Source organism: Rattus norvegicus, chromosome 2, assembly GCF_036323735.1.
Source record: "Rattus norvegicus strain BN/NHsdMcwi chromosome 2, GRCr8, whole genome shotgun sequence".
Taxonomy (NCBI): Eukaryota; Metazoa; Chordata; class Mammalia; order Rodentia; family Muridae; genus Rattus; species Rattus norvegicus.
In genome coordinates, this window is record NC_086020.1 from 107,920,840 (window position 1) to 108,497,555 (window position 576,716).

The following is a 576,716-nucleotide window of genomic DNA, read 5'->3' on the forward strand; positions in this document are numbered from 1 at the left end:
CTGGTTTCCCAGGCTTGTCTGCCTCTCTGAAGGTTTAGCTCTCACTCCCACGGATTTTGGGTGCAGAGAACTGTTTACCTGGTCTGTTTCCTTCAGGTTCCGGCGGTGTCTCAGGCAGGGGTCCTGCCGCTCCTGGGCCCTCCCCCACGGGAGCCCAGAGGCCTTATACAGTTTCCTCTTGGGCCAGGAATGTGGGCAGGGGTGGGCAGTGTTGGTGGTCTCTTCCGCTCTGCAGCCTCAGGAGTGCCCACCTGACCAGGCGGTTGGGTCTCTCTCTCACGGGGTCTGGGAGCAGAGACGACTCTCTAACTTTTCTCTGACAAGGTTGCATTGAGTTTACTTTCCTACCAGTCAGAGTTGAGGAGAGTTAGACCCATTTTTGAAGATAATCACTTCTTGAAAACATATTACTTCTTCAAACTGCATAGTAAATTCGGATCCCTTTCACCAAACATTTTTAGTGCTGAGTTAAAGGTGAAAATAAACATGAAATTTAGAAGTTTCTGTCATATATAATAATAATAATTCTATTGATATGGAAACAACCTTCTGATTGGATATCATTACTACCCTTATGGTTGGCATCAGGAAAACTATAAACTTGACCATTTTTTATTTTGGGTGAATGCCCTGTTTTGCCTGTTGAATTTGGACTTATGCTAAAGGAAGAGGTTTTGCTCTGTTCCTTCAGTTTATTAGATTTCAATTTCTAGAAATAGTTAAGCATTCCTTACTCTCTGTTGGTTGATGTTGGCACTAAGCAGTGAGTGAAAAGAAGAGCAAAGCTTTTCTTTATTTTTTATATGTGTGTTTGAGGGCAGGTTTCTATACCCAGGCTACATGGAAACTCACAATGTTGCCTAGGTTGCCATTTATTTGTTGTCCTCCTGTCATCAGAAAAAAGTTTAAATGATTTCTTCCCTTGGTTTTCTGACAGCTGTGACTCACTATTTTCAGGGCAATCACCTAAATCTAGCGAGCAAAAAGAAAAACACATTCTCTATTTTTGGCAGAACATAAATAAAGTATACCAACAACAATTTTAAATTCAGATACCACTTTCTAAGGAACCAGACCATAATGACTTAAGGTATAGCCTCATCATTGTAAGCATTTATATATGACTTAGTGTTCATTGTAGGTTTAGGAATTTATGTTTTTTACTCATTTTTTAAATTTGTGTTCTCAAAACATAATGGAAGAAAAAATGAAGTAGACAAAAAGCCAGAAGAGATATACCATAGAATATGTTTTACATAAAACTAAATGATAAAAATAAAAATAAATTTAAACTCTAAAAATATATTTACTATGACACAGCAGTTTCACTTCTAGGCATATTCCCAAAATATCTGAAGGCAAGACCAAAGTTCTTTAAAAGGTCTCTGTATGCTGTTGTTCACAGCAACTTGGTTTACAAAAGCTAAAATAAGAACCCAACTCACATATTTATAGATCGAAGAATCAATCAGTAAAATATAATACCCAGCTGTAACAGAGTTATTATTCAGCCTTAAAATAGGACTTCTTATATATGCTCTAATACTTCTAAAGAACTTTAGTTCAATAAGATAAGTCAATTGCAAAAAGAAAAGTATTGCTTAATTTCCCACCTATAAAATACTTTGTCAGTTTTAGAAGATAAGAGTTTCACAGACAGATGAAGATGGTGACTGCATGGTATTATCAATGTATGAATGTATTGAACATCACTGACTAGAACATTTTATAATGTTTAAGAAAACATTTTATGGTATGTATATTTTAGCAGAATCTCAAAAACTACTGAAATCCTATATAAAACCATGAGAGTTTAAGGATGACAATGCCATTAAAATATTATGTAAAAGCTTAGAACCATTACCACTATTTGAAGCAATGAATTATTTATTGATAGATGTGGTTGGATCTTTGGGATCATTTGTGGACAGTAAATACAAATACGTGTTTTTAGAATATAAAATCAATTACATATTGGTTACGTGCAATGTCTTATAAAATAGTTTAGAGTAATGATTTTAGAAATAGATATAAGCAATACCAATCCATAAGTTTGTATAACTAATTTAAATGTACTATCTCATAGTTATCTATAACACCGACTGCAATGCATTGTTAGCACTATTACTAACAATAATGATGTATGTAATGTACAGGACAGACATAGTTTGCTTTGTCATATGAGGCTATTAAGAGATATTTATTCAAGTCACACTAAGAAACAACACAGGACACAGAACCAAAAGGAAGCTATACATAGGAAAAACAATCCTGTAGTCAAACTACATAGGAATATGACAAACAAAAGGCACTATTTAAACTTTGTATCATCAGAAAGAGCTCTGCTAGGCTCATCAAGATATTTCAACTAAGGAAAATTATAAAATGACAGAGAAACCTAATTCAAACCTAGAACCACTTTAGTTTCACCTGCTGCATCCCCACTTTTCTATGATTTAAAAGTCATAACCATCTGCCTAAAATTCCAGACTTTCAGCAATCTAGTCTCAAACCCATTATTCATATTCCTGTAAGTAACCATAGTAAAACACATTGATTCACAAAATTGATCTATTGTCACTTTTCTATCCGGAGTAAGCAGATGCTCACATCTCAGTAATGATGGCTCCCAATAAAGTTCTAAGGGATGTGATACCCTCGATTGCCCTCCAGAAGCATCTGCCAATGTACAGACATCCCCCTCATATAAAATAACTAATACCATGTAATTGTTTCTTATCCTGGCATATTTTGACTTAATCCAATGCTAAATAAATAATACTATCATGGGGAAGATGTGGTTTCTTCTCTACGCTACCATATGATGTCCTAAAATGAGAAATTGGGAAGTTACTGATGCTGCACCTGCCACAGATGTTTCTATGTTTCTCATGTAAGTACAAGAGAACAAGCTTTTAAGAGAGGAATGGCTAAATGAACCCCACTTACAGCTCCTACATCACCATACATGGTAGACTTTGCAAGAGTCTTCACTCTGCTTTGAATAGCATTTTCAATTACTCAGGAATTGACACCCCAGCCACCTTTGTGGTTAGACATGTTCCAGTTCTCTACTTCCGTTTTAGAGTGGAGTGTGAGAAGATGCTAGCACTGAACAGCCTCTGATAGCAAGCCATGGTGTTGACCTCTATCTCCAAAATGTGTCTTTCACTTGCTTCTAACCAAGCTGCAAATCCTTTGTTCCCAATTTATTGATTTGAAATTCATGAGTTTTGCAACAGCTTCCCATCAGGACAGATAACCCCCCTGCTGTTGAAATCACTTGCATAATTTATCTCACTCCAAGTTGAAGTTGCACCATTGCCTCCTTCGCAATTACCCTGCATTCAAGCTTTTCACCTTATTCAAAGACTTTTAATTTTCCCTGATTCTTAAGCATTTCTCAACTGATAATGTGCTCATTTGAATGCCTCAGTATGCTACAGCAATCTATTTTTATATATAATAGTTTTGGAGACACTAATACACAGATTATACTCAAAGGTAAAGTCAATTTTATTTTTATATACTGATTTCTTTCCCAAAATCTGGATATTCTGGATAATTCTAAAAGTAAATACTATAGTATATAATATAAAAGTCCTCTTGACCATGCATTTGTCACTGCATGGCATTTTGTATATAATAATTCTACCTTAACAATGGTTATATTATAAAAATTATTGATGTGTGGCTATCTTTCTCACTTGACCACAAGGTCCTTGAAGAAGTGGATACATTTTCCTTATCTCCTTATTCTTAATGTAATATGTAGTATATCATCTGAAATATTGTTCAGTCATTATTTTCATGTTCCCTGAATTCTACATAAAAAACATAGATTTTTTTCTATAAAAAATAATATTGCAGCTATTCTTTCAGAATCTAATTAGGTCTGCCATAGCAATTTTCACTTGTGTGTGACGTGACTGAAAGATGAACAGCTGACATCTTCAAGCTAACACCAAGTGTCAGCTCAGTTGAAATTTAACTTTATACTTGATAAAGTTTTACATCTGCAACAGGACCATTTCCATCTTTGAAGCATTATAGAGGGAGTGTAAATTATAGTTTACCTGTGAGCTTTCAAAAATTTGGAGACAGTAATATTTCCCCCCTGGTGCTCTGCTTTAGACTACATTTCAGCAGTATTTTTCAGACATAAAATCAGAATACATGAACTCCCCTCCTAGTCACTATTCTTTCTTTGGAAACTAAATATTCTTAATGTAGTAAATATTTATCAATATTATAAGTAGGCAAAATTGGGCAGTATAATAATGATCCTCTCACATTTCTATATTTTTGTATTTGAAACATATACAAATTAAAATGTAGAATTCTTTCTTCTCTTTTCCACATTGAACTAACTTATCCTTGAATTTGGATTGTTTTTTCCCATAGTATTGCTTCTGCTTGCTGAGTCATAATCAAGTACACAGACACACAGATGCATGCTATATAAACACACATATATACATACACACATATCAACATATATACATACATACACAAAACATGCACAAACACATAACATAAATACATACACACTAACACAAACATACACACCCTATCTGATAGTTTTATATATTTACTTTATTTTAAAAACAACTGTCTTTTGGTAAAACATTATTTGACATTTTTTTCTCCATAAAACATTTATCAATGACTGCTTCACAATTTTAATCTAAGGACTAACTATACATCTGAATAAAATTAACTTTTTAAAAGTGATGCATCCTTTTCATACTTATTTCCATAAATGAAATTTACTTTGTAAAAATATAACTTGGGACGATCAAAGTGCTATTAGTCTTTAAATCTCAAACAATATAGAATTTCAGTTTTACATACAACTATGCATAGAAAGATTGTTCAAAATCACATATAAACTGCCTAGTATAAAACTATAAATCAACTTTCTTATTTATTACACAACTTGGTTCACAGAGTAAGTCAGATCATTTACTAAGCTATACAAATAAAACTTCAATGTGAAAAAAATATTAAAAAAATCACTCATGACTGAGTGCTAAATATGAAATCACATACCAGATGAGTAAAAATTTAAAAAACAAAGTAAATTCCTTCCAATTGTTCAATGACAACTATTTAGAGCTATTATCATGTATACTTTCAAACATATAGAAAAATAATGTCCAGGAACTTACATATAATGTCTCTTGCTATAGCCAATATCCCAATAAAATAATCAAAAGCTAAAGCCAATTATTTAGGATACCAAAAATGAATGCACCGTTTATCCAAAGTCCCGGCTTATTAGCTACCACACAGACAACAGACTTTAGAAACCCTTCAGGAATCAATTATTGTAAATCATTTTAGCAAGATTCACATAATCACATGTCATTGGCTAGAAACTGTACTCTGTTATACAAATAGCCATTTTTGGGGGACTTAAGTATAAATCCAATACTTAGGTATGGGACTATGGTAAATTCAATATACTTTCCATTCATGCTGTCTGAAAGTATAGACTTCCCAGTGCAAAGCATAAAGGAGAAATCGTTTTACCTCACATGGCAATTGTTATTCTGTTTAATACTGACTACATTTATTATGACCAGTTAAATATATCTAACCTTAGCTGCATCTATGCAATTTAATGTCTTATTTTTCTCCTAAACTTTATCCCCTGGAAAAACATTACAATGTGTTTCTATTACAGCTATCAGGGATCAAGGGAATCCTGGTGGTAAAGTTCCATAAGCATTAAGCAACTGCTCTTTGGGCACACAATTACAAAGGGAGCTTATCAAGTGTTAAATAAACTGGGCAACTTATTCTGCTGTCCTAGTATGTTTTGGCAGGCAATGTTGTTGCTGGTTTTATTGCAAGATCAGAATATGTTAAATAGCTGGTATTAAATGTGGATAGAAGTTGTGAAAGTAGAAAGGAAACGATGATGGTTGGAGGGAGGGGCTTAGAAGCATGGTGGGTAATGATAAACACAAGGGGAAAGAAAGGAGGCTGTGGAAGGCAGGAAAACATATGAACCAAAATATTATATGGAAATGTCATGGTTACACATACTGTGTTTCTTAATCAAAAATTTACACAATAAATCTCAACTAATACTTTGTGAGAGCAGCAGTAGAATTCTCTTTCTCATGTCTTCAGTAGTGTTTATGCTCTAGGGAGCTCCACATTCCACCAATAGCTACACTCATCTGGTAAAAGTGGATCTTCTCTAGAGGGGTTTTTATCCTTCTGTGACCAGCAATGAAGAGAAACTGGGTTTTATGCCCAAAGTCAGACAAGAGGTAAGTTCATCTTGGAACATACCTCAAATTCAAGGGCACAATGGTTATGGGGCAGAAAAGTCTGGAGACCAGGGTTTTGTCCTCTAGACTGAGTGGGACAGTGCACCTAGGTAGAACAGAGAACATTGTGTGACTGAGACTGAACTCAGTCTCCAGGGAACATTCCTGAAGCTGCTCATGGACTAGCAGCCACTCAGGCTAAGAATTCCTTCAAATGACTGCAGCCAACATCAGACTTGCTTCACTTCCAAATAGCTAAATTAAAGAAAATGAGGTAATGTGCTCCATAAAATAGAAATAGTGAATGAGAATGTAGAAACATATTTGGATTGTTGCAAGCTAAAAGACTCAGAGTAAGAAAAATAATAAATGAAACTGTTTAGAAATTTTAAACAAAATCAAAATACCATTTTGGTGCCTGTTAATTTTGGGAACATTTTAGGACAAAGATGTTCCAACTGCTGCAATCAGATGAATGTTTTAAAAAGAACAAATTTTTATGGAGAAAGTTTAAGAGATTTTATTCTTAATACTGCTTAAACCAGAATTTAATCCTTATTCTAATAATAGATGTTACAGCTATGGGCAAGTCATGTCAGCCCTTGACCTTGACTCACACATGCTTCAAATGCCAGTTTGTATAATATCGGGCTGCCTGCAGGCTTCTTTAAGGGCACGTTATCATTCTATTGAATGAAGAACCACATTTTCTTTAAAAATAGAGACATTTATTTTACTCACATTCTCAATTTTATATACCAAATACAGCTTAATATGTTTCTTTAAAAACTTCAGTCAGTGGGATTGTCCATTTACATTAATATTTAACAATAAAGAATAAGACCACTTTAACCATTAAAAATCAAGAAACTAGGGGTTACATTAATCTGTCGGATGGGAATCGCTAATTTGAACCAAGCTCAATCATTCTGGTTGTGCATCATAATACTTTTTTTTAAAACTTTCATTCTTAAAAGAATAGAAAAATCAGTTTAAATATATTACCTCCATAAATAAGGAAGATTAAAAACAAGACATAATTAACAATTTTATTGAACATTTTGTTTTCTGTGCACATTAATGCCTTGATAATACACTCACTTTTTTCTCTTTATTGTCCAGCTCCTGAAAGGAAGGAATTTTACAACTCTCTGCATGCCTTATGATGTCTTTGGTATTTACAATATAGGGTAGACTATAATTCTCCTGCAATCTAAACTTCAGCTATTTTCCCCTTAGAGAACAATATTGATGTCCAAACTGCAGTGCATGCCCTATATCCCAGGAGTCAGAATAAGATTTGTAACCCACCATTTATAAAATTATGGTACCCCTAGAATTGTTTTGCAAATGAAGGAATGTTTATATATACTTAATGCATTTTTATCTTGTACTTTTCTTATCTTAGTATAAAGTAGCAATTATTCAGATTGTCCATGTGCTTACCTGGGCTTTCTCTCAAACATGATTTCCAATGTAATGAAGAAAATGATCTTAGAAATTATATAGAAGTGTCTTTTTAAAAAAAATAGCAACTTTTGGTCATCAGCATGTTCTTGGTAAATATATTTAACTTTGCAAGCCTGGGGCTGTTCTCAGACATGGTCAGGGAACATGCTTGCAGTGGGCACCAGGCACAGAAAATATGCAGAATCGGTCAGGGTGCTAAGAAAAAAAGACCTAATTTTCAGCCCAACACAGAACAAATACATTGCTCTACCTCACCAAGGTTCAAAGAAGTAAGAAGAAATAATGTAAGAACCATAAAATTTGGAAGGGTGCTGGGAAATGCTATCATGTAGACATATAAGACTATCACACACAGGAGCTCATATCAGCTTGGCTCTATGAAAAAGATTGACATACAATAAAGCCAGCCAAAATCCCTGCATAGCTTGTAGGTTTCCTATGCTCTAGTGGATAATAATGTACTTACAGAGTTATCAAAAAATGACATAGAGTTGCAATTGGATGTGTTCGGAGAGTTTAGAATATGTTGATGAGGCAAATAAAGAGTGGAGATGATGACATTTCATGGATCACTTGTATAAAATTCTTAAAAGTAGATTAAAATGTAAAATAGGTAATTTTGTCATTAAGATAGATGGAACAAAAATACATGTCTAGAAGTATCACACTGGATTTGATATTTACAATTGATGTGAATTAATAAAAAGACAAAATAGATAATGGTTCTTTATAATATATTGGATATTTTTCCCTATGGCAATGAGATATTATTAGCAAAAAACTGTGTGATATTCATCTAGAAAATAATTAGTCCACATTTCCTATGACAAAATAATTAGTTCATGTTTCCTATGAGAAATGCAAACATATCTGCAATATGTTTCTATTTCAGTTAAATTTCTAGTAACCGGCAGAGCAGTGCTAGTATTGTTTCTTAGTGATGTTAGTTACTGAGTATGAAAAAAACATTGGGGCATGACAAATTCAAGCAAAATTTACTGCTTATTCAAAGCACTAGAAATCAGTAAATAACATCAAACTTGGGGAGTTCAAAATTATCTGTAATGTTAGTTCCAGTTATCCAAAGTCCTTTACACCTCTCCTCCCCTCTCTTCACTTCTCTTCTGCTCTGTTCTCTTCTCTTCAGACATAAATACATAGACTATTTCTCTCTCTCTCTCTCTCTCTCTCTCTCTCTCTCTCTCTCTCTCACACGCACACACACATACACACAGAATGAATATTACTAATTTTTAAAGTTCATGAAATTTAGTACTAAAAAGTGATATAAAGAATGATTTGAGTTTAAAGGTGAGTAAACTAGTCAGTATAAGCTTCCACAGAAGTTAGAGGAAAGTATGGCATTTTATGGCTAGGGATGTTGGTTATTGGTTTTACTCAAAATCAAGAACACAGATAAATTTAAATAAGAAGTGAAGACAGAAATATCAAGTGATTTAAATAAGACTGAATGGTTCCTGATTACAAGAGTGCAATGGAACAATGGGTGATATTCACTAGAAACATAATGAAGATTATGGTGAGTATTGAAAATCATCAAAGGAGTTGGAAGTTTATCCTTTCAGAGTGCTTGGTTCAACTACACTTTAGGAATATTATCCAGTTGCCATTTGTGTTAGTTTTTAAAAAACAAATTCAACAGTGAATTTCTAAGGACAAATAACTCAAAAACTAAGATTGATTTCACACAATATGTTTCGGATATTTATTTTTCCAATGTAGGAATATTTCACAAGTCATAAATTTAATATGTTTTTTTCATTATTCTTTTTTTTATTATTAACTTGAGTGTTTCTTATTTACATTTCGAGTGTTATTCCCTTTCCCGGTTTCTGGGCAAACATCCCCTTAATCCGTCCCCCTCCCCTTCTTTATGGGTGTTCCCCTCCCCATCCTCCCCCCATTGCCACCCTCCCCCCAATAATCACGTTTACTGGGGGTTCAGTCTTAAAAGCTAAAATATCCATTTCTTCAAAGAAGACCAGACTTCTCCCTCTCTCCTTTACTCTCTCTCTCTTTCTCCCTCTCTCTCCCTCTCTCTCTCTCTCCCTCTCTCTCTCTTCTAGAAACCTGGCTCCAAGTTAATTGTGATTGGTAAATAAGGATGCAGGCAACTATTAGCTGGGGGAAAGGTATAAGTGGGGTTTTGTTTTCCCAGATTTGAGACCAAAAGAAGATTGTTGACTAAGAAAAGACCAAACCTCTATGAGACAGAGCAAAATGTACAGGAGAGGAGAACAAAGAGCTACCATGGGCTAAGAGCCAAGTGAACCTGGCTCAGAGAGTTGCCTGGTTGGAGCTGATAGCCCAGATAGACCATACTAAAGAGTGAGTGATGAACTATTGGTGGGAAGGTAGAACATGAACAACATGAATGCTAAGCAGCTGCTTAGCTATTGTGCTGCCCAAGGCATATTAAAATATAAAGACTTTCATCCAGGAATGTAAATGATCTAAGGTTGGTAGAAACCCCATGACTGGATTTTTTAATATTATTAATATAGAATATATATTTGCTAAATATTTCTATATATATTTCAAATTTTAAATATGTTTTAAGTGAAATACTATTACTACTCTTTCTCCATCTCGGAGCCCTTCTCAAGAATCTACCTATAAAGTCTCAAGTTTTCCCCTCAAATTGATAGCCTCTTTTTCTTTGCTTTTTATTGTTACAGACACGCATGCATATGTGTACATGCAAAACTATACATAAATGTGACCACTTCTATTGTTGGTGTATATATGATTTCAAGGCTGTATAATCTAAATTGGACAATAAATATAGGGAATCACTCATGGAGAGTCTAATTTATCTTCTTCTTCCAACAGTCATAAATTGCCCTATGTCCTTTTACTAGGTATTGTACTTTGTGAAATTTCTCAATTTCCATATTACCATGTCCATTGATATTACATGTCCATTGACATTGTTTCCAATATTGTTTAATTAGGCATTTCTAGTAGAAGCTATTTTACAACAGTCTTCCTGGTATTCTAACTCTCACAAACTTTCGGTTTTGTTTTCAGAGACATAGATTCATGAGATCAGATGAATCCCGCAATCTGTGGACCTCAGCATTGTGTCCAGTGATAGTATTTTATGATGGTTTCCATTTGTTGTTAAGAGAGACCTGTATGGAGAAAGGTTGTAGCTCACATGAGGATACAATTTAGAAAGTAGTACAGAGGTATGCTGGTCTAACAAAGTGCTGGTAGTGGATTCTTTCCTAACATCTGTTACTCACTAGGCCTGAGAATCTGGCTGTGTTTTCAGTACCAAGCATGATTTTTTTTCCTCATGGTGAGTTGGGCTTAAGTCCAATTAGTCTGATGGTAGTTTTTATTTTCAATTCTGTGTATATGTATGTTTTGGGCTTTGTGTATGCAGGTACCCTCTGAGGCAAGAGAAATTAAATAATTTTATAAGATTTATTTATTTTATCTATATGAGCATCCTGTTGCTGCCACACCAGAAGAGGGCATCAGGTCCAATTACAGATGATTATGAACCACCATGTGGTTGCTGAGTATTGATTCATGACTTCTGGAAGAGCAGTCAGTGCTCTTAACCACTGAGCCATCTCCAGCCCTGAGACATTAAATTCTTTAGAACTGGAGTTGCATGTGATTATGAGCCAACCTATATGGATCCTGTGAACTGAACTGGGGTACAGCAGTTCATGCTTTTCACTAATTGTTGCAGGGGATGATAAAAAATGCACCATCCCTTGCCCTGGTCATCCTGCCTCTTTCATGGCTAGCCCCATGCAGCAATTGCCCATCTTGTGGTTTTCTTGTGTGGATCCTGCTCACATTCCCAGCCATCCGCCCTCTATGGTTAGCAGCCACAAATCCCCATAACGCAGTAAAATCAAAACTCTAGAGGCTTGTAATTTATCAATTAGATTTATATTGGTAAATTCTCATCCCACAAAATGTCTGCACAATGAACTCAGAGCCAATTGATATAAACTGCCCACTTAGGTAAGACAAATTGTCCTTTAATTGTCCATCCATTATAAGATATTCATAGCTACCCGTGGTTATTTAAAGCCACATGGAATCTATATTGTCTTTCTCTTCTTCCATCTTTCTTCCTTCCTCTACCTTTTCATCTCTCTGTTCAGTCTATAAAATTCTCAGCCCGCCTTCCTTTTACACTGCACAGTCACTGGCTCTTGTCTTATCCTGTGCCTGCTGTCACCTGCATATGGACAGGAACACAGTACTGAGCCGTCTTAGCTATGAAAATAGATATTTTACTTCTGTTAAACTTTAGGTCATTTCCCTACACTGAATTCATAAAAGCAAATAAACTATTTTTAAATGCTTTAAAGATTGTGAAAATAGATATTAAATGAGTAGAACTCATGTTTTCTGCTTTTCCTAGACTCATTTTTAGATTACTGCCTTGATTTCAGAATAAGGTCCGTATAGAGAGAGGCAAATTACTAGACAATACACATTGTGTCTTGCTGGACAGTGTGAATGTTTTGTGTCACAAGTCAGAATTTTTCTCACTGAGACAGGAAAAGGGCACTGCTACCATCAATGCTGTTTGATTCTGTGTCAAGTACTTTTGAGAACTGTTTGGTAGGTTAGGTTCCTGTCAGGTCCTCTTCTTCAGAATACTGTGATGGTTTCAATAACCAAAGTCATCTTGAGCAGGCCAGCCTGCTATTTGACTCACAGCTGACATGGCCTCCTGTGTGTTTGATTTATTTATTTATGTTCATACTCCAATACAGAGAGTATTCACAGGAGAATCATCTATATCTTAATAATACCCACACAGACACTTCAAGATAGTGAAGACACTTCAAAGGAAAAACAAAAACAGCTTACAAGGGTATGTAACAGCATACATTGCTCAACATCTTTAGTTGTCTGAAAAGGGAAAAGGACATGGACAATGAAGTGACAGCCTAAATTACAAAGACAACAGTAAGTGGCAGCAAAACCGCAGAAGATCTGCAAGGAATACAGCCATGATACTCAGTGTATGTGGTTTCTTACGAAATGAGGTAGACACAAAGTCACCAATTTTGGTGCTTGATGCTAAACTAAGTAAGGTAAGATTCTTGAACACAAAGTTTTGCCTGTGAAAATTCATAGCAACTGTCTGCATAGTTTGAAAAATGGGAATGATCAGGAAGTTTTCTTTCCCTCTTGTGCTCTTCCCTGGGGTCAGTTCTGTATAAGGTCTGAGAACAGTTCCTTTTTTCTTTCCCTCAGTCTTTCTCAGTCACAGCCTATTCTCAGTTAACCTTGAGTTCTTCATTTTATCCCCTCATCTGTTCATAAATTTGCATTTCTATCGTTTCCTTGAGACTATTATATATTATTCTAATTGTGTCGAGGCATCCATTCTATGTAAAATCCTGCCCTTTCGTTCTTGACCATAAATGCATAGGCAGTTAGAGCTTACTGCTGATGATAACAGTGGTAAAACTCTGTGTGGTAATGTAACGTTTGATCCATTGGGTTTGCTCCTTTGGACCTGATTGAGTTCAGAGATTAGTAAGTTTTCTCTTGGATTCGTGGCAGTTTTTACTTGGGTGATTGATAAAAATAAGTAAAACAAACAAACAAACCAACAAACAAACAAGAAAGAGATTCCAGAATGTCACTGCAGCACTCCTTTACATAATTGGTTAAATTCTGATTAAAGCCTACCACACAATGATAAAAACTGAGTAGTGAGACATAGATATTTTTATCTTTTTCTCTAGTGTCTGCATCCTACTCCTTACCTCAGGAGGTCAGCATTTTTAGTAAAAAGATTCAGAAAGGTACAGACCCAAAAGAATCAATGGAGCTCTTCCCATTTGTGCTTTTCCAATAAACCCTCTACCTTCTGGGGCTGAAGCTTGCTCTCAATGCTTCCAATTTCTGTCTGTTTTGAATTTTAAATGCATTTTAAAGTCTGATTGAATATAAGGTTGTCCATATGCATAAGGACCCATATGTTGTTTTGACATATATACATCATCTTTGTGTGAATCAGCTTAGAAATATATACCTCCTTAGGAATCTGTCATTTCCTCATGGTGAAAATATATAAAAAATACATTTTGGGAAGCTTTTTGACATTACAAACTGCATTATTCTTATCTTAACCAATCTTTTTAGTCTTTTTGAAAATAATTTCCTTTATTTTTGATATTATAATATACTGATGTCATTTACTCTTAAAATCCCCTTGCTCTCTCTTTAAGTTTGTGGTCTATGTTTTCATATACACACATATATTCCTAATGCATAAGCACAAATTGCACAGGCTATTCACCACTACTCGTTTGTATGTTTTCAGGGCTAGCCATTTTGGTATTCAATAATGGATTGTGTGCTTTGCCTGGGGTAGACTATTGCCCCAGGAATCAGCATCCTTGCTACCTGTAAATCTCTATTTAGAGTCACGGCTTTCCTAGAGTTTGTCTCATCCACATGACACAAATAACATGTCTGTTGAACTTGTCGTTGTTTAGCTTCCAGTTCATGTGTCATGTTGGTGAGTCTTTATGTATGTATAATCAGATATTCCTAGAACCACAATTCAGGAAACAATTTTTGCATTACTGACTGACCAGAATCTCTAGGAATGGGCTATTATACACTTCTTCAAAGGTAAAGCTATGACATTAAAAGATGAATCATGTGATCTCTGGAGAAAAACTTATTCATCCAATTCACTATAGACTGTTCTCAAAATTACAAAATAAGAAAAACAGAACTTTGATTTTTCTCTTAATATTGTGTATTACAATGTATCAGACATAGTCTTTAAAATTTGCTTGGATTTTTCTATGTTTAGTTTCCACCTATTGTTTTGTAACCTACTTTGAGATGCTAATAATTAAACAGTAATCAACTAAGGTGAAGAATGACCTGCTTTTCAGGTCTCAGAATCAGTCTCAGCTTCCTGGGCACACTTTTTTGCTTTGTTTGGTGTGACCATTAACCTGTACATTTGTAACAGGCAATGGGCCCTGCAACACTTGTCTGCTTTAGTTACTAGAATTAAATCTTTCTGTATCTGAAAACCTATTCCTTAGGGATGGTAATGAGACGTTTACTGGTGTGTCAATAATTAAGAATTATTTACCGCTCAGTATTTTCTCAAGTTTATGTGGTATAATTTACATGATAATGTTACATTAGGAATGACTTGACAAATTGCTGGCAGAATCCAAAGACAATGAATGGTGAGAGTTTTACTTCATCTGTTCAGTTTTTTAGACAACGATGCACTGGAAATGAATGAGTTAAGTAGGAAGCATGTTCACAAATGATACTACGGCTTTCATAGATTTAATATAATAAAATGTTATATCTATGAACATAAATATGAAAAACAAATTTCCAAGGACATAAATATCTACATACATCACTATTTTTCATTTGGATAGGTTAGTTTAGTGTCGTATAATAAAAGATAATTTTTCCAAGATTTAATATGGCTTTCCTACAATTTACATTTCATTCAAACGGTATCAAGCTCAGGGATTTAATTGGCCTATTATTGAGGCAAAATAAGTAATCTTTCTTGGAAAAAGACTACACATCCAATAAGCAAAAGCCAAAAATACTGCTGAGTTATGAGTAACTCATACTCCACTGCTGTGTAAGCAATCGCTGAAGTTTGGATGTAGAATAGCAGTATCTGCAGAGGCAGTGGCAGTTGGTTCACTGTGCAGCTCTTTTACTTTGGTTCTAAATAGAAATTTTATTAAGTTTTTATCAGCTTTAACATCTGTTGTATTTCACATAAAATAATCCGAAATCTTACTTTTCTTGGGGAATTGTATTTCTACACACTACTCTTTCCTGCTTTACTCCAGGAAGCAGGAAAGAGCAGGCAATATTAGATTGTTATTATTATGTGTTGCTGAATTGCTGAAATAATAAAACAAGTCTTCCTCCCTCCCTCCCTCCCTTCCCCTCTCTCTCTCTTTCTCTCTCTCTCTCTCTCCTCTCTCTCTCTCTTTATATATATACATATATACGTGTGTGTGTGTGTGTGTGTGTGTGTGTAAAACATAAGCACAAATTGCACTATCTATACAATGCTACTTATTTGTATGTTTTTAGGGCTACCCAGTCCATATTGAATAACGGATGATGTGCTCTTCCCTGGGGTGGAATACACATACATAGAGAACCTGTTTAAGAAAACAGCCTCAGTGCTATGCATACAACAAGACATGTGTATAGTATTAATTATTAATTATGCCTGATGCAGAGTTGCTACCTGCCTCAATGGTTTATGTTCCTGAATGAAAGACACACATAGTCTTTATATTTTAATATGCCTTATGCAGCACAATAGCCGTTTAACTACCTAACGTCCATGTTGTTAGAATCTACTTCCCACTGATAATTCTGTTACAACTTACTAGTTTCCATGTTTCATCTTAACCCCAATTGATCGGTCAAATGGGCTACATTTTAAAGGCCCAGAGCTCAGGTCTTGCTTCTCTACCCCATGGTAGTCTCTGTATTTCTGCCCTCTCCACACTCTCCGAAAGCATGGCCAATATCCTTCTTTTCATCCTCCAAGACCCAACCCCAGGAATCATAAAATCCCACCTCTTTCTGTCCCCCCACCCCCAGCTATTGCCTCCTAGCATTTTTTTTATTAATTTGAGTATGTCTTATTTACATTTCGAATGTTATTCCCTTTCCCGGTTTCCAGGCAAACATCCCCCTGATCCCTCCCCCTCCCCTTCTTTATGAGTATTCCCCTCCCCACCCTCCCCCCATTGCCGCCCTCCCCCCAACAATCACATTCACTGGGGGTTCAGTCTTAGCAGGACCAAGGGCTTCTCCTTCCACTGGTGATCTTACTAGAATATTAAATACTACATATGAGGTCAGAGTCCAGGCTCACTCCATGTATAGTCTTTGGGTAGTGGCTTAGTCCCTGGAAGCTCTAGTTGCTTGGCATTGTTGTTCAAAAGGGGTCTCAAGCCCCTTCAAGCTCTTCCAGTTCTTTCGATGATTCCTTCAACGGGGGTCCTATTCTCAGTTCAGTGGTTTGCTGCTGGGATTCGCCTCTGTATTTGCTGTATTCTGGCTGTGTCTCTCAGGAGCGATCTACATCTGGCTCCTGTTGACCTGCACTTCTTTGCTTCACCCATCTTGTCTAATTGGATGGCTATATATGTATGGGCCACATGTGGGGCAGGCTCAGAATGGGTGTTCCTTCTGTCTCTGTTTTAATCTTTGCCTAACTATTCCCTGCCAATGGTATTCTTGTTCCCCCTTTTAAAGGAGTGAAGCATTCACATTTTGTTCATCTGTCCTGAGTTTCATGTGTTCTATGCATCTAAGGTAATTCAAGCATTTGGATGATAGCCACTTATCAATGAGTGCATACCATGTGTGTTTTTCTGTGATTGGGTTATCTGACTCAGGATGATATTTTCCAGTTCCAACCATTTGTCTATGAATTTCATAAAGGCATTGTTTTTGATAGCTGAGTAATATTCCATTGTGTAGATGTACCATATTTTCTGTATCCATTCCTTTGTTGAAGGGCGTCTGGGTTCTTTCCAGCTTCTGGCTACTATAAATAAGGCTGCTAGGAACATAGTGGAGCACTTGTCTTTTTTTATATGTTGGGGCATCTTGTGGGGATATGCCCAAGACAGGTATAGCTGGATCCTCAGGTAGTTCAATGTCCAATTTTCTGAGGAACCTCCAGACTGATTTCCAGAATGGTTTTACCAGTCTGCAATCCAAGCAACAATAGAGGAGTGTTCCTCTTTCTCCACATCCTCGCCAGCATCTGCTGTCACCTGAGTTTTTGATCTTAGCCATTCTCACTGGTATGAGGTGAAATCTCAGGGTTGTTTTGATTTGCATTTCCCTTATGACTAAAGATGTTGAACATTTCTTTAGGTGTTTCTCCGCCATTTGGCAATCCTCAGCTGTGAATTCTTTGTTTAGCTCTGAACCCAATTTTTTAATAGGGTTATTTGTCTCCCTGCGGTCTAACTTCTTGAGTTCTTTCTATATTTTGGATATAAGGCCTCTATCCATTGTAGGATTGGTAAAGACCTTTTCTCAATCTGTTGGTTGCCGTTTTGTCCTAACCACAGTGTCCTTTGCCTTACAGAAGATTTGCAGTATTATGAGATCCCATTTGTAAATTATTGATCTTAGAGCATAAGCCACTGGTGTTTTATTCAGGAAATTTTTTCCAGTGCCCATGTGTTTGAGATGCTGCCCTAGTTTTCTTCTATTAGTTTGAGTGTATTTGGTTTGATGTGGAGGTCCTTGATCCACTTGGAGTTAAGCTTTGTACAGGGTGATAAGCATGGATCGATTTGCATTCTTCTACATGTTGACCTCCAGTTGAACCAGCACCATTTGCTGAAAATGCTATCCTTATTCCATTGAATGGTTTTGGCTCCTTTGTCAAAAATCAGGTGCCCAGAAGTGTGTGGGTTCATTTCTGCGTCTTCAATTCTGTTCCATTGGTCTATCTGTCTGTTTCTGTACCAATACCATGCAGTTTTTATCACTATGGCTCTGTAATATTGCTTGAGTTCAGGAATAGTGATTCCCCCTGAAGTCCTTTTATTGTTGAGGATAGTTTTAGCTATCCTGGGTTTTTTGTTATTCCAGATTAATTTGCAAATTGTTCTGTCTAACTCTTTGAAGAATTGGATTGGTATTTTGATGGGGATTGCATTGAATCTGTAGATCTCTTTTGGTAAAATGGCGATTATTACTATATTAATCCTGCCAATCCATGAGCATGGGAGATCTTTCCATCTTCTGAGGTCTTCTTCAGTTTCTTTCTTCAGAGTGTTTTAGTTCTTACTGTACAGATCTTTTACTTGCTTGGTTAAAGTCACACTGAGGTACTTTATATTATTTGGGTCTATTATGAAGGGTGTCGTTTCCCTTTTTTCTTTCTCGGCTTGTTTCTCTTTTGTGTAGAGGAAGGCTACTGATTTATTTGAGTTAATTTTATACCCAGCCACTTTGCTGAAGTTGTTTATCCTGTGCTTGCCTCTCACCATCAGATTATCTCTAGTATTACTTTGTTCTGCTATTTCTGACAGTGGCTAGACTGTCCTATAAGCCTGTGTGTCAGGAGTGCTGTAGACCTTTTTTCCTGTTTTCTTTGAGCCAGTTATGGGGACAGAGTGTTATGCTTTCGGGCGTGTAGTTTTTCCTTTCTACAGGTCGTCAGCTGTTCTTGTGGGCCTGTGTCTTGAGTTCACCTGGCAGGTCGCTTGCAGCAGCAAAGTTGGTCTTACCTGTGGTCCCGAGGCTCAAGTTTCCTCGTGGGGTGTTGCTTATGAGCTCTCCGTGGGGTTCACAACCAGGAAGATCTGCACTGCCCTTTCTGGGAGCTTCCGTGCACCAGGGTTCCAGATGGCCTTTGGTGTTTTCCTCTGGAGTCAGAGATGTGGGCCGAGTGTAGACTCTTCTGGTTTCCCAGGCATGTCTGCCTCTGAAGGTTTAGCTCTCCCTCCCCCTGGGATTTGGGTGCAGAGAACTGTTTATCCAGTTGGTCTCTTCAGGTTCCGGCAGTGTCTCAGATGCAGAGGATTTCCTGCTCCTGTGCCCTTATCCAAGGGAATCCAGAAGACCAGGGATGTGGGGAGGCGTGGGCAGTGGTTGTGGTCTCTTCAGCTCTGCAGTCTCAGGAGTGCCCACCTGTCTTGGTGGTGAGCTCTCTCTCCCATGGTGGTTCGGAAGCAGTGAGGTGGAGGCCTCCTGGCATCTTTATTTACCAATCATAATCATTGGGGGGCAGGTTCACGGAAGTTATGTGCAGATACTCTCTTGCAAATGGTTTTTTGAGGGGAGGCAATTAGCATATGGATACAAGCACATGCTATTTCAACAAAGACTTCAATGCCTCCGAGGCTGCTTATCGGGATAATTAAAATTTATGTTTCTCAGAAAGTCTCCTTATCTCTGATACCTAAGGGACTGCAGCCATGAGCTTGTGAGAGACTGTTCCCAAGTCTCTATTTTCAATTCATCCCTAAATAAATCAATAAAATCTTTTCTTCTGCTTGTTTAATGTTTCCATTCTCTTCCTTAAATTTTAAACTCAAACATCAACTTCTTATTGTTCTCACCATTTCAAAGAGACCAATGTCCAATGCTGACTGGAAGTCTTTTACTCCCTCACATATGAAAATAGTCCAGCAAGGAGATGGGAATTTAGTGAACATTCACTGAGAGAAGCAATAATTCCAAACCTTGCTGATTGCTGGTCAATCTTGTTCATATTGATTAGGTATTATATGAAGGGTGACCTGCTGCCCTTGGTTCTGCTGCATCTTGTATTGCTTCTGTTAGAATTGTATGTTTCCTTTGCCTTCAGTACACCAATGAGGAGTCTAATTCAGCATTATTGTAGTCATTTGTCACGTAGACTACAGTGACATCTATGGAGCTGTTTATCAATGAGATGGTTTGTTTTTAGGGATCAATGATCCTTAAACTTAGGCTTCAGAACTCCTCCTGATATGTCACACACACACACACACACACACACACACACACTGATCTCCTTCATAATATACATAATACAGTACGAATTCTATTTGTTATCATTTTTGTTTTTTCCTATAGATTTTAATCTCTGTGATGGTCTTTCACATTTTATTATTATAGCAAAAATCTTCTTGTAGGTTCTGCTTTAATAATAAAGAGCCAACAGTTATGCAATGAATCATTTCATGTCAACTCTTCCCGTTCCTCTCCCATTGTATTGACTTAGAGCAGAGTCCAAATAATGGACATGAAACAGAAGAGATAGTTTTAAAATGTATGTAGACTTTTAAACAGTAATATTTTATATCCATCAAAAAGAAGAACCACGCTCCACAATCAGGGCAGTATTTAGCTTCTCATTAGTTTACAGAAACATTTTATATAAAGCCTTAGTATCTGTTTGAGTGTGAAGATATAATTTGTAAATAATTTACATTACATGATAAACAAATAGGAAATTAGGGTTTAAGAGGGAGATAAAGTTGATGCATTGATCACCATAAGGCCATGCATCCAAGAAAACACAGGCATCACAAACCGGCCATGATACATTGAAAAAACAGTAACTAAAAAGAACACAAAGTTGGGTCAGAAAGGGAGCAGTGTGAGTGCATCTGGGAACTAATACACAGGAAAGAATATGATCAAGGTACCTTACTTGTGAGTCTCAAACAGCTAAAAAAAATCAATAAATCCATCAACATGGGAATTGATGTTGTCATGTACTAAGTGCCAAAAAGCAGTAGGCTTCACACTACAGACTTTGATTAAATTACCTACTAAAACAGAAAAGGAGATCATGTGGGATGAACTTTTGCCCCCAAAATTATTAGGAATTGGGGAGGGAAAAAGAAAAGGAGGTGATAGAGAGGTGAGGTGAGAAGAGCTTGCTCTGCTGTTTCTGGCTTTGACGATGGTGGTAGTGGTTAGAAGTAAAGGACAGTAGACAGACTCCAAACCCAGGAAATACCGACTTGCCTAGGAAATACAGTTACACCTCGCATTAGCCTCATGGGGTGTTTGTTAGACTTCTCACTTTGATTTTGAAGTTGTAAATTTCCAGTCACAGTCCCAGCTGCTGTACTCATTTAATTTTTCAAACCAGTTGAAGACTTTTGTTAGCTCTCTTCAGTATTCTATCATTCTAATTATTGAATGATTACTCACTTCAAACGTTTATTTGAAGCTCTGCAGGAAAACATCATCGTAATTATTCTGTCCTCAGTTTCTTAAGACCTGTTCTTTAGAATTTTTTTTTATGTTTTTTTTTTATTTATTTTTTTTATTAACTTGAGTATTTCTTATATACATTTCGAGTGTTATTCCCTTTCCCGGTTTCCGGGCAAACATCCCCCTCCCCCCTCCCCTTCCTTATGGGTGTACCCCTCCCAACCCTCCCCCCATTGCCGCCCTCCCCCCATAGACTAGTTCACTGGGGGTTCAGTCTTAGCAGGACCCAGGGCTTCCCCTTCCACTGGTGCTCTTACTAGGATATTCATTGCTACCTATGGGGTCAGAGTCCAGGGTCAGTCCATGTATAGTCTTTAGGTAGTGGCTTAGTCCCTGGAAGCTCTGGTTGCTTGGCATTGTTGTACTTTTGGGGTCTCGAGCCCCTTCAAGCTCTTCCAGTTCTTTCTCTGATCCCTTCAATAGGGGACCTATTCTCAGTTCAGTGGTTTGCTGCTGGCATTCGCCTCTGTATTTGCTGTATTCTGGCTGTGTCTCTCAGGAGCGATCTACATCCGGCTCCTGTCGGTCTGCACTTCTTTGCTTCATCCATCTTGTCTAATTGGGTGGCTGTATATGTATGGGCCACATGTGGGGCAGGCTCTGAATGGGTGTTCCTTCAGTCTCTGTTTTAATCTTTGCCTCTCCCTTCCCTGCCAAGGGTATTTTTTCCTCATTTAAAGAAGGAGTGAAGCATTCACATTTTGATCATCCGTCTTGAGTTCCGTTTGTTCTAGGGATCTAGGGTAATTCAAGCATTTGGGCTAATAGCCACTAATCAATGAGTGCATACCATGTATGTCTTTCTGTGATTGGGTTAGCTCACTCAGGATGATATTTTCCAGTTCCAACCATTTGCCTACGAATTTCATAGACTCGTTCTTTTTGATAGCTGAGTAATATTCCATTGTGTAGATGTACCACATTTTCTGTATCCATTCCTCTGTTGAAGGGCATCTGGGTTCTTTCCAGCTTCTGGCTATTATAAATAAGGCTGCGATGAACATAGTGGAGCACGTGTCTCTTTTATATGTTGAGGCATGTTTTGGGTATATGCCCAAGAGAGGTATAGCTGGATCCTCAGGCAGTTCAATGTCCAATTTTCTGAGGAACCTCCAGACTGATTTCCAGAATGGTTTTACCAGTCTGCAATCCCACCAACAATGGAGGAGTGTTCCTCTTTCTCCACATCCTCGCCAGCATCTGTTGTCACCTGAGTTTTTGATCTTAGCCATTCTCACTGGTGTGAGGTGAAATCTCAGGGTTGTTTTGATTTGCATTTCCCTTATGACTAAAGATGTTGAACATTTCTTTAGGGGTTTCTCAGCCATTCGGCATTCCTCAGCTGTGAATTCTTTGTTTAGCTCTGAACCCCATTTTTTAATAGGGTTATTTGTTTCCCTGCGGTCTAACTTCTTGAGTTCTTTGTATATTTTGGATATAAGGCCTCTATCTGTTGTAGGATTGGTAAAGATCTTTTCCCAATCTGTTGGTTGCCGTTTTGTCCTAACCCAGTGTCCTTTGCCTTACAGAAGCTTTGCAGTTTTATGAGATCCCATTTGTCGATTCTTGATCTTAGAGCATAAGCCATTGGTGTTTTGTTCAGGAAATTTTTTCCAGTGCCCATGTGTTCCAGATGCTTCCCTAGTTTTTCTTCTATTAGTTTGAGTGTGTCTGGTTTGATGTGGAGGTCCTTGATCCACTTGGACTTAAGCTTTGTACAGGGTGATAAGCATGGATCGATCTGCATTCTTCTACATGTTGCCCTCCAGTTGAACCAGCACCATTTGCTGAAAATGCTATCTTTTTTCCATTGGATGGTTTTGGCTCCTTTGTCAAAAATCAAGTGACCATAGGTGTGTGGGTTCATTTCTGGGTCTTCAATTCTATTCCATTGGTCTATCTGTCTGTCTCTGTACCAATACCATGCAGTTTTTATCACTATTGCTCTGTAATACTGCTTGAGTTCAGGGATAGTGATTCCCCCTGAAGTCCTTTTATTGTTGAGGATAGCTTTAGCTATCCTGGGTTTTTTGTTATTCCAGATGAATTTGCAAATTGTTCTGTCTAACTCTTTGAAGAATTGGATTGGTATTTTGATGGGGTTGCATTGAATCTGTAGATTGCTTTTGGTAAAATGGCCATTTTTACTATATTAATCCTGCCAATCCATGAGCATGGGAGATCTTTCCATCTTCTGAGGTCTTCTTCAATTTCTTTCCTCAGTGTCTTGAAGTTCTTATTGTACAGATCTTTTACTTGCTTGGTTAAACTCACACCGAGGTACTTTATATTATTTGGGTCTATTATGAAGGGTGTCGTTTCCCTAATTTCTTTCTCGGCTTGTTTCTCTTTTGTATAGAGGAAGGCAACTGATTTATTTGAGTTAATTTTATACCCAGCCACTTTGCTGAAGTTGTTTATCAGCTTTAGTAGTTCTCTGGTGGAACTTTTGGGATCACTTACATATACTATCATGTCATCTGCAAATAGTGATATTTTGACCTCTTCTTTTCCGATCTGTATCCCCTTGATCTCCTTTGGTTGTCTGATTGCTCTGGCTAGAACTTCAAGAACTATATTGAATAAGTAGGGAGAGAGTGGGCAGCCTTGTCTAGTCCCTGATTTTAGTGGGATTGCTTCAAGTTTCTCTCCATTTAGTTTAATGTTAGCAACTGGTTTGCTGTATATGGCTTTTACTATGTTTAGGTATGGGCCTTGAATTCCTATTCTTTCCAGGACTTTTATCATGAAGGGGTGTTGATTTTTGTCAAATGCTTTCTCAGCATCTAATGAAATGATCATGTGGTTCTGTTCTTTCAGTTTGTTTATATAATGGATCACGTTGATGGTTTTCCGTATATTAAACCATCCCTGCATGCCTGGGATGAAGCCTACTTGATCATGGTGGATGATTGTTTTGATGTGCTCTTGAATTCGGTTTGCCAGAATTTTATTGAGTATTTTTGCGTCGATATTCATAAGGGAAATTGGTCTGAATTTCTCTTTTTTTGTTGTGTCTTTGTGTGGTTTAGGTATAAGAGTAATTGTGGCTTCGTAGAAGGAATTCGGTAGGGCTCCATCTGTTTCAATTTTGTGGAATAGTTTGGATAATATTGGTATGAGGTCTTCTATGAAGGTTTGATAGAATTCTGCACTAAACCCGTCTGGACCTGGGCTCGTTTTGGTTGGGAGACCTTTAATGACTGCTTCTATTTCCTTAGGAGTTATGGGGTTGTTTAACTGGTTTATCTGTTCCTGATTTAACTTCGATACCTGGTATCTGTCTAGGAAATTGTCCATTTCCTGAAGATTTTCAAATTTTGTTGAATATAGGTTTTTATAGTAAGATCTGATGATTTTTTGAATTTCCTCTGAATCTGTAGTTATGTCTCCCTTTTCATTTCTGATTTTGCTAATTTGGACGCACTCTCTGAGTCCTCTCGTTAGTCTGGCTAAGGGTTTATCTATCTTGTTGATTTTCTCAAAGAACCAACTTTTGGTTCTGTTGATTCTTTCTATGGTCCTTTTTGTTTCTACTTGGTTGATTTCAGCTCTGAGTTTGATTATTTCCTGCCTTCTACTCCTCCTGGGTGTATTTGCTTCTTTTTGTTCTAGAGCTTTTAGGTGTGCTGTCAAGCTGCTGACATATGCTCTTTCCTGTTTCTTTCTGCAGGCACTCAGCGCTATGAGTTTTCCTCTTAGCACAGCTTTCATTGTGTCCCATAAGTTTGAGTATGTTGTATCTTCATTTTCATTAAATTCTAAAAAGTTTTTAATTTCTTTCTTTATTTCTTCCTTGACCAGGTTATCATTGAGTAGAGCATTGTTCAATTTCCACGTATATGTGGGCATTCTTCCCTTATTGTTATTGAAGACCAGTTTTAGGCCGTGGTGGTCCGATAGCACGCATGGGATTATTTCTATCTTTCTGTACCTGTTGAGGCCCGTTTTTTGACCAATTATATGGTCAATTTTGGAGAAAGTACCATGAGGAGCTGAGAAGAAGGTATATCCTTTTGCTTTAGGATAGAATGTTCTATAAATATCCGTTAAGTCCATTTGGCTCATGACTTCTCTTAGTCTGTCGACATCACTGTTTAATTTCTGTTTCCATGATCTGTCCATTGATGAGAGTGGGGTGTTGAAATCTCCCACTATTATTGTGTGATGTGCAATGTGTGTTTTGAGCTTTAGTAAGGTTTCTTTTACGTATGTAGGTTTCCTTGTATTTGGGGCATAGATATTTAGGATTGAGAGTTCATCTTGGTGGATTTTTCCTTTGATGAATATGAAGTGTCCTTCCTTATCTTTTTTGATGACTTTTAGTTGAAAGTTGATTTTATTTGATATTAGAATGGCTACTCCAGCTTGCTTCTTCTGACCATTTGCTTGGAAAGTTGTTTTCCAGCCTTTCACTCTGAGGTAGTGTCTGTCTTTGTCTCTGAGGTGTGTTTCCTGTAGGCAGCAGAATGCAGAGTCCTCGTTGCGTATCCAGTTTGTTAATCTATGTCTTTTTATTGGGGAGTTGAGGCCATTGATATTGAGAGATATTAAGGAATAGTGATTATTGTTTCCCTTTATATTCATATTTGGATGCGAGGTTATGGTTGTGTGCTTTCATTCTCTTTTTTTTGTTGCCAAGACGATTAGTTTCTTGCTTCTTCTAGGGTATAGCTTGCCTCCTTATGTTGGGCTTTACCATTTATTATCCTTTGTAGTGCTGGATTTGTGGAAAGATATTGTGTAAATTTGGTTTTGTCATGGAATATCTTGGTTTCTCCATCAATGTTAATTGAGAGTTTTGCTGGATATAGTATCCTGGGCTGGCATTTGTGTTCTCTTAGGGTCTGTATGACATCAGTCCAGGATCTTCTGGCCTTCATAGTTTCTGGCGAGAAGTCTGGTGTGATTCTGATAGGTCTGCCTTTATATGTTACTTGACCTTTTTCCCTTACTGCTTTTAATATTCTTTCTTTATTTTGTGCGTTTGGTGTTTTGACAATTATGTGACGGGAGGTGTTTCTTTTCTGGTCCAATCTATTTGGAGTTCTGTAGGCTTCTTGTATGTCTATGGGTATCTCTTTTTTTAGGTTAGGGAAGTTTTCTTCTATGATTTTGTTGAAGATATTTACTGGTCCTTTGAGCTGGGAGTCTTCACTCTCTTCTATACCTATTATCCTTAGGTTTGATCTTCTCATTGAGTCCTGGATTTCCTGTATGTTTTGGACCAGTAGCTTTTTCCGCTTTACATTATCTTTGACAGTTGAGTCAATGATTTCTATGGAATCTTCTGCTCCTGAGATTCTCTCTTCCATCTCTTGTATTCTGTTGGTGAAGCTTGTATCTACAGCTCCTTGTCTCTTCTTTTGGTTTTCTATATCCAGGGTTGTTTCCATGTGTTCTTTCTTGATTGCTTCTATTTACATTTTTAATTCCTTCAACTGTTTGATTGTGTTTTCCTGGATTTCTTTCAGGCATTTTTGTGTCTCCTCTCTATGGGCTTCTACTTTTTTTTTTATGTTTTCCTGGAATTCTTTCATGGATTTTTGAGATTCTTTCAGGGATTTTTGCGATTCCTCTCTGTAGGCTTCTACTTGTTCTCTAAGGGAGTTCTTCATGTCTTTCTTGAAGTCCTCCAGCATCATGATCAAATATGATATTGAAACTAGATCTTGCTTTTCTGGTGTGTTTGGATATTCCGTGTTTGCTTTGGTGGGAGAATTGGGCTCTGATGATGCCATGTAGTCTTGGTTTCTGTTGCTTGTGTTCCTGCGCTTGCCTCTCGCCATCAGATTATCTCTAGTGTTACTTTGTTCTGCTATTTCTGACAGTGGCTAGACTGTCCTATAAGCCTGTGTGTCAGGAGTGCTGTAGACCTGTTTTCCTCTCTTTCAGTCAGTTATGTGGACAGAGTGTTCTGCTTTCGGGCGTGTAGTTTTTCCTCTCTACAGGTCTTCAGCTGTTCCTGTGGGCCTGTGTCTTGAGTTCACCAGGCAGCTTTCTTGCAGCAGAAAATTTGGTCTTACCTGTGGTCCTGAGTCTCAAGTTCGCTCGTGGGGTGCTGCCCACGGGCTCTCTGCAGCGGCAGCAACCAGGAAGACCTGTGCTGCCCCTTCCGGGAGCTTCAGTGCACCAGGGTTCCAGATGGTCTTTGGCTTTTTCCTCTGGCGTCCGAGATGTGTGTGCAGGGAGCAGTCTCTTCTGGTTTATATGTGCATGTATCTGATGTAGGTCATTGGCACCTCTATAAGAGCGGCGGATGATTCCTACTGAATCATTTTCTACCATTTTTTTTTTTTTAGTTTAAACTACTATTGTGAAATTCTAAGTTCAAAGAGGAACTTTGTTTTTTAAATTTTTGAATTTTAATTAAAATACAATTATATCACCTCCCCCTTCCAAACCCTTTTATTGCCCCAACTCTCACAAAATTAGTGGCTTCATTTATTGTTATTAGTATTATTATTACATATATGCATACACACTATAGATACCTAAGTATACAATGCAACTAGCTAAATAATTTGGTGTTGCTTCTATGCATATGATGTCAAGGCTGGCTACTTTGTATTCTATAACCAATTAGGCCACTCAACCCTGGGAGGGAATAATTGTTCCTCACTCAGATGGTATTAGTTATCTGTAGTTCTTTGTCTGGGTGTGGGATCCCATCATTCTTCCCTCTGTACTTTAGCATACCTGTTGGGATTGCTACTGTTCAGGTCATATTGAGGTAGCAATATTGTTTATGTGTCATGGGTGTAGCTTACCTGTCATTTTTAACACATTCAATCACACAGCCTAGCCTTGAGGTTCTCACACTCCCTCTTCCTCTTCTTCCTCATTGTTCTCTGAGCCTTAGGTGCTAGAGTTATGTAAGTTAACCCATGCAAATACAACTATTTCCTTTTTTTCTAGAGTTTTATGTAACATTTTTAATTATTTGTTTTATTTTTGAGATTATTACTAAATCATTTCTCCTTCCCCTTTTTTGTTCGATATACCTCTTTCATATACCTCTTCTCTCACTTTCATATACTTTTCCTACTCTTTCATATTCATGGCTTTTTTGCATTAATTATTGTTTGATACACACATGTATAAGTATATGCACATGTATTTCTAATATATAAACTTCCCTAATTGCACATTACTGGCATTTATGTTTTGGGGCAATTTCTCTCTCATCTATGACTCCTACTTCCAAATCTTCAGGTAACTTGTAGTATAATTTCAGAAACTAGGTAAGCAAAAGGATTGTATCAAAGGAGTCGGGAGAGTAATAGCAGGCTACTGCTGATATAAAGAATTAAATGGGAAAAACAGAGAGAAAGGCATTAGCTGGGGAGACTGAATGTAGGTCAGTACAGAATATCACTCAAGATGTTTGATAAAGCCTTTACCAATAATACTATTTTATACTTAGCTAAAATAATATAAAATGCATATGTATATTATAAGTATATATTGAGTACATGTGTATAGATTAAGGAAAATTCTGCTATATGGGCTGGTAGAAAACAAGTAACTTGCTTTCTAAATAAGCCATAAATTAACAAAACACCAATACATGACCTGGGAAACCTCCATTCAAGTTCTTTGACAGAGGAATCCATTAGACTCCCCTAAAATGATGTTACCATTGTCTTTGGTTGTTTTTTACTGGTTGAAGCTACAATTTATTTTGGACAAAGTTCTCAGAGGATTCAAGTTGGATTTGATGTGAAAGCCTCTAACCTATGGCCTAGCTTTCGTGATGCCAGAAGTTGCTGTTCAAGCTGACAGAGGAAGGAAGCAACAAGAGCGGTATTTATCTGCAACACTCAGGATACAGAACAATATCCAAGATGTCTCTAAAGGTACAATAGTGTCACTTAATTCTGGCACTGACTGCCAGGTGTCTAATTGGAGTTAGGGTCTGCTCAACAGAACATAAAATATTGCTGGTACTACAAACCTAACGAAATACCCAGAGCCGGTGACATCACAGATCTTAGGGGAGAAACTATAATTACCAATTTAGTAAGCCACTAACCACATTCTAAATATTATCCTTATACACACAGATAAGTGTAGCTCTTACTTCACATCCAAGACACTTCTCTTGGCAGTAAATGGAGACTTTTATAAAGAATCACAACAGACCATGGCTCAGAGATCAAATGATGGTGAGGAGCTCAGCCTCAAGGCATATTTCCTCATAGAGGGAATTTAAACAACTCACAACAATAACATACACAAACATAATTGAATTGTAACTTTCTGTAAGTGTAAAGAACCTGTGGCTGTTATTGCTACTACTGAAGGATGTCTGAAGCCCTGGAATTGATGTACAAGATGGAGATGCAATGTGCTAACTAATGACTTGTAATATATGAAGATCTCTAATGCCCTTGAAGATATTAGGTACTGAGTTGTGAAAATTATTTTAATTGTGAATATATAACTTGATAATCTAAGCCTAATTTATAAGACCAGTTTGAATAACTCTGTGGCCAGTTTAGACAAAAATGTTACTATGGTACCTCTTTCAATGAATTTTAGTGAACTTGTATATGAATAAGTTCATCATACTAAACCTGGATGTTTTTAATATTGGGTAGATTTGGCTTCCAAACTATACTTCCAAGGCTCAGACTCTAAAGGCATGAATCCCTCAAGCTAGCCAGATATCTATACTAGCCACATCCAAACACCCCAGTTTAACTCACAGACTTCCTGTGATGGTTAGACTCCTGTCTTTGAATGCTTGATCCATAGGGAATGACCTTATTGGAATTGGCATAGACTTTTGGAAGAAGTGAGTCATTGTTCAGGTAGGCTTTGAGGTCTTCAAAGTATTCACAGTGTGACACACAGTCTCTGCTTTATTGCCTGTGGATCATAATGTAGAAATGTTAGCTGTATCTCCAGTACAATATCAGCATATATGCTATAATGCTTTTGGCCATGATGATCATGGACTAAGCTTCTAAAACTGGAAGCCAGACCCAATTAAATGTTTTCCTTTATAAGAGTTGCTGTGGTCATGGTGTATACTCAAAACAATAAAACCCTAAGTACTGTCTGTGAATAATGTAGAAAGCAATCTAAGAAGATTTCTGACAAAATTTTTGGTCTTTCCCACGCATATTTTCACATATAACTGCACACAGGTGTCCCTATACTTGGATAAAAATGTATACAAATACATGTTTATAATATACACACATACAAATGCAAAAAAGAAAACAGCATAAATGTGTATATCTCAGGAAACTAGTACTTTGCTTTTGCGTTCTACTTTCAAAGTAGAAACTTTAATAATTATTGCAAGAAATATTTTCAGCATACATCTTCGCATCTTCTAGTTTGAAATACTTCTAAACATTTATACATAGTATTTATGTTACCTCTTCTCTGAATGTTTCATCTGTAAGAGAAGAAGTAAAGATATGTGGTGATACAGAATACCATTGAGATTCTCAGCCCATTTTTCTCCTGAAACAATACTGTGAAAGTTACTTTCTTCTGACAGTGAACTTGAGCACAACCTATTAAAAGAGATTTCTTGGCAATCACAATGAAAGAGACACTCTTCATGGGAACCCAGGTGTTTTCTAAATACAACCCTGAAAGAAAAATTGGAAAAAGGTCAAAACCAGATAAGAAGATATCTTTGTTCAGAATTCATGTTATAACTCCTCACACTCACAGGTAATCATTTTCTGCTCAAAGTGGTATAGTCAACAACTTTATATAGAATACAAAATGTGTGATTCATTTAATCACCTAATAAAACTGCAAGGCAAGAATGATTTTTCATTATTTGATGGGCAGGTGATTTGCTGATGACATATAAATCAATAAAACATAATTGAAAGTACAGATCTCTAAGAATTAATGTGTGTACAAATGGACATATATGAATGTGTTTGAGAAGAAATGTCACTCAGAAGAGTTAGAGTTAGGGTAGATTGTGTGCTCACAGTGTTGCTATAGTATAGATGTATAGCATTAATTCATTTAAAATGTTATTCCCTATCTTACTTTCCCATCCATAAGCCCAATATCCTATCCTGCTTCCCCTTCTTCTACACGGGTGGTCCCCCTCCCCATCCAACCCCTTCCCGCACACACAGTTAAACACACAGTGTTCTCCAAATAAGAGGAACATGACCCTATGGAAAGATCCCACCTATTTGAAAGTTGTAGCTTATTAACTGCAAATTCACAAGAAAGAGGAACCAAACTTTAAAATGTTTCTGCTTAAATACCCCTTTCTAGAGAACCATTTTCTTAGGTTTAGCCAAGGAAGAAGGCCACAAATGATTTGACTGGAAGGGGACTTGCACACACTTGGAATTGGTAGTTGAACTTGATGATATATCTGCAATAAGTGGCTTTTACAGGAGTATAAAATTTGAGAAAGAGAGCACTGTGGAGGCCTGCACCAAGGTTCCAAGAAGTTGCTGAGGTTAGGTATGGATAGCAAGTCAGATGGCTGTATATACCTTTGAGTAGGCTATGTTCATTATTGTGAAAATGAAGCATAATTTGCAATGGAGTATATTGAATGTATTATGAATGTCGAAGATTCATTAAAAAAGAGTACCCATGGACAGACCCATGGCTCCAGCTGCATAGGTAGCAGAGGATGTCCTTTTGGGGCACCAATGGGAGGAGAAGCCCTTGGATCCCCAGTTGTAGGGGTATATCAAGGCGGGGAGGCAGTAAGGAGGTGGTTGGGAGGGGGACCACCCTTGTAGAAGAAGGGGGAGGCATAGTATAGGGGACATATGGATGGGAAACTAGGAAAGGGAATAATATTTGAAATGTAAATAAAAAATATCCAATTAAAAAATACGAAAAAATCCTGTAGGCACTTGAATGTGTCAGACTGAGAGATAAACCATGTATGTTTTAGGTAACAGCTGGATGGAACAAGGCAACTTATATTTGTTGAAATCCAAATATGGACTAAAAGCCACAGTCTTAAGACATACTGTTGCAGAGTTCAGTGCACGTCCTGTTATTTTATGATCTATCTGTAGGCCAGTTTCATTCATTGCATTGCACACTTTTGGAACCAAAGTACTTACTCTATGTCACTATATGTTAGACATAGATAGCTTATATGCTGTCATTTTACAGGGATTCATCGCTAAGAAATTGCTTTAGGTCTTAGGAGAAATTTTGAACATTTGTATAGTGCTGGTATTGTTAATATTACGGAAATTTTTCTAAAGTTTGACTGAATGAATTCTGCATAATGACATCTAAGATTGTCAGGGGTATAATGTTATAGTTTGGATGTAAAATGTCTCAAAGTGTGAGAACTATTCTTGTTAGTCAACTTGCCTATACATCTGGAATTTCCAAAAACACAAATGAATGGGAACACTGGCAAGGAATTTTCTTTGTCTTTAATTAAATCATTTAAATGGACAGACCCATTTCAATCTTTGAGGTGGTAAGAAACCCATCTTTTTTTTAAACCAGATCCTGTTACATGAGAGGAGCCACATATCTGGGCCACAATGTCTCGCTGCCTATATCAAATACATGGAAGAAGGAAGCTCACTTTCTTTGCTTGATTGTTCTGGCGTTTGGTAGCAAATTTATTCCTTCACTTGCATTAGACCCTACTTTTTTGGATTCCATTCAAAAAGTTCTTTTCCTCTAGAGGACCTGACAAATACAGACAGGCTCATGTGTTTGGGCACTGGTTTCCAGCTTGTATTTTGTGGGGAAATTTTCAAATATTTTGGAGATGCATACTAACTGGAAAAATTGGACCTCTGAGATGTGGGTTTTGAGATTTGTAGCTTATATTCACTTTCCGCCTTGCTTCTGTTTCTTGATCTACACAAGTTGTGAGCAAGCAGACTAATGGTCTGGCTCTCATCACCACATTTTACTTTTGTTTCAGTGCTCATGTACAGTAAAATGAAATGGATTTCCCCATGCATTTCTTCTAAACTATCTTAACCATATTAGTATGCCATGTTTTCTGTTCCACTTGAATGTTCAGTGAATTTTTATAGATACTTGAGACAATATATTATAATTTTCTCTTTTTGGGAGGTAAGAGGGTGAATTGTCTTGAATGTCAAATGCAGAATGATTCTGTTGTATATTTGGAAATAAACTAATTATGAGTTATCAGTGTCTATAATATCATGGATTTTGGTTGTTTATATTCAGTTTATTCATGTTAGGCTGATATGAAAACTGTCAAAAATTGTATTTTTACTAACAACCTTATTAGATTTGAAAGTACATTTGATTCAGGTCTCAGAAAATTGTAGTGGAAACATTAACTTCTTTCCTTTTTTCTGCAAAAATGCACTAGCTGCTGTTATTGTTTGCATGTAGGTTCTGCTCCAGAGACATTACCTATGTCTATCTTCCCCAAAGTGATTTGTAATCATTTCTATTAGTTAAGACTTATGTCGTTTAATAGACATCAGACCAATTTTCTACTCCTCTGTCATATTTGATCAACTGTGGTTTTAAAGAATTTTATTCATTTCATCTAATTTTAACTGATTGGTTTTTTAATTGTCCATTAGTTTTATGGTGTTGATTTATACTATCATGTTAACAATCTTGTTTCTAATACATTGTTTTTACTATAGTGTTCAGGTTTAAGCCATTTTTTTCATTTTTAATTTTCTAGTGCAGTCCATTTTAAAAAATATTTTGCCATAATCATTACCAAGTCATATGTTATGAAAGAACGTTTATAATACATTGGTCAAATCCACTATTTCATTATTTTATTGAATATTATTTCTTCTACTTATACACAAAAAATATGTTAAAGAACACCAAGAGATGCTTGGGACCATAGAGTACCAGATCCTCTAATTAAATTCTCTTCCCACCTTTATTAATACATTATGCATTGTGAGTAACAGTAGCAAAGCTAGTTATTGTCATGGGCACAAGTCTTACCTTACTTACTGTCAACCTTTGCAGCACAACACATGCTTATATATCCTGATCTTCTCTTCTCAGTGAAGAAAGTATTTCACAGTTTCTGCTTTTGCTATGTCAGTCATCTGCACCACTGCTTTTTGGAGGGTGGGTTGGGTAGAACTATTACAAAGTGAAATAAAGGTTGGTTGCATAGCCATATAGGATATGACAGTGGCTAGGACAACAAAGATGGTAGCTATGGGATTAACACCAAGTATACGGAGAAAACACCTAGGACAAAGGTTATGTCTGTTTCTGCCTTAGTTAGGGTTTTATTACAGTGAAGAGACACCATGACCATTACAACCCTTATGAAGGAAAACATTTAATTGGGCCTAGCTTACAATTTCAGAGGCTTAGCCCATTATCATGTGGAAAACATGGCAACATGCAGGCAGATATGGTGCTGGAGGAGGAGCTAAAGGCTTATATCATGATTGCCAGGATGTAGGATGAAAGATGGACTTGAGTTCTGAGACCTCAAAGTCCACCTCCTAGTGACCCATTTGCACAAACAAAGTCATACCTACTCTAAGAAGGCCATACCTCCTAATACTGCCATCCCATATGGAATAAGTATTCAAACATTTGAGTTTATTGAGGGGGCATACCTATTCAAACAACCACAACATCCTAGATAAATGGGTGGTTCACATCTTAACAATGTGGAGTGTTACAGAGTTGGTCACATGACTCATTAGCCTTCGCATGATATTCTTAGTCTTCAGGAAATGAAAACAAGATAGTTATTTACTTCTGGAATTTTATTCATAATTTCAAGTTTTGTTACTAAAGTTATGGAAAGTCAAAGAACATATTTAAAAGCTTTTAAAAGTAAAATCAATATGTGTTATTCATCAGACATTAAATTATAGAGTTACAGGAGGGAGAGAGAGCTCACCGCTCAGACAGGTGGGCACTTCTGAGACTGCAGGGCAGGAGAGACCTCCAGTACTGCCCACCCTTGCCCACATCCCTGGCCTGTATAGGGCCTCTGGGAACAGGAAGATAGGGGCACTCAACCTTGAGGTCCAGACATTGCCTGGATCTGAACGGACCAAGTCAAAGAGCTCCCTGCACCCAAATCCTGTGGGAGGGAGAGCTAGACCTTCAGAGGGGCAGACATGACTGGGAAGCCATAGGAGACTACTCTCTGTTCACCTTTCCGACTCTAGAGGAAAATGCCTAATGCCATCTGGGCCTCCAGTGCACAGGGTCCCGAGCAAAGGCAGGCCTGAGACCAGAGGCAAGACCAACTTTTCTGCTCCAGGTGACCTGCTTGGTGGACTCAGGACACAAGCCCACAGGAACACCTGAAGACCAGTGTACAGGAATAACTAAACGCCTGAAAGCAGAACACTCTGTTTCCATAACTGGCTGAAAGAGAACAGGAAAACAGGTCTACAGCACTCCTGACATACAGGACTATAGGACGGTCTAACAACTGTCAGAAATTGCAGTACAAGGTAATACCAGAGACAACATGATTGTGAGAGGCAAGCACAGGAACACAAGCAACAGAAACCAAGCATCATCGGAGTCCAATTCTCCCACCAAAGCAAACACGGAATATCCAAACACACCAGAAAAGCAAGATCTAGACTTAAAAACACATTTGATCATGATGATGGAGGACTTCAAGAAAGACATGAAGAACCCCCTTAGAGAAATGCAGGAAAACAGAAATGAACAAGCAGAAGCCTATAGAGAGGAAATACAGAAATCCCTGAAAGAATTCCAGGAAAACACAATCAAACAGGTGAAGGAATTAAAAAGGGAAATAGAAGTAATAAAGAGAGCAAAAAGGGAGAAACCCTGGATATAGAAAACCAAAGGAAGAGACAAGGATCACCAATAGAATGCAAGCGATAGAAGAGAGAATCTCAGGAGCAGAAGATTCCATAGAAATCATTGACACAACTGTCAAAGGTAATGTAAAACAGAAAAAGCTACTGGTCCAAAACATACAGGAAATCCAGGACACAATGAGAAGATCAAACCTAAGGATAATAGATATAGAAGAGAGTGAAGACTCCCAACTGAAAGAACCAGTACATATCTTCAAAAAAATCATAGAAGAAAACTTCCCTAACCTAAGGAAAGAGATGTCCATAAACATACAAGAAGTTTACAGAACTCCAAATAGATAAGACCAGAAAAGAGACTCATAATAGTCAAAACACCAAATGCACAAAACAAAGAAAGAATATTAAAAGCAGTAAGGGAAAAAGGTCAAGTAATATATAAAGGCAGACCTATCAGAATTACACCAGAGTCCTCACCAGAGACTATGAAAGCCAGAAGATCCTGGAAAAAATGTCATACATATGCTAAAAGAACAGAAATGTCAGCACAGTTTACTGCATCCAACAAAACTCTCAATTAACTTAGATGGAGAAGCCAAGAGATTCCATGACAAAACCAAATTTATACAATATTTTTCTGTAAATCCAGCCCTACAAAGGATAATAAATAGTAAAGCAAGAAACTAATCATTTTGCAACCAAACCAAGAGAAGATAAGCACACAAACATAATCTCACAACCAAACATGAATATAACAGGAAGCAACAATCACTATTTCTCAATATCTCTCAACATCAATGGATTCAAATCCCCCAATAAAAACAAAGAGATTAACAAACTGGATATGCAATGAGGACCCAACAATTTGCTGCATACAGGAAACACCTCAGAGACAAAGACAGACACTACCTCAGAGTGAAAGCTTGGAAAACAACTTTCCAAGCAAATGGTCTGAAGAAGCAAGCTGGCATAGCCATTCTAGTATTGAATAAAATCGATTTTCAAGCAAAAGCCATCAAAAAAGAAAAGGAAGGACACTTCATATTCATCAAAGGAAAAATCCACCAAGATGAACTCTTAATCCTAAATATCTAATCTCCAAATACAAGGGTAGGTACATACATAAAAGAAAACTTAATAAAGCTCAAATCACACATTGCATATCACACAATTATAGTAGGAGATTTCAACACCCCACTCTCATCAATGGACAGATCATGGAAACAGAGATTAAGCAGAGACATAGACAGACTAAGAGAAGTCACGAACCAAATGGATTTAAAAGATATTTGTAGAACACTCTTAACTAAAACAAAAGGATATACCTTCTTCTCACCACCTCATGGTACTTTCTCCAAAACTGACCATATAATCAGTCATAAAACAGGCCTCACCATGTACCACAAGTTAAAAATAATCTCATGCCTCCTATCAGACCATCTCAGGCTTAAGCTGGTCTTCAATAACAATACAGAAAGAATGCTCACATATATATGCAAGTTGAATAATGCACTACTCAATGATAACCTGGTCAAAGAAGATATAAAGAAAGAAATTAAAGACTTCTTCGAATTTAGTGAAAACAAAGGTAAAACATACCCAAATTTATGGGACACAATGAAAGTTGTGCTAAAAGGAAAACTCATAGCTCTGCGTGCCTGCAGAAAGAAACAGGAGAGAGCTTATATCAGCAGCATGACAACACAGCTAAAAGCTCTAGAAGAAAAAGAAGCAAACACATCCAGGAGGAGAAGAAGGCAGGAAATAATCAAACTCAGAGCTGAAATCAACCAAGTAGAAACAGAAAAGACTACACAAAGAATCAACAGAACCAAAAGCTGATTCTCTGAGAAAATCAACAAGATAGATAAACCCTTAGCCAGACTAACCAGAGAACATGGTGAGTGTGTCCAAATTAACAAAATCAGAAATGAAAAGGGAGACATAACAACAGGGCCAGAGGAAATTCAAAAAATCATTAGATCCCACTACAAAACCCTATATTGAACAAAACTTGAAAATCTGCAGGAAATGGACAATTTCCTAGACAGATACCAGGTACAGAAGTTAAATCAGGAACAGATAAACCAGTTAAACAACCCCATTACTCCTAAAGAAATAGAAGCAGTCATTAAAATCTCCCAACCAAAATGAGCCCAGGACCAGATGAGTGCATTGTGGAATTCTATCAGATCTTCATAGTAGACCTCATAACAATGCTACCCAAACAATTCCACAAAATTGAAACAGATGGATCACTCCCGAATTCCTTCTATGAAGCCACAATTACTCTTATACCTAAACCACACAATGACCCAACAAAGAAAGAGAACTTCAGACCAATTTCCCTTATGAATATCAATGCAAAGATACTCAATAAAATTCTTGCAAACTGAATCCAAGAGCACATCACAATAATCATCCATCATGATCACTTAGGCTTCATTCCAGGGATGCAGGGATGGATTAACATATGGAAAACCATCAACGTGATCCATTACATAAACAAACTGAAAGAACAAAACCACATGACCATTTCATTAGATGCTGAGAAAGCATTTGGCAAAAATTCAATAGCCTTCTTGATAAAAGTTCTGGAAAGAACAGGAATTCATGGACCATACCTAAACGTAGTAAAAGCCATATACAGCAAATCAGTAGCTAACATTAAACTAAATGGAGAGAAACTTGAAGCAATCCCACTAAAATCAGGGACTAGTCAAGGCTGCCCACTCTCTCCCTACTTATTCAATATAGTTCTTGAAATTCTAGCCAAAGCAATCAGACAACAAGATCAAAGGATTACAGTTTGGAAAGGAATAAGTAAAAATAACACTATTTGCAGATGATATGGTAGTACATTTAAGTAATCCCAAAAGTTTCACCAGAGAACTACTAAACCTGATAAACATCTTCAGCAAAGGGGCTGCATATAAAATTAACTCAAATAAATCAGTAGACTTCCATTACACATAAGAGAAACAAGCCGAGAAGGAAATTAGGAAAATGCCACCCTTCATAATAGTCCCAAATAATATAAAATAGCTCAGTGTGACTTTATCCAAGGAATTGAAAGATCTGTATAAAAAGATCTCCAAGCCTCTGAAGAAAGAAAATGAAGATCTTAGAAGATGGAAAGGTCTCCCATGCTCATGGATTGACAGGATTAATATAGCACAAATGGTCATTTTACCAAAAGTGATCTACAGATTCAATTCAATCCCCATCAAAATTCCAACCCAATTCTTCATAGAGTTTGACAGAACAATTTCCAAACTCATTTGGAATAAGGAAAAACCCACCATAGCTAAAATTATCCTCAACAATAAAATGACTTCAGGGGGAATCACTATCCCTGAACTCAAGCAGTTTTACAGAGCAATGGTGATAAAAAGTCTTTGGTATTGGTACAGAGACAGACAGATAGACCAGTGGGATAGAATTGAAGACCCAAAAATGAACTCACACACATATGGTCACTTGATTTTTGACAAAGGATCCAAAAGTATCCAATGGATGAAAGATAGCATTTTCAGCAAATGATGCTGGTTCAACTGGAGATCAGCATGTAGAAGAATTCAGATTGAACCATGCTTATCACCCTGTACAAAGCTTAAGTCCAAATGGATCAAGGACCTCCACATCAAACCAGATACACTCAAACTAATAAAAGAAAAATTTGGAAGAATCTCGAACACATGGGCACTTGAGAAAATTTCTTGAATAAACCATCAATGGTTTATGCTCTAAAATCAAGAATTGGCAAATGGGCTGTCATAAAACTACAAAGCTTCTATAAGGCAAAGGACACTCTTGTTAGGACAAAACAACAACCAACAGATTGGGAAAAGATCTTTACCAATCCTAAAACTGATAGAGGGCTTATATCCAAAATATATAAAAACTCACGAAGTTAGATGGCAGGGAGACAAATAACCCTAGTAAAAAATGGGGTTCAGAGCTAAACAAAGAATTCACAGGTGAGGAATGCCGAATATCTGAGAAACAGCTAAAGAAATGTTCAACATCGTTAGTCATAAGGGAAATGCAAATCAAAACAACCCTGAGATTCACTTCACACCAGTCAGAATGGCTAAGATCAAAAACTCCATTGACAGCAGGTGCTGGCAAGGATGTGAAGAAAGAGGAATACTCCTCCATTGTTGGTAGCATTGCAGACTCGTAAAACCATTCTGGAAATCATTCTGGAGGTTCCTCAGAATATTGGACATTGAATATAACTATTTGAGGACCCAACTATACCATTCTTGGGCCTATACCCAAAAGCTGCTCCAACATATAACAAAGACACATGCTCCACTATGTTCATAGCAGCCTTATTTATAATAGCCAGATGCTGGAAAGAACCCAGATGCCCTTCACCAGAGGAATGGATACAGAAAATGCGGTACATCTACACAATGGAATATTACTCAGCTATCAAAATCAATGACTTTCATAGGCAAAAGAATGGAATTGGAAAATACCATCCTGAGTTAGTTAACCCAATCACAGAACAACACACATGTTATACACTCATTGATAAGTGTATATCACCCCAAATGCTCAAATTACCCTAAATGCACAGAACACATGAAACTCAAGAAGAATGACCAAAACGTAAATGCCTCACTCCTTCTTTAAAAGGGGAACAAGAATCCCCTTGGCAGGGAATAGGGAGCAAAGATTAAAACAGAGACAGAAGGAACACCCATCCAGAACCTGCCCCACATGTGGGCCATACAAATACAGACACCAAACTAGATAAGATGAATGAAGCAAATAAGTGCAGTCTGACAGGAACCGGATGTAGATCTCTCCTGAGAGACACAGCCAGAATACAACAAATACATAGGCGAATGCCAGCAGCAAACCACTGAACTGAGAATGGGAACCCAGTTGAAGGAATCAAAGAAAGGACTGAAAGAGCTTGAAGGGGCTGGAGACCCCATATGAACAACAATGCCAACCAACCAGAACCACTACCCAAAGCCACTACCCAAAGACTATACATGGACTGACCCTGGACTCCAACTGCATAGGTACAAATGAATAGCCTAGTAAGAGCACTAGTGGAAGGGGAAGCCCTTGGTCCTGGCAGTGAATGTGATTGTTGGGGAGAGTGCGATAATGGGGTGAGGATGGGGAGGGGAACACCCATAAAGAAGGGGAGGGGGAGGGGTTAGGGGGCTGTTGGCCCAGAAACTGGGAAGGAGAGTAACAAACGAAATGTAAATAAGAAATACTCATTTAATTAAGATGAAGCAAAAAGAAAATTATAGAATTACAGATGCATGCATGGGCATATTATATAAATATCGCTTTCCATATTATAAAACATAATTTTTGCATTATGATGTTTATTATCTATCTAAATGTATTAAAGTATGATTTGAATTGTATAGTATTTCCACTTTCCATTAGTATGTTAGTACCATTGTTTACCCAACAATTTTCATATTCATATACATTTAGAGTCTACATTTTATTCTTCTAATTTTCCTACATTTAGCATATTGGCCAGTTTTTTTAAATAACAGGCTATCTTCATAACTCAGTGTCAGATTGTCAGAATGGCTATGTCAAAATCAATAACTTCTCTGTGCTTTTGAAATAAATACTTTTGTTTCTTTTTAAAGCTGAATAATCTGAAACACACAGAAGGAAAGCAACCCTTTGTCAGATTGGTAACAAAACATGGTTCTTTGATCCATATCTCTACAAAGTTGCCTACTGTTTAGTTCTGAACAAATGTCTTTTTGCAATAGACAGTGTGTCAGTGTCAGACCAAAGAAATAATGTCACCCACTTCCAAAAAGAGACACATAGATTACTGGGGTTACTTACATAAGTGTTGGCAACACAAAGGTAACTACATAGCTAATAATGTACACATCAAAGGTAATGACTGTAAAAGAGGCATCCCAGGATCTCCCAACATGCCTTGCAGGCAATTGAGTAGGAGTTTCTTCTCTACAGTACTGCTTCTAAGTAACTTTGCTCCAGAGCCTTGTTGGAGGTTGTGGATCTCAGGGCATTGTGAGGGTTGTTTCTTTTGGAATTTTGAGTGCACCCCTCCCCCTTTTGGAAGGTCCTATTTCAATTACAAAGAGATTGCTGTAAGGCATATACTTTTATGTAATTTTTTATTATAAGATATGCAAATTTACCCCACAGAAACATTTTACACATCAGAGTAGAATTAATATCAAAATTCAAGCACAAAATTATGAGTTTACCAACTGTGAGGCTCGAGAGATGACCTAATACTTGTACTCTTGCAAAACTCCTGAGTTGGTTTCCTGGAATCAAAGTTGAATAGATCTTAACAGCTTGTAACTCTAGCTTTACAAGGGTCCCACTAATGGATATGTGCATTCCTCCAATCTCCCTCTTTGACAACACACACACACACACACTCACGCACACACACAAGCACATATGCACACATGCATACACCACCACCATCACCACATTTTAAATAAAGCAAATGTTTTTAAAAAGCAGTTCTTATGTGGTTGGTTTTTATATTCTCAAGGCAGTACATCTTAGGAAGTAAATATGGATCTGTGACTTGAGACCTTTTAAGTGTGTCACCAGATTTCTAATATGTCGATATTATTTTGAAAAGCTACACATTAAACTGGAAATATCTGTAGATGGCAAGTCATTTACTAAAACAAGAAAAATATATGAATCCTGAGGGATCTTCTGACCCACTAACAGTGGGACATAGCTCTACATTGAATAGTAATTGAGAGCTATTACTAAGATAATTAGAAAACGAATCTGCTGCAGTGGGGTTAGACCTTAGCTTCTGAATTTATTAAGGGACAGATTCTGATCTGTGAATGGTAAGAACTCAAAGTTCATTAATACCACAACCCCAACATCTGCCTGCCACAGGGAAGATAATGATTTAGTGAAAATTAATCTCACCTCTTCAAGGCAGCAGGAATTCTCAGACAATTACATCATTGGCATATATTTCCATACCACATTACTTACAACTCAAAGATAAGTGTTCCTTGACATTTCTTGAACAATAGGTATTAAGAAAGAAAGGTATTTGGGCAAAGCTGTTTTTCTCTAACTTTTAATTAGGAAAGTATTTTTGTTCTTTGCAAAATCTTTCCAGGTTTCCTTATTGCCCTTCCACAAGAATAGTGTGATATTCTGAAAGAGCCACTGTCCAAAACCAAAATAACAGGATTACCAGAGGAGAGATTGTAAAAGAAAACAAAAAACAATGAAGAAAACCCTCTTCAAACTGCTATTTATTTCTAGTCTATCCAATATTCTCCATCATATAGATAGGTGTCTTGAGGCCACCTTTTTCTTTGTATTTCCAGCTATTGTCTCATTAAATGTAACTCTTTCTTCCTTAGGAAGAATTTTCTAAGGATCATCCAATTGTTTGGTATTAGTTAACCTTTTCGTTTTAGATTCCAAAGTAATAATCTGTTGTGTTGGTTTTGTTTCCAATATGGTAGTAGCTATCAACTGCAAAAGAACATATGAACTATGATAAATTTTATCTATTAAGCAGATGCTATTAACTCTTCTGCAAAATTCTATATCATAATTTTTATTGATTAAATTAAGATGGCTTTAGTCTGTGGCTTACATTCCTCAACAAATGGGAGAACTATCACTCCTAAAGGCAGAAGACACAATTCTATTTGTGATACATAATTCACATAATTGACATAATTGTCAAACAATTATAAGTTACTACATACTTGGTGACAGCATTTCATGGTGATTTTAGCTTTCATTTCCTTAATGACTACTGATACAGAATATCTTTTCATGGACTTGATGAAGTAATTACTCAAAATATTTATTTATGTATCTCCATGAATAAATTTTTTATGGGAAATATTTTTTATGGGAAATAGGGTGTCATTATGTAGACCAAGGTGACCTGGAACCCACAGAAATCTGTCAGTATTTCCCTCATGACTGCTGAGTTTAGGGCATGTGCCCCCATGTCTGAAATTTTATTTGTTTGCTTGTTTGTTTTGGTTTAAAGAATCTTTTTTCTTTATTTATTTATATTGATTGACTTTTTAAATTATTCACATTAAATCTTGCTCACTGCCCCCTCACAATAACCCTATCCTTTGATCCTTTCCCTGATCCATCATCTCTTTCTCCTCTGAGTGGGTAGGGGCCCCCTTGTGATCCACTCACCCTAAAACATCAAGTCTTTTCCAGGCTAGGTGTAACCTCTCACACTAAGGCCAGACAAGGCAACCCAGCTAGAAGAAGATATCCCACAGACAGGCAATAGCTTTTGGGATAGTCCCTTCTAATTGTTTAGGACTCACAGGAAGCCAAAACAGCACATCTGCTACATATGTGCAGGGAAGCCTAGGTCAAGCCTGTGTGTATTCTTTGGTTGCTGTTTCAGTCTATGAGAGTCTCAAGGGCTCAAGTTAATTGAGTCTGTTCATCTTCCTGTTGAGTTCCTATCCCTCTCCGGAGCTGCAATCCTTCCCCCTACACTTCCCTAAGAGTCCCCAAACTCTATCCACTGTTTGAATGCATCTGAGTCAGCTACTGTGTGTTGCCTCTCAGAAGACAGCCATGCTAAACTCCTGTCTGAAAGCATAACAGAGTATCATTAACAGTATCAGGGATGGGTGATTGCCAGTCAGATGGGTGTCAATTTGGGTTGGTTATTGGATAGCCATCCCCTCAGTCTCTGTTCCATCACTTGTCCTTGAATTTCTTGTAGTCAGGATAAATTTTGGGTTGAAAGTTTTGTGGTGGGTTGATATCTCTATCACTCCAGTAGGATTCCTGACTGGCTACAGGGGGTGGCCTCTTCAGGTTTCATATCCTCCATGCTGTGAGTCATGGTTAAATGCTCACCCCTGAGAATTCGTGGTTGCCTACCTTAACCCAGCTCTCTTTCATGTGCTAGAGATGCCCACCACCCCACCCCCATCAATTGCAGATTTCCATTAATTCTCAGGGCCATCTATTCAGTCATCTCTCCTCTCCTTCCCCACACCTGATCCTGACACACTCCCCCAATCCCCTTCTTATTGCTGTCTCATCCAATTCTCTTTCTCCATCTGCTTCCTATGACAATTTTGTTCTTTCTTTTAGATAAGATTCAAGCATCCTCGATTGTGCCTTTCTTCCTGTTTTGCTTTGTTGGGTCTTATTTATTTGTTCATTCATTAATTCATTCATTCATTCATGCACTTTTGCTTCAAGAAGAGCGCCACCTGTATTGTTCTATAAGTCCTACCAGTATGTGTCTTGGAAATCTTTCTTGGAAATCTTTCTTCACAATCAATAGTTTATTATTAAACTGAATTCTCAAGAGCAGAATCTGAATTTTATTAAATTACAAATTATATTACATTTCTGTGACTACATTTTTGTTTGGTTTCATAAATATTTGAAAAATTCCCAGCCATTTAATTTTCTTCCTAAAGTTGGTAATTTCATATTTTATGTGTATTTCAATTTTGTGTTAATGTTTATACATCATTAAAATCTAATTTTAACCAATGAAGTTTTTATCATCTTTTTATAAAATGCCACCTTCGTTGCTGTTTTCTTTTGAGATTTCTGTTGAAAATCAATGCATTTTTAAATACATTGTCCTGGGCCAATTTCTGGCTTCAATCTTTATTTAAAGTAAAATAATTTCTTACTTTATGTTTGTGTTTATGACCTTTCATATTTCTCCTGTCCTACTCTACACCTGATCTTATAATTAATATAAATATTTTAAATTTATAAACAAGCCCTTGCAATATTTTTTTTTATTAACTTGAGTATTTCTTATATACATTTCGAGTGTTATTCCCTTTCCCGGTTTCTGGGCAAACATCCCCCTCCCCCCTCCTCTTCCTTATGGGTGTTCCCTTCCCAACCCTCCCCCCACTGCCGCCCTCCCCCCATAGACTAGTTCACTGGGGGTTCAGTCTTAGCAGGACCCAGGGCTTCCCCTTCCACTGGTGCTCTTACTAGGATATTCATTGCTACCTATGGGGTCAGAGTCCAGGGTCAGTCCATGTATAGTCTTTAGGTAGTGGCTTAGTCCCTGGAAGCTCTGGTTGCTTGGCATTGTTGTACTTTTGGGGTCTCGAGCCCCTTCAAGCTCTTCCAGTTCTTTCTCTGATTCCTTCAATAGGGGACCTATTCTCAGTTCAGTGGTTTGCTGCTGGCATTCGCCTCTATATTTGCTGTATTCTGGCTGTGTCTCTCAGGAGCGATCTACATCCGGCTCCTGTCGGTCTGCACTTCTTTGCTTCATCCATCTTGTCTAATTGGGTGGCTGTATATGTATGGGCCACATGTGGGGCAGGCTCTGAATGGGTGTTCCTTCAGTCTCTGTTTTAATCTTTGCTCTCCCCTCCCTGCCAAGGGTATTCTTTTTCCTCATTTAAAGAAGGAGTGAAGCATTCACATTTTGATCATCCGTCTTGAGTTTCGTTTGTTCTAGGGATCTAGGGTAATTCAAGCATTTGGGCTAATAGCCACTTATCAATGAGTGCATACCATGTATGTCTTTCTGTGATTGGGTTAGCTCACTCAGGATGATATTTTCCAGTTCCAACCATTTGCCTACGAATTTCATAAACTCGTTGTTTTTGATAGCTGAGTAATATTCCATTGTGTAGATGTACCACATTTTCTGTATCCATTCCTCTGTTGAAGGGCATCTGGGTTCTTTCCAGCTTCTGGCTATTATAAATAAGGCTGCGATGAACATAGTGGAGCACGTGTCTCTTTTATATGTTGAGGCATCTTTTGGGTATATGCCCAAGAGAGGTATAGCTGGATCCTCAGGCAGTTCAATGTCCAATTTTCTGAGGAACCTCCAGACTGATTTCCAGAATGGTTTTACCAGTCTGCAATCCCACCAACAATGGAGGAGTGTTCCTCTTTCTCCACATCCTCGCCAGCATCTGCTGTCACCTGAGTTTTTGATCTTAGCCAATCGCACTGGTGTGAGGTGAAATCTCAGGGTTGTTTTGATTTGCATTTCCCTTATGACTAAAGATGTTGAACATTTCTTTAGGTGTTTCTCAGCCATTCGGCATTCCTCAGCTGTGAATTCTTTGTTTAGCTCTGAACCCCATTTTTTAATAGGGTTATTTGTTTCCCTGCGGTCTAACTTCTTGAGTTCTTTGTATATTTTGGATATAAGGCCTCTATCTGTTGTAGGATTGGTAAAGATCTTTTCCCAATCTGTTGGTTGCCGTATTGTCCTAACCACAGTGTCCTTTGCCTTACAGAAGCTTTGCAGTTTTATGAGATCCCATTTGTCGATTCTTGATCTTAGAGCATAAGCCATTGGTGTTTTATTCAGGAAATTTTTTCCAGTGCCCATGTGTTCCAGATGCTTCCCTAGTTTTTCTTCTATTAGTTTGAGTGTGTCTGGTTTGATGTGGAGGTCCTTGATCCACTTGGACTTAAGCTTTGTACAGGGTGATAGGCATGGATCGATCTGCATTCTTCTACATGTTGCCCTCCAGTTGAACCAGCACCATTTGCTGAAAATGCTATCTTTTTTCCATTGGATGGTTTTGGCTCCTTTGTCAAAAATCAAGTGACCATAGGTGTGTGGGTTCATTTCTGGGTCTTCTATTCTATTCCATTGGTCTATCTGTCTGTCTCTGTACCAATACCATGCAGTTTTTATCACTATTGCTCTGTAATACTGCTTGAGTTCAGGGATAGTCATTCCCCCTGAAGTCCTTTTATTGTTGAGGATAGCTTTAGCTATCCTGGGATTTTTGTTATTCCAGATGAATTTGCAAATTGTTCTGTCTAACTCTTTGAAGAATTGGATTGGTATTTTGATGGGGATTGCATTGAATCTGTAGATTGCTTTTGGTAAAATGGCCATTTTTACTATATTAATCCTGCCAATCCATGAGCATGGGAGATCTTTCCATCTTCTGAGGTCTTCTTCAATTTCTTTCCTCAGTGTCTTGAAGTTCTTATTGTACAGATCTTTTACTTGCTTGGTTAAAGTCACACCGAGGTACTTTATATTATTTGGGTCTATTATGAAGGGTGTCGTTTCCCTAATTTCTTTCTCGGCTTGTTTCTCTTTTGTATAGAGGAAGGCAACTGATTTATTTGAGTTAATTTTATACCCAGCCACTTTGCTGAAGTTGTTTATCAGCTTTAGTAGTTCTCTGGTGGAACTTTTAGGATCACTTAAAAATACTATCATGTCATCTGCAAATAGTGATATTTTGACCTCTTCTTTTCCAATCTGTATCCCTTTGATCTCCTTTTGTTGTCTGATTGCTCTGGCTAGAACTTCAAGAACTATATTGAATAAGTAGGGAGAGAGTGGGCAGCCTTGTCTAGTCCCTGATTTTAGTGGGATTGCTTCAAGTTTCTCTCCATTTAGTTTAATGTTAGCAACTGGTTTGCTGTATATGGCTTTTACTATGTTTAGGTATGGGCCTTGAATTCCTATTCTTTCCAGGACTTTTATCATGAAGGGGTGTTGATTTTTGTCAAATGCTTTCTCAGCATCTAATGAAATGATCATGTGGTTCTGTTCTTTCAGTTTGTTTATATAATGGATCACGTTGATGGTTTTCCGTATATTAAACCATCCCTGCATGCCTGGGATGAAGCCTACTTGATCATGGTGGATGATTGTTTTGATGTGCTCTTGAATTCGGTTTGCCAGAATTTTATTGAGTATTTTTGCGTCGATATTCATAAGGGAAATTGGTCTGAAGTTCTCTTTCTTTGTTGTGTCTTTGTGTGGTTTAGGTATAAGAGTAATTGTGGCTTCGTAGAAGGAATTCGGTAGTGCTCCATCTGTTTCAATTTTGTGGAATAGTTTGGATAATATTGGTATGAGGTCTTCTATGAAGGTTTGATAGAATTCTGCACTAAACCCGTCTGGACCTGGGCTCTTTTTGGTTGGGAGACCTTTAATGACTGCTTCTATTTCCTTAGGAGTTATGGGGTTGTTTAACTGGTTTATCTGTTCCTGATTTAACTTCGATACCTGGTATCTGTCTAGGAAATTGTCCATTTCCTGAAGATTTTCAAATTTTGTTGAATATAGGTTTTTATAGTAAGACCTGATGATTTTTTGAATTTCCTCCGAATCTGTAGTTATGTCTCCCTTTTCATTTCTGATTTTGTTAATTTGGACACACTCTCTGGGTCCTCTCGTTAGTCTGGCTAAGGGTTTATCTATCTTGTTGATTTTCTCAAAGAACCAACTTTTGGTTCTGTTGATTCTTTCTATGGCCCTTTTTGTTTCTACTTGGTTGATTTCAGCCCTGAGTTTGATTATTTCCTGCCTTCTACTCCTCCTGGGTGTATTTGCTTCTTTTTGTTCTAGAGCTTTTAGGTGTGCTGTCAAGCTGCTGACATATGCTCTTTCCTGTTTCTTTCTGCAGGCACTCAGAGCTATGAGTTTTCCTCTTAGCACAGCTTTCATTGTGTCCCATAAGTTTGAGTATGTTGTATCTTCATTTTCATTAAATTCTAAAAAGCTTTTAATTTCTTTCTTTATTTCTTCCTTGACCAGGTTATCATTGAGTAGAGCATTGTTCAATTTCCACGTATATGTGGGCATTCTTCCCTTATTGTTATTGAAGACCAGTTTTAGGCCGTGGTGGTCCGAATGCACGCATGGGATTATTTCTATCTTTCTGTACCTGTTGAGGCCCGTTTTTTGACCAATTATATGGTCAATTTTGGAGAAAGTACCATGAGGAGCTGAGAAGAAGGTATATCCTTTTGCTTTAGGATAGAATGTTCTATAAATATCCGTTAAGTCCATTTGGCTCATGACTTCTCTTAGTCTGTCTACATCACTGTTTAATTTCTGTTTCCATGATCTGTCCATTGATGAGAGTGGGGTGTTGAAATCTCCCACTATTATTGTGTGAGGTGCAATGTGTGTTTTGAGCTTTAGTAAGGTTTCTTTTACGTATGTAGGTGCCCTTGTATTTGGGGCATAGATATTTAGGATTGAGAGTTCATCTTGGTTGATTTTTCCTTTGATGAATATGAAGTGTCCTTCCTTATCTTTTTTGATGACTTTTAGTTGGAAATTGATTTTATTTGATATTAGAATGGCTATTCCAGGTTGCTTCTTCTGACCATTTGCTTGGAAAGTTGTTTTCCAGCCTTTCACTCTGAGGTAGTGTCTGTCCTTGTCTCTGAGGTGTGTTTCCTCTAGGCAGCAGAAAGCAGGGTCCTCGTTGCGTATCCAGTTTGTTAATCTATGTCTTTTTATTGGGGAGTTGAGGCCATTGATATTGAGAGATATTAAGGAATAGTGATTATTGCTTCCCGTTATATTCATATTTGGATGTGAGGTTATGTTTGTGTGCTTTCATTCTCTTTGTTTTGTTGCCAAGACGATTAGTTTCTTGCTCCTTCTCGGGTATAGCTTGCCTCCTTATGTTGGGCTTTACCATTAATTATCCTTTGTAGTGCTGGATTTGTAGAAAGATATTTTGTAAATTTGGTTTTGTCATGGAATATCTTGGTTTCTCCATCAATGTTAATTGAGAGTTTTGCTGGATACAGTAACCTGGGCTGGCATTTGTGTTCTCTTAGGGTCTGTATAACATCAGTCCAGGATCTTCTGGCCTTCATAGTTTCTGGCGAGAAGTCTGGTGTGATTCTGATAGGTCTCCCTTTATATGTTACTTGACCTTTTTCCCTTACTGCTTTTAATATTCTTTCTTTATTTTGTGCGTTTGGTGTTTTGACAATTATGTGACGGGAGGTGTTTCTTTTCTGGTCCAATCTATTTGGAGTTCTATAGGCTTCTTGTATGTCTATGGGTATCTCTTTTTTTAGGTTAGGGAAGTTTTCTTCTATGATTTTGTTGAAGATATTTACTGGTCCTTTGAGCTGGGAGTCTTCACTCTCTTCTATACCTATTATCCTTAGGTTTGATCTTCTCATTGAGTCCTGGATTTCCTGTATGTTTTGGACCAGTAGCTTTTTCCGCTTTACATTATCTTTGACAGTTGAGTCAATGATTTCTATGGAATCTTCTGCTCCTGAGATTCTCTCTTCCATCTCTTGTATTCTGTTGGTGAAGCTTGTATCTACAGCTCCTTGTCTCTTCTTTTGGTTTTCTATATCCAGGGTTGTTTCCATGTGTTCTTTCTTGATTGCTTCTATTTCCATTTTTAATTCCTTCAACTGTTTGATTGTGTTTTCCTGGAATTCTTTCAGGGATTTTTGCGATTCCTCTCTGTAGGCTTTTACTTGTTTATTAATGTTTTCCTGTGCTTCCCTAAGTGTGTTCATGTCTTTCTTGAAGTCCTCCAGCATCATGATCAAATATGATTTTGAAACTAGATCTTGCTTTTCTGGTGTGTTTGGATATTCCATGTTTGTTTTGGTGGGAGAATTGGGCTCCGATGGTGCCATGTAGTCTTGGTTTCTGTTGCTTGGGTTCCTGCGCTTGCCTCTCGCCATCAGATTATCTCTAGTGTTACTTTGTTCTGCTATTTCTGACAGTGGCTAGACTGTCCTATAAGCCTGTGTGTCAGGAGTGCTGTAGACCTGTTTTCCTCTCTTTCAGTCAGTTATGGGGACAGAGTGTTCTGCTTTCGGGTGTGTAGTTTTTCCTCTCTACAGGTCTTCAGCTGTTCCTGTGGGCCTGTGTCTTGAGTTCACCAGGCAGCTTTCTTGCAGCAGAAATTTTGGTCTTACCTGTGGTCCCAAGGCTCAGGTTTGCTCGTGGGTTTCTGCCCAGGGGCTCTCTGCAGCAGCAGCAACCAGGAAGACCTGTGCCGCCCCTTCCGGGAGCTTCAGTGCACCAGGGTTCCAGATGGTCTTTGGCTTTTTCCTCTGGCGTCCGAGATGTGTGTGCAGGGAGCAGTCTCTTCTGGTTTCCCAGGCTTGTCTGCCTCTCTGAAGGTTTAGCTCTCCCTCCCACGGGATTTGGGTGCAGAGAACTGTTTATCCGGTCTTTTTCTTTCAGGTTCCTGCGGTGTCTCTGGCAGGGGTCCTGCCGCTCCTGGGCCCTCCCCCACGGGAGCCCAGAGGCCTTATACAGTTTCCTCTTGGGCCAGGGATGTGGGCAGGGGTGAGCAGTGTTGGTGGTCTCTTCTGCTCTGCAGCCTCAGGAGTGCCCACCTGACCAGGCGGTTGGGTCTCTCTCTCACCGGGTCTGGGAGCAGAGAGCTACTGCGGGCCGGGATCCGCGGGTGTGGGACTTCCGGTAAACACAGAACGTGCCAGGTCCTAGAGAAATTCTGCTTCCGTGTGTCCCAAGCTCACCAGGCAGCTTTCTTGCAGCAGAAAATTTGGTCTTACCAGTGGTCCCGAGGCTCAGGTTTGCTCGTGGGGTGCTGCCCAGGGGCTCTCTGTAGAGGCAGCAACCAGGAAGACCTGTGCCGCCCTTTCCGGGAGCTTCAGTGCACCAGGGTTCCAGATGGTCTTTGGCTTTTTCCTCTGGCGCCTGAGATGTGTGTGCAGGGAGCAGTCTCTTCTGGTTTCCCAGGCTTGTCTGCCTCTCTGAAGGTTTAGCTCTCCCTCCCACGGGATTTGGGTGCAGAGAACTGTTTATCCGGTCTGTTTCCTTCAGGGTCCAGCGGTGTCTCTGGCAGGGGTCCTGCTGCTCCTGGGCCCTCCCCCACGGGAGCCCAGAGGCCTTATACAGTTTCCTCTTGGGCCAGGGATGTGGGCAGGGGTGAGCAGTGTTGGTGGTCTCTTCTGCTCTGCAGCCTCAGGAGTGCCCACCTGACCAAGCGGTTGTGTCTCTCTCTCACCGGGTCTGGGAGCAGAGAGCTGCTGCCCTTGCAATATTTTTAAGACAATTTTTTATATTTTTCATACAGTTGTGCTTACATACAATTTAGAATCAACTCTTTGATAGGTACAAAGTTCATTTGCTTATGTATTTATACTTTTAACTTATATTAGTAATATTTGAAAATGTTCAGTGTGGAATATTTGAAATTATTTAGTGATATTTACTGTTTGTTTGTTGTCATTGGGGAGGAAAGAGTTTATTTGACTTACTTTTTCACATCACAACTTATCATCAAAGGAAGTCAGGAGCGGAACTCAAACTCACCAGGAATCTATAGGCAAGAGTAATTCAGAGGCCACCGAGGGGTGTTGCTAGCAGGCTTGCTCTTCATAACTTGCTCAGCTTGTTTTCTATAGAATCCAGGACTATTTAACCAGGCGTGTCTCACTCCAAATGGTCTGGAAATAGGGTAGTGATGGATAGATGGAAGTAGCGATGGACTAAACTAGAAAGATCATGTAGGGAGGGGAAGGAAGAAGGAAAAGAGTAGGAATAAAAGGAATTAAAGATATAATTATTCTATTTATCAAATTTAATTAAAATTTGATTTGAGAATATCCTACATTTGTACTGTATTCACAATATTTCTGTATCTTCATGAATCCCCTGCATCCTTTCCCCATATTATCTTCATTTCCTGTAAGATTTATGACCTCTTCTTTAATTATCACAAACACACATACATGCATTCCAACAAATACAAACACACACACACACACAAACACACACACACACACACACACAGAGAGAGAGAGAGAGAGAGAGAGAGAGAGAGAGAGAGAGAGACTTACTTGAGTCGATTTAGTCTTTTCCTTTATTTATATGCGTTCAAAGGTCACTTGCAGTTTGGTAACTTATCAGGGTGCTTGATTCCAAAGAAGATATTCACTAGTTGCATTAGTGGCACTTACATCTTGTGAGTAATGAATAGCTGCATAATTGGATTTTAAGGCTTGTTCAATAGGAAGAAATTCATGCCAACTTTTCATGGCTGGCAAGGTGAACTTACTACTGTTGGGGCCAAAATCTCAGCTCACATCCGGATAGAACACATCAAGCCAACATGGTTCCACATGGAAAGGTTTAATGAGAGAAGTGTAGAAGAGGGAGAAGTAAAGGCCTACCATAAGCACATAGAGGGAAGGGGGAGGGGAATGGGGAGAGAAGAGACAAAGGGGAAGAGGGCAAGGGCAAGAGAGCAGAGAAGAGAAGAGAGTAAGAGACCGTGTGTGCTAGAGAGAGAGAGAGGAAGAGAGAGATAGAAAGAGAGAGAGAGAGAGAGAGAGAGAGAGAGAGAGAGGGGGAGAAGCAGACAAGCAGCCCCTTATATAGTTTCAGGCAAACCTGGCTGTTTCCAGGTAACTGGGGTGGAGCATACCTGGCTGTTGCCAGGTAATTATGGAGGTGGAGCATAGATAAAATACCAACAACTACTGATTTCCTAAATCAGTGCAACTCCCAACTGAATTCTAAAAATCATCCTTATCCACACAGAGAAATAAACTTCTAAGTACTTATCAGAAAAGCTTCTTTGTATTGAAATGGTGACTATTACAGAAATCCACAGTTGATCAAAATGCAAAGAAATTACAACAGAGTAGGGGCATCCTTCCAAAATTGCTACCCCTAAAAAGATAGTTGTTTCAATTATGGTTGATGAAACAACACGAACAAAAGCAAATTGGAAAGAAATGGTTGATTTAACTCACAGTTAATTCTAACAGTTCACTCTCCAAAAGCAGAGAGGGGAGAAACTTAAACAGGGCAGAAATTTGGAGGCAGCAGCTAATGCAGAGCCCATGGAGGGATAGTGCTTATGGGCTTGTCCTCTTAGCCACTCGGTTTGCTTTCTTATACAACCCAGAGGCACCAGTCCAGGGTAGTCATCACCCACAAGAACTGGGCTCCCATTAAGATTCCATTGAATTAAGAAAATAGCCTACAGACTTGCCTACAGTCCAATCGTATAGACATGTTTGTTAATTGACATTCTCTTCTCTCATGTGACTTTAGCTTGTTTAAAGTTGGCATAAAATTAGGCGTCCCAGAACTCCTAAACAAAAGCCAGACAAAATACTGTGAAAGGGGGATTGGTGGTGGAAAGACTGCAATAGTCAGAGTGCCAGGATGTCTGCTCTGTGATAGTGTCTTCTGTTATGACAAGGAAATCATATCCATGAAAGTCAACAATGTAGTCAATTCAATAATACTAATATAATGAAAATACTAGTTGGTGTGCCAAGGTAGGGCAAATCAGACAGGGCTTTGAAACTAGAGGAAGTCTAGGAAACTATAGGATGTAGAGGAATAGAGAATAAATCTGGGGTTGGGGATTTAGCTCAGTGGTAGAGCGCTTGCCTACCAAGCACAAGGCCCTGGGTTCGGTCGCCAGCTCCGAAAAAAAAAAAAAGGAGAATAAATCTGCTGCCATTCTCTAACAATATCATTACATATATTCCATGAAAAGTTATGAAGAAGTTAGACAAGAGCATACTCTGTCTGTCAAAAGTCCAGATTCTAATTTAAATGTGTAGGGAATGAATTGGCATTCCTCTACACATTTTACAAATGTATAACTTGAAACAATGGGACTTTAAACTTCCTCTTACTAGGAAACTCAGAGTCCTTTTAAGAAACAAAAATACACTGTGTTTCTCCAGTATTTAGTAACCATGACCAATGACGTTCTTAACACTCAAACTCACAGCTTCTACACTACTATTTAAGTGTTGCTGAAGCAGTTATACTTCAAGTGAAAATTAAGATGCATTTGGATACACAGAATAGCAACATCACCTCATACAACATGACAAATTCCAAATTAGTTTGTATATTCAATCTGTCATGAAACTAGTTGCTAATTATACATTTGATAAATAATTAAATCAAGTATATAAAAGAAATAGTGCATGGAAACCCATAACTTATAAGAAAAGAATTTTTGTCTGTCAAACAGTTATGAGCATGAGACTATCTTAGATAATTCTAATTCAAAGTGAAGCAATATTAACAGTCAAGTTCTAGATAATAAAAACATTATCACTTAATATGTGCTTTCTGCAAGTATGGATTTCTGTTTAAATGTAGCTCATAAAACATCTATATTATAATTTTATTCTTAAAATTAATAACACTTGATAACATGCAAATGAGTTAATTCATTTATCAAAAGAAAATAAATGCATAATAAAGTTCATCCTGGTACAGCAAAATATAGAAGGGATGCTATGAAAGAGAAACACATTTTCACTGTGTTCTGAAATTTTCCTACTACAAAATCTTTTTAATGTGTATTTTATATTTTAACTCAGTTATACTGGAAGGAAGTATTTTCAATAATTATTTTTAATAGCATTTCCAAAAATATATACATGTGTTGGTGCACACATCTGTATGCACATTGAGGCAGGGAGGGGCATGGAGTGAATCATTTTTAATCTCTAAATTTATTCTCATGATGAAGAGTGGCTGATTAGATTGGAGTTTGCCAGGTTTCAGCTAGATTGGTCTGTTGTAAGATCCAAAGACCCTCCAAGGAAGAACAAGGGTGTTCCTTCATGCTCTACCAAAGTACAAGTAGGTGAAGCTATTATCAGCTTTTCTGATAAGAATCTGAATTCAGGTCCTAAAGCTTTACAATATTCTCACCTAGTAGTGATTCACCTTTCTGATCCTTGATTTTAGGGTCATCTCTTACTCTTGGGATCATTTTCTTTTTCCTAGCTTGCTTTGTCTAGCCTTGATATGAGGATTTGTGCATATTTTTATTTTAACTTGTTAGGCTCTGTTCAGTTGATATCCCTTGGAGTCAGAAAGGCACTGTGAGTGTGGGCTTTAAGACCCTCATCCTAACTGCCTGGAAAGTCAGTATTCTGCTAGCAGCCTTCAGATGAAGGTGTAGAACTCTCATCTCTTCTTGTACTGTGCCAGCCTCGATGCTGACATGTTCTTGCCTTGATGATACTGGACTGAACCTGTGAACCTGCATGCCAACCTCAATTAAATATTATCCTTTGTAAGACTTACCTTGGTCATGGTGCCTGTTTGCAACAGTAAAACTCTAAGATAAATACTATATTGAATAGATCAGAAGAGGCAGTCTTAACTTATTCCTGATTTTAGTGGAATTGGGTTGAGATTCTCTCCATTTAATTTAATGTTGGATTGCTGTAGATTTCCTTTATTATGTTTATATATGTCCTTGTATCCCTAGTCTCTTCATTACCTTTTTTATGAAGGGATATTGAATTTTTTCAAAGGATTTTTCAGCATCTAAAGAGATGACAACTTCTTTCAGTTTATTTATATGATAGATTACATTTAATGATTTTTTTTGAAAGTTGAGGCATCCCTGCACATCTGACATATTATTGGAAAGAATTACTTTGCTGTTTCTGCTTTCTTCATTACTATATGCTACCATGAGATAAATGAAAGTTGTGCCAATTGTTGGACATACCAGCAGGTTTACTACATGCTTTGTGATAGAAACTGAAATGGGGTTTTATTTTAGCTGATAAAGGGGCCAAAATAGGAATAAATGGCACTTGGTTTTATTTTATTACACATCATCTTTAAGTTGTTCTGGAACTTAACTTGACTCAGAAATAATTTAATTATAGATACATTTAATCCCCACTTTTCACAGAAGTAAACACAATAGTCATTTTTAAGTACTTAAAGCTTACATTATTCAACATGGAGTATTACTGACACTGATGGTGTTTCATAATATGTAGGGCTCTAAAGGTCCTGGCTAAATTTTTACAACTTGACACAAGCTAGAATCATCTGAAATGAGGGAACCTCAATTGAGAAAATCTCTCCATAAGATCCAGCTGTACTGCAGTGACTTAATGTGGCAAGATGGGTTGGTACACAGGGGCCCTTCCTTTGCTCAGATGAGAAGAGGGGAAGGGGATTGGAGAAAAAGATGTGTGAGGAGTAGACTTGGGTGAGAGGAGGTAATAGAGATGTAAAGTTAAATAAATAAATTAATGGAAAAATAATCAATTGTTTGTGGTGCAATCCTTGGACCAGTGGTCCTGGGCTCTATAAGAAAGCAGGGTGACCAATTATAATGAGTAAGACAGCAGCAGAAATTCCTAGCTTCTACATCAGTTTCTGCCTCTGGGTTACCTCTGAGTTTTTGTTCCTGTTTGGATTTTCTTTAGTAATATGTTACGATGAAGAAGATGAAGACTAATAAGCCTGTTCCATTCCAGCTTGATGTTGATCATGATGTTTCATCAAAGTAACAATATCACAAACATGGACAGTAGTCATTTTCATAAGATAAAGTTTGTTAGTAGCTCAATTATAAAATTAATGATAGTAACAAGCATGTCACATATAACATGAAATATTGGTATTTTTGTCCGCTGTGAATTTTCTAAAGTTAAGTTTCAGTTTTCAGAACACCTCTACAGCAAAATTTTGCACCCTTGGTATTCACTCGTTGATAAGTGGATATTAGCCAAAATGCTCAAATTACCCAAGACGCAATCCACAGACCACAGGAAGCTCAAGAAAAAGGATAACGAAAATGAGGATGCTCCCACTCCTTCTTAAAAGGGGAAAAATATCCATAAGAGGGCATATGGAAGCCACATTTAGAGCAGTGACTCAAGGCATGGCCATCCAGAGCCTGACTCACATATAACCCACACACACACACACACACACACACACACACACACACACACACACAGAGCCACAAAAACTAGATAAGATTAATGAACCTAAAAAATGCATGCTGAAAGGGACCGGCTATAGATCTCTCCTGAGAGACACATCCAGAGCATGTCCAATACAGAGGTCATTGCTAGCAGCAAATCACTGAACTGAGAACAGGACCCCGTTTAGGGGAATTAGAGGAAGGATTGAAAGAGCTGAAGGGGTTGGCAATCCCCTAAGCCAACCAGAGCTTCCAGGGACTAAACTACTACCAAAAGACTGTACATGGACTGACCCAGGGCTCCAACTGCATACGTAGGAGAGTATAGACTTGTTGGGGCACCAGTGCAAGGGGAAGCCAACGTTGGACTCCCAATGCAGGGAATATGGGGGGGACAATAACGGGGATGAATAAGGGGAATACCAGTATGGGGGAGGGAGAGGGAGGGGAGATAATGGGGGCTTTTGGACAGTAAACTGGGAAGGGGAATAACGTTTTATATGTAAGTAAAGAAATATATCTAATAATTTTTTTTTAAAAAGAAAAGAAAAATAAGTTTGTAGGTAGTTTGACTAATTGGCCTGTGTCATTAATAGCTAAGAAAAAAAAAATCTGTGACAGGACAAATAAACCCACCTAATGTACCTTGAGCAATTAGATGGTATTGATATTGTCAACATGTTTCACTTAGAATCTGCCAGTAGATATCATTTGAAAAGGATATAAAGGTATAAAGGGGAGAATGATGTCTTTATTACCCTGAACTTCAGTTAGACCTATGCTCAAAGAAGACTATAATAAAATTATTTCCAATATAAAATAGATAGAATCTTCATTAAATCTAATAAACACCATTTGTTCCTGGCTCAATTTCAACATACACAGAGGAAATAAAACATAATGGGTGTGGAATCTTTTCTGTTACTAAAATGATCCTGTCTAAAATAATGCAGATATCAATCCACTTATAGTCTATTGCATTTATTCCTTCAAATGCTGTAAACACAATGGATAGATATAATCATTACTCAGAAGGAAATCCCCACGATCAAGAATCAGCACTGATACATGTATGGTAAGCTTATCGTAGAAAGTAAAATGTCATGCAACTTATGTTCCTTTTATGTGACAGTGTCCAAAAGTTAGGGCATAATAAACAGTATTTGTTCTTCTCTTTTTTCCAATTATCTAGAGAACTACTTTTTTTTTCATGGAAAAGGTATGAAGATTTAGCTGGTCTTTCTGTAAAATGTACAGAGAATTCCTTCATGTCATTTCCCAGGCAGTGCCTATGGTTGAAATTGCTCATCTCTCCACTGTCTTCTTCCTATATCCATGGAAGCCTGTGGCTTCCCAGCAAGATCACTGTTTCATGGCATGACATTTGCCACATGAGACTACGTACATGAGTGACAACAGTGAGCAGTGCCCTTTTGAAAAATTGTGGCATGAAACAAAAATATAGCAAATATCTCATGCACTGGTAGCTCATGTAGAATGAAAATTTCAAAAGAATCCATTGTTTTCCAAAACATATAGAAAACTATGGTGTCTCTAAGCCTATTTACCTATGTCAGCTATGACTAGACAAATGGAAGCCTAGTAATCACAACCCAACTTGAATAATGTAAGTGGAAGATATTACATGCAAAATGAAAGAAGAAATTGCTGAGTTAAAATGATTAAGCAAAGTTGGGGAAGCAGGAAAGGGATGAAGGCATGGTAGTGAATTCATTAACTAGGGATTTATGAAAAGATCTTGTGGAAATATACTAGTTGCTATGATAATTTTAAAAATGCAACTTTAAAAAAGTGTTTCCCAACGTGGGAAAACAAGATTATTTCCAGGTGACATGGGTTATTAAATGAGATTTTCAATACAGGTAATGGATGTCCTAGAGGTCTCCAAATCAACACCAATTATTGCCATTGACCTTGGTTACACACCATGGTTACGTGGTAACAGCATATTGCTGAGTATGCTACATCTTTATTTCAGGACACAGTTAAGTCAATCTCAAACAGTCTATGGAAGTTTCTGGTGGATGTCTAGCATTCATAGTGCTGAAAGATGCTATGTACACTTGTAGGAGAAAAACATATATCAGTGGTTTTCCCTCAGAGCTGGACAGCTCATGTAGAAATAGTGAACTTCCAGAAAAGATGTGCCTACTAATACAATTGTCTGGAGCACACTGCTTCTAAGAAAGTAACCTTTTTCTGATAGAATTTGAGGTCAGTTTCTCACCAGGGATTTCCATGTCTATATTCTTTTCACTAGTCAAAAACCTATGATTAGGCGCTCATAGGCCTCAGGGTTCAACCTGTTATTGTTATTATGCTAAATAGTCGTGCTGTCAAATTGTGGTCTAAATACTCATGTTTAATGCATAGAACTGGGCTGCTCTTAACCATAGTCAGGGAAAGATTTTATTTTCCCCAGTGCACAGCATTCAATAGAGAGATGAAGTACTGAGACTAAAAGTCAAGTATGCACACCTAAGTGGGACAGGTACATTAACCCCACCACACTCAGGTTCAGGAAACATCATGGAAAGGAAGACAGAAAAAAATGTAAGATCCAAAGGGTGAGGAAGAGTGCTATGAAATGCCACCTTCTGGCTATGACATAGCTTTTGTCATTATGAACTTACAGCATATGTGGCTACATGCATGAAATTTATACAAAATCAAATAAGAAAATGTCCCTGCCTACATGAGGTTAGTGATTTCTAGGTCTTATTCATTATTCATAACTCCTCATCAGTTCATAGTTGTCAGGAGAGAGTGATTCCATTCTCCTCTTGAGGATGCAATCACTGGAAGAATGACTGTGTTTCAATGGACATGTTTACACTATACACACACACAGTGTATATAAATAATAAAATTCAGTGAATTATCAAAAGCATGAGGAAATGAGTTGAGGGGAACATATTTTGAGAAAACAGAGAAATTAGAAGAGGAAATTGAAAAGGTAGATGTGATTATATATCATTGTATAAATGTATTCATTTTTAATATAAAGAAAAACTATGTTAATAACTATACTTTTTATTTTCCTTCTTACTCCACTGTAACTAAATAAGCATAATTATAATGTACATGATAAACCAAGGCATTAGTGGTTTTTTTCTGCTCAAATATTATTTTCTACTCTGAGGTGGAAGTTGAATGAGAAGATGTTTTAAGTTCTGACAAAAATCAGCAAAAGACCAAATATAGGAGCAGTCAGCGGCAGGAACCTGCTGGTTTCTGCCTGAGCCTGGAACTGAGCTGAACCTGTCCCACAGCTCTCTGTATCCAAATCCCTTGGGGAAGAGAGCTGGACCCTCAGAAGTGCAGACAATCCTGACAACTCAGAAGAGACAACTACTTTCTGCTCACATTCCTGACTCAAGAGGAAGCCACCTAGTTCAATCTGTGCCCACCAGGCACAGGGACCTAGGAACAGTTGGGACAGGAACCTTCGGGTTTCTGGCAGCACTGAGAGCTGAAAGATAGTATCCAAGAACACCTACATACTTGAGAGCAGAGGTAAGAACAACAGATCTGTGCCAAGCAACCTGTCTGGAGGGTTGAGGTCACACAAATGAACGGTTCTCTGCTCCCAGATCCTGCTGAAAGAAAACAGGTCAAACAGAGTGCTATACATAGGCCTACAGGAGTGTCAAACCATTGTCAGAGACAGAAAGACAAGCTAACACCAGAGACAACTTGATGGTGACAGGCAAGCCCAGGAACATAAGCAACACAAACCAAGACTACTTGGCATAATCAGAGCCCAGTTTTCCCACCAAAGTAAATACTGGATATTCAAGCACACTGGAAAAGCAAGATTTGAATTTAAAATCACATCTTATGATGATGATCAAGGACTTAAAGACGGACAAAAATAACTCTTAAAAAAAAGTACAGGACAGGCTTCCAAATCCCGTGGGAGTGGGAGCTGAACACCCAGAAGTGTGGGCAATCTTGAGACTGCAGGGCAGAACAGACTGCCACTTCTGCCCAATTTTGCCCACATTGCTGGCCCAAGAGGAAACTGCATAGTACCTCTGGACACAGGCATACAGGAGCAGTCAAGTGTAGTCCAGATCTGCACCCGGATTTGAATGGAACTGGTCAAATAGCTCCTTGTAGCCAAATCCCATCGAGGGAAGAGCTAGACCCTCAGAGTTGCCGACACCTCTGAGAACCGAGAGGAGACTACTCTCTGCTCACATTCCCAACTCAAGAGGAAAATGCCTAGCACCATCTGTGGCTCCTGCCCACAGGGACCTAGGTGCAGTAGGGGCAGAACCCTTCCGGTTGCTGCCCTCACTAAGAGCTGAATGCCAGCTGCCAGGAGCAAATACTCGTCTGAGAACAGAACACTCTGTTCCCATAACTGAATCAAAAAAAACAGGAAAATAGGTCTACAGGAGTGCTGGCACACAGACTCGCAGAAAGTTCAAGTCACCAATAGAAACAGAAAGAACGGCTAACAGCAGAGACAAACTGATGGCGAGAGGCAAGCATAGGAACCCAAGCAACAGAAACCAAGTGTACTTGACATGATCAGAGCCCAGTTCTCCAAACAAAGCAAACACTGTATATCCAAACACACAGGAAAAGCAAGATCTAGAATTAAAATCACATTTTATCGTGATGATTGAGGACATTGAGAAGGTCACAAATAAATCCCTAAGGAATTACAAGACAACACAAGTAAACAAACAGAAGCCCTTAAATAGGAAACACAAAAATCCCTTAAAGAACTACTGAAAAAAAACAACCAAACAGGAGAAAGAAATGAACAAAACCATCCAGGAGTTAAAAGTGGATATAGAAACTATAAAGGAAGCACAAAGGAGCACAGAGAGACAACCCTGAAGATAGAAAACCTAGGGAAGAGATCAGGAGTCATAAATGGAAACATCACCAACAGAATAGAACAGATAGAAGAGAGAATCCCAGGAGCAGAAGATACCATAGAGAATAACAACACAACTGTCAAAGATAATTTAAAACTGAAAAACAAATAAAAAACCCAGCCCAAAAACAGGAAACCTAGGACACAATGAGAAGATAAAACCTAAGGATAATAGGTATAGAAGAGAGTGAAGGTTCCCAACTCAAAGGACCAGTAAATATCTTCAACAAAATCATAGAGGAAAACTTCCCTAACCTAAAGAAAAAGTTGCCCATAAACATAAAAGAAGCCTACAGATCTCTAAATAGATTGCACAGAAAAAAATATCCTCCCATCAAATAATAGTCAAAAGAGCAAATGCACAAAACAAAGAAAGAATATTAAAAGCAGTAACAGAGAAAGGTCAAGTAACATACAAAGGCAGACCTATCAGAATTACACGAGACTTCTTACTAGTGACTATGAAAGCAAGAAGATCCTGGACAGATGTCATACAGACCCTAAGAGAACACAAATGCCAACCCAGGCTACTATATCCAACAAAACTACCAATTAACATTGAGGAAGAAACCAAGATATTCCATGACAAAACCAAATTTACACAATATCTTTCTACAAATCCAGCACGACAAAGGATAATAAATGGCAAAGCCCAACATAAGGAGGGAAACTATGCTCTAGGAAAAGCAAGAAAGTAACCTCCTTGCAAAGAAAATAAAAGAGAAGCACAAAAACATAATCCCACCTCCAAATATGAAAATAACAGGAAGCAGCAATCACTATTTCTTAATAGCTCTCAACATCAATGGACTCAATTCCCCAATAAAAAGACACAGATTAACAGGCTGCATACATAAAGAGAACCCAGCATTTTGCTGTCTACAGGAAACACACCTCAGAGACAAAGAAAGACACTACCTCAGAGTAAAGGGCTGAAAAAGCACTTTCCAATCAAATGGTCTGAAGAAGAATGCTGGAGTAGCCTTTCTAATATTGAATAAAATAGACTTTCAACCAAAAGTCATCAAAAAAGAAAAGGAAGGACACTTTATATTCATCAAAGGAAAATTCCACCAAGATGAGCTCCCAATCCTAAATATCTAATTTCCAAATACAAGGGCACCAACATACATAAAAGAAACCTTACTAAAGCTCAAACCACACATTGAACTTCACACAGTAATAATGGGAGATTTTAATACCCCACTTGCATCAATGAGCAGATCATGGAAACAGAAATTAAACGGAGACATAGAGAGACTAACAGAAGTTATGAACCAAATGGACTTAATTGATATTTATAGAACATTACATCCTAAAACAAAAGGATATAACTTCCTCTCACCACCTCATGGTATCATCTCCAAAATTGACCATATAATCTGTCACAAAACAAGCCTCAACAGATACAGAAAGATAGAAATAATCCCATGCATCCCACTAAAGTTGGTCTTCAATAACAATAAGGAAAGAATGCCCACATATACATGGAAGTTGTACAATGCTCTACTCAATGTTAACTTGGTCAAGAAAGAAATGAAGAAAGAAATTAAAGATTTCTTAGGATTTAATGAAAATGAAGGTACAACATAAACAAAGTGACACAGTGAAAAGCTGTGCTAAGAAGAAAACTCATAGCTCTGAGTGCCTGCAGAAAGAAACAAAAGAGAGCATACATCAGCAGCTTGATAGCACACATAAAAGCTCTAGAACAAAAGGAAACAAATACACCCAGGAGGAGTAGAAGGCAGGAAATAATCAAACTCAGTGTTGAAATCAACCAAGTAGAAACAAAAAGGAATATACAAAGAATCAACAGAACCAAAAGCTGGTTCTTTGAGAAAATCAATAAGATAGATAAAACCTTAACCAGACTAAACAGAGGGCTCAAACAGTTTGTCCAAATTAACAAAATCAGAAATGATAAGGTAGACATAACAACAGAATCAGAAGAAATTTAAAAAAATCATCAGATCCTACTACAAAAGCCTATATTCAACACAACTCGAATATCTGAAGGAAATGGAAAATTTTCTAGACAAATACCTGGTATCGAATTTAAATCAGGAACAGAAAAATGATTGAAACAACCCTATAGCTCTTAAAGAAATAAAAGCAGTCATTAAAAGTCTCCCAACAAAAAAGAGCCCAGGACCATATTGGTTTTGTGCAGAATTCTATCATATCTTCGTAGAAGACCTCATACAAATACTGTCTACACTACTCCACAAAACTGAACCGGAAGGAACTCTACCAAATTTCTTCTGTGAAGGCACAATTACTCTTATACCTAAACCACACAAAGACCCAAGAAAGAAAGAGAACCTCAGACCAATTTTCCTTATAAATATTGACGTGAAAATACTCAATAAAATTCTTGTAAACCGAGTCCAAAAACACATCAAAAAGATCATTCATCATGACCAAATAGGCTTCATTTCAGGTATGCAGGGATGGTTCAATATAGTGAAAACCATCAACATAACCAACTATACAAACAAACTCAAAGATAAAAACAATATGATCATTTCATTATATGCTGAGAGGGCATTTGACAAAATTCAACACCCCTTCATGATGAAAGGCCTAGAAATAACAGGGATTCAAGGTCCATACCTAAACATAGTAAAAGCCATATACAGCAAACCAGCAGCTAATATTAAACTAGATGGAGAGAAAATTGAAGCAATCCCACTAAAATCAGGGTCTAGAAAAGGCTGCCCATTCTCACCCTACTTATTCAATATAGTTCTGAAAGTCCTAGGTAAAGCAATCAGACAACAAAAGGAGGTCAAAAGGATACAAATTGGAAAGGAAGAAGTTAAAATATCACTATTTACAGATAACAGGATAGTATACTTAAGTGACCCCATAAGTTCCACGAGAGAACTACTAAGCCTGATCTTCAGCAAAGTGGCTGTGTAAAAAATTAAGTCAAACAATTAAGTAGCCTTCCTCTACACAAAAGATAAACAGGCTGAGAAAGAAATTAGGGAAATGAGACCCTTCACTATAGTCCCAAATAATATAAAATGCATTGGTGTGACTCTAACCAAGTAAATGAAAGATCTGTATATCAAGAACTTCAAGTCTCTGAAGAAAGAAATTGAAAAAAAATCTCAGAAGATGGAAAGATCTCCCATGCTCCTGGATCACCAGGATAAACATAGTAAAAATGGCCATTTTGCCAATAGCAATCTAAAGAGACAATATAATCCCCATCAAACTTCCAACTCAATTGTTCATGGAGTTTGAAAGGGCAATTTGTAAATTCATTCGGAATAACTAAAAACCCAGGATAGGGAAAACTATCCTCAACAATAAAGGGACTTCTAGGGGAATCACCATTCCTGACCTCAAACAGTATTACAGAGTAATAGTGATAAAAACTGCATGTTATTAGTACAGAGACAGGCAGGTAGATCAGTGGAATAAAATTGAAGACCCAGAAATGAACCCACACACCTATGGTCACTCGATCTTTGACAAAAGATCTAAAACCATCCAAAGGAAAAAAGATATCATTTTCAACAAATGGGAGTGGTTCAACTGGAGTTCATCATGTAGAATGCAAATTGATCCATTCTTATTGCCATGTACAAAGCTTAAGTCCCGAGGATCAAGTATATCCATGTAAAACCAGATATTCTCAAACAAATAGAAGAAAGTTAAAGAAGAATCTTAATCACATGGACACTGGGGAAAATTTCCTGAATAAACCACAAATAGCTTATGCTCTAAGATCAAGAATCAATAAATGGGACCTCATAAAATTTCAAGGCTTCTGTAAGGCAAAGGACACTGTCATTAGGACAAAATGGCAACTAGCAGATTGGGAAAAGATCTTTACCAATCATATATCTGATAGAGGGCTCATATACAAAATACATAAAGAAGTCAAGAAGTTAGATTCCAGAGAGCTAAATAACCCTATTAAAAATGTGGTACAGTTGTAAATAAAGAATTCTCAGCTGAGGAATATCAAATGGCTGAGAAGCACCTAAAACAATGTTCAACATCTTTAGTCATCAGAGAAGTACAAATCACAACATCCCTGAGATTCCACCTCATACCAGTTACAATGACTAAGATCAAAATCTTAGGTTGCAACACATGCTGTTAAGGGTGTGGAGAAAGAGGAACACTCCTCCATTTCTGGTGGCCTTGCAAACTGGTACAATCACTCTGGAAATCAGCCTGGAGTTTCCTCAGTAAATTGGACATTGCACTACCGGAGGACCCAGCTATACCTCACCTGGGCATATACTCAAAAGATGCTCCAACATACAACAAAGACACGTGTTCCACTATGTTCGTAGCAGCCTTATTTATAATAGCCAGAAGCTGGAAAAACCCAGATGCCCTTCAACAGAGGAATGGATACAGAAAATGTGGTACATCTACACAATGGAGTACCACTCAGCTATCAAAAGCATTGACGTCGGGGAGTTCATAGCCAAATTGATTGAAGTATAATATATCACCCTGAGTGAGGTAACCCAATCACAGTAAAACACACATGGTATGCACTCACTGATAAGTGGAAATTAACCCAAAATCTCAAATTAACCAAAGTAAAATCCACAGACTCCACAGACCACATCAAACTCAACAAGAAGGAAGACCAAAGTGTAGATGCTTAACTCCTTTTTAAAAGTTGGAACACAAATATTCGTAGAAGGGGATATGGAAGCAAAGTTAGGGTAGACAGCCTATATATATATATATATATGTGTGTGTGTGTGTGTGTGTATATATGTGTGTGTGTATATATATATGTGTGTGTGTATATATATATATATGTGTGTGTGTGTGTGTGTGTGTGTGTGTGTATGTGTCTGCGTGTGTGTGTTTGTGTGTTGGAGGGGTGCGCCCTTGGGTAATAAAGATATGTTTGGTTCTCAGCAACTTTAGATAACTTAAAATCTGTTCTGAACCTCATGCCTCTGGACAATCTTTGCTTGCTTTAACTCTTTCTTGTTTATGGGAACTCCATAAATACCCATAGACTTGCATATTGGACAGGTATATTTAGTATTGGTGAAGCAAAATTCTTCACTAATTAATTGAATAATAAAGATGACAAGAAACCAATCACTGGGCAAGGAGGAGGCAGTCCTGAGTGAGGAAGAGTGAAGGCAGAAGGAGGGTACTTCCTTTTGGACAGCAAGAGGAGCAAAAGCAGACAAGATGTAGGAGGAATGTTAGATCTGGTGGAGCAATCCACCAGGATCCATCTCTGGAAGATTTCTACCACAGAATAATTGATGAATTTAAGATGATAGATTCTTTGCTTAGTGATTGTGTTATTTGTTGATTTAAACGAAGATCGTCTGGTGTTTTCCATTCTGCAGTGACTCAAATGGGCCAGAGGGTAAAAACTTACTTGAGACCGAATTCTGTCATACTTTGGGAAGGGAAAATGGTGCAAGGACTCAACTGCAGGGGAAAGGTAGCGAGCAGAGGGCAAGCTGGTGAGACCACACCCACAGCTGCCTGTGGGGACCAAAAGAGTGATTTCAAAGGTCCGGGGAGGCAGAGTTAGCTTTGGTGGGTGAGGCCTTGGCCAGGGGAAACGTGATCTCCGGCTTTGTGTCAGGCTGGGAACAGACTAGACCACTGGCTGGTGCCTCGTCAGTGATAGCATGTATCTTTTTTCTTTAATATTACATGTCACATACCAGAACTATGTTTAAAATATAGAAGATTTGTGCATATACTTGGCTTTTATTATTTATAAGATATATGTATATTTATATAATCATTTATTTCTATTTCCTGAGATTCTTCCTAATGTCACTTACTGAAAAGTGTGCAAAGTAGGGGCTGGGGATTTAGCTCAGTGGTAGAGCGCTTACCTAGGAAGCGCAAGGCCCTGGGTTCCGTCCCCAGCTCCGAAAAAAAAAAAAGAACCAAAAAAAAAAAACTGTGCAAAGTAATTATGTTGATACAAAGTGACTTCATGTTGCTTGTCAAATTAAACAATGACATATTTTTTAAAAATATGTTAACAAATTGTAAGAACATAGTTACCTATACTCATACATATTTTATTTCTCACCACTAAAGTGTTCAAATTTTAATAAAAGGAAAATATCTGATCTGACAGCAGAGTAAAAAAATGAGATGACAAAACGACATTAAAAGAATTATTATACAATAAAAGGTAGGTAACAGTTGTCTTTGGTCACACTACTGGGAATTCTCTGCTCACTTCATGTTTTTTCTGACTATAGCGACTGCTATTACACTCAACATTTCAAGGTAGATGACAAGATAAAAATACCTAGATGCAAAGTCACATACTGTCTGCTGTCCTTACTTTGCTAAATGACATCAGCACAGCTAACGCCCTCACATTACTATGCAGGAGGAAGGCATTATAAAAGCCCAACCAGAGCTGATGTACTATAATTAACATACTATGGCAATTTAAACACTGATTGAGCTTCATTCGTTTAATATGAGGATTTAATTGCAGTTCATTTTCTGTGTCTGTCAGTGACTGATTCCATTTTTTATACAGAAAATATGATTCTACATTGCTACAGATTCTCTTATTTTGCTATGGCATTTGGAGCTGAAGTTATTAATAACTGTATAATGCCATGCTGTTGAAAGGACGAGGACATTTTATTCAATAGTGGTAAACATTTAGCAAAATGTTGTTAATTATTTATTATCACTTTGTCAGTTAAATTGTATTTTTCTCATATATCAGGCTATTTTGCTTTTTAACTTTTTACAAAGTTTTTAACATTAGTAGATAGAAAAAATTTTATTGGGTTTTTAAAGCACATCATTATAAACTATTTTTTATCGAATGGTATTTAATTTATACATATATTTGCAAATTTACTTAATAACAAGCATTGCATATATATTTATTCATTTCTAAATTTGTAAATATCTGCATCAAAAATCCTCGATATTTTCTCATTTGAATTGTCTGAGTGTAATTTACAGAGCCACGCCCTAGGAAGGGAGCTACCTGTCTACATTCCCTTTTAACAAGATCCATAGGTGAGTGAAATCATCCCCTAATTTGAAACATTTCATAGGTATAAATAAAGTAGAACAGATCTGCATACGACAACGAAGAGGCTTCAGAGTTAGCATGAATGACCCATAATTTATCAGGTTAGCCCTTGTGCTACTGAAATGCAAGCATGATCGTGAGATGAGGAGGAGCAGAAAAACAAACATGCACTACCAAATGCCACAAGTTCAGGTGGCTCAATTTGCCATCATTTTCCAACTTTATAATGGAATGAAATCAGAGTACCCAACAAAATCATATTTCAATGTTGTGTTTTCATCTTTTGTCAGCTGAGATCCATGAAGGATGATATTCCTTGGCCTAACACTGAAGAGTATATGTAACTCAGCTAGAAAATTTGTGAGTCACTGACTGACCATAGTCAACTCTGTTGCTAGGCAATGATGTCCATGATTGTAAAAGCATTGTTGGATTTTAAGTTAGGATGAACGTTTATGAGGGGGTAAAGCCAGATGAGTCAAGATACCTGTATAAGTGCATACATTAACTAATCAAGAAGTTCTGAATAAATCTTGCTAATATTATATTTTAAAATATGCAAAGAATGAAAGCACATTACTGAATGCATGTATATGTAGTCTAATAAAGTAAATAATGTTCAAGGTCAAAAATCCTTACATGTTTCTGAGATGTATATATGCATACATATTAAGTTATACATAAAAATTAAAAATCACTGCCAAATGTCCCTTTTCCTTCATGTAATATGTTCAGGGACTAATAGAATTTCAGCGATTGAAAATAATATCCGGCAATGGTAAATAGTGTTGAAAGTTGTGTTTTGTTTGGTCCTTATCAATGTCCACGTTATAATTTCTGAAATATAAATAGACATTTATTTTCTTACCAAATTCAAGAATGGAAAATACAGTCAGATTCATGGATTCATAGATTAGATATGTGGTTTAATCTATTTAAAAAAATCTCTGAATGTGTCCATCACTGCTCAGCATTTTCCAAACCACTCAGCTTCTGGGATTATTTGTTAATTATTTTCATAAAATGAGGAAAATCTTTTGTGAGTTCAGAGCTGTCTAAAAGCCCAGTTGAATGCCTCACTTACACATATTTGTTCTTAATAAGTGAGTAGTATTCTATTGTGTAAATGAACCACATCTTCTGTATCCATTCTGTGGGAAATCAAGGTTGTTTTCAGCTGCTGGCTATCACAAATAAGGCTGCTATGAACATAATGAAGCTTGTGCCCCTGTGGCATTATGGTGCATCTTTAGGATACTTGCTCAGAAATGGTATAGATGGGTCTTCAGGTAGATATATTTCCAATTTTCTGAGGAAACTTCAGATTGATTTCCAGAGGAGTTATACCAGTTTTCAATCCTACCAGCAATCAAGGAGTGTTCCCCTTTCTCCATATCCTTGCCAGCATGTGCTTTCACCTGAGTTTTTTATCTTAGCCATTCTGAGAGGTATAAGGGGGATTCTCAGTCTCATTTTAAATTGTATCTCACTGATAACTAAGGACTTTGAACATTTTTTTAAGTGCTTGTCAGCCCATCGAGACTCCTTTGTTGTGAATTCTCTCTTTAGTTCTATATCCCATTTTTTGATTGTGTTGTTTGGTTTTGTGGGAGTTAGCTTTGTGACTTCTTTATGTGCACACACACACACACACACACACACACACACACACACACACTGAATATTAGCTATTGACTATATCCTTTGCCTTACAGAAGCTTTCCAGTTTCATGAAGTACCATTTATTACTTCTTGAGCTTAGAGCCTGAGCCATTGGTGTTCTGCTTTGGAAACTTCCCCATGTGCTAATCAGTTCGAAGCACTTTTCCACTTTCTCTTCTATTAGATTCAGTGTATCTGGTTTTATATTGAGGTCCTTGATCCACTTTGACTTGAGCATTATGCAAAGTGACAAATATAGATATATTTTCATTTTTCTACATTCTACTGCCAGTTAAACCAGCACTATTTATTAAAGAGGCTTTCCTTTCCATCGTATATTTTTGGCTTCTTTGTCAAAGATCACTTTGTCTGTAAGTGTATGGTTTTATTTGTACATCTTCAATTCTATTCCACTGATCAACCTGACTGTCTCTGTAGTAATACCATGCTGTTTTTATCACTATTGCTGTGTAATAGAGCTTGAGGTCAGGGATGGTGATTCCCCCTAGAAGTTCTTTTACCGTTAAAGATTGTTTTTGCTATTCTGAGCTTTTTGTTTCCTGAATTGCTCTTTCCATATCTTTGAATAATTGTGTTGGGATTTTGATGGGGATTGCATTGTAAAAGTCTCCTTCAAACAAAAGTAACCAGCCAGATAAGCACGCACACACACACACACACACACACACACACACACACGCACGCACGCACGCACGTACACACACACACACACACACACACACACACACACACACACACATCGCATCTTTCAGATCTTTGGAACAACCACCCTACCACCATGAATGCCCTACCCACGAGCCTTGGTTTAACCCTCTTTACTCATCCCTGGTGCAAAAAAGACAGGCACACTTACAGAAAATTCTTTGTCAGTGTGAAATTTCATTATGAAGAAGCAATGACCAATGACTGAAAGCTGCCCCAGGTCAACTGAAGAGTGCTGTTTGCAGTTAACAAGAATAAGTTTGGAAAGAACATGCTCAAAATTCTTGAAGAACTCTTTTCCTCCATTGAAGATCAGGATAGTAAAAAAAGTTTGCTTGCTGATTTATGCCTGACATTTGAATAATTTGATTTTAATGCACATCTCCATAATAATAGAAAACAATTCTGAATTTATCATTAAAAATAAATTCCCCTAAATGTAAAATGTGGTGATATACTCCTAATGTGTTTGAGATAATTACAGAGAAATAATTATTTCTTACTAAGTCGTTAACAAAAATATTTGTAGTGATCTTGGGCAAGTTTCAATTGTAATCTTATCACAGGTTAATATCCTGTTGTAGATCTGTTACATCCGAATGGAATTTATTGATTTAACTATACTATACATGTAATATTTTGAATTTAATAAGATTTTAGTAGTCATAAATACATAAATGGTAAGATTTGAAGAAACAAGCTTTAATTTTATCATGCTTGTAATAGTTACAAAGGGAGATTATTTTCTTCTATCATAACATGCCCAGGAGTCTAATTGCCAAGATAGCTTTATGTTCTATCCACAGACGAAGACATTTCACATTAATGTATGTTCTAAAACATGGTAGATGTCTCCAGCCAAATACTCCATTTAACTGAAAGGTGAACATTTCAGAGGTACCTGAGGATTTTGTAAATTTATGTATAAAAATGAATTCATAAATCTTTTCACATTTATAGCAGCAATGTCAGAGCTAATCAAAAATACTCTGTCTTATGAAACTATCAGTAGGCTCAGAAATATGAGGTAATATTCTTAACACTAGAGGCATCTGTAAAAGCGAGATGCATGCTTTGTCTTATGGTCACTGGGGATGTGAGCTGTTTAAAGGAGATTTTCCTTGGAGATTCTGTACTTATCACATGACTTCTATAAAAGTGGATTGTGTCATCAATTTCAGTTCATTCCATTATTCATGAAAAAATCCAGTTCAGTGTGCAGACACAAAGTTAACTAGCATTGTCTAATATTGCTTGTATCTCATCTATGACACTCATATTATGCTTATTATATTTTGCTTTTGAGCTAAGGGCATTGTTATTATACACAGAATTACATCTGTCTGTCTATCTATCTATCTATCTATCTATCTATCTATCTATCTATCTAATGTAAATGTCTTAATGTTGCTTAAAAAAAGATAACTGAACATAAATTTCCTTTAAACATAATTGCAGTTTAAGTCAGTAAGTGAATAAATACTTCCACTCTCTTAAAATGAGCAGGAGTATGGTATGTATGACCACATCAAAATTCTAAAATACAGTTCTAGAAGTTATAAAATAAAGTGGATATTTCACAGCCACAATTTTAGGTATTCTTTCCATCCTCTATTTTATAGCTTAAAATAAAAAGAAACTCATCAAAAATGAGTTGAAGACTAACATATTATCAGCTACTAAATATTATTATCATAAAATCTGAAACTTTAGAGGCTCAGGTAGCAACTAACCTTGCTGCTCCACAAAAACGAATCCATACTTCTCCTAATATCTTCTCTGAGGATGTTCACCAGTTCAAAATAAAGGAGAATATAGGCAAGGCCTTTGTAGCATAGGCCTTGAAATGGAAGGAAAATGCAGATAGAACAGAAAGTATTGCAAAAGGATTTCAAGTTCTGAATTGGTACATTGTTGATACATCTAAAACCCTTAATGGATTAGAATCATTAAGAAAATACAATTTGTAAATAGAGTGAGTATTATGCACATAGTTCAGCAACTGTCCTTTTGCTAGGATGGAATATCCTTTGAGTATATGCACAAAAGTGGTAAAGCTTGTAGTAGATTGATCCCATATTTCTGGAGGAACCACCATACTGATTTTCATAGATGTACGAGTTTGCCCTCCCACCACTCTCCTGGCTCTACATCTTTGCCAGCATATGCTGCCATTTGTGCTACTGCTCTTAGACACTCTGACAGATATAAAATGGAATTTCAGAGTTGTTTTGATTTGCATTTTCCTGGTGACTAAGGTTGTTAATCATTTCTTTAAGTGTTTCTGAGCCTTTTGGGATCAGATCTGTACCTTATTTTTCACTTGGATTGTTTGGTTGGTTGATGTGCAGTGAGTTCCTTACATATTTTAGATATTGGACTTCTATCAGACAGGGACTGGGTGAAAAGCTTTTCCCATTCTGTTAGATGCTGTTTTGTTCTGTTGACAGTTTCCTTTGCCTTTCAGAAACTTCAATTTCCTGAGGTCCTATTTATTAATTGTTGATCTTAATTTTGTTCTATTGATGTTATCTTTAGAAAGTTTTCTCCTGTGTCAATGCATTAAAGCTCCATATTTTATCTTCTATCATGTTTAATTTATCTGGTTTCATGTTGAGGTACTTGATCCACTTGGACAAGAGATTTGTACAAAAGGTTAGTATAAATCAATTTAAAATTTTCTACATGTATACATCCAGTTAGATTAACACCATTTATAGAAGATATTTTCTTTCTGAAGACTTATTTTTGGATCCTTTATCAAAAATCAGGAAACCATAGTTCAGTAGAATTATTTCTTAATCGTCAATTGGATTCTATCTACCAACCTGTCTGTTTTTATGCCAATATCAACACCTTGTGGCTTTTATTACTATAGTTCTGTAGTACAGGTGTAAATCAGGGATGATGAGGTCTCCTGAAGTTCTTTTATTGTTCAGGATTGTTTTAGCTATCCTGCTTTTGATTCTTCTTGTCATTTGTTTTATTTTGTTCTGTTTTTTATTGTTCGTTTTTTGTTTTGTTTTGTTTTTCCATACAAAGTTGAGTATTGTCCTTCCAAGATATATAAAGAGTTATATTGGCACTTTGATGGGAATTGTGTTGAATCTGTAGATTGCCTTTGTCAAGATGGGCATCTTCACATGGTATTCATACCTATCATAAGCATGGGTAACGTTTCTGTCTTATGGTATCTTCTTCAGGTTCTTCCTTCAAATACTTGAAACCCTTGTCATAGCAGTTTTTCTCTTGCTTGATTATAGTCACCCCAATATATTTTATATTGTTTATGGTTATTTTAAAGGGGGTTATCTACTTATGTATTTCTTAGTCCATTTGCCAATTGTAAATAGGTTGCTTATTGATGTTTTTAGTTTATTTTGTATCCAGCCTCTTTACTGAAGATGTTTATCAGTTACAGAAGTTCCCTGGTTGAATTTTTGAGGTACCCTATATATACTATCATATCTTCTGTAAAGAACAATTTGTATCCCCTCAATCTTTTTCATTTGTCTTATTGCTCTCACTAGGACTTCAGGTACTGTACTGAATAGATATGAAAAGAGTGAACAACAATTTCTTGTTCCTGATTTTAGTGGAATTTGAATTTCTTTCCATTCAATTTGATGTTGTCTGTAGGCTTTCTGTAAATTGTCTATACTGTGTCTATATCTATCCCTACTTTCTCCAAGATTTTTATTGTGAAATGCTGTTAGATTTTTATTTGTAATAGCCAGAAAATGAATAAATAAAAACATGGTATATTGCCACAGTGGAATATTGTTCCAGTCTTAAAAAAGAATTGACATCATGGAATTTTCAAGCAAATAGGTGGAAGTAGAAAAGCTCATCTTGAGCAAGGCAGTCTAGACCCAAAGTGGGCATTATGTTTTTAGTAAAGTATAATCATGTTACTATGTTACAATCTCAGAGTTTAGTGTGGTGATTTGAATAGGAATATCCCCTCATAGAGTAATGGTTTTGAATGACTGATTCATGAGGGAGTGGTCCTCTTAGGAAAAATGACTTTGATGAAGAAGGATGTGGCCTTTCTGGAGGAAGTGTGTCACTGTGGTGGCCAGATTTTAGGTCTTGAAACTGAATTCAGTACTCTCCCTGGTACCTGTGTACCAACATAAAGAACCCTAAGCTCCTTCTCCAGGACCATACCTGCCTGCATCCTGTCATGTTTCTTGTCATGATGATAATTGCCTAAACCTCTGAGCTGTGAGCCAGCCCTGATTAAATATTTTCCTTTATTCATTTATAAAAGTTGCCATGACTGCGGTGTCTCTTTATAGTAATATAAACTTTAACTAAGACACAAAGTAAAATGGAGAGGTGTAGGAAGACACATGGACATCTCTGAGAAGAAGAAATAGAATAAACCTTATAGGTGGACTAGGAGAAGGTGAGGATGAGAACAGGCAGGATCAGTGGGGGTTGCTGGTAAAGTAAGAGAGTGATGGGAGAGATTATGAGATTTAGGGTATAGTTGGGGGATGATTTAGAAACCTAGAGCAGTGGAAATGTCCTGTAACCTATGAGGGTAATCCTAGTGAATACTCCTAGTATCAGAGCCTGAACCAACCATCTTTTGTAGTCAGGCAAGGTTTCTAATGATAGGACTGAGACACCAACTCAGCCTCAAAACCTTTGATCCAAAACCATTTTTGACTGCAAGATGTGCTGGGACAATGGTGGTTCAGATCTTGTTGGATCATAGGCTAGTCTAAAATGATAAATTGGCCAATTACTGGTCTAACATGAAGCTCAAACTACAAGAGGGAGCCTTGGCCTATCTTTTTTGGATGGACAGGACCAGATATCTGCATGACCCAGAGACCTACCTAGGGTAGAAACAAACACTACTAGAGGGAGAAAAAACAGTGAAATAATTCCTAATGATATTATAGTATTTACCTATATTCATGCCTAGCCCAATCATCATCAGAGAGGCTTCCTCCAGCAGCTGATAGGAGTTTATGCAGAGACCTACGGCATAATAATAGATGGAGCTCTTTTAAAGAGGAAGGAATACTGCCCATGTAATCAACTAAGCAAGGCTCATAAGGCTCCACAGAGACTGAAATGACAATAGATCTGCATATATGTTCTGGGTGCTCAGCTTGGTATTGTTGTAGTACTTTTAAAAGAGGGAGTGAGGGTGTATCTGATTTTCTTTTCTGTTCTTGGGGCTCTTTTTCTCCTACTAGGTTTCCTCATACAGCTGTGATATGACGATTTGAACCTTGTCTTCTTATATCTTTTTATTTCCTATTCCATTTCTATTTCTGGGAGACATGATCTTTTCTGAAGGGAAAAAGAGGAGCAGTAGATCTGGATGAGAGGGGAAGTGTATGGGGGCAATCTTGAAGGAGAGGAGGGAGGAGAGACTTTGGAATATATTCTATGAGAGAAGAATAAATAAAAAGATAAAAGAAACAAAAGGATCACCTCATATAGAAAATAACAAAATAATTAAAAATTAGTTAATAAATTGCCAATTGAGTTACATAAAGCTCTTAGCATATTTATTACATATTCATTTAAAATATATTTATATCTAACTATAAAAACAAAATTGGCCTTGATCTGGCAGAAATCCTCTGCCTCTGTCTCCAAGTTTTGAAATGATAATGGCCAGCTCTGTCCTTTGTTTTCATGTTTTCCCATGTCATTTTTCATCTTTTTCTGCTCTATAAGTCTTGGAGATTGTTAATTTTATTAAAGCATTATGGTTTATATTCATACACAATTTACAAAGATAACCAGAAGACTCTTTAAGGGAAAATTAAAAATATAGAGCAATTTGGGTAGAACCACCTAATATAATTCTTTTTATGTTTATATTAACAAATTATGTTATATGTATGCTTCGTTATATAACAATATAAGATTATATGACCAATGCAAAATACATGCAAATGAAATTTCCAGTATTATGGAAGTTATGACAACATCCAAATTAGTTTTTCTATTTCTTAAACTTTTCTTTATCACAAACTAAACCTAAAAAAGGCAAGAAAGACTTCTAAGAGAAACAAAAGAAAATTCCTGTCTCATTTTTCTCTATCATGATACTATTGAATACAATGTAATTAGTTGCTAAGAAAGATCTAAGTTGAGAAGTAAAGGAACAAAAATCCACGGATGGGTCAGTATCAGAAAGCACTTTTATCACACCAAAGAAAAACCACGTCTTCTTTTCATATATGAAGACTTTTGTCCATACCTACTTTCCTGCTCCTCATTGACTGTAAATTGATTATAGTAAAGAAATTAAATCTTAATTTAATATTACTTATATTAAGTCATAAAGAACATAAGTGTTTTCTTCAAATAGGTGCTGCTGCTACTTAAATATGAGGCAGTAGATAAGGGTAAAAATAATTGCAAAAGAAGAAAAATATAACCTGAAAACACATCAAAATTAAAAGCAAATAAGAGACTGGTAATGAAGGTAATTTGCATAAAATTATCATAGATAAATCTATAGTTCTGTTGTATGGAAGCACAAACTAGCTGAAATATGCAATGCACTATCGTATCTCAAGTAGCAGTAGCAGAAATAAAGCAGACATGAAAAGAATTAGGAATAAAAGTTATGAAATAATAAATTTGAGATAAGACAGGGCTGGCAAGGTGGATCAGTAGGCAAAGGTGCTAGCCACTCTACATGATGATCTAAATTATGCCCTTGAGATACACATGGTAGAAGGAGAAAAAGAAGTCCTATAAATGCCCTCTGACCTCCACAAGCATGCCAGATGTATGACAGACACACAGTACAAATATAAATTAAGTTTATCTGTATTTACCTATATTTATATAATCTATAAAACTTTATCTACATTTACTTCTAGATCTATATAGAGATAGATTAAATAAAGATACAGATGAATATAGAGATATACCTATATATTTTTGATAATATTTTGCTCAATATTGGCTTGGAACTCAGTAGGTAGCCCAGGTTGTCCTCACACTTATTACCTTTCTCCTGCCTTAGCCTCTCAAATGTGTCACTGAAAACAATTTGGATCAAAGCAAAGGTCTTTGAAACAAAGAAAAGATACTATGTTATTGGATACAAAGACAAAATGTAACAAAATGTTAAGTCTCATGAATTTATTAATTTAGTATAAATATGAACAAATAATATCAATTATTTGTTTCTCGGAATCAGATCAGTTCATTGCAAAATTTATGAAAGGAATATATTCTTGAGAAAGTAAAAGCATTAAAGCAATTCTTAAGTGAATAGGCTGGTGGTTGCTAGATATTAAAATGTAATGCATAAACTATATTAAAACATTATTCTGTTCACAATTATTAGAGGAAATAGCTGTGGGTGAGGTGTGGGGATTGTTAAATCCAGACACCAAACTAGCACATACAGTATAAACAGCATTTAAAATTAAGAGAAGAAGATGATGATAATGATGACGATTTTGAACAAATTGGTTTGCAGAATAAATTAGTCATTTGAAAAAATGTCAAATTATATTGTTAATACTATTATTGAGAATAAATTTGTAAGAAATGTGATATTCATATTTAAGAAATAAATATAAATCAAAGGTCCAAGAAGCACTTGCAAGAGCAATGATTGCTGAAAATGAGATAAACAAGAGTTCCAAATGTCAAGTCTGACCAACGTATTTCTGAACTGGGAAAAGTTGAAATCAACGAACAAAGTCAGTAATCAATTTTTATCATTATATCTCAAAGTATTATCTCTAAAACTGAAAAGAACCAACCCACTAGGAATGCCTAAACTGACTATAGAGGTTCAAATTAAACAAAAATACACTCAACTGTCAAAATACTTGAAATATAACTAAAATTCTAATCTTCAAATATTTTGACCCTGAGTGTCAAAACTCCAGAAGATTCTCCATGTATTTCTTCCATTTTAAACAAGGCACATAGCTTTACAGCAGGCAGGCCTTTCCTTTGGTCAGCCTATAATAAAGCACAGAATTTATCAATAGGAACAGAGATCTGTTGGAGATTGGTTCTAATTCTTTAAATTGACTGGGAATTTGCCTGTCCAAAAGCTGAAGGTTTTTATTCCCAATTGGTTTTTGATTGACTAATAAAGAGCCAATGACCAACGGTGGGGGAGAGAGAGGGGCGAAACTTTAAATTGTAAGTGCTAGGTCTAGGAGAGAAGAAGAGGAGGATCACCATGATTCAGAGGGAGATAGATCAGATTTAGAGCTTGAGAAGAAAAGTTATCTGGAATGTAGGTGACAAGGAAAGCAACCTCCAAAAGGGCTTCTCAGAAATGTATTGGGCAGCCAAGACTAGGGAGCCACCCAGAAGAAGCCAGGGCAACAAAGATAAAATATAGAACTAGAGGGCTCTAAGTTAAAAATACAGGAAGGGAATATGTACTAGCCACGGGGAAGTTTAGAACTGCCAAGTCTTTGAGATAGCTAGACCATTTGAAAATTAACTGATGTGTATGTGTGTGTGTGTGTGTGTGTGTGTGTGTGTGTGTGTGTGTGTCTTTGTGTGTCTGTGTGTGTATGTGTGTTTCATTCAAAAGTCCAGGTAGCTCCTGGGTGGGTGCATTCATGAGACCCTCTGAAAGCAAAAGCGGTGTAGACCTTTACCACTACAGAGATCTGTGAAATTTCTCTGGTTGCCTTCTTAAATACCTACAGAAAGGAAAGTCAGTGACTTCCTCCTTTCTTGAAAATCCTCTCCTTTACCTTCTAGGAATTCTCTCCTTCCCTTACTTCTCAGTTTTCTTTAACCAATCATCCTTCTGTAATAATGTTGAGGTTTTGACTTTTACTGTCTATTACAATGTTAAGATTAGGACCCGGAGATCTGGAGTCTGCACATAGCCACTGAGACCCTGCCCCCAAGTTAATTTGCAATGGTGATTAAAGATGCCAATAGTCAATAACTGATCAGAAGAGACATAATTGGGGTTGAAGTTTTAGGAGCTAGTGGAAGAGAGTACCAGAAGAACAAAGGATCAGGAAGAAGCAGCCCTGAAATAGAAGAAGAACATGCAGAAGAAGAGAAATGAGAGCTGCTGTGGATTAGCTCACCATAAAATATGTCCATGTCAGCTATACAAATGGAGTTTAGTTCAGCCTCTATGGAACATAGTACATGGAAATAATAACTTGGGCTTATTGCTAGAAAAGTAGATTCTAACAGCATGGGGGATAATCTGCTGCCCAGGAATTGTGCTGCCTAAGGCCTATTAAAATATATAGTCTATATGTGTCTTTCATCCAGATATAAATGGTCTAAGGCAGAGAAGAAGCCCCAGGTCAGGGTTTTTAAATATTATTACTATATAATATTTTTAGTTAAATCTGCTTCTACTTTGCTTACTCCCACAAAAGTTAATGTCTTTAATTTTGATTGTCATGTAGCAAGATGCTTGGAGCCACTGTCCCAAGTCACCACTGATACCTGTATCAAAGTTTCCTGTGCCTTAGGTCCATGAATCTGCACATTTAAGCTGTGAAATGTGCCATCACTATGGATAATCACTGCATCACTTTGACAATGAACAAATTGAAAGAAGGAGAAAGAATACATTTGATACAGTAGACACTCCCTTAGTGTACGGTAGGAAAGGCATTTCTAAAAGACTTCAGGACATGTGACAATAGAAGGTATGTTTTCACAGCCTTGGAGGGTTCTTCAATTTTAAAACTGTAGGAGGAAGTTGAGAATGTATTATAGTAGATAGAAGTGGTGTTGACATCAGTTGAGAGAAAATATGGAAATCCTTGAGATTCAGAATCCTGAGTATTCCAGTAACGGTCTGACAGTCACCAAAGGTGAAGAATCTTTTTAAGATAAGAGACATGGATATTACAGAGTTGTGGGATCCCACAGTGGTAGACCATTTGCATCACCTTTGTGGGGCTTTGAGCTGTTTCACAGAGCCACAAGGAGAAGGTAAGATAAATGTGGGAGAACCACAAAGGGTAGGGAGGTTGTATCTAAAACCTCTTTAAAGTATATAAAAAAAAGCTAAGCATACAGGGACTTTCAGTACATGAAACCAGGTACAGTGTGAGACAGAAGTTGTTATAATGAATAACTTGGCACTGGCATGCTTTTTTCTGTGTTTTAATGAACCCTAGAGTAATAATGAAGGAAATAATGACAAGGATCTGATGTCTACAATTCATTTGTAAGGTACAGATGATTGAAGAGCTCTGTCATAGGCAGCTCCTCTGGGTTACTTTCCAGACACTGGGAACAAAAATAAGGACAACCCAGAAAATCAACTTTACCTCAAAGACTGGAAAATGATGCCGATTTCTAGAGCTATCTTATGCACTCATCCAAAGAACAATGGAGTCTTTGGTTGAATGGAAGTACTTTGACCAACACCTTCAATATTTAAAAGAAACAGAAAAGGAAAAGGAAAACAGCAGGAAAAACTCATTGTTCTTTCCTATATATATAAGTAGATAAAGGAAAAATTAGAAACAGGAGTAAAGTGAGGAAAAACTCCTATATTTTTATGGACAGAAATCTTGTCTCTAATGCATCAGGTTCATAATAACATTGACTTATTCATGTGACCCTACAATATATGGAACACAGGAATTTCAAATTATTGAAAACATAGGTGATTGATCTGCTTGAGGTTGTCTAAATTTTTCAATGAAATGTTTCCATACATGTTGAACTACATATTTTCACAAATCATTGTGCATGAAAGGTTTTCATGACTTTCTAAGTCAAATCTTTTCCACCTCCTTTGATTTATGCATCTTCTATTGCAAAGTACCAAATTAACAGAATTAAACTGAGTCTTCTAAGAAGAAAAATTACTCGGTTCTTCAGTGTTTGTTCATTTACAGCATATAAGAAACAACCAGACCCATTTGAACCCTATTTGTACTGAGAAAACTTCATTTGAATAGGATTCTTAATAACTACCATTCAAGCTAACACCTCACAAAACAGGGCATTACAAGACCTATGCACAATTCAGGTTCCAGCTCTGTTCCCTTCCCCCAGCCCTGCCCACTTTCTTACTGTCCCCTCTTTGCTCAGGGAAATGAGCATCCTTTCCCAACTGCAGTCTCATTTTACTTAGCATTTATAGGTGTGGCTGTTTGTTTGTTTGATTTGGGAAATCCATCTTAAAATTTGTTTTCCTTTATTGTATCATGGTATCTACACACTTCTTTGTGATCACATGTACGAATTATGCCCTACTCATTTGAGTACACATCCTTATGTTCACTTCTCTTAAGATTCCCTGAAGCTCTTATAGTGATGATATTTTATCTTCCCCAGTGCATTCAAAGAAATACAGTGAATGACCATATTTGTTTATAGGCACTCATGAACTTGGGTGCTATTTTAAAGTTCCCAATAGTAGACTTGAAATTAGAAAATCATATTTCCCCATGAAACATAAATTATATCCTCAAGATAATGGACCAGCGTTTAGATAGTTAAATTTAGTCTAAGAGAGGACTCTAGTTCTCAGAACCTTATGGCTCAAGGAAATGCAGTAAGAAATCTGATGAGACTGTTTTCCTAATCAAAATGTAGCTCATAATGTAAGAATGCATTAATAAAATAAAATTATAAAGATACTCTTGACAACATGCCAAAACAAATGAGAGAATTAACAAGTAAACTTTGAATATCTCATCCCATTAACTAAATTATCATTAATATGAGATGATTACATATTATATTAGTTTTATATGTTTAATATAATATTAGTTTTATAATATTAAAATTTACTTCTTGTTTTTATGATTTCATATTCATCTCAGGCTGTCATTTTTGTTTGGCTTCTTATATTTCTCACAATGACTAATCTATACTTGATACATGCACTTTTTTATGATAATTATCATAATAGTCTTCTGGTGACCTATATGTAATAATAATAAGTCTTGACTACTTCATCATTCCTAATGTGTTTTGTCTTGTAATGTGTAATTATGGTAGAATGGATTTCTCCTGTCTTTGGGGCTGTTCTCTGATAGGGAAAATAATAGGTTAGACATCTTGGAGATCAGCTACTAAGATGATGTCTTCTGGAGAAGTTATGAATTGTTTTTATCTTACCTAGGAGCAAGGTAAGTTACCTAGAGCATGGATGAGTCTAGTGGAATTTTATCTTCAATGCCAATGGCATTTTTAAAACAGTAACAAAGGTTTATGACAACCCCCCTCAAAAAAAAAAAAACAACACAAAACTAATAAATAAACAAAACCAGAATCAAAGGAACCAACGGTAACGTCTGCCATGATTAACAAGATCTATCTGCCAACGAGAAGTCTTGTAAACTTTCAAATAATGTCTTAAGGTGCATCTCATATTAATGATAATTTAGTTAATGGGATGAGATATTCAAAACGATAGCAGTGAAGGGAAGGATCCAAAGCTGAATGTTGTCATCCTCTGTAGCCCAAAGAGCTTCCCTAAGCATTTACAGTCCTCAACTCAGGCCAAACCTGGATTTGTGGCTTTGCAACAGCAAGTTGATAATATCATAAGGATATTTTAATGTGGGTTTAACCATAAAGGTAAGCTAAAGAATAGCCACAAAAGCAATAAAGATAAAAATGGAACTAAACCTAAGTAAATGAGAAGAAATATTTTCTTTTTCTATTTTCAGCTCTTTCTTCTACAATTGCCAGTCTTTACAGGCTTCCTCCATTCTGAGCACTGACAAACTCCTTACCACACACACACTTTTGTCTTATTTGAACAATTTGATATTTTCTCTAGTTCTGTAGTAAAAGGAATTTTGTAAATCTCAACTAAATATGAAGTCATCTGATAGTATTCCTTTACACAAAGATAAACAACTTAAATGACTTAATTCATATCCTTTAGACAATCCTTGATAAATATTTCACAAATCAGTCAAATGTTTATATAGTACATATTAGGCATGATATGCTGAGGCCACTGAGTTCAATTTACTTCTGCATTACATTCTTTGAAATATTCATGAATGAATGCAGATAGCGTTTAATAAAAATAGCACTGGCCATAATTGATAAGCTTAAAGAAAGCATAGGACAAGTGCCAGTCAATCCAAAGGAGAGAATTCTTCTAGCTGTTGGTGTTAGGAATTAATGGAGAAGGTGGCAAAGTAAATGAGATGCATTTTATTAGAGACATTTTATCAGGAGAAAGAAAAATAAAATAGATTGAAAGGGGGAAAGAAGAGGAGCTGGAATAAAAAGAGGACATGTACTGGTGGATGATGAAGAACTCTGAGGAAGATATTTACATGCTTCTACCTTGCTAGCTTGGGTAAAGCTGTAAAGTAATTTTCAGTGAAAATATGGGCAGGGTCTGTAGTAACCTCAAAAATGTGGGCAGGCCATAGCAGTGCAGCAAGGAGAAGATGTCCAAGCAGCCAGAGAGGTTGGATCAGAGCAGCTATTGTCTGTTCTTACTAGACAGGGCCTGGGGGAGGGGGAGATATGACAAAATCTTTGGTATGATAAGTAAAACCTTCTTCCTTCAGCGTAAAGGGTAATTATCATCTTAAACAACTCTTAACAGCAGGCTTTAGGACATTAAGCTGAATATCAAAACATTTCTAGAAAAGGGCCTCCCTTGTTTACTTCAATTGTCTCTCTCCTTTTAATGATTTATAACATTAAATTGCCTCTTGTTTCTCAGGATTCCTCCCAGCAGCCAGACATGGTTACATGATTAACTGTGACTCCTGCATCTTGTTTCATTATTCTCCTCTTGTTTCTTTTCTTTTTTTTTTCATCTTTATTAACTTGGGTATTTCTTATTTACATTTCGATTGTTTCTTTTTTTTTTTCTTGGATAGTTTATGTATTTGCATTTCAAATGTTATCCCCATTCCTGGTTCCTCCCTCTCCCATTCCTCCTCCCTCTGCTTCTATGAGGATGCTCCCCCTCCCACCCACCCAGTTCCACCTCAAAACCCTGGCATATCCCTGCATTGAGCAAAAGAGCCTTCACAGGCTTCTCCTCCTTTTAAACATCCTATTCCTACAATCCTAGTCCGATGTCTCCCTTCTGTATTTGAATCTTATACCCTATTGTAATCTACACCTTCATTCCATACTTGCACTGTGCTCCTCTTTCTTCTGCAACTACTTCCTTATCTTCCTCATCCCCCCATTTACATATCTTCCTCTTAATATTACTTATATATTCTATTGTTGTAACCAACTCCTATGTCCTTACTTCTTCATCCTGGTCTTCCATCCAACCTCTCCATCTAACTCCTGCATCTAGTTCTAATGACCTGTTTCTGAATCCTATTCCTTACACCATACCATCTTCTGTTAGTACAAGTCGCTATAAGAAATCCTACTCCTGCTTCCTACACCCACAGTATAGTTATTAAAGAGATGTGGCATTTCCCCTAAAATTGGACATAAAAGCTGTCTGGGAAACTCTATATCACATTTCTGATCATGGGATAAATCAATTGACCTTCAAAAAAGTGCAGTGCAAGTTAATCCTTTCCTATTTGAGTATTCCTATCCTGTTGACACTGCAGTCAGTTTCTCTTGCTTTTCAAGCCAGCAAGTATGTTTTTGATAATATTAGCATTAGCTGTCCCCTCTGCTCCCAAAACTAGACACCTTAAAAATAGGAAATAAGTGTAATTGATGACTTTACAGAAAACTTGCATTTGACCTAACTGCCTGCAATCTAGGATGCAATTAAAGTTAGGGTCCAGATGGCTTTAATTTAAAAGGAGTAACACTGTCCAGTTGGAATTATTGTTCAGTTGCCAAACCATCAGGGTGCTCTACAGAAGGCTTTGACCTACTATGAATTAGAAATTTGATTTTGCCACTGTTTCACTGGTTCACCATCTTTGTGACACTTCATCATGTAATAAGTATGTACTTCATATATGTCCGGCTCTGCTATCAATGCTAGTGATTCAACATAATTAAGTCCAAGCAATATGGATATACGAAGAGATAGAAAAATTCTGGATAGGCAAAAAAAGTTATAAAAATTGAGATGGAAAGGAATTGGTGGTATGTTCTGTCTGTGGGTTTTGTGCAGTAATTTCAGAGGCTTTGAAGACTGAATTACCAGGAGAGCTGCACTGTAACACCTTCTGTTAGTAAAAATTGTTGTGAGAAAATATGTTATAGTGAATGGGTGATGAATAATTAACATTTATCCCTTACCATTCTGGGGTTAGGCTGTGAACTTTTTGTTCCTTCAACAAATGGAAGGAAGCAAAGGGATATTGGAGATCCACATCGAGGACACAGAGCATCCTCATCTCATTTCTCCTCAGGCCTCTCCTCACCTTTACAACACACTGAAGGTAGGATTTCATGAGCATATTGTTAGGACATATTTAGCCTTAACAATAGCAGTGCTAGGGGCATTTTCTGTCCTTTGAACAGACTTTCACATTTATTTGTCCAAGTAATTGGCTTAAGAAACCTCAAGAAAGAATGGCTTGTTTAGACTCAAAGATGCAAAGTTTAGTTCATGATTTCTTGGGCCCAAGTGTTTTGACAAAACATCATATTGTGGTATATAACAATGGGTGCTCACATCACGACACACAAGAAACAGAGCAGAGGGACTGGGAAAAAAATGTAACATTTAAAAAGCATATATCCCATGACCTACTTCTAAACTAAAGTTTTCTAGAATTTTTTCAAAACAGTAGAAGGGGCCAAAGTGAAGAACCTGTAAAACTTTATGGGGAAATTTCATAAGTAAGCCATAAAATTGTTTCAAACAGAGGGAAGAGTTAATGCCTGGTCCTCCAGAAAGGAAAGAATATTCATTCATTATGCAATTCTCCAAATACCATTGTCTATTACTACTATATACTATACCTGTCTCGATGCATTAAGCTACAGCAGCAAATACTACTAAGTCCTCTACCCTCATGTGATTTGCACTCTGGAACCATAGTTATAAATGAGAAAAAGGCATAATAAAGATGTTGTATTTGGTGGTAGAGCTGAGTAAGTGCTACAATATGTAAAGCTGAAGCCTTGAAGAACAAGTAGAGAGAGGGTTGTGGGGGGCATACTGAACAGAACAGTGATATAGGCTTTACTGAAAAACATGTTTTATCAAAGAGTAAAAACAGTAGAGATATTTTGTATCTATATCTAAGTGGCCATGTCTATCTGGTCTCAATATCGGAAGCTGAGGGAAGATAACTGGATGTTTGCAATCAAGCTGAGCTACATAGTGAGACCCTCTCTCATGCAAATTCAACAAAATCAAATCAATGAAACCAAAACAAAACTGAACTACAGATAGAATGATATGCAAGCAAGCATGGGAACCAAGCAGTGCCAGAGAGCAGAAATACAAAGGCAAAAACAGCTTGTGTGGGAAGAAAGCTGCTGTTATCTGATTGGTTGTTTTGCCAGTGTCACTAACATTGGGCGCATTTTAACATGTGTGTAAGAGATTATATATGTATATGTGTGCGTGAAAGTGTATAAGTCAGAGAACATATAACATTTCCCACCTTATTCCTTTGAGGAAAAAAAATTCTAATTGAGCCTGGAGTCCAGAGTTAGGCTGGTAACCAGAATACCCAAGCAATCCTCTCTCTAGAACTACAGTTATAAGCATGTAGGACAATTCCTAGCACCTTTTTAAAGAGTGAGTTCTGGGGATTGAACATCAGTCCTTATGCTTTTTCCTGGAAGTACTTTAACTGTTGAGTCATCGCCCTAGTGGTACAGTTAGACTGTTAGTACCAAATCCTTGAATTCTTGTCTCTGTGTTCCCCATAACTTCTATTAGGTTTCACATTCTAAGAAGCATCAAATTTGCAGGTATAATTTGAAAAAAATTTTCCTATCTGGGATGGGGAAAGAAACAGACTTTACTACTGGGAGTCAGCAACTTGTTTTCTAATAATCTTTCTAAATTAAGAATTTTCTCTAGATATTCAGTATCAGGTGACAGACATTAACTAAAATACATTTTGCCTATAGTTTAACTCTATGACTTTACTAGAAATTATAAAACTTGAAACTGAAATAACTGTTTTGTATGTAAATCATAGCTATAATTAAGCCTGTAAGGTTTATCCCAATATTTGACTTAATCTTGACACTCTCTATGTCATTTTGTATATAATAGTATATATTATCTACTGACCAGTACATGTGTATTATATATAAGAACTATTTAAAGAACACTGCTTTCAATTTTTAGCAGTAAAAAGTCCCATCTGTAATATCTGATCTCCAAAAGCATAACATGAGGAAAATAAATCACAAAACATTGTTATGATTTTCATGTATATACTACCAAGTTTCCCATGGTCTTAAGAGATTCATTAGCTTCTCCAAGTTTATATTATTCTTATTTCCACTGGAGACTCCAAGATTAGTTATCAAAGCCAGCTCTTCTCTGATAACTTGGTGAAGAATGACAGAAAATCCATTTACATGTACTGTGAGGGGCTGCTTCTGGGTTTGCATGTGTATGGAGAAACAGAGAACAACTCACAGGATTCCTCTTGTGTGTCTTCAGCTCCTGGTGTGTGTGCTGCATTAATGATTATGGTTATGCAGAATGGATTCATTGTGTCAAGGAGATGGAAGAAAAAATTCTTTCTAAATCTTTCAAGTTAACATTTTAAGAAAATATACAACTATTTTCTTCCTCAATGATTTTCAAAGGTAGATATGTTTCTCTCTTTATCCCCACAGACTCTTCCTTTTGGTCCATTTAGCAAATCATAGTAATTTTAGCCACAACTTTCTTTCTTTAAAGAGGTTTGTGGGCAAACAGGCAGGTTATCTATTTACATCTATAGTATTCCAGGAGATGCTATTCATGCATCCTCATACTTTTGTCTTCGTGATTCCTTCTATTTTCGTGGTTCACTTTCTGTACCTTTCTTGGTTAATTTCAACTTGATAGGGATGAACTTAGAATGTATAATATTGCAAGGTCACTGTAACACAGAAAGGGCTTCATATTCTCTTTTATATACAGATTCTTTTCAATAATGTATACATGCAAACAAATGTCATATGGATACAGATATTGAAAGAAGACCAGGAAACTGTAATATTAGATGCCAACGAAGGAGGGAGTGCAGGTCAAAGGACACATACATCATAAGTGGATATAAAGCCAATAGTATTTCTAGTTTTAGCTCTGTCATATTTCAGATTTTGTGTGAATATTTCCTAAATATAAAATTGACAGTAAAACTGTAAAACCCCAAGCAAAGTGTATGGCTTGAGGATTGTCACTCTAACACTTTGCAAGTTCATTAAGATGTACAGCATTTTGGCAAGCTGTACATCTTGCCATTTAAGTGGTGACCATCATTTAGCTGTCACAATTTTTATTTTGAGTTTGTCACAGTAAGTGACTTCTCAAAACTATTTCCTCTTTTGAGCTGAAGGTTTTCAGATAAGTTCTAGGTATCTTGTACTTCCAGATGTAACCAGAAAACCAGCCACTATAACATTCTTGTTAGTTCAAGTTGGATACTCAGTGTGAATACTAATGTGAATTCTATGACAATTCTCTGTAAGGATTGCACGGAGGATGTAATTCCAAACTCAAGAGCAAACATCAATTATCAATCTTTTGGGTAAATGATGTTAAATTTCCTTTCACACATATTTCATTTTCATGAGGATTTTTTTCACAATCACTATTTTTAATGAGACCACAAATTCTCCAAGACTGTAAAGTTTGTTTTTCTATTTTTCTTTTGGCATATAATGTTAAAGATCAGAATTAGAAAATTATATACTTATGAAATTAAGTGTATGGAACAGAAAGAAAATGAACTTTTGCCTAAATAATATTGTCACAAAATCAATAGACAGTGAGGCCTAATTGGACTTCAAAATACCGGGGTCTGATAGACATGGACATCAATTGTTATCTTTTGTTTAATATATTTTGACAATTAGTTGCATAAATTACATCTCATATTTAGTCTGACTTTTACTGTTCCAACCTCACATTTCTTCCTCAGTTAAAATGAATTATTTTTGTTTTCTTCATTCACATGTTTGTTCATCTTGAGGCAGTTCTGAAATCACAAGGATTTTAAATAGCATAATTTATAATTTATACAGTGTAGTAGGTAAGGCTAATTCTGTGGCAACGGTTGAACCCTCTGTTCCCCTGCCTCTCTAGCTGACATGTCAATCTCTGAGACAGTCTTTGGTTTAGCACCAGACTTAATATCAGCACCTGTTTATTGGGAGTATAATCTATGACCAGCACTAAAACCTCTGATAAGACATCTCTTAGCATTCCATGGTATTTTGCTATGTTAATTTCAGTTACCTAAAGAATCAACAAGTCTATGTCTGTTTATTCTTAATGCATAACCCAAATAACAATAGAAAGAGCTTTTCACAATCCAGAATTTTGTCTTTTGGGTTGATTTAAGTTTATATCACTAAAACAACAGGAGTAATGTGAAATTTCCAAATATTGATTTTGTTAGGTTTTAAATCTGTGCTAAAGGCAGAGGTGCCTATTTAATCCATTGATGTCCACCAGGTTCTCTCTGAATCCCTCAGTCTCTGCCAGATACACGATCCTCCTGGCTGGTATACCTTGACCCCTACCCTAAATATCTACAGTCCACGGCTTGGGCTTCTCCACCAGCTTCTCTTCCTTATGAAAACAACTATTTTGGTTCCTTTGGTCTACTCTCTTGTGGACTTCTTGAATACTGCATCTGCCTTCCCCCTTTCCCTTCTCCTCCTCCTACTCTCCTCACATTACCCAGGATCATGTCCACTCTGGACTCTCATTGATTTCCGTGCTAATGGCTAAGTTCTCCCACATATCTACAATAAACTATCTTCTATACCATATATAGGGGCAGTCATGGCCTTTCTGTTTCATGTCTTTTATTCATTTATCTTGTGCTGAAACCTGGGGCCAGTCATGCTCCTATTTATCTATTTACTTATTCATTTGTTTGTTTATTATTTTTATTCATTTGGTCCCCAAACCCTGGGAGTTGCATAAATGACCTCTCTCCCCAAGAACTGAAGCTGTTGATCTGACGCTTCTAAGGTATGTACAGACCATTTGTTTCACCTGGCTTCTGCCTCACACAAAATGTGATTACAAATATTAGAGTTTGATTCTTTGCCTCTTGTCAAAGTATCTCTCTGTGCTCTGCTATGCTACCTCTTCTATGTGCGTGCCCCTGTCTGGCCGTTGCAGCCTGATACACCTCTGGCCTGTTAAACCCACATAGACATTTCTGTTTTTCCTTCCACTTGGAGCTACCTGCTCTATACTTTCTTTGTGCCTTGCTGGCCCTGTACATTTCCAGTTTCCTTGCTTCCCACTAGGAGCTACCTGTGAAGTCCTAGCTTTCTTAAGTCCCTCTGGGTCCTCTCCTTGTATCCTCTCCTTGTTTACACAATATGTGTCTACAGCTCTTGGAGCCTACTACATCCTGTGCCACTCACCACATGATCAGCTTTTACCTGCCCCTGGCCTCCACAGTCTCTGTCTACTAAAGACCTTACTAGCTCCCCTTCCTCCTATGGTCCCATTACTCTCTCTTGCTCTGTTGACTGAAGTTCAACAGCTTCAACTCTAAGTTCCCTCTTGCAGCTTATAGGAACACTCTATCCTGATCTATTTTTTGATCCTCTTTCTGTTTCTCCACAGATTCAGATTTTATATCTAAACCTTGGCCTCAGTTCGGATCAATGGCCCAAAACTGGCACACATGATTTCCAAATTCTCACACATTGTAACAATTGTACAAAGAAATGGCTCCCAAATGTCTTATATCTAAACTTGCTCTGCTCTCTACTTTCAATGTCTCTTATTTCTCAGGTTCTTCTCACCTTTAAAAATCTTTCATCTCTGTTATTTCTCTGTACTCTACTCTCATAAAATCTCTTTAAACTATGGTGTAAACTCTATCTCAGGGTTTGTAAATTCATTGAGTATGGTTTAAAAATCTATAAAATCTGTAAAAAATTCATTTTAAACTTATAACAAAAGGCTTATAATTAAAATCTACACATAGACAATTATAATTTGCACTTACTATATATGTGATTCAATTGTGGTTTAGAATATACTGTATGTGTAAATTAGACTCAACTTAACTTAGGAAAGTAAATATTTTTAAATAACAATCATATGGCTATTTAATAACTTGGCTGATGACATTTTTGAGGTAAAGCCGTCACATGGCTGGCATCTATCCTTATTACGGTTAAAGGGTACATTTCATGTGACTTTAACTTCTTAAAATGACCACATGGCACTAAAGAAAAATTATAAGACTTGTCAGTCTTCCTGAGGCTTAGTTTACCATTGCATCTCTTTGTGAACTAAGAAAGCAACAACATATTTCTAAAGTATTTTGGGTTGGTATGGATTTTTGTATGATGATAAAATTTAAGATTATAAAGATGTACTCAGATTAATAACAACTAACTTAGAGATTTACATATAACTGCTGTGTCCTTGCTAACACCAGGCTTCCTGTAATCTAGATAAGTAACAACATATATTCGATAAATAAAGTATATTTGATAATCTAATTCATGTTTAAAATATCTAATATTTGAGTGAAATACTCAAGTTCACAATAATATTTATCTAGCTCTTTTATCTTTCTTCACTTTGTTAAGCTTTACATATTTGGACAAACTAAGTCATACAAAAAATCCTGTGATATTCTGTTTTGATAATTCAATTAAGGTAATTAAATTGAGACTCAAACTTAGAGAAAATGGTATGAAAACTTAACATTGTATAATCAACTAACTTAAACTGTTTTTAATGACAGGCTTTATTTATCCTTTTGTATATGTTTTTAAGGTTAAGTCTAAAACCATGTATGCTTAATTTACAGTCCTCAAACTCTTCAGTGAGCTTCAGAAATTATCATTTAAGATGATCAATAAACATTGCATAATAGACAGGACTGCACCATCCTAACTGGAACCCTTGAGGTCTCCAAAGGAGACAGTAGGGCAACAACACTTCCACCTGAATTGTGGTAATACTAATCACTGGGGAAATGTGCCCCATGTTTCACCTGCCACCAGGGCTTTGTCCAAACTGTTCATTTGTGAGGGTGATTGCATTACTTTGCCCAGTCAAAATAAGGTCAGTTTCCCCATGTTCTTCTACAGCAATAAGTCTCAGAGACCTATATCTGACAGCCAAAGTCCTATGCTAGTCTGTATGAGAGCTGAAGCTTAGATGTTGTACTATAGGACAGCTGAGGACTGACCACTGTCTCCAGCAAAGCCTAAGGTAACCTGTCTTAGTCAATGTGAAAGTCTTTGTCATTTTAGTTGATATATAGGTCATTTAGATTATATTTCCCATTATAGTTTATCCTTCTCAGACATCTGAGGAAATATTGACAACTGTAGCCTTAAAAGAAGGAAGCATACTAGCTCCTTCCCCAGGCCTTCAGCTACCTTCATAGTTCTCTTCCTATGTAAAAATCAAACATCAGGACTTACTTTCCTAGGCCTCTATCCTAGATAGACAATTTACCTTGGTACCAAACTGAAAAAAATAAACTCACCACACAGGTTTCTAAGTACTTTTTTACTATTCTGTTATTTAAAAGAACTTGCCTTACAAGGACTGCTTGCTTTTCAACCGCCTGTGTCTCATAGTAAATAACTGAATATAAAAAATGTAGAGTTTATGTAAATTCTGATGTTCTAAAAAACGTTTTAAATCATATAAATACACGTTATTGAAAGAATGAAGCTTGTCATGAGTGTAACCACAGTCACCCATTTTCTGGGGATTGACATCAATTAAGAAAAAGTCAGGAGTGAAATACATTTCGTGCTAACCCCTGGCCCATTGTTCTGCTTTCCAACCACAAAACACATGACTTGAAAATCTATTATTAAGAAGCCAGCCTGCTGTTTTGCCTTCTTGTGTAATCTTTGATGGCTTGCCTGTTTGTGTGTTTCAATTTGTGGTGCTAACTTGTATATTTTTGCTTGTGGTTTTGAAGTTTAAAACCTGCTCATCTAGAAGAATCAGGGTCACAGTATCAGCAACCAAGTGTGTGCTGCCTTCTTGGCCAGTTTGTTGTTCAAACCAATGAAGCTGCTATGGTTAAGAAAACTTGGTGTAACCTGGGTGTTGAACTTTCTCTAGACCCTACAACAGTTGTAAAGGGTCTGATTAAGTAAGTAGTAACAGTCTAAGATAATGTTTTCAGATTTATAAAAACAATTTGTAATTATCTGGGGTGTTAAAAATGCTTCAAAATTTCTTCCCTCACTATACTATTGTTACAATAAGATTTCAAAAGTTCAGAATTTTAACAGTCAATGGAGTTCTGATAAGGAATTGTAAGGGTCCATGATTCTCTGAACAATGATTTCCCCATAGTCAAATAGTATGTAAAAGCATAGAGCACATTATTCTACAAAAGTCCAGCATGCTGGGCTCTCCCATTATCAAGATGGAGATTCCCATTTAAACGAGCAGGTTCAATTCACAGCACTTTAGGGGAATTCTGTGGTAGGTGACCTTTATCTTAATCTGTTGACTCTATCTCTAGGGACATTCCAGAACCATTACTGGTGTTGGGATAGAAATCTTGGCTCTAGTCTGGACAAACCACTCCAGCCCAACAGGGTCTCACATGAAGGAGGTTTATTGGAATGGTGGAGACAAGGGTGAGATAAGAGGGAGAAGAGAGAGAGAGAAAGAGAAAGGGAGCAGAAAATATCTGCCTTTTATTTTAAATGTGACATAACTACTCCCAGGTGAAGATAGGAACTGAGCCAAAGGTATGCTGGGAATGTATGGCCATTGCCAAGGCAATAAATGCACAGGTGACCAGAGGGCATCACTCCTGAATGAGAAAGCAGTTTCTGATACCAACATACCTCCCTTTTTCTTATCGTAAAAAGAAACAAAAGAAAAGGGTAACGGGAGACTGATCAGAAAAGGGGAATTGGGTACCCTGTCTCTTAGGCTACTTCCGGCTGTCTTGGAGCATTGTCAATTTCGGGTTGTAGCTGACTTTCACCATCAGGGTCCACTTGGTAAACGTACATATCAGAATCCGCCATGGACAGCGGTTGGTAATCCTATAACAGGAAGTGATTAATAGTTTGGTTAGAAATTTTCTGTATCTGTCATTGAAGGAATTTGGAGACAAGATTAATGAGACAGGGAGCAAACAGTAATTCCAGAAAGATGACTAGGGGAGGTGCTATGAAAGAGAGTACCCACTTCCATAGAGGGTTTTCCAAAATCCAGGAATTGGAGGTTTCACAGTCCTTGGAATTCTGCATGTCTGATTGAAGCTCCTGGATTTTATTTCTCTCTATCCTGGATTGGTTGACATAAAAGCAGCATTCTTCTTGGAGTAACAGGCAAAAGCCATCTTCTTTATCTGTCAGGACAACCAGCTAAAGAAGCAACATTCATCCCTTGTTGGTTCTGAAACACCACAGCTGCCAAAAGAATCGATCTGTTTCAACAACTCCTGTCTCCTGCCTGGTAATCCATGAGTCTTGTATGTGGAAAAAGAATGTCTTGAGTTGTTGATAGAAGAAGTGATTAGTCCATGATCCTAGCATGTATATCTGACGAGGTCAATATGGACAGCCCCCATATTCATCTGGCCATTTTTTACAATCATCCTTTGTCTGGTCAAAGAGAAAGCAAGTAAAGGTCTCATAATACTTAGATGAGACAACAGATACAGGGATGACAGCAATTTGGATTGGTTCCTGGCATCCAGCTATGGAGCAGTTTCTGGACCCTACTTGGAAAGACTTTGTTATCTGTGGGGGTTTCTTGAACCAGGAATCTCAAGATATAAGGGTTACCCTGGATGGAGACAAACAGCAGGGGGAGGATGTGAAGTCCATGTCTAATCTGGTGGTGTTGAGCACAACTGATGGAGTAGAGTCTCATTTTCTAGAACTGGGGACAAGATAGGGGTCTTGATGTCTACTGGAGCTTAATAGAGCATGGTCCTGGGTCCTATTAGGGGTGACATGTATGAAGAGTGTTCAGGTGGAGAGGTAAAAATATGAGGTGGGACAAGTGGATCTAGTGAGAGAGTCCCTCAAGTTTAGCAGCTGTAGGTATCACAAGAATCACCTTAAAAGAGCCCTTCCATTTAGGGAGGGATGAGGGGGAGCATTTACATGAAAGACCAGGAGTTAGGGCCAGATGTCCATACATAACTTCAAAAGGTGAAACTTGGAGAGGTCATTTAGGGGGAACTCATAGTCTGAAGATAGCCAGAGGTAGGAGTTTTACCCAATCAATGTGAAGTTCCTGTGACAGATTGACAAAACTGGTTTTTAGGGAACGGTTCTTTATTTCTACCTTTCCTGATGATTGAGGGTGGTAGGGAATATGAAAATGCCAGGGGATATCTAGGGCCTTAGAAAGAATTTGAGACATATGGGAGGTAAATTTGAGACGACTGTGTGAATGGAGGGAAGCTGGGACACTAAATCGGGATGATCTCACAGAGGAGGAGAACAGAGACTGTTTGAGCCCTTTTGTTACTTGTGGGAAATGCCTTTACCACCCCAAGAAGGTTCCTACCAAGGCCAGGAAGTACTTGGCATGTTTGGCAGTGGGTATGTGGGTAAAGTTAAGTTGCCAGTCAGTTCCAGGAAGAGAAATTCTTGTCTGATGGGTAAGAAAAGGGGCACTATGATACCTAGAGTTGGAATCTGATATCTGACAGATTTTTCAATAATCAGTGATAGATTTATTTTATTTTATTTTTTAAATTGAGTATTTCTTATTTACATTTCGAATGTTATTCCCTTTCCTGGTTTATGGGCCAACATCCCCCTAATCCCTCCCCCTCCCCTTCTTTATGGGTGTTCCCCTCCCCATCCTTCCCCCATTGCCACCCTCCCCCCAACAACAGTGATAGATTTTAAGAAACTTAAATTCTCAGGAGTAGGCTGTAGGTGGGTCTTAACAAAATAAGGTGACACTTGGCAGGTAGGGTGAAAGAGTTGGTGAAGAAAGGACAGAGTTCAGTGAGTGTCAGAGGGTGAAAGTGGGGTGGTGGGTTTCAGTGTAAGAATGTCCTGGGGAGGGTGAGACAAGTCTAGACCCATAAGGGCCATTAGCTGCCTTGTCACATCCATTGTTTTCCTTGGAGACAATAGAGTCATCAGTCTGGTGGGATCTGCAGTGGACAATCCCAATAGCTGTAGGAGATGGGAGGCCTTTAGCATGGCCAAAATTTGGTTTGCACTAGTTACTGATACTCCTTTAGTTGTTAAGTAACCCTTGCTCCTTCCATATAACAGTGTGGGAAAGGAGGATATGGAAAACATGTTTGGAGTCTATGTAGATGTTGCGAGAATGTCCCTGTGCCAGTTGAAAGGCACAAGTAAGGAGTATTTGTTCAACCTGTTGATTGGTGGTCTGAGCAGGGAGGGACTGCACCTCTCCTACTTCAGGTTCTGACACTCTGGCATAGTCAGCTCTTCTGGCCTCTTCATGTAAGAAGGTGCTCCCATCAGTATAAGGGGTATAGGAAGCAGCAATGTGCCCTCCTGTATATGCGAAGGATGAGGTAATGATTCTTCTAAAGTTTCAGTGCAGGAGTGACATAGGGAATGGTTAATATTTGGCAAGGAAGAAGACTGGAAATACTGAGAGGCAGACATGACTAGAAGGTGAGTGTGGAGTCTTCTACTAGTGATACATGAAGAGAAAAAACCCTGGAGGGAGGTAGTATGTGTAAGCCTTTGTAAGATAGGAGGTGTGACAGTTTATGAGGAGAGAAGACAGTTATAGGCAACCCAAAATTTAGATATTTTGAGTTCAGCAGTTTCTAAGGCACAGATAGGAGGTTCCTATCCCTGGGTGGTTAGATCTAGTTTTTTTTTTTTTTGACGGGTATGCTACAGGCACAAAAGAGGGTCCCAGTCGGTGACCTAGGACTCCAAGGGCAAATACTTCTTTGACAGTTACATAGAGGGAAAAAGGACAAGTCTGTTTATAAAAATATATGAAGAGGGGGGGGGATATGCTCTCTGGAGGTCTGAGGAAAGGGAGTACCTCAGTGGGTCCATGCTGATATATACCTTTTCCCTGAGGGACCAGCCACACAAAGGTATAGTATAGAATAGAGTATATTCAGGGAATGGGGAGGGGAGTCTGCTTTCTATCTGAGAAAGTTCATTCACTGGAAAAGGAACATGTACCCTAACAAGGCCAGCTATCTACACCAGCAACTTCCCTTAAAAAAAGGACCAATGTTGAGACAGATGTCCCTGGCAGTGAAGGACTTGGAGGTTTAGCTGTGGCCTTGGATCAGGTGACTGGAGGACTGAAGGTAGGGGTCAATTCAGGGTGAATGCAGTGTTCTGCAGCTGATACAGGAGGAGGGAGGGGTCTGCAGAAGTCAAGCAAGGTGGCTTTTGAATATCCTGGTGAGAAAGAGAACCTCAGGTGGTGGCTTGGTGTTTTGGAGGTGTGGAAACAGGTCTACAGTGGAAAGAAGGCCGTTGGTTTGCTGGATAGAGGGTTGTAATGTCATCTGGTAAGTGCCTCATAGCTAAGAGAAGTTGAGTGGGGATACAGGAGGAGCACAGAGAAGGCTTCAAGCAAAGGTAGATGAATGCTTGAACATTAAGGACCTCCTTCCATTTACCAGACAGTATATATGAAGATGCCATAAGATTACAGAATCTAGTGTGCCATTAAGTGGCCATTTGGAATCATTGTCTAATGGGTACTGAGTCCAGACCTTATGGGAAAGGTGTATTAGTTTTGATGCCCTAAACTGCAGTGGTAATTTCAGAGATGTGAAATTTTCTGGGAGTTATCCCAAGGAGGATGCTGGAGGTATGTTCAGAGACATCGAATTACCCAGTGGAAAGCTACTGAATTATTTGTACTGGTGTCCCAGTGGGAAAAGTTCAGCAACAGCACTATGACAGGCCAGGTGTCTGAGTCATCACTTGGATTCCTGGAGACTATGTACTCCGAGTCCAGGACCCACCAGGAAACATCCCTACCCAGGCCTGATAATTTCTAATCGTTTACAAGGGCCCAGTGGGGGAAGGGAATGAGGAATAGCTTTTGAGGGAATCTTCACCCACTGGTGGAAGCCTTATCTTGGACCTTGGTTGTGGAGGACCAACACCCTACCCATAGAGGCTGGTGAGACCCTATCTGGAAAATTAGGTGTCCTCCTTTCCAAATGGAGGAAAAAAACCTACCAATCTGCCGGTATCTATGCGAGGATTTCAGCACTCTAATAGCAGGAAACGTGAAATCATATGTTGGTGGGGGTTTGTATGAGTAAGTGACCCACTTGGCAAGAGCTGGCACCATGTGGTGGACTATGGTGGGCAGCGGCTCACACATAAATCTGTATGTGCCAGCTGCAGCAGCAACTCACATGCTGGAAGTCCTGAGTACTTAGCAGCCCGCAGGTGGTAGTGGTCGAATGACGCAGTGGAGGCCTAGAAGGGAGGGCCATTGTTGGCCACCACTGTGCAGGCACACAGTGGTGGGTGCATGGTGCCAGGTGGGGCACAGTCACAGGGAGATCTAGTTCCCAGAATGGGTCACCGATGTTGGAATGGAAATCTCCGCTCCAGTCCTGACAAACAACACCAGGCCAACACAGTCTCACACGGAGGAGGTTTATTGCAATGTCGGAGACAAGGAGTGGGTAAGAAAAGGAGAAGAGGGAGAGAGAAAAAGAGAAAGGGGGCAGGAAATGTCTGCCTTTTATTTGAAATGTGATGTAACTGCTCCCAGGTAAAAGTGGGAGCTGAGCCAAAGGTATTCTGGGAATGTGTGGCCATTGGCATGGCAACAGATGTGCAGGTGACCTGATGATGTCACTGCTGGAGGTGAAAGCAGTTCTTGATACCAATAACTGGGCTGTGGGGGTGTTGGAAAGTGTTGCTCTGGAAGTCTGGAAACTATTGCTGAGGAAATCAGGAAATGGTTTCATTTCACTTTCCTCAGACCAGGCAGGGCAGCTTCTAATAACAGGGCAGTTTCTGACCAGCCTGGGTTTTTTTGTTTGTTTGTTTTTTATTTTTGTTTTATTTTTCAGAAACTGACTTGCCTGAATTTGCCTAGTTCGTGGAAACAGAAATTTAGTCCTAGTCTTCTGAACTGCAAATTTGAAGCTTCTCGTGGAGTCAGGGAAGCCTGTCTTAGTATTAATCTAACTCTAGTGAAGCACATCTAGTCTAATCTATTTTCACAAGCTCAGGATTTTAAAATTCTTTTGATTGTCTTCTAAGTATAGACTTAAAAAATGGTTCTCCTATGTGTTAAAATCTTCTTTGTCCAATTGTTATATCCAGCCCTCTAGAAAGTACATTAATCCGTTTAACCCCAAATCATTTTTGGGCCCTCAAATGTTTACTATGACTCAAAGGCATTAGCCTACTGCTATACTTAAAAAATTGGTAATGCTAACACATCTAAAACCTTTGTGTCTTTTTGAAAATTAAAAAAAATATTGTAATTTTCAGAGAATCCAGTTGGATCTACCTCTCACAGGTCTAATGAACTGTAGAAAAGAACTCCTGTCAACCAACAGCCTAAATTCTCCTGCTTACTGCCTATTCCAGATGGGCCAACTTCTTTTCCTCCTCCCCTCCCCCAGCTGCCAGGGTAATAGGCCAAGGTGTTTCAAATGTACACCAAAGATATTTTTTAACCTAAACTCTCTAACTTCAACTTTTCTTTCTGGTCTATTTGTCCCAGCATATTTCAAATCAACTACAGACTGCTCAAGTAATTTACCAGTTTCAGACATTTCCTTAGAATCTATATCAGAATAGCTTCAAAGTGGCTAGCCCAGGTAGTCTAGCCTCACAAATTGCATTTCCCCAGCCCCAGATAGCCCCGCAGAGCCTGGACAATGAGAGAAACAGCCCGTCCTCACAAGACTTGGCCAGCATACCAGAGTCCTCACTGACCCCAACACAATGTTGCCCAAAGTCATCAGGAAATGGTCATGGATAGGACCATGTTAATCCTTGTCACTTACATGTAATCAACAAAAGGGAAGGAGTGTTAGGTTTCAAACCTGGGTTCAATGGCTGAGGTACATATTTAACCTATCAATGTGAACCTGTCCACCAGTCCTCACTGCATCCCTCAGTTCCTACCTGATACAGGCTCCCCCTGGCTGGCATACCTTGGCCCTCACCTTAAATTTCTCTGATCCAGGGCCTGGGTTTCTTCTTCACCAGCTCATCTTCCCTCTATAAACCAACCATTTTGGGTTACTGATCTCAGTCCCTTTTGTCTACTCCCATTTGGGTCTCCTGGCTGGGTGCTGCATCTGGTTCTCCTCTTACCCGTTTACCCTCCCCTCCCCACTCTCCTCATAGGACTCCTGTCCATTCTGGGCTCTCCCAAATGTCCTGGTCTCTAGGATGCTCTCCCACTTATCTGCAATATACATTCTTCTCTACCATATCTAGGAGCAATCATTTTCCTTTCTTTTTCTTTCCTATGTTTTTCTATTTGAATTTCAACCCAAGAGAAATTGTACCTCAAAGATGAGTTCAGTACATTTCTGTGAGGAAAGAATTATTACGGTTAATTATGAAACTGTAATAGGAAAATGTAATTTTCTGTCTTTATTATTCTTAAGTTTGGGTTTGCGTATGAGGCAAGCAAATATTTGGGCAGATACAGAATTTGTTAAACTAGCAAGCAACTTGGATAGCCATCATTTCTCTCAAAGCAAACAGAGGGCATTGCTTTTATAGTCATCATTGACAAAGCCTTTGGGGAACAAGGCAGGGAATCATATTTTGGAAGTAAATTTTATAGGTTTCAGTGGGATCACAAAGATTTAAGATGCCTTTTCCTAGGTACTTTTAGTAAAACCTTAGTGAGTTTTGCAGTTTCATAATTCAACTAATAATATGACAGAAATCTACAGATCTACATTTTTCCTTGTGATTATATTTGTAAGTTAACAGGTATCAAGTTATGCCAGAAATTAAGCCAAAAAGGCAACAAAATCCTTTCTGTCATTGTCAGACTACACTGAAAAGAAAATCTATAATTTTAACATAATTACGTCAATCTTTTATCTCTATGTTTTTAAAGGGTCTTTCACTAAGAAAGATTAAGCATATAATCTTGGAATGGGAGTGTTAAGCATATTCAACAAACTATAGGCATATCAAATAAAATTAAATCAACAATGACTAGTTTATTGATGCCTTATAAATATGAATATTTTATGTTTAAAATTGTGTTAATATATCATGTAAATTCATTTTGATTGCATTTCAACTAAGAAATATTGAACAAAATCAGGATAGGCATGCATACATAAGAATGGAATCAGAAAATTGCAAATTAGAGTCCAGACAGTAGTTGGAAAGTTCTGCTTTTCAGTCAGGGAAGTAGGCAGACAGGGAAGCTTTGCCTCAAGAACAAAAGTTCTATTTGATTGGTTTGACAGTTATTAGTGAGATGATATCAAAATTTTTCAATTATTTCTAACTTCCTAAAAGGTTTAATCTTCTTTGTTGTTGTTAATAGATAATACCGGTTTTTCAGATATTCATTCTGCTTCAGAAATATCAATACCATGCTCCAAGAAAATTGGTGATTTGGGCTCAGTTAGCAAAATCATTTGCTACCCCAGCCTAAGTTTGGTCTCCAAATCAATATTGTGAAAGAAGAGAAGTAAGACCATCATCTTGTCTTCTGCTATCTGCAGAAGCACTCCACCAAAATAATGAGTGTAAAAATAAATAAATAAAAAGATACTGGGGAATTAATCATTCTTTCTTCATTTATTTATTCTTTTGTACTTTTAGTATGTGTGTCTCTTTGTGTGTGGGTGTGTGTGTGTGTGTATCTGTATTTGTGTGTGAATTTGTACCTGTGTAAACAGATGTGGGGGGGGAGTATGTGCACATGGAACATATATACATTAGAGGACAATCCACCTTGTTTTAAGGCATGGGTTCTCTTGTTTCTGTTTACCTGTGTGATTCAGGGGAGCTTAGCCAAGAGTTTTTAGGTGATTCCTTGAATTCCACATCACAATTCAGCACCAGAATGCAGGGATTATAAACACATGCCTCTGTATCTGGCTTTTCTATAGTGTCCAGAATCTAATTCAGGCACTCATGGCAAGCACATTCATGCACTAAAATCTCTCCAGCCTAGAAATCAAATACTCTTCATATGTGTGATTCGTATTATTTGAATAGGATCAGATTCTCATTGAAATATACAAGTTGGTTTCCTTTCAAGTGAATTTTTGAGTGATTTTAACTGAATGCATGTGTTTCTTCAGTTGATGGTGTTGTGGAAGCACTGTTCCATCATTTGCAGTTGCTTCAAGGAATATTCAAGAAAGAAAGGATCATTAATTTGGAATTGTTTTCAGTTGAGGAAACTCAAGTGTTCAAAATAATGTAGCAAATCTTAAAATAGCTGTCTAAAGCTAAATCATAACACTCAACATTAGCTTATTAGAAATGCAGAAAAACCATTATTGGAGAACCAAGATAAAAAGGAATATTTAGGAAATTGAGATTGAACTGAATGTAAAGGGAGTCTGATTTAAGAAAGACATTGCAGTGCAATAATGGCAGAAGTGACAGCTCCCTCTTGTCCTAATCTCTTAGTTTGATTGTGCCTCCTGTAAGCTCAGTGTTGTCTGTGTTTCATTTTGTATGTTCCTTAAATTATATTAAATTATATGAGCTCAGGAATAATTTGATCTCTTTGAAAAGTAGTTTATATTTGAATATTTGATTCTGACATTTGCTGTTGCTTTCAACTAACTTATTATATGAGACCTGATTAAGCAGAAATCGCTGTCAATATTTTTCTTTCTATGAGGCAGATTAGGCAATATCTTAACTTATCAGCCTAAAAACATAAAAAGACACAAGGATGATATTTTTATGGGACAGAATTGCCTGTAAGTGACATTTAAGTTCTCACTGGAGAACTAATTATAAAACGGCTTATATAGAGAGCAACAGAGAGAACTTAAAACAGAAACTGGTGGCCTCACCACTTTCCACGACAGCATTGCTAATATCTGTCACTTATTTGGGATCACTGTGCATGCATTTCCAACCATTGCTATGTTATTTGGAAACACTGCAGAGACAAGAAGTCTCTGCTTCTCAACATGCCCCTAGAATTGTCAACACACTTTTTAAACTATAGTTTAATTTAATTTCTGTTGACTCCTGGCTACTGAAATAGGCCGGCCTTGCTGTTTTGGTTAGATTTTTATGCCTCTCATGTTTGATATAAGAAATGATGTTTTTCCAGGAGAAATAGAAGTTTTTGTCAGAGCATATCTGCGAGGCTTTAAGCAAGTGAACAGAGGAGTCTTTCTATCACTATGTAATCTTAAACTTGTAATCCTTACCAACAATTGTTTCATCTGTAAACTATTTTTTGTGATGCCATTATAAAGTTATGACCATGTATCTAATGTGAACCTTCTGCTTGCATATTTTTATATATAAAAACAGTAAACAGACTAAAGCAGGAACAGATACTATGGCGAAAATTTAGATTCAAATAAATTTTTCCATATGAAACAAAGTTTTCTGTAAAATATCTGAACATTTAAAAGTATTGTTTCTCAATATGCTGCATGTGTGAAACTCAAAGAAAATATGGAGATAATTTATTCACAGTTTAGCCACTAAGTTAACCTAAATACATGCTAATTTTTGAATAATTAAGCTAGAAAGTCCAAATTGCAGGTTCTGGAAGACTCGGTTCCTGCTAAACACCCACTATTTGACTCATAGATAACACCTTATGGCTTAAGGTGTCTTCCATGAAGAGAAACCAGGCATCTTTCTGGTGCCATTTTATATACATGTTGTTCCCTCACAGGCCACACTTTCCAGGAGCACAACATAAGTCATTAATTTTAAGTCTATGTAGTATAATAGCATATACATGTTCAGACCTTAGGGACAATTTAAGGATGCCTTTATAAGAATATAATATCTATATTGAGAGTCACACCAGTATAACCTTATTCTATCTAGACAAGGTGTTGTTATCCAACAATGTAAATTTACACATAAATCAGAGTTAATTTTGGGATAATTGATGCCAGATCACTTTAGGGGCAAAGGGAAGCATGAGCCTCATTAGCAAACAGAACTTAATTTAGATTTATGCTGCAGCAGTTAATGTGTGAACCTCAATGTCACTACTTGAATGAACCTAAAAGGGAAATATTTAAACTAGGAATTTTTAGCACCTATTTCAGTGGGTAACCTTCTGACCATGCCTGTATATAATTTATTATGGATGAAAAGCTAAGTGAAGAAATATATTTTATTGGCATAACTGAAACCTGAAACAATGGATCTGAGTAAAATTTAAGTGAATAGAGGAAACAAACCCCAAGAAACAAAGGGAGTTAAAATGAAAGATTATTAAAATATTTAATTTTCATAAAAGGTTTAGAGTAGCAACAGATGACCTGAAGAAGGTACATGTTTGAGAAATACTACCTATAGTGAACTCCCATCATCCTTCGGGTTAGATAAAATTAACTACAATCAAAACATTATCTTCCTCATATCATCTTGAATTTCCAAGTGAGGTACTAGAATTTTTAAAAGGATGGGTTATTGTTATTACATATATATGTATACATATATCTGAATATAATCTCTTTAGTCCATATATTATTTTGTATTGAAGAGGTATGTTCATGAGTTTGGAATGAGGAAAGGGAAGATAGAAATTTTGTATATTTTTATATAATAGTAATTACATTATAATTTCAAAAATAATTTTAAAATATATGGGTTATGTCCTCATATAGAATCCAATTTAAGTGGTTAATTTGTTGTGCTAATTTTATCCTTAAAAGTTGTTTCTCAATGAAAAGTCATCCACAACATAATTGTCATTTAAGGTTTTTCTTTTCATAAATATCAAGGCAAGAATTATTTGTCCTGCATTACATTAGATACAAATCATTCTAAAATGTCTATGCAGGTTTACTGGAATCATTCCTTAAAAGGAGACAAGGTTGCACAGGTCAGTGAAAACACAGAGCCAATAGGAGTTTGCAACTCAGAATATCTCAATGAATATTTATACTCCAATATTTCCATTTTCTTTTTGAGTACCTAGATCAATATATTCTTTCCTTCATAATAAAAGATGAGAAAATATTAATCCAGGGCATTAAAGCACATAAGTCAAATATATTATGTAGTACATGTGTATTATTATGTTAGAGCTTGAGAAACACAATTTAGTAAATTGATTTTTTATGATCAAGTTAATTTTCTGTCACTTCCTGGTAAGATTATAAAACTTATGTGGAAGCCTACTACTCTAGAATCTTCTTCAGATATATCTATACATTTATTATTCTTTCAAAAGAGTTACTCTATAGTAGAGCAACTATGGTTCTACTAGACACGAGAGGTCAATAAAGAAAAATTCTTGTGCCAAAAAACAGGCTACTTTTGGAGATGTTCCCCATATGATCCCATAAATCATCAAACATACAAGCTTTAACAATTTTTAACTTTTTAGTTTTTAATCTCCTCCCTTGTTCCCATATTCAAACCCCTCACGTCTCCTCAAAAAGAGCAGACATCTCAAGGATCTTAAGGATTTAGCTCAAATAAATATTGCCTAAGAAGCTGCAGTAAAATCTGTCCCATATTCTCATATCAAGACTGGACAAAGCAACCCAGTAAAAGGAAAAGGGTCCCAAAGACAGCCAAAAGACTAAGAAACAGTCCTTGCTCCAAGTGTTAGACATACCACTGACCAAGACCATTAAGTTATACACACACACACACACACACACACACACACACACACACAAGCACACACACACACAGGCATGCACACACAATAAAACCATATATGCAGAAGACCTAGCTCATGCTCGTTTATATTCCCTAATCTCTGTGAGCCCAGTTGACTCTCAGGCAGTTGATTGTGTGGGGTTCTATTCTTGTGGAGTCTTTGACCCCTCTGAGTTCTCCAATCAATCCTTCTTCTTGATTTTCTGCAGGACTCCCTAGTTGCACCTAATACTTGGCTGTTGGACTCTGTATCTGCCACTATCAGTTGTTTTATGAAGTGTCTCTGGTCAATCTGACAACAAGTATGCTAGGCTTCAGGCCTAGGACACCCTGCAGGTGTGAAAAACTGTAGATCAGAGGCATTATAGCTGGGTTGGTGTCCTAATCCTTCTACTTGAGGTGTTTCCTGGTTACAAAGGATGGAACTTAAAAACTCCTAGTCCCCCATCACTAGAAGTCTTTGCTGTGTCATCCTCCTACTTGCCAAAGCCTTTCCATTGCACTAGGTTCCTACCTAATACCCAATACTACCCCAAATTCCACTTGTTTCTTTCAATATTCTCTCCCTCCACCTTCCCACCCATTTCCATCTTCACCCACCCACAAGCTGCCTGAAAATTTTATTTTATTTTCCTTTCTCAAGGAGATCCAAGCACCAACATGCCCATTGACTTCTTTGTTATTTATCCTCTCAAAATTTATGGATTGCAGCATTATTGTCTATTGACAGCTATTACTCACTTATAAGTGAGTACATATTGAAGTTTGTTTTAGTGGGTCTGGGTTATATCACTCAGGATGATTTTTTTTCTAGTTACATTCATTTGCAAGAAAATCTCATGATGCCAGGTAACTGCTGAGTAATATCTATTATGTAAATGTTCTACTTTTTAAAATTTTTCAATCAATTCTTCAGTTGAGGGACATCTAGTTTGTTTCCAGTTCCTTGCTATTATGAAAAAATCTACTATAAACATAGTTGAGCAATTGTTCTTATGTTAGAATAGACCACCCTTTGGGTATATGCCCAGGAGTGGTGGAGCTGGGTCTTAAGGTAGGCCAGTTTCCAATTTCCTGAAAACCCACCATATTGATTTCCAAATTGACTGTTCAAATTTGTACCCTCACCAGCAATGGAAGAATGTTACACTTGCTCCATATCCTTGCCAGGATGATCTATCATTTCTTTTTTTGATCTTAGACATTTGACAGGTGTTAGAATCTCAAAGCAGTTTCCCTGATGACTGAAGATGTTGCACATTTCTTTAAGAGTTTCTAGGCCGACATCTAATATCAAAAACTCAGGCAACAACAGATGCTGGCAAGGATGTGGAGATCCCATTGTTGGTGGGCTTGCGGACTTGTACAACCATTCTGGAAATCAGTCTGGAGGTTGATTTGCATTATTATATGCATCAATAGTGACTGTATTATTGGTGTTCTGTTCTGAAAGTTAGCTTGGGCAATTCTTTTAGTTACATTATAGAACTTAAGGTTTAAAACTTATTATAAAAGAGAGAACACTTGAGTCTGAAAATACTTGAGTAACAGAACATGGAGAAACCTAGCTGGTACCGACCTAGTGATTCATAGCTTTCAAAGTGCTGGAAGGTATATGGAAACTAAGTAGAAATGAAAAGTAAGCCTCACTGTAACCAAGCTGGAGCACTGAGAATTGCACAAATGACTGTCTTTGAAAGACATGCCAACTAATAAAATAGTAGCACAAACATCACGGGGCCATCATTTTAATATTTTATTTGAATCCATCCTGTTTTAAAAGAAGAAACTCACATTTGGCACCATTATCAAGGAAAGAAACTCTGGTTAGAGAGGAGAAACTACTACCATTATCCTGATAAATGGAAAGAGTATTAGACAGACTGTTAAAGATTCTCCAGTGAACAGGATTGTTGGGGGGAGGGCAGTAATGGGGGGTAGATGGGGATATAATATAATATCAGTAGATTAATGCACTTCAAAACATTCATTAGAGAAGGTTCCATTTATAGTACATGATTATCAACACAGAGACCACACTTGCTAAGTGACAGGTAACATGAGATCTAAAATTGCTTAGTCCTAAAGGCAGCATGTATACTGTAGACTTTCTTTCCAAGGCTTAGAAATTGTCTTGGAATAAATAAAAAAAGAATGTCAGAGTCAGGTGACTGAGAAGAAACCAGAGCAAGAAAAGAATGTCATAAACTCACAGTGGTTGCACGCCATGTGCAAAATTTTGTAAGCACAAGGCAGACCAAGACTGAACATGAAGAACTGGGAATAAAAACTGGGTCCTCTGCAAGAGTGGCAAGTGGCTTTAGCTGCAGAACCACCCTTCCAGCACCAAGATTTATCTTTGAGTGGATCAGAGATCTTAGTAAAAACCCACAGTTGCATCGCTCTTACAGGCTCTTCATACCTTCATACTACCCTTTCCTTTAAAATCAAGGAATCCTTTATTAATCAAGGAATCAATATTTTAACATATTGAATACCTATTTTATATATTTCAGTTTATTCTTTAGCTTCTCCTTATTTTATGTATATAACTTCTCCCAGGCTTTCTATTTTTAACTTCTTTGTATGGTCCTATAGTTTGATATAAAATATAATTGAGAGACCTAAATGTTAAAGGCATAGAGCTACATGCATGGTCCACAGTGCTGCTGGAAGCTATTGGGACCTTTAGTTGATAGAAGCTAGTAGAAATCTTTAGGGACTTTGGGCATGCTAATGGTGATAATGGGGACATGGATTTCTCGTCATGTTCCTCTACCATGCCTTCCTCTCTCTTACAAAATGCATCCTTGAACTGTGGACCAAATAAAACCTTTTCATCTTTAAATTGTTTTTTTTAAATTTGATGTTTGTCACATGCTAAGAAAAATAAGTAATCTACCTGTCTCTATTTTTTCCTCAATTTGCTAAAATACGATAGAAGCTAAAATAGCTTAATTAAGCCTCATATATCCAAACTCATAAGGGTAAACATGTACTTGCTCTTGAAGAATGATTAGTGCTATACTGTTTTGGTATACAGAATGCTTATTCCATCTATTTTTAATGAAGAGGTAGAAGGATTTCTAAATCAGTGCTGCTCCTGTTTTTTTAGCAAAAGACAGAGGACAACCGTTTGGTGTCCTCTTGTTTATTAATTTCATTGCTATGATTCTTGCCTCAAAAATTACAGAACCACTGCTTTGATAATGCTATATTCTAAGACGGAAAACCAAACTCCAATTCACATTTGGTACAATGTTCTGTTTAGTAAGAGAAATAAGAAATTGGGAAAGTTTTGCTGACTTTTTCTTCCTTTCAAAAATAGCAATTTATTGTGCTTAAAAAAATCCTAGATTTTTGTGATTACTAACATGAATTACTGTTAATCTGGCAAACTATTGGCAGCTAGAATCATGAATGACTTATTCTATTCTCTTGGAGTTTTTGATAATTAGGCCGTATTTTGTATTGGCTTCTTGTATTGAGATAAACACTTCATGAAATGATTCATCTCAATATTTGAGGACAGCTACCTAAGAGAGTGCTCTCAATTCCACTGTAATTTCATAATAATGAGACTTCTCTAAAATGAGTGTCTGGCTCCTGGATTTTACCTGTACCATCTAAATTTTAAAACATCCAATATTTTACTTATATTTATTTATTAATTTAATGTGTAAATATGTGTTTGTGTGCATGTTTTGTGCTTCTTATATACTCAATTAATATTTAATTTGTTCTCAGACTTCTGACGAGGTTGGAGACTAGTTATATTCGCATAAGCAAACTTATATTGGTTTTGATTGAGAGATAAGATAGATTCTTGAAAGTATGGCTCACAGATGGTAATGCGAATGAAAATCAGAACATAATTCAGGTGGAGAAATGTAAACTCTAAATTAGGATAGATGGTAGCATCCTTTATCTAAATTGACAATATGTTATTTTTTGCCATTTACATAATTTTGATGATTGTGTTCAATTTATTTCTGAAAGAAATTTGCCTTTTAATTGGGCAAAAGGGGGGGAATATTGTGGATTGCCCTGGTGCTGTTTGTATTTTAATGTTCATTCTGCTTCCTTAAGAGGGGCTGCCCTTGATGAGAAGTAAATCACTTACTCAAGTGATCTCCATGAACCTTCTCCCTATTCTGACAGGTCAAATAAAGGCAAGAGCCAATGATTGGTCAGTGGAAAGGAAAGGTGTGACTGGAAAAGAGAGAGAGAGAGAGAGATTGAGAAATTGAGAGAGAGAGAGAGAGAGAGAGAGAGAGAGAGACAGAGACAGAGAGACAGAGACAGAGACAGAGAGATGGAGGAAGAGGATCAGGAAAGAAGATGGAGAAGAATGATGTGGCTCGGAGAAGCCACAAGTAACAAGGTGTCTCATAGCTCGGGAATGAATTAGTCTACTGACAGATCTGCACAATATAGGCATATAGCTTAAAAATATAATAACTGGTTGTTTGTTTTTATACTTGTTTATTGGGGTAAGACATTACCACAACAAAAGTAAGCTTCATAATTCCTACTTCATTTAAGGTCTTCCAGTTGGTTCTGGGCCAGAAGGCTGAAGACAGATGCTCTAACATCATAAGGAATGTTGGGGACTGTCCAGAAAATCAGCTGTCTCTGTGAATTGTATGAGGTGGAGAAGCTGAGTCTTTGCACTTCCTACATATTCAGGTGATTTTTAATTCCCTCTCAAAACTCAGATGTGGTTGAAGACTAGTTAAAATCTCACAGTTGAACTTAAATTGGTTAGCATTAAAGTAGATGTTCCTGATTTGAAAGATGGTTTTCAGATGGTAAATCTGAAACTCGGTACTGCAAGTTAAAATCAAACATGATTGAGGTATAGAATCATAAACTCTTTTATTTAGGATAGGAGATAAAAGACTGTATCTTGATAGTCAAGCATAACGGACTGGATGTTATAAGTTAATTCATAGGTAACAATTTTTATAATTGCTTTAAAATAGTTCCTACTATGTATTGCTTGCTACTATAAGAGAAAAAGCCTTTTATTTAGACAAAACTGGGTATATGATGTGGGTTGGCCTGATGATGTTTGTATTCTGATGTTAATTCTACTACTTCAAGAAGGGTTGCCCACCACCTTAAACCCACTCCCCAAAAAGCAGTCCATCATGTACTCAGGTGACCTCATTGCATCCCTTTTCCCATTTTAGCTGGTCAATAAAGGCTAGAACCTGTGACTGAGCAGGTTGGAAAGGTGTCATTGGAATTTTGGGAGTGGGAGCAGGTAGACAGGCAGAAGAGGACAAGAATGAAAGGAGAGAGACTAAAGGAGAGAGGATAAAGGAAGAAGAGCAAGCTGTGATAGACCAGACCCACATGTTCACTGCAAATAGCAAGGGTTCTCATAGCTGTGGAATAAGTTAGTATAGTGGTAGATCTGCCCAATCTAGGCATATAGATTATAAGTATAATAACTGGATTGTGTGTTTTCTATATGGCTTATTGGGGTTGGAAACTCCAGCAAAACTATTGTAAGTATATTTTCTCATGTGTGTTTAACATGCACACACACACATGTGTAGGTATGTATGTGTATGTGTGTAAAATGTTTGTGGTATCTATTAACACATGTGAATGGTACACATGCTTGTGTGTTCATGGAGAAGCCAGAAGAGGGTGTTTATTGTTTAGTACCTAGAGCTTAGTGCCCTTCTCTATCAGTTTCCCCCTTCTTCCTTTGAGACATGTTCTCTGGATGAACCCAGTGCTCATGGTTTCATCTAGCTTTGCAGTCTGCCAGCCGCAGCCATCCTCCTGTCTCCCTCTTTCCTTCCTGAAGTTACAGAAATGTGTTGGACAACAGTCAGCAATTAGGTGCTGGATCGGAACACAAAGTCCTTGTTCTCGCACACAAAGTGGCCTTAATCCCAGAGCCATCTACCCAGCCACTCTAATATTAATGTACTCACAATATCAATTAAAAAAGAGGAATCCATTTATACCACTAAAACATGGTCTGCATCCGAGACGCTGTAGGTGTTTACACAAATAACATTTGTCTTAAATATTTCTCAAATCATATATATTTCAACAAAGCTATTATGAATATTCTTATAGCACAAAATTATGCCCCTGAGGGTAAAATTCTTAATCATTGAATAATTCAAGATTATTTTCAAAATGTTTGTCCTTTAATAATATGTACAGAGGTTCTTATCTATGAGCCTTTACTTGTATTTGGTCTGTCATATCAGATATTTTCTTAATTGTTAAGCTAGCATTTAACTGATTACTGAAGCGTATTTTGCTAGGATTGTGGCCTTTTGTTTTCACACTTCAGGCAAATTACCCCAGGTAGGAAAAAGTCTTAAGAATTGAATCCCACACTGGGGAAGACTGATGGCTCTGAGAGGCTGTGTTTTTACCATGTAATCCGTAAACAATCTGCTCATGTCTGTATTTAATCCCCTAATACTGCCGTCTTAGCCTTATGAATTTTTTTGAATAGAAAACTTCCATTTTACAGACAAACTCCCTCTGGCTTTTCCCTTTTCTCCTGCTCAGCTATCTGAGTGTCCAACATCCTGACCTCAAAGTAGCCCTATGCCCTTTCATACCAAGGATACATCAAGTCCATGCCCTGTGATAAACTAATCATTTTATTTTACATAGCCTGTGATGAAAAGCTGTGTCTGGCATGTTTGTAGACTAAAACCCTAGAGAGATTTACCACTGAGTAGCATTCTTCAGTTTTTGCCAAAACTCTGACTGTACATACTGTATTTTCTAATGTGTTTAATATTATCTGACCAAAAAGATAATAATGACCAGATAGAACCATCAGTCCCACGGTCCTTAGAGATATTTTAAAGTTTCCTTGACTTATTCATTTCTTTTGCATTCATGTTTCATTCCCGTTGTTCTTTTCTTTCCATGTAGTTCAGTGTTGTCTAAAACTTACCTTATAGCCACGGCTAGATTCAAATTTTTGACCTTCATTACTCCATAACATACATAAAATATATTTTCAACAGCATATCTTTCCCCTCAAATTCACATTTCTTTCTTTGTTAAAACTAGACTAGCAATTTCTCTATATCACTGACGTCTGATTTCATCCGCATCCAAAAATTCTTACCTATCTCTTAGCTTCATGCTAGTGAATTGAGTGGCAAGCAGATTTAAATATTTCACCTAGAGTTATTTAGGATTTCATATACTGGACAGGCCACTACCTTTTAGTGGCAGTATTATCTGTCCACAGGCAACCGAAGTCAATAAATCCTGTGCATACTAGCTCTTAAGAAATCACCAACAATGTATAACGTCTTGATCTTAACTATTAGTGAAAATAGAACCTCATTTAATTTTTCCAAAATAAATATGGATCTTTTAAATCTCAGTAAGTCTCAATAGAAATTAAGCAATGGTAAAACTGGAGAAAATATTGGAATGTGCTCTCTCCTTACAAAAGCAAAAATATTCCTGCAAGTTCAAGGATTGCCAGTTGTATCAGGCATGGTTTTCTAAAGGAAGAGAACCAATGGGATACTACACACACATACATATAAACATATACACACAAACACACACATGTATACATATATGCATATGTGTGTATATGTTTTTGTGCATGTACATCTGTTTGTGTTCATGATGTATATATACATAATGTATATATGTGTGTATACATATATGTACCTAATTACTCATATATAATGTAATATATTAATGACATATAATAATATATAATAATTTATGTATTATTGATGTATGTTAATGCATATATTAACATCATGTGTGTGTGTGTGTGTGTGTGTGTATAACTATAAATAGATTTAGTTAGCTTTGACAGAATCACATCTGAGAGCTGAGACCCTGGTGGTTATTCATTGCTAGAGGTTGGGTGCCTCAGTACTTAAACTAATGCCACTATGGGTATCTCTCACTGGTGGTAGTTGGTACACAGGAAAACAACTACTAGTTACTCAGTCTCCAAGACTATGTCAGCAGTCCCAAACTATTGTAGCAATCCTTAATGTTTCCTGGAAAATAACTAGTTCCTAGTCCACAGTGAAAGCTTGGAAATGATGGTGCTGATATCATTGAAGGAATCAACTTCAGCAACAGGGCAAATTAACTCAGCAGCCAGGGAAATAAGCCATGTGACTAAAAGTCAAGGTCATATTTCTTCTGCCACATCTGTTTTAGCTGGACAGCTACCAGAAAGGTATCAATGGGTCTTCAATATCATTAAAACAAATCGGGACAGTTCTTTAGGTGAGACTTTTAATCAGGTGGTTCAAATTTATGGCAAGTTGGTATTTCAAACAACCATAATGCTAGAATTTGTGAGGGTGCAAATTGAAAGCACAATGAACTGCTATTGTGCAGCTACAAGCATGGCCAATTCCAGCTGACTGTTCCAGGTATGAGTGAAAAAATGAAGTGGATTAGGCTTCCTCAGAAGGCAAAGAGAAGCAATGCCTGCATCTCATAAGCTCCTCAAATAAACAGGAAATTTCCTCTTTTACCCCAACTTTTAAATTTCCACCACCTCTCACATGCTAATGAGGGTCTCAGCCTTGAACACATGGGTAGGACATATATGAACCAGCCATAACATGGAGTATTAGGAACTCTAAAATGCTGCTAGAAAATAGGGTAGCTACGAAAACTGGTTAGGCAGAGTTTTTCTAGTTTGTTTTGGAGAAAAAGAAAGAAAAGGGAAAGGCTACATGTGCTGCTCCCAACTGTAGCATCCACTTCTACACACTCATTACAGAGAAGCTGAACACATGGGAAGGATATGGTACAACTGACAAAGGTTTGTTTTTCCCTCAACTTGTAGATAATCCTATTTCTTAAAAACTTAATGAGAGAATAAATTATGCCTTGCCCACATCATAAACCACTACTTAGCAAATAAATAAGAGTTAACTTTTGATAAATACAAACACATAATTGAATTTGTAGATGTAAATATTAAGTAGCACATCTAAACAGTGCACTATGTTACGCAGCTTAACTCATACAAAATTCAGGTGGGTGCAAATTTCTCCATAATGACAGAAAAACATCAGAATTTGCTTCATATTTGAAGGCACAAAATAAATCTCACACTAGGGTTGCACATTGGGAAACTACTTTTTTGGATGTTTTGATATGTGGATCATTTTTCTTTTGTATACATATTAAGAATATATGTATCCACTCTAAATTGTATCTCAATAAAGCCTGTGTATAATACCCTAAATCAAACATTCATTTATTTAGAATATTGATCTTTACTCCTCTTTTGAATAATTTTTTCATAATTAATTATTATTTAGGACCACAGGTGACTCAAAAGTATCCATTGAGCATGACTAATTAAATCTGGATGAAAGTACAATTGAGAGAAGTAAACTACATGTTGTCCCCCTAAGCTCCATCACCTCCCTCTCTGGAAGGCCTTATGGGTCCCGGAAACATCAAGGCCTGCAGAGCCCCAGAAATACTTCATTCCACCTATGGCATGCCTGATGGATGAACCTGGGTCACAGAGAGCAGAGCTGAGTTACATGCTGTCCCCACCACTACCACCACTGCAGCTCCATTGTTTTCTCTCCCAGGAGAACTGCCTGGCCACAGGATCATTCAAACTAGCCTAGTCTGAATGCCAAATCCTCAATGATCTGCCTTCTGGGTCCACCTGGGGCATAGCCAGAAGATGTGAGTTGTACTCTATTCCCTAAAATCCATTGTCAGGCCCATGGCTCTGCATATTCATGGAAGAAATAAAGAAAAAAACCGGACAATTTCTAGAATCCAATAAAGATGAAGGCACAACATAACAAAACTTATGGGACACAATGAAAGCAATACTAGAAGGGAAAGTCATAGCACTAACTGCTTTCATATAGAAATTGGGGAAGTCTCATACTAGCAATTTAAAAGCACACCTAAAAGTTCTAAAATAAAGAAGCAAACACACCCAAGAGGAGTAGATGGCAGGAAATTATCAAACTCTAGGCTAAAATCAATCAATTAGAAACAAAGAGAAAAAGACAAAGAATCATCAAAACCAGTTCTTTGAGAAAATCAATAAGACAGACAAATGCTAAACAAAACTTATGAAAAGACAGAAAGATAGTATTGAAATTAACAAAATCAGACATAAAAAGGAGGGCCTAATTATGACCCTCCTTGCCGTAGGGCATCATCAGGCACTTGTGATCAATAAGGGGAAATGAGTGTGCGGGTGACACATCCACCAGCTGCAGGGAGACCTTAGTTGTGGTAATTCAAGTATTGTATAGTTTTGGGAACAAGGGGTAGGAATATCCAGGATAGGTAGAGGATATTGGCTGAAGGTTTAAGATTCTGTGATTATTCATCAACAGGGACACGCATCTCATTAATTCAGTGCAAGCTGAAAGGGTTCTCATCAGGAGAAATGAAATTGAACCTTATATCTAACCAAGGCTAGGCGACACTCCAGAGGCAGAGATGTGGTTGGGAGGGGGTTGAGTTCCTTAGACAAGGTCAGAGATGGAGAAATCTGTCCTGACAAAGGGGGTCCACCATTTTACGCTGAAAATTATTCAGATAATGGTAGACTTTGATGTTAATTAGCAGGGCATCAAGAACAACCAACACTGAGGAGATCCAAAGAATCATATCTTACTTTAGAAGACTGTACTTTACAAGATTAAACAATCTAAATGAAATAGACAATATTGTTGGTAAACTTCACTTACCAAAGTTAAATAAAGATGAGGTAAATAATTTAAATAGTCCTGTAAGTTCTAAGAAAATAGACACAAAATGTCTCCCAACCAGAAGCATCCCAAGATCAGATTATTTTAGGACAGAATTCTACCAGATTTTTAAAGAAGAGCTAATACCAAAACTTCTCTAATTATTCCACAAAATAGAAAGAGAAGAAACATTGCCAAACTCACTCTGTGATCACAATCACCCTGATACTTAAACCATACAATGATTCAACAAAGAAACTTTCAGGCCAATTTTGCCTATGAATATTGGTGCAAAAATACTCTATAAAATAGCCCCAAACAGAATTCAAGAACCCTTCAAAAACATAATCTACCATGATCAAGCATACTTCATTCAAGGGATTCAGGGATGGCTTAGTATGTGAAAATTCATCAATGTAATCTACCATACAAACAAATTGAAAGAAAAAAAACAGATGTGATAATCTCATTAGATACTGAAAAAGCCTTTGGTTCCTTCTTGTTAAAAGTCTTGGAGAGATCAGGGATACAAGGACAATACCTAAACACAGTAAAGGCAGTATACAGCAAACCAATAGCCAACATAAAATTATACTCCCATAATTTCAGTCTCTAAAGATGTGCAGGAATAAACATGAAGCAGAAATTGAAAGAATGGTCAACCAATGGCTGGCTCAACTTGAGACCCAGTCAATACGAGAAAGTCAAGCCCTGATATCATTAATACCACTCTTCTATGCTTATAGATAGGAGCCTAGCACAACTATCATCTGAGAGGCTTCATCCAACAGCTGATGGAAACAGACGCAGAGACCCACAGCCAAACATTAGGGGGAGTTTGGGGAGTCAGGAAGTCTTTTGGAAGAGTAGGGGATGAACTTGAACAAGACAGTAGGGTCAAGGACAACACAAGAAGACCTACAGAATCAATTTACCTGTACCTCTGGGGGCTTATAGAGACTGAACCACCAACCAAAGATGGGACTGGACCTAGGTGAAGCATATGTGAAGCTTGGTCTTCATGTTGGTCACCAAACAATTGTAGTGAGGGTTCTCTCTGACTTATACTCTATTTCCCACCTTTGGATCTACTCCACTGGTATAGTTCCCATGTCTAGACTCAGTGGCAGAAGATGTGCTCAGTCCTCATGAGATTTGATATGCCTGACTGCATTGGTATTCAGGATGAAGGGTGAATTGCAAAAGTGGGTTGGGAGAGAGTGTAGGTCTAGGAGGAGCAGGGATTCTATAGGATGTGAAGTGAATAAATAAATAAATAAATAAATAAACAAACAAACAAACAAATAAAAATATATAAAATAAATAAAAGTTGAATTGAAGTATCATATGACTTTGGAATATAATGAAGAAAAATATACTGTTGTCCATTCAAATGAGCAGTCAGGGAATTATGTGTTATCTAATAAGTTAGTTGGCATCTTTATGATATCCTCATCCCTCCTAGCCTGGACCTTCACGTGGCATCCTTCCTTATCATGTATGTAGATGGGGGCTGTGGACCAAGTATTGTGGTATGATAACCCCTGAGAAAAACTGCTTCATTGCTTTGCCCACTGCCAGGGCTTGGCATACACTACTCGTTTACCCTTTCTGTCCCTTCTCTCCCCATCCCTCCCTCCTCTCTGTCCACATGTTCCTGACTGACCTCCTCTCTCTCTCTCTCTCTCTCTCTCTCTCTCTCTCTCTCTCTCTGTCTGTCTTTCTCTGTTTCTACTCCCTACTCATGAATTTCCCTACTCATGCTCTAAATAAGCTCTATTCCATGCTATATCTCTTATGACCGGCATCTCAGGGGGAAGGGATGTATCATGCTTGTCTTTGTGAGTTTGGGTTACCTCACTCTGGGTGTTTTTTCATAATGTTATTTTTTAACAACCGAGTAATACTCTATTGTGTAAATGTATTACATTTTCTTTATCCATTATCTGGGTGAAAGTCATCTAGGTTTCCTGTTTTTAACTATCAGAAATAAAGCTGCTATGGACATAACTGACCAAGTGTTCTAGTGGTAGAATAGTGCATCTTTTGGGAATATGCTCAGGAGTTGTATAGCTGGGTCTTGAGTTATATCAACTCCCAATGTTCTGAGAAACCACCACATTGATTTCTAAAGTCTCGGAACAAATATGCAGCAACAGAGGAATTTTCCCCTTGCTCTATATCCATACCAGCATGAGCTGAGCTAGCACATGGTTTTGTTTGATTGCTTGTTTGTTTTGTTTTGTTTTTCTAAGCCTTTCTGTCAGGTATAATATGGAAGCCCAGATCATTTTGAATAGCATTTTCCCAATGGCTAAGGATGTCAAACATTTCTTTGTTTCCAGGCCATTTGAGATTCCTGTGTTGAGAATTCTTAGTTTAGAACTATACCCCATATTTTAAATCAGATTACTTGGTTTGTTGATGTCTAGCTTCTTGAGATTTTATATATTGGATATTAGCTCTCTGTTAGATGTAAAAATCTTTTCTCATTTTGTAAGATACTCTTTTGTCCTACTGACCATCTCCTTGGCCTTATAGAATCTTTTCATTTTAATGAGGTCAGGTTTATTAGTTGCTGATCTTAGTGTCTAAGCTATTGGTGTTTAGTTCAGGAATTAGTCACCTGTGCCAGTGAGTTCAAGGCTGTTCCTTACTTTCTCTTCCATCAGGTGAAGTGTATGTGGTTTTATATTAAGGTTTTTATTCAATTGAACTTGAGTTTTGTGTAGGGTGATAGATATGGATCTCTTTGCATTCTTGTTCATTCAGATATCCAGTTAGATCAGCATCATTTGTTGACAGTACTTACTTTTGTCCAGTATTTCTTGTTTCCTTTTGAAAAATCAGGACTTCCTAGGTGTGTAGTTTTATGTATTATGGGTCCTTGATTTGATTCCATTGATCAACATGTTTTTATGCCATAACATGTTGTTTTTATTACTATACCTTTGCAATACAGCTTAAAGTCAGGAAAGGTGATAATCACAGAAGTTCTCTTTTGTACAAGATTATTTTACTTATCCTGGGGTATTTCATTTTTATGTATGAAGTTAAGTACTATTCTTTCAATGTCTGTAAAGAATTGTGTTGGAATTTTGATTAAGATAGTATTGAATCTATATATTGCTTTTGATAAGATGGCCATTTTCACTATGTTAATTCTACCGATCCATGAATATCTGGGATCTTTCTATCTTCTGATATCTTCTTCAAAGGCATGACATTATTGTTATATCAGTCTGTCATTTGTTTGATTGGACTTATTCCAGGATATTTTATAATATTCATGGCTATTGTGAAGAGTGTTGTTTTCATGATTTTTTAACCCATTTATTGTTTGTATACACAAAGGAAAAAATCTCACTGAAATGATTCATAATAATATTCTTCTGTGTTCATAGATGGAAGCCTAGCATATTTTTTCATCAGAAAGGCTTCATCTAGCAACTGATGGGAGCACTTGCCAAGATTCACAGCCAAAGATGAGGTGGAACTCTAGGCATACTACAGAAGAGGGACAGGAAGGACTGTCAGATCTAGAGGAGTTAAGGATATCATAAAACCCACAGAATGAACTAATCAAGGTTCATAAGGGCTCACCACCACTCAATCAACTGAGCCTTATGGATCTGATTAAGTCCTTTGTATATATGTTACGGTTGCGTAGACCAGTGTTCTTGTGAGACTACCAAATGTGGGAATGTGGATGTCTCTGTTTTCCCTGCTTTTGAAATTTTTTGTCCTGTTGTGTCGCCTAGTCCAGCTCTAATATGAGGGAATGTGCCTAGAGTTATTGCATCTGGGTATGCTACCTTTGATTGATACCACTTGGAGACCTGGTATTTTCTGAACAGAATGGAAGGAGGTGTCAGTCTGGTGGAGAGGGGAGGTGTGAAGGGGAATTGATAGTAGAGGGGGGAGAAGGAAGAAACTGAAGTCAGAATATATGAGAGAAAAGTAATTTTTAAAATGATAAAAGAAAAAGAGAATTCTCCAGTTGGGATAAAAATCATATTTGTTGAGATATTTTGGTTGCTGTTGCTTTGGTGGGTGGAGAAACAGGAATGTTTTCTTGCCTCAGTTGTCACTACATTTGTTAAAGCCCATCCAAATGGGCTTATAGAGAAAAAAGAACGCTACCATATAATAATAAAGGTCAACAGCCTGACATTTGGGGAATAAAGCAGTTATTTCTCAATGGAGCTATCTCTTCATGTGTCAGCTGGAGTACATACCCCATGTAATCTTGTTTTGTAAGAAAGACCGGTTGGGAAGCCACATCTCTAATATTCAGAGAAAAATTTAGACTTCTTCTCTGTGTTTCCTACAAATAACACACACACACACACACACACACACACACACACACACACACACACACTGCTGATGCATTTCACTGGTCACAGAAAGAATATTAAGTCCTAACCACTAGACCACCAACAAACATTTCACTTCCCAAGAAAAAAGCATCTGCAGAAGCCATATGCATTGCTCAGAAAGTACCAGGAGATCGGAAAGCTCTGCACCAATCAGGAGAGCAAGAATAGACATGAGTATTTCTCATGACCATTGTACTCATTGTATTTACTAATCTTGCTTCTCTATTAGATATATTTATTTAATCAGAAAGTACATTTAATCACATAAATGTACCTTACATATAAATGTGATATCTTCTGTAAATTATCTACAAGTTTTAGAGAAATTATTTTTTCTCGTGTAACACAAAACAAAACTTTGGGAAGAGTTTTATATACTTCTTCAATATTGGAGAGTTTCAAGCTTATATTTAATAACTAAGGATATTTGGAAAGAGTTGTCTGAACCTTTATAGTAGTAAGATTGTTTCTGAAAATAATTATCAATGCTATATTAGTCAAGATGTAATGGTACCAACAATCTTACTCACATTAAATTGTCCATTTCAAAGAAAACCAGAAAAGAACTTCAAACACAGAAATTAGACATTTATAAACCCAAAATCTAAAACAGTATAAATCTATAAAGTAAGAAAAAATAGAACTCACGTTCAGGTTTTTGATCTGTAGTAATTGTTTTAAGTTTTAATAAGGTAGCATAAGTTGAGGGCTACAGGGATGGCCAATTGTCAAGTGAAAGGTGGCTTCACATGAATACTCACTGGAGAATAAAAGTGTTGTGTTCAGCATAACCATACATAGCAATGATAACATTGCAAGCACTGTGTGTTTCAAGCTCAGATCACTCTCATCTTGAATTTGAGCACAAATCTGACCCACTTTGCACACATTCTGTATGCTTTCCTTTGTGTCCCCAGCCAAAGACTGCAAAGCTGTTAGAGTAAGATGAACATGAGCATTTAAAAATAAGGCTCTGGCTCTGGCTTGGGGATATGGCTGACTTTGGGTCTTTGATGCTTTATCATTTGACAGGCTTCCTTGCTTTATTCCACACTTTGCTTTTCTTAAATGAAACCACACTTTCTAAAGCCAAATCTAAATCTAAAAATAAATATAACTTCATAAAGGTCAGTTTTCCTGTGTGTGTCTCTATCATTGTACAGTGTTGGGACTTGTTTTTCCTTCCTTGTTCTTTGCAGATAATAGATATATTTAATGGGCACAACTCCATCAGCTGCTGATGAAAGTGAGTTTTCTGAAAGATTTATTTTTATGTACATCAGGCATCATATTTCTACTTCTATGAAATTTCCACTCATTTTAATATAATAGCATATTAATAAATATGGGAAGTCTATTTCATTCAAATTAAGAATCTGCATAAAGGATGAAACAATTTTCAAAATAAGGCAAGACCTTATGCCTTGAACAAATTACCAGACAGGACCTCAGCTCTTTTATTCAAGATAATAAATAACCCAATGCCTTCATTAACCTTTATTCTTTTTTATTAGCAGTCTTGGCACCATGGCTCTGAGCCGAGAGCAGCAGGCTGCCCACAGAGTGACATTTCAGAGATTGGCAAAGCAATGCACTTTATGTCAGAATACACTATCTTGAGTTTTTGTCCTTCACGGCAGGAGGAAGCCTCTTTGGGTCCCTTTATCCTTTTGAAAAGATATCGGCGCATATGTATATATATATATATAGACACATGAGTATGTGAACTTTCCAAAATTCTACAGAAAATAATTACAACCTTTTTTTTAAACCTAGAAAGCTTGTTGTTTGAATGGATTCAAAATGATCATGAAGTAGATTCATCTGAAGTAGGTATTTCAATAAAAATAATATCTGAAACTTTCTGAAATGTTGTCTAACATGATGATTTTTTTTAAGTTGGTAAAAACTTTATTAGTTTTAGAGAGTTGTCTAGAGAACTTTTGAAAGTGTTCTTGGTGCCAGCATCTTTCATCACCTTGAGGACATTGAAACTCAGTTTTTCTCAGGGTCCTGCCATCTCCCACATTGACAATGTTACCAAGATGACATACCTGAAACAGGGGGAAGGTACATAGACACAATCTTGTGGCATTTCTCAAAGTGATTGTACCATTATATAAAATGGAGATGGCCCTAGCAAATGACAAGGGTCCTCTGCGTCTTCATCTTGGTCACTGATATCACATAGGATTTGACTACAAGTAGAGATATTCCCAGTGAAGGGCCATTTCTTGTCTCCTCAATGATTTCCTTGAGAATCTTGAAGCTGAAACCAGTGTCTTTATAGTACAGAGGAAGTGGTTCCATTCCCCTTTAAATAAGACATTTTACATTTTTTGATTGATTTTAAAAGTGAAAGTTATTAATTTCAGATAGTAACAAAGATGGAGGAGAAAAACTGTAAATAAATCAACTGTCTTGTGTATAGTACTTAAAAATATCACAATATATGCAATGTATCTGGTAGCAAGATACAGCTATATTATGGCCTCAACTCCCCAATAAAAAGAAATAGATTAACAAACTGGATACGCAACGAGGACCCTGCATTCTGCTGCCTACAGGAAACACACCTCAGAGACAGAGACAGACACTACCTCAGAGTGAAAGGCTGGAAAACAACTTTCCAAGCAAATGGTCAGAAGAAGCAAGCTGGAGTAGCCATTCTAATATCAAATAAAATCAATTTCCAACTAAAAGTCATCAAAAAAGATAAGGAAGGACACTTCATATTCATCAAAGGAAAAATCCACCAAGATGAACTCTCAATCCTAAATATCTATGCCCCAAATACAAGGGCACCTACATACGTAAAAGAAACCTTACTAAAGCTCAAAACACACATTGCACCTCACACAATAATAGTGGGAGATTTCAACACCCCACTCTCATCAATGGACAGATCATGGAAACAGAAATTAAACAGTGATGTCGACAGACTAAGAGAAGTCATGAGCCAAATGGACTTAACGGATATTTATAGAACATTCTATCCTAAAGCAAAAGGATATACCTTCTTCTCAGCTCCTCATGTTACTTTCTCCAAAATTGACCATATAATTGGTCAAAAAACGGGCCTCAAGAGGTACAGAAAGATAGAAATAATCCCATGCGTGCTATCGGACCACCACGGCCTAAAACTGGTCTTCAATAACAATAAGGGAAGAATGCCCACATATACGTGGAAATTGAACAGTGCTCTACTCAATGATAACCTGGTCAAGGAAGAAATAAAGAAAGAAATTAAAAACTTTTTAGAATTTAATGAAAATGAAGGTACAACATACCCAAACTTATGGGACACAATGAAAGCTGTGCTAAGAGGAAAACCCATAGCGCTGAGTGCCTGCAGAAAGAAACAGGAAAGAGCATATGTCAGCAGCTTGACAGCACACCTAAAAGATCTAGAACAAAAAGAAGCACATACACCCAGGAGGAGTAGAAGGCAGGAAATAATCAAACTCAGAGCTGAAATCAACCAAGTAGAAACAAAAAGGACCATAGAAAGAATCAACAGAACCAAAAGTTGGTTCTTTGGGAAAATCAACAGGATAGATAAACCCTTAGCCAGACTAACGAGAGGACACAGAGAGTGTGTCCAAATTAACAAAATCAGAAATGAAAAGGGAGACATAACTACAGATTCACAGGAAATTCAAAAAAATCATCAGATCTTACTATAAAAATCTATATTCAACAAAACTTGAAAATCTTCAGGAAATGGACAATTTCCTAGACAGATACCAGGTATCTAAGTTAAATCAAGAACAGATAAAGCAGTTAAACAACCCCATAACTCCTAAGGAAATAGAAGCAGCCATTAAAGGTCTCCCAACCAAAACGAGCCCAGGTCCAGACGGGTTTAGTGCAGAATTCTATCAAACCTTCATAGAAGACCTCATACCAATCATACAAACTACTCAACAAAATTGAAACAGATGGATCACTACCGAATACCTTCTACGAAGCCACAATTACTCTTATACCTAAACTACACAAAGACACAACAAAGAAAGAAAACTTCAGAGCAATTTCCCTTATGAATATCGACGCAAAAATACTCAACAAAATTCTGGCAAACCGAATCCAAGAGCACATCAAAACAATCATCCACCATGACCAAGTAGGCTTCATCCCAGGCATGCAGGGATGGTTTAATATACGGAAAACCATCAACGTGATCCATTATATAAACAAACTGAAAGAACAGAACCACATGATCATTTCATTAGATGCTGAGAAAGCATTTGACAAAATTCAACACCCCTTCATGATAAAAGTCCTGGAAAGAATAGGAATTCAAGGCCCATACCTAAACATAGTAAAAGCCATATACAGCAAACCAGTTGCTAACATTAAACTAAATGGAGAGAAACTTGAAGCAATCCCACTAAAATCAGGGACTAGACAAGGCTGCCCACTCTCTCCCTACTTATTCAATATAGTTCTTGAAGTTCTAGCCAGAGCAATCAGACAACAAAAGGAGATCAAGGGGATACAGATCGGAAAAGAAGAGGTCAAAATATCACTATTTGCAGATGATATGATAGTATATTTAAGTGATCACAAAAGTTCCACCAGAGAACTACTAAAGCTGATAAACAACTTCAGCAAAGTGGCTGGGTATAAAATTAACTCAAATAAATCAGTAGCCTTCCTCTACACAAAAGAGAAACAAGCCGAGAAAGAAATTAGGTAAACGACACCCTTCATTATAGATCCAAATAATATAAAGTACCTCGGTGTGACTTTAACCAAGCAAGTAAAAGATCTGTACAATAAGAACTTCAAGACACTGAGGAAAGAAATTGAAGAAGACCCCAGAAGATGGAAAGATCTCCCATGCTCATGGATTGGCAGGATTAATATAGTAAAAATGGCCATTTTACCAAAAGCAATCTACAGATTCAATGCAATCCCCATCAAAATACCAATCCAATTCTTCAAAGAGTTAGACAGAACAATTTGCAAATTCATCTGGAATAACAAAAAACCCAGGATAGCTAAAGCTATCCTCAACAATAAAAGGACTTCAGGGGGAATCACTATCCCTGAACTCAAGCAGTATTATAGAGCAATAGTGTTAAAAACTGCATGGTATTGTTACAGAGACAGACAGATAGACCAATGGAATAGAATTGAAGACCCAGAAATGAACCCACACACCTATGGTTACTTGATTTGACAAAGGAGCCAAAACCATCCAATGGAAAAAAGATAGCATTTTCAGCAAATGGTGCTGGTTCAACTGGAGGTCAACATGTAGAAGAATGCAGATCGATCCATGCTTATCACCCTGTACAAAGCTTAAGTCCAAGTGGATCAAGGACCTCCACTTCAAACCAGACACACTCAAACTAATAGAAGAAAAACTAGGGAAGCATCTGGAACAAATGGGCACTGGAAAAAATTTCCTGAACAAAACACCAATGGCTTACGCTCTAAGATCAAGAATCGACAAATGGGATCTCATAAAACTGCAAAGCTTCTGTAAGGCAAAGGACACTGGTTAGAACAAAACAGCAACCAACAGATTGGGAAAAGATCTTTACCAATCCTATAACAGATAGAGGGCTTATATACAAAATATACAAAGAACTCAAGAAGTTAGACCACAGGGAGACAAGTAACACTATTTAAAAATGGGGTTCAGAACTAAACAAAGAATTCACAGCTGAGAAATACCGAATGGCTGAGAAACACCTAAAGAAATGTTCAACATCTTTAGTCATAAGGGAAATGCAAATCAAAACAACCCTGAGATTTCACCTCACACCAGTGAGAATGATTAAGATCAAAAACTCAGGTGACAGCAGATGCTGGCGAGGATGTGGAGAAAGAGGAACACTCCTCCATTGTTGGTGGGATTGCAGACTGGTACAACCATTCTGGAAATCAGTCTGGAGGTTCCTGAGAAAATTGGACATTGAACTGCCTGAGGATCCAGCTATACCTCTCTTGGGCATATACCCAAAAGATGCTTCAACATATAAAAGAGACACGTGCTCCACTATGTCCATTGCAGCCTTATTTATAATAGCCAGAAACTGGAAAGAACCCAGATGCCCTTCAACAGAGGAATGGATACAGAAAATGTGGTACATGTGCACAATGGAATATTACTCAGCTATCAAAAACAACGAGTTTATGAAATTCGTAGGCAAATGGTTGGAACTGGAAAATATCATCCTGAGTGAGCTAACCCAATCACAGAAAGACATACATGGTATGCACTCATTGATAAGTGGCTATTAGCCCAAATGCTTGAATTACCCTAGATCCCTAGAACAAACGAAACTCAGGATGGATGATCAAAATGTGAATGCTTCACTCCTTCTTTAAATGAGGAAAAAGAATACCCTTGGCAGGGAAGGGAGAGGCAAAGATTAAAACAGAGACTGAAGGAACACCCATTCAGAGCCTGCCCCACATGTGGCCTATACATATACAGCCACCCAATTAGACAAGATGGATGAAGCAAAGAAGTGCAGACCGACAGGAGCCGGATGTAGATTGCTCCTGAGAGACACAGCCAGAATACAGCAAATACAGAGGCGAATGCCAGCAGCAAACCACTGAACTGAGAATAGGTCCCCCGTTGAAGGAATCAGAGAAAGAACTGGAAGAGCTTGAAGGGGCTCGAGACCCCAAAAGTACAACAATGTCAAGCAACCAGAGCTTCCAGGGACTAAGCCACTACCTAAAGACTATACATGGACTACCCTGGACTCTGACCTCATAGGTAGCAATGAATATCCTAGTAAGAGCACCAGTGGAAGGGGAAGCCCTGGGTCCTGCTAAGACTGAACCCCCAGTGAACTAGACTATGGGGGGGAGGGCGGCAATGGGGGGAGGGTTGGGAGGGGAACACCCATAAGGAAAGGGAGGGTGGAGGGGGATGTTTGCCCAGAAACCGGGAAAGGGAATAACACTCGAAATGTATATAAGAAATACTCAAGTTAATTAAAAAAAATCCAACCAAAAAAAAAAAAAAGAAAACATAAAAGTTTACATGTAACAATGCACCAGTTAAAAAGAATGCATTCACTGTATTGATGCATCCGTGATAGTCATTAAAATATTGATACTTAGTAAACATGATACAAATTGAGTATAGAGTAATAAGGAACATAGGAATAATAAGGAACTGAAAGAAAAATAGATGAAATTAGAATAATGAAATTTGGGATTGGGAATTTGGCTCAGTGGTAGAGTGCTTCCTAGGAAGCACAAGGTCCTGGGTTCAGTCCCCAGCCCCGGGAAAGAAAAAAAGAAAAAAATTTAGAATAATGAAATTTAAATAGATTATAAAGAGTTGGAATATAAACAGAAGACAGACAGATGAAATTGATGGATTTTATATGATAAATAGAAGAGACATTGGTTGATAGAGGATAGAATAAGAATGAGTGATAAAAGTATAGATGATAAACAGATATGTAATACATATCTCTTTATCTATGAACCTATTTACAGATGGAGAGAGAGAATAGATGGAGAATAGATGATTGATAGAAGAGAGATTGTTAAATGATGCAGGAAAGATGATTGATTGGTGGGCAGATGGCACATAGATGATAGATGTGATAGATGATGGGTTTTGTATGGAATATGTGAACAGGAATAAGTCACAGAGACATCTCCTGAGAGATAACATTCTACTGTGAATTGAACCTTTGAATCTTAGAAGTTATAGTGTCTGAAAATAATATATTAACCAATAAAGAAGTGACTTTAAGTTAGTCTCTTATTAAGATTATAATGTTGTAAAATTATAAAATAAGAAAACTTTTTTCATTAGGTGACCAGTTGCTTCTCTTGCCAGTTGCTATGGGTTTCTCAATTCAGCATCATGGAGACCATATTTACAACTTCTCAGTGAAGCACTTCAAAAGGCATTATGAAAAAAATATGCCTAACACCTATTACACTGGACAAATTTGACATATAAATACATATTAAATAAATATAGTAAATATTTTAAAATATCTAAAATTATAATATAAATTTTTTCCTTTCATTAGTTTAAGTATTCCTACTGGAGGCTTTTTCTGTACCTGGGATTTTCTTAAGCCTTCAAATTGCTACAATAAACATAGTGAAGCCCATATATACCTATAGCTTATTTTTGAAGAGAAGAATACATATATATCATTTATAATAAATAAATAAATCATGTAGTCATAAGTATATAAGGTCTGTGGAGTGAAAACAAGCCAAAGAGTGAATCACACTGACAAATTTGTCTCTTGATGGAAGGAGAGTAGAAACTGGGAAGCTCATCTCTGAATGGCATAAGAAACTTGATACCATCCAAGATTTTACAGAACAGAAGCACCAATATGGCTCATCTTCATAAAAATTATGCAGGGTTGGATTTTCAGAAGACAAAGTTAGTTAATTCTAGATGAATAAAGATTTGATCTTAAGCTCAGTTCATTTTGTACTGAATTCAGACAGACTTCTGTTGGATATTCATTTATATTCATGAAAAGTATGTAGGTGTGTTCAGGCTGGATGGGGAGAGTTATACAGTAACAAAACTCTGAGTGAGTTAAACAAAGGTTGTCCTTTATTGGCAATAACTAAAGTGTGTATATCTAGGCCAGTATATTTACTTAATCTGTCATGGCACCTCATGTCTCTGAGGACATATGATAGAATCTTCATCTTTCAGGGGCCCTTGTCAAAGACAGAACTCATTCACAGCTTGTGATACTTTATGATCTTGCTCAGATTAATTGTTCTATTATGCTATAAGATTTTCATTAACTAATAATTTAGGTTCTTGGCTTGGGAATTTTCATCCAACTTTGACATTAATCTTCCATTACATGAAGGGAATCCTATAGAGGCAATCCATGTGGATGGAACTTGTTGTTCTTGATTTTTATATGCACAGTTTTACAGTAACCTCTTATTATTCTTTTATTTCTGAATGTAAGTACACAATGGGATATGGGTTTAGTCAGATCTTATAAAGGTGAACAATTTGTTCTCCAGTTCTAGTTATTTCTTGTGCCACGAGTAATTCAGCCAAAAATGAACTGGGGAAAATTCCTTGGTTTTTTTTTATTAAACTTATACTTTGAGAGCAGGAGGTTTTGGGGCAATTCATCTATGATCTTGAGAAGAACATCTTTGACAGTGAAAAAACTTATGCACCAGTTGCGAAAATTAATAAAATACATAAGGGGACAAATAGACATTTCTTGAGTTTTCTAAATACTGATTCTAGATTCTCAGGGTTGGTGACCTCAAAATACTATTGTAGACAACTGGCAGTCAGCATGTAGATGAATACAAATCTATCCATTCTTATTGTCTTATACAAAGCTCAAATCCATATGGATCAAGGACCTCCACATAAAACCAGATACACTGAAGCTAATAGAAGAGAAAGTGGGGGAGAGACTTGAACACATAGGCACCAGGGAAATTTTCTTAAACAGAACACCAATAACAATCAAGAATTGACAAATGGTACCTCATAAAATTGCAAAGCTTCTGTAAGACAAGAAATACTGTGAATAGGAGAATATGGCAATTTAAAGATTGGGAAAATATCTTTTGCCATCCTACATCTGATAGAGAGATAATATCTAATCTACAAAAGAACTCAACAAGTCAGACTTCAGAGAATCAAATAGCTATATTAAAAAATGGGCTATTGAGGTAAACAAAGAAGTCTCAACTGAGGAATATAGAATGGCCATGAAGTACTTAAATGTTCAACATCCTTAGTCATCAGGGAAATGCAAATTAAAACAATCCTGAGATTCCACATCACACCAGTCAGAATGACTAGGATCAAAAACTCAGGTGCCAACAGATGCTGGTGAGGATGTGGAGAAAGAGGAACCCTCCACCACTGTTGGTGGATTTGTAAAATCACTGTGGAAATCACTCTTGGGCATATACCCAAAAGATGCTCCAACATATAACAAGGACACATGCTCCACTATGTTCATAGCAGCCTTATTTATAATAACCAGAACCTGGAAAGAACCAAGATGCCCTTCAACAGAGGAATGCATATAGCAAATGTGGTACATCTACACAATGGAGTACTACTCAGCGATCAAAAACAATTACTTCTTGAAATTCATAGGCAAATGAATTGAACTAGAAAATATCATCCTGAATGAGGTAAACCAATCACAGAAAAACACACATGGTAGGTACTCACTGATAAGTGGATATTAGCCCAAAAGTTCAGAATACCCATGATACAATTTACAGACCACATGACTCAACAAGAAGGAAGACCAAAATGTGATGCTTCCGTCCTTCTTAGAAGGAGGAACAAAATACTCACAGAAGGAAATTACAGGGACAAAATGTGGAGCAGAGCAGAATCTGCTCCACCTGGGAATCCATCCCATATACAGTCACCAAACCCACACACTATTGTAGATGCCAAGAAGTTCATGCTGACAGGAACCTGATATTACTGTCACCTGAGAGGCTCTGCAAGAGCCTGACAAATACAGAGATGGAGGCTCACAGCCATCTGTTGGACTGAGCATGGGATTCCCAATGGAGGAGTTAGTGAAAGAACTGAAGGAGCTAGAGGGTTTTGCAATCCCAAAGGAAGAACAACAATATCAACCAACCAGACCCCCAGTGCTTCCAAGGACTAAACTACCAAAAAAATGTACACAGGAGTGGACCTATGGCTCCAGCAGCATGTGTAGCAGAGGACTGTCCTGTCAGACATCAATGTGAAGGGAAGCTTTTGGTGCTGTGAAGGCTGGATGCCCCAGTGTATGGGAATGCTAGGGCAGGGAGGCAGGAGGGAATAGGTGATATGGTTGGGGAGTACCTTCAGAGAAGCAGGGGAAGGGGGCTGAGATGGGGGTTTCCAGAAGGAAAACCGGGAAAGGGGATAACATTTCAGATGTAAATAAAAAATATTCAATAAAAGAAAAAAATGAAAAAAGAAAAAGAAGTATTGAAGGAAGGGCAGTTGCTCTGGCCAGGAGAAATTTTGGATGAACATAGGAAAAGGTGGAACCACCTTACAGACTTACCGTACTCTAAAAGCACTCCAGTAGCTAAAGGAGACAAGAGATTTTGTTTAGTCTGGATCTGTACAGTTCTGGTAAAGACTGTCCCACCTATGACTGGACTTGAGAAAAGTGCTAGCTCACCATTTAAAATTCCACCAAGATAAGATAATGTTGTTCTTAATTTAAGCTTAACTTGGGGAATAAAATGCAATAAATAGTTAACATTATGGGGTCTTAATTATACTATGCATTTTCAAAACTAAATGTAAAGGTAGTTGTGAGCTCCTTTTGATACAAAAATAGAACTTTCATAAAAGTTCTCCAAACAGTCAAGGAAGAAGATATAGGTTAACCTAATAAAATGTTGACAAGATGAAAAAGTAACATTATGAATAACAGATAAATTATAGGTATTTTTGGACAATACAGTTGAAGAGGAATAATAGCATAGTAACTAGGGGAAGGCAAACTTACTTTAATGAATGATTAGGAACTTGATTCTGATTCATCTTTAATCTAGATATATATACTACAATTTCAAGACTAAAGTTAAGATCATAAATAACAATGGTTTTCGGTATTTTATGTGAGCACAAACTATGATATGAAGCAGAGGAAAGGGTAGAAAGGGATAATGTGGGGAATGCCACACAAGAAGAACTACCAAGAATGAACCATATGTACTAGTACATGTTTAGACTGAGTTTTAGAAAACCTGAAACTTAGGTATAAAGACTGACAAGAGTGAAGGTGATAATCTTGAGGTTAAATAAACACCAACCATGAGAAACATCAGTCATCAGATCAACTGAGGAAAAGGGATCTCTGTGGGCTGCTGAGGGATCTTTGAGAGTAGAAATGAGATGGTTCTAAGAATGCCCAGCAGTAGGTAATCACATGAGTGAGCAGAGAGCAGGACAGAATACATGCTCATTTTAGGTTCGTGTGAAATGGCATGGGAGAGCATGCAGTATATGCTATTTCCAGGAAAGATGTTCTGTGATGTATAACAATATGGTGGAATTCGTACAACTTAAGAGTAAATATTATCATATTAACTGCAATTAATTTCAACTGATTTTCCCAACTTAATCATCCCTGTACTTAATAATTACCCATCCATTGAAAAGGGAATGGTATGGAAGACCAGGGGAAGTAATATGGAGAGGGTCAGCTAACACCAAATGCCTTTTAAAAGAAATCTGGAAACCTAATGCTATAGAAGTATCCTAAGCTATGTGTATATACACACAGAAAGTGTTTTAATGGAGGTACAGTGTACTATGGGACAATACTTCAACCATGTACCACATTCTAGCAAATGTGGTTTCAAGACCAAGAATGGACCACAGTGTTGTGAGATTTGGCCAATCGCATTATGTAAACATTAGATTTGTTCAGCATCAAGATATAATAAAGTTAAAGGTTCTCATAAATGTGAAATTAACCATATTAAAAGCAGAATAAATTATAAGTTATTCCTGAAAAAATAACTTCAGTTTCAATGCATCATTCCTTAATTGGGGTCCAACTACTAACAGAGATTCTGTATTGAAACCTTTCAGTACATGCACACTTCAGGTTTGTTTTGGATTAATGATATTAAGGATCCAAGACCCTTATATGAATAATTTTAACTGAAAATTTTAATCTAATGCTCTCTGAAAGTTTTTATTCTGTTTCTGTGAGGTTCTCCTCCTGACAAGCTTTGGTGACTAGTATACAAGATTATATACATGTTAAAATTTATTTTTAATCTAATTAGTTTTACATCTTGTGGTTTCTGTCACTAGAACACTAGGGTCAAACCCTTGCCAAGCAAGTGTTCTACAATAAATATTTACTCCAAATGTTTTTGAATATTTTTTTCTTCCATGTCAGAATGCGATATTATACCCTGTCTATCAGATTGTAGCAGTATTCTGTGATCTTCCAGAAACCTGCCATGGTAGATAATTAATCTCTTACAAACATGAAGATTGCTGTCAGGTACATGTTGCATGTCGTCATGGAAGTGTCAGCACTGAAGGAGAGTGGATATTTCCCACAGAAGATAGTATAGGGCACTGGTTAGTGACTTGTGAGCAATAGGGTGGCCCAATAAACATGAGTGTGTTTTCATAAGTATGTATGACCCTTGTTGAAATATAAAATAGCCCAGAGATATAAAAAAATCTTCTAAGAAAGTTAACCACTAAAGTTTCAAAATGTTAATATGAAAATATTTTTTTAAATCTTTATTAACTTGAGTATTTCTTACTTACATTTCGATTGTTATTCCCCTTCCCGGTTTCCGGGCCAACATCCCCCTAACCCCTCCTACTCACCTTCTGAATGGTCTTCACCTCCCCACCCTCCTTCCATTACCACCCTTCCCACAATAATCACATTCACTAGGTGTTCAGTCTTAGCAGGACCCAGGGCTTCCCCTTCCACTGGTGATCTTACTAGTATATTCAACGCTACCTATGAGGTCAGAGTCCAGGGTCAGTCCATGTACAGTCTTTGGGTAGTGGATTAGTCCCTGGAAGCTCTGGTTGCTTGGCATTGTTGTTCATATGGGGTCTTGAGCCCCTTCAAGCTCTTTCAGTCCTTTCTCTGATTCCCTCAACAGGGGTCCTGTTCTCAGTTCAGTGGTTCGCTGCTGGCATTCGCCTATGTATTTGCTGTATTCTGGCTGTGTCTCTCAGGAGAGATCTACATCCTGTTCCTGTCGACCTGAGCTTCTTTGCTTCATCCATCTTATCTAGTTTGGTGGCTGTATATACATGGGCCACATGTGGGGCAAGCTCTGAATGGGTGTTCCTTCTGCCTCTGTTTTAAACTTTGTCTCCCTATTCCCTGCCAAGTGTATTCTTGTTCTCATTTTAAAGAAGGAGTGAAGCATTCACATTTTGGTCATCCTTCTTGAGTTTCATGTGTTCTGTGCATCAAGGGAAATTCAAGCATTTGGGCAAATAACCACTTATCAATGAGTGCATACCATGTGTGTTTTTCTGTGATTGGTTTACCTCACTCAGGATGATATTTTCCAGTTCCATCCATTTGCCTATGAATTTCATAAAGTCATTGTTTTTGATAGCTGTGTAATATTCCATTTTGTAGATGTACCACATTTTCTGTATCCATTCCTCTGTTGAAGGGCATCTGGGTTCTTTCCAGCTTCTGGCTATTACAAATAAGGCTACTATGAACATAGTGGAGCATGTGTCTTTGTTATATGTTGAGGAATCTTCTGGGTATATGCCCAAGAGAGGTATAGTTGTGTCCTCAGGTAGTTCAATGCCCAATTTTCTGAGGAACCTCCAGACTGATTTCCAGAATGGTTTTACCAGTCTGCAATCCCACCAACAATGGAGGAGTGTTCCTCTTTCTCCACATCCTCGCCAGCATTTGGTTTTGAATATTTAAAATTATAAACTATGTATATAGTAACCAAGTTAGAAAATAATCTTCTGAGGGGGAATTCTAATTGCATTGCCATATCTCCCCAGATACCTACCTCAAGCATAGGAAGTTCCCAGCAGAGTAAGCAATCAGTAGACAGTTCTAAATGAATGATCCAATGAATAAGTGATTGGCTACAGTGTCGTTCCATGGCTTTATTTGATACTAAATAGTTACCAGGTCTGTATAATGGACAAAAGAGATACAGTTTCAGGAGTAGGGAGTCAGAATTCCAGGTAGGAATCTGTCTTTTAACTCTTTTTTTTTGACCCAATTGGTAAGATATAATTGCCCACTTAAACATACAAAGCCCGGTACCATCCATCCCTTAGGGACATTAATAACAACCTGTAAATACACAGAGCAGAATCTTAACATCACTTGCTATGGCTTCTCCCTTTTAACTCTTAAAATCATAAATAACAATATTGTTTCATGAAGAAGGAGGTCCAAGAATGAGAAGTGCATTGTCAAAATGGAACCAAGAAATAATCTTATCCAATAAGAGGAAATAATGAGTAAAAGATTGTCATATGTTAATAATATAAAGAAGAAAATTCATCCATTCTCATATATGGAAAAATAGTATAATTTTATGAGCTAAGACCATTAATATTATTCAGCACAGTACAATAAATCTATTAGCTTTGTATTAAGTGAAAATACCAGTTAATAAAATCTCAGAATAAGTTTAATAAAATGTGTGAGCCTCCCATATGTTATAGTTGAGAATTAATATCTTACTATATGCCTACTTCACCTTTTCTTCAAAATATGATTACTTAAACAGGAATAAGTAATGCTCAATTCCTCAGAGCAACATGAGCAGTAATCTCGCCTCTAGCACTAATTAATTGGTGGCTTGAAAGATTGAGAGGTACAATCTCATTTATGTAAATATTGCAGATTAATCCCAAATAGCTTAGTTACAAGAACTAAAATGGAGATGTATTTTAATTAAGTCATTCAAATCTACCTACATGTTAGAGAAAAAATAATAAGATCCAAAGGGCATTCTATATTTGGTATTCATTTTGAATTTAGGATTTTACAAAACAAATTGCTATTGTGTCAAGGTTCAGAAAGATTTTCTTGTTTAAGCTAACAATTATGTCAAAGGGATAATCAATTTTAAAATAATCAAATTTATTTTATGCACATGTATTTTGTTAATCTTCTATAAATATGTTTTATGTCTTTTTACCCAGCATATGAAATGTGCTGTTAGGCTTATAAGTCTATCAAGGAATTTATTCTAATTACAATTAACTTATCCTAATAAAAATATGTACCATTTATTTATTGATTCCTAGGATCCGGGTACTTTCTGTTTCTTTTGTGCATTCTGTGGCTGCATTAAGTCATATAATTTTCATTTAAAATGTAGTAAAACAGGCTGTTTACTTGATCCAGGGCAAAACAAAGGCTTTCTTTCATGTTATAGGACATTTGATCGCTCTGTGAACCCTGAGACTATGTTATTTACTGGACAAACCTGTTTCTAGTTATGGAGTGGCTCAGCCTTAGTACACACCATTAATCCAAGAAGTTTCTGCTTAAATATTGTGAAGTCAACCACAGGTCAAGAAGCAGAACAAGCAACCAGTTGATAGGAAGTAAACAGTAGATTTTAAAGACGAAGAAAAAAGAGAGTTAAAGCAAGTCATTATGAGGGATAGAGAGATTCACAGGAAGTGCGAGACAGAAACAGTCTGTTGAAAGGAGGTTTATTGAGATGGCACGAGAGAGGTATATTCCTTCTGGATATCAGCTGAGGCAGAACATCAGCTATGTGCTTTCTGGGCCTCTCTGAACTAGCAGGCTTTCATCCCACCATCTGGCTCCCAAGTCTTCATTGATAAAATCAACCTACTGAGATTTTGTTAAAAATCAACACATGTATGCTTCATGGTACTAGGTATACATAAACATTTTAAAGAAATGTTGTTACTACAATTATGATAGCAACAACAATTTTTAGTTATCCAAGAGAGACGGATGGATATACTACATAGCTCATAACTTCTCCATTTATATTTATAATGCTTATTACATAAAATCAATTGACCACAGATGGGTGTTTGTATTCACTATTTTCCAGATTGAAAATCTGTTAATTACATCAATATCATACTTTAATGCTACTCTTGGTTTCCATTAAGTCTTCAAGTTTAACATTTTGGAAATTTTGTTAAGTTTCTTTGTATCTTTTCATTATAACATAATTTTCTGAACATTCATTCAAAGCATCAGATATACATGTTTTCAGCAAATGGTGCTTATCAAACTGAATAGCTACCTGCTATAATATGAAACCAAATCCTTATCTCTCATTCTGCATAAAACACAACTCCAAATACACCAAGGGACTCAACCTAAGACCTGATACTGTGAATCTGACAGAGCAGAAAATAAAGCAGATGATGGAACATTTGGCACAGGAAAGATTTTCTGAACAGGACTATGACACTGCAGGCCTTACAACCATTGATAAATGAGGCCTCCGTTTGACTCTTAGTTTCTTTACTGGTAAAATGTTTGTTGTCCATCTTACCAAGTAAATGCCTAATATACCCTATTGCTTTAAAGTTGGCTTTCTGACTCTGTCATTTTCATATTTTCTTGGTAAATTAAATTTACACTAAACAAAATTTTATCAATATGAGATATATTTTACATGTTTGATAAGTTTTCTTTATTCTCTATTAATCTATGTGTCTCATGTGCATATGGATAGTACATGTGAGTTCACACATAGAGGAGACACACATGTGCATGCATACATAGGATTGAGGAAAGCAGGTGTCCTTCCCTACACTCTTGATCTGGGGACGTTTACTAGAAATGAAGATTGCTAATTGGGCTAGAGTACTGTACAGCAATCTCAAGGAATGTTTGCCTTCTCTCCTCAGCACACATGTTACACATGTATGTGCCATGTGTGGGTTTTACAAGTGACGTGAATATCTGAACTCAGGTCCTCATGCCTGTACATCTTATGTTTTCCTGGGCATCATTCTGCACCCTTATATATGTCTAAAATTTGTTATTTTCTAAAACTTTTTATTACTTATAATGAAATTTAAATTTATTTTTATTTTTATCATATTCTTTCCTCATCCAAGTCCTTTCAGATCCTCTCTTATCTATGTACCCAACTTTAAACTCTTTCTAAAAACAAAAACTGAGACAAAAATTCAATGCAACAAAATCCCATAGCAAGAAACCAAAATGGGACTGAAAAAATAAAATAAAGCACAGACATACAAACTGTGGCTTTCACTAAATATTTGTTAAATATTCCTGAGCTTGAGTGAGTCCTGCCCTCCAGTAGTTGATATATCTCTCATCTAGGCAACAGCTTGGGTTACTTGAGGATCCCAGTGGATGGCCCTTTGGTCATCAGTTCAATCAGTTGTAATTCAAACCCAGTACTGAAAGATTCATTCATTTGAAGAACAGAAGATCAGTTAGGGCTCTATCTCTGCCATTTTTTAATTTCCTTTAGATTGATATATATGTATATATATGTATATATATATATATTCTGTATTAGGTTTCAATAATACTGCTCAAATAATGCTTTACTGTGTGGCATAAATTTGAATATACTGTATATTCATTTTCATTCAAGTCCAGAAAGTTAATTTTATTTCTTTCTTGATTTCTGTCTAGAAGTTTTATTCAGTATAGAGTTGTCCATTTCCCACGTGTTAACTTAGTGTTGTTATTGATATCCAGTTTTAATCCATGGTGTTTTAATAGAATACATGGAGTTATTATAATTGTATTGTATCTGATGAGCCTAGCTTTTTGGCTGAGTATGTAGTCAACGTTTTAGAGAGCTTCATGAATTGCTGAGAATAAAGTATATGATTTTGTGTTTGTGTGAAATGTTCTGTAAATGTATATTAGGTAATTTGGTCTTATAACATCAGTGAATTACAGTGTTTTTCTACCTAGCTTTTGTTTGAATGATATTTCATTGGTCAATGGGAGGTAATGTAGTCTCCCACATTTTTCGTACACAGGTTAATATGTAATTTATACTGTATTCTTTCTTTTACAAATTTAAGCACTCTTGTTTTTGGAGCTTTGATGTCAAGAACTGAAATGTCCACCTGATAGATGTTGTTCTTTGATGAACATATAATGTCCTTCCCTATCTCTTCTGATTAGTTTTAGTTAGAATCCTATCTTGTCAGATATTAAAATGGCTACACCAGCTTTCTTTTTTTTTGTCAATGAAGTATATAATATTTATTGATTCCTTATGGACTATATATATATATTTTTTTATTAACTTGAGTATTTCTTATATACACTTCGAGTGTTATTCCCTTTCCCGGTTTCCGGGCAAACATCCCCCTCCCCCCTCCCCTTCCTTATGGGTGTTCCCCTCCCAAACCTCCCCCCATTGCCGCCCTCCCCCCATCAGTCTAGTTCACTGGGGGTTCAGTCTTAGTTGGACCCATGGCTTCCCCTTCCACTGGTGCTCTTACTAGGATATTCATTGCTACCTATGGGGTCAGAGTCCAGGGTCAGTCCATGTATAGTCTTTAGGGAGTGGCTTAGTCCCTGGAAGCTCTGGTTACTTGACATTGTTGTGCATATGGGGTCTCGAGCCCCTTCAAGCTCTTCCAGTTCTTTCTCTGATTCCTTCAACGGGGGACCTATTCTCAGTTCAGTGGTTTGCTGCTGGCATTCGCCTCTGTATTTGCTTTATTCTGGCTGTGTTTCTCAGGAGCGATCTACGTCTGGAAGAATCTGCTTGAAATATTTTTGTAGGCCTTTAAGGTGATATGATCCTTGATCTTAAGGTGTGTTTCTGAATGCTAAAGGATGACTCCTGTTTTTTAATCCACTGTTTCTCTATTTTTATTGGTAAACTGAAACTGTTGATGTTAAAAATGTTAATGACCAAAGATTATTGATTCCTGTTGCTTTGTTGCTGCTGATGTTGCCACTGCTGTTGCTGTTGTTGTTATTGCTCTTGCTGTTGTTTGCTGCTGCTGTTCTTGTTGTTGTATGTTTGGCTATCTGTGTTTCCATTCTTTTGACTTTCTGGGCAGCTATTGTTGATTCCGTTTTCCCATTCTAGCTTATGATACTCCTCTTTTTTATGTTTAGTGTTTAGCTATTATTATATGCTAAGGGGTCTTTCTTTTCTGGTCCAGTCTATTTGTTGTTCTCTATGCTTCTTGTACTTTGACAGGCATTTTCTTCTTTGGTTTAGGAAAATCTTCTATAACTTTGCTGGCAATATTCTCTGTGCCTTTGACCTGGTGTCTTCTCTCTTCTGTATTTTTATTCTTCGATTTGGTCTTTGCACAGTATTGCAAATATTCTGGATGTTTTGTGACAGGAGTATTTTTATCTTTTATATTTTTTAAACAAAATATCCATTTATTCTATCATGTCTTCAGTGCCTGGGATTCTCTTTTCCATATTTTGTATCAGTTGGTGAAGCTTTTCTCTGTGATGCCTGTTCTGGTTTCAAAATTTTCATTGCCATGTTTCCTTCAGTTAGATTTTTCTTCTTTATTTCTTCTTTCTGTGTCACATGTTTCTGTTCATTACCTTCCACTGTTTGTGTTTTCACAGAATTCTTTAATGAATTTGTTCCACTTTACATACCTCTAATATATTCATGAAATCTGTTTTAAGGTCTTTAATTTGTGGTCAGCTATAGTGAACTTGTCAGGGGCTGCTGTAGGTAGGTTTCTGGGCTCTAGTAGAAATATATTGTTTCTCCTGGACAAGAGACAATATCTGCTATTGATTGGGTTTTTCTTGTTGATTCCTGGGCCTGTTTTTGTTGGATGGTGCTTTGTTTTTTGTTTTTGTGTGTTTGTTTCTTTCTTTCCTTTCTGGCTCTGATAAGAATGTAGTGACTATGTGTTGTCGTGTAGGCAAATTTTCTTGTATCCTTGTAAGTGTGGGTACTGGGTGATATAGGTAAATATTTCTTGGGTAATTGGTCATGACATTTAGGGACAGGAAAGGGATATGTGCAGGGGGATTTGCCCTCATGAGAATGAAGAAAGCAGGGTTTTCTTATCAGTGTCTGCTTAGTCACCTAGGGATAGGGTCAAAGAGTGAGGAGAGGCCATATCAGGTTTGCCAAAGAATCAGGGATGAGACTGGGCCAGTTATATGATGTTTCCCTAGCACAAATATATTTCATCCCTTTTAAGTGAGATCAGACCTGCAATTAGGCTGGTATTTTCTCAGTACCAAAGCAAGACATTTAGCTAACCTTGGAGCCCCAGACCACAGCTATGAGGATAGAATGGACATAATGACTTTTGGCATAAAAGCAATGTCATTCATTTGTCTATTTTTTCTGACTACATTTGTGTTATAATGGCAGAGTAAGATAGTTGTAAACAAAGACCTTCTCACCTTAAAATCTGGTCCTTGAAGGGGGAAATGACCAGTTAATTTTGTAGCAATTAGTATGTGAGCTTAGAAGTTCTATTTATCTTTTGAAAACTAGTATTATCTGACCTATGGCCTCATTCTCTTACATGCATTTCATGTAACTCAATGCATTTCAGCAACAGTGCCCAGATATAAAATGGAACTCTGCTACTCTTGAAAGTTTCTGTGCGTATCCTTTTCCACACGGAGCTCTGTCATCAAAACTAATTCTTACATTGTGGACCTCTGTATTATTATTTCCATCTTTTCAGGAAAATAGGTTTCATTTTACTTAGTCAGGACTGAACCCCAATTTTTCTCCCAGTTGGAAGCTAGACAAGCGTTGGTCCTTCCGTATCATTTTCCATATCTTGTGAAACCATCCTTTTATGGTCCATATACTGAGATCATTTGTAAGCACATATTTAGTAGTTTCCAGTGACAGATATGATTTAGTTTCCTTTCCTAGATTTTTGTCTGTAAAAAAAAAATTATTTTTGTCTCTTCAAAACTTCACAGAAAACTATGTAATAATTTGCTGAGAGAAGGTGTTGTTTATATGTCAGTAAGTTTTACTACATTAAATGATAGTCAGGATGCTTCTCTCAATTATTTTTGGTGATGGAATGGAAGTCAGCTCTTTAATTGTGTATTTTTCATCCAGGAATTCAATCACCTTTAACTGTGTCCAACACAGACCATCCAGTGAGTGTGTTCCTAAGCAGTTGCTTGTGTCCAACAGAATGGAGCAGCAGGCTTTTCTTCAAGGGCCAGAATAACTCTGCAGGAATAGACTGCATATTGTTTCTGGATTGCATTGATATAAGTGTCGCTAGGTAGAATGTAAATAGATCTATCGGTGTGCATGTGGTGCCAAACACATCATCCTTGCTCAGTCACATCTGTGTTCTTAATGGAACAGTGAGATGTGGCTAATTGTCATTTTCTCTCAACCATCTCTGTGTCCTCATGAGGTACCATAAGTCCTGTATTGCCATTCCTCCATTTGGTTTTCCTTCTCTTTTTCTTCAGTTCACACCAAGAAGTCTTTATTATATAGAATGTAATGAGCGGCTCCATACATCACTGTATGAATAGTATTTGTATAAGTTTTGAAAAGTTGTCAGTCTTGTAAGGACTATCGACTTTGATTAAACAAATCACATAATGGGCATGAGAAAGAGACGAATTTTAAAGGAAGTTAGTTCTAGCCCTGACCATTTATATTTGAATATGTCATATAAATATCCTAGCATATTCCAAAATGCGAGCAACAGAGCTTATATGACTTCAGATTATCAAAGTGCATTTTGTGGTGGAACTGTGACCACATTTTATAATATTACATTCTATTTGGCGTGTGTGTGTGTGTGTGTGTGTTTGTGCATGTGCACTTTCACATTTATATACCATGCTACACATGTGGACATCTTCAGAAGGGAAGCCGTGAGAGCCAGTTCTCTTCATTTCACATGAGAGACTCCGTGGTAGAAATAAGGTCCTAAGTGTCACCAGCCAGCACTCTGACCTGCACATCCATCTTGGTGGGCTCATTTCTGGGGTCAGATGTTTAATATATGTGAGGCAAAACTCTCAAATCTAAATCTTAGTAAACCAGATAATTTAGATGTAATTATATCTATACTTTTCTTAGTTTCTTGTTTCTAGGAATTGGATTTTTAAGGTAATAAAAATATCTGAAATATTAAAAAATAAAACTATTAGGAGATTTATTTTTAGATTTATATTGTAATCTTTGTAGGTTACCAAAGTACTCTCTTTGCTCTGGTTTTAAGTTTCTGTACCTATAAGAATCATTTCACAGTCAAAACTGTCTAGTTCATTCATTACACAATTCTGATAAGAAAACTTTCCATTGTTCTAAATGGCTTAAAGATAGCAAAACTCTTCCTTTTTCCCCTTTCTTAGGAAATATGACATATTCCAGTAGTTCTCTTCATTGTTCCTGTTATTTAATATAAGTTATTTTTATGAACACATTTTTAATATGTTTTATAAATGAAATGGTAAAACAATCTTTAATTTCATAACTATTTTCACAACTGAGGGTCCTGTTCTTATCTTCCTTTTCTCTAGGCTGCCTATCACTGTTGGTAGCTTACTTTTTAGCCATAAGCCCTTAATAATTTATCCCAGGTATCTTGACAGGCACCTGGCTTTGGTACCTCCCTGGCTTTCATTGAAGTTTAGAATTCTTCTTGAAAGTTCATTACACAATTGTCTCTTTCCTGAGACTGATGCACTATGATGTGAAGTAGTTTGATAGGCAACATGTCTGAGTCTCTGTCTTAACCCCATGTGCACAAAGCTCTAAATACACAACCCAAGCTGCTAAATCAGGTCATATTTATTTATCCATGTGTAAACCCCTATTCATGGCTCAGTCATTGACTAGGTCAAACTGTTACCTGACAGCCTCCAGAGAGGATTTTGTTCAACTTAACAGATGGGCCTGTTTCCACTGTCTGGTCCAGGACAGGTCCTGGGAGAATCCAAGGCCAAGTGCATCCAGATAAACTGAAAGCTTTGTCTGTTAAATCATCAGGGACAATATGGTTAAACTTCTATTTTAAAAAAATTCACTTCTGAAACTTCCAAAAGAGAAGTAAACACACAGCATAAAGTGATTTGATAGTAAAACAAATGTATAGCTAATTGTTTGCAAATAAGGTGATAAAGGCATATAATGTGTAACATTTTTAAAGCACAAGGATTCTCAAGAATATCTTGGCAATCTGGCCTCTATTCTACAATGTGCAGTTTAGCATGGAGACACTTATCTTTTGACAGTTTTACCTTATTTTTTCTTCAACAGCAAGTCGGCGCTTTCAAACAACAAGTGATGTACAAAGCTGCTCACAAGAGAGATAAGGAGATAAGAAATGATAAAAACTAAGTACGGACTTATAAGAACACAGTTGCAGTGGGAAACATTGTGTTCACCACAATATACATATTTTCTGAAATAATGATGTTTTAATTGAATTTTCTATAAAGTAAGATTATTATGTATTGATGAACATTTTACAACTTTGAAGTGTTTTCTGGAAAATTCACAGTTAAAATTTTAAACAGTTGAAAACATCTTTATACACATCTTTATACAGAAAGCTGCACATTCAAACAAGCTTATATATAAATGACTTTACAGAGAAAATAAAATCTGAAAAACTATTTCCATAATAAGGAGGATTGCAATAGGAAACAAGGAACATAGTGCTTTATCGCAAGAAAAAGTCACTGAATATGCAGAAATGGAAGACTAAATTGAAATAGAGCATCCGGAGAAAACTAGATTAGAAGTATTGTCAGACTATGTGGAAAACAGCCTGTATTGCCAGGCATGTTTGCAAAGTAGGGTTTTAATTTCTCAAGACAAATACACCCACATACTTGGCTTTTTTGTTTATTATTATTATTCTTTATTCTTTTTTTAAAGTTCTGTCATTATCCTGGTCTGCCCTCTGATTGTTATTCATCCTATTCCTACTTTGTCTCCAAGAGGATGTCCTCAACATCCCCTCACTTCCCCAGACCTCCCCACTCTCTGGGGCCTCAAGTTTCTTGAGTGTAGGTGGATCTATTCTCACTGTGGCCAGACCGGGCAGTCCTCTGTTGTATATGTGGCAAGAGTCTCATATCAGTTGATGTATGCTTCATACACCACACATTTGTGCACACACAATCAACAAATAAACATCATCCACATAGGGAAAACTTTATGTTCTATGGCAATAATTATGAATAATATATTTAAATGTGAGCCTCACTGGTTGGGAAATTGTATTCATGAACAGTCTTTGAACACCTCTCCAGTTCCATCACTGAATTTCAAAGGGGATGCTGGCATACAACTGAGATTATATATCCTGTATATTACATATCCTGTAACATTTTCAGGGAGAATCTCCTTATCAATAAAACTAAAAGAACTGTTTGCTATAATATCTTCAGTTAAACATTCTGATATTATTAATGATGCTATGAACATCTACATTTTGCAGCTGAGGAGTAAAAATTTATCTCATAAGCACCATGTTGCTTAACTCTAGTTATTTAAAGACAATTGAAAGCTTATACCCTTTCTACTGCCCCTTAGCAGTTTCAAACTCAAGACAAAATTGGATTGAGAGGCTGAGGTCATATATCATTTATTTTTAATTTCCCATTTATTTTTAATGTTCCCATTTTAGGGTCTGCGTTTAATATAATTTTGTATGCATCTGAACCTCTAGGATCTTCTCATGTTCAGAGAATCCTGACAACTGGCCCATGTTTTCACCATTTTTCCTTTCCTTAATAGGAAACATTGGATGTAGTCCATGTTTCCTGTAGTGTTTCTGTTTGCTACGGAGGAAAGAGAGGAAGAAGCTGTACCAGATTTTCTTCTCTGTATTTACCCTGCAGCTCAGAGAATTGCTAAATCAAGAAAATATTCATTAAACTTTTAAAAAATTTCTTAAAATTTGTAAAAGACTTTAAAGAAAAGAATTAAAATGAATTTTCTTTCAAAATGCAGAGAACATCCTGGCTGAAATTACCCAACTAATTATAAAGGTAATCTGGAGTCATATATGTTAAAGTGAGTCACAATGTGGTACATGAAAAAATATTTTAAGTGTTTATACGAAAATGTTGTTTTCACATATGTGTATATATGTGCACATACAATATGTATATATTATTTGTGAAATTTTCTGTTCTCTTAAAAATTAGAAACATTTATTTATTATAAATGATCTTAGTAGTGTGACTGTAGTTTTCAATTAATTTAAGTTGTAGTAAATCTGCCAGCCCACTCTATGATAGAGTTTACCTTAGCAAAAGACATTTTTAATTTATGGCATCTCAGAAATAAGCTAACAGGTGGCATAGGTGCATACATATGCAGGTGGGAAGTGACATCACTAGCTTCCCCCCACGGAACTATCTTAATTATGGTTTCCATTGCTGTAAAGAGACATCATGTCTGCAACAACTTTTTTAAAGAAAAAGATATTTAATTGGGGCTGCCTTACAGTATCAGAAGTTTAGTCCATCATGACAAAAAGCATAGTGGTTTCTAGGCAGATATGGTACTGGAGAAGGAGCTGAGGGTTCTTCATTGTAATCTGAAAGCAACAGGCACTGAGTGCCACAGTGTAACTTGAGCATAGGAAACCCGGAAATCCTGCCCCCACAGAGACACACTTCCTTCAACAAGGCAACACCTACTCCAAGGCCATAGCTCTTAATGGTGTCACTCCCTACGAGCCAAGTGTACAAACACAAGAGTCTAAGGGGGCCATATGTAGTCAGCCATCACAGGAACCATCAAATATAGCAATGAAAAGATATTGCACATATCTTTGGTGAGTGAATTTTAGTATCAAAAGCTATTTTCTTGAGTTTACGCAGCAGCAGTGCCTGTATTTGAAATTTTAACTGCATGGTTAATTAACCAAAATAGCAATATAAAATTAAGATTCTTTACAATATTATTTAGAACTCAAGAAGTCAAAAAATCTTTTCCTTTCAAAAACTCATATCAATGGAGCTGAGTGTAAATTTCTGAAAAATAGAGCAAGGAATTCTTTAATTTTCTGTCCTCTTTCTAATATATACATCCCTAAGAACTGTCCTCAATACATTTTCATACAATACACTTCCGTCATAGATAGGCTAGTTCGCTCCACAGGGTTTACTTGAGAGACTGGAAGGTGGAGGAAGCCTATCTGTCTTATACTTCCTTCTGGCTCCTCTGTATGTGTTGATATGATGCTGTAATGAGTTGAAAGTTTGAAAGAACTCATTTCTTATAGACTTGATTATTCTCCCAGTGTACCCATGAATGATTTGAATTGTACTCTGGTTTGTTTAAAAACCGACAGTGGTCAGATGGCTGAGCATGCGAATGCTTCATTCCGTTCTGGAAGTAGTTTCCAATTCGCACTGAGATCTCTGACTTTTCATCAGCTTTTGAAAATTCCCAAACACAAGTGGGAATTTTCTTCTGTGAAACCATCCACTATGGACTAACCATACCAGATATATGATTCAGCTTTTTGCTTTCTCTTCTCCTACATTCCTCTTTAAAATAGATGAAAATAAAACAGAGGCTGCCAGATCCCCAGGACTATACAACATCCATCCACTAGCATATTTTATCCCAAAATCTCAGAAGAAAGAGAAAGGCTATATGAAATGAAATATGTGTGTAATTTTCAGAAATGTGATCAAACAAAATTTTATAGACTTGAAAATTACTACATATACTCAAAGTACAGTGCATTCTTTTCTTTCTCTAGTATCAAAAAGGGATGCTATAGTTGTTATTTATACCAAAATAATAATCATGAGCCACATATACTTTGGTATGGCAGATGGTGAGCTGTCACCTGCCTGAGTCATTGGATCACCTAGACTTTCCATGTACACAGGTAATGCACAACTGCCCACACCATCATAATCACACTCTCCGCCCCCAACTCCCCAACACTTCCCTGAGCCTATTGGCAGCATGTTTACTTGTAAGAATGTTGTTTTACAACCCCAACTCTATCTTACTTGAATCATCCTGAACATATTTGAAGAGGAAATGTGTGACTGCCATTCACAAAACATAAAAAAGGTGAACAGTTTTTTGAGAGTGAAGAATGCTCCTTAATTTATTTGGGTTTGTGTGTCTATTAAATGTCATGATTTTTATTACATGATTCCTCCTAGCTTATTGGAAATTTACTACTAAAACAGAGCATCATCAGTGCTTTAAGAAGAATGAATTGCAAATAAAGCTACATTTTCTAATACAGCAAAAAATTACATTGATAAATAATTAGTTGTTTTGAAAAAGCAGAAACTAATTAAACACTAAACAAAATTAAATCAATACAGTTTTAATCTATATTTCTTCCATTTTATAGTCACAGATCATGTGATTAATTCTGTATCTTCATGAAACATATCACAAACATTCAGACTATGTGTATCATTTAAAAAATTGTGCAAAGATAAATTATTAATTTTGTTTAATAATATATTCATTAAATATTAATTTTAATAATTTTATATTTGATTCTAATACTGATAATATAATAATTTGCAATGTATATATTTAAATCAAAATTTGCTTCTTAAGAAATATTTGAAGGTAATGAACATTAAAATGACTGAAGGATGATAATTAGAATGAGACTTAGAGGCCTAATGGAGTATAGCATTGAAAGTGTCTCTCAGTTCTATACTAGAATCAAACAGAAAGTACCAGACTTGCAATTTTCTTTTGCACTATGAATCTTTTATTAACATATATATTTTTTTTCCTTTTACTTTTCATTTTATTTCAGGTAATTTTCAAGAAAAACAAAAAGCTTGATCAGGATGCTGTATAACCTTATGAAACAAAGAAAAGCAAAACAGTTTATTAGCAATAATCACACTTTATGGTTACAGAGGTAAAGCCTAGAAAGTTCCTTTTGTTGTTGTTGTTGTTGCTGCTGTTGTAGTTTTTAAGATGGAGTAATTGTTTATTTTTACATACTTGTTAAACGCTTTTTTTTTCCATTTAATGACTTTAATTTTTAAGGTGATAGCAAGAAATTAAAAATGCTCATTCACAAAGTGTAGAGAACTTTTAGTGCGTAATTTTGCCTAGCATATGCATAATTGAATTTTGTCGCCAAAGAAGTGATTATACACTTCAAAACCTCCTTAATGGGTATGAGCATTTTTTTTTTATAAACTTGAGTATTTCTTATATACATTTCGAGTGTTATTCCCTTTCCCGGTTTCCGGGCAAACATCCCCCTCCCCCCTCCACTTCCTTATGGGTGTTCCCCTCCCAACCCTCCCCCCATTCCCGCCCTCCCCCCATAGACTAGTTCACTGGGGGTTCAGTCTTAGCAGGACCCAGGGCTTCCCCTTCCACTGGTGCTCTTACTAGGATATTCATTGCTACCTATGGGGTCAGAGTCCAGGGTCAGTCCATGTATAGTCTTTAGGTAGTGGCTTAGTCCCTGGAAGCTCTGGTTGCTTGGCATTGTTGTACTTTTGGGGTCTCGAGCCCCTTCAAGCTCTTCCAGTTCTTTCTCTGATTCCTTCAATAACATATATTAATTACACACAGTGAGCAGTTTTTTTCATGGAGTTTGGGATGAGGAGAGTATAACTGGATGTCTACTTTAAGTTCTTCTAGGCAATCTTACCACATCACAGTGGTACGGATGTAGTAACTAGTAATGTTTGTGATAGCATCTGCCCAATTACACGGCAGAGTTATTGCTCATTTCAACAAGTAGCCTGTGATAGAAGCAGGAATAAATAATGAAAATTGATAAAATAATTAAAAATTACTGTCTAGTGTTGGTGCTAATCTCCTAAGAAGAGTTGTAAGTACAGCTCTAGTTAAAGCCTTTGAATCACAGTCTCCATGTATTATACTACCTACATTAAATTGACACTCTATATAATAAATGTTAAAAAAAATAACACATCCAATTCAAAATTCGTTATGGCTGTCCAGAATTTAATCTGATCCAAAGGTTTGGCAACCTCAGTAAATTCTGTTACCTGAATGCATTAGTGCTTCCCTTGGGATTCTCCTCATGGCCATTGATATCTCCTCATATACCCATCCTTTCTCATCATGTGTTTATCATCCTGTGAATTAGATTTTATAGGTGATAATTGCCTGATTTCAAAGCAGTAGTTACAGTAGTTGCTACAGTAGTAGCAAGAAGAAGCGTTCTAGTGATTCTGAGATCCTGTGCTCCCTACACCTCGTGGTTTGTATCTGCCTCATTTGTGTGTGGCAGCCACATCTAGCTCCCATAGGTAAGTTTGTCTTATAGTACAGGCCTCAAATATGCTTTTTTATTTCATGCTATGCCGTTACCAATTTTTCCACTGGAATTCATTGTTGGAACATACAATACTAGGGTGTTGATAACATCAAAGACACTTTAAATTGTAAAATTTTTTGTCTGGCACATTGCCAAAGGCATGGTTGAGTGCTTGGAAAAAACTCAGAGTGTGTTGAATGAACATATAAAGACATATTATGTAGATTTATAAGTAACAACCTATAGACAGTTTTATGTATTTATAATTATGCTTCCCAAGACACATATATAGCCATCATATTTATAGAAGTGGTTGTTTTTAATAAAACACTTTTCTATAGCCATGCTGACCTTAAATTACTTATATTTTGGTCTGATCCATCATGCCCCGGGGTATGATGCTAACTTTTATTTTGGAGTCGGTGCAGGGAGTGATTGAGAAGATACCATTGTGGTTCATATGGAACGAATTATAGGAATTGGCTTTGATTATTATTTATTGGGTATTTTATGTATTTACATTTCAAATGTTATGCCCTTTCTCAGTTTCCCCTCTCCCATACTCCCTGCCCCTGCTTCTATGGGGTTGTTCCCCCTCTCACCCACCCACTCCATCCTCAAAATCCTGGCATGCCCTACACTGGAGAAAGGAACTTTAACAGGACCAAAATCTTCTCCTACTGATGTCAGACAATTCCATCCTCTGCTACAAATGTGGCTGGAGTCATGAGTCCCTCTATGTGTTGCCTTGGGATTATGGTTGCTGGTAGCTATGGAGGATCAGGTTTGTTTATATTTTGTTCTTCCTATGAGGTTGCAAATCCCTTCATCTCTTTCAGTCCTTTTTCTAACTCCTCTATCGGAGTACCTGGGCTTAGTCCAATGGTTGGCTGTAAGCATCTACCTCTGTATTTGGCAGGCCCTGGCAGAAACTGTCAGGAGATCGCCTATATCAGGCTCGTGTCAGCAAGCACTGCTTGGCATCCACAAGAGTGTCTGGGTTTGGTGTCTGTATATGGGATGGATTCCCAGGTGAGGCAGTCTTTCAATGGCCTTTCCTTTAATTTCTGCTTCATTCCTTGTCCCCTTTTTTCCTTTAGATGGTAGCCATTCTGGGTTAAAAAATTTGAGATGAGTAGGTGGCTCCATCCTCCAAAACTCTGGATATGGTCTCTACAGGTTCTACCCCCATTTTGTTGGGCATTTGAGCTATTCATATCAGTGGTGGGTCCTGGAACCTTCTTGCTTTCCTAGGATCTGGGACTTAATGGTGGCCAACCCCTGTTACCCATCCTCTATTCCTAAACACCTCTGTTCAAATTCCTGGCCTTTTGAATGTCATCCTGTCTCCTCCCATACCTGAGCCTGCCCCTCTTTTCCCTCCCCCTCTTCTTTTACTTAAGTCCTTCCAATCATCTCCCTCCAATGAGTATTTTGTTCCCTCTTCTAAGAATGATGGAGGCATCCACATGATCTTCCTTCTTCTTGACCTTCATATGGTCTGTGAATTGTATTTTGGGTATTCAGAGTTTGGGGGCTAATATCCACTTATTAGGGAGTGCATGTCATGTATGTTCTTTTGTGGCTGGGTTACCAACCTCAGGATGATATTTTCTAGTTCCATCCATTTGCCTAAGAATTTCATGAAGTCATTGTTTTAATGGCTGAGTAGTAGTCTACTATGTAAATGTACCACATTTTCGGTACCCATTTCTGTGTTGAGCAATATCTTGGTTTGTTCCAGCTTCTGACTATTATAAATAAGGCTGCTATGAACATAGAGGAGCATGGGTCTTTGTTATATGTTGGAACATCTTTTGGGTATTTGCCCAGGAGAGGTATAGCTTGGTACTCAAGGTATTCCAAGGTAGTGGAATGTCCAATTTTTTGAGGAAACTCCAAAATGATTTCGAGAGTGGTTGTATCAGTTTGCAATCCCACCAACAATGGAGGAGTGTTCCTCTTTCTCCATATCCTTACCAGCATCTTTTGTCACCTGAGTTTTTGATCTTAGCCATTCTGAGTGGTGTGAGGTGGAATCTCAGGGTCGTTTTGATTTGCATTTCCCTGATGACTAAGGATGTTGAGCATTTCCTTAGGTACTACTCAGTCATTCAATATTCTTCATCTCAGAATTCTTGTTTAGCTCTGTATCACCTTTTTAATAGGGTTAATTGGCTCTCTGGTGTCTAACCTCTTGTATTCTTTGTATATTTGGGATAAGAGCCCTCTATTAGATACAGGATTGGTAAACATATTTTCCCAATCTGTTGGTTGCCATTTTGTCCTAATGACAGTGCCCTTCCTTATCTTTCTTGATAACTTTTGTTTGAAAATCAATTTTATTCAATATTAGAATGGCCACTTCAGCTTGTTTCTTGGGACCAGTTGCTTAGAAAATTTTTCCAGACTTTTACTCTGAGGTAGTGTCTGTCTTTGTTACTGAGGTGTGTTTCCTGTATACACCAAAATGCTGGGTCCTGTTTACATAACCAGTCAATTTGTGTGTGTGTCTTTTTATTGGGGGAATTGATTCCATTGATATTAAAAGAAATTAAGAAAAAGTGATTTTTGCTTCCTGTTATTTCTGTTGTTTAAGGTGGAATTATGTTTCTGTGGGTATCTTCTTTTGGGTTTGTTGAAAGATTACTTTCTTGCTTTTCCTAAGGTGTAGTTTTCCTTCTTACATTGAAGTTTTCTGTCTATTTTACTTTGTAGGGATGGATTTATAGAAAGATTTTTGTGCTAATTTAGTTTTTTCGTGGAATATCTTAGTTTCTCCATTTATGTAAACTGAGAGTTTTTCTGGGTATTGTAAACTGTACTGACTTTCTTAGTCCCTGGTGAGAAGTCTGGTGTATTGCTGTAAGTTTGTAGGTCTCTCTTTATATTTTACTTGACCTTTTTCTTTTACTACTTTTAATGTTCTTTGTTTTGTTCATTTTGTGTTTTGCTTATTATGTAGTAGAAGGAGTTTCTCTTCTAGTCCAATCGATTTGGAGTTCTGTAGACTTCTTGTATGTTCATAGGTATCTCTTCCTTTGTGTTAGGGAAGTTTTCTTCTATCAATTTGTTGAAGATATTTACTGACACTTTAAGTTGGGAATCTTTTCTCTCTTCTATACCTATTATCCTTACTTAGGTTTGGTTACCTCATTATGTCCTAGATTTCCTGGATGTTTTGAGATAGGAGCTTTATGCATTTTCTATTTTCTTTGATTATTGTGTCAATGTATTTTATGGTATCTTTTGCACCTGAGAATCTCTCTTCTATCTCTTGTATTCTGTTGGTGATGCTTGTAACTATGACTCCTGATCTATTTCCTAGGTTTTCTATCTCCAGGTTTCATTCCCTTTGTGATTTCTTTATTGTTTCTATTTACATTTTTAACTCCTGGATTGTTTTGTTCAATTTCTTCACCTGTTTGCTTGGGTTTTGCTGTAATTCTTTAAGAGATCTTTGTGTTTCCTCTTTAAGGCATTACCTACTTACTTGTGTTCTCCTATATTTCTTTAAGGAAATTGCTTTTTACAATTCCACAGTAAATCCTTTTACTCTTTGGAAGAAAATCATTCAAATAACAAAAAGAAAGTGAGAATGTGAAGTTGACTTGTAACTAAAGCTGCCTTTTTTGGCATTCTTATGTAGTAGCCACTGTATTCCTAAGAACCTTTCCAAAATTTGTAATGTGAGATGAATTTTCTTCCTATGAGGGTTGGGCGAGAACTTTAACCACTGTCCAATGATGCTGCTTTGTCATCTCTGGACACAAATGATAAGTTCCTTGTATTTTTAGGACTGTTATATCACATGAGGGGTTTGTGGTACAGTCATCTGATCTCCTGTAAGCTTCTGTCTCACTTTAGGCAACAGATTCTACAAAGGAAAGTGGTCGGAGCTTCCTTTCTCCTTTCCCCATGAATATTTAAGAATGAATTACTTTTTAATATGGGAACACAGTTTGTTATCACTTTCCTGTGAATATGATGATGACAATGATGATGATTATTATTATTTTCATTATTTAATTTTTTCTACATTCTAGCTACTATCCCCTTTACAGTCTGCCCTCTGACTCTTCCCCTTCCCATATTTTTCTCCCTATTTTCAAGAGGGTGTCTCCACCCTCAGCCTTAACTCACCAGATCTCCCCACTCCCTGGGGCCTCAAGTCTCTCAAGGATTAGGCACATCTTTTCTCACTGGTGCCAGACCAGGCAGTCCTCTGCTATACATGTGTCAGAGGCCTCATATTAGCTTGTGTATGCTGACTGGTTGGTAGCTCAGTATCTGGGAGATCTCAGGGGTCCTGGTTAGTTAAGACTGTCCCTCTTCCTATGGGGACTCCCTCTTAATCTTCTTCTTCCTGATTTTTTCTTTGTCCCCATACTAAAATAGAGCAATTCCAAAACAGAGCAAAAAAGAAAAAAAAGCTTTAATAAGCATTACATATATCTTTCTATTCAATATATTCTTCTTTTTGTATCTCATTCTACATGTATCTATTGCTTTCTCTTCAATATTTAAAAGGTGTTTTTATTTAGAAACAGGAATAAATTATATCGAGGATTTGGAGCCTGTTAGTAACTAGCAGAGATTGGCATGTTAACACTTTTTAACATTTTTGTTAACTTAAGTTATATTTATTTGATAATATATACCTGTTCACTGACAATGGAATGGTAGAGAAAGGAAATAATTACCAAGGCGAGGACAGAAAGGAAAATGAACAAGCAGAAGGTTGACTAACGAAGTAGGAAAATTGGTTAGACTTACTGTTTTACACAGGAACACTTTGATCTGGGGAGTTTAGCTGAACCTAAACTTTCTTTCTCATAATGTTAAACCTTTAATTTTATTTTAGGTTCACAGGAAGAAGGAATGTCAAGTACCCGGCACTGCATAACAGCTTTCATCAAGAGAGTGACAGCTTGCTACCAATATTTAGGCAATTTAAAGATCTGTGTGGGAGGCAGTGCTTTTACTAACATGAAAGTCCTCTGCTTTGGTGATTGTGCTGTAAATTCCAAACCTCTGACCTGAATCTCATTAATCTGTAAAGAGATCAGCAATTAATTCCAGGTGTCTCTCTGGGCAAATAAGTATTCCTGACTTATTTGAGAATGTTCATGTTGTCTAACATGTCTCCCTGAATTTATGTATTCAGAGAAGTATGCTCACTTATTAATGGTGAGATGTGCTATGAAGCCTCGTGTGCTATTGAAAGTATTTGCTACAGCTCTTTTATTTCCTAGGGTACATCTTAATAATAATAAAAAAACCAACTTCAAATTTAACCAATAAGAGCTTCTTTGGGTAAGTAATATAGGAACAAATTGAAAAAAGTTTACTATGTATGGAATATGTAGTTTGCAATATTTTTTGTAGGAGAATAAAAGTAAAACTCTTACGACAAAATATATAAAAACAATGATGTAAAAAAGTACATCAAATACTTATATCTTTCCTTTCAAGATAAAAGATCACACAACTAAAATAAGTTATAAGAAATCCAAGAAATTATGAAAGAATATGGGAAAATAATAGACAAAAACAAGAAAATGTTTTATGTTTATATGAAAGTTATTTTTTTCTTCATGTTTTCACAGTATAGTTTATAAATGATTTATCATGTGGCTAAGAGCAAAAATCAAAGTAAGAAAACACACTAGCTTGTAAAATAACTTTGATGCTGCATATTTCAAAATCATTGTTTCTAATTTATTTTTCTATTTCCTGAGTCTTTCTATATCACACTTTAATCTAGATAAAAAGTCCAACTATATGTATAAATAATATTTGTTTTAAAGTAACATAAAGTCTGCTCAAATCTGAAGCTTTCAGCTGGGTGTGATGCCATATGCCTATCATCCCACCTACCACTTTGTAACCTGATGCAGGAGAATTAGGAAGTCAAGGTCATCTTTGATAAGGATGGCCTGTGTTACATGAGACCCTTACAAAACAGAACAAAACAACAAAAAAAAAAAACAATTGCATAACCAATGGACTGAGCAAAGACCCAGGGAAACTTGCTATATAAACTGGAAGATGTGGGACCAACTTCAGAAGCCATAGTAGAACAAAGGATAAAACTGCCTCCTGGATGTTGTCTTCTGAACTCTATACTTAAATCTTGGCATTTGTGTACCCCAGTTGCACACACACAAGTAAAGTAAGAACAAATGCAATAATAATAATAGTAATGGCAATGAGAATGCTCACACATAGAATGGAAAAGTCTGAGTTTGGGTTAATTCCTCAGACTGAACTAACTCATTCAGTCTCTATTAGTATTTCCTACTATCCTTGTAACAATCTCCATTGTTAGGCTAACATAGTTTTAAAGGAAAATATATATCTGAATTACTGATTACTGAATATAAACATTATATTAGTATGAGAATATTAAGTTTTTAACTTCAGTAACTTATTTCACTTGATCATTGTTTGTATGTGGAATAAACTATATCTGATATTTTTAGTTGTCACAGTAATTGATTAGTGAAAAGAACTAAATGTTTACTAATTATGAAAATGATAATAAGATCAATAACAAGTCTTCTTTGACCTAATTTTTATGTACTTAGAAGGGCATTAATTAGAGATAAGGAGTAAGCATTTTGACTACAGTGCTTCATAACTTAGTAATGTGATAACTTAATGTAACTTTTTAGATTCTACTTTAAATTCAAAAACTGAATACTTATCACATTTGCCTAATGGTGCTTTGTAGGGTGATTTTGTTTAAACTGGTGACTTCAAGGCAAAGTGTGTCCACTCAGGTACAATCCATTTTCATGTGTTAGTAGTACAGGTATGTGTATTGCTTTCACCAAAATTACTTTTCAAAATAAAAAAATGCAAGTAAAACCATTAATTTTTAAAGTAGTAGTCGAGAAAAAAATCAATTTACAATAAAGATGTCTAAAACATCTCTCTCCCTCCCTCCCTACATCTCTGTCTCTCTGTCTCTTTGTCTCTCTGTCTCTCTCTCTCTCTCTCTCTCTCTCTCACACACACACACACACACAAACACACACACACATGCACGCATTCACATTCACACATAAACACATACACAAACACCAACAAATATATGTATAATTCAAACTGAGAACCTGGCTACTTTTAATTCAAATCTGAAGCATATTTTCAGAGGAGAAGTAGCAGAATTTATTCTGCTACCTCAGACTGCACTGTGTTCTGGAACTTTGTAAGTGCATTCTTCCAGGCCCAGGCTAAATGATTTGTTTCCTCTACTCACAGGAACCAGAATTCTACTTGTATAAGGAGCTGAAGACCAGGTCTGTATTTCATTTTACAGTTCAGTCATCTCTTTAAAGGGAAATAAAACATTAATTCCTCTTTTTATTGGGTTGTATCAAAACTAACAACTCCTCACTTCATGGTGTGATGAGACCCAACTGAAAGGCAAACACATGACAAGAGAAGGAAGGAGATCTTCAGCTTTAAGTTTAAAATACTTTCTTGTTTAGTGCATGTTAATAATAAAAGTGATAAAATTAGGCCCCTGAATATATGCTTCACACAGGAGACCAAAATGTCATTTGTAGAATTACGGGTTTTAACAAAATAAGATACTAATTTCTCTTTTTGTATAACATTAAATATATATATACATATATATATTTCTATTTACTTATTTCTGTTATGAATTTTTGAAAAAGGCATTATAATTATAGTATTAATGAAATAAGCTTTTGGTGTGTTACTCCACACTTTTCATTCACTCTACCTGGATTTACTGCTAGAATAATAATAGATAACATTCAGTATGTGCTTATTATAGTTTAGGCATCCTTCTAAAGGTTGTCTCACTCTGTCCACTTCACACATGAGACAAATACATTTTAATACCTTTTATTTTTATTTACAATTTCATTAATCTATTATTTATCTTTCTTTCTTATATTATATTCCTAATATAGTTTCACTCCCTTCTTTCATCCCAGTCCCTCTCTTCCCTCTTCTCTCCCCCTCGCTTCTCCTACTCTGTTTCCATTCAGAAAATATCCTCTCAGGTATATCAATAAAACATGGCATAGAAAGTTTCAATAAGACCAGACACATACACACATATCGAGGCTGGATAAGGTAACCCAGTAGAAGGAAAAGGGTCCCAAGGGTAGCCAAAAGAAAAAGCAGAGAAACTCTCCACTCTGACTTGTAGGAGTCCTAGAAGTACATCAAGATATACAATGATAACATATATGCAGAGGACATAGATCAGACCCAAACAGGTTCCCTGATTGGAGTTCAGTCTCTGTGAGCGTTAATGAGCCTTGATTAGTTCATTGTGTGGCTTTTCATGCTGTATTTGACCCTTTTGACTCCTATAATTCTTCCTCATTCTCTTCTGCAGGTTCTCTGACCACTACCTAATTTGGCTGTGGGTCTGTGCAACTGTTCTCATTGGTTGATGGATGAAGCTTCTCTGCCTCTCTGATGATGATTATGATGATTTAATTGACATTTTTCTTTGAGAGTCATGTTTGATTCTATACTAGGACTCTGTACTTTCCAGCCTCTAGGTTCTAGATCCCCAGGCAGTGTCAAACATGGGTTCCCTCTTGTGTCATGGGTCTCAAGTTCAACCAATCATTTGTCACCTACTCCACCAGTCTTATGCCACCATTATGCAAATGTATCTTTCTGGCAGAAAAAAAACCCTGTAGATTGAAGGTTTTGTGGATGGTTTGGTGTCCAAATCCTTCCAATGGAGGCCTTGCCTGGTTAGAGAAGATGGCTGGTTTAGGTTCTATATCCTTCATTGGTAGGAGTCTGCCAGAATCACCCTTGTAGATTCCACGGACCTTTCATTGCATTGAGTTTCTTCTTTATCCACAAAATGCCCCAATTTCAATAGTCTCTCTCCCTGTTCCAACTCCCACCTTATCCTTCCTGATGCCATCCCTACCTACCCCCAGTTCACTTGCCAAATCTATTCTGTTTTCACTTCTCAGGAAGATCCGTTCACTCCCTCTTCAGTCTTCCTTGTTATTTAGCCTCTCTGGGTCTGTGAATCTTTACTTTATAGCTAATATCCACTTATAAGTGAATAAATACAATGCTTACCTTTCTCTGTCTGAGTTATTTCACTTGGGATGATTTTTTTCTAGTTCCATTCATTTGTCTTCATTTTTAAAAATAGCTGAATTTATATCTACATGGCATATATCCACTGCTCAAGTGGAGAGCACAGAACTCAGAAAGTTAGGCTGAGAGTCTATTTTCCCATGTCCTCAGTTCAGTTCCTTGAGACCCAATCTACTTCTACTCTTTTCAAACTTACCACCTGCATTATGTGCTTGGACAGATATTCAATGCTCATGTTCATGTTATGCCAGTCAGAAAAACAGATACACAAACTCTTGTAAAGCTTCAGTACTAGACTAGAGACTATACTAGCTACCAGATCTCCAGAGAAGTGGCCCACTTGTGGACTATCTCCATTTTCTCAGTGCCCTCCCCTTTCACTATTTTTAATCCACACTCCTCTACTTTACACAGCTCTTTAGCATCAAAAGAAACTGTGACAGAAGGAAGTTAGTGCATTGTAAATCCTAAACTGTGTATCTTGGAGTATCAGATCTAACCCAGGAATTCTTCCTCTGATTATACCTTTTGTTTATAAAACAGTGATCGTATGCTTGTTCTCCAGTCAAAGAACTTGTGCTAAAAAAAAGATTGAAAACATTTGCCTATGTGTAACACAGAGGTGAATATCTCTAGCCATACACAAGTAGATCCTAGCTGAGAAATGCCGGTGATAAAGTTAACTTCCAAGGACTTACATTTTCCCTAAGGTGGTAAGGACATAGAAGCAGTCTCAGACATGAAAGTTATTAAGCCCAATAAAATGTTAACTTGTTGCCATCATGTAGCAATTATACTCAAAGCACACAGCAGCATGTGACTAATCCCATAGCAGGTACATAATAAAGCAAAGCAAGGATTCCTGAACCTTGAAATGTGGGATCCCTTAGGTGACTAAGAAGATAAAGGCACATAAGACTGGGGGTGGCAATCAATTGAACACAGAAAAAATACATAAAAATATAATGGAAACAGAATCAGCCTAACACTGATTTTTTTAAGCATGGAGGATTAAGAGTTTGTCTATTCAGGATAAAATGCCAGCCTGAGAAAAGAAAAATCATAAGGTGAAAAAGGTCTATCAAGTGTTGTTTGCCTATCCTTGATTAATGTTATCAGGTAATGATAAACTATAAACTTACACCTTTAGAACAGACAGTATGTCTTCATACTTGGTAAAGAGGTCAATTTCTGCAATATATGCACTATTGGGTCATTTAATTGTTCATCAAGCAGTCTTTTTAAATCTGTAGTGGTCCTCCTTTCAGTTTAAGACAGCATGTTCGAATCCTTAATGGACATATTGGTGAAGAGTGAATGATTTATCTTCTAGTCAATTTGTGTCTTAGTGGCAAAGAAATGACATACTCATCAGAACCTATTTTGTTTCGTTTGTAGTAGATTTGGGGGAGAGTGAAAGTGGGCAGGGAACTGGGAGGAGTTTATGCAGCAAACTGTGATCTGGATATGCTCTAAGAGAAAATCATAAATAAATTTAGAAATGAAGTCTAAATGCATTTCTAAATTTAGAAATAAAATCCATCTATTTGTTGTCTATGCAAGTTCATGTTTAAGGAAAGGACCACTTTAGTGTAAGGATAGAGAAGATGTATTCCAAGCAAATAGGATCAAGAATTGAAACAGACCAAAAGAACAGGTGTAGCAGCCTTCTCTTATGCAAAATCGAGTAGAACCCAGAGACTATCATCTCTTAGAACCCTCTCTCTACTTATTGCTTAATATTGTCCCCCTACAATGGTAATCCTTGTTTACCCACAAGATAACACTTTCAAGGAAACCAGGTAGGCTGAGTGCAGGTATTCCTCTCACCTCTGTACCTTCAGACCCATCCCCTCATCTTATGCTTTGCTCTGCATCAATATACCTGATGCAACCTTTACTACCTGTCCTACCTCCATCTCTTGTGGATCCCACAGATCATCCACTCCTAACTCTTCCATTAACTTGATGCTTTGTTCTAGCCCTCAACTCTAGTAGGTAATATAGCAGACAGTCCAGGGTGACCTATCTTCATTATCATCACATTCTAAGGAAACCAAATAAGCAGATCCTGATGAAAGTCTCTGCTTTTCTTCCTTCTGCAAACTACCTCAGACACCTACACTATAGTCAGTTCTAAGAGGCTGTACCTAATACTCCGAAACACATTTTACCTGGAACTCCCAGTGGCCAAATATAAGGTCCAGAAAAAAAAAGTCATACCAGGCAAAACAGAGTTTCCACACTCATCTATAACCCACAGAGGAAACAGAAATACTCATTCAAGAAAGAAACAATTAGATGTCAGCATCTAGTACTACAAATCTTATTGATTCCAAATGCTTAGGTGCTAGCATAAAAACACAATCAATAACAGAGAAGCTACGGGTGATATGTCTCATTATTTTACACAAAGCACAGTAACCCAATCATAGCAGGCCCTGAATATTCCAGCATATCTGAAAATCAAGAGAAAGACTTTAAAGTAGCTTGTATACATATGATAGAGAAAATGAATAAATTCCTTGAAGAAATGCAGAAAAACACAGACAGTGGAAGAAAACTAATGAAACTATTTATGACCAGAAAATGAAAATAGAATCAATAAAAAAAATCTAAACTTTTACCAACAGAACATAAAAGATGGAAGAGAACCCTCAGACATTAATAACAGGATAGAAGAAATAGGACATCGGTCAAAGAAAATGGCAATCTAAAAATCCCTGACACAAATTGTACAGGAAATTCAAGACACTGGGAAAAGACCTAATCTAAAAGTAATTAGAAGATAAGAAGGAGAAGAAATTCAGGTGAAGGTTAAAGAAAATATTAATAAAATAATAATAAAAAATTACCACCATAAAAAGAGATGCCTATAAAGGTACAAGAAGCATGTAGAACATCAAATAGATTGATTGTACCAGGAAAGACAGTTCACTAACCACAGAATAACCAAAACATTAAATGTACAGAACAAAAAAAGTATATTAGAAACTGCATAGAAAAAGAACAAGTATTATATAGGAGTAGACAAATTAGAATTATACCTGAGTTCTCAAAGAGAATCTAAAGATCAAAAGGCCTAAAATTGGGGGCTGCAGACTCTATGAGACCACAAATGATAGCCTAGACTACTATGTCCTACAAAACATATAATGGCCATAGATGAATAAAGTAAGATATTTCATAAAAAGGCCAAATATTGGCAATGTTCATTCAAAAATACAGCCCTAGAGAAGATGTGAGGAGAAAACCTTCAACATAAAGATGTCAACTACAACCATGAAAACACAGGGAATATATAATCCAAATACAGAAAGTTTAAAAGAAAGAAAACACACACACACACACACACACACACACACACACACACATACCATCACCTTTACCACCACCAGCAACAACAGTGATATTAAAAATAGTAAAATACAGGAATAATTATAATTGCTCCATTATGTCTCTCCATATCAGTAGTCTCAATTGTCTGATAAAATGACCCATATTAATAGAATGATTGTGAAACAAGTGCCACTCTTTTCCTCTATCCAATAAACTCATCTCAGTATTACACAGAGATGTCATGAAAAGGGTTGGAAAGAGCTATTCTAAGCAAACGGACCTAAGAAGCAAGCTGGTATAGCAATTTAAAATCTAATTAAACAGACTTTAAACCAAAACTACTCAGAAGATATGGATGAGGACTACATGTTCATAAAAGGAAAACTCTACCAAGATGATAATTAAATTCTAAATATTTATGCCCCAAACATAATTTCATCTAAGTATTTAGAAGAATCACCAATAGAGCTTAAAACTTCATTGACCCTCTTACAGTGACAGTGAGAGTCTTCAACATCTCACCCATAAATGGAGTTTCATCCAGATAAAAACTAAACAAAGAAATGATGGAACAAACATATAAACCAAATGTACCTAACAGATACATGCAGCCATTTCATCAAAACACAAAAGAATATAACTTTTCAGAATGTAACTGAATTTTCTCCAAAATTGACTATATACTCAGACACAAGGAAGTCTGAGCAGGTACAGCATAATACCCTGCATCTCTCTGACCACCACAGATTTAACCTAGATAAACACAGAAACAACAAAAAACTTACAAATTCATGAAAACTGAACAACTGACTACTAATGAAAAATGGGACAAAGTAGAAATTAAACAAGAAATAAAATCTTTTCTAGAATTGAATGAAAATAGATACACAACATACCCAAACATGTTTGACACAACAAAGTCAGTTCTAAGAGTCAAGTTGATAGCACTAAGTGCCTGCATAAGAATTCTGAAGAGATTAACAACTTCACAGCACATCTCAGCTCTAAAACAAAAGGAAGAGTGCATACTCCAAACGAGCAGATAGCAAAAAATAATAAGGCTTGGGACAGAAATCAATAAAATAAAAACAAAAAGAACCACACAAAGCATCAATTAAACAGAGTTGGTTCTTTGATAGATTAACATGATTGTCAAACTCATCCATAGTAACTAAAAACAAGAGAGTGAATATCACAGTTAACAAAAAAGAGAAATGAGAAGGGAAACATAACAACAGGCAGAGAGGAAATCCAGAAAGTCCTGAGAACATACTTTAAAAAATTATACTCCACTAAACTGGATAAATTAACTACCTATGATGCTTACTGTTAATTGTCAACTTGATATAATGTAAAATACCCAAGAAATTTCATGAGGAATTTCATAGAATAGCTTGCCCTGTGGGCATGATTATAGGAATCATATTGATTGCATAATTACATATTACAACCTCTAGCTAACAAGTAGGTGACATCATTCTCTAGTTTTAGCTCCGCAACTACATAAACAAGGAGAAAGAGGGCTCGACACGTGCATGCATGCATGCACTCCTTCTCTCTCTGATCTTGGTCATGTTTATGAATAGTGTGTTTCACATTCTTGCTTGAATTCCTCACAATGATGGATTGTTCTCTGGAATTACAAGCCCAATCAGCCCTTAATTGTTTACAGATCTATTTGTTAAAGTATTCCAGACACAGGAAACAAAAACGAGGCATTATTAATTTTGTAGTTTCTGGCATAATGTTTCCTAGTCTTGTCAGAGTACTATTGTTAGCTAATGAACTTTAATTTTCTGTCTGAGTATATATTTTTATTTCAATTAATGTGGAAAGCTTATATTGCTTTGATCAAAGCAAAACAAGAAATATATAAATTGATACATTCAGTGTAAAGCTCACAGAGAATAACAATGGAGGGTGGAAATGAAGAGGGTATTATTTATAACAACATGAAAATATGGTATGAAACCTCAAAAGCCTCCCCAAATTTAAACAAATATTTGAAAATATGTTAATAATGAAGGGCAAATGTTATTTCTAGAAATGTATCAGATGAATTCTAGAAAGGATATAGACAGGTGCTACAAGAATGAATATATGCAGATGCAACAAAAGGTAGGGTGTGAAGTCTATTGACTTATTATCACTTAAGATTTATTTCTCAAAGACCCCATCACAAGACCTTGTAGTCAACCCCTTTTGTTGTGGTGGTGCTGATTACTTTTTGGTTCTGCAACTTCTAATGTACCCTCCATTCTTCCTCATGGGTCATCTCTCCTGCCATCTGACTATATATGGACATTCATCTGTGATGTGGCTTAGATCTAGCTTTAAGATGTCTCTCCTCTGAAAAGCATCACTATTAATTCACGGCCATCCTTGAGATAGAAGTTACGATTTGCATTCTCAAAATCTGTTTTAATTTTCCCACTATAGTTCGTGGCTGATAGTTTTAGTAATATCAACTGCCAAAGATGGTGATTCTTTTTTTTTTTTTTCCGGAGCTGGGGACCGAACCCAGGGCCTTGCGCTTCCTAGGTAAGCGCTCTACCGCTGAGCTAAATCCCCAGCCCAAAGATGGTGATTCTTAATTTCAATGTCACATGAGCCCAAGGCAATGCGAGCACTTCTAAGCCTTATTTCTGGCGTGCCATCTCTTGCTAGGATTCTTTTTGATTCTAACAGTCAGTAAGAGACTCAGAACCTGGCCCAGGGGTCATGCTTAAACAACAATGGCAAAACCAAGTTTTGCTCTTGTCATTCCATCACCTTCTCCTTTAGCCTGAAATAATGTCTCTTTACAGCAGTTCTTTGTTCCATTCAAGCCATTTTCACCTCCCAAGGTTGTAGAATATGGAAGGGCAACTGGGTCAGAATTGGTTTTAGTGCCTGTTTCATCAAACACTGGTTACTATCTTCTTTCTTTCTCCTTTCCTCCAGGGGATCTATTTTAAACCGTTTTTAAACTCTTGGAACATTAAAAAAAAGTCTAATTTCATCTTATTCCTCAGGATAATAGTTCCCTAGACTGTTTCTATCCTTTCTAGGGAAAGCTAGCTTGAGCCATTCCAATGACTCCCCTTTTCTTCTTTTCTAAGGAGAAAATGATTTCTTTGAGTCCCAGAAAACTTTATAGTGATTTTTTTCATTCCCATTTGGAAAAATGAAAGCCACATACTACACTATAAGAAGTTACTTTATGAAATAGGAGATGCTTGAAATTAATAAATCCATATTCTTTGTCTCTCTCCAATTACATATCCCTGTTACCCTACCACATTAATTTTTAATCACCACTGATATTGTCACCACTTAAAACAATCTTCTGTTGTGACCAGAATTTAAGTTAACTTCATGTTTACAACTTTGCATACTCCCATCCCTTTGAGCGGGACCTGAACCTGGCTTCTAAAAGAACATGACAAAAATTGACCAGTTATAATTCCTGTTATTACATTACTGCATAGAAACTCTAGCTAGAAGTCATTCGTCCTTATTCATTTTCTCTTTGAATTTTGTTAAGAAGAAAGAAATTGAGTTTCAGCAAGAGTCTCCTAATTGGGAAAATGATGCTTTCTGACTCATGCTGATAGGTGTGGATTTAAGTCTACCTGGCCTTTCGATTTCGATGTTTTTGAGAATTTGACTGAGATATCCCTAGATTTTTAACCTGTGGGAAGATGAGCAAGATGCTGCCTTCAGCTGCTAAGCTGGTTGTAAATAGTTATACAGCAATTCAATTAACTTAGAACTTCCAATGCTGTATTGTTTGCCGTAACAGGGCTGTGACTCTCGTGTCAGTATTTCTGTCTTCCTCTCTGAGTGCTGAGTAGACCTTGTAATCTACAAAAGACCCAGCATGTATATTCTTCCTTTAGTTTTCTGATTCCTGTCACTCCTACTACTTGAAATGACCATTCTTGGCCTTTTCCTGGCAGGCAATCCTTGAAAGTCAAATATAGAAAACACCCCATACTGCATCCCAGAAAAGACATAACCCTGCAATTCTCTCTTGAGGTCAGCTAAATATTTTCTTCTTTTGTGTTCTCAAAAGATTTTTTCCAGCATAAAATTCTTACCATACTGACCAGGTTACGACAGAATTAATTTCTCTCTTTCTTATTTTTTCATTTAACCTAATTTTACTCATGTTTGCCCAGGGACAGGGAATAGATCATTCAATAAAAACATACAGTAATGACAAGGTGCAGGGCAAGGCTTATCATGTACAATGGTTAAATTAGAATAATGATGTACCTTAATCTCTTCCATGAACACAAGTCTAACTTTATAGGTTTTTTAAAAAACACCATTAAGACTTCTAGGAGCATTTTATAATAAATTCACAAGCACCTCCAAAATACAGATTCCTATAAAAAGTGAGTACTTTACTTAACATACATGGACAGCCTCAGGACAAGCTGACTTCTCAGATCAGCTCAGCAGGCAATAAACCATAGTGTCAAATGGAAAAAGAGGCAGGCAAATAAACTTAGAACTAAATTAACTTTTATAATTAAATACAGAAAATATACTGATTTACTAAAAATAAATAAGATGTGATGTATTTAATGCTTAACTATAAAGAAGGCATGCCAGGACATTTATAAATGGTGAATGAGTCTCAATAATTTACTATGATAAATGCTGGCTAGGTCAAAGTACATATGCCATGGAGCACTATGGATGGGTCAGATTTCACAACATAATTTTCTTACCTTGAAGTAGATAACACATTCATAGCAAATTCGGCATTCATTTTCAGTAGCTACTGGTATCATATGTCTTAAGAAATGTGTATAGTCACTCAAACTAATAGAAGAAAAACTAGGGCAGCATCTCAAACACATGGGCACTGGAAAAAATTTCCTGAACAAAACACCAATGGCTTATCCTCTAAGATCAAGAATCACCAAATGGGATCTCATAAAACTGCAAACCTTCTGTAAGGCAAAGGACACTGTGGTTAGAACAAAACAGCAACCAACAGATTGGGAAAAGATCTTTACCAATCCTATAACAGATAGAGGGCTTATATACAAAATATACAAAGAACTCAAGAAGTTAGACCACAGGGAGACAAGTAACACTATTTAAAAATGGGGTTCAGAACTAAACAAAGAATTCACAGCTGAGAAATACCGAATGGCTGAGAAACACCTAAAGAAATGTTCAACATCTTTAGTGATAAGGGAAATGCAAATCAAAACAACCCTGAGATTTCACCTCACACCAGTGAGAATGGCTAAGATCAAAAACTCAGGTGACAACAAATGCTGGCGAGGATGTGGAGAAAGAGGAACACTCCTCCATTGTTGGTGGGATTGCAGACTGGTAAAACCATTCTGGAAATCAGTCTGGAGGTTCCTCAGAAAATTGGACACTGAACTACCTGAGGATCCAGCTATACCTCTCTTGGGCATATACCCACATGTTGCCCCAACATATAAAAAAGACACGTGCTCCACTATGTTCATAGCAGCCTTATTTATAATAGCCAGAAGCTGGAAAGAACCCAGATGCCCTTCAACAGAGGAATGGATACAGAATATGTGGTACATCTACACAATGGAATATTACTCAGCTATCAAAAACAATGCCTTTATAAAATTCATAGACAAATGTTTGGAACTGGAAAATATCATCCTGAGTGAGCTAAGCCAATCACAGAAAAACACACATGGTATGCACTCATTGATAAGTGGCTATTAGCCCAAATGCTTGAATTACCCTAGATGCATAGAACACATGAAACTCAAGACAGATGATCAAAATGTGAATGCTTCACTCCTTCTTTAAAAGGGGGAACAAGAATACCCTTGGCAGGGAATAGAGAGGCAAAGATTAAAACAGAGACAGAAGGAACACCCATTCAGAGCCTGCCCCACACGTGGCCCATACATATACAGCCACCCAATTAGACAAGATGGATGAAGCAAAGGAGTGCAGGCCGACAGGAGCCAGATGTAGATCTCTCCTGAGAGACACAGCCAGAGTACAGCAAATACAGAGGTGAATGCCAGCAGCAAACCACTGAACTGAGAATAGGACCCCCGTTGAAGGAATCAGAGAAAGAACTGGAAGAGCTTGAAGGGCCTCGAGACCCCTTATGAACAACAATGCCAAGCAACTAGAGCTTCCAGGGACTAACCCACTACCTAAAGACTGTACATGGACTGACCCTGGACTCTGACCTCATAGGTAGCAATGAATATCCTAGTAAGATCACCAGTGTAAGGGGAAGCCCTGGGTCCTGCTAAGACTGAACCCCCAGTGAACGTGATTGTTGCAGGGAGGGCGGCAATGGGGGGAGGGTGGGGAGGGGAACACCCATAAAGAAGGGGAGGGTGAGGGATTAGGGGGATATTTGCCCCAAAACTGGGAAAAAGAATAACATTCGAAATGTAAATAAGAAATACGCAAGTTAATAAAAAAAATAAAATTAAAAAAAATGTAAATGAAAAAAAAAGAAATGTGTATAGTATGAAAAACTTGAAGATACTAAAGAATGAAAAATGTTTCAACAAAAAAATAGCTCTTTTCATGAAATTATGTACATATAGTCTAAGTTTCAAGGCATAGTTTTGTTTCCTGTAAAGCAGGTCACTGGTCTAAGAGAATGTATATTCATCATCGTAGTGCATCTTGTCTCCTCCTGTACTGCATTGTTTTGCTCTATTCTTTGTGTGTGTGTGTGTGTGTGTGTGTGTGTGTGTTTGTGTGTGTGTGTGCAAATGACATGCCAGTTCAAATGGAAACTAACTCACATGTACAAAAAAGTCTGTGTTTTACAAACTGAGAACCAAGAAAAATCCTTAGAAATTAATGACACCTTCTGTCCCAAGTTTAGAAAAACAATGACTTAAAACATTAGTGATAAAAAAGACACAATGAATTTCATGAAGAACAAAGAAATGTCTGCTGAGAAGTTCAGATGTTTCAGAACACTGAACATCTGAATTATATCTTGTGAGGGATTTGCGGGGAAGAGTTCATAGAGGATGGATGGAGTTAATGTGGCCTGGATGGAATTGAGTGGTATCCTACTGGATTGTGAAATTGCAGGGTGCCTATGACCCTTGGGTGCCTGTTTAGGAGCAACTCCTCACTCCCATTCAGAAGCCCAGCCTCACAGCTTCTCTCTGCTTCCCTTCCTCCGCTGGCTCAGTTTCTAGCATTTTGGAATCCTCCTCCCTGCTTAAAAAAAAAAAACAAAAACAAAAACAAACCAACAACAACAACAAAAAAGAACAAACAAACAAAAAACAAAAAACTCTTGTCCAAATAGCTGATGTGAGTGTTCTCCTTCTCCACCTGTTTGTCCTTCCTGATCTCACAAGAAAACTGATGAAGAAACATTCCTTCCTCCCTGCCACTCACAAACTGGATGTCTCAGGAGGATTGGTACAAGACTTCCTGCTGGGCCAGGTTAGCCCTTCCCTTTTCTTGCTTTTCCCACTGACATAGATATCAGGCTTTTCAATTCTAACTCAGACACCGAACTATTCATGTCTTTTAACTTGTCAACTATGTCAACAGACTCACGCTGGGCACTGAGCTGAATAGTCCCTGTGATGAAGGCACCAAAGTCAAAGAAGTGGCCTCTCTCCCTCTCAGCCAGCTGCTAGGACACTTCCTCTAGTGCAATCTGCGCCTTGACCACCCCGTTCCTCTCATATTTGGACTTGTGTCTCTTAGCCGACTTTTCCTTATTTTGCTCTTTCCAGTTGGAAAGATTTATAACAAGCTTGTGCTCACAGTAATGGTTAACCTCGCTCTCCTTCCACACCAGGTTATCCTATGATGATGAGCTTGTTACAGGTATGGCTGCACTCAGATCCCAGTACTTATTCTTGTGGTGATCTGGGTACTGGCAGCAAGGCTTAGCAGAGAGGCTGGTATTGAAGGCAGGATCCTTGAGATACTTCTCTCGGTTTCAATCCAAGCACCTTCGAAGATCAACTTAAACTTCTTCATTGGGGTCATCAGGCAGAGCTCATGGGGTCAAGCTGAACCTCATTGATATCAAAGTTGTTATGAACAGGACAGTAGTGCTCCGAGAACTGACAATTTTGGTACCTTTCCCAGTTATAAATGTGACTATATGTTTCATCCATAAGCAAAAGTCATCCACTTCATCTTCTATGTGGAAAGAATTGCTTGAAATCAGCTCATCCGTTGGGAAGGAGTAGGTGCACATGTAAGGATGGGAAAGTCTTTCATCGGCTACCAGTCAGTCCATGGGGCTGAATGTCAGAATTTGTTCCTGGAAATCCACTGCTTCTATTCTAATCCCCAGCAGCAGCTGAGTTAGCGGTTTGTGTGGCTCAGTCGCATCGTTTCCAATGTCAACTGGAATCACACTGAGAATCTCCTGCTGGATCTTCCTCATGCACAATGACTCTAAGATCAGCTGCCTTTGTTCAAGTTCATATGTACCTACAAAGAGGGTACACTCTCCATTTCCATTTCCTCAAAGATGTAGCCTGCAGTCCACATGTCAATGGCTTTAGTATAATTATTAGGAGAAAGTAAAAGCTGTGGAGATCTGTACCAATTGGTAACCAATCCTCCAGAAAGATGACGCCTATGGGAATAATGAGGATCCATGATCTTGGCCAGGCCAAAGTCACCTATCTTCTGCACCAAATATTCAGTGTTAATGAAAAGTTTAGTTGGCCTGAGATCTCTGTGCAGTATGCTTGCAGAATGGATATATGAGCCCACGTAGCAGCTAACTCATGAAGAGCCTGGCATGTTCTTCCTGTAAAGGGCCTTGTTCCAGCACATTCGCCAAATCTGTCTCTACATACTCCTGAAAATGTAGACTCTATTCAGCTCCATGAGAGAGCCCACATCATCTTTTAACCAGCTTCCACTGGGACCAAGAATTTCAAACACTTTTCACACGTTATCATGGTCAAGTCTTCTAACAATTTTGGCTTCACGGAGAGCATGTTTGACACTCTGGATATCGGTAAGGACAAATTTTTTGATGGTTACTCTTTTGCACAGTTATTGTCTACAGCAGAAAAAACAAAACAAGTTACTTCCTTCACAGCGCAATGGTTTTAAGTCCATGTACATAGAGCCCAGATGAAAGTCTGCCATTTGAAACTCTTACAATTGCCTTTTTCTTTCAGATTCTTGAACTTGTGTAAACAAGGAAGAAAACTGGCATCAAAAGGAAAGATCGTTCAACAAGGGAGAAAAATCACATTCCCACAGCACGATGGTTTCTTGATGTTCATTGCAGACGCTCATCAGGCCCGCTGTGCTCCCCTCAGACTTAAAGCTCAAAAATCTCTATTCATACTGAGAATTGAGAAGATTGCAGTGCTTATAGTTCAAGGAAGGACCAGAACTCTGCAGACATTTAAAGAAAACACTCAAGAAACTCGTACAGAATAAAGTGACATACTATTACCCAGATTCACTGTGGTAATCAACTTAGCATGGGACAAAACAGTTAGTAAATATGCGCCCGGCAGGCCTTCCTGACCATCCTCTCACAGTGTGGATACATTCAGGGTTGGACTGACTGGTCTGGAGCATCAAGCATACTAAGGTGCTGGGAAGCGCTAGTTGCTGCTTCCTTGCTTTCTTGTCACTGTGTTTCAACAGGAAACCCTGGTGACTTTGGCTGACAGGCATCTAGTCTTAGTGATTAGGTGGCTCTAGCTCACCACAATCACAGTCAAAAACGCTACCATACATCTTGCTCTGATACAAAGGGACTTCTCCGACTCATCCAGAGAATGCAGAGCCCATGGACAGACCCCAAGGTCTTCTCAGGTCTCCAGCTGTGCTGGGAGGATCTGAGATTCCCAAGCTCTTACTTTACCACAGTTATTGCCATGTAACACCGATCTGCGAGAGGGCTCACATCAGAGTTAATTTCAATGGGTTTTGTTTGTTTGTCCGTTGTCTTTTTTTTTTTTTTTGATCTTTTTGCTCTCTCTCTCTCTCTCTTGTCTTAGAATGGACACTAGGCACTAATGGGTCTTAATGTCTAGAATCTGGAATAATGCTTTGAAATATATCTGGCACTCAATAGGTACTTTTGAAATTGGTTCAAAAATAATTGAGTTCTGAAAGGTAGAGTGTTCTAATGTTTGACACATGATTGGCACAATCATTTTAAATGAATATTCAGCATCTGATTATTCACATTTCTAACAACGGTACCTAAGCTGGCAAGGAAGCCTCATAAACAGGAGGCTACTCTAATAAGGTAGAGGCAATTCAGGCACAAGAAATTACCTGATGGGCTTTTCTGATAACATTAAACGCTAGCATTTTCATTTTATGATTATATGATGCTTACACAATACTTGAATAAATACATATAATCATTAGAATATGGAAGAAAAGAGCTGACTAAGAATCAGGTAGAGTACTTTACATAATTATATCTCTTAAAAGAAGTATGTGTTGTAAAAATCAGATGAACGAAATCAAAAGTGCATTTTCAACTAGTAACACAACTCAGGAGTCTACAAAAGATTAAGTACCTTGGAGTTAATAAGCAAGAATCTGTAGAATGGCTGCTGATATGAATATTGTGGCTCCATGAAAAAAGTTTAAGCAAAGTCTAAGGACAAGGTCGCATCATAGAAGTGTACTGAAATGATAGATGTAATAAATATTCAATATCATATAAAACTCAAAAGTCAATCTACTTAGACTATAGCTGTTGACTTCTTGAAGTTTCAGAAGTCTTTCATTGACATTAGAAGAAAAGAATGACATCATCAATACTCATCTTGAGTGTTTAAGCTAATCTTCACTCCACGATGACTAACATAATCATGTGAAGGAAGGCAGCTTGTCACACCTAGATACTGGTATTCTTATTTCTCTAAGATTCTTATTTCTCTGACGTTTTAGACAAACATTTCCCCAGGAATATTTGGAAGTCCAGTCTCTTCACTATAACAGTATATGCTTTGGCAGAAGTAGAAAACTTGAAAATGTTTATTGCTTTGACTTTACAAAAATTGAGAATGTATTTAGGTCTGTATCTCAATCAAAGGAACTATCAACCATATATATTAGGCAGGGTTGGAAAGATATCACTAATTAATCAACCATCTAGCCAAATTGAATGAAACAAATAAACAACTAGCGAAACACATAAACAAATCCTGAAAGGAAGACAGAGACCCTCTGTATTGTGAACATGAGCCTAAACATACATCTTCATTCCTACTAACTTGATGAGTATATCATCTTGGGAATTTCAAAATCCAAATTTCAGAATCTTCATTTGAACTTTTAAAATTATCATCAAATCAAAGTAACTGTAAACAAAAATCAACGAAAAACAAAAATGATGCAAAATATTCACTTGAAGATTCTGAACTTAAGACAGACGTAAAAGTTCACAGGATAATAAATTCACAAAGAAGTTGTCTGTATCTCAATTGGAAGAGTGTTTATCTAGCAAGCTCAGGTCCCTTTGAAGCCCTGTAGAGTTTAGACTAGGTTTAGAGGCACATGCCTGTGAATATAGTACAAGAAAGTTAGATGCAGGAGGAACAGAAGTTTAAGCTCATCATATGATGCATATGGCTTTGAGGTTGCCTAGCCTACAAGAAACCCTGTCTGAACCAAGTAAAAAGAAAGACACAGAAAAAGGAAGGAAAGAATAATTTGCTTTAAAATTTTAATGGACATCTGAAATTATTTTAAGTATCAGTTAACTTAGCACTGTGGTCTGCAAGAGGTACTAGAGAGGTATTAATTATCACTCTCTATCTCTCTCTCTCTCTCTCTTTCTCTATTTCTTCCCAATGTATTCCATTCTTTAACTGAACAGTTAACTTAACAGACTGACATCAGTATCCTAGGCAGAATGTCCAGGTGACTCTGTCTACTCAGTTTCCATGAATCTTAGGGGCTTAGCCATCTACTACCTTCCACTACCTTCTATCTTTGCTTGAGGAACATTGAAATGAGTTTGAAAAATTCCCTTATTTGGCTTTTATCCCCTACGTGAATGAGAGTGCTTGTAAACATTTAAACTGAGCTTTAGTGCTGTCAATTTCATGGTTTTAGTAACTGACTGTAAAGAGAGTAAAAGTCTCAGGTCCTGTCCTTCTCAGTTCTCTGTGTTGGAAGTGAATTTGTGATATTTTATAAAAGGCATATACCACAAGCAACAACAAAGAACCTCTAAATGGAGCCCAATTTGATAATGGAGTATGATTGTTATGAGACCCACTCATGACAATTCTGTGAGTGCAAGGAGCCCTTTGGTTAACATCAAACAAACAAACAAAACAAAACCAACAAGTACTACCATTTTTCCACATTTCTTTATACTTTGAAGAAAAGAAACTATAGAAGACAATAGTCAGCTTAATTCTAGTACTCATTTTAATAAAATGGCAGAAAAGTACAGGTTGGATCATTTATTTAGATAATTATTACAAAACAGGAAAAGGAATATATCAGTTTCCATGCCTACCACACTCACGTGATTAATGCTGACCTTGGTGAATTGTTATGGTTGAAATCTAGATTTGCCAAAATTTGACAAATTTCATATAGTTCACTTATGCCATTATGTTTAGACAATTTACATTTTAATTTTTTCTTTCTTTTTAAGACAGTGTCCTGTAGTGTGGTCAAATCTGGCATGGAATCCATTATGTGGCCTTGAATCCATGACACCCCATCTCTGTTTCCTTCTCCCTAGCACTATAGTTACAGCAATGTGCCACTACACTTCGCAGTTTTTGTCTCTACTACAATTTTTATGCTATCTTCATCAAATTCTTAAGTTAAAAGCTAATTAATGATGACCGATGTTAAATTTCTGGCACATCCAAAATTAAAGAGTCAATCTTCACCTTGTTTCACTTCCCAAAATGAAAATTACAGACATAACCATGTTTATTGCTATACATAAGAAACTATTCATAAGTATCAGAGTATAGAATAAATATGTGTCTTCATTGACAGAGGCATGAGTATAGAAAACATACTGATGTATATGCATGCAATTAAATGATACTCCACTATGTAAAGAATAAAACCGAATAAGCTTTGTGTTCATTAACCTAAGTCATACACATAATGATGAAAATCGTGTATTCTTTCACTTGTGGATATTATAAAAAATGACAACAAACAATTGTCTAAATTGTGACATCTATTTCGTAAATACATTGCTAAAAGCAACTTGGAAAGAAAAGGGCTTATTTCATGTTATAACTTATCATATACTACCTAGAGAAGTTAGGATAGAAACTCAATCCAGGAACCTGAAAACAGGAATGAATGCAGAGTTCATGATGGAATGCTGCTTACACTCCTGCACACTGCTAAGTCTTCCTTCTCATACCTCCCTGAACTACTAGACCTGAGGTGGCACTGTGCAGCTGTAGCCAGTCCATGTTATATTAATCATCGACCAAGATTCCTCTTCCCAAATGACTCTAGACTGTTAACCACACCCAATTCTTAAACTTCAGCTGACCATAAACACAAGTTTTATAAAATACCAAACAAATACCAACGGCCTTGAAAGAGTCTCTAAGAGATTCTCAAAACTTCTCTGGGAAACTTTTTAACCCATGTCTTTACCATGTGCATTGCGCTCAGTAGCTCATTTCAGAGCTCATTAGGCTGTGATCACATTGTGGCTTTTCAGGCAAAAGCTACAAATGCACTACAATCCTTCAAGATAGTCAGGTCTTCCACAACAATACCCTACACAATGTATTAATATTTCCATTAGTTGGGATTTATATGGTTTTGATGAAAAAATAATAACCTTGAGCAAAAATGAGTTGCAGAGTTATTTTATGTGGAACAGCCAGTGGGTGGACTGGGATGGGAATAAAGTCTGGATTATAAATACTTAATTAATTAAAGAAAAGAAATTTAACCTAAAAGAAGTTTCTTAGTGAGGACTGTTTTACTACTGCTATTTAAAACTAGATAGTAAAATACAGACTACTTTTTAAATTTTATCTTTATTTTCTTATTGGTTTTTGGAGAATTTCTCACAGTGTGTTTCAACCATATTTCCTACCCCTACTCCTCATAGACCTACCTGCTCTCCCTTACTCACCAAGGGGGGTCTTCATTTTTACTATTTTTTTTATAAATCTTACTAAGTCCAATATGTGCTTCCAAAATACTATTGGATGTGCATCCTCCCACTGGAGCATGGAAGACTTATCAGGTTCCACATTCTTAAAGAAACTAACTGTCCCTTTTCCTGGATTGATTAATTGGCAAGAATAAGACATCTAGGGAATTCATGCTCATCTAGAATTTTTGAATGGTTTAATCTTGAATGTAAGTGCCACCGACAGGCACATAAGGAGTGGTATCATTTGAAGGATTAGGTCATGTGGCCTTGGAGTAGGTGTGGCCTTCTTACAGGAAATATATCACTGGAGGTAGACATTGGGATTTCAAATGCTCAAGACAGGTTCTCTCTCCCTCTCTCCCTCTCCCTCTTGTCTCCTGATCCAGATGTAGATCTATCAGGTATGCCTGGAACACTGTTTTTGCCTATGTGACATTACGCTTCCCACCAAGATGATAATGAACTAAATCTCTAAACTATAAGCCAACCATATTTAAATGTTTCCTTTATAAGAGTTGCCACGATCATTGTGTCTCTTCATAACAATAAAACTCTAACTAAGACAGAAGTTGGTACCAGGCGTGGGGTATTAACATTTCTTGTTAGGAAAGCTGATGAATGGTTTAAGTATAGTTTAATGGGCCATACAAGTAGGATCATAGAAGATAACAGGGCTGAGAGTGATTTGAACTGTAGGAGTCTGGTTCAAAAGGTTTCAGGGGAAAGAAGCATTAATATATGGCCTAGTCATCATTTTTTTGTAGAATTTTTGGCAAAGAATGTTGCTGTTTTGGGGCCCTTATCTAGAAAGTTTGCCTGGGGCTGAATTGAAAAGCTTTGGATTAATTGCTTCAGATTAATTGCTTTGGCAAAGAAAATTTCAAAACAGCCTAGTGTTGAATGAATCACGTGGTTATTAGCAACAACATTTATGCTGATCTATAATGAAAAGGTCCACTCTGATCAAGGTGAAATATGAAATATATAGTATGGAGAGTAAAACATCAGGAAGTAGATTAAAGAAAAACTTGGTGCTAAGTAGAGTAAAGGGAGTCCTGACCTCCAAGCAAGACTCCAGCGAGCAAACCTTCCAACCTATAAAAAGGAATTTGAAAATTAAAGAATTTCAAGAAAAGTTTAAGCCTTGGTATGGTGGTACACACCTTCAATCTTAGGACTCAGGGGACAGAAGCAGGGAGATCTCTTAGATCAAGGCCAGCCTGGTCTAAAACATAAGCTTCAAGGAAAGTCAAGATTAGGCAATGAAGGAAACTATCAGAAAAGAAAGCTGATTCTGATGTAAAAAAAATGAAGGAAGGCATGGTCCAGCCTTAGCAAGAAACAGAATGTGTCAGCTTTGACCATTTGAGTCTGTGCTAAGGAGAGACAAAAGGGGTATGGAATCTCCCTCCTCACCATAGGAAACCACTGAGCCCAGGCATGTGTCAGTCAGCGTGTCCCTGAATGGAGACCTAGAAGCTATTGCGTGGAGCTGTAAAAATGAAGCCTACATGTCCTTGGAATACTGAAAATGCTGGGAAAGCCAGAGTCATGCTATACGAGTCAAGGAAGGCTTCTAACAGGATGTAGAACCAGACTGAGAGGGAGAGGTATGCTCCAGTAAGCCAATCACAGAAAAACACACATGGTATGCACTCATTGATAAGTGGCTATTAGCCCAAATGCTTGAATTACCCTAGAACAAATGAAACTCAAGACGGATGATCAAAATGTGAATGCTTCACTCCTTCTTTAAAAGGGGAACAAGAATACCCTTGGCAGGGAATAGAGAGGCAAAGATTAAAACAGACACAGAAGGAACACCCATTCAGAGTCTGCCCCACATGTGGCCCATACATATACAGCCACCCAATTAGACAAGATGGATGAAGCAAAGAAGTGCAGGCAGACAGGAGCCGGATGTAGATCGCTCCTGAGAGACACAGCAGAATACAGCAAATACAGAGGTGAATGCCAGCAGCAAACCACTGAACTGAGAACAGGACCCCCGTTGAAGGAATCAGAGAAAGAACTGGAAGAGCTTGAAGGGGCTCGAGACCCCATAGGTACAACAATGCCAACCAACCAGAGCTTCCAGGGACTAAGCCACTACCTAAAGACTAAACATGGACTGACCCTGGACTCTGGACTCTGACTTCATAGGTAGCAATGAATATTCTAGTAAGATCACCCGTGGAAGGGGAAGCCCTTGGTCCTGCTAAGACTGAACCCCCAGTGAAAGTGATTGTTGGGGGGAGGGCGGCAATGGGGGGGAGGATGGGGAGGGGAACACCCATAAAGAAGGGGAGGGGGACGGATTAGGGGGATGATTGTCCGGAAACCGGGAAAGGGAATAACACTCGAAATGTAAATAAGAAATACTCAAGTTAGTAAAAAAAACAAAAAACAAAAAAAGCTGAAAAGAGGTGGAGATACCTTTATATAAAGAGCTTTTGGCGTCAGGCACGGAGATGAGGTTGGAGTTTGCCCAGGAGGCTTTTGGTTTTTCTTTAGTGCAGTATTTTGTCACTATGCTCACTTCCTTCCATTTTAGACTGCTAGTGTATATCCTATGTCATTACATATTGGAAGTATGTGATTTGCGTTTTCATTTTGATTTTACAGGGGTTGCAAATATAGTTAAAAGATTACCATGAGTATCAAAGAACCTGATGTCTGTGGAGTTTAATAGTATTGAGACTGAGATGGACTACAGCGATTTCGAAGTTGAATTAAGTGCATTTGGTATCATGGTACGACTACAATCTTATGGTGGCTAGGGAGTTGGATATGGAGGTTTTAGTGAAAATGCTGTCCCCCCAATAGGCTCACAGAGAGTGGCTTTATTTCAAAGGAATAGGAGATGTAGCCCTGTTGGATGAAGTGTGGCCTTGATGAAGAAAATGTGCCACAAGGGGTAAGTTTTGAGGTTTCAAGAGCTCAATCCAGGTCTCTCTCATGCCTGCCTATTCAGATATAGAATTCTCATCTACTCTCTAGCTCTGCCTTTCTCTGCCTATGTGCCTCCATGATTCTTTCCATTCTTTCCAAGACTCTAAGGAAAAATGGTAAAGGAGAGAATGAACACCTTGTCCCTGATGTGACCCAGAGCACAAGACCAGGTCACAACCAACAATGTTCTGCACTAACTTTACCCTGAGTTTAGATGGGTGCCAGGGGAAAAATACCTCCCACTTGTTTGACACAGAAAGCCTCAGACTTTGAAATCCCTTTCCCCATGTCTCAGCATTAACAGCCAAACCAAACAGTACTTCCAGGTGCAGTGTACTTTTCCACTAGATCACTGTGTATGCTTTAAAAAAATCTATAAATGCCCTCTGCACAATTCTCTGCTACATCTGTTCCCAGTCAGAGGAATTCACCATTCTGTATCTCTCTCCAACAAACACCCTGCGTGAGGTTTGTTGCAAGATGTGACTTTGTGGTATCCTTGGTCCCTTACTGCCAAGATGCCCTAGCAAAGAGTAAACCTTTCAAAAATGATAATGGACTAAAACTCTGAATTAAAAGCCATCTCCAATTAAATGATTTCCTTATAAAAGTTGTGACAGTCATGGTTTCTTTTTACAGTAATAAAATCCTAAGACAATTGATTTCTATCTGTATATATGTGACACACAGGTACACAGACAATCTCCCCCACCCCGTGTGTGTGTGTGTGTGTGTGTGTGTGTGTGTGTGTGTGTGTGTGTGTATGTGTGTGTGTGTGTTGGGGGGGGAGAGAAGGAGGGAGAGAGAGAGAGACCGACAGACCGACAGACAGACAGACAGACAGAGACAGACAGAGACAGAGACAGAGAGACAGAGACAGAGAGACAGAGAGACAGAGAGACAGAGAGACAGAGAGACAGAGAGATACAGAGAGACACTCTAAAGCACTGATACCTTCACCAACACACACAGTCATATAAAAGAATGAAATGTGATATACATAAACTTAATGTTTAGTTTGCTGAAATGAAGTTGAGATTTAGGAGGACTACTTAAATTATAGTCAACTTCTTGATTCTGAGACTTGACCATATTTGCAGTTCACTTTTCATTTGGTAGGCTCTAATATTCACTAATACCAACCAGTTGATTGGGAATTAACCCGTGTGTTATACCATTTGTATTAAAGGGCAGTCCCTAAAACTATGGGTAATTTTCAGTCCACAGCAGTCAATCTACATAAGGCACATATATTAGTTTGCTGTTCATTTGGTCACTAAAATGACTGCTTTGAGAACTTAGATTTTTTTCTAGTTTCTCAGAATAATATAATTTTGATGATTTAAAGCAGGAAATATATTGAAACATTTCAACTCAAAGTAGTAACACCTAAATACCAATAAATAATCCAGATATGAAATATTGTACAGCTTTATTGTTGGGCACATGAAAAAAGATATTTCCATATATAGTTCTGCTAAAAATGTGGCTGTATTAGGTCAGAGAAAATCAAATAAAATATATTTAGAAGTAGTGGAAAACTTAAAAATTTAGTTTTCATTTTCTCTTTCTCTTCCATGGTTCTTTCATGCGAAGGACACATTCATTTTATTACTGGAAATCTCTATTTTAGGTGACTAGTCACATAGGAAAAATGTTTTAGGAAGTATCATTAAGTTTACAGACTTTATTCTGGTATTGTTTTTTTTCCTGAGTTCAAGGGTTTATTACATTTATTTAGAACAGCTATGGTCACCACAAAAAACATACATACATACATACATACATACATACATACATACATACATACATACATATATACATACATACATAAAAACCCTTTAGAAAAGTAGGCCTATCAACCAGTGGAGTCACAAGGAAACTTTAGGAAACCCTCTCCCTTCCTGTAAGGGATACAATCCGCTACCAATTTCATGGAGAATGAGTTGCCTGTGGTCCTAAGGGCAAATCCTCAGTCATGTTTCTGTAAGTAGTCTCATAAATGCATTTCTTTATCAAGTTTTACTTGGATGTAATCTTTCCTTTGGTCTGTCATTGTCCTTTGTATTTTTGGTAAATAAAAACAGGCTTCAAAGGAAATTTCACACACCCAGAGTGCAGGATTAAGTTGAATTGAAAGCCAAAAAGTGAGAACACTGTGTATATAAGTTGGACATTCTTAAAAGCATGATTAGACAAAATATCAAGTAGCTCTGTTGATTCTTACAATTTACTCAAGGAGAAGTGAGTGATAGTCTCACACAATAATGGAGCTTTCGTGAACTAAAACTGCTGAATGTAAACTATACTGAAAAAATGACTCAGCAGTGTTGGCTGTGCTTTCCAGAGGACCTGTGTTTTATCGCTAGTGCCCACTCAGCATCTCACAGAGATCTAACACCAGTTTCGTGATATGTGATGGCCTCTTCTGTCTGTGAAAGGCACTACACATATGTGGTTCTTAGACATATAACCCAAGCCAGACAATACACCCATACACTTAAAATAAATAACATCCTTCCTCTCTCTCTCTCTCTCTCTCTCTCTCTCTCTCTCTCTCTCTCTCTCTCTCTCTCCCTCTCCTGGCTTGACACGATAAAAAAATAACAATACAAATAGGTTTTACAAAAAATTACAGGTAAGCAGTATCCCTAGCAATAATAATAAAAGAGACATGCATGTGCTTTGAGATAACTGATTGGCTCAGAAAAGAAAGTATTCTCTTAAACGGTTGCCTTAATATTTATAGTTAGCCAGGTGTAATACCACAGACATAGATCCCCAATATTTGAGATTATGAGACAGAAACTCAAAGCTAGCTTGGACTACATACCGGATTCTAGATTCACAAAATTTGAATGTTTATCTAATCGATCCCTTATGGTATTTCAGTAGGAGAAAAAGATGTTAAATTTGGTGAGGATCATTTCCAACAAAATTGTGAGATTGCAGAAACTGAAAATAATTATGTCGGTTGTATGTATGCTGTATTATTTGGTTCTGGAAATGTCATGAGACTGTGCACTTTCTGCTTTGGGCATAGAATAAAGTGATAGTGTTTCCTGGGAATACTTCAACCACAATGGCTAAAGAAATTTTGATTACTTATGCAGCCATATTGATAGCAAGTGTTTACAATGCACCAGATGAGAAGGACAGCCTTTGAAGTAAGGGAGTAGTTCTGAGACTATACTGGAGAGAATAATAGAAACATTACTGCAGAGTTTGATTGAAAGGTACTCCAGGACAGAAGAGCAGAGTAAATAGCTCCTATTACTAGCAAGGAATACAGCCTTCCTCACGAAGCTTCACTCTATCTAAAGCTCTGATACAACAGCTGACCTAACCAACCAACTATGAAAGACCAAGTGATTACAGACTCACATTGGCTTTGATAGGTGAATTACTTCTAGGCGTCTAGGGCAAGAGAACATCAAGAAAGGACACGTTTCTTAGTTGTAATGCCACTACTTAGACATAAAAAAACACACAATGACTTACATAATATAATAGTGTGTCTTCCCATGAAATTAGTCTTTCACTTTGGATGCTCAAACTTATCAGTGCTGAGTACCTGGAGGGGGACTCTTAATAAATCTAGACAAATCATGAAGACTCTTGACTGTGGTGATGCAATATGAAAATCTTTGTAACATTCAAAGATCCTGGAGCTTCCTTTTGGACCTTAGAGCCAAAATCAATAACACACATTGAGATCTATTCAGACTTTACGCTGTTCTCCTACAGTGCACTCAGCCTTTCTGCTTAAACCGTTTCATTTTATTACATTTTAAGAGAAAAATATTTGCATTGGATATCTCACCTAACTTTTCCATACAACTTTTACAACCTATGTTAATATGTAGCTATAATCCTGTTATTTTATTTATTTTATGTTATTTACAGTCCAGTCATTGCTCACTCCTGGTCCCCCCTCCCACAGTTCTCCCATTCCTTCTACCTCATCTCCAAGAGACTCCCCACCCCCAACCCCAGATCATCTTCTCCCACTGAGGCCAGACCAGGCAGTCCTCTGCTTTAGACCAGCTCCTGTATGCTGCCTGGTTGGTGGCTCAGTTTCTAGGAGCTCCCAGGAGTCTGAGTTAGTTGAGAATGCTGTTCTTCCTATGGAATTACCCTTCTCTTTGGCTTCTATGATCTTAAATTGTATACTTTTCCATGCCCCTGACCCAGAATAACATGGCTTAATAATCATTTGTTCAAAGCCAGAAAAACAGAGATTAAAAGTAGTAATCTAAAATAAATATACAACTTAAATTTTAAACACTACACTTGTATATTTGTTAATAAAAAAGGATGTTTGTAGTACCCTTGATTATCTGTGTAGTCTGGGTCAGTTGGAGTCGAGGCCCTAATCCCTTGTAAACACTGTTAAAGATTTTTTTAAAATATCCTTCATTCCTTCTCCATTTGATGCTTTTTCTGCTGTTTAATAAAGTGAATGATAAGCCGTTTGTTAAGGGTCGTGACACACCGATAGTCACAGTCACAGACACAGTGGCAGCCTAACAAGCCAGACTTCAGGGAGGCACAAATTCAGGTTCACACAATAGAGGATGGAAGACACAGGGAACACGGAATAAATGATTCAAGTCTGTCCTGCCTCACGGTTAAAGAACTCCAAAAGGAGGCACTTTTTATTTCTTTCCTTGATGCAACTTTATGGGGGACCTGGACTTATTCATTAATGTGTTTAATCCACCAATACAATTGTATTTATACACTTTTGAAATATTATTATGCTTTCTTTTCTTTTCTTTTCTTTTCTTTTCACTTCAACAAGGTTGTGGAAGACAAGGTTTCAAAACTCTGAGTTTAAGACATCTTACAGGGCTGGAGAGATGGCTCAGCGGTTAAGAGCACCGACTGCTCTTCCAGAGGTCCTGAGTTCAAATCCCAGCAACCACATGGTGGCTCACAACCATCTGTAATGGGATCCGATGCCCTCTTCTGGTGTGTCAGAAGACAGCTACAGTGTACTCATATACAAAATAAATAAATTTAAAAAAAAAGACATCTTGCAAATTAGAGAAAATGAGGCAGGGAGAGACAGAAAGAGACAGGGACCGAGATACAGAGAGAGAGAGGCAGAGACATGGAGACAGAGAGAGATCATGTTTTAAAAGTATATAACACTTCTCCGTACTTAGTAAAACAGCTGCTACTCCTGATGGCTTCGGTTTATGGTTGAATAAAACATCAAATACATGTTACCCTGAAGAAATATTTTCAATTACATAAAATGAATAAACCATGATGATAGAATGAACTGCTAGCTTATCCCACCAAATATGCACAAAAGAATTGATATAATCATATTTTTCTGAATTTCCATCTTAAGTCAGGGCTCAAATTATGTAATATAAAAAGCAGGACATTTTTATATGCAGCTTTTAATTATCTGACAAATAAACTACATATTTCAGGGCCACTGGAAATTTATCCCTGATATTACTAGAAGTAGCAAGTTTATTCATTTTATATCTTTGTGTTTTTCTTTTTATTTATACATGTGATTTGTTACCAAGTAGGAAAAAGAAAATTAGGCATCTTTCCTTTAAAACTAGTGATACTTACTGATATGTATTCTTAATGAATACTTAATGAACATGAATTGGAAACTTTTAATCGTTATGTATTTTCTGTAATAAACCATTAAAAGGGCTTTTTTTTAGAAGATCATGGTTACTCACAGTTTATGTTGTCAGTCTTCCAGTTTTCTCTACAGGAGGTGCTTCCTCTTATGCTCAATGCTTCCTCTGTGATGACCAGAGTGAAGAAAGAAGAATTTATGATGACTGTCAATAACTTTGATATTGGATTTTATACACACACAAACATATGTGCACACATACTATTAAACCCTGCTTTTGTAACCATTTTCTATTTTTAATACTAGATGTTTTTAGATTAAGAAAATTATCTACTTCTTTTTAATACTGAAACATGAGTGTTTTTTACTATATTTGGATTCTACATTAGGGTTCATTGGAGAGTCTCCTTTTTCATGGCATTAGTTTGTAAGGACCTTTAAAGGAAGGCTCATTTCTCTTTACCATCTGAATGCATTCCTTTTCATACCAACTGCATTAGAGAGGTACCTATGTGTAGCTAAGTAAATTTGCATTCAACCAACGGTTCTTTCTGCAATAGCCCTTGTATTCCTTCTCATGTAGTCCCAGGATCCAGGTTGGCCCTCTTTAGCCAGTAGCTGGACAAGAAATGCTAACTACAGTTTGCTCCTTTCACAGAAGTAGTTGTGTTTTGAAAATGTTGTGATTTAGATGCATGGATAGAAAGTTAAAGAGATTTGTGACATTATTATTTTCAGCATTACCTAAATTTTTAGTCAGAATATATTACATCTCTTCTATGCTACTTCTTCTAGAGTATATCTAGTCTGAAGAAGTGAGAAAGGATGAATGAAAAACAGAAATTTAATAGCATGCTTAGCTACATACAACTCTTTCTTACATAAAATATTGAATTATATCAAAAATAGCATTATGCCCATAATATATCATCATATTTTTCAATATAAGGTACTATTATGATTTTCACAAATCTGTACTTTATATTACTTAACAGATATAGCTATTAGTTGTACAGCCTTCTTAACTGCATATATTTCAAAGCCTACCCTGGGCTCTTGAATACTATGTTCAAGATTCTGATGATTAGTTGATATTTGTATTTATATTAACTTTCAGTGTGACCTTTGCCAAAGAAGCAGTCAGATTTGGAAGAGTATAGTTTGTTAAATCTCTTTTTTGTTTATTTAATATTTCAGAAGGATATTGCTTCCTACAAACTGAAAATCTTATTTTTGAAAAGAAATGCAAAGGAGTCAAGGTCATCTCAGGGGCTCTAAAAATATCTGATAATTTACTTTGAGCAATTTGAAGTACCTAGGGGTCACACTGCTGGGTATATGAACTTTACATCAGCTTAAAATTTTACAATTATTTTTTTCTAATTTTCTGACATATAAATAGAATATATACACAGAAACTATGGTAGATACATAAATAATTTATGGTAATATGTTTTCAATAATTTAAGAATGCTGAAAAACTAGTCATTTAAAATCTGATCCTTAAGAATAATATCATAAAACTTGTCACAGAGGTAAATGTAAACATTGAAGTGCCCTGAGCTAGTATTTTAGCAACTATCATAAATCATAAATACCATACCCAACATGCCTAGGAAACAGAGACCTCTCTTTTAGGTTATGTTCTATCATGGAGGAAACTCAAAGCAGCAACTTAAGCAAAAACCACATAGGTATACTGCAGACTAGCTTATTCTCTTGGCTTGTTCATTTTGCTCTTATAAAATCCAGGATTACCTGTTCACAGGTGGCACATCTTTAGTCTTCTACATCAACCATCAGCCAAAAAAAATACTCCCACAAATATGATGTCAGGCCAATCTGAGTGAAGCAATTCCCCAAGTAAAGTTCTCTCTCACCAGGTGACTCTAATTTGTAACAAGGTGACATAAAAACTAACATATAACATCATACAAATATGACTTCATAATGTGAAAACTATTAAAATGGAGCACCTGAACTCATCATATTCACAGCAAGGGACCCAATTCCTCGTGATGCAAACTGCAGAGAGGATTGTGTTGGAAATAGAAGGGATAAGACTAAACTAGAGACTAAGGAGTGGGTAAGTGTGCATGAAAATTTACTTCTTAACAATGAAGAACTGAGTGAGGAACCCTGGAACCTACGTACATAGTTTGTGTGGCCATATGTGCCTATAACCACAGCAGTGTGGGAATCAGAAAGGAAGATTGCAGCAGTGTGAACCATCCAGCCCTGCTGAAAGTTGTTGAGCTGCAGGTTCAGTGAGAGACTATCTCAGGGGTGTGTACTAGATCTCAATTTTCTCTATATGTGCCATCCATCCACACACCGACTCAAACATAACCTCTCCCCAGGTTACACATGTACATGTACACGAAAGCACACACACACACACACACACACACACACACACTCACACACACACAGACACACACAGACACACACTCATACACACGTAGATAGAAAGAGAAAAATACAGACAGAGATAGAGACAGAGAAGAAGAGAGAGAGATAGAAAGAGAACAGAATGAGGAACCACCTTGTGCATGGGGTGACTGAAATGTCTCAATTAAAAGATCTGTCTTCAGAAATCTAAATTTGTGCATTTCTGGAAGCTTCATCTTTTGAAAAGTATCAAATGCCCTTATTTTAACGCTCTGAAGTCATGTAAGTGGCTGACTTCTCTTCAGCTTTGCTGTTTAAATTTTCTTACAAAATCTTAAGTCATATACAATCAAGGCCAACTATTCCTGAGAATCAGGGTGAGCATCACTCTTGGCTACATCACAGTTGGGGGTGTATGAAGAATTTCAAGTCTCAACTTAATTCCTGATATAGTATAAAACATGCACTATTTTTCCTTCACTCTCGAGGGAATATTTCTGGCTCACTGAAGAAGTACTAGATAAAAGAAACAGACAAACTTTCTTGTAGCTTTTTATTTCAAAGGAAGTTTTATATTTTAAAGTTTGAGGTTTTTTTTTTCCCTCAAGTTTGTGTGAATTGCATTCATTTTCTGTGTCAGAAGATCAGCCCGTTCCTGTGTTCAGCTTGGCATTTCACTTCCAGTATATTTTATTTTTCTTTCATCTCTCTCCTTGTTAAGTTGAGTCTCTTGTGCAATGTTAGACCTAAGATTCTAATGCTTTTTCAGCTTGTTGAAAATCAAGTAGAGGCGCAATCATGAAAGGGGAGAGGTGAGAGCCCCACAAAAGGAGGAGAGGAAAGGCCATGCTAACAAGAAAGGGACACCAGCTGCAGCATGAATGTTCACTGGCAATTACCACATGGGCCCTGCCTGGTCAGACATTCCTGTGGTAGCTGAGCAAGACAGGTCGTGACTTATAAATGACATCTGCAATGCTTGTTTGTGTACATATTTTTGTAAGCAGTCTCAAGTGATAAGAAAACTGCCTTTAAATATTTGAACATTGCTATGAAAGTAATGGTGACATTGCCCCAATATTTAGAAAGAACAAGAATTAATAAAAGAAAAGAAGAATTAATGGAATGACCTATGGAAAATACTGCCATGTGGTGCACTTAGGAAAAGCTGTTCGAGAAGTTCACTTCTCTAAAATGTCAAGACGGACACATATCTAGAGGTTAGCATTCTGCATTGAGTGGGCATCTTTACTTTTACGCTTCCCCTCCTTATGGGTCTAGTTATTTTAAGGAGTGCATTTCATTCAGCCATCTTACTTGCTTGTTCATTTAATTGCAGAGAACAGCATTATTTTTAGCTTTCCTTTGTTTGTGTAATATAAACACTAACCTGCCAGCCTTCCTTGTTTTATTAAGTTCTAGTTGGTAATTCTGATTGTATCATCTCTGACTTCCTCTTCCCAAAGTGATAATTTAATTATTAATTACAGATAAGGAATCTGATCCTTGTTTCACCTTCATAATCAAGGTGCTCTGGGAGCTCTATCAGGATGAGTTTTCTGTGTGTTGATTAGAAAAATATTGAGACAGGAAATTTTCAAACGCTATACTTAGAAACGAGCCATGAAGCCAAGGAGATACATTACTATATCCAAACAAAAGAGCTTTAATCAAGAGTTGTTTACATGTCTTTGAATAACAAGTTCTCTATTAGCAATGAAATGAATTTATTTCTTTTAACTTCATGCCTGTGTTGTGGACTTGACTGAAAGGCCAGGCAAAACTTGCCATTGAATAAATTGTCATTATGCAACTCAATTAAGTCATAAAAACTATGAAACTAGAAAACAATAAACTGGAAAGGAGAGTAGTGTCAGAGGACTAGAAAGTTGTCAGGTTTCAGAGATAGTTATTTTCTTCCCTTTGCAAAGATAATTCCTACTGGTGTTAAAGGAGCTAGTTATCTGAAAATTAGTACCTAAACCCACAGAATAGTTAAAGTAGGCAGTATTCATAACACACCTTGCAAATAGAAAGACACAGAAATGGAAATCAGGTGCATCAAATGTTTTTCTGCACTATTAATCATCAGGAAACCACAAGAAGACATCCACTTATCCAAGCCTCAATGATTTCTCTCAAAACTGACAAACATGCAAAGGGCTATTGCAACCAGAGGAATGAAGAAGCAGAGACCATTGTTTGGTAGGAATGTAAATTAATTCAGCAATTGTATACCACTGTGGCAATTCCAAACTCAAAATATGTTTTCTACAGGATCCAGCAATCTTTTATTTTTATCCAAAGTTTATGACACAAGTATGTCGAAGAAACATTTGTACTCTCTTGCTCACTGCAGTACAATGCTCAGTGAAAAGAAATGGAAATAACCCAAGTGTCCACCAACTGAAGAGTGATTAGAAAATGTGATATGTGTAGGTGCACAATGGAATATTAACCATAAAAAATGAACAAAACTCTCACCTATAATAATATGGATGAAACTGGAAATTATGTCAAAAATAAAGGAAGTCAGGCAAGAAAATAAAGTGCTGCATGATCTGTCAGACATGAAATCTAAATATCTAAATTATTTGTCTCATAAATATTAAGAATAGGGAAGTGAGAACCAGATGATTAGGGAAACAAGGGTAAGAAGCAATTTTGTTTTAGCTTAGCATGGCTTCCTTTTTTTTACCACTGTTGAGCATACAATAACATGTTTAGTTATGCTATTTTGTATATTTGTAAAAGTAAGGGTTTCCAGGACAACACTTTTATTGTATCTAAGCATAAGGAAAACTGAAGGAAAAGGGATAACCTTCCTTTAGAAAACAGATTAAAGAGCTAAAATAATGGGTGTGTAGTTAAGGCTTCTTGCCCAATCATTTCTCTTAATGAATTATTTCTATTTAATTCACTGTAGATAACTCACAAATGATTCAAGCAGAGTGATTAAAAATGGAAATGACACAACTTGAACATTCAGAAAACTTCCATTCACAGTTACTTGAGGAATTATCTACTTCCGACTATATTGTCGAAAGAAAAATGGGTAATGGGTGGCTGAGATGGCTTAGCAGGTCAAGGTGATTGCACCTAGGAGTAAAGAGAAGAGTTCAATCTCCCAGATCAGACACAGTGGCAGACATGAAGAGAGGCAGGTACAGAGAGTTTTGCACTGACCTCGGCACTGTCCCTAATGAAACATTAATAAATATATGATTTCAAAGGATAAATGATTAATTGTATACAAATTTAAGTGGTGATAACAATAGAGACCTTTCAAACAGCATGAAATCAAAAATAAGAAAATACATTGTTTCCAGCAATGGACAAGCTATGAGCTATAAAAGATGATACACAAGCAGAGACACTTAGGCTTGAACAATAAACCATAATCAAAGTACTTAAAGGGATTATAATGGAGATGGCAATGACTTAATAGTAGTCACATCAGCAAAGAGTTGAAAAAACTACAAACACCATATGTGAATATTAGTATTACTTGAAGGATTATTAGATGATTCAAATACCTAGAATGTTTGACCATAGCTGATTTCTGTGACTATCATCAAACAATTTTTAATTTGACACATTAATTAAATCACTCTAATTTCAAGTGTAGATTACAGTGTTACAAAGGAAGTTAAATGTAGGACAGGAAACTGTAAAAATAGCTGAAAACTGTTTTCTTTATCCTGTGTTTTTGTTTTGTTTTTCCATATGAAATTGAGAATTTCTCGTAACATGTCACATGATGGTGAGGATATAAAGAAGAACACTCCTCCACTGGTGATGGGATTGCAAACTGATACAACCACTCTGAAAATTAATCTGGAGGTTCTTCAGAAAATTGGAAAAAGTTTTATGTGAATACTCAGCTATACTACTCTTGGTCATACACTAAAAGATACACTACCATACCACAGGGGCACATGCTCTACTTCTTTCATATAAGCCTTATTTGTAATATTCAGAATCTAGAAACAACCCAGATGTTCCACATGGAAGAATGGATACAGAAAATATTGTTCATTTAAACAATGGAATACTTTCCAGCAATTAGGAACTAGAAAATATCATCCTGAGTTAGGTAACTCAGACCCTAAAGAACATGTATGATATGTACTCACTAATAAGTGGATATTAGCCAGAAAAGTACAGAATACCTAGACTACAATCCACAGAACTGAAGAAACAATGCTTCAATCTCATTGGGTGGGAGAAGAAAATAATCATAGGAATCATTAGGAGGTAGGTACCTGAGTAAGAGAGGGGTGGGGAAGGGTTAAAGGGGAGCATAATGAGGTAAGTGGGGGGGGGGAGGCAGGAGAGAAGCCCTGAGGGCCAGCAGAATAAATAGAAATACCCAATCTCCAGGGTGGCTAGCAGGTGGGAAGACCCTCTAGAAAATACCAGAGACCTGAGAGGTGAGAGACTCCTAGAACTCAAAGGAGGGATCTTAGATCTAATGCCTAACAATGGGAAAAGGGGACTTGTATAGTCCACCTCAAGCACAAAGCCAGAGCCTCAAGAAGAAGGATGGAGTTGCTATCCCACAGTTAAAATTTCTGACCCATAATTGTTCTTTTCTAAACGAACTGCAGGAACAATGAAGAAGAGACCGAAGGAAAGGCAGTCCAGTGACTGGCACAACTTGGGATCCATCTTAAGTGGAGGGTCCAAGTACTGAAACTATTACTGGTGCTATGATGTGCTTACAGACAGAAGCTTAACATCGTTGTCCACTGAGAGGCCCAACAAGCATCAGACTCAGACAGACACAGACACTTACACCCAACAATTAGACTGAAGTCATGGACCCTTGTGGATGAATTAAGGAAAGGCTGGAAGAAGCTAAGAATGAGGGCGACTCCATTGGAAGACCAGCAGTTTCAACTAATGTGGCCCCCAGAGATCTCTCAGACACTGGGCCACCAACCAGGCAGCCATACATGGTCTGAGACCCTGGACACATATACAGCAGAGGACTGCCTGGCTTGCCCTCACTGGGAGAAAATAATAATAACCATCAAGAGACTTGAGGCCCCAGGGAGTGCATAGATCTGGCAGGGGAGAGTCACCTTCTTGGAGACAGGGAGTAGGAGGAATGCTATAAAGAGCTGTGAAGGGGGACCAAGGGTGAGCAATGTCTGGACTGTAAAAATAATTTTAAAAAATAGTTGAAAATTATTCATGCATGTCTCATATACAGATATTATAATAGATATGGAAGGACAAAATATTAGAATAAAATTATATAAAAATATATAAACAAAAGATAATTTTTGGTCTTGAGGAAAATTGATTGTGGGAATTTTTCTCTATACTTAAATAATAGCATTTTTATGAAATAATGATTCCCCAACAGACAGAGTATGAACCTATTTTGTTTCACCAAGTATTTAGAAATAGAAATGACGAGTAAACATATGATAACTGTGTGTTTGAAATTTATTTCCATCATTTGTACTGTAACAATTAAAATATGGCTTTCCAGAAAATTAAGAAATACAACTAGAACATCTCTTTTGATTTTCCTCCAGAGCGGTAGGAAAATATTAATATATATCTATAAATACACTGTGAAAAGAAGCTCCTTAAATAATTTCATTAATATAATTATGATCACGTATGAAGAATTTGTATATAAAGGGTGTGCTTCTTTCTATGTGGTAATTACATCAATTATAGGCAATTACTGCACCTGCATTATCACCATTGGAGATCATTTACTACAGTTACTGTCAAATAAAATATGTGTTTGTTCGATGAACTAAGTCAGTAAGAAGCTACTTTGTAAAACAAATCCAGAATATAAATATCACATTGAATTAACAAAGCATTGAACTGGGATACAGCATTTGCAAAGTTTCTTTATACATTATACTGAATCATATTTACTAAGTGGTATTTTCCTGTTGTCTTAAATACTTTTTGTTTATATAAACTTGGTTTGGGGATAATTTTAAAGTGAACAGGAAGCTAAAAACAAGGCTTGGCCATGAAAAGTTTTCATTTCAACTCTCCAGACCTGACTTGCATTTCATTATTCCACAGTAAGTTAGGGAGGACTGGTTTCACAATAACCCAGAGATTTCACCTCACACCAGTGAGAATGTCTAAGATCAAAAACTCAAGTGACAGCAAATGCTGGAGAGGATGTGGAGAAAGAGGAAAACTCCTCCATTGTTGGTGGGATTGCAGACTGGTACAACCATTCTGGAAATCAGTCTGGAGGTTCCTCAGAAAATTGGACATTGAACTACCTGAGGACCCAGCTATACCTCTCTTGGGCATATACCCAAAAGATGCCCCAACATATAAAAAAGACACGTGCTCCACTATGTTCATAGCAGCCTTATTTATAATAGCCAGAAGCTGGAAAGAACCCAGATGCCCTTCAACAGAGGAATGGATACGGAAAATGTGGTACATCTACACAATGGAATATTACTCAGCTATCAAAAACAATGCCTTTATGAAATTCATACGCAAATGGAGTGAACTGGAAAATATCATCCTGAGTGAGGTAACCCAATCACAGAAGAACACACATGGTATGCATTCATAGATAAGTGGCTATTAGCCCAAATGCTTGAATTACCGTAGATGCAAAGAACACATGAAACTCAAGACGGATGATCAAAATGCGAATGCTTTACTCCTTCTTTAAAAGGGGAACAAGTATGCCCTTGGCAGGGAATAGTGAGGCAAAGTTTAGAACAGAGGCAGAAGGAACACCCATTCAGAGCCTGCCCCACATGGGGCCCATACATATACAGCCACCGAATTAGACAAGATGGATGAAACAAAGAAGTGGTGGCTGACAGTAACCGGATTTAGATCTCTCCTGAGAGACACAGCAAGAATACAGCAAATACATAGGCGAATACATTGGTTTGCCACCAACAAACCACTGAACTGAGAACCGGACCCCCATTGAAGGAATCAGGGAAAGGACTGGAAGAGCTTGAAGGGGCTCGAGACCCCTTATGAACAACAATGCCAACCAACCAGAGCTTCCAGGGACTAAGCCACTACCCAAAGACTATACATGGACTGACCCTGGACTCTAACCTCTTAGGTAGCAATGAATAGCCTAGTAAGAGTAACAGTGGCAGGGGAAGCCCTTCGTCCTGCTGAGACTGAACCCCAGTGAACGTGATTTTTGGGTGGAGGGCGGTAATGGGGAAAGGATGGAGAGGGGAACACCCATATAGAAGGGGAGGAAGAGGGGTTAGGGGGATGTTGGCCTGGAAACTGGGAAAGGGAATAACATTCGCAATGTAAATAAGAAATACTCAAGTTAATAAAGAAAAAATGGAAAAAAAGGTGTGGAACATTTCTTTAGGTGTTTCTCAGCCATTCGGCATTCTTCAGTTGTGAATTCTTTGTTTAACTCTGAACCCCAATTTTAAATAGGGTTGTTTGTCTCCCTGTGGTCTAATTCCTTGAGTTGTTTGTGTATTTTGGATATAAGCTCTCTATCTGTTGTAGGATTAGTAAAGATCTTTTCCCAATCTGTTGGTTGCTGTTTTGTCCTAACAACAGTGTCCTTTGCCTTACAGAAGCTTTGCAGTTTTATGAGATCCCATTTGTCGATTCTTGATCTTAGAGCATAAGCCATTGGTGTTTTGTTCAGGAAATTTTCTCCAATGCCCATGTGTTCGAGATGCTTCCCCACTTTTTCTTCTATTAGTTTGAGTGTATCTGGTTTGATGTGAAGGTCTTTGATCCACTTGGACTTAAGCTTTGTACAGGGTGATAAACATGGATCGATCTGCATTCTTGTACATGCTGACCTCCAGTTGAACCAGCACTATTTGCTGAAAATGCTATCTTTATTCCTTTGGATGGTTTTGGCTCCTTTGTCAATAATCAAGTGACCATAGGTGTGTGGGTTCACTTCTGGGTCTTCAATTCTATTCCACTGGTCTATCTGTCTGTCTCTGTACCAATACCATGTAATTTTTATCACTATTGCTCTGTAATACTGCTTGAGTTCAGGGATAGTGATTCCCCCTGAAGTCCTTTTATTGTTGAGGATAGCTTTAGCTATCCTGGGTTTTTTGTTATTCCAGATTAATTTGCAAATTGTTCTGTCTAACTCTTTGAAGAATTGGATTGGTATTTTGATGGGGATTGCATTGAATCTGTAGATCACTTTTGGTAAAATGGCCATTTTTACTGTTAATCCTGCCAATCCATGAGCATGGGAGATCTTCCCATCTTCTGAGGTATTCTTCAATTTCTTTCTTCAAGGCTTGAAATTCTTATTGTACAGAAATTTTACTTGGTTGGTTAAAATCACACCGAGGTATTTTATATTATTTGGTACTGTTATGAAGGGTGTTGTTTCCCTAATTTCTTTCTCACCTTGTTTCTCTTTTGTATGGAGGAAGGCTACTGATTTATTTGAGTTAATTTTATACCCAGCCACTTTGCTGAAGTTGTTTATCAGCTTTAGTAGTTCTCTGGTGGAACTTTTGGGATCACTTAAATATACTATCATATCATCTGCAAATAGTAATATTTTGACTTCTTTTTTTCCAACCTGTATCCCCTCAATCTCCTTTTGTTGTCTGATTGCTCTGGCTAGAACTTCATGAACTATATTGAATAAGTAAGGAGAGAGTGGGCAGCCTTGTCTAGTCACTGATTTTAGTGGGATTGCTTTAAGTTTCTCTCCTTTTAGTTTAATGTTGGCTACTGGTTTGCTGTACATGGCTTTTACTATGTTTAGGTATGGGCCTTGAATTCCTATTCTTTCCAGGACTTTTGTCCTGAAGGGGTGTTGAATTTTGTCAAATGCTTTCTCAGCATCAAATGAAATGATCATGTGGTTTTGTTCTTTCAGTTTGTTTATATAATAGATTATTTTGATGTTTTTTCTCATATTAAACCACCCCTGCATGCCTGGGATGAAGCCTACTTGATCATGGTGAATGATTGTTATGATGTGCTCTTGGATTCTGTTTGCCAGAATTTTATTGAGTATTTTGCATTGATATTCATAAGGGAAATTGGTCTGAAGTTCTCTTTCTTTGTTGGGTCTTTGTGTGGTTTAGGTAAAAGAGTAATTGTGACTTCATAGAAGAAATTCGGTAGGGCTCCATCTGTTTCAATTTTGTGGAATAGTTTGGATAGTATTGGTATGAGGTCTTCTATGAGTGTCTGATAGAATTCTCCACAGAACCTGTCTGGACCTGGGCTCTTTTTGGTTGGGAGACCTTTAATGACTGCTTCTATTTCCTTAGGAGTTATGGGGTTGTTTAAATGGTTTATCTGTTCCTGATTTAACTTTGGTACCTGGTATCTGTCTAGGACATTGTCCATTTCCTGCAGATTTTCAAGTTTTGCTGAATATAGGCTTTTGTAGTAGGATCTGATGATTTTTTGAATTTCCTCTGATTCTGTAATTATGTCTCCCTTTTCATTTCTGATTTGGTTAATTTGGACACACTCTCTGTGTTCTCTTGTTACTCTGACTAAGGGTTTATCTATCTTGTTGATTTTTTCAAATAACCAACCTTTGGTTCTGTTGATTCTTACTATAGTCCTTTTTGATTTCAGCTTTGAGTTTGATTATTTCCTGCCTTCTACTCCCCCTGGGTGTATTTGCTTCTTTTTGTTCTAGTGCTTTTAGGTTTGCTGTCAAGCTGCTGATATATGCTCTCTCCTGTTTCTTTCTCCAGGCACTCAGAGATATGAGTTTTCCTCTTAGCAGAGCTTTCATTGTGTCCCATAAGTTGGGTATTGGGTACCTTCATTTTCATTAAATCCTTAAAGTCTTTAATTTCTGTATTTCTTCCTTGAACAGGTTACCATTGAGTAGAGCATTGTTCAACTTCCATGTATATGTGGGCGTTCTTCCCTTATTGTTATTGAAGACGAGGTTTAGTCCCTGGTGGTCTGATTGTACGCATGGGATTATTTCTATCTTTCTGTACCTGTTGAGGCATGTTTTTTGAACAATTATATGGTCAATTTTGGAGAAAGTACCATGAAGTGGTGAGAAGAAGGTATATCCTTTTGTTTTAGGATAAAATGTTCTATAAATATCTGTTAAGTCCATTTGGTTCAGGACTTCTCTTAGTCTGTCTATGTCTCTGTTTAATTTCTGTTTCCATGATCTGTCTATGGATGAGAGTGGGGTGTTGAAATCTCCTACTATTGTTGTGCGAGATGCAATGTGTGCTTTGAGCTTTAGTAAGGTTTCTTTTATGTATGTAGGTGCTCTTGTATTTGGAGCATAGTTATTTATGATTGAGAGTTCATCTTGGAGGATTTTTCCTTTGATGAATATAAAGTGTCCTTCCTTATCTGTTTTGATAACTTTTAGTTGAAAATCGATTTTATTTGATATTAGAATGGCTACTCCAGCTTGCTTCTTCAGACCATTTGCTTGGAAAGTTTTTTCCGGGCTTTAACTCTGAGATAGTGTCTGTCTTTGTCTCTGAGGTGTGCTTCTTGTAGGCAGCAGAATGCAGGGTCTTCATTGCGTATCCAGTTTGTTAATCTATGTCTTTTTACTAGAGAGTGGAGACCATTGATTTTGAGTGATATAAAGGAATAGTGATTATTGCTTCCTGTTATATTCATATTTGGATGTGAGATTATGTTTCTGTGCTTTTCTTCTCTTTGTTGCCATATGATTAGTTTCTTGCTTTTTCTAGGGTGTAGCTTGCCTCCTTATGTTGTGCTTTACCATTTATTATCCTTTGAAGAGCTAGATTTGTAGAAAGATATTGTGTAAACTTGTTTTTGTCATGGAATATCTTGGTTTCTCCATCTATGTTAATTGAGAGTTTTGCAGGATACAGTAACCTGGGCTGGCATTTGTGTTCTCTTAGGGTTGGTATGACATCTGTCCAGGATCTTCTGGCTTTCATAGTCTCTGGTGAGAAGTCTAGTGTGATTCTGGTAGGTCTGCCTTTATATGTTACTTGACATTTTTCCCTTTCTGCTTTTAATATTCTTTATTTTGTGCATTTGGTGGTTTGACTATCATGTGACAAGAGGAGTTTCTTTTATGGTCCAATCTATTTGGAGTTCTGTAGGCTTCTTGTATGTTTATGGGCATCTCTTTCTTTAGGTTACAGAAGTTTTCTTCTATGATTTTGTTAAAGATATTTACTGGTCCTTTGAACTGGAGTCTTCACTCTCTTCTATATCTATTATCCTTAGGTTTGATCGTCTATTGAGTCCTGGATTGCCTGTATGTATTGGACCAATAACTTTTTGCATTTTATATATATATATATATATATATATATATATATATATATATATATATATATATTTGTCAGTGGGGAGATTTTCTACGTTGACTCTGTAGGGCTAGGGTGAGGGCTCTAGTGTAGACTCTGGCTTAGGCCGTGAGGGAGGCATCACCCCCAATTCCCACCTTTGAAAGCCGCCCCACAGCTACTAGATTTCTTCATATCTGGGGTGACATGAAGACTTCCGTTCTCTTTCTCACCTTAACTGAGAAAGGACAACCAGAGTGGGTTCTAGGCTGTGGTGACGGCTGGGGCTGCTAGGCCTGACAGTGCTTGGCAAGCTTTGGAAACTGCAGGTTCTGTATACCAGGCATGGCTCAAGTGCTGCAGTGCTCTTTGCTGTGGTTTCCTGCAAGAGAGGGAAACCATTCAGCCTGTTCCGACTCCTCTCACTGGGCTTCTAGGCAGTGGGTTTCATAGAGCAATGCTCACCAGGTCTCACCACCCACCCGCCCTGCTCCTCCAGGCTTTCAGTTGCCTCCCTTGCTAGTGGAAACAGCTCGCTTTAAGGAAGTACACCTTTTGGTTGCTGTGGTGGCCTTTTAGTAGTGTCTGCTCTGCAGGCTGTTGAGAGCAGCGGTCCTCATTCCATCACACAAACCCTGCTTTTTGTGATAGCCATATTCTTTTTTTTAAATTTATTTTTATTTTTTTTATTAACTTGAGTATTTCTCATATACATTTCAAGTGTTATTCCCTTTCCCGGTTTCCGGGCAAACATCCCCGTCCCCCCTCCACTTCCCTATGGGTGTTCCCCTCCCAACCCTCCCCCCATTGCCGCCCTCCCCCCAATAGTCTAGTTCACTGGGGGTTCAGTCTTAGCAGGACCCAGGGCTTCCCCTTCCACTGGTGCTCTTACTAGGATATTCATTGCTACCTATGAGTTCAGAGTCCAGGGTCAGTCCATGTATAGTCTTTAGGTAGTGGCTTAGTCCCTGGAAGCTCTGGTAGCATGGCATTGTTGTACATATGGGGTCTCGAGCCCCTTCAAGCTCTTCCAGTTCTTTCTCTGATTCCTTCAACGGGGGACCTATTCTCAGTTCAGTGGTTTGCTGCTGGCATTCGCCTCTGTATTTGCTGTATTCTGGCTGTGTCTCTCAGGAACGATCTACATCCGGCTCCTGTCGGTCTGCCCTTCTTTGCTTCATCCATCTTGTCTAATTGGGTGGCTGTATATGTATGGGCCACATGTGGGGCAGGCTCTGAATGGGTGTTCCTTCAGTCTCTGTTTTAATCTTTGCCTCTCCCTTCCCTGCCAAGGGTATTCTTTTTCCTCATTTAAAGAAGGAGTGAAGCATTCACATTTTGATCATCGGTCTTGAGTTTCGTTTGTTCTAGGGATCTAGGGTAATTCAAGCATTTGGGCTAATAGCCACTTATCAATGAGTGCATACCATGTATGTCTTTCTGTGATTGGCTTAGCTCACTCAGGATGATATTTTCCAGTTCCAACCATTTGCCTACGAATTTCATAAACTCGTTGTTTTTGATAGCTGAATAATATTCCATTGTGTAGATGTACCACATTTTCTGTATCCATTCCTCTGTTGAAGGGCATCTGGGTTCTTTCCAGTTTCTGGCTATTATAAATAAGGCTGCGATGAACATAGTGGAGCACGTATCTCTTTTATATGTTGAGGCATCTTTTGGGTATATGCCCAAGAGAGGTATAGCTGGATCCTCAGGCAGTTCAATGTCCAATTTTCTGAGGAACCTCCAGACTGATTTCCAGAATGGTTGTACCAGTCTGCAATCCCACCAATAATGGAGGAGTGTTCCTCTTTCTCCACATCCTCACCAGCATCTGCTGTCACATGAGTTTTTGATCTTAGCCATTCTCACTGGTGTGAGGTGAAATCTCAGGGTTGTTTTGATTTGCATTTCCCTTATGACTAAAGATGTTGAACATTTCTTTAGGTGTTTCTCAGCCATTCGGCATTCCTCAGCTGTGAATTCTTTGTTTAGCTCTGAACCCCATTTTTTACTAGGGTTATTTGTCTCCCTGCGGTCTAACTTCTTGAGTTCTTTGTATATTTTGGGTATAAGGCCTCTATCTTTTGTAGGATTGGTAAAGATCTTTTCCCAATCTGTTGGGTGCCGTTTAGTTCTAACCACAGTGTCCTTTGCCTTAGAGAAGCTTTGCAGTTTTATGAGATCCCATTTGTCTATTCTTGATCTTATAGCATAAGCCATTGGTGTTTTGTTCAGGAAATTTTTTCCAGTGCCCATGTGTTCCAAATGATTCCCTAGTTTTTCTTCTACTAATTTGAGTGTGTCTGGTTTGATGTGGAGGCCCTTGATCCACTTGGACTTAAGCTTTGTACAGGGTGATAAGGAGGGATCGATCTGCATTCTTCTACATGTTGCCCTCCAGTTGAACCAGCAACATTTGCTGAAAATGCTATCTTTTTTCCATTGGATGGTTTAGGCTCCTTTGTCAAAAATCAAGTGACCATAGTTGTGTGGGTTCATTTCTGGGTCTTCAATTCTATTCCATTGGTCTATCTGTCTGTCTCTGTACCAAAACCATGCAGTTTTTATCACTATTGCTCTGTAATACTGCTTGAGTTCAGGGATAGTGATTCCCCCTGAAGTCCTTTTATTGTTGAGGATAGCTTTACCTATCCTGGGTTTTTTGTTATTCCAGATTAATTTGCAAATTGTTCTGTCTAACTCTTTGAAGAATTGGATTGGTATTTTGATGGGGATTGCATTGAATCTGTAGATTGCTTTTGGTAAAATGGCCATTTTTACTATATTAATCCTGCCAATCCATGAGCGTGGGAGATCTTTCCATCTTCTGAGCTCTTCTTCAATTTCTTTCCTCAGTGTCTTGAAGTTCTTATTGTACAGATCTTTTACTTGCTTGGTTAAAGTCACACGAAGGTACTTTATATTATTTGGGTCTATTATGAAGGGTGTCGTTTCCCTAATTTCTTTCTCGGCTTGTTTCTCTTTTGTATAGAGGAAGGCAACTGATTTATTTGAGTTAATTTTATACCCAGCCACTTTGCTGAAGTTGTTTATCAGCTTTAGTAGTTCTCTGGTGGAACTTTTGGGATCACTTAAATATACTATCATATCATCTGCAAATAGTGATATTTTGACCTCTTCTTTTCCGATCTGTATCCCCTTGATCTCCTTTTGTTGTCTGATTGCTCTGGCTAGAACTTCAAGAACTATATTGAATAAGTAGGGAGAGAGTGGGCAGCCTTGTCTAGTCCCTGATTTTAGTGGGATTGCTTCAAGTTTCTCTCCATTTAGTTTAATGTTAGCAACTGGTTTGCTGTATATGGCTTTTACTATGTTTAGGTATGGGCCTTGAATTCCTATTCTTTCCAGGACTTTTATCATGAAGGGGTGTTGAATTTTGTCAAATGCTTTCTCAGCATCTAATGAAATGATCATGTGGTTCTGTTCTTTCAGTTTGTTTATATAATGGATCACGTTGATGGTTTTCCATATATTAAACCATCCCTGCATGCCTGGGATGAAGCCTACTTGATCATGGTGGATGATTGTTTTGATGTGCTCTTGAATTCGGTTTGCCAGAATTTTATTGAGTATTTTTGCGTCGATATTCATAAGGGAAATTGGTCTGAAGTTCTCCTTCTTTGTTGTGTCTTTGTGTGGTTTAGGTATAAGAGTAATTGTGGTTTCATAGAAGGAATTCGGTAGGGCTCCATCTGTTTCAATTTTGTGGAATAGTTTGGATAATATTGGTATGAGGTCTTCTATGAAGGTTTGATAGAATTCTGCACTAAACCCCTCTGGACCTGGGCTCTTTTTGGTTGGGAGACCTTTAATGACTGCTTCTATTTCCTTAGGAGTTATGGGGTTGTTTAACTGGTTTATCTGTTCCTGATTTAATTCGGTACCTGGTATCTGTCTAGGAAATTGTCCATTTCCTGAAGATTTTCAAGTTTTGTTGAATATAGGTTTTTATAGTAAGATCTGATGATTTTTTGAATTTCCTCTGAATCTGTAGTTATGTCTCCCTTTTCATTTGTGATTTTGTTAATTTGGATGCACTCTCTGTGTCCTCTCGTTAGTCTGGCTAAGGGTTTATCTATCTTGTTGATTTTCTCAAAGAACCAACTTTTGGTTCCGTTGATTCTTTCTATGGTCCTTTTTGTTTCTACTTGGTTGATTTCAGCTCTGAGTTTGATTATTTCCTGCCTTCTACTCCTCCTGGGTGTATTTGCTTATTTTTGTTCTAGAGCTTTTAGGTGTGCTATCAAGCTGCTGACATATGCTCTTTCCTGTTTCTTTCTGCAGGCACTCAGCGCTATGAGTTTTCCTCTTAGCACAGCTTTCATTGTGTCCCATAAGTTTGGGTATGTTGTACCTTCATTTTCATTAAATTCTAAAAAGTTTTTAATTTCTTTCTTTATTTCTTCCTTGACTAGGTTATCATTGAGTAGAGCATTGTTCAATTTCCACGTATATGTGGGCATTCTTCCCTTATTGTTATTGAAGACCAGTTTTAGGCCGTGGTGGTCCGATAGCAAGCATGGGATTATTTCTATCTTTCTGTACCTCTTGAGGCCCGTTTTTTGACCAATTATATGGTCAATTTTGGAGAAAGTACCATGAGGAGCTGAGAAGAAGGTATATCCTTTTGCTTTAGGATAGAATGTTCTATAAATATCCGTTAAGTCCATTTGGCTCATGACTTCTCTTAGTCCGTCGACATCACTGTTTAATTTCTGTTTCCATGATCTGTCCATTGATGAGAGTGGGGTGTTGACATCTCCCACTATTATTGTGTGAGGTGCAATGTGTGTTTTGAGCTTTAGTAAGGTTTCTTTTACGTACGTAGGTGCCATTGTATTTAGGGCATAGATATTTAGGATTGAGAGTTCATCTTGGTGGATTTTTCCTTTGATGAATATGAAGTGTCCTTCCTTATCTTTTTTGATGACTTTTAGTTGGAAATTGATTTTATTTGATATTAGAATGGCTACTCCAGCTTACTTCTTCTGACCATTTGCTTGGAAAGTTGTTTTCCAGCCTTTCACTCTGAGGTAGTGTCTGTCTTTGTCTCTGAGGTGTGTTTCCTGTAGGCAGCAGAATGCAGGGTCCTCGTTGCGTATCCAGTTTGTTGATCTATGTCTTTTTATTGGGGAGTTGAGGCCATTGATTTTCAGAGATATTAAGGAATAGTGATTATTGCTTCCCGTTATATTCATATTTGGATGTGAGGTTATGTTTGTGTGCTTTCATTCTCTTTGTTTTGTTGCCAAGACGATTAGTTTCTTGCTTCTTCTAGGGTATAGCTTGCCTCCTTATGTTGGGCTTTACCATTTATTATCCTTTGTAGTGCTGGATTTGTAGAAAGATATTGTGTAAATTTGGTTTTGTCATGGAATATCTTGATTTCTCCATCAATGTTAATTGAGAGTTTTGCTCGATACAGTAACCTGGGCTGGCATTTGTGTTCTCTTATGGTCTGGATGACATCAGTCCAGGATCTTCTGGCCTTCATAGTTTCTGGCGAGAAGTCTGGTGTGATTCTGATAGGTCTGCCTTTATAAGGTACTTGACCTTTTTCCCTTAATGCTTTTAATATTTTTTCTTTATTTTGTGCGTTTGGTGTTTTGACTATTATGTGACGGGAGGTGTTTCTTTTCTGTTCCAATCTATTTGGAGTTCTGTAGGCTTCTTGTATGTCTATGGGTATCTCTTTTTTTAGGTTAGGGAAGTTTTCTTCTATGATTTTTTTGAAGACATTTACTGGTCCTTTGAGCTGGGAGTCTTCACTCTCTTCTATACCTATTATCCTTAGGTTTGATCTTCTCATTGAGTCCTGGATTTCCTGTATGTTTTGGACCAGTAGCTTTTTCTGCTTTACATTATCTTTGACAGTTGAGTCAATGATTTCTATGGAATCTTCAGCTCCTGAGATTCTCTCTTCCATCTCTTGTATTCTGTTGGTGAAGCTTGTATCTACAGCTCCTTGTCTCTTCTTTTGGTTTTCTATATCCAGGGTTGTTTCCATGTGTTCTTTCTTGATTGCTTCTATTTCCATTTTTAATTGCTTCAACTGTTTGATTGTGTTTTCCTGGAATTCTTTCAGGGATTTTTGCGTCTCCTCTCTATGGGCTTCTACTTGTTTATTTATGTTTTCCTGGAACTCTTTCAGGCATTTTTGTGTCTCCTCTCTATGGGCTTCTACTTGTTTATTTATGTTTTCCTGGAATTCTTTCAGGCATATTTGCGATTCCTCTCTGTAGGCTTCTACTTGTTCTCTAAGGGAGTTCTTCACGTCTTTCTTGAAGTCCTCCAGCATCATGATCAAAAATGATTTTGAAACTAGATCTTGCTTTTCTGGTGTGTTTGGATATTCCATGTTTGTTTTGGTGGGAGAATTGGGCTCCGATGTTGCCATGTAGTCTTGGTTTCTGTTGCTTGGGTTCCTGTGCTTGCCTCTCGCCATCAGATTATCTCTAGTGTTACTTTGTTCTGCTATTTCTGACAGTGGCCTGACTGTCCTATAAGCCTATGTGTCACGAGTGCTGTAGACCTGTTTTCCTCTCTTTCAGTCAGTTATGGGGACAGAGTGTTCTGCTTTCAGGCATGTAGTTTTTACTCTCTACAGGTCTTCAGCTGTTTCTGTGGGCCTGTGTCTTGAGTTCACCAGGCAGCTTTCTTGCAGCACAAAATTTGGTCTTACCTGTGGTCCTGAGGCTCAAGTTCGCTCGTGGGGTGCTGTCCACGGGCTCTCTGCAGTGGCAGCAACCAGGAAGACCTGTGCCGCCCCTTCCGGGAGCTTCAGTGCACCAGGGTTCCAGATGGTCTTTGGCTTTTTCCTCTGGCGTCCGAGATGTGTGTGCAGAGAGCAGTCTCTTCTGGTTTCCCAGGCTTGTCTGCCTCTCTGAAGGTTCAGCTCTCCCTCCCACGGGATTTGGGTGCAGAGAACTGTTTATCCGGTCTGTTTCCTTCAGGTTCTGGTGGTGTCTCAGGCAGGGGTCCTGCCACTCCTGGGCCCTCCCCCACGGGAGCCCAGAGGCCTTATACAGTTTCCTCTTGGGCCAGGGATGTGGGCAAGGGTGAGCAGTGTTGGTGGTCTCTTCCGCTCTGCAGCCTCAGGAGTGCCCACCTGACCAGGCGGTTGGGTCTCTCTCTCACGGGGTCTGGTAGCAGAGAGCTCTGCATTTTATATTTTATTTGACCGTTGTGTAGATGATTTCTGTGGAATTTTCTGCTTCTGAGATTCTCTACTCTATCTCTTGTATTCTGTTTGTGATGCTTGTATCTACGGCTCCTTGTCTCCTCCTTTTGTTTTCTATATCCAGGGTTGTTTCCCTGTGTTCTTTCTGCATTGGTTCTATTTACATTTTTACCTCCTTGACCTGTTTGATTATGTTTTCCTGGAATTCTTTCAGGGATTTTTTTGATTCCTCTCTATAGGCTTTTACTTGCTTATTTATGTTTTCCTGCATTTCTCTAAGGGAGTTCTTGATTTCTTTCTTGAAGTCCTCCACCATCTTGATCAAATGTGATTTTAAATCTAGATCATGCTTTTCTGGTGTGTTTGGATATTCAGTGTTTGCTTTGGTGGGAGAATCGGGCTCCAATGATGCCATGTAGTCTTGGTGTCTGCTGCTTGGTTTCCTGTGCTTGACTCTCGCCATCAGGTTTTCTCTGGTGTTACTTTGTTCTGCTATTTCTGACAGTGGCTAGAAAGTCAGAAGTGCGGTAGACCTGTTTTCCTGTTTTCTTTCAGCCAGTTATGGGAACAGACTGTTCTGCTTTCTGGCGTGTAGTCTTTCCTGTCTACTGGTCTTCAGCTGTTTCTGTGCGCCTGTGTCCTGAGTGGACCAGGCAGGTCACTTGGAGCAGAAAAGTTGGTCTTACCTGTTTTCCCGCGGCTCAAGTTGCTCGTTGGGGGCTGCTTTTGAGCTCGCGGTGAGGACAGCAACCAGGAGGGTCTGTGTCGCCTTTTGACGGAGGCCCCGAGCACCTTCACTACATTTTAAAAAGAAATTTAGTCAATTGAAATTTTTGTTCTTCTTTAGTATTTTTTGGTGCTATATCCAAGTAAATTATTTTAAAGTGAAACAGAATTCTTAATTTTTAAAATCATGTATATGGAGATTTATCTGTGTTTGTATGTCACATGTATATGGGTGCTTGCTGAAGCTGGAAGAGGGTATCGGATCCCTTGAACTGGAGTTACAGGAAATTGTAAGCCACTAAGCATAGGTGTGGAAAATAAATCTTTGGTCCTCTAGGAGAGCAATAAACCCTCTGTACCACTGAAATCTCTCAATAAATATAATATGTATTTTCTTATTTCTAAAATTTGTAAATAAAAGAAAATTGAACTTCAAAGAATCTCTTCCACCCTTTCCCCTTGCTGTTTTTCTTCCTAGTATGAAAATTAGTATACCGGGGGAGAGTTGGACCCTTAGAAGTACAGACACTCCTGAGAAACCAGAGGAGACGATTACTTTCTGCCCACATTCCTGAACCAATAGGAAATCACCTAGTGCCGTCTGTGCTTACTGGGCACAGGGACCAAGGAGCAGTCAGGGGCAGGACCAAAAGTTTAAAAACAGTCACCAGGAGTGCCTACACACCTGAGAGAAGAGCTCTCTGTTCCCAGATCTGACTGAAAGAAAACAGACCTACAGGAGTGCTGACACACAGGCCTATAGGAGAGTCAAGCCACTTTCAGAGTCAGCAAGGCAAGCCAACACCAGAGACAACCTGAGGGTGAGAGGCAAGTGCTGGAACCTAAGCAATAGAAACCAAAACTACTTGGCATCATCAGAGCCCACTTCTCCCACCAAAGCAAGTACTGGGTATCCAAACACCCTGGAAAAGCAAGACTTAAAGACTTAAAATCACACTTTATATTGATGCTGGAGGACTTTAAGACAGACATAAATAACTCCTTTAAAGAAATACAGGAAAACACAAGTAAACAAATAGAAGCCCTTAAACAGGAAACACAAAAGTCCCTTAAGGAACCCCTAAAAGAAACCAACCAAACAGGTGAACCAAATGAACAAAACAATCCAGGGCTTAAAAATGGAAATAGAAATAATAAAGAAAGCACAAAGGGAGATAATTCTGGAAGTAGAAAACCTAGGGAAGAGATCAGGAATCAGAGACACAAGCATCACCAACAGAATACAAGAGATAGAAGAGAGAACCTCAGGGGCAAAAGATACCATAGAAAACACATCTCTCAAAGAAAATGCAAAACACAAAAAGCTCCTAGCCCAAAACATCCAGGAATTCCAGGACACAATGAGAAGATCAAACCTAATGATAATATGTATAGAAGCCAGTGAAGCTGGCTGATTAAAGGGCCAGTATATATCATCACCAAAATTTTAGAAGAAAACTTCCCTAACCTAATGAAAGAGATGCCTATAACCAAACAAGAAGCCTACAGAACTCCAAATAGTTTGGACCAGAAAAGAAATTCCTCCAGTCACATAATCGTCTAAACACCAAATGCATAAAACAATGAAAGAATTTTAAAGCAGTAAAGGAAACAGGTCAAGTAACATATAAAGGCAGACCTATCCAAATTCTACCACACTTCTCACCAGAGACTATGAAAGGCAGAAGATCTTGGGCAGATGTAGTACAGACCCTAAGAGAACACAAATGCCAGGCCAGGCTACGATATCCAGCAAACACTCAATTAACATAGATGGAGAAATCAATATATTCCATGACAAAACAAAATTTGCACAATATATTTCTACAAATCTGTCACTACAAAGAATATTAGATGGAAAAAACTAACGCAAAGGGGGAACTACAAATTAGAAAAATTACAAAAGTAATCTCTTTGAAACAAAACCAAAATAAGAGAGACACACAACCATAATTCCACTTCTAAGAACAAACATAATAGGAAGCAACAGTCACAAATTCTTAATAATTCTTACCAACAGTGGACTCAATTCCCCAATTAAAAAAGACATAGACTAACAGACTGGATACATAAAGAGGACCCAGCCTTTTGCTGCATACAGGAAACACACATCAGGGACAAAGGCAGATACTACCAAGGAGTAAAAGGCTGGGAAATAAATTTCCAAGCAAATGGTCCAAAGAAATAAGCTGGAGTATCTATCATAATATCAAGTAACATTGACATTCATCCAAAAGTTATCAAAAAATACAGAAGGACAATTCATATTCATCAAAGGAAAAATCCACCAAGATGAACTTAATCCTAAATATCTATGCTTCAAAAACAAGGGCACCTACATCCATAAAAGAAAGCTTACTGAAGCTCAAAGCATACATTTTGTCTCACACAATAATAGTAGGAGTTTTGAACACCCCACTCTCATCCATGGGCAGATCATGGAAACAGAAATTAAACAGAAACAGAGAAACTATGAGAAGTTATGAACCAAATGGACTGAACAGATATTTATAGAACATTTCATCCTAAAACAAGAGGATATACCTTCTTCTTTGCAACTTACAGTACCTTCTCCAAAATCAACCATATAATCAGTCACAAAATAGGCCTCAACAGATACAAGAAGATTTAAATAATCCCATGTATCCTATCAGATCACCAGGGACTAATGCTGGCCTTCAATAACATCAAAAATAACAGAAATCCCACATATACATGGACATTAAACAACACACTACTCAATGATAACTTTGTCAAGAAAGAAAGAAAGAAAGAAGAAGGAGAGAAAGAAAGAAAGAGAGGAAGCATATTTTAGAGTTTATTGAAAATGGGGGCACAACATACCCAAACTTATTGGACACAATGTAAGCAGTGCTAAAAGGAAAGATCATAGCTCCAACTGTCTCCAAAAGGAATGAGGAGAGAGCATACATTAGCAGCATGACAGCACACAAAGATCTAGAACAAAAAGAAACAAATACACCTAAGAGGATCAGAGGGCAGAAAATAATCAAACTCAGGGCTGAAATCAACCGAGTAGAAACAAAAAGGACTATACAAAAAAAATCAAAAAGCCATGGAGCTGGTTCTTTGAGAAAATCCACGCAACTGATAAATGCTTAGCCAGACTAATCAGAGGGTACAAAGACAGTATCCAAATTAACAAAATCAGAAATGAAAAGGGAGACATAACAACAGATTCTGAGGAAATTTAAAAAATCATTATATTCTACTACAAAAACTGATATTCAACAAAACTGAAAAATCTAGAGGAAATGGACAATTTTCTAGGTACCAAAGTTAAATCAGGATCAGTTAAACAATCTAAACTACTCCATAACTCCTAAAAAAATTGAAGCAGTTATTAAAAGTCTTCCAAACAAAAGGAGCCCAGGACCAGATGGGTTTAGTGCAGAATTCTATCATACAATCATAGAAGTCCTCATATCAATACTGTCCAAATTATCCCACAAAATAGAAACAGACAGAGCACTACCCAATTCTTTCTATTAAGGCACAATTAGGCTTATACCTAAACCACATGAAGATACAACAAAGAAAGAGAACTTCGGACTATTTTTCCTTATGAATATTGACTCAAAAATACTCAATAAATTTCTTGCACACCGAATCCATTAATACATCAAAAAGATCATCCATCATGATCAAGTAGAATCATCCCAGGGATGCAGGGATGGTTGAATATACAGAAATCAATCAACGTAATCCATTATATAAACCAACTCAAAGAAAAAAGAACATGACCATTTCATTAGATGTGGAGAAAGCATTTGAAAAAATTCAACACCCTTTCATGAAAAATTTCTGGAAAGTTCAGGAATTCAAGGACCATACCTAAACATAGGAAAAGCAATGTATGGCAAACTAGTAGCTGACACTAAACCAAATGGAGAGAAACTTGAACCAATTCCAGTAAAATCAGAGCCTAGAAAAGGCTGCCCATTCTCTACCTGCTTATTCAATGTAGTACTTGATGTATGCGCCAGAGCAGCCAGACAAGAAAAGGAGGTCAAAGGGATATAAATTGGAAAGAAAAAGGTCGAAATATCACCATTTGCAGATGATATGATAGTATACTTAAGTGACCCTGAAATCTTCACCATAGAACTACTAACCCTGATAAACAACTTCAGCAAAGTGGCTGGGTACAAAATTAACTCAAACAAATCAGTAACCTTCCTCTACTCAAAGGATAAACAGGCAGAGAAAGAAATAAGCAAAAGGACACCATTCACAATAGTCCCAAATAATATAAAATAACTAGGTGTGACTCTAACCAAGCAAGTGAAAGATCTGTATGACAAGAACTACAAGACTCTGAAGAAAGAAACTGAAGAAGATCTCAGAAGATGGAAAGATTTCCCATGCTCATGTATAGGTAGGATTAATCTAGTAAAAGAGGCCATTTTTCCAAAAGCAATCTACAGATGCAAAGCAATCTCCATCAAAATTCCAACTCACTTCTTCATAGAATTAGAAAGAACAATTTGCAAATAGATTTGGGATAACCAAAAACCCAGGATGGGGAAAACTATACTCCACAACAAAAGAAAAACATCCCTGACCTCAAGCAGTATTACAGAGCAATAATGATAAAAAATACATGCTATTGGTAGAAAGACAGGCAAGTAGATCATTAGAACAGAATTAAAGAACTAGAAATGAACCTGCACATCTATGGTCACTTGATTTTTGACAAAGGAGCTAAAACCATCCAATGGAAAAAAGATAGCATTTTCAACAAATGGTGCTGGTTCAACTGGAGGTCAGTATGTAGAATGCAAATCAACCCATTCTTCTTGCCCTGTACAAAGCTCAAGTTTAAGTGGATCAAAGCCCTCCACATCAACTCAAATACACTCAAACTAATAGAAGAAAATGTGTGCAAGAGTCTCAATCACATGGGCATGGGGACAATTGCCTAAACAAAACACCAATGGCTTATGCTCTAAGATCAAGAATCAACAAATGGGATCTCATAAAACTGCAAAGCTTCTGTTAAGGCAAAGGACACTGTCATTAGGACAAAATGGCAACCAACATATCAGGAAAAGATCTTTACTAATCCTACATCTCATAGAGGGCTAATATCAAAAATACACAAAGAAATCAAGACTGTAGAAAGCCAAGTAACCCTATTAAAAGTGGAGTACAGAGCTAAACAAAGAATTCTCAGCTGAGGAATATCAAATGACCAAAAAATACCTAAAGAAATGCTCAACATCCTTAGTCATCAGGGAAATGCAAATCAAAACAACACTGTGATTCCAACTGACACCAGTCAAAATGGCTCAAAAACTCAAAGATCAAAAACTCAAGTGACAACAGATGCTGGCGAGGGTGTGTGGATAGAGGAACACTTCTCCATTTTTTGGTGGGATTGCAAACTGTTAAATCAGTCTGGAAATCAGTCTGGAGGTTTCTCAGAAAATTGAACATTGTACTACTTGAGGATCAAGCTATCCTGGGCATATACCCAAAAGAAACTCCAACATACAATAAAGACACATGCCCCGCTACGTTCATAGCAGCCTTATTTATTATAGCCAGAAGCTGGAAAGGACCCAGATGCCCTTCAACAAAGAAATGGATACAGTGAGGTAACCCAATCACAGTAAAACACCACACATGCTGTGCACTCACTGATAAGTGGATATTAGCCCAAAAGCTTGAATTACCCAAGATACAATCCACAGACCACATGAAGCTCAAGAAGTATAACCAAAGTGTTCATGCTTCACTCTTTTCTTAAAAATAAGGAACAAAAATACTCATAGGAGGAGTTATGGAGGTAAAGTTTAAAGCAGAGCCTGACCCACATGTTCCCCATATATATACAGCCACTAAAGATGGATGAGATTGATGAAGCTAAGAAGTGCATGCGGACAGGAACCGAGTATAGATCTCTCCTGAGAGACACAGTCAGAACTGAGAACAGGACCCTAGTAGGAGGAACTAGAGAAAGAATTGAAAGAACTGAAGGGGCTTTCAACCCCATAAGAACAACAATGCCAACCAACCAGAATTCCCAGGGACTAAACCACTACCCAAAGACTATATTTGGGCTGATCCATGGCTCCAGTTGCATATGTAGCAGAGAATGCCCTTGTTGGACACCAAAGGAAGGAGAAGACTTTTGGTCTTGCCAAGATTGGATGCCTAGTGTAGGGGAATATCAGGATGGGGGAGGGTAGTGGGGGTGAATGAGAAGGGCAACATCCTTATAGAAGAAGTGGAGTGGAAGAGGATAAATGGCTTATGGACAGGAAATCGAAAACATGCCCAGGAAAATTTAAAAAAAAAGAGAAAATTGATATACAAAGACAAACACAGCATGTATCATTCACTCCACATTTCTACACATCAAATAGCATATTTTTCTTTTTTTTTTTATTAACTTGAGTATTTCTCATATACATTTCGAGTGTTATTCCCTTTCCCGGTTTCCGGGCAAACATCCCCGTCCCCCCTCCACTTCCCTATGGGTGTACCCCTCCCAACCCTCCCCCCATTGCCGCCCTCCCCCCAATAGTCTAGTTCACTGGGGGTTCAGTCTTAGCAGGACCCAGGGCTTCCCCTTCCACTGGTGCTCTTACTAGGATATTCATTGCTATCTATGAGGTCAGAGTCCAGGGTCAGTCCATATATAGTCTTTAGGTATTGGCTTAGTCCCTGGAAGCTCTGGTTGCTTGGCATTGTTGAACATATGGGGTCTCGAGCCCCTTCAAGCTCTTCCAGTTCTTTCTCTGATTCCTTCAACGGGGTCCTATTCTCAGTTCAGTGGTTTGCTGCTGGCATTCGCCTCTGTATTTGCTGTATTCTGGCTGTGTCTCTCAGGAACGATCTACATCCGGCTCCTGTCGGTCTGCACTTCTTTGCTTCATCCATTTTGTCTAATTGGGTGGCTGTATATGTATGGGCTACATGTGGGGCAGGCTCTGAATGGGTGTTCCTTCAGTCTCTGTTTTAATCTTTGCCTCTCCCTTCCCTGCCAAGGGTATTCTTTTTCCTCATTTAAAGAAGGAGTGAAGCATTCACCTTTTGATCATCCGTCTTGAGTTTCGTTTGTTCTAGGGATCTAGGGTAATTCAAGCATTTGGGCCACTTATCAATGAGTGCATACCATGTATGTCTTTCTGTGATTGAGTTAGCTCACTCAGGATGATATTTTCCAGTTCCAACCATTTGCCTACGAATTTCATAAACTCGTTGTTTTTGATAGCTGAGTAATATTCCATTGTGTAGATGTACCACATTTTCTGTATCCATTCCTCTGTTGAAGGGCATCTGGGTTCTTTCCAGCTTCTGGCTATTATAAATAAGGCTGCGATGAACATAGTGGAGCACGTGTCCTATTTATATGTTGGGGCATCTTTTGGGTATATGCCCAAGAGAGGTATAGCTGGATCCTCAGGCAGTTCAATGTCCAATTTTCTGAGGAACCTCCAGACTGATTTCCAGAATGGTTGTACCAGTCTGCAATCCCACCAACAATGGAGGAGTGTTCCTCTTTCTCTGCATCCTCACCAGCATCTGCCGTCACCTGAGTTTTTGATCTTAGCCATTCTCACTGGTGTGAGGTGAAATCTCAGGGTTGTTTTGATTTGCATTTCCCTTATGACTAAAGATGTTGAACATTTCTTTAGGTGTTTCTCAGCCATTCGGCATTCCTCAGCTGTGAATTCTTTGTTTAGCTCTGAACCCCATTTTTTACTAGGGTTATTTGTCTCCCTGCGGTCTAACTTCTTGAGTTCTTTGTATATTTTGGATATAAGGCCTCTATCTGTTGTAGGATTGGTAAAGATCTTTTCCCAATCTGTTGGTTGCCGTTTTGTCCTAATCACAGTGTCCTTTGCCTTACAGAAGCTTTGCAGTTTTATGAGATCCCATTTGTCAATTCTTGATCTTAGAGCATAAGCCATTGTTGTTTTGTTCAGGAAATTTATTCCATTGCCCATGTGTTCCAAATGATTCCCTAGTTTTTCTTCTATTAGTTTGAGTGTGTCTGGTTTGACGTGGAGGTCCTTGATCCACTTGGACTTAAGCTTTGTACAGGGTGATAAGCATGGATCGATCTGCATTCTTCTACATGTTGACCTCCAGTTGAACCAGCACCATTTGCTGAAAATGCAATCTTTTTTCCATTGGATGGTTTTGGTTCCTTTGTCAAAAATCAAGTGACCATAGGTGTGTGGGTTCATTTCTGGGTCTTCAATTCTATTCCATTGGTCTATCTGTCTGTCTCTGTACCAATACCATGCAGTTTTTATCACTGTTGCTCTGTAATTCTGCTTGAGGTCAGGGATAGTGATTTCCCCTGAAGTCCTTTTATTGTTGAGGATAGTTTTAGCTATCCTGGGTTTTTTGTTATTCCAGATGAATTTGCAAATTGTTCTGTCTAATTCTTTGAAGAATTGGATTGGTATTTTGATGGGGATTGCATTGAATCTGTCGATTGCTTTTGGTAAAATGGCCATTTTTACTATATTAATCCTGCCAATCCATGAGCATGGGAGATCTTTCCATCTTCTGAGGTCTTCTTCAATTTCTTTCTTCACTGACTTGAAGTTCTTATTGTACAGATCTTTTACTTGCTTGGTTAAAGTCACAGGGAGGTACTTTATATTCTTTGGGTCTATTATGAAGGGTGTCGTTTACCTAACTTCTTTCTCGGCTTGTTTCTCTTTTGTGTAGAGGAAGGCTACTGATTTATTTGAGTTAATTTTATACCCAGCCACTTTGCTGAAGTTGTTTATCAGGTTTAGTAGTTCTCTGGTGGAACTTTTGGGATCACTTAAATAAACTTTCATATCATCTGCAAATAGTGATATTTTGACTTCTTCTTTTCCGATCTGTATCCCCTTGACCTCATTTTGTTTTCTGATTGCTCTGGCTAGAACTTCAAAAACTATATTAAATAAGTAGGGAGAGAGTGGGCTGCCTTGTCTAGTCCCTGATTTTAGTGGGATTGCTTTAAGTTTCTCTCCATTTAGTTTAATGTTAGTAACTGGTTTGCTGTATATGGCTTTTACTATGTTTAGGTATGGGCCTTGAATTCCTATTCTTTCCAGGACTTTTATCATGAAGGGGTGTTGAATTTTGTCAAATGCTTTCTCAGCATCTAATGAAATGATCATGTGGTAATCTTTCAGTTTGTTTATATAATGGATCAGATTGATAGTTTTCCGTATATTAAACCAGCCTGCATGCCTGGGATGAAGCCTACTTGATCATGGTGAATGATTGTTTTGATGTGCTCTTGAATTCGTTTTTCCAGAATTTTATTGATTATTTTTTTGTCGATATTCATAAGGGTAATTGATCTGAAGTTCTCTTTCCTTGTTGGGTCTTTGTGTGGTTTAGGTATAAGAGTAATTGTGGCTTCATAGAAGGAATTTGGGAGTGATCCATTTGTTTCAATTTTGTGGAATAGTTTGGATAATATTGGTATGAGGTCTTCTATGAAGGTTTGATAGAATTCTGCACTAAACCCCTCTGGACCTGGCCTCTTTTTGGTTGGGAGACCTTTAATGACTGCTTCTATTTCCTTAGGAGTTATGGGGTTGTTAAATGGTTTATCTGTTCCTGATTTAACTTCAGTACATGGTATCTGTCTAGGAAATTGTCCATTTCCTGTAGATTTTCAAGTTTTGTTGAATATAGGCTTTTATAGTAAGATCTGATGATTTTTTGAATTTCCTCTGAATCTGTAGTTATGTCTCCCTTTTCATTTCTGATTTTGGACACACTCTCTGTGTCCTCTCGTTAGTCTGGCTAAGGGTTTATCTATCTTGTTGATTTTCTCAAAGAACCAACTTTTGGTTCTGTTGTTTCTTTCTATGGTCCTTTTTGTTTCTACTTGGTTGATTTCAGTTCTGAGTTTGATTATTTCCTGCCTTCTACTCCTCCTGGGTGTATTTGCTTCTTTTTGTTCTAGAGCTTTTAGGTGTGCTGTCAAGCTGCTGACATATGCTCTTTCCTGTTTCTTTCTGCAGGCACTCAGCGCTATGAGTTTTCCTCTTAGCACAGCTTTCATTGTGTCCCATAAGTTTGGGTATGTTGTACCTTCATTTTCATTAAATTCTAAAAAGTTTTTAATTTCTTTCTTTATTTCTTCCTTGACTAGGTTATCATTGAGTAGAGCATTGTTCAATTTCCACGTATATGTGGGCATTCTTCCCTTATTGTTATTGAAGACCAGTTTTAGGCCTTGGTGGTCTGATAGCACACATTGGTTTATTTCTATCTTTCTGTACCTGTTGAGGCCAGTTTTTGACCAATTATATGGTCAATGTTGGAGAAAGTACCATGAGCAGCTGACAAGAAGCTATATCCTTTTGCTTTAGGATAGATTGTTCTATACATATCTGTTAAGTCCATTTGGCTCATGACTTCTCTTAGTCTGTCTACGTCTCTGTTTAATTTCTGTTTCCATGATCTGTCCATTGATGAGAGTAGGGTGTTGAAATCTCCCACTATTATTGTGTGAGGTGCAATGTGTGTTTTGAGCTTTAGTAAGGTTTCTTTTACGTATGTAGGTGCCCTTGTATTGGGGGCATAGATATTTATGATTTAGAGTTCATCTTTGTGTGTTTTTTTGATGAATATGAATTGTCCTTCCTTATCTTTTTTGATGACTTTTAGTTGAAAATTGATTTTATTTTATATTAGAATGGCTACTCCAGCTTGCTTCTTCCGACCATTTGCTTGGAAAATTGTTTTCCAGCCTTTCACTCTGAGGTAGTGTATGTCTTTGTCTCTGAGGTGTGTTTCCTGTAGGCAGCAGAGTGCAGGGTCCTCGTTGCATATCCAGTTTGTTAATCTATGTCTTTTTATTGGGGAGTTGAGGCCATTGATGTTGAGAGATATTAAGGAATAGTTATTATTGCTTCCTGTTACATTCATATTTGGATGTGAGGTTATGTTTGTGTGCTTTCATTCTCTTTGTTTTTTTGCCAAGATGATTAGTTTTTTGCTTCTTCTAGGGTACAGCTTGCCTCCTTATGTTGGGCTTTACCCTTTATTATCCTTTGTAGTGCTGGACTTGTAGAAAGATATTGTGTAAATTTGGTTTTGTCATGGAATATCTTGGTTTCTCCATCTATGTTAATTGAGAGTTTTGCAGGATACAGTAACCTGGGCTGGCATTTGTGTTCTCTTAGGGTCTGTATGACATCTGTCCAGGATCTTCTGGCCTTCATAGTTTCTGGCGATAAGTCTGGTGTGATTCTGATAGGTCTGCCTTTATATGTTACTTGACCTTTTTCCCTTACTGCTTTTAATATTCTTTCTTTATTTTGTGTGTTTGGTGTTTTGACAATTATGTGACGGGAGGTGTTTCTTTTCTGGTCCAATCTATTTGGAGTTCTGTAGGCTTCTTGTATGCCTATGGGTATCTCTTTTTTTAGGTTAGGGAAGTTTTCTTCTATGATTTTGTTGAAGATATTTACTGGTCCTTTGAGCTGGGAGTCTTCACTCTCTTCTATACCTATTATCCTTAGGTTTGATCTTCTCATTGAGTCCTGGATTTCCTGTATGTTTTGGACCAGTAGCTTTTTCCGCTTTACATTATCTTTGACAGTTGAGTCAATGATTTCTGTGGAATCTTCTGCTCCTGAGATTTTCTCTTCCATCTCTTGTATTCTGATGGTGAAGCTTGTATCTATGGCTCCTTGTCTCTTCTTTTGGTTTTCTATATCCAGGGTTGTTTCCATGTGTTCTTTCTTGATTGCTCCTATTTCCATTTTTAATTCCTTCAACTGTTTGATTGTGTTTTCCTGGAATTCTTTCAGGGATTTTTGCAATTCCTCTCTGTAGGCTTCTACTTGTTTATTAATATTTTCCTGTGTTTCTCTAAAAGAGTTCTTCACGTCTTTCTTGAAGTACTCCAGCATCATGATCAAATATGATTTTGAAACTTGATCTTGCTTTTCTGGTGTGTTTGGATATTCCATGTTTGTTTTGGTGGGAGAATTGTGCTCCGATGATGCCATGTAGTCTTGGTTTCTGTTGCTTGGGTTCCTGTGCTTGCCTCTCACCATCAGATTATCTCTAGTGTTACTTTGTTCTGCTATTTCTGACAGTGGCTAGACTGTCCTATAAGCCTGTGTGTCAGGAGTGCTGTAGACCTGTTTTCCTGTTTTCTTTCAGCCAGTTATGGGGACAGAGTGTTCTGCTTTCAGGCGTGTAGTTTTTCCTCTCTACTGGTCTTCAGCTGTTCCTGTGGGCCTGTGTCTTGAGTTCACCAGGCAGGTCACTTCCAGCAGAAAAGTTGGTCGTATCTGTGGTCCCAATGCTCAATTTTGCTCGCGGGGTGCTGCCCACGAGCTCTCTGTGGCAGCAGCAACCAGGAAGATCTGCGCCGCCCTTTCCAGGAGCTTCTGTGCACCAGGGTTTCAGATGGGGTTTGGTGTTTTCCTCTGGCGTCCGAGATGTGTGCAGAGTGCAGTCTCTTCTGGTTTCCCAGGCGTGTCTGCCTCTCTGTAGGTTTAGCTCTCCCTCCCATGGGATTTGGGTGCAGAGAACTGTTTATCTGGTTTGTTTCCTTCAGGTTCTGGCGGTGTCTCAGGCGCAGTGGTCCTCCTGCTCCTGGGCACTCCTCCACGGGAACCCAGAGGCCTTATACAGTTTCCTCTTGGACCAGGGATGTGGGCAGGGGTGGGCAGTGTTGGTGATCTCTTCCGCTCTGCAGCCTCAGGAGTGCCTACCTTAGCAGGCGGTGAGATCTCTCTCTCACGGGGTCAGGGAGCAGAGAGCTGCTGTGGGCAGGGATTCGCGGGTGTGGGACTCCCGGGAAACACAGGACATGCCCGGTCCTAGAGGAATTCTGCCTCTGTGTGTCCCGAGTTCACCAGGCAGGTCTCTTCCAGCAGAAAAGTTGGTCTTACCTGTGGTCCCGAGGCTCAAGTTTGCTCGCGGGGTGCTGCCCACGAGCTCTCTGCGGCTACAGCAACCAGGAAGATCTGCCTCCTATTTTTCTTTTACTCACTGAATATTTCCTTTAAATCACATATTGGCTTCAAGCATCATTTTTATAGGCTCTTGCCAGTATTTTAAGATTTTATATTTTCACCATTGGCTTTTTTCCTGTTTTCTTTGCTGATACAACCTTTCTTAGGCACATTGATGAGGAAATCTGAACTCTTTATCTGGGGATCTCTAAAGTAGTTTCTGCTGGTATACATGCCTTGCCCATGTCTCTGATTCTATACCATGTCACATTCTTGCATACCACAAAATTACAGCTATGCAATTCTTTCTGTTTATGAACTTTCTTAGAACATTTTTAAATCAATTCTATACCTACCTGGAGTTACAGCAAATTGTGAAATCTCCATTTTAGATTTAATTTAATGTGTTTTGATGCTTTCAAATAAACAAAGGACTAAATATCTTATAATGTTGAGATCAATTTTCTGACTTTGTATTTAACAATTATTTGTTTTTTAATATATGTTCTAAGTAAGTAATCATTCACATATAGGCACATTTACTACTATATGCAAAGCACTATTATACCCTCTGAACTCAGAAGTCTAAAATTACTTAACAGAGTTAAATTCAGAGTCATCTTATCTGTTCTCCTTCATGGAGAAACAAGTGTATCTAGTAGTGTGTGATAGGCATTAGCAGGAATACTGTACCATCAATATAATCGTTAGTGAATAAGCCTCACATTTCTTTACTTACATCCTCTTGCTTACCACTCTCCTTCTACTCACTTTCCTGTTTCTGGTGCTATTATCATGTGTACCTGTCCTTTAAGGTGATGTTTATTACAAGTACACTTAAGAGGTACTTGTAGTAAATGAGGAAGCTGGCCTGCAATTAGGGGGCAGTATAGATAGCTAAATTTTCTCACCTTTCCCAAAGTTTCATTCACTAAACAACAAGAGTTTCTTAGCTTCACAGAAAGAGGAAACCTGAATGCAAATAGGTCAAGAATGACCACTAGACAGCTCTTTCTTGGTTCAATGAATGCTATTTCTGTGCCTGTATTGGCAAAGGTATTACCAAATTCCTCACCTGGAACGGTTAGCTACAGAACTGTTCAGAAGCAGGGGAAATCAATATGATTAAACACACATAGAACTAGAATATTTCAGCTAGTAGAGTGGTTTGGTTGACCTTCAATTCTTAATAATCCAGGGTTTACCTAGTCCAGAACTTAAAGGGATTAGCTAAAAGAATTGGACTCAGAGGGACAAGACCATTTTCATAGGAAAAAAATCTCCAGAACTCAGGACAATAACCCTAACAATGATAAATAATTACCCATCCATGTTTAGTTTGTCAGGGTTTGTAAGTAGTGTGTGAATATGATGTCAGTTACTGTCTTCAATAGTAATAAATTTCCCTGTTGATTCTCTGGGCTTCTTTCGAACAATGGGAATTTTGAAATGAAGAGGCACTTATATGCCAGCCTGTTTGCCCAGCTGTACAGTAATTGTCTTAGAAATGAGCTGGCAGAAGAAAAAGCAATAATTAAAAAACTGTGTTCTCAACTCTAGACACTGAAAATGAGAACATACAAAGCATAACATACACTGGGAGGGAAACAAAGCCCTTCCAGACTGGCTGCATAGGGTATGTATGTTTGAAGGAGATATTCTACCATAGAATGTACCAAAGTCCATGCCCCTGACTACAGGCTGTTGCTGGAAATAAATGGACAAAGAATTTCAAGCACCCAAGACTTTTGGGTCTTTCGTAATCTAGACTGGTTTAATGTGTAAGTGTTTTTTGTTTGTTTTATTTCTTAGAAGGATGGAGAGTGATAATGACATTTTTTACCATTGCATTAACATCACAGAGCTTTCAAAGTTGCACTCTTTTAAATAGGTGATGTAATCCTTCTCCCAGTTAAGAAAAATGACTGCCCACCTAATTGCTTCATAACACCATCCCATGTTAGCCTCCTGAACTGTTGCTGTAGTTCCTCCTTCTGACTTCTTAGGCAAACAACTGAGAAAAATGATGCACACACATAAACATAAGTGATCAATGCTAAGTGTACATTTACATGGCCAAAGAGATACATGGAGTTATGAGGTATAATCAGGGAAATCTGTGACCTATACATAACTTGAGGGGCACTCTGTCTTACTTCATCCTGGGCTTCAGTCTTAGCAACCTATATCTTCTGGTTGAAGAACAATGCCCTGTGTAGGGTAACACCAATGAAACTCAGATTCATAGATACATACATACATTTATTTATAAATATGAAGTTATAAATAGCACATTTCCATATGGTCTTTCCTTATTTATTTATTTATTTATTTATTTATTTTGCTTCTTTACATGGAGATATTTCATAAGTAAGTACTTTATGTAGAATAACTACATAAAAACTGCTGTATTCAAAACATTAGAAGTAAAGTTTTATTTTTGGGATTATTACAAACAGCATATATTTATATGGGTTTTCATAATACATGTACACTCATCTTACCCATGTGGATTTATGTCTTTTTTCTATTTTTTTCTTTTATTGGATTTTTTTATTTACATTTCAAAAGTTATCCCATTTCCCAGTTTTCCCTCCAGAAACCCACTAACCCATTCCCCCCTTGCTTCTCTGAGGGTGCTTTCTTGCCCACCCATCCACTCCCTCCCACCTCCTGCCTTGACCTTCCCCTATACTGGGGTATCAAGCCTTAACAGGACCAAGTTCCTCTCCTCCCATTGATGCCCAACAATGTTATCCTCTGCTTAGATATGCAGATTGAACCATAGATCCATCCCTGTGTTCTCTTGGGGTGGTGGTTTAGTCCCAGGGAGCTCTGGGGTTCTTGTTAGTAGATATTGTTGTTCTTCTTATGGGGTTGCAAAACACTTTAATTCTCTCTAATAATTCAGTGCTCAGTCCTTTCTCTAACTCCTCCATTGGGGATCCTGTCCTCAGTTCAATGATTTGCTATGAAGATCCACCTCTGTATTTGTCAAGCTCTGGCAGAGCCTCTGAGAAGACAGCGATATCAGGTTCCTGTCAGCATGCATTTCTTGGTATCTGCAATATTGTCTGGGTTCGGCGTCTGTATCTGAAATGTGTATGTTGATGTCAATATGTAGATGAGGTCTGGCACCAGTTAAATCAAGGCCATGATTGGACAGTAAAAAAAAAAAAAATAAGACGGGGACAAAATTTTGTAAGGTGGAAGAGAAAGTAAAGAAGGAGAATCAAGATGGAGACGGAGAAAGATGACCCAGATCTAGGTGGTCTTGAATTGCCAAAGTAGCTGGGATGGATTTCTTTACACAAATTTATCTTATCTAGGTGGGCAGTTTATATCCTTATCAATTGGTTGTAAGTTTTTTAGGTTGATGTACTGTGGGTTAATAATTTAACATATAAAATTGATTGTTGGGTTACAATTTATTGAGTCATGTTTTTACAAGGTAGCTGTGACAAGAGAGTTCCTAACTGGTTAGGGCTGGCCAAGGTGACTAGCAATGGGAGTGGAAAGACCGCTGGGGCTAGAACATAGCTAGGCTAACATGGTGCGGTGCCACACTGTCATCAACGGCCACTGAGATAAATTAGTGTTAATTCTATATGGCTCTATGGTGCCAGACCTAACAAAAGGGAGTGACTGCCCGGGTCCAAGAGTACCAGGGGGCCAGTGTAGACCATTGACTCACACTAACCAGTCTTGCCCATTTTTTTTTTCTTTTTACTGCAATGGGGATGGATCGCCCTGGTGGGACATTCCCTGGATGGCCTTTTCGTCAGTCTCTGCTCCAAACTTTGTTGCCATATTTTCTCCTGTGATTATTTTTGTTTCCCCTTCTATGGTCACAAGCATCCACATTTTGGTCTTCCTTCTTCTTGACTTTCATGTGGTTTGTGAATTGTATATTGGCTATTCTAAGGTTTGAGGCTAATAACTTTTTATCGGTGAGTATATACCATCTGTGTTCTTTTGTGATTGGTTAACTCACTCGTTATGATATTTTCTAGTTCCATCCATTCGCCTAAGAATTTCATGAAGTCATTGTTTTTAATAGCTGAGTAGTATTCCATTGTGTAATGGTCTTTTCAAGCACCCTCAGTTCAAACCTCCTCATGCATCCTCTGCCCTAACCTTTCATCTTTCTCTTAATCCTTACACTCACTTACACTTTCCTCTCCACTATTCCCATTCTACTTTTGTATCACTTTTTTTCTCCATTCCTGATCTCTTTTATAGTTTCCTTGATCCTACAGTAACCCTAGATTGAGGATAGAAATGTAAAGACCAAATGATCCACATATGAGTTAGACCGTGTGGTATTTGTCTGTGGTGTCCAAGTTACCTTGCTCAGTATAATGTTTTCCAGTTGCATATTTTTATCTGAAAATTTTATTTTCCTTTTTTGAAATTGAAATTTCATTTTATATAAATATCATGTTTTCTTCAACCTTCCATACTCCATGGACATACCCTGCCTCTATATTTTAGACATGAATAGACTGACTACAAGCATGGGAGAGCATATACACAGATAGCTTTGCAGTTGCAAGCAGAATCCTTTAGATATATGTCCAGAATGGAGTACATGAGTCTTATGGTACAGCTATGTCCAGATTCTTACAGAACCAATACACTGACTTCTACAGTGGCTCTTCCAACTTGAAATCCCAGCTGCAGAATTCCCACATCCTCACTAGCAATTTTTACTTTTTCTTTATTTATTTTTAAATTTTACCATGTCTGACTGTGATAATGAGAAAAAGGCCATTATATAAGGTTATTTACTCTAGAGTACCATGAATAATAAAATAGCAGCGTAAACTACTCAAGTAGGATGTGTTTATGTCAAGCCTAATGTAAATTTTGCTGTTATGCGTTTACTCTATTTCTTCCTAAACTAGATAGTGAGTGGTAATACTTGTTTTACACTCTTGGATTCCTGGACATATGTCCTGACTATGAAGAAACTGTACCATACATTGGATGTTGATTCTAAGTATAGACCACGTTCTGGAGATCCATGCCTCAGCCTTCCAGTCTGCCACCTAATTGACTCTCTGTAACTATGTTTCTGGAAGGTCATTCCATTTTTTATTAGGCTAGCTGTTTTGTTATGGTATGTAGCATGGTGACACCAGTGACTTCCATGATCGTGGACTAACTTTCACACAGCTTTGGCTATGAAGTAAATTCCTTTATCAGAAGCAATACTGTGTGTAATACAGAGATAACAGATGAGATATTCTATAAGTCCATGGATGGTCATTTGTATAAGTATTTTGTACAAAAAGGGCAAATAAAAAAACCAGAAAAGCTACCTAATGACAAAGAATTGCTCTTAACACACAGGAGGTGATCCAATATACTCAACCTCCAAGCAGGTCACTGGCTGGTCACCCCAGGGAATGGTGCCATATCTTGGGCTCAGTGTTGATCTCTGCTGTTATAGAAATGTCACTCAGTAACAGTTTTAGTCTTGGTAAATGGATGTCCATTTTGTTGACCCCATCTATAATCTCCAAGTCCACTTTGTTCATTGGCTGATGAACTAGAAAAAGAATGGATGCAGGAGAAGATGTCCACAGAATGAATCATCCTTTTGGAGAGATCTATGCACATACTTATTCCCCAGATGTCTTTCAACACATTTGCCAATCAAGCTTTTTCCAAATCCCTGACCATGAAGACAATCCATTGTCTACAGCTCATGAATCAGTGAACAATTGTGCAGCTGGTCATTTCTTCTCCCAAATAAATGGTATGATCATGTGTACTGCCTGAAGCTCTGCCCACTGTGAAGATTTACTTCCAACAATATCTTTTAGGGTTGTACTAGAAAAATGTTGTAATGTTGCAGCTGTCCGTTTTGGGTAATTCCTGTATAATATGCAGAACTATCAGAAACAATGGTATTTCTAGATGCTATATTTTGAAAATCAGTTCTATATTCTTTGAGGCCTATATGTTCAGACTCAATTCCCTCGTTCCATGACTAGTGGTGAAAAATACAGAGGTGAGACCCAGTGACAGGACCACAAGTCACTGGGGGTAAATTCAAGGCAAGTTGTTCATATAAGAATATTTGAAAATTCTTGCAAATGGGTTATTATTGAAAGCCTCTAAATATACTAGAAGTAGCCTTGAATCCAAATGCATATTAAATATGTGATGATATATAAAATTCTAGTGCTTGGAATCCAACGAAGACCAATTAAGACAATTTTTTAATTTTAATTTTAGTTTTAATATAATATTTTATTAATTCTCAGCATTTTATACATATATACAATGTATCTTAATAGTCTTTACTGCAACTACCCTTTTCATCTTCTCTTAGATGCATTCCACTATACTACATGTTCCCTCAACTTCCTAGCCTTTTAAAAAAAATACATAGTGCACTGAGTTTGATTTCTGCTGCCTATTTACTCATGGAGTTGGGATCATCTGCTGGAATATGGGGAACCTGCTCAGGGACATACTTTCAAATAAAGCTGATGCTCAATTCCCCCAAAGCAATCAATAGGCACTCAGTTAAAAGGTGAGGATCACAATGTCTTTCCATTCCAAACTGCTGACTGATTTCAGCCTCTGCAGGCAAACATGGCTGTTCTGAGTTCATGATTGCAGTGGTCCTGTCATGCACAGAAGCCACTGTTTCACTCCAGTGCCCTCTAACTTCTGTTTTCTACTCATGGTTCCTGAGCCTGGGGGTAAATGGTCATTTGCCATTCCCATTTGTGGCTAAACATTCCAAGATTGATGACCCCCTTCCCATGACCCACTGATGATACCCTGGTGACCACAATGACCCTCCTGATGAAATACCTGATGACATGAAGACATCCTCCTGCCAAACACACACACACACACACACACACACACACACACACACAAACAAACAATTCTGTCACCAGCTTGGCACTTTACTGTACTATGAAAGTTAAGCAGCAGGGAAAGCTACATTGAAAAGAGGATTATTACTAGTCTAGGATATACAAACAACTGATGAAAGCAAGTGGGAAAAAAGAACCATAAAACTAAATATCAGGAAAAAAATTAGTAAATTGAAAAGATGGCTTTGTAACAAAACACAATTCTCAGCTTGCAAAGAAATACTTTTTTCCTTTCTAAGTCAGAGGTGTAGGCCTTATCTAATCTCTGGAGCAGGAATGTATTTTTTCCCTTTGGGAATTTTAATTCTGTGATTAGTTTGCTCTCAACCTGTCCTCCTGTTTCTGCCAAGGTATTTCTCAGGACACCATGTGATGAAGGGCTGTAGTGCTTTCTTACTAAATAATTTCTAAGCCTGGACCACGAGTAACTACACTAGTTAGGAATAAAGACTGTTGAAAAATCACAGAGGTCTAAATTACAGGAGTTTGAACAGCATTCTTACTCACATCATTGAGCAAAACATTACTGAATAAGGCAGGCTACGATGATACTGTAACTATAATATGACTGCCAAACTCTTAAAGCTTTTAGCTCAGTGTTACTGAGGCATCTTCGGAGCATGTGTCCCGTGGTAAGAGTTATATAATTACACCTAAGGACGTAGAAGAAAAGATAGATATCTTCTGAAACCTGACTAATGATATTTTTTATTTAATTTTTCTGAATTTGATTCCCCTGGTAAGCTGAAATATATACATGTTGTTCCATGTATTGTGTCTTCAGTAAAATAAGTAAAAAGATATTTGAAAAAACAGTGAATCTGAGGTTTTGGAGTTTAAATACTTTACCTTACTGTGTTCAGAAAAAATGGCAAGAAGTGGGATTTGGAACTAGGGTAAGAAAATTAGCTTAGAGTAAGTTTCCTGTTATATAAATATTCTCTAGGATACCAGAGGGGCTGAATATAAATGTAGGTTCCATGATATAAAGATGAATACAAGCAAATCACTAATAACTATTGCACTGGATGTGACCAACATCTGTCTGTTAGTCTGTCAATCTAATGATATATGTAGGATCCTTGTTGTGGTATTGATTCCTTTTTCTTTTATTTGAATGGGACATGTGGAAGCAGATAGGGCAGAGGAAATAAAATGTATTCCTGTCCAGACTCAAAGATCCACAAGTAAAATTCTCCCGATTAAAAACATATGACTTGCCAGGTGGGGCAGTGGCAATGTTCACCATTAATCCAAGCATTTCAGAAGCAGAGGGAGGCAGATTTCTCTGAGTTCAAGGCCCATGTGATTTACAGAGAAAGTTCCAGGATAGTCAGGGATACACACAGGGGAACCCTGTCTGGAAAAAAAAAAAAACAAAAAAAAAAAAAAAAAAAAAAATTTTAAAAATGACTTGAGAGTTCTCTGCACCCGAATCCCGTGGGAGGGAGAGCTAAACCTTCAGAGAGGCAGACACGCCTGGGAAACCAGAAGAGACTGCACTCTGCGCACATCCAGATGCCAGAGGAAAACACCAAACGCCATCTGGAACCCTGGTGCATGGAGGCTCCCAGAAAGAGCGGCACAGATCTTCTTGGTTGCTGCCGCCACAGAGAGGACTTAGGCAGTACCCCACGAGCACACTTGAGCCTCGGAACCTCAGGTAGGACCAACTTTTCCCCTTCAAGAAACCTGCCTGGTTTACTCAGGACACTCGGAGGCAAAATTCCTCTAGGACCAGGCACTTCCTGTGTTTACCGGAAGTCCCACACCCTCGGATCCCGGCCCGCATCAGCTCTCTGCTCCCAAACCCTGTGGGAGAGAGACCTCACCGCCTGGTCAGGTGGGCACTCCTGAGGCTGCAGAGCGGAGGAGACCACCAACACTGCCCAACCCTGCCCACATCCCTGGCCCAAGAGGAAACGGTATAAGGCCTCTGGGTTCCCGTAGGGGAGGGCCTAGGAGTGGCAGGACCCCTGTGCCTGAGACACCGCAGGAACCTGAAGGAAACAGACAGGATAAACAGTCCTCTGCACCCAAATCCCGTGGGAGGGAGAGCTAAACCTACAGAGAGGCAGACACGCCTGGGAAACCAGAAGAGACTGCAGGCTGCACACACATCTCGGACGCTAGAGGAAAACACCAAACCCCATCTGGAACCCTAGTGCACGGAAGCTCCCAGAAAGAGCAGTGCATATCTTCCTGGTTGCTGCCTCCGCAGAGAGCTCGTGGGCAGCACCCCGTGAGCAAACTTGTGCCTCGGGACCACAGGTAAGACCAACTTTTCTACTGCAAGTGACCGGCCTGGTGAACACAAGACACAGGCCCACAGGAACAGCTGAAGACCTGTAGAGAGGAAAAACTACACGCCCGAAAGCAGAACACTCTGTCCCCATAACTGGCTGAAAGAAAACAGGAAAACAGGTCTACAGCACTCCTGACACACAGGCTTATAGGACAGTCTAGCCACTGTCAGAAATAGCAGAACAAAGTAACACTAGAGATAATCTGATGGCAAGAGGCAAGCACAGAAACCCAACCAACAGAAACCAAGACTACATGGCAACATCGGAGCCCAATTCTCCCACCAAAACAAACATGGAATATCCAAACACACCAGAAAAGCAAGATCTAGTTTCAAATTCATATTTGATCATTATGCTGGAGGACTTCAAGAAAGACGTGAAGAACTCCCTTAGAGAACAAGTAGAAGCCTACAGAATGGAATTGCAAAAATGCCTGAAAGAATTCCAGGAAAACATAAATAAACAAGTAGAAACCCATAGAGAGGAGACACAAAAATCCCTGAAAGAATTCCAGGAAAACACAAAATGTTGAAGGAATTAAAAATGGAAATAGAAGCAATCAAGAAAGAACACATGGAAACAACCCTGGATATAGAAAATCAAAAGAAGAGAGAAGGAGCTGTAGATACAAGCTTCACCAACAGAATACAAGGGATGGAAGAGAGAATCTCGGGAGCAGAAAATTCCATAGAAATCATTGACTCAACTGTCAAAGATACTGTAAAGCAGAAAAAGCTACTGGTCCAAAACATACAGGAAATCCAGGACTCAATGAGAAGATCAAACCTAAGGATAATAGGTATAGAAGAGAGTGAAGACTCCCAGCTCAAAGGACCAATAATATCTTCAACAAAATCATAGAAGAAAACTCCCCTAACCTAAAAAAAGAGATACCCATAGGCATAAAAGAAGCCTACAGAACTCCAAATAGATTGGACCAGAAAAGAAACACCTCCCGTCACATAATTGTCAAAACACCAAACGCAGAAAATAAAGAAAGAATATTAAAAGCAGTAAGGGAAAAAGGTCAAGTAACATATAAAGGCAGACCTATCAGAATCACACCAGATTTTTCGCCAGAAACTATGAAGGCCAGAAGATCCTGGACAGATGTCATACAGACCCTAAGAGAACACAAATGCCAGCCCAGGTTACTGTATCCTGCAAAACTCTCAATTAACATAGATGGAGAAACCAAGATATTCCATGACAAAACCAAATTTACACAATATCTTTCTACAAGTCCAGCACTACAAAGGATAATAGAGGGTAAAGCCCAACATAAGGAAGCAAGCTATACCCTAGAAGAAGCAAGGAACTAATCGTCTTGGCAACAAAACAAAGAGAAGAAAAGCAAACAAACATAACCTCACATCCAAATATGAATATAACAGGAAGCAATAATAACTATTCCTTAATATCTCTCAACATCAATGGCCTCAACTCCCCAATAAAAAGACATAGATTAACAAACTGGATACGCAACGAGGACCCTGCATTCTGCTGCCTACAGGAAACACACCTCAGAGACAAAGACAGACACTACCTCAGAGTGAAAGGCTGGAAAACAACTTTCCAAGCAAATGGTCAGAAGAAGCAAGCTGGAGTAGCCATTCTAATATCAAATAAAATCAATTTTCAATTAAAAGTCATCAAGAAAGATAAGGAAGGACACTTCATATTCATCAAAGGAAAAATCCACTAAGATGAACTCTCAATCCTAAATATCTATGCCCCAAATACAAGGGCACCTACATACGTAAAAGAAACCTTACTAAAGCTCAAAACACACATTGCACCTCACACAATAATAGTGGGAGATTTCAACACCCCACTCTCATCAATGGACAGATCATGGATACAGAAATTAAACAGAGACGTAGACAGACTAAGAGAAGTCATGAGCCAAATGGACTTAACAGATATTTATAGAATATTCTATTCTAAAGCAAAAGGATATACCTTCTTCTCAGCTCCTCATGGTACTTTCTCCAAAATTGACCATATAGTTGGTCAAAAAATGGGAATCAACAGGTACAGAAAGATAGAAATAATCCCATGCGTGCTATCAGACCGCCACGGCCTAAAACTGGTCTTCAATAACAATAAGGGAAGAATGCCAACATATACGTGGAAATTGAACAATGCTCTACTCAATGATAACCTAGTCAAGGAAGAAATAAAGAAAGAAATTAAAAATTTTTAGAATTTAATGAAAATGAAGGTACAACATACCCCAAACATATGGGACACAATGAAAGCTGTGCTAAGAGGAAAACTCATAGCGCTGTGTGCCTGCAGAAAGAAACAGGAAAGAGCATATGTCAGCAGCTTGACAGCACACCTAAAAGCTCTAGAGCAAAAAGAAGCAAATACACCCAGGAGGAGTAGAAGGCAAGAAATAATCAAACTCAAAGCTGAAATCAACCAAGTAGAAACAAAAAGGACCATAGAAAGAATCAACAGAACCAAAAGTTGGTTCTTTGAGAAAAATCAACAAGATAGATAAACCCTTAGCCAGACTAACGAGAGGACCCAGAGAGGGTGTCCAAACTAACAAAATCAGAAATGAAAAGGGAGACATAACTACAGATTCAGAGGAAATTCAAAAAATCATCAGATCTTACTATAAAAGCCTATAATCAACAAAACTTGAAAATCTACAGGAAATGGAGAATTTCCTAGACACATATCAGGTACCGAAGTTAAATCAGGAACAGATAAACCAGTTAAACAACCCCATAACGCCTAAGGAAATAGAAGCAGTCATTAAAGGTATCCCAACAAGAAAGAGCCCAGGTTCAGACGGGATTAGTGCAGAATTCTATCAAACCTTCATAGAAGACCTCATACCAATATTATCCAAACTATTCCACAAAATTAAAACAGATGGATCACTACCGAATTCCTTCTATGAAGCCACAAATACTCTTATACCTAAACCACACAAAGACACAACAAAGAAAGAGAACTTCAGATCAATTTCCCTTATGAATATCAACGCAAAAATACTCAATAAAATTCTGGCAAAACGAATCCAAGAGCACATCAAAACAATCATCCACCATGATCAAGTAGGCTTCATCCCAGGCATGCAGGGATGGTTTAATATATGGAAAACCATCAACGTGATCCATTATATAAACAAACTGAAAGAATAAAACCACATGATCATTTCATTAGATGCTGAGAAAGCATTTGACAAAATTCAACACCCCTTTGTGATAAAAGTCCTGGAAAGAATAGGAATTCAAGGCCCATACCTAAACATAGTAAAAGCCATATACAGCAAACCAGTTGCTAACATTAAACTAAATGGAGAGAAACTTGAAGCAATCCCACTAAAATCTGGGACTAGACAAGGCTGCCCACTCTCTCCCTACTTATTCAATATAGTTCTTGAAGTTCTAGCCAGAGCAATCAGACAACAAAAGGAGGTCAAGTGGATACAGATCAGAAAAGAAGAAGTCAAAATATCACTATTTGCAGATGATATGATAGTTTACTTAAGTGATCCCAAAAGTTCCACCCGAGAACTACTAAACCTGATAAACAACTTCAGCAAAGTGGCTGGGTATAAAATTAACTCAAATAAATCAGTAGCCTTCCTCTACACAAAAGAGAAAGAAGTCGAGAAAGAAATTAGGGAAACGACACCCTTCATAATAGAACCAAATAATATAAAGTACCTTCGTGTGACTTTAACCAAGCAAGTAAAAGATCTGTACAATAAGAACTTCAAGACACTGAAGAAAGAAATTGAAGAAGACCTCAGAAGATGGAAAGATCTCCCATGCTCATGGATTGGCAGGATTAATATAGTAAAAATGGCCATTTTACCAAAAGTGATCTACAGATTCAATACAATCCCCATCAAAATACCAATCCAATTCTTCAAAGAGTTAGACAGAACAATTTGCAAATTCATCTGGAATAACAAAAAACCCAGGATAGCTAAAGCTATCCTCAACAATAAAAGGACTTCAGGAGGAATCACTATCCCTGAACTCAAGCAGTATTAAAGAGCAATAGTGATAAAAACTGCATGGTATTGGTACAGAGACAGACAGATAGACCAATGGAATAGAATTGAAGACCCAGAAATGAACCCACACACCTATGGTCACTTGATTTTTGACAAAGGAGCCAAAACCATCCAATGGAAAAAAGATAGCATTTTCAGCAAATGGTGCTGGTTCAGCAGGAGGTCAACATGTAGAAGAATGCAGATTGATCCATGCTTATCACCCTACAAAGCTTAAGTCCAAGTGGATCAAGGACCTCCACATCAAACCTGATACACCCAAACTAATAGAAGAAAAACTATGGAAGCATTCGGAACACATTGGCACTGGAAAAAATTTCCTGAACAAAACACCAATGGCTTATGCTCTAAGATGAAGAATCGACAAATGGGATCTCATAAAACTGCAAAGCTTCTGTAAGGCAAAGGACACTGTGGTTAGGACAAAACGGCAACCAACAGATTGGGAAAAGATCTTTACCAATCCTACAACAGATAGAGGCCTTATATCCAAAATATACAAAGAACTCAAGAAGTTAGACCGCAGGAAGACAAATAACCCTATTAAAAAATGGGGTTCAGAGCTAAACAAAGAATTCACAGCTGAGGAATGCCGAATGGCTGAGAAACACCTAAAGAAATGTTCAACATCTTTATTCATAAGGTAAATGCAAATCAAAACAACCCTGAGATTTCGCCTCACACCTGTGAGAATGGCTAAGATCAAAAACTCAGGTGACAGCAGATGCTGGCGAGGATGCGGAGAAAGAGGAACACTCTTCAATTTTTGGTGGGATTGCAGACTGGTACAACCATTCTGGAAATCAGTCTGGAGGTTCCTCAGAAACCTGGACATTGAACTGCCTAAGGATCCAGCTATACCTCTCTTGGGCATATACCCAAAAGATGCCCCAACATATAAAAAAGACACGTGCTCCACTATGTTCATCGCAGCCTTATTTATAATAGCCAGAAGCTGGAAGGAACCCAGATGCCCTTCAACAGAGGAATGGATACAGAAAATGTGGTACATCTACACAATGGAATATTACTCAGCTATCAAAAACAACGAGTTTATGAAATTCGTAGGCAAATGGTTGGAACTGGAATATATCATCCTGAGTGAGCTAAGCCAATCACAGAAAGACATACATGGTATGCACTCACTGATAAGGGGCTATTAGACCAAATGCTTGAATTACCCTAGATCCCTAGAACAAATGAAACTCAAGACGGATGATCAAGATGTGAATGCTTTACTCCTTCTCTAAAATGGGAACAAGAATACCCTTAGCAGGGAAGAGAGAGGCAAATATTATAATAGAGACTGAAGGAACTCCCATTCAGAGCCTGCCCCACATGTGGCCCATACATATACAGCCACCCAATTAGACAAGATGGATGAAGCAAAGAAGTGCAGACCTACAGGAGCCCGATGTAGATCGCTCCTGAGAGACACAGCCAGAATACAGCAAATACAGAGGCGAATGCCAGCAGCAAACCACTGAACTTTGAATAGGACCCCGTTGAAGGAATCAGAGAAAGAACTGGAAGAGCTTGAAGGGGCTCGAGACCCCATATGTTCAACAATGCCAAACAACCAGACCTTCCAGGGACTAAGCCACTACCTAAAGACTATACATGGACTGACCCTGGACTCTGACCTCATAGGTAGCAATGAATATCCTAGTAAGAGCACCAGTGGAAGGGGAAGCCCTGGGTCCTGCTAAGACTGAACCCCCAGTGAACTAGAGTGTTGTGGGAGGGCGGCAATGGGGGGAGGGTTGGGAGTGGAACACCCATAAGGAAAGGGAGGGTGGAGGGGGATGTTTGCCCAGAAACCAAAGAATTATTATTAAGTATTAAATAAATTAAAAAAAACTGAAAAATGTCAGATATGAAAAACTGAAAAGAAAAAAGAATGTCCTATAAAAAAAGACTTGATATTGACATTTAATTGGTGGTTAAATTTGCCTGTGTATTTCTTTAGCCTATAGCTTTCAGGGAGTAGTAATCTAGAGTTTATCACTAAAGCTGTCCTTCACCTGGCTGAAATAGTACAGAATTAATATCAGATCCAAAAAAAACTGAGACCTACATATGCATACCTAAAGCATAGATGGTGTTAATTCCTCCCACATTTCCCTTTGAACTACAATCTCATCCTGCAAAGGATTATGCAATGTAACAGGGGAATATGGCCTATCACAAATACAATGAAGTAGTAACACAATTGCAGATACTGTACCTATCCTGTGGAGCAGAACTCAATCTCAGCTCAGAGCTAAGAGCAGAAGGGTATAAACACTAAAGTCCAGTTCATAAATGAGTAAGAGTCATTTAAGTATAAACAAACGTTATGCCCACAGGAAATGATAATTCTTTTGCCTTCTGCCTTAGTGAACTCAGACAGGGCCTGGGCAATCTGGACATTTCTCAAATGAACACAGTCCACAATTTTGATGACACTAAGTTAATTAAACTGGATAAGCAAGAATTTTGAAGTATATGGGAGACTGCTTTATTATACACATAGTCACAAAATGAAGGAGAATCCTGCAAATTTCCAAAAAACTAAAATTTTTTGAATGCATAATTGTCTAGGATAAGACAAAAATCAATCTCCAAGACAAAGAAGAAATTAGTACACCTTCATTTCCAAACACAAAGGTGGAAGGAAGACATTTATATTCCTTTTCATTCTCTGCTGGAGACATGCTCTACAGTTGGGAACAGTAGAACCCATCCCTTTTCAATCTGATGACATGAAGGACATCCAAGATAAAGATTACAGAAGGAAATGGTTGTACAGCTGTCCCGGGAGGAAGATAAGATGATTTCACATGACAAAAATGACTGGGATATTTTGCTGTCTAGTTCTCAGCCCCAGTACAGTCAGCCTTTCAGAGCAGTAATGGGGTTGCAGGTTCCTTTGTTCTTGTTTCACTGTTGGATGTTGAGCAATGATCTTGATCACTATCTATTAAATGCCAGCAGCAGACCCCCTTCTCTATTTGTTAAAAAGACATGTCTCTAAGCATGATGTATTCAATAAGACCTGTCCTATTGACCTTTTAGTGAAGTTGATGGTAAGATTTCTCTGCCTTATATATTTAGTGCTTCCTCTGGAATCAAGTCATACAGATCTATTGAATCTGTCCAGAGATATATAGAATACAACAGCTAGACATAAACCACTAAAAAACAGGTTCTGGTTTAGATCCAGAAAAAGCATAGAATTCGACCATAAAACCTCCAATCATCCTTCAATCAAACTTCTCCTCTTATCAGATGGTTCAGACTTATCCACATTGAATTAAATTGCATATGAAAGAGGAACAAGTGAGGTGAAAGAGCACCCATTTCTTTACTTTGTATACCCTGACCTTACATCAGTGCCTCCTGTTCTCTTGTATGATTAAGCTAATGTTTATAGCCACAGAAATAATTTTCTATTACCTATTGAAGATGGAAAATAATCCTGAGGTTAGTTGACAGATTAGTTGCTTATCTAGTAGAGCTGAAGTGGAAATTTTATGTTTAATACAGTTGCTAGGGCAAATTTAATTGTGAGAAACTTTTATTTACATTTTTATTAGTTTTCAAATAATTTGTATTTTTGTATAATGCACATTTTAAAATTCTATGTCTTTGTCTCCAAAAAATAACCTAAAGTTGTTATAATTTGATACACGAGAAGAAAAACTGTGAAAACTATAGAAAAGATATAGGTTGCTAAGTTCCATAGCGATCTTTATAAAACACTAAACAATTATTTAAACATGGTGAAAATTTTAAACTTATGTTTTTAAAAATATTTTTCAATAACATAGAAGACAAACTGTAGAATTATAGAAATATTTGATCATATAAAGCAAAGATTGAATATCTACAATTTATGAATATCAGGAACTCTTTAAAATGCAAATAACAGTGTCATACAGGAGCTACTAGGATCTAGAGAGGCAGCTTAGAGGTTTAGAATGTGTGGAGATCTTGCAGAAGACCTGAGTTGAGTTCTAGCACCCTTACCAAGTTCTTCACAATCACCTGTAGTTCTAGCTCAATAGGATCTGACACTTCAGATCTCTGAGGGTTCCTGTATTCATTTCCACATATCTACAGACTCACATTTTAGAAAAAAGAAACATAGAGAGATGTAAACAAAACTTTCAGAAAAGATGATAGGCATTTAGAGATGATAAACAATCCACACAAAACCTGCTTAGCATCCTTTAAAGTTTTATTGATTCTTTATAGTTTTCATATCATGCACATCCCAGTCTTGTTCATCTCCCCATTCCCTCATCTCAACCCTTTGCTTTTGTAATCTCCATATATATCTCTATCTCTATCTCTATCTCTATCTCTATCTCTATCTCTATCTCTATATCGAAGAGACCCACCAGGAGTGTAAAGCACTTGGCAGCTGCAAGGCAGTCTGTGATGGGGCCCTTCCAGTTTCCATCTGATCCCAGAGCCACAGTCTTCAAAGACAAAACCTTCCTGCAAAGAGCTGGTATGCCAGGAGTACTGTGACACCTATGCCCTCAGTCTACGGTCCCACAGGTGAGACAAGCTCTAGTCAGAGAAAGCAATACCAAATAACATCAGAGATAACCAGATGGTGAGAGGCAAGCACAAGAACCTAAGCAACAGAAACCAAAACTACTTGGCATCATCAGAACAAATACTGGATATCCCAACATACAAGAAAAGCAAGACTTGGATTTAAATTCACATATCATGATGATGATGATGATAGAGGACTCTCAGAAGGATGTAACTAACTCCCTTAAAGAAATATAGCACAACACAAGTAAACAAGTAGAGGTCCTTAAAGAAGAAACACAAAAACCCCTTAAAGAATTACAGGGAAACACAACCAAACAGGTGAAGGAATTGACCAAAACCATCCAAGATCTACAAATGGAAATAGACAATATAAAGAAATCACAAAAGGAAACAACCCTGGAGATAGAAAACCTAGGAAAGATATCAGGAGTCATAAACATAAGCACCACCAACAGAATATAAGAGATAAAAGAGAGAATCTCAGGGGCAGAAGCTTCCATAGAAAATATTGACACAATAGTCAAAGAAAATGCAAAAAGCAAAAAGCTCCTAAGCCAAAACATCCAGGCAAACCAGGACACAGTGAGAAGATTAAACAGAAGGATATTAATAGGTATAGAGGAGAGGGAAAATTCTCAACTTAAAGAACCAGTAAATATCTTCAACAAAATTATAGAAGAAAACTTCCCTAACCTAAAAAATAGATACTCATCAACATAAAAGAAGACTACAGAATTCCAAATAGAATGGAGTAGAAGAGAAATTCCTCCCATCATATAATAGTCAAAACACCAAATGTACCAAACAATGAAAAACTATTAAAAACAGTAAGGAAAAATGTCAAGTAGCATATAGAAGCAGACATATCAGAACTATACCAGACTTCTTAGCAGAGACTATGAAAGCTAGAAGATACTTGACAGATGTCATAAGGGAACAAAAATACCAGCTCAAGCTACTATATCAAGCAAAACTCTCAATTAACATAGCCATGATATTCCAAGACAAAACCAAATTAACAAAATATCTTTTCACAAATCCAGCCCTACAAAGGATAATCAATGGAAACTACAAGACAAGGAGGGAAACTATACCCTGGAAAAAATAAGAAAGTAATCTAACTACAACAAACCAAAGGGAAGAAACTCACAAAAACATAATTCCATCTCTGTCAACAAAAATAACAGAAAACAACACTTAATATTCCTTAATATCTCTTAACATTAATGTACTCAATTGCATAATAAAATTACATAGACAAACAGACCAAATATGTAAACAGGGCACAGCATTTTGCTGCATACAGTAAATGTGCCTTGGTGACAAAGACAGACAGTACCTAAGAGTAAAAGGCTGGGAAAACATTTTCCAAGCAACTGGTCCCAAGAAACAAGTCAGAATAGCCATACTGATATGAAATAAAAGTGACTTTCAACTAACAGTTATCAAAAATAGATAAGGAAGGACATTTTATACTCATCAAAGGAAAAATCTACCAAGATGAATTGTCAATTTGGAACATCTATTTTCCAAATGCAAGGGTACCGACATTCACAAAAGAAACTTTACTAACACTCAGAGAATACATTGTACCACACACAATAATTGTAGGAGACTTTACCACACCACTCTTATCAATGGACATACCATGGAAACAGGAACTAAATGGACACACAGTGAAACTAAAAAAATTGTGAACCAAATGGATTTAACAGACATCTATAGTATATTTCATCCTAAAACAAAAGAATATACCTACATTTCAGCACCACATCATGACTTTTCAAAAACTGATCATAAATTTGGTCCCAAAACTGGCCTCAATATATACATGGAAATTGAAATAATCCAATGTATTCTATCACATCAGGATGGACTATGGATTTCTTCTATAACAGCAAAAACATCAGAAAGGTACATACAAAAGAAAGCTGAACAACACTCTATTCAATAATAACTTGGTCAAGGAAGAAATAAAAAAAGAAATCAAAGACTTTTAGAATTTACTGAAAATGAAGTCACAACACATCCCAAGTTATGAGATATAATGAAACAGTTCTAAGAGGAAAATTCCTAGCTCAAATGCCTCCAAAAAGAAATAGAGAGAGGATCCACTAACAGTTGGACAACACAACTAAAAGTTTTAGAACAAAAAGAAGCAAATACGCCCAAGAGGAGTAGAAGGCAGTAGAAATACCCAAAGGTGAAATCGACAAAGTAAAAACAAAAAGAACTCTACAAAGCATCAACAAAACTGGGAGCTGGTTCACTGAGAAAGTCAACAAGACAGATGAACCCTTAGCCAGACTAACCAGAAGGTAGACAGACTGTATCCACATCAACAAAATCAGAACTGAAAAGGGAGACATAACAACAGAATCTGAGGAAATTAAAAAAATTATAAGATCCTAAAACAAATGCCTATACTCAACAAAACTAGAAAATCTGGATGAAATGGACAAATTTCTAGACAATTACCAGGTACCAAATTTAAATCAGGATCAAGGAACCATCTAAACAGTTCCATATCTCATAAAGATATAGAAGCAGTTATTAAAAGACTCCAAACAAAAAAAGTTCAGGACCATAAGGGTTTAGGGGAGAATCCTATTAGACGTTCAAAAAACTATTACCAATACTCTTCAAACTATTCCACAAAATAGAAACCGAAGGAATACTACCCAATTACCTCTATGAAACCACAATTATGCTTTTGCCTAAAACACACAAAGACCCAACAAAGAAAGCAACTTCCCTTATAAATATCAATGCAAAAATAGTCAATAAAACTCTAAAAAAGCAAATCCAAGAAAAGATCAAAAAATTATCCATCATGATCAAGTAGGCTTCAACCCAGGGATGAAGGGATGGCTTAATATATGGAAATCTACCAATGCAATATACTATATAAACAAACTCAAAAAAAAATACAATCATTCATTAGATGCTGAGAAAGCATATTAAAAAATTCAACAGCCCTTCATGGTAAAAGTCTTAGAAGGATCAGGAACTCAAGGTCCATGCCTAAACATAGTAAAATCAATATACAGCAAAACAGTAGCCAACATCAAATTAAATGGCGAGAAACTTGAAGCAATCCCACTAAAATGAGGGACTAGACAAAACTGCCTACTCTCTCCCTACATAATTAATACGTACTCAAAGTCCTAGCCAGAGTCATCAGACATCAAAAAGAGGTCAAAGGGATACAAATTGGAAAGGAATAAATCAAAATATCACTATTTGCAGATTATATGATAATATAATTAAGTGACTCCAAATGTTCCACAAGAGAACTACTAAGCCTGAAAAACAACTTCAGCAAAGTGGCTAGAAATATAATTAATTAAAAAAAATCAGTAGCCTTTTTCTACTCAAATGATAAACAGGCTAAGAAGAAAATTAGAGGAAGGACATCGTTCACAATAGTAACAAACAATATAAAATACCATAGTGTGACTCAACTAAGCAAGGGAAAGGTTTGTATGGCAAGAACTTCAAGTCTCTGAAGAAAGAAATTGAAGAAGATCTCAGAAGATGGAAAGATCTCCCATGCTCATGGATTGGAAGGATTATATTTTTAAAATGGCCATTTTGCCAAAAGCAATCTATAGATTCAATCCAATCTCTATCAAAATTCCAACTCAATTCTTCATAGAGTTAGAAAGAGCAATTTGCAAATTCATTTGTAATAACAGAAAACCCAGGATAGAGAAAACTATCCTCAAAAATGAGAGAACTTCTAGGCAAATCATCATTCCTCACCTCAAGCTGTGTTACAGAACAGTAGTATTAAGTCTGTATGGTATTGGTACAGAGACAGGGAGGTAGATCAATGGAATACAATTGAAGGCCAAGAAATGAGCCCACACACCTATGTAAACTTGATCTTTGACAAAGGATCTAAAATCACCCAGTGGAGAAAATATAGCCTTTTCAACAAAGGGTGCTTATCCATCTGGAGGTCAGCATGAAGAATAATGCAAATTGATTCATTGTTACCATCCTGCAGAAAGAGAAAGTCCTAAAGGATCAAGAACCTTCATATAAAACCTGATAAATGCAAACTAATAAAAGAAAAAGTGAGAAAGATCCTCAAACACATGGGCATAGAAGAAAATTTCCGGAACAGAACAATAGCTTGTGCTCTAAGATCAAGAATCAGCAAATGGGACTTCATAAAATTGCAAAGCTTCTTTAAGGCAAAGGGCACTGTCATTAGGACAAAATGGCAACCAAGAGATTGGGAAAAGATTTTTACCAAGCCTATAACCTACAGAGAACTCATATTCAATGTATATGAAGAACTCAGAAAAAGTATCCAAAGAATCAAATAACCCTATTAAAAATAGGTCTACAAACCTAAACAAAAAATTCTCAGGTGACGAATATTGAATAGCAGAGAAGTACCTAAAGAAATCCTTAGTCATCAGGAAAATGCAAATCCAAACACACTGAGATTCCACCAAATACATGTCAGAATGGTGAAAAGCAAAACCTCAGGTGACAACAGATGCTGGAGAGGATGTAGAGAAAGAAGAACGCTTCTCCATTGCTGAGAGTATTCCAATCTGGTACAACCAATATGGAAATCAGTCTGGATGTTCCTCAGAAAATTGGACATAATATTACATGAGGACCCAGCTATACCACTCATGGGCATATACCCAAAATATTCTCCAACATATAACAAGGTCACATGCTCCAGTATGTTCATAGCAGTCTTATTTGTAATAGCCAGCAGCTGGAAATAATCAAGATGTCCGTCAACAGAGGAATACATAAAGAAAGTATGGTTTTTCTATAAAATGGAATACTACAGCTAATAAAAACACTGACTTCATAAAATTCATGGACAAATGAATGGAAATAGAAAATATCATATAGAGTGAGGTAACCTAATCAAACACACACACACACACACACACACACACACACACACACACACACACACAGTATGCACTCACTGATAAGTGAATATTAGCCCAAAAGCTCAGATTACCCAAGATACAATCCACAGGCCAGATGAAGCTCAAGAAGAAGGATGACCAAAGTGAGGATGCTTCAGTCCTTCTTTTAAAGGGGGCACAAAAATATTCATAAGAGGAGATCTGGAGACAACGTTAAGAGCAGAGCCTGAAAGAAAGGCATTCAGAGCCTGCCCTACATGCGGATCTAGCCCATATACATATATTCATCAAACCCAGATAATTTTGCTGATGCCAAGAAGTGCATGTTGACAGGAGCCTGATAAAACTGTCTCCTGAGAGGCTCTTCTAGAGCATGACAAACACAGAGGACACTGCTAACAGCAAATTATTGAACTGAGAACAGGATCCCCATCGGAGGAATTAGATAAAAAAATTAAAGAAACTGATGGGGCTTGCAACACTATATGAATAACAATACCAACCAACCAGAGCTGCCAGGAACTAAACAACAAGCCAAAGAGCACACATGGACAGACCCATGGCTCCAGCTACATATGTAGCAGAGGATGGCCTTATAAGGCAGCAATTGGAGGAGAAGTCCTTGGTCCTGCCAATGCTGGACCCCCCAGTGTAGGCGAATGTCAGGCCAGGGAGACAGAAAGAGGTTGGTGGTTATGTACAGGAAAGGGGATAACATTTGAAAGGTAAATTAGAAAAATATCAAATAAAAAGAAGAAAACTGAAAAAAAAAAAAAAAGAAAGAGAGTCAAAACAACAGAAACCGAGGAAATTCACAAAATATCAGATCCTACTCCAAAAGCTTATACTCAAGAAAACTGGAAAATCTGGGGAAAGTGAACAGTTTTCTAGAAAGATTCTAGGCACCAAAGTTAAATAAGGATCACAAAAAATATCTAGAAAGGCGCATAACCACTAAAGAAATAGAAGCAGTCATTAAAAGCCTCTCAACCATTAAAGTCTAGGACCAGATGTGTTTAGTGCAGAATTCTATCAGACCTTCAAAGAAGACCTAATACTAATACTTTCTCAACTATTCCACAAAATAGAAACTGAAGGAACTCTACCCAATTCATTCTTTGAAGCAACAACTACACTTATACCTAAGTCATACAAAGATCCTACAAAGAAAGAGAACTTCCGACCAATTTTTCTCTTGAATGTCAATGCAAAAATTGTCAATAAAATTCTTGTAAACTGAATTCAAGGACACAGCAAAATGATCATTCATCATGATCAAGTAAGTTTGACCCCAGGGATGCAAGAATGGTTTAATATATGGAAATCCATTAATGTAATCCACTATTTAAACAAATTTAAGGAAAAAATGGATGATCATTTCATTTAATGCTGACAAAACATTTGAAAATATTCCACAGCCCTTTATGGTAAAAGTCTTGGAGAGATCAGGAATTCTGGACCCATACCTAAACAAAATGAAAGCAATATACAGCAAACCAGTAGCCAACATAAAACTAATTGGAGAGAAATTTGAAGCAATCCCACTAAAATCAGGGACTAGAAAAGCCTGCTCATTCTCTCCCTATTTCTTCAATATAGTACTCAAAGTCCTAGCCAGAGCAACCAGACAACAAAGGGAAATCAAATGGATATAAATTCAGAAGGAAGACATCAAAATATCATTATTTGCAGATGATATGATAGTATACTCAAGTTACCCCAAAACTTCCACCAGAGAACTGCTAAGCCTGTTAAACAACTTCAACAAAGGGGCTGAAAATTAACTCAAAGAAATTAGTAGCCTTCCCCTAAACAGGATAAACAGGCTGAGAAATAAATTAGTGAATGAACTCCCTCCACAATCATCACGAATAAAATAAAATACCTTGCTTTGACTCTAAGCAAGTAAGTGAAAGATCTGTATGACAAGAACGTCAAGTCTCTGAAGAAAGAAATTGAAGAAGATCTCAGAAGATGGAAAGATGTCCTATGCTCATGGATTGGAAGGATTATATTTTTAAAATGGCCATCTTGCAAAAAAAACAGTCTACAGATTCAATGCAATCCCAATCAAAATTCCAATTCTTTTCTTCATAGAATTAGAAAGAGCAATTTGCAGTTTCATTTGAAAAATCAAAAAATCCAGAATAGAGAACACTATTCTCAACAATAAAAGAAATTCTGAAGGAATCGCCATCCCTGATTTCAAGCTATATTACAGAGCAATCGTAATAAAAACTGCAGAGTATTGGTATAGTGACAGGCAGGTAGGTCAGTGGAATAGAATTTAAGACCCAGAAATGAACCCACATACCTATGGTCCCTTCATCGTTGACAAAGGAGCTAAAATCATCCACTTGAAAAAAAAAACAGCATTTTTACCAAATTTTATTGGCTAAACTGGAGGTTACCATGTAGAAGAATGCACATTGACCCATTCTTAGCTCCTTCTACAAAGCTCAAGTCCAAGTGGATTAAAAGCCTCCACCTAAAACCAATACCCTCAAACTAGGAGAAGAGAAAGTAAGCAAGATCCTCAAACACATAGGCACAGGGGAAACTTCCTGATCAAAACACCAATGGCTTAGGCTCTAACATCAAGAATCGAGAAATGGAACTGCATAAAATTGCAAAGGGTCTGTAAGGCAAAGAACAGTCAATAGGACAAAAAGGTAACCAACAAACAGATTGGGGAACGGTCTTTACCAATCCTATAGCTGATAGAGGGCTAGTATCTGATATATACTCAGAACCCAAAAAGTTAGACTCTAGAGAATCAAATAATGTTATTAAAAATGGGCTACAGAGATAAACAAATATGTCTCCATTGAGGAACACTGAATGGCTGAGAAGCACCTAAAGAAATGTTAAACATCCTTAGTAATCAGGGAAATGAAAATCAAAACAACCATGAGATACCACCTCACACTAGTTAGAGTGGCTTATATAAAAATCTCAGGTGAGAGTAGATCCTGCTAAGGATGTGTAGAAAGAGGAATACTCTTCCATTGCAAGCTGGTACAACCAGTCTGGAAAGCAGTCTGGTGGTTCCTCAGAAAATTGGACATAGTACTACCTGAGGACCCAGCTATAACACTCCTGGGCATATACCCAAAAGATCCTCCAACATATATCAAGGACACATGCTCCACTATGTTCATAGCAGCCTTTATTTATAATTGCCATAAACTGGAAAAAACCAAGATGTCCTTCAACAGTGGAATGGATATAGAAAATGTACATATACACAATGGAGTACTAATCAACTATTATAAACAATGACTACAAGAAATTCTTAGGCAAATGGATGGAAGTAAAACATATGGAACTGAGTGATGTAAAAGGAACACACATGTTATGCAGTCACTGATAAGTATATATTAGCCCCAAATCTTGGAATACCCAAGACATAACTTACAGCCCATATGAAGCAAAAGAAAAGCAAAGTGTGGTGCTCCATCCTTGTTAGAATGTGGAACAAATCTTTCCCGTGTGAACCAGTGCCCTGAGCTGAATTTGGGTGCTGTTTCCATACCCATTCCCACAACAAAATGAGAAAGCACAACTCCCGGGTACTATAACATGCCAAGGATCGAAGATGAGGAGGACATAACAGCTACCCCACTACCTGGAGTAACTGGGGCCCCAGGATCCTATTGCAGGAATCCCTGCCTGGCTAGTGGCACAGGTTTCTTCCAGTTTGAACCTGCTCCAGGAGCAGACTTGGGGTGCTAGCTCTGCAACCATAACTACAACATCCAGAGAGAGCCCAGCTCCCAGATGCTTGAAACACCCAGGATCACAGGATCACAGAGGAAGTTCAACTTCCAGGAGATCAGGCACAACCAGAAGCATTGGAGCTCTGACACACTTAGATCATAGTTGAGGTAACAACAGCTTTTCCAATACCCATCACAACTGGGAAATCCACAGGAACCAGGGGAACCCAACCCTCACTCCCCCAAGCCAGAGTCACTGTTTTCTTCTAGCTTGCACCTGTGTCCAGAGAAAACCTAAGATCTGGATCCCCACCCACTCCTGCAACACCCTGAGAAAGCTTGTTTCCCATGAACTCAGACACACCCAGGGTCTCAGGATCACAGGATTCCAGAATCACAGATACTGCTGGACTCTGAGGAGTTCTGACACAATAAGGATCACAGGTAAGACAGGGTTCAGACAGAGAAAGCGAGGTAAGGTAGCAATAGAGATAACGAGAGGGCTAAAGGCACACACAAGAACATAATCAGCAGAAACCAAGGTTACATGGCATCATCAGAACCTACTTTTCCCACTAAGGCAAATCCTGGATACCCCATCACACGAGAAAAGCAAGAATCAATTTTAAAAATCACATCTGATGATGATGTTAGAGGACTTTAGGAAGAACATAAGTAATTCCCTTAAAGAAATAAAGGCGAACACAGGTAAACAGGTAGAATCCCTTAAAAAGGAAACACAAACAGCCTTTACAAAATTACAGGGGAGAAAGGAGGCCTGGGGAGATGGCTCAGCAGTTAAGAGTGCTGACTGCTCTTCCTGAGGTCCTGAGTAAAATTCCCAGCAAGCACGTGGTGGCCAACAACCTTCTGTAATTGAATCCTATGCCCTCTTCTGGTGTGTCTAAAGACAGCTACAGTGCATTCATATACATAAAAATAAATAAATATTTTTTTAAAAAATTACAGGAAAACAGAACCAACCAGGTGATGGAATTGAACAAAACCATCCCGGATCTAAAAGTGGAAATAAAAAGAGTAGTAAAATAAAGGAGTCATGAATGCAATCATCATCTAAAGAATACAAAAGATAGAAGAGAGACTCTCACGGGGCAGAAGATACTACAGAAAACATTGAAACAACAGTGAAACAAATTGCAAAATGCAAAAAAAAAACCCAAACATCAAGAAATCCAGGACACAATGAGAAGACAAAACCTTAGAAAAATAGGCATAGAAGAAAGCAAAGATTCCCTAAAGGGCCAATAAATATCTTCTACAAAATTATAGAAGAAATTACACCCAAGAGGAGTAGACAGCAGGAAACAATCAAATTCAGGGCTGAAATCAACAAAGTAGAAGTAAAAGGAACTCCACAAAGAATCAACAAAACCTGGAGTTGGTTCATTGAGAAAATCAACAATATAGAAAACCCTTAGCCAGAATAACTAGAGGACAGAGAGGTAGTATCCAAACCAACAAAATTAGAAATTAAAAGGGAGATATAACAATATAAACTGGGGAAATTCATAAAAATTATCAGATCCTATTACAAAGCCTTTTACTCAACAAAACTAGAAAATCTGGATAAAATGGCCAATTTTCTTGAGAGATACTATGTACCAAAGTAAAATTAGAATCAAATAAACCATCTAAACAGTCCCTAACGAAATAGAAACAGTCATTAAAAGTCTCCCAAAACAAAATACCCAGGAGCAGATGGGTTTACCACAGAATTCTATCAGAACTTCAAAGAAGACCTAATACCAATACTCTTTAAACCATTCCACAAAATAGAAACAGAAGGAACACTACCCAGTTTGTTTTATGAAGCCAGAATTATACTTAGACCTAAATCACCCAAAGACCCGAAAAAGAAGAAATTCAGACCAATTTCCCTCATGAATATTGATGCAAAAATGCTCAAAAAATTTGCAAACCGAATCAAAGGACACATCAAAATGATCATCAACCATGATCAAGTAAGGCTTCATCCCTGGATTACAGGACTGATTAAATATATGGAAATTCATTAATGTAATTCACTATATAAACAAACTCAAAGGGAAAAAAAACACACGATCATCTCGTTAGACAATGAGAAAGCATTTGACAAAATTCAGTACCCCTTCATTGTAAAAGTCTTGGAAAGGTCATGAATTCAAGACCCATACCTAAACCTAATAAAAGCAATATATAGCAAACCAGTAGCCAACATCAGACTAAATTGGAGAAACTTGAAGCAATGATGGATTAGTCAAGGTTACCCACTCTCTCCCTACTTATTCAATAGAGTAGGCAAACTCTTAGCCAGAGCAATCAGACAAAAAGAGTTCAAATTCAAAAAAGTCAAAATATCCCTGTTCCAGAATGCATGATAGTATATTTAAGTGACCACACAAGTTTCAGCAGAGAACTAGTAAGCCTGATAAACAACTTCAGCTAAGAAGCTGGACATAAAATTAACTCAAACAAATCAGTATCCTTCCTCTACTCAAAGGATAAACAGGCTGAGAAAGAAATTAGGGAAATGACATGCTTCACAATAATTACAAATTATATAAAATACCTGGGTTTGACTCTAACCAAGCAAGTGAATAAATGAACATGTATAACAAGAACTTCAAGCTTCTGAAAAACAAAATCAAGGAAGATCTCAGAAGATGGAAAGATCTCCCATGTTCATGGAATGACGGGATTAATATAGTAAAAATGGCCATCTTGCTGAAAGCAACCTACAAATTCAATGTAATCTCCATCAAAATTCCAACTCAGATATTTCATACGGAAATTTCAAAAACTCAGGCTATCCAAAACTGATCTCAACAATAAAAGAACTTCTGGGTGAATATCCATCCCTAATCTCAAGTTGTATTACAGAGCAAATGTGGTGAAACCTGTATGTTACTAGTACATAGACAGGCACTTAGATTAATGAGTAGAATTTAAGACCCAGAAATGAACCTACACACCTATGTTTACTTCATCTTTGACAAAGTAGCTAAAACCATCCAGTGGATAAAGCACAACATTTTGCTCAAAAGGTGCTGGATCATGCAGAAATGGTGGTGGTCACCATGAAGAAGAATGCAAATTGATCCATTCTTATCTCCTTGTATAACACTCATTCCAAGTGGATCAATGATCTCCAAATAAAACCAAATACACTCAAACTAATAGAAGAATAAGTTGGGAAGATCCTAGAACACATGGGCATGGGGAAAATTTTCTAAACAGAATACCAATGACTATTGCTAAGATTAACAGTAGACAGATGTGAACTCATAAAATTGCAAGGCAAAGGAAACTGTCACTAGGACAACAACCGGCAGCCAACAAATTGGGAACAGATCTTACCAATCCTATAAATGATAGAGTGCTAATATACAATATATAAAAAGAACCCCAGAGTCCAGAGAATCAAATAACCCTCTTAAAAATGGACTACAGAGCTAATCAAAAAATTTCAACTGAGGAATATCAATTGGCAGTGAAACACCTAAAGAAAAGTTGAATATCCTTAGTCATCAGTGAAATGCAAATCAAACAACCCTGAGATTCCACCTCATACCAGTCAGAACAGCTAATATCAAAATCTCAGATTGAAGCAGATGCTAGCAAAAATTTAGATAAAGAGGAACACTCCTCCAATGCTTGTGGGTTTGCAAGCTTGTACAAGCACTCTGAAATTCAGTATGGGCATTCCTGAGAAAAATTAGACATAGTACTACCCAAGGACCAAGTTATATCACTCCTGAGCATATACCCAAATGATGCTCCACCCTATAACAAGGATACATGCTCCACTCTTTTCATGGCAGCCTTATTTATAGTTACCAGAAGCTGGAAAGAACCCTGATGACCTTCAACAGAAGAATGGATACAGAATAAGTGGTACATTTATACAACAGAGTACTATCCAACTATTAAAAACAATGACTTCATTGTTTTTAAATGAATAGCATCCTGAGTGAAGTAGCCCAATCACAAAAGATCACACATGGCACACATGGTTTGCACTCACTGATAAGTGGATATTAGCCCTAAAGCTCGTAATAACCAAGATACAATTTATAGACCACATGAAGCTCAAGAAGAAGCATGATCAAAATGTGGAAGCTTCAGTGCTTCTTAGAGGATTGAACAAAATACTCACAGGAGGAAACACAGAGACAAAATGTGGAGCAGAGCCTGAAGGACAGGCCATCCAGAGACAACCATACCTTGGGATCCATCCCACCTATATACAGCCACCAAACCCAGACACTATTACTGATGCCAAGAAGTTCATGCTTATAGGAGCCTGATATAGCTGTTTCCTGATTGGCTTTGCTAGAGCCTGAAAAATTCATGGATAGACCTATGGATCTAGCTGTATATGTAGTAGAGGATGGCCTTGTTGTGCACCAACGGGAGGAGAAGCCCTTGGTCCTGCCAATGCTGGTTGTGCCAGTGTAGTGGGATGTCAGGGCAGGGAGGTAGGAAGGGGTTGGTGGATGTGTAGGGGAAAACCCTCATATAAGAAGGGGAGAGTGTTGAGATAGGGGGTTTATGGGTGGAAAACCGGGAAAGGGATAACTTTTGAAATGTAAATAAATTAAAAAATATCCAACGAACTCATTCCTACCATATATATATATATATATATATATATATATATATATATATATATATATATATATATATATATATATGGATGCTCCCTGCCAACCATTCAACCATTGCTCTGAGAATGTGGTCCCCAATGGAGGAGTTAGAGAAAGAAATGAAAGAGCTGAAGGAGTTTGCAACTCATAGGAAGAACAACAATATTGACCAACGAGACACTCCAGAGCTCCCAGAGACTAAAGTACCTACCAAAGACTGCACATGGACGGAACCATGGCTCCATCAGTATAGGTAGCATAGTGTGGCCTTGTTGGGTATCGGTGGGAAGAGACACCCTTGGTCCTGTGAAACCTCAATTTCTCCATGTAGGGGAATGCCAGGGCATGGAACCAGGAGTGGGTTGGTGGATAGGGGAATACTCTCAAAGAGGCAGGGGGAGGGGGGATTGGTTAGGGCTTTTCCAGAGGGAGAACAAGGAGAGGCTCTAACATTTGAAATGTAAATAAAGAAAATAACCAATATTAAAAAAACTCATTAAAAACAAAACAAAATGTAAAAAAAAAGGGGGGGACACAATACTCATGGGTAGAGGGTAGGAGAGAGTTATGGGGAATAGAGGAGAGGGAGGGGGGAACTGGGGACAGGATCCGGTATGGGAAGAGACAAGATAAATAGAGTTGGGAAATAAAAAATAAGGACATACCAAAAGAGAAAAAAATGAAAAAAAAGAAATAAAAGAAATAAAAAGGGCTATATAATGTTAGAAGTTCTTTGGAAACCCCTTGGCAGTATCCTCTTCATTGTCTCTTTCTTCTTCTTCTTCTTCTTCTTCTTCTTCTTCTTCTTCTTCTTCTTCTTCTTCTTCTTCTTCTTCTTCTTCTTCTTCTTCCTCTTCCTCTTCCTCTTCCTCTTCCTCTTCCTCTTCCTCTTCTTCTTCTTCTTCTTCTTCTTCTTCTTCTTCTTCTTCTTCTTCTTCTTCTTCTTCCTCTTCTTCTTCCTCTTCCTCTTCCTCCTCCTACTCCTTTTTCTTTCCTCCTTCCCCTTCTCCTTCCTCCCTCCTCTTTTTTTTTTTTTTATTTCTGGCAGTGTCTGTCTATGTAGCCATGCTAGCCTGGAACTTGCTATCAGGCAGAATTCAAAAATCTCATAAACTTACCTATCCTTCTTTGTGCTGAAACTAAAGACATGCCACCAGACCTTATCGTTGGCTGTTTTTGATACTCTAATTCTCCTCTATATTTTAAGCAAAGTAAACAAGAACATATGTAGCATAAATATGAATGAATGTTGTAGCAGCATTATTTTAAAGAGTCACAAGTGAGTACAACTTAAATATTTATCAAAAAGTTGACACATAATACAATTGTAACATAATGATATAATTAAATGCTGCCCAGTATAAAAACTGAATCCAGATACTATTAGGTAAAGGAACATGGTGATTCTAAATACATCACATTTTTACATGTTGTTAAAAAGTTCAGAACTGAAAGAAAGTTGATGTTGAACAAATTGAATTTTCCTTTTTAAAAATCTCAGAGCAGAGAAATTCACTAGATAGTGACACAGAGCAGGTGAGTGTCACTTTGGTCACAAATGACAAGGGATTATTGACTGTAAATTAGTTTCAACCTTGATTGTGAATAAAACGAACAGTTATTTCTTTTCTTTTCTTTTTTTTTTCTTTTCCTTTTTCTTTTCTATTGGCAGAGTTCCTCTATTGGAAGCATACTGTATTGTTACAACCTGTATTTAGTAATTACTCTGTAAGGAGGAATCTTGAGGCTAAAGTACCCTTCAGCTAAACCTGCTTTTGGCTATTACCATTAGTATTTATTGCCTGATTCTTTTTTCTTTATTCTTTTTCATCTTTATTAACTTGGGTATTTCTTATTTACATTTCGATTGTTATTCCTCTTCCCGGTTTCCGGGCCAACATCCCCCTAACCCCTCCACCTACCCTTCTATATGGGCTTCCGCTCTCCACCTTCCCCCCATTACCACCCTCCCCCCAACAATCACGTTCACTGGGGGTTCAGTCTTGGCAGGACCAAGGGCTTCCCCTTCCACTGGTGTTCTTACTAGGCTATTCATTGCTACCTATGCGGTTGGAGCCCAGGGTCAGTCCATGTATAGTCTTTAGGTAGTGGCTTAGTCCCTGGAAGCTCTGGTTGGTTTGCATTGTTGTACTTTTGGGGTCTCAAGCCCCTTCAAGCTCTTTCAGTCCTTTCTCTGATTCTTTCAACGGGGGTCCCGTTCTCAATTCAGAGGTTTAATGGTGGGATTCGCCTATGTATTTGCTGTATTCTGGCTGTGTCTCTCAGGAGAGATCTACATCCGGTTCCTGTCAGCCTGCACTTCTTTGCTTCATCCATCTTACCTAGTTTGGTGACTGTATATGTATGGGCCACATGTGGGGCAGGCTCTGAATGGGTGTTCCTTCTGTGTCTGTTCTAAACTTTGCCTCCCTATTCCCTCCCAAGGGTATTCTTGTTCCCCTTTTAAAGAAGGAGTGAAACATTCCTCCTTCACATTTTGTATTTGCATTTTGGTCATTCTTCTTGAGTTTCGTGTGTTCTGTGCATCTAAGGTAATTCGAGCATTTGGGCTAATATCCTCTTATCAGTGAGTGCATACCATGTGTATTTTTCTGTGATTGGGTTGTATTTCTTGTATGTGACTGTGATTACATGAAAAGTTATAAAACATTAATGTTCAAATGAGTACAGTTAATTTTATGTACATTATTAACTAATAGAATTACTTGTAAAACAAAAACGATGAGCAATATATTGGATAGAAACCAATTGAGACATAGAAGAAAATAAGTTAAACATGCTAAGCAATATCAATGCACGTTCAGTTTGATTCTCTCAATAGTTTTAAAATAACCAAAGAAACTTAATATAAGTAGTGATAACTAAATAGGATTACCAACATTCTGAAATAAAAAAGCAAACTGCACTAGAACTAGCCAAGAATAAGCTGAAAATGGATATTAATCAGTCAGAAAAAGATGACATCAAAGCAAAAATAAAACCAAAAAAATCAAGAAAAATGTCTATTTTATGATAGGCACTGATTATTGAGAGCGAAAATGTCAGGCTTGCAATATTAGCAGAGCTGGAAATAAACTATGTGAAACAGAAAAGAATGAAGGAACAAAAATCACAAGTAAATTTTCTTCTCTTAAAAGATCCTCATAAGATTTATAGGCATATTGCTATCATATGCAAGTCCTAAAATAAATAATTGACCCAAGTGGACGTAAGAACAACTATGATCCAAACTGACAGTTTAATGATTGCAAAATATTCCAACAAAATGTGTATAATATTAATGAATTAGAAGTGAGATGATATAAAAGCCCCATATTTAAAAAGAATAAAAGGAAAAATACATTTGATATTAAATAACAAGCACAAACTCAATGTAAATAAAAGTTAACAGGCAAGAAATATATAAAGTGTGAGCACAAATCAAAGTACAATAAAATAAGAGAGTCAATCTAAACAAAACCTAGTTTTCAGGAAGAGAATTAAAAACGATAAAACTATTCACCACACTGAAAATAAGAGACAGCATGAATGGTCATTCACAAAATGAGTATTAAAAAATTTTCAGATATTAAAATGGATGAATCAAAATTTGTGAGAAATTTTCTGTCCCGATTCAATAAGTTGGATCACTGAAAAAGTTCTGTGAAAGGTTGAAGAGTAAGAATGCTTCATTATAACACATGGTTGCAACGTGACATTTATTGAAGAAATCAAATTCAAAGCAAGAACATCTTCTCCAACAAAAACTCTGTATCAACTTTATTTCTGATTTCTATTTATTGATAATTTCTGCCAAAGATTTTAGAAAAAAATGAAGGCACTTCTATACATATATAGTAGAAAGTGAAACAAGCATATTCTCAATTCTTATATGAAGGAAAAGTTACTTTAACAACAAAACTCAGATGAAGATACTGAATGGTAAAAAAAATAAAAATAACGAGTCATAATAAGCATAGAGGAAAACGCACAATCCATGACAAAACATTAGTAAACCACAGGAAAGCACAATCTATTACCATCAGTAGCAGTTCTTACCAAGACGATGAGGCTGGATCAATATCTGAAATGCAATCAGTGAGCTTCAGGAAAATAAATGTGGGGAAAAAGCGCCAACAGGCATACCAAATAAACTACTTAACTTGGAAATTATAATAAACATAAATTATACAACTAAGGAAGGACATAACAGATAGTAAATGATTGATGTATAACCAAGATCAGGATTAAAGTGAGGATTTCCTCTCAACAGTCCTGTTCAAACTTATGTTTAACATTTTAACATATAACAAAACAAGAAAAAAGAGTAAGAGGCTTCTAAAAAGGAGTGGGAAAAACAATCTATTCTTAAAGGAGACATTATTTACTCACAATTCAAAGGCCGTATATAATTTACATTTTAAGTATTCATAAGATAAAAATGTCAAAATATATTTTATGTACTATTACTAATATACTCAGATTCAAAAATCCAGTCACACTCCCCAAAAAGTGGAAAACCCTAAAATTCTGATAATGATTTTAATGTGGGATAAATGATTAATACAGAAATACAATATATGCACCATATGTGAAATGTGCCTTTAAGCTAAAGTTCAAAATGTAAGCTTTACTCTTTTTATTAAACATTAATTTCCAAACTCTTATTTCCATAATCATGCCTTCCTTTGACTTTTCCATGTATTTGTCAGAATTATAATGTTACTTTGTGAGTTTCTAAGGGGTAGATTAAGTGGACTGCCTTATATAATCTAATGATCAGTAAGTATTACTTATTTAGCAGATCAATTTGCTCTGTATATCATACCTCTCCCAAAATATTACATATATTCTACAGATGAGATTTTTTCCAACTTTTAATTGGAAATACATTTTACATATTTTAATGTGTTAATAAAAAGAGGTGAGCTGTTACATTAGCGGCCATTTAACAAGAGAGCAGAAGGGAGAAGGGAGGTGTTGGTGAACCATAAGTGTAGCTCACAGTGTGAGTGCTAATTGAATGTTGTTGCTAATACCACAGCTATAGCAGTGTACTCATTTGTTAAGTGGAGAAACAGAGTGCGAGTGGAAGTCAAAACATTGAATTAAAATTGGAGGTTCTGAAAGAGATTGTTAACACACTACAGTGTTTCAAGGAATTAGAAAAGAATATAGTGAGTTCACAATAATGAGAGAAGCCTGCTTTTTGTTCAAGGTAACTGTTTTGAGTTTTATATTCAGAGAACTTTAGAGTCAAAGAACAATTTATGTATACATTCATATGTGCTTATTCTCTTCAAGGAAACAGCTAACCAAATCAAGCATTCTAATACTGGATAAGTTGTGTAAAACCTGACAAAGTAGTTTTGTTTTAATGTTGAGACCTCACATTTTCATGTAACAAATTTAGTGTTCAAGAGGGCGGTGAGATGTCATGGCGGGTGAATTTGCTGGGCACCAGGCTTGGCAGCATTAGTTTGTTACCATGGACACTTGTATTGTCTGGAGAGAGGTGACAATGCAAATTGTCTCCTGACTGTTGCACATGTTCTGTGATGTACACGTATACATAAACACACAGAAAGACATAGAAAATAAATGGTATAAAAATAGTGTTTGAAATATCATTTTATTTTTGTTAGCCTTATGCTTTTCTTAGGAAATATAGTATGGAATTTGAAATCATGGACTTGTCCTTAAAATACAAGTTTAGATCTAGAGAATTTTGTCTGTGGATGAGGGTTGTGCAATATGCTGGTGTATTTCAGTAGACATAAGCAGTATGTCCTGAAGATATTAGAAGGAAGAGTTCCATCTTCTAATGCTTCCTGTTTAGCGACTTCACAGCCTCTCCCCAAGTTTTTCATAGAGTCCAGTGTACCACTTGATCTGTACTCCCGCTGAGCAACACTGATGCCCACCCTTTCAGCCAATGTGCTTTGGTATCTGAGATCCAACCTCACTATTCCCTCCTCCTTTCCACTCAACAGAATCTACTAATCACTACTAATCAAAAGTACTTTTTAACAATTCAAAAAATACAGTCAATAACTAAACGAGGACCATTTTGTATTTTACAACATATTGTATTTACATGATGAAGTCAATGAAAGACAAATATAGAGTGATGTTCATCAACTGTATATGGAAATATGATCACATATATTATTTATGAATTTTTTGTTGTCCAACTACTGACCATGAAACAATTTCCAACATCTTCACACTTGCAGGTATTAGAGTAATCATTGTAATCTCTGGGAGAAATGTCATAAAGACACCTGAGGAACTTGACTAGTCTCTGCCACTTAGACATTAGGTGTTTCCCTTTTAAAAGATGCCAGTGTAAGAAGCTTATTATTACTTTATAAGCATAGGTTCTTTAACGTAAAAATGAGATAAAATGTCAGTAACGATAAGCTTGTCTCTGTTTGAAAATATTTAACCTAACAGTGCTGTTATTTTACTTGCTTTATTTCTCTCTTTCTTGCTTTTCTTCCATTATTAGAAAATGAATTTAGACAGTATGAAGTTAGAATAATCCATAGTTCTTGGTCCTTCATTGAAAGAATGCAAGAAAAAACAGATTGCTATATAAAATGGTACAGTACAAACTCGCTTTATAGTGTATTATAAGAGCCAGATAGGCTAAAAAGCTATGCCTTCATTATTGTTGTGAAAACTTGCATCCTTTCCCATGTTAATTCATGCTAATGCTGTCTGATATTTGCACAGTAAGTTTTGTCATATCAATGTCTTTTCTCAGAGATGAGGGAAAAAATTCTAAAGAATATATGCTGTATTTGTTATAACAACTCTATATTTTGTACTTAGAAATTTTAAACAAAATATCACATTTACACAAATTTTGGGTTACAGTATATAAGAGGCAACTCTGGCAGTTTGATTGTGCTGTATTTCAGTAGAAAGTTCTAAAATATAATTTATGAGATTAGAAAAACTAACTATAGAAATCGCCATTTTTGGAGTATAAGGATTCTGTGTGGATGAGAAATGAAATCAATCCTAAGTCTAGTGCTCCACCTAGATCATAAATCTCTAAAGAAGAAGCTTGTCTGATCAGTATAATAGCTCCCAGTTATCACTACTATAATGTACATTCAATTTGTGCCAGAATATTGATGGTTTGATTAAAAAGCAGATGTTTTATGCTTGGTTTATCATTTGAAAAAAAAACCCATAGTATACCATATAAATTTTAAAATTGTGTCTAATATTTTTTTTTAATTTTAATTATTTTATTTATTTACATTCCACAAGTTGTCACCCTTTCTAGTCTCCCATCCCCAAGTTCATCATCCCATTTCTCTGCCCCTCAATCTCTGAGAGAATACCCCTCGACTGGTCCACCTACCTCTACCTCATTTCCACCAGTATTCCTCTTTTCTAGGGCATCTATTTTCACAGGATTATCTGTTTCCTCTTCCACTGAGGCCAGACAAGGCACTACTCTTCTAAGCATGTGCCTCCAGGGATGGGGTATTGAGTGGTCCATGTATGCTCCTAAAAGAGACCTCAGTTATGACACATAGCTATCCATGAGAAAAAAGAACAAGTAATGAATTCAACAAGTGAATATTTATTTGTATCCATATATGCTTAATAATTTCTGTTTTACCTAGAAAACAGGCACAATAATGTATCTTTTCAATAGCTATCAATTGTGTCTTTTATAAGTAAACTAATACTAAATTCTTACAGATCCACACATTCTTCAGACAGTATAATCATGTTGTCAGTATACCTGTCAATCATGGTCATCACATGCACAGTGATCCATTAAGCAGTATGGTGAATTAATGGTGATTCTGAAATAGCTCAGATGTGTTCTGTGTTTTCTATAGATGCTTTCTATAGAAATGTAGCCTTGAGATCAAGACAAGAACAGTATGCTTTGAAGGTTAAGGATTCTGTTTGCTTTTAAAAAATAAGTTGTCATTTGTCTGTGTTAAATCCTTGCCATAGTTAAAGAATAAGTTCTTGTTGCCTGTGTTAAGTTCTTGAGAGTGAAGATTTCTATTTGCAATTAAGTGTAATTTCCTGTTTCTCAGATCTGATGTATACTATACACCACTTTTGTTCATCTACTCTAAACTTGTGATCCCCTAAACATGATGTATATATTTACCCTTCTTCTTTTCTTTATTTACATTTTTCTAATAATGTATAAAAAACAACTCTCTTCCTCCTAAGAACAACTTAGATCTAAGAAAGGACCTCAAGAGGCCAGTAGGTGCTGCTCTATAAATCTTGACTGGGGGTGTGACAACTGACTGGCCATTCCTAGCTGCTCCCCTCCAAATACAGCTTACTTTAATCAGACAATCATGATATTTTTCTGTTTTCTTAGTGATTCTGAGGTTTAACAGTAGCCAAGTCTTTAAATCAGTGAATATCTAATAAACACATCAAAGAGACAATCCTATTATTATATGAGAAACTCTGAATTTTACAAAGACTACATTTCCACCAAGGAAATATTCTTTACTAAACTATAGTTGAGCAGTAATAATTTCTAATCTTCTAGATATACTTTATAGGCGCCCAGTCATTCAAATTTACTTATCTCTAAATTGAGAGCATTTATGTGATAACTATTTGTCTATATTCTAGGGTACTATCTCTTAGTAGACTCTAATTCCTCTCCTCCTGTTCTTTCTTCTCCTTGTTGCTCCTGTCTTCCTCTCCTTTCTTCTCTACTCTTACTTTTGGAGTCCTTTCCAGGCTGTGTCTGTGCATTGTGTAATGTGTTTGAACAATGACACTCTATTATTTTGTTCCCATTCCCCCATGTCTATGGTTCTTCCAGGATTTTGAAATACATGAGCATGTGGTTCCCCTTCCCTCTTAAGAAACATTTTGACAATTGGAAAAACTGTTGATTTCAAAGGACTTGTTGCCAGTAAACAAACTGAAGTAGAAAGGCATCCAGAAAGAAAACTAAGGTGGTCCACTGTTAGCAATTTCATATACAGACAGATACCTATTATTCAGAAGAATGGAAAGGAACCCCATTAATTCAGCATTTTAATAGAGTACCTTACATGCAGACTTCTATTGTTAAATTAAGAAAAAGAATTGTTTCTCTTTTAAACTCAGTTTAATTTGTTTTTTCAAGTTATTATAATACACTGACTTAATTAAAATCACCTCAGTTCAAGCAGCTTGTCCAGATGAGAAAAGAATATTACAAAAGAAAAAACATGTATAAATTTATGTTGGATGTGACTTTTTTTCTTTCTCCCAATTCATAGCATTGAAGTTAAAACTGAAACAAGACATTTTTGTTTTTCAGTCTGCCCTAACAAGTGTTCTACACTATTTGCAATGCACTGTTATCCAATTTGGAAGGTGTGCAGAAGGCATACTTAATCATGAGTCTGCAAATAATCATATGGAGATGAGCCCTGGATCTTATACATCATCAGTGCACACCTCCCTGTGAGATGCTTATTATCATGCATAGCTTTTTGCTGTTGTCAGAACTGAGGATGTCCTTTGGGGGTTAAATCTCAAAGTAACTTGAAATCCTCATTAACTTTTACAGCACCAGTGTTAGTGAACACCCTTTTAATGAAGAGTTGTTTCAAATACTTATTGTTCGTCCTCTTTCCAGTGAGTAAAATCTTGTTATTCTTTACTAGTAAAAAGAGGATGAAAAAAACAAGGCATTGTCATTCCTAATATATTTTCATGTATGTAAATATAATTCTCATTATTGTAGGTCAAAGCCAGGTGTTCTATTACAAAAATATCCATATTTTTCTGATCTATTTTGTTTTGCCACCTTAGACAATTTTAAGTCTGAAAGATACTTGGGAAATTTCCAGAATTATGCTTATTTTAAAGGTAAAGTTGTAAAGACTAAAGAACATAAAGAAATAATAAAATTGACATAAAATTAAGATAATAGTATTATTTCTAAGTAAGTTTTGTTAATATGTTTTAAAGGGCAGAAAGGTGTTTTTACAAATCTATGCTATAATGTATGCTAAATACAAAAATTAATACAAACTTCATTTTTTTCTAAACCATTTTCCGTTCATGATATTAACTTTCTGGTGTGTATTAATACATTTGAATATGATGAGCTTATGTCTAAAATACTTTTGAGTTTGAAAATATATGACTGATCTTCAGACTCCTGAAACTGCTACTGAATACAACTATTATTCAAAGAAACAAGATTTGGGTTTGATTCTTACAGTTTAAATTTTGTTTACTCATTGATGGCTGTTGGAAGACTTTCAACTACACATTTTATGTTATCTAGTTCTTTAATATACATCACTGTGGTATATTTATGGTAGTGAACACTGAGCATGTGTTTCCACTGACAGATCATAGTAAATATCTTTTACTTCATACTAATATATATGGTGGAAATTCAAACATGATGAAAATGATGATTGGATGCTGAATACTGCACTTAAAATATTACATAAAGTAAGTCAAGTAGTTTTACTAATAATTTACATTCCTGATCTCTGTTTTTCATTATTAGGTATGAGACAGTCTTATTATATAGTCACTGATAGCCCTAAACAATTTTTGCCTAACCTTCCCTAGTGTGAAGGCTACAAACAGTGTTACCAAACTGATTGTAAAATCCTTTTTAAGATAAATCATCTTCACTTATTACATAGTTTAGAAATGTAGTTAATGGTGAATGAGGTAGACTAGAAAGATAACTGTGTGCAGTCGCCACCAATAACTGCATTAGATATCTAGGATTTCAACATGCTCACACTACAATTTCACACTAATGTTATATTTAAGAGACTAGGATCATCGGAGCTCAGTTCTCCCACCAAAGCGAACACTGAATATCCAAACACACCAGAAAGCAAGATCTAGATTTAAAATCACATTTGATCATGATGGTGGAGGACTTCAAGAAAGATATAAAGAACTCCCTTAGAGAAATGCAGGAAAACACAAATAAACAAGCAGAAGCCTATAGAGAGGAAATGCAAAAATCCCTGAAAGAATTACAGGAAAACACAATCAAACAGGTGAGGAATTAAAAATGGAAATAGAAGAAATAAAGAAATCACAAAGGGAGACAGTCCTGGATATAGATAACCAAAGGAAGAGACAAGGAGCTGTAGATACAAGCATCACAAAAAGAATGCAAGAGATAGAAGAGAGAATCTCAGGAGCAGAAGATTCCATAGAAATCATTGACACAACTGTCAAAGATAATATAAAACAGAAAAATATACTGGCCCAAAACATACAAGAAATCCAGGACACAATGAGAAGATCAAACCTAAGGATAATAGGTATAGAAGAGAGTGAAGACTCCCAACTCAAAGGCCCAGTAAATATTTTCAACAAAATCAAAGAAGAAAACTTCCCTAACCTAAAGAAAGAAATGCCCATAAACATATAAGAAGCCTACAGAACTCCACATAGATTGGACCAGAAAAGAAAATCCTCCCATCACATAATAGTCAAAACACCAAATGCACAAAACAAAGAAAGAATATTAAAAGCAGAAAGGGAAAAAGGTCAAGTAATATATAAAGGCAGACCTATCAGAATCACACCAGACTTTTTGCCAGAGACTATGAAAGCCAGAAGATCCTGAACAGATGTCATACAGACCCTAAGAGAACACAAATGCCAGCCCAGGTTACTGTATCCAGCAAAACTCTCAATTAACATAGATGGAGAAACCAAGATATTCCATGACAAAACCAAATTTATACAATATCTTTCTACAAATCCAGCACTACAAAGGATAATAAATGGTAAAGCCCAACATAAGGAGGCAAGCTACACCCTAGAAAAAGCATGAAGCTAATCATCTTGGCAACAAAACAAAGAGAAGAAAAGCACACAAACATAACCTCACATCCAAATATGAATATAACAGGAAGCAATAATCACTATTCCTTAATATCTCTCAACATCAATGGACTCAGTTCCCCAGTAAAAAGACACAGATTAACAAACTGGATACTCAATGAGGACCCATCATTTTGCTGCCTACAGGAAAAACACCTCAGAGACAAAGACAGACACTACCTCAGAGTAAAAGGCTGGAAAACAAGGTTCCAAGCAAATGGTCTGAAGAAGCAAGCTGGAGTAGCCATTCTAATATCGAATAAAATCAATTTTCAACTAAAAGTCATCAAAAAAGATAAGGAAGGACACTTCATATTCATCAAAGGTAAAATCAACCAAGATGAACTCTCAATCCTAAATATTTATGCTCCAAATACAAGGGCAACTACATACATAAAAGAAACCTTACTAAAGCTCAAAACACACATTGCACCTCACACAATAATAGAGGGAGATTTCAACACCCCACTCTCATCAATGGACAGATCATGGAAACAGAAATTAAACAGTGACATAGACAGAATAAGAGAAGTCATGAACCAAATGGACTTAACAGATATTTATAGAACATTCTACCCTAAAACAAAAGGATATATCTTCTTCTCACCACCTCATCATACTTTCTCCAAAATTGACTATATAATCAGTCACAAAACAGGCCTCAACAGATACAGAAAGATAGAAATAATCCCATGTGTCCTATAAGACCATGACGGACTAAAGCTGGTCTTCAATAATAGTAAGGAAAGAATACCAATGTATACATGGAAGTTGAATAATGCTATACCCAATGATAACCTGGTCATGGAAGTAATTAAAGACTTCTTAGAATTTAATGAAAATGAAGGTACAACATACCCAAAATTATGGGACACAATGATAGCTGTGCTAAGAGGAAGACTCATAGCTCTGAGTGCCTGCATAAAGAAACAGGAGAGAGCATATGTCAGCAGCTTGAAAGCACACCTAAAAGCTCTAGAACAGAAAGAAGCAAACACACCCAGGGGGAGTAGAAGGCAGGAAATAATCAAACTCAGAGCTGAAATCAACCAAGTAGAAACAAAAAGGACTATATACAAAGAATCAGCAGAACCAAAAGCTGGTTCTTTGAGAAAATCAACAAGATAGATAAAACCTTAGCCAGACTAACCAGAGGACAAGGATGTGTGCCAAATTAACAAAATCAGAAATGAAAAGGGAGACATAGTTGCAGGGCCAGAGGAAATTCAAAAAAATCATTAGATCCTACTACAAAAGACTATATTCAACAAAAATTGAAAATCTTGAGGAAATGGACAATGTCCTATACAGATACCAGGTACCGAAGTAAAATCAGGAACAAATAAACCATTTAAAGAACCTCATAACTCCTAAAGAAATAGAAGCAGTCAATAAAAGTCTCTCAACCAAAAAGATCCCAAGTCCAGATGGGTTTAGTGCGGAAATGATATAAAATACCTCGGTGTGACTTTAACCAAGAGAGTGAAGGATCTGTATGATAAGAACTTCAAGACTCTGAAGAAAGACATTGAAGATCTCAGAAGTTGGAAAGATCTCCCATGCTCATGGATTAGCAGGATTAATATATTAAGAATGGCCATTTTACCAAAAGTGATCTACAGATTCAATGCAACCCCCATCAAAATTCCAACCCAATTCTTCATAGAGTTACACAGAGCAATTTGCAAATTCCTCTGGATTGTGAAAAAAACCAGGATAGCTAAAACTATCCTCAACAATAAAAGGACTTCCAGGGGAATCACTATCACTGAACTCAAGCAGTATTACAGAGCAATAGTGATAACTTCATGATATTGGTACAGAGGCAGACAAATAGACCAGTGTAATACAATTGAAGACAAAGGAATCAACCCACACATATATATGGTCACTTGATTTTTGACAAAGGAGTCAAAATCATCCAATGGAAAAAAGATAGCATTCTCAGCAAATGGTGCTGGTTCAACTGGTGGTCAGCATGTAGAAGAATGCAGATCTATCATTCTTATCACCCTGTACAAAGCTTAAGTCCAAGTGGATCAAGGACCTCCACACCAAACCAGACACACTCAAACTAATAGAAGAAAAAGTGTGGAAGAAACTTGAACACATGAGCACTGGAGAAAATTTCCTAAACAAAACACAAATGGCTTATGCCCTAAGATTAAGAATTGACAAATTGGACCTGATAAAACTGCAAAGCTTCTGTAAGGCAAAGGACACTGTTGTTAGGACAAAATGGCAACCAACAGATTGGGAAAAGATCTTTACAACTGATAGAGGGCTTATATCCAAAATATACAAAGCACTCAAGAAGTTAGAATGCAGGGAGACAAATAACCATATTAAAAAATGGGGTTCAGCACTAAACAAAGAATTCACAGCTGAGGAATGCCGAATGGCTGAGAAACACCTAAAGAAATGTTCAACATCTTTAGTAATGAGGGAAATGCTAATCAAAACAACTCTGAGATTTCACCTCACACCAGTGAGAATGATTAAGATCAAAAACTCAGGTGACAGCAGATGCTGTCCAGGATGTAGAGAAAGAGGAACATTCCTCCATTGTTGGTGGGATTGCAGACTGGTACAACCATTCTGGAAATCAGTCTGGGGTTTCTTCAAAAATTGGACATTGAACTACCTGAGGACCCAGCTATACCTCTCTTTGGCATATACCCAAAAGATGCCCTAACGTATAACAAAGACACATGTTCCACTATGTTCATAGCACCCTTATTTATAATAGCCAGCAGCTGGAAAGTGCCCAGATGCCCTTCTATAGAGGATACAGAAAATTTGTTACATCTACACAATGGAATACTACTCAGCTATCAAAAACAATGACTTTATGAAATTCATATGCAAGTGGATGGAACTGGAAAATATCCTGAGTGAGGTAACCCAATCACAGAAGAACACACATGGTATGCACTCATTGATAAGTGGATAGTAGCCCACATGCTTGAATTACCCTAGATGCACAGAACACATGAAACTCAAGAAGGATGACTAAAATGTGAATGCTTCACTCCTTCTTTAAAAAGGGAACAAGAATATCCTTGGGAGGGAATATTGAGACAAAGTGTAGAACTGAGGCAGAAGGAACAGCCGTTCAGAACCTGCCCCACATGTTGGCCATACATATACAGCCACCAAGCTAGATAAGATGGATGAAGCAAAGAAGTGCAGGTTGGCAGGAACTGGATATAGATCTCTCCTGAGAGACACAGCCAGAATACAGCAAATACATAGGAGAATGCCAGCAGCAAACCACTGAACTGAGAACGGGACCCCAGTTGAAGGAATCAGAGAAAGGACTGGAAGAGCTTGAAGGGACTCGAGACCCCATATGAACAACAATGCCAACCAACCAGAGCTTCTAGGGACTAAACCACTACCCAAGGACTATACATGGCCTAACCCTGGGCTCCAATGTCATAGGTAGCAATGAATAGCCTAGTAAGAGCACCAGTGGAAAGGGAAGCCCTTGGTCCTGCCAAGACTGAACCCCCAGTGAATGGGATTGTTGGGGGGAGTGCGGTAATTGGGTGAGGATGGGGAGGGGAACACCTATCTAGAATGGAGGGGGAGGGGTTAGGGGGATGTTGGCCTGGACACTGGGAAAGGGAATAACAATCGAAATGTAAATAAGAAATACCCATGTTAATAAAGTTGGAGGGAAAAAAATAGAGTATGATCATCTTCACCATGAGCCAGAAGGGGCTCATTAACCTCATCTCTTCACAAAGAGATTTCGAACAGTTAATAAATAAGGAGATTGTTCCATTTTCTCTTATTTATTTATCATTTTGAAATAATATATTTTATTTCCCATCCCAAACTCATTCCAGATTGTTCTCTACCCATCCAACTTTATTTTCATTCTTATTTCTTTCTCTTTCTCAAATATAAAAATATAAGTAAAAACCGATAATATACACAATGTATATTATCAATATACATTATATTATTATATATTAATATATACATGATATTATATTAACAATACCTCTTCCATCTCCCCCAAACACATACATACAAACAAACAAACACACATCTTATTTGTTTTGTGTTCGCCATGTATTCCTGATCATGAAGCCTGCCTTGACCAGTGTTTCACAAACTCAGGTTCAATCCGTAGGAGGGAAATTATTTTCCCATTTCATATGTAGTATAACCATGGATAAATTTCCCAGGTTCCAGTTAAGAACTCCATATACACTCTCATGCAGATCATAATTAAATTCTGCAGTTCTTAAAATAATTTAATATCAAAGTAGCAAGCAGGTTGCTGAGAAGAATAATTCATCCATAAGGGAAATGAAAGAGGGTAATGGGGCAAAAATGTACCAACCTGAGAATATACATGCATGAAACTGCTAAATAATAACAAAATTTGAAATACATAAACCCAAAAGACAAATTAAATGCACACAAGTCCTTGTCTTTTCTTTTTAAAGCATATCACACCAGCACCAACAGCACAATTCATTTTTAAATGAATTTTTAAAGCACAAGTCCTTTAGGTTTTACCCCCATTGTTGTACTTCATAAACTGTCTGGAGAGTTTTATTCATCAAATACTTTATAGGCAAGAGATATATTGTAGAACATACTTATTACTCTCCTCCTTCTTTCCTCCTCATCTTCCTCCTTGTCTTCCTCATCTTCCTCTTCCTTTTCCTCCTCATCCTCATCCTCCTCCTCAGCATCATCACTATCATGTTCTTTGTTATTACTTCTATCTTTTCTTGTTTTTTTTTTCCAGTTCTGAAAAACCAACTCTTTGTGCTGCTCCCCGGTTTCCTTCTCTCTGAATGTGTTTTGCCCAAGTTGCAGGTCACACCAAAAACTACTGAAAAAGCAATTCTTATATGAACATATAAGGGTCTTTATTAAGAGCCAAGAATCCAGATTTCTCATGCTCCCCATTGCAGCAGGTCAGAGTGAGAGCCCTGAGTCTAAGGCTGCAGAGTATTTATTATGGTTAGAGAAACTTTGGGGAATTTCTCTATGGGTCAGCAAATTAATATTTTAAAACCTCCATTTCTGGCATAATCTGCAGGAACTGAAAATGAGAACAAAACCACCTCACAATCAGGATGACTAAGTTATCTATTTTCTGAAGGATGTCTTCAGTTATCTATATGTGCCTTGACCGGGGTATTGTAGCTTGATTGATTATTACTAAGGGGAAGATGGGATGCCATAGGATATTTGCTCAAGAGGACTCTGATTTTCTTCCTGGAATTGGAGTTTAGTCTTTTGTCTTGCAAAAAAATGAGCTTTTTCAAAAAAAATTTATATTCTGCCTTTCCCTTTGCTACTTAAAAGACCCAATCATGGGGCTTCCAATGGGTTCAGAGGAATATTTTCAAGTTGTTCCTCTTATCCTTCAGGTTTCAATTCTATAAATTGGGATCTAAATACCATAAACTGCATTGCCCCTAGTATTCTTAACCATATTACTCTGTTTAATATGCAGAGACTAAACATTAATAGCAATAGTAGTAGGAATAAGGGGAAAAGCAGGGTAGAAATAAAGGCAGTCAACCAAGAGGAGCTATTAAACCACAATTGGACCCATCCTTGGGCGGCATATCTCTGTATCATTTGTTTGAACATTTTTCTTACTCTGGCCAAACAGTCCCTGATCATACTGTAATAATTAAATAAAAAACAGCATTTTTCTTTATTTATTTATGACTGTTTTTAAGTTTTCATATTTGGAACTCTGCAAGGCTAGCATAGACCCAGCTCCTGTCAGACTCAGATTCCTCACTGTAGACAAGGTAATTGTAAGGGCTCTATTTTATGTCTGATAATCCCATTGTTCTCATCAAACAGTACTCCTGTTATCTCTTTGTCATCATGATAGGTGATTCTTGTTACTAGCTGGACCAGGGTTGGAGGAGGTCAGGAAAAGGGGGAGCTCAGACTTTCTTGAATCAACATTCTAAAAGTCCAGACCAGTTTTTTTTTTTTTTTTTTTTATAAATCTTTTTTTTTTTTTTTTTCGGAGCTGGGGACCGAACCCAGGGCCTTGCGCATGCTAGGCAAGCACTCTACCACTGAGCCAAATCCCCAACCCCAGACCAGTTTTATTAGTTCTATCATGATAGCAGAAGCCTGAGTAGGTTCTTGGGATCCTTGGAAACCTCCTTGTGTATTGTCTAGGTTGTACTGGTCATTGGTGGTGCTCTTGTGCCACGAGTAGGTCTGCTGCTTAGTCATCGTTGTAATTGATCCAAACTGCAATCCCATCTATCCTCAACTCAATGGACATAGTTGGGATTGGGAGCCTGTTTTATAAAGGGTAGGTAGTTAAGACCAGAGGATCTATGGGACCATAGTTAAGACCATCTTATAGCTTTGAGGTCCTCCAAGAAGGGGCTTACCTTGAATTTTGCAATGATTTCTGCCTGCAACTAAGTGAAAATAGGTGTCCGTCCAAACATGATTTTCAAACAGGGAATGTCCCATCTGACAGAGTGAATTTTGTACCCTGTGGAGACCAAGGGAGGTGAATCACCCAGTTGTCAGTCTCTACAGCTAATTTAGTTAGGGTCTCTTTTAGAGTTTTATTTATTCTTTTTATCTGTCCTGAATTCTGGGGTCTATGTGTATAATGTAATTTCCAAGAAATCCACAGGGCTATGGCCAAACTCTGACTTACCATACCCACAAAATCTGATCCATTATCTGACCCTATCATCTGTGAGAAGTTATAACTTGGTAGGATGTTTTTGAGTAATTTCTTTGCCACCATCTGAGCAGTTTCATGTTTGGTTGGAAATACTTCAGTCATACCTGAAAAAGTGTCTGCAAACAGAGGAAGATACCTGTTCCCATATTTTGCATGTTCAACCTCAGTAAACTTGAATTAAAAAAAAAAAGCTCTTGTGCCTTTCTCTACAGCCGTAGTATTCTTAGGTGTGTTAATGAGCTGGCAGGCTTTGCTGCTGCCCATGATGTTATCAATTTTGGAATTTGAGTTTTCCATCTTAAGTTCTGCATGACAAATCTTGTATTTTTCAGGTGCCCATGTAAGGGGATTAATATGTCAATCCCCTTGGTTAGGATTCAAACCTAACCAAGGCAAGATTAGCTTTCCTTCTGCTGATTACCACCATCCCTTCAGGAATTGAGTCACAGGCAACTTCTTGTTCCACCAGAACTCCTCTCCTCATTATTTGGGATAACAAGCAGCTGATAAACAGTAATTCCCTCAGGTCAGAAAATGTGATGTTAACATGCACATTGCTTTCAGGGCTATTTTTTTTATTATTATTAACTTGAGTATTTCTAATGTACATTTCAAGTGTTATTCCCTTTCCCGGTTTCCGGGCAAACATCCCCCTCCCCCCTCCCCTTCTTTATGGGTGTTCCCCTCCCCATCCTCCCCCCTTGCCGCCCTCCCCCCAACAATCTAGTTCACTGGGGGTTCAGTCTTCGAAGGACCCAGGGCTTCCCCTTCCACTGTTGCTCTTACTAGGATATTCATTGCTACCTATGAGGTCAGAGTCCAAGGTCAGTCCATGTATAGTCTTTAGGTAGTGGCTTAGTCCCTGGAAGCTCTGGTTGCTTGGTATTGTTGTACATATGGGGTCATGAGCCCCTTCAAGCTCTTCCAGTTCTTTCTCTGATTCCTTCAACGGGGGTCCTATTCTCAGTTCAGTGGTTTGCTGCTGGCATTCTCCTATGTATTTGCTGTATTCTGGCTGTGTCTCTCAGGAGCGATCTACATCCGGCTCCTGTCGGCCCGCACATCTTTGCTTCATCCATCTTGTCTAATTGGGTGGCTGTATATGTATGGGCCACATGTGGGGCAGGCTCTGAAGGTGTTCCTTCAGTCTCTGTTTTAATCTTTGCCTCTCTATTCCCTGACAAGGGTATTCTTGTTCCCCTTTTAAAGAAGGAGTGAAGCATTCACATTTTGATCATCCGTCTTGAGTTTCATTTGTTCTAGGCATCTAGGGTAATTCAAGCATTTGGGCTAATAGCCACTTATCAATGAGTGCATACCATGTGTGTTTTTCTGTGATTGGGTTACCTCACTCAGGATGATATTTTCCAGTTCCAACCATTTGCCTACGAATTTCATAAAGTCATTGTTTTTGATAGCCGAGTAATATTCCATTGTGTAGATGTACCACTTTTTCTGTATCCATTCCTCTGTTGAAGGGCATCTGGGTTCTTTCCAGCTTCTGGCTATTATAAATAAGGCTGCGATGAACATAGTGGAGCAAGTGACTTTTTTATATGTTGGGGCATCTTTTGGGTATATGCCCAAGAGAGGTATAGCTGGATCCTCAGGCAGTTCAATGTCCAATTTTCTCAGGAACCTCCAGACTGATTTCCAGAATGGTTGTACCAGTCTGGAATCCCACCAACAATGGAGGAGTGTTCCTCTTTCTCTGCATCCTCTCCAGCATCTGTTGTCCCCTGAGTTTTTGTTCTTAGCCATTCTCACTGGTGTGAGGTGAAATCTCAGGGTTGTTTTGATTTGCATTTCCCTTATGACTAAAGATGTTGAACATTTCTTTAGGTGTTTCTCAGCCATTCGGCATTCCTCAGCTGTGAATTCTTTTTTTAGCTCTGAACCCCATATTTGTCTCTTTTTTTCTTTTCTTTTTTTTTATTAACTTGAGTATTTCTTATATACATTTCGAGTGTTATTCCCTTTCCCGGTTTCCAGGCAAACATCCCCCTCCCCCCTCCCCTTCTTTATGGGTGTTCCCCTCCCCATCCTCCCCCCCAAATGCCACCCTCCCCCCAACAGTCTAGTTAACTGGGGGTTCAGTCTTAGTTGGACCCATGGCTTCCCCTTCCACTGGTGCTCTTACTAGGATATTCATTGCTACCTATGAGGTCAGAGTCCAAGGTCAGTCCATGTATAGTCTTTAGGTAGTGGCTTAGTCCCTGGAAGCTCTGGTTGCTTGGTATTGTTGTACATATGGGGTCATGAGCCCCTTCAAGCTCTTCAAGTTCTTTCTCTGATTCCTTCAACAGGGGTCCTATTCTCAGTTCAGTGGTTTGCTGCTGGCATTCTCCTCTGTATTTGCTGTATTCTGGCTGTGTCTCTCAGGAGACATCTACATCCGGCTCCTGTCGGCCTGCACTTCTTTCCTTCATCCATCTTGTCTAATTGGGTGGCTGTATATGTATGGGCCACATGTGGGGCAGGCTCTGAAGGTGTTCCTTCAGTCTCTGTTTTAATCTTTGCCTCTCTATTCCCTGACAAGGGTATTCTTGTTCCCCTTTTAAAGAAGGAATGAAGCATTCATATTTTGATCATCCGTCTTGAGTTTCATTTGTTCTAGGCATCTAGTGTAATTCAAGCATTTGGGCTAATAGCCACTTATCAATGAGTGCATATCATGTGTGTCTTTCTGTGATTGGGTTACCTCACTCAGGATGATATTTTCCAGTTCCAACCATTTGCCTACGAATTTCATAAAGTCATTGTTTTTGATAGCTGAGTAATATTCCATTGTGTTGAACCCCATTTTTTAATAGGGTTATTTGTCTCCCTGCGGTCTAACTTCCTGAGTTCTTTGTATATTTTGGATATAAGGCCTCTATCTGTTGCAGGATTGGTAAAGATCTTTTCCCAATCTGTTGGTTGCCGTTTTGTCCTAACCACAGTGTCCTTTGCCTTACAGAAGCTTTGCAGTTTTATGAGATCCCATTTGTCGATTCTTGATCTTAGAGCATAAGCCATTGGTGTTTTGTTCAGGAAATTTTTTCCACTGCCCATGTGTTCCAGATGCTTCCCTACTTTTTCTTCTATTAGTTTGAGTGTATCTGGTTTGATGTGGAGGTCCTTGATCCACTTGGACTTAAGCTTTGTACAGGGTGATAAGCATGGATCGATCTGTATTCTTCTACATATTGACCTCCAGTTGAACCAGCACCAATTGCTGAAAATGCTATCTTTTTTCCATTTGATGGTTTTGGCTCCTTTGTCAAAAGTCAAGTGCCCATAGGTGTGTGGGTTCATTTCTGGGTCTTCAATTCTGTTCCATTGGTCTATCTGTCTGTCTCTGTACCAATACCACGCAGTTTTTATCACTATTGCTCTGTAATAATTCTTGAGTGCAGGGATAGTGATTCCCCCTGAAGTCCTTTTATTGTTGAGGATAGTTTTAACTATCCTGGGTTTTTTGTTATTCCAGATGAATTTGCAAATTGTTCTGTCTACCTCTTTGAAGAATTGGTTTGGTATTTTGATGGGGATTGCATTGAATCCATAGATCACTTTTGGTAAAATGGCCATTTTTACTATATTAATCCTGCCAATTCATGAGCATGGGAGATCTTTCCATCTTTTGAGGACTTCTTCAATTTCTTTCTTCAGAGTCTTGAAGTTCTTATTGTACAAATCTTTTACTTGCTTATTTAAAGTCACACTGAGGTACTTTATATTATTTGGGTCTATAATGAAGGGTGTCGTTTCCCTAATTTCTTTCTCGGCTTGTTTCTCTTTTGAGTAGAGGAAAGCTACTCATTTATTTGAGTTAATTTTATACCCAGCCACTTTGCTGAAGTTGTTTATCAGCTTTAGTAGTTCTCTGGTGGAACTTTTGGGATCACTTAAATATACTATCATATCATCTGCAAATTGACTTCTTCTTTTCTGATCTGTATCCGCTTCACCTCCTTTTGTTGTCTGATTGCTCTGGCTAGAACTTCAAGGCTATTTCTTTAGCTGCTTAATCTGTTAGATTATTGCCTCTGGTGACTGTATCATCTGTTTTTCAATGAACTGGGAAATAGATAATTGCTTAGCTTTTGCGGAGAAAAAGAGGTGTTAATAGGGGCATTTTTAAAAATATTTTCAAGTAATCTTTGCTTCTTCCGTGTAGATATTTTGCTTTTTGTTCTTTTCTAAAGTCAGAGTCTTTGCTAGTGTAACTGGTTCAGCCTGTTTAACTGATGTTCAAATAGGTATAGTCTATGCCCAATTCACTTTTTCCTCTGGCACCTCCTCCACCCCTGCATACTTCTTTCTAGTCTACAGAAAGCTGCTGTCATCAGTGAACCAGGCTACCTCTGTGTCTTGAAGAGACAGGTCTTCTTAAGTTCACTGGAGTTCCTTGCACTTGTGTCAGGATTTTCACTCAATCATGAAATGGTGTCTCCAAATATGAGTCTGGTAACAGAGTAGCACTATACAAAGTAGTGAGGGTATGGAAGGAAACTCTGATTGGGTTCACCAATAGGATCTGATAGTGTTTCATGTTATCAATTTTGGAACTTTAATTTGGAAGTAAGACGTCCAAGGGAGACGTGATAACCAGGCTTTGTGGTCAAGTCAGCTTACCGAATCCCTTACCAGGAGACTGATGTGTCACCACCATGTGGAGGCAGGGTGGCCATCCTGTAGTTCTACTGGATTGAGCTGGGCAGGGCCATGGTCCCAAATGTTGGATTATGACCCCTTTGGTCATTCCTTTCACTTCACCTATGAACAGAGGGAATGTCTAAGTTACATCTGTCAGTCCCAAGACAGAGGCTGACAGGAGGGCTTGCTTCAAAGCACCTAGGACATTCTGATGCTATCAGTCAGTGTGAAGCCCAGCTGTTTCTTGGTGGCTTCATATAGGATGTGGTCAGCTTTGCAAACCCAGAGATCCATAGGCGGCAGAAACTCACCCCACCCCAGAAATTCCCTAACTTTCCTTGTAGTTTTGGGTGTGGGGATATCAGAACTGTTTCATTTCTGGCTTGGGATAGCTCTCTCTCTCTTGAGTCTTCTGAGGATGTAGCTCAAATATTGTACCTCCCTTTTGCTAATGTTGACCCCTTTTGCTGATGTACAGTACCCTAGAATCCCAAGCGACTCTAGAATTTGTTCAGTCCCATTCAGGTATAGATTCTGTGTGCTGGCTGTGATGAATAAATCATCTACATATTGTAAATAAGTGAATTGTTGGTTCAAAGACCCAAACTCATCAAAGTTCATGTATAAGGCCTCAGTGAAGATCGTTAGAGAGTTATTGAAGCCTTGGTAGAGTCAGGTCCAGGTTAGTTGACTATTTAATTACTTTGTTATGGTCATATCATTTGAAAGCAAAATAATCTTGTTTTGGGGAGCTAAAGAGAGGCTAAAAACATATCCTTGAAGTCCAGCACTATATACCAAACATGATCTGGTGGTAGAAAACTCAGCAAGGTGAATTGATTAGAGACTATGGGGTGAATGTCTATCACCCACTTGCTAACTTCTCTCAGATCTTGTAATGGTTGGTAGACTTTGGAATTAGGCTTGAGGGTCTATAACAGAGGTGTATTCCAGACTGACTGACAAACTCTTAAGAACCTCAAATTTAAAAGCTTCCTGATGTGAGGTATGATCTCTTTGAGGTTTCCTCACACATGGAGAATTGCCTGACTGCATTGGATCTTCTCTTGGTTTGAGATCAACAAACACAGACAGGTGAGTGTTTGGATAGTCCCACCCTGCCTGTTTCAGCCCAGCCAGATGGGAACTGCTATAGCCAACCCTGAATGTCATGGCTCGGTTCTTTGGGAGTCTCAAGCAACTTATATTCATCAGTCAGTTCCACATTCAGCACAACAATGGGGTGCCTTATTCCATTCAATACTTCGGCTTTTTCAGGGGTAAAATATATCTGTGTCCCAGTCTTGGTTAATGAGTTATGCTCCAACAGTGGGCACAGATAGTTAGGGGTTACTAGGAAAGAGTGTGATACTTGACCCAGGCTAAGGTCCACTTTTCTTTGAGTACTCCATGCATATTATTTCATCTCTGTAGCTCTCTTTACCCAAGAAGCCTTGGTGGAAAAGATCCAGGTGCTTGTAGAAGAACTGAGTGTTGAGCTCCAGAATCCACCATAAATTAAATGAGCTTCCCTTCTAACTTCAGAGTTATCATGGGCATGGGAAGGAGAACTGAACCCTGTTCCCCCTAGTCACTATCTTCCTTGATTGCTGCTGTTGGCACTTCTCTCAACCTTTCCTTCTTGGGATATGTCTTTGTCCAAACAGACATCTTCTTTACTATAGGCACATTGATTTTGTGTTTAGCCAATGGAAGCTCTTCCCCTTTCTATATCCTCTCTTACCTTTTTCTTTAGTCAGTTGTTTGAGGCATGTACTCCAATTCTCCACCTCGGCCATTGCTGATAACATGATCTTAACCAGGGTCTGATTCTGCCACTTCTTGTATGTTACCTGTTTTTCCTCAGCACTTTCCTTATTGTTAAAAACCTTTTCTGTCATGTCCACTAAATCCTGAAGACTCTTTTTCAAATTCTTTCGAGTCCCTGAAATTTTCTGAGGATATCTGGTTCATACTGGTTAATAAAAGCAGTAATCACCTTTGCTTTCTGAGATACAAGCTCCATAGGAATGTATTGTCTAAATGTTTCCAACACTCTTTCAAAGAAGGCTGTGGACTCTTTCAGTCCCTGTCTAGTAGTATATACCTTTGTTTTATTGATTGCCTTTAAAGCCACAGACTTGAGACACCTCCAACAGAGTCTGGAGATAAACAACGAATCTCCCCTTACATTTGCCATTATTATAATCCCAATTAGTACAAGTGGTGGGGAATCCCTCACATTAATTCAAACTGGGTTGATGATAGGGACACCAGTGTCAGCCTCTTCTAGATTTTCTTTTTCTGTTGTAAAGAGGACCTGTGATATCAGCCCACTGGACTGATGGGTAAAAAGAGCAGTTTTTAGAAGGGTTATTAAGGTACAGGGGTTAATAAGATGGGGGAATAATGAGGTCTCCTTTCTTTTCCTTATTTTAGCCTCCACTGACAAATTATGTCTGAGGATCTTGATCTCCTTAAATTTTCCTAAGACCAAGTTAATAGGGGTAGAAACCATGTATCCCATTTTGTCCATCTCAGTTACAGAATACTGAAGTGTCACAGAGAATGCAGACAGGCACAAGGGAATGCTGAATGTTAGCCAGCATGGTTCTCTGTTTTTACAGAGAAAAGAGATAATAAGATGGCAAGTGAGAGCCCTGTAGCAGGGTTCCATATCCACTCCATCCTTTCTAGAAATTAACACTAGGGCATTCCATGTCCCAGGGACTATGGAACATCTTCCAAGCCCTCGTGGCTATGACCCTCTAACATAATTGCTGCATTGAGGTTCCAAGTCCACTTTAGTTGTCTCCACAATACTGAAGAAAAACCATACAGTCAAGGAACATAAGCACAAATATGACAGAAAAGACAGTAACCCAAAGACCAACAATGAGATGTCTACTTACCAGGTAATCGTTCAATCCTTCAGTTAGGAGTCTAGGCGATCTCAGTGTTCTCAACCCATGCACCAAAATGTTATGCCCAAGTTGTAGGGACCTCAAAAACTTAAAAGTAGCTAATTCCAATGTAAACACATAAAGGTCTCTATTACAAGTTCACAAGGAAGGTCGGTCACTGTCCCTGTTGTAGCTGGTCAGAGTGAGAGACCTGAGTTTATGGGTGCAGGGTATTTATTGTAGTTACAATGATATTGAGAAATTTTCATATGGATAGGCAAGTTAGCGTTTTACAACCTGCATTTCTGGCATAATCTGCAGGAGATGAACATGGGGACAAAACAATTTGATAAACAGGATGGCTAAGTTAGCTGTTCTCTTGAAGGGTTTCTTCAGTTATCTATATGTACCTGGTTTCTACCCTGATTGGCTGTTGCAAAGACAATTGAGTTGCCATAGGATACTTGCTCAGGAAAACTCTGGTTTTCTTCCTGGGATTGGCGTTTAGATCCTGGTATCACACAAACTGAAGTTTTTTCAAAAATGAAGTTGGTTGGGCTTTAGCAAAGGCACCTATGTACTGTCAGGTATTTTTTTTCAGTTCAGCAGGCCTCCCTTTCCTGTCTAGCTGTCTGTGGTAGTGTTGTTTTCCACATGTCCTTGTTACTAAGTGAAATTACCAGTGGATGAACTGAGATGCTTTTCTCTGATGTGAGTATAATGTTAAGGACAAAATTAGAAGTTTAAACTGAACACCCCACTCTCATCAATGAACAGATCATGGAAACAGAAATTAAACAGAGATGTAGACAGACTAAGAGAAGTCATTAGCAAAATGAACTTAACAGATATTTATAGAACATTCTATCCTAAAGCAAAAGGATATACCTTCTTCTCAGCTCCTCATGGTACTTTCTCCAAAATTGACCACATAATTGGTCAAAAAATGGGACTCAACAGGTACAGAAAGATAGAAATAATCCCATGTGTGCTATCGGACCACCACGGCCTAAAACTGGTCTTCAATAACAATCAAGGAAGAATGCCCACATATACTTGGAAATTGAACAATGCTCTACTCAATGATAAAGTGGTCAAAGAAGAAATAAAGAAAGAAATTAAGAACTTTTTAGAATTTAATGAAAATAAAGGTACAACATACCCAAACTTATGGGACACAATGAAAGCTGTGCTAAGAGGAAAACTCATAGCGCTGAGTGCCTGCAGAAAGAAACAGGAAAGAGCATATGTCAGCAGCTTGACAGCACACCTAAAAGCTCTAGAACAAAAAGAAGCAAATACACCCAGGAGGAGTAGAAGGCAGGAAATAATCAAACTCAGAGCTGAAATCAACCAAGTAGAAACAAAAAGGACCATAGAAAGAATCAACAGAACCAAAAGTTGGTTCTTGGAGAAAATCAACACGATAGATAAACCCTTAGCCAGACTAACGAGAGGACACAGAGAGTGCGTCCAAATTAACAAAATCAGAAATGAAAAGGGAGACATAACAACAGATTCAGAGGAAATTAAAAAAATCATCACATCTTACTATAAAAACCTATATTCAACAAAACTTGAAAATCTTCAGGAAATGGACAATTTCCTAGACAGATACCAGGTACCGAAGTTAAATCAGGAACAGATAAACCAGTTAAACAACCCCATAACTCCTAAGGAAATAGAAGCAGTCATTAAAGGCCTCCCAACCAAAAAGAGCCCAGGTCCAGACGGGTTTAGTTCAGAATTCTATCAGACCTTCATAGAAGACCTCATACCAATATTATCCAAACTATTCCACAAAATTGAAACAGATGGAGCACTACCGAATACCTTCTACAAAGCCACAATTACTCTTATTCCTAAACCACACAAAGACACAACAAAGAAAGAGAACTTCAGACCAATTTCCCTTATGAATATCGACGCAAAAATACTCAACAAAATTCTGGCAAACCGAATCCAAGAGCACATCAAAACAATCATCCACGATGACCAAGTAGGCTTCATCCCAGGCATGCAGGGATGGTTTAATATACGGAAAACCATCAACGTGATCCATTATAGAAACAAAATGAAAGAACAAAACCACATGATCATTTCATTAGACGCTGAGAAAGCATTTGACAAAATTCAACACCCCTTCATGATAAAAGTCCTGGAAAGAATAGGAATTCAAGGCCTATATATGAACATAGTAAAAGCCATATACAGCAAACCAGTTGCTAACATTAAACTAAATGGAGAGAAACTTGAAGCAATCCCACTAAAATCAGGGACTAGACAAGGCTGCCCACTCTCTCCCTACTTATTCAATATAGTTCTTGAAGTTCTAGCCAGAGCAATCAGAAAACAAAAGGACGTCAAGGGGATACAGATCGGAAAAGAAGTCAAAATATCACTATTTGCAGATGATATGATAGTATATTTCAGTGATCCCAAAAGTTCCACCAGAGAACTACTAAAGCTGATAAACAACGTCAGCAAAGTGGCTGGGTATAAAATTAACTCAAATAAATCAGTAGCCTTCCTCTACACAAAAGAGAAACAAGCCGAGAAAGAAATTAGGGAAACGACACCCTTCATAATAGACCCAAATAATATAAAGTACCTCGGTGTGACTTTAACAAAGCAAGTAAAAGATCTGTACAATAAGAACTTCAAGACACTGAAGAAGGAAATTGAAGAAGACCTCAGAAGATGGAAAGATCTCCCATGTTCATGGATTGGCAGGATTAATATAGTAAAAATGGCCATTTTACCAAAAGCAATCTACAGATTCAATGCAATCCCCATCAAAATACCAAACCAATTCTTCAAAGAGTTAGGCAGAACAATTTGCAAATTCATCTGGAATAACAAAAAACCCAGGATAGCTAAAGCTATCCTCAACAATAAAAGGACTTCAGGGGGAATCACTATCCCTGAACTCAAGCAGTATTACAGAGCAATAGTGATAAAAACTGCATGGTATTGGTACAGAGACAGACAGATAGACCAATGGAATAGAATTGAAGACCCAGAAATGAACCCACACACCTATGGGCACTTGATTTGTGACAAAGGAGCCAAAACCATCAAATGGAAAAAAAGATAGCATTTTCAGCAAATGGTGCTGGTTCAACTGGAGGTCAACATGTAGAAGAATGCAGATCGATCCATGCTTATCACCCTGTACAAAGCATAAGTCCAAGTGGATCAAGGACCTCCACATCAAACCAGACACACTCAAACTAATAGAAGAAAAACTAGGGAAGCATCTGGAACACATGGGCACTGGAAAAAATTTCCTGAACAAAACACCAATGGCTTACGCTCTAAGATCAAGAATCGACAAATGGGATCTCATAAAACTGCAAAGCTTCTGTAAGGCAAAGGAAACTGTGGTTAGGACAAAACGGCAACCAACAGATTGGGAAAAGATCTTTACCAATCCTACAACAGATAGAGGCCTTATATCCAAAATATACAAAGACCTCAAGAAGTTAGACTGCATGGAAACAAATAACCCTATTAAAAAATGGGGTTCAGAGCTAAACAAAGAATTCACAGCTGAGGAATGCCGAATGGCTGAGAAACACCTAAAGAAATGTTCAACATCTTTAGTCATAAGGGAAATGCAAATCAAAACAACCCTGAGATTTCACGTCACACCAGTGAGAATGGCTAAGATCAAAAACTCAGGGGACAACAGATGCTGGCGAGGATGTGGAGAGAGAGGAACACTCCTCCATTGTTGGTGGGATTGCAGACTGGTAAAACCATTCTGGAAATCAGTTTGGAGGATCCTCAGAAAATTGGACATTGAACTGCCTGAGGATCCAGCTATACCTCTCAAGGAATATACCCAAAAGATGCCCCAACATATAAAAAAGACACGTGCTCCATTATGTTCATCGCAGCCTTATTTAAAATAGCCAGAAGCTGGAAAGAACCCAGATGCCCTTCAACAGAGGAATGGATACAGAAAATGTGGTACATCTACACAATGGAATATTACTCAGCTATCAAAAACAACGGCTTTATGAAATTCATAGGCAAATGGTTGGAACTGGAAAATATCATCCTGAGTGAGCTAAGCCAATCACAGAAAGACATACATGGTATGCACTCATTGATAAGTGGCTATTAGCCCAAATGCTTGAATTACCCTAGATGCCTAGAACAAATGAAACTCAAGACGGATGATCAAAATGTGAATGCTTCACTCCTTCTTTAAAAGGGGAACAAGAATACCCTTGGCAGGGAAGAGAGAGGCAAAGATTAAAACAGAGACTGAAGGAACACCCATTCAGAGCCTGCCCCACATGTGGCCCATACATATACAGCCACCCAATTAGACAAGATGGATGAAGCAAAGAAGTGCAGACCGACAGGAGCCGGATATAGATCGCTCCTGAGAGACACAGCCAGAATACAGCAAATACAGAGGCGAATGCCAGCAGCAAACCACTGAACTGAGAATAGGACCCCCGTTGAAGGAATCAGAGAAAGAACTGGAAGAGCTTGAAGGGGCTCGAGACCCCATATGTACAACAATGTCAAGCAACCAGAGCTTCCAGGGACTAAGCCACTACCTAAAGACTATACATGGACTACCCTGGACTCTGACCTCATAGGTAGCAATGAATATCCTAGTAAGAGCACCAGTGGAAGAGGAAGCCCTGGGTCCTGCTAAGACTGAACCCCCAGTGAACTAGACTGGGGGGGAGGGCGGCAATGGGGGGAGGGTTGGGAGGGGGACACCCATCAGGAAGGGGAGGGGGGAGGGGGATGTTTGCCCGGTTACCGGGAAAGGGAATAACACTCGAAATGTATATAAGAAATACTCAAGTTAATAAAAAAAATAAAATGTAAAAAAAAAAAAAGTGAAAAAAAAAGAAGTTTAAACTGTCTTCGCTACACTTCCTCCCTTGAATTTTATTTTTCTTTTTCCTTTGCAGCTTTCCAGGTTTTCATTTCTTTTTCAGGATGAACTTTTACATTTCTGCTATATAGTCATATTTGCCATGTGGTGAGGTGTCCCCATCTCTGAACATTTACACAGCTTGGAGAAGTTGGCTGGAGCATCTAGAAGTTTCTGGTGCTTCTCATAGCACCTGCAATGTGTATGATCACAACTTGCCTGTGGTTTGTTCTGTTTTGTTCTTCTGCCACTCAGAGACTATCAGATGTCTGCCTGCACTGGCCTTGCCTCTTTATTGAGCTTTATATGATGTAATCAGTTTGAAATGTGTAATAAGATGATCTGTAAGAAAGCCAATAACTTTTGGCTTTCCAAATTTGCATTTCCACTTAAATTTGAATTTTTAAATTTACTTTGCATCCCAGATCACAACCCCTGCCTCCTCCCTTGCTAGTCTCACTCTTACAAATCCTCCTGCCCACTATCCTCTCTTCTTCTCAGAGAAGTGTAGCACCCTTGGGTACTATCCACCATGAGGCATCTAGTTCCAGCAGTACTGAGCACATCCTCTCCCAATGAGGCCCAACTGGGGATTCCAAATAGGGGGAAAGGGAATCTAATAGATCCAGTGACAGGGAACAAAGACCAAGAAAATTCCAATCTCCACTTGCTAGGGGACCCACAGGAAGACCAGTTGCATATATTCTACAAATATGTACGGCATCTAGGTCCAGCTCTTGCATACTTTCTAGTTGGAGTCCCTGTAAGCCCCTATGGTTGCAGGTTAGTTGACTCTAGGTGTCTTCTTATGGGGTTTTGAGTAGGCTGTAACATCTCTAAGCATCTGGAGATATGTGGACTTTTAGAACAAACTTTCAAAGTAACCTTACAACTTTATACTTTGATTCAATATTTAAAAAGATACACACATACCTCATCAAATGCCCTAGAATCTTCAAAGAAGCAAGTGTGAAAATATAATATGTTGTGTAGCATGATAGATTTAGCTAAACATTGTTTTTCAGTTTCCCAGGTAGAAGTAAAGTTGTCATTTCCATTCTGGTGCAGGCCAGAGAAGTTTACTACATTTTCTTCCTTCCTGCCCTCTCTCTTTCCCTTCTACCTTCCTTCCTTCCTCCTTTCTTTGCTTTGTTAAATTAAATTTGAGGTTCAGTTTGCAGTTATTTTCCAACATTTGTTTCTGTGCTGAACATAATTCTGTGCTCATCAGAAGGTATTTTAAGCTCACAGTAATCATCCACTTGCTTCATTAATCTAATGCTGGCAGTACTTACTTTTATGGTAATTTTATTCAGTATTTTGCAGTCCAGGTACACTAAAAATGCTTTTTAAAACAGACAAAATCAGAACAGTCAGTGAAAAAAGGGTAAAGTCTATGGACTTTTAAAGTAAATGGTGGCTGCAGTCTTCAATTTATTTATTCAATAAGAGAATAATTCAGAGCTAAAGAGAAAAACTATATGTTTTAATCAGATTCTAAACTGGTATTTAGGTCTGTGGCAGAAGGTATTAAATGGCTGATAATGCTACCTCTCCTTCCTGAGATCCACTTACAAAAGGAGATTTAAAGTTGCACGCATTAACTTTTCTTGTAATTTTGCAATCATGGCACAATTCACTTTAAGGAAATAGAGCAGAGAGGGAGTTAAAGTACAGTGTAAAATGAAGCTATCACCTTAGCAATAAGTTCATGATGAGACTTGCACTCTGGTTTACTCACCTATCTGTCTCAAGCCCTATCTGGCAATAGTGAAGAATCTGTCAGGGGAATGAGACTCTGAGAACCTGGTGAACAGGACTCACCCTGCTCCTGATAACGACAATGACCTGCTAAAATAGCAGTCAGCAGGAAAGGTCATCACTATCAGAGAAGAAAGGTGGAGATTAAATTGGGACTCTTTCCTTCCTGTTAGTGTGCCACGTCCAAATTTGATATGATAGACTTTTCTTCATAGCATTCTATATTATTTTGTCATATTTTATTGTTACCTCTTAAAACCTTTCTTTTTCTAATAAGAGACAGAAAGGAATGGATGCAGATAGCTGAGGATGTGGGGAAGAAAAGACAGGAAGAAGTAGAGGGAAGAGAAACAATAATTAGGATATATTGTGTGAGTAAAGAACCCATATTTAATAAAAAATAAAATATAAATAAAACAACAAAATTATTTTCTTCAAAAAATGTTAAAATTACAATAAATCTTTTGTGTCTTTATTATTTTTAAGTACCATATGTGTGCCTGTATGGATTTGTACACTAAGTGCCATGCCCATTGAGTCTAGATAAAAAGTCAAATTCTTGAAGCTATACTTACAGATTAAGTGAATCTTTTCAGTGGGTACTAGGAACTGAACTTCGGTTGGCTTTATAAGTGGTAGGGGTTCTTAACTAGTGAGTCATTTCTATTACTTAATACTTTTATTTTAACTCAAATTATGCTGATAATTATATTCTCAGATTCAGCTTAAGGGATTCTCAAACTATATAAGTAGTGAGACTCCAAGCATCAGATCTTATTGCCTTCATCCATTTGTCAGCTACAAAAATATTTGGCCATCATCTTTAAAATTTGTTATAAGAGTATATAGGTTTAATTAAATGAATTAATGTTTAATTGGTCGTATAGACTAAGATGTTAGAAATATCATACATTGTGTCTAGTTGAACTAAACCTGTCTGGATTTTCCTATGTGTGTTTTACTCAAAATACTCAACTACCATGATACTTCCTCAGATCACATATTCTTAATTCTTTTGAGCCAAAATGTGTTGTCTTCTTGAAAACTGACAGTAATTATTATAATATGATGTATAATAACAGCACACGTGACAAAACTTTATGAAGAAGACGTCAGCACGGAAACAAATAGTCTGAGACAAATATATATGTTCTTTATGATTAAAAGGCAAAAGATCTGCTAAATAAACTAATAATAGCAGAGAACATTTTCTACTTAATAGTGTGATTGTGTAGAACAAAGGAATAAAAGCAAGACTTAATGGTGAATTATTGGGCATTTCTATCCAACACTGTTTTATGGCCAAAGGTTTAGCTCTTACCAAGTCTAGTCAACACTGATTTTGAGCTTTACCTTCACTAATAAAGCAGTGAATGTTAATACATCTACCTACATTAATAAAAAGCAAAATATAACCTTTAACAGATAGAATGATATGATATGGAAATCTCAAGTAACTCACTAAAAAATGTATTACAGTTGCTGTTATGAAATATCATGGTAAAAATCAACTTAAGAAGGAAAGGGTTTGTTTTGCTAACACATCTCACTCAATGTCTCTTGGGGGAAGTCAGGGCAGAAACTCAAGCCAGCAGGCTGGAGGCAGGAACCGTTGATCATAAACCACAGTAGAATGCTTCTTACTGGCTTGATTCTCCTGGTTTGCTTTTCTGTATAGTCCAGGACCACTTGTACAGGAGCCCTTTCCCTTAGTGTCCTGGGCCATTTCACATCAATTAAAAAACAAGAAAAAGCACAACAGTCCTACCTAGAGACCAGTTTGAAGGGAATATATTCCCAATTAAAATCTTTACCACATGACTCTAATTTATATCAAGTTGATACAAAAGCGAACCGGAGTAATATGAATTTGAAAAACAACTATATTTCTATAGATTTATATGACTGATTTAAAACTGCAAATGAAGCAATTTTGTTTACAATAGCATAAAATAATAGTTTGCTTAGAAATAAATGGCACAATGATTTTGTAAGGCCAGTACCATGGAACCAAGGAAAAACAGAGATATGAACTAAGATCTGTTTAAATGATATTCCATGTTTGTAGACTTGAATTTTAATATTGTTGAAAAATGTTTGTAAATATATCTATATAGAGTATATTTCATTATAATTATTGTCAAAATCATTAGACTGAAATAGCATTTTAATCCACTGATCATGAAGTTCACATTGAATTGCTGGAGTCTTCAAAGTGCTAAAAGTTTTCAAGTTTATGCACTACCACATCTCTGTACAGACTTAATCCAAAGACAATGTTAATCAAGATATTGAGGTACTGGTGTAAGGACTGTGGTAGAGACTTATGAAATGGAACTCATAGACTGAAAATGAGCAAGTGTTAGGAATGTATTTGAATTTTCTTATCATTTGAGAACTTAATACTTTTATAATATATTTTGATCACATGAACTTCTAAGTACTTTCTCTCCCAATTCTCCCCATCCATAAATCTATCACTCCTCTCTTTGAGGGTCATGCTCTGTCTTAAAAAAATGGCAACAACATCAAACTCACAGAAATCACTTAATGCTCCCCGTGTGCACATGGTTATTGGAGTAATGGCAGTCTTTCAGGGACTGTATTCCTAAAGAAAACATGCTTTCTCTCCTATAGCTGCTATCGGTTCCCAATAGTTTTTAATCTAGTGTTGATACTTCATGAGTCCATTGCTACCAATGCTTCTATATTTCCTGGGTTGATCTTTTCTAGGTTACCCATGTTACCGAAACCACTGTGGATCCATATGTTCAATGGCCTTATCAAATTCTGCAGATAATATTTTCCTATAGGTCTTCTCTTTTGTAGCTCTTACAATTTACCTTCTTTTCTCAATGATCATTGAGCCTTAGGAGAAAAGAATGTGATATAAATATCCCACTTACAGATGAGCTCTAGCATACCCTTATTCCATGCATATTGAAAAGTTATTTATCATAATATTAATAATCATGTCCTGTAAGTAAAAAAGACTTCCTTGATGAGAAAAGATAGATGCATTAATCTACTGGAGTCAATATACAGAATCTGAGGACAGTTTAATAATATGTTTATTTCAAAGAAATAGAGTCTGTATCCTACACAATTGGTAATATAAGGTGAAAATTTAGTCTTGTGGCTGGAATTAAATATTATTTGTAAGTATTTGGTTAATACCATAAAGTCTATACCACTGATGCACCAATAGTCATTCCTTTTTATGTAATGTATTTTTGTAACCCACAGAAATCACACATGAATAAGACTATAGTTACCCTTTTTATCTGTACCATACATACAACCTTAGATCACTATGAGATCTAGCCATAGGGGTTGAAAAACATGAGTCAGTTCCAACATCATTTCTCCATGTTTTATTTAAAATTCAAGTACATAATGTCTCTAGCAATAGGTCATACCATAAACTCCTAGAGGATAATAAAGAGCAATGATAGTAGTCTATAATGTTTACTGGGCATCAATAGGATCCAACTGACCAGTAATTAATTAGAGATTATGCATACCTGTCATTGGCTTTTTTATTTGGTAAGCTGTGGTATCTGAGAGAGTGATTGTATACCCAATAAAGGAGTTATTCCTCAAAACTACTTTTTTATATGTACACATACACATGTTATGAAACTTCTAGAGCAGTCAGTTTGATATGTTGTTTTCAAAGGTTTTTAGTTTTAGATATCTATGCTCATAGATCTTCATCTACTCTGACCTCCCTTACTCCACCCCACTTTAACCCTCCTGACCCATTTTTCCCTGCCTATGATCTGTCCTCTTTCCCTTGAAAGGCCACTTTCCATGTACGTACTAGTTTTCTAACCTCTATGTGTACTACAATTTGAACACACATAACTAAAAATTCAAATCCAGCATCTACATCTGAAAGAATGTGCATACATAAGTATAATAGTACCATAAGCAATCCCACTAAGGAATATTAATGTTAAGTATTAAGTTTCTTTGAATGCATAATTGGAGTCAGATAGGACTTCATTCTGAGGTTTCATTTCAAGTACAGTAACCTTGATATCTCCAGCACCTTAAATGCTGGTATACTTTCAAATCTAGCTTTGAAATCAACAGTCAATGCAGCATTTTGCAATTAAATGAAAAGAAAGGGGAAAATAAATGTCTGTGGTTGAAGAATAAATGAGAAACCTGTAGAATCAACATGTAGTAGAATATTGCCTGACAAATGAAAATTAACAAATTACCAACAAATTAACAAAAGTACCTACTTAGAAACAGTGGTAAAGAAACAGGGGGAGGGGAGAGAAGGGAAAGGGGATAACATTTGAAATATAAATACATAAAATATCCAGTTAAAATGATTCACATATAAAAAAACAGTGGAGTAGCAAAATTCTTATCATTAAGATTGAAAATGCTATTTTATGTTAAAGAAGCAAACAAGAAAAATTGCATAGTATATGAATCTATTTGTATCAGGTATCCATAAAATAGGTAATCATTGGTGTGAATATAATTGCATAGGACCTGAAAATTGGTGTAGAAGCTGTTAATGAAGGCCTGGTTTGTTTTGGGGCTGTCTTAAATATTTTGAATTTAGTTCATAATGGACATTTATAACACTGTGAGCATACACAAAAATTTTTAAACATTAAATAATAACCCAAGTATTACATTCCAATAAACCTGTTTTAATTTAAAAGTACAGCATTGTTATATTCCTCTGACTTTCTGCCCTATTGTTTGCAAAGGAAAGAGAACTTCAAAGTGTGCTCAAGTCTACACCATACAGGGTATGTGCTCTAAGCCTCCCAAACCCTGAACTGTTCTGACTTGATTACCTAGTACTCACCTCATCTCTGTTCATTTTTTTTTAAAATTGAAACTTCTATCCCTTGCCTTCAGTATCAGCTTTTTAATCTATAAATTTGGAGGGGGTGGTGTAGAAATTTGACTCCATGTGAACAGAAAGTATGGTGAAAGTTGTAAACTCTGTACCTGCATGGATATAGGCTTAGCAGTAAAGCCTGGGTGAATATATTCACTTAGTTTGAAAAACAGTTATTGTGGGACATAAAAATCTAGCTCCCCCATACCCCATACATTGAAATTGTAAATGGTCTCTATAGATGGCCAGAGTGTTTTTAATTCGTATTCTAAAATTTCTAGGGGCACAAAAAATTAATCAGAAAATAATTTTACCTACTCATTTATACTTAAAAAAATTAGGGCAAGATCATGTTTATTCCTTCTTGAGCATTCATCTAGAGTTTGATTTTACAAGATAGTTGGCACAACTGTCCTTCTCAAGCATGAAGAGCTGTGTGATTGCTAAGCCAACTTTCCATTGGGCTACTTGTTTTAGTTTCTCCATCTTCTCATATAATCATGCCTTTTGGGCCAATTTTCCCCAATTAATTAATTTATTTATTCACTTTACATCTTGATTGCTGCTCCCTCCTTTTATCCCCACAGTTTCTCCCTCCCCATCCCCCTTCTCCTCTGAGAGTGTGGAGGTCCCCTGACTTGTTCCCACCCCTCCACCTGGTTCATCTACATGGATAAGCACATTCTCTCCTACTGAGACCAGACAAAGCAGCCCAGTTAGGGGAACAGTGTTCAGAGGCAAATAACAGATTAAGGGACAATCCCTGATCCAGTTGTTGGGGGAACCCACATGAAGACAATGTTGCCTATGGCCAGGGGGCCTAGGTTCACCAGTGTATGCTCTTTAGTTGGCGGTTCAATCTCTGAGATCCCCAAGGGACCATGTTATTTGACTCTCTTTGTCTTCTTGCAGGGTTCTTATCTTCACTGTATCCCTTAATCCATCCTTCAACACTTCCATAAGACACTGTGAGCTCCATCCAATGTTTCAGTCAGTTGCAGGGTGGAGCCTCTGACAGGATAGATATGCTAGGCTCCTGTGTATAAGTTTAACAGAGTATCATTAATAGTGTTGCAGATCTGTGCTTGGTTATAAAAGGGTCTCATGTTGGGCCTGTTTTGGGTGGACTATTCCTTCAGTCTCTGCTCCATTTTTGTCCCACATTGCTTTTAGAAAAGAAAATTTTGGGGTTGAAATTTTTGTGGATGTGTTGTTGTCCTTATCCTTCCACTGGGGGGTCCTGCCTGACTGCAGAAAATGTCCACTTCAGAGTCCATAGTTCTACTATTGTGAGGATTCTCAGGTAAAGAAACCTGTATAGACTGCTGGGAGCCTCTCCCATTCCAGGTCGCCAGCATGTCCTAGAGATGCCCCCAACAGCCCAACCAACCTACAGTTTCCATTTATTCTCTGAGCCTTCCCTCTAGTCTCTCCCCACACCTGATCCTCACATACATTCCCTCTCCTACAGAGTTTCTTTTCTCCATATGCCTCCTGAGATTATTTAATTGCTCCTTCTAAGTGAGATTCAAGTGTCTTCCCTTGGAGTTTTCTTCCTCTTTAGCTACTTTGGGTTTGTGTATTATAGTGTGGATATACTCTACTTTATGGCTAATACCATTTATAAGTGAATACATACCATGAATGTTATTAGGAATCTGGGTTGCTTTATTAATATGATGTTTTCTAGTTTCATTTATCTGAAAATTCCTGATGTGCTTGTTTTATTACTAGCTGAGTATTATTATATTGTATGAATGAACCACATTTTCTGTATTCATTTTTCTTTTGAGGGATATCTGGGTTGTTTCCAGTTTCTGGTTATTCCTAATAAGGCTGCTATGAACATAATGGAGCACAGGTTATTGTGGTATGAAGTAGTATCTTTTGGGTATATGTCTAGGAGCAGTATAGCAGGGCCTTAAGGTAGAACTATTCCCAATTTTCTGAGAAAATGCAATATTGATTTCTGGAGTAGTTGTACATGTTTGCACCCCCACCAGTAAAGGAGGAGTTTTCCCTTTGCTCAAAACCCTCAAATAGCATGTGTTGTTCCTTGACTTTTTTGTTTTTTAATCTCAGCTATTATGATTGGAGTAAGGTGCAATCTCAGGGTCATTTTGATTTGCATTTACCAAATGACTAAGGATGTAGAACATTTCTTTAATTACTTCTCTGATATTAGACATTCCTCTGTTGAGCAATCTCTGTTTTGTTCTGGACCACATTTTAAAATTGGGTAATTTGGGAGGATAGTTTCTTACTTTTTAAAAATAATTTTTCTAATTTCTTACTTTTTAAAAATAAATTTTGGATATTAGCCATCGTGTCAGATGTAGTGTTGGTAAAGATCTTTTCTCACTTTTTAGGCTGCTGTTTTATCCTACTGACATTGTCCTTAATTTAATTACATGAGGTCCCATTTATCAGTTATTGACGTTAAGACCTGATCCATTAGTGTTCTGTACAGGACTCCTTTACTAGTCAGTTCAAGGTTATTTTCCACTCTCTCTTCTATTGGTTTTCAATTATTAGCTTTTATGCTAAGGTCTTTGATTCAGTTGTACTTGAGTTTTGTGCATGGTGATATAAGGGGATCTATTTGTATACTTCTACTTGTAGACATCCAGATAGACCAATACTATTTGTTGAAGATGCTTTCTTTATTTTTATTTTTTTTTCATTGTATGGTTTTGGAATTTTTGCAAAACTCAAATATCCATAGGTATGTGGCATTATTTCTGGGTTTTGATTTGATTCTATTGATCAACCTGTTTCTATATCAATGTATGCACTTTTTATTAACATTGTTCTGTAGGATAGCTTGAATGCTTGGCCTTCAGCACGTGGCTCCTTTAGAAGGTCTAGCCTTAAAGATTAAAACAGAGACTGAAGGAACACCCATTCAGAGTCTGCCCCACATGTGGCCCATACATATATAGCCACCCAATTAGACAAGATGGATGAAGCAAAGAAGTGCAGACCGACAGGAGCCGGATGTAGATCGCTCCTAAGAGACACAGCCAGAATACAGCAAATACAGAGGCGAATGCCAGCAGCAAACCACTGAACTGAGAATAGGACCCCCGTTGAAGGAATCAGAGAAAGAACTGGAAGAGCTTGAAGGGGCTCGAGACTCCATATGTACAACAATGCCAAGCAACCAGAGCTTCCAGGGACTAAGCCCCTACCCAAAGACTATACATGGACTGACCCTGGACTCTGACCTCATAGGTAGCAATGCATATCCTAGTAAGAGCACCAGTGGAAGGGGAAGCCCTGGGTCCTGCTAAGACTGAACCCCCAGTGAACTAGACTGGTGGGGGGAGGGCGGCAATGGGGGGAGGGTTGGGAGGGGAACACCCATAAGGAAGGGGAGGGGGGAGGGGGATGTTTGCCCGGATACCGGGAAAGGGAATAACACTTGAAATGTATATAAGAAATACTCAAGTTAATAAAAAAAAAAAAAAAAAGAAGGTCTAGCCTTACTGGGGTAGATGTAGCATTGTTGAACAAATTATCTCATCAGTGAGGTGTGTTTTGAAGTCTCTTAACCTAAATCTTTGCCCAATATAACAGTCTCTTTTGGCCACATTTGGATCAATATGTAGAACTCTTGACTCCATCTCCAGTACCATGTTTGCTTGTATACTGTCATGATTCCTACCATGATGATAATGGACAGACCTGTGAAATGGTAAGTCAGCCTCAGATAAATGTTTTCCTTTGTAAGAGTTACTTTGGTCATAATATCTCATTCTAGCAAAAAAACTAAGGAGATAAGTGTTTATGAGTTTTGCCATGTAAAATGGCTCACGTCTAAGTCCTTAACTTATATCAGATCCTGTAGTCTGAAAATTGTAAGCATCTACCTTTGCTTTACTAGTATGTATCATGAAGTTAATGTGGAATTTGTTATTAAAAGTTAAAAGTAGGCAAAATTGACAACAGTCACCAGAAATAGAAGCTGGGCAGTGAAATGTGATAGGGGGATTCAGGAGGGGAAACCAGAAAAGGTGATGACATTTGAAATGTAAACAAATAAAATATCCAATTAAAAAATAGCAACTAACATTCATCGATCATTAATATCTCTCAACATAAGTGAACTCAATTCACCAATAAGAAGTCACGGGCTAACAGAAGGTATACATAAACAGTATCTATCATTCTGCTACCTACAAGAAATACAGGAACACACCTCAGAAGCAAAGATAGCCACTACTTCTGAGTAAAGGGCTGAAACTAGGTTTTACAGAGAAATGGACCCAAGAAACAACTTGCAATATCCATTATTACATCAAATAAAATAAACTTTCAAATAAAAGTAATCAAAAATAATGGGAAAGAATACTTGTGACTTTTGTTCTCACCCAAAATGATTGCATATTATTTTTAAATATACAATGGTTTTGTCAGTGAGACTTGCACTGACAAACATGTATATACATGCTTTAATGTTGGAACAAAGAACTTTTTTTTCCAAAGGCAAAGCTCAAATAGCATATGGTGAGTAACAATCCTTTTTCTTTTCAAATAACCTGGTGCTTACTATTTGGATGTATTTTGATTTTAGTTAAGGTGAATAAACTTATTATATAATCTCTGGATTTTAGTTAAGTACAACACAATTTTTTAGATTTGTTGTAAATGTATCTTCTTTCAGTAAGTAAATTTAATTACTTTTGTTGTGAGTTTTGATGAATCATAGGGAATCAAACTACTGCATTACATGACTACCTATGATTTCAAGTCAGAAGAGCACTTGTTCACAGAGACCAACACACAGTCATTTACAAAAACTCACTACCTTTAAATCTGGAAATAGTTTAATGTTCTCTCTGCTGCTTTTCCAGTACTTGCTTTGATATAATTATTGCTTATTTCAGTGTATTCCTAGGTCTTCTGCTTTAATGATATATATTTTTCCTTATCCTTTTCATTACAATATATTAATTTTTGACCAAGGAGCTTTATAATAACATAGACACATATACACGCAACTGAATTTGATCATATTCAGTCCCACTTTTATATTTTTTTCCATTTTATTGATGCAAAGATGTACATTAATAAAGGAATTTGGTCCAGGCTTACACATGAGAGTAAAAAGGAAGAAAGAGACTCAGAAGAAAGTAAAACATTCCAGAGATCATAGATATGAGCTGCTCAAAGAAGTCTCAGAAAGTAGGACATACCCATATATGAATACAGTATCCTCCTCAAGAAGGGCCTATTCCACCTTTTTATGCTTTCTTCCTGCTAACTCTATGACCCTACCAAAAGCACTCACATTTTTGAACCTTTATTCTAAATTTATTATATGCTAAAAGGTGACATGAAAGTCAAAATCTAAAACTGTTTTGCTTCAAATTCAAATATAGTAAAATATTATATAGAAATTAATTTCAAACTGTATATAAGATGAATATAAAATAATAAAGTTCAGATTTGAAAACGGATCTCTCGTATAAAAATATTATTGTACAGATACAAATATTCTTATACCCAGAACATCCAAAATTTATAACAAGCATTTCAGAAAAGAGTCTCAAGCTGTAAATAGAAATTTTATATTACCACTGAAGATATAAAGGAGCTTCACCACATTATCTTAAAGTGCTGAAGGTAGTTTTTGATATTTAATAAATGTAATAAATCATAAGCTAGGTTCTGTTATTATCATCAATTTATCAATGAATGAAATATTCATTAAATTCAGGACCACCTGGTTTCCAACCTTATGCATAATGAAGAAACTCAATGTCCTTTCCTGTCTAAGAATAATTTATTTTCATCAAAATTCATTCATACCTTCTTCAGCATTGTAGAATTTTACCAGGTGTATGTCTGTCTGTGAACATTTTATCTCATAGATTTTTCTTTTTCTAGATTCCAACAGAGTGTGAGCTGAGCTGTAATGTGCTACTCTTTGTAAAGGTCCTTAGGACAGTGAGTGGTTTCTGCCTTTTCCTCTTCTTCCAAATGGACTGTCCAGAGCAGAACATTTCTACTCTGTAACCCTATGGGCAGAAGTCAAAAGCCCGTATCCTAGGAGCCAACTGTATTTTATCTCTTGGTTTTCTCTGATTGAAGTTTTTCTGGGGCAGAGGTCATCTGCTTGTTTATATATACCCACAGCTGCTTTCGTACTGAATTAGGAGAACTGTCATCATTGACACAAGCAGTGCAGAGTTGGATCTTTCTTTTTATTTCTATATGATGAAACTTACATGTGCTACATTGCTTTTTAAAATATTTTCTTAAAATGTTGATTATGCCAATTGCTATAGGATACGATCCATTTTAATACTGGCTTTGAGTGACATCCTCTGAACATGTTCGTATACCTTTTTGTGAAATACATTTCTGTAGATAGATTTATATTACATACAAATTTCAAGTAAAGAATTCTCTTGCAAAGAAACACTTATAATGCATCATTTCTTACCTCAACTTAGTTATCAGGAAGTAATTAGAATTTCAGGATTTGTTTTCAAATATCAAGTAGCACATATCAAAAATGATATGTACTCTAGGAAGAAAAAAACTGATTTAATGTTTGTTTCTTCTGAAGTTAATTGTGTTGTGTGTTTTTGTAAGTAAGGGTTTGTAACAAGCATTCATGTTCATGTAAGCAGGAAATCTGACATCACTCATCTTGACTTGGATATTACCTTTTCTCATTCCATTAGTGTTCAGATAGTTCCTTGTTTAAAACCATGCACTTAAAAACAAAGATAAAGGACTATATAATTAGTATACCCAGACCTGCTAATTCAGAAGGTATGATCTTACACAGAGTTATTCAGTCTTTTGACTTTTGATCATACTATAAATTAGATTTCAAAATCCTGCATGAATTTTATTACATAATCTTTAATGATGTCAAGCATGTCAAAACATCAACAGTAAATGATATTTTTATACTGTGCCTATTATTCCCCCTGAAGCATCATCAATACTTACTTTTGTTGTAATAAAAATTTCCTTTTTATTTAATTATTATTACTAATTTATTACAAGTGTGTGGTGGTTCTCATTCTGCACTGTGAAACTATCTTTATTTGGGACCTGAGGCTAAACTCAACTCATTAGCCTTGTGTAGATAGCATATTTATCTTTTGAGAGATCTCATTAATCATCATTATTATTTAATTCTAATTTTCTTCTGCATTTAGTGGATACTAGCTATATGTCATAGTGGGTTTCATTATGTTATTTTGTATAATATAAATACTTTGATGTCTATTCACTTCTACTCTCCTTGTCTCCTCTTGTTGGTCACCTTCCTTTTTATTTAAATTATTTTCTTGGAATTTTATGTATTTACATTTCAAATGTTATCACCTTACCCCCTCTCCCACACATCCTCACCCCTGCTTCTATGAGGATGCTCCCAGTCCTAACCACCCACTCTACCCACAATGCTCTGGCAAAATGAACCTTCACATGACCAAGAACTTTTCCTCCAATTGATACTGGACAATGCCATCCTCTGCTACAGATATGGCTGGAATCATGGGTCTCTCCATGCATACTCATTGGTTGGTGGTTTAGTCCCTGGGAGCTCTGGTGGGGCCTAGTTGGTTGATATTGTTGTTCTTCCTATGGTGTTGCCAACCCCTTCAGCTCCTTCAGTCTTTTCTCTAACTCCTCCGTTGGCGTCCCCTTGCTAAGTTCAACCACCCTCATCTGTGTAAGTAGGGCTCTGGCAGATTCCCTCAGGAGACACACATATCTGGTTCCTGTCAGCAAGCACTTCTTGGCATCAGCAATAGTAACTGGGTTCACTGGCTGCATGTGGGGTGGTGGTGTATTCTCTGGATGATTTTTTATTCAGTCCCTGCTCCACTCTTTGGCCCTGTATTTCTCCCCATGGGTGTTTTGTTCTCCATTCTAATAAGGACTGAAGCATCCTCATTTTGTTCTGCCTTCTTCTTTGGCTTTATATGATCTGTGAATTTTTCTTAGGTTTTCCAATCTTTTGGGCTAATATCTATTTATCAGTGAGTACATACGATGTGTGTTCTTTTGTGATAGGTTTACCTCAGTCAGGATGATATTTTTTGTTCCATCCATTTGCCTAAAGATCTCCTTCCTATTCCCTAGTTGTCTCCACAGTCCTCCATTTGTTCATTTCTTTCCATATGTGACAGAATTATTAATGTGTGTTCTTCTCAGGCTTACATGTTACAGTTTACATGACTATTCCAAGTACCATCAATTTGCAAGTGGAATGGGTTTATTGAGCCTTATTGATGAACAAAACTCCTGTGGAATGTTTTTTTCCTCTCTCTCCTCTTTCTCTGTCTGTTTCTATCTGTCTCTGTCTGTCTGCCTCTCTCTCTCTCTCTCTCTCTCTCTCTCTCTCTGTTTGTGTGTGTGTGTGTGTGTGTGTGTGTGTGTGTGTGTGTGTGTGTGCGTTGTGCATGCTTTGGTTAATCCATAATCAGGGTATCATGAATACTATTGGTAGTTTCCATTTACTATTTCAGTCAAACTCTTATGTGTGTAACAACTGGACCAATTTTCATTGGGGTAGACCTTCCATATTTCTGTTCCTAATGGTGCTAACATTTTATATTTTCATCAGCAGTGTCAGGGACATCTGCTTTCCTCAGATACTAAACAACAGTTATTGTTTTGTTAATATTTAGTAGTTGGTGATAGCAGATGAAGAGAGTTGGGTGAGATGGTATCATAACATAGTTTTGTCTTACATTTCTTGTTGGTTAAGACTGTTAATTATTTTCAATGTGTTTAATTTCCATTTATTTGGAAAACATCTGGTGGATTATTAGTTCTGGTGTTCAATTTCCCAAGTTCAGTATACATTCTACACTACATACATCATACTGCATTCTTTCTGTCTCTGTTTATCAGCTTTGCTCATAATGTCCAATTTATGTGATGTAGCAGCTCCCATCATGGTCACAGTTGTGCAACCTTTCATTATAGGAACTAACCCCATTCACTCTGTCTATACTTGATTGATCTTGGAGATGCTGAATTGTCATGGATGGTACAACAGTATATATACTTATACATCATTTTATTCCTTGTTGCTTTTATGAAATGTACTTTTTTAGGAATGTGCTCCTCAGAGTACAAACGTTGATCAATTTGGCATTGCTCAATGCAAACTGATAATCATATTTCTAAAGTTTTGTGCTATATCAGCATCATGAATAATCCACATATTCACAATTATTTTTCTACCAACTGCACATGACATTGGGCATTAGTTTTCATTTTATAATTAGGTGATGAGGACCTCTCCTTAGTTTATTAACACACACCTATCATCTTTTATGGAGTTTGTTTAAAAAATCTTCCATCTACTGTATTATTATATCCTTTTAAATATTTAGTCTTTATATGCTCAACTCTAAGAAATTGATTGTATATCCATAGTGCATACTTTCCATAATTACATAGCTCTTTCAGATGTTAAAGCTGAACTTTAGTTAACCTATGACCTATCAATTTTAATTTTACCTAAGTTTTGTGTCTAGAAGGAAAACACATGTACTCCATAGTTTCATACTTTTAAGCAATATTTTGAATGAGCTTTTGTAAAATTTGTAACTATAAAACATCATTAATGAAAATTTATACATAAACATTCATTATTTTTCATATTCAATGCAATGAATATTTTCATTTAATCAAAAAATGCAGTCTTTTTCATTTCCTTTTTGTGCATTTATGTGAATAAACAGTATATGCATATTTGTACTCTTATATGTCATATGCAGGTATACAAACAATGCATCCTGTATGGAGGGCAGAAGTCAATGCTGGACAACTTCCAATATTGCTCCCTACCTTAATTTTTAAGACAAGTCTTTCATTGAACTTCCAGGCTCTCCCTATCTCTACCCCCACTATGTCAGAGTTATAGCGCTCTCTCTCTCTCTCTCTCTCTCTCTCTCTCTCTCTCTCTCTCTCTCTGCTTGAAATTAAATTTCAGGCTCTCCTGCTTAAATGGCAAGCATAAAACCAATGCCAGCATCTCTCCATTCCCACAAATATAACTTTTGAAAAGTAAATTGACAAACATTCACTCATGCTTCTCCAGGACACAGCCAGCAGAGTGAGTTGTGAAGTAACCTAAATTCTATTGTCTAACTCGGGACTTGCTCTTCATTCCTGAGAAGCCTTGCAGAACTCAAAGAGCACCCAATTACCTTGTAGAAGGCTGCAGGTGGCAAAAATTACTACTTTGGGACCCTTTTTCATCATTCCCTTACCAGTGTGGTCTGCCTGAGGCAGAACCAACAGTTGCATACCCTGGACCAACTTGTTGTATGGACCTTGTTCCTTGCTCTCCTGTCTTCCTGAAAAATCCTGCTGTCATCACAAAATCCAGTCAACACCAGGGAAAACCAGATGCCTAAGGTATGACAAAAGAAAATAATCAACAAGATGCAGGGTAAAGAGGACACCACTAGAGCCCTGGTATCCTGCTACAGAAATCCCTTAATATCCTAATGAAACTGAAGCACAAAAAGATGATCTTAAATCCAAACTCATAAAGCTGATAGTAGTTGTTAAGGTGAAGAAATTAATAATTTCTTATAGAAATATAGGAAAATGCTTTCAAACAAGTAGAGACCTTAACAGAAGAAGCAGATGAATATAAAGAAATAGAGGAACACATGGAGGATATGAATAAAACTGTTCAAGATCTGAAAAGGGTAATAGAAGCAATAAAGAAAACACAAACTGAGGCAATCCCGGAGATCAAAACATAGGTAATAGAACAAAAACTAGACTTAATTGTCACCAAGAGAATACAGGAAAGAGAAGAGATTATCTTAGTAATTGAAGATACTATAGAAGAAATCAATATATCAGTCAAAGAAAATGCAAAATCTGAAAAGTTCATGATACAAAACATGAAAGAAAAGACCAAACCTACGAACAATAGGGGTAGAAGGAAGAGACACCCAACTCTAAGACCCAGAAAACATCTTCAACAAAACCATAGAAGAAACGTTCTCTAACATTTCTACAAAAAAAAAAGAAAACAAAAAACAAAAACAAAAACAAAACAAAAAACAAAAAAAACTGATGTCTAGAAGTACACAAGAAGCTTAAAGTATACCAAATAGAGTGGACAAGAAAAGAAAACCCCCCCATTGCCACATAATAATCAAAACACTAAATGTATAAAACAAGGAAAGAATATTAAAAGCTGCAAGGGAAAAAATCCAAATAGCATATAAATAGAGACCTATTAGTATTACACCTGACTTCTCAATTGAGCTAGAAGGGGCTGGACAGATGTCATTCAGACACTAAGAGACCACACATGTCAACTCAAATGACATATCCTACATATTTTTCAATTGACATAAATGGGGAAACCACAATATTCCATGACAAAACAAAATTTTAACTACTTTCCACTAATCAAGCCATAAAAGGCATGCTTGAAGGAAAACTCCATCCAGTGAGTCTAAATCACTGAAAATACAAGAAATAATCTGACACCATTAAAACCAATAGAAGAGAAACACACATACTACCATATCAAACATCAAAGTAATAGAATGTAACAATTATTGGTCATTAATACCTCTCAATATCAATAAACTCAACTCCCCAGTAAAATGACACAGGCAAGCATAATGGATGCACAAACAAAAATTCATGTTCTTTAAACAAGAAACATCTCTCAGCATAAAAATACACATTATATCACAATAAAGGGCTGAGAAAATGTTTTCCAAGCAAATGTACCTAATAAACAAGTTAGAGTAGTCATTTTAATAACTAGTAAAACAAGTTTTCAACTGAAAGTAATTAAAAGAGACACAGAAGGATATTTCATACTTACCCAATGAAAATTTGTCCAAGAAGACATCTCAATTCCAAACATTTATTTCCCAAAGGTATGGGCACCCACATTCGTCAAAGAGACATCATTAAATCTTAAGTCACACATTGAACCCACACACATTAATAATAGTAGGGTATTTCAACATATAGTCTCACTACTGGACTGCTAAGCTGTGTATCTGACTCCTTGCTGGGGTACTTAGAGTACCACTGGCACGCCACTCAGGGCAAGCAAAACATTGCCTGTAATGAGATTCCTCAGTCCATGTTTTCTCTAGTGTGAAACAGTGGGAATCTGTGATGATTGCTGTGGTTCCATCTCCTGTGTACCCAGGCACTGCTAGCATACCACTGGGATTTAGGAAGAGGGTTCATGCTTCCCCCAAGGCATGTTATGTAGGAAGGAGAAAGTAGAGCCTGGGACTAAGCAGAACCAGTCAGTGCAGAAATTACAGAAGGACTAAGAGAGAGAATGCTTTCTCCTGGAGATTGAGGCACAGCTCTGTATGAAAAAGGCTTCCTCAACCCCTATGCAATCCGTGATGAAGAGATGATCCTTGCTTGTTTAAACTACTTCATTTGAAGGTGGATGTGGATACATACACCTTCCTCTGGCTCAACCAGGGGTTAAATAACTTTTGTGGGAAGAACCTTCAAGAACAGAAGGTCATTGGCTGAACACACAAGGCCTACTTAGATACTTCATTATCATGAAGAACTGCACATTTTTATGCCATGTGACTGTCATGGTACTTTCTTTGTCATGTCCTGGTTGCACATTCCAGAAGAGGTAAAGTTAGGGAGGGAATGATCCCACTCCTACCATTCTCAATTCTGAGATTACCAAGTTTGGGCTCATTCAATGTTATTAGTTCTTCAGTCTGGTTCCACAATTCACTTACTGTTGGAATAGAAATCCTGCTTGAGGGTGCCAGCATCACAAGCCCTTATAGAAGAAGGGAAGAGGGATGGGATAAGGGGCTTATGTCCAAGAAACTGGGAAAGGGAATAATATTTGAAATGTAAATAAAAATATCCAATAAAAATAAGAAAGAAAGAAATCTCTTGCATAAGGACAAACCACACCAGGCCAACACCGTCCCATGGAAAAGGTTTACTGGGATGATGGAGTCAAGGGGGAGAGGGGTAGGAGAACAGAAAGAGAAGAGAGAAAAGGAGAAGAGAGAATAAGAGAAGAGGAAGGGGGCAAAATGGATCTGCCTTTTATTTGAACTTTGACATACCTGTTCCCAGGTGAAGGTGGGAGCTCATAAAGAAATAAAGAAAGAAAGGAGAAGGGGAAAGGTGATAATGAATGGGGAATAGGGGAGTTGTCTCTTAGGCCACTTCCTGCTGTCTTGGGGCATCATCGATTTCAGGATATAGCTAACTTATACCAACATGCTCTACTTGGTAAACATTGAGATCAGGCTCTTCAATGGACAGTGGCTGTTAATCCTGTAACAGGAACTGATTGATAGTTTGGTTAAATATTTTCTGTATCTGTCACTGAAGGAATGTAGAAGTAAGATTAATGAGGCACAGAATAAATAGCAACACCAGGAAGATGACTAGGAAAGGTGCTATGAAAAGGAGTATATACTTCCACATAGGATTTTTGAAAATCCAGAAATTGGAGGTTTTATGTTTCTTGGAATTCTGTATGTCTGATTGTAGCTATTTGATTTTATTTATTATTATCTCAACTGGTAGACATAGAAACAGCATTCTTTTTGGAGGACCAGGCAAAGACCACCTTCTTTAGCTGTCAGGACATCCAGTCCCTGTTGATTCTGAAGCACCACAGCTGCCAAAGGATCCATCTGTTTCTGGATCGTAAGCATGGTGTCAGTCATATTTTGAAAACTGTTGTCAATCTTGGAAGTAAACTTATTATATTGGGTCATGGAAGTAGTTATCCCTGAAATTCGATTGCCAGCACCTATGGTTATTCCCATAGTGACTAAGAGTGGCATGACCTCTTAGGTTGGCGGGTATTATATCTACAACTAGGCTTGGTAGGGACCCATGTTCCTGAATTAACCCTCATTCAGGGAAAAGCAGTACCAATGTGCAAACTCATGACCAGCTGGCATGTAAGCAATGATATACCTGAGTGTCACAAAGGATTGACATGTTTCGAACTGCAGAGCATTTTGGCAGAAATTGGCTATCAAGGGTTGTGGTTCTATTGCAGTCTAGGTAGCGTAGCATTCCTAAAGAACATTGGATGTCTTAAAACAGTTTACCATGCCAAAAAGTGGGATAGTATGGAGTCATGGTGACGTCAGAGTCAGGGCAGCCGACAAATGGTGAGATGAGGTTATTGGGCAGTATCACTGGAGAGGCTATAAATAGCATCTCTGTGTTGGTGTCCTTCTGGGGGTACACATAGCCAGCAATCTTTAAAGTGACTGGGTAGTGTGATATTAAGGAGTTGGTATGGAGAGGTAAAGGTCTGAAGCAAAAGAAGGATTGATAAGTTGGTGGCATTTATGGGGGAAGGATGCCAGAAAGGAAAGGAAATCAAAGGAGTGTTTGATTATTTCTCCTACTTTTCCAATATCTAGGTATTGGTAAATTGAGACATACTTTCTCTGAATGTGCATAGTACTTACTGGGAACCTGCCTTTATTTTTACAATAGAACTTACCAACAACTCCTGCCTCCCACCTGGGATTTCATGAATCTTTTATGTAGAAATAGATTGTCTTGCATTATTGATAAAAGTTATTGGTTCATAATCCTAGCACTTGTTTCTGACAAGACCAATATGAGCAGCCCCCATATTCATCTGATTTTTTACAATCATATTTTTGGTCTGGCCAAAGAGAAATCAAGTATAAAGATAATTCTTCATAAATGAGATAGCCAATACAGAGATGACAGCAATTTGGATTAGTTCCTGGCATCTGACCTTAGAGAAGTTTCCAGACCCTATTTAAAAAAACTGTTTAGTAACAGAGGGGTTCTGGACATCCAAGATTTGGGGATCTACGTAAGAAGCTGGTAAAGGAAGTAACACGTTAGTGTTAGTAGGTTGACTGACTAGAAGGAGCAGAGGGACTGCTGGAGAGCTCAGCTTTAGGTGAATGGGTGGAGCAAAGAAATAGAGGCTCCCAACTTAGCTAGAAGATCACTTTCCAATAAGGATACAGGGCATGTTAGCACTACCAAGAAGTAATGGGTGAGAAGTACACCCATAAAAATGCAGCTAAATGGTGGGTTCTGGTAAGGTTGTCCTCCTATCCTGACAATAGTAATACAGGAGAGAGGTGTGGATCTCCAAAACTCCATCAGGACTGATTAAGTAGCCCCAGTGTCTAAGAAAAAGGAGATGGGCCACCCACATACCATGATGGCTACCTGGGGCTCCCTGCTAGTAATGGTAGTAGTTGGGTGAAGGAAGCTCAGGCCCCTTCAGTCATTCATAGCTGAGCCTAGGAGATTGGCTGGAAGGTTATCTGGGAGTGATATCCTTCTGTCCTGTACAACATGAGGGCAATCAACAGCCCAATGTCCCTCCTGATGGCACCTAGGACATGGCCCATTTGACTTGTGGAAGTTAGGGCCAGACCTTGCCCAATGACCTTGTTGACCACATTTGTGGCAGGAGCTTGGTGGTCTCTTAGCCTTAGAAGACAATGTGTCCAGGGCATCAGTGGGACTGGTCATATAGCCTTTGCCAGCGTATGGTATTTTTGTCTGCATGCCTTCTCATCTCTCATGGTACACCTTGAAGGACAGCACCAAAACTTCTGTTTATGGAGTTAGAGACCTCCTCTCTAGCTTTTTAAGTTTGTCTTTTATGTTGGGATAGCTCTGAGAAAAGAAATGTTATCAGAATTTGCTTACCCTCTGGGTTTTCAGGGTCCAGATTAGTGTATTGCAATAAAGCCTTTGTGAGGCATTCTAAAAATTGAGATGGGTTTTCTTGTTTTTCCTGCATGACCCCTTGTAGTTTTTCAAAATTTACCTGTTTTAAGGCTGCCCTGGGGAGAATGGCCAGGAGGCAGGTTATGGATCTATCTCTGGCTAAAATACCACCTGTGGAATTATAATTTCATCATGGATCTTGGTTAGGTACTGCCTCAGACCCAATTGGATATGCTCCATCTGTTTGATGGACCTTGTCTGCTTGTATTCTTACCTATTCTCAAACTCGCTGGTGTTCCTCAGAAAGTAAGCATCGTATGTACATTATAGAAAGTCAACCTATAAGATTGGATAATGTACTGAAATTCTTTAAGATAGTCAGACAAGTTAGAGGTAAAGTAACCCAGTCTGCTTTCTAGCTGAGAAAGCTCATTTAGTGAAAAAGGAACATGTGCCCTGACGAGGTCATCCACCAGCAACTTCCCTTAAAGGAAGGACCTGTGCTGGGTCAGGTGTCCCTGGTGGTGGAGGACTTGAGGCTTTGGCTATGGCTTTGGAACAGGTGACTGGAGGGGTAAAGGTAGGTGCCAATGCAGGGAAAATGGAGCATCCTCCAACTGGCAGAGGATGGGAAGGGTATGGAAAGGTCATGCAAAAAGGCTCTGGGGTAGCCTGGTGAGAAGGGGAAACTGAGGTTCCAGCTTGGATTTTCAGAGGCATGGAAACAGATCTGCATGAAGAGGAAGGAGTCCATTAGCTGGGTCAAGGATTGTACTGTCCTCTAGTGCATTTCTCAGGGCTAAGAGAAGTTAGGTGAGGCTGCAAGAAGAGCACTGAGATAGGTTGGTGTAAAGGTAGATAAATTTTTGAACATAAAGGACCTCTTTCCGTTTACCAGTATGTATGAAGATTCCGTAAGATTATTGAATTTAGTGTGCCATTAAATGGCCATTTGGAGCCATTGTCTAATGGGTACTGAGTCCATACTACAAAGATGTATCCATTTTGAAGTGGGGTGTTAATTTCAGAGTTTTAAAAATTTCTAGACGATATCCCAGGGGGGTTGTTGAAGGTACATTCAGAGACAACAAATTAACCATTGGGGAGTTATTGAATTATTTGTACTGGTGTCCTGGCTAGTAATTCCATAACAGCATTCTGCCAGACCGGGGTTCTGAATCGTCACTTAGACTCCCAGAGGCTATATATGTCAAGTCCTGGACCCATCAGAAACTGTTCCTACCCAGACCTAGCTGCAAGAGCCCAAAAGGGGAGGGCAGTGAAGAACAGCATTCAAGGCACTGCTCATTCAACAATCAAAGTCTTATCTTGAACCTTGACTGTGGAGGCCCAAACCCTTTATCCCATAGAGGTTGGCCAGGAACTATCTTGGAAATTAGGGTTCCTCCGTGCCAATTGGAGAAAAAAAAACTACCAATCTGCTGGTGTTTGTGCAAGGAGGTAGCATGTGCATGGCTCCAGGGCAGTTGCTGGGCACAGTCTCGAGGAGGATTATCCTATCAGGGCCACCAATGTTGGGATAAAAATCACGGCTCAGATTTGGACAAACCACACCAAGTCAACAGGGTCCTACCTGTAAGAAGTTGATTGAAATTATGGAAACAGGTTTGAGGGGGCAAGAAAGGGAGAAAAGAGAAAGAGAAAAAAGAAAAAGGGAAGAGATAAAAACATGAGAGGAAAAGAAGATGAAGGGAGCAGGAAGGGTCTGCCTTTTACTTGATCTGTGATATAACTGCTCCCAGGTGAAGGTGGGAGCTGAACCAAATGTATGCTGGGAATGTATGGCCGTTGCCATGGCAACAGATGTGCAGGTGGCCAGGTGACGTCACTGCTGGAGGCAAAAACGGTTCCTGATACAACACTTGTCCAACACTATGGACAACTTCTTTTGCATGGAAACAGTCAAACATTAGATGAAGCAAGAGGAATCTTTTTTATTGGATATTTTATATATTTACCTTTCAAATGTTATTCCCTTTCTCCCCTCATCCATTGCCCCTCTCCCTACCTTTGCTTCTATGAAGATGCTCCCACTCCTACCCACCAACTCCCATGTCAATGCCCTGGGGAAACGATCCTTCACAGGAACAAGGACTTCTGCTCCTATTGATGCCAGGAATTGAGGGACTCGAAGAGGATGGGGACAATTCAGGAAGACAAACACAGTCAACTAATGAATCCTTGGAAACTCCTAAAGACTGAATCACCAAACAAAAGAACAAAAGATGAGCACAGGCTTGACCTAGGACCCTCGCTCTCTGTACGTAGGTAGCAGATGAGCAGCGTGTTCCCCAGCAGAGGGAGCTCTTCCTGAATCTGTTGCCAGCCTACTTGCCTGCTTGTGTGTTTGCCCGTGGATCTTTTTACCCTAAAAAGACCACCTTGTCTGGCCTCAGTGGGAAAGGATGTGCCTAGTCCTGCAGCAATCTGATGTGCCAGAGGACGGAGGGAGGGAGTAATATCTTGAGAGGGGCTTCCTCATCTCAAAGGAGAAGGTGAGGGAGGAAGGAAGAGAGGTTCTGTGTGAGGTCCTGGGAGGGAAAAGGGAGATAATCTTGGATGTAAAGTAAATAAACAAACAAAACAAAAAATTGTCATCATTAAAGCCATGGATAAGAAAGAATATTTATTGATTGACCTTAAGAGTAGGATATGTTTTATGCTTGAGAACATAACACTATTTAAACTTCACATCAGCTAAGTGCTTTCCTTATTTAACAGTTAATTATATTGGAGCTAATCATTAAGTTTCACACTGTGGTGTGGCAAAAATGACAGTGTACAGCCCTTGAGAAGGCAAATGAACAATAAACATTTTCTTTAAAATTATCTTTATTTCAATTTTTACATGATATTTGATAGTCTGATCTCTCCCACTTTTGTTCATTTATGTAGCTGAACTCTCTGTGGAAAGGCAATCTCTCTTGATGTGCTGATTTCACACGAGCTGCTTGCAAAGGTCTACCTAGCATCATGAACTCCCAGCAACTGCTTATCAAGAGCTCAGCCATACTGAGAAGCAGCATCTCTGTTTCCAGAGTGTTCAGTCATTTTTGAAATGCAAATTCATTTTGCACTTAGGCTTGAAAATTATAAGTTGTTGCTGAAATACACACTCAAAAATTGTAGAGGAGCAAGAATCCCATCACATCCCTTCAGTTCGGAAAGCTGTGAAATAGAGTTAGAAGAATTCACTCCATGGCTGAGGACGAATTCAGCCTTTTAAAAGCCAAATTGTTTCTATGCATCTCTTTGTGCTCATGAGCCATGATGTTTTATCTTTAAAAAGAAAATCATTGTGTTTACAATTGTATTCCAATATTAATACTGTTTGCCAAATGATTTTCCCAAAGACTATATGCTTATTATAGGATTTAAGTGTAATATAAAATAATGTTAGTACCTTGTTAATATACAATTAAAATTTGAATTTATTTTTATTGAATTATTCTGCTCTTTATGGCATGTATAAATTATAGTCTTTAAGGTAGTTAACTATGGATTAAAATAAACGTAGACATCTTTTGTTGCTGTTATACAATTTCTTACAGAAGATTGATGAGTGGACTTTAAAAATGTAGCTCTGTGTATGTCTGCCCTTTTGCATGTGTTAGGGGAGCAGATGCTTATGTTAGGTGTAATCTTCAATTGCTTTCTGCCTTATTTTTTTTTTTTTGAGACAGGGTGCCTCAATCAACCTGAAAATCTCTGATTAGTCTCAGTGAGCCAGCCTTTGAGACTCATGAACCTTTTTGTCTCCAGATCCCCAGCTCTGCCATTGCAGGTTCATACTGCCACACACAGGTTTTAACATAAATGCTTGTGATTCAAATAAGGATCTCATAATTGTGTAGCAAGCACTTTACTGAAGGAGCTGTCTCCTCAACAGCTACAGCCTACTGTTCATAAACATTTGTTTGATCTTGTTTACTGCTGTATTTCCATACTAATTTGCCTATCATATGAAAGTATCAGAAGTAGATCAGACAGGGGGATGCAGAAATGTATGACATAACATCCACGGAAAGTCGTGTTCACATTTGTGAGGACAAGGATGGCAGTATCCCACTGAGAGTAAGAATCCAGAAAAAAAAATGAGAAGCTGAGAGGGAAATTGTACAGGTAAATCTCTTGCTGAGGCTGGACATGAATAATGGAACCATCCCAAGGCAAGGGGACCATGGTGGCAGTGCGTAAAGTCCATCTTGGGTTTTATTTAAAAACAGTAGAAGGTAGAATGAATAGTTGAGAAGTACCATCATCCTTGCTTTCAGTACCCATTCCATCCTTTAGTGCGGTTGAGATGTGAGCACCTTTAATACATCGAATTTCTGCAATACTATATCTGGAGCATTAGAAGCATATCACTTACTTTAAGTACAATACTTTGTGATCCACACTTAACATGCAGCCTTGTTCATGGTGTGTAGTCAAAAGCAGACTGTCTTGTTACAGCTTTCATTTCTCATTATTATTATTATTATTATTATTATTATTATTGGTAATCTCCATATTACTGCTCCTTCCTTATAGGGTAGCCTTCTCCAAAAGTGTCTAATTGTTCTCCAAATGTTCTGACAGCTCCCACGTCAAAATAGGTCAGTATTAAAGTTCTCACTGTAAAGTTTTTATTTCTTTCTTCACTGTCTTATCTGTCCCCCACTGTTTCACTTCCTATTTGTTCTTCAGATATTGAATTTTCCTTAAATGGTAGTGAGTGTACGCAAGGCAATATCATTGTATTGCAAAGAATTAATGCTTCCTCCTGTGAAAACAGTGTGTGAAGAAGTATTTAACATTACTGAGATAGTGTATATATACATTGACTTAAGAAACTTCTCTTTAGTCTGTCCAGGACACTAACACGGCAAAGAAAATCAGTAAGTGTATATTGTCCAGACCAGAGGGTTTTAAAGAAAAACTTCCAAAGATTAAAAGAAATAAGAAGAAAGCTTGTAAAATACATATTGAGTTTGTAGATTTGCCATAATAAAAAATATTATGCAGTTGATTGTTTAGAATGAAAGGAATTTATGTTCTCTTTGGCAGGTTCGCACAGTGTGAAGATTCCAGAGACGTTCCTCACTTGCCTTGAACTATATTCTTCCTGTCACACTCCATGTTCTAAAGGCATTTTTTTCTTCTGTGTTTTCCCTCTTTCTGCAGAAAAAAAGTTGTTATATAAAGGGCCTGATTGAATACAGCAAATACAGAGGCGAATGCCAGCAGCAAACCACTGAACTGAGAATAGGTCACCCGTTGAAGGAATCAGAGAAAGAACTGGAAGAGCTTGAAGGGGCTCGAGACCCCTTATGAACAACAATGCCAAGCAACCAGAGATTCCAGGGACTAAGCCACTACCTAAGGACTATACATGGACTGACCCTGGACTCTGACCTCATAGGTAGCAATGAATATCCTAGTAAGAGCACCAGTGGAAGGGGAAGCCCTGGGTCCTGCTAAGACTGAACCCCCAGTGAACTAGACTGTTGGGGGGAGGGCAGCAATGGGGGGAGGGTTGGGAGGGGAACACCCATAAGGAAGGGGAGGGGGGAGGGAGATGTTTGCCCGGAAACCGGGAAAGGGAATAACACTCGAAATGTATATAAGAAATACTCAAGTTAATAAAAAAAAAGAAAAAAAATAAATAAAGGGCCTGATTTAGTCCACTCTAGCCTTATCTAACCTTATGACTTCTATAATGGTCACATTTCTAATTATTACAAATGGAGGCATGAGGTGAGCACGTATTTTGAGGAACCTTGTTCAGATAAGTACATGTCTTATGATATCTTCCCCATGCACAGAAGATGGGTCTACTCATTTCTACACTCATAAAATCTACAGGAAGGCAAAGAAGAGGCAGAAAGTCAAGCATACTGGCAAATGTTTTAAAATTTTCTCTTCTTAATTTTCCTTGTACTGTAATGTGTGTGTGTGTGTGTGTGTGTGTGTGTGTATGTGTGTGTGTGTGTGTGTGTGTGTGTGTGTGTGTGAAGGAAGTAGAGGAAAGAAGAAAATTAAATTTATTGAAAAGTACTTATCTTAATCCAAGGAACAAAAATGCTCTACAATGTGAAGTCTTTACTTACATTTTTCCTTACAGGAAGTGCTAGAGAGAGAAGATTTGGCTGTGGGTAAACTTACCAACTCATAAAAAATTACTGGACACCTCCAAAATGAATGCATACAATTAAATTTAGGGGAGATCTAAAGAGATGCAGCTACATAGTCATGAAACTTAGATCTGTCAATGTGAGGTGTGTGTGTGTGTGTGTGTGTGTGTGTGTGTGTGTGTGTGTGTGTGTTTGCGTTTGTGTTTATGCCATCTGTGTGTAGGTACCTATGGGAGTCATAAGAGAATATTGGATATCCTGGCGCTAGAGATGCAGGTGGTTGTAAGTCACCCAACATGGGTACAGGGAAACAAACTTTATTCCTACAGAAGTTCAGTGAGTGTTCTTAACCACTCACTGTCCACCTCTCCACCCCTTGGTGTATGAATTTATTCTAAAAACAAACAAACAAACCACCCCCTTCAAATAAAACAAAAACCAATGTACGAGTAGTTGAGACTTACTTTTGCTATCTTTATAATCATGAAGCAAGAAACCTGTTTCTCTATAAATGCTCCTTAAACATTTCCTAGATGAATAAATGTACAAGTTAAACTGAGAATAGTTACTACAAAACATCTTAACACCATAAAGAAACATTTTATACTCACCTAATAACTAGAACCTATTATTTCCTTGTGTGACCTTTCACATTACACTCTCATTAGAAATGACACAGTAGTGACAGAGAAGCACAGAGTGTTTTGCATCTTGGGATGACCATGTATTTGCAGGTCATATTGTTGTACCACAGCCTAAGAATTTCCTGAAAAGATCCACATATTTTTACTATTTTTACTATTAGGCTTTATATTGATATAAAGCCATCTTTTAGAGTACACAATTTGATTTATAGAAATGCAATTTAGTTTTGATATTAGGAAAACAACCAAAACAACTACCAATTTGTATATTTAATAATTCTAAAAAGTCATTTGCTAACACTTTTTTTCTGGCTTTTCCCCTGCAATTATTCAGGGTAACCTTATTACACTCTCTTGCTGTCTTGGATCCTTTGATCAGGTTAGGTTAGTACTTAAATAGCAATATACTTGAATGGTTTATCCAGCACCATGGTATGGAGCTTTGTATATTTTTCTTTCTCATGGTAAGGACTAGAAGCTAAGGAATAAGTTCTCCCAGTAAGCCACTCTGGCATTAGAGGGAGCCTTCTAAATTGAGTCCCCATAGCTTCTATCTTCAGGTGCCTATGTCATTTCATATTGAGTATGTTTCGAATATTCTGCTCTGCTATTAATAATCAATTTGCTAAGTAGAAGCAACCACCTCCTTCAATTATGCTATTGAAAATGGACCTGTGTAGTGAACTCCTCAAGCCCAGCCCATCTGTCTCATCCCATGGATTTGTTTGAGAAAATAATCTGATGAAATCTTTATGTTCAAAATTTGTAGGGGATCTTTGCGGTCATTTTGAGAGAAGAATTGAGGCTTCAAATCCAGTAATGTTTTGGAACTGAATTGAACCAAAAGCTATGTGTTTGAATATAGTAGTGGGGCCTTCATCAAAGTGTATAGTTTCAACCAATACTTTGACTCCAGCCTTATCTGAGTCTTTAACACAATTTGGGGAGGCCATTTTAGACTCTTGACCCACATAAATTATGAAGTATTAAGTGATCGTTTTCTTAAATAGTTAATCTTTGCATTGTATCTTCACAGGGCAATAAACATCCAACTCTATCATACATGTATCATGTAGGTGTCAGAGTATATGGGGAAATGATCTAACTCTCTTGAGTTTCAAAATTGAATGACATTCTATGACCATACTCAAACTTCTTTCCAATGTTCTTTCTACCATAAAACTATCATTGTCGCTTCCTTCCTACAAGTCATCTAACTGTAGAAATACTGGGGTTACAGTCACAGATGCTACCATTCTTGTCTCATGTGGGTTCCGTGTATCTGTCCCTGGCTCCTCACATTCTTTAGTGATCAATTTTTTGAACTGAGCCAACTCCTCAGCATGTATGTATATTTTCTTATTTGATATGAATATGGGCATGGTTGAACATTATAGTGTAAGATCATTCTGAAATGTTACAAACCTTACATTGTCATCTTTAGCAGGGAAATTTACCAACTCTTGAAATAATCAAAGACTGATATGTACTTCATTTTTTGTCCTACTGTGGGCAATAAGAGAGCTATTACTCCCAATGTAACCAATTATCTGCTAGGGATTCCTGGCAGATCCTTCTTAGCTGCCAATATGAAACATTTTTTACATCTCCTCAAAAAAGACTGTAGAGACACATTGAAGATTTGGCCTCCACTGCCCTCTTTGTTTGAGCAACTGCAGTGGGCAGTGACCTCAGCTTACAGTGGATAAAATGACTTGGAAGAAAATGCTGATGTTTCATATTTTCACTGTGGCATAGTGAGGTTTGACTTGACAGGCATCTCCTGAAAGTCCAAGTATGAAAGTTTTTTATCTAAACACTTTTGCGTTTGGTTTTGTTTTTTAACTGACAATGTAGGAAAAACAACACTTAACTGATTTGTCAAAATTATTTCATCTACAATTGCTTTCTCAAAGCTATCAGGGGACTGGGTTGTATGAAAATTTTTATTTCTTTCGTATTCAATGTTTATTTTATATTCTTGCTTACCTACTGAATGAATATTAATATTACTCATATTATCCTTGAAATTTGGACTAATTCTGATAAACACTAAATATTATTTAGTATAAAATTATAAAATATTACATATACACCTATGATATAGAATACATACCATAGCAATTTGGTTCTCATGAGACATGGTTGTCTAGGTCATGCTGTTCTTGCTCTTCATGATTCATTACCTTAAACACATGAAACTCTCTCTCCTGGTCATTTGATGTCTGTAATAAAGTTACTTCTCACATCCATTAGCATAGCAAAGACTCCTATGTTTCAGTCTTTTATTCTCGTTATGAGGACGTCTTCTATTTCATTTTTCTCTGAGCTTGTTCAACACTGTAAGATCATTTTTGTTGACTCCTATCTGTTCTCACCTTTTCTATTCTCGGTTGGTAACAACCCCATTTTTTCCTTGATATATAGGTCATTCAACTTTATGTCATTCTTTATTATCATTTAAGTATTTATACAATATGTATTTATATATGTTTGTGCATGTATACATATGTGTGTGTACATGTGCGCACATGCATGTATGTGTGCAGATGTCTATTGAAATGAGAAGAGGGTGTTGGATCTTATACACCTGTAATTACAGAAGGATGTGAGCTGGTCATGTGGGTGCTAGAAATTGAACTGGAGTCCCTGGGAAGAGCAGCAAGCAGTCTTACCCACTGAGCCTTCTATCAAGCATCATTTATTATTCTTGGATATATTCATAAATTTATATGATTTATTATTCCTTGATATTTTCATACATAAGTATGTAATATGTCTTAGTCATTTTTCATAATTTATATCTGTTATGTTTCTTCCCAACAAGGTCATGTATTATATCATGTAAAGTGTGTGTGTGAGTGTGTGTGTGTGTGTGTGTGTGTGTGTGTGTGTGTGTGAGAGAGAGAGAGAGAGAGAGAGGGGGGGGAGAGTATATGAACATGGTTGGAAAGTTATTTTTGGCTACACAACTAAAGAAAAGGACATTCCTTACCCAACAGCCGTAAACTCCTCTCATGGAGAGTCCTGGCCTCATGAACCCCTTCCCTATTCATGATAAAATACCAAATGCTCCAGTCCTGTGCAGTGCTTTCATGAATATAATGGTCATGTCACATCAAGAAGGCAACTTTTTGAGTTATGGCTGTCTGTGTTCTTGCTCTGAGAGCCTTTCTGTGATATTTGCTGAGTTGTATAAAGTTATGCAGATGTTTCTTCCCCTCCAGTATGGAGAAGATGCAGAATGCTGAGGGCAGAATAGACCTATGGGCACAGACAGGATTGAGAAGGCAGTTATGTTATACCATTCATGATTGACTTATTTTGCAGATACTCTATGCTCAGTCCATCAGTTAACTGTGTTCACTCTATCTCTGAAAGTCATATAAGATCCAGTCATCTTCATATCATTTACTCTGTTGTTGGATGAGCGAAACTGTCTCTATCACTTGTTAACAGTTTGACTGCACCTTTCTCACAGTCATCCCTCAGTCTATTCTACTTCCTCCAAGGTGACTCCAATTATACACAGTGGTTAAAAATGAGGTAGTACATACTGAAACCTACCTCTGCCTCCTATGCAATTCAAAATGAATGTGTAAGTACACAGTGGCCTATGAGACTCTAGTAGATATATTTGCACTTACCACAGTATGCCTTTGACTGCTGGCTCTATTTTATTCTGCTTTAATCTTGGTGACCTTATTTCTGCTCCAAAAACATATAAGGCAAACCAGTAGTTTAGAGTTCTAGTATAATTCCTTTATTCTTTTGGACTGTACTTCCCTACACCTACACTTGAGGAACATATCTAACTCAATGTCTATGTCTATCCATAGATTCATCTTTTAGAACGTTATATGCTTTCGTATCTACATGAACAATTTATGTTTCCTTCCTAACTTAATTTTATTCCTTAGCATTTATCATTATTGAATGTTTTATGTTTTATTGTTTACTTTTTTCAATATATCTGTCTAAAAATCAGATATAAAAGCCATAAACAGAGCCTGCATTTTTGGTTTTGCTAGATTCCCACTGCCTAGAAGAATGTGAATAATACTGAATTCTTTAATTAAGGGCTTGACACCAACTTTCAAATGATGGGGGCCATTGATGCATGCTTTAGTCAAGAAGCTGTTTTGCTTGTATTTTTGTTCTATGTCTTTAGATAAGTACTTAAGTTACCAACATCTTCCAAAGCATCTGCTTATGAATATAAGAAATGCAGTTAGAAATTAACATATATTGCCCAATAAAGGGCAATGTTATTTTCCATCTGTATAAACAATTGCTTGCAATATAAGACCTTGTATTAAATGAAGAATAATCAGTCCTTTTTACAAAGTATGATTCATATTTCTACAAAATAATAGATGATCAAGTTAGACATTTCTTCATTACATTTATTTTTTTCATTTTTTTTTATTTTACCTTCTGTCACTAATAAGACATAGCAATGATTAAAATCTAAATGTTAGTAATGCATCAGTAATATATTGATAGTTTAGATGTTATTCCTCTTTAGTTATCTACACCTAAATATCTACCACCTAGAGATTTTTTTTTTCTTACAGGGTGTTTTTTCTTTTTCTTTTTCTTTTTTCTTTTCTTTTCTTTTCTTTTTTTTGCATAGCTGCAGTATGTGAGGTGAAGGGTTTGTGAAGATGATCAATTATGGCAAAGGAAGGGCATATTATAACATTCTTGCTAAAGTGGTAAAAGTTCATTGGGCCACACTTAAGGCATGAATAATGGGTAAGTAATCTATAGATATCTCAGGACAGAATCCCCAAGGAAATGAAACCATATACAATATTTTCATTAATTGAATGATTGTTTAGTCTTCTTTATCTACTCTAGGCTTATATTTTAAAATCTTCTTTAGTAAGTATTTAAATTGTTTAACCCCCATATTACCCCATGATCTTCCAGAGATAGAGGAAAGGAAAGGTTAATAGGGAAAGGAGGATGTGGACATATTGAGAAATGGTTCTTTGGAATGAAGCCAGTCTGCATTGTCAGGATATCAGCTGTTCAATTCACATGAATCAGCAGCAGCAGCTCAATCCACTTGCAAACACCATTTACAAATCAGCAAATGTAGTTTGATTCAGAAGAAATTGTAAGACACTGCTAATCAGCCTGCCCTCAGAAGCAGGAAGAAGCTGCCGGAACACGCTTAGAAGTTCTTTGGAATATCCTTTTATCAAGTCCTGACAAATGATGACCAGACAAGAGTAGCAAGGCAAAACAATACCACACAGCATCATTAGTGAAGCTGAGTTTAGCAAATCCCTGTGTTGACCGGCAAACAGTGGTATAGTGAATCAGTATCTTACAGCATTGTCCACTGTCTACTGGGTTATAGTTATACCCTTTCCAAACATCTCCATGTTCTCTTAAGTGTTTGCTATAGCAAAACGTCACAAGCCCTTTTTCTAGGCTGCTTCCAGAAAAACACCACATGTCTGTTCTCAGCAAAAGAGATTCTCATGTGTCTGCTTCAGCAAAAATATCCTCTTATGAGATGGTTTCCGGAAAAAAAATCACATGACAAAAGCTGAGACTCCAAAGACATCATAAATTTCCACTTAAGCTATCACAGGAACTTACACACATTTAATTTTATATTGCATCAGTGATAGGCTTTTTGTTTGGTTAGTTTGTTTTTTGCTTTCGTGGTTCTGGGAATGGAATTCACAGTTCCATATGTGCTAGGCAAGAACTCTGCATTATATATTTAGCCCTTACCAGTGTAATTTTTATACCACAGTTATTGTGAAAGATTTTTATGTTTCTATGGGTCGCAAATAAACCTATGCTAAAAACTCTTCCTTTAGCAGACATGTCTCTGATGAGGTGAGAGTGTGGATGGAAATCTCTTGCTATGAAAAGTTAACATTATGAATCATTTTTCAACTCCTCACCCATCAGTGAGAAATGTGAGCAGTACGTAAGTATAAAAAATGTACATTATGGAAGCTAATGCCTTAAGATTTGTGATTTAAAGATGTAATTAAAACTTATCGTTTGTAGTAATAATGCCTAGTGACAACTGTTTATGTGGAGATTTTAGATTGAGTATTTGGGATCTTAATCTAATGTTGTACATGACACACTTAGATGTTCAGAGGCCAGTATTGCAAAAGGAATTTTTCATGCTTCATAGAAAAAGTATCAAGAGGAGTCAGTTACCTTCCCAGAAAAATATTCAGAAGTAAGATTTGTTAATTTAAACCCATTTATAAAAATGGACAAATTAAAGAACATGATAATTACAGAATTGCTTCGTTTACCAAATTGACAAATTAAGACAGGTCGGTACAAGTTGTTATCTGATCTAAGATAATTAGCGGTGACATTGTTTTGGTTTCTTAACTTAATCATAATTATTAAAATATTTAATAGAGAAATCAGGGCCGGTGATCAATCTACTTTTTGCTTTGATTTACTGTTCAAGAACCTGGTATGAGTGTCAGTTGTGCCCAATTAAATCTCTGGCATAAATGTCAATACTGAGGCATAAATGAAAATGCATTTATAACAGACAGAAATACCAAGCTGTAGACCCTTAATCTGTTTTGAATAATTTCAATCACGAGGTTTTTCTTCTCTTCTGTCTCTGATATAACATCTAGCCCAAAATCTCTCAAAATGCAATTCACATGATTATTATCAATTCAGTCTATCTCCTAATTTAAAAGCCAATGAGAGCAATCCAATTATTATCATCACTCTCCTGACTTCTTGGGATGCTGCTCACCATTTTTGCCCTAAAAAGTCAGTGTTTCCTGCCCAATTCAAACCAGAAGCTTTCAAAGCAACAGTAATCTTGCTATTACGAATTGACGTAGGTTGGATCTGCTAAAGATGCTGTTTGACAGAACACAGAGCCTTTGTGTTTATGTTCATTTGCTCCTATTTTCACGTTATCCTAAGAAAACACGTGAAGAATTCTTCTCCAATGATCCCTAAGCGTTTCCTTTACTCTTTATAATGTTTATTGACTAACATATGTTCTCTATCTCTATGAGACTGCAGGACAGTAAATTTGAGTTATCAGTAAACTAAACCAGACATTAATGGTAAAATTATTTTGACTCAGATTATAATAATTCTCACATACCTCTGATCTGCTATCGCCATAAAACTCACTTATGAGGATTATAAAAGCAGCTCTCTTGATGAATTATGCAGTGCTCTTCTTATCAGTCACAGGGAAAAAAAAGCTATTTCCATGCATTTCATTCTGGCCTCAAATACTGGAAACTATTTTACTGAATCATAAAGACATTGAGTGGAGAATGTACGCGCATTTGTCCATTTCGTTCCCCAGCTCCATAAGACCTGATCTTTATTAGACATTTACTAAATGTTCCTTTTAACTTTCTTTCCAAAGACAAACATTTCTGAAGAGTTGTCTGTAGTTTTGCCACAGCCTGGTATCACTTCTTTTAGGACGAGTGACTCAATGACATAAGTATTATAGGATTGCAGCATTAACTCAAGAAAAGTCCTCCAAAGCACACTCCCTTATGATCCGAACAGTTATTTTATTGAATAACTTTTACCATAGACATGCTAAGGTACTCACAAATTATTCAGTATGAATTTTCTATTTTCCTGGTCAAAACTGAAGATTGGTCTAACATGAATCCATCTTTAACATGAATGAAACCAATTTTTCATCCTCCTAAATAGAAAGAGGCTCGTCGTTAGATTTTAATATAAGGTTCAATTCTCAGAGCTGTTTCTGCCATCTCACAGAAATTACAGCCAATGCAGTGTTTCTATAGAAACCTTTGGGAAAGTATTTTAGCACTCAGTGTCAACCTCACACATGTTGCAAAATCAAAATGAATACTTTTCTTTTCTGTATCAAAGAGGATCCACTCTTAAAAACCATAAAAAAAGGGAGAAACTTTTCGTAATTAAAAACTAAAATTGGTTAGGCTTTTAAATATATGATCAGTTAAATAATGATTGATGTTAATAGTCATAATGCAGTTATATAATGGGAGCTAAACAAATCTAACCTGTCCACAGTAATTAGGCAATTGAATTTACATTGCTTTGTGTATGCTATATTAAGTTATCGAGTAAATGTTAAAAGGTTAAATGAACAAAAGAAACAAACAACAAAAACTTTTTCAAAGTTTAAATATGTTAACAAAAAGAAAAAAGAGAAAATACAAATCCATAGCAAGCTCAAGGCCAATGTGGGTAACACGAAAGCCTGTCTGAAGGATGAAAATCAGATGATATTTTCTGGAAGAAGCGTAAGCCATTTAGCATCATAGGCCATACATTCTACTAAAATCTTTATCCTTTCAACTCAGACTGACAGCAATGGGCCCTACCGTGCAACGAGTTTAGAGAGGGTTTTCTTTATACATTCAATTGAATTACATTAGCTAACTATATGTGAAGAAATTACTCATGAACAGAGAAAGAAGCAATTGAAAAATGAGATTTGAATGCTGGTTTATTGTGCGAAGAAAAGCTCCTCTTTCAACCTATCAGACAAAAGAAAAAAAAAAGATGAAACCCTCATATCTTTTCTACCCTTGATTAAAACACACTTGGTTGTCTTTCTCCATACAGGCTGAAAATTATTTACTGGTGAAGACTTCTTCTCAGATGCCAAATTAAAAGGTAAACAAAATGTAGAACATCAAGTGGTATACAAATACTGTAACCACATGGTCCTGTAAAATTGAAGATTAGTAGGCAGGTAAAGAATTACTAAAGCAGGAAACTCATAAGCTACCCTACCCTGGGAAGCAGATAGGCTAGCTGCAGACCTTTACCTCTCCTTCACTTCCTCCAAAACCAACTCCTAGTTTTACTTGTTGTTATTTTGGTTTTCAATTTTATTTAATATATTTTAATTGATTGATCTTGAATGCTGCCAGCCTCCTGGGTCCCTCCTGTCCACAAGAGAGTCCCTCCTACCATGCCCCTCCCTTTCTTCTCTGAGATGGTGGGCCTCCCACTGGGTATACCCCAAACCCTGTCACATCAAGTCTCTTCAGAATTAGGCACATCCTCTCCTACTGAGGTCAGACAAGGTAGCCAAGAAGACTAAACTGGATGTCTGCTACATGTGTGCCTAGAGCATCAACCAAGACTGTGTATGCTCTTCTGTTAGTGGATCAGCCTCCGAAAGCTTCCAGAGGTACGGGTTAGTTGGCTAGTTGACACTGCTGGTCTTCCTGTTTGATACTCATCTTCTCCAGGGCTTTCAGTCCTTCCCGCAACTCTTTCACAATGTTCCCAAACTCCACCCACTGTTTAGCTGTGGGTATCTGTGTCTGTTTCGGTCAGGTGCTGGGTTGACCCTCTCAGGGACACTTATGCTAGGCTTCTGTCTGCAAGCATAAAAGAGTGTCATTAATAGTGATAGGTACTGGTGCTTGCACATGGAGTGGGTATAAAGTAGGGCCATTTATTGGTTTGTCACTCCTTTAGTCTCTGATCCAATTTTGTTTCTGCATTTCTTTTAGACAGGACAAATTTTGGGTCAAAAGTTTTGCTAATGGGTTGGGTCCTTATCACTCCACTGAGAGCTCTGCCTGGCTATAGAAACTGACCTCTTCCATTTCTGTGTCCCCACTGTTAGGCATCTCAGCTAAGATCACTTGCTTTGACTCCTAGGAACCTCCCTATCCAAGGTCTCTGGGACTTCCAGAGAATCCCCCCATCATTCTCTTGGCCCTTTAGGCCAATATCCTTTCTCTATCTACAGCTGACACCAGACCAACACACCCCCTCCCTTTTCCGACTCAGGCCCCTGGTCCCTCTGTCTCTCTTTGCCTCTCAAGACAATTTTGTCCCTTCTTCTGAGAAGTAGCTTCTTACTTGGGCCTTCCTTCTTGTTTAACTTCTTTTGGTCTGTAGGGTGTATCATGGGAACTCAGTACTTTATGACTGATATTCACTTATCACTGATAATGTGCCATCCTTTTGGGTCTGGGTTACCTCAGGATGATATTTTTATGTTCCATTCATTTGCTTCCAAAATTCACAATGTCCCTGTTTTTTAATAGTTGGATAACCTTCTGTTGTGTAAATGAACCCTATTTTCTGTATCCATTCTTTGGTTGAGAGATATCTGGGCCTTTTCTAATTTCTGGGTATTATGAATAAAGCTGCTTTGAACATAGTGGAACATGTGCCCATGTGGTATTGTTTAACATCAGTTGGGCATATATTCAGGAGTGGCATAGCTAGGTCTTAAGGTAGAACTATTTCCAATTTTCTGAGAAACCACCAGATTGATTTCCAAAATGGCTGTACCAGTTTGCATCCCTACCAACAGTGAAGGAGTGTTTCCCTTTCTCTGTATGCCCTCAAGCATGTGCTGTGATTTGAGGACTTGATCTTAGCCATTCCCATATCTTTAGCTAACTACCTGCTGTGGTCTCCTTTCTTCTCTAATGGATCACACAGGTCCTCACTTCCAAAGTTCCTTTCCATAAATCATTGCTTTATCCTAACCCCCAGTTCAAGCAGCAATTACCTGGGATTCTGCCAGGCATTCTAGCTAGGAGCAGGTGAGCTGACTGAAGATATCTACTTCTTCCCACATTCCTCTATGTCCAGTTGCCTACTGTTGGCCTCAGCTCCACAGCAGAGCACCTATGGCATCCTACTCCTCTCTTTTCCCATTCCCAGGGGACTAAGCACATCTTGATGGAAACCTTGATGTTCTGCCTTCAGGGAACCTTCTCAGCAGTACCTCTAGCCCATGTTCATTTCCAAGTGTCAGCTTTCAATACCAAGAAACACTTTTTACCTCGATTTCCAGTGTCAAAATCTATTAGGAAACTAGATGAATTTCCCACCAGGCAACACCAACCCAAAATCTTTCTAAGAACCAGAAAAAAAGACAACAGAAAACAAGAAACAAACTACCTACCCAACAAAGACAAGACCAGATACCAGCACCTAGAATCACAATCTTACCAAATACAGATACCTAGATGACAGCATAAATACACTATCAACAACAGCAAAAACAAAACATCTTCACTAGAACTCTTAATAACCCCTAACACCATAGGCTCTGAGAATTGTAACTAGGTGAAGCACAATAAAATAACTTAAAATAACATTTATGACTGGATATAATTAAGATCCTCAAAAAGAAAATGAACGAATTCCTTTTACAATTCTATAAATCCAAACACAAACAGTGGCAAGAAATATATAGATGTATTTAAGTCCTGAAAGTGGAAATAGAAGCAAGAAAATGTAAACTTAAAACATCAAGAAATGAACATGGAAACATCAAGAATTTGAACAGTAACCTCAGAGGCAAACTTTACCCAATGGAATAGAAGAGAGAATCTCAGGCAGTGAAGAATCAATAGAGGAATTAAATACCTTAGTTAAAATACATTAAGCCCAAAAAATACTGCCACAAATCATCCAAGAAATCCAGGATACTATAAGAAGAACAAATCTAAAAATAATAAGGGTCATAGGGAAGAGAAGAAACCCAGGTATAAAGCACTGAAAATAGTTTCAAAAGATTATAGAAGAAAAATTTCCTAACCAAAACGTATATTACTATCAAGGTACAAGAATCATACAGAACACTAAATAGATTGAAGAAGAAAAGAAAGTCCTTTTTGTGCATAATAATTAAAACATTGAATGTACAGAAAGAAAGAATAGTAAAACTAAAAAAGACAAAGTAACATATAAAAGGCAGGCATATTAGAATAACACCCATTTTCTCAGTGAAGACTCTAAAACGCAGAATGGACAGAAGGGTCCTGCAGCCTCTCAGAGACCCTAGATGCCAGCTTGGTCTATTGTAAACAGCAAAAACAATCACAATAGATGGAGAAAATAAGGCATTCCATAATAAAACCAAATTTTAGCAATACATATCTACAAATCCAGTCTCACAGAAGACTCTACAAGAAAAACTCTAAACTAAATAGAGTAGCTGCTCCAAAGAAAACACAAGGAATCAATATTCCCGATCCTAGACAAATAATGTAATCAAAAAACACATGTATGCATGTGCATATATGCCGCCACACAAGACAACAAAATAGTAGGGATTAACAAAAAAATCTCTTCGGTCTTTCTCAATATCAGTAGTCTCAATAAACATACAAAGACTAACAATGGATGCAAAATGGAATCCATTCTTCTACTCTACCAAAGAAACATGCCTTGACATCAAGGTCAGAAAACACTTTAGGGTAAAAGGATGAAACTAGATATTCAAGCAAATGGACCAAAATTGATATAGCCATTTTAACATGACAAAATACAATTCAAATCAAAATTAATTGGAAAAGATGAACACAATATACTCATCAAAGAAAAAAAGCCACCAAGCTATTTGGATCTAAAAAAATAGATAGGTAATGAGGGAAGGCATAGCCCAACTTGATATTTCCTGTCCCTAAATGAAACCTCTAGTATCAGAATTGAGTTATACCTAATTGAATGTTTAGACAAAGAGGTCCATGAGAACACCATTCCCTCAAAAAAACCCAGGCTGTTTTCTGGACTATAGGTTATTCTACATAAACTGATAGTTTATTTAGTTTATGTAGACTGTTATGTGCTAAAGACCACACCTATACAATTAGTTGGTCATGGAGGAGTTGAGATGGTAGCTACACAGAGCCATTACTCCTGTGTTCTAGAGTCTTTCATACTGGACGATACTCTGTATGCTACAAAGAATCATAAACACAAAACTAGCCACAAACCTTTTGATCTACAATGGCATCCTGCACGTAAAATATGCTAGGGCAATGGTGTCCCACAGCTTATAGGAGTAATCAACAAAGATTAGATGCAATTGAAGGCACATTCCGTGAGGTTGAATATATTCACAAACTATTTACATAACCAAGAAGCTAGGAGGAGATAGCCCAGGAATTTAGTGTACAACCAAATAATAATGCCCAAAAACAAAACAAAACAAAATATAGCAATTATATTACCCATAATGATAACCTACTATACGTTTTGACCGCTGGCTTATTTAGCCATCATCACAAAAGCTTCTTCCAGTATCAGATGAGAACAAATATAGAGACCAACAACCATCTACTACACATCCCCCACACAATGCATATATAAACAGAAACATAATCAATCATTCAAAAGTAAAGCATTCCCCAAAGTTAATATTACTTTGAGCAAATATTGTGATGAGGTAACTGTCACATTTCACATTCAAAATTTTGAGAATTTAAAATTAAATGACTGTATTGAGATATAGGTTGGTAGCTTTTTAAGTCTTAAAATTAAAAAAAAAAAAAAACCAATGTTATACTATACTGAGTCAAAACATATGCCTAAAACAAAAACTATTCAACCATGATGGTTTTAACCTTGTACAAAAGAGAAAACATAATCAATAGTTACAATTAATGAATGATTAGAGAATGTAGAAAATAATTAAAATAGGTACACAACAAATCAGTAGCTTCCGAAAGAGTAGAAAAGAGAGGCAGGCATTCACTAGAGAGGTGTGGAAAGACATTGGCTTAAATGGATATATTCAATGTTTTTATGGTATTAATGAGTTCTTAAGTTTGTACACATTGTGATCATGTTGCACATCTCAGAAAAATGCAGTTTTATGTCAGGTATACTTCAGTAAAGCTATTAATCAGAGTTGCTAGCCTAATTTCTATTAAGTCATCTTAACATCAAAATGATATCTCATGAAAGCACCTTTGAAGGGTGCCAGAACACACAACAAACACAGAGAATTTATTCTCTAACACAGAGTTCCCACACTCTCAATTAACTTCAATTTCACAAATGTGATTTATAAACAGAAGTGATTTTCACTCAAGACTTAGAACTATGATTAGTTTGAGTTGTACTCTGTAACTTTGTAAACACATTTCCTGGCAAAGAGAAGTGCCAGTTTATATGCTTAACAGTTATTTTTTTAAATATCTAGTTTGTTTTGCTAGTTTATTTTATATTCTGTTTATTGATGCCAGTTCCAAGAGCCAGAAAATCTTCTTACTCAAGTTCCTGTGCCACACTAACCTTCTTGGCAGTTTGATTTTTCTCTGAGCACATCTGTAATAGAGCATTTCATCAGCTTCAGCTGAAGTACTGTAGGGGTTAAGTGACTTTCTCCAATTTTTGCAGCAAAGAAAAATAGAATTTAATGTTTCACGTACTTTGTTTTAATCAGCTCAACAAAAGATGGAGTGCTTTCCAGGCAAAGAATTTCTGCCTTCGTTGTGAATCAGGGCTTGGAAGAAAAATACCTCTTCTTGCTTCCATGAATTATATTTCTTGCTCTAAGTGAAAATGTTTTAAGACATTATTGTTTGGATTTTATTGAGTGAACTCTCTCAATGCACTCATGTCTGACATTTCCCTCTATATAAAACAGAAAACAAAACTGATTCTCTTTTTCCAACATACTAGCATTGTTTTGGATGCATCTGGCTCTAAAACATGGTATCAAATGTTATCTTCTAATAAGTTATCTCTAGGGTGACATATCCTATCCTTTCATTAGGGTCAGCAGGAGAACTGATACTGAAGCATATTCTATAATTCACTTATCATGTGAATCAGAAGAAATTTACTAGACATGGTAGTAAACTGGCTTTTAGAACTATGTTTGCATATGCTGTAACTTTTCATCATTCCTTAACAAAGACATTACTGTTTGCATGTGTAATTTAGTTCTTGAGTCTGATTTTTCCCTGACTAGGAGGGAAATTGAAAGAGCTAGACTTCAGAGGAAGAAGCCCCACTCTAAACTTCATTCTATGTCTCCTATTGATCCGATGTACTGTCTTTCTGCTGAATATTAGTCACTCATCTGTGACACATAAGTATTGATACTGATTATTTCAACTGTATTACAGCATGAGCATGGCTTGCTGACACTAAGACTCAAAAGAATATAGTCACTAAAGTAGGGCAGAGATTCTTTTCCATGGAAATTATCCACAATTGAGAAGTGCAGGAAAGAGAAGGTAATCTTCTGGATTTGTAATACTTGGGATTTGTCTATTTCTAGAAAAAGCAGTCATAATCATTGTACTAGGAAATAAAAGATTGAAAAAAAGTACTGTAAGGCTTGGTCCTCCCAGCAGAACATCAGCTATCTTCATAAGACCAACTGTGTCTGCTTACCAATGATAACAATAAAGATGGGTCTTATATATGGTAGCCCCTACTAGGAGAAAGGAATGTGAAAGTCATTGGACCTGCAGCTGTGTACTTTGATGTTACTTTTGTCCAAGTGTTTGAAGCTCTGACATAATTGTACATAGCCTCAGGATCTTATGGAAAGGCTAAAATAGGTAGGCCTCGAAAGACTAGAGGAAAGAGTTTGCGAGGAACACCATTCTTCATGTAGAGTGAAGATTATCCCATGAGATTGCTTTTGAGTCACCCATAGTCCAGTCTCAAACAAACTAACTTATGCTTTACAAGTAAGTTTATTAAACTTATTAAACTACTACTCTATATAACAGAGTAGACTGTTGTACAATACAGACTTTGGTTTGTCATTAAACATAGAAGAAATTTCCTAATTGATATTAAAATAAATCTCATCCTTCATTTGATTTTTGTATTCTAAAACATATTCAAAGTAAATCTGTTGGAAAAATCTGATTTATATTTAATAAACCCCATATATATGTATATATGTATATATACATATACACACACATATATATACATATACATACACACACATATGAATATATATGCTCAAAGTCCTAGTCTGAGACAGAATGTTGTATTATAACCATTAGCTTTAAAATGAAGACAGACAACCTTACTTGGGATTTTTGTTTACCTTCCTTCTAGCATTGCAGTTTTAGAGCACGTATGATTTTTGTTACAAAAGTAAAATTAATTTTATAATTTCATATGATGATATAATAAATATGCTTATCTTGTTTAAGTTGACCTTAAAGATGTCTTGAATAAAGAAAAAATTTAAATAACAAATAAATTTGAAATTTTCTTTGTATCTTCCTTCTACCCTCAAGACAACTGTTATGAATACATGTACCTTTGTAATCCATACTAATGAATGACAGTTTATGTTATGGTCTATACACATAACGATGCATGGGCATATATACTACATACATAGATTAATATATACACATTTGCATATATGTTTCCAACTGCTTCTGTAAAGGATGAAAAGGATGTTGTGTCTTGAGATTTATCCTAGAGTTGCACTCAAGTCAAATTCACTGCATTTATTCCTTTCATTATTGTTGTATAATGGTACATTTTTTATTTCACAAGTGCTTTATTAAAACTCTTGTCCATTTATATATACCTCCCTACATATACCTTCACAATAATTTCAGAGGGTTATATTCCCCAAGGAATTTTTGCACTGAAAGATACATTTCATGAAATATTTATTGATAGTTTTTTAGTCGACACTTCCAAAGTGGATGGATGTCATAGTTACTATGTAATCTATTTTGATATGATCAGATCTCAATTTATATAAATAGGGTCATTCACATAATACTACATTGTTCTTTTAACTACAGTTATCTGAAAATACCTATATTTCTGCATAATTTTGTTTATTTAATAATCACTTTCTGTTTCTTCTGGTTTCTCTAAAAATTGTCCCTTTCATATTACTATTCAGGCTTGTTGTGGTATAAATTTATGGTCTTTTAAAATATTACAAGCAAATTTTATCAATTTGCATTTTAAAATTTGGTATTTGTTGCACAAAATTTTATCTTTGATGAATAATTTTATTTTTATATAAATTGTATGTGCATTTCTTTTGTTATTTGAGCATCCTCGAGAGGCTGAGGGAGCATGGTTGAAATTCAAGGACAGTTTGGGATTATCCAGTTTTTGTTTCAAAAAAGGAAGAGGTAGAACAGGAGGAGAGAGAGGAGGAGAAAAGGAAGCAGGATGGGAGAAGTGTTTTTCTATTCCATTGCTGCCAAGAGGTTTATTCTTTTTAAATTTTGAAAGATAATTTTAGTCATTGAGATCTGTAGTCCATCTGGAATTTATTATGTTTTGTCTGAGGTGTGAAAAAGCAGTCCAATTGTAATTTTTACATATGAAGTGCCAATTCCTCTAATGGTTATTACTTACTACATCATCATTTTCAATTCCATCTTCACTTGTGTTATCTTTGTAGATTGTTTTACTATTTTGGTCTTTGCAGCAAACAAGAGTTTAATGAACACTCACAGGATGGAGTTTCAGGCCATGTCTACCTCCTTGTTGCTTTTGTTGCAGTAATTTCTTTATTTATCCATATCCTGTGATCATATTCTGTGTTATCTTTGTCTATATGGTAAACAAGGTGAATAATCCATATTGTGTGAGCAGGGGTCTCCAGAGATTCCTTTGATCAATAACTTAAAAGTGGGTATTCTGAACTTGTCATGGGGTTGACAATGGCTATGAAATAGTAGTTCTTATTATTCTTTCTTCAAACATAGTGTTATTTATCCATCACCTTATCATTCCTGTTCCATTCTGCAGATGCCACCCATGCCTGATAATGAAAATCTGACTAAGACCCCAAGACTCTCATATGACCTACTATTATTTTACTCAGAAGACACTATGAAACTGATTTCCATGCATTTTGACCAATACACTAGTGCAACTCTTACATCTCATCAGAGAAATTGCTTTGAAGAAGATAATAACTAATATAGTTATTATCAGCTGGTCAAGTTGCAGAACAAATGCTTGGAAAATACTCAGTCTTAAATGAGACATTTATATTATATACACTACCAAGGCTAATGGCTCAAGGAACATTACCGATGAGGTGATAGAAAGATTACTAGAACCAAAGGTTGATGAATGTTGCTGATAAATAATGCCTTCTAGACATGATGGAGCCATTGTGCTTAGGAACTCATAGCACGTATCATAGCCATAAGAATTGCAAAATATCAAACCAGACAAAATTTCAGAATAGAAAAATAAGAGAGCATGGGCTTCCAATTCTAGTTGAGAAAATATTAAAAGTCAAGGAGTGCTTGGTAAAGGAGGGGTGGGAACGATGGTGGTATGAGACTCAAGTGAACAGCAGAGAAAGTTGGAACTAGAGACAGGGTGGTAAGGAAAGATATGGGAGAAGCCTGAGGTTAAAGGTAAGTGGTTGGGGGGAAAAGCAGTAGAGTAGAACCAGTAGAATACAATACCCTAAAATTTAAGTGGTTGGGGGGAAAAGCAGTGGAGTAGAACCAGTAGAGTAAAATACCCTAAAATTTATATAGGCTCTAAGTCCTAACAGGCTGTTCAGCTTCACTGTGGCCCTGTCTCTGAGCAAGGGCAGAATATCTTAAATAGAAAATAATGTATTTTCTGCATTTGGACTCCTTAGAAGAGCTTCATTGCCTATGCTTTCCCTGGAGGCCATTTTGAAATCCACAGTCAAGGCTTGAGATGTACTGATGTCCTCAGCTGTACCACAGGCCATGTTGATGCATGGGGTTCATGTGGATTTGCTGCCTCAGCAGGCCAGATGATGTCTCTGATTTGTGCAAGTCCTGGAGGCCACGTTGATATTTGTGGCTTGTGTTGTTCCCTGGCATCATCTTGACATTCATGGTCCTGCTATCGATAGGGGCTATGTTGATATCTGTGGCCTATGTTACCAACCAAGGCCATGTGGATGCCCTTGGACATTGATGCTGCCTAAAACAATTTTGATGTGTGTGGCCCATGTTGCCACTGGAGACCCTGATGGTATATGTAGCCCCTGTTGTGGCCAAAGGACATGTCCATGGTCTGTACTACCACTGAAGACCATATAGATTTCATGGTCCTTGCTGATGTTGGAGGCATGTCTATGTCCTTGGTTGTTGCCATTGCCAGAAACTACATGGAAGTCTGTAATGCACAGTGTCACTAGCCTAACCATAAAGAGCAAGGACACTTCTTTTTCTGTGGTATCTATGGCTGTATACTCACAGTTGAAAATGAGAGACAGAAATCTTCTGTTTCAACCTCCTCCCCAACCACCACACCAAAAGGAATAATCTAGATAGGAAGCCATTCAAGAGAATTCTTATAAATTGTGATATGGATCCTGAAGTGTAGCTTTTCATAGTTGGTAGCTTCTGGCATTGGTGGGAGTGAGGAAGGACTCACTTTTCTTTAAGGGGCTGGCCACTGGATGTTTGACAATGTTTCAAATATTCCAGTCTCTGCACAGGCAACACAAATTGGATTTGGTATATATTTTCTTCTCCTTTTGGGGGATGGAGGTCACAAAATGGGGGGTTTGACCTGGTAGAACTGGGAAGTGAGTGCAATTGAGGTATATTATGTGAAAATCCCAATTATTCTATAGAAATGTTAGAAAAACCCACTAGCAGAATAATTGTATACATTTATGGTGTGTAATATGATTTTATATGTGGATATTTTGTGATTATTCTATGCTAATTATCATATCCATCACCTCCTGTAGATTTGTGTGTGTGTGTGTGTCTGTGTGTGTTGTAAACACGTAAAATTTATCTTGAATGTACACAGCATACCCAAAGTAAGTAAATAGAATTGAATACTTTTTCTTGGAAAATAGAGAGAATTTAAATGAGGAAGGACTTGTCCTGCCTCACACAATGAAAAGTACATTCTAATTTTGTGGCAAGGCATGGCAGCAGTGCCACTGCATCCATATAGAAGAATTGTGTGGTAGAGGGTCCTCACATCCTATAGAGCAGGAAGTAAAGCTTGGAACAGAACCAGAAGTGATTATCCCTTTCAAAGCACACTCAATATCCCACTTCTGCCAGCTATAAAGTTCTACAACCTCCTAAAACCATACCATCTTCTGGGGATAGTTGGTCATGCTTACTTCACATTCAAACTACAGCAATGAGCATATGGCTCGGTGTCCAGCAATTCTTTTCACCTCTGGTTAGGTGAGGGATTCATCAGAGTGTCCCAAACACCAAATATACCATCACCATGATTTCAGACTTTCTTGTTTCCAAAATCACAATCTATTAACCTATTGTATAAGCCACACAGTATATGGCAATCCAAGAGAGTACACCTAATGGACTCAAACAGCCTAATTCAGAAGTGTGATTTTTTTCCTTTGGAGGTAAATTTGTGACATAGTAGAAATGAGATTAAGCCGGTATTCACACCAGCTATGTAATTATTGTGATCAAAGGAGAATATATGTTGATCAGCCTAAAATACATCAAGAATAACAAGTGCATTATTCTTGTTACCTAAGAAACCTGGAAAAACATACTAAAAGATAAACCTGGTGGTGTTATAAGATATCTGATCATTGTGTATTTTGAGATTTTGAGGACATATGTTGAAAATAACTTTATGTCTGAAAGCAAATATATTGAAACAAATATAACACGTAACTGAAATGATTACTCATTTAAATTGCTCCCTTCATGTACAGGATCTAGATTTCTCAAAATGACAAGCGTCTGCCATGCATGTAGGGAGTTATGCAAATTCAGTTAAGTAAGATGTGAAGACTTACCCTAACCCTAAATGTTCACACTATTATTCCATAGACTTGGGTCGTATAATGACTAAAAGGGAGAAAACAATCTAAGCCTTAATATCCATCTCTCTCTGCTTCCTGACTGTGGAAATAATGAGGCCAGCTGCTTTCTCTGGCCACCACACTTTAACACTGATGGATGGTGTCTCCCCTGGAACTGACAACCAAATTAAACCTTTCATTTTTAAAATTGTTCTTATCAGGTATTTTCTCAAAACAATGAAAAAACAGGTAATGAATGAAGGTTGATATTGTGGATCTCCAAATGCTTCCTTAAGATTAGTCTGTTTGGGTCTGGCCTCTACACCTATAGTGCTTCAGTGAGCCTTCTTCTGCTGTTTATTAAAAGCTTTTATTCTGAAAATATTTCACCTCTATAAGATACATTACAGTGAAATCATTGATCGGAAAATTGAGTTCCCTTGAATAAAAATGGAGCAAAAAATCTTACAGTTTTCCTCGAACTAAATTCAGGAGTTGAGAGGCTTGAATTTTAAAGTTGTTTTTACTGAAGTAAACAGTAATAGTAAAAAGTGTACTTGTATATGTCAGAAATGCATTTAACCCATTATTTATCAGTGGGAAAGAAATGGCTTAAAAAAAGAAATGGCCTATACTAAACTGATTATCCATAAAATCGACCAAATGGAATATTTGTGTGAGTAGGTGAACAAGAAATACAGCCAGCACACTGTTGAATATTTCAGAACATATTTAAAATGTGTATATCATCTCTGTAGGTGTAGATTAATGGAGACTATGTGGAAAATTAAAGAAAGCATAATGGAATCTCAAGAAACAGAATTATTCTTCAATTAGAAGAATAAACTGAGACTATACAAATAGGAGTGAGGTTCTTGAGGTTGTATAGGATGTGAAAGAGGAACCGTCCATCTTCAGGTTAGCTCTTCTACAGTCTGGAAGTGATAGATACTATTTCTATTAGTGTGTGGATCTCTTTGTCAGAAGTGTACATAGATGTTATTGGTCAAGGCAACTGTTCCCCAGAGCTTCTCTGTTCAACTGAAGCCTTTAGATAGCTAAGCCTTCAATAGCCAGCATGTCAAAATAAATTCAGCTTGGTTTCCATGCAGAATGTAATTCACCATGGGGTACCAGATCTTGGGTTAGCAACAATTGCAAAAACAATAAGCTGCAAACAAAATAAATGTGTGCTATTACTGTAGGTTGATGATTGAGCCAGACATTGCAGGGAATGATATTATGTTTTGGTCACTTCTTTCTCATGTGTAACTTGAAAAAATCTCAGCACATACAGAATTCCACTTCGACATCAAGCCAATACTTGTTATTTTGTTAACATTTTCTAAAAATAGTAATCAATTCAACTTAAAGTTTTACATTACAACTATCATAAAAGGTACAACTTTTATTGACTAAGAATTAAATTGAGGAATATCGAATGGCTGAGAAGTACCTAAAGAAAGGCTCAACATCTTTAGTCATCAGGAAACTGCAAATCAAAATAACCCTGAGGTTCCACCTCACATCAGTCAGAATGGCTAAGATCAAAAACTCAGGTGACAACAGATGCTGGTGAGGATGTGGAGAAAGAGGAAAACTCCTCCATTGTTGGTGGGATTGCAAACTGGTTCAACCACTCTGGAAATTAGTCTGGAGTTTCCTTAGAAAGCTGGACTTTGTACTACCTGAGGACCCAGCTATACCTGTCTTGGGCATATACCTAAAAGATGCTCCAATATACAACAAAGATACAGGCTCCACTATGCTCATAGCAATCTTATTTATAATAACCAGAAGCTGGAAAGAACCCAATTCCCTTCAACAGAGGAATGGATACGGAAAATGTGGTACATCTACACAGTGTAGTACTACTCACCTATCAAAGGCAATTCTTCATGAAATTTATAGGCAAATGGATTGAACTAAAAAATATCATCCTGAGTGAGGTAACCCAATCACAGAAAACCACACATGATATGCACAAAAGTTTTCTGGTGGATATTAACCCAAGATACAATCCACAGACCACATGAAGCTCAAGAAGGCTAACTAAAATGCAGATGCTTCATTCCTTCTTAAATGGGGGAACAAAATATTCATGGAGACAAAGTTTGTAGCAGAGTCTGAAAGAACAGCCATTCAGAGCCAGCCTCACATGTGATTATATATATATATATATATATATATATATATATATATATATATACCAAAACTAGATAATATTGATGAAGCTAAGAAGTGCATGCCTCCTGAGAGACACAGCCAAAGCATATCAAAGACAGAGGTGGATGCTAGCAGCAAAGCATTGAACTGAGAACCAGACCCCTGTTAGAGAAATTCGAGAAAAGGATTGAAATAGCTGGAGGGGCTTGCAATCCCATAAGATAACAATGCCAACCAACCAGAACTCCCAGGGACTAAACCACTACCCAAAGACTGACCCATGACTCCAGCTGCATATGTAGCAGAGATGGCTTTGTTTGGCACTGAAGGAAGGAGAAGTCGGGGGGCTTGGGGGATGGGAAGGTGGGGTGGGTGGGAGAACACCCTTATAGGAGAAGGGGAGGAGGAGAGGACAGGGGTCATATAAATGGGAAACTGGAAAAGGGATTAACATTTGGAATGTAAATAAAAACATATCCAATAAAATAAAAAAGAACTAAAAAATGGTAATAAAAATTCAGAATTAAATTGGTAGTTTGGACCAGCTGAAATTAGAGTTCTAAAAGTAGATATTAGAACATAGGTAAAAGGAAAGTAGGGAAGGATCCTACAGGGTTTATGAAGGTTTAAGAGGGATATACCCAATGTAGAACTCAGTGGGTTATTAAACAAAATTTCCAGTGCTAGGTGTGTGAAATACTGGTAATAGTCATTGGTCAAGGAGACTGAACAGGTCCTTCCAAAACAGTACAGGTTCTTGTCAGTCTTTTTCATTATCTTCCAAAACTACTGCCAAAACCATCATACACTCAATTGCAAGGCATGGAGAAAGTAAGCAAGAACTCTGATGGTAACTTTCCACCTGTTGGGTAACTTTCAAAATCCTAGAAAGTATGATGAATCCATATTATTATTGTTGAACTATTAGCTACTGACAGAGTCTGGGAAAAGAAGAATCATTATCATGAGTTGTGAACTTACTGATGAGTGTTCTGAGATCCGGTGGACAGCTTTAAACCTATGGAAAATAGAGGAGTTTTGTTACAATCAAAATTTTATTTTATTTGTCACAAAATAAAAACAAATTGAAATGTGGTAATAATATCTACAGGGGATTACAAGCTAGAAATAGTAGTGGTTAAAGAGGTAATAGAAAATGGGGAGTGAGGGGTTGGGGATTTAGCTCAGTGGTCGAGCGCTTGCCTAGGAAGCGCAAGGCCCTGGGTTCGGTCCCCAGCTCCGAAAAAAAGAACCAAAAAAAAAGAAAATGGGGAATGAGATAAATCATTTGAATTATTCACATTCATAAAACTTTCAAAAATAAACTTAATTAATAAAATAAGCATGGAAAGATCTTCATCCCCTGCTCCTCCAGATCCAATAACTCTTTAGCAGATTGCCTGCTGTAGTAAACCTTTTCCCCTTTTACCCCACATACAAGTAATCACAAAAGTTTTCTGGTCCAATTTTCCTGTTCCCAATTCATTCTATTATCAAATTAAGTTTCTATCAATGAATAGAAATTCATTCTATTATCTATAGACATATATCTATGTCCATTATTTAGCAGGCATTCCCTGTTACAAGCTGACCAGTCCAGGAAAACAAGTGAGTTAACTAATGTCTTTCATTTCTCCCTTCTCTCCTCCAAATACAATCCTGAGGTCCATAGATCTACAAAAGAACTCTTTCCCTTTTGTCCTCATCTACTATGGACTTACAAACCTTCGCTTCCTAACCTCCTATACCCCAACTCATTGCTTTATCCCAGTCAACAATTCTAACAGCCAGTATAACAGATATCTTGGGGTAATCTTTCTTCACTCTCTGCCCCTATAGTGAAGAAGTCTTGATGGAAGAATTTGCTTTCCTCCCTTCAGTGAATACCACAAGACACTTAGACTATACTTATATCTTATATGGTATATACTTATACCAAAATCACATTTTACCTGGAACCCTTAGTGAAAACACCTATCAAGTCCAGAGAAACTTTTCTACCAGGCAACTCTAAGCCATGAAATTATCCTAAAATCCAGAGAAGAAACAGAATCATGGAACAAAACATACAACAAAGACAATATAGATATCAGCACCTAGAGCTGTAATTTTTCCAATCACAAACGCATAGATGCTAGCATAAAATCCCAATAACAGCCATTAAATATGTCTCTATTACAATCCAGCAACCCTACCACAGCAGGCCCTAAATATGCCAACATACTTGAAGGACAAGGAAAAGATCTTAAAACAGTCTGTATGAAAGTTATAAGAATACTTAAAGGGGAAATGAATAAATCATCAGACGAAATTGAAGAATATACAATAGACTAGGAGGAAATGAAGAAAACTGCTCATGACCTGAAAATTAAAGTAGAACCAATAAACAATACCAAACTGAAGGAATTCTGGAAATGAAAGATGTAGAAACTAACGAGAATCTCAGAGGCACCTGTCATCAACAGAATACAAGAAATGGAAACAAGAATTTCAAACCTTAAGCAGTCAAGAGAATGTTAATGGTAAAAATTCCTGAAATAAAAATCTTCCTAACACAGAGATATATTTATATTAACAAGCGGCTGACATTATTCTAGTAAGGATCTGAGATAGTCTAACCTGACTAGTCTATTAAAAACCAAATAAATGTCACATTATTTTCTGACTGAGCCTTGTTCTCTTTCACATGTGTCCTCAGGACGAGGTTTTCTTGGTAACATGCTCATGATCCATCCTCATGGTTCATTCTGCCCAATCTCCTTCTCCTCCTCTCCTTTCTCTCCCACCCCCTCTTCCTGGCCCTAACCCGAGACCTCCCCAGTCACATATGCTATCTTTTTATTACCAAATCAGAGATTAGTGGAGAACATTCTTTACAGTGTATTTGTCAATACAATGCCCATGTACAGACTACAACTTGATATTGGGGCACAGAACTCATCATCTGAATACACAATACATAAGACCATCTGCAACATCCACTATCAAAAGCAAGACTAAGAATAGTAAGGATACAGAAAGAAGAAGAAAACAAGGTCAAAGATCTAGAAAACATTTCCAACACTCTTATAGAAGAAATGTTTCTTAACCTAAAAGAGATGCATATAAAGGTACAAAAACATACAAAACACCAAATAGATTGTATCAAAAGGTAAATACTCTGGCTAAATAATAATCGAAACACTAAGCATACAGAACACAGAATATTAAAAGCTGAAAGAAAGCTGCTGGTTTCTACCTGTTCCTGGAACTGACATGGTCCCACAGCTATCTGTACCAAGATTCCCCGGGGAGAGAGCAGGGTTCTCAGAAGTGTGGACAATCCTGAGAGTACAGGGGAGAGCACGAATTCTGCTTACATTCCTGGCCCATGAGGAAATGCCTGGTGCCCTCTGAATACAGGAACCTAGGAGCAATAAGGGACAGGAGCTGAAAGCCGGTCTCCAGTAGTGCTGACACACCTCAGAACAGAGGTAAGGCCATCACTTCTGCCCTGAGGGACCCACCTGGAGCCCTCAGGGGACATGAATCCAGGAGAAGTCTGGGACAAGATCCTTTCAGTTTCTGCCTGCTACTGGAGCTGACCAGGTCTGACAACTCCCTATACATAGATCCCATGGGGGAGAGAGCTGGACTCCCAGAAGTGTGGAGAATCATGAGAAACACAGGTGAGACCACCACGACTGCTAATATTCCTGGACCAAGAGGAGCCCACTTAGAGCCCTTTGGACAAAGGAACCTTGAAGCAGTCTGAGACAGGATCCTTCTGGTTTATGCCTATGCTCAGAGTTGACCCTGTGACACAACTCTTTGTACCCAGACCATACTGGAAGAAAGTCGGTCTCCAGAAGTGCTGACAAACAGGCTTATAGGAGGATCACACCACTGTCAGAGACAGCAAGACCAGCTAACACCAGAGATAACCAGATGGCAAGAGACAAGCAACAGAAACCAAGACTACTTTGGCTTCATCAGAGCCCAGTTCTCCCATAAGAGCAAATATTGGATATGTAAACAGGTCTGTAAAGCAAGATTTGAATTTAAATACACATGTTATGATGATGACAATAGAGGGCTTTAAGAAGGACATAAAATAACTCCCTTAAAGAAATACAGGAAAACCACAGGTAAACCAGAAGAAGCCTTTAAATAGGAAAGACAAAAATCCCTTAGAGAATTACAGGAAAACACAACCAAACAGATGAAGGAATTAAACAAAACCATCCAGGATCTAAAAATGGAAATATAAATAAACAAGGAATCACAAACTGAGACAACATTGGAAATACAAAACCTAGGAAAGAGACCAGGAGACATCGACGCAAACACCACCAACAGAATACATGAGATAGAAGAGAGAACCTCAGAGGCAGAAGATACCAAAGAAAACATTAACAAAACAGTCAAAGAAAATGTAAAACAAAAATCTCCTAACCCAAAACATCCTGGAAATTCAGTACAGAATGGGAATATCAAATCTAACAATAATAGGTATGGAAGAGAGTGAAGATTCCCAACTTAAAGGAGCAGTAAATATCTTCAACAAGGTTATAGATGAAACCTTCCTTATCCTGTAAAAAGAGATGGCCATAAACATCCAAGAAGCCTAAAGAACTCCAAATAGATTGAATCAGAAAAGAAATTGCCCCTCACATAGTAGTCAAAATACCAAATACAAAAACCAAAGAAAGAATATTAAAAGCAGTTAGGGAAAAAGGTCAAGTAATATATAAAGGCAGACCTATCGGAATTACACCAGACTTTCAACAGAGACTATGAAAGCCAGAAGATCCTGGGCATATGCCATACAGACGCTAAGAGAACACAAATGCCAGTACAGGCTACTGTATCCAGAAAAACTCTCAGTTAACATAGATGGAGAAACCAAGATATTGCATGAGAAGACCAAATTTACACAATATTTTCCCACTAAACCAGGTCTACAAAGGATAATAAATGGAACACTCCAACACAAGGATGAAAACTATACTATAGATAAACCAAGAAAGTAATCTTCTTGCAACAAACCCAAAAGAAGTGAGCCACACAAACATAATTCTACATCTAACAACAAAAGTAACAGAAAACAACAATTACTATTCCTTATTATCTCTTAACATCAATGGGTTCAATTCCCAATAAAAAGATGTAGACTAATCCACTAGATACAGAAAAAAGACACAGCATTTAGCTGCCTACAGTAAACATACCTCAATGAAAAAGACATTACTTCAGAACAAAAGGCTAGAAAAAATTTTCCAAGCAAAGGGACACCAGAAACAAACTGGAATATCCATTCTAATATAAAATAAAATCGATTTTCAACCAAAAGTTATCAAAAAAAGATAAGGAAGAACACTTCATATTCATCAAAGGAAAAAATCCACCAAGGTGAACTCTTGATCCTGAATATCTATGTTACAATTTCAAGAGTATCTACATTCATAAAAGAAACTTTACTAAAGCTGAAAGCACACATTGTAACTCACACAATAATAGTAGGAGATTTCAACACCCCACTCTCATCAATAGACAGATCATGGAAACAGAAACTAAACAGAGACACAGAGAAACTAACAGTAGTTCAGCAGTTATGAACAAAATAAATTTAGCAGATATTTATAGAACATTTCACCCTAAAACAAAATAATATACCTTTTTCTCAGCACCACATGTTACCTTCTCCAAAACTGACCATTTAATAGGTCACAAAACAGGCCTCAACAAATATAAGATTTAAATAATCACTTGCACCATATCAGATCTCCAAGGACTAGGGATGGTCTTTCATAAGAACAAAAATGACAGAAATCCCACATACAAATGAGTGTTGAAAAATGCTCTACTCAGTGATAACTTGGTCAAGGAAGAAATAAAGAAATTAAAGGCATTTTAGAATTTAATGAAAATGAAGGCACAACATAGCCAAACATATTGGACACAATGAAAGCAAAGCTAAGAGGAAAATTCATAGCTCTGAGTGCCTCCCAAAAGAAACTGGAGACAGCATACACTCACAGCTTGAGAGCACACCTAAAAGCTCTAGAACAAACAGAAACATATATATCCAAGGGGAGTACACAGTAGTAAATGATCAAACTCAAGGCCAAATTCAACAAAGTAGAAATAAAAAGAACTATATAGAGAATCAACAAATCAAGGAGTTGTTTTTTTGAGAAAATCAACAAGATAGATAAACCCTTAGCCAGACAAATCAGAGGGTACAGAGAGTATCCAAATTAAAAAGATCAGAAATGAAAAGGGAGACATAACAACAGAATTTGAGGAAATTTAAAAAATCATCAGATCCTACTACAAAAGCCTATATTCACCAAAACTGGAAAACCTTGGTGGAATGGACAATTTTCTAGACAGATACCATATACCAAAGTTAAATCAGGATCATATAAAAGAAATAAATCTAAGTTCTCAGAAGATGGAAAAATCTCCACTGCTCACGGGTTGGCAGAATTAATAAAAGGTGATCCTACCTAAGGCAATCTACAGATTCAATCCATCTTCATCAAAATTCCAACTCAATTCTTTATGGAGTTTGAAAGAGCAATTTGCAAATTTATTTGGAATAACAAAAACTCAGGATAGCAAAAACTTTCCTCAACAATAAAAGAACTTCGGGGAATCACTATTCCTGACCTCAAGCTGTATTACAGAGCAATAGTGATAAAAACTGTATGATAGAGACAGGTAGGTAAATCAATGGAATAGAATTGAAGACCCAGAAGTAAACCCTCACACCTATGGTCACTTGATTTTTGACACAGGAGCTAAAACCACCCAGTTGGGGGAAAATCATGTTTTGACAAATGGTTCTGGTTAACCTGGAGGAAAGCATGTATATGAATGCAAATCGATCCATTCTATCACTCTATGCAAAACTCAAGTCTAAGTGGATCAAGGACCTCCATATAAAACCAGATACATTCAGGCTAATAGAAGAAAAAGTGGGGAAGAGCTTCAAGCACGTGGGCACTGGGCAAAATTTCCTGAACAGAACATAAATGGCTTATGCTATAAGATCAAGAATTGACAAATGTGGCTTCATAATATTGCAACACTTCTGTAAGGCAAAAGACACTGTCATTAGGACAAAAAGGCAACCAACAGATTGGGAAAAGATCTTTACCAAACCTACATCTGATAGAGGGCTAATACACAATATATACAATGAATTCAAAAGGTTGATCTAAAATATTCCAATAAGCCTATTAAAATTGGGGTACAGAGTTAAACAAAGGATTCTCACCTGAGGAATATCAAATGGCTGAGAAGTACCTAAAGAAATGTTCAATATCCTTCGTCCTCAGGGAAATGAAAATCAAAACAATGAGATTCCACCTCACACCAGAAAGAATGGCTAAGATAAAAAATTCAGAAGTCAAACATTGCACTGAGAACAGGATTCTCATTGGAGGAATTAGTGAAAGGATTGAATGACCTGAATTTGTTTGCACCCCCATAAGAACAACAATAACAACCCACTAGTGTTTCCAGGGACTAAACCACCATCCAAAGAGTGCATGTGGACAGATCCATCTCTCCAGCATCATATGCAGCAGAGGATGGCCTGGTTGGGCACCAATGGGAAGAGAATTCCTTGGTCCTGCCAAGGTTCAACTACCCAGTGTAGGGTAATGTCAGTGTGGGTAGATGCGAAGGGGTGGATGAATAGGAGGGGGAGTACCCTTATCGTAGAAGGGGGGTGGGATAGGGTGTTTATGAATGTAAAAACAGGAAAGAGGATAATATTTGAAATACAAATAAAATATCCATAAAATAAGCTAAAATAACAAAACAATACATGTGTCATATTAAAGCAGATCTACTAGAATTATACCTCACTCGATGAACACTCTTAAATGGAATAATCAGATGATGAACAGACTCTAAGAGACCACATATGCCAACCTAGACTACCACGTGCAGCAACACTTTCAGTCTCCATAAATAAAAAAATAAGATATTCTAAGATAAAGCCCAGCTCAAAGGACCAGTAAATATCTTCAACAAAATCATAGAAGAAAACTTCCCTAACCTAAAAAAAGAGATACCCATAGACATACAAGAAGCCTACAGAACTCCAAATAGATTGGACCAGAAAAGAAACACCTCCTGTCACATAATTGTCAAAACACCAAACGCACAAAATAAAGAAAGAATATTAAAAGCAGTAAGGGAAAAAGGTCAAGTAACATATAAAGGGAGACCTATCAGAATCACACCAGACTTCTCGCCAGAAACTATGAAGGCCAGAAGATCCTGGACTGATGTCATACAGACCCTAAGAGAACACAAATGCCAGCCCAGGTTACTGTATCCAGCAAAACTCTCAATTAACATTGATGGAGAAACCAAGATATTCCATGACAAAACCAAATTTACACAATATCTTTCTACAAATCCAGCACTACAAAGGATAATAAATGGTAAAAACCCAACATAAGGAGGCAAGCTATACCCTAGAAGAAGCAAGAAACTAATCGTCTTGGCAACAAAACAAAGAGAATGAAAGCACACAAACATAACCTCACATCCAAATATGAATATAAAGGGAAGCAATAATCACTATTCCTTAATATCTCTCAATATCAATGGCCTCAACTCCCCAATAAAAAGACATAGATTAACAAACTGGATACGCAATGAGGACCCTGCATTCTGCTGCCTACAGGAAACACACCTCAGAGACAAAGACAGACACTACCTCAGAGTGAAAGGCTGGAAAACAACTTTCCAAGCAAATGGTCAGAAGAAGCAAGCTGGAGTAGCCATTCTAATATCAAATAAAATCAATTTGCAACTAAAAGTCATCAAAAAAGATAAGGAAGGACACTTCATATTCATCAAAGGAAAAATTCACCAAGATGAACTCTCAATCCTAAATATCTATGCCCCAAATACAAGGGCACCTACATACGTAAAAGAAAACGTACTAAAGCTCAAAACACACATTGCACCTCACACAATAATAGTGGGAGATTTCAACACCCCACTCTCATCAATGGACAGATCATGGAAACAGAAATTAAACAGTGATGTCGACAGACTAAGAGAAGTCATGAGCCAAATGGACTTAACGGATATTTATAGAACATTCTATCCTAAAGCAAAAGGATATACCTTCTTCTCAGCTCCTCATGGTACTTTCTACAAAATTGACCATATAATTGGTCAAAAAACGGGCCTCAACAGGTACAGAAAGATAGAAATAATCCCATGCGTGTTATCGGACCACCACGGCCTAAAACTGGTCTTCAATAACAATAAGGGAAGAATGCCCACACATACGTGGAAATTGAACAATGCTCTACTCAATGATAACCTGGTCAAGGAAGAAATAAAGAAAGAAATTAAAAACTTTTTAGAATTTAATGAAAATGAAGATACAACATACCCAAACTTATGGGACACAATGAAAGTTGTGCTAAGAGGAAAACTCATAGCGCTGAGTGCCTGCAGAAAGAAACAGGAAAGAGCATATGTCAGCAGCTTGACAGCACACCAAAAAGCTCTAGAGGAAAAAGAAGCAAATACACCCAGGAGGAGTAGAAGGCAGGAAATAATCAAACTCAGAGCTGAAATCAACCAAGTAGAAACAAAAAGGACCATAGAAAGAATCAACAGAACCAAAAGTTGGTTCTTTGAGAAAATCAACAAGATAGATAAACCCTTAGCCAGACTAACGAGAGGACACAGAGAGTGCGTCCAATTAACAAAATCAGAAATGAAAAGGGAGACATAACTACAGATTCAGAGGAAATTCAAAAAATCATCAGATCTTACTATAAAAACCTATATTCAACAAAATTTGAAAATCTTCAGGAAATGGACAATTTCCTAGACAGATACCAGGTACTAAAGTTAAATCAGGAACAGATAAACCAGTTAAACAACCCCATAACTCCTAAGGAAATAGAAGCAGTCATTAAAGGTCTCCCAACCAAAAAGAGCCCAGGTCCAGACGGGTTTAGTGCAGAATTCTATCAAACCTTCATAGAAGACCTCATACCAATATTATCCAAACTATTCCACAAAATTGAAACAGATGGAGCACTACCGAATTCCTTCTACGAAGCCACAATTACTCTTATACCTAAACCACACAAAGAAACAACAAAGAAAGAGAACTTCAGACCAATTTCCCTTATGAATATCGACGAAAAAATACTCAATAAAATTCTGGCAAACCGAATTCAAGAGCACATCAAATCAATCATCCACCATGATCAAGTAGGCTTCATCCCAGGCATGCAGGGATGGTTTAATATACGGAAAACCATCAACGTGATCCATTATATAAACAAACTGAAAGAACAAAACCACATGATCATTTCATTAGATACTGAGAAAGCATTTGACAAAATTCAACACCCCTTCATGATAAAAGTCCTGGAAAGAATAGGAATTCAAGGCCCATACCTAAACATAGTAAAAGCCATATACAGCAAACCAGTTGCTAACATTAAACTAAATGGAGAGAAACTTGAAGCAATCCCACTAAAATCAGGGACTAGACAAGGTTGCCCACACTCTCCCTACTTATTCAATATAGTTCTTGAAGTTCTAGCCAGAGCAATCAGACAACAAAAGGAGATCAAGGGGATACAGGTCGGAAAAGAAGAGGTCAAAATACCACTATTTGCAGATGACATGATAGTATATTTAAGTGATCCCAAAAGTTCCACCAGAGAACTACTAAAGGTGATAAACAACTTCAGCAAAGTGGCTGGGTATAAAATTAACTCAAATAAATCAGTTGCCTTCCTCTATACAAAAGAGAAACAAGCCGAGAAAGAAATTAGGGAAACGACACCCTTCATAATAGACCCAAATAATATAAAGTACCTCGGTGTGACTTTAACCAAGCAAGTAAAAGATCTGTACAATAAGAACTTCAAGACACTGAGGAAAGAAATTGAAGAAGACCTCAGAAGATGGAAAGATCTCCCATGCTCATGGATTGGCAGGATTAATATAGTATAAATGGCCATTTTACCAAAAGCAATCTACAGATTCAATGCAATCCCCATCAAAATACCAATCCAATTCTTCAAAGAGTTAGACAGAACAATTTGCAAATTCATCTGGAATAACAAAAAACCCAGGATAGCTAAAGCTATTCTCAACAATAAAAGGACTTCAGGGGGAATCACTATCCCTGAACTCAAGCAGTATTACAGAGCAATAGTGATAAAAACTGCATGGTATTGGTACAGAGACAGACAGATAAACCAATGGAATAGAATTGAAGACCCAGAAATGAACCCACACACCTATGGTCACTTGATTTTTGACAAAGGAGCCAAAACCATCCAATGGAAAAAAGATAGCATTTTCAGCAAATGGTGCTGGTTCAACTGGAGGGCAACATGTAGAAGAATGCAGATCGATCCATGCTTATCACCCTGTACAAAGCTTAAGTCCAAGTGGATCAAGGACCTCCACATCAAACCAGACACACTCAAACTAATAGAAGAAAAACTCGGGAAGCATCTGGAACACATAGGCACCGGAAAAAATTTCCTGAACAAAACACCAATGGCTTATGCTCTAAGATCAAGAATCGATAAATGGGATCTCATAAAACTGCAAAGCTTCTGTAAGGCAAAGGACACTGTGGTTAGGACAAAACGGCAACCAACAGATTGGGAAAAGATCTTTACCAATCCTACAACAGATAGAGGCCTTATATCCAAAATATACAAAGAACTCAAGAAGTTAGACCGCAGGGCAACAAATAACCCTATTAAAAAATGGGGTTCAGAGCTAAACAAAGAATTCACAGCTGAGGAATGCCGAATGGCTGAGAAACACCTAAAGAAATGTTCAACATCTTTAGTCATAAGGGAAATGCAAATCAAAACAACCCTGAGATTTCACCTCACACCAGTGAGAATGGCTAAGATCAAAAACTCAGGGGACAGCAGATGCTGGCGAGGATGTGGAGAAAGAGGAACACTCCTCCATTGTTGGTGGGATTGCAGACTGGTACAACCATTCTGGAAATCAGTCTGGAGGTTCCTCAGAAAATTGGACATTGAACTGCCTGAGGATCCAGCTATACCTCTCTTGGGCATATACCCAAAGGATGCCTCAACATATAAAAGAGACACGTGCTCCACTATGTTCATCGCAGCCTTGTATATAATAGCCAGAAGCTGGAAAGAACCCAGATGCCCTTCAACAGAGGAATGGATACAGAAAATGTGGTACATCTACACAATGGAATATTACTCAGCTACCAAAAACAACGAGTTTATGAAATTCGTAGGCAAATGGTTGGAACTGGAAAATATCATCCTGAGTGAGCTAACCCAATCACAGAAAGACATACATGGTATGCACTCATTGATAAGTGGCTATTAGCCCAAATGCTTGAATTACCCTAGATCCCTAGAACAAACGAAACTCAAGACGGATGATCAAAATGTGAATGCTTCACTCCTTCTTTAAATGAGGAAAAGAGAATACCCTTGGCAGGGAAGGGAGAGGCAAAGATTAAAACAGAGACTGAAGGAATACCCATTCAGAGCCTGCCCCACATGTGGCCCATACATATACAGCCACCCAATTAGACAAGATGGATGAAGCAAAGAAGTACAGACCGACAGGAGCCGGATGTAGATCGCTCCTGAGAGACACAGCCAGAATACAGCAAATACAGAGGCGAATGCCAGCAGCAAACCACTGAACTGAGAATAGGTCCCCTGTTGAAGGAATCAGAGAAAGAACTGGAAGAGCTTGAAGGGGCTCGAGACCCCAAAAGTACAACAATGCCAAGCAACCAGAGCTTCCAGGGACTAAGCCACTACCTAAAGACTATACATGGACTGACCCTGGACTCTGACCCCATAGGTAGCAATGAATATCCTAGTAAGAGTACCAGTGGAAGGGGAAGCCCTGGGTCCTGCTAAGACTGAACCCCCAGTGAACTAGTCTATGGGGGGAGGGCGGCAATGGGGGGAGGGTTGGGAGGGGAACACCCATAAGGAAGGGGAGGGGGGAGGGGGATGTTTGCCCGGAAACCGGGAAAGGGAATAACACTCGAAATGTATATAAGAAATACTCAAGTTAACTGGATATTACTAGAGAAATAATAGAAAGGTTACAAATTCATGGAAAGAGAACGACAGTGTACTGAAGAAAAACTGAGTCAATGGAGAAATGAGGAAATAAATTAAATTCTTTCTACAACTGAATGAAAAGGTACACACAATATACACAATCTTATGATACACAATGAATACTGCTCTAAGACATAAGTTCATAGCACTAAGAGCTTACATTAAAAAACAAAACTGAAGATAATTCATAGTAGATACTGAAGGCCACACCTGAAATCCCTACAACAGAAAGAATACAGAACAGGCAAAAAAGTGTAGATAGCAAGCAATTATCAAATTTGGGGCTGAAGTTAATAATATAGAAACAAACAGAACAGTACAAAGCACCAATGAAACAGAGATGATTCTTTGCAGAGAAAAATAAAACTGAGAAGTCCTTTCTAAATTAACTAAAGAACAGAAAGAGATTGACCAAATTAACGAAGTCGGAAATGAAAAGTGCAGCCTAACCAGAGGCACCAAGGAAATCCAGAAAATCACAAGGACATATTTTAAAACCTGCACTCCACCAAATTAGAAAACTTAAAATAAATGGATAATTTACTGGATATATACCACTTACCAAAATTAAACCAAGATCAGATGAGCACTTTAATCTGACCTATGTAACTCTTAACGAATAGAAGATAAAGCAGTCATTAAAAGTCCTTCGTGCTGAGGGCCTGAGGGTAGGAGGCCTAAAATTGTCTCCTGGAGATGGCAGCACTGTGTGATCTAGATAGAGCAGTGTTCACCAACCAGACCCTTAGAGCTCCAAGGGACTAAAGAACCAACCAAAGAATACACGTGGGGCAGCCATAGCTCCAGCAGTGTATGTGGCAGAGAATGGCCTTGTCTGGCATCAATGAGAGGGGAAGCCCTGGGTCCTGAGAAGTCTTGATGCCCCAGTGTAGGGGAATGATAGAGATGTGGGGCAGGAATGGGTAGGAGAGCACACTCCTGGATCCGTGGTGGAGGGAGTGGACTGATGGGGGTTTAAGGAAAACTATGAGGGGGATAACATGAAAAATGGAAAAAAAACAATGAAAACATAGTTACAAATCCAAATTTCTTTTTTTTTTATTAACTTGAATATTTCTTATATACATTTCGAGTGTTATTCCCTTTCCCGGTTTCCGGGCAAACATCCCCCTAATCCATCTCCCTCCCTTTCCTTATGGGTGTTCCCCTCCCCATCCATCCCCCATTGCCGCCCTCCACCCAACAAACTAGTTCACTGGGGGTTCAGTCTTAGCAGGACCCAGGGCTTCCCCTTCCATTGGTGCTCTTACTAGGATATTCATGGCTACCTATGAGGTCAGAGTACAGGGTCAGTCCATGTATATTCTTTAGGTAGTGGCTTAGTCCCTGGAAACTCTGGTTGCTTGGCATTGTTGTACCTATGGGGTCTCGAGCCCCTTCAAGCTCTTCCAGTTCTTTCTCTGATTCCTTCAACGGGGGTCCTATTCTCAATTCAGTGGTTTGCTGCTGGCATTCGCCTCTGTATTTGCTGTATTCTGGCTGTGTCTCTCAGGAGCGATCTACATCCGGCTCTTGTCAGCCTGCACTTCTTTGCTTCATCTATCTTGTCTAATTGGATGGCTGTATATGTGTGGGACACATGTGGGACAGGCTCTGAATGGGTGTTCCTTCTGTGTCTGTTTTAATCTTTGCCTCTCTCTTCCTTGCCAAGGGTATTCTTGTTCCCCTTTTAAAGAAGGAGTGAAGCATTCACATTTTTATCATCCATCTTGAGTTTCATTTGTTCTAGGCATCTAGGGTAATTCAAGCATTTGGGCTAATAGCCACTTTTCAATGAGTGCATACCATGTGTGTTTTTCTGTGATTGGGTTACCTCACTTAGGATGATATTTTCCAGTTCCAATCATTTGCCTATGAATTTCATAAAGTTGTTGTTTTGATAGCTGAGTAATATTCCATTGTGTAGATGTACCACATTTTCTGTATCCATTCCTCTGTTGAAGGGCATCTGGGTTCTTTCCAGCTTCTGGCTATTATAAATAAGGCTGCGATGAAAATAGTGGAGCACGTGACTTTTTTATATGTTGGGGCATTTTTGGCTATATGCCCAAGAGAGGTATAACTGGATCCTCAGGCAGTTCATGTCCAATTTTCTGAGGATCCTCCAGACTGATTTCCAGAATGGTTGTACCAGTCTGCAATCCCACCAACAATGGGGGAGTGTTCCTCTTTCTCCGCATCCTCGCAGCTTCTGCTGTCCCCTGAGTTTTTGATCTTAGCCATTCTCACTGGTGTGAGGTGAAATCTCAGGGTTGTTTTGATTTGCATTTACCTTATGACTAAAGATGTTGAACATTTCTTTAGGTGTTTCTCAGCCATTCGGCATTCCTCAGCTGTGAATTCTTTGTTTAGCTCTGAACCCCATTTTTTACTAGGGTTATTTGTCTCCCTGCGGTCTAACTTCTTGAGTTCTTTGTATATGTTGGATATAAGGCCTCTATCTGTTGTAGGATTGGTAAAGATCTTTTCCCAATCTGTTGTTTGCCGTTTTGTCCTAACCACAGTGTCCTTTGCCTTACAGAAGCTTTGCAGTTTTATGAGATCCCATTTGTCGATTCTTGATCTTAGAGCATAAGCCATTGGTGTTTTGTTCAGGAAATTTTTTCCAGTGCCCATCTGTTCCAGATGCTTCCCTAGTTTTTCTTCTATTAGTTTGAGTGTGTCTGATTTTAGTTTGATGTGGAGGTCCTTGATTCACTTGGACCTATGCTTTGTACAGGGTGATAAGCATTGATCGATCTGCATTCTTCTACATGTTGACCTCCAGTTGAACCAGCACCATTTGCTGAAAATGCTCTCTTTTTTCCATTTGATGGTTTGGCTCCTTTGTCAAAAATCAAGTGACCATAGGTGTGTGGGTTCCTTTCTGGGTCTTCAATTCTGTTCCATTGGTCTATCTGTCTGTCTCTGTACCAATACTATGCAGTTTTTATCACTATTGCTCTGTAATACTGCTTGAGTTCAGGGATAGTGATTCCCCCTGAAGTCCTTTTATTGTTGAGGATAGCTTTAGCTCTCCTGGGTTTTTTGTTATTCCAGATGAATTTGCAAATTGTTCTGTCTAACTCTTTGAAGAATTGGAATGGTATTTTGATGGGGATTGCATTGAATCTGTAGATCACTTTTGGTAAAATGGCCATTTTTACTATATTAATCCTGCCAATCCATCAGCATGGGAGATCTTTCCATCTTCTGAGGACTTCAATTTCTTTCTTCAGAGTCTTGAAGTTCTTATTGTACAAGTCTTTTACTTGCTTGGTTAAAGTCACACCGAGTTACTTTATATTATTTGGTTCTATTATGAAGGGTGTCGTTTCCCTAATTCTTTCTTGGTTTGTTTCTCTTATGTGTAGAGGAAGGCTACTGATTTATTTGAGTTAATTTTATACCCAGCCAGTTTGCTGAAGTTGTTTATCAGCTTTAGTAGTTCTCTTGTGGAACTTTTGGGGTCACTTAAATATACTATCATATCATCTGCAAATAGTGACATTTTGACTTCTTCTTTTCCGATCTGTATCCCCTTGACCTCCTTTTGTTGTCTGATTGCTCTGGCTAAAATTCAAGAACTATATTGAATAAGTAGGGAGAGAGTGGGCAGCCTTGTCTAGTCCCTGGTTTTAGTGGGATTGCTTCAAGTTTCTCTCCATTTAGTTTAATGTTAGCAACTGGTTTGCTCTATATGGCTTTTACTATGTTTAGGTATGGGCCTTGAATTCCTATTCTTTCCAGGACTTTTATCATGAAGGGGTGTTGAATTTTGTCAAATGCTTTCTCGGCATCTAATGAAATGATCATGTGGTTTTGATCTTCCAGTTTGTTTATATAATGGATCACGTTGATGGTTTCCGTATATTAAACCATCCCTGCATGCCTGGGATGAAGCCTACTTGATCATGATGGATGATTGTTTTGATGTGCTCTTGCATTCGGTTTGCCAGAATTTAATTGAGAATTTTTGTGTCGATATTCATAAGGGAAATTGGTCTGAAGTTCTCTTTCTTTGTTGGGTCTTTGTGTGGTTTAGGTATAAGAGTCATAGAAGGAATTCGGTAGTGCTCCATCTGTTTCAATATTGTGGAATACTTTGGATAATATTGGTATGAGGTCTTCTATGAAGGTCTGATAGAATTCTGCATTAAACCCGTCTGGACCTGGGCTCTTTTTGGTTGGGAGACCTTTACTGACTGCTTCTATTTCCTTAGGAGTTATGGGATTGTTTAACTGGTTTATCTGTTCCTGATTTAACTTCGGTACCTGTTATCTGTCTAGGAAATTGTCCATTTCCTGCAGATTTTCAAATTTTGTTGAACATAGGCTTTTATAGTAAGATATGATGATTTTTTGAATTTCCTCTGAATCTGTAGTTATGTCTCCATTTTCATTTCTGATTTTCTTAATTTGGATATACTCTCTGTGTCCTGTCGTTAATCTGGCTAAGGGTTTATCTATCTTGTTGATTTTCTCAAAGAACCAACTTTTGGTTCTGTTGATTCTTTCTATGGTCCTTTTTGTTTCTACTTGGTTGATTTCAGCTCTGTGTTTGATTATTTCCTGCCTTCTACTCCTACTGGGTGTATTTGCTTCTTTTTGTTCTAGAGATTTTAGGTGTGCTGTCAAGCTGCTGACATATGCTCTTTCCTGTTTCTTTCTGCAGGCACTCAGCGCTATGAGTTTTCCTCTTAGCACAGCTTTCATTGTGTCCCATAAGTTTGGGTATGTTGTACCTTCATTTTCATTAAATTCTAAAAAAGTCTTTAATTTCTTTCTTTATATCTTCCTTGATCAGGTTATCATTGAGTAGAACATTGTTCAATTTCCACGTATATGTGGGCATTCTTCCCTTATTTTTATTGAAGACCAGTTTTAGGCCGTGGTGGTCCGATGGCACACATGGGATGATTTCAATCTTCTGAACCTGTTGAGGCCCATTTTTTGACCAATTATATTGTCAATTTTGGAGAAAGTACCATGAGGAGCTGAGAAGAAGGTATATCCTTTTGCTTTAGGATAGAATGTTCTATAAATATCTGTTAAGTCCATTTGGCTCATGACTTCTCTTAGTCTGTCTACGTCACTGTTTAATTTCTGTTTCCATGATGTGTCCATTGATGAGAGTGGGGTGTTGAAGTCTCCTACTATTATTGTGTGAGGTGCAATGTTTTTTGAGCTTTAGTAAGGTTTCTTTTACGTATGTAGTTGCCCTTGTATTCGGGGCATAGATATTTAACATTGAGAGTTCATCTTGGTGGATTTTTCCTTTGATGAATATGAAGTGTCCTTCCTTGTCTTTTTTGATGACTTTTAGTTGAAAATTGATTTTATTTGATATTAGAATGTCTACTCCAGCTTGCTTCCTCTGATCATTTGCTTGGAAAGTTGTTTTCCAGCCTTTCACTCTGAGGTAGTGTCTGTCTTTGTCTCTGAGGTATGTTTCCTGTAGGCAGCAGAATGTAGGGTCCTCGTTGCGTATCCAGTTTGTTAATCTATGTCTTTTTACTTGGGAGTTGATGCCATTGATGCTGAGAGATATTAAGGAATAGTGATTATTGCTTCCTGTTATATTCATATTTGGATATGAGGTTATGTTTGTGTGCTTTTCTTCTCTTTGTTTTGTTGCCAAGACGATTAGTTTCTTCCTTCTTCTAGTGTATAGCTTGCCTCCTTATGTTGGGCTTTACCATTTATTATCCTTTGTAGTGCTGGATTTGTAGAAAGATATTGTGTAAATTTGGTTTTGTCATGGAATATCTTGGTTTCTCCATCTATGTTACTTGAGAGTTTTGCAGGATACAGTAACCTGGGCTGGCATTTGTGTTCTCTTAGGGTCTGAATGACATCTGTCCAGGATCTTCTGGTTTTCATAGTTTCTGGCGAAAAGTCTGGTGTGATGCTTATAGGTCTGCCTTTTTATGTTACTTGACCTTTTTCCCTTACTGCTTTTAATATTCTTTCTTTATTTTGTGCGTTTGATGTTTTGACAATTATGTGACGGGAGGAGTTTCTTTTCTGGTCAAATCTATTTGGAGTTCTGTAGGCTTCTTGTATGTCTATGGGTATCTCTTTTTTTAGGTTAGGGAAGTTTTCTTCTATGATTTTGTTGAAGATATTGCTGGTCCTTTGAACTGGGAGTCTTCACTCTCTTCTATACCTATTATCCTTAGGTTTGATATTCTCATTGAGTCCTGGATTTACTGTATTTTTTGGACCAGTAGCTTTTTCCGCTTTACATTATCTTTGACAGTTGAGACAAATATTTCTATGGAATCTTCTGCTCCTGAGATTTCTCTTCCATCTCTTGTATTCTGTTGGTGAGCTCATATCGACAGCTCCTTGTCTCTTCTTTTGGTTTTCTATATCCAGGGTTGTTTCCATGTGTTCTTTCTTGATTGCTTCTATTTCCATTTTTAATTCCTTCAACTGTTTGATTGTGTTTTCCTGGAATTCTTTCAGGGATTTTTGTGACTCCTCTCTTTGGGCTTCTACTTGTTTATTTATGTGTTCCTGGAATTCTTTCAGGGATTTTTGTGACTCCTCTCTATGGGCTTCTACTTGTTTATTTATGTTTTCCTGGAATTCTTGCAGGGATTTTTTCAATTCCTCTCTGTAGGCTTCTACTTGTTCTCTAAGGGAGTTCTTCATGTCTTTCCTGAAGTCCTCCAGCATCATGATCAAATATGATTTTGAAACTAGATCTTGCTTTTCTGGTGTGTTTGGATATTCCATGTTTGCTTTGGTGGGAGTATTGGGCTCTGATGATGCCATGTAGTCTTGGTTTCTGTTGCTTGGGTTCCAGTGCTTGCCTCTTGCCCTCAGATTATCTCTAGTGTTACTTTGTTCTGCTATTTCTGACAGTGGCTAGACTGTCATATAAGCCTGTGTGTCAGGGGTGCTGTAGACCTGTTTTCCTGTTTTCTTTCAGCCAGTTATGGGAACAGAGTGTTCTGCTTTTGGGCGTGTAGTTTTTCCTCTCTACAGGTCTTCAGCTGTTCCTGTGGTCCTGTGTCTGGAGTTCACCAGGCAGGTCACTTGCAGCAGAAAAGTTGGTCTTATCTGTGGTCCCGAGGCTCAAGTTTGCTTCTGGGGTGTTGCTTATGAACTCTCCGCGGCGGCAACCAGGAAGATCTGCGCTGCCCTTTCCGGGAGCTTCTGTGCACCATGGTTCCAGATGTCGTTTGGTGTTTTCCTCTGGCGTCAGAGATGTGTGCAGAGTGCAGTCTCTTCTGGTTTCCAAGGCATGTCTGCCTCTCTGAAAGTTTAGCTCTCCCTCCCACAGGATTTGGGTGCAGAGAACTGTTTATCCGGTAGGTCCCTTCCAGTTCTGGCGGTGTCTCAGAGTCAGTGGATCTCCTGCTCCTGGGCCCTCCTCTACGGGGACACAGTGGCCGTATACAGTTTCCTCTTGGGCCAGGGATGTGAGCAGAGGTGGGCAATGTGGTGGTCTCTTCTGCTCTGCAGCCTCAAGAGTGCCTACCTGACCAGGCGGTGAGGTCTCTCTCCCACGGGGTTTGGGAGCAGAGCCCAAATTTCTTTTTTTTTTTTAGTCTTTGTGGCTTTTGTGATTTATCTATGCCTGTTAGTTCTGCTTCTATTCATCTATGAAGTTGAAATAACAATGAGCATATACACTTCAGAGGATTATTGTAGAGATGAAATAAGCTTATTTTTTAAAGTGATGGATCAATGTGTATTTAATAAATGATGCTTTCATATTTTGCTTAATATAAATATTCAAAGAACAGATAACAGGAGGGCAGCCTAAAATTTATACAACTCTGGCTTTCTAAAGTGTTCTTTAGGTTTCTGTAAATGTCAAAGATTTTAAGTTTTTAGACTCAAAGATGATTTTCAGAAAAATCCCATGCCCTTCTCTCCCTCTTACCAGTTCTTCCCCCATCTCCCTCTCCCTCTCCTCCTCCCCCTCCCTCTACCCCTCTGTCTTCCTCTCCTCCTCCCCCTCTCTCTACCCCTCCCTCTCCCCTCACCCTCTCCCTCTCCCTCTCCCCCTCCCCTTGCCCCTTCTATCTCACACACAGACACACACACACACACACACACACACACACACACACAGAGAGAGAGAGAGACAGACAGAGACAGACACAGAGAGACAGAGAGTCATAGAGATAGACACAGACAGGCAGACAGACAAAGGCAGAGAGAGTGACAGATTGTCTAGGTTAACAACATATTATTTTTTATTATCTACTAGGAAAAGGGAATATATACTAGAAATCTTAGGCTGTGGCTATAAAATAGATAAATAAAATTTTATATATAAATACTTGGGACTTTCTGAGTTTGTCTGATTAGAATCACCATAATAGCAAACAATAGATATTTTATTGCTCGATGACATTCGTTTGGATTTTTGATACTTCTTGTTATATAATATAGATTGTCTCACTTTTTTTGATTACTTTCTCTTTGCAGAGATGTGTACTCTTCATTGCATTAAGAATAAACTTGATAACTATATTAAATCAAACTTTTCTAAATATTAAAATTATTATTGACGTAGAATCATAACTGTCATGTGTCAAGTCTTTTTTTGTTTTGGTCATGTTCCTCTAAATTTGTTTTCAAAACAATTACTTTGAGAGCTGAAACTGACCATCTTCTAAAACAAGCCAAGACTCCTAGCAATGGGCCTGGAACATCAACCAGTCCCCCAAACCTTCATCCTACAATCTGTTCTACCTGCAAAATATACTGGTGGCACAAAATTTATAGGAATAGAATGGCCAACCAATGGCTGATTCAACTTGTGAACTGCACCACAAGAGGGAGCCCATATCTGGCACTGACTGGATGGCCAGGAACCAGAGGCAGGACAGAATAAAACTGGGAGGGGGTGTTTCAATAAAATGATTCCTAATAATATTCTGCTATACTCTATACCCACAGGCCAAAGCCTAGCCCAATTGTCATCAGAGGGTGGAATCTAGCAACTGATGGGATCATATGTAGAGACCCACAGCCAAACACTAAGTGGAAGCCTGAGGAACTGTAAAGAATAAGGAAAGAAAGGATCGTAGGGAAACAAACCCACAGAGTCAATTAAGCAGGACCTATAGTTGCTAAAGTTCCAATCTAAGTTAGGTCCCTGGCATATACTGTATAGTTGTGTAGCTTGGTGTTCTTGTAAGATTCCCAGTAGTGTGAATGGGGATATCTCTGATTCTTTTGCTTATGCTTGAGACACATTTCTTCCTACTGGGTCTATACATTCGGCCTTGATATCAAGGTTTGTGCCTAGTCTTATTGTAGCTTGTTAGACTGTGTTCAGTGGATATACCTGGGAAGTCTACCTTTTTTCTTTTTTAAATGAAATGGAGAAGACATGGATCTGGGGGAGTGGGTGGTTAGGAGAAGGCCTACTAAAGTTGAGAGAGAAGAAACTATGGTCAGGATGTAATATGTGAGAGAGTAAAAAACAACAATAACAACAACAACAACAACAAAAAACCAGCAAAATCATATGTCCTTTCCCTTTCTAAACTCAACCTGACCCATTGTATTTGCCCTAGTTCCTCATCATTCAACACATCCCAGGAACACGATAGTCATACTTGCTTTGACTCACTCATGATGAGTAAAGATAGCATTTTCTACCTTCTGAATGCAAATGGATTAATACTTCATTGGCTTGTTCAGCAAAAATAGTAATATATTCTGTTACTTAAATGAGAATTTTTATTTCTGTTGTTGTCGGGCAAATTGGACATATTATTTTTCTCTTCTTTTTTTTTTTTAATTCAAAATTGAGATTTAGTCTCACCTCCAGTTGTGATGGGTAGTGGTAACTGTCAACTTGGTAGAATCCAGAAACATTGGACAGATGGCATCCCCTGAGCATGCCTGTGGGAATTGTATTGATTACATTAATTGATGTGGGAAAACTCATTCAATGTGAGTGACATCATTCCCTGGCTAGGATCCTACTGTATAAATGGAGTAAGAGAGCTGAGCAGCAACCAACCTTCATGGCTTTTAAAGTCCTGATTGAGGATGATTCCAGTTGCTTCCATTTTCAACCTCCTTACCAAGATGCAATGTACTATAGAACTGAGTCAAAGCAAATCATTGCTCCTTTACATTGCTTTGCTCAGAATTCTGTGTCACATCAACAACAACAAGAACAAGAACAACAACAACAGCATCAGCAAAAAATAAATAAATAAATAAAAAACAAGGACAAATAAGGTACTAATAAATAGGGCAATTTCTATCACAAACCTGACTTTGTGGTTTTTAGGTCTTTAAAATTATTTCTTGAAGGATTGTGGTGGTGTTTGGAACTTTGCTTCAAAAAGCCGTTGGATGCCATATTCAGAATTTAATGGACCATTGAGGTGGGAGCTTAAAAGATGAGGATGACAAGGGAGGTGTAAAGAGTGGAGGTCACTGTATGACCCTTCCCTTTCAAAGGAGAGTAAGAGCCCTTCAAAGAACTAATCTAAGGGCTATTAATGTGATATTTTGACAATAAAAAAATCTGTCTTCATTCTATCTGTGTCCTGAGAATTTGAGTCATATTGAATTAAATATAATGCAATAATTTTCTTGGCAACTTTGAAATTTGTAATACAGATGCCATCAGTCAGAAATATTGATGAAATCAAAAACATTAAAGAGAAATGTGACTCTTGACACTGAAATAATAGGAAAGATGCTTTGAATGCAAAATCTCATCCAATAGTCATCAATTTATAAGGACACAATTTTATATGAAAGAAGGGAACATGAATTGAGAATTCAGAAGAATGGTCTCTTCCTCTTGAAAAATATCCGCCTTGAGCACTGTTTCCTCAAGGCCAGCATGGGGAATTTAGATGTTCATTGCATTTGAATTATTAAACTGTATGAGGATTTAATGTTGAACATGTATCCCTTCCATAGTTAACAGTGACACTGGTTACTTTAAAGCCAAGGTAAAACATATTTCAAGTATTTATCATCATAGTTGATGGTCAATTTAATGTGTTAATTTTTCATTGAAAATAATTCAATAATAATATTTAATAATAACTTTGCATCTAAAAGCACGATTATCACCTTGTAGAATACATATTAACTGAACAGTAAAGAAAATTATTTTTATTTTCAGCTTGTTTCATTTTAGAGAGATTGAAATTTTTGCCTGACCTTTCAAAAATATCTTTCATAGTTGGAAAAGTAAGTCATATTTATACCCAAACAGAAGTATAAGAATGAAATAATTAAAAGTTTGCAAGTAGGAAAAGCTAGTCTATAAACAGGAATTATTTCTCAGAATAAAGTTGAAAAGGTGAAGTCAAGATTGCAAGTACTGAGAATATTTTAAATGTATTTTTTTCAAGGCTGTCAAAAGTTGACTGCATTATAGCCAGCAGATATCTGATGAAAATTTTGGCAATTTAAGTTTTATATCTGAACGTTAAAAATATAGTCAAGTTGGGTGGCAGATGCCTTTAATCGTAGCACTTGACAGGAAAAGGCAGATTGACCTTTGTGAGGTTGAGGCCAGCCTGGTCAACAGAGTGAATTCCAAGGCAGTCATGAGGGCTAGAGTTCAGACTGCAGCATACATATTACAAGTGAATGTATCCCATACATATGTTTAATAACAGTCTCAAATGGAGCCGTACACTGTGTATTACAGGGGATTTTATTTTATGTCCTTGTTCTGATTCATGCATTTGTGTATCAGTAACTAATGATGAAGGGCTTGCTGTCAGGCAGACCTTGACTTTAGCAATTAAAGTGGAATTCAAGAATAATAGTTGAAGTCTGTATTTGTAGGATAGTTATGGTCTTATATGCAGAAATAATAGAGTTTAAAGCTAAAGAAACAAATAGATGATATAAATACTTGTCATGAGAAAAAAATTCTAGGACTATGAGAAGATCCTTAGTATGTTATAAAATATAAATAATATTTCTGACTCAATAATCATGAAATATGACACTGCAAATTATCTTACTGAGAAATGGAATGTAAGTTAGGTGAAGGGTGTGCCTTTTGGTTAATATATGTTTAAAATGCAATGCAAAAAACTGTAAAATAATTTGTCCATGAGGTTCATATGAAATTGAAACCACAAGAAAAACATGGAGACTGCTAGATTACTTCCTGGAAAATGGTAGACTACAAAAAGACTTGAAATAACTCATGTCACAAAAGTCAACTCCCAGTTATGTAAATGAAATTGTTCAGAAATAATCAGGATCATAACGAAGCACCAGCTGGTCATAGAATAATAAGTGATTGCAGAGATGAGATGAAAGAGAGCCTTGTGGGGACAAACGGAAGAATAACACAGCTGAGCCTCACATAAAATAGGAACTCACAAGATAATGAGTGCAACAAATAGTTCTTATTTAAAACACCCAGTTTGTGCTATTCTGTTATGCATCAGGAGCTAATGCAGCATGGGAAAGAGACTCAATTTAGCTTGCAGAGTCCTGGAAGACTCTTCTAGTGAAAGTTTCTAAAGTATACACAAGAAAGTCAATCAAATAAACAGGAGAAGTGTATTCCAGTAGACAGAGATGACAACAGCAAATTATCTTTGTGAAGATTATAATCTGTTCTATAAACACAGTATCTTTCCTCTCTGCTTCCATACCAACTCAGACTTTAGTTTTGTCCTAGAATTTCTGAAATCACACATTAGTAAATATATATGCCAAATTACCTGCTACCTGACTGAAGATTATTATAACTTCATATTCTTCCGTGAGCTGCAGTATTCCCCTATAAAATGAGTTAGGATATTACCATTTGCTGACAAACAACCTAATGTTTGTAATTTCTTTTTCAGGTTTTATGCCTAAGAATTGCTAGACTTTTCTGGTCTGCTTTTTATTATTATACCTTACTGAATATTTTTGGATAAAAAGGAGTATTTCAGAAGATGATCGTTAAAAGATGATATCAGGATATTACATGGATGGATAGACACATAGAAGGTTGTAAGTGGTTAAAAGAAAACAGCAAGTTATAGAGAAACCATTAAATATATTACATTCAAATTTTATAATGACTCATATTTTATTTATTACTATATGTATGCATATATCCATACATATATAGTGCATATATACAGATACTATATACACACATTACACTCACATCTAGATATTTATATATGAGAGCTCCAATGGTAACTTCTGCACCCAAAATCCTAGGACTTTTGTTCTATATCTTCTCAATATTGTCTATATACACTGGAGTTAAATCTCCAATATAAGACTCTGTAAACATATATTAGTTAAATCTGTTATTAAGATTTTATATCAAAAATGTCTGCTTACCTTGGTCAGCAATTAATGACCCGTGCTGGCACTTATACACGTGGCATAAAGTAGGAGAATAAACAAGAGTTGAACAAGTCAATTTATGGGAATGAACTTGAAGGCAGGCAGCTATTTAAAATCAATACCTACTATGTATGCAGCTTCCAACATACCTTCAAAGAAACCATGATAGCTTTTCCTGCTTAGAATGTTTTATCATATGAATGTATGTCTAGAAGCTAGATACTTTTCTGAAAAACTAAAGGATAATTTAATGTTCCTTTACTAAATGCTCATATTATTAGACATTTGCCCCTGGATAGAGAGAGCTTGTAAAGCACATTCACAAGTAGATAACTCATTTGTTCATAGAGAGGTACAGTCAATAATATTTAAAAGGTAGTAACATTGGTTTTCAGTATCTTTATGTCTTACATAGAAACGTGCAAGATGTGCCTAACAAATAGAGATCACATAGTATTACTGTTATCTTGTGAGGTCGAGACAGGTGACAACATTTTCCTTAATTTTCTGTTGAGGAGAGCAGAGGCTCACTATTGAAAGACTCAGTGAAGGTCACTGACTAGTGCCTAGTGACTGAAGGGGTTTTTGCAAAGCCAAGAAAATCATGTTGTCTCTAAGCTTCATTGAGTCCCATGGGAATAATGTTTCAGTTGCTACTTATAGTTCTTTTCATGAAGAGTCTCTTGAGAGTGAAGTTTAGTTTATGAGATAGTTTTATTATAATGTATTTGACCCAACTAAATTTGATTTTCTAGAAGACTAAGTAGCCATTTATTGCATGTGAAGATTCTCAATAATATGAAAAGGTCAGGTGAAAGCTAAAATATGTAAATCTTATGTCAGCATTCATTTGAAATCAGTGATGTCTTCATTATGTAATGTATGGATTGTATTTTCTTCCATAACACTCAAGGAACAGCAGAAGTCTCATTTGGATTTTCTGAGAAAAATAAAAATCCACTCATTCTTATAGAATAAAAGTTATCTCAAACACATTACTGTAGAATGTTTTACAAGCTCCTTTGCAGTTTTGTGACTCAGACTCTCCAACAATCTGTCAACATGTCAATTATATTCACTAAAGTATAAAGAGGAAAAATGAAATACTATGATAAAGGACTTCCCTGATTAAGAGAAAACACAGTCTTCACAGTCCCTGTTTTGTAGAATAAAATATAATTACTTTTCCTGAATTCTATGTTCATTAAAAAATTATCACACATGAATACAATTATGATCAGGTACTAGTCAAATGATGATGATAGAGGACTTTAAGAAGGACATAAATAACTCCCTTAAAGAAATACAGGAGAACACAGGTAAACAAGTAAAAGCCTTTAAAGAGGGACACAAAAATCCTGTAAATAAGTACAGGAAAAATGCAATGAAACAGGTGAAGGAATTGAGCAGAATTATCCAAGATCTAAAAATGGAAATAGAAATAATGAAGAAATCCAAAAGAAAGAAAAGACAGGAGATACAAAACCATGATGCAAGCACCACCAACAGAACACAAGAGATAGAAGAGAGAATCTCAGGGGCAGAAGATACCATAGAAAACATTGACACAACCATCAAAGATAATGTAAAATGCAAAAAGCACCTAGCCCAAAACATCCAGGAAATTCAGGACACAATGAGAAGATCAAACCTAAGGATAATAGGTAGAAAAAAGAGCAAAGATTCCCAACTTAAATGGCCAGTAAATATCTTCAACAAAATTATAGAAGAAAATTTCCCTAACCTAAAGAGCGGAAAACATACATAAACGTATAAGAAGCCTACAGAACTCCAAATAGATTGGACCAGAAAAGAAATTCCTCCCATCACATAATAGTCAAAACACCAAATGCAAAAGACAAAGAAAGAATATTAAAAACATTAAGGGGAAAAGGTCAATTAACATACAAAGGCAGACCTATGAGAATTACACTCCTCAAGAAAGACTATGAAAGCTAGGAGATCTTGGAAAATGTCATATAGACATTAAGAGAAAACAAATGCCAGCCCAGACTATTACATCCAACAAAACTCTCAATTTCTTTTATGAATATCAACACAAAATACTCAATAAAATTTTCACAAACTGAATCGAAAAATACATCAAAATGATCATTCACAATGATCAAGTAGGCTGTGTCTCAAGGATTCAGGGTTGTTTCAATATATAAAAAGCCATCAATGTAATCCACTATATAAACAAACACATAGAAAAAAATGATCATTTAATTAGACACTGAGAAAGCATTTGACAAAATTCAACAGCCCTTTATGATAAAAGTCTTGGAGATCAGGAATTCAAAACACATATCTAACATAGTAAAAGCAATAAAGAGCAAACCAGTAGCCAATATCAGAATAAATGGATAGAAGCTTGAAGCAATTCCACTAAAATTAGGGAATAGACATGGCTACTCACTTTCTTCTTACCTATTCAATATAGTACTTGAAGGTCCAGCCACAGCAATTAGACAACAAAAGTAGGTCAAGGGGATACAAATTGGAAAGGAAGAAGTCAAAATATCACTGTTTGCAGATGATATGATAATATAATTATGTGACTCCAAAAATTTCATCAGAGAACTAAGCATGAAGAACAACTTCAGCAAAATGGCTGGATATAAAATTAACTCAACCAAGTAAGTAGCCTACCTGTATTCAGAGGATATACAGGCTAAGAAAGAAATTAGGGAAACAACACCCTTCACAATAGCTACAAATAATATAAAATACTTGTGATAATATAAAATGTTGTGATTCTAACCAAGCAAGTGAAAGACCTGTATGACAAGAACTTCAAGTCTCTGAAGAAAGAAATTGAAGAAGATCTCAAAAGATGGAAAGAGCTCCATTGCTCAGTGCCTGGCAGGATTAATATAATCAAAATGTCAATCATACTGAAAGCTATCTATAGATTCAATGCAATCCCCATCAAAATTCCAACTCTATTCATTGTAGCCTTAGAAAGAGCAATTTGCAAATTCATTTGGAATAACAAAAAACCCAAAACGTGAAAAAATATCCTCAACAATAAGAGCTTATTGGGAAATCCTCATCCCTAACCTCCAGTTGTAATACAGAGCGATCCCTATAAAATCTGCAAGATATTGGTACAGAGACAGGCAGGTAGATCAATGGAATAGAATTGAAGTCCCAGAAATGAACCCACACACCTATAGTCACTTGATTTTCGACACAAGAACTAAAACCATCCAGGGGAAAAAAGACAGCATTTTCAATAAATGCTGCTGGTTCTATTGTCAGTCAGCATATAGAGGAATGTAAATCAATTAATTCTTATCTCCTTGCATAAAGATCAAGTCTAAGTGGATCAATGACCTCCACATAAAACCATACACAATGAAATAATGGAAAGTGGGGAATAACCTCGAACAAATGGGCACAAAGGAAAATTTCCTGAACAAAACACCAATGGCTTATGCTTTAAGATCAAAAATCTACAAATGTGACCTCATAAAATTGCAAAGCTTCTGTAAGGCAAAGGACACTGGCAGTAGGACAAAACATCAACCAACAGATAGAGAAAGATCTTTACCAATCCTACATCTGATAGAAGATTAATATTTAATATATACAAAGAACTCAAAAAGTTAGACTCCAGAGAACCAAATAACCCTACTAAAAATGGAGGACAGAGCTAAACAATGAATTCTCAACTGATGAATATGCAAAGTAAAAGTAGCACCTAAAGAAATATTCAACATCCTTAATCATCAGAAAAATGAAAACCAATACAAGCCTTGATTCCATCTCACACCAGTCAGCCAGAATCAGATAAAAAACTTAGGTGACAGCAGATACTGGCAAGGGTGTGGGAAAAAGGTACACTTCTCCATTGTTGGTGAGACTGTAAGATGGAAATCAGTCTGGATGTTCCTCAGAAAATTAGACATAGTGCTACCTGAGGACCCAGTTATACCAATCCTGAGCATATACCCAAAAGATACTCCAACGTATAACAAGGACCCACACTCCACTATATTCATAAAAGTCTTATTTATAATAGCAAGAAACTGGTAAGAACCCTGATTTCCTTTGACAGAAGAATAGACAGAGAAAATGAGGTGCATTTACACAATGAAGTACTACTCAGCTATTAATAACAATGACTTCATGAAATCTATAGGCAAATGGATGGAACTAGAAAATATTATCCTGAGTGTGCTGAACCACACACAAAATAACACACTTGTTATGCACTTACCGATAAGTGGATCTTAGCCTAAAAGCACAGAACATACAAGAAGAAGGAAGACCAAAATGTCCTTTTCAGAAAGGGGAAAAATAGTCATGGGAGGAAATACAGGAACAAAGAGTAGAGAAGAGACTTGAAGAATGGCCATTTAGTGACTGCCCCACATGGGAATCCATCCCACATGCTGCCAACAAACTCAGTCAATATCGCTGATGCCAAAAAGTGCCTGCTGACAGGAGCCTGATAGAGATGTCTCCTGAGATGCTCTGCCAGAGCCTTACCGATACTGATGAGGATGCTTGCAGGTAACCAGCAGACTGAGCATGAGGACCCCAATGGAGGAGTTAGAGAAATAACTGAAGGAGCTGCAGGGGTTTGCAACCCCATAGGAAGGACAGCAATATCAGTCCACCAGACACCCCATAGCTCCCATGGACTAAACCACCAAACAAAGAGTACACATGGAGGGGACCCGTGGCTTCAACTACATATATAGCAGAGGATGGCATTGTCTGCCATCTATAGGAGGAGCAGCCCTAGGTCCTATGAAGGCTCATTTCCGAAGTGTAAAGGCATGCCAGGGTGTTGAGGTGGGAAGGAAACCATCCTCAGAGAAGCAGGGGGAGGGGAAAAAAGGAAAAGGGATAACATTTGACATGTAAATACATAAAATATTCAATTTTAAAACATGAAAAAAAGAAAATATATCCTCACATTAAAAAAATAGAAACACAAAAGCTTCTGCTCTGATCATAGCAAAAATAAGTTATTTTATTATTATTTTTTAAGAATTACTATATAATATCAATGTGCTCTGTGGATTAGAGTACACAAAACTTGATTTCACTTAATTTAAAAGAAGTGTTCATTTGTGTGACAGTAAGTTAATATTTTACCCCAAAGGGTTGAATAAATTACTAATCAGTTAAGAATTATGTAGTTACTAATACTTGTTTTCCCCAATAATTCTATCAGGTCTCATAATACAAATATATAATAATTTTAACAAAAATTAGTGGGTAATTCAAAATTTAAGCATATTCTGGTTACAAACTTGTCTTAAGAAATAACACAATGCCAAAGATAAATATTAGGTACATAAACTATCTTCACCAAATAACAAACGTCTTACTGGTGTAAGGCCATGAGACTTCAAAACACATTACATAATTTGGTGTCCATAGCCACCATAAATGTAGCTCTAGAGAAAACAGGGACAAGAAATGTGCCAAGAGAAAGATCAAAGAGATGGGGAGGATCATATCTATATTCCTTTTTACAAACACAGAGCCATGCTATCTCTCATAGATGGAAGAAATCATTTGTTACAGGCTGGAAAGCAGAGTTATTGAAAAGTAGGGTGCATAAACATCATCCTCCCAGTTTCCACCTACACTTCAAGGCAAGGCTGTGGAGATGCAGCACAGAAAAGGTGGCAGGCTTTTCCCAGAAGGGTGAACCTCAGACACTGTTGGGTGATTTCAGAAATGAAGGTCAGCATGTCTTCCTGGTTGCTGGGGCTGGGGAGAGCTCATAATCAACACCCCACAAGCAAACTTGAGCCTCGGGACCACAGGTAAGACCAACTTTTCTGCTGCAAGCGACCTGCCTGGTGAACTCAGGACACACAGAGGCAAAATTCCTCTAGGACAAGACACTTCCAGTATTTAGCGGGAGTCCCAAACCAGCGGATCCCTGCCCGCAGCAGCTCTCTGCTCCCAAACCCCCATGGGAGAGAGACCTCATCCCCTGGACAGGTAGGCACTCCTGAGGCTGCAGAGCGGAAGAGACCACCTCTGCCCACATCCCTGGCCCAAGAGGAAACTGTAAACAACCTCTGGGTTCCCGTAGAGGAGGGCCCAGGAGCAGCAGGTCCACTGCCTCTGAGACACCTCTGGAACTTGAAGGGACCAACCACATAAATAGTTCTCTGCACCCAAATCCTGTGGGAGGGAGAGCTAAACTTTCAGAGAGGCAGACACGCCTGGGAAACCGGAAGAGACTGCACTCTGCACACATCTCTGACGCCAGAGGAAAACACCAAACGCCATCTGGAACCCTGGTGCAAGGAAGCTCCTGGAAAGGGTGGCGCAGATCTTCCTGGTTGCTGAGGCAGCAGAGAGATTGTAAGCAGCACCCCACGAGCAAACTTGAGCCTTGGGACAACAGGTAAGACCAACTTATCTGCTGCAAGTGACCTGCCTGGTGAACTCCAGACACAGGCCCACAGGAACAACTGAACATATGTAGATAGGAAAAACTACACGCCCGAAAGCAGAACACTCTGTCCCCATAACTGGCTGAAAGAAAACAGGAAAACAGGTCTAGAGCACTCCTGACACGCAGGCTTACAGGACAGTTTAGCCACTGTCAGAAATAGCAGAACAAAGTAACACTAGAGATAATCTGATGGCGAGAGGCAAGCGCTGGAACCCAAGCAACAGAAACCAAGACTACATGGCATCATCGGAGCCCAATTCTCCCACCAAAGCAAACACGGAATATCCAAACACACCAGAAAAGCAAGATCTAGTTTCAAAATCATATTTGATCATGATGCTGGAAGACTTCAAGAAAGACGTGAAGAACTCCCTTAGAGAAAAAGTAGAAGCCTACAGAGTGGAATCGCAAAAATCCTTGCAAGAATTCCAGGAAAACATAAATAAACAAGTAGAAGCCCATAGAGAGGAGTCACCCTGCACACTGCTGCCTACAGGAAACACACCTCAGAGACAAAGACATACACTACCTCAGAGTGAAAGGCTGGAAAACAATATTCCAAGCAAATGGTCGGAAGAAGCAAGCTGGAGTAGCCAATCTAACATCAAATAATATAAATTTTCAACTGAAAGTCATCAAAAAAGGTAAGGAAGGACACTTCATATTCATCAAAGGAAAAATCCACCAAGATGAACACTCAATCCTAAATATCTATGCCCCATATATAAGGGCACCTACATACATAAAGGCACCTACATACATAAAAGAAACCTTACTAAAGCTCAAAACACACATTGCACCTCACACAATAATAGTAGGAGTTTTCAACACCCCACTCTCATCAATGGACAGATCATGGAAACAGAAACAGACTAAGAGAATTCATGAGCCAAATGGACTTAACAGATATTTATAGAACATGCTATCCTAAAGCAAAAGGATATACCTTCTTCTCAGCTCCTCATGGTACTTTCTCCAAAATTGACCATATAATTGGTCAAAAACGGGCCTCAACAGGTACAGAAAGATAGAAATAATCCCATCCATGCTATCAGACCACAATGGCCTAAAGCTGGTCTTCAATAACAATAAGGAAAGAATGCCCACATATACGTGGAAATTGAACAATGCTCTACTCAATGATAACCTGATCAAGGAAGATATAAAGAAAGAAATTAAAGACTTTTTAGAATTTAATGAAAATGAAGGTACAACATACCCAAACTTATGGGACACAATGAAAGCTGTGCTAAGAGGAAAACTCAGCGCTGAGGGCCTGCAGAAAGAAACAGGAAAGAGCATATGTCAGCAGCTTGACAGCACACCTAAAAGCTCTAGTAGAAAAAGAAGCAAATACACCCAGGAGGAGTAGAAGGCAGGCAATAATCAAACTCAGAGCTGAAATCAACCAAGTAGAAACAAAAAGGACCATAGAAAGAATCAACAGAACCAAAAGTTGGTTCTTTGAGAAAAACAACGAGATAGATAAACCCTTAGCCAGACTAACGAGAGGACACGGAGAGTGTGTCCAAATTAACAAACTCAGAAATGAAAAGGGAGACATAACTACAGATTCAGAGGAAATTCAAAAAATCATCAGATCTTACTATAAAAGCCTATATTCAACAAAACTTGAAAATCTGCAGGAAATGGACAATTTCCTAGACAGATACCAGGTACTAAAGTTAAATCAGGAACAGATAAACCAGTTAAACAACCCCATAACTCCTAAGGAAATAGAAGCAGTCATTAAAGGTCTCCCAACCAAAAAGAGCCCAGGTCCAGACAGGTTTAGTGCAGAATTCTATCAGACCTTCATAGAAGACCTCATAGCAATATTATCCAAACTATTCCACAAAATTGAAACAGATGGAGCACTACTGAATTCCTTCTATGAAGCCACAATTACTCTTATACCTAAACCACACAAAGACCCAACAAAGAAAGAGAACTTCCGACCAATTTCCCTTATGTATATCGACACAACAATACTCAATAAAATTCTGGCAAATTGAATCCAAGAGCACATCAAAGCCATCATCCAACATGATCAAGTAGGCTTCATCCCAGGCATGCAGGGATGGTTTTATATACGGAAAACCATCAACGTGATCCATTATATAAACAAACTGAAAGAACAAAACCACATGATCATTTATTTAGATGCTGAGAAAGCATTTGACAAAATTCAACACCCCTTCATGATAAAAGTCCTGGAAAGAATAGAAATTCAAGGCCCATACCTAAACATAGTAAAAGCCATATACAGCAAACCAGTTGCTAACATTAAACTAAATGGAGAGAAACTTGAAGCTATCCCACTAAAATCAGGGACTAGACAAGGCTGCCCACTCTCTCCCTACTTATTAAATATAGTTCTTGAAGTTTCAGCCAGTGCAATCAGACAACAAAAGGAGGTCAATAGGATACAGATCGGAAAAGAAGAAGTCAAAATATCACTATTTGCAGATGATATGATAGTATATTTAAGTGATCCCAAAAGTTCCACCAGAAAACTACTAAAGCTGATAAACAACTTCAGCAAAGTGGCTGGGTATAAAATTAACTCAAATAAATCAGTAGCCTTCCTCTACATAAAAGAGAAACAAGCCGAGAAAGAAATTAGGGAAACGACATCCTTGATAATAGACCCAAATAATATAAAGTACCTCGGTGTGACTTTAACCAAGCAAGTAAAATATTTGTACAATAAGAACTTCAAGACTCTGAAGAAAGAAATTGAAGAAGTCCTCAGAAGATGGAAAGATCTTCCATGCTCATGGATTGGCATGATTAATATAGTAAAAATGGCCACTTTACCAAAAGCGATCTACAGATTCAAGGCAATCCCCATCAAAATGCCAATCCAATTCTTCAAAGAGTTAGACAGAACAATTTGCAAATTCATCTGGAATAACAAAAATCCCAGGATAGCTAAAACTATCCTCACAATAAAAGGACTTCAGGGGGAATAACTATGCCTGAACTCAAGCAGTATTACAGAGCAATAGTGATAAAAACTGCCTGGTATTGGTACAGAGACAGACAGATAGACCAAAGGAACAGAATTGAAGACCCAGAAATGAACCCACATACCTATGGGCACTTGATTTTGGGAAAAGGAGCCAAAACCATCAAATGGAAAAAAGATAGCATTTTCAGCAAATGGTGCTGGTTCAACTGGAGGTCAACATGTAGAAGAATGCAGATCGATCCATGCTTATCACCCTGTACAAAGCATAGGTCCAAGTGGATCAAGGACCTCCACATCAAACCAGATACACTCAAACTAATAGAAGAAAAACTAGGGCAGCATCTCGAATACATAGGCACTGGAAAAATTTCCTGAACAAAACACCAATGGCTTATGCTCTAAGATCAAGAATTGACAAGTGGGATCTCATAAAACTACAAAGCTTCTATAAGGCAAAGGACACTGTGGTTAGGACAAAACAGCAACCAACCGATTGGGAAAAGATCTTTACCAATTCTACAACAGATAGAGGCCTTATATCCAAAATATACAAAGAACTCAAGAAGTTAGACCGCAGGGAGACAAATAACCCTATTAAAAATGGGGTTCAGAGCTAAAGAAAGAATTAACAGCTGAGGAATGCCGAATGGCTGAGAAACACCTAAAGAAATGTTCAACATCTTTAGTCATAAGGGAAATGCAAATCAAAACAACCCTGAGATTTCACCTCACACCAGTGAGAATGGCTAAGATCAAAAACTCAGGTGACAGCAGATGCTGGCGAGGATGTGGAGAAAGAGGAACACTCCTCCATTGTTGGTGGGATTGCAGACTGGTACAACCATTCTGGAAATCAGTCTGGAGGTTCCTCAGAAAATTGGACATTGAACTGCCTGAGGATCGAGCTATACCTCTCTTGGGCATATACCCAAAAGATGCCTCAACATATTAAAAAGACACATGCTCCACTATGTTCACAGCAGCCTTATTTATAATAGCCAGAAGCTGGAAAGAACCCAGATGCCCTTCAACAGAGGAATGGATATAGAGAATGTGGTACATCTACACAATGGATTATTACTCAGCTATCAAAAACAACAACTTTATGAAATTCGTAGGCAAATGGTTGGAACTGGAAAATATCATCCTCAGTGAGGTAACCCAATCACAGAAAAACACACATGGTATGCACTCATTGGTAAGTGGCTATTTGCCCAAATGCTTGAATTACCCTAGATCCCTAGAACAAATGAAACTCAAGATGGATGATAAAAATGTGAATGCTTCACTCCTTCTTTAAAAGGGGAACAAGAATACCCTTGGCAGGGAAGAGAGAGGCAAAGATTAAAACAGACACAGAAGGAACACCCATTCAGAGCCTGCCCCACAGGTGGCCCATACATATACAGCTATCCAATTAGACAAGATGGACGAAGCAAAGAAGTGCAGGCCGACAGGAGCCGGATGTAGATCGCTCGTGAGAGACACAGCCAGAATTCAGCAAATACAGAGCTGAATGCCAGCAGTAAACCACTGAACTGAGAACGGGACCCCCGTTGAAAGAATCAGAGAAAGAACTGGAGGAGGTTGAAGGAGCTCGAAACCCCTTATGAACAACAATGCTAAGCAACCAGAGCTTCCAGGGACTAAGCCACTACCTAAAGACTATACATGGACTGACCTTGGACTCTAACCTCATAGGTAGCAATGAATATCCTAATAAGATCATCAGTGGAAGGGAAAGCCCTTGGTTCTGCTAAGAGTGAACCCCCAGTGAATGTGATTCTTGGGGGGAGGGCGGCAATGGGGGTAGGCTGGGGAGGGGAACACCCATAAAGAAGGGGGGGAGGGATTAAGGGGATGTTTGCCTAGAAACCGGGAAAGGGAATAACAGTTTAAATGTAAATAAGAAATACTCAAGTTAATAAAAAAAAGAAAGAAAGAAAGAGATGAAGGTCATCAGAGTGCATGGCTAGAGTAAACTTTTTCAAAGCATCACATTGAAATGTTCAACTAAAACAGAGGAACTCAAGTATTGTGACTACTGCTGGACATATATGAAGTGGTTCTGGTGTCTCTCTGTCATGACTGTGAGGACTACCATCCTTTTCAAATCCAGTGCATTTTATATAATATATAGAAGAACCCTAAATAACCAATGTGAGCTTATGAGTACTCAATGGATTTGTGTGGGTGTCCAGTTTCACTTTCCTATTTTCTTCTCTTAATTACCAAAGCTCAACTCAAGCCACTTTGACAGTCCTCTACCACTCTGCCTACCTTCCTGGTAAACAGTTCAAATCTTATTTTCCTTTCTGGAGTATCTCTTATGACATGATCCTCACTGCCCTTTGTGGAGGTTTGGTCTCTTGCTATGCATTGTAATGCTAAGTTCAGGCACCAGGGCTTGGATTCTTCCCAGAGAGGAGGGAGTTACCAGGTAGACACTAGTGATTCTGTGACCTTACTCCCAAGTTATTTCTGATTGTTGCCAATAGCCAATATCTGGACAGAAGAGACATAGATGGGGTTTGGACTTCCTGGGTTTGGGTCAGAGGAAAATGATAAGGGGGTAAAGAAGGTGAACAGAGGAGAAAGCCACCATGGGTTAGGTGAGTCATAAAATAATGGCCAAGTGGGTTGGTTAATTGGACTTAAGAGCAGCCCAGATGAAACATAGCATATTTATATAATGGAGTTATTGGATGGAAAATAGACATAATAGTGTAGAAGATACATATCTTCCCAGATCTTGTGATGATGAGTAAGGCTTATTGTAAATAGAAAGATTGTATGTGTCTTATATCCAGGAACTAAATGGTTAAAGGTGGGGTAGAAATCCCACATTGGAATTAAATCTTTCTACAAATGTCCCTGTTCCTTTTCTGATGCTGTAATTAAATATCCCGACAAAAACCATTTATGTAGGAGGAGTTTATTTTGGCTTAATACTTGTAAATAACATCTGCAACATTGTAGAAGACCATTTCAGAGATCTCCACACACCTTCATCTACACCATCATGGATGGGTGAATTGATGTTATAATACAAACCTCTCACATGGACCCTTAACAAAACATAATCTTCTTGACTACAGAGTCAGATATAACATCTATAGAATTTTCTTACAGATACCTCTAATGTATTGACACACTTTATTCTCAATAATAAAGTTTATGTTTCTCCTTAAAGTTTATGATGTGCTTAAGTCTTTTTATGAATTCTATATTTCTGTTGCTTTGCTTATCTCCTGATGGAACATGGATGACAAAAATTATCTTGGTAACATCCTCATCACTTCATTTGTTCACCCCAGGGACATTCCTTTTGTGATTATATCCTATGTCTAGCTTCCCATTTATTACTCCCTGACTGCTAGTTCGTTCCTTGTAACATAAATTTTCTATTGTAGACTATCCAAAAACATCAACAAAATTTAATCCCTAGAGAATAGCAAGGCTTCTATAGTAAATTCTCACTCTTGCCATATCTCTGGAATCATTTGTAGCCACTTTTAGATAATTACAAGATCCTTTCCTTCACATTCAGATTTCAAATTTTCTTGTAAATTTATTTCAACTTAGCTACTTTTCAACTGAACCACTACTATTTTGCTAGCCGACGTCACCTACACTATCCTAATGTGCAAATCCCGTGGCCACAGAGATACTGTTCAGTTTGTCTCCTGGGTTCTTCTGTGAATTCTATCAGGTAATCTGGAAGTTGAATCACCGTGCACAATAGTTGGATTAATTGCCTCCTAGTTTCTTCTTGGCTTCATCGAGTAGGATGTTTTCAGATGACCAGAGTCCAAGATGAGCAACCAATTGCTGGGAGTTCTTAATCCTTTAGTTTTCTTTTTCTGTGTACATTGTATGTATTGAGTGTGTGCTTAGGCTTCTGATACCTCTATTTCAACAGTGTTCTCTGGAGAAAGTTTCTTTCACCTTCTGCCAATCTCTTCAACATATGATAGTTTTAGGGATAAGGATAGGGAAGAATGATTACTGTTTCTTGTGGTGCCTTATACCTAAAAATACATTTTTAAAGAGTTACTTTATAAACTCATCCAGACTCAAACTAATTTGCACATATTACCAACCTTTCAATCTCTTGCCAGAATTGTTGTAATATTGACAGAATTTGGTAATTTGTAAAATATTTGCTTTTTATGGACAATGTGACTATAAATTTCTTTACATCTTAGTTCACTGATCCCTTCCCAGTATCTCTGGTTAGGTCTCACTATTCCATCTAACTTCTGAAAATTAAAGTCCACTGAAATGCCCTGATCTTGAACTATTTTCTCTTTTGTTGTGAAGCTATAAAACATCTGTCTTTGTGGCCTGTTGTGACCTTATGACTTTCCAATGACATCTGTTTATGTTAATGTTTTGTTCCTAGTTGTACTAAATGTAGATCTTGAATATCAAATTATGTAAATGTAATTCTAAGCATGTCAAAAAACATAGCAAACCTTTGCCTTATCCTGTTTCCCAATTGCCTGTGTTTCAGTAAATACTGTTACCATGTGCCCCAATACTCTTTGAGGCCATCTAGACATTTCCCTTTGTTGTGTTTTATAAAAAAAGATAAGAGAGAAGGAATATGTTTGTGGAGGCAGGGTATGATGTGAGGAAAAGGGATGCCTCTGAGGGCCCATGCTGTGGCATCTCTTCCCCCTGAAGGAACGGCCAAAAAGACAGTATAGAACAGAGCTCATCAGGGCATGGGGAGGGAAGTCAGGGAAAGGCAGAAAGAGAGAGAGGGGGGAGAGAGAGAGAGGGAGAGAGAGAGAGACAGAGAGAGAGACAGAGAGAGAGACAGAGAGAGAGAGAGACTGGCTGTGAGCATATGGAGAGAGGGAGGAAGGGGAATTGGGAGAGAGGGGGAGAAGGAGCAAGAGGAGAGAGCAAGAGCAAGAGGGCAATGAAAAACGGAGAGAGGAGGGGGCAAGCAACCTCTTTTATAGTGAGTCAAGCATACCTGGTTGTTGCCAAGTAACTGTAGGGCAGATCCTAGACTAAATGACAGCACAATTACCTCTCAAGTCAGATTTTCTTATTTATTCATAGTGCTTGAGAATCAGCCTAGCACCTCACACATGGCAACAGAAACATGCTAACACTGAGTCATAAGAGACCTCCTGTACTTCAATCTTCAACCTCTATCCTGAATCTACATATTTTACTCTACTCATAATTCTAACAACTCAAGAAAAAAATCGTGATTGCCCCTCTCTAAACTGCTCCTCTTATTTAAAAATGTATTTCCTGGATTACAGTCTATTGTGAAGCACAGTCAAGCTTCCCTTTCAGTCTTCTGGCTGTACATAAATGCAAGCTCCTCACCCACAGAGCAAAGCATTCCTGGCCCCTCTGGAATCAGAACTTCTGCTTTTCCTGATTCCACTGGGTCATCCAGACCTCTGATCTAGTCTTTGGTGCTGCAAAGTTCATTTGTATATCAAGGAATTCTATAATAAATACTTGTATTGTCTAAAATCACGTACCAGCTTAAATATAAGTTCCTTAAAATTGCCTCTGCAATCAAAAAATCAGGAGTAAGTACACAGACACACTCTAGTACTTCAAGTTATTTCAATTTCACTATATTTAGATACCAAATTATTTTTTATTTATTCTTTAATTCCTTTAAATTTAAATGTTGCATCTTTCACCTTTCCCAAAATCTACGAGAAAAAACCTTCCTGACCTTTTCTCCTGTATAGTATCTCAAATACCTTAATTGTGTCTTTTCTAGATGATGAACGGAAAATAATTGATACACTAACTAATTGAGAAGGCCTTAAAATGCATGGGTCACATTATAAGAAAAGTTTATGGTACTCAGATGGTCCAGTGGGCAGTGCTGCTTGCTGTACACCTGACTACCTGAGTGTGTTTCCTCAGGCTCACATGGTAGGAGGAGAAAATAACTTCTGGAAGTTGTCCTCTTTGCTTTATATTTAAAACAACAGTCAACATGTAGTGTAAAAACTTTAAATACTAATGTTAACTAAAAGTTTATTCATTATAAATATAAATACTTACACTATATCCTTTGCTATATACCTGAAAAGTTTGTGAAAGAACTTAATTACTGACTGACAGAAACTGAGAAAGGCAAACTAGCCTTGCTGGCACAAAGTCCAGTAAAAAACATTTTCTATTTTATCTCTCCTTGTCCAAGTTGACTTTTCCAAAGCTAAACTGCTTTTATTGAATCATTTCTTTTGATACCAACATTGACTATTAGATTATATTGTGTCTATAGCAACATACTTTGTGAACATGAAAGGCATAATCTTGCCTTCCATGTGTCCTCTCTCTTACACTGACTACGTTTTTTTATGAGTCTTCTTGATTCTGAATTGATGATGGCATCAGCAAACACATTAATATATCAGATATACTCTAAGACAATGGGTTTATTTGCATGACTTGCTTGAACCAATGAAATATTATAAGTTATAAAGTTAGAATTGCACTTGAATGATTATGCTTGCCCATCTATTCTGTACAGATCCTCTTACATAAGATATATTTACACTAGTGGAAAAATCACTTTAAATATAAGATAGACCAGGCTGAAAAAAATGGCTCAGTGAGTAAGAGCACTGACTGGTCTTCCAGAGGTCCTGAGTTCAAATCCTAGTGAGCACATGGTGGCTCACACCCATCTGTAATGAGATCTGATGCCCTCTTCTCATGTGTCTGAAGACAGCGACAGTGTACTTATATATAATAAATAAATACATTTAGAAAAGACATACCTTCTAAATCTTTGATTTAATAATAACATGCAAACAATAAAGTTACATGTTTCAAAATTAATGTATTTCTTTCAAAAGTTTAGACCTGGAGGACTGTTTTAATACCGTCAAATGAGCCTGAACAACTCACCATACTTGTGTGTTTTAAAAATACATAATGATGTTGCAACACCATTCCCTACCCCTACCATAAATTATTTTGTATAGCTCCATAGTAAGTATTGTGTAGTTTCCACACCAGGCAATGGGTTTGTTTCTATGACTTGCTTGAACCAATGGAATATTATTAATTATAAAGTTAGAATTGTACTTGAATGGTTATATTTGCTTGCCTATTCCTTTGCATTTGCTAAAGAAATCTTGAGACTCAGAGTAAGACATGCAGGGGAAACATCAACACAAACCCACCACAGACCCCATGAAAGTCAAAGATTAAACAACAGGCCTGCAGTATGACACTGAGGCACACATGTGAAAGAAAATAAATGCTCCCTCTCTCATGGTTCTGACATTTGTTACTGAGTGGTATGTAATTGGTTGATTTATCTATTGGCGATTCTCAAATGTGGGAAGTATTTGATCATTCTAATGTCCGTGGGATTCTGTGTACTTGCCAATATCCCAGACAGAAGCCCTACCCTGAATACCAGGAGTGGACACTCTTATTTGCACAATATATGCTGTGTCCAGGTCTTTAGTCTCTTAGCATCTAGTTTCTGGAGACATGTATCACTAAAATCTTAATAAATGTTCTATTTCTGTGAAGAGAAAGCATGATCACAGCAATTATTCTAAAGGAAAATATTCAACTGGGGCTTGCTTAGAGTTTTAGAGGTTTCGTTCATTATCAGCATGGTGGGAAGCATAACGGCATGCAGGAAGACATGGTGATGAAGAAATGCCTGAGAGTTCTACATCCAAATTCAGAGGCACCAGGAGAACAGAGACACTGGGGCTGGCTTAGACTTTTGAAACCTCAAAACCTACCCCAGTGACACACTTACTCTAACAGTACCACACCTACTTCAGCAAGGACACACCTCCTTATTCTATTAAATAATTTTATTCTCTAAGGATTTAAATAGATGACCCTATGGGGACAATTCTCATTCAAACTATCACAATGAATTTATCTTTAATTATTTTAAGATTTTTGTCTATTTTTATAATGTTGATTGAATATTGGAAGACAACAAATCATTACATTTATAATTCTGCTAATCTAAGTATGTTGAAATGTTTATAATCATAAAAGTAAGGAAATTCAGAATAAATAAGAATATTTATTTTTATAATTTTACTCTATAAAATGAAGATTGAGTTAAAAATAAGGAAGTAAGGTATCTCATAAATGTAGAAGCAACAGGAATTTCCAGGTATATGTAATGTCTAAAGTGTAGCTTCTGTTGACTAGGTTATATATCAACTTGCCATAAGCTAGAGTTATTTGGAGGCAGGAACCTCAATTGAGAAAATTCCTCAGTATACTCAAGCCATAATGAAGCCTGTAGGGCGTTTTCTGCCAAAGACCAACCTTGACTTTGAGAAGGGTTCTGATAAAGGCAGGAGAGGGGTTCTGATGAAGGGGTATCAGGGAGCAGCAAAACAAATGACTTAAAGTCAAATCATGGGTCCAAGCTAATGACCTAAGTTCTACTCAAGATGGCTTTCCCTTGCAATTCTAAAAACCCAATGGAAAACTCATCTTTTGCAAGTCAAAAGCCCTGTGTTTGTCTTTCATTTCCATATCAATATGTCATTACTTCAGATTCCTTTATGGTTATCCCTTGAATCTGCATCCTTTGACTACAGCTCTTTGATTCTTAGAAAGAGACAGTAAGCACAAGCACAGACAAGAAGATAGCTGGAAATTTTCTTCCTACATCACTTGGTCCTGGACCTAAACTTCCTCTGTCCTAGGCTCACTTTGAACTCAGGATTCTGCCTGCCTTTGCAAACATACAAACAAAACAAAACAAAACAAAAAACCAAAACAAAACAAAAACTTAGTTGCATGGGATCTTGCCCTTCAATCACAACTCCAAAAATTTCCTTATCTCCTTCCTTAGTGTCTTTCTGACAAGCTGGCTCACATTGCAGCTGCCTCTTTTCCACTAGATCTGTGAAGCTCCTTATATATTTCATATTGCATTTTTATATTTTTGCATAATTCAGAAATTATATATTTTCAACTCAGATTCTCAGTGTTCTTTCTCACAGCCTTAAAGGCTGTCCTGAAGGTCACAGCATTCTACCATTTTACTGAGATATTAGACTTACCCTTGCCTCCAGGACTCTTGCTATCTCTGGTTATCGTGGAGTCATTAACCTTGGCTGAGAGGACATTCCTTGAAAGAGCAACATGAAAATAAGTACATTATTATACAAACAAGTCTTATGTCTACAGTAACCATCATGGTTACTCCACTCAAGGAGGCCTATACCCTGCTGGCTCTGTCCCAGAGGCAGGAACAATATTACACTGTGTCTTATACATGGCCAAGCAGGATGCAACAATTTTCTTAATTAACAATTAAAATGGAAGGGTTGAGTATATTGTGGGTGATGTCATCCCTGTGTCACTGGGAAATATTTTGATCCCAGCTTTTATAGGAAAACATATAGAGAAAGCCTTGAAGAGCACAGTCAGCAGCACCCTGCCATCCATGGTCTCTGCATCATTTCCTGCCTTCTGGTTCCTGTCTTGTTAGAGTGCTTGTCATGATTTCCTTTAATAATATGCTATGTAATAATAATAATAATAATAATAATAATAATAATAATAATAAACTATGTAAGTGTAAGAGAAATAAACCTTCCTCTTTTCAAGTTGCTTTGAATAATAGTATTTTACCACAGAAACCCAAACTTAACTAATTGTTTTAACTAAATCATCAATATAACAAATCAGTATCTGAATAGTGAACAAAATATAACTTAATAAAATCTTAGCTCATGAGAGATGACTCAATGGTAAGGGCTCTGGCTGCTTTACCAGAGGACTGGGACTGTGTTCCAATTTCAAGCAACCATATAGTATAAAGCCCCAGAGTGTCTTTACCTACTTGAAGAGCCCTAGTAAGATAACAAAACTCAGATTGATGCAAAAGCAAGAGGTTTTATTTTTCTGGTGCACCAGGATCAACCTTCAGTAGTCTCTCAAGCAAGAGACTTGAGGTGATCCCAATTCTACCTCATAAGAACCTTTTATACATTTCTTAGAGGGTAGATTACAATAACAGCAATCATCCTGGGAGGGTACCTTCATTCCCCAGAGGGCCCAAGTGGCCTTCAACCAGTATATTATATGGTTTTTCTGAGAAGTGTTCTGTCAGAATTGTTTCTGGGACATTTGGGGGGGGGGCTAGGAGCATGAAACTTTCTCTTGGGGCCTAACACCCTTTCCTGGAGCGTCTCAGGGTTTGGTCAGAGTTGCTTAATCCTATCAATGGCATCTCACAATGGTCTATGATTCCAGTTTCAAAGGAGCTGGCACCATAGCACAGACATACATGCAGGAAAAACATCCATGCACTTAAAAAAGTACTTTAAAAAAGGTCTCATAAATACTATAGGTAATTACTAGTTAAAAGCTTTGACAGTGTATTTTTATTAAAGCATCCTTCCAATAGTCAGTCAGAGGGCTCATAACCAGTGATACTTTCAGTTATGACTGATAGCCATGGTTTGTATGAATGTGCAGAATTACAGACTGAATAATGTTCGTTTTTTTAAAAACGTTTATATGTAGCTATTTCACTTTTTGCAGCATTTATGTGTATAACTAAGAGGAGCAATGAGCCAGAATAGATTTTAAGACTTCACTGCTCCTTCAGCTAAAAAACCTACATCTGAAGTCTGACACCAGCTTCTTAAGGATATCATTAACAGATTTACAAAACAACAGAAGGCATCAAATTTTACTGCTGGTCCCTGAATTACAATATTAAATTATATAATAAAAACGTATTAAGAACACAATATTCTAAAATAATCATCATCGTTATACTATATTACTTTCCATTTTAATTAGCATATAAATGAGTAAAGATGGCCCACACCATAGCAGGGATGCCACTTACCTTCTTAAGTGTCCAGCTGCCTGGGAAGCAGATTGTAGAAAATGCAAACTGATGAGCTTGGAGGATGAGCTCTACTTGTTTGGGGATTTAGAAGTTTGGAGATAGTTTTAGAATATTAGAGACACACAGAACAATTATATTCTTATGCTCAATAGATCCTTTGAAAATATGTTTTAAAATGTCATAGAATTAAGTACATAAAAGGGTGGGCATCCTTATTCTATTGCCAAATGCACAGAGTTTTAGAGTAAGCAGTTACTTTCAAGAAAGTGGGATTAGCTGGTCTTGCTGCCAATTCCAGGCCTTAAAGATAAAAGGCAGGGCAAAATATGAGGCTTGGTCTACTAGTAGAATGTTCCAGAGACATTGCAGCTCTGGTCAGAAATAAATCATAGCAGGCATTGGTAACATCTATATTGTCATAAAGATCAGCATCCATATAAAGATGTAGCAGAATCACAAGAATAGCCCAATTCTAGGAAATCGGAACAATATCTTGGTGACAGCTAATTAAGAATCAAGCCAAAATAACAGTGAAGACAGGATCTTTAATCCAGTTAGCCATCTCACTGCCTCAGCAATAGGAACACAGGAAAAGTCCCATGAAAGGCAGTATATGATTACATTAATAGCTATTGTTAATGGATAGAATATGGGAGTTAAATGAATAAGACAATAAAATCCAGTAAGAAAAATAGAATCCTACCTTAGAAAGAGGCAGACATGTTCTGATTTTTACAGAAGGTGTCCTGGTAGCAATGTCCAAAGACTATTTCATTTCAGAGTCTTGGCATGTTGATACTAGGCACAACAGTTGCTTTTTTGGTTTTTTGTTTTGTTGTTGTTGTTGTCGATTTTTTCATTTTATTGGATATTTTTTTCATTTACATTTTTGATATTATTCCCTTTCCAGGTTTCCCGGACATAAGCCCCTTATCCCATTTACCTCCCTTTCTTTTATAAGGGTGTTCCCCATCCTTAGCCCTCCCTTCCCTCCCCCAACCCCGACATTTCCCTACACTGGGGGGTCCAGGACCAAGGGATTCTCCTTCCATTGGTGCCCAACTATGCCATCCTCTGCTACATATGCAGCTGGAGTCACGAGTCAGTCCATGTATGGGTAGTGATTTAGTCCCAGGGAGCTCTGTTTGGTTGGTATTGTTGCTCTCTGTATTTGTCAAGCTCTTGTACAGCCTCTCAGGAGACAGGTATATCTGGCTCCTGTGAGCATGCACCTCTTGGCATCTCTAATAGTGACTTGGTTTGGTGACTACATATGGGATGGATCCCCATGTGTGCCAGTCTCTGAATGGTCATTCCTTCAGTCTCTGCTCCACACTTTGTCTCTGTATTTCCTCCTGCAAGCATGTTTTCTCCCTTCTAAGAAATACTGAAGCACCCACACTTTTGTCTTTCTTCCTCTTGAGCTTCATGTGGTCTATAAATTGTATCTTGGGTATTCTAAGATTTTAGGCTAATATCCATTTATCAGTGAGTACATATCACGTGTGTTCTTTTCTGACTGGGTTACCTTACTCAGGATAATATTTTCTAGTTCTATTCACTAGACTAAGAATTTTATGAAGTCATTGTTTTAATAGCTGAGTAGTACTCCATTGTGTAAATGTACCACATGTTCTGTAATTACTCTTTTGAAGGACATCTGGATTCTTTCAGTTTCTGACTAATATAAATATGGCTGCTATGAACGTAGTGGAGCATGTGCCCTTGTTATATTTTGGAACATCTTTGGATATATACACAGGGGTAATATAGCTGAGTCTTCAGGTAATACTGTATCCAATTTTCTGAGGAACTATAGGCTGATTTCCAGAGTGGTTGTACCAGCTTGCAATCCCACCAACAATGGAGGGATATTCCACTTCCTTCACATCCTCGCCAGCATCTGTTGTCACCTGAGTTTTTGATCTTCGCCATGCTGATTGGTTTGAGGTAGAATCTCAGGGTTTTGATTTGCATTTCCCTGATGACTAAGGATGTTGAACATTTCTTTAGGTGTTTCTCAGCTGTTCAGTATTCCTCAGTTGAGAATTCGTTGTTTAGCTCCGTAACCCATTTTTAATAGGGTTATTTGATTCTCTAGAGCCTAGCCTCTTGAGTTCTTTGAATATATTTCATATTAACCCTTGTTCCATTCTCCTTTAAACTAAGTTCAATTTTCCCTTTCATTTCCACACAGCACTCTTATGTGAACAAGAATTTTGCTGAAAACATTACCAAGGTGTATCTCTTGCTGATGATAATTTCATAAACACTCCAGAAAGAGTTCAATCAAGTAGCCATCAGAGAAATGCAAAATTAAATCACTTTACAGTCTATCAGACCCAGTCAGAATGACTTACCGTATGACAACAGTGACAACAAATGGTTATGATTCACTGATGGGGAGCGGTGCACACATGCAACCCCTTGGGATTCATCATGGTGATTACACAAAATTCTAAAAAGTCAATTACTCTATTACCCAGATATATCATTTATGGGGCATTGACAAGAAATATTTCATGTCATCATTCCACCTTATACGGATAGGAGATCAGTAGGCACCAAAAGGAGGACTCTTGTATTTTGTAGCACAAGAAATATTCACACTTCATGTTGTCGAGCCAGGTTTGCACAAGCACATTGAGGAGAACTCAGCATATAAAAATTGCTAGAGGTTGGTTTATTCTGAGTTGATCTTTCAATAACATGGCATCTTCCTAGGAACGCCAGGCTAAGTAGCCCTGGTAGTAGGAAATTTTAGCTTCACAATGAGAGATGATAATCCAGGAGAAATCTGGACAGTTATAAGGAGAAAAGTACTAGCACTATGAAACTCGGAGACATAACTGACCATCTGAGCAAAGGAAATGGGTGAAACAGTTCCCATCACCTATGAAATTAGTCAGTTGGAGAGGACGAACAGGTTGAATTTTGTTATTGTTAATTTGGTCTTCTCATATTATTATTAAAGTTAAGCTTACAGGTCAAATTTCTGCCTTTGCTCACGATGTCTGTGAGGAAAGGATCATTGAGCTCCAGGATTCCTACTGTAAGACCTGTACATCCCTGGAGTCACATGGTGCTATGTGTGGATCCAAGATTGACTTGGTACATAGGTTCAGGTATCTAAACTCAGGTTCTCACACTTTTGCCGTAAGTACTTTTACAATGATCAATAACCCCTGCCTCAGCATATCCTGCTAAATCATCAATCTACTTGTGCTTTGCCCAAATACCCTGACTCAAATGCATGCATATCTTCTCCAGGAAAGAATGTGCATAAATGACTCCTTGATTTGTGATCAGTTTTGCATATTGGGGATAAAGTTCCTTATGCTGTGTTTAAAGTGATTTCACTAGTGGCATGACATTTAGAGAGTTGCTTTCATTTTACATTTACTTCATCTGATATTTAAGCAATCAGCCAAATTCTGTCAAGCGAGAGCTCTACAGAATTCCAGTGAATGAGGTGACGATAGAATTCCAAGTACCATAATTTTCTAAATCTATTTGTAATGAGATGTTTTTTGGGGTAAGATAGTCATAATACAGAAAATGATTACTTAGAAAGTAAAAGCCACATTTCAATGATTTCAAAGCATCAAAATGAAGCAAAATTCTCTAAATATAATAATTTTAATGATTATGTGTCATTAGTATAATCTTTTTATGCATCAATAAAATTCATTAAAATCTTAATGCTAAAAAGGAGGAAAATTATATTCTTCCAATAATGATCATGTTAATTCTAGCATCCCAAAACTTAGTAATATCTATCTACAGAAGCTTGTTAAAAATGTAGACATCTGTGCAGTACTAACATATTTGTACCTAAAGGTGTTCTTTTATGAAACTTAGAGTAGTTTTAGTCTTCTTCCAAGGAGCAAAACTCAGACAAGTTTTTGGGGTTTTTTTGATGATATAAATCAGAGAAATTGTAATAATAAGAATTACAGTGTGAGACAGGGTGATAATGTTAAAACATAAGTGTGGCAGAGGAGGGTTAGTGATGGTATTAGTAGCTGTACCCTTATCTATTGAGTAGAACTCCAGAAGCAGAATCAAATAATTGGCTAAATAAAGATGATTCTGTTCTTTGAAAGATGTCTTTTCTTTGTTCTTCACTTATGAAATAAAGGCAACTTTTGTCTCGACAAGAGAAGCAAAATTGTTTAGCAAAATATTTAATTAAATGTTAACTCCTATTTTAATAATTAAGAAAGTTACATGAGTAGAGAACAAAGTTTGATCTTTGCCTTACATTACATAAGAACAAACTCAAAACGGATCAGAACCACAAATGCAATAGAATGAAAACCACACATTTTTGTAAAACATTGAAAAGAAAACAGACAAAGAAAACTTCAGGTCTGGATTTGCTTATGATCTCTATGCTGATAATTCTTTTCTTTAGGGGAACCTTGATGTTTGGATGCTAGTGACTCTAGAAAAAAACTTAAAAACTTTAATTTTAAATTATACCACAAATACGTGGTTGTTTTTTTGTTTTTTGTTTTTTGTTTTTTTTTTAAGAGCCATTGAATTCCAAACACTAAGACTATGTAATGAAAAACCAAATGCATGGCTGGGTGACTGATTCCCAAAGTAGAAAATAAATTAGTGTTTTTTCCAATTTGTAAACCAAAGTAATTTTCAAATAGGCATGTATATATATATTTAAATTCAGTTTTCCTTCTGTTAACTTTCAATGTTTTAGATAATGATTTATTTTCATCTAATTTTTTAAAATTATGTAAAACCTTACTATTTTTCTAGACTCAAAATCATGAGGCATGCTAAATTTATTCAAACGTTCCTTTCATTCCTGCTCTTCACTTCATTCACTCTCTGTGTCTTGTATGTGGATGTACCTTTGATTGGTACCGTCTGCTTGTGCCTCTGTGCTTCCTTTGGCTTTTCTCATATACTGTCTACCAGGATAAACTCTTTCTAGAACAATAGCAAACTAATTCTTGCTTTTGAAAATGGTTTTGGCCATTTTTCTGTTATAGGGACAGAAAGGGATCTAGGGTAATATCTGAAATTCCAATGTTCAATAGGGTAAGTTAAAAACAAAGAACACACCCTGAAGCCAGTTGTATGCTACCCTGATAAATGTATCTTGTCTCAAGCATGAGGGAAGTCAAAGACCAACACCAGAGAGTGTCTTCTGACCTCCATGCTCATGCAGACCCCCCACACACACAAACACAAACACACACATACACACATAGAGATGCACACACACATATACAAACACACATGCTCACTTGTACACATACACCCATATGCACACATACACACATGCAATCATACAATATGCCACCACACTCATACTCGCACATATATAATATGTACTCACTCAGGCACAATCCACATACTGACATGCATACATCCACACATAAATGCATAGTTGTGCTTTTATGATGTGCTAAGCACCAAATCCAGGTGTGTGTGGAATGGATATTTGAATGTTCTTTCCAATTTTAACCCACAATGCTTATAAACACATAGATTTTCAAATCATTTTAATACATTCAATGAAGGCAATAACATGTATGTTGTCAATTGTGTAACTGATTTAATATGAAGACCTATCCTCACACAATGTGCACCTTCCCGTATTGCATAGCATAATCTTCTTCATTCTCCATCAAAGCAGGCTTGGCATCGAGTAACAAGTTAAATGTGTTTGATTTCACACACAACTATGATACTTTGAATAGAGAGGTTTGTAAAACACTTAACTTTAAGTGTTCCTTAAATATCTTAATGTCTGCTTACTAAAAAAAGTATTTAAACAATTTTATGGCTAGTAATAAAGACAGGTGTTTTGTTTGTTCTGGTTTTGGTCATTCAAAGAGCAGGTGAACATTGACGGGAAGTTAGGTTGAAGTAAGATGTCAGGTTTCTACAACTTTTACATACATGACCGGGGAACGTGAATGTGCACTCAGAGTAGAACAGTGGCATGAAATCCCAGGCCCAGTAGTTCTCTACTGAAATCTGGCTAAACCTTACTTAGGCTCAATTTCTTCATATGTCCATGAAAGTAATTAGAGTTTTCTCTTAAATTTGCTATTAGAGTAGCATTGCTACAATTTGAAGACAAAACTGATATTCAAAATTGTCTTCATTCTTAATAATTTATACATCTTTATGAACCTTACACTGAGAACAATCTGATAACAAAGGTCCACTGTTATAAAGACAAAATCGTAAGTGATATTTATATTTCTGACACTGCTCAAAACACACTGGTTATTAAATAAGGGATATTTCTGTTCTGATTTACTTTTCTGTTATTATAATAAACATCATAACCAAAATAAATCAAGATAAGGAACAGATTCATTTCCATTTACACCCGTAAGTTATAGGCTATGAATGAGGGAAGTTAGGGCAAGAACGTAAGCAGCAATGCAAGTAGAAATGGCCCCCAACCAATTTGACCTGGCAAATTACTCACTTGAGGTTTGCTCTTCCCAGGTGAATTTAGGTTGTGTTTTGTTGACAATAAAAATTAATTGCTTAGATATGATAGACATTCTTTGAAAGAACAACTTCTTGACATAGGTTAAATCACTATTACAAATAATCCACCTCAAAGAAAAATATCTATGGTAAAATTCTAAGAGAATTAAATTTCTAAACCATTCTCTATGTGTGTAGATGAGGTTTCCATTGTGCAGCAGCCTCTGGACAAGCAGCATCCCAGTGGGATATGGAGCTCTCTCTTCCCAAAATATCTATGATCCTCACATGCTCACAGTTGAACGGATTGTATTTATGTGATGGAGACATAAAGCCTTTCAAGATATTTTCACCTTGAAAATATTGGTTGCCCCTTTGTGCTAATTGTTTTGAATCATTCCTTTTGACATTTCATCTGGTAGAAGAAATAATATACCATATATTTTTAATTTTTAAAAGAAATATACAGATTTATAGGGCTATAAACTTACAATTGGCTTTTCCCAGCTTCCTGTGTAAATGCTATAACTAAAATTACTTAGTGACTATTCTAATGAAAAATAAATAAATACTATGGACAATAGGATTAGGCAGTGAAAACGTTGTAGAAAGGTCAGGGAAGAAACACTTTAAAAATCCTACATCATTTATGATTATGCATAGATCTGCAAAATGCATATAGCATAAAATATTAAATTCTACTACCTTTTAAAAAGTTCTTTGGTTACTCCATAGAAAGTTACAGATATGACTATTGAAATACACAGAATATTTCTTTAAATAACGGATCCACGTCAACATTTATACATCACTTTACCTAATTTTAACACTGAGGTCATAGTATAAATAATAAATTATAATGTATTCAATTTCCAACATAGATCTGCTTGTTCATTTACTCTTCCTGCCATCCCTAAAGATATCAAATAGCTAGACCAAAAAGCCTGCTAGGAAATCTAGATCACATGTATTTGTTTCTGCCCTGAACCACTTGACAGATTGACAGGTAGATATACAGCAATATCCTGCCTTTTGCATTTTAGCAATCTGAAATGTGTGGGGATATGAACATATGACCACATTACCATGGCAATAAATGTGCTGGGCTCTGACCTCATTCAGTATGAGTCTATGGAAGAATTCCATGAAAGTACCTAGGCTGAAGGTCAGGCCGGCTATCTTTATCATATCAATTATGCCAGTCAGTGGAGGAAACGCTAAATTTTCTATAAAAATGTTACAGCTTCTTTTTTTCTGGCACACAATAGCACATGTTCTCTGAATGCTAAACAAGTAAATAAATCCATTTGTGGAGCACTGCACGGCCCTTTGCTTTTATGGATATTGACATATGATGGCATAAACCCCCAGGAACCTGAAAATCTGCTCAAATTCTGAAAAATATAAAATTAAGAATAAAGACTAATCTGTTCCACATGCAAGCTCATCTATTCTTTACTGATATAGCCAATAAATCAGGAAGAATGGCTCCCTCACTTTTAAAAAGTCAGCATGATTCCAAGTTTGCAAGAAGTAAGTGCCAGAGACATTCTGGCAGAGGACTCTGTTGGGAGAAGTTAGAACAAATGCTTGGTTTGTGACACTAAACTTTATTTCCATGTTTAGATTGCAAGGTTTTGGGTCTTTTCAGGCACTGAGATGAATATATAGAAATACAAATATGTTCTAAATGCAGCTGCTTCTTAACTTACAATGGTGTTACAGCTCAGTGGACCAACTCTAAGTTATAAGTATCCTTTTAGCAACATACTAAACCAATCTAATTTACCAATGGCATAGATTAGTGACTCAGGGAGTGCCAGTCTCTTTCCTAGATGATCACATGCTTGACTGGCTGCTGAAGCTTAGTGTTACCTACTCACCTCACCGACATCTTTGAGAAAAGTCTGATGTGTGGTGCTGCTATTACAATAAAAGATCCGAACTCAGTGTTTAAAGTATAGCTTCTGCCAAAACCTATCATTTTCTACCTATTTTATTGCTCAAAAATCACAAGTCAAACTTTATCAGATCTGACTTTCAGCCTAGACACATGTATGGAATTCTTCCATTGACTTACAGAGAAAGAGGTCAAATGTCGATATATTTATCACCACGGTAATGTACGGACATGTTTATAGCCCTGTGCATTTTCGTATACCAAAATGCAAGAAGCAGCATATTTGCTGTGTGTCTGTTGTTAAACAAGATATTGCCTTTGATCCTTCTACCACAGAAGCAGGGCAAGGGGAAGCCATCTGTGAACCAGAGACTAGGACATCAGCAGACTTTTATGTTGGTTAACACCTTAATCTGGGTCTTCTCAGACTCAAACAGTGAAAATTATTTAGTTTATACATTTTATAAATTATTTAGTTTATAAATTGTGAATGAACTGAGGCAGATGGTATGTTTTTTATTTTGTTTTAAATATCGTTTATTGTACTTAGCACAGAACACATTCATTCTTTCATTCATTCATTCACTTCCTTATTGAATAACTATTTATTGAAGGCTTACTCTTTGCAAAAGACAAGAAAGTCTAAAATCTTTAGTTCTTAATTGAGTTTAAGTAATGAAATATGAGAAACACAGGAATAGTCTTTTTAATATATTTATTAACTATATAATCTCATCTGTGCATCATGTTTCAAAAACTGAATTTTCTTTTAAGAGTCCTATTTCTTAGCTCTTCAAATATACCATCATTTTTGCTTGATAATAAAGGTTGTAGATAATTACTTTGGTGAGAGCTGAATCTTTGTGCTCTTAAATTTTTGATGTTTCTTCTATCTCACCATAAATCATTTGAACATATTATAATTCTCTTAGATTTGGATTTTTAATTATTTTAATATGCATACAAGATAAAATGATGACATATTTTAGCCAGTTTCTTTTTTCCTTCTAAGGGAATATACTTTGAGTATTTTATGAATGAAATGTGAAGTTATTATCACTGGATGACTGGATAAGGTGACTGGTCAGTTTGGGAATGAGGGGGATCTCTTTCTAGATCTCCAGAATGCTTGAACTGTTCAGCTATGTGCTTTCCACTCTGATCTGAAAGCCTAATTTCTTAACTTCTTCCAAATCACCTTTCCTCAAGAGAAGTTTAGCCAATGCCTGTGTCTTATATCACTGTTTCATAGCCTAAAAATGTGGCAGATAACAAATTACACTGGTCAGGAAGATAACCAGATTGTTTCCTATTTTTCAAGCACTACTAAGAACACTTCCCTTTGCTGATTATAACACATCAGTAATCAATGCATTCTGTCAGTATATGTTGTTTATGCATGTATACATGTTTGTGCAGGTGCATGCACGAGAGCACTTACTTGTGGAGACAAGACTTTGTTGTTAAGTGTCTGCTTAAATTCTTTGCACAAAATGTTGTCATTGAACCTAGATTCCTCTGTTTCACTAGTCCTGCTAGTTGCCATCTCTACCTCACAGTTGTGGGGTTACGGGGACACAAGGCCATTTGCAGTTCTTTCCTACGTGCTGGTAATCCAAACTTAGGACCTTATCTTTGCACTGCCAGAATTTTACCCACTGAGCCATATTCTCCCAATAATAAACAAATCTTACAATCTACTTTTTCCTATAGTCTTTACGTATCTTAGCTATTACTTGAAGAGAATGTATTTTATTTGTGTTATGCCATTCCATTTAGATGACAAATTCCTCCTTTCAAATAATTGTATTACAAATTAGGTTTATCACAGTATTTCCATGTTAATAACTTATTTTGCCCTAAAAATTACTTTTTTATTCTATTAAGAATGTTTTAAGCTATTGAATTATGTCTTAAAGAGGTGTCTTTGCTTTCGTAGGAATTTTAGCTTTGTGGAGTGTGGGTAATGCTACTTGACAACTTGACATGAGCTAGAATCGCTTTTAAGACAAACCTAGGGGGTTGGGGATTTAGCTCAGTGGTAGAGCGCTTGCCTAGCAAGCTCAAGACCCTGGGTTCAGTCCCCAGCTCCGAAAAAAAGAAAAAGGAAATAAAAAAAAAAGACAAATCTAAAACTCAACATGTTTGCAAGTAAAATAAATATTAAACAAATAATTTAACTTTCTGACTAGTACATCAAGTCATACCTACACTAACTCCAAAGAAAATAACTATTTTATTATAAACACACCAAACAACTTGACTTCCATGCCTTGAGGTTGCAGTTGGTTGGTTGTTTTATTAACTGAAGTGTCTCTTCTTGATCTGAGTTGATTTATTCTTCGCTGTTGTCTGGAAACATTTTCAGTGTTGGCTATGGGCATCCAATGCAAAATAAACAACAAAACTGAGAAGAGAAATGACTGAAGCACAGATTTTAAGAAACACATTTTCCTGCTCACTGATCCCCTTTTATCCTCTGCCCATATGTTTCTATGTTGCAGTTTTATCTCTTCCACACTTATGGAATGTCTTGGCAAGGGAAATGAATTCTGATGAGACTGCCTTGGTGGGATTCCAGACGTTGTTTTAGTTCAGATAGCAAACATAGGACCTGCCTTGCTATGTATTACAGGGACAAAACCTCCACTTGTCAGCGGAGTCTTGCTTTTGTTTGCTTATTTGTTTGATAAGTGTGATTTGGTGATAGATGTGTGTAGTGCTTGGTGGTTCGACTGTAATTATATGATTTGACAGACAGTGGCCAAAGCATGTGTTCCTTTGTAACCGTTCATTGCGGTTTGGGTGAGAAAAATATATTGTAAAAGTAAGCTACAGGAGATGCATTCCCTGGGAAAACCACAAAGTACATTTCTATTCAACTAGTTATGATCTAGTATATATGAAATAATACTAGTATATTTATTTCTTTACGCCCATAGGAGAAAGACAGATTGAGTTTTCTTATCTTTTTTTTATTTCTAAAGATTTATTTATTCATTTTATGTATATGAACACACTGCAGTCAGTGCTATTAACCCCTGAGCTATGTCTCCAGAACCAGATTAAGTTTCCTTAAATAATTTTCTTAGATCACTTTTGTGCATTAATAGTTCAGTGAACAGCAACTTTTGCACTAAATAAATGAGATACTATCTGCCTAATAGTAGGCATATCTCCACACTCCTAGACAGTCCTGAACAATGGATAACATACTACTTTCAAGAAAGATGTCCCCACTTTTTATTAGCATTCTTCACAATTCTATAAACCTTTAGTTAACTTACAATGTCACTCCTAGTCCTCCTGGAATTTTTCTGGAATAAGCAATGGGAGAAAATGACCTGAAACCATATTCTTTTGAGCAAGAGTAAAGTGTGCACTTGGGAGATTAGATCTCATCTCCCTCAGTCCCCTGCATACTGAGTCCTCCATGGCATGTCTGGCTCCTCTAAACTACGTGCTATTCCCCCTGCTACCAGTTCCATGGTCCAACCACCTCTTTACCTACCTTTACCAGGCTCAAAGCACCAGAAACACCCAGATTAGATCCTTTTACCACCAGCAGTCCTTCTTTCCCTGCCGGCTATGTTTCCTGGTGTACACCCAGCAACTCTGACACATGTACTGCCACTTGGGTTTCACTGTCTACCCCAAGGCTACCCACCAGAAATGTCCTGCACCAGAAATATCCAGGTGAGAGTCACCTCCCCAATACCTGCTGTATCAGTAATATGCAAGGACAACCAGAAATCTGGAGGCCACCATAGGAACAAAATTAAAAAAAATGACAGGGCAATATTGCACCTTCTGAACACAGCCATTTTACTGCAGCATGCCCTGGATATCTTAAAACAAAAGAAACACAAGAAAATCCAATCTTATAAAGATGATGGAGGCCTTTAAAAAGGAAATAAATGAATAAAGGAATAAATACTTAAAGAAGTATAGGAAATACAATTAAAATGGTAAAGGGAATAAAATTATTTAAGACCTGCAAACTGGAAATATGAGCAATACAGAAAACAAACTGAGGCAATCCTGGGGATGGAAATCCTAGGGAAGAGAATAGGAACTGCAATACGTAAGCATCGTCAACAGAATACAAGAAATGGGAGAGAGATTATCAGGCTTAGAAGTTAAGAAATTGATACATCATTCAAAAATGTTAATTATAAAAAACTCTGACACAAACATTCAGGAAATGTGGGATACTATGAGAAGACCTAACCCAACATCTTAACAGATTCTAAAAGATAGAACAGTCTGGACAGCATCTGCAAAACCACAAATGCCAACCTACACTGCTATACTCAGCCAAATTCGTAATTACCATACATGGAGATATAAGATATTCCAAGAAAAAACAAAATTTTAAAAATGTCTATACATAAATCCAGCCCTACAGAAGTTAACTATACCTAATGAAACATAGGAAATAATTTCATACCAGTAAAAACAAAATATTATAAGCACACACACATATACACATAGTCACACACAGACACACACACACACACACACACACACACACACACACACACTTGGTTATTTGGGTTTTGTGAGAAATGATATACCTATTTCATGTATAGTCTCCATCTTGCAATTGTTCATCCTCTATTTTTCGTTGGCTTGTGGAGATGATGTAGCCAGAAGCATTCAAATAATAATAAACTAGGGAAAACAGGCTGACCTAGAATTCTGTATTTAAAACAATCGATTAAAAGATAAAGAGAAACTGCACATTTGTTTTCTAGGGAATATAAAAAAAAGAAGTTTAGCATCAATATGTCCAAGTGGCAGATATTTTATAATATATAGCATTTACTAAAATTTTATGTCAAGTTAGAAAGTGGATAAATATAATCAGAATTTACAACTCTGTAAGAAACTAAAGGAAAACAATGACACGAATTCCTTTGGTAAGTAATTTGAAAAGGTATAAAACATATACATTTGCCAGGTGTTTCAGTTTAAATGGTGAAAAATGTAAATATACATAAATACAAACACTATCACATGAATACTCACAGCAGCTCTCCTTTTGGTAGGCAAACACTGGAACCAAAACCAAATGTACAATAGATGAAAGATGAATAAGGTCTTTTTTTCCAACAAATTAGAATTCTAGTAATTTGTGGAAGGAAAATCATAAGCTGACTGGAATTCTAGGTTAAGCGTGGACCATGAAACATTTTGTATAGTACATAGCGAATAATGTTTAGAAACATATTCTATTAGGACAATTAGTTATTGGTTTCTGAGAATAAAGGATATACCAAAGAATTAAGTTGGATGAAGAAAGCCTTAGGGGTTGTCATAGGATTCCTTTAGCTGTGATGAAATGTCTTGACCAATAGTAACTTGGCTCACATATCCTAAGTTCATTCAGGAAAGCCAAAATAGCAACTCAAAACAGGCAGGAACCTGGAGGCAAGAGCTGATACAGAGTCCATGGAGAAATGTTGATTACTGTCTTGTCCTTCCTGGAGTGCTCAGCCTATTTTCTCCTAGAACCCAGCACCTTCAGCCAGGGATAGCATCATATGAAATGGGCTGGGTGCTTCCTAACCAATCACTAATTAAGAAATGTGGTAGAGGTTTACCTATCGCCCTATTTAATGGAGGCATTTTCTCTATTGATATTTCCTCTTCTAGGATGACTAGGTTATGTTGATATAAATACCAGGTGGAACAGCTGTAATGAAATGTTCATTACATATTCTTTTAGTCACTGACAATTTTATATGCATTTATAATTAAAAAAGCTTCTCAGATTGTAGATCAGGGTTGTAGCTTAATGTTACAGAACTTATATAACATATTCAAAGATTTGGGTTTGGTCTTAATCTACACTCAAAAACAAAACAAAAAACTTTATTAAATTATATATTTCAAGTATGTGAAGCAATTTCATATTTAAAATATTTCAAAATGTTTTACATCAGTAATGATGAATGCAAATAATTATTCATCATTTTCATTTGCATATTATCTTTACCTTGAGTATTCTGGTATTCAGTGCCATCAAGGCTTGTTCCATCTTTTATTTTGAGATCAAAGCCAATATACTTTGTTTTTTCATTGGATATTTATTTACATTTCAAATGTTATCACATTTCCAGGTTTCCCATCTATAAACTCACTATCCCATTCCTCCCTCCCTCTTCTTCTATGAGGGTGTTCCCCTGCCCATCCACCCACCCCTTCCCACCTCCTCGACCTGACATTCCCCTACATTGGGAGATCAAGCCTTGCCAGGACAAAGAGCTTCTCCTTCTATTGGTGCCGAAAAAGGCCATACTCTGCTACATATGGAGCTAGAGCCATAGGTCTGTCTGTGTGTACTCTTTAGACAATGATTTAGTCCCTGGGAGCTCAGGTTGATTGGTATTGTTGTTCTTATGAGGTTGCAAACCATTTCAACCCCTTTAATCCTTTCTCTAATTTCTCAAATTGGGACCCCATTCTCAGTTCAATGGTTGACTGCCAGCATCTGCCTCTTGTCATGTTCTGGAAAAGACTTTCAGGAGACAGCTATATCCAGCTCCTGCCAGCATGCAATTCTTGGCAAAAGCAATATTGTCTGGGTTTTGTGACTTTATGTATATGGACTGGATCCCAAAGTGGTGCAGTCTCTACATGGCCATTCCTTCTGTCTCTGCTCCAATCTTTGCCTCTGTATTTCCTCCTAATGTATTTTGTTCCCCCATCTAAGAAGGACTGAGCATTCACACTTTGGTAGTCCTTCTTGAGCTTCATGTGTTCTGTGGATTGTATCTTGGGCAATCCGAGCTTTGGACTAATATCCACTTTTAAGTGAGTGTATACCATGTGTATTCTTTTGTGCTTGGATTACCTAACTCAGGATAATATTTTCTAGTTCCATCCATCTGCCTATGAATTTCATTAAGTCATTGTTTTTAATGGCTGACTAGCACTCCATTGTGTAAATGTACCACATTTTCTGTATTCATTACTTTGTTGAGGGACATCTGGGTTCTTTCCAGCTTCTGGCTATTATAAATAAGGCTGCTATGAACATAGTGGAGCATATGTCCTTATTATATGTTGAAGAATCTTTTGGGTATAAATATATGCATAGGAGAGATACAGCTGAGCCCTCAGGGAGTATTTTGTCCAATTTTCTGAGGAACCTCTAGACTGATTTTCAGAGTTTTTATACCAGCTTGCAATCCCACCAAAAATGGAGGAGTGTTCCTCTTTCTCCACATCCTTGACAGCATATGTTGTCAATTGAGTTTTTTATCTTAGCCATTCTGACGCGTATGCGGTGGAATCTCAGAGTTGTTTGATTTGCATTTCCCTGATGACTAAGGATGTTGAACATTTCTTTAGGTGCTTCTTAGCCATTTGATAATCCTCAATTGAGAATTCTTTGTTTAGCTCTGTACCTAATTTTTAAAAGAGGTATTTGATTCTTTAAAGTCTGTTGTGTATATTGTTTATTAGCCCTCTATAAGATATAGGATTGGTAAAGATCTTTTGCAATCCTGTTGGTTGCCATTTTGTCCTAATAACAGTGTTCTTTGCCTTAAAGAAGTTTTGCAGTTTTATGTAGTCTCATTTCCACCTTCTTGATCTTAGAACATAAACTATTGGTATTCAGTTCCAGAAATTTTCTGCATTGCCCATGTTTCCGAGGCTCTTCCACAATTTTTGTCTGTTTTTACATAGAGGTCCTTGATCCACTTGGACTTGTACTTTGTTCAAGGAGATAAGAACTAATCAATTTGCATTCTTCTACATTCTGATGACCAGCTGAACACGCACCATTTGTTGATATCCTTTTTCCATTGTATGGTTTTAGTTCTTTTGTCAAAGATCAAGTGACCATAGGTATGTAGATTCATTTCTGGGTCTTCAATTCTATTCTGTTGATCTACCTGCATGTCTCTGTACAATACCATACAGTTTTTATCACTATTGCTCTGAAATATAGCTTGAGGTCAGGGATGGTGATTCTGCCAGAAGTTCTTTTATTGTTTAGGATAGTTTTCACCATCCTGGATTTTTTGTTATTCAAAATGAATTTACAAATTGTGGTTTCTAACTCTATGAGGAATTGATTAGGAATTTTGATGAGGATTGCACTGTATCTGTAGCTTATATTTTGGCAAGATAGCCATTTTTTAATAATAATTCTGCCTATCCATGAACATGGGAAATCCTCCAAACATCTGAGATCTTCAATTTCTTTCTTCAGAGGTTTGAACTTCTTGTCATACAGATTTTTCACTTGCTTTATTAGAGTTACACCGAGGTATTTTCTATTATTTGTAATTATTTTGAAGGGTGTAGTTTTCCTAATTTCCTTTTTAGACTATTTTATCGTTTGAGTAGAAGAAGGTAACTGATTTGTTTAAGTTAATTTTATATCCAGTCACTTTGCTAAAATTGTGTATCAGCAGTAGGAGATCTCTGGTGGAATTTTTGGTGTCACTTAAGTATACTATCATACCATCTACAAGTATTGATATTTTGATTTCTTCCTTTTCAATCTGTATCCCTTTTACTCCTTTTGCTGTTTGATTGCTCTGGCTAGGACTTCCAGTAATATATTGAAAAGGTAGTGAGAGAATGGGCAGCCTTGTCTAGTCTATGATTTTAGTGGGAGTGCTTCAAATTTCTCTTCATTTAGTTTGAGTTTGGCTACTGGTTTGCTGTATATTGATTTTACTATGTTTTGGTATGGGCCTTGAACTACTCGTCTTTCCAAGACTTAAAATGAAGGGGTTTGAATTCTGTCAAATGCTTCCCCAGCATCTAATGAGATGACCATGACCATGTTTTTTTCTTTGAGTTTGTTTATAATAGATTACATTTATGGATATTCAGATATTGAACCATACCTGCATCCCTGGAATGGTGCCTACTTGGTTATGAATGATGATTGTTTTGATGTGTTCTTGGATTTAGTTTGTGGGAATTTTATAGAGTATGTTTGCATTGACATTCATAAGAGAAATTAGTCTGAAGTTCTTTTTCTTTGTTGGGCCTTTGTGTGATTTAGGTATAAGCATAATTGTGGCTTCATAGAAAAAATTGAGTAGTGTTCCTTCAGTTTAAATTTTATGAACTATTTTGAAGAGTTTTGGTATTAGATCTTCTATGGAGGTCTGATTGAATTCTGGACTAAAGCCATATAGTCCTGGGAATATTTTTTTGGTTGACAGACTTTTAATAACTGCTTTTATTTCTTTAGGAATTACAGGACTGTTTTGATGGTTTATGTGATACTGATTTAACTTCGGTACCTGGTATTTATCTAGAGAATTGTTCATTTCATCCAGATTTTCCAGTTTAGTAGAGTATAGGCTTTTGTAGTAGGATCTGATGATTTTTTGCTTTTCCTCAGTTTCTGTTGTTGTCTCCCTTTTCAGTTCTGATTTTGTTAATTTGGATACTTTCTCTGCGCCCTCTGGCTAGTCTAGCTAAGTGTTTCTCTTTCTTGTTGATTTTTCTCAAAGAACCAGCTCCTGATTTTGTTGATTCTTTGTGCAGTTCTTTTTGTTTCTACTTGGTTGATTTCAGCCCTGAATTTGAATATTTCCTACCATACACTCCTCTTGGGTGTATTTGCTTCTTCTTGTTCTAGAACTTTCAGATGTGCTGTCAAGCTGAGAGTGTATGCTCTCTCCAGTTTCTTTTTGGAGGCAGTCAAAGCTAAGAGTTTTCCTCTTACCCTGCTTTCATTGTGTCTCATAATTTTAGGTATGTTGGGTATGTGGATTTTTCCTTTGATGAATATGAAATGTCTTTCCTTATACTTTTTAATAGCTTTCAGGAGAAAGCCAGTTTTATTCGGTATTTGAATGGCTACTCCAGCTTGTTTCTTGGGACCATTTGCTTGTAAAATTGTGTTTTATCATTTTTACTCTGAGATAGTGTCTGTCTTTGTCACTGAGGTATGTTTCCTGTATGCAGCAAAATGATGGGTCATCCTTATGCATATGTATGCAGTCTTTTTTTTTTTTTTTGGTTCTTTTTTTCAGAGTTGGGGACCGAACCCAGGGCCTTGCACTTCCTAGGCAAGCGCTCTACCACTGAGCTAAATCCCTAATCCCGTATGCAGTCTTTTATTTTAGGTCTTTATATCCATTGTTGTTGAGATATTAGAGACCAATGATTGTTGCTTCCTGTTATTTTTGTTGATAGAGGTTGAATTATGTTTGTGTGGCTATCTTTTTGGGTTAGTTGAAATTTGATTACTTTCTTGCTTTTTCTAGGGTATAATTCCCTTTTTGTGTTGGAGTTTTCCATTTATTATCCTTTGTTGGTTTGGATTTTTGGAAAGATATTATGCAAATTTGCTTTTTTTTTCATGGAATCTATGTTAATTGAGAGTTTTGCTTAACATAGTAGCCTAAGGTGGCATTTGCTATACCTCTCTTGGGCATATACCCAAAAGATGCCTCAACATATAAAAGAGACACGTGCTCCACTATGTTCATCGCAGCCTTATTTATAATAGCCAGAAAATGGAAAGAACCCAGATGCCCTTCAACAGAGGAATGGATACAGAAAATGTGGTACATCTACACAATGGCATTTGTGTTCTCTTAAGGTCTATATGACATATGCCCAGGATCTCTTGGCTTTCGTAGTCTCTGTTGAGAAATCTGGTATAATTCTGATAGTTCTGCGTTCAGATGTTACTTGACCTTTTCCCTAATGCTTTTAATATTCTTTCTCTGTTTTGTGCATTTCGTGTTTTAACTATTATGTGACAGGAGGAATTTCTTTTCTGGTCCAATCTATTTAGATTTCTGTAGGCTTCTTTTATGTTTATGGGCATCTCTTTCTTTAGGTCAGGGAAGGTTTCTTCTATAATCTTACTGAAACTTTTTAAGTTGGGAGTCTTCACTCTCTTGATCTTTTCATTTTGTCCTGAAATTGCTGGATGTTTTGGGTTAGGAGATTTTTGCATTTTGCATTTTCTTTAACTGTATGTCAGTGTTTCCTATGTCATCTTCTGCCCTGATATTCTCTATTCAATCTCTTGTATTCTATTAGTCATGCTTGTGCCTATAAGTCCTGATGTCTTTCCTAGGTTTTCTTTCTCCAGGGTTGTCTCCCTGTGTGCTTTCTCTATTGTTTATATTTCCATTTTTAGATCCTGGATGGTTTTGTTAAATTTTTGCACCCATTTGGTTGTGTTTTCCTTTAATTCTTTAATGGATTTTTTGTTTCCTCTTTAAGGGATTCCACCGTTTTACCTGTGATGTCTCTATTTTTTAATGGAGTTATGTTCTTCTCAATGTCTGCCATTGTGATTTTTAAATCAAAATCTTGCTTTTCTGGTGTGTTAGCATATCTAGTGCTTGCTGTAGTAGGGGAACTGGGTTCTGTGGATGCTGCTTAGCCTTGGTTTCTGTTGCTTAGTTTCTTGCCCTTGCCTCTAGCCATTGGTTTATCTCTGGTGTTAGCTGGTCTTGCTGTCTCTGATAATGGCTTGACCCTCCTGTAAGCCTGAGGGTCAGCACTCCTGGAGAATGGCTTTCTCCCAACATGGTCTGTGTTCAGAAGGCTGTTGCCCGGGGTTAGCTCTGGGTACTGGCAGAAACCAGAAGGATCCTATCCCAGACTGCTTCTCAGTACCTGTGTCCTGAGGGCTCTGGGAAGGATCCCTCAGAGCAGAAGTAGTTGCTTACCTGTGCTCTCAGGTGTGTCAGGACTCCTGGAGATCACCTTTCTCCCAGAGGGATCTGATCTTGGTGACAGAGAGCTGTCCACAGGGTCAGTTCTGGATACAAGTGAGCTAAATTATTATTTTTATTTATTTTTACACTCCATATTTTATTCCCTTCCCGGTCCCCCTCCCCAACAGTTCCACATCCTATTCTGCCTCCCTGCATCCCTCTGTGTCCCCACAAGATGTCCCCACCCTACCCATCCCACCAGACTTATAAACTTCCTGAGGTCTTCCTCTAGTCTCTTGAGGACTAGGTGCATCTTCTCTGACTGAACACAGACACGGGAGTCCTCTGCTGTATATGTACTGGGGCCTCATCTCAACTAGTATATGCTGCCTGGTTGGTGATCCAGTGTCTGAGAGATTTTGGGAGTGCAGGTTAATTTTAGTGCCAACCCTAGTACAGTTTTACCATCCTCCTCAGATTCCTCCATTTTTTCCCTAAAACATCTAGAGGGCTCAGCAGCTTCAGTTCAATGGTTGGGTACACATATCTGCATCTGTCTTTTTCAGCTGCTTGTTGGGTCTTTTGGATGTCAGTCATGTAGGTTAGGTTTTGTGAATACCCCATAGCATCAGTGATAGTGTCAGGTCTTGGCACCTCCCCTTGAGTTGGATTCCACTTTGGGCCTGTTGCTGGACCTTCTTCATCTCAGGATCTTCTCCATTTCCATCTCTATATTACTTTCAGACAGGAAGAAATATCAGCTTTGAATATGGGATAGCAATCCCATCCCTCATTTGATGCCCCTCCTTACTGCTGGAGGTGGGCTCTACAAGTTTCCTCTCCCCACTATAGGGCATTTCATCTAGTGTCCCCCCTTTGATTCCTGAGAGTCTCTCACTTTTCAGGTCTCTGGTACACTCTAGAGGGTCTTCCCAACCTCATTACTCCTGAGGTTGTGTTTCCATTCTTTCTGATGGCCCTCAGGGCTTCAGTACTTTTTCCCAACCCAATACCAGATCATGTTACCCTCTTCCCCCAACCTCCCTGTCCTTTCCTTTCCCTGTCCTTCTCTCCCTCCTCCATTGTGGTTGCTTTCTTTTCCCTCCCAAGTGGGACTGAGGTGTCCTCAGCTTGTTAACTTTTCCAACTTCTATGGACTGTATCTTGGGTATTCTGTACTTTATTTATTTATTTAGTTTTGACTAATATAAACTTATTTGTGATAACATACCATGCATATCTTTTTGGATCTGAGTTACCTCATGTGTAAATGAACCAAGTTTTCTGTATCCATTCTTCTGTTTTGAGATATCTGGGTTGTTTTTAGCTTCTGGCTATCACAAATATCCATCTGAACAGGGGGAACACAAAAGTGCAGCTGCTTTTTTCATGGGCTCTTTTATGTATCAGTATTTTTCCACATATCTTACAGTTAATTTCTATGAAATTATCCTTTTAGAATATAAACCACTATGTGGTTCGTGACTTTTATTTTTGGCTTGGCCCTTGAAAAATTTTCAGTTTATTCCAATTTGTGATGCTTTCTATAAACCCATGAGTTGACTGCAATTGAGCCATATAATATTTGATGTCTGTCATTACCCTAAAAATCTCATAATTTATATTTGTCCCACATCTAAAATCTGTGCTTAAAATAGAAATACTACATATTAGCAAGTCATCATATTAAAGGTTAAATTAAATATTTATTGTCCAGCTTTTCAAGGAAACACATTTGAAGATCTAGTATGGTTATTGTGTTCAGCGAGGAGGAGATGAGGTAGAATGAGTATGAAAAGAAGCAGACATTTGTACATCATCAAAAAAGATGTAAATGACTAAAACTGTCATAGAAATTATATGAAAGCTCTTTATGAAAGTTAAATATAAAACTACCACCAATTGGACTTTGTGGTTTATATCTAAAGAACTGAAACCATTTTTATAATACCTGTTCAACAATATTCATGACAGTGAAACTTGTCATAACCAATATATAACATGTGTTGATTCAGGTACCCAACAATGGACCAACAATTAAATAGTGTGATATAGGCTTACATACAAAGATACACTTAGGATGAAATGCTGTTTATCCTTAAAAGATTATATTTTGTCTTCTGTAATATCATGGCTGGCTATCGATTTCCTTTATTAAACTTTCTCAGATACTTAGACATTAATGCTTGGCCTTTATTAATTTTGAAAAGTTTGTTCTTTTGAATAGTATTTAAATGGCAAAAGTCCTAGGTTATGGATAAGAAATTGGTGCTTGTCTTATATTTAACCTGATTAGCAAATTAGAGTTGTTAGATATTTAATTTACTAATGTGAATTTCATTATGATTTTTGATATTGACCATTGTCACTTTAGTCTCAAATGGAATGACTTGACAACTACTTCTTAACTATAATTTTGTCTACATTTATGCTATGTGCCATATATATGTCTGGAACCCATGGATGTGAGAAGACAGAAGATCTCTTTTGACAGAAGTGATGGATTGTTGTGAGCCAACCTGTGAGTGCTGATTAGGCATCTTCAAAAGCAGCAAGTCTGCTTAATAACTTAGGCATTTCTCCTTGTCCTTGTAATAATTTTTCAATGTAAGTACAGTTGTTAAGGTAAGTTGAAGTCTTATTTGTGTTAAAACTCTAATTTTTCTATTTCAATCTTGAGAAAACTAATTTATTCTATACATTTCCTCTTCTTTCAAAACTATATGATCGAATTCTTCATATCATTGCTGTGAAAATTATCTTAAATAGCATACCGCACTCTTTCTAACAATCCCCCTACAAATATGTATAAAATATATGAATTATGATGAATAATCAATAATTTCTTTCAATCCTATTTAGTGGTATTTTTATTGGATATTTTATTTATTTACATTTCAAATGTTATCTCCTTTCCCAGTTTACCCTTCAGAAACACCCTATTCCATCCTTCCTCCCCCTGCTTGTATGAGGGCATGTTCTTTGGTGACTGGGTTACTTCACTCAGGATAATATTTTCTAGTTCCATTCATTTGCCTAAGAGTTTCATGAAGTCATTGATTTTATAGCTGATTAGTACTCCATTGTGTAAATATACATTTTCTGTATCCTTTCCTTTGTTGAGGTACATCTGGGTTGTTTCCAGCTTCTGCCTATTATAAATAAGGCTGCTTTGAATATAGTGGAGAATGTGTCCTTGTTATATGTTTGAGCATCTTTTGGGTATATGCCCAGAAGTGGTATAACTGGGTCCTCATGTGGTACTATGTACAATTTTCTGAGGAACTTCCAGACTGATTTCCAGAGTGGTTGTACCAGCTTGTAATTGCACCACCAAGGGAAGAGTGTTGTTTTTTTTTTTTCTCTACATCCTTGCCAGCATCTGCTGTCACCTGGGTTTCATCTTGGCCCTTCAGATTGGTATGAAATGGAATCTCAAGTGTGTTTTTATTTGTATTTCCATGATCATATTTCTTATTTTCTTACATTCTGTGAAATAAAATAATGAATACTATTCTACTATATCAGTGTCTAGAGAATGGTAAGACTTCAATTAAATGTTAGCTATTCCTCAAAGTAGCCCAACACAGTAGCAACACAGACTGTTAATCTGAGAGAGAGTGTAATATACTCTCAGGCATCTATAAACAGTTTTTAAAGCATGTGTTCATGAGGATGATCAGCAATTGGGAGAGACCAAAATTTTTTGGGTTCAAACTCCATCTTTCAGAACCAGACTCATGTTTGAACTTAAGTAAACTAAGAAGCTATCATCAGCTTCCAAGTTACCGCCCAATAAAGCCTGAGCCTAGCTCCAGTTTCTAAACTAACCCCAACAAGATCTGTGTTTCCAGATTAATGTCCCTCAGTAAATCCAGTGTTTAGCACAAGTTTCCAGGTTAACCTGAACAAGCCTGCCTTCTGCCTAACAACTACCAATTAGGAAGAAGTCAGAAGTTAAGTTTATGATTTGGATCTGTGCACCAGACAATTATCCTAAAAACACCCCAATTAGACAGCATATTAGGCTAGAAACACTCACCCTTCTCTTGCTACTTTCTATAAAACCTTTTCTTGATGAATGTTCAGGGCTTTTCTCTACCTGCATGTTGGAGGTGAATGAAGCCCAAGCTAGGCTCAAATTCAGATCCCAGTGTGATTGCATCCATTCAACTCCTGACTGGACTTTCTGGGTTCCTGAACACTTTCAAGATGACAGGATTCAGTGAGGAATGAACGTAATGAGAACACATAGACGATGGCAAGCACACTCTGGGAGGGATACATGCCAGGTTCAATTAAAGAAAGACTGGAAGAAGCTGAAAAGGAGAGTAAGCTCATAGGAAGACCAGCTGTCTCAACTAATCGGGGCCCCTGGAATCTCTTAGACACTGAACCAGTAACATACAGGAGCTGGTCTGAGGCCCGGACACATATGCAACACAGGACTGCCTGGTCGGACTTCACTACTTAAAGATATATGCCCAACTCTCTAGAGACTTGAGACCTCAGGGAGTAAAGAGTATTGGTGGAGGTAGGGGTGGAGGTGGTGGTGTCTCCTCTTGGAGACAGTGGAGAGGAGGAATGGGATGAAGAACTGTGGGAAGGCTGACCGGGAGGCGGATAATGACTGGATTATAAAAAAGAGAAAGTACTTAAAAAAATCTTTACAAAATAAATACAGCATCCCTGCCATATACTGAGAAGTGTCTAAAGTTGGAGTTGGAGAATTAGTAAAGATTAAGTAAAAAAAAATATGCTTTCAAAATTTTTTGTTGAGTTACAACTTTGTAAGAGATAGTTGTAAGACCTTGAATGCTTCCAAAAGCAAGGTGATTGTATGAACGTAATTTCAACTGTGTTGGGCTTAATGGCTTTTCTATTATGCTAGATTATTGCAAAAGGCATTATCTCTTTGTGAATATTATGAATTTTCAAATATTTATGAACAAAATGATAAAAGCATATAACCTTGAAAATGTCTCTGCAGTTTTAGTCTAGTGTTCTCTTTTTTTACTGTGTTTTATATTATGCCTCTATGAGCCTTCACCTGTATTATTCAGTCTACATGTACATTTTCATATTTAGATAATTCAGTTTTATTCACATGTCTGTCTTGTCATGCATATATATGTGGATATCTATGTATGTGGACACATAACTTAATAGTTTGTACATACAGGTTCAGTAGCACAATGTCAAAAAAAATGCAGACAGAAAATATATTCATCTTGCTATCTTGTTGAAGAAACTCCTTTAAACATTTTGCAGAATTATTCTGTTTTTACTTCTTTTGCCCTTCTCTAAATCAAAAGGTAACTCTTCTTTCACTTTACTGTTTGTTCCCCCAGGCATTCATTTCAGGTCATTTCATCTAACAATACTTATTAAGCTACTTATGTTTCTATTCATTTATTGTACATTTTAAGTGTTTCCTAACTATAACCAAATAAAAGCCAATAGCCAAGTGCACAGAAAGGTATACAGATGCCAAAGCACAAATATTTCATTCAAACATTCTGTGTTCTATTTCTTTTTATTTCTGTCTGTTGAAGTAGAAGCCAAACAAAAGTTAAATTATGGACATTTTGTAACTGAAATTGCAGGAAGTGATGGATCACAATCTTAGTTTCTTGTTCATTTTTGTAAAAAATGCATTTTCCTATTGAAAGAAACATGATGAAGCATCACTCGAGTGAGCGCAGATGCTTCCTGAAACCTTGAAGAATACTCAATGAAGCTGAGTCTGGGCGTGTGTGCAGTGTGCATGTTCATGCAGCATCCACCTAAAAGCTTCTAAATTATACTGTGCATGGTATTAAATAGGGTCACGTCCCACATGATTTTCTCCTTTTAGGCACAGCCTCAACAAACAGAAGGCACTGGAGAGATGAACTACTTCATTCATTCACCTACAAGTCAGCAGGAACATTCAGCTTTGGTTTTACATGTCATAATCCCCCCAAGGAGCTGGAATTTGGAATTGAAATGCTAATACAAACAATAAGACTTAGGGATGGAAAACTTCTAGAGAAATGAGAGAATAAGGGAGCGGAGTTTGCTCAAGTCATAAGAACAAGGAAGGTTTGACAGGATTTAAATAAAATTGCCCTCATAGAGACTGTGACCCATGTTTTATGTCACTGTCCTAGAAACAATTTAGCTAGATGATATGTATAAATTGTTAAATACCCTCAGGTACGTATTAAAAAACAAGTGTAAGCCTATAAGTGAGTATGAAAATATAGTAGCAGGACTAATAAAGACATTTGTGATAAGAAAAAAATGTCTTCCTGAGACAGTGCCTTAAAACTTGGGAAATGCATGGTAAAAAGGGATTGAAATAGAGAGAATAGATGTTTCTAATCAGCTGCCCTTAATGATGGGAATGACCCTGAATTCTCCAGATGGGTGCACTGCAGTCCTTATGTATGCAAGAGTAGGAAGATTATTCCATTGCAGAGTTAGTGTGTTGAGAACTCCAGGTGGGCACAGCACAGATAGACAAGGTAGAGGAAATGATTAATCCTAGAGAATACATTAATTCCAAAGATAGCACTAGAAATACCAGCAATCCAAATCATCATGGACAAAACAATTAAGGCAACAGATTAATTGAAGCAAGATTTCTTTTATTTGTGTACATGGTCTGCTTCCCACTAAGGTGGGGTTCCAGAAGTCAGTCTTAGATATAAGGAAAACAAGACTTTTTTTGTTCAGCTGTATAAGGGTTCCCAAATGGGGTATTTGGTGGGCAAAATAGATGAGGCTATCAGGTTCTCTCCTAAATGACATGGTTATACAGTGGAAGTAATAAGGTAGTCATAACAACAGACAGTTGTGTAACAAGGTAGTTATAGGGGAACATAAATTTTGAAATGTAGTGTTTGAAAAATTTATAAACATTTTTTAAACAATGAATTGATTGCAATTCCTGGAATGGGCAGTAAAGAACCTTTTGTAGTTAAGGTTACAGGAGGGACAAAGCCCAATCCACAAGGAACAGAGGTTTAATCATAGACAGGTCTGAACCTAGTTTGTCTTTACTATAAAATGGATTTTAAGCTTAAAATGGAGGCAGGCTGGTTTTGCAAGTATTCTGAAGACTCCAGAAGGATGCAGTCTAAGTGGGATATGTGGAAGAGGTAAAGAAAATTCAGTGTGAAGAAAATACGGCATGCAAATATCTTCAACTGTTTTTGCCATCCTTGAAAATGGAGGAGAGAGACCTTCCATGGGACTATGGGTATACTCCCAACACTGGTGAGGAAGAGGCAGAAAAATCTGTTGTCCTCATAATTTGAAGATGCACTTTGGCAACAAAGACAAATCAAAATTTTTAAAAACGCCAATAAAAAAACATAGAAAGTTATGTATTTAATTGTAATTAATCAGGAACCAGGCCTCAAAATTTGTGTTACAGTGTCTGAAAACAACGTACAATATAGAATCTGCAATTTTAAAATGGTCAGAAAATAAAATGTACTGGGCTTTGCAAATAAATGTGGGGTAGTGTTGTAAAAATATAAAAATAAAAAAGTATAGTTGTCTTTTACCTCGCTAGGTCCACACCCCAGTGCCCAAGGTATCTGCTAGATATCTTGGCAGAAACACAGCCCAGCTCCGCGGCGGCCCATTGTCTCCTGCTGCTGCACAGTTTCCTACACTCAAACCGTCACATAAAAGAACATGCAACACAATAATCTCAGATGCAACTGATAAGATATAATTGCCCACTTAAATATACAAAGCCCGGTACCATCCATCCCTTAGGAACATTGATAACAACCTGTAAATACACAGAACAGTATCTTAACGTCACCTGCCATATTGTCCTGCCAAGGCTTCTCTCCCTCTCCTGTCTCCTCTCTCCTTTCTCTTCTAGGCTCCTCCTCTTCCTTCAAACTTCTCTTAGGCCCATCTTTCCTTCTCCTCCAATGACAGGCCTCCTTCTTTCCTGTACCTGCCCCTCACCTGTACTTTACAAATTCAATGTGGAAATGGTTCTGGTGAAGTCACCAGATTCCTGAGTAAGTGACTAAGCAGCTGTCCATGGGGCAGTGGAATTAGCATCAAATTACAGATAACTTAAGGGCAAACCACAACAGGGTCAGTTGAAAAAAGTAGCCCAGTACTATTCTATGGGGAATAATTTTAAAAAGAATTTCTGCCCTGCTGCTAATCATATTGCATGAAATTACTTAACCTGGGAAAGTAAAATGTAACCATATTAAGTAAATGAGTACATGTAGACCAACTTGAAGAATGATATCTGCTAGTGATTCTCCTGTCACTCTCAGTGTAACTTCCATGCAGAATTGTGCAATGAGTAATAGGAACAAAAATTTGATGATAACAACCCCCCCCAAAAGAACACTTATATTCTTCAGTGAAAGAGAAGTTAAAGGATCCTTCTTTCTTCAAACAACAACTGTGTCTAAACTGATGATAATCTCACAAATTATGTCAAAACTTTAACTCCCATGTATAATAGTATTTAAAGATACATGATAATTACAGTTAAATTGAGCCACAGGTTTTATCCTTACTTCTCAATATACACTTTAGCGTGGAAAGATTTATTGTGCCTCAGTTATATACATCATGATGGAAAAGGCATAGCTCAGAAACATGAAGTAATAAAGAGACATTGTGCCCATTTAGAAAATCCAACATTATTAAGATATCAATTCTTCCATAATTGGGAATATAGTGTGTTGTCCAAATCAGGTACAAAATGAAAGAGAATGCCAGCCCAGGAATAGACTTATTTGTGTAATTCTAGAATGACAAGATACTTCCACAAAAAAAAATGTAGTTTGACTCTTATTTCAAACTCAGGAGAGTTTGTACTGCTGTGATAAAACATTGACCAAAACAACTTGGGGGAAAAAGGGATTAATTCAGCTTATACCTCAGGTTCTAGTTCTTCCAAAAATAGTCAGGGCTCATATTCAAACACAAAGAATCTGGAGGCAGGAACTTATGCACAGACTTTGGGGAGATGGTGCTTAATTCTTGCTCCTGTGATTTGCTCAGCCTGTTTTCTGATAACCCCAGGTCCCAAGATACTGTACCCACCAAGTGATCTGGGCCTCTTCACATCTAAATCAATCAAGAAAATGGATCAGTCTTGCTCACAGAACAATCCAGTGTGACACTTTCCAATTGAGGTTCTCTCTTTCTAAATGACTGTAGTTTATGTCATGTTGGCACACAAATATCCAACACGAGTACAAAATGAGCAAAAGACCACATACCCATTGCATGTTGGGAGAAGGAAAAGGAAAAGAAGTCATAATTGCTGTCTGGGTACAATTAAGCTGATGGTTTTTGATTCCAATATAAACAGGTACCCCACAGAGTCAAGAATTTGTTTATGTTCACGTTATGTTTACGTTAATGGCTCTCTATCTTATGACTAAGTTTTCTTTTAAAGAATCAAACCTATTTTGGACTAGGAAGATGATTCCCTCTGCAAAAACACTTGCCAGGAAGGGTTAACAACTTGAGTTTGATCCCATGAAGACATGAGTGATCTATTTAGCAATATCATCTTACTGTCAATGTCTAAAGGGTAATTAATGTCAATGGTAATTGCGGGTTATGTTTGGAGGTGGTTCCATGAGACCACATGTGAACAATGAAAAAAGAGTTAACCCATCATTTAGATAAGGCGTTTTATGATGCAAGAGCTAATGGTACTTAGTAGGAAGAGAAGGACAAAGTTATGTTTTAAGTTTTAATTATTGTGTCAAAGAGATCTATGAACAAAAAGGCCACTAACTTGTAAGTCACTTACCCAAGGACATGTAGCTTCTGAAATGCTGGAGTTGTTGATGAGAGACAAAAAGCTACATGCTTTTGTTCCCCTGAACAAGTTCATTTGACCCCACTGCACTGAATGTGCTTGATTGGATGTAGAAAAGAGGGGGATGTGGACAGGAGATATATCACAATGTATGTTTGCTCCTGATTGTATGTGGTAGGGATGCAGAAAGCACATCAGGATACAATCTTTCCTGTGATTGGAAACATGATGGCTTTATGGTTTTCTCTCTCTCTCTCTCTCTCTCTCTCTCTCTCTCTCTCTCTCTCTCTCTTTTGTTTTCTTTGGATAGTTTTTATTTACATTTCAAATATTATCCATTTTCCCATTTCCCCAATCCTATATCCCCTCCCCCTTATTCTCTGAGAGTTTTCCCCCACCCATCCACACTCCACTTTCCACCTCCACACCCTGACTTTCCCCTATAATAAGTGAAGCATCGACAGGACCAAGGTCTACTCCTCTCACTGGTGCCCAACACGGCCATCCTCTGCTACGTATGCAGCTGGAGCCCTGGGTCAGTCCATGTGGACTCTTTGGATAGTGGTTTAGTCCCTGGGAGCTCTGGTTGGTTGGTATTGTAGTTCTTATGGGGTTGATGCTTCCATCCTTCTTAGAAGGGTTTTCTCTTTTTTAAGCCTCTGTGACATGTGACTCCTAGCAATTTTCTGGGAATCCAGGAGTAAACCTGGCCAGAGTCCATCATCTTGATCAGTGTTTAATTAAAGTTTGATTCAATTTTTTCTCAAAAATTGCGAAACTTAACTTTTTATCTTCATTTTCACGCTTAACAAAACCTTTCTTACAATCAAAATACTCAACTTCTAGATACTTCCCAAATAGAAACAACATTTGTAGATATTCATCTTACCTATTGATGAAAACTTTACTCATCCGAAGAGCCATAAACATTCAAAGGGGTCGTCAAACTGTGAGCAGAAGATCAAGTTGTGATATAAAATACTGAACTTTTGTTTTGACTTATTATTATTATTATTATTATTATTATATCTTTATTATTGGATGCATGAGTGCAGGTTTGTGAGTGTAGTTTGTATGAGTGTGAATGCATGTGTCACAGCACTTCTTTCTAACTAAAATCCTAATTTCATTTTGTTTTATGGTCTTGTTCCACTCATGACTGGCAAACATTGGGCTTCAATAATTAAGCCCATACATATAAATTTTATATATACATATAAATTCATATATATATATAAATTCATATATATATATGAATTATGTGCATGTATGCATACATAATTCACATCAGTGTATAACAGGGCACTACAAATTCGATACCAAGTATGAACAGAATTCTCATGTTCTTAGTTATTACCAGCTGATTTTAAGAACCTGTCTTTTGCTTTACCTTGAATCCCTGGACAAAGTGCTAATTTGGGCTTTAGGCTATAATATTTTTTTTGCCACAGTTACACATTTTTCTTTGGCCATGGCAGAAAATTCAAGTATGAAGACACCTGATTCTAAATAACCCCTAATATAAAATAGAAATAGGGAGAGAATACTCTATGGAGAGTGAATCACTTTCATAATAACCTTTTTGTTTAATCAAGACCTTAAATGAAAGTGTTGAGCACACTACGTAGATACATAGTGTTTTGAAACATGAGAACTTCAGCAAAGCTTTCCATTGTGGCTTTATTCTTTATGAGAGAAAGAGTGGACAAAATGTTTTAAACAACATACTCAGAACAGAGTAAATATACTTCTCAAAAATCAAGTTCATGAGATCCACCTGTCTCTGACTTCCTACTGCACGACTGCTCAGCTTACATTTTTACATAAAATTCTAAAATTGTGTAGTTTCGAAATTTTATGAAAAAATAAAGTGTTAAAACATTAGTTTCCGTTTTCTGGGTTTTAAACCTTGCTTACAAAACTTAGTATACATATCATTTTGATCCTTTGACTAATGATGCTATTTCGTTATTGATTATCTACTTAGCAATAAAATAGTAAAAAAAAAAAAAACAGAAGGAAATTTTGTACTGCATAGAATGAGCTCTGTGGACATTTTGCCATATTCTCTTATTTTTATTTTCTTAATACATTTTGAGCAATAATAGACAATGTAACACTGGGAAACTGTATTTTTATTTATGATTGTTGTAACATTTAGAAGGTAGAAACAGTTTTATTTGTTTCTAATGATGCTGTAGCATTTTAAAATGTAAGATAAGTGTCTTAATAAAAATATAGACCCATGTTATCTTTTACTAAGATTTTATAAAATCATTAAAACCGTAAATCTTTTCTAGAAATTTAACCTCCTTTAAGTTAAATGTACTCTTGCTAGCTTAGTTACATTCTTAAGTTGCCTTCCCAACACTCAGTTTTCATATGAACAGACCTTTTTGAGCAGACCTTCCAGATAAAGTATCTTGTTAAAAATTCATGTTTGCCAGAGTATGAGAAGGTCAGAAAATGCCTTTGAATTTATGCCATGGTCTTTTTGGCAATTTATTCGGAAATTCCTCATTAAGTAAAGGATTTAATACTTATTAATTTATATGCCTAAGCAAGGGACTCCACTGATTCATTTATTAAATATCAAAGACCATGTTTTCACCCCTGTTCTTACTTATTGATTAATTGCCTCATCCAATAGAGACAGAAGCAGGAAGAAATATTCAGTGACCATGGTAAGTATTTGATCTTACTTATATCTTAATGAAAGGTGACAGATTTCTATATACCTGTTGAAAAGTTCAAATGATATCATTGAAAGTGAGCTTTCTTGTTCAGTTTTGGAATTTTCAATACTTAAGGATTGTGATGCAGCCCCTTAGATAAAATGGGATAAATGTCTTACAAGGCTAATGGAGGAATGAGAGCCGCCATGGGAGGACAGATTTACCTCTGCATGTTTAGCACTGACATCATGTGGCACATGTTGCTCAATGAATGTTACTTGGGATTATAAATGTTTAGGGACGATAGTGTAAAGCAGTCAGGAAGATATTTAGGTAAAATAAACATACAAAATAGTAAAAGTTTTAAAAACTCATATTTAGGAAAAGTCAATGTTGGTAGGGATATAAGATTAATAAGCATTATCTCTAAAAATATCTTGCTCATGCATGGAGTATTACACATATAAATTTTTTGCTTATCTAATGTTACTAGTTAAGTTTCTATGACTACAAGCAACAGAATAGCACTATAGAGGAGGGATATAATCAAAGGTTACCTCCATATACCTGGTAGGTCCCAGAATCCACTACAATAATGAACAGAGTGGACAGGCTACCCTGTCAGTAGGAAAACCTTACCGACAACTGACAGTAGTTTTCCAAGTGGTCTAAATTCCATATATTAAGCTTTTTTATCAATAGTTATTATTGGTGTTCAAAAGTTTGTTTGAGAGTATAAAGTTGAATGTCATTCTATAAGTATTTGCAAAAAGACAAAAGCTATGTCAGTTGATAACCCTTTTAAAAATGTACTTCTCTTATGACTTCATTTGATTAGGGATGGAATCTTGGGCTTTATATAACTAAGAAAAGTCCTCTATCAAGTGATCTTTAGTCAAAACGCCATTCCCCTGTGCTTTTAAACTAAAGAGAGTTTAAAACACACACACACACACACACACACACACAGAGAGAGAGAGAGAGAGAGAGAGAGAGAGAGAGAGAGAGAGAGAGGAGAGAGAGAGAGAGAGAGAGAGAGAGAGAGAGAGAGAGAGAGAGAGGGAGGGAGGGAGGGAGGGAGAGAGAGAGAGAGAGAGAGAGAGAGAGAGAATGGGAAAGCTAGGAGTGCCTTTGGCAGAAGCACCAAACTGTTGAGTCTTAAGTCTCAAACTTATCACCAGCACTTCTCATTCCTGAATATAGTTAGTTATTAAAACAAAATTCTAAAATTCTAATTTAGCCAAGGAACAGAAAAATAATATATCTAACTACACATAATAAGTAAGTTTCAAGTGGTCATTGTGTTTAGAAATGCCTTGTTTCCTGGGCTGATGAGGTAGCTTGCAGTTTGTAGTTTGAACTGCTGTGGCATAGAACCTGAGTTTGGTTCTCAACATCTATATTAGGCAACTCAATGACCTCTAACACCAACTCAAAAGGAACCCATGATTCTGCTTCCTGATGTCATTTGTATTCACAATCACACCCACACATAAACAGAAATCAAAATAAAATAACGTTAAAAATAATTGTTTCATTTCAATGCTTATGCTACAGTTTTCATTCTTTACCACATACATATTAATCCTGAATCAACAGATGCAATAATTTAAAATAAATGTTACTCTTTTGCTTAAGTTAACAGCAGAAGCGTAATGCTTCACTCCAAGAAACTTTTGCTAAGTGACTATTAATTAAAGTAACAGAGAACACAACTCATCTAACTGAGTATGTAATGTGTTATGGCTTCTGGCATACATTTATGTTTACCTGATTTATTAATCTTTAAAAACATGTGAAATTAAATGTGCACAACCGACACCTCTCTAAAGATTACAGTTAATTTATTTTATAAGCACATCTGTGATTTTTTATGAGAGCTTGGGGCTTCAATCCTGATGTGAGATATAGATCTTTCACTCATTCAGTTTGATGATGGTCAGAAGGTCCTGAGGCATGGATGGAATGCTTATTTATTGCTTGATTAAATACAATATTTGTATATAATTATGTATAATGTGGAGAACTTTTGTAGGAAAATGCCAAAAATTATTTCTTATTCAGAATTCGTGAATAGACTTTAAGAATAAGCAGAAATCATTTAGATGTTATCTTCAACAATCCTTTGTTATCCACAGTAAAAACTTACTCCTTTAGGACCATGGTTCCTAAAGCTGCTTCTGAGACTAGTTAACATATTCTAGCAACAGAACAACAGCCTACAGTTATCAAAATGAAACATTTATAATGTAAGATGATCTTTACCTTTCACATTCCCACATACATGGTTTCCAAATAAATTTCTGGTTAACATTACTATTTGAATTAAATGTTGATGTTCTATATTAAATTCTTATTGCAAATCAAAAATGCATTTCTGGATTGTGACTATTTGTAGCTATTTGTAATAAAATACAGAATAGTGTCAAATATATAAATGGCATATGTAAATATGTGTTCAAGAATTGCAACTGCCTATGCCGAAAGAGGATTAGAATGGTCTAGTTGTAATTTCATTTCAAATATTGGATAATTCTCTAATCTTATTTGTTGCCTGTGAACTAAGTGTTGAACAAATGCGAGGCCTGTAAGAAATATTGTATGAAACTAGGTGAGCTAAACCCTATACTGCCATGCCCAACCCACTCTGCTACTGTTTAGGTAGACTTGAAACCAAAATAGTCAAAATAGATTAAGCATAAATAAATAAAAGCCAACTCATATTAATAACTGATACAATTTATCAGGAATATATATATATACATATATATATATATGTATATATATATATATATATATATATATCAGATTTTGAGGTCCTCATCTTCTTAAACAGAAATGCATACAAAAGTCCAGAGAGGACCAGGTGTGAATTATTTTAGTACACTATTCTTGTCTCCAGATAGATCATAGAAACTAAAATAAAATAAATAAATATCAGAGTTGAACAATAACAGGGATCAAATGATACAGAATATTTTTCAAGATTATTTATTTTATGTGAGTACACTGGCTCTGTCTTCAGATATACCAGAAGAGGTCATTGGATCCCATCACAGATGGCAGTGGTTGCTGGAAATTGAACTTAGGATAGAAGAGGTTCTTAACCACTGAGCCATCTCTCCAGACCTATACAGAAAATTTTATCCTCCAGTAATCCAATTTTATTCTTAGCAGACAAGAGACTTTTTAAAATTAACCACATAATGACCCAGAAAATAAATCCCAATGACCTCAAAATAAATAAAAAATATCTTTCAGTTTATGAAATATGGATTTTATAAACTGGAAATCTATGGCAAGGTGAACTACAGAAGCTACATAAAAATGTAGAGACTGAAATATACAACTTTAATAACCAGTTGACCAAAATTATGGATAAAATTAAAACTTTCTAAATTAAATTAAAATAAAACATGATGTGCCAAAAGATATACAGAGATATGAATGCAATGTTAAAATACTTTTTAAATCTAAAATAAACCTAATGTTGCATCATAACCTCTTAGAAGGCAAAGAATAAACCAAATACAAATGCAAAAATCAGAAAAAATAATAAGGGTGGGAAAGAATTTAATGAATCAGAGACTAAAATAATAGTATGTAGAAGGAATCAAAAAGTTTGTTTTTTAAAATAACAGTATTAAAAATCTTCAGACAAACTAATCAAAAGGGAGAGAAGAAAAGAAAAGAAAAGTAAAGATGAGAAAGAGAGTTACAACAGATTACAGCAAAATTGGAAGATTATTGAGAATATTTGAATATTTATCAATATCCTGGATGATATAGAAGAAAGAAATTCCTGGATACATACATATTCATATGCATATGACTTGCAAAAATTAAATCAAAGATATACATACTAAAAACAAACCCATAACAGTGAAATTGAAATAAAACATCTTCCAAGAGATTCCCAAAATCTAGCTAATAAGGAAGATAATACTCTTCAAAATATACAAAATATGAAGGAATATACACTGCAAGACTGATTTTATCAAATCAGTACTACCTTGCTTCCAAAAGTAGATAAAGTTATATCAATAAATCAGTAAGTAAACCAAATAAGAAATCAAAAGTCCTAAAAGAACAGGAATTCCAGGCGCATATCGGAACATAATAAAAGCCATATATCGCAAACCTGTAGCTAACATTAAACTAAATGTAGAGAAACTGGAAGCAATCTCACTAAAATCAGGGACTAGACAATGCTGCCCACTCTCTCCCTACTTATTCAATATAGTTCTTGAAGTCCTAACCAGAGCAATCAGACAACAAAAGGAGGTCAAAGGTAAACAAATAGGAAAGGAAGAAGTCAAAACATCACTATTTGCAGATGATATGATAGTATATTTAAGTGACCCCAAAAGTTCCACTAGAGAACTACTTAACCTAGTAAACAACTTCAGAAAACTGGCTGGGTATAAAAGTAACTCAAACAAATCAGTAACCTTCCTCTACACAAAGATAAACAGGCTGAGAAAGAAATTAGGAAAATGACACCATTCATAATAGTCCCAAATAATACTAAATACCTCGGTTTGACTTTAACCAAGCAAGTGAAAGAACTGTATGATAAGAACTTCAAGTATCTGAAGAAAGAAATTGAAGATCTCAGAAGATGGAAAGATCTCTCATGTTCATGGATTGGTAGGGTTAATATAGTAATCTACAGATTACTATAGATTAAATCTACAGATTCAAGGCAATCTCCATCAAAATTCCAATCCAACTCTTCATAGAGATAGAAAGAACAATTTGCAAATTCATTTGGAATAACAAAAAACCCAGGATAGCTAAAACTCTTCTCAACACTAAAAGGACTTCTGGGGGAATCATCATCCTTGACTTCAAGCAATATTACAGAGTAATAATGATAAAAACTGTATGGTATTGGTACAGAAACAGGCAGACAAACAAGTGGAATAGAATTTTAAACCTAGAAATGAACCCACACACCTATGGTCACTTGATTTTTGACAAAGAAGCTAAAACCATCCAGTGGAAAAAATATAGCATTTTCAACAATTGCTGCTGGTTCAACTGGAAGTCAGCAAGTGGAAGAATGCAGATCGATCCATGCTTATCACCCTGTACAAAGCTTAAGTCCAAGTGGATCAAGGACCTCCACATCAAACCAGACACACTCAAACTAATACAAGAAAAAGTGGAGAAGAGTCTCAAACACATGGGCATTGGAAAAAATTTCCTGAACAGAAAGAACATCAATGATTTATGGTCTAAGATCAAGAATCAACAAATGGGATCTCATAAAGCTGCAAAACTTCTTTCTGTAAGGCAAAGGACACTGACATTAGGACAAAACAGCAACCAAAAGATTGGGAAAAAATCTTTACCAATCCTACATCCAATAGAGGGATAATATCCAAAATATGCAAAGAACTCACAAAGTTGGACTCCAGAGAGCCATATAAACCTATTAAAAATGGGGTACAGAGCTAAACAAAGAATTCACAGCTGAGGATTATTGAATGGCTGAGAAGCACCTGAAGAAGTGTTCAACATCCTTAGTCACCAGGGAAATGCAAATCAAAACAACCCTGAGATTCCACCTCACACCACTCAGAATGACTAAGATCAAAAACTCAGGTGACAGCAGATGCTGGCAAGGATGTGGAGAAAGAGGAACACTCCTCCATTGTGGATGGGACTGCAACCTGGTACAAACACTCTGGATATCAGTCTGCAGTTTCCTCAGAAAATTGGACATTGCAGTACCAGAGGACCAAGCTATACCTCTCCTGGGCATATACCCAAAAGATTATCCAACATACAACAAAGAGACATGTTCCACTATGTTCATAGCAGTCTTATTTAAAAAGAAACTGAAAAGATCCCAGATTCCCTTCAATAGAGGAATGGATACAGAAATGTGGTACATCTACACAATGGAATATTACTCAGCTATCAAAAACAATGACTTTATGAAATTCATAGGCAAATGGTTGGAACTGGAAAATATCATCCTGAGTGAGGTAACCCAATCACAGAAAAACACACATGGTATGCACTAATTGATAAGTGGATATTAGCCCAAATACTCGAATTACCCAAGAAGCACAGACCACATGAAGCTCAAGAAGGCTGACCAAAATGCAGATGCTTCACTACTTCTTTAAAAGGGGAACACAAATATCCATAGGAGGGGATAGAGAGGCAAAGTTTGGAGCAAAGACTGAAAGAACAGCCATTTAGAGCCTGCCCCTGTGTGTGTGTGTGTGTGATTTGTATATATATATATATATATTTCCAAAACTAGATAAGATAGATGAAGCTAAGAAGTTCATGTTGACAGGAACCAGAGAAGAGATAGATCTCTCCTGAGAGACACAGCCAGAGCATATCAAATACAGAGGCGAATAGCAGCAGCAAACCACTGACCTGAGAAAGGGACCTCTGTTTAAGGAATTAGTGAAAGGTCTGAAAGAGCTGAAAGGGTTTGCAACCCCATAAGAACAGCAATGCTAACCAACCAGTGCTTCCAGGGAGCAAACCACTACCCAAAGACTGTACATGGACTGACTCTGGGCTCCAACAATATATGTAACAGAGAATAGCCTTGTTGGGGCACCAGTGGAAGGAGAAGCCGTTGGACCCCCAGTGTAGGGGATTGTTGTGGACGGTAATGGGGGTTGAATGGGGAGGGGAACACCCACGTAGAAGGGTAAACAAAAATTACCCAATTTAATAAAAATGGAAGAAAAAATAAAGTTTCCAGAACAACATAGACACACAGATTACTTGTATATGCTTGTTATTCAAAAGGTTTCCTCCTAGGTACTAGGTATGTGAGGTTGGCTTAGGTTTACACACACACACACACACACACACACACACACACACACACACACACACACACACACCCTTAAATACAATGCAGTAGAGTAGAATAGAGTGCAGTACAATATATAAGAAGAATTATAGAAAGACTTTCCATAATCATCTTAGCAATCAGAAAAAAACCTTCTCACAAAACTTCCCAACCTGGCTTTATAATCAAATCTCCAAGAAAGAGCATAAGAAATAGAAGACATATCTCTTAACACAGAAAAAAATATGAATGGCAAATTTATATTATTTTATGATAGAGACGAAAAATTTAACTAAAATCAAGAATGAGACAAGGGTTCTGAGTGGTTTTATTGTATGTTTTGATTAAAGTCTTATCTGAAGCAGTATGACAACAGAAATAAAGAAAATACAAATAAAATAAAAAACAATATAGTCATATATGTATAGTAGCTCAAATGTCCCAATCATACTTTGTCCTCTCCCTGAAGTTGCTTCTTGGTCTGCAGTTAATCTGTGACATGCATCTAGTTCTGTGGAAGTCAAACCCCATAGAACTGCAGTCAGGGGTGATTGTGAGTTGTCCAATGTGCATGCTGACAATAATGTGGATTCTTTCCAAAAGAGGGAAACACTTAACAACATAGCCACCTCTCCAGCCACCAGTTCTAAATTTTATTTATTACGTTTGTCATAGGATTTAAGAAACAAAGTTTCAGATTGTATACCTCACAGTGAAGAGTGTATTATCAAGTATCTTTAATTTATAGAATAATAGGACTGACAAGCAGCCCAATGAGCAAAAGCAGTGATTTTTCTCATGTTTATAGTAACAATAATGTTTTAGTAAATTTTATTATGGTTTCCTACACCTATAGCATTTGAATTAGTTTAATCCCCACTTTATAATCAAAAATAATGTAAAAGCAAAACTCTTAGGAAAAGTTTACATGGCCACCGAGTAACGGCAGCCAGAGCTACGATCTCCTTCTCTGGTATTCTGCAACTCATTGGTACATACCACACTGGCTTTCTTCTCAGAAAGGATGTGGCTCACACAGAAATGGATACCATGTCATTCCTGTCCGAACCTGTTAGTCTCTTATATCTAAACATCACTCTCTATGACTAATGCCTTGACATATTTCCTTTTACCACATTATAATGATGTGTAGTTTAATTTTAAATGTCGCATTTGCAGGCCTCTGTTATTAGATACAACAGTTTCTCCACATGCCTCCACTGAGATTTTATACTAGGTACCTGCTGGTTTCATGCATTGGAAGATGTTACTGGCATCCTTAGCCTACTTTTTGCTACCTGCACATAGCATCCTGAAGTCATGACAATGAAAACTTTACTCAGACATTCCCAAGCATACTCTGAGGAATAAAATTCGCTGCCAATGAGAAACACAGTTGGAGAGATTTAGGTCAAAAATATAAATCATACTTTTTCCTCTTTCCCTAAAGCTGCTTCTTAGTCTGCAGTTAAACTGTGAAGTGCATTTGATTCTGTGGAAATCAAATATTTTGAAGACATAAGCCCTTGAGAAATGTTTTTGTTTTCTTCACTACCACATCTTTAATTTGTCCCCTAGGACACAAGGTTATATATTCATACAAGTTCTCATTTGCAAAATACACAAAAGTGAAAATAGTTATCAGGACAAGAAATTCAAAAACATTATAGTACAACTGAGCTCCCCAGCTTTGATTCATAGATAAGCTACACTAGCTGGAACACATATCAACTTTGCTAATGTCATAATATACTCTGTCCTTAGAAAGTTACTGTGGACGATCACTCAGAGAAGTTTATTTTTTTTTTAAACAAAGTGCCTTTGCATCTGTTTTTCCTCCAAAATATGCTTCAACACAGTTGACACAGCATTATACACAATATATAGGATGGCTATTCCATCTATGTCTCCTCTTTATGGCATTCTTACTGTCCTTAACCTCAGCTTTTTCACATACATAGAAATATAATGACAGAAAATTGCATTCTAAATATACTTATTCCCTTCCCCCTAAGGCCATGGGTTTCTAGGCCAGCAAGGCCCTAAGGGCCTTGAATTTTCTCCCCAGGCCCTACATGGTGGCCTGTATGTTGTCCTCTCATCACTGCTTGTCCACTGTTGCAATAGTCTGTGCCTTCTGCACACACATTCTAATGCAAAGTGTTTTGATAATATTTATTTCTATTCTCAGATGCTCTTTCTAGATCTATCCCCTCCCTACACACCCATCTTTGTGTCATTTTTTCTTTTTACCCATGAAAATAATTTCTGTTGCCAAAATATTCTTGTTTCTGTGTGTCTTTTCACTGGAGGGTTACAGTTTTAGAGAAAACTGACTCTCCACTCCCAGCAGCTAGGAAATGAGAGTAGTTCATTTGGTAGGAGCTAGACTTTGCACATTTCTTCTCACAGTGCTGGGATTTGGTCTGGGATAGAAAACGCACAGAGCTTGTGCATGTCGTCATAACTGCTATAAGTTGATTTGTGCAGCTTCCCTGTGTAGTCATACACCAAGCTTAACTTTTGCACTCTTTTCATCTCTCTTCCATATGATCCAGAGAATTGGGAAGAGAAGATTCAGAATATATATTCCATTAGGGATGCAAATTTCAATTTCAGTACCTTGTCTAATTGTGGGTTTGTTTGTTATTCACAATCTACTCCAATAAAGCTTCTCTGACAAAGATTCAGAGATATATAATTTATGGTTATAAAGTTATTATGTTAATATGTATGGGTAAGTAAACTATATTGTATATGTTTATATGTGACTAAGAGTCAGCTTGATACTGTGTCCATTTAGCAGATTAATAGTAAAAGATTCTCCCCTGGAATATAGAACTTGGCTATCAAGAGTTTGGGGGCCTAATAATGGTTCTAGGCATGGGATTAGACCTATGCAATGGGACTTAAATCAACAAAATGTGGTTAGTATCTGCTTTGGTATTCATGATAATATTGCAACAGTGAGCATGTCTTGAGAGGTCAGTTGTTATTGGACCCTATAAAGTTTCCAGGTCCAGAGCACTGATAATTATTTTCTTTGCTGCAGTGCACATAGAACTTCCAAGTATTACACAAGCTAGCTAAGGGCCACAATGCTTCCAAGGAGGTACCAGTTTGACTTCATCATGCTCTATGATCTGTAGCTATGTTGTGGTTTGCCCTGAAGTTACTATATTTTGATGCTAATTCCACTGCCCCAAGGACAGCTACCTAGTCATGTACTCAGGACTCAGGTGACTTCACCAGAACCACCTCTCCATTGAATTTGCAAAGTAGAGGTGAGGGGCAGGTACAGGATAGAAGGAGGCCTGTCATTGGAGGAGAAGGAAAGATGGGCTGGAGAGAAGTTTGAAGGAAGAGGAGGAGAGAGGAGGAGGAGAGGGAGAGAGGAGAGAAGCCGTGGCAGGACAAGATGGCAGGTGATGTTAAGATTCTGCTCTGTGTATTTATAGGTTGTTATTAATGTTCTCAAGGGATGGATAGTCCCGGGCATTGTATGTTTAAGTGGGCAATTATATCTTACCAATTGGATCTAAGGTTATTGTGTTGTGTGTTCTTTTATGTGAGGGTTTGAGTGTAGGAAAGTGTGCGGCTGGGTTGTGTTTCCGCCAAGATATCTAGCAAATATCTTGGGACACCGCGGTGAGGACCTAGCGGGTAAAAAGACAACAATACTTTTATTATTTATATATTTTACAACATAGCTACACCATCTTGAAACTGCCAAATCATAATGTATCATATTCTATAACTCAATTCTGTAATGTTTTCAGTAACAGAGTCTTACTTTCAAGTTCTGGACAGAAACCAAGAGCATTGCCAATAGTTTCAATTTTTACTTATAAACAATTCTGAAAGAGGTTATTTATTCCTGCTAATTATTAGCCTGTTCTGTTGTGAGGGGGCACAAAATACATATGGTATCACCATTTTAATTTTCTGTTTGTATGCATGTCTTTCTCTTCCTCTTTCTATATCTATATATGTATACATATATGCATATATAAATGTATATTTATACATTATATGTATACACAAGTATTACATATATGTTCAAATATTATATATCTGTATATTAAGAAATATATGTGTATGCATGTGTGTAAACTTCTAGAATAGTAATAATGAATATGAATAATTCAAAGATGTTTATTGCTATACATTCCTCTCCATATAATCTCCACTAACTTGCTCTCTCCTCTTACACCTAAATTATACCTTTTTCATTCCATTATGCTCCTTAATTTTTAATATTGGTTGTTCTATTTTCCCTCCCTAAAAAGCACTCATAAAAAATTTTAATTAGTGGGTACCAGCAGTACTGGTTTTCCTTTCTACAACCATGTCTCATGTATTACATCCTGACAACAGCTTTCCATCCCTTCACTCTTTTCAGTCCCTCCTTCTATCTCTCTCTCCCCCAACTGACTCCTCTTCCATTTTCTATTACACAAGTAATAGAAATGATAAATGGAAAAACAAACAAGAAAACACTCACCGCAGTATTATAACTAAACAGAGCATAACAAGTAAGAATAAAACTAGGCATAAGCCCTTGTCTCAATTTGAATGAGGAAGCCCAGTAGGAGGGAAAGGGTCTTAAATGAAAGCAAAATAGTCACAGAACCCCCACTACTCCTGCTGTTGGGAATAACACAAGGGCATCAAGCTACAGAACCACAATGTTTAGTGTTATGTATTTCTCTATATATCTCCTCCACTACCTTACCATCCCCTTGTATACCTCAGTTAAAGTTCCAGAGCACCTAACTAGCACAGGACCCATATAGAATCTGTGTTTGTCACCAGTCTCTGGGAGACACTTTGAGTCCTGCTTATTTGATTCTGTGAGGTGTGTTTTATTGGTGTCCTCTAAGCCTCTAGCTCCTACAGTAATGCTTTCTCTCCCTCTTCATCTGGATTCCTCTGGCTCAGCAGAGTATTTCCCCATGGATCTCTGTATCTGCTCTCACCTATTGATAGATGATGCATCCTTGATTACAATTTGGCTAGGAATTGATCTCTGATTAAAGCAGAGTATACATTAGGAATCATTTTATTCATTTATTTGTGTATTTTTGTTTTTGCCAGTCACGTTTGACTTCATCTAGGGTCTCTGTTGCGTTATGTCTTTGGTTCTTGCACATCCAGGCTGTGTCAAGTATGGCCTCCCTCTCATAGAATGGGTTTCAAGTTAAACTAATCATTAATTGGCCACTCTTCTAAGTCCTGTAGCATCTTTCCCAGCACATCTTACAGGCAGGGCTGATTGTTGGTTGAAGGTTTTGTGGCTAGGGTGATGTCCTAGAACTACTGCTAGGAGTCTTGTATCATTGTAGATGACCAGTTTGGGATCTGTATTACCCACACCCTATTAGGAGACTTCACTACAGTCATTCAAATAGTTGACCAAGTAGTTTCTACTGCACAAGGTTTCTACCTCACCCTGCAAATACCCCCAATCTCAGTTATCTCTTCCAGTACTCTCTCCATCCCTTGCGTCTTTTACTCTGTCTGTGAAGATTGAACATTTTACAGGGTATAGTAGTCTGAGATGACATGTATGGTCTTTTAGAGTCTGTACCCAATCTAGTCAGACCCTTCTGGCTTTTAGAGTCTATGCTGAAAAGTCATGCATAGTTCTAATAAGCCTACATTTTAAAATTACTTGCTCTTTTTCCAATGCAGCCTTTAACATTCTTTCTTTGTTCAGTATGTTTAGTGCTCTGATTATTATACATTGTGTGGAATTTTTTTCTTATACAATGTATTAGGTATTTTGTAAGTTTCTTGTAACTTTATAGGCATGACCTTCTTTGAGTTAGGAAAAAATCTTCTCTCTGACTTGGTTGAAAATATTTTCTTAATCTTTGAGCAAGGATTCTTCTTTTTCTTCTATTCTTGTTAGTTTTAAGCTTGGCCTTTTCACAATTTCCCAGTTTCTTAGATAATTTTTGTGGCAGAATATTTTTTTCATTTAATATTTTCTTTGACTAAAGTATTTATTTCTTCTCTCATTTCAATGCATGAGATTCTCTATTCTGTCTCTTGTATTGTGTTGGTGATTCTTGCATTTATAGTTACTGTTCACATACCTAAACTTTCAATTTCTAAGATTCCCTCAGATTGTGATATCTTAAATTTATTTTAAAAATTATGTGTTTTGGTATTTTGCCTACACATATGTCTGTACAAGACTGTCCGATTATCCTGGAACTAAAGTTACATACATTGGTGAGCTGCCATATGGTTGCTTGGAATTGAACCTGTGTCCTCTGGAAAAAGAGGCAGTGCTCTTCACTAGTAAGCCATCTCTGTGGTCTCCATTTTAAATAATTTATTTGTATTTAGTTTGGATATTTATTGCTTCTCCTTCTATTTCCAGGTACTGAACAATTTTAGTCATTTCCTATTACTGTTCATTTGTTTTATCTTGGCTTTAAGAGATTTATTTATTTCTTCCCAATCTTTCTTTGATTTTTAAACGGAGTTTGTTCATTTTCTCTTGAAGGACCCTTAGCATCTTGGTTTCAAAGTCTTCTTCTTGTGCTTCAGGTTTGTTGGACTTTTCATGTCTTGCTACTGTAGGATAGCTGGGCTTTGGTGGTACCATACTGCTGTGGCTCTCCTAGACTATGTTCTTCTGCTGCCATCTAGGCTCCTAGGTTGGTGGTAAATATAGATCTAGGTAAAAATTTCTGAGTTTTGTTTGTTGGATGAATGTGGTTTCCATTGGATTCTGTTTCCTCACAGGTGTTCTTGTCAGAGAGGCCTGTGGACAAGTAGGGAACCTTTATCCAATTTGGGTGCTAGAGTTCAGGCAGCTGGAGTGTCCTGTATTCCAGCTAAGATTCCTCCACGGGTGTTAGGTCTGGTATATAGTGATAGGGATGTGTGAAGTGATTGGGGCCAGGCTGGGTGGGTACTCAGTGGGGACAGTGTTATGGAGGTTGGGCTATCTCCCATATTGGTAGTCATTGTGTCAGTGACCTCTCATACAACGTGATGCTTCTTCTGGAGTTGGGGACCAAAATATCTTGAAGGTGGACTAGGAAAGTACTGAGAAAGTGGGAAATGTCTGCCTGCAAAGAGCCTACCTCGAGTTCTGGTGGCTAGAGTGGTCTCTACTGGGGCAGGGGGTGGCAGCCACCAGAGTTGTTGGGTCAGAGGTAGTGTTGGCAATCTGTGTGGTGGAGAGAGGGCTCGCCTGGGATTCTGGGTGTGGCCTCAGATAGAATAGGAGACTCCTTTTGTATGTTTGGCTGATACACACCTTATTTATTTCTGTCCTTTGATCATTATATTCATCTTTGTATGCGTAAGAATATTTTTGATTTTACCATTGAAAACCTAAATTATACAATATCTTTGAACCTATGAGATACATTGTCTCTGGAGGCCTTAGTAATTTTGTTAGAATAATGGTACAAAAGATAATAGTCTTATTCTTTGGTGTCCTTGAAGCAACCAACCAGCTGTTCTATTTTCACACCCTCTTTCTCTTTCAAAGTTATGGCCAGAAAGCACCACCTGGACTGGGAAAAAAAGTTAATAAGTGTTTCATTTCCCACCTTAAGTGGAATCTCTGTCATATCCTAGTTACACTTTTGAGAATGGAAGCTGACTGTCCCCCCAGTGTCATAACAATGACACATTTAACCCTTGAAGAGAAAACTACAAATTTAATATCTCTTTTTATTCAAACTCTTATTATTTTCTATAAATAATGATTTCCTCATAATAATTTATCTTTATGAAATATTATTTCAAAAATATGATTTGTTTCTGGTAAATATCTTTTCATGATATGTAGAATATTATTAGTTGGAAATCCATGAGTAGGGAGATGTTTAACTTGGAAAATCTTTGTACTTCGTTCAGTTTCTTTTTATCCAGTATCATTTTTTTCAAAGCTATCTCAGAATGTTTCTTCATCCCTTATAATAGATTATACATTTGTTTTTGTTCCTTGTATATAGCATTCACTAACTTCCATGTGTAATGCTTATCATTCAAATGTGGAAGAAAAGCTAATTGTCTGAAATATTGCTCTTCTTCACGTCTACAAATTTTAGAGTTTTTAAAGTTTTTTTATGAAATTCACTTATTCATGTCTTTATCTCTCAGTGTTTATAGAGTATCTGTAGGGTCTCTATTGTTCTTCTCAGGTGGGCTTCTAGTGGGAACATTGGGATGTCCTCTTTCCCTGTGGACCTCATGTGCAAGCATACAGCTCAGGTACCAGTTAATATGCTACAAATTACAGTAAAGTCACATAGAACTAAATAACATAAAGAAGATAAAACAGAATGAACGGGAATACAAAACTAGCATGTTACCATAGGCTTGCAAATGCTACCTTTAAAAATACTTGAGCTAGATCTGTCTTTATCATGGCTCATTGAATCTCTTTGCTAACTAACAGCAGATATGACACAATGTAATTTGCACCTTTCCAAGGAATCAGTAAATAATGGCAAAAATTTTTGTTTGTTGTTTTTGTACTATTCCTGGAAAATGTTTTATATGTTCAAACCCATAAAATTCATAATAGTTATAGGCAAGTTTTGTAAATCTATATCATATATTCCTAGAAATAGATAAATAGGTTTATCTTTAAAAATGTTATTCAGGGCCAATGAGATATCTCAGCAGATAAGAACATTTGCCATCAAGCTTGGTACTGTTCATCTGAAGCCAATCTCCTAGGTCTATCTGCAAAGTTTTAGATAATCAACTCTTAGTGACCAATGAACTTCATGTGCATGCCAAGACATGTATACCATCACACAAAAACTACAGAGTCAGGAAAAAAGGATTTCTAGAATGGCTAACCACTTTTTGAGAGTTTGAATATGTTTCCTAATTTATTATTTTTAAGATTATATTTTCACTTCTATATAGTAAGATTTATTGGGTTTGTAGATTTGGAGTGAACTCAATATGTAATCTTTAAGATGAGCTACTATTCAAAGTTTAAAAAAAACAAACAAAAGAGGAAAGCGATAAACAAGAAAGGAACAAGCATAGTTTATAGGTCATCTAAATATATTATGCTTTGATAAATAAATCTTGCTTCTCCATTTTTGTTGGGTGAAAGTATCCTGTTTTGTGTTAATGACTCAGTGGCCATATGAAAAATGACTTAAGATGTAGGTGGTCCTAACTAAGGAGTAATTAGCACCTTCAGAAGTCTTCTGCATAGTCTTCTCATGAGGCAAACAAACATTTTACTACCATAAACCTCAGCACAGAACCATTAGTACTGTGAGTTCATTTGACAATAGTGGTGGACCCGTTGTGATTTTGCTTGATAACATGAGCATCAAGGAACAAAATCTAGGACCATATACAACTCAACTATTTATAGATAAAAGCTCATCTGCCACCCATCTTATTATGTGTAGTAGAGAAAAATATCAAGTTGAGATTTTAATTGACGATTACAGATAATTACAATTAAGTATTTCACACTTTAAAGAAAAATCTTAGAAAACAACATGAATCTTAGAAACAAAGCTACATTTGAATTTTTCTTAATTAAATGGAAATTAAGAATGTGGACTATGCTTGGTATTCAACATATTACTATTATCATAAATGCCTGCTGTTTCCAGTAGAGAATTTGGAATAGAAATGGACCAAAAAATACACAGAAGTAGAAGATAAGTGCATGGCCTGACCTGAATTCTTCTCAGATAGTAACTGTGAGCCTAGAAATATCAAGCGCAGAGATTTTGGCCATCTTTTCAGCAGTCACCAAAACATACGTGTATTTTTGCAAAATTTTCTCGAATCATCGAATATACTTCCGTATATTACTGATTGAGCAGAACCTGTTTTAAAGGGACAGAAAGATCAGGTGATTTTAACTTTATTTTGAATGAGCAAAAACTAATGAGCACGGAAGCTATTGATCATTATCACAAAAGAGAGCCAAGGAGTTTAAGTTATCAGGTTCAAGGTTGGAAGACTGAACTCTGAAATTATAAGCTAGACAAGAAAGAAACGAATCTTAATTTTGGATGAATCGTGATACTTTTTAAAGAAAATTCTGCTACCAAATATAATGACAAGAGTTCTTAGGAGGAAAACAAAAAACAAAAAACACTACTACCCTCACCAACATCACAAACAATAAGAAAAATTACGCAATAAATATTCTTCTGGGAGACTAAGTTAGAATAATTATATGCTGTTCATTCCAATTTCCAAACTTCTCATGACAAGAGATTGTGAATATAAGTGATTCAGTCAAAGTCCTAGCAGTCAATAGTCCATCCATTTACATATATTTTAGCTTCAAATATCTGACAGAGACAGCTGATAGGAGGGAAGAGTTTGTTTGTTTGTTTATTGGCTCATGGTGCCAGAGGATTTGATTCAGTCTATCTTAGTTAGGGGAGCATGGAGGATCAAAACCATTAGTATCATGGTTTCAAGGGGAAACAAAGAGTCAGTTTGCTTTAGCACAGGAAGAACCAGTGGAGGTGGGGGTGGGAGGGAGAAAAAGAGAAAGCAAGAAGCCAGGGCAAGATATAAACCCAGAATATTCTTTTAGTTAAATGCTTTTTTCAACTAGACCTCACTTTTTATCTCTACCACCACCCAATAATACCAGCCTGTGATGAAGCCATTAGTCATGGTTCAAAAACAAAGAAACAGTCTCTTTTTAAAAGCCAGTCAGAGGGTTGGGGATTTAGCTCAGTGGTAGAGCACTTGCCTAGGAAGCGCAAGGCCCTGGGTTCGGTCCCCAGCTCTGAAAAAAAGAAAAAAAAAGCCAATCAGAGCCAATTAAACCCTGGAAACTTGAGCTTATCTGGGACATATCATATTGGAATACGAGCAGGAAAAAAAACATTGGTCATAGCGAAATGTATTAGCTGAATTTTTTCTCCTTAATTTAAGAAAGAGTATTAAGAAGTTTCTCAAGTATGATCTGACAATACAATAGTTTTTGCTGCTCACTGATTATGAAGAAGGGGAAATGAAGGGGGTGTATATAAAAGATAATGGGGAAAAATGTTAGCTGTTTTATTTGTCAGCTATCACATTTCCTGCTGACATACCTGACTATTAGTGCTTAATAAGAAGAAATACTAAAGTACAAGGAACACACATACACACACGTGCACACACACACACACACACACACACACACACACACACACACACAATGCCTGTTCCCTCTTTTATTAGGAGATGTATTTAGTTAACTGAGGAGAAATATAATTGATCTTTCTTTTACCTCTGCATGGTTTGTTACTTCAAAAAAACTCCCTATTTAGCAGTATTCCTAAAGTTGGCTAAAAATCCTTATTCAAATGTGATAAATTACCCGAAAAATCCAACCATAAACTCTTGTATGTCTCAGTCTGTTTGGCTGAGTAACTGAACCTTAGATCTATGTTTATTGTTTTTTTTTTTATTTATAGCATATGGTCTAAAATGAGTGAATGTCTAGAGTCCAGAAAACATAAGAGATAGCCTCAGTTGAGACCTAGCTCACACATTAATGTTCTTCATCTTTGTAGGGATTATGAAGTCTGTGAATCTCTCCTAAACTTTAAGCTGAGTATTTATAAGGAAGAAACCATTGAGGGCTGACAATTAAGAAGCACTGTAGATCTTTTCAATGTCAGTGTCATAATGTACAAGGAAAACTGCTTGTTCATCATGTTGTGAAGAAATACATACCTGTAAGCTGACTATGATTTAGCAACTACAGTGAAAATTGTGACTCTCTAGAGGCAATGCTCCATTCACAACTTCAAAATCTAATGAATTATCACAGAAGACAAGAGACTCTTGGAAGTGAGATTAATGGAAGCATATGATAGTAGCTATAGGCAGACTATCATAGAGACATTTCTGGTTCCATAGGTGTCATGGGGAACTCTGATGAGTACAAGATGGTAGCAGTGAGTGAGGCAGATAGAGCAACTTAGATCTTAGAGAACATCCCGGGACCAATTGCAGAGAATTCACAAAGAATGTGTGTGCTATATATAACTTAGGGCAGAAGTATTTACACTGTGGCATCTGTACCAGCAACATCAATGTCCCCTGGGAACTTGTTAGAAAGTCAGTTTTTCTCTTTATCTCAGACTTGTAGAATCAGAAAAAACTTGGAGCCTAGCAATCTGTGTTTTAACAAGCCTCTGGGTGATCTAGCCATGCACTAAAGGTTCAAAAATCATTAAAAAGGCAATTTGAGAGCCAGGGATCATAAACAAAAGAAATGTGGTCTACTTTCTGTTTCATGCAATATTATCATTGCTAAAATAATTTTCTACTCCTAGGTTGAATATTATGTACCATGATACTTCATACTTTTCTAAGCTCAATAACTACTAATTGAGCTGATTAATTCATGATACCATTATGTGCATTATATGTGCTCAAGAGACAGAACTAAATAAAAGTATTATGTGTAGTGAAATACCAGAAAGCCAGCAGAAACTCCACAGGAACTCACAAGCCAATCTTGTCATGGAATCAGATCTTCACACAGATTACTACCTGATGTCCCTCCCCACAGTCATGGTTTTGTCCCAGCCCCCAAATTCAGCAGACCTTTTTTGGGAACACATAGGCCAGTCCAGACATTGACACCAATAGGTTAACTGTACATCTTCACCTCTGCTTCTGTTCTTCCAACTTTCATTCTCCAGTCTCATATGCACCCCTATAGCAGAACATCTGACACGGCCTTCACTCATACAATATGTCTTGTAGATCTCAGACTCTCACACAATCTTCCTCTCCCAATATCTCTTCCTCTACTTTCTGCTTTACCCCAGTCTCAAATAAACTCAGGTCTACCCTGGGAACTCACAGGCTACTCTGTCTGGGGAAACAGCTAGTCTAACACCAGATCTTCACCTCTCTCTCCCTCAACTCTTCTGAATTCAGTTAGTCAGTATTATACCTAGACTACCTGCTGAGACCTTCCCTCTACTACCATCCCCATCTCTAGTGGACCACACAGATCCTACCTCTTAAACTCCCTCACACCACTCATTGCTTTAACCCATACCACATGTCCATCAGGCACTTCCTAAGAAGACCGTGGGTCCAGGGAAACAGGCTAACTGCCAATTCTCAACTTTATTTTTTCTTTTATTGGATATTTTCTTTACTTACATTTCAAATGTTATCACTTTTCCGGGTTTCCCCTCAAGCAAATCCCTTCCCCCTGCTCCCTATGAGGGGGACTCCTCGACCCACCCACTCTTCCACTCCTTTCCTCCTCCTTGTCCTGGCATCCCCTTACACTGGGGCATTGAGACTTAACAGGACCAAAGCCTCTATTCCCATTGATGCCCAACAAAGACATCCTCTGTTACATATGGGGCTGCATCCCAGGGATGCAGGGATGGTTCAATATGTGAAAAATGGCAAGGGAAACTGGGAAAGGAGATAACATTTGAAATGTAAATTAGAAAATATCCAAAAAAAAAAAAGCAAGAAGAATCTTCCACCATCCTTGTCCACTCACTGCCCCGCCACCAGATTCTAAATTTTGCAACAGGGCCAGTGCCTTTTCTAGCAGGCACTCCTTGAGGACCCACAGGCCACACACAGAAGAGAAACAAGAAGGCCAACTGAAGAGATTTACCCCTTTCCCGATCCTTCAAGCCCCATCCCCTAGTCTCATCTTCAGCTCTTTAACAAACCTTATGCTTACACTTTACTCTAATTCCCAGAGGAATATATAAGCAGATCCTTCTACCCTGCTTTCTCTCCTCTTTTGAAAACTGTTTACTACCACCAACCCATCCCTGCTTCTGTATCTCGTGTCAATACTCAGAAATACATTTTACATGGAATGCCCAATACCCAAAACTATCAGGACACAGGAAGATTTTCCTGTAGGCAACATGAAACAACCACATTCTTCTAAGACCCACAGGGGAAACAAGCCAGGGAATGAAACACATACCCAACAAAGACAAGACCAGATATTAGCAGATAGAATTATAACTTTCCCAATCCTAGATGCTTTGAAGATAGCATAAAGATAATCAATGCCACTCAGGACAACATGTCACAAGGGGCTAGCAATCCACCACAGGAGGCTATGAATATTTCAACATGGATGGTACACAAGTAAAGATTTTAAACAGACTTTCCAAATGTAGCAGAAGTCCTTAATAAAGAAATTTGTTAAATAAATTCAATAAAACAGAAACAGTAGAAGGAAATGAATAAAACAGTTTAGAACTTGAAAGACAAAATATAGTCAATACAGGTAACCAAACTGAAGGAAATCTGGAAGGAAAAAAATAGAAACTCAGACAGGAGTTACAGAGAATACCACAGAATGCAAGAAATCTCAGGCATTGAAGACACAACAGAAGAAACGGATACATGAATCAAAGTAAATGTTAAACCTAAATACCTTTTGGGACCAAAGTTCAGAATCTCTTCTACAATGTGAAAAGTCTAGGTCAAGGAATTATATGAATAGGAGAAGGATAAAAAAACAGAGGATAAAAGCACAGAAAATATTGTCAACAAAAACATAGAAAAAAATTTGCCCAACTTAAAGAAGTAGATGCCTATCAAAGCACAAGCAGCATTCAGAGAACCAAATACCATCATAAAAAATTCCCCTGACATATAATTATCAAAAGAATTAATGTAAAAAAGAAAGAATATTAAAACCTTTGAGGAAAGAAAGCAAGTAACATATAAAATAAGGCCTATTTGAACTGATTTCCCATTAAAAGCTCTAAAAAGCTAGAATGTCCAGGAGAAATGTATATAAATTCTAAGAAATTACAAAAGGAATGCGAGCCCAGATGACACTAACCAGTAAAATATATAATTGCCATAGATAAAGAAAGTAAGATATTCCAAAGGAATAAAACCAAATTTAAGTAATATATACTAACACAGCCGCACAGAATGTGTTAGAAGATAAACTTCAATTTAAACAGGTGAACAACATCCAAGAAAAGAAAAAAGAATAAATAATCTCAGACCATCGAAATGAAAAGAAATGAAACACCCACCCACACACACACACACACACACACACACACACAGACACACACACAGACGTACACAAAAATAACAGGAATCAACAAACATAAATCAGTGATATCTCTCTTCATCAATAGTCTCAATTCCCCCTATAAAAAGAAACAAAATAAAAGAATGGATATGCAAGCAGGATCCATGATACATAGTTTAACCACAACATATTCATGAAAGGAAAAAAATATACTCACTAAGAGGACATTTCAATGCTTAGCATCTATGCCTCAAGCAACATTTAAAAAAAAATCCCAGCCATTAGATTTTATTTATTTATTAGATGAAGACTCAGTTATCAGAAGCTGGGATGAAAATCTAATAGTTCAGAGAAGCAGCAAAAGCACCCAGCTGATCTTCCTCTACCCATGTCTCAGAAGGAAAAATCTCTTTTTCTCTTCTGTCTTAAATACTCTTAAATTCAAAGGCCCTCCTTTCTCTTCCCACATGTTCACTTCCTGTCAGTTGGTTACTTGCCTGCCTTTGACATAAGGTTGGTTTTATTTAGTTCTTGGCTTAAAGGTATGTGATAAGCCTCAGTCATACCACAAGTACTTGTTACAATAAACAAAAAAGTTCTTGGGATTCACAATGTGATGAAATATTCTGTAACAAAACACAAGGCTGCTCAGGTTTGGAAATGTATCACTACTATAGCTTAAATGTGCCGTTAACTCTCATGCATAGATCTTGAAAGTTTCATATGTACACACACACACACACACACACACACACACACACACACACACACACACACACACGTCAAGATATTTAAAGCAATCCTGAGTAATAAACGAATTGGAGCTATCACAATCCTTAATTTCAGGTTTTACTACAAACATATAGCTGTAAAAACAACATGACATTGGAACAAAACCAGACAAGTTTGTCAATAAAATCGAGTTGAAAACCCAGACATGAATCCACCCACCTATTGATAACTGTTTTTTGAAAAAAAGGCTAGAAATACACACTGGGAAAATGACACCGTTAACAAATGTTGCTGGATAAATTGGATGTCTGCATGTGGAAGAATATTTATAGATCCATACATTTCAACCTGCACAAAACTTAGCTCCAAATGGATCAAAGAACTCAACATAATAATTACACTGAATCTGATAGAAGAGAACATGATCAATTGGCATGAGATCACTGGCATAAGAAAAGACACGCTGAACAGAACACGGCACTGGTATTAAAATCACCTGTTAATGTATGGGATCTTAATAAATTGAAAAACTTCTGTAAGGTAAGGACAATATCATTTGGACAAAAAAGCAGCTTCAGAATGTGAAATGACTTTTCTAAATCCATATCTGATAAGGGACTAATATCTAAATAATATAAAGAACTTAAGAATCTAGACATATACTGCATGGAGCTGACCCTTTGCCACAGCTCTCTGTACCTAAATCAGAACTGGGAGGGAGGTGGCCTCCGAGGAGTGATGACACAGACTTACAAGAGGGTTAAGACACTGTAAGAGACAGCAAGACCAGCTACCAGAGATAAACAGGTGAGAGGCAAGTGCAGGAATGTAAGCATCAGAAAACAAGGCCATTTGGCATGTTGAGAATGAAGTTCTCCCAGAACAGAAAGTTCTCCATACCCTGATAAATGAGAAATGCAATATTCTTTTAAAATCACATAGTATGATGATGTTAGAGGACTTTAAGACATAAATATCTCCCTTAAAGGAGTTGGACTTAACAGATATTTATAGAACATTCCATCCTAAAACAAAAGGTTATACCTTCTTCTTACCACATCATGGCAGCTTCTCCAAAATTGATCATATAATTGGTCACAAAACAGGCCTCAACAGATACAGAAAGATAGAAAAATTCCCATGCATCCTATCAGACCACCACAGACTAAGGCTGGTCTTCAATAACAACAATAAGGAAAGAATGCCCACATATAAATGGAAGTTGAACAATGCTCTACTCAACGATAATTTGATCAAGAAAGAAATAAAGACAGAAATTAAAGACTTCTTAGAATTTAATGAAAATGAAGGTTCAACATACCCAAACTTATGGGACACAATAAAAGCTGTGCTAAGAGGAAAACTCATAGCACTGAGTGCTTAAAGAATGAAACAGGAGTGAGTATATATCAGCAGCTTGACAGCACACCTAAACCCTTTAGAACCAAAAAAAAAAAAAGCAAATATGTCCAAGAGGAGTAGAAGGCAGGAAATAATCAAACTTGGCTGAAATCAACCAAGTAGAAACCAAAAGGACTATACAAAGAATCAACAGAACCAAAAGCTGGTTCTTTGAGAAAATCAACAAGACAGATAAACTCTTAGCCAGACTAACAAGAGAGCACAGAGAATGTGTCCAAATTAACAAAATCAGAAGTGAAAAGTAAGACATAACCACAAATTCAGAGGAAATTAAAAAAAACATCAGATCCTACTACAAAAGCTGATGACAACATAAAACACATTGATATAACAGTCAAAGAAAATACAAAATTCAAAAATATCCTGTCCCCCAAAATTCAGGAAATCCAGGACACAATGAGAAGACCAAACTTAAGGATAGTAAGTATAAAAAAAGTGTGAAGATTCCCAACTTAATAGGCCAGTAAATACACTCAACAAAATTATAGAAGGAAACTTCCATTGCCTAAAGAAAGAGATGTACATGAACACAAAACTTCAAATAGACTGAATCAGAAGAGAAATTCTTCCTGTCACATAATAGTCAAAACAATAAATATACTAAGCAAAGAAAGAATATTAAAAGCAGTAAGGGAAAAAGGCCAAATAACATATGAAGGTAGACCTAATAGAATTACCCCTGACTTTTCAACAGAGACTGTGAAAGCAAGAAGACCCTGGGTAGATGTCATACAGACACCAAGAGAACACAGATGCCTACCCAGACAACTATATTCAGCAAAACTCTGAATTAACATAGATGGAGAAACCAAAATATTCCATAACAAAACCAAATTTACACAATATCTTTCTAAAAATCTACCTACAAAGGATAATAGCTGGAAAACTCCAACACAAGGAGGGAACACTACACCCAAGAAAAAAACAAAAAAAGCAGCCTTCTTTCAACTAATCCCCCCCAAAAAAGATAGCCACACAAACACAACCCCACCTATAAAAACAAAAATAATAAGAAACAACAATCATTGGGCCCTAATATCTTTCAAAATCAATGTACTCAATGCCCCAATAAAAAGACGTAGACTAATGGACTGGATACACAAATAGGACCCAGCATTTGACTGCATACAGAAAACACACCTCAGTGACAAAGACAGTCACTACCTCAGAGTAAAATTGCTGAAAAAAAACAATTTTTCAAGCAAATGGTCCCAAGAAACAAGCTGGAGCAGTCATCCTATTATCAAATAAAATTGACTTTCAAACAAAAGTTATCAAAAAAAAAAAAAAAAAGATAAGGTCAGACACCTCCTTCTTGTCAAAGGAAAAATCCACCAAGATTAACTCTCTATTCTGAATATCTATGCTCCAAATGCAAGGGCATCTACATTCATAAAATAAAACTTACTAGAGCTCAAAGCACACATTGCACCTCACACAATAATAGTGGGAAACTTCAAGACTCTACTCACATCAATGGACAGATCGTTGGAAAAAAAAAAAAACAGTGACACAGTTAAACAGACAGAAGTTATGGACCAAATGGTTTTAACAGATATTTGTAGAACATTTCATCCTAAAATGAAAGAATACACCTTCTTCTCAGGACCTCACTGTACTATCTCCAAAATTAGCTATATAATTGGTGACAAAACAGGCCTCAGCAGACTCAAGAAGATTGATATAATCCCACGCATCCTATCAGATCACAATGGACTAAGACTGGTCTTCAATAACAAAAGTACTGAAAGACCACATACACATGGAAGCTGAACAATGCTCTACTCAATAAAAACTTGGTCAAAGAAAGAAATTAAAGGCCTTTTTAATTGGATAATTTTTATTTACATTTCTGTAATTCCTCCCTTGGGGACCCCATTCTCAGCTCAACGGTTGGCTTCAAGTTCTGCCTCTGTAATTGTCATGCTCTAGCAGATCCTCTCAGGAGACAGCTATATTAAAATCCTATCAGTTTGCACTTCTTGGCATCAGCAATATTGTATGGGTTTGGTGGCTGTTTATGGACTGATTCCCCAGGTAGGAACAGTCTCTGGATGTCCTTTCCTCCAGTCTCTGCCCCAAAGTTCTCTATTTCCTCTTGTGAATATTTTTGTTCCCCCCTTTAAGAAGGACTGAGCATTTGCACTTTAGTCATCTTTCTTCTTGAGCTTCATGTGGTCTGTGGATTGTATTTTGGGTAATCTGAGCGTTTTAGCTAATATCCAATTATCATTAAATGCATACCATGTGTGTAAATTGTGTTTAGGCTACTTCACTCAGGATGATATTTTCTAATTCCATCCATTTGCCTATGGATTTCATGAAGTCATAGTGTTTTAATAGCTAAGAAGTATTCCATTTTGTAAATGAAACATGTTTTCTGTATTCATTACTCCACTGAAGGACATCTGAGTTCTTTCCAGCTTCTGGCTCTTATAAATAAAGCTGTTATGCACATATTAGAGCATGTGCCCTTTTTATATGTTGGAACACCTTTTGGGTATATTACCAGGAGCAGTATGGCTGGGTCCTTAGGTAGTAAGGACCAGAGTACCAGTTTGCAATCTCACCCACAATGAAGGTTCCTCTTCTCCACATCCTTGCCAGCATCTGTTGTCACCTGAATTTTTGATCTTAGCTATTCTGATGGGTGTGAGGTGGAATCTCAGGGTTGTTTTGATTTGCATTTCCCTGATGACTAAGGATGTTGAACATTTCTTTAGATACTTCTCAGCCATTAAATATTCCTCATCTGAGAATTCTTTGTTTATCCCCACACCCCATTTTTAAATGGGGTTATTTGGCTCTCTGGAGTTTATTTCTTTAGTTGTTTGTTATTGGATATTAGCCCTCTGTCAGATGTATGAATAGTAGGGCTCTTCTCCCAATCTGTTAATTGCTGTTTTACCCTAATGACAGAGGCTTTGAAACTTTATGAAGTCTCATTTATCAATTCTTGTTCTTACAGTATACACCACTGGTGTTCTCTTCAGGAAATTTCCCTAGTGCCCATATGTTCAAGGCTTTTCCCCAGTTTTTCTTCTATAAGTTTCAGTTTATTTCACTTTACATGGAGGTCCTTGATCCACTAGGACTTGGGCTCCTTACAATGTGAAAAGAATGAATCCATTTGCATTACTCTACATGCGGATGACTCCTTGAACTAGTACTCTTTGTTGAAATGCTGTTTTTATTCCACTGGATGGTTTTAGCTCCTTTGTCAAATACCAAGTGATCATAGGTGTTTGTGTTCATTTCTGAGACTAAAATTCTATTCCATTGATCTACCTACTTGTCTCTCTACCAAGACCATAAAGATTTATTACTATTGCTCTGTAATACAGCTGGAGGATAGGGATGGTGAATCTCTTAGAAGTTGCTTTATTGTTGAGAACAGTTTTCACTATGCATTTATTCTAAATGAATTCACAGATTGCTGTTTCTAACTCTTTGAAGAATTGAGTTGGAATTTTGATGGGAATTGCATTGAATCTATAGATTGCATTGGGCAAGTTGGCTATTTTTATAATATTAATCCTGCCAATCCATGTGCTTGCAAGATCTTTCCATTTTCTGAGAACTTCTTCAATTTCATTCTTCAGAGACTTGAAGTTATTGTCATATTGATCTTTCACTAGGTTAGAGTATTTATATTATTTGCAACTATTATGAAGGGTGTTGTTTCCCTAATTTCTATCTTAGTATGTTTATCCTTTGAGTAGAGGAAGGCTACTGATTTGTTTGAGTAAATTTTATTTCCAGCCTTCTTGCTGACGTTGTTTATCAGTATTAGTAGTTTTGTGGTGGAATTTTGATGTCACTTTAGTATATTAGCATATCATCTGCAAGTGCCTATATTTTGATGTCTTCCTTTAAAATTATTATCCCTTTGACCTCCCCTTGCTGTCTGATTACTCTGCTAGGACTTTGAGTACTGTATTGAATAAGTAGGGAGAGAGTAGGCAGCCTTGTCTATTCCCTGATTTTAGTGGGATTGCATCAAGTTTCTCTCCATTTAGTTTGATGTTGGCTACTGGTTTGCTGTATATTGCTTTTACTATTTTTAGTATGGGTGTTGACTTCCTGATCCCTCTATTTAACATAAAGGGGTATTGAATTTTGTCAAATGCTTTCTAGGCATCTAATGAGATGATTTTTTCCTTTGTGTTGTTTATATAGTGGCTTAAGTTGATGGAGCCTCAAACACAAAGGCACGGGGGGAAATTTTCTGAAGAGAATACCAATGGCTTATGCTCTATGATCAACAATATATAAATGGGACATCATTACATTGCAAAACTTTTATAGGCAAAGGACTGCTGTTAATATAACAAAATGACAACCAACAGATTGTGAAAAGATCTTTACCAATCCTACAGCTGATAGAGGGCTAATATCCAATATATACAAAAACTCAAGAAGTTAAGCTCCAGAAAATCAAATAACCTTATTTTAAAAATGGGCTACAGTGCTAAACAAATAATTTTCAACTGAGGAATATTGAATGGCCCATACTCACCAAAGAAATATTCAACATCCTTAGTCATCAGTGAAATGTAAATTGCAACATCTCTGAGATTCCACCTCATACTAGTCTGTATGGTAATATCAAAAACTCAGGTGACAGCAGATGCTGGTAAGGATGTGGAGAAATAGAAACACTACTCCATTGTTGGTGCGATTGCAAGCTAGTACAATCACTATGGAAATCAGTTTGGTGGTTGCTCAGATAATTGAACATTGTAGTACCTGAGGACCCAGAAATACCACTCTTAGGAATATGTACAAAAAATGCTTAGACCTACCACAGACACATTTTCCCATAAATGATCATTGGTGCTTTATTGATAATATCCAGAATCCTGAAACCACCTAAATTTCACTCAACGAAAAATGTATTAAGAAAATGTGGTACATTTACATAATGGAATAACTCAGCCACTAAAAATGATACTATGAATAGTGTACTACCTGTATATATGCTAGGACGATGAAGAAACAAAGCTTGTGATAGAAACCAATCATTAACTAATTTGATTTAAGACCCACTCCATGAGATGGAGCTCATATTTGACACTGGTTGGGAAATCAGATATCTGAACTAGGTAGACCCAAGAACCCAGAATAAAACCAAATATTACAGGTCTAAAAAAAAGAAAAACATATGTAGATAGAAAATTCCTTTTATTCATATTTTGCTCTACTCATAGGTAAGTGCCTAGTTCAGCTTTAATCAGAGAAGCATCCTCAGATGCTAGTTTATGGTAACATGGGAAACAGCTAGTAATTAGAGAGAAAGAGAGAGAGAGAGAGAGAGAGAGAGAGAGAGAGAGAGAGAGAGCACACTTGGTGTACTCAGCCCTTAATTAATGGATCTTCTCTATCAAATACCTTCCTTGAAAGAACTCTGGAAACCCTCCTTGAAGAGGCAGTGTAAAAGTGTAAGAGCCAGTGGTTATAGAGCCTATCAAGGAAGAGGGAGCCTCTAAATCTGCATGAACTGGGCTCATATAAGCTTACAGAGATGGAAGCAGCATGCACAGGGCATTCAGGTGTTCTGTACCTATATCATGGCTTCCAGATTCGTGTTTTTATGGATGTCTGAGTGCATGCGTGGTTCTTAGATTCTGTGTCACCTTTTGTGCTCTTTTTATTATTTTGGTTTGCTTATCCAATATTGATTTGATAGTTTTGTTTTATCTTATCAAGTTTATCTTGTTATATTTCAAAAAAAAGAAGGCAGATAAGAAGGAAGGAAGGGAAACAGAGCCACTACAGTTAACAATAGAACTGTCGTTTATATTTCTGGGAAGACTAGGAAATCAGTTTCCTTCAATGGAGTAAGACTGGATCTATCAACCACCCTAGGACAGGCATCATGATCAGGAGTAACTGACCAACATATTATAGGTTGCACATGACTTTTGTTTCTATGCTTTTATTTGGTTACAACTTTAATCTTTTCCTTTTTTTATTCTTTTCTGGGTAGTGAATTACTTTGTTTTCTTGAGTTGGGAAGTTTTGTTGCTGTATTAGGTTATGTTTGTTTTGAGAAAGAATTTAAAGTTTAGTGGGTTGGGCGGGGTGGAGGACACTATCTGGAAGGACCTGGGAAAGGGAAAATGATCAAAATATATTTAAATTTAAAAACAGTTTGAATAAAAACAATGTAATAAAATTACAAAATAAAATATCTTGCCATAAGCTTTAAAAATAATACAAATAAACACTATTTAAAATATTTAACTTAAAGATCATAATTAATTTAGAAAATTCATTCATCATTGACTGAAATGTATGGAGGTTCCACATCTTGGCTATTAGAAATAGTGGTGTGTTAAGCATGCTTAAGCATGCTTATTTCACTGTGATTATTTCATTCTATATAAGTAAGTTATTTTATACCATACCATATGCTGTCCCTACTTTTATGTCCAGTATGATATAATAAAACATAACTATCTGTTAGCTCAAATTTTCTCTTAAAAGGTATCTCTTATTGCATTCTCTAATGATGTACTTGCATCAAATTATAAGATAAACTTTGGAAACATATTCTAGGCCTCATGGATAACCTATTCAATCCATGGATAAGCATAATATAGGCATATTGTTTGTACAAAAAAATATTAACTTTAGTTATCTTAAAAACTAATGTTTTAAAATGGTCTGATTCATAGCATATACAGTAGAGCTCAAAATGTATACATATAATATGTATAATGTATATTATGTAAATAAAGGATATAAGATAATATGAAACATTAACAAATTTTGTTCTAAAACTGTTTTAGTAAAATATCATATCTTAATTTTCCTTTGACTAGCATAGGTTTTCTGGTAACTTTATTTAAGTACTAGATTTTTCTGAATGAATAAATTGGATATGTTGACAGATTTTATTTAAATTATGAACAAAAACATAAGTTGAACAAAGCAAAAGTAATAAATAAATGCTATGTGAAAAGACCAACACTTCACAAGAGAAACCTCATGAAACTAAAAAGGGCAGCATAATTTGGACAAAGCAACAGGCTACAGAATGAGAAAAGATCTTTACAAATTTCACATCTGATAGAAAGTTATAGGTAAAATATAGAGAGAACTAAAACACTGAACATTAAGAAAACAACCCAATTGAAAATAGGTACAGAATTAAACGGATTTCTCAAAAGATGAAACACAAATGGTTGAGAAACAGAAAATGTTCAACAGTTAGTCATTATGACATCTATTCCTGGTTGTCAACTTGACTATATCTGGAATGAATTACAATCAAGAGAAACAGAAGGCACACCTGTGATCGAGGTCTTATAGCCAGAAGACACAGGCTGCTGAACTAGGTCTTGACAGCGAGATCTTAAGTCATAGGAGGCATGAAAGGCTTAGGCGCAGGCAAGGTAGGATATGCCTTTAATCCCAGTAGCGGAGGCAAGCAGATCTCTGAATTCAAGGCCAGCCTAGGACAAAGCAAGTTCCCAATCCAGGCATGGTGGTACACACCTTTAACCTGGGCCATGCCTTTTGCTGTAAGCCTACATAAGGACACTGGCAAAAAGAAGACTCATTCTTCTTTGTCTTCTTGGACTCACTTGCTAGCACAACTGTTTGAACCTAGTTTTTTAAGATTCCGGTGTATACAGAAGACCACCTGATACAACGAACCTCTTGGGACTGAGCAAGTACTAGATATTTAGACTTCCCATCACAGCTACCCACTGTTGTGTTAGTTGGACTGCAGACTGTAAGAAATTACAGTAAATTTCCTTAATCTATAGAGATACTACGTAAGTTCTGTTACTATAGAGAAACCTGACTAATACAATCATCATGGAATTGCAAATCGAAACTACTTCACGATTTTATCTTATACCAGAGAGAATGTCCAAGATCAATAAAACAAATGACAGCTTATGCTGACAAGGACTGGTAGTGGTCCAAATTGAAAAGAGCTTAGATATACATTGATAAATGGATGATAAAATGTGGTATATTTATACAATGGTATATTATTCAGGCATTAAAAATGAAACTATGAAATTTGCCCATAAATGGATAGAGCTAGAAAAGTTATCCCTCAAAAACAAATGTATCTATCGGCTCACTTATATGTGTATGTTAGCTTTTAAGCCTTCAATTGGCATGTTAAATCTATATTACCACAGAGGTTAGGTATAGATTAAAGGCCCCGGGGAAAGAAAAGTGTCTCCTAAGGAAAGGGGTTAGGATAGGTAGTTATGGAGACACATGGGGTGCACCAATCAAGTTGGTGCTTAAAAGCAGCCTTTCTAACAATGGCACTAGAACATACTCTGCACAATACCAGAAGAGAAGGTAAACATCAACCCAGCTATGAATCCTGCCATCTACAACAGTAACTTCTCTGCATAATATGCTGGTGCAATAATGCCTTTGGGTCTATCCATTTATCCCCATGATATATTTTACCAAAATTTATTATTGTGCACCTATACCTTAAAACCCTTGTTCACCAAATCATCAAGACTATTTATTACTTGGTCTGTATCTGGAGTGCCTCTGCCATTTTGATTTTTCTCTGGAAAGGCCTCTTGACCTGGAGCTGCACCTTTATCTCCTGCCTAGCAAAACACCTTTTGGTCAATGTATAGTGTTCTGTCTCCACTATAACACTAACTTGGCACTTGTTTTACCTATTTTCTAGGACTCATCTTCCTGTATTTAATTGCCTAATAATTATTTAATATATTTTATAATATTAAAATGCTCCAAATTAATTAATTAGATTGGATTTGCAGCATTGTCTCTATAGCAATATAATTTTCTCATATTAAATTATTCAATATGTAATATACACCTTACATCTCATACAATAGAATATAAAGCTATTTAAAATAATTTTATTATAGGTACTTATAATAGGTATGTAAAGCCAACATATATCTGTTTTACTTTATTTTAAACTGCATGCTAAATTATTTAATACCAATGAAACAAACTCTGAAACTAGCCACTGTTTCCCGGACAACTTTGTTGAACTTATCTTCACTACCATTTAAAACATTCAGAACAGAACCCATTGCTGAAATTCTGACGTAAAATACAACACGTAGTTTGAAGATTTTTTTCAATCACAGTTCACTCATGTGTCACTTTGGTTTCAGAATTTGTTGAAAGTTTTTGAAAAATGTCAGCCAGCTTTGAATTGCTGTGCTATTTGGATTTACAGTAATAAGTGCTGAAATATTAGGTGAAAACTTAAACTGTATTCAACAATTTATTAGTATTTGACTATCTGTAATTGTTGTAAGATATGTATGAGATATTAAACTCATACTAATTCCACACTGAAATGTGTATTGTTTATTAACATTATTCAATAGCAGCTAATGGTATTTGATGTTTAAGCATTTATTGCAGAACCCGATTCAGGTCAAGTGAAGACATTCACATTTCTCCAGGGTTACAGCTACTTAACATCTGTCAAGATCACTGAGGCTTGGGAATCAAATGCATAAGCCAGTGCTTAATAGCACTTTAAAAATAAAAGCGATTTTTGAATGCATAAATATGTTTAATTAGGCCTTTGAATGTCTAGTGGCAAAACCACTGATCTTTTGACCCTTCTGTTGATAGCCATCTTAAAGCAACTAAAAAAATTGGCCACATAATTATTTGGCTGTATTCCAGTGCATGCATTTTCGAAACTAGAATATTGACTTTTATTTCCCCTCCTCTGGGTGGTAATTGAATTTGTCGCAGTTGAGAAATTTGTTATATTTCTGTGAGTCAGGATTTTCCTGTCACTTTTGTTATTTAAATTCTACTAAGGAAAGTAAATATGTCCATTCTATTTGCAATTGCAGAAACTATCCCTGTCTCTTAGTTCTTCTCACATTTCCACTACATAGTTCTATTTAAACTTTTGTAACATTTTTTTCCTTCTTGTCCTGCTCTGTATGCCAGAAAAAGCAGTAATGAAAATGAAAGCCAGTGGATGTACCCAGACTGCATCCTTAACACTCGAATTGCCTTCCGCAAGTCCCTTGCTAGTGAATATTTTGCTGGATGGACACAGTCTGTGACACATCTGTCCTCAGTTTTTCCCAGTCTTTCCTGCTTATCTTCCATGTAGCTGCAGCCCACAAAGCCTTGTAAGTAAGTTCTCTGAAAGTGGACTGTTTCCTCAAGCCAGAAAAGGATTTTTTTTTGAAGAGCTCTGCTATCTGCTGATAAAGGAATTCACAGGCTTTCGATCTTACATTATTTATGTACTACACAGCCCATGGAGGAAATGAGCTGCCATCGTATTAAGGATGAGATAATAAATTCTTTCGCTCTAAGGTAACAAAATAAAAAGGTTATGACCTTTCACTAATAATCTCTTGCAAGAAAGGTCAATAACTGCCACAGAAAAAGGAAGCTCAGTCTATTACTGAATAAAACTTTGAAAAGGTTTCATTTGTATTTTGTCAACAAATATTGGTTCTAATACAATGCTTTACCATGTATTAAGTACTAATTAAACATATGAATCAAACACTGTAGGGGTACTCAAATATTTGAAATCATGAGCCATGAATATAAATCATTCCATGTTTTTAGTGCAGGTCAGTTACCTCCTAATAAAAGAATACTAAATATTGTAGCAGTGTAGCAGAAGGTATCAGATATTAGTACATAAAAGTAGAGTTAAATTAAGCCAGATAAAATAAACATTGAAATAAAAGAACATTAAATACATTTGATATATAGAAAATCAAAAGTTGAACCGAGCAATTTTGGATATTATGATACAAACAGAACAATACATGGAGATAAAAAAAAAAAAAAAAAAAAAAAAACCAAAAACCAAGAACCAAAAAATTAAAAACCGGGGCAGCACCTCATGAGCAAACTTGAGCCTCCGGACCACAGGTAAGACCAACTTTTCTGCTGCAAGAAAGCTGCTTGGTGAGCTCGGGACACACGGAGGCAGATTTCCTCTAGGACCAGGCACGTCCTGTGTTTACCGGAAGTCCCACACCCACGGATCCCAGCCTGCAGCAGCTCTCTGCTTCCAGACCCCGTGAGAGAGAGACCCAACCGCCTGGTCAGGTGGGCACTCCTGAGGCTTACCACAGGTAAGACCAACTTTTCAGCTGCAAGTGACCTGCCTGGTGAACTCAAGACACAGGCCCACAGGAACAGCTGAAGACCTGTAGAAGGAAAAACTACACGCCCGAAAGCAGAACACTCTGTCCCCATAACTGACTGAAAGAGAGGAAAACAGGTCTACAGCACTCCTGACACACAGGCTTATAGGACAGTCTAGCCACTGTCAGAAATAGCAGAACAAAGTAACACGAGAGATAATCTGGTGGCGAGAGGCAAGCTCAAGAACCCAAGCAACAGAAACCAGGACTATATGGCATCATCGGAGCCCAATTCTCCCACAAGAACAAACATGGAATATCCAAACACACCAGAAAAGAAAGATCTAGTTTCAAAATCATATTTGATCATGATGCTGGAGGACTTCAAGAAAGACATAAAGAACTCCCTTAGAGAACAAGTAGAAGCCTACAGAGAGGAATCAAAAAAATGCCTGAAAGAATTCCAGGAAAACAGAATTAAACAAGTAGAAGCCCATAGAGAGGAGTCACAAAAATCCCTGAAAGAATTCCAGGAAATCATAAATAAACAAGTAGAAGCCCATAGAGAGGAGTCACAAAAATCCCTGAAAGAATTCCAGGAAAACACAATCAAACAGTTGAAGGAATTAAAAATGGAAACAGAAGCAATCAAGAAGGAACACATGGAAACAACCCTGGATATAGAAAACCAAAAGAAGAGAAAAGGAGCTGTGGATACAAGCTTCACCAACAGAATACAAGAGATGGAAGAGAGAATCTCGGAAGCAGAAGATTCCATAGAAATCATTGACTCAACTGTCAAAGATAATGTAAAGCGGAAAAAGCTACTGGTCCAAAACATACAGGAAATCCAGGACTCAATGAGAAGATCAAACCTAAGGATAATAGGTATAGAAGAGAGTGAAGACTCCCAGCTCAAAGGACCAGTAAATATCTTCAACAAAATCATAGAAGAAAACTTCCCTAACCTAAAAAAAGAGATACCCATAGACATACAAGAAGCCTACAGAACTCCAAATAGATTGGACCAGAAAAGAAAGACCTCCCGTCACATAATTGTCAAAACACCAAACGCACAAAATAAAGAAAGAATATTAAAAGCAGTAAGGAAAAAAGGTCAAGTAACATATAAAGGCAGACCTATCAGAATCACACCAGACTTCTCGCCAGAAACTATGAAGGCCAGAAGATCCTGGACTGATGTCATACATACCCTAAGAGAACACAAATGCCAACCCAGGTTACTGTATCCTGCAAAACTCTCAAGTAACATAGATGGAGAAACCAAGATATTCCATGACAAAACCAAATTTACACAATATCTTTCTACAAATCCAGCACTACAAAGGATAATAAATGGTAAAGCCCAACATAAGGAGGCAAGCTATACCCTAGAAGAAGCAAGAAACTAATCGTCTTGGCAACAAAACAAAGAGAATGAAAGCACACAAACATAACCTCACATCCAAATATGAATATAATGGGAAGCAATAATCACTATTCCTTAATATCTCTCAACATCAACGGACTCAACTCCCCAATAAAAAGAAATACATTAAGAAACTGGATACGCAACGAGGACCCTGCATTATGCTGCCTACAGGAAACACACCTCAAAGACAAAGACAGACACTACCTCAGAGTGAAAGGCTGGAAAACAACTTTCCAGCAAATGGTCAGTAGAAGCAAGCTGGAGTAGCCATTCTAATATCAAATAAAATCAATTTCCAACTAAAAGTCATCAAAAAAGATAAGGAAGGACACTTCATATTCATCAAAGGAAAAATCCACCAAAATGAACTTTCAATCCTAAATATCTATGCCCCAAATACAAGGGCACCTATATACATAAAATCAACATTACTAAAGCTCAAAGCACACATTGCACCTCACAAAATAATAGTGGGAGATTTCAACACACCACTCTCATCAATGGACAGATCATGGAAACAGAAATTAAACAGAGATGTAGACAGACTAAGAGAAGTCATGAGCCAAATGGACTTAACGGATATTTATAGAATATTCTATCCTAAAGCAAAAGGATATACCTTCTTCTCAGCTCCTCATGGTACTTTCTCCAAAATTGACCATATAATTGGTCAAAAAACGGGCCTCAACAGGTACAGAAAGATAGAAATAATCCCATGCGTGCTATCGGACCACCACGGCCTAAAACTGGTCTTCAATAACAATCAGGGAAGAATGCCCACATATACGTGGAAATTGAACAATGCTCTACTCAATGATAACCTGGTCAAGGAAGAAATAAGAAAGAAATTAAAAACTTTTTAGAATTTAATGAAAATGAAGGTACAACATACCCAAACTTATGGGACACAATGAAAGCTGTGCTAAGAGGAAAACTCATAGCGCTGAGTGCCTGCAGAAAGAAACAGGAAAGAGCATATGTCAGCAGCTTGACAGCACACCTAAAAGCTCTAGAACAAAAAGAAGCAAATACACCCAGGAGGAGTAGAAGGCAGGAAATAATCAAACTCAGAGCAGAAATCAACCAAGTAGAAACAAAAAGGACCATAGAAAGAATCAACAGAACCAAAAGTTGGTTCTTTGAGAAAATCAACAAGATAGATAAACCCTTAGCCAGACTAACGAGAGGACACAGAGAGTGCGTCCAAATTAACAAAATCAGAAATGAAAAGGGAGACATAACAACAGATTCAGAGGAAATTCAAAAAATCATCAGATCTTACTATAAAAACCTATATTCAACAAAACTTGAAAATCAGGAAATGGACAATTTCCTAGACAGATACCAGAAACCGAAGTTACATCAGGAACAAATAAACCAGTTAAACAACCCCATAACTCCTAAGGAAATAGAAGCAGTCATTAAAGGTCTCCCAGCCAAAAAGAGACCAGGTGCAGACGGGTTTAGTGCAGAATTCTATCAAACCTTCATAGAAGACCTCATACCAATATTATCCAAACTATTCCACAAAATTGAAAAAGTTGGATCACTACCGAATACCTTCTACGAAGCCACAATTACTCTTATACCTAAACCACACAAAGACACAACAAAGAAAGAGAACTTCAGACCAATTTCCCTTATGAATATCGACGCAAAAATACTCAGTAAAATTCTGGCAAACCGTTTTCAAGAGCACATCAAAACAATCATCCACCATGATCAAGTAGGCTTCATCCCAGGCATGCAGGGATGGTTTAATATACGGAAAACCATCAACGTGATCCATTATATAAACAAACTGAAAGAACAAAACCACATGATCATTTCATTAGATGCTGAGAAAGCATATGACAAAATTCAAAACCCCTTCATGATAAAAGTCCTGGAAAGAATAGGAATTCAAGGCCCATACCTAAACATAGTAAAAGCCATATACAGCAAACCAGTTGCTAACATTAAACTAAATGGAGAGAAACTTGAAGCAATCCCACTAAAATCAGGGACTAGACCAGGCTGCCCACTCTCTCCCTACTTATTCAATATAGTTCTTGAAGTTCTAGCCAGAGCAATCAGACAACAAAAGGAGATCAAGGGGATACAGATCGGAAAAGAAGAGGTCAAAATATCAATATTTGCAGACGATATGATAGTATATTTAAGTGATCCCAAAAGTTCCACCAGAGAACTACTAAAGGTGATAAACAACTTCAGCAAAGTGGCTGGGTATAAAATTAACTCAAATAAATCATTTGCCTTCCTCTATACAAAAGAGAAACAAGCCGAGAAAGAAATTAGGGAAATGACACCCTTCATAATAGACCCAAATAATATAAAGTACCTTGGTGTGACTTTAACCAAGCAAGTAAAAGATCTGTACAATAAGAACTTCAAGACACTGAGGAAAGAAATTGAAGAAGACCTCAGAAGATGGAACGATCTCCCATGCTCATGGATTGGCAGGATTAATATAGTAAAAATGGCCATTTTACCAAAAGCAATCTACAGATTCAATGCAATCCCCATCAAAATACCAATCCAATTCTTCAAAGAGTTAGACAGAACAATTTGCAAATTCATCTGGAATAACAAAAAACCCAGGATAGCTAAAGCTATCCTCAACAATAAAAGGACTTCAGGGGGAATCACTATCCCTGAACTCAAACAGTATTACAGAGCAATAGTGATAAAAACTGCATGGTATTGGTAAAGAGACAGACAGATAGACCAATGGAATAGAATTGAAGAACCTGAAATGAACCCACACACCTATGGTCACTTGATTTTTGACAAAGGAGCCAAAACCATCCAATGGAAAAAAGATAGCATTTTCAGCAAATGGTGCTGGTTCAACTGGAGGGCAACATGTAGAAGAATGCAGATCGATCCATGCTTATCACCCTGTACAAAGCTTAAGTCCAAGTGGATCAAGGACCTCCACATCAAACCAGACACACTCAAACTAATAGAAGAAAAGCTAGGGAAGCATCTGGAACACATGGGCGCTAGAAAAAATTTCCTGAACAAAACACCAATGGCTTACGCTCTAAGATCAAGAATCGACAAATGGGATCTCATAAAACTGCAAAGCTTCTGTAAGGCAAAGGACACTGTGGTTAGGACAAAACGGCAACCAACAGATTGGGAAAAGATCTTTACCAATCCTACAACAGATAGAGGCCTTATATCCAAAATATACAAAGAACTCAAGAAGTTAGACCGCAGGGAAACAAATAACCCTATTAAAAAATGGGGTTCAGAGCTAAACAAAGAATTCACAGCTGAGGAATGCCGAATGGCTGAGAAACACCTAAAGAAATGTTCAACATCTTTAGTCATAAGGGAAATGCAAATCAAAACAACCCTGAGATTTCACCTCACACCAGTGCGATTAGCTAAGTTCAAAAACTCAGGTGACAGCAGATGCTGGCGAGGATGTGGAGAAAGAGGAACACTCCTCCATTGTTGGTGGGATTGCAGACTGGTAAAACCATTCTGGAAATCAGTCTGGAGGTTCCTCAGAAAATTGGACATTGAACTGCCTGAGGATCCAGCTATAACTCTCTTGGGCATATACCCAAAAGATGCCTCAACATATAAAAGAGACACGTGCTCCACTATGTTCATCGCAGCCTTATTTATAATAGCCAGAAAATGGAAAGAACCCAGATGCCCTTCAACAGAGGAATGGATACAGAAAATGTGGTACATCTACACAATGGAATATTACTCAGCTATCAAAAACAACGAATTTATGAAGTTCGTAGGCAAATGGTTGGAACTGGAAAATATCATTCTGAGTGAGATAACCCAATCACAGAAAGACATACATGGTATGCACTCATTGATAAGTGGCTATTAGCCCAAATGCTTGAATTACCCTAGATCCCTAGAACAAACGAAACTCAAGACGGATGATCAAAATGTGAATGCTTCACTCCTTCTTTAAATGAGGAAAAAGAATACCCTTGGCAGGGAAGGGAGAGGCAAAGATTAAAACAGAGACTGAAGGAACACCCATTCAGAGCCTGCCCCACATGTGGCCCATACATATAGAGCCACCCAATTAGACAAGATGGATGAAGCAAAGAAGTGCAGACTGACAGGAGCCGGATGTAGATCGGTCCTGAGAGACACAGCCAGAATACAGTAAATACAGAGGCGAATGCCAGCAGCAAACCACTGAACTGAGAATAGGACCCCCATTGAAGGAATCAGAGAAAGAACTGGAAGAGCTTGATGGGGCTCGAGACCCCATATGTACAACAATGCCAAGCAACCAGAGCTTCCAGGGACTAAGCCACTACCTAAAGACTATACATGGACTGACCCTGGACTCTGACCTCATAGGTAGCAATGAATATCCTAGTAAGAGCACCAGTGGAAGGGGATGCCCTGGGTCCTGCTATGACTGAACCCCCAGTGAACTAGACTGTGGGGGGGAGGGCAGCAATGGGGGGAGGGTTGGGAGGCGAACACCCATAAGGAAGGGGAGGGGGGAGGGGGATGTTTGCCCGGAAACCGGGAAAGGGAATAACACTCGAAATGTATATAAGAAATACTCAAGTTAATAAAAAAAAAAGAAAAAAAAATGAAAAAAAATTAAAAACCATCAAAACAACACAAACCAAAACCAAAACCAAAAGAAAACACTGGAATCCTTGGATCAAAAGATAAAGGCAGAAGGACCGAAATTTAACATCATTCTTTGCTACATATTGATTTTAAGTCGAGCTTGAGAAACAAGATACAATACCACTTCTCCAGGCTCAAAACAATAGGCACCACAACAACAACAGAAGCAATAAAAAATCAAACATACTCATGTTTAATCACTCATGTTTAATTTACTCATATTTAACAATTGACATTTCTTTAGAAATTGACATAAACATCACTCTATCTGTACATGATTTAAATTATTTTTAATTTTCAAAAAAAATCAATGCTGGTTTGAATTGTTTGATACCTCAAAAAGTGTGTGCTTGAATAGGCACATACATAATATTTATAGGCATTACACAATATTTTAAGTAGAAAACCTTGTCACATGAACTCCTGTGTAGCCTAGAAAGAAGAGATGGAGCTAACCTCACAGTAAGGGCCATTTTCAAATCATCTTTTATTACATTAGTGTATGTGGAGTGCACCATGTGAATGTCATGGAATGTGTGTGGATGTCAGAGGACAGTTTTTAGTGCTCAGTTTTATTCTTCTACTACATAGATTCAGGATAATCAAATTAAGTTTACTGTATTTTGGAGGTAAGCCTTTTAATTTAACGATTTATCTCATCAGGCTAAGAAAAAATTTCCACACTAGAAGACATGTTTTTGTTTCTTTGTTTGTTTGTTTACAATGATGTGCTTTCAGCCAATATTCAGGTCCTTTCTCCCAGAAATGACTCATCTTTTGACTTGTAACTTCCTTGAGAATGATGCACAAAGTCTCATTGATCTACAAAAACAGTAGTTAGACAAAGTTTAAAATTCATATATATATATATATATACATATACATACATATATATACATATACATATATATATATACTTCTAGTGCATACATAGTAAAAAAAAGATATTACATCACAAATTCACACCATATAAACAATTACCTTGATAACAAAACAATATACAATTACCAGAAACACATAAAAGTGTAAATATAACCAGGCACCCAATGTGAGTTTATTTTTTTTTCATCTTTATTAACTTGGGTATTTCTTATTTACATTTCGATTGTTATTCCCTTTCCCGGTTTCCAGGCCATTTTCCCCCCTTGCCCCTCCCCCTCCCCTTCGATATTGGTGTTCCCCTCCCCATCCTCACCCCATTACCGCCCTCCCCCTAACAATCACGTTCACTGGGGGTTCAGTTTTGGCAGTACCAAGGGCTTCCTCTTCCACTGGTGCTCTTACTCAGCTATTCATTGCTACCTATGAGGTTGGAGCCCAGGGTCAAAGTGAGTTTTGAGTACAGTTGAAGAGTCGACTACGCAGTACCACAGGAGCGGATTTCACAGGATAGACCTCCTTCTTTCTCAGTGTTAGAAAGTAGTGCTATTCTGGCATTGAAATTTGGGTGAGAGTGAATCTATGCTTTAGAATTATTGAGAAACATAATATAATGTATGGTAAAGATGCTTTAGCAACAATGCAATAACAGAAATATTCTCAGAATATTGGCTTTCTGGAATCCTAATTTAAATCACAGCAAGACTTTTTAAAATATAGCCTTGATTCTGATGTGATTGTTGGAAAGAGATGAAGTAAGTCTTAATATTACTTAGTGTTACTACCATGTGGTTTGAGTATAAAATGTTTCTTAAAGGTTCCATTATGGAGTGTCATATACACAATATACACAGGGTTTAGAGGCTGTATGCTCCGAGAGAGTGGAACACAATGGCAGTGGCCTCATCAATGCATTGAACAATTGTCAGTTCTATAATCCCACATGCAGTGATAAAAACTTGGACTGTTGATCCCAGTAGTAGGGAATGGGCCCTTTACTATGTGCACTGACAGACTCCACCCTGTCCTTGCTCTTCTCTCTGTTTTGCTTCCTAACATCCATGCGTATATCTGTCACTACTTATTGCAGAAAACAAGCTGCGAGAGCCATCCCTGGCTGAATTTGCCCATTGTCCTTTGATCTCAAAAGATCTGCAGGGTTACAGAATGACACCTAATGGTATCTTGAAGTCACACTTTCATCCACTAAATGAAAAACTTATAGAATTATGTCTCACAAGATCTAAGCACTCCTACAGTTTTTCATATTCAAACAATTATTTATGATCACTGTACATCAGTAAGTTAATTTATCTGAAAACCTGAGAGCTAGGGATGTTGGTCTTGTGACTGGGATAATGTTCATCTTTATTGTATAGATCATTTCACAGAGCACATATGCACGACTTCAGAGTTGATATGGCTTCAGGTACCTGTACTGTACACTGGACCCTAAGTGCAGGCCTATGAAGTTTATCATTACGGCATTACCACTTTACATCTAGGGACAATGTTCATGGTGATGTAGCAGATCACCTATCTGAATTACTATTACATTTGAATCATCTTTGAAAAAATGTAAGGTAACTTCAATTGTCACATTTCACTCAGAAGAGATTACAAACTTATTATAAGTGCAATTAGACATAAGTAGACATTGATTTTCACTTTAACATTTGCATTATTGAATAATCAAAGGTATATGAATAAAAGGCAATTTCTTAACCCTAGGAAAAGAATTTAAGGGCAATAACCCAGAAAAATATCAATATGAATATCAACATAGTGCCTGATCAAGTCAAAATCATTTTAAGCTAGAATTAATATTTGTATAGCAGGTATAGAGTTAATATTTCATAATGAAATGTTTGTTATACCTTTAAAGTATGATTTTAAATTCTTCTATAAATTCATGCCTATCAAAATATTATAGAACAAAACATTTTTAAAAAGTATGTCTTAGCTCTATCCCCTATGTCATTGTCTTAGAGTGTTTATATAAAAAAAGCTAAAGAAAGCCTTAAACCTGGGGCTTTAATATGACATAATATGATGACCCTAGAACACGTGAAAGAGACCTTAGATCCACCTCTTTTCTTTCCTCCCCTCTCCTCTATTCCCCTCTCCTCATGCTCTCTCCTCACCTCCTTACCTTTTTCTCCTCTTCATTTCCCCACCCCTTCTGTGCCCTTCCTTTCTATTCCTTTCCCTTAATTTCTCTTTACTTCCCTTCCTTTTCATTTCTTATTAACTCATTCCTTTCCCCTCTCCTCCCCTCATCTTTTTTCTCCCCTTTTCTTCTCTGTCTCTTCAGTTTTCTTCCATCTCCCTCCTCTTCCTTTTCTCCTCCTCCTCTCCTCTATCCTCTCCTTTCCTTACTTCTGTGCTTCCCTCTACTCCTTTACTGCACCCTTTCCTAGTTCTCTCCCTCTAATTTTCTCTCTCTGTGAACAAGCAAACCAAAGCCACATGAAAATACAATTTTGAAAGTGACCAAACAGCCCTGGTAATTGGTTGGCCATTCCTTCAGTCTCAGCCCCATTTTTGCCCCTGCATTTCTTTTAAACAGGACAAGTTTTACATTCAGAGTCTTGTGGATGGGTTGGTGTCCTTTACCTTCCATTGGGGGTCCTTTCTGCCGGTCTACAGAGGTGACCTCTTCAGGTTACAGGTCCCCACTCTTAGGCATCCCTCAGGTCACCTACATTGACTCCTGGGAGTCTCCCGTCCTAGATATCTAGAGATTCCCCCATTGCTCCTACTCCCAACAGCTTCAGATTTCCATTCATTCTCCTGGAACACTGTGCCTCTCTCCAGTCACATCCCACACCTGATCTTGCCCCTCTCTTGCCCTCCCTTTACTCTCTCCAACCCAGGTCCCTCCCTCCTTTTCCTTCCCACGACCGTGTATACTTTCTAAGTGGGATTCAAAAAACTTCCTTGGGTCTTCCTTCTTGTTTAACTGCTTTGGGTATCAATGGGCAAGCAGCAATCCCTGACACTATTATCTGTTAAGTTTACACCCAAGAGCCTAGCATAACTGTCTACCCAGGCTCTATCCAGCATTTGACTGAAACAGATGCAGATAACCACATTCAAACATTAGATAGAGATTGGAATCCTTACTGAAGTTTAGAGGAAGGATTGAAGGCCCTGAAGGGGATAGAAGGTCCACAGAAAGACCAACAGATTCAATCTGGACTGCCAGGAACAGTCAGAAACTGAGCCACCAATCAAATAGCATACATGCGCAGGACTGAGACCCCAAGCAGATATGTAGCAGAGAGCTGACTTTTCCTGCTTCAGTGGGAGAGGCTATGCACAATCCTGTAGAAATTTGAGGGCCAGTTAGAGGTATTTCCAGGGGTCCCTACCTTCACAGAAGAAAAGGAAGGATGGGGCAGGTTGGGGTAGGATGGAGCGAGGAACTCTGTGATGGGGCAGACCAATGTTGGGGATGTAAACAAGTTAATTATAAAAGAAAAAAATGAACAACAATCAACCAGTAAGAAGTCTGTCTAAAAAAGCCATCACTGCTAACACCTTTATCCTGAATATCTAGTCTCCAAAAACCATGAGAAATAAAGATATATTGTCTGAACATGTACTCTGTGGTATGTGTGGTAGCCTGAAAAATGAATAAGCACAAGTTGCTTCTAAATATTATGCATTATGCATCAGTAAGAAGATTGGGAGATTCTTGAAGAGACAGGACAGGGAGGTAACAAGATAATGTCTAGATATCTCGTGCTTCTGGAAATTAAGTGTCAGAAAGTCATTATGGGAGAACAAGGGGATCAACCCAAAGAAACACAGAATGATCAAGGATAAAGAAATGTATGTGGCAACATAAAACTAATATTTTATAGAATCATATAAATGAGATCATGATTATGTAGGATTAATTGATTAAATAATTAAGTGTTCAAGAGCAGCTTTTCCTTATGGTAAAATTTCAATTAATGACTTTGGAAAAAATCATGAGTCTATTATCACAGTAACAGATAGAGGTAAAAAAATCAGTGAACTATAGTAAAATTAATTGAAACATTATCATGAAAAAAATGGAGTGTTGATGAAGTCTCTCAGTGTTTGCCAGATATCATCTGAAACAGAAGATCAAAATCAACATTGTGCTAAAAATCTTACTCTCAATGTGTGTCCTTGATAGAATGAACTTAGGAGAGCAAAACATTGCATTTGTGATATTCTTGACAAAGATGCATTGCTTTAATCCCATCCTGAGCAAATATCAGACAGACATCAATTGAGGGATGGTCTACAAAGTAAAACCTCTAGCAGTGTCAAGGTTACTAAACAAAGCAAGACAAAGCACTGAAAAAAGCAACCTGATTTCAAGATATAGAGGAGACATGGCAATTAAATGCCAGGCGTCTGCAGGGAAGGAGCTCCTGAGGGTTTACACTTACTACTCCTTGCTGCCAAATCTGAATGAGTTCATGGCCAGGTGCTCCTGAGACCATCTGCTACTCTTAAATAAGCACCCGCATCCTTCATTTACTTGCCTTGTTTCCTCTACTTTTTTTTTCCATTTTTAATCTCCTAATAATACCATGACAACCTTTATTATTCTGAAATGGCAATCATCTCATTTCACTAGGGAACCTAAAAGAATTACAAAGAATTTCTGACCACACCTTGCTAGCTGCCATCCTCCAATCCTAAATAGACATTTAAACTATCGATGTTACATATTTCGGCATCTAATCTAATGATAAACAATTTGCTCTCCTATCATTAACACTTTCCTTATTTTAAGATATCTACCTGGTTACAAAGGTATATTGTTGCTTTTTCTTCCAGATCATATCTAAAAGAACTTATTCGGCTAATTTACCTTAAAAATAATTTTGACATAAACAGTCTTTGAATCACCAATCAATTTCTCTGCTATACTTAGTTGTACACTGAATCTCTTGATGAGTAGTCAGTATTTCCCTCTCTAACACTATTTGTTCATTTTCTTATAAGTCTACTTTAGGTACACTGTGTCTCTACAATCTCATTGAATTTGTGATTTTCAAGTCAGCATAGATATTATCTTATCAAATCCAACACTCAGTAGCTATCATAATGTTTGACCTAACAACAATCAAGGTAATCTCATTTTATTTCTGTTAGTTCTTATTTTTCCAACTGTGGTTGTCTTTAGAAATGTTCCACGATGCTCCATTGGACCCTTCTCTGCTCTGTCTCATCCCTGGCAGTCTCACTCAGCTTAATGTTTTAGATTTACCCTTAACTGGTAAATGTGTATCTTTACTTGGAACCATTTGTTTGAATTTTAGCTCTATATATTTGTGAACTACCAGTTTACCATTATGGATGTCAGAGACCTATCTGAACATCAGAATTTTCATCATCTAAACCTAAATTATCTTATGGATTTCTGATTCCAGGTAAAACCAGCTAGGGACTCACACCTGCCTTCTCTCCTTCTTCCCTACCTTATGTGGTTAACAACGAGGAAAAATGTATTTTACAAAGCATTCCAAGATCATCCCTACATGGCTAATTTCATACTCTTGTTGCATTTATTACTTTATGTTCTTATTTTTTATTTTAACATACAAGGTCCTGGAGAAGGGAGATGTGTTAAATACATAGGGAGGAGCATCAAGGAACAGACCCAACTTAACCTTTCATTACCAAGAGAAAATGGGGCCTGGACAGATGCTTTTACAATAAAATGGCAAGTATCAGATATGAATGGATTTTGTCTTGTAGTTCAACATCACTAGAGTACTCTCAAATGAGAACAAACATGGGTTTTAGTTCAATGAAATAGCCTGACCACATTGACAAATCTGATTAAAGGTAGACAGTCACAGTATGATGCATATCTTCAATACACTCCAGTAAGTAGCCAAACGCAGCTATCTCACCATCTATATGTCTCCTTCATGTTGCAACTACCTGCATCTAGACAGTACCAATAGCATCCTGTTCATCCTCACTCTACTTTTCCATATCTGTCGCCTCTTTTTTGTACAGCAGAAAGAAATTTCCCATTTAAGTCTATTTATCTCATATTTACTTGAATTTCCTTTGGAGGAATTAAGCAATATTCTCAAGTCATTTAAATTTATTTAACATCTTAAAATATTAACACTTTACCTCAGCTTCCACAAGCATCTTACTTGGTTTCATGAATTTTCTATCTTCTGAGTAAAAAGCGTAGGTCTTAAAGCTGACCTTGCCATGTTAGAACATTTCTGTAACTGTGAGCCTCTCTATGCCTACCTGTTTCTAAATGATGCCGCAGAGACTATATTTATGTATATTTTGGCCTTATATCTAAGCAATGTTTCACACTAACTTATAAATCAATTATCCTGCTTATATTACTCTACCTTCTGCTACATGGTTGGTTAGTTACCTCTCCTACCTTCCCTTCCCAGCCTGCTTCCTCCACTTATAGACTAATTTTCCTGTGCCTGACTCTTCCCCTTCCTTCCTCTCTTTGTCAGGAAGTCCCACCTCACTTCTCTGTCTTTTGCTATAGGCTATAGGGATTTATTTTAACTAATCGGAATGTACCTTAGGCATTCAAGGAAAAACAAAGACAACATATGTTGTTGTTGTTGTTGTTGTTGTTGTTGTTGGTGGTGGTGGTGGTGGTGGTGGTGGTGGTGGTGGTGTTCACAAACAACATATAAACATCCCTATACCTTTCCCATACCTTTTCAAGAACCTCTGTCAGGGTTTGAATGAGTCTCTCATTCCCTTCCAGTTCCTCACATATTTGAATTCTTGGTCATTAAGCGGTTTCACTACCGCTTAGACCGAGAAGGATTAGAAGGTATAGCTTTGTTGGATAGGTGTTGCCTTGTTGGGGGAAATGTGCCATTGGTAGTGAGTCATATTGTTTCAGAATCCCAAGTCAGGGCCACTGTCTCTGCATTCCAGATGTCTGCAGATATCGACAACATCTCCTGTATTATGTCCGCCTTTGTGCTATCATGCTTCTCACTATGATGAAAATCTACTAAGCTTCTGAAACTCTAAGCAAGCCCCAACTAATTGATTTTCTTTAGAGTTGCTGTGGTTATGAATATCTTCACAGCAATAAAACACTGACTAAGGTATCGTCTCTCATTCTTTTTAAGCACTTGCTAGAACCTTGACTCTCAGGATGAAATCTTTAACTGTTTATACATTAGTTGCTTCTTAATCTTATTTTACATAATATGTGATCCAAGATGATGGTACTTACTGAAAGTCCCTTTTCCATCTGCAAGAGAATATAATAATAATAATGAGAAGAAAATATATCAATGATACACCACTGATATATTCTCAGTTGTATCTCAGGAAAGTATGATGGTAGGGAGAAGGTAGTCAGTAAATATGTATGTAACCAAGGAGCAACTGAAAAAGTGTCAAGTTCCATGTCAGTAGATCATTTCTGCTTAAATTTTCTTTCAACCTTAAAATAAAAAGATGTTTTATAAGTAACAAGTGTTGAATCTATGCAGGCATAGTAGCACTTTGCTTCATGCACAATAATACAAATTTCTGAGGCAATTTAATGTGTTCATTAGGCAAAATATAATAGATATCATAAAATAAAAATCTAAAATCAACAATTAATTTTTCAAAGATTTTCCAAATGTTATTTATACTTACACATTATTTTCAATGTAACCATATGGATTAAGAATGGCACTCCATCAAAGGGAGGAAGAAAGCTAATAAGAATGATTTGGGTATAGCATGGTGGTGCATGCCTGTATTCTTTTGATTTTTTATATTAATAGCAGTTTCATTTATTTTTTTAACAGATATTTTATTTACATTTCTTTTTTATTGCATATTTTTTATTTACATTTCAAATGTTTTTCTCATTACCAGTTTCCTGTCCATAAACCCCATATCCCATCCTCCTTCCTGCTTCTTCTATGAGGGTGTCCATCCCCTCGACCAACCACCAACCCTTTCCTGCCTACCCGCCCTGATATTCCGCTTGACTTGGGGGTCCAGCTTTGGCAGGACCAAGGGCTTCTCCCATTCGTGCCTAACAAGGCTATTCTTTGCTACACATGCAGCTGGAACCATGGGTCGGTCCATGTGTACTCTTTGGGTAGTGGTTTAGTCATTGGTAGATCTAGTTAGTTGGTATTATTGTTCTTATGGAGTTTCAAGCCCCTTTAGCTCCTTCAATCCTTTCTCTCACTCCTCCAATGAGGATCTGGTTCTCAGTTCACCTCTGCATTTGTCATGCTCTGGCTGAGGCTCTCAGGAGATAGCTATATTAGGTTGCTGTCAGCATGTACTTCTTGTTTTCAGCAATCTTGTCTAAGTTTATATGAAAGTACACCATACCCAAACTTATGGAACAGAATGAAAGCAGTGCTAAGAGGAAAACTCATACCTCTGAGTGCCTCCAAAAAGAAACTGGAAAGAACATACATTAGCATATTCAGAGCATACCTAAAAGCTCTAGAACAAAAAGAGGCAAATACACACCCAAGAGGAGTAGAGAGCAGGAGATAATCAAACTCAGGGCTGAAATCAAAACAAACAAACAAACAAACAAACAAGCAAAAAACCAAACAAAGAATCAACAAAACCAGGAGCTAGTTCTTTGAGGAAATCAACAAGATAGATAAACCCTTAACCAGAGTAGTCAGAGGGCACAGAGACTATATCCAAATTAACAAAATCAGAAATGAAAAGGGAAACATAACTAGAGAAACTGAGGAAATTTAAAAAAATCATCAGATCTTACTACAAAAGCCTGTATTCAACAAAATTTGAAAATCTGGATGAAAGGGACAATTTTCTAGACAGATAACAGGTACCAAAGTTTAATCAGGATCAGATAAACAATCTAAACAGTCCCATATCTCCTAGAGAAATAGAAGCAATTATTAAAAGTCTCCCAAACGAAAAAAGCCCAGGACCAGATGGCTTTAGTGGAGAATTCTATCAGACCTTCACAGAAGACCTAAGACCAATATTGTCCAAACTATTTCACAAAAAGAAACAGAAGAAACACTACCCAATTCCTTCTATCAAGCCACAATTATGTTTATACCTCAACCACACAAAGACCCAACAAAGAAGAATTTCAGACTAATTTCTCTTATGAATATCAATGCAAAAATATTCAATAAAATTCTTGCAAACTGAATCCAAGAACACATCAAATGATCACCCATCATGACCAAGTAGGCTTCATCCCAGGGATGCAGGGATGATTCAATATAAGGAAATCCATCAATTTAGTCCACTATGTAAACAAACTGAAAGATAAAAACCACATGATCCTCTCGTTAGATGCTGAGAAAGCATTTGACAAAATTCAACACATCTTCATGTTAAAAGTCTTGGAAAGATAAGGAATTCAAGGCCCATAACTAAACATAGTAAATATACAGAAAACCAGTAGCCAACATCAAACTAAATGGTGAGAAACTTGTAGCAATCCCACTAAAATCAGGAACTAGATAAGGCTGCCCACTCATTCCCCACTTATTAATATAGTACTCGAAGTCCTAGCCAGAGCAATCAGACAACAAAAGGAGGTCAAAGTGATACAAATTGGGAAGCAAGAAGTGAAAATATCACTATTTGCAGATGATATGAAAGTATACTTAAGTGACCCCAAAAGTTCCATCAGAGAACTCCTAATCCTGATAAGTAACATCAGCAAAGTGTCAGGGTATAAATTTAACTCAAACAAATCAGTAGCCTTCCTCTGCTCAAAGAATAAACAGACTGAGAAAGAAATTAGGGAATGACATCCTTCACAATAGCCACAAATAGCAAGATACCTAGGTGTGACTCTAACCAAGCAAATGAAAAATTTGTATGACAAGAACTTCAATTCTCTGAAGAAAGGCATTGAAGAAAATCTCAGAAGATGGGAAGATCTCCCATGCTCATGAATTGGCAGGATTAATATAGTAAAAATGGCAATTTTTCCAAAAGCAATCTACAGATTCAATGCAATGATCATGAAAATTCTGTCTCAATTCTTCATAGAGTTAGAAAGATCAATTTGCAAAGTCAAATTTTATTTACATTACAAATGTTATCCCATTTCCCAGTTTATTCTCCTGAAACTCCCATCCCCTTGTTTCTGTGAGGATACCCCCCACACACTCGCTCTTGTTTCCTTGTTCAGACATTCCCAACACTGGGGCATTGAGCCTTCACAGAACCATAAGCCTCTCCTCCAATTGATGCTACACAAGGCCATTCACTGCTACATATGCTGCTGGAGCCATGGGTTGCTTCATGTGTACTCTTTGGTTGGTGATTTAGTCCCTGGAAGCTTTGGGGTATCTGGTTGGTTGTTCTGCCTATGGGGTTGTAAACCTTTTCAGCTCCCTCAGTCCTTTCTCTAACTCCTCCATTGGTGACCCTGTTTTCAGTCCAAAGGTTGGCTGCAAGCATATGCCTCTGTTTTTTTCAGACCCCGGCAGAGCCCTCAAGAGATAGCTATAGCATGTTTATATTCTAAACTATGAAGGCTGAGGCAGGAGGATCTTGAGCTCCTTATCAGACCCTGTCTCAGAAAAAAGGAAAGAAAGAAAGAAAGAAAGAAAGAAAGAAAGAAAGAAAGAAAGGAAGGAAGGAAGGAAGACGCTTAAATACTTCCTAATAAATATTTGAATTTTCTGCAATTAGAATAAGAACTTTTGGATTTTATTTTTATTTTTAATTATGTATATGTGTGTTTTTGCATGGCTGTGTGCCAATGGTAGTCAGAGACATGGGAATCTCCAGAGCAGGCTCTTGTTAGCAGACAAATGGTGTTAGGAATCAAATTCAGGACCTATGCAGGAGCAATATACTCTCTTAAGAGCTGAGCCATCTCTCTATCATATAGAATATAATTATGTGTTTTATGTAACTGGAAACAAGCAATTTTCTTGTGGTTTAGAAGGCTAAAATCTAAAGTCAAGGTGTTAGCAAGGCTGTTCCCTTCCTTCATGGTAGAGGAGATCCTTTCCTGTCCTCTTTATCTGTGACAGCCTTGGCTTTGTGATATTGGGTCTGGGGTCTTTGCTTTCTCCGTATGGCTTTCTCTTATGTTTCTTTTATCTCTAGTAAATATGTATCTTTAAAGCTTATTAAAGTGGCCAATGATGATTGCAACACAAATTGCTTAGTTTAGTTATATTTGTGAAGCATCTTTACCCAATTAAGTTCACAATCACAGGATCTAGGTAGTAAGCATATTCATGGGGGAACATAATACAATCAATGTAACTAGTCTTAATAAAATTAGAAACTCATTGTTCAACATTATTTTACTATTATCACTATTATTTCTGTCTTTCCAAGTCCTAGTTTTATGTATATTTCAAGACCACACACATTTTTTTTCACCATGCTAGCTTTTGACTTCAAATTTACTTGAGGACAGATAAATAATCCAAACCATGTAGTTTTCTTGTTAGGCAAAAAAAGAAAGCTTTTAAGCCTGGAAGTAAAAATTTACATTTAATGTTGCCATGAACTTTAGTATTGCTGGTAATCATTTCAATTATTTTCTTAAGGTCTTTAAAGCTTTCTCAGAGTGTGACAAATGCACTTAGGCAAAGAACATGTCCAAGTGTATAAAGGAGCATGTTAGAAACTGGAAACAAATGACAATTTAGTATGTGAAAATGAGCATTTGGCAAAAAGGCTGTGACAATGGGTGTACTGAGGAAAATGAAAGAGTGCTCACTGGGTAGCAGCTTTAATGAACTGACCAAGAGTATAAAAAGATAATTAGAGTCATAATAATACAGCAGTAATTCATACTTGAAATTACATGTGGATACCCTACAGTAAAACGCTAGAGTTACTGGTTGGGTCAATGTAATCCTTAAATGAATTCTAATGCTCACTATTTTTGGGAGGATGAGAAATGTTCTCCCTTTCTTTCCTGGAAGGCAATGGTGACTGAGAGAAATGCTGTGTGGAAGACCACATTTGGTTTTGTAATAGAGTGAGTTGCACCTAGCAACTGAGCTAAAGGCAGATTCTAACTTGTCTCCTCTATTCTTTTTTTTTTCTTTTTTTCAGAGCTGGGGACCGAACCCAGGGCCTTGCGCTTGCTAGGCAAGTGCTCTACCGCTGAGCTAAATCCCCAACCCCTCCTCTATTCTTCTATGACTTCTTTCCTCTGAAACAGTTTGGATGCCCAACAAGACAGCTTTTACACGTAGGCATATTTAAAATTTTCCAGTTCAATTTTCCCACTACCTCTAATGTATAGTGAGCTTAAAGGGAAGATGGCACATTAAAGAATCAAAATTAAGCCCAGACCCCGTGAGAGAGAGACCCAACCGCCTGGTCAGGTAGGCACTCCTGAGGCTGCAGAGCAGAAGAGACCACAAACACTGCTCACCCCTGCCCACATCCCTGGCCCAAGAGGAAACTGTATGAGGCCTCTGGGCTCCTGTGGGGGAGGGCCCAGGAGCGGCAGGACCCCTGTGCCTGAGACACCACCAGAACCAGAAGGAAACAGACCGGATAAACAGTTCTCTGTACCCAAATCCCGTGGGAGGGAGAGCTGAACCTTCAGAGAGGCAGACAAGCCTGGGAAACCAGAAGAGACTGCTCTCTGCACACACATCTCGGACTCCATAGGAAAAAGCCAAAGACCATCTGGAACCCTGGTGCACTGAAGCTCCCGGAAGGGGCGGCACAGGTCTTCCTGGTTGCTGCCGCTGCAGAGAGCCCGTGGGCAGCACCGCGCGAGCGAACTTGAGCCCCGGGACCACAGGTAAGACCAACTTTTCTGCTGCAAGAAAGCTGCCTGGTGAACTCAAGACACAGGCCCACAGGAACAGCTGAAGACCTGTAGAGAGGAAAAACCACACGCCAGAAAGCAGAACACTCTGTCCCCATAACTGACTGAAAGAGAGGAAAACAGGTCTACAGCACTCCTGACACACAGGCTTATAGGACAGTCTAGCCACTGTCAGAAATAGCAGAACAAAGTAACACTAGAGATAATCTGATGGCGAGAGGCAAGCACAGGAACCCAAGCAACTGAAACCAAGACTACATGGCACCATGGGAGCCCAATTCTCCCATCAAAACAAACATGGAATATCCAAACACACCAGAAAAGCAAGATCTAGTTCCAAAACCATTTTTGATCATGATGCTGGAGGACTTCAAGAAAGACCTGAAGAACTCCCTTAGAGAATAAGTAGAAGTCTACAGAGAGGAATCGCAAAAATGCCTGAAAGAATCGCAAAAATCCCTGAAAGAAATCCAGGAAAACATAAATAAACAAGTAGAAGCCCATAGAGAGGAGACACAAAAATCCCTGAAAGAATTCCAGGAAAACATAAATAAACAAGTAGAAGCCCATAGAGAGGAGTCACAAAAATCCCTGAAAGAATTCCAGGAAAACACAATCAAACAGTTGAAGGAATTAAAAATGGAAATAGAAGCAATCAAGAAAGAACACATGGAAACAACCCTGGATATAGAAAACCAAAAGAAGAGACAAGGAGCTGTAGATACAAGCTTCACCAACAGAATACAAGAGATGGAAGAGAGAATCTCAGGAGCAGAAGATTCCATAGAAATCATTGACTCAACTGTCAAAGAAAATGTAAAGCGGAAAAAGCTACTGGTCCAAAACATACAGGAAATCCAGGACTCAATGAGAAGATCAAACCTAAGGATAATAGGTATAGAAGAGAGTGAAGACTCCCAGCTCAAAGGACCAGTAAATATCTTCAACAAAATCATAGAAGAAAACTTCCCTAACCTAAAAAAAGAGATACCCATAGACATACAAGAAGCCTACAGAACTCCAAATAGATTGGACCAGAAAAGAAAGACCTCCCGTCACATAATTGTCAAAACACCAAACGCACAAAATAAAGAAAGAATATTAAAAGCAGTAAGGGAAAAAGGTCAAGTAACATATAAAGGGAGACCTATCAGAATCACACCAGACTTCTCGCCAGAAACTATGAAGGCCAGAAGATCCTGGACTGATGTTATACAGACCCTAAGAGAACACAAATGCCAGCCCAGGTAACTGTAACCAGCAAAACTCTCAATTAACATTGATGGAGAAACCAAGATATTCCATGACAAAACCAAATTTACGCAATATCTTTCCACAAATCCAGCACTACAAAGGATAATAAATGGTAAAGCCCAACATAAGGAGGCAAGCTATACCCTAGAAGAAGCAAGAAACTAATCGTCTTCGCAACAAAACAAAGAGAATGAAAGCACACAAACATAACCTCACATCCAAATATGAATATAACGGGAAGCAATAATCACTATTCCTTAATATCTCTCAATATCAATGGCCTCAACTCCCCAATAAAAAGACATAGATTAACAAACTGGATACACAACGAGGACCCTGCATTCTGCTGCCTACAGGAAACACACCTCAGAGACAAAGACAGACACTACCTCAGAGTGAAAGGCTGGAAAACAACTTTCCAAGCAAATGGTCAGAAGAACAAAGCTGGAGTAGCCATTCTAATATCAAATAAAATCAATTTCCAACTAAAAGTCATCAAAAAAGATAAGGAAGGACACTTCATATTCATCAAAGGAAAAATCCACCAAGATGAACTCTCAATCCTAAATATCTATGCCCCAAATACAAGGGCACCTACATACGTAAAAGAAACCTTACTAAAGCTCAAAGCACACATTGCACCTCACACAATAATAGTGGGAGATTTCAACACACCACTCTCATCAATGGACAGATCATGGAAAGAGAAATTAAACAGTGATGTCGACAGACTAAGAGAAGTCATGAGCCAAATGGACTTAACAGATATTTATAGAACATTCTATCCTAAAGCAAAAGGATATACCTTCTTCTCAGCTCCTAATGGTACTTTCTCCAAAAGTACCCATATAATTGGTCAAAAAACAGGCCTCAACAGGTACAGAAAGATAGAAATAATCCCATGCGTGCTATCGGACCACCACGGCCTAAAACTGGTCTTCAATAACAATAAGGGAAGAATGCAGACATATACGTGGAAATTGAACAATGCTCTACTCAATGATAACCTGGTCAAGGAAGAAATAAAGAAAGAAATTAAAAACTTTTTAGAATTTAATGAAAATGAAGATACAACATACCCAAACTTATGGGACACAATGAAAGCTGTGGTAAGAGGGAAACTCACAGCACTGAGTGCCTGCAGAAAGAAACAGGAAAGAGCATATGTCAGCAGCTTGACAGCACACCTAAAAGCTCTAGAACAAAAAGAAGCAAATACACCTAGGAGGAGTAGAAGGCAGGAAATAATCAAACTCAGAGCTGAAATCAACCAAGTAGAAACAAAAAGGACCATAGAAAGAATCAACAGAACCAAAAGTTGGTTCTTTGAGAAAATCAACAAGATAGATAAACCCTTAGCCAGACTAACAAGAGGACACAGAGAGTGCGTCCAAATTAACAAAATCAGAAATGAAAAGGGAGACATAACTACAGATTCAGAGGAAATTCAAAAAATCATCAGATCTTACTATAAAAACCTATATTCAACAAAACTTGAAAATATTCAGGAAATGGACAATTTCCTAGAAAGATTCCAGGTATCGAAGTTAAATCAGGAACAGATAAACCAGTTAAACAACCCCATAACTCCTAAGGAAATAGAAGCAGTCATTAAAGGTCTCACAACCAAAAAGAGCCCAGGTCCAGACGGGTTTAGTGCAGAATTCTATCAAACCTTCATAGAAGACCTCATACCAATATTATCCAAACTATTCCACAATATTGAAACAGATGGAGCACTACCGAATTCCTTCTACGAAGCCACAATTACTCTTATACCTAAACCACACAAAGACACAACAAAGAAAGAGAACTTCAGACCAATTTCCCTTATGAATATCGATGCAAAAATACTCAATAAAATTCTGGCAAACCGAATTCAAGAGCACATCAAAACAATCATCCACCATGATCAAGTAGACTTCATCCCAGGCATGCAGGGATGGTTTAATATACGGAAAACCATCAACGTGATCCATTATATAAACAAACTGAAAGAACAGAACCACATGATCATTTCATTAGATGCTGAGAAAGCATTTGACAAAATTCAACACCCCTTCATGATAAAAGTCCTGGAAAGAATAGGAATTCAAGGCCCATACCTAAACATAGTAAAAGCCATATACAGCAAACCAGTTGCTAACATTAAACTAAATGGAGAGAAACTTGAAGCAATCCCACTAAAATCAGGGACTAGACAAGGCTGCCCACTCTCTCCCTACTTATTCAATATAGTTCTTGAAGTTCTAGCCAGAGCAATCAGACAACAAAAGGAGATCAAGGGGATACAGACCGGAAAAGAAGAGGTCAAAATATCACTATTTGCAGATGACATGATAGTATATTTAAGTGATCCCAAAAATTCCACCAGAGAACTACTAAAGCTGATAAACAACTTCAGCAAAGTGGCGGGGTATAAAATTAACTCAAATAAATCAGTTGCCTTCCTCTATACAAAAGAGAAACAAGCCGAGAAAGAAATTAGGGAAACGACACCCTTCATAATAGACCCAAATAATATAAAGTACCTCGGTGTGACTTTAACCAAGCAAGTAAAAGATCTGTACAATAAGAACATCAAGACACTGAGGAAAGAAATTGAAGAAGACCTCAGAAGATGGAAAGATCTCCCATGCTCATGGAATGGCAGGAGTAATTTAGTAAAAATGGCCATTTTACCAAATCAATCTACAGATTCAATGCAATCCCCATCAAAATACCAATCCAATTCTTCAAAGAGTTAGACAGAACAATTTGCAAATTCATCTGGAATAACAAAAAACCAAGGATAGCTAAAGCTATCCTCAACAATAAAAGGACTTCAGGGGGAATCACTATCCCTGAACTCAAGCAGTATTACAGAGCAATAGTGATAAAAACTGCATGGTATCGGTACAGAGACAGACAGATAGATCAATGGAATAGAATTGAAGACCCAGAAATGAACCCACACACCTTTGGTCACTTGATTTTTGACAAAGGAACCAAAACCATCCAGTGGAAAAAAGATAGCATTTTCAGCAAATGGTGCTGGTTCAACTGGAGGGCAACATATAGAAGAATGCAGATCGATCCATGCTTATCACCCTGTACAAAGCTTAAGTCCAAGTGGATCAAGGACCTCCACATCAAACCAGACACACTCAAACTCATAGAAGAAAAACTAGGGAAGCATCTGGAACACATGGGCACTGGAAAAAATTTCCTGAACAAAACACCAATGGCTTATGCTCTAAGATCAAGAATCGACAAATGGGATCTCATAAAACTGCAAAGCTTCTGTAAGGCAAAGGACACTGTGGTTAGGACAAAACGGCAACCAACAGATTGGGAAAAGATCTTTACCAATCCTACAACCGATAGAGGCCATATATCCAAAATATACAAAGAACTCAAGAAGTTAGACCGCAGGGAAACAAATAACCCTATTAAAAATGGGGTTCAGAGCTAAACAAAGAATTCACAGCTGAGGAATGCCGAATGGCTGAGAAACACCTAAAGAAATGTTCAACATCTTTAGTCATAAGGGAAATGCAAATCAAAACAACCCTGAGATTTCACCTCACACCAGTGCGATTAGCTAAGATCAAAAACTCAGGTGACAGCAGATGCTGGTGAGGATGTGGAGAAAGAGGAACACTCCTCCATTGTTGGTGGGATTGCAGACTGGTAAAACCATTCTGGAAATCAGTCTGGAGGATCATCAGAAAATTGGACATTGAACTGCCTGAGGATCCAGCTATACCTCTCTTGGGCATATACCCAAAAGATTCCTCAACATATAAAAGAGACACGTGCTCCACTATGTTCATCGCAGCCTTATTTATAATAGCCAGAAAATGGAAAGAACCCAGATGCCCTTCAACAGAGGAATGGATACAGAAAATGTGGTACATCTACACAATGGAATATTACTCAGCTATCAAAAACGAGTTTATGAAATTCGTAGGCAAATGGTTGGAACTGGAAAATATCATCCTGAGTGAGCTAACCCAATCACAGAAAGACATACATGGTATGCACTCATTGATAAGTGGCTATTAGCCCAAATGCTTGAATTACCCTAGATCCCTAGAACAAATGAAACTCAAGACGGATGATCAAAATGTGAATGCTTCACTCCTTCTTTAAATGAGGAAAAAGAATACCCTTGGCTGGGAAGGGAGAGGCAAAGATTAAAACAGAGACTGAAGGAACACCCATTCAGAGCCTGCCCCACAGGTGGCCCATACATATACAGCCGCCCAATTGGACAAGATGGATGAAGCAAAGAAGTGCAGACCGACAGGAGCCGGATGTAGATCGCTCCTGAGAGACAGAGCCAGAATACAGCAAATACAGAGGCGAATGCCAGCAGCAAACCACTGAACTGAGAATAGGTCCCCCGTTGAAGGAATCAGAGAAGAACTGGAAGAGCTTGAAGGGGCTTGAGACCCAAAAAGTACAACAATGTCAAGCAACCAGAGCTTCCAGGGACTAAGCCACTACCTAAATACTATACATGGACTGACCCTGGACTCTGACCCCATAGGTAGCAATGAATATCCTAGTAAGAGCACCAGTGGAAGGGGAAGCCCTGGGTCCTGCTAAGACTGAACCCCCAGTGAACTAGACTATGGGGGGAGGGCGGCAATGGGGGGAGGGTTGGGAGGGGGACACCCATAAGGAAGGGGAGGGGGGAGGGGGATGTTTGCCCGGAAACCGGGAAAGGGAATAACACTTGAAATGTATATAAGAAATACTCAAGTTAATAAAAAAAAAAAGAATCAAAATTAAAGAAGATTTTGAAAAATTTAAGCCTACATGTGAACCTGATTGCGGTTTCCTAGGCATTTCATTTCCTTCCTTTCTTTTGTGGCACAGTATTTCACTGGCCTGGAATTCACCTTTTCAGCTAGACTAATTGTCTAGCCCCAGGAATCTGCTTTATTTTGATTCCTTAATGTAGGGATTGCAAAAGCAAACAAGTTTTAAAATTTACATAACTTCAAAAAAGTGGATTCTGACAGTTTGACTTACTTCTTCATGATTGCAAGGTGAGTTCTCTACCCACTGAGTTACATCACAACCAAGATTCACAATCATGATACTGACACTTACTGATGTCTACTTTGTGCCTGGAGTATGCCAATACAGTGATAAGATATAGCCCATCAACTCTTACAAAAGCCCTTCATTATCTCCTGCTTATTTATCTCTCATACCATCTTTATAAATTTGTGATTGATTCATTTGTTGCTCACAAACTATGTACAGGAATAATATTGTGATCCCACCTTTGTGGTGGCTAAGGAAAACTCCACTTTGTGCTTGGTTACCATTGTAAATTCCTAAATGATAATATCCTGGCAGCTTTTACTCCTTACCTCCTCCCTAAAATTGTAAAACTGCTCTGAAGCAGTTAACTGTTTGTTACAGCTTTTGTAAGCCTTCTCACTGTCTACCAGGGATTGAGACAACTCCTTTTAGTTGTATACTGGTGAACAAGAGAGCTCACAGCTGAGGGAAGTAAAAACAGTATCACCTCAGCTATAAATTCCACACAAATGAGATAATCTTGGTGCCTACCTTAAAGACTTTCCTTTAGCCTCTTTTCCACAGTATGCCTTTGGTTTGGTGAGTTAAGTCTCTCAGGGTGCTGGCAATTATTAACAAATTCTTGTAATTATAATTTGATTAAAGTCTGTGATCTTTTTCTGGTAGATTCAATCTCCATAATTACTTAATGAGAAATCCAGGGCTATAGAAGTTAAATAATGCCCGATGGCTGATGTCAGAAACGGTGAGTTGATCCAATATTACCTTGTCCCCATAATCCCCAACTAAACCAGGCCTCCTTTTTGCTACCTTAGAATTATCCTCAAGCATGCCACTTACATTTGTTTGTCCTCTTCATCTTTTTGTGGTGTTGCTTTGTTTCCCATAAAGCTCCACCCTTTTTATTCTTGAGCAAATGATGAACTTGATCCCTCTGCCCAGTGTTAGATGTTCCAACTCTCTGGGAATTCTTCTGGAAAGGATTATTTGTTACTCTAATAGTTGACAGAAAAACAAGGAGGGATTCACTGAGCACTGCAGAAGAGGACAGGATGGAGAACAAGGGTGTTTCTGGCAGGTTTGGACTAACAGTGAGTGGTAAGGACAGGTTCTAAGGGCAGGACAGGCAATGCAGTGATTCTTGGCTTTGTTTTTAGGTTTTGTATGTGGTTACCCTACTGGATCTCAAACATATTGATCTTGTGAAGGTGAGTGAGGTAAAGATGAGTTTGGTTTCTGAAAGATAACTACATTCATTTGCCCAAGTTCTCTCCAGCACCGACACACGAATAGCCAAGCAAAAAACATGATTTTATTGACTTCAAATATTTTTTACCTTCCCAGAGCAGCATTTTTGACAGGGCATTGACAGGTCCATAAAGCACCATCGCTCCCTGCCTGTGATGTTCTCAGTTCTCAGAAACACTTTACAATAGCCTTTACTCAGGGTTTGGTTTGTATAGGATATTTCAACTGAAACAGGAGAATCAAGGAAAGAAAAGATCTTTCCCTCTTCCTTTTGGGAGAGCACTTCCGATTGAGAAAATAGTAAAACATTATACTTAAAGTCTAATAGTCACACAGATCTTCAGGATTAGCTGTTCTGAGTTTAGAACTTAACTAGCTTATCACTTGACCAGTAACCTAGACTCTAATCTAGCCTTCGCTGCTTAAATGATCTCTAGTACATATGGTATGTGAACTCAGAACTTGCATGACACTGAACACAAAATCACTGTAGTATTCTTTCCTCCTGAAGCAATTGGGCTAATGTACAAGAAATATTTAGCAGTCTCTAATTCACAACAGGCAATCAATTAGTATTATCTTTTCTTGTTGTTTCTTACTTAATGCCATAATAGAGATACAAATTTAGTATTCCTATAATGTCCTAAGTAAAATGAAAACAAAAGACCTCGTTTTAGAATTCCAAATATTTCTCAGTTGTTTGCACAGAAGTCTAGGCTTATTTTTATAAAACTCTGAATACTCACATGGGATCAGAAGTGGTTTGGCTCCAATAATTCCATAAGGATTGTCTTACATTCCTGAGAAAATCAAACCAGCAAGCCACCTCTGGGACAGTAATGAGGCCCTTGGAAATTTTCTAAGAGCTGCCATGGATAAAAGCATGTGCATGTACACACACACACACACACACACACACACACACACACACACACCACAGGAAAAGATGTAACACAATTTTTTGACAAGCAAAGAGGTATGATGCTTAAATCTTTGCTATTTCCACTTAAATTAAGACACAGTCCTATGGCCCTCGGTTCTCCAAGCTATAAAACCTTCAGCCTCCTGCCAGGAATGCTTATAAATTGTGACTCATCTTGAAACACCCATTAGCAGTCTCCAGTGCTAAATTGGTGCTTTCAACATGACAAGTGTCTTTCCAGCCTCCTGTGCACCCTTCTATTCAACGGGAGCTACAGGGATTTCTTTGAATTTTGCTGCTCCACCTGTGCTACTGGACAGTCCCCAGCAAGGGTCTTCTGAACTAAGGTTTAGCAAAGTGTGAGGGACAGTGCCTTAGCATTTTAATCTTCATTCCCTGTGTCAGTGCAAATAATCATTCCTTCTCATGATTCAGAGAGTCCAAAGGCGCGGCAGGTTTCAATCCATTATATTTCATCTGATAGATGATGATCTTCAAAGCAAAAATGGAGCTCCTGGGAAATGAAAATTCAGGAAGCTGATCCAGGCAATAAAACAGAAGAACCCCAAACTTGCTGTTGGTACTCTTCAGTTTGATGTCAGAATTTTACAGCCAGAACTACAAAGTCTTCTCATATCTTCCTTTAAAAACGATTCCGTACTACTACTGAACATGGCTTTTTTTTTGTCAACCATTTTTCAAAATTTAATAGGTATGCAGAAACGACTGTACAAACTCAGGGCAAACCCTCATTTTCAAAGGAAACTTAAAAAAAAAAAGAAGCAGCGGTTGGAAAAAGAAATAAATCAGTGAGTAAGATTAAGAAAACTGGACTTACTTGTATATCCTTTCAGGTATGGGGCAAATAAAGACAGAAAATCATTTATCTGCCAAAGAGTGGTGGTTTGCTTTTGTTTGTTTGTTTGTTTGTTTGTTTTGTTGTTGGGTTTTTTTTGTATTTTTTTGTTTTTTTGTTTTTTTGTTTTTGTTTTTCTTCTTCATTTTCTTTTGAGGGACCACATAATTTATGAAAATTAAAAAAAACTAAAAGGAGTATTATTATGGGAAGCTTAAAAACATGTGATAGTCATTGCAAATAATCATTGGCAATGGAAAGTTACAGTTCAATAAATACTTAGATAGAAAAGGAATGGAACCAGGAAAAGTGGCACACTGAAGACACCAAGACCATGAATGACAGTGGAACATGCCAGGGAGAAATAAAGCTGTCGCTGGTGTCCCCTAAAAGAATATGTGGATATTTCCAAAGTGTCATTTTTCTATCTAGAGCCAGCAAGGAAATAAAGTCTCCTGAAAATTATTGGAAGTGAGGGTGATTTGATATTATGATGTTAGATATTATAAGCTTCTCTCAATAAAATACTACCTATTCAGGAGTATACATTAAATTCAACATGAATGGTTCAAGATTAATAAATATAATCCTATTTTGCTCATTGAATTCAATCTGGTTCCTGGCTGAAGACTCTTTACATGCTGTCTTCTTCATGTTTTTATACTACAGGTCAAAAACCATATACATTCATCATCATCTAAATACTGGGAAAACTCTAATAGGAAGGAGAAGTAACTTGATATAATCATAGAGTTTCCAAGCATGAGAAAGTAATTCTAAGTCTACAAAATGCTATGTGATATTCTTAAATTGTGTAGGAATGTTATGATCATAATTGGAAAAGTTAATCATAGGAGTGATGTCATCACATAACTAAATCTGAGTCTTTTACAAACTATTTGGATTTTATGTTGATGACTTTAACTTCAGAGATAATAGCAATATAAACATAGAATCCTGCAACTGTCTCACTGGATAAGGTATCGGTTACTTGAAAACAAGTTCTGCCATTGTGAACAACATAATGGTTAGGTTGGCATGAAATACAAAATATACCCTCTGTCAGACTTTGGCCTGACAGATCAATGTCAACATATTTCTTCAGTTTCCAAAGCCTGGACTACGATAAATCCTCTCAGCTAACAAAAATTAAAAAAAAAAAACACTAGGTGATAAATAGATTTTTTTTGGTTTCCAATATCTTTATTAGATATATGCAACAGATGTTTCATAGGGGAAATTATATTTACCTGAGGGTAAATACAGAGTACTTATGTTCTGATTTATATACCATAAGATTATGAAATTTTAATTTTACAACTAGGACTACATTGTAAGGAAACAGGGTTTATTTCAACTCCAGGTTTATGGAGACACAGTTTACCATTCTGCCAGATGGTAGAAGAATGGAGTAGCTTGAGCCTGAAGTCAAGGAGAGAGAGAGAGACAAATGAAGCATGTAGCTTGCTTTCTCTTTCTAGACCAGTTTCCATCTAATACTCTAGTTTACTTGACTACTTTCTATTTGCCATTGAAACCCACTTGAATATTTTCCCTTTTATTCCTTTTACTTTTATTTCATTTGAGAATTTTGTTTACATGTCTACAATAAAATATGATTATAGCTATCTTAATCCATCTCCTACATCCAATTCTCCCTTATTTCCCTATCATGCACCCCTCAAATATCATGTCTGTTTTTTTTATTTGTTTGGTTTTTGTGTGTGCTTTTGTTTTGTTTTGTTGACAACTCATTAATGCCACTTAGTCCTGACCATTGGTATAGAGCCAACCTACCAGGTATACATCCTTAAGAAAAGAATGGTTTGCCCTTCCCCAGAAAGCTATCCACTGATAAAAAGCTTCCACTTCAGTAGGAAGTAGAGAATGGTGATTATCTATTATACCTATGCCAGGATTTTTGTTTGGGTTGATGATAAATAGACTTTTTATTGAAAAATTGATAAGGTAGGGATTCAAGACATAATTACCAAATAGGTGACATTTAGTCCATAGGCTCCTGTGTGACGTTTATGGATATTAACTATATACTTAGCACTGATCCAAAAATGTCATGCATATTAGATTTATTAAAATTGTGGGGTTCAGAGCTAAACAAAGAATTCAAAGCTGAGGAATGCCTAATGGCTGAGAAACACGTAATGAAATGTTCAACATCTTTAGTCATAAGGGAAATGCAAATCAAAACAACCCTGAGATTCCACCTCACACCAGTGAGAATGGCTAAGATCAAAAACTCAGGTGACAGCAGATGCTGCCAAGGATGTGGAGAAAGAGGAACACTCCTCCATTGTTAGTGGGATTGCAGACTGGTACAACCATTCTAGAAATCAGTCTGGAGGTTCCTCAGAAAATTGGACATTGAACTAACTACCTGAGGACCCAGCTATAACTCTCTTGGGCATATACCCAAAAGATGTCCCAACATATAACAAAGACACATGCTCCACTACGTTCATAGCAGCCTTATTTACAATAGCCCGAAGCTGGAAAGAACCCAGATGCCCTTCAACAAAACAATGGATACAGAAAAATGGTACATCTACACAATGGAATATTACTCAGCTATCAAAAACAATGACTTTATGAAATTCATAGGCAAATGGATGGAACTGGAAAATATCATCCTGAGTGAGGTAACCCAATCACAGAAAAACACACATGGTATGCACTCATTGATAAGTGGTATTAGCCCAAATGCTCGAATTACCCTAGATACACAGAACACATGAAACTCAAGAAGGATGACCAAAATGCAAATGCTTCACTCCTTCTTTAAAAGGGGAACAAGAATACCCTTGGCAGGGATTAGAGAGGCAAAGTTTAGAACAGAGGCAGAAGGAACACCCATTCAGAGCCTGCCCCACATGTGGCCCTTACATATACAGCCACCAAACTAGATAAGATGGATGAAGCAAAGAAGTGCTGGCTGACAGGAACCAGATGTAGATCTCCCCTGAGAGACCCAGCCAGAGTATGGCAAATATATAGGCAAATGCCAGCAGCAAACCACTGAACTGAGAACAAGACCCCCGTTGAAGGAATGAGAGAAAGGACTGAAAGAGCTGAAGAGGTTTGAGACCCCATATGAACAACAATGCCAACCAACCAGAGCTTCCAGGGACTAAGCCACTACCTAAAGGCCATACATGGACTGACCCTGGGCTCCAACCGCATAGGTAGCAATGAATAGCCTAGTAAGGGCACAAATGGCAGGGGAAGCCTTGGTCCTGCCAAGATTGAACCCCCAGTGAACGTGATTGTTGGGGGGAGGGCGGTAACTGGGGGGATGAGGAGGGGAAAATCCATGTAGAAGGAGGGGGTTAGGGAGATGTTGGTCTGGAAACCAGGAAAGGTAATAACAATTGAAATATAAATAAGAAATACCCAAGTTAATAAAGATGGAGAAAAAAACTGTATCCCAATACTATGAATTATTAGACCAATTATCAAAGAAAGCAATTTTAGAAATAAATACATTTAGAAATGAACATTAGAATGTTTTGGATTTATAGAAATCTTGTAAGGTAAGACATGTCGTATCATCTATCCCTGCTAACATATTGCACTAGTGTGATTAGCATAAGCATTAGTCAGTGGAGACAGAGATAGGAGGAAAGTAAGAGAGTGAGGGAAGAAGAGAAAGACAAGTGTAGAGAGATTATGAAGAATTTACTCATGTTGTCGGTGAGCCTAAGGATCATGTTTTGTATTCTGGTAGCTGAAGATCCAAGGAAGGATTGATTGTTTAGTTCTACTTAAAGACATGTCTAATAATTTGCAGGAACAAAGCTGTCAATCAGGCCTGAGACTGAAGATACCTTCATTACGTTTTAGTTCAAATGCAGGATATGATTAGAATTAACAATTTGAAAATATTCAGACATAAGAGTAAATGTTCCTTAATCTTATCTAAGATGCATTCAAGCTTCCAGAGGATTATATGCCACTAATCCAGTATTAGGGGGTGGGGACGGTACTGCTTAACTAAATGTACTGACACAAAATGAATAGTACTTTATACTTTATATTATAGTTCATTATTTAGAAATTTCTATTGCATACATTGTTCTAACCTTGAATATTTTGAATTCTTAAAGTTGGCTACTGTTTATTTTTCCAAATACCCACATTTTGGACATTTATAATAATATAGAATAACTTAACCTCATTTTACATTTCCATGTCAGCTCTAGATTCTAAACACTCACTTATGCAAATAGATATAAATTGGGTCTGAATATCTGACAGAATCAATTTAATGTAGGATAGGCTCATTTCAGTCCATGGTTTCAAGGGCTAAAATCCATCATATTGGGGAAAGCATAAAAGCTGGGACTTCTCTCGTGGTGGACTTTGTGGTTGTATTCCTCACTTCTCCATGAACCAGATGGCAGAAAAGTTGAGCCAGAATAGAGAAAACCAAGCAATCTGTAGCTTCATACCCTAAGGGCTTAAGTCTGTCAAATAGTCCACATGTTCAAAAGACCCTCCAGGCTTTCAAAACATGATTCCCTCCATGAGGATCAATTATCACACTAACCTCGGAAAGATACTTTACATTCAAAATATAATGTCCCCTCCTCAACTGACAAAAGTTCACGGCCATCACATAATGGAAAATGAATTTAGTCCAACTTCAGGAGTGCTGATATTATTAGTTTCAGCAGTGGTTTTGAGTCCAGTGTCTGACATATCTCTTTAGATTCTAGGCAATATCTTCATTGTGAATGAACTCCTGTAAAATGTAATTCAAGTAACATATATCCATATATCCATAATATTATATATAATACTACAAAATTATATAATACTACAATATTATATAATACTACAATATTATATAATACTACAATATTATATACTACAATATTATATATTATATATAATATTATATATACAATATATGATATTATAGTACACTGTAAATATTCCCATTCCATAAGGAAACAAGAGAAAGAAACCAGACCAAAGCAAGACTGAAAATCAGCTGGGAAAAAAAATAAACCTGCAGATCTGTGTCTAACAACCAGGATTTCTTTTTTCTTTTTAAATAGGATTTTTTTTTACATTTCAAATGTTATCCCTTTTCCCAGTTTCCCATCCATAACCCCCTTATCCCAACCCCGACTCCCCCTTCATCTATGAGGGTGTTCCCTCACCCAACCACCCATCCCTTCCCGAGTCCCTGCATAGGCATTTCCCTACACTGAGGGGGGTATGTGTCCAGTCTTGGCAGGACCAGGGGCTTCTGCTCTTACTTGCCCAATAATGCCATCCTCTGCTACATATGTGGCTAGAGACATAGGTCTATCCATGTGTACTCTTTTGATGATGGTTTATTCCCTGGGAGCTCTGGTTGCTTGGTATTGTTTTATGGCATTGCAAACCCCTTCAGCTCTTTTAATCCTTTCTCTAACTCTTCCAATGGGGACCCCATTCTCAGTTCAATGGTTAGTTGCAAGAATTCACCTCTGTTATTTGTCATGTTCAGGCAGAGTTTCTCAGGAGACATCTATATCGGGCTCCTGTCAGCATGCGCTTCTTGGCATCAGCAATATTGTCTCTATGTCAGCAATTTAGTGTCTCTATGTATATGGACTGGATCCCAAGGTAGGGCAGATTCTGAATGGCCATTCCCTAAGTCTCTGCTCCAAACATTGTCTCCATATCTCCTTCCTGGCAATATATGGTCCCCCTCTTAAGAAAGACTGAAACATCTACACTCTGTCCTCCTTCTTGAGCTTCATGTGTTCTGTGGGTTGTATCTTGGGTAATCCAAGCTTTGGGCTAATATCCACTTATCAGTGAGTACATCCCATGTGTGATTTCTTATGATTGAGTTACCTCATTCAGGATGATATTTTCCAGTTCCATCCATTTGCCTATGAATTTCATGAAGTCATTTTTTTGATAGCTGAATAGTACTCCATAATGTAGATGTACTGCATATTTTGTATCCATTCCTCTGCTGAAGGACATCTGGGTTCTTTACAATTTCTGGATATTATAAGTAAGACTGCTATGAACATAGTAGAATATGTGTGATTGTTATATATTTGAGCATCTGTGGGTATATGCCCAGGACTGGTATAGCTGGGTTCTCAGGTAGTACTATGTCAAATTTTCTGAGGAACCTCCACACTGATTTCCAGAGTGATTGTACCAGTTTGTAATCCCACCAAAAATGGAGGAGTATTCCTCTTTCTATACATCTTCCCCAGCATCTGTTGTCACCTGAGTTTTTTATCTTAGCCATTCTGACTGATATGAGGTGGAATCTCAGCATTGTTTTGACTTGCATTTCCCTGATTACTAAGGATGTTGAACATTTCTTTAGGGACTTCTCAGTCATTCAATATTCCTCATTTGAAAATTCTTTGTCTAACTCAGTAACCTATTTTAATAGGGTCATTTGATTCTCTGGAGTCTAACTTCTTGAGTTCTTTGTATATATTAGATACTAGCCCTCTATCGGGTGTAGGATTGGTAAAGATCTTTACCCTGTCTGTTGGTGGCCATTTTGTCCTAATGACAGTGTCCTTGACCTTACAGAGGCTTTTCAGTTTTATGAGGTCCCATTTGTTGATTCTTTATCTTAGAGCATAAGCCACTGGTGTTCTGTTCAGGAAAGTTTCCCCAGTGCCTATGTATTCTAGACTCTCCCCCACTTTTTCTTCTATTAGTTTGAGTGTATCTGGTTTTATATGGAGGTCCTTGATCTGCCTGGTATTGAGCTTTGTACAGGGTGATAAGAATGGATTGATTCATATTCTTCTACATGTTCACCTCCAGTTAAACCAGCACTATTTGTTGAAAATGCTATCTTTTTTCCACTGGATGGTTTTAGCTCCTTTGTCAAAGATCAAGTGGTCATACGTGTGTGCCTTTATCTCTGGGTCTTCAGTTCTATTCCATTGATTTACTTGCCTGCCTCCGTACCAATACTATACAGGTTTTTTTTATCACTATTGCTCTGTAATACAGTTTGTGATCAGGGATATTGATTCCCCCAGAAGTTCTTTTATTATTGAGGAAAGTTTTTCTTATCTTGCATTTTTTCATTATTCCAAATGAATCTGCAAATTGCTCTTTAAATTTTGATGTATGTGCATTTATTTACAACGTTCCCAGCTCCACCTTCCAACTCTGCCTGTTGCTTTCTTACAAATCTATTTTAAATTCATGATCACTGACCTTCTCTAATTGCATAAGCACTCTCTCTCTCTCTCTCTCTCTCTCTCTCTCTCTCTCTCTCTCTCTCATACACACACACACACACACACACACACACGCACACAAACATACACACACACAAATACACATACATGATCAATTTGGTCTTTATAGGTTTTTTGTTTGTTTGTTTTTGTTTTGTTTTGTTTTTGTTTTTGTTAACCTAGAGGTGACAACTTGTGGGATTTTCCACTCTCACAATAACATGACAACTGATATTGGCATTCATTGCTCATGTCTCAGATAGACAACCCTTTTATGTATGTAGCTTACCTCTCATTAAAAGAAATAGTTTCTCAGCACATGTCTTGGTCTTCTCATTCTTTTTTTTTTTTTTTTTTTGGTTTTTTTTTTTTTCGGAGCTGGGGACCGAACCCAGGGCCTTGCGCTTCCTAGGCAAGTGCTCTGCCACTGAGCCAAATCCCCAGCCCCGGTCTTCTCATTCTTATAATCTTTCTGACCCATCTTTGGAAATGTTCCCTGAGTCTTATATGAATACTATGAATTGTAGAAGAATACCTGCAGTTAGTTTTCCTTTACATTTTAAACTGTTGTATAATTTTGTAATGCTCTCTGCTTAAAAAAGGAAGCTTTTTGGTGAATCATGAGGGCTACCCATATCTGAAAGTATAAGGATAAGTATTTACAATGAAGTTCAACAGTATATATCCTTGAGAAAATTATAGTAGTAGATTCTTCTCTAGGTTCCATGGTCTCGTCAGCATTTTATCAATTTCATTAAGAGTTGGCTAGCTTTATAGTACCTGGCATGCATTCATTCCTATTGGTAGGCTTTAAGTCTAATTAAATAGTTGGTTAACATCGAGATAAAAATGACACCATTGTAACCTTGGTTTTGGCTATTCTGAACATGGTTGTGGGGTTTATAGGATTCACATGACTTTTCAACAGGGTCCCACCACTTCAGAGTCTTCTGCTTCAGGATATTAGCTTTGGTCTATGACTCAGATTGATCCCCTTTCTCCTAATTTTAGTGGAATTCTGTTTCCTGTACCATCTGTTCCCTGTGGTATCCAATAACGATTACTAATTTTCAATTTGTTCACCTTGTTCACCTTATATGGTAAGCACTGGATTGTGACATCTGAGCTCTTCACATGTTGGCTCCAGAGCTAGAAAGTTCTTATCTCATCTCTTTGAATGAGACCTAAGATTTACTTTGATTATCAATATATTTTAGGAGTTATTGATTCATAGATTGAAGTAAAATAATATTATTTTGACAGCCATGTGCAGCAGATATGAAAGCACAAAGATACTATGAAAAATGTCACTGATCTTTACCAACAGTTTACTTGATGATACATTGAAGTTGTGGTTTAATCTGAAGGTAGAATAAGTATGTTGTACCATGATGACCCAGGAAACTCATGAACTGGAAAGGATTAAGAAGATTCTTATGTTTTGACATTGTTGTTGAAGTTAGGGAGGTCTGATAAGGAAGAAAATCCGTGTATGTAATGAGTTTGGCAATATTATTTTGAGGTTATGACTGAGGCAAGAATAAGGCATGAGTTGCTTGGAGTGGTCACCTGCTTCAGTAATCCTAACACTCTGGAGGCAGAAGCAGGTGGATCTTTCATGTTTTCTCTTAGCTACACAGTGAGTTCAAGGCCAGATGCTAAAACAAGGAAACATACGAAGAAATTAAAATGAATGAAATATAAAGTGATTAAGTTTACATATGTATTTACATGTATATTATTAGTTCGTTTTTCAAAGTGCAAGAGAAAGCACACTACTTAAAGAATAGTTCCGGCAGCAGCTCTCTGCTCCCAGACCCAGTGAGAGAGAGACCCAACCGCCTGGTCAGGTGGGCACTCCTGAGGCTGCAGAGCGGAAGAGACCACCAACACTGCTCACCCCTGCCCACATCCCTGGCCCAAGAGGAAACTGTATAAGGCCTCTGGGCTCCCGTGGGGGAGGGCCCAGGAGCGGCAGGACCCCGCCGGACCCTGAAGGAAACAGACCGGATAAACAGTTCTCTGCACCCAAATCCCGTGGGAGGGAGAGCTAAACCTTCAGAGAGGCGGACAAGCCTGGGAAACCAGAAGAGACTGCTCCCTGCACACACATCTCGGACGCCAGAGGAAAAAGCCAAAGACCATCTGGAACCCTGGTGCACTGAAGCTCCCGGAAGGGGCGGCACAGGTCTTCCTGGTTGCTGCCGCTGCAGAGAGCCCCTGGGCAGCACCCCACGAGCAAACCTGAGCCTCGGGACCACAGGTAAGACCAACTTTTCTGCTGCAAGAAAGCTGCCTGGTGACCTCAAGACACAGGCCCACAGGAACAGCTGAAGACCTGTAGAGAGGAAAAACTACACGCCCTAAAGCAGAACACTCTGTCCCCATAACTGACTGAAAGAGAGGAAAACAGGTCTACAGCACTCCTGACACACAGGCTTATAGGACAGTCTAGCCACTGTCAGAAACAGCAGAACAAAGTAACACTAGAGATAATCTGATGGCGAGAGGCAAGCGCAGGAACCCAAGCAACAGAAACCAAGACTACATGCCATCATCGGAGCCCAATTCTCCCACCAAAACAAACATGGAATATCCAAACACACCAGAAAAGCAAGATCTAGTTTCAAAATCATATTTGATCATGATGCTGGAGGACTTCAAGAAAGACATGAACACACTTAGGGAAGCACAGGAAAACATTAATAAACAAGTAAAAGCCTACAGAGAGGAATCGCAAAAATCCCTGAAAGAATTCCAGGAAAACACAATCAAACAGTTGAAGGAATTAAAAATGGAAATAGAAGCAATCAAGAAAGAACACATGGAAACAACCCTGGATATAGAAAACCAAAAGAAGAGACAAGGAGCTGTAGATACAAGCTTCACCAACAGAATACAAGAGATGGAAGAGAGAATCTCAGGAGCAGAAGATTCCATAGAAATCATTGACTCAACTGTCAAAGGTAATGTAAAGCGGGAAAAACTACTGGTCCAAAACATACAGGAAATCCAGGACTCAATGAGAAGATCAAACCTAAGGATAATAGGTATAGAAGAGAGTGAAGACTCCCAGCTCAAAGGACCAGTAAATATCTTCAACAAAATCATAGAAGAAAACTTCCCTAACCTAAAAAAAGAGATACCCATAGACATACAAGAAGCCTACAGAACTCCAAATAGATTGGACCAGAAAAGAAACACCTCCCGTCACATAATTGCCAAAACACCAAACGCACAAAATAAAGAAAGAATATTAAAAGCAGCAAGGGAAAAAGGTCAAGTAACATATAAAGGGAGACCTATCAGAATCACACCAGACTTCTCGCCAGAAACTATGAAGGCCAGAAGATCCTGGACTGATGTCATACAGACCCTAAGAGAACACAAATGCCAGCCCAGGTTACTGTATCCAGCAAAACTCTCAATTAACATTGATGGAGAAACCAAGATATTCCATGACAAAACCAAATTTACACAATATCTTTCTACAAATCCAGCACTACAAAGGATAATAAATGGTAAAGCCCAACATAAGGAGGCAAGCTATACCCTAGAAGAAGCAAGAAACTAATCGTCTTGGCAACAAAACAAAGAGAATGAAAGCACACAAACATAACCTCACATCCAAATATGAATATAACGGGAAGCAATAATCACTATTCCTTAATATCTCTCAATATCAATGGCCTCAACTCCCCAATAAAAAGACATAGATTAACAAACTGGATACGCAACGAGGACCCTGCATTCTGCTGCCTACAGGAAACACACCTCAGAGACAAAGACAGACACTACCTCAGAGTGAAAGGCTGGAAAACAACTTTCCAAGCAAATGGTCAGAAGAACAAAGCTGGAGTAGCCATTCTAATATCAAATAAAATCAATTTCCAACTAAAAGTCATCAAAAAAGATAAGGAAGGACACTTCATATTCTTCAAAGGAAAAATCAACCAAGATGAACTCTCAATCCTAAATATCTATGCCCCAAATACAAGGGCACCTACATATGTAAAAGAAACCTTACTAAAGCTCAAAACACACATTGCACCTCACACAATAATAGTGGGAGATTTCAACACCCCACTCTCATCAATGGACAGATCATGGAAACAGAAATTAAACAGTGATGTAGACAGACTAAGAGAAGTCATGAGCCAAATGGACTTAACGGATATTTATAGAACATTCTATCCTAAAGCAAAAGGATATACCTTCTTCTCAGCTCCTCATGGTACTTTCTCCAAAATTGACCATATAATTGGTCAAAAAACGGGCCTCAACAGGTACAGAAAGATAGAAATAATCCCATGCGTGCTATCGGACCACCACGGCCTAAAACTGGTCTTCAATAACAATAAGGGAAGAATGCCCACATATACGTGGAAATTGAACAATGCTCTACTCAATGATAACCTGGTCAAGGAAGAAATAAAGAAAGAAATTAAAAACTTTTTAGAATTTAATGAAAATGAAGATACAACATACTCAAACTTATGGGACACAATGAAAGCTGTGCTAAGAGGAAAACTCATTGCGCTGAGTGCCTGCAGAAAGAAACAGGAAAGAGCATATGTCAGCAGCTTGACAGCACACCTAAAAGCTCTAGAACAAAAAGAAGCAAATACACCCAGGAGGAGTAGAAGGCAGGAAATAATCAAACTCAGAGCTGAAATCAACCAAGTAGAAACAAAAAGGACCATAGAAAGAATCAACAGAACCAAAAGTTGGTTCTTCGAGAAAATCAACAAGATAGATAAACCCTTAGCCAGACTAACGAGAGGACACAGAGAGTGTGTCCAAATTAACAAAATCAGAAATGAAAAGGGAGACATAACTACAGATTCGGAGGAAATTCAAAAAATCATCAGATCTTACTATAAAAACCTATATTCAACAAAACTTGAAAATCTTCAGGAAATGGACAATTTCCTAGACAGATACCAGGTATCGAAGTTAAATCGGGAACAGATAAACCAGTTAAACAACCCCATAACTCCTAAGGAAATAGAAGCAGTCATTAAAGGTCTCCCAACCAAAAAGAGCCCAGGTCCAGACGGGTTTAGTGCAGAATTCTATCAAACCTTCATAGAAGACCTCATACCAATATTATCCAAACTATTCCACAAAATTGAAACAGATGGAGCCCTACCGAATTCCTTCTATGAAGCCACAATTACTCTTATACCTAAACCACACAAAGACACAACAAAGAAAGAGAACTTCAGACCAATTTCCCTTATGAATATCGACGCAAAAATACTCAATAAAATTCTGGCAAACTGAATTCAAGAGCACATCAAAACAATCATCCACCATGATCAAGTAGGCTTCATCCCAGGCATGCAGGGATGGTTTAATATACGGAAAACCATCAACGTGATCCATTATATAAACAAACTGAAAGAACAGAACCACATGATCATTTCATTAGATGCTGAGAAAGCATTTGACAAAATTCAACACCCCTTCATGATAAAAGTCCTGGAAAGAATAGGAATTCAAGGCCCATACCTAAACATAGTAAAAGCCATATACAGCAAACCAGTTGCTAACATTAAACTAAATGGAGAGAAACTTGAAGCAATCCCACTAAAATCAGGGACTAGACAAGGCTGCCCACTCTCTCCCTACTTATTCAATATAGTTCTTGAAGTTCTAGCCAGAGCAATCAGACAACAAAAGGAGATCAAAGGGATACAGATCGGAAAAAAGAGGTCAAAATATCACTATTTGCAGATGACATGATAGTATATTTAAGTGATCCCAAAAGTTCCACCAGAGAACTACTAAAGCTGATAAACAACTTCAGCAAAGTGGCTGGGTATAAAATTAACTCAAATAAATCAGTTGCCTTCCTCTATACAAAAGAGAAACAAGCCGAGAAAGAAATTAGGGAAACGACACCCTTCATAATAGACCCAAATAATATAAAGTACCTCGGTGTGACTTTAACCAAGCAAGTAAAAGATCTGTACAATAAGAACTTCAAGACACTGAGGAAAGAAATTGAAGAAGACCTCAGAAGATGGAAAGATCTCCCATGCTCATGGATTGGCAGGATTAATATAGTAAAAATGGCCATTTTACCAAAAGCAATCTACAGATTCAATGCAATCCCCATCAAAATACCAATCCAATTCTTCAAAGAGTTAGACAGAACAATTTGCAAATTCATCTGGAATAACAAAAAACCCAGGATAGCTAAAGCTATCCTCAACAATAAAAGGACTTCAGGGGGAATCACTATCCCTGAACTCAAGCAGTATTACAGAGCAATAGTGATAAAAACTGCATGGTATTGGTACAGAGACAGACAGATAGACCAATGGAATAGAATTGAAGACCCAGAAATGAACCCACACACCTATGGTCACTTGATTTTTGACAAAGGAGCCAAAACCATCAAATAGAAAAAAGATAGCATTTTCAGCAAATGGTGCTGGTTCAACTGGAGGGCAACATGTAGAAGAATGCAGATCGATCCACGCTTATCACCCTGTACAAAGCTTAAGTCCAAGTGGATCAAGGACCTCCACATCAAACCAGACACACTCAAACTAATAGAAGAAAAACTAGGGAAGCATCTGGAACACATGGGCACTGGAAAAAATTTCCTGAACAAAACACCAATGGCTTATGCTCTAAGATCAAGAATCGACAAATGGGATCTCATAAAACTGCAAAGCTTCTGTAAGGCAAAGGACACTGTGGTTAGGACAAAACGGCAACCAACAGATTGGGAAAAGATCTTTACCAATCCTACAACAGATAGAGGCCTTATATCCAAAATATACAAAGAACTCAAGAAGTTAGACCGCAGGGAAACAAATAACCCTATTAAAAAATGGGGTTCAGAGCTAAACAAAGAATTCACAGCTGAGGAATGCCGAATGGCTGAGAAACACCTAAAGAAATGTTCAACATCTTTAGTCATAAGGGAAATGCAAATCAAAACAACCCTGAGATTTCACCTCACACCAGTGCGATTGGCTAAGATCAAAAACTCAGGTGACAGCAGATGCTGGCGAGGATGTGGAGAAAGAGGAACACTCCTCCATTGTTGGTGGGATTGCAGACTGGTAAAACCATTCTGGAAATCAGTCTGGAGGTTCCTCAGAAAATTGGACATTGAACTGCCTGAGGATCCAGCTATACCTCTCTTGGGCATATACCCAAAAGATGCCTCAACATATAAAAGAGACACGTGCTCCACTATGTTCATCGCAGCCTTATTTATAATAGCCAGAAAATGGAAATAACCCAGATGCCCTTCAACAGAGGAATGGATACAGAAAATGTGGTACATCTACACAATGGAATATTACTCAGCTATCAAAAACAACGAGTTTATGAAATTCGTAGGCAAATGGTTGGAACTGGAAAATATCATCCTGAGTGAGCTAACCCAATCACAGAAAGACATACATGGTATGCACTCATTGATAAGTGGCTATTAGCCCAAATGCTTGAATTACCGTAGATCCCTAGAACAAACGAAACTCAAGACGGATGATCAAAATGTGAATGCTTCACTCCTTCTTTAAATGAGGAAAAAGAATACCCTTGGCAGGGAAGGGAGAGGCAAAGATTAAAACAGAGACTGAACGAACACCCATTCAGAGCCTGCCCCACATGTGGCCCATACATATACAGCCACCCAATTAGACAAGATGGATGAAGCAAAGAAGTGCAGACCAACAGGAGCCAGATGTAGATCGCTCCTGAGAGACACAGTCAGAATACAGCAAACATAGAGGCGAATGCCAGCAGCAAACCACTGAACTGAGAATAGGTCCCCTATTGAAGGAATCAGAGAAAGAACTGGAAGAGCTTGAAGGGACTCGAGACCCCAAAAGTACAACAATGCCAAGCAACCAGAGCTTCCAGGGACTAAGCCACTACCTAAAGACTATACATGGACTGACCCTGGACTCTGACCCCATAGGTAGCAATGAATATCCTAGTAAGAGCACCAGTGGAAGGGGAAGCCCTGGGTCCTGCTAAGAGTGAACCCCCAGTGAACTAGTCTATGGGGGGAGGGCGGCAATGGGGGGAGGGTTGGGAGGGGAACACCCATAAGGAAGGGGAGGGGGGAGGGGGATGTTTGCCCGGAAACCGGGAAAGGGAATAACACTCGAAATGTATATAAGAAATACTCAAGTTAATAAAAAAAAAAAATAAAAAAAAAAAAAAAGAATAGTTCCACACCTCTTTCCTGTGCTTCTTTATGTGCCTATAAATGCATGTGCTTCAGACAGACAGACCTAGTGGCCCATGGTCTCTCTTCTTGCAAAGACATGAAGCTTACTACAGTGATAGTGTTTACTTTTTATACAGGAAGTAGTAGTATTTATATACATCAACTATTACGTAAATATACTTATCACTTAAAAATGGCAGGAATACTTTCAAAATATTTTATATTTTACTTAATTTTTTACATTTATTTATTATGTTTTATGCATGTGAACATGTAAATGCCATGTTGAACATATGGAAAGTCAGAGGAAAGCATGTGAGAGTCATTTTTCTATTACTATTTGGGTCCATGAGTTTGAACTCAGACTGTAAGGCTCGGTGTCAGTGCCTTTACCTACAGAGCCCTCTTTCTGGCCCAGGATTTCATGTCTCTGACCTCTGTTAGTAATTTAACAAGGCCAAGACTAGAAGTGTTATTCAGTGGCACAGCATTTGACTAGCATATTCTAGGTATACATGTGGTGCACCGTATACATTCAGGCAAAAGACTACCCACATGAAGCAAAATGCATAAACTGAAAATAAAGGAAAAAGAATAAAACAAAAATGAATGTGAAGGATAGATGACATTGACCTCTGGTCTCCATATATAAGGAAGCACATACAGTTGTGCACCTACTCACACAAAGCATAATACATCCTGCAAACACATGTGAACACATGCACATACGTACAGACACACACACACACACACACACACACACGCACACACACACACGCACACACACACACAGACACACACACAGAGAAAGGTTGATTCTATTATATTTTATTATATTATATTAAAGTATACTAATCAAAGTTATAGCAGGAAGAGCAGGAGAAAGAATCTCATGGTCTTGAAGGAAGATAGGACTGGAGCTTTCTCAGTGATATACTCCGATTGTATAATTTCAAAAAAGTAATAAAATACTAAAAGTAAGAAGAATCCATAATTGTTAAGCCATGCAGACCTGAGTAAGAAGTATGGAAAGGGTAGCTAGATAAAGCCAAGAAAAACACAGGAATGAGGATGGGAAGAAACAAACAAAGAGACCTGTTATTTAGTGTCTTTCAAGTTCAGTATTTAAAGAGTGAGACAGAATTGCAACATTTGTATATCGTTCTCTTCTCTCCCTTCCTCTTGATGCACATAGGAAAATGTCCATTTTCAAAAACAGAAGAGCCATGTGTCCTCACTAAAGCTCTGAGGAAGCAGAATTTCAAGCTCCATTAGACTAGCAAAACTAGATATGCAATCATCATTAAACTTAAAAAACCCAGCTCTGTTTGCCATATAAATATATTTTTTCATATACAGAGAACTTATATATATATACACATTATGTTATATATGGCATATTATACATAAACATATATATAAACATATATAAACATACACACACATATATATATTACAAGTTTAGTTTTAGTGACACAAGAATAACATTGTGAAGAAAAGGAAGTCTAACATGACCTGCCCAAAGCCAAGTGAAGCATGAATAGTATCAATCAAGATAAAACTAACAAATTACATCTTTTTTGATAAAATAAGTCTTTTTGATTGTGACAGCTAAATAAAACCTATACTTTAACCTAAAACATGTTCAATGTACAAAACATTATTTGATACACTACACGCTGAATAATTCACCAAAAATTACTTCAAGAAAGTCATCTAAATCAAGAATTAAATGACTTAGCAAAATTGTGAAAATGTAAAAAAAATGTGATTTTAATTCAAGTAGATTTGATTGTTCAGAGGATTTTTAAAAAATAAACCTATTTAAGGAAAAAATTCACTATAACCCTACTCCTATAATTTCTGTAGTTATACTGAAACTCATTAAAATAAATATTTAATAAATGCATAAATGAATAAAGATGAAATGAATAAATGAATGGAAAAGGAATATAAATACTAAATGGTGGAAATTAAATGAATAACTCTCATGAATAAATCAGCTTCCCTTGAGTTTTCTAGTCTTCTATGTAGAAATAATGCCACCTAAAGTGGTTATTTTGAGTAGATCATGGCAGAGAATTTATCTGAAAAGCAAACTTATTCATATAAATTTGTGACTATAATTAATATACAGTAAATATATTTTCTCAAATGCTCTGTCTTTTAGAACTCTTAGCACATTATAGTTAAATAATATTTCCACTAGAAGCGACAATCCCACTTGTCTTCTCATAATTCTTTAAGATGATATTTACTTGTACTCCTGGAACTAAGAGACAGCGTTCTCCATATGTTTCTTCCCAGAATCTTAAACTTAGCAGCTTAACTGTCCCCCTCCCACTACCATTCTTGACAATCAGAAACATGTTTCATTTTCTTTCCCATTGCTAACTTTTGGGTTAGATTAAAAAACAAAACTATATTGACAGCAATCAATCTGGTTGTAAGCCTTAGAACAAGGAGTATTTGCTGTTTACCTTTCAAGTGTCTGCGATTTTATTTGTTTATCTATAAACAAATGTCTTACAGGGGAGTTATTTATATAAAACAATCCATTTCTTTGTCACCAAAGGGGCAATGACAGATATTATTGGGAAGTAGGGCTTATTATATAAACAGATACATTTAGTGTCTGGAGAGGAATAAAACATATCTTGATGATTTGATGAGTGAAGTTCTCAGTTGCTGCTTGTATGCATGGATAAGTCTGGACTATGATTAGAAAAGCTGTTATTTAGAATCGTGGCTGAAGTTTCTATACCCAAGGAAATTGGTAAGCATCATTTTCAATGTTCTATCTTAACACAATGAACTTTCTGCATTTTACATCCTGTTGCACAGAACTATTCTTTCCTTAAAACACTATCCTCAGGATTCTGCTGAGATCACACAAAAGATTATCACAGCTGGACCTCTTAACAATTTACATTTTCTCTTTGATAGAGTATATAGGGAGGGTCATGGGATCTTTACCTAAGGATTCAACTGAATCCAACTCTGTCCTAATTGCAACTAGTTGAATGGAGGGTCTAGAGTACAGATGAGGAAGGATAAGGGACAGGGCATCCCAAGTGTGCAGCTATGAGGAAACTATAATCATGTCTGGGTGCAGAATTTCCACTGTGATTCCTTTAAGGTAACCCACCTGTACTCCTGTGCATACTCCTCACCCACTGCTCTGTATGTAAGTCTCAGAGACTCACTGGTTAATTAGGTAAACTTGCGATGGGTAGTATCTTAGAAGAAGGGGTAGACATCTTTTGTTTATCCCAGGGAAAGAAATTTTAAAAAGCCATCCAATTTATTATCAGTAGTATAAAGATGAATGCTAGTCCAGGTTACTCACAACTGTGGCTGATTCTTAAAGAGTTGGCTTTAAATTCTTTAATATTAATTATAGTATTTTTATCAACAAAATAAATCTGACAGAGTCCTAAGTATGAATCTAAGAAAGAAAAAGGGGTGGACTTTTAAACTGAGCGAGTTAGTGTGCAGGCAACCTTGTTCTTCTGCCAGGTGTACAATTGGCTTACTACTAAAAGATTTTAAGTTTTGTCTATGTTCCATTTCAGAAAAACCAATATATTGTAACAGATTATTTATTTGCTTCTTAAAATATATTTGATTATTTTTTTTTCTTTTTCTTCTTCTTTTTTCTTTTTTTCGGAGCTGGGACCGAACCCAGGGCCTTGCGCTTGCTAGGCAAGCGCTCTACCACTGAGCTAAATCCACAACCCTCTTGATTAATTTTAATATCACAATAAATACATTCAGAGGCATATTTGATACATGTAAATTAAAATGAATGATAATTAAATCTAGTATCTTAGGATACCACATTCTCTCCTGAATAACCACTGTTTTCCCAAGATTTAAAGTTTTTGCTGTTCACTTATTTCTGACACATAGTCTCAGTTATCTCAGAGGGACCTCAGAGTCTCTATGTAGCTGAATATTTAGTTTGAAATTCCAGATCTTCCTGCTTCTAACTTTAAACTATAGAGTTTTGCATATGAACAATTATGACTGTTTATGTAGTTCTGGAACTCAAAGCCAGGCTTCTGGGAATGCTATACAAGCATTTGTCCACTGTGCCATACACACATTCCAATATCAAACATTCCTGCATCTGTATATATTTCCCCCTACCCATTTGTCTGTTTACATATTATCGTCATTTTAAAGGTATAAAAGTGTATTGTTATCGTGTACTTTTCACATCTCTGAAAGCTATTTGATGATTTAATTTTCCATAACATTATATATTAATGAACAATAATGTTATTTCCATGTTATAAAATAAAATGGCTCATGCTTTCACCAGGGACTATGTCACCTTTGTAAAAAATAGAATATAATTAGTAACATTGATTAGATTAACTTACTGCAGTTGAGGAGTGCTCACATTTAGCTTGTTTTGCCTTCACTTTTATGAAGACTGATAAAAATATGTATATGCAGCCCTATGTGTATGAATTCATATGCATATGAGGAGGTGATACAATATTGACAGGTGCACCTCATTAGGAGTTTGCTGGGTTGTATGCCATTTCTCTCCTTAATTTCTAAGGAACTTCTATGTTGATTACCCTAATGACTGAATCAATTTATATTTCTACCAAGTATGTCCCAAGTGTCCATTCCACTAAGTCAGTATCCGCACTGACGTTTCTTGACATTGATTAGCATTTCTTTGTAACTTCTTGTGAATTATATGAGCTTTTTAAATAATGTATGGAAATTAAACTCTTTTTAGGTTACTATTTGCCCTATGTATAAAGTGAATGTGGGCACCCACTAATTTCCATGTGGAAAACAAAGACAACTGGAAAAGATTATCTCTTTAAGAAACAGTACGAGTGAAATTATGTTTTCATACTCAAAAGAATAAATTTGCAGCCTTTTGTTTTTACGAAACACTGAGATCAACTCAAAATGGATAAAAGACTTAAACTTGAGACCTGAATCTATAAAACTCCTGTGATAGAACACTACAAGAAGCTCCTTGACATTGATCTTGGCAATGAGTTCTTGTTTCAGATAACACAACAAAAGCTTAGGCTACAAAGACAAAAACAAATACAAGGGAACACATCACAGTGAGAAATATCTGCACAGCCTAGGAAAGAGTCATGAAAATATAGTAGCAGCCTACAGACTGGTGAAATACATCTCAGAGATTGTGAAGAAATGAACATATTTGGAAGATATTTCAAATGAAATCACACTCTACATTGATTCGGGGACAGTTGATTATCACAATAATGATAGCCTTTCCATACTTTTATCAGGTTTTGTACTGTTTGTATATACACTAGTTTAGTATATTTACATATTCATGAGCTTTTATTGTAAAATAGTGGTTCTTCTTATGTCTAATAATTTTCTTGTCCTGCTTCTATTTAAAATGAGTTTTTAATAGTGTGAGTGCATGTGCACATGCACACACACACACACAGAGAGAGAGAGAGAGAGAGAGAGAGCAGAGAGAGAAAGAGAAGTAGAGAGAGAAAGAGCAAGGGGGTGATACAGAGACAGAGAGAGAGACAGACAGAAAGAGACAGAAAGACAGGGAAAGAAAGTTCTGTCTGCTGAGGGTGTAGTTAGAGATACAAAGAAGGACAACAATTATAATGACCCCCAGGAGCTACATAAGAATAACAAATTTATCTGAGAACTCTGTCTGGACTTAAAATAAGTCACTAGAGCTAAAATCCGTCACAGAGGAATTCAATCCATCTAGAATTAGCTTTTTCAATTTCTTTTTTTTTTCTAACTCTGTGGTAAATAAATGCCAAGTATGTTATCTTTATTGATTTATACTTGAGGGCATTTAAAAACCAACCATCTCCTTCTGTATTCATTCTATATATTTTTAAGATTTTTAATGATCACAATAAGAGAAAATGTTCATGAGTAATAATGTATATTATTAACTTATAACATTTCTTTTTTCTGCTTTAATATTGTTTTTTATTAGTTTATATATTTACATTTAATGTGTTATACCCTTTCCCAGTTACCTCCTCTCCAGTCCCCTCCTCTGCTTCTATGAGGATGTTCCTGCATTTCCCCAATTTGGCATTTCCCTACACTGGGGCATCAAGCCGTCACAGGACCAAGAGCTTCTCCTCCAATTGATTCCAGACAATGCCATCCTCTGCTACATATTCGGCTGGAGCCATGAGTCCCTCCATGTGTACTCTTTGATTAGTGGTTTAGTTGCTGGGAACTCTGGGTGTCTGGTTGGTTGATACTGTTGTTCTTATGAGGTTGCAAACTCATTCAGCTCCTCCAGTCCTTTCCCTAACTCCTCCATTGGGGTCACTGTGCTCAGTCTGATGGTTAGTTGTAAACATCTTAATCTATATCAGTAAGGCTTATAACTTTTAAAAATCTGTTTCGTTACAGAAAAACAACTTTTATTCACAAACATACTATGTGTTCTCAATTTTAATTGGATAAGTAAGAAATTGGAATGCTGGTATCCAGACATCAAGATTAATAGGTCTCAGAAGGATACTTCAAAAGACTCAATGACCGCTCAACTGTGGATCCCTGTGGAAAGGGAGCATGTTCTCAACATTTGAAACACACAAAGTGCTCCCTGAATGATGCATGTTAATTGAGTTAGAGTTTCACCTCACATAACTTAATTGGAGAATGATAAAGGTCATTAAATTTCAGATGGCCATGTGAATAGCAAAGTGGTAGAAATAAAAAGCAAACAGACAATGTGAGGTAGCCTTTACCCTGGAACAATTTTTTTTTTTACCAAAGCTGAAGAATTCTGCTTGGAGAATATCTTAATCACGATTCAATTGTTGTGAAGAAGCACAATGACCATGACAACTCTTATAAAAGAAAGCATTTAATTTTGGCTTGCTTACAGTTTCAGAGGGTTAGCTTATTGTCACCATGGCTGGGAGCATGACAACATGCAGGAATTCAAGAGGCTGAGGAAGTAGCTGAGAGATGTAAATCATTTGTTGTAGGCAGAAGGCCACAACTCCCAATCCTTTCAAGTAGTGTCACTCATTAAGTATTCAAATATATAAAGCTTTAACACCCATTCTTATCCAGACCATCACTTTCTGTTCCCTGGCCTCCATAAAGGTAGTAATGCAAAAATGCCTTCAGTCCAACCTCAAAAGTCCCATAGGTTATAGTAGTCTCAACACTGTTTAAAAGTCCTGAGTGCACCTCCTCTTCTGACTAAAACTCATGGTCATCTCTTAAATGTAATCCTCCATAAAATCAAAATTAAAAATCAGATTACAGAAATTCCATCACACAATGATGCAGAATATACATAACCATTCCAAATGGGAGAAAAGGATGCATAATGAGAAACTACTGGACCAAAGCAGGACAGGAAAATAACTGGGCAAACTTCAAAATCTGCATCTCCATATCTAATGTGGAAGAATGCTTCAGATCTTCACCCCTTTCAGCCTCCTTGACTGCAGCATTCTTTTCTCTTGTGAACTTGTCCCATACCTTACTGGCGGCTCTCCTATTGTCTAGAATCGGAACTGTGTCTGAAGCTATCTGAAGCTATCCGGTTCTACTTGCTGTGGTTAGAACATCATGCAATTATTCAGTTACATCTCCACCAGCTTTTTGTTTTCAATGGATTTCTTTCCTGCTTAACATTTTCTTTTGTACTAATTTATTCATTTACTTTACATCCTGATCACCACTTCCCAACCTTCCTCTCCTCCCAGTCTCTGTCTCCTTGTCTCTGACTCTGTCTCTCTGTCTCTGTCTTTCTCTGTTTCTCTCTCTCTCTCTCTCTCTCTCTCTCTCTCTCTCTCTCTCTCTCTCTCTTTCTCTCTCTCTTGCTCGCTTTCTCTCTTTCTCTCTCTCTCTCTCTCTCTCTCTCTCTCTCTCACACACACACACACACACACACACACACACACACACTCACACACACACACCTCCTCCCTCCTCCTTTTTCCTCAGAGAAAGGAAGCCTTCTCATAGCTATTAACCCTCCTTGGCATTTCAAGTTGCTGTTGGACTGGGTGCATCTCTCTTCTGGTGAGGCTAGATAAGGCAGCCCAGTTAAGAGAAATAGATGCAACATGCATCTGTGGGCAACAAAGTCAGAGACAGCCCCTGTTCCTGCTGTTAGGTGTCCATGTGAAGAATAAGCTGTACATCTGAATACAGCTTCTGTAAGTTTTCTTGTGGTTTCCTTGACCCCTCTAACTCCTTCAGTCCTTTCTCCCTACCAAATAAGATTCCCCAAGCTCTGCCCAATGTTTGGCTGTGAGTCTCTCCAACTGTTTCTGTCAGTTTCTAGGTGAGGCCTCTCAGATAACAGGCATGCTGAGCTCCTGTCTTCAAATAGAGCATAATATCATCAACAGTGTCAAATGTCAAGGGTGTGTTCTCTCATGTCATGGATCTCAAGTTGGGCCAGTCATTAGTTGGTCGTTTTCTCAATTTCTTCTCCCTCTTTAATCCCTGCTCACCTTGTAGACAGGAAGAAATGTAAGTAAAAGGCTTAGTGGGTGAGTTGGTACCCACATCCTTCTTTCAGAAGTCTTGCCTTTTTACAAGAGGTGGCCATTTCAGGTTTCATATTTCCTACTGCTAGGAGTCTTATATGTTCACAGTTTCCTGGGAGAACATTTAATATTTTCTTTAATTACTTTTCACAGGCGGGAAGCTTAGTGTGATTGAATCTTGCCCTAAAATCACCACTCCTTTTTTTTCAATTTGTAATCAGATTTTTCTTTAAATTTTTATCTCCATGAGCCCTGGACTTCACACTACTACATTTCCTGGTGTGCCTTTTCTTCTCCACTGTACATTTGTATTTTTCCTTGCACAACTAGCTCCTTTTTGTATAGATCTATTTAAGAGTAACCATCAATATTAAGCTGCCTTGAAATCTCCTCTTCTGATGGCGTTAATCCCAAAGTGTTTAGTTTCACCATAGGACAAGCACAGAAAGCAACTACATTCTTCTCCAAAATATCACAAGAGTGGTAGTCTGCTACTTACTAATATTCTTCTCAACTGAATCCTTTTCAGCTAGACTTTCATAATCTATATTACTCTCATAATCTCTTCACTTCCACAACCTTAATAGTATGGTCCATTAAGCTCTGCTTAAAGAGTTCTACTGCTTTCTTTTTATTGGTTATTTTATTTATTTACATTTCAAATGTTATCCCCTTTCCAAGTTTCTTGCTGAAAACTCCCATCTCATCCTCCCTCCCCCTGCTTCTATGAGGGTGCTCACCCACCCACCCTCTCCCACCTCCCTGCCCTGGCATTTCCCTCCACTGGGGCATTGAGCCTTCCCAGGATTAAGGGCCTTTCCTCCCATTGATTTCAACTGCTTTTTTAATCCAATGTCCTGGGGTCCACATCCTATCAACAAGGAACACAGGCAGGATGGGTATAGTATACCCCACTTCCTGGTACGAACTTCTGTCTTAGTCATTGTTCTACTGCTGTGAACAGATATTGTGACTATGGCATTTCCTCTTATAAGGGAATCATTAAATTGGGGCTTGCTTACAGTTTCAAAAGTTTAATGCATTGTGTCATTTCAGGAAGCATGACAGCATGCAGACAGACATGGTGTTAGAGAAGAAGGTAAGAGTTGTACATCTGACTCTGTAAGCAGAAGTAAGAGAAGTGGCTGAGAGTTCTACAAATAGATCCACAGGCATCAGGGAGAGAGAAAGCCAATGGGTCTAGCTTGAACTTTTGAATACCAGAGCTTACTTAACAAACCAAGGTTTCTGGTTAGAGTCTATGAAAAATGAAAAACATCTGGAATTGAGGTGTCTCAGCCAATTTTATTGCAGACAATCCTTATTAGAAACAGAATACAATAATGGTTGCCAGGATCAATACAATGGTAGTTGACAGAAAACAATGAATCTTGCAATCTATACAATGTATAGAAGATTCATGCCTAAGACTCATTGTCCTGTCAAACTTCTACATGGTTCACTGTCTCTCAGGGAACATGGAGATACATTGGATTTCTTAAATTTTTCAATCCGTAAAAGAATAACTCAGTTTCTCAGTAAATGAATGGCCACAGAGTCCGAGGATTCACAGACTATCTTGATAAACATATGATGCATGCCTTTTTAGGCAGCTAGCCCATATCCGTAATTCCCTGCATAGTAACTTAGAATTCAACTTGTCTACTGCTGGTCATATGCTGCCATACCATTGCTGAATTCAGGGTCTCATATGTTCTGTATCATGGCAACCACTGGTAATCACATCTAATTCTTCTATGAACCAAAACAGGAGTCAAAATGTGGCTCTGACCTCGACATACATGACTTGGCATTTGTGTCCACATGTAATGACTAATACCATAACTAATAATAAATATTTTTAATTCTAATAGACAACATATCTTGGAAAGAAAATAGAAGTTCTTTTCGAAATACTGAACATCTAGTTTAAATAAGTTCTTAGAAAATATACATCCATTTATGAGTAAAAGACAATAGTGCTTAAAAATGAATAAGCTATTTGTTCTGAACTCTCCAAGAAGCCAAAGGTCAGGTTGTCCATGAGTTCCTGCTGGTAGGGGAGACGTGAGTATGTTCACATGCTTGGAAGCCTATGATTCACATTTCCAGTAGGTGCTGAGCATATCTATAAGTTCCTACACTTGGTTGAAAGAATGTACATGCGAATCTAATAATCCTCAGAAAGTCTTGGGAATTCTGAACTGAATTCATGTAGTACTCTTGGAAGCACCTCTATCTCTTTGAGAATCTTGTGTTTCAAGCGCTTCATATCAAAAGACATCAGAGTAGGAAAGGATGAAAATCCTAATTCTTCTGGAGTCAAATTAAATATGTAAATGATACAAAGAAGCCAAAATAAAATTGCACAGATAGTTCTCTCTCAAACCTTTGAAAGTACAGGGCTAAAATGGACTAGAGAACTTTTTGTTAAATGCACTCAAAATATACTATTCTGGCATTTCAAATCTTTTTATTATTGATTTTTAAAATTGGTTTAGATACAATTTCACAGTAGATTATAAGTCTCACTCGACCAGAGTACTGTCCTCTGAGTCAGTACTATAGACAAAAGCTTAACACAATGCCTGAGCAAATCACCATCTCTTTCTCCAAAATAAAGGCACAGCAGTGAGTAGCAGGATAACAGTGTAGAACATCATTGAACAAGTGAAAAAACAAGGAACAAGGTGGTTGGAGACATTTCATGCCCTTGAATGATGAGAAAGTGAGGGATCCTCTGTGCTATCTTGGCATTTATGAAACTGACCCCATAAGGGAGTGAGCACTGCTGTTTTTGATGTCTTTAATTGTATTTTGTCTTTTGCTTTCACTGTGCTGGGGACACAACTGGAGATAGTAAATATTAGATCTGAGATTGAGCACTGAGTTATACCCTGGGCTTGTTTCTGTTTAGTTAGCCAAATATCCTGATAAGAAGTAAATACGTTGCTAACAATGTTTTTAAAATGTTAAAGCATTCTTGTGACTGTACAGCCTGCTGCCCCATGCAGTGAATTCAATAAGCCTGATTGTTTTTCTTAAAGTAAATACCAATTAAAAAATTAAAAATGCATTCTAATTTAATAACTATAATTTAATAACTATAATTACATAATCAGAATTACTATAAAAGCTTATACTTTTTGTGTTCTTTTCAAATACCCACTTAGATTTTCTCCATTAAGTGGATATATTGAGAACAGTTGTGGACAGAACATAGTAACCATATTCTTAATGGAAAATCTAGAAGACCCAAATGTCTCTCAGTTCAGTACATTTTAAAAATAGAAAACCTGTAGATTTTCATGACCCATCGACATCTAGTCAGGGTATTAAGGATAGTTTTGATGTTTGAATTCCATTGAGGATGCCAAGACATTCTGTTAAAACACTGAGAATGACAGGAGATGTCATTTCCCTTGTCTTTAACTGCATTTTTCATTTATAAAATGAGCTTCAGTTTAAAGTAGACCATTTTTATGGCCAAACTTTCATTATATCAGCTCATATTTGACATCAGACTCATATAATATTTTTTCACTTGTCAAATTTTCTTCAAATAAAATTCCATTTTATAACACCTGTATAGAAAACCTCATTTAAGTTAGAGGGAAACAGTTTACTGCCATGTTGATAACAAGTAAACTGCTGATTTTAGTAGTTTGATTCAAAAAAGGCCTGGAGTTCTTTGAGAACTCCATTCCCCATGGATTAGTTTTCACTAATATAGTTCTAGAAATGAATAGATAACAGTGATATTGATTGTAGTGTCAAGATGCCTGAAAACACTGCTGTCTCTTCATATTTTATTATAATACCATTTTCTTTATATAAATGCTGAGATTGTGTAACTGGGTACCTGTGAAGCTTTCAGTTGCTGCTTCAACAATTGCCCTCCTATCTAGCTTAGATTTGATCTTCCTTGACTTATATATTTTCTTCAGCAGTTTGAATAGTCCAGCTTTTTAAGTCACATTCTTTTTTTTTAATATAAAAACTTGGCTGAACTTCATAGATCACTGATTTTATTTATCAATTCATGTATTGCTCCTTCACCTTCTACCTCTAACCTCAGGCTACTCATGTAACTTTCTCAATTTTTTCAACATCCATACTTATACTGGGAACCACTATCCCTCTGCCAGGCAAGTCAGCATTTCAAATGACGTAACACATAGAAACCCTTACACCTTCAATATCACTGAATTTCAAATATTACTTTGTATACAGAACTTCATACAGGTCACCAGGCCCTCTATGACTGTTGAAACATTCAAAAACTGTCTATAAATAAGCAAAGAATCATGGCACCCAGGATTTAAATGATCATTTTTAATCCTATATGATCCACTGACTATACTACCTTTAAAAATAATCTTGTTTTGTTCTGTACTTGAGGTTTTCTTCTTACATTTGAGCATACAGTATCTTTTATCCCAATATTCTTACCACTAGTAATATTTGTCTGGCTCTGGCAGAGCATCTCAGGAGACAGCTATATCAGGCTCCTGTCTGCATGTACTTCTTGGCATCTGCAATATTGGATTTGGTGACTGTATATGGTCTGGATTCCACCAGGGCAAGGGAGGGTGTGGCAGTCTCTGGATGGCCTTTCCTTCAGTCTCTGCTTTATACTTTGTTTCCATATTTTCTCCCATTAGTATTTTTATTCCCCCTTCTAAGAAGAACTGAAGCATCAACACTTTGGTCTTCCTTCTTCTTGAGCTTCATGTCTTCTGTGAATTGCTATTATAAATAAGGCTACTGTGAAAATAGTGGAGCATGTGTCCTAGTTATATGTTGGAGCATCTTTTGGGTATATGCCCAGGAGTGGTATAGCTGAGACCTTGGTTACTACTATGTATAGTTTTCTGAGGAACTGCCAGACTGATTTCCAGAGTGGTTGTACCAGCTTACAACCCACAAACAATGGACGACTCTGAATGGTGTGAGGTGGAATCTCAGAATTGCTTTGATTTGCATTTCCTAGATGACTAAGGATGTTGTACATTTCTTAGGTGCTTTTCAGCCTTTCTATATTCTTTAGTTGAGAATTCTTTGTTTACATCTGTACCCAATTTTTAAATATGGTTACTTGATATTCTGAAGTCTAACTTCTAGAGTTCTTTGTATATATTGGATATTAGCCCTCTATTAGATGTAGGATTGGTAAATATCTTTTCCCATCTGTGGGTTGCCATTTTGTCCCATTGCCAGTATCCATTGTGTTACAGAAGCTTTTCAATTTTACAAGTTCCCATTTGACAATTTTTGATCTCAGAAGGTGAGCCCCTGGTGGTCTATTCAGGGAATTTTCCCATGTGCCAATGTATTTTAGGATCTTCCCCACTTCCTCTTCTATTAGTTTCAGTATTTCTGGTTTTATGTGGAGGTCCTTGATCCAATTCGATTTGAGCTTTGTACAAGGAGAAAAGAATAGATAGATTTGTATTCTTCTACATGCTGACCACCAGTCGAACCAACACCATTTGTTGAAAGTGCTGTCTTTTTACAAATGTATAGTTTTATTTCTTCATCAAAGATCAAGTGACCATAGGTATGTGGGTTCATTCTTGGCTCTTCAGTTCCATCCCATTGATTTACCTACCTATCTCTGTACCAATACCATAGAGTTTTTATCACTATTCCAGCTTGAGGTCAGGGATGGTGATCCCTCCAAGAAGTTTTATATTATTGAGAATAGTTTTCACTATCCTTGGTTTTGTTACTCCAAATGAATTTACAAATTGGTCTTTCTAACTCTGGGAAGAATTAACTTGGGATTTTGATGGGGATTTCATTCAATATGTAGATTGCTTTGAGCATGATAACCATTTTTACAATATTAATTCTGGCAATCAATGAAAATGGGAGACCTTTCCATCTTCTCGAACTTTTTTGATTTCTTTTCTTAGAGACTTGAAGATCTTTTATCTTCTTGGTTAGAGTCACACCAAGGTATTCTGTATTATTTGTGACTATTGTAAAGGGAGTTCTTTCCCTAATTTCTTTCTCAGCCTGTTTATCCTTTCAGTAGAGGAAAGCTACTGATTTGATGAGTTAATTTTATATTCAGCCACTTTTCTGGAGTTGTTTATCAGGCTTAGGAGTTTTCTGGTGGTGTTAGGCTTGCTTAAGTATATATAATATTATCTGTAAATAGTGATATTTTGACTTCTTCCTTTCATTTGTATCCATTTGACCTTTTTTGTTTTGTTTTCTGATTACTCTGACTAGGACATCAAGTAATATATTGACTAGGTAGGGAGAGAGTAGGCAGCTTTGTCTATTGTCTAGTCCCTCATTTCAGTGAGACTATTTCAAGTTTCTCTCCATTTAGTTTGATGTTGGCTACTGGTTTGCTGTATATTGATTTTACTATTTTTAGGTATGTGCCTTGAATTCCTGATCTTTCCAAGACTTTTAACATGAAGGGGTATTGAATTTTTTCAGATGCTTTCTCAGCTTCTAATGGAATGATCATGTAATTTTTTTCTTTGAGTTTGTTCATATAGTGGATTTAACCATTGTAGTGAACCACTTTGTAACTGCATGGCCACAGTAAAAGTCATGGGATTGTTGGACAGAGGCCTCTCCCATGTATTTACGGCACAGGAAGAAAAGACCAAGTAGTGAACACCCGGTGTCTCCACTGCATGACCCCTGCTGAACCCGGCTGATGCAGGTGGAACTGACACACCTGGACCACACCTGGGTGGTGGTCAATTTACTTCTGCCTTTTACTTCCTCAGCCTTTATTCTTGAGATTTAGGCTGGTCTTCTCGGATTTCTCCCTAATTAATTCAGGTCTCATAGTTGTTCTTTTGTCACTGAAGTCACGAGCCAGGTAGCCAGGAGCCAGGTAGTCACGAGCCAGGTAGTCACGAGCCAGGTAGTCATGAGCCAGGGTTTCCCACTGTGCTTCCCAGTTATTTTCTACCTGGAGACTTGGGTATATAAATGCTGAATAAAGCTACAGAAGACTCTCACTCTTCTTCCTCACTCTTCCTTCTGCTCTCTCACTCTTCCTCTCTCTCTCTCTCTCTCTCTCTCTCTCTCTCTCTCTCTCTCCCTCTCCTTCTCTCCTGGCTTGACATGATAACCTGTGTGTGTGTGTGTGTGTGTGTGTGTGTGTGTGTGTGTGTGTGTGTTTCTTTCATCCCGTAGGCTTTAGCCCGATTCTCGGTACCGTGTCGGTGCTGGCGCCGACAGTGGATTATGTTGATACATTTCTGTATATTGAACCATTTCTGCATCCCTGGGATGAAACCTACTTGATCATGATGGATGATCAATTTGATGTGTTCTGTATTCAGTTTGTGAGAATTTTATTGAGCATTGTTGTGCCAATATTCATAAAAGAAATTGGTTAGAAGTTCTCTTTCTTTCTTGGGTCTTTATGTGGTTTAGGTATAAGCATAACTATGGTTTCATAGAAGGAACTGAGTAGTGTTCTTTCTGTTTCTAGTTAGTGGAATAGTTTGGACAGTATTAGTATTAGGTCTTCTGTGAAGGTCTGATAGTGAAAGACCCCAGCTTAGCAGCAGTAACGCCATTTTGCAAGGCTATATTTAAGATGACTGGTTCAGAGAAAGGTTAGAACACTGAGTACACAGCGGCTGCCAAACAAGATGTGTTTGGTTGAAGGCCTGGCAACAGGAGGACTGCCGTTGAGCACCTGACAATGAGAAAAGCCCCGGGAGAGGTCCCACACCCTGATGGGGGGCCGAGTCAGCCGTTATGTTCCAAGAAGGTAGCTAAGAAACTTGCCCCCAGGCTGAACCCTTGGGGGGCCGAGTCAGTCCTTATGTTTCAGGAAGGTAGCTAGGAAACTTGCCCCCGGGCTAAACCCTTGCCATATTAGAATCCACCAATTATATCCCTGTAACCATGCATCTGCTTCTGTATGCTTGCTTCTGCTCCCCAAAATCCTATAAAAGCCCATCCTTGGTTCCATGGGGCGCGCCAGTCCCCCGAGTGACTGAAGCGCCCGCAGGTGCCTGTGCCTGTGTATCCCATCAATAAACCAAATCCTCTTGCTGATTGCATCCTGTGGTGTCTCGGTCTGGTCTTTGGAGTTAGAGGATCTCCATCCCGAGGGAAAGTTCTCCCTGAGAGCTTTTCATTTGGTGCGTTGGCCGGGAAAGGAGATCCTCCACCCAGGGACCACCGACCACCCACTGGGAGGTAAGCCGGCCGGCGTCTGTCTGTCTGTCTGATTTTGTCTCGTTCTGCCTTATTCTGTCTGTTCTGTGAGCGCTCAGCCAGGTCTGTTCTGTGAGCGCTCAGCCAGGTCTGTTCTGTGAGCGCTCAGCCAGGTTCTGTGAGCGCTCAGCCAGGTTGTTTGGAATTTGGGCGGGACGAAGAAGGAGCTGACGAGCTCGGACTTCTCGCCCCGCAGCCCTGGAAGACGTTCCAAGGATGTTAGGGACCCGACTTTTCGGGGCCCAATCTGGGAGAGGAGAAAGATCTGGACTAACGGCACCTCTGTCTGTATTTTTGGCTTTCAGAGGGCCCCGGACCTTTGCCACCTCCATCTGACTTTTTGCTTTCAGTTTGGTACCAAAGCCGTGCAGCACGCCTGTCTGTTGTTTGTTTGACTGTTGGTGTTGTTTGTTTTCTCTGTGTTCTAATCTTCCTTAGAACTAACATGGGACAGTCCCTAACAATGCCCCTAAGTCTCACTCTTGATCATTAGAAAGACGTCCACGACCGGGCACACAACCAGTCCGTCGAGGTTAAAAAAGGAAAATGACAGACTCTCTACACATCCGAGTGGCCCACTTTCGGAGCGGGATGGCCAGTGAATGGCACATTTAATAAGATCATTATTTTACAGGTTAAAGATCGGGTCGTCCACGGACATCCTGACCAGGTTTCTTATATTATCACTTGAGAGAGTCTCGCCTTAAACCCCCCCCCCCGGGCGGAACCCTTCGTGGACCCGAATTGGCCTCCCCTCAACCCCCAGCCTGTCCCCTCGGCCCCGCCCGGTCCGCCGGCCACGTCTTCCTCTCTCTACCTTTGTGAAATCAGAGCCTTCTAAGAAACCTGTCCTCCCAGCAGACCCAAACTCCCCTCTCATAGATCTTCTCTCTGACAGGCCCAGCTAAAACAGAGGAGGCAGAGCCGCCGGCCAGATCAGTTGCCGGGCCACAGTCTGATAAGGGTTTCTCCCCTGTCGCAGGGAGATTGCGCAATAAGCGCGAGGTGATGCCAGATTCAACCTTCCAGGCTTTCCCACTTAGACAGGGAACCAGTGGCCAGACCCAATACTGGCCATTTTCAGCAGCTGACATTTACAATTGGAAACAAAACAACCCTTCTTTCTCCAAAGATCCGGTGGCACTCACCGACCTAATAGAATCTGTTTTACTTACCCACCAGCCTACTTGGGATGACTGCCAACAGCTCTTACAGGCCCTCTTAACCTCAGAAAAAAAAACAAAGAGTGTTCCTAGAGGCCAGAAAGCATGTTCTGGGAGATGATGGGCGTCCCACCCAGCTGCCTGAAAAAATTGATGCTGCATTCCCACTTAAGAGACCAAACTGGGATTTTAATACAGCTGAAGGTAAGGGACACCTACGCCTTTATCGCCAGTTGCTTCTAGCGGGTCTCCGAGGGGCTATACGACGCCCTACTAATTTGGCTCAGGTAAAACAGGTATTACAGGAAGCAGGGGAAACTCCCTCCGCCTTTCTAGAGAGACTTAAGGAGGCCTACCGTATGTACACTCCCTATGACCCAGATGACCCAGGACAAATGACGAGTGTCTCTATGTCCTTCATCTGGCAGGCTGCTCCAGATATCAGGACTAAGTTACAGAGGTTAGAAAATTTGCAGGGCTATACATTACAGGATTTACTTAAAGAAGCTGAAAAGATTTTTAATAAGAGAGAGAATTGAGTCGAATCTTGGCCGCCGTAGTTCAGGGCCAAGAAAGGAAGGGAGATAGGGGGGAGCTCGAAAGGGGCTGAAGCTGGATAAAGATCAATGTGCCTATTACAAAGAGAAAGGGCACTGGGCCAGAGAGTGCCCCAAGAAGCCTGGCGGACCCCGAAAGCCTCGACCACGAACCTCCCTCTTGGCTCTAGATAAAGATTAGGGAGGTCAGGGCCAGGAGGCCCCCCGCCCTGAGCCCAGGGTAACGCTTAAAGTTGGGGGGCAGCCGGTTACTTTCCTGGTAGACACAGGAGCCCAGCATTCAGTCCTCACCCAAGCTTCAGGACAACTCAGCGACCGGATGGCCTGGGTACAAAGAGCTACTGGTGAGAAACAATACCGATGGACTACGGACCGCCGGGTTCAGCTGGCTACTGGTAAGGTGACCCATTCCTTCTTACATGTTCCAGACTGCCCGAACCCTCTGCTGGGCCGTGATCTGCTCACCAAACTAAAAGCACAAATTCATTTTGAGGAAGGAGGGGCCCGAATAACTGGCCCCCACGGAACTCCCCTTCAAGTTCTAACCCTACAACTAGAGGATGAATATAGACTATATGAACCGGGACAGGACAAGCCACAATCCCTAAAAATAGACACTTGGGTCACGAATTTTCCATTGGCTTGGGCAGAGACTGGTGGGATGGGGTTGGCACTCCAACAGCCCCCCTTAATTATACAGTTAAAGGCCACTACAACTCCAGTCTCCATAAAACAATACCCCCTGTCACATGAAGCTTATCAAGGTATAAGGCCTCACATTACGAGGCTTCTAGATCAAGGCATCCTAATCTCCTGCCGGTCGCCTTGGAATACGCCTCTTCTGCCTGTTAAGAAACCCGGCACTGGAGATTATAGGCCAATACAAGACTTGAGAAAGGTCAACAAGAGGATAGAAGATATTCATCTGACTGTTCCAAACCCTTACAATTTGCTCAGTAACTGTTCATCGATGAGAAACAGGGGTATGCTAAAGGGGTCCTAACACAAAGGTTGGGACTCTGAAAACGCCCTGTGGCCTACCTGTCTAAGAAATTGGACCCTGTGGCCTCCGGCTGGCCACTGTGCCTAAGGATGGTGGCTGCTATTGCTGTCCTGATCAAAGAAAATTGACTTTGGGACAGCCACTCACCATCCTAGCACCCCACGCAGTGGAGGCCTTGGTAAAGCAGCCCCCAGACCGCTGGCTCTCTAATTCTCACACCAAGCCTTGTTACTAGATGCAGAACGGGTTCAGTTTGGGCCCGTAGTCACCCTCAATCCTGCCACCTTGCTTCCTCTACCAGAGGAGGCAGAACAGCATGACTGCCTACAAATCCTCACAGAAGTACATAGAACCAGGCCGGACCTATCGGACCAGCCTCTTCAGAATGCTGACCACACATGGTACACGGATGACAACAGCTTCTTGGCAGAGAGAGAGCGAAAGGCTAGAGCTGCGGTCACTACGGAGGACAAAGTGATTTGGGCGAAAGCCCTGCCTGCTGGTACCTCCGCACAATGGGCTGAACTCATCGCCTTGACTCAGGCGCTCAAGATGGCAAAAGGTAAGAGGCTAAATGTATATACAGACAGTCGTTATGCCTTTGCCACAGCACACATCCACGGGGAGATCTACCAGAGGCGGGAGCTGCTCACATCTAAAGATAAAGATATTAAAAATAAGGCTAAAATTCTGGCCCTCTTAGAAGCCCTATTCTTGCCCAAAAGACTGAGTATTATACATTGTCCAGGACACCAAAAAGGGCACAACCCAGAGGCACGAAGAAACCGGCTGGCCAATGCCACGGCTCGAGAAGCGGCCATGAACAAACAAATCTTGCCCTTAAATAGCCCAGACCAACCCACGCCCCCACCAGTGGGACAAACCAGTTGGGTTTATGCCCATGAGGACATAGAGCTCCTAGAAAAAAATGGGGGCCATCTACCACCCTCAACTAAAACAGTGGGTCTACAAAAGACTTTTGAATTGATCTCCTTTTTACATAAATTAACCCATTTGGGGTTTAAGAAGATGAAAACCTTACTAGATCGGGAAGAGATAAATCTGTGTTTTTTTTTTTTTTAATTGGGACAAAGCGATACAAAAGGTGACTGAGAGTTACAAAGTGTGCGCTCAGGTTAACCCGGGAAGGACCAGGATTGGACAAGGAGTTCGTCCTAGGGGACACCGTCCCGACATCCATTGGGAAATTGATTTTACTGAAATTAAACCAGGTATATATGGATACAAGTATCTCCTAGTGTTTGTAGACACCTTCTCAGGATGTGTCGAAGCCTTCCCCACAAAACACGAGACTACAAAAATGGTCACCAAGAAGCTCCTCGAGGAAATCTTTCCCAGGTATGGCATGCCTCAAGCGTTGGGGTTGGACAACAGGCCCGCTTTCGTCTCCCAAGTAAGTCAGTTGGTGGCCAAATTGCTGGGGATTGATTGGAAATTACATTGTGCCTATAGACCCCAGAGTTCAGGTCAGGTAGAACGCATGAATAGAACAATTAAGGAGACTTTATCCAAACTTACGCTTGCAACTGGCTCAAAGGATTGGGTGGCCCTCCTTCCCCTAGTTCTATATCGGGCCCGGAATACCCCGGGCCCCCATGGTCTAACTCCTTTTGAAATAATGTATGGAGCACCACCCCCATTTGTCCATTTCTTTGATTCAAACATTGCTGATTTTGCTGACAGCCCTTCTCTGAGGGCCCATTTACAGGCCCTACAGATTGTACAGAGAGACGTCTGGAGACCTTTGGCCGCTGCTTACCAGGACAAGCTTGAGCATCCGGTGGTGCCACACCCGTTCCAGATTGGAGACACCGTGTGGGTGCACAGACACCAGACCAAGAATCTCGAGCCACGGTGGAAAAGACCCTACACCGTCCTCCTGACTACCCCGACCGCCCTAAAGGTAGACGGAGTCTCGGCTTAGATCCACGCACCACACGTCAAGGCAGTCCGGTCTGAGGAATTGACTAATCACAACACTACACCCCAGACATAGAGAGTTCAGCACACTCCAAACCCCTTAAAGTTAAAACTCCTACGTGGCTCCTCCTAGCCCTTTTGTGGCCTAGAGTCAGTGGGGGAATAAGCCCCCACCAGACAGAAATTTCTTGACCAAGTCGAGTGAAAGATTTCACTCAAAGTTAACAAAAAAAAAATGGGGGAATGAAAGACCCCAGCTTAGCAGCAGTAACGCCATTTTGCAAGGCTATATTTAAGATGACTGGTTCAGAGAAAGGTTAGAACACTGAGTACACAGCGGCTGCCAAACAAGATGTGTTTGGTTGAAGGCCTGGCAACAGGAGGACTGCCGTTGAGCACCTGACAATGAGAAAAGCCCCGGGAGAGGTCCCACACCCTGGTGGGGGGCCGAGTCAGCAGTTATGTTCCAAGAAGGTAGCTAAGAAACTTGCCCCCAGGCTGAACCCTTGGGGGGCTGAGTCAGTCCTTATGTTTCAGGAAGGTAGCTAGGAAACTTGCCCCCGGGCTAAACCCTTGCCATATTAGAATCCACCAATTATATCCCTGTAACCATGCATCTGCTTCTGTATGCTTGCTTCTGCTCCCCAAAATCCTATAAAAGCCCATCCTTGGTTCCATGGGGCGCGCCAGTCCCCCGAGTGACTGAAGCGCCCGCAGGTGCCTGTGCCTGTGTATCCCATCAATAAACCAAATCCTCTTGCTGATTGCATCCTGTGGTGTCTCGGTCTGGTCTTTTGAGTTGGAGGGTCTCCATCCCGAGGGAAAGTTCTCCCTGAGAGCTTTTCAATAGAATTCTCCACTATGTCCATGTGGTCCTAGGCTTTGTTTGGTAAGAAAACTTTTAATAACTGCTTCTATTTCTTTAGCAGTTATAGGACTGTTTAGATGGTTTATCCGATTTTGATTTAACTTTGGTACCTGGTATACATCTAGAAAATTGTCCATTTCATCCAGATTTTTGTTGAATATAGGCTTTTGTAGTAGGATATGATGATTTGTTTTAATTTCCTCAGATTCTGTTTTTAATCTCCCTTTTCATTTCTGATTTTATGAATTTGGATACTGTCTCTGTGCCCTCTGGTTAGTCTTGCTAAGCGTTTATCTATCTTGTTGATTTTCTCAAAGAACAAGCTCTTGGTTTTGTTCATTGCTTGTATAGTTCTTTTTGTTTCTTCTTGGTTGATTTCAACCCTGAGTTTGATTATTTCCTGCTGTCTACTCCTCTTGAATGTATTTGCTTCTTTTTGTTCTAGAGCTTTCAGATGTGCTGTCAAGCTCCTAGGATATGCTCTCCATAGTTTCTTTTTGGAGGCACTCAGAGCTATGAGTTTTCCTCTTAGCACTACTTGCATTGTGTCCTATAAGTTTTGTTATGTTGTACCCCCATTTTCATTAAATTCTAAAAACTTTTATTTCTTTCTTTTTTTCTTCCTTGGCCAAGTTTTCATTGAGTAGAGTGTTGTTCAGCTTCTATGTGTATGTGGACTTGTAAAATGTGTTGCATTTTTCATCTCTTTCTCAAATTCAGCTATTCAGGAAATGTCTCAATATCAGGAAATTGTTGGACATTTTAACAGGCAGTCAAACTTTTCCTCCTACCCCAGGTGCATCTATATTCTTCCCTACATCTTTTGTATCAAGAAACTGAAGCATTCTGAGAACATATCCATACCAACCTGAAGAAGAAAAATCGTGTAAAGCCATCCCACAATTCTAGCTTAGAACTCAAAGAATACATCACGTATCTGTTAGACAGCATTGGCATATTGGAAGTGTTGATGTAGACTAATTGTGTCTACATTGAATAATGCTCTCCTGCTAAATTGTTTAAAGTTGCTACACTGGTGATATATGTTTTGTGCAGTGATTGAAGTGTATTGTATCTTCCATCAGAGCTATCCTCTACTGTAAGCACTCTAGATGCCATAGAAAATAAGTATGTTAATGGTATATATTTTTATGCAATAAAGACACAAATATACATTAACAAATATATGGTTACCATGTTAAGCATGTTGACATTTACTTTAGCTGAAGAACTTAATAAAGTTAATCAAGATATTGTTTGTATCAGGAATATGCAAATTTTTGTTTTATGAATTAATAGACATTTATGTTGTTTGAGAGCCTTCATTTTTATTTATTCATACATATATAAATATACAACTAGGGCCCACTTGGCAAGGCAGACAGGACTTCCTAGTCAATGCAATTATGGAGAACAAACCCCTGATATACAGATCAATTGAGGATATAAAACATCCAAAGTATGCAGCAGTCTGATACAACTTCTGGCATTTGAGTGACTTTAACTACTTTAACCCGAGTCCTGCCCTAGGCACTTAACAGATTTGTCTAGTCAGTTCAGTGACATGAGAGTTCTTCCTGAACAGGGGCTGAATGTTGTTGATCTCTACTTTACCCATATTCTCACATTAACTACTTTCCACAATTCTTGTGGAATTGACCTGACCTCAAAATAGATGTAAGATAATACCAGGAGAAGTCAAGACAAAATCCTATGCTGGTATCAATATTATCTAAATATCCTCTTTAAAAATTCCTAGTTTTCATTCATGAATCAAATGCCAGTAACTCAATGCTCTAATTTATTTCATACACAAAGATGCAAGGAAATGAATATTTATGCTCTTCTTGAGGAGCTGAAGCATTTTGGCAGTTGCTCAATACACTAGCTATGCTGTTGCAACAGTACTGCTGACTCAGCATTTTCATTCATATGCCCAGGTTTTCCTGAGGTTGGTGGCCTCCTGCGGTAATATGGACATATAAGTAGGGTAATTCAATGGATACACCAGTTTTATTATCATCAAGAACAGGTTTCATAATGACTTACAGTCATTTTCTTAATTATAATTTCTCCCTTTTCCCTTATGTGTGAAGTTTAAACTACAACTGACTCTCTTCCTTTCAGTTCATGGTGGGCCTCATGCAGACATTTAAGTACATAGAAAGAATGAAGCAGATGTTAAATATTCTTTACCTAAAACACAAGTAAAAACCACATGTTTACATAATTAGCTTAGGGAAAAATGTCAGATGCACTCACTTATGAGAATAAGATTTTTGTTCCTCATACTCCTGCTTATTATTTCTATTTATTGCTTGAAAAAAAGTTATTATCTATTAAATTAATATCACCTAGTTTTTTTTTTTTTTGGCTGGAGAGATGGCTCAGCCGTTAAAGGCTAGGCTCACCTAGTTATTTATATATAATGTTACCTGGAATATGTAATATACTATAGATTATAAATATTTTGTGTATATTTTATATTTTAGGGAGGATATATGTGGTACATACAATTGTGTGAATGTGGCTCTGTATAACTCACATGCCCAAGCCAGGAGAGAACATCAAATGTCTTTCTTTCTTTTCATTAAGGCAATACAGGAGGGGTTTCTTATTGAAATTAGTTATCAGGTTTTCATCAAGGCTATTGGCCACAAAGCTCTTGAGATCTTCCTATTGCTTCTTAACACCACCCATGCTGAGCTGGAAATTTGGACACACATGGCTACAACTGGCTTTTAAATGGGTACTGAGGATTTATTTTCAGCTCCTCATATTTACAAAGCAGATGTTACCCAGTGCCCATCACCCAAATCCCTATGGCTTATTTTTAATTACTTAAGAATGTCTTGATACTAATTGCAAGTAACCCTCTGTGGCCATAGTCTTCTACCAATCCCTTCTGATTGTTTTCAAATGCAGGATTAATTAGCCCAAAGACTAAAAGAGTATCCTGCTTGAAAAGATTATTCAAAAAGTCTGTTTTGTGTACACATGTCTCTCTCTCTCTCTCTCTCTCTCTCTCTCTCTCTCTCTCTCTGTGTGTGTGTGTGTGTGTGTGTGTGTGTGTGTGTGTGTGTGTGTGTGTATGTGCGATTTCTCATTAATCTATGTCCTGTTTCCAAAGGCTAGGAAAGCCTCTTCTCTCTTTAGAAATGAAGTACAGATATTTTATGACTGTATATATTCAAGGGTTTCACAAATTTGGGGAGAAAAATCACATGTTTCTTGGTCTATAACATTATTCTTAATGTCTTTAAAAGAGAACAGAGAAAAAAAGCAGACTGTGTTCCAAGGAACTTCCAATCTCATACCTATGACAAAGCAATGATTAGCCTCTCCCAGTGAAATTAGGGGACCCTGTTAGCCTCCCATTATTATGCCTCTTCTTCACAAGATTCCTTAACAGTCCTGATTAGGAAGAACTAGCTAAATGCAATTGCTCCCTGCCTTTGAAATATCGGAGTCACAGTCAGTGTATAACTGATTAATGAATTGATTTATGTCTGTGTTCTTTTAGTTTCCATAGAATAACAGTTTCTTATGAGTCAAAACACCAATTAAACATTTGCTGCCAATACGAATAACATTTTTCCTTAATTAATTTGAATTTTAGCAGAAGACATAAAAAGGAATATCTTGTTTCAAATGAATGAAAATTATTATTAAGGGTTTGAAAACATGATTTTTTAGTACTGCAGTGTATGGAGAATCCTAGAAATTGTCCTCGGATCTTCACATGTATGTTGTGGCATATAAACTACACACACACACACACACACACACACACACACACACACACACACACACACACAAACACAGACACACACACACACACAATGTGAATGTATACAATATTTTTAATTCACTGAATAAAAACCCTAACTACATCCTCGGTATTTGGTTCTCTTCTATGAGCATGGACATTTGGAGGGTTCCCAGGGTTCCTTGAACACCATAGTAACTCAATTTTTCTACACTGATATATTCAAGAACTGGTGTTTATCCCAATGCCTTGCTTTCTTTGTGGGAAACTGGAAATTTATACTCACTAAAATGAAGGTGTTATTGTGGTCAACTACCATGAACAACCAGAGGAGGTCATTAACAATGAGTCAATATTTCACATTTGCTAATGCTGATTGCTAGAAGGAGTAGGCATATTCCATGTGATTCCATCAGAAAACCATAAACTTGACTTTGATTTTATCTAGATACATAAGATACATGTACCTTATGAACATTTTTCTTCTGCCAATTTTGTTTTGTGTTTTTTAGATACCGAAATACTAAGAGTGAGTCATGAGTCCTTCAGTCAATTATTGAATTCACTAGTGATGTAAGAGACCCTTCCTTTTCTCCAGCAAACCTCTATGTCTTGAACAGCTTCTTCAGTCTTTATTATTTTATACATAGTTTATATGGTTGGTTATACTGAGAGAGAAAATGGAATACCAGAGAGATTGGAGATATGCTTGCCATCTTTTTCTAGTAAAAAGATCTGGTTTTATTTATGTTTCAACTGCTTTGACAAAACACCATGGCAATGAAACTAACAAAAGAAAGTGTATAATTTGGGGCTTGCAGTTGAACAGGGTTAGAATACATGGGTATGACAGTTCCTCAGACTCAGACGATTGACAGAGCCTCAGTTTCCTCTGGATCAAATACTTGTTGATTGGTGAATGGTGTTTGTGAGTGGATAGAGTTATTGCTGCTAACTGGTATGAACTGAACTTCTTATATCTTGACAAGACAGACTGGATTTGCCCCAAAGGGCTATGTCTAAACAGGTTCACATTCTCCTTTGCCCTCTTCTCCCTTCTGTTCCACTACCTCTGGTTGGTGTTGGGCTGGAAGAGAGGTTAGAGCATTAATGTACACTTATTAAAGTAGAACATATAAGTCGACACTAAGGAGCCTTGTGGAAATTTACCTGTATTTGTGATTTACTTAAAAAGGCAAAAATTTTGGCTTGCAGGGGATTCTGATTGTGTCTCTTTATTCTTAAAGCACGGTCTGCAGTTGAAGACACTCAGTTCTTCATCCCACCATGCTTCTAGTACCAGGAACAATGGAACAATTTAATTTTAAACTTTCTCTTCCCTTTGACTTGAAAGGCTGGCTTTATTTGGATGCCTAAATTAATAAACTTATCACTATCAAGTTAGATGATAGCACATAAACTTTGTGGTAATTCTATTGCTTTTAGTTTACTCTAATAAGATCATGTGCGTTTATAAAGTTTTGTCAACAATGTTATTTATCATCTGTATAAGTGTGAGTAAAGTTACATTAAGAAGCCAATTATATAACAGTGTATAAAACAATAAAAGATTTCTAAACTTTCAAAAAGATTGATTTTGCTTCACCTATAGAAGTCAAACCTGCTTTCAGAGAAGCACTAAATGGTCTAAACTTGTAGATTGTGCTAGCTACATGGCCAAATGAATCCTGCCTTGACATTGTAAGGCACTTCGTTTCCTATCATGCAATTTCTCAATAAAGACTTGATTGCTGCTAGTCTCCACTTTCTCTGGCCATTGAATGGCTGAGATTCACAATTTCCCAATTCTCTGAACTCTTCCTTTCACATTTTAGATATTTACCCTGTCTCTAAACAGAGTAAATCTTTCCCTTTCTTCTTGTAGACCAGAAGACTGACTTTTCGGTTCATCAGTGACTTAGTTTATAGAAACTTCAAGTGTATTAAATATGACTTTCAATGTTTCCCTTTAGATATTATTTGTAAGTTTTCAATACTATTTATAGCATGAGCACAAGTAATCTAATATCTGGTCTTCATGTATGTGCATCTTCCTAACTCCTCTAATATTTTTACTTTTGATTTTTACAACCTTGGAATGTTCTTTAAACAGGAATTCAGTGCCCATTCCTCTTTCAAGAAGAAGCATGTAGGAGGGTAGCTGCCCTAGATTTAGTTTCTTTCCTTTTGATAGATAAAGATACTTTCTGAACATTTTTTCCTTACGTGAGAGGTCTGTAAATGGCTCTGCTTGCAGGAGAGGATTTAAACATTAAGTTTGAACTCTGAGTTGAGCAGGGAGGAAGGAGAGCTGCTTAAGCCTCACACCCTAAATACCACAGACTACATTCCCACAGTTCCTCAAAGCCTGGAGCATGATTTCTCAACTGTAGCTTGAGGCTAAACAGTCTCAGAATTGTCCGACCCCTGGATTCCGCTGCACAGCTCCTTCCAGTATGTCAGGACAAGTTTTGACCTCTTCAAACCAGCCAACTCCCCAAATAATATCAGCTTCAAAGTATGACCTTTCTCTTGCCTGAAAATTTCATTGTTCATCTAAAAATTCAGGAAAATGATCTGTTTATTATCATGCTAGTTGTCGCTCATCAATAGCAGCAGCAGCAACAACAACAAAATGAACCCCTATGTCCACCTTCATTTCTTCGCAAATGAAACGGAAATCTTTTCCATTACCTTCTTCAAAGAGGAAAGTAAATTATTCCCCTGGCCTATCTCGACATACACTTGACATTTATTTATATTCATAATTATGGATGCACGATATTATTTGAATTTGTGCTTTCTATTTAACATATGTTCCCATTAAAAGTATGCCAACTTAGAATGCTTCCTGAGGTTTAAGAATTCGCATTTAAGAAAATTAGATACATGACCAGAAAAAATTTTTTCAAATAGATTAGTGGATGCACTGAAGAATAAAATACTAGGAATTGGCTCATATTTAACAACATTTCAAAAAAATATTGTGATTTATTTCTATAGTCTAGATTTGAGATTGGCTGAAGAGATTTGAGCTAGAATTATAAAGCAGTTCCTTAGCCAGGACAGCTGTAGATCTGATGGCAATACTAACACTAATATTAATACTAATACTAATAGTAATACTAATACTGATAGACCTTAATCTATCAGTCTCATTTGCAGGCATTGTAAGACATTCTATTCATTTTTTCTGTTCTTAGATTTTATTGTCCTTCTTCAAAATTTATGAATTCTTTCTTCTACAAGAAAGCTATTTGATGGGACAATTTTGAAGTCTAATTAGATTTTCTTTGTGCCGGAAATGGTATCATTAACATTCTCATCATTCAAAGCTAGTTCATTATCTGATAAGAGTAAATATTCCCCATACTTAATGTTCAGTAGTTGATTTTACCTGTTTATGTTCTCAGTAGGCATCCCTTCCACTTTCTGCAAATGGAAATTCATTCTTTTCCATAAGAGAATATCCATTCTTATCATTAATCTATGTTGATAACCTGCATCACTGCAACTTTAGGTTTTTATTTGTCTGTTACTTTTATTAGTTTAATTAGTTGGTACATGTCCTAAGGGGTTAGAACATTTATGATAGTTAATATACAAAGCATAGAGAAGCTGCAGCCAAGTGAACTGAAGTGTAAACAGAATTCAACCCCAAAAGCTCCTGAAATTGAAAAGATGGCATCTATATTGGGCTCATTCCTTTGTATTTAAATGAGAACAAAACTCACACCATTATTCATCCATGCACTATGCTGTAACCATTTACAGAACATGAGGTTTTTGTAGTTATATACTTTCCTTAACCAAAAGAAGATTGAAGACAGAAAAGGAAGAGGAATTTTGTGTAAAATGGAAATATCAACTTGGAAGTGGATCGACTAACAAATCAATATCAGTTCAGTGTCTCCTTTGGTGGAGGCTGATCTACTGACAATAATTCCTATAAGAAGACATGATCATATATTTATGATTAACTCCATGGGCTTCAAATAAATTTTCACAACATCAGAACATAAGTTTCTAAAGCATACATGGGCAATAGATAAAAGAACCAAAAAAAGAAATAATACCATTTTGAATATGTAAAGACAAATAAGGGGAAAACTGGAAAGTTATCAAACACACAGACCCACATACACATTTCAGGCAGAAGACTAGTTTTAAGATTCATTTTTATTTTTACTGTGTGTGTGTGTGTGTGTGTGTGTGTGTGTGTGTGTGTGCGTGTGTGTGCGTGTGTGTATCTCTGTGTCTCTGCATCTCTGTCCATGTGTTGATGAAAGTCTGTCACATGTGTTCAAGTGTCTACAGGAAACTGGATTCCTGGAAGCTCAAGGAAAGGGACAATAATAGAAACTTAATTCTGAAAGAGCAGTAAGAAAGAGAATGATAATTGTTTATGCTTATATATTTTCTATTGGCCTATACTTAAATAAATCAATCATAATAAAACATTCCACAACTCTATTTTATAAATGTTTAATTTGGAAATTCGGTGTTTGTGTACAGCCTGGGCAGTCTTTGCTCAAGCCCAGTGCACGGTCAGAGATTTTTGCCTCCACTCACACAGCTGATGGTTTAGAAGGATGTGTTATGTGTTATAATCCACCATAAATTTCTGTAGTTTGTTGTATTTTAGAAGGATATTTTAGTGAAAACATTTTTTAAATGTTTCAAAAGAACCAAAAGATTCCATTAGAATACATTAAGAAAATTTAAATCTTCAATTCAGTTCATACATAAGTCAACCAAACCAATTCCTTGTATAAAAGATACAGCTTCATAAATATACAGATGTAGTTATAGACAAATGTTTCCTGAATAAAAATATGTATGATATATTAATTTGTGCCACATACTCATAAATAGAGAACTGATTATTATAGTAAAATACTTACATCTTCAAATTTTTATATAAAAGGGAATGGATGTTTCAATACAATTTTCTGTCAAAATTACTGACATACCTTTCACTATTCTTGTCAATAGTTAAGCTATTTTTCCAAATTCTCCCACTCAAATTTAGGTTTTATGTTTTATATCTAGAATCTAGAAGTATACATACAATATTATCTCCTGATATGCTTAGTTAGTCATGGTGTAATTTGTGCATTTAAGAAACACTAAATGATAGGTAACTAACTCATGATTTCACTTCAAAAGGTACAGGTCCACCCTGTCTGGCACATAATTTTGCCAGTAATGACGTGGATAATGGGCATTTCATATATAACACAAATGGAGAGCTACAATTTAGTCTTTGGTATCAAATATGATATTAAGTTCATAATAATTTACAACTTAAAATAAAATATTGTCTAAGGAAAAATATGATTGCTCAGGTTATAAGATTATAGTATAAGAACTTTCTGACTTCAGTTGACTGTGAGTTTACGTTGGGATGAGTACCTACATGTATAGAGTGTAACTATCAAAACAACTGCATGAGAAACTAGGATTCAAAACTAGAGGAGTATTGGCACCCCTGGGACAAAGCAAAGACATTGAGCTATTTGGTAAACAAATATATTATTAATTACCTACTCTTTATTAATCTGATGATAATACAAAGCATTCCTATTTTCATTTATCAAGAAGTATTGACAGATATTAGATGATTAATAAAATTTATTGTAGAAGCTGTCAATGTAAATTGCTGCATTTAATAATAATTTGTTCTGTCTGATATGCTGTAGGTTCCATCTAGGAATTCACACTAAGTGTCCTCATAAAAGGTTAAAAACCTGCCTCTACATTAGTGATCCACAAGTCTATGTGCTTATTCATATTCTGATAGTGTCTGCAAGCACAGAAGTCCTCTATTTGATAAATTCCATCTAGCAAAATCATCTCCCTTGGAATCTAACTTCCCCATCAGAAAGGAGATGAAGGTGGAGGTAGATGGAAATGCGAAATGATGTGTGAACTGGGGGCTGGAGTTGGTACCTTGAAAACATGGAGGCTGCCTCTTTGATCTTTGGAAGTATGAAGTTGAAGAGGCATGAACTAGAACCTTTTAATGACAGTCCAGGAACTTGGCTCTGGCTTCATTCATTGTCAACTTAATAAGTAATGGTCTATTTTCTATGATACAATGAATTTCTGCAGGCCTACTTTTAATGCTTCTTTTTAAGTAACTAACCAGAAGTCTACAATTTGCCTGATATCTGCTGAAAAGTAATAATAATAATGATAATAATAATAACAATAAAAATTGCCTAAATGTCATGTTTAAGCAAGAGTACGGGAAATTATTTAAACTGTTTTGAATGTAGTTCTATAAATCCTTGCATTAAAGTACTAAAAGAAAGAGTAAAATCTGTGCTTCTCTGTTGCTTTGCTTCCTGTGAAGGCACACATATATATTCATTAAGGAACAAAAACCTCAACAGTACAGACACATGTGTACCCACTAAGCTTCCCCAGGCAGTTCCTACATGGCTGGCCTTCATCACATTCCTCATGGATTTGGTTGACCCTTTAGTGTCTCCTCTACTACTTTAGCAATGTTACATGAAAGACAGAGAAAGGTAACTGATTAGCCATATTTTCAAGAATAAGGGAGAATGGTTATCATTTTAAGAAATGAGTTATAAGAGTACTGAAAAATCACACTTATTGTAAAGTCACAAGGTTACATTTATTATTAAAATTCTACAACTCAATACTCCCTAGGGAAAAAATGTAGCTCATTATCCAAGGTATACTGAACATACAATGTGTGATATAAAGTCTTCAGTGTATAATATCTTATGTATAATACATACTCTCAAGTTCAATTATATGTCATAGCAATTATAACATAATAAAAGAGAAATCTTATGTATAAAATATTTGATATGATGGATTTGTTCCATTTTTTGAAGGGTGGATGTGTTTATGAGTAGTCTATGTAGAACATAATTATTTGAAGTTTTACTTGAAAAAATGCTGGAGAAAGCAGAGGATGAAAGTGAAAGGAGAAATGCTGATATCATTGTACTTGGAAGAAATCTCTAAACTGTAACTGAAAGAAAAATGTTTTAAATTATCAAGAATTTATCATTGTAATTATTTTTAGTAGCCAAGTTCTAAAGTATTTTAGAATTAATTATTATTAATCATAGGAAAAGTACATGGACTGTTCAGTTCTTTGTAAAAGCTGTTTTTATTCCAGAATGAATGTTTTCAGATTCTTCAACTTTTGGTATCCAATTCAAACTAATTACACATTGATCAAGAATATTTAAACAAAAGCATTATTTTCAAAATTGAATCTCTTATTTCCAAATGATCTGCCTAAGTGATTAAGAAGCTCGGTATGTAAAAGCATTTGCAGGCAAGACAGATTACTTGAATCAAATCCCAGGGAGAAAGAAAAAAATTTACTTTCAAAAGTTGTCTCCTGACCACCACATATATGCCACAATATGAACATGTGTGCACACACACACACATTAATTAAAAATAAAATAATAAAACCAATATACCTAAATACATGTAATACAAAACATTTCATATAATGCTTGATGTATGACATAAATATACATACATTTAAGTCTACATAAGTATATTTCGTACAGTGCATAGTTTAAGCAACTGTTTCATATACATGTAAGTTGGTGGTTGATTTGTCAGTGTTTTTTATTTTGAGTCCTAATAATATTTCCTTACTTCTATTGCTATTTAGAAATCAGCTTGGGTAAAAAGGGAACTAGAAAAGAACTGGCAGGAGTTGAGGGAGAGGGAAAACATGACCAAATTATAATATTTTACATAAAAAAGGATTAGATAGTTACACTGCCATACTAATTCGAGGATTTGTCTTTAGGAAACTATTGTCTTCATTCCTATTTTTTCATCTTTATTAACTTGGGTATTTCTTATTTACATTTCAATTGTTTTTCCTTTCCAGGTTTCCGGGCCAACATCCCCCCTAACCTCTCCCCCTCCCGTTCTCTATGGGTGTTCCCCTCCCCAGCCTCCCCTCATTACTGCCCTCCCCCAACAATCACGTTCACTGGGGGTTCAGTCTTAGCAGGACCCAGGGCTTCCCCTTCCACTGGTGCTCTTACTAGGATATTCATTGCTACCTATGAGGTCAGAGTCCAGGGTCAGTCCATGTATAGTCTTTAGGTAGTGGCTTAGTCCCTGGAAGGTCTGGTTGGTTGGCATTGTTGTTCATATGGGGTCCCATCCCCTTCAAGCTCTTTCAGTCCTTTTTCTGAATCCTTCAACGGGGGTCCCGTTCTCAGTTCAGTGGTTTAATGATGGCATTTACCTCTGTATTTGCTGTATTCTGGCTGTGTATTAATGGTCCACCATTACTTTTATAATGCCTGCTATTACTACAATTGCAGTGAACATCACTTGGTAGGTTATATTTGTGCATTTCCCGTTCATCCCCGTTACTTAATTTCCTTTACAGTTTATCTGGAGTTTTTCTGAAGAGTATGAAGCTGTTTTGAGTTCTTTCTGAAAGCTTTTGTTCCCACAGGAAATTTAAATCTTTTAAAAATTTGTAATATTCAATAAGAATGTTTTTTCACGATCCCCAAATTTTGCAGTCTTTCTTTAGTTTCTGAATTTTTCTCTGTTCATCATTTGTTAAAGCTATACTTGCTTCCTTAGTTTTGAAATGCAATAATACATATTCATTTCAATCCACACTTTCTTTGCTTTACTTTTCTTTAAATTGGCTTCTTATGCCTTTTATCTACTATTGATCCCTGTACTATATTCTTATTAGTAATAAGAACTCAAATTTGATTCATTTATTTATACATTTATTTAAATATGAGTACATTATTTCCCCCTTCTTTCTCCTATCTCCAGTTCCTCCCATATCCCACTTCCTTATTTCTCCTCAAAGTCATGACTTCTTTTTAATTGTTGTTGTTACATATGTACATAAATGTATAAATATTTAAATATGACATGCTCAGTTTATTTAGTGTTGCTTGAATATTTTTCATTATGTAGGTAAATGCAGACAAGGTAGGACAAGGCCATGATTAGAGAGTAAAAGAACAAGGCAGCATGAAGTTTTTGTAAGGCAGGAAAGAAGGAGAAGGAGGGAGAATCAAGGTATTGATGGGGAATGATGACCTAGATCTGGATGGTCTTGAATTCCCAAAGTAGATGGGATGGATTTCTGTAGGCAAATTTATCTTATCTAGGTGGGGTGGTTTATATCCTTATCAACTGGTTGTAAGTTTATTGTGTGGATGTATTGTGGATTGAGAATTTAACTTATAAATCTAATTGTTAAATTACAAATTTCTAGAGCTTTGATTTTACTGGGCTACAGGGGATGTGAGCGAAGGACCTGGTGGGCAAGGAGGCAACCTGTGTCAGTTCTGGAAGCCCTATAGAATGCTTGGGGCTAGCAGCATGGTGTGTTGCCATGATAGAATGGCCACTGGAATGTGATGTATATGTCAGGCATGATAACAGCCCGCCAAAGGGACAGTGTGTGAAAGCAGCAGGCAGAGAAACAACTGATGCGTGTGGTGGAGACTGGTAGGTGCTGATCATTTTTTTTACTACTATTATTTTTACCACTACAATACATGACAGTATTATATAACAGGAGTCCTGTCTCTGGAAAGGGCATTTTCTTCATCTGTCAGCAATCATTAATTACCTGTAGGAGTGGGGTTCCCAGTAGATGTCTCCTTTCTAAGTTAGCAGGTGTATTGGTATTGTTATTGTTCTGATCTTATTTAAGTAGCCACATTATTTAAGTATCATGAGTATAGCTTCCTTGTCATTTATAGAAGACACAACCTTTAAGCAGAATTCCAGGTCCTCTCTTTATTACCATCTTTCTTCCCCCTTTTTGCTATGTTCCCCAGGCCTTATGTAGAGAAGATGTGTTATAGATATATACACTGGGACTTGGCACCCCACAATCTATTACTTTCTACATTTTGAGCAGTTGAGTATAAGTATTTGGAGTACAGTTAGGAATTATTCTGATTTTAGAAAATGATAGTAGTAGATTCACCTCTAAGATCCATAACATCACCAGCACTGAATTGATAACTAGATTTCTAATACCAAGTATGATTTTTACATAATGATTTATGTACATACATAATTAATTAATGGATTTTAGGGATTGCTTGATGTTATGGTTTGAGTGAGAATGGTCCTTATGAGCTCAAATATTTGAATATTCGGTCTTCATTTTGTAGATGTGTTTGAAAAAAGTTAAGTGCGTGGCTTTAATGGAGGAGGTGTGCCACTGGGGCCTAGGTTTTGATTTCAGAAGCCCATACTGGTTCAGTTAGCTATTGGGTCATGTTTGTGAGTCAACTGTAAGCATAAGACACATTTTTTTCTACAAGATGCCTTGGTCTTGGTACCTCATCCCAGGAAGAGAAAAGTAATTAAGCACGTGCAGTGCTGGTCACTGCTATGATGTCGCTTTACTCCCTTGGCAGCTTGCACAGCATCTTCTGGTACTATGATAGCTAGTCCTCTGAGAGGTGGCTGTTGGGTCAGACCAAGTGGATGGTGTCTTCAGCAATACAGACTGGCCTTCAAATTCCAGCAGGATATTACTTTATACATTTCAAAATGAATGGGAAAGACAGTTATAATAGTTTAAAATTAGAATAAAGACAGGCATAATGTTGCATGCCTTTAATCCTGACACTCAGAAGGCAGATGCCGGAAGATCTGTATGAGTTTCAGGTCAGACTGGTCTATACTGTGAGAACCTATCTTAAATAAATTATCACCAATATATACAACAATCAAGTATTCAGGCTGCATTACCCACATCCTTGGGGGTAGGGGTAAGAAGGTACAGAGTCAATAACAGTGATTCTATGAGTCAGGCAAGTGACAAAAGCAGACATTTATTGCAGGAACTGAGTGAACCTTTATACCCACTCCCATCATCTCATTGGCTCTTAAGTAGCCAGATGTGAGAGTCCTGTCTCTTTTTCATTGGCTCACTCCATTGCCTAATCTAGCTGTCTCTAGTTCTGTCAGTATATTCTAGGTTGACTGGAAATGACATATCAGCAGTATGTGATTCAGAATTGCTGCTTGGCCTACTTGGATAAGTTGCTTCTACACAAATGTCTTTGAAATTTTCTAGCACTCAGTTTGAAAGGAATCATAGATATTCTTATGGAATACTTGCTTTTCAAAATGTTTTCACCCTTAAAGAAAATACACCTTTCAAATCTATGAGATCTATATTATTATCCTTCACCCTAATTATTTTCCAGCTCTTATGTTTCTTGTATGTTCAATATGAAAAATACCTGATCTAAGTTTTATAAAGAGTTCTTAAAAATTAATTAACTTTCTTTAATGAATTTCATGCATTTATGATATCAAAGAGTCACATTACTGTAAATTAGTTTTGATGATAGACTTTTTTATGAGTATTATTTCTAGGAGAAAAAGAAGTCAATTTCAATTCATTTTTTAGTAAGTTGCAGTAAACTATTGTTTTTAATATTTAAAGATAATATATAAATACACTAGTGAACACAGATAAAGACCTAAAAGTTTATGTCTAAATGTTGTATGTTTGACAGTGTCCCATTTGGGCTCATGAAAGGAATGGCAATGAGTGTAAGAATATTGTGATGGATTGTATATGCTTGGTCCAGGGAGTGGCACTCTTAGGATGTGTGGCCTTGCTGAAGCAGGTGTTATCACTGTGATTGTGAGCTTAAGACCCTCACCCTAGCTGCCTGAAAGTCAGTCTTCTTCTAGCAGCTTTCAGATGAAGCTATAGAACTCTCAGCTCGGTCTGCATCATGCCTGCCAAGATATGGGCCTGCTCTCACCTTGATGATGATGGACAGAATCTCTGAACCTATTAGCTAACCTCAAATATATTTACCAGACTTGCCTTGGTCATCGTGTCTGTTCACAGCAGTAAACCCTAACTAAGAAAAACATGTAAATATGTGATTGTAAGCATTATAGCATTACTGAGACTATAGAAACAAAAAAAGCATATTACTTCCATCACAGCATAGCGTGCTTTCTCCAGGCCTATCAAAACAGGTGACTGTTGCAGCTGTGATTCCTCAATCTTATTTTCTATACAGCTAGAAAAGTTATATCATTTTTGAGGAGCTTTAGGAAGATTTGTAGTAACTGGATGGAGACTTGAATACTATAATCACCAATAGTAATGCAATGTCATTTAAACCAATTCAGAAAAAACCATGTCCTGGATTTCTAGAAAAGTATAACACTATCAGAGAGGTTGTATGTTAAGTCTGTCACAAAACAAACATTTTTGGTCTGCCTGCTTGAAGTTGGCTTTAGTTAAACAGAAAAGGAAAAAAAAATTGAGAGCTAAAGAAAGGCAAATTTCAAGGAACTGGTTTGGTATACTGTATTTGGTCTACTATGTTTGAAATATCTAGGTCTTACTCAGAGGTTTTTGGCACGAGACCAAGGACAGTGTGCACTTTGCTCATAGCTAAAGAATACACCGAGGAATAGTGGGAATGAAGTTTTGAGAGACTAATGAAATGTATGGGTGATTCACTATTTAACTATCTCTCTTCTCCATTTGAAGCAGTGAGTCTTAAAGGCATTCTATGTTTATCAGGGAGAGGCAGGAAGGCAGTGAGGTGGTGGATAATACAATAATCTGAGTGCTAGATGTGCCTCACTGGTTAAAAGTGGTTGAAGTAGAACTAAGTTCTTTTGAGGCACCCATATCTAGTGGCTCACGATTTCCTGTAATTCCAGAACCAGGCCTCAGGCTGGAACCTACACTCATGTGCAAAACCTCCATACAAAGGCGCACATACAGATAAATAAAAAAATTAAACCTTAAAACACAATATGTGAAGATTTTCTAGTTCCGTTATTTAAAAGAGCTTAAGTAATGGGTCAGAGGTACATTTCTTAAATCCCAGCACTCAAAAGACAGAGGCGAGCTCCCGGAAGGGGCGGCACAGGTCTTCCTGGTTGCTGCCGCTGCAGAGAGCCCCTGGGCAGCACCCCACGAGCGAACTTGAGCCTCGGGACCACAGGTAAGACCAAATTTTCTGCTGCAAGAAAGCTGCCTGGTGAGCTTGGGACACACGGAAGCAGAATTTCTCTAGAACCGGGCACGTTCTGTGTTTACCGGAAGTCCCACACCCGCGGATCCCGGCCCGCAGCAGCTCTCTGCTCCCAGACCCGGTGAGAGAGAGACCCAACCGCCTGGTCAGGTGGGCACTCCTGAGGCTGCAGAGCGGAAGAGACCACCAACACTGCTCACCCCTGCCCACATCCCTGGCCCAAGAGGAAACTGTATAAGGCCTCTAGGCTCCCGTGGGGGAGGGCCCAGGAGCGGCAGGACCCTGCCGGAGACACCGCCGGACCCTGAAGGAAACAGACCGGATAAACAGTTCTCTGCACCCAAATCCCGTGGGAGGGAGAGCTAAACCTTCAGAGAGGCAGACAGGCCTGGGAAACCAGAAGAGACTGCTCCCTGCACACACATCTCGGACGCCAGAGGAAAAAGCCAAAGACCATCTGGAACCCTGGTGCACTGAAGCTCCCGGAAGGGGCGGCACAGGTCTTCCTGGTTGCTGCCGCTGCAGAGAGCCCCTGGGCAGCACCCACGAGCGAACCTGAGCCTCGGGACCACAGGTAAGACCAAATTTTCTGCTGCAAGAAAGCTGCCTGGTGAGCCTGGGACACACGGAAGCAGAATTTCTCTAGAACCGGGCACGTTCTGTGTGTACCGGAAGTCCCACACCCGCGGATCCCGGCCCGCAGCCGCTCTCTGCTCCCAGACCCGGTGAGAGAGAGACCCAACCGCCTGGTCAGGTGGGCACTCCTGAGGCTGCAGAGCGGAAGAGACCACCAACACTGCTCACCCCTGCCCACATCCCTGGCCCAAGAGGAAACTGTATAAGGCCTCTGGGCTCCCGTGGGGGAGGGCCCAGGAGCGGCAGGACCCCTGCCAGAGACACCGCCGGACCCTGAAGGAAACAGACCGGATAAACAGTTCTCTGCACCCAAATCCCGTGGGAAAGAGAGCTAAACCTTCAGAGAGGCAGACAAGCCTGGGAAACCAGAAGAGACTGCTCCCTGCACACACATCTCGGACGCCAGAGGAAAAAGCCAAAGACCATCTGGAACCCTGGTGCACTGAAGCTCCCGGAAGGGGCGGCACAGGTCTTCCTGGTTGCTGCCGCTGCAGAGAGCCCCTGGACAGCACCCCACGAGCAAACCTGAGCCTCGGGACCACAGGTAAGACCAAATTTTCTGCTGCAAGAAAGCTGCCTGGTGAACTCAAGACACAGGCCCACAGGAACAGCTGAAGACCTGTAGAGAGGAAAAACTACACGCCCGAAAGCAGAACACTCTGTCCCCATAACTGACTAAAAGAGAGGAAAACAGGTCTACAGCACTCCTGACACACAGGCTTATAGGACAGTCTAGCCACTGTCAGAAATAGCAGAACAAAGTAACACTAGAGATAATCTGATGGCGAGAGGCAAGCGCAGGAACCCAAGCAACAGAAACCAAGACTACATGCCATCATCGGAGCCCAATTCTCCCACCAAAACAAACATGGAATATCCAAACACACCAGAAAAGCAAGATCTAGTTTCAAAATCATATTTGATCATGATGCTGGAGGACTTCAAGAAAGACGTGAAGAACTCCCTTAGAGAACAAGTAGAAGCCTACAGAGAGGAATCGCAAAAATGCCTGAAAGAATTCCAGGAAAACATAAATAAACAAGTAGAAGCCCACAGAGAGGAGACACAAAAATCCCTGAAAGAATTCCAGGAAAACACAATCAAACAGTTGAAGGAATTAAAAATGGAAATAGAAGCAATCAAGAAAGAACACATGGAAACAACCCTGGATATAGAAAACCAAAAGAAGAGACAAGGAGCTGTAGATACAAGCTTCACCAACAGAATACAAGAGATGGAAGAGAGAATCTCAGGAGCAGAAGATTCCATAGAAATCATTGACTCAACTGTCAAAGATAATGTAAAGCGGAAAAAGCTACTGGTCCAAAACATACAGGAAATCCAGGACTCAATGAGAAGATCAAACCTAAGGATAATAGGTATAGAAGAGAGTGAAGACTCCCAGCTCAAAGGACCAGTAAATATCTTCAACAAAATCATAGAAGAAAACTTCCCTAACCTAAAAAAAGAGATACCCATAGACATACAGGAAGCCTACAGAACTCCTAATAGATTGGACCAGAAAAGAAACACCTCCCGTCACATAATTGTCAAAACACCAAACGCACAAAATAAAGAAAGAATATTAAAAGCAGTAAGGGAAAAAGGTCAAGTAACATATAAAGGGAGACCTATCAGAATCACACCAGACTTCTCGCCAGAAACTATGAAGGCCAGAAGATCCTGGACTGATGTTATACAGACCCTAAGAGAACACAAATGCCAGCCCAGATTACTGTATCCAGCAAAACTCTCAATTAACATTGATGGAGAAACCAAGATATTCCATGACAAAACCAAATTTACACAATATCTTTCTACAAATCCAGCACTACAAAGGATAATAAATGGTAAAGCCCAACATAAGGAGGCAAGCTATACCCTAGAAGAAGCAAGAAACTAATCGTCTTGGCAACAAAACAAAGAGAATGAAAGCACACAAACATAACCTCACATCAAATATGAATATAACGGGAAGCAATAATCACTATTCCTTAATATCTCTCAATATCAATGGCCTCAACTCCCCAATAAAAAGACATAGATTAACAAACTGGATACGCAACGAGGACCCTGCATTCTGCTGCCTACAGGAAACACACCTCAGAGACAAAGACAGACACTACCTCAGAGTGAAAGGCTGGAAAACAACTTTCCAAGCAAATGGTCAGAAGAACAAAGCTGGAGTAGCCATTCTAATATCAAATAAAATCAATTTCCAACTAAAAGTCATCAAAAAAGATAAGGAAGGACACTTCATATTCATCAAAGGAAAAATCAACCAAGATGAACTCTCAATCCTAAATATCTATGCCCCAAATACAAGGGCACCTACATATGTAAAAGAAACCTTACTAAAGCTCAAAACACACATTGCACCTCACACAATAATAGTGGGAGATTTCAACACCCCACTCTCATCAATGGACAGATCATGGAAACAGAAATTAAACAGTGATGTAGACAGACTAAGAGAAGTCATGACCCAAATGGACTTAACGGATATTTATAGAACATTCTATCCTAAAGCAAAAGGATATACCTTCTTCTCAGCTCCTCATGGTACTTTCTCCAAAATTGACCATATAATTGGTCAAAAAACGGGCCTCAACAGGTACAGAAAGATAGAAATAATCCCATGCGTGCTATCGGACCACCACGGCCTAAAACTGGTCTTCAATAACAATAAGGGAAGAATGCCCACATATACGTGGAAATTGAACAATGCTCTACTCAATGATAACCTGGTCAAGGAAGAAATAAAGAAAGAAATTAAAAACTTTTTAGAATTTAATGAAAATGAAGATACAACATACTCAAACCTATGGGACACAATGAAAGCTGTGCTAAGAGGAAAACTCATAGCGCTGAGTGCCTGCAGAAAGAAACAGGAAAGAGCATATGTCAGCAGCTTGACAGCACACCTAAAAGCTCTAGAACAAAAAGAAGCAAATACACCCAGGAGGACTAGAAGGCAGGAAATAATCAAACTCAGAGCTGAAATCAACCAAGTAGAAACAAAAAGGACCATAGAAAGAATCAACAGAACCAAAAGTTGGTTCTTTGAGAAAATCAACAAGATAGATAAACCCTTAGCCAGACTAACGAGAGGACACAGAGAGTGTGTCCAAATTAACAAAATCAGAAATGAAAAGGGAGACATAACTACAGATTCGGAGGAAATTCAAAAAATCATCAGATCTTACTATAAAAACCTATATTCAACAAAATTTGAAAATCTTCAGGAAATGGACAATTTCCTAGACAGATACCAGGTATCGAAGTTAAATCAGGAACAGATAAACCAGTTAAACAACCCCATAACTCCTAAGGAAATAGAAGCAGTCATTAAAGGTCTCCCAACCAAAAAGAGCCCAGGTCCAGACGGGTTTAGTGCAGAATTCTATCAAACCTTCATAGAAGACCTCATACCAATATTATCCAAACTATTCCACAAAATTGAAACAGATGGAGCCCTACCGAATTCCTTCTATGAAGCCACAATTACTCTTATACCTAAACCACACAAAGACACAACAAAGAAAGAGAACTTCAGACCAATTTCCCTTATGAATATCGACGCAAAAATACTCAATAAAATTCTGGCAAACCGAATTCAAGAGCACATCAAAACAATCATCCACCATGATCAAGTAGGCTTCATCCCAGGCATGCAGGGATGGTTTAATATACGGAAAACCATCAACGTGATCCATTATATAAACAAACTGAAAGAACAGAACCACATGATCATTTCATTAGATGCTGAGAAAGCATTTGACAAAATTCAACACCCCTTCATGATAAAAGTCCTGGAAAGAATAGGAATTCAAGGCCCATACCTAAACATAGTAAAAGCCATATACAGCAAACCAGTTGCTAACATTAAACTAAATGGAGAGAAACTTGAAGCAATCCCACTAAAATCAGGGAGTAGACAAGGCTGCCCACTCTCTCCCTACTTATTCAATATAGTTCTTGAAGTTCTAGCCAGAGCAATCAGACAACAAAAGGAGATCAAAGGGATACAGATCGGAAAAGAAGAGGTCAAAATATCACTATTTGCAGATGACATGATAGTATATTTAAGTGATCCCAAAAGTTCCACCAGAGAACTACTAAAGCAGATAAACAACTTCAGCAAAGTGGCTGGGTATAAAATTAACTCAAATAAATCAGTTGCCTTCCTCTATACAAAAGAGAAACAAGCCGAGAAAGAAATTAGGGAAACGACACCCTTCATAATAGACCCAAATAATATAAAGTACCTCGGTGTGACTTTAACCAAGCAAGTAAAAGATCTGTACAATAAGAACTTCAAGACACTGAGGAAAGAAATTGAAGAAGACCTCAGAAGATGGAAAGATCTCCCATGCTCATGGATTGGCAGGATTAATATGGTAAAAATGGCCATTTTACCAAAAGCAATCTACAGATTCAATGCAATCCCCATCAAAATACCAATCCAATTCTTCAAAGAGTTAGACAGAACAATTTGCAAATTCATCTGGAATAACAAAAAACCCAGGATAGCTAAAGCTATCCTCAACAATAAAAGGACTTCAGGGGGAATCACTATCCCTGAACTCAAGCAGTATTACAGAGCAATAGTGATAAAAACTGCATGGTATTGGTACAGAGACAGACAGATAGACCAATGGAATAGAATTGAAGACCCAGAAATGAACCCACACACCTATGGTCACTTGATTTTTGACAAAGGAGCCAAAACCATCCAATGGAAAAAAGATAGTATTTTCAGCAAATGGTGCTGGTTCAACTGGAGGGCAACATGTAGAAGAATGCAGATCGATCCATCCTTATCACCCTGTACAAAGCTTAAGTCCAAGTGGATCAAGGACCTCCACATCAAACCAGACACACTCAAACTAATAGAAGAAAAACTAGGGAAGCATCTGGAACACATGGGCACTGGAAAAAATTTCCTGAACAAAACACCAATGGCTTATGCTCTAAGATCAAGCATCGACAAATGGGATCTCATAAAACTGCAAAGCTTCTGTAAGGCAAAGGACACTGTGGTTAGGACAAAACGGCAACCAACAGATTGGGAAAAGATCTTTACCAATCCTACAACAGATAGAGGCCTTATTTCCAAAATATACAAAGAACTCAAGAAGTTAGACCGCAGGGAAACAAATAACCCTATTAAAAAATGGGGTTCAGAGCTAAACAAAGAATTCACAGCTGAGGAATGCCGAATGGCTGAGAAACACCTAAAGAAATGTTCAACATCTTTAGTCATAAGGGAAATGCAAATCAAAACAACCTTGAGATTTCACCTCACACCAGTGCGATTGGCTAAGATCAAAAACTCAGGTGACAGCAGATGCTGGCGAGGATGTGGAGAAAGAGGAACACTCCTCCATTGTTGGTGGGATTGCAGACTGGTAAAACCATTCTGGAAATCAGTCTGGAGGTTCCTCAGAAAATTGGACATTGAACTGCCTGATGATCCAGCTATACCTCTCTTGGGCATATACCCAAAAGATGCCTCAACATATAAAAGAGACACGTGCTCCACTATGTTCATCGCAGCCTTATTTATAATAGCCAGAAGCTGGAAAGATCCCAGATGCCCTTCAACAGAGGAATGGATACAGAAAATGTGGTACATCTACACAATGGAATATTACTCAGCTATCAAAAACAACGAGTTTATGAAATTCGTAGGCAAATGGTTGGAACTGGAAAATATCATCCTGAGTGAGCTAACCCAATCACAGAAAGACATACATGGTATGCACTCATTGATAAGTGGCTATTAGCCCAAATGCTTGAATTACCCTAGATCCCTAGAACAAACGAAACTCAAGACGGATGATCAAAATGTGAATGCTTCACTCCTTCTTTAAATGAGGAAAAAGAATACCCTTGGCAGGGAAGGGAGAGGCAAAGATTAAAACAGAGACTGAAGGAACACCCATTCAGAGCCTGCCCCACATGTGGCCCATACATATACAGCCACCCAATTAGACAAGATGGATGAAGCAAAGAAGTGCAGACCGACAGGAGCCGGATGTAGATCGCTCCTGAGAGACACAGCCAGAATACAGCAAATATAGAGGCGAATGCCAGCAGCAAACCACTGAACTGAGAATAGGTCCCCTATTGAAGGAATCAGAGAAAGAACTGGAAGAGCTTGAAGGGGCTCGAGACCCCAAAAGTACAACAATGCCAAGCAACCAGAGCTTCCAGGGACTAAGCCACTACCTAAAGACTATACATGGACTGACCCTGGACTCTGACCCCATAGGTAGCAATGAATATCCTAGTAAGAGCACCAGTGGAAGGGGAAGCCCTGGGTCCTGCTAAGACTGAACCCACAGTGAACTAGTCTATGGGGGGAGGGCGGCAATGGGGGGAGGGTTGGGAGGGGAACACCCATAAGGAAGGGGAGGGGGGAGGGGGATGTTTGCCCGGAAACCGGGAAAGGGAATAACACTCGAAATGCATATAAGAAATACTCAAGTTAATAAAAAAAAAAATAAAAAAATAAAAAAAAATAAAAATAAAAAAATAAAAAAAAAAAAAAAAAAAAAAAAGACAGAGGCAGGGGGAAAACTGAAATGAAGGCCAGACTAAGGACAGAGAAAGGAAGGAAGGGAAGGATAGAGAGAAGAGGGAGGGAGGGAAGAAGGGAGGAAGGTAGAAGGGAGGGAATAGACTGTGTTCATCTAGAAAGTTACAAAATAAGTATTTCCCAAGTCATTTTAGTTAATAATTTTATTCCTAAGCAAATACAACAGAATGGATGTTTGTTGGCTTTGTTTTTCTTTAGAAACAACTATGGAATGATTTTATTGTGGATCCACCCAATTTGGAGAAACTGATCTTTGTTGTATGTGTAAAGCGTATGAATTTGTGAGATTATCTCCACTGGCATTCCACCATGCAGTTACCTTGCTCAATAAGAGATGATTTGAGTCACTGAGCCTCAGGAGACATTGGGTAGGTGCTTGTACATCTGTGTGTCTTTGTGTCTGTGTCTGGATGATATCTTATATTAGATGAACAATCATTTTTATAGTTTCTTAAGTTCTTCCTCAATAAGAAATTGTCTAATCAAAATGATAGATAAATATAGGAATCAAGAAATTAGAGAAGAGAAAAGGTGGATATTTATTTAAAAAAAACAAACAACTATTCAGATGTGTGTAGAAAATAACAGTAGTGTATCAGCAGAAGTTCAATTTAATAAAAGCAAAGGTAGTAATGGCCTCAGTAAAATGAATGAACAGCAATTTAAGGGAAAAATAGGGGCCATTTAAAATTTCAGTTATCTCTCTCTTCCCTTTTTACTGAAATAAGAGAGTCATACAAGTAAACACTTCACGTTCATATATTCTCTTTATTTTCTGATAAAAATATATTAATACTTTCCTGTCAATATAATTAAAATATAGAATCTAAAATTTTTATTATTTAATGAATAAAATTACGATACAATATTTATACAATAATGTGAGTCTCATAATTAATATATTTATAATAATAATTATTTAATATTCACATGTAAATGATACAAATTGTTTTATCTTGCCCAAGTGGTTTAATAACATTATCAAACATGAGAGATTTATCTATTGTGAATACTTAAGAATACTATTCTGTACACCATTCTCATAAATATATTACATGTCTACATTACAACAAATTCATGATACTGTTCCGTGTACTTGTTGGGAACCTAATTGTCACAGGCTTAAAGAGGAGGGGAGTGGTCACCTCAGCCAATTACTGTGCAGATTCTGCTTAAACAAGCTCACTGGTTGAGAAATGTAGCCACTATTTCCTGAGGGACAAACCACTGTCCAAGTGAACTTCTGTCATTGAATACAGAGCAGAGCATTCATGGTAGCTAAGTTATGAAAACCTGCTTTCTCTTCTTTTTATTTTAGCTACACTGTACTTACATACTCACAGCAGGTCTTATCACTCACAGTTGAGGACAGTTTCCATGTGCTAACTGAGATTTAGCAACCTGAATTTGTCTATATTTTCCCTAGATCCTGCACATTGTCTAACACCTCCACGGTAATCTTCCATAGCAAGCAGGTCCAGCTCTGCCAGGCCTGCTTTAAAAAACATTATTTTAAAAATTAAAGTATTTTATATGTATTATTGTTTTGCCAGCATGTCTATGGACATAGCATGCTTAACACCAGGTGGAAGCAAGAAGAGAGAATTGAGTTTCTTCAAACTGTTTTACAAACAGATGGTTGTAAATCACCATATATGGTGCTTGAAATCAAATCTGAACTCTCTGGAAGATCAGTCATTTGCTCTTAACTATTGAGCCTTTCCTCCAGCCTTTGACAGGATAACACTGAATTTGTCAGAGAAAATTATGTTATGCATTTAAATAATTATATTATGGACTCCCATAGATCATGCAGATGGGCCCCAGGCTAGGAATGAAACAGAGAATGCTACTAGTTTTGGACCTTGGGGCCTGGAGAGTGAGCTAATCTGAGATGACCACCAGTCCTACCCAGGGCCTACCTGGGCAGGTAGTTAGACCACACACAAGATAACCAATGCCATTTTGATATCACTTGAAAGATTATTCCTGAGATGACCAGAGACACTTAGATATCCTAGGTGCCATTAAGAGAAGCAAGTCGGTGGTGGAGAAATGGAGAAAGAGAGAGAGAGAGAGAGAGAGAGAGAGAGAGAGAGAGAGAGAGAGAGAGAGAATGGATTGTGCTGCAACTGGTGACAGGATGAATCTCTGGGTCCATAGCCCTATATAGCATCAGAGGTCTGTTTTCACTAAAGCCCAGGCAGAAGTCCCTTGTCTGAGCTGCTACCTGGGAACCTGTTGATGTCTGAGGTGTAAAAACAGTCCCACCACTTACCTGAGCCTAGTGGGAGAGATATCCCTGGGCCTATGAGAACATAAAAGCTGACCTTGTCCCTAGCCAGTTTCAGCACTCAGAAGATCAGTCACCCAGCAATCACAGTAGATCTGGCCTTTATTGTGGGAGTTATGGATTATCTGACCCCAAGTGTATATATCACTTGTCTCCCATATGGTGGCATGAACAAGGAAAAAATATCTTCCTTCCCCATCCCCATGGTAAGAAGGAGATCTGGCCTTGGAGTAAGAAGAGCAGGAGAGCTAGTCCTGCTCCTCACTTCAGCATCTTTCCTGTGGAGAACAGTAGAGCTAGCCTTGGTGGCACAGGCACTGGTGAATCATCCCTAAGAAGGGAACATGTCCTCCTCTCCTTTGTTGTCCCTTCCCTCCATTGTCTCTTCTCACCTAAGTAGGTAGGCAAGCTGGCCTCAGGGCCATGAGAGTGGGAGAAGTGGCCCTGTTCCTCATGGCAGCAACACTGACGTGTGAGTACACCTCTTCTAGGCAACACACTAAAGCTGGCCTTGGTGGTAGGGGCGTGGATGAGCCAGACCAGAGGTGTGAGAGTAGGAGGGTTGGCTTTGTCCCTTGCTGGAAGCAGCATTGAAAACCCCTATTGGGCCAGGACAGGAGCACTCAATCCGGTGGCGTAGGTGCAGGAGTGCTTTGGGTCTGACCAGCTCAGATAACTCTCAGACTTATTTACAAGGAGTTAAGAGTGGGTGGATTTGTACTCTTCTGCGTGCTGACCTTCAGTTGAACTAGCATCATTTGTTCAAAATGCTATCTTTTTTTCACTGGGATCATTTTAGCTCCTTTGTCAAAGATCAAGTGTTCATAGGTGTGTGAGGTTATTTTTGGGTCTTCAATTCTATTCCATTGATTTACCTACCTGACTCTGTACCAAGGCCCTGTGGTTTTTATCACTATTGCTCTGTAGTAGAGTCTGAGATCAGGGTTGGTGGTTCCCCCATAATTTCTCTTATTTTTGAGAATAGTTTTCACTATGCTTGCCTTTTTATTATTCCAAATGAATTTGAGAATAGTTCTTTCTAATTCTGTGAAGAATTAAATTGGAATTTTGATGGGGATTGGATTGAATCTGTAGATTGCTTTTGGTAAGATGATCATTTTTACTACATTAATCCTGCCAATCCATGAGCGTGGGAGACCTTTCCATCTTCTGAAATCTTCTTCTATTTCTTTGTTCAGAGGTTTTTGAAGTTGTTGTCATACAGATCTTTCACTGGCTTGGTTAGAGTCACACCGAGGTATTTTATATTATTTATGAATACTATGACGGGTGTTGTTTCCCTAATTTGTTTCTCAGCCTGTTTATCCTTTGATTAGAGTAAGGCTACTGATTTGTTTGAGTTAATTTTGTATCCAGCCACTTTGTTGAAGTTGTTTATCATGACTTTTAAACTTCACTCAATAAAAAGATAAATGATTAAGTACTAACGTGGGTCAAACAAACGATGTCCTCTTGGGTTCACAGGTCTTTTTGTTTCATTGAACACGTATACAGACATTACAAAAGATAAACCTCATTTAAAAGTTCAATATAGAAATAAAGCTGACATTACAAAGGATTGAGATTGATAGACTTTGAAAGAAGTTTAAGTAGAATGAAGAAATTAAATATGTGGTCCTTTAATGACAAGGAAGCTTTCTGTTTAGACAGGCTACTCCAAGGCATTGTGAAAAGTTTTATATCACTTGTGTGGCTTCCATGACCAAAAATCACTTCCAATACTAAAGGTATAAGAAGTATGGAAAAATAAAGTTATGGTGAGTTAAAGGATGCTTACAAAAGGCTCAAATGGTTTTATACTCAGATTCTATCTATAATTAGCATAGTAGTGGATGTTTTATACTACCCTGACATCAGATATTGAAATTACAGCATGATGAGAGAAGCTCCAACTCAAACACAGAGGTCACAGTGTCTTTTCCCTGCATCAAGGAGATTGTAAAATGATATGGTGAGCAGCTTCCATGAGAAATCACTCTGGGAGAGCCCCTGAACCTTACGAAGTTCTGAGAAACATTCTAATACAACTCTACCATAAACTTTCAAAGTGAAGGATCTGCTGGAAAATATTCTCAGTACAGTACTAGAAATTTCCCAAAAGAAAAAACAGAGTAACTACAAAATAGATGTTTTGTTTCTAACATTTTATAGAATTGAAACTCTTTCTTTAAATGGAATAACATATGGTTGAACACAGAGTAAAGCAGAGTAAAGGAACTGATGCTTTAATTTCTAATATCTGAAATTATGTAATATCTGCAACCTTAATGTATACAGACATAGTGCTCAATCTATCTACATAAACATCTCTTTCATATATCTATATAATTGTCTATGATCTGTGAATCAATCCCATTTTCTCTCTACCAATGTAATTATCTATTATCTAATTACTGACCGATATACCTATCTATAAGAAAAGTACCATAAAAACAAACAAATTAAACCAAACACTTTGGGAAATTCTGTGTTATAAATATGTGGAAGAAAGAAAATCAAGCCTAATAGCCATAATAAATACAGTAGTATAACACTACAAATAAATCCAGGAGAGAAGAGATAGAGTTTAAAACCAATGCACAAAAAAAAAAAAAAAACAAACAAACAAAAAAAAAAAAAAAACAAAAAACCACACTCAAATTAAGTATGTAACTTAGATAAACATTTAGAATGAAAAAAAAATTTGCAAATTCATCTGGAATAACAAAAAACCCAGGATGGCTAAAGCTATCCTCAACAATAAAAGGACTTCAGGGGGAATCACTATCCCTGAACTCAAGCAGTATTACAGAGCAATAGTGATAAAAACTGCATGGTATTGGTACAGAGACAGACAGATAGACCAATGGAATAGAATTGAAGACCCAGAAATGAACCCACACACCTTTGGTCACTTGATTTTTGACAAAGGAGCCAAAACCATCCAATGGAAAAAAGATAGCATTTTTAGCAAATGGTGCTGGTTCAACTGGAGGTCAACATGTACAAGAATGCAGATCGATCCATGCTTATCACCCTGTACAAAGCTTAAGTCCAAGTGGATCAAGGACCTCCACATCAAACCAGACACACTCAAACTAATAGAAGGAAACTAGGGAAGCATCTGGAACACATGGGCACTGGAAAAAATTTCCTAAACAAAACACCAACGGCTTATGCTCTAAGATCAAGAATCGACAAATGGGATCTCATAAAACTGCAAAGCTTCTGTAAGGCAAAGGACACTGTGGTTAGGACAAAACGGCAACCAACAGATTGGGAAAAGATCTTTACCAATCCTATAACAGATAGAGGCCTTATATCCAAAATATACAAAGAACTCAAGAAGTTAGACCGCAGGGAAACAAATAACCCTATTAAAAAATGGGGTTCAGAGCTAAACAAAGAATTCACAGCTGAGGAATGCCGAATGGCTGAGAAACACCTAAAGAAATGTTCAACATCTTTAGTCATAAGGGAAATGCAAATCAAAACAACCCTGAGATTTCACCTCACACCAGTGAGAATGGCTAAGATCAAAAACTCAGGGGACAACAGATGCTGGCGAGGATGTGGAGAAAGAGGAACACTCCTCCATTGTTGGTGGGATTGCAAACTGGTACAACCATTCTGGAAATCAGTCTGGAGGTTCCTCAGAAAATTGGACATTGAACTGCCTGAGGATCCAGCTATACCTCTCTTGGGCATATACCCAAAAGATGCCCCAACATATAAAAAAGACACGTTCTCCACTATGTTCATTGCAGCCTTATTTATAATAGCCAGAAGCTGGAAAGAACCCAGATGCCCTTCAACAGAGGAATGGATACAGAAAATGTGGTACATCTACACAATGGAATATTACTCAGCTATCAAAAACAACGAGTTTATGAAATTCGTAGGCAAATGGTTGGAACTGGAAAACATCATCCTGAGTGTGCTAACCCAATCACAGAAAGACATACATGGTATGCACTCATTGATAAGTGGCTATTAGCCCAAAGGCTTGAATTACCCTAGATCCCTAGAACAAATGAAACTCAAGACAGATGATCAAAATGTGAATGCTTCACTCCTTCTTTAAAAGGGGAACAAGAATACCCTTGGCAGGGAAGAGAGAGGCAAAGATTAAAACAGAGACTGAAGGAACACCCATTCAGAGCCTGCCCCACATGTGGCCCATACATATACAGCCACCCAATTAGACAAGATGGATGAAGCAAAGAAGTGCAGACCAACAGGAGCCGGATGTAGATCGCTCCTGAGAGACACAGCCAGAATACAGCAAATACAGAGGCGAATGCCAGCAGCAAACCACTGAACTGAGAATAGAACCCCCGTTGAAGGAATCAGAGAAAGAACTGGAAGAGCTTGAAGGGGCTTGAGACCCCATATGTACAACAATGCCAAGCAACCAGAGCTTCCAGGGACTAAGCCACTACCTAAAGACTATACATGGACTGACCCTGGACTCTGACCTCATAGGTAGCAATGAATATCCTAGTAAGAGCACCAGTGGAAGGGGAAGCCCTGGGTCCTGCTAAGACTGAACCCCCAGTGAACTAGACTGGTGGGGGGAGGGCGGCAATGGGGGGAGGTTTGGGAGGGGAACACCCATAAGGAAGGGGAGGGGTGAGGGGGATGTTTGCCCGGATACCGGGAAAGGGAATAACACTCGAATTGTATATAAGAAATACTCAAGTTAACAAAAAAAAAAACAAAAACAAAAAACAAAAAACAAAAAAAAAAAACAAAAAAAAAAACAAAAAAAAAAAACTAGTAGGCATCAAAATACTGATACTGATTCATCTCTTTCTGTTTCTTTCCCCTTCTTTCAATTGTGAAAAACCATGAACTGAGAAAATAAAATGTCATGGCTATGATAGATCAAGAATATCAGCATCCCAGACAAGGACATTGCCTTATGTGATGTCAAACAGAGAACAAAGTCAAGCGTCTGTAAACCTGAAATGGCAAGTGCTCTTACCTACTTTGTTGTTTCTCTTTTAGTAAATTCTAGGACCTGAACTTGAAAAACAAATCGATTCTGTGAAAGAACACTGCTATATTTCTAAGCACTTCCAGTCAAACAGCCACCAGAACTCAGAAACTCCAAATTGTCAAAAGGCAACTCTTAGAGTTCAGCCTGAGATCATAACCACACTTTCAAGGTTTCCATTCTTGACTACATTCACACAAAAGCCTACGTATTCCTATAAGAAGCTTCTGTATTTCTCGTCTCCAGGACTTAAAAGACAACCATGTCTAAGTGCTTAAATATAGAAAATTTTTTACACTGTAATGCCAATAATAGCAAACATTTTGAGAAGTCTTATTTGGGTTTGAACTGTAGAATGATGTAAGCACAGAAAATAAAAGGAAATTATAAGGTTGTATCTTTCTCTCAAATATCATGGCTAATAATAAGATGTGTCATTACACATTGCCAAAGAAATATTTTTTCTTGCCTCTCCTGTGTTAAAGTTTGTGATTCAGGAAGCATATGTATGTGTATGTATTTGTAAATAATTTATAGATGTTGATATTGTATGTATATATGTAAACATATATAATGTGTATATATGTGTGCAATTTTCATTCATGAATCAGTTATGTTTATGTATGTTTTTAAAACTAGTTTAATTGTAAGATCTAGTCACAGTTATTTATGTTGGCAACAGACTAAATTTTGAATGCTACATTTATGAATATTATTATTATATTTCTACAATATATTTATAATAGTTAATATTTAACAAAATTTCAACAAAAGTATAACTTTTGATACAATTTTGATATGTATTAATAATAATTTGTTTTAATAATTCAACAATAAGTAATTATGCAGTTTGGACATAAAATTGGCTTAGAGATATGTACAAACTAATTTTAATTTCCAATGTTTCTATTTATTTAAATTTAAATTTGCTAAACAGAAATTTACTTTTTATTGTTAAAATACAGCCAAATGTATTAATTACTGATTGTCTACTTCTGGTTTCCCGTATGGTTGTTGTTGCTGCTGTTGTTGTTGGTTTTTTTTTTTTTTGGTTTTCTTTTTTTTTTTTTTTGGTTTTTTGTTTGTTTGTTTTAATTCTGGACATTAATGCTCTGTCAGAAGTATAGCTGGCAAAGATTGTACCCCACTCTGGTCTGGGAGTTTCTCCTTGATTTGATGTAAGGAATATGATATGAAGTGGAAAACCACATAATATGTAGGTATCTCAAATTGAGTAGGAGGAGCAAGTTAGTACTGAAGAAGGATAAAACCCAGGATTAACTTCTTGAAAACCTATTGCTTGTCACCTGAATCCTGTAGCTGTCAAACATTTCTGGTATAAGCAACACTAGATTTTGAAATCTATAAACCATCTATATTTTCAAGATGCAATTTTACATTTCTACACTTTAAAAAGTTTAGCCATAATTCTAGACACATGCTTCTAATTCATGTACCTGCACACATGAACTTTGTGAGCAGAAATTTGCATGTATAATGTATATGTTCTTGTAACTCTCTGGTAACATACTGCTTATATGAGTGGATTCAAGTTACTGACATGAATACCAATAAAAAAACTAAAAAAAAAGAAGGATAAGAGACAAATAGCACCAAGATTGATAAAGACTCAAATAATCATAGTACTTTATATTTACCTAAACACACACTAAAATAACACAAAATAATATATAAATATGTATATATGTAATTGCATGCTATATGTTGTTGTTGTTACTTAATTTCTCAGTTTCAGAACTGTGAAAGGAAAGTTACCTTTGTTTAAGCATGAGAGGAAGATTTAAATATAATAAAAATTCAATAAATTATATCTATTAGATTTATTGATAACAAACTAGAACTTCACCTATTATATTATTATTCCCTTTGAATATTTTTATTTTCTTTTATTGAAAATATAGCTATACTTTCCCCTCTTTTTTCCAAATACCCCTAAACCTCTTCCCTATCTGGATCTATGTCTTTCTCTTATTAGAAAAGAAACAGGTATCTACGGAATGATGACAAAATAAGATAGGACTAATGAATAAACAAATTGGAATATGGCAAACCAACTGTAAGACAAAGAGCCAAAGACCAAGCACAAGAAATACATACAATCAGAGAGATATGCTTGTTATCAGAAGCAGGAAGCTCATAAAACCCGAAACAGAACTAAAATATACTGCAAGGACCTACAAGGTAAATTTATTTATATTTATCAATATATCTTTTTTACATTAGGAAAATACATGCTATATGCTCATGCTGCTCTTCAGATGTTCTGAAGATTAGCTGTTTTAGTTAAAGAAGAATGTAGAAGCTTACTGTTTGGCTTTCATTTCCACATATCACACAGGTACACAGATACATATACACACCACACCACACACACACACACAAAAACAGACCCATATACACATGCAAACATGCACCCACTAACATCTGCACCACACACACACAAACATACAAATATAAACACATACAACACAGACACACTATACACATACAGACACAAACCACACACAGAGACACACAGAACCAGGCACAAACACATGCACACACTACAAATTCACACACACTACACAGATATATTTCCTTTATTTAAGTCCAAGGAGGAAACCCAACATATTTCTTGCTCAATTCTTTGCTAGACAAAACCTCCAGATCTTTCCAAATTCATTTCCAATGTACTCTCATGGGAAGTATATGCCTTGCTCCTATAGGCTATAAACCATGATCGCTTCCACTGCTCAAAGCAAGCCTGGATTGTTCAAGCATTCTATCAAAAGTTTCATATATAACATAAGTTCAGCGTGAAACAGAGAAACAAGTATAATCAAAGAGCAAAATGAACATTTTTACAGTTATCAGGATGTCAATACCTCTAACTTCTCCATTGTGAGGAAGAGAGAATGACAGGCTCAGTCATGTGCAGCTGTGTGAATGTATGCAGTAAAAGGTAACCCACAAAGTCAAATGATATAAAAAGATGTTGCAGAGATACACAGATGGCCTTGACCTAGTGAACCCATGGACTTAGACTTAGTGTGCAGTTCCTTCTTGTTTTTCTTTGCCAGGCTTCCACCCAGCAGCATATTTCAGGTTTTGTCCACATGATGACTGAAATGTGATCATCCAGTCTTCTTTAATGCTGGGTCTCATGAGATTGAAAGAGGCTGCTTTCTTCTCCTCGTGTCTGACAGGTATACTTCCTCAAAGTTGTCTGTGTAAGAATGCCACACTGGGAATTATTTTTAAGTTCTCTCTTTTACAACTCTTCAATTGGTTCTTTCCAAAATGTCAGCATTTTGCCTCCAGCTTTTTTCTTATTGGCTGTCAGATTCTGAAAGGAGTATGGGAAGGGCACTTAATACCACAGCTACTTGCAAAGTCCCTGAAGTGGACAGGAGCAGGTTCAATGTCCTAAACTTTTAGAGTGGATTGGCAACTCTGCTGCCTCTTCTCATGCTTAAGAGAGAAAAGAGAAAAGCTCCTGAAAGGCCTCGTGGCACAATAAAGCCAAGACATCAAGTACAGACAGAATAGAAAAAAACTTTCTCAGAACCACAAGTCACTGCTTGAAAATAAGACCCAGGGCTGTGTGTAGCTGGCACTTCCAAACAGAAATTGCCTAGATCGCAGACATCCCAGGGCTCTCATATTTAGTAAAAACATTGGAGATACAGCCATTCAGAAAGGGACATACATGGTTAAGAGTCAGAGGATGCCTTAATGGTGAAAACAGTGTTGCTTCATGTATTTCTAAATCACAACAACAGTCTTACTCAGTTAATCTGTTAATGCACATTGTCACTAGATTAGAAATCTGAAGGAGAATTCTGTCTATTCAATTAACCTACATGCGGTCCATCAGGTCTCTGAGGGTCACACTTCATTTGCATGATCTATGAGAATGATTAAAGGTTGGAACAGATGGGGAGGAGGGGAACTATACACTCCAGGTATGTCATATTAGAATTTTTTTGGATAAAGAAATTGGGAACCACACTTGAAGTGACAAGACAAGATACACAATTAATTCTTTATTATAAGTAATATGTCAAATGCCACTTCCAAACTTTAAGGCAAAATTTGAATTTCTATTCCCCAAACCTGTTGTTGTGCTTACTGCCCTTATAAAGACTCTTAGTGTGGAGTTTACATAACTGTATTATATGTTTTAAGCTGTGCAAATATATGTGAACATATAGGTATGTTATAATTATTCAATTATAGTTCTATAATTAATATATTGCTATATTTATTAAAATAGATTTTGGGATCAGGTGTTCATATGCATTTAAAATTTGTACAAATATCTGCATGCATATACACATACAGTCATCCTCTATACTTTATAAGTGGGTGTTTTGAGATCCTTAAATTTGAATTACTTGTATACATTTGTAATATGTTCCAACAGGAGTTAAACAAATTTGTTTCAGCATGATTTACTGTGCTTGGTAATGTAGCACTAATTTGTCCATAATTCAAAAGGGATAAAGTTTGAATGGGTTGGTTACTTCCTTCTGTTTCTAGTATCACATCTGTCTGAGGTCAGACTTTTATTAATTTATGTACAAAGAACAATTTAAAAGTATACATACAGAGCAGACCTGAGAATTAAGTACATTAGGGGGTATGTGCAGAGTGCATGTTTATTTTGTATTAATATATTTTCCATACAAATTATAATTCTTATTATGTAAATATACTACATGTATTTACTTGACTCGATTCTAATATTATTAAATATATATTTCACATCTCAGTTTTTATATTTAATATAATAATTATCATTATGTTAACAGTGACATATATTTTGCTCTTTATTGTTTAGATTTTTATTTTAATATTATATATGTGAGTTTTTTAGCCTACATATTTGTCTATATACCACTTGTATGCCTGGTTCATGTACAGGCTAGAAAAAGCAGTCAGACCCCCTGTAAGAAGTGAAAAATAACTGTGAGTTGCCATATAGGTTCTGACAAACAAACATATGTCTTCTGGAAGAGGAGGCTCAGCTCTCAGATACTTACTCCACTCTCCAAAATTGTTAATCTTTAAGAATGTAAAATATTGGAATCTGAAGGGACCAGATCAACAGCTCCCTGCACCCAAATCCCCTGGGAGGGAGAGCTAAACCTTCAGAGGGGCAGACAGGCCTACTAAGCCAGAAGAGACTACACTCTGCCCACATTTCTGACTCCAGAGGAAAACACCTAACACCATCTGGGACCCCAGTTCACGGGGCCCCTGGGAAAAGGCTGAGCAGGCCCTCCTGGTTGCTGCCCTCATGGAGAGCTCAAACGCAGCCCCCCAGGAGCAATTTCAGCTCCGGGACCAGAGGTAAGACCAACTTTTCTGCTCCAAATGACCTGCCTGGTGGACTCAGAACACACAGAGGTAAAATTCCTCTGGGACCAGACACTTACAGTTTTTAGCTGGAGCCCTAACCTTGCTGATCCCAGCCCAAAGATCCCTCCTCCCAAACCCCTTGGGAGAGAGAGCTCACCACCCAGACAGTTGGGCACTCCTGAGACTGCAGAGCGGAAGAGACCACCAATACTCCCCACCCCTGTCCACATCCCTGGCCCAAGAGGAAACTGCATAAGGCCTCTGGGAACAGGAAAATAGGGGCACTCAAGCAGCAGGACCCCTGCAGTCAAGACACTGCTAGAATCTGAAGGGACACAGTCAACAGCACCCAGCACCCAAATCCCATGGGAGGGAGAGATAAACCTTCTGAGGGGCAGACACGCCTGGAAAGCCAGAAGAGTATACACTCTGCTCACATTTCTGACTCCAGAGGAAAATACCTAATGCCATCTGGGACCCCTGTGTACAGGGGTCAGGGAAAAGGCAGAGCAAACCCTTCTGGTAACCGCCTTCAAGGAGAGTTCAAACACAGACCACAGGAGCAATGTGAGCCCCGGGAACAGAGGTAAGACCAATTTTTCTGCTCCAAGTGACCTGCCTTGTGGACTCAGGATGCATGCCCACAGGAACAGCTGAGGACCAGTAAACAGGAAAGACCACACGCCTGAAAGCAGAATGCTCTGTTCCCATAACTGGCTGAAAGAAAACAGCAAAACAAATCTATAGCACTCCTGAAACACAGGCCTATAGGAAGGTCTAGCCACTGTCAGAAATAGCAGAACAAGGTAACATCAGAGAGAACCTGATGGTGAGAGGCAAGCACAGGAACCCAAACAATAGACTACATGGCATCATCGGATCCCAATTCTCCCACCAAAGCAAATACTGAATATCCAAACACAACAGAAAAGCATGATCTAGGTTTAAAATCACATTTGATCATGATGATGGAGGACTTCAAAAAAGACATAAAGAAGACCCTAAGAGAAACACAGGAAAACATAAATAAACAAGTAGAAGCCCATAGAGAGGAATCACAAAAATCCCTGAAAGAATTCCAGGAAAACACAATCAAACAGGTGAAGTATTTAAAAATGGAAATAGAAGCAAAAAAGAAAACACAAAGGGAGACAACCCTGGATATAGAAAAACAAAGGAAGAGACAAGAAGCGGTAGATACAAGCATCACCAACAGAATACAAGAGATAGAAGAAAGAATCTCAAGACTCCCAGCTCAAAGGACCAGTAAATATCTTCAACAAAATCATAGAAGAAAACTTCCCAAACCTAAAGAAAGAGATGCCCATAAGCATACAAGAAGCCTACAAAACTCCAAATAGATTGGACCAGAAAAGAAACACCTCCTATCACATAATAGTCAAACATCAAATGCACAAAATAAAGAAAGAATATTAAAAGCAGTAAGGGAAAAAGGTCAAGTAATATATAAAGGCAGACCTATCAGAATCACACCAGACTTTTTGCCAGAGACTATGAAAGCCAGAAGATCCTGGACAGATGTCATACAGACCCTAAGAGAACACAAATGCCAGCCCAGGTTACTATATCCAGCAAAACTCTCAATTAATATAGATGGAGAAACCAAGATATTCCATGACAAAACCAAATTTACACAATATCTTTCTACAAATCCAGCGTTACAAAGGATAATAAATGGTAAAGCCCAATGTAAGAAGCCAAGTTACACCTTAGAAAAAGCAAGAAACTAATCGTCTTGACAATAAAACAAAGAGAAGAAAAACACACAAACATAATCTCACATCCAAATACGAATATAACAGGAAGCAACAATCACTATTCCTTAATATCTCTCAAAATCAATGGACTCAATTCCCCAATAAAAGGACATAGATTAATAAACTGGATATGCAATGAGGACCCTGCATTCTGCTCCCTACAGGAAAAACAACTCAGAGTCAAAGAACGATACTACCTAAGAGTGAAAGGCTGGAAAACAAATTTCCAAGCAAATGGTCTGAAGAAGGAAGGTAGAGTAGCCATTCTAATATCGAATAAAATCAATTTTCAACCAAAAGTCATCAAAAAAGATAAGGAAGGAGACTTCATATTCATGAAAGGAAAAATCCACCAAGATGAATTCTCAATCCTAAATATCTATGCTAAAAATACAAGGGCACCTACATAATAAAAGAAAACTTACTAAAGCTCAAAGCACACATTGCACATCACACAATAATAGTAGGAGATTTCAACATCCCACTCTCATCAATGGACAGATCATGGAAACAGAAATTAAACAGAGAAATAGACAGACTAGGAGAAGTCATGAACCAAATGGACTTAACAGGTATTTGTAGAAGATTCAATCCGTAAACAAAAGGATACACCTACTTCTCACCACTTCATGGTACTTTCTCCGAAATTGACCATATAATTGGTCATAAAATAGGACTCAACAGATACAGAAAGATAGAAATAGACCCATGCGTCCTATCAGAACACCAAGGGCTAAAGCTGGTCTTCAATAACAATACAGGAAGAACACCCTCATATACATGGAAATTGAACAATTCTCTACTCAATGATAACCTGGTCAAGGAAGAAATAAAGAAAGAAATTAAAGATTTCTTAGAATTTAATGAAAATGAAGGTACAACATACCCAAACTTATGGGACACAATGAAAGCTGTGCTAGGAGGAAAACTCATAGCTCTGAGTGCCTGCAGAAACAGGAGAGAGCGTATATCAGCAGCTTGACAGCACACCTAAAAGCTCTAGAACAAAAAGAAGCAAATACACCCAGGAGGAGTAGAAGGCAGGTAATAATTGAATTCAGAGCTGAAATCAACCAAGTAGAAACAAAAAGTACCATAGAAAGAATCAATAGAACAAAAAGTTGGTTCCTTGAGAAAATCAACAAGATAGATAAAGCTTAGCCAGACTAATGAGAGGACACTGACAGTGTGTCCAAATTAATAAAATCAGAAATGAAAAGGGATACATAATTACAGAATCAGAGGAAATTCAAAAAATCATCAGATCCTACTACAAAAGCATATATTCAACAAAACATGAAAATCTGCAGGAAATGGACAAATTCCTAGACAGATACCAGGTACCAAAGTTAAATCAGAAACAGCTAAACCATTTAAACAACCCCATAACTCTTAAAGAACTGGAGGCAGTCATTAAAGCTCTCCCAACCAAAAAGAGCCCAGGTCCAGATAGGTTCAATGCAAAATTCTATCAGACCTTAATAGAAGACCTCATACCAATACTATCCAAACTATTCGACAAAATTGAAACAGATGGAGAGCTACCAAATTCCTTCTATGAAGCCACAATTACTCTTATACCTAAACCACACAAAGACCCAACAAAGAAAGAGAATTTCAGAACAATTTCCCTTATGAATATCAATGCAAAAATACTCAATAAAATTCTGGCAAACTTAATCCAAGAGCACATCAAAAGGATCATCCATCATGATCAAGTAGTCTTCATCTCAGGCATGAAGGGATAGTTTAATGTATGGAAAACCATCAACATAATCCACTGTATAAACAAACTGAAAGATAAAAATCACATGATCATTTCATTACATGGTGAAAAAGCATTTGGCAATATTCAACACCCCTTCATGTTAAAAGTCCTGGAAAAAATAGGAATTCAAGGCCCATACCTAAATATAGTAAAAGCCATATACAGCAAACCAGTAGCTAACATTAAACTAAATGGAGAGAAACTTGAAGCAATCCCACTAAAATTAGGGACTAGACAAGGCTGCCCACTCTCTTCCTACTTATTCAATATAGTTCTTCAAGTTCTAGCCAGAGCAATCAGACAACAAAAGGATTGCCAAGGGATACAGATTGGAAAAGAAGAAGTCAAAATATCACTATTTGCAGATGATATGATAGCATATTTAAGTGATCCAAAATTTCCCCCAGAGAACTACTAAACCTGATAAACACCTTCAGCAAAGTGGCTGGGTATAAAATTAACTCAAATAAATCAGTAGCCTTCCTCTACACAAATAGAAACAAGCTGAGAAAGAAATTAGGGAAATGACACCCTTCATAATAGTCCCAAATAATCAAAATACCTCAGTGTGACTTTAACCAAGCAAGTGAAAAATCAGTATGATAAGAACTTCAAGCCTCTGAAGAAAGAAATTAAAGATCTCAGTAGATGGTAAGATCTCCTATCCTCATGGATTGGCAGGATTAATATAGTAAAAATGGCCATTTTACCAAATGCAATCTACAGATTCAATGCAATCCCCATCAAAATACCAATCCAATTCTTCAGAGAATTAGACAGAATGATTTGCAAATTCATCTGGCATAACAAAGAACCCAGGATAGCTAAAACTATCCTCAACAATAAAAGGATTTCGGGGGAATCACCATCCCTGAACTCAAGCAGTATTAGAAAGCAATAGTGATAAAACCTGCATGGTGTTGGTTCACAGACAGACAGATAGACCAGTAGAATAGAATTGAAGACCCAGAAATGAACCCACACACCTATGGTCACTTGATTTTTGACAAAAAAGCAAAAACCATCCATTGGAAAAAAGATAGCATTTTCAGCAAATGATGCTATTTCAACTGGAGGTTACCATGTAGGAAAATGGAGATCGATCCATGCTTATAACCCTGTACAAAGTTTAAGTCCAAGTGGATCAAGGACCTCCTCATCAAACCAGATATACTCAAACTAACAGAAGAAAAAGTGTGGAAGAATCTCGAACACATGGGCACTGGAGAAAATTTCCTGAACAAAACACCAATGGCTTATACTCTAATATCAAGAATTGACAAATCTGATATTAGATCTGATAAAACTGTAAAGCTTCTGTAAGGCAAAGGACACTGTGGTTAGGACAAAACGGCAACCAACAGATTGGAAAAAGATTTTAACAATCCTCCAACAGACAGAGGGCTTATATCCAAAATATACAAAGAACTCAAGAAGTTACACTGCAAGGAGACAAATAACACTATTAAAAAATGGGGTTCAGAGCTAAACAAAGAATTCACAGCTGAGGAATGCCGAATGGCTGAGAAACACCTAAAGAAATGTTCAACATCTTTAGTCATAAGGGAAATGCAAATCAAAACAACCCTGAGATTTCACGTCACACCAGTGAGAATGGCTAAGATCAAAAACGCAGGTGACAGCAGATGCTGGTGAGGATGTGGAGAAAGAGGAACACTCCTCCATTGTTGGTGGGGTTGCAGACTGGTACAACCATCCTGGAAACCTTTCTGGAGGTTCCTCAGAAAATTGGACATTGAACTGCCTGAGGATCCAGCTATACCTCTCTTGGGCATATACCCAAAAGATGCCCCAACATATAACAAGGACACATGTTCCACCATGTTCATAGCAGCCTTTTATACTAGCCAAAACCAGGAAAGAACCAAGATGCCCTATGCCCTTCAAGAGAGGAATGGATACAGAAAATGTGTTACATCTACACAATGGTGTACTACTCAGCTACTAAAATCAATGACTTCATGAAATTATTAGGCAAATTGATGGAACTAGAAAATATCCTGGACGAGGTAAACTAATCACAAAAGAATGCACATGGTATGCACTCACGGATAAGTGTTACTAGCCCAAAAGCCCAGAATACCCAAGATACAATTAATAGACCATAGGAAGCTCAATATGAAGGAAAACCCAAGTGTGCATGCTTCAGTCCTTCTTAGAAGGGGGCAGAAAATACTCATGTGAGGAGATATGGAGAGAAAGTGTGTAGCAGAGCCTGAAGGAAAGGTCATCCAGGGACTGCCCCACGTGGGGATCCATCCCATATACAGTCACCAAACTCAGACACTATGGTGGATGCCAAGGAGTTCATGCTAACAGGTGCCTGATAGAGTTGTCTCCTGAGAGGCTTTGCCAGAGCCTGACAAATACAGAGGCAGATGCTCACAGCCAGCCACGGAACTGAGAACCAGGTCGCTAATGGAGGAGGTAGAGAACAGACTAAAAGAGCTGAAAGGGTTTGCAACCCCATAGGAAGAACAACAATATCAACCAACCCCAGAGCTCCCACCAACCAAAGACTACACATCAAGTGATCTAGGCTTCAGCCACATATGTAGCATAGGATGGCCTAGTAGGGCACCAATGGGAGGAGAAAATAAAAGTGACTTCAATGGTTAGGTTGGAGTTCCCTGGGAAGAACATTAACTCCTGGCACTGTGTAAACTAGAAAGGATGGTTTGCGCTTGTAATTTCAACACTGCAGATGTAGAGATGGGAAGGTCTTCATTTAGAATCATCCTCTGAGTTTTGTGAGGCTGTGGGCCAGCCTGGGATATACGAGACTCTGACTCAAGGGGAAGAAAATTACTGAAAACTGAAAGTTCTGCCACAGGTTCCATTGCTGCTTCCCTTATATTCATATTCTTTTCACCTGCTAGAGCAATATCATTATGTAATAGGACTCAGTTATATATTCTTGAGACAAAAAAAATGCTTCTCTACATAAAGTGTGAATCTGACCTTGGAGAGAGGTTAAAATAATGATGACCCTTTCCAAATAAATCTCTTTTCTCTTTTTTGTCTTGCTTCTGAAGGTAAAAGAGTTCACAGTCACATGAAGAATTTCTGATTATATATCTGTTTTAAAAAGTTTATGCGTATTTTCTTTGATATGAATTATCTAATATAGATGAATACCTTATCCTAAACTTTCCAACATAAGGCTCTGTTACCCAGGTTGATAATGAACTTCATTTAGCTGAAGAACAGTGATTTACCAGCAACATGAAGCCTTTTAGCATTAAATGTATTATGGTATTAAATATAAGAATTTACACATATGACCACACATACATAAGCACAGGCAAATGTGGGTACATGCAATCATACATGTATACCAAAAGATTATCAGAATCATATGCTTGGTAACTTTATTCAGGTAATTGATTTCCTAAATTCTCACTATGGCCTTTTACTTCTTCTCTTTTCTCCTCCTTTTAGTATTTTCTCCAGTGAGCCACTGGATTCAAGACAATAATTCGTAAAAAAATCACAACTTAATGGAAATTATGTCTACAAATCTAAATCTTAGAAAGAACAATAGTTATAATTGATGTTTCTATTTAGAATTGAGTTCTGTGAAGTCCAGGTATCCTACAAATTGAGGTGAGGGCCCTGTCTTTAAGTTAATAAGAAAACTTTAAAATGATAGAATCATTGAATATTTTCATAATAATGAATAATTAAAAATGTAAGTTACATTTTCTTGGCATATACATTCATTTATGGTTACATTTTTAGAATCTACAAAGTGTTATATGCCTTCTTAGTCAGTCATCTAAGTTCTATTTAAGTATCTTGATGATGTGTTCCCAAGAGCAAAGCATCTGGACATCACACACACACACACACACACACACACACACACACACACACACACACACATACACACACACACAAGAGGGGGGAGGGAGAGAGGGAGAGAGGGAGAGAGGGAGTGAGAGGGAGAGGGAGTGAGGGAGAGCGGAAGAGATTTAAACACAAAAGAGGAAGTCACCTTAACCCAGAAAGGGCATCTCAAAGCAAATAAACAGTATTGACAACTTTCTTCCAGACTTTTAACCTTTGATCTTGGGAGAAAACAAAGGCACTCATGTGCTTGTATGGACACTAGAAAGCTGATGCAGGAGTAGGTTGGAAACACAGGAGAACACAGCCTTCCTTAGATCCTTATTAGGTAAATATGACAATTCTATTTTCCATAGTCAGTAGCAAAAACCAATCATGAAACAAAAGTAGACATTTTAGTGGAGATCACTTTCTTCCCTTACAAATACTTCACCCATTGCAGCAGGATCTTTATGGTATATCATTAGATGTGAGAGACCTTGTTGAAAAGCTAATGTTTCCTGCTGTCCAGAGGCAGCTAGGCTAACTCATCACCTGGCCTCAAAAGAGCTGGGTATGCACTAGGTTTTTGAAAAAGACAGCTCTATCCCTGAAACTTGAGAGGTGACAGTAGCAGAAGTCAGACAGTAAGATGGCAGATTCCCATCTATGTGCTTCAACTGCAGTGGTATTCCATTATTGGAAGCTGTCTGTGGATTGTGGCTTCAGTATTCTCTGGCAGTAATAAAGTAGACAGAGTTAAAATTCAGTCTCATATAGCTTAGGAACTGCATATATCTCAGAAAAAAGTAACTGTTCATAGCAAGAATAAGAAGGCTTCCAACTCTATTGAGAATATCAATTAATCGACATGTCCAATGAGGTGACAAGAATTTTTGGATTACACAGATCTTAAGGAACTATCATAAAAAATGCCTCCTGAGCCATTATGAACACAATACAAACAAGTGGGAATACAGAGAAGCTCAGCCAATAAATAAAAGATATGAAGAGCCTAAGGGAAATTTTAGAACTACAAAATACAATAACTAAGATTAAAACTCAATGCACTGGCTCAACAAGAGAAAAGAAAAAAATAGAAAAAATAATAAACTTAGAGGCGGAATGCTTGTTACCTAATCAGAAAGCTAAAGAGAATACAAAGTAGGGGAGGAAAACAAAATAAAACCGATCCCTGCAGAGCTACAGGACTCTAACAAAATGGCTCAAACTTGTTTTCACAAGGACGCAGGACTGGGGGCTTTCTCAAAATAAAATGCTTTAACTTTACGAAGTTGACAAAAAAAAACCTATCAATCTATAAATTAAGAAACATAGTATATTCCATACAAAGTAAAGGAAGATATGGGAGAAAAACCATGAAAGTAATAAAGAAATAGAAGATAAAGATACCATACCTATGAAAGTAAAACATGGAAAACATGTGTGTGTATGTGTGTATGTGTATGTGTGTGTGTGTGTGTGTGTGTGTGTGTGTGTGTGTGTGTGTGTGTCTGCAAGTCAAAAGAATCTTGGCTGTTATTCTTGCAGGTACCCTTTACCTTGTTTTTTGTGTCAAGCCACTTACTGACTACAAGTTGACCAACTATATTAATTTGGTTAGCCAGTGGTCACCACGAATCTCCCACTTGTTGCCTCTCTGGGGTTGAGATTGCTAGTGCACCATAGCCTCTCACAACTTTTTATAAATGGCTTCTCAAATCTAAATTTGGATCCTCAGGCTTTCAAGGCAAGCACTTTATGGACTGAGCTCCCTCCGCTGCCTGGAAAAAGATTAAATGATAGCCAGTTTCTTTTGAAACTATGTAGCTCAGAAGGAAAAGGCAAATGTTGATATATCATGTGAATTGAAGCTCTACACACAACTTCAGTACAGGTGAAAACAGCTCAAGAAGATGGAAAAACGCGTATGCTCAACTGAAGAAAAGACAATTCGTCACATGAAAAATGGTGCTGAAATGTGGTTTAGAATGCTTACTAAACTTAACTAACGTAAAAACTATTCTTGGAAATCAAGGATTCCCCAAAAGCAGTGTAATTGTTAAAATATTGGTTTGTATATTAGGTAATTTTTCTCACTTTTTCAAATTCCTACACTCCTTTTGATGAAGTCAAATCATAATCTAATATTTACCTACTCAAGTTTCTAAATGATAAAAGGTTGTATTTTAAGAGTTATAATATATTTGCTTCCTTTTGACTTTCAAAACAGGTGGATGTAAGAGTTGAATGGGTGCAGTGTCAAACAACTGCATCATCATAAACAAGCAATGTAAAATATATAATAAACGCTTTACTATGGGATGGCAAGATGAATCACTTGCCACTAATACTGATGAACCAAGTTTAATACATGGGACACATTGTTGAAGAAAGCATTTACTTCTGCAAGCTGTTTTCTGACCCTATGACACACCTTTTATGCCTGTGCTCACAGCCTAGTTAAAACAAATAAATAAAATGTAAAAGTAACAACAAAAGGACACATTGAAAATAGAGGAGGACTAGCTTTGCTCATAGTGCTTTTTAGGGACCCAGGGGCTCAATGGTGGTTTTAATTCCTATAATCACCACATTGACAGATACAGGCAGATTAGAAGATTAAGGTTTATTTGGGAGCATAGAGAACTGAAGTCCAACTTGGATGACAAAAGACCCTATCTCAACAGAAAAACAAAACATTTAAAATAATCCAGATTTCCAAGTAGTGGTGGTTTGTACCTTTAATCTCAGTACTTGTGAGGTAGAAGCAGGTAGATCTCTGAGTTCCAGACTAGTCTGGTCTACAAAGTAAGTTCTTGAACAGTCAGGGCTACACATAGAAACCCTGTCTCAAAAAACCAAATAGGAAAAAAATGGGAAGGAAAAAGAAGAAAGAGAACATGGACTTACCATTTAAATAAAATTTAAATCAGAAACAAAATGGGATAATCAATGAGAAAATGACAAAGTCATTTTTTATCAGTAACTACATGTGCAAATATACATACACGTGCATAAGCACACACACACACATGCTCATACATGCACATAAATAGGGGTTGTGATATGTAATAAAAGCCATTATGTAAATGTATTTTATACTTTAAAGACTTTAGCTTATATGGTTGAAATTTAAAGTATAATAAATGTTGTACCATCTAAATACTATTCAAATTTCCTTTCTATAACACAGCTGGAGAAGATCTAAGGCTCTACTATATACATGAGCACTTAACACTTCTATGCTTATATACTGCCCCCAATCTCTACAATGCCCAAACATAAATAAAAGCTAATAAATAAATCCTAAAAAAATAATAAGTGAGGGGTTGGGGATTTAGCTCAGTGGTAGAGCGCTTGTCTAGCAAGTGCAAGGCCCTGGGTTCGGTCCCCAGCTCTGAAAAAAAGAAAAGAAAAAAAAAATAATGAGTGAGAAGACAAGACAAATCCACACATCTAGTGGGAAAGATTAAGCATGCCTCTTTCAAGAGCTGATAGAACAAATAAACAAAAATAAAAAAAAATAATGAATAGAAATTTCTAAGCAGTCAACATTCTCCAGCAGATTCTGATGTTTCCAGCTTTTCAGAATACCACATGCAACTCTCTTCTCAAGAGTCTTTGAAATATATGCCAAGGCATTGTGTATTCATCGTGTACACACACACACACACACACACACACACACACACACACACACCACACACAATTATACATCCCTATAATATATGGATATGTGGAGCAGTAGGCTATGAGAGAAAGAATGATAAGAGCAATCTAGGGCTTGAAGCCCCAGAGACCCAGAAGGAAAGGTAGGAGCTTCACCTGCTCGCTCCCAACTCCAGGTTCCTGTTATATGGCCACAGTCCCCATAAAGAAAATTGTGAGCATCAGTCACACAGGGGCAGTGCCCACAAGTCTTTCCTCATGTAAATGAAGCATGTGAGGCCATGTCAATAGGAAGCACCTGCTGTCAGACCCAACCCACTCCAAAACTGTATATAAGATTATATTCAGATGTAATAAAGGCATGTGAAAATAACTCTGTCACCTGAGAATATCTGTGACAAGACCTGTAACACTGCCTGGGAAGAGAATGCTCTCAAGAAGCTTTAACCACCAGAAGTTCCCCTGCACTCTGCTAGCTCACTCGCACACCAATCATTCACTCAGCTCAGCTCAGCTCAACTCAGCTTGTCTTGAATCTGCTCAGCATAGCCAGTGCAGAGTCTCAGAGCCATGGCACCAGCCAGGGCTGTGGAACCAGAGCAGCAGTGACAGCAGCAGTAGTGGAGGTGGAGGAGGCACTTTCCCCCCCCCCCCCGCTCCTGTTGTTTCACCTTTGGTTGAACTCTCCCACCAGAGTGGGCCAGAGGACTCTATGGATAGCCTCCAGTATGCAGAGTTACATTGATATATATTCATAATGAAATTATCAGGTGTCCTTGTTAGAATGGAACCAAAAGTGAATAAAGTAAGACCAACTCTAAAAACTGTTGAATACTATAGAGCACATTTTCAAATGAGCTAAGAATTTAATGAAACACATCACACAAATATTTGTGAGTTGGCACAAAATGGTACTGAGAAGGAAATTCATAGTACCAAATGCTTGAAGAGAAAATATGAGCTGGCTCAAATTAATAGTATAGATGTCTCTGTGTCTCCCTCACAAACCAGGGTTAGAAACATGAAAGAAAACATGAAATACATAGAACACAGACATGCAGAATATGCCCCATACGTACAGAATACGTACCATGGCAGCTTCAGGTAACCACTCTGAGCTGCATGGTTACACTTATCATTATATAAATTATAAACCCCTTTGTAATTTTAAGGAATGTTTGAAAGTTTTATAGAATATATTTTGATACTTTTCTACCCCTTGATCCTCCCACGTTCTCCTATACCACCATATCTACCTTGTGTCATGATCTCTTTCTCTCTCTCCCTCCCTCTCTCTCTCTCTCTCTGTCTGTCTTTGTCTCTTTCACACACACACACACACACACACACACACACACACACACACACACACACACACACCATCTATCCATCCATCCATCCATCCATCCATCCATCCATCCTTCCATCCATCCTGGTTTGTATTGACTGACTACTGGATTCTCTCCAGCCTCACAGAGTACTTAATGTTCTCAGATGTTATTCCAAGGAAGAAAACATGCTCTCCCACCCTCAGCAGTCATCATATGCCAATAGCTCTTCAGCTAATGTATCTGCTTCAAAAGACAAGTCAAAGCGAAGGTTTCTTTCATCTCTGAGTTTAAAAACATTCACCTCCTGGGAAACCTAGATGATAGGTACATGGGAATATTCCTGCACTATTTCATATATCCAATTGTGGCATATAGATCTCAAAATATCATTTCACTTAATGTTAAAAAATGGCATTTTTTTAGTTCTTGATGAACATTAGCAGGTTCTGGTGTAATTCGGGAAAGTATGCTAAACTCCACAGAATTTCAGAGAAAAGTCATTCATAAAGCTAGCACATCATATTGTCAAAGTTATGAGTGGCATTTTGATGATCTTTTCTGTTATTTGTCTAGAGAAAGGGCTCATGTTTGTATTTAGACAATCACCCTTCATTGTCTCCTAACCCTTACAAAACTTTACTGAAATATTGGCACATAGAGTGCTATTTCAACTAAAGGAGTTTTCTGATATCTCCCAACTAAGATTCAGGAAAGATGATTGTATTGAGTAATAAGGACCACCTGAGACATTTGCATCCAGCGATGGAGTTGGACTTTTTTTTTTTTCTTTTTTTCTTTCCTTTTTATTTTTTTTTTTTTTTTTGGCTTTAGTTACATTTTATTTTTTTTTTGATTTTTTTTTTATTAACTTGAGTATTTCTTATATACATTTCGAGTGTTATTCCCTTTCCCGGTTTCCGGGCAAACATCCCCCTCCCCCTCCCCTTCCTTATGGGTGTTCCCCTCCCAACCCTCCCCCCATTGCCGCCCTCCCCCCATAGACTAGTTCACTGGGGGTTCAGTCTTAGCAGGACCCAGGGCTTCCCCTTCCACTGGTGCTCTTACTAGGATATTCATTGCTACCTATGGGGTCAGAGTCCAGGGTCAGTCCATGTATAGTCTTTAGGTAGTGGCTTAGTCCCTGGAAGCTCTGGTTGCTTGGCATTGTTGTACTTTTGGGGTCTCGAGCCCCTTCAAGCTCTTCCAGTTCTTTCTCTGATTCCTTCAATAGGGGACCTATTCTCAGTTCAGTGGTTTGCTGCTGGCATTCGCCTCTATATTTGCTGTATTCTGGCTGTGTCTCTCAGGAGCGATCTACATCCGGCTCCTGTCGGTCTGCACTTCTTTGCTTCATCCATCTTGTCTAATTGGGTGGCTGTATATGTATGGGCCACATGTGGGGCAGACTCTGAATGGGTGTTCCTTCAGTCTCTGTTTTAATCTTTGCCTCTCCCTTCCCTGCCAAGAGTATTCTTTTTCCTCATTTAAAGAGGGAGTGAAGCATTCACATTTTGATCATCTGTCTTGAGTTTGGACTTTTAAAGCCATAGCACTTTAAGTCATCCATAGACCAAGATGTTCATGCCCATAGAGGTATGGACCTCTGAACAGAGGACAAGGGTCGATTATAGCAACTCTAAGACTATAACACAACTTTATGACTACCATGTTCCCTCCAGTGAAAATATCTGATCTAGAGTTCTTTTGCAGGCTATTTGATCTCATTGTGAACACCAAGATTTTGACCTTGAAAAATCTCGTTATGGCATGGCTGAGCCCCAGCCTACACCTTTAACTCAAGAGCTTTTCCTTCAGCATAAACAAGCAGTTGTGGTGTGGCCCAGCCTTAGCACACACCTCTAATCCAAGAGCTAAATAAAGTCAACCCTAGGTCAAGAAGTGGAGCAAGAAACCAGCTGACAAGGAGTGAATTCAAGTAAACAAAAAGGAGGTTCTTTTAGTTAAAGGGCATTTAGGACAGTGTGGAGAAGGAAAAACAACTTTCTCCACAGGTGGGGTAGGAAGGTCAGCAGGTTGCTCTCACTGCCTCTCAGAGGTAGCAGATTTTCACTCCAGTTTCTGGTTCCTCAGTCTTCAGAGATAAAACTGAAGAACTGGAACTTTTATTTTTAAAACAAGATAGTTCTATATATGCACATTTCTGTGGGGAAGAAGCTAATAGCTTGATGTAGTTCAAGTGGCTACTATTCTGAAAAGCAGAATGCAGTATGCAGGGGCAATCATCTGTCTAGAGGTGGGGTAGTTCATGATCTCAGCAAATGGCCAATGACAAAGAAGCCAGAATCAGGCTAGTAGTTAGTCAGTCTTGATCTTGTCTTTTCCTGTTGGCCTATTCTATAACTATACTGCTGGGTGATCTCCTCACTATTTCTTCTTCTTTAATGTGCATGTTTTATTTATCAGAGATTTTTTTATTATTTATAACCAAAGTATAAGCATATCACTGGCAGAGAAAAGTTATTGCGCCTCATGCTGAACAAAATACTGCTAGAGCCAAGAAAAACAATTTGGCAGGTCATGACTTATAATGAAGTATTTTTTAATTGAATTATCAACCATGTTTTCCTGGAGTAAAGTGTTTTTCAAAAGCAAGATTCTCTGAAACTGACTTGCATCTATTATGGGACAATAAAAAGGAAACACTGAATTACAGAACAATGGGGTTTGTTGGCTATTTTTAACAACAGCTACAAAGATAAAACTGGCTAGCTCAAAGCACTAAATTCCAGTGTACAGACTGAAATCTCAGTTTTTCCTCTAATCATGCTACAGCTACATTGGTGGGTCTGCAAGAGCCAAGAGTCCTATACAAAAACTAAGCTTACACAGTCTGCCAATTTTCAATACCCAGCGAACTCAGATAATTACCAAATCTCTTCTGGGCAAGTAAGGAGATTTGATTAGAATAGGGATTGAATTCAAGAATTGGTATCAGATTCAGATGGAAAGAATAATAGTGCATTGTGTATCGACACTCTCATGCCTAATTCTACCATTTGACACAATCTTTTCCTTGATGTAAATATTCCTTTCTTATAGTAATTTTTTACATTTTAAAAGAAGGATGATTCTCTTAATTTTCTACCATTTACTCATTCCACTATCTCCACTGTAAACTTTTGCTGATTTAATCTGTAGACATGAAAACATGTGGAACTGTGTTCATTTAAATACCTGAACTATCTTAAATGTATAGATTGCTTTAGGCTAAAATGGAGATGTTTTTTAGTATTAGAGCAGGCAGATATTTGTATACATTTTACAGAATTATCTTTCATCTGTGGCATTCTCTTTTATATGTTCCCAACTATGACTGATAAATGTCAGAGGCAGTAAATGTTTTAAGAACCATTTGAATAATTATTATGTTGTTTTTATTATTTTCTGTTGTTGTTGTTAGGTTTTTGTGTGTGTGTGTGTGTGTGTGTGTGTGTGTGTGTGTGTATAGTAGTAGTATGTTTGTACAGTTACCATTAGATACTAGTTGAAAAAAAAATAGTTAAACTTTGCTACCTTATTTTTTGTTTTTTTTAACTTTATTAACGAATACTTCTTATTTACATTTTGATTATTATTATTCCCCTTCCCGGTTTCCGGGCCAACATCCCCCTAACCCCTCCCCCTCCCCTTCTATATGGACTTCCCCTCCCAATCCTCCCCCCATTACCACCCTCCCCCCAACATTCATGTTCACAGGGGCTTCAGTCTTGGAAGGACCAAGGGCTTCTCCTTCCACTGGTGCCCTTACTAGACCATTCATTGCTACCTATGAGGTTGGAGCCCAGGGTCAGTCCATGTATAGTCTTTGGGTAGTGTCTTAGTCCCTGGAAGCTCTGGTTTTTGGCATTGTTGTTCATCTGAGGTCTCGAGCCCCTTCAAGCTCTTCCAGACCTTTCTCTGATTCTTTCAACAGGGGTGCCGATCTCAATTCAGTGGATTGCTGCTGGCATTCGCCTATGTATTTGCCATAGTCTGACTGGGTCTCTCAGGAGAGATCTACATCCGGTTCCTGTCAACCTACACTTCTTTGCTTCATCCATTTTATCTAATTGGGTGGCTGTATATGTATGGGCCACATGTGGGGCAGGCTCTGAATGGGTGTTCCTTCTGCCTCTGTTCTAAACTTTGCCTCCCTATTCCCTCCCAAGGGTTTTCTTGTTCCCCCTCTTAAAGAAGGAGTGAAGCATTCACATTTTGGACATCCTTCTTGAGTTTCATGTGTTCTGTGCATCTAGGTTAATTCAAGCATTTGGGCTAATATCCACTTATCAATGAGTGCATACCATGTGAGTTTTTCTGTGTTTGGGTTACCTCACTCAGCATGATATTTTCCAATTCCATCCATTTGCCTATGAATTTCATAAAGTCATTGTTTTTGATAGCTGAGTAATATTCCATTGTGTAGATGTACCACATTTTCTGTATCCATTCCTCTGTTGAAGGGCATCTGTGTTCTTTCCAGCTTCTGGCTATTATAAATAAGGCTGCTATGAACATAATGGAGCATGTGTCTTTGTTACATGTTAGGGCATCTTTTGGGTATATGCCCAAGAGAGGTATAGTTCAACCCCCTATACCTAGCTCCCTTATAAGAAACAAAATGATGTTTATCATGATATAGAGATGATAATTATTGATAATTTAATGTTCTGAGGTTGTATGCTAGTTAAATGATTACTGTGTTTCTTAAAATCACAACATATTGTAAAAGTGAAGCTTCTATTCCTCATTTTAGGCAATATATGGGAAAATTACTATTACAAATATATGTTGTGATTACTACTACAAATATATATCACATATATATATAATCAATATATATATAATCAATATATATACATAAATATATACATATACATATATATATACATATATATATATACACACACACATAGTGATAATGGCTCATCTCCAACATCACTGGGTTAGAGATTACAGACTAGAAAAGAAAGCATTACAAGTGTATTTACTGATCCAGGCTGGTGCTAACACTGCCAACTTCAATATGTTACTACCATGGGAAATAATGGATTACTTTGGAAGGAGGGTGAATATGAACTTCAATAGACAGAATTGTAAATTTCAGCATCAATTAAGATACCACTTGGATACTAGAACAAGGTTGTGTGGTCAAACACAATCTCAGGAAAGGAGGGAATCTTCTTTGGAAGACACAAAGAAAATTATGAAAAGTCTGACTTAATCACCATGCTGTAGTTTTGTTAACAGTCACCCTAATCCTATGTCTGAATGAATTTTTAAGTACAAATTGCTTAGTTCCAAGGGAACCTGCACTCATTAAGAAAGATTCTAAAAGCATGAGAAATAATTAAATCAATAAGTCATCACGTAGATTTTCACTGTGACTGCCCCACGGACTGGTTAAATGAAAATGGTGTCTTGTTCACTGGATACACAAACACTTTTCTTTAATATCTTCCTAGAGTGTCAATCAAAATAGACAAGTTTGGGTGATACTTTCATAGAATAGAGAGGAATCCACTTTGGTTCTTGGGAATCTGTTTTAAGAGTGGGTTAGTTTGTTTGAAATACTTTTTTATATAAAGTCCTGTTCCTTATCAAAAATAATGTCATGATTATTCATTTTAAAAATTTGAGGATACTAAGTGGTGACTATTATCACAGATGTTTTCCTTACTTAGTCTCTGGAATGAATACAAACTTAGGTTTGTCATGGAAAGTGACAGTACATTAGAGTTACTATAGTAATCAGAAAGTGAATTTGATTGGGAAGCTGCCACTCTAAGATTTGTTTCCAATTCAGTACAACTCCAGATAAATATTTCACAGATTTCAATGTAGAAGAGATTTACCAGAAGCTGTGCATTTCCCAGAAGGATACTGGATACATGATCCACATTTTTTTTAATATTGTCTCAATGGTGTTTCAAATACTCAGATCTGAAAAATAGTTAATGATACATGGTAATTTCACAGTGTAATATAGCATTTGTCCCTAGTCTCCTTTCTATCTTTGTGATAAAGAACTGACCAAAATTGACTTGGGAAGAGAAGAGTTTATTTCACTTCCTCTTCCATATCACAGTTCATCATGAAAGAAGTCATGTCAGGAACCCAATTCAATAGCACGGAGGCAAAAACTGAAGCAGAGAACACTGAGCCATGGTGCTTACTGGCTTGCTTTCCAGAGCTTACTCAATTTGCTTTCTTAGATGGCAGGGGACCATGGGCCCAGGGATGGCACCACCTACACAAGACTGGGCCTTCCCACAAGAATCATAAAAAAACAAAACAACAAAAACAACAAAAAGTACTCCTAGACTTACCTAAAATTTGGTCTGATGGAAGCATTTTCCCTGTTGAAATTCTGTCCTTCTCTTCCAAAATGATATTAGCTACTGTCTTGTCAAAAAACAAAAACGGAACAAAAAATAATAAAAATAACCAGTCCAGTTTTTTGCATTAGTACTGTCACAGTATGGGGGAAAAGGCAGTAGATGCCAGATATGTCCAGTGTGACGAAATACAGCCTCCACGGAGGAGATAAAATTCTATCAAAATGTAGAATTGCTTAAGAAAAATGAAACAAGTTACAATGAGAATTTTTGAAGAGCCAATTCATGTATTCAAAGCCTAATATCTGATGTTTTTAATTCCTTTTTTACTGGTTTAACTTTTCAAGGAATGACATCATAGTATCTTAGCTATATACCATAGTTTGAGTATGTGCTGATAATGTCTAACTGACCTGGGGCATATGAAAGCAAATATAATGCAGGCAATTCTTCTTTTATTGCTTAACATGGGTATGGTTCTTTCTGGAAATAATGTTCAAAGCCTTGAGCTCATTTTGAAAGAGAAGGGATAAAGTCAATCCTTAGAGTGACTTATTTTTGTAAAGCTTTGGTTTGAATTTTTAATTTTGCCCATATTTTCCTACGGAAAGCACACCCAAAATTGAGGATACTTGAAAATTTCTAAGGAATGAACTCATGTGGAAACTAAAAATATTCTGTACAAAGTAAGGATCAGGAGGCTTGAGAAAAAGTTCAGTAGTTAAGAGTGCCTAATGCTTTTGGAGAGTTTCCAGAAAATATGTCCAGGAGCTCAAAATTTCCTATAACTACAGAACCTGACACCCTCTTCTGTCCTATGCATGGAAATGTAATTATGTGTACATGCTCTAATGGCACTGGTCTAACTGGCAGTCTGAATGTATAAAAAATGGAAATAGATTCATATTTGTCACCTTGTGCAAAGCTCAAATCCAAATAGATCAAGGACATCAATATAAAACACTAAATCAAACAGAGAAGAAAAATAAGAAAATGCTTGACCCATTGGCAGGAAAAGAAATTTCCTAAGCAGAAGTTCAATGGCTCGGGTGTTAAGATCAAAAGTTGATTAATGGACCCCATGAAACTGATAAGCTTCTGTAAGGCAAAGGACATAGTCAACAGAACAAATGGGCAACCCAGAGACTGGAAAAAGTCTTCACCAACTGCACATTTGATAGAGGCATAATAATCAAAATACATAAAGAACTCAAGAAGCTAACCTCCAAAAAACCAAAAACCCAATCCAAAAAAACAATTGGGCATAAAATTAAACAGAGAATTCACATGAGAGGACACTTGAATGGTTGAGAAGCACCTCAAGAATTGTACAAAGTCCTTAGTGATCAGAGACCTGCAAATCAAAATGACCCTGAGATTCCACCTCACATAGTCAGAATGGCTAAGACAAAAAAAAAAAAAAAAAAAAAAAAAAAACAAACAAAAAAAAAAAACTCAGGTGACAGCACATGTTGTTGAGAATATGGAGAAAGAAGAACACTCCACCATTGCTGGTGAGGTTGAAAACTGGTACAACCACTTGGGAATCAATCTGCAGGATCCACACACACACACACAAAATGGAAATAGTCTACCTGAAGACCCAGCTATGCCACTCTTGAGCATATAGCCGAAAGAAGCTTCACCAGCCACAAAGGCACATATTGCACTATGTTCATAGTGGCCCTATTTGTGATAGCCAGAAGCTGGAAACAACCCAGATGTTCCTGAACCAAAGAGTAGAAAGAGAAAATTCGGTTCCTTTACATAACGGAATACTACTATTACGAATGAGGAAATCCTTTGTGTTACAGGCAAATGGATGGAACAAGAAAATATCCTGAATGAGGAAATGTAGACCCAAAGGTACATGCATGGTATGTTCTCACTAATAAGTGGATATTAGTCAAAAAAAGCATAGAATTCTCAGAATGCAATCAAGAAGGTTAGCAAGCCGAAAGGCCCAAGTGGGGATGTCTCAATCCTACTTGGAACGGAGAAAAAAGCAATCACAGAAGGCAGGAGTTAAGAGGTTCATGGGTAACAGAGAGTAGGAGAAGGGGAAAAGGGGAACATGATCAGGTATTGGGGAGGGAACAGGAGTGAATCCCCAAGGGATGGCAGAAAGAATGGAAGCAGACAATCTAGAGAGGTAGGAGGTAGCACAACCCTCTAAGAATTTACCAGAGACCTGGGAGGTGAGAAACTCTTGGGACTCGAAGGGAGGGACTTTATATGAAATGCCCTGCAGTTGGGAGAAGGAACTGGTAGAGTCCATCTCTAGTAGGAAGACAGGGTATCAAGAGGAGGGATGGGGTTGTTATCCCACAGTCAAAAAATTTGACCCAGAATTGTTCCTTTCTAAAAGAAATGCAGGGACATACGTGGAGAATAGACTGAGGAATAGGATGTTCAGTGACTGGTTCAAATTGGGTCCCAGCTCAAGGAGAGACTCCAAGACTATTACTGATGCTATGGTATGCTTACAGACCAGAGCCTAGCATGGCGTCCCTCTGAAAGGCCCAACAAACAGCTGAGATATTCAGATGTAGATAATTACAACCAATCCATGGACAGATGCAGGAGAACCCTAGATGTCAATTAGGGAAAAGCTGGAAGATGAGGAGGAGGAGGGCAACCCCATAGCATGACAGCAGTTTTAACTAACCTGGACCCCCGAGGTTGCCCAGACACTGATCCATCAATCAGGCAGCTTACGTAAGCTGCTCTCT

The 576,716-nt window shown here is 37.5% G+C and overlaps 1 long non-coding RNA gene and 1 pseudogene across 1 annotated transcript; one reads left to right on the forward strand and one right to left on the reverse strand.

The window, feature by feature from the left end:
• Positions 1–173,099: 173,099 nt before the first annotated feature.
• Positions 173,100–175,348, reverse strand: Mapk6-ps1 (mitogen-activated protein kinase 6, pseudogene 1; annotated as a pseudogene).
• A 134,368-nt stretch (positions 175,349–309,716) lies between these two features.
• LOC102551358 (uncharacterized) lies at positions 309,717–313,489 on the forward strand. Its single transcript, XR_351576.5, has 3 exons — positions 309,717–310,219; positions 312,493–312,557; positions 313,126–313,489. It is a non-coding gene; the product is annotated as an uncharacterized LOC102551358 (long non-coding RNA).
• Positions 313,490–576,716: the final 263,227 nt, after the last annotated feature.